This window comes from Numenius arquata, chromosome 6, assembly GCF_964106895.1.
Source record: "Numenius arquata chromosome 6, bNumArq3.hap1.1, whole genome shotgun sequence".
NCBI lineage: Eukaryota > Metazoa > Chordata > Aves > Charadriiformes > Scolopacidae > Numenius > Numenius arquata.
The window spans coordinates 48,569,469-49,088,630 of record NC_133581.1 but is presented as its reverse complement, the minus strand read 5'-3'; the positions used below and the strand labels follow the sequence as shown (position 1 = coordinate 49,088,630).

General features: G+C 36.7%; 6 protein-coding genes across 6 annotated transcripts; 2 read left to right on the top strand and 4 right to left on the bottom strand.

Moving 5' to 3' along the window:
• Window positions 1-68,956: 68,956 nt before the first annotated feature.
• Window positions 68,957-288,188, top strand: RYR3 (ryanodine receptor 3). The gene is made up of 104 exons (XM_074149970.1): window positions 68,957-69,094; window positions 112,885-113,004; window positions 117,642-117,749; window positions 120,377-120,451; window positions 121,487-121,565; window positions 124,151-124,263; window positions 124,723-124,822; window positions 128,125-128,218; window positions 129,260-129,334; window positions 130,300-130,456; window positions 136,245-136,418; window positions 140,338-140,459; window positions 145,246-145,414; window positions 146,457-146,592; window positions 148,227-148,322; window positions 149,007-149,125; window positions 151,512-151,645; window positions 152,283-152,524; window positions 155,129-155,321; window positions 157,572-157,788; window positions 157,999-158,103; window positions 159,627-159,730; window positions 160,187-160,270; window positions 162,004-162,163; window positions 162,579-162,726; window positions 163,669-163,874; window positions 164,581-164,755; window positions 165,966-166,174; window positions 167,430-167,614; window positions 168,337-168,373; window positions 168,734-168,894; window positions 169,669-169,834; window positions 172,752-172,838; window positions 173,211-173,437; window positions 174,474-175,275; window positions 175,791-175,991; window positions 176,557-176,659; window positions 180,543-180,680; window positions 189,724-189,997; window positions 191,882-191,996; window positions 195,717-195,846; window positions 196,875-196,978; window positions 198,198-198,333; window positions 202,028-202,208; window positions 202,667-202,772; window positions 203,982-204,102; window positions 207,110-207,279; window positions 207,946-208,166; window positions 209,444-209,534; window positions 210,931-211,071; window positions 213,374-213,537; window positions 214,499-214,577; window positions 215,996-216,085; window positions 217,471-217,620; window positions 218,622-218,684; window positions 219,126-219,201; window positions 219,371-219,494; window positions 223,696-223,811; window positions 224,093-224,160; window positions 224,993-225,114; window positions 227,327-227,376; window positions 228,065-228,125; window positions 229,163-229,401; window positions 230,337-230,418; window positions 233,490-233,620; window positions 234,966-235,286; window positions 236,630-236,870; window positions 238,383-238,470; window positions 238,581-238,673; window positions 243,334-243,348; window positions 246,336-246,506; window positions 246,927-246,986; window positions 248,086-248,217; window positions 249,054-249,166; window positions 253,107-253,203; window positions 254,780-254,889; window positions 255,721-255,772; window positions 256,467-256,520; window positions 256,794-256,893; window positions 257,146-257,225; window positions 257,492-257,568; window positions 259,179-259,252; window positions 259,495-259,512; window positions 259,997-260,077; window positions 260,478-260,566; window positions 260,965-261,093; window positions 261,492-261,596; window positions 264,019-264,100; window positions 264,418-265,742; window positions 269,087-269,145; window positions 273,277-273,445; window positions 274,035-274,121; window positions 276,137-276,334; window positions 276,951-277,081; window positions 278,179-278,221; window positions 278,802-278,929; window positions 279,817-279,877; window positions 280,945-281,091; window positions 281,318-281,452; window positions 283,368-283,524; window positions 284,652-284,716; window positions 284,828-284,928; window positions 286,120-286,171; window positions 286,971-288,188. Exons 1-104 carry the CDS (start codon window positions 69,044-69,046, stop codon window positions 287,064-287,066), a joined length of 14,613 nt encoding a protein of 4,870 aa, XP_074006071.1. The 5' UTR covers window positions 68,957-69,043; the 3' UTR covers window positions 287,067-288,188.
• On the bottom strand, window positions 287,071-383,597 carry AVEN (apoptosis and caspase activation inhibitor). Its single transcript, XM_074149576.1, has 6 exons — window positions 383,346-383,597; window positions 360,916-361,093; window positions 293,514-293,584; window positions 291,796-291,891; window positions 290,003-290,291; window positions 287,071-288,428 (listed from the first exon to the last, which is right to left on the bottom strand). The coding sequence occupies exons 1-6, from the start codon at window positions 383,595-383,597 to the stop codon at window positions 288,310-288,312; spliced, it is 1,005 nt and encodes a 334-aa protein (XP_074005677.1). The 3' UTR covers window positions 287,071-288,309.
• A 5,587-nt stretch (window positions 383,598-389,184) lies between these two features.
• CHRM5 (cholinergic receptor muscarinic 5) lies at window positions 389,185-390,768 on the top strand. Its single transcript, XM_074149464.1, has one exon. It carries the CDS (start codon window positions 389,185-389,187, stop codon window positions 390,766-390,768), a length of 1,584 nt encoding a protein of 527 aa, XP_074005565.1.
• Window positions 390,769-398,508: 7,740 nt separating this feature from the next.
• Window positions 398,509-402,813, bottom strand: LOC141466145 (fibrinogen-like protein 1-like protein). Its single transcript, XM_074149904.1, has 2 exons — window positions 402,669-402,813; window positions 398,509-399,209 (listed from the first exon to the last, which is right to left on the bottom strand). The coding sequence occupies exons 1-2, from the start codon at window positions 402,811-402,813 to the stop codon at window positions 398,509-398,511; spliced, it is 846 nt and encodes a 281-aa protein (XP_074006005.1).
• A 17,310-nt stretch (window positions 402,814-420,123) lies between these two features.
• On the bottom strand, window positions 420,124-431,215 carry EMC7 (ER membrane protein complex subunit 7). Its single transcript, XM_074148938.1, has 5 exons — window positions 430,932-431,215; window positions 427,802-427,921; window positions 425,449-425,587; window positions 424,827-424,907; window positions 420,124-422,722 (listed from the first exon to the last, which is right to left on the bottom strand). The coding sequence occupies exons 1-5, from the start codon at window positions 431,198-431,200 to the stop codon at window positions 422,570-422,572; spliced, it is 762 nt and encodes a 253-aa protein (XP_074005039.1). The 5' UTR covers window positions 431,201-431,215; the 3' UTR covers window positions 420,124-422,569.
• Window positions 431,216-446,582: 15,367 nt separating this feature from the next.
• Window positions 446,583-464,019, bottom strand: KATNBL1 (katanin regulatory subunit B1 like 1). Its single transcript, XM_074149344.1, has 10 exons — window positions 463,902-464,019; window positions 455,674-455,801; window positions 454,065-454,105; window positions 453,412-453,694; window positions 451,909-452,027; window positions 451,680-451,730; window positions 451,506-451,595; window positions 450,991-451,080; window positions 450,475-450,568; window positions 446,583-448,923 (listed from the first exon to the last, which is right to left on the bottom strand). Exons 2-10 carry the CDS (start codon window positions 455,785-455,787, stop codon window positions 448,891-448,893), a joined length of 915 nt encoding a protein of 304 aa, XP_074005445.1. The 5' UTR covers window positions 455,788-455,801; window positions 463,902-464,019; the 3' UTR covers window positions 446,583-448,890.
• Window positions 464,020-519,162: the final 55,143 nt, after the last annotated feature.

The window sequence follows — 519,162 nt, the reverse complement described above, 5'->3', positions numbered from 1 at the left end:
ATTGTGGATTTTAAAAAACAAATGTTAGGCTTGCTATTTGCTATACTGCTCTAACAAAGAAACCTGAATGGCACAGTACTGAGTACAATCTTTAAATCAAATCCCTGAAAGCCTGTAGGAAAAAAGCCCTGGAGCAGCAACACCCTGAAGTGGCAGTTGAGGACTGGGGTCCTTGTAGCGCTCAGAGAGCTAGAAGCTCCTTGAGTATCAATATCCAAAAACAATCAACAATTTATTGTCTTTTGGCTGTGTCCAATTTCTCCCAGCAAACAGTAAATACAATTTAGTACTGCTAATAATGGAGAAAAATGTTTAAGTGGCTTCAAATCCATCCAATTATTATCAGAGAAATCTACTACCAAGTAAAATTAAGACTTCCCTCTCTAGCTAGCAAATAGAGTGTTATTCTGAAGCAGAACTCAAAGGAAGATATCTTCCCACAGCAGGAGATAAATTGTACATAGCCTTGACATGAACCTCTAACATTGGGAAAAGAACAACAAAGAACAATGAAGATAAAGCTCTCCAGTCCAGAAAATTTGAGAGTAGAAACGTGGAGGAAATCCAAAATATTTGTTTTCTTGCAAAGAACTCAATGCAGAGTGTATCAACTCAAGAGCATGTGATTCAACTCAAAGCTTTTTAAAAAATGCTTCAAAATGGTCAGAAACCTGAGAAAGATTAGCAACATCTAACAAATCCCATAAGTTAATTGTATAAATGCCATGTTTTCACACTAAAATAACTTTCCATTTAGACTGTTGACATTTAATTTTATTTATTTTTTTTTATTAAGGGTTTATATTTACAGTAATTTATATACTTTACATGCTTTTTTCCTTTTCCTCAATCTATTTATTCTAGACCAAAAAAAACCCCAACCTCTAATAGAGCAAACACTAATAGCAAAAATGAGAATACTTATTACTAACAGTGTAAAAGAACTAGTACAATTTGGATCAGTTAAAAAAAAAAAGGCGCAAAATCATGAGCAGAAAGATGAGAGAACCATATTCAAGTTTCAATGTGGTGCAATCATCCAACAAGTGATCAAGAAACTTGAGGAACAGGAACTCTAGTAACAAGTACAGCATGTATTTGCTGAATCAGGAGACAGTCCTGTGAGCTGCTGAGCAGTCTGACCCCATTCAGCATCCTGCTTTAGCATGTACTCAAATTTAACAAGTTTAGTTACACTGAACAAACAACAAGCAGGACCTGCAATGTCACTTTCCAGCCAAATCTTGCTTTCCGATGCAAGCGGGATGCTCTCCAAGTATTCACAATCACCATGATAAGCAAAGAAACATAGGTACAAAGAACCCCCAAGAGGGCATAACACAGGGAGCCAGTTGGCACTTTGGTGCAAATTCTGAATCTCTTATTATTCCCGAAAGAGTTTCATGTGTCTACAGCCAAACCCCCAAATCAATGTTCAGGCCAAGGTTCTGAGCTGCAATGCCAGGAACTTTTAGCGAAAGGCTCATTTTTAATGCCAAAGAATTTCAGTGCTCACAGGAACTTCCAGATTGGGATAATATCCGAAGTAATCTAGTTAAATATCCAATCAGTATATATTAATTATACAACATTTTCCAATTTAGCAATTTGTGGACATAAAAAAAATACATACTACACAAGGATCTGAAATATCTGACAATTCACATATACTTTTGGTATTAAGCATATGCTAAATGTTTTGTGGAGATCTAAAATAAGTAATGATAATTTTCCAAAATCAGTTTACAACTGTTTCTTTCCTTATCTGAAGTCATTTCTATACAATCATAGTACATACCATATTTGTTATAGATTACACTTAAAGCAACTATTGAAAATGTAAGAATTCCTAATACTGTAATTTCTGTCTACAAATTGGGGAGTGTTTCACTGTGTCTTTTTACAACTGGTTTTCTGATCTGTGGCCTTAGCCAGTGAGCTAAAGAATGTGGAGGAGGAGACTGATGTTTAAATTCTTTATTCCTTATTTTGTTTAGCAAGCTTTGACCTTGCAAGCAATGGTCTTTGAAAAAATTAGAAACCTGTGCTGTGGCTCGTGCAATAAGGAGAATAAAGGTGTTTACATTAATACCAGCTACCCAGCTGAAAGGTAACATTATAGGCAGCAACCTAGGAATAGAGGCTACAAGGGTCCTTGACCACAATATCAGCAGGATAAGTAAATTTAATAAGCTATTTAATGACTTAAAGTGTTTACATTACTTTTCTCATGTACTTTTTAGACTATTTCCCCTTATCCACTGGCTCTCACTCTTCTGTTGACTATCAGAAAGACAAAGTCACAACAGACAAGATTTGGTTTGGACATTAGATAAGTGACAAAGCATGACATATATAAGAAGATTGATTTTAACTAATCTACATCTTTTACACTGCACTTTAAAATGTTGAAAACTGGTAAATTAAGCTCTAATAAGCTCTATTTGCAGAGGTCACTTAGGTCATTTCTACATTGCACAAATATTAGTATATAAAGATTTTTAGAACAAGTATTAAGATTGGAATTAATGAAGTATGGATAGAAATGTGCAAAAGCACTGGAGGCAACAATTAAAATAATAGCCTGTGTAGATAATAAGGGACACTACTGACAGCAACAAAACTAATTAACACCAAGTATGTTATTTATATCTAGACCATGGTGCGTATGATTCATCAATGGAAAACTGCAGTCTGATAATAGGAGGAGGATGGCAAGGGGGTTACACCACATGGCCTGTGCTGTTCCTCCTCCTCCTCATGGAATAACACTGCACTGCATGTGACATTATTTTGCCTGTTATCCAAGAAGAAGACACATGATAGCCTGAAAGATACTGAAAACCAGGAGACAAAGACAGTGGACCTTGCTTAACATCCATGACAGACAAAATACACAAGATTTTGTGGCAAAAGGATCATGCCATACTAACTGTTGATTCTTGGGGGTAAAAAAAAAATATCTCTTTAATCCTTAGGGAATAAAGAACCTGTTTTGTCACCAGGCTGGAAGAACCCAAGAGATGTAATGAGGATTTGACAGCTGGTGTCTCTTGTTCTCTATAACCTCATTAGCAATGCTGGCCACATTGCTTTAACATACACAGTATCTTGAATGAGAGTGACAACATACTGTGAATGGGCAAAATCAACTTAAAAGAATCCACTTAAACAGAGAACTGTGAGGTAATTTTCTTCTGTAAGGTCCCACAAAAAATCATGTTACACTAATATTCGAAATCCATCTGGAAGGATGTCTGAGATGGTGGCATCAAAACTACTAATCTAATAGCTAATAGTACTACTAGTACTATTAAGTAGTATTACTCGTACAGTTATTCAATGCAGCCCTAGTGCATAGCTACAGTACATAGCTATACTAGTTTCAGACATAAATTAGCATCTCCTCCTGATTCTGGCCTATGTCATGCAGGCACATAACCAGAACTACACATCAGTTGGGTATTTCTGCACTGTTACACAGTGTAAATCTATCCTCTGGGAGTTAATGGCCAAGCTGTTAATTCAAGAATGAGCTTGAGCACCGGCTTCTTTTCTTGGTTACTTTCCCTTACTTCTACACCAACTCTGGTCTTTCATTTAAAGAAAGTTCACAGCTTCTTGTAAAATGCTGTGGTGGTGGGAAGAAACAGGGCAGGCTGGATGGAGCATGGCCCCTGCAGATGTAGTATTTTCTGCTACAGAATGCTAATGACATGTGCAAAAGATTTTTCTTTTTGAAGTTGTGTTACTTTGCCACATTTGACAGAAAGATAAAAATATATTCCTGACAAAAATTATCTTCAGAAAAATGTAATAGCTTCCTTCAATTTTTTTTTAAAATATATCATTATTTTTTTAAAAACATTTTTCTCTTGTTTCTCACAAGTGGGTAAACAATTTCACCTGACATTTAAAAAACTTCAGTTTAAGATAAGTACACAAGATGTATATTTTTATCAGAAATTATTAAAGTTTCATAAGAACTGAAAGCGTGACAGGCAGCGCCAACTGGAATCTATAACAATACTTAATAGTTATTAAATAACAAAATACCATCTTACATGTCTTCATCCCAATGTGCAATCAGTCCTATCCCTACTGCAGACAATCCCAAATTCACATCTTCAGGAATGCTATCTATTAAAGTTACAGATACAGTCCTCAGTATATACTCCCATAAGCAATGATTAATACACAATAATCTAAGAGAGATGAAAAGGTACTAAATGTAGTGCATTTCAGCTAAATGTTTTTCTTAAAGGGATAACATTGCCTAATGAATAAAAATATAGAATTAATTATAGTAATGAAACGCTTCTGTTCAGTATTAAATATTTAAAAAGAAAATAAATATTGACATAGGAACTACCAAATCAAAGAGAAAGGTTGGTCAAAATTTTTTGCATGATTTACCATTGTTGTTTTTCTTTTTTCTTGTCCCTTTTTTTTTTTTAAGAGATCTATCTGTATATGTCCTAATCCTGTAATTTAGCACATACATCTGTGCCAGACTCTTACAGGTGGAAGAATTTAACCTATAGAATAAACTAAAATCTTGTGCTTAGCAGTGCGCTTAATGCTACGCAAACAAAATAATACAGTACACATGAACTGGCAGTTATAAAAAAGAAAGAGGCAATATAGTTCAAACAATATAACACAGGTCAGGCTCAGCTACTGACTGAGACAGAGAAGAATAATCTGGCTTTAATGGGTAGGACCTACATTATTTGTCTCCAAACACTGAAACTTCTCAAAATACCTGAGGTACAAGGATTGGAGATGTGAGGGAACAGAAGGCAGAAAGAAATGGGGCAGTGACAGTGTTTGAGCCAGTCAAGATTCCAAACGGAGAGACAAAGCAGAGGAAGTAATAAACGGAGGAGTTGGCTGAAATTCACACAGGGTCAAGGATTAAGATGAGAGGGAGAGGAAGAGCTATGAGACAAAGGATAGTGAGAGAGAAAGGTGATGGAGATTTAGGAGAAGAAACAGACTGTGAAAGGATTCCAATTAAGAAGATTTTAGTGTACTATAACTACCACCAGTGCCACTCAGAAAGATTTTTGTGGCAAAGTATATAATCAAACAGCTTAAACAGCTGTACCTATCTGGGAGGGCAGGTTCCTTAGGATACAAGCAATAAAAAATAATCCTGATATTAAGAATTTGCCCATCAACATATTTAACCATGTCAGTATTGAATGTGTGCAAATGAAAAGACAACAGGCCTGTCACTTATAACTCAGTATAACTTGAAATGGAATAAATTAATAAGTGAAAAATTGTGTCCAAGACTATAACTGCAGGATCACACAGTTCAGAGTCATTCAGGAATCTTTATCCTCTTCTGCAAAAGCAGCCACATTAATATTTACATGTAATTATAAAAGAAGCACAAAAGCCAGTCTGACACTAAAATTATTCGATAATTCACCTTCCATAGATCTACAGCTACACTATTTCACATGTCCTGTGACAACTGATACCTACTTTTTGTGCTTAACCAAGGCAGGAACAGAAAGCAAGCACTGAACATCTCTCTGCAACGGTCAGATACTCAGTAGTGACATCTCAGCACGAGGGCAGTAGCTAATAGGCAGGGATTACTTTGATTCACAATCTTGTAAATCTGGCATCAGTGCACTCCCTGTAACTACTGACTGAGCCACAAGGAACTGAAGTTGGTCTGCATCACACAAACCTTCAAAAGATTCAGCTGACTTGTTTCTAACGCAGGCATCTGTGAATTCCTTTTTAGTGCATCATGATCTTAGGGAAACTCCAAAGCCATGCTACGCTTTTATCAGCTAAATCTTATCACTGTGATGTTTGAAACACTATCAAACAAACTTGTAGGCACAGACAGACCTATACTGATTTTTGCAGGCTTGGGAAAATTGGATGACCGAAAAAAGGGAACTTGATCACCAATCCTGCAAATCCTCTGAACTGAGTTTTCACATATGTTCAAGTCCCATCACCAATGAAAAAGATTCTGGATAGGATACAAGTTTTGGATCTGCTCACAGTCAACTCTAAATTAAACACGTGGATCATCTTTACTGTGGCACACCATGATTCACAAATGGGCTTCAGTTCATCCAAAATGTCAGGAAAGTAGTAAAGCCATATTCAGGGAGCACCAAGACATGTTTTTCTCAGTTCCAGTCAGCACTTGTATGAGAATCTGAGCTGTGTCACTGACATTGCTTTGCATTCTTCTTTCCACTAAACTTAAACGGTAATACTGAATGGCCTATTCTACATTATTTTATTATTATCGGTGCTTTTATTTTATCTAAGGCCCCCACTTGCCTCAGCTAGTCACGAGATGGCTGTATTAAACATAGGACAATGAAGCAATTAAAACAAAAACCAATCCATAGACTGTATTATTGCTCAATTAATTTCCAGAAAAATAATTGATATCTTTATTCCTTTTCTTTCGTACAATTTCTGACTTAATCATTACATGCAACCACTGGAAAATTTTTCCCATTTTCATAGCTGTTGAATATTCCCTGCTTTCACAGATTTCACAAGATGCTAGAGATGACAGTACTTCTGAAAATAAATTATGCCACCTAGATACCTTCTCTTGTGAAAACACGGGGGTGTGGAAGTGATAATAGATTGCTTAAAATATTTTAGCTTTCTTTGAATAAATAAAGGTTTGAACTATTTCCTTTACATTTAAGCTTTTCCCGACATCCTCATTTTTTTGTAAACATGCAGTGAGGTGTACTCTGCATGAGTTAACATCTGTGAGCTCAAGATTAATTTATACTGGCATCCACGAGTGGCTCCTCTTCAACTGTTAAACATGGTTGCCAACTGAAAATTCTGCATTAAGATAAGATGCTGTACAGTTACCATATTAATTCTACTGTCAACATTTTGGTGCATATGAGTGACCTATCAGGTTAATATTGATTGAGTATCAAGATACAGCAATCACATATATTCACTCAAAGTAAACGTGTTCTATTACAACCTCTCAAGAGCTTAAATCCTGGCTCAACATATGCCTTGGAAGTCCCATTCTTCACAATTTCTTGTTATAATTGGAGCAGTGGAGAAGTTCTGCATAAACAAACTGCATTAATAGTATTCAGAAAATACTACTAATCATATTTGTCTCCTGCAAGCTAGATAATATTTGTACGGAACTCAGGAAGTAGGTGGGTGTAGTATGATATCCCATATCATGGCTTATTAACTGAAACAAAAATTAATAAAATGATGTAAAATAAGATTATTCCAGACCACAACACAACATCAGAAAGATTCCCTTTACTTCTACCTGACCTAGGACCTGACACAGGATTGAAATTCATATCTGCAGACATGCTTGTATTTTAATATCAGACTTTTTCTAGACTCAAGTCTCAAGTCCTCTGTAGCTGAAACACGATCAGCTAGCCAGGCATTAAAAAGAGAGATCATCTGTTCATTAGTATGAAGAAAAACTTCAGAAAACAGTTATAAACTACTTCTGATCTATATCATAAGAAAGGTGTACATAGTTCCTTAAAAATAAGCGTTGCTTCTCAGCAACGGAAAGTTGTCAATTCTATATATTGACTGATATTAGAACAGTCCACTATAAAACAACTTAAAGTGAGTAAAATGTTCAGTGGGGTTAACTACACTGCCTCAGCTTTTCCCTTTCCTTCCTCCCTGGGATCAGCTGTAAAACTATAAAATGAAATAACGAAACGGAATTAAATATTTCCCCAAAATAATTTTTTCCAGCAATATTTATTTTATCCCTAACAACATTTCCGGGAACTGATTGCCCTTCTGAGAAACAGAATTCTTTTCAGATTAAGGACACACTGCAAAACATTCATAAACTAGATCACTGCAACAAGCTAGTGGATAACATTAGTGTAAGCAGTGTTATTAACTGGGAATACTTTTTTTTTTTTAGAATATCAGAGAAACAAAAATAAAATAAAAAGAAAAAAAGAACGTAATAGTCAAACATCTGATTAGCTCAGTATCCTACATCTAATAGCCCTATGCCTAAGCAAGTGTGTAAGAACACACAAGCACCTATGATACTTCCTCCATATACTCTCTTGTCCTCCCATCGCGTACAGCTCAGACACCTGTTTTTGTGGAAGCTGTTCAGTAATCATCAGCAGACTTCTACTCCTGGTGTCCCCTGCGCTGATGTAAATGTTGGGCTCTGAAGTATCCTTTGGCCAAGCGTTCCACAGCTCGGCTACAAACTACATGAAGGACTACGTCTTTTTGTTTCTTCTGAACCTGGCTCCTACAAACATTGGTGCACTTCAATTGGTGTACTGAAGAGAGAATGAAAAATCCAGCCCCATCCCACCTCTCCAGCCAGTCACAGTTTTACAATCAGTCATACATCCTGTTATTTTTTTTCAAGGTTGAAGAGATAATTTCATTATTCCTCACATGACAATTTTTGTGCTTCAAAACATCCTGTTGTCCTTCCCTGAACATGACCACTTCACCATATACTTTTTAAGACAAAGAAATGAGAACTGCAGGATATTTTAAACTTGTGAGCAACAGATCTTGTAAAGTGGCATAATGTTTTGTGGTTTTATTTCTTTTCTAAAAATTCCTAGCATTCAATTTGCTTTTTTGAAAGCTATTGTTTTTCAACAAATATTTACTATATGGACTATCTGACATGACTGAAAGGTCTTATTCCTGAAAGGTAATGGTCAGCGTCATTTTATATATGAAGTGAAATCGTAATTTTTTTCTGCATAGCTTCTTATTTATTTCCTTGATTTTCACCTGCCTTTTTACTGCTCTGCAAGTGCTTTCTCCAGTTCTTCATGGCACTTCTCTCCAAACAGCATAACATGATATGCATTGGCTACAGCAGTATTCCTGCCCTCAGAGAGGTCAGGTCAGATATCAAGATATGCACCCTCAGGCACAGCAACATCAATTTTATAGTTAGTCATGAAACTGACAAGGAGTGGAGGAACTGCTGGGGTAGCGAAAGGACAACAGTACAATGGAAGAGGTTTCAGGAGTCATGAGGGAACATGCTACTCTAGAATAGTTACCTCTCAACACCACTTATTTCCTTTGTTTTACAGTAAGATTCATTAAAGGACTGGCTAATTATATCGATCTTAAAACTAGTGATCGGCAACAACGCCAAAAAGAGCTAGAACTTTGCATCAGTAGTTACCACCTAAATTTATTTTTAATACAGTCTGCATTTATTCATATTTTAACAAGTATCTGCCGAAATCACAAGCAACATTTCACAGTCTCAACTCTGACACATTTACACATTAAAACCAGTCAAGTTTGAGGGCAGCTTTTTAATTTTTTTTAAGTGCTTTTTTGGAAAGACTTTGTTTCAGGCTTAGCGTATGGCTGTTTGTATAACATCTGCAAGATACTACACGCATGTTCAATAACCCTTGCACATCAAAATAACTGTATAAACCACCAGAAGTCGTCAAAAGTATCTTAGCTTTATCAAGGCTTTCTCAAATCCAAAGGGTTCTATTACGAAACAGAAGAAAACTCTTCATTATGTAACCTGGCCCTTTTATCGGCCTCGGTCAGGTCTGGCAGAGCAAAACAAAGCCTCAGGCGTCTCAGCACCCAACAAGTAGTCTGCTTAACTCACTTCAAAATATTTCTGTCGTTCAATTTATTTTTGCAACTGTTCCATGCAGTTATAGTACATTACTGAGGAAAACAGTAAGCTGTATTCTTTCGAAAATTCAGTGTCTAATTGAAAGGTGGTTCATTAGCCAAATGGATTTTTGTCACATGAAATTTTTCACCAGATGCTAATGAACCAGATATAAATACCAGTCATTCCTGCAATCCAGCAACCTCAAGGCTGCCAGTATTACATTTACTTTCAAAATAAAATTACAACTTAGCAATTGTTGGCCATCTAGCATATAATTTTGTTTTGGAAAGCATTCCTATTTAAATCGATCGTAAGCACATACTTGCTCTAAGCCTTGCCTTAAGTGAAGCATGCATTCAGTACTGCGCTTGACAAGGGTGGGTTTCTCTTTCAAGGCACAGTGATAACATAAACCACGCTAAAGCACACCACTACATGAATGTGACAGCAAAATGGTACTGGTCATATTTCTGATTCATACAAAAGGTATACTTTATATTTTAAAATTCTTTCATCTTCAACATGTACATGCCAAAGGAACCAAATGAGAGGCAAAATTTCCTTTTATTTCTGTTGCTCACAGTTCTGTTGTAACAGGAAGCCTCTTATGCAAATTCTGCACATTGGCCAAAGACCTCTAAGGTTTGTCCTCCTGAGCTCTATACTTGTGTCACCAAGAAGTATCATTAGTTTCATTTCATCAAATTTCCTACTAGGATTAAAAAAAAGGGAATCTCTTTTAGTGGACTGAGGACCATAAAATCATATTCCAGAAAATCCCAACATAGTCTGTTAAGTTTTATGGTTAAAAGCCAAATGAAGTGCCTTACTATGCTGACACACAGACAATGACAAAATTATACTTAACTAGAAATGTAATACGGAAATACAGTTAGTTCCCAGAAGAAAGCATGCAGAATTAAACAGAGTTCAATTTTTAGAACAGTGAACAATGACAGACTACAAAGTACCAAAATGCATGGTGAGATTCCAGACCAGAATTTGGATTTTTTTTTTAAATATTTTTTTCTGAAGGAACAAATCCAATTTTGATGAATTTGGCTTGATGAGAGTTAACAACATTGTTGCATAAAAAGCTGTCACATTATTTACAATACAACTATTGGGATTCAGACGCTTAAATGAATGTTAGATGCTGAAATTAATTTACCCCAGTCCGCAAATGTGTGGATCATTCCAGGTCAGATTTGCCAGCTCTCTGCCTGTGCCTCAGACACCCTAGGGCATGTAAAACTGTGCTTTTTCCATTCAGCACACTTTTGCACCCATTGCAAAGATCGTGTGGAATAAGGCAGTAGCAGTAATTCAGAATTCCTTCCTTTCATTTGTCAAGTGATCTTACAGGTAATCGCCCAGGGTATTGAAATGAGTGGCAGAGATCATTTCTTGTGAAGAAGCAAAGTATGAGCTTTCTTCTTTCAAAAGGTACAGGTAGGAAAGCTTAAGTCACATGAAGGGAGAAAAATAATAGGAATAAAGCAGAAGTGGTGAAGGGGCTGTAAGATGGTACTAAGGATGATTACTGATCAAGAAAATGAAGCAGTATGCTATACAGCTGGTTCATGAACACATCACCAAGGGGATGGGTGGAAATATTTCCATGACTATTCAAAGCCATGACTGTTTAAGTATTAGTATCATTAGATGTTGTTTTTAGCCGCCAAAGCTGCTAAAGCAGACCTGAACTCCAAGAAACCTTTCATTTGTTCCACTGGAACACCCAGCTGTCAGCCCAATTTGCACTTTTAACATCAGTTTCAATGAGAGTTACGCATAAGAGAACTCAACCCTCTGATGACAGAGCTGCAACTTACTTTACAAAGTTAATTGAACCTGTGTTTATGTTCTGTCTCATTGACCATCCACATTATTAATGCCTCAAGCCCAGGCTATGTCACAGCCTTGTTTGCAGCCTGAAATACCCTTTGAGCCTATAGTCACACCTAACCCACATGAAAACAGCTTAAGGTCCTTGCTCTCTGCCACAAGGGTGGAATGACTGTATCTCATTGGGGTGAAAGAAGCTGTGTAACGCCAGCCCTGCCACGAAGATTTTGATAGGTGTAAGAGGTCTGTGCAGACATATCTTAGCAACTGTAACTATGTGAGAACTGTTCAAGCTCAAGCTACTCTTTGAACTGCATGAGTATCCATCCAGCGAGTCTCATATACCAAACTGGAAAAGCAGTGGGTTGCTAGCATGGACCAGCCATGCAATGCAAATACACACTACGTGACTGCTCTCATACAAAGCTTCTACATTACTTGAACTGAAAGATAATCACGCAGAGGGGAAAAAAATTAGGAATCGAAAGTAAATTAGTAGGGTCAGAAATACCAAGGAAGACGGGAAAAAAAGCCTTATTGAAATTTATTTAAAAAAAAACAGACTCCTGCCTCTTCTGGATAAAAAACATTTCATTTTGGAGCTGTTACAGAAGAAAGTAATCTCTCTGGACTCAACCATCACAAAGGTAGCTCTTTAACAAAAGAGATACTTCTCACTAAATTCATGTCATCCTGGAAATCTGAAATTATTTGAAACTGTAGCCCATTTTCTGCTAACCTTTAAACAAATCTTTAAAGTCGAAAGTTCTTACTAGCCACCAAGATCTCAATAGAAAAGAAACCAATTTTTTTTTCTAGGTTGCAAGGTGAAATAGTTTAAATGTTATTCAACTACCTTGATGAAAAGGACTGGACAAACATTCAATGCCTGATGAGATGAAAAATATGGCTCTTTGGGCTAACTAGGCTTGGCCTCTTTTTCTAATACATAGACTGGAAAAAAAACCTCTCAGGATGGATTAAGACTGTCAAACTAAGCAACAAAATTAGGAATATGGTTTTTTTCCACGACTTGGAAAAATATAAGAAAAATATTGAAATGGAACACTACCTCTGAGATTATAAATTAGATGACAAGATAGGAGACTGAAGGCTAAAATGTAAGAGTGAAAAACTGAAGAAGTATGTGCTAACATTTTTCTTCCCAGCTTTGGATGACAAACATCTTTCATTTTTGCATAATTAAGTATAACTTGCATAAATAAGTATAAAAGTGGAATATTAATCAATCACAAGAAAGAAAGGTGCAAATCATTCCTGGGAATTTATACGATGGTATTTATCTTGCTCATAATATTTAAGACTATTGTTTCACTGTGTATCAGATTTAAATAATAATCTGTTGTAGCAAACTAGTACAAAAATTATTAGGTCCATATCCCACAAAGGAAGCATATGAGAGGAAATTAGAGTACAAAAGCATTATGAAGAAATACCTACATCTTATACATGACTATTGTGCCAATGCAAAAAGATGTATTACCAGCTAAAGCTGGTCTTTTGTTCTTTGTATATTAGCTGGGTTTTATTATTTGCCTAGAAAATAATTTTCAGAAGGCTGCTATTTGGCTGATTTTTAAAAAAAAAATTTTGGTGGGTTTTGTTGGTTTTCTTTTTAGTTTAATTTCCATAAAAGCCAGCATTTTCCAAAAAGAAGAAAAAACCTGACTGGCATGAATTAGTATAGCTATAAAATATATGCTCAACTTTAAACTGTAATGGCTATTTAAAATTTATGCATAACTAATTTCATTTCAATATACATTTATTTAAAAATATATACTCTTCAAAACTGAATAGTTTTTATTTTAATAACATTTTCAATATATTTTTCTTACTCCAATTCTTAAGATGAAACAAATCTCATTTTGAAGAATCAGGAATTAATAAACATTTGCTCAAGTTTACAACACTGACAACTACGTTACTGACAGAAATATGTACTCTAGAAGAACCTTAGAGAGGTAACCTCTAGATTTTAATCATTGTCAGATGAAATGGCTCAATGCCAGCTGCTTTACAGTTATATATATGTCTTAAATAAAATTAACACAGGAAAAAAAATAAAAGAGAAAAAGCAAAAACTTTTACCCTCTCCTACGGGCTATACAAAGCTTTAGATTTCACTTTTATAACAACACTATCAACACTATCAACGACTCCAGTATTTGTTAACAAAATGCTATCAAGGGGCTGCAAAAGCACTTCAGTGCTTCATAAAAGAAGCCATTCTTTTAGTAATTGCCTCAAAGAACTTGGAATGACTTTTGCTGACTAATACTCCTAATTTACCATAATATGCTCAAGAAAGTTCTGCAGCTTTTAGACAAGTCTGCCTCAGTTTCTGTATCGTTCAGTTTCACTGAACGTGGAAATCAAGCTATTTGTTATAAATGCACTTATACTATGAACCAGATCCCATATACAAATTATGTATATGGGGTAAGTGTGATTAACATCTTAGGTCACACAGAAGCACCTGCTATTTTGCAGATAATAATAGCTAAAGCTGGGAACCAAGGGTGTGCCCCTCTAGCTGGCAGGGCCACCCGGGGCGATGAGGGCTGCTGGCCCAGCTCCTGAAAAATGCGAAGTGTTAGGAGCTAAAAGGAATGGGAACAACCAGTTTTAGCCTTTCTGCATCTTCTGTCTCAAAAATAATTAGTAGATAATAATTCATAGAAGTAAGAATTTGTTATTGGCCAGACTCCCCTGTACTACATTTTTGTTATTTTTACTGATGGTTCTGTAACAGAAAACACTGAAGCTTAAAGAACAAGAGCTAATCTACTTCAGTTTGTACAAATAATAAGAATTGGTTTCTCTTCTATTCATAAATATTTAGTGGTTTTGGCAAGGTAAGATGTTCCAATTTACAGGAGATGACAATCAGGAAATATTTTCTACTCATAAGGCAGACATACAAATACAGAAATCACTGAAGAAGCTATACAATAGAAATTCAGAATACCTTTCTCCATAAAGTCAGTCTTTTTTAGTACACACAAAGTTTTCCCAGCTTAATTTTCCAACATACTAAAGAGAAATGAGAGTAAACATGGTCATGTTAGCTAAACCATTCATCAGTTATACTCTTAATCTTTGTAGTTTTGAATTATCAGAAGCAAAATCATTAAATTGTGTACCACAAACCATATATTGTCTATCACTAACACATAAATTGCATCTTTTTTCATTTTCATTGCATACATTTTAAAGTACATTTTTAGCAGGGAATATGCAGAATTTTTTCACCACTTTTACAAGTTGGATTTGGTGCAATGTCACTTTTTCAGAGACAAAATACCAAAGAGTAGCTATGATACCTTTAAAAAATTTCTATATGGATTATTAATTTATACTTACAGAGGTAAATATTTGAATTTGATCTCAGCTTATATATCATCCTGATCCATCAAGAAAAATGTCAGCTGAACCATTTCTATCGATTCATTTTAAATGGCCAACAGAATCCATACAGATTTAATAAATGCCAACTGCCACATTATGCCAGTATTTTACTTCAAGAAATTCTTTTTATACTGATGAAAAAAGAAGTCCATTTCATTATGGTAACTCTCTTGAACTGAGTGCATAAACTGTAAACCAGTGTGAACATTTTGGTCTTTTCTCCCTCCCAAGAAATAGAAAATTGTTAATCTATGACTAGCGTAAAACATTAAGCTGTCTCTGGTTTTTCATTCCAATTTAATTCAGTTGGTTTCCCCTCACTGATTGCCTTTGACTGAAGAGTCACATGTTACAGACAGAGATGAAAATATAACTGCTGCTTAAGTGTGTCATGCTGGGAAGTCATTCAACTAAAACAGCAGCTATTTGTTCACAGCATCTATCAAGGTCAGTCTTCAGAGGGTCTTTTTAACTCAGAGACTTTGTTTAGGAACTTCCCGTCCCCTCCACATTCATTTCAAACTGCCATAAAACTACAGTTTCAATGAAGCATTGCCCTATGTTGTTTACACTACTATGAAAAAAAAAAAAAAAAAAAGATAGTGGCTTCACTGGGAAGAAGTATTAATGGTCTTTTACCATTACCATGTGTCATAAGACTCAACAGAGAATATACAATGATGTCCTTGAAGGAAATCGTAATAGACTGTATGATGAGTAACTGCATTGAATAGAACAGGAAAACAAAGATCCATTAAAGAGCTCTATACTGACTATGCTTTTAGTTGGGCATAGTACTAGTGAACTTTGCAAGATTACGTATCTAGAAAGGACACGCAGACTTAAATGGAAAATTTTAGACACAGCCTGCAACGGTCTACAGGAGGAGCAAGAGAAATCCATATCAAAGAGGGCATCTGTCTTACAGACCTCAGTAGTAGTCAGGATAGTTGTGTTACTCACTAGAATTCAGAAAGTCAGTATCTGGAAAGATACTGCAGACCTGAACCTACTGTAGACCTATCCCTCCATTTTAGCCATATTGAGTCTTTAGGTAACGCAATTCCCATAAGATATTAAAGACACATCAAGGTTTTAGATTGGACAAAAAGAAACAAGTTTGGAATAGAAGTTAATGGTATTAACAACACTGGAGCAGTAATTGAATTTTGCTGAGATGATAATCCACAGGAAAAACACTGAGGGAAAACAGAACTCATGACTGCTATCCCACAAGTGTGTATAGTACTGAATTATATGGGTTCTATTAAGACACTAATACATTTAACATGAAATTTCGTAATTGTTTATCCAGATTGTAATCCACAGAATCATTTCATAGTCAGAAAAGAAAGGCAATAACTTTAAATAATAAAAATAGACTGACAGAATTTATAGGATCCAAGTTTGGATTCCAAACTTTTGAAAATCACTATCATAATTAATCTTATAAACCTGATTGAAACTAGACAACAAACTAGTGGTGTAACCCCACACTCAATATAGGAGCCAATACTGTTCAATATCTTCATTACTGACTCCGACAATGGGAGAGAGTGCACCCTTAGCAAGTCTGCTGATGAGACAAAACTGGGAGGACTGGCTGATACGCTAGAGGGTCGTTGCTGCCATCCAGAGAGACCTCTACAGGCTGGAGAAATGGTCTGACAAGAACCTCATGAAGTTCAACAAGGGCAAGTGCAAATTCCTGCACCTGAGGAAGAATAACCCCATGCACCAGTACAAGCTGGGGGCCAATCGGTGGGAAAGTAGTTTTGCAGAAAAGGACCTTAGGATCCTGGTGGCCGGCAAGTTGAACATGAGCCAGCAAGGGACCCCTGCAGCAAAAATGGCTAACTATCATGGGCACAAATGAAAATGTATGTAATTCCACCTGAACGTAAGAAAACACTCTTTTACTGTGACAGTGACCAAGTACTGACACAGGTTACCTAGAGAGGTTGTTCAGTCACCATCCTCGGAGAAATTCAAAACCCAACTGGACACGGGCCTGGGCAACCTGCTCTAGATGACCCTGCTTGAGCAGAGGGTTGGACAAGATTTCATAGAGGTCCCTTCCAACCTAAATGATTCTGAGATTCTATGATTAATTCTCTCTTTTTTTTAATGTAATTCTGTTCTTACCCCAGTCTTTTAATTCTGAACTCCTTTATAGCATCTTCAAAGAACATGCACTCTGAATAAGCTGGTTTTAGTGAAGCAACACACTCACACTACTTTCATGTGAATTACCTGTGAGAAACTATGCATCATGTTTCCATGTGATGTATATGCAAACTTACCTCATGAAATGCATACTTGTTATGGACAAAATGCTATAGTGCTTTTAAAATGCTAATTAGCAATTCCCTGAACCACTTCAATTAGAGAAGATATTTATAAACCCTTCCCTTCCTTATAAAAGGAACATCAAAAACAATATAATATCATGTCTCCTGTTATAAGAGCCTTCAAACAGTTTTGTTTATATGAAACTTCATTTTCCAAAACCATGGTTCAGGAATACATCATAAGAACTTATTACTGAATTTCTCTTAACTGAATTTATTTGTCCCTTTTCAGCTTAAAGAGTTAGTTAAGTTAGGAATAGACAAAATAAAATTCAAATAGTAACTTCATATTCATTATTTTTCCTACCTTTATTAAATATCTAGGATAAAACGTTGCCTGTATCCCATGTTTCAATTACAAGTCTTCTAACACTGGCACTGTGATAAATTAATCTTTTGTGGCTAATGATAATACACCCAAACGAATTCAAAAGTAAGACTTACTCACATGGATACTTCAACTTGCACTTTACTGTTGGAAATTTACAGACGTGTAGAACTAAGGCTATATAACTGCTATTTTTGTAGAGTCAGAGTATTCTGGTTCACATGGACGTAAGCTATGTTTACATTGCAAACAAAAATGAACTGGGAAAACTGGGAAAACCCAGTTTTAACTGGCAGTTAAGAGCCCTAAGGAGTAGTGCAGCTCTCAGAGCACAGTTATGAAAACTGTTCCTCCAGCCACCAGTGAGCGAAGTACCAAAATAAGAACATCATTTTGTGCTTGCCATTCTGTTAAAAACCTTTGAGGACTAAAACATGAGGATTCACAATCTTAGATCAATTTAAGAATAATACTTATTCAAGTATTTATCCATATTATAGTAAACAGTCCTTTATGGGTTGAAATACTTTTATTATATTTTAAGACTGTAAAATGGATCTCCCAGAGGTAGCCATTAGCAGTTGGCATATTTTCAAACAGCACTGCCTAATTTTTGACAACCACACAAAACTGCCAGAATGCTTGTTTTCAATTCTTTCTAATGGAAAGTGAACTGCTGCCATGAAATTCTCATTGGCAGTAACAAGCAAACACAACATTCTCCTCCTAATAATCAGCAGGGATAGGCACAGCTACAATTAGGTGCAGCATATATTACAAGGAACTCTTGGGTATGTATCTTACTAATCAATTAAACAAAATGATTCGAGAAATAATCTGAAGAATTGTATTCACTAACCTCTTCCAGCAGTGAAGATGCTTTCCCTATATCACAATAAGCATTATAACTTCTCAGTCTTTAAAAGCAAAAGCCTTTACCCCACCTTTCTTTTTCTTCCTCCCTTCTCTTCCCTGCATCTCCAAAATTCCATATGGTATTACACACTGATTTCATGGATCGTCAGCAAGACCATTAGGTTTACAACCATGATATAGTTCTAATTGTTACAGATCCTTTTGTACATTTCCCCCCCCCAAAAAAAAAAAAATTCTCTCAATTCTGAACTGCCACGCTGCACTTGTTTTCTATTACTCCATTCCTATTCTCCATCCTAGCCAAGGCCCCATTCCCTACCCAGTCCATTGGAATTCCCCTTTCTTGATCGTCCACCCTCTGTTGTTCTTCCTGCTTCACTGTTAATACCACCCACTTAAAAGATCACAATCTCTCCACATCCTCATCCAACTTCCTTCACCTCTTAACTCGTACTCCCAACAACTTCTGTTTTACAGTCCCAGCCATCCTCTGGGCTTCCAGTTTTGGGATACAACTGAGGTTTTGGAGATTTAATGATTCCCTGCTGCCAGCAGGGGTGGTCTTGCTCACTTGTCCTTTCTGCCTCCTGGCAGCAAACTTTCATGTGCTCCCTCACCCTGGCTTTCATTTTCATCAGACCACTAGTGAGCCGTTCAGCTCACTAAACCAGCAAAAGCGACTCATCTCTCTCCTTGCTGGCTCAGTTTACAACTTGCTTAGTGATCTGACTCAAATTACCAAAAAGCAAGAAAAACACCAAAGTTGTTCCAAAGAAGGGGAGGGATAGTGAGAGACGAGATCTTTGCTGGGAGAAGGGAAGTTAATAAGGAGAGAATGGACCTGTCCCTTGAAGGGCCATAAGCTCAGCCATTTTACCTGGCAGAAGCCTTAACTATTCAGTTCTATCCCACATTAGTTTCAGTTTGTCTACAGTCCTACCAACTTTGGATTTGTGTTGGATATATTCTTTTTTCACAACTACTAGATATCAAAAAAAGGAGCAATCTTCATTGGCTGAGAGGGTAGGGTACCACTATTCTTCTCACTTGTTCTCTTTCTTGCTTTCACCATTCCCCCTTGCCAGGTCGTTGGGGCTTTTTTGTTGTTGTTTTGCGGTTTTTTTTTCCTTTTTCCACAGAAGCACTAATATATAAAACAGGAAGTGTGGTGAATGACCCATCCTACTCTCATCCTGACTCCAAGCACAGTCACCAGTCACTGTCCTGGAATAATGGGATGTCTTGGCTGACTTGCCCTGAATCATAGAGGCTTTATCATAACCAGAGATTTTTAAGTTTCCTGTTCTGAATCAAATTAACTTCAATAACTGCTAAAAATATCACTAATCTTCCTCCTCTTTCAGGTAGTACTTCATAAAACAGCATATCACTGTCAATCCATACTAATAAAACAGATCTGAAAATTTTCTCCCTAGTTTTTTCTACCACTGTGAACAACTAGAGAGAGAAGCACATTCAGGAACTAAAGGGTCTCAGAAAATCCTTCCCTGAGACAGATATTCAGATATATTGAGGATCGTTTCAAAAGCAAGCTTGGCTTCTCCAGGGCTATAAAAGCATAATGTATTTTATGTTAGAGCAGAAAGAGCTTCCTACAGAAATACAGGAAGTATGTTTCTGAGGATTTAATAAATGTCTTTTTATGAGAAATTTTAGTGTTTGGCTTTTGTTTTTGCTGCTTGAAGCTGAACAGTTTATTTCTTGAAAGTCTTATTTTATTCTAAATAATTCCATAGAATTTTGATAATTTAAATGGAACTATTACACGCAAATATAGGAATGTTAATTCCCAGTCCCACTTCCAGAGAAAATTGCTAAATAACTATTGTTGAACTATAAATTCTTCCCAGTTAACTATTCACTTGCTAAGATAAAAGCTGTGGCCTGTTCCCAAGCCCAGCAGTTGCACTTCAACAGAAACATCAGAAAACTGTTCTTTCAAGTGAATTACTGATAGAACTTTGTGTAATGAAACGACGAGATTTATGCCATAAATATTTGTTGTAAAGAAACTGAACTGAAGAAAAAGTGGAAGTACAGAGATAAAGGCACTCTGCCTTAGCTAAATGTTTCAGGTTTGACTACAGGAATATTCTCCAATTATCCAAAGACAGTGAGGAATCATGATTTAAAACAATCAGAAAAGAGAATTAAAATTATGTGTAGAGCTGTGTGATGAGTCCAATACATCATTTAAACTAATAAATTAAAATATTTTAACCCATTCATGAAATTTTCCAAATACAAATTTACACAGGTAATAAAAGGCTCCAAATGTTTTGCAGTGTAAGTAGTGCAAACTGTGACAGTAATATAACTTTGAAAAGCCATTCATAAGACCAGCCTTTTTGACACAAGCAATTTGACTGATATAGAGTCGACCAAAATCCTCCATAATTATTAGATTCATTGTAGATACTTACACAATTTAATAACAGGCTAAATTGGAAAGAAATCATTTCACAATAGCTCTCCATTAAGGGCAAATCTGAACAATAGTCTTGAATTTCGCTCTTCACACATGGAAGAAATCCGATAAGGATCAAACCAGGACTGCAAATTTACAGTTGTAAATCTTAGCATCACTTACATTGCCTAAATTTCAAAATACATCATTTGCCCCACTGCACTACAGTCATTTAGTTATCACTTATGTCACTCTACAGAAGAGTGGTACTCCCAGTGCTCTGTCAATTAGAATGATTCCACCCCTGGTTCAGAACAAAATGGAAAGTGATATTATCCCAGATCCAGAGATATACCTACAGTTTTATATATGCCAGCAAAGCAGGTAACTTTTCCTTAAAGTTACAGATTTTCTAACACACCAGTAATAATGCTGGCATGCAATCATACCTGAAAATGAAAAACACCCACACCCAAAACAGAATAGTATTACATCTGTCAGGAAGTTGCAGTGATGTTTTCTATCTGTATTAATGTTGCAAGATAACTGTAAACAAGATCTCAGGTCTTGTTTTGTCTGCACTTTGTTCTCTGCACAAAGATGTTTCTGCTTAATAGCCAGGATTTTAGCCAACAGGTGCTATTTGTGTGGATGTGTTTTGTTTTGTTTCTTATAGAGCTGTTGTAGGTTTATGCCAGTGGGCAGATAAGCACCACACAGTCGCTCACTCACTGCACCCCTCCTTCCCCCCAAAGTGGGATGGGAGAAGAGGAAAAGAAAAATAAAAATGAGAAAATGTGGGGGTCAAGATAAAAGGAACAAATGAACAAACAAACAAAATTTGTATAATAAGTGACGGATAAGTGGAAGAAGAGGGAAGAAAACAAAACAAAACAAGTGATGCAAAAGCAATCACTCACTGCCTCCCATGGGTAGACAATGTTCTGCCAGTTCCTGAGCAAAAGATGGCTAACCCCCCAAAGCCCTCTCTTTCTGCTTTTATTGCTGAGCATGACTTTATATAGCATGGAATATCTCTTTAGTTAGTTTGGGTCATCTGCCTGGATGTGTCCCCTCCCAGCCTACTGTGCACTCTGCAGTCTATTCACTGGGGGGAGCAGAGTGAGAAACAGAGAAGGGATTGATTCTGTGATTCTATGATTCTGTGATTCTGTGCAAACACTGCTCAGCACAAGCGAGAACATTAGTGTGTTATCAACACCGTTTTCACCACAAATCCAAAACATAGCACCATACAAGCTACTATGAAGAAAATTAACTCTGTCCCAGGCCAAACCAGTATGAGAGCACAGCACAATAAGTACAGTTCCACATCCAACGATCCTAAATGATAAACTAATTAAAAAAATACTAATGCAAAGTCGGGAGAAAAAGATTGGCTGTGCTACTTTAGTCTTATAAAGGGGTGAAATCTTCTGCTGGTTTCGTGAGCTAAACCAGCTCACCAAAAAGTATAATGAGTACAACAAGTAATGAGAGAGGTAGGATAATACTGCACAACAGGAACCAAGAAAGGAATGAAAGAATAAGAGCATAGCACCCATCTATTTTTGCTGCTAATGAGCGTTTGCATCAGCTCTGTCAACTCATCAAACAACACTACCAATTTGTTTTAGTCTTGACTGGAACTAAAGCAACTTCTAGAAGTAGCAGGCACAAATGCCCTCATAGGCAGTATTCAACACCCTTTGGCTAAGGGAATGGTTTCACATCCCTACACACCTCCCCTTGGGGAAACTCCTTTTCCTTATGCCCATGTCTTCCTCCCTGGTTTAGACTGCAGAATCCTGTAACTCATCTTGCACCAGCTCTGGCAGTTGCTCGTTGGGCCACCCTGTGAGGCAGTTTAGGTAACTAAAATGGCAGACTCCACTACCATCTGCCCACATCTCCTACAAAGAGAAAAAAAAAAGAAAAAAAAAAAAAGAAAAAAAAAAGAAAAAAAAGAAAAGAAAAAAAAGAAAAAAAAAAAAAAAGAGAGAGACAGAGTATTTTTGTGCTATTTTAGTGAGCTGAATCAGCCAAAGGTATGGCAAGAGACCCAAATGCACTTAAAGGGAAGCAGGGGTGGGAGTGGGAAGATGTGTTACACAAGAGGCTCAAGTCTATGTAAGTACTAAGAAATACAGATATCAATGCAGTTTTTTCCATGTTTTTTCTAGTTTCCCTTTTAATTTGAGACTATAGAAAATTATCTAATTTTCCATGAATAGTGGTAAGGCTGCAAATTAGCACCTCTTTCCCTTTTGAAGTGAAATCACATCACTTGGCACTGCCAGCCTTCCCTATAACACACAAGGACCAGTCTAAGCCACACCTAGATCACTGGAGGATTGAGTCCTCAAGCCTTCCCATTTCTTAGAGAAAAAATGAAGGTATAGATGTTGATGATCTACCTAACAAAGATGCCAGTATGCCACATATTTATGCATTTTTTATATTCACAGTGTATCTTTATAAACCCTTACACTGTACTCAAATACATTGTAACAACTCCTGCATGCAATCCTTTTACAAACAAGCCTTTTGTTGTTACAGAATTTACACCAACCTCTTGGTGCTGAACGGTGAAAGAACCAGTCCTATACTTAAGGCGATGTAAATTAGCTTGCCCAGACAATATTCTATCAGTTAAGCCTAACAAACTAAAAAGAATATTTGGATAATAAATGTCATTGTAATATTTTCACAGACTAGGACACAACACAGGGAAAGCAGGGAAATAAGCATGTAAACTTTTTTTCATTTCATACAGAAAAATATTTAATTAACTTCGGTTAAGAAGTCATTCAGTATCAACAGGACTGAATATAAGTTGACAAAAAAATGCATCTGAAAGAAAGTCTTATGTATCTTTAACTTTTGTTTAAAAAATTCTATAACTTTTCACTAAATCATTAAGTAGTGAAAAACACTTTCATTGCCAAGGGCCAAGGCTAGCATTAAAAAACCACTCCAATATTTTCACAGTTGGCCAATTTTGTTAGTGCAAAAATGCATGAAATTGGACTGACCTGGACAGAAATTCTGCTGTGTCTGAGTAGTTATTTTTTCTTGTACAGCGCGCTTTTCAAAACGCCCTGCAGTTGCATTCTGATGAAGGCCTGGTTGTCTGGCAGTAAATCCCAATTCTGCAGGTTCAGAAAACTTCAGATAAAACTGCGGCTCCAAATCACTGAAAGAGAGGTTTATAGCACCATGTCTCCCACTGCCATAGTCACCGAACATAGATTCGTCCTCAGTGTTCTGTGTTGGTAATGGGAGAATCCGGTGATGCAGCTGCGGACTAGGCAGTCTTGAAGATAACGGAGAAGGAATAGGTGACATTTGTTTGTGTGTATTAGATAGCGGATATGAATTGCTAAAAGCATTACTCACTGCTACTAACGAGGGCGAATGCAGCCTTTTCTCTTCCAGTTTAAAATTATTGCTTGTCTGAAAAATATCAGGACTTTCATGTACAGGCAGGTTCAAAAATAAATGCTTGCTGCTTCCCCAGGATACCGTGGTTCTTTTCTCATATATTGAGCCTGGCAGGTTTCTGTCTACTCTTGTAATTTGTTGTAGTCTCTTCCATTCTGCAGCTTCATCTAAACTGTCGCTCCGTATAACTTTCAGAAGAGCTTTATTGACTGCTCCCACAAGGTTGCATGACTCATCGGTAATGTGCACTCTCTCTGCTTTGTACTGCAAATCAGAGCCGTCTTGCTCCTTTTCTTGCAGCACAGTGTTTTTAGAGTCTCCAGCAGTTTCATCTACAGAGTATACATCAGTTCTTGATAGGAACTCTTCATGTACTGTTGTAGGAACAAGAGAAATAGTTTCTTTAGCTCTCTGAAAATCAGGGGAAGACTCTGCAGGGGGTTTGGCAATGGTTTTAATACAAGCTTCTGAATCTGGTACTTCAGCAACAACTGCGATTTCTGGTTTTTCCTTGCATACCAGCTCAGTATACTTGCTACTTTTCAAGCTTTTAGCAACTGCAGATTTACTTAACGTCTCAAGTTTGCCCTGAGATGACTTGACCAAAGTGGTACTCTGTTGTACCTTCATTACTTCAGGAATGCATTGTCCTTTATCCTCTAGTTCAACTGCAATCATGTCATTGTTGTCTTTTGAGCTAGGACTTGGTAAGTCAGCATCCCGTTTCATAACTTTGTTGCTCTCAAGAGAACACCCCTCTTCTGTCCACCTTTCTGGTTGTATACTATTGTCTACTGGTAAATCATCCTTACCTTTTACTGTTAGCCAACTGGAAGCAGAAAAGGAACTGGGAAAACTCCTGGTAGGAAATCTCATCTTCTTATTTTCCAGTTTTGTATCTTGCACGCTCAGTAAAGAAAGGTGTTCGTATATTTTTTTTCCCCCTTTCCGGTGTCTGAATTCCTCAAAGCTCTCTTTCCGTCTATATTTCCTCATTTTTTTGTGATTCAAATTGTTTCTTTTTGTGGAATCCAGAAAGAACTCTTGCTGATGGGTAAAACTGGAATAATCATTACCTTTAAGTTTTGGGACTCCATAAACATCCTGTCGCTTTCCCTCCTGATGTCCTCTGTTAAGGCCCAGAATATGATGTGATCTCAAAAGACTGGATAACAGTTTTTCCTTTTCAGCAGTTAGTTTGTACAGTTCAATGAGAATGTCTTTTGTGGTAGTTCGCTTGAAAATAATATCTCCAAAGTTTTCATGTGGCTGTTCTCTCAGCTCCATCTCTAACCTCTCCCTTACTTGATAGCAGCTACAGAAACGTTTACTGCTTCTATCCAGAGTTACACAGCCCTTGTAAGTAAATCCTCTGACTTTTCCCTCTGGAAGGTAGAAGCTGACGTAACAAAGCTCCATAATGGGTTTGTGCAATTGAAGGATAGTATGCGTGCCTTCCATTATGCTTGCCAAATTAGTCATTCATTTAAATTATGTCCTAAGTGTTTCAAAGCTTGCATGACATAGCATGTGAGGCAGGGAATGGACGGAAGGCATCTGACTAATCTTCAACAACAATATTGTCTGCTGGAAAAAAATAAGGAGAAGCTTGTCAGACTTGATTATGGCAAATTTACTGACAAATAACAAGCCTGCAGAAGCACAATCTTCTCTCAGTATTTTCCAATACAAATCTTTTACCTTGAAAAATATGACACAAAAAGGATGACATCGCTAACACTCATAGATGGAGTCATAATCCTTCTATCATACATCATCCCTCTAACTCCAGGGTTCTCAGTCAATGCTGTAACATAAGGTCACAATATATTCACTAAAACATCCATTTCAAAGAGAATTTATTTTTTAATACTGGAACCTATTGCCCTTCCTCTGTTAAAAGTTAACTTGCTGTTGAACATTTAGTCAAAAGAACCACTCAAGCATGTATGTTGCCTTTTTATTCAGTTCAGCACAATGAGCAACATAACACCATCACAATGTAATTAGCACAAAGTAATTAGCTCTCACTGCTTTATTTACCAAGAAAACATTTAAGAAATAAAAAAGGCTGAACATTTTCTTCTTGTATTTATCTGTGAAACTGCCATGACATCAAGAAAACTTGCAAGAAAAGGAAAAAAAAAAGCTTCTGTTTACTTAGCTAGCATATAGGCACTGTACAAATCTATTTTGATTCAACATGCAATACTGTAATTGTACTGCCACAGGCAGGCTTATTGAGCTTTGTTATTTCCTTTTCTTTGCATCACATTGGATTTTCTTGCTACAGATTGGTTATATTTACATGCTTTTGATACATCATGATAGAAGTTGGTTTACTCCTTTTGAGCACTAAATTGGCTTTTTATCCAGAAGGAACTCTGCTACCACAATTAAAGTGGAGAAGTCTGCAGTCACTAGGAAATGTATAAACATCAGGGAGAGACCTAAAGCTCAGCAGCAAATCCAGCAGCACGCAAAGCTGGAGAGCACCTGCTCCAAGGCGTCTCTTGAAAAATGCAGGAATTTTTGTTTTCAACTTTCAATGCATAAATATAGCAGAACTTTCTATCATTTCAAAATAATCAAATTTAGCCTCAGGCAACAATAACTAAAAGGAAGCAGTCACATTACCATGTCACACACTTCAGTTTTACATAATTTTTCAATATACAAGTATTGTATCAGTTTTTATTGTGCAGGGAGTGAGATATAAAACAATGCAAATAACTTATCATAAGTAATTAGCAAATCCTAACTCTAAGAAGCAAGCAGCATTTACCCAAAAAATGCTATCCTAGCAGCAACTAGTCATTTATTGTGGTGATACTGACCTAAATTTTGTTAAAGCATTGCATCTGTTTATAATGTTCTTTAAATAGCTTCAAACTTTCTATTTACTTTGAGTAGTATCACTCTTCATGCCAGCAGAGCTCTTAATATGCACACATAATCCTTGAAGACAGAAGATAGATCCTAAAGAGAGAGAATAATCTTTCATCAAAGTCAGATCGGCTTCTTAATTCTGTTCACCTGCAGTAAATAGTTACATGTCATGAATCAGAATCCTATGCAGGTATAGGAAGGGGTAGGAAAGGTGCAAAACCTGTAGTCAGTACTTCTGTTGAAGACTGGCTTGTTGTTTCATAGACCTGTAAGTGTTTCTGAGAAAATTATGCCATAATGTTTCTTCTTGTATTCTCGTTTTAACTCATTGTCCATATTTCAAACTCCAAATTCAGACAAGGCTGAGTACTGCCAAAAAGAGCAGCCTCACTTCTAGTCTTCCTTGTCTCCAGCTGGGCATGGCTGCTGCTTTCCCAGTGCAGAACTGAGTGATTGTGCAGCCATAGCATATCACTGGCACATGCAACCAAGACTGGTTCTGCATACAGAAACAGCAACCATCAAAGAACATCTTTTCATCACAGGAGCAGTCTTGAACCTACTCAGTCTTCACCCAACCTTTTATGATAGCAGTTTGCCTGTACATCAGCTGAGCCATAGCACCAAATTGCCCCTCAAGTAATCTACTGTGGTGAGCTCCATCAAATATGAGCTAGTTAACTTGTGGGCATTTCCACAGATGAATGCTCAGCAGTCCCAGCTAATGCATGCTGAGTGTGATTTTACTTACAGGAGAACTTTACTGAGAAGCAGAATTTCAAGGGAGTTAATAGGCAGGGAAATGGATGGCACAGTCCATATTTTGGTCCACTGGCAACATACAGCTGTTGAACTAGTAAGAAGAAATAATAGGTAACTGGGAAAAACCTAGCTAAAGTGAGGATACCCCAAGGAGACCAAATCTATGGTTAGTATTGACTTAAGGAAGACAATGCATCACATCAAAGTATTTGTCAATGCATTTGATGGAGAAAATAATAAAAGGAAAGGAGCAATAGAAAGAAAGGGAATTGTTTTTTATTATACAGAATAAGACAGTCTCTATTATGTGTATTTCATAGTCTTATCTAGGAAAGAAAACCTTAGTGTTAAATTAGTCTGAATTATTTTATGTGTTCCCTGTTTCACCTCAACTGGCATGGCATTTTCTCACTGAAATATGATTAAGTGACTACAAGGAAATAGCATCATGGAAACTATAGAACCAGTAACTATAGACCCAGACATTATGATCAAATTTAATATCCTCAAATGACATCTATGATATCATCAGGTGCAATTCAGCTCAATGCTGAAGAGTACTCTTGGTAGCATGCGTGCTTTTTTGGGGGGGGGCACAAAAGAATATATGTGTAAAGGAGAGAAGTAGCTAGCCCTTCCCTCTGCCACACACATTTGCTAGGCTATGCCCCTCCCAAAACACAAGCAGCTTCCCTAATCTAATCTGAGCTCTGAATCAAGTTCTGCTGCTGGATTGTTGTTGGTTTGTCTTTTTTTAGTTTAACAACAACAAAAAATGTCACAGATTTATTGCTCGTCAAAGTCTAGGGCCAACACATCCATCCATTTTGCTGTTCAAAATGTGCTCTTAGAAAGGCAGGTCTCCATTGCTGCAGTTCTTTCTCTCTAGCAGGACACATTACTCACTGCTCACCATGACAAATGGTCTTCCTCCTTTCCCTGACCTTTAACTAAGTAACAATTGGAACTCTACTTTTCCAGCTCTCCCAATACCTGACTGTTACTAGGTGGAAATCTGTTCCTGAGTATGCTATGGCTAACTTTCTGTGCTGTGTTATGTAGCTAATTAACAGACCAAAACAGAAAAAGCATGGTAGAGGAAAGGTAGTAAAGTGGACAGAAGAAGGATCCACGTCACAAACTAGAATAACCTGAAATGAAACTGCAGTAATATTTGTTTAGTAAGCACAACTTGTTTGAAACAAACTCCGTAATTTTCTTCTCTTGCTTAAACTCCCATGTTTCTCTCAGATTCTTTCAAACTATCATTTGACCCACAAATGTTATCATTAGAAAGATAAGAAGTGATTATCTCTTTGTGAAGACAAAACGTTACAGCTCCTTGCAGCAGCTCAGACATAAATAAAAGAATTCGTAACAACAAGAACTTTCCAACTGTAACTCTACATTATATTTACTGGACTATGACAAAAAAATAATCAAAATTAAAGTATTTAATTCTTAATTATTTGTGTAATAGTTTGAAAAATACCGCATATTGTTAGCAATCGTAGTTTAAAATACTGCTCTTCTCAATTTCACAATTACTGAACTACACTAGCAAAGCGTTATTAAGGAATAAGAAACAGAGACTATGCCAGACAGAGAACTACTTTATTAAATTTCATATCTCATGCAATGGCACAAGGGAAGTATTAAAGCATATTAAGAGTCTTGCCAACAAATTCAGATGAAACATTAAAGGATAACACAGAACATAAGTTTGAGAGTCATTAAGTTAATCCACAATATTCAGCTTTGTATACCAAAAGCAATTTTTTAAGCATAAATGCAAAATGTAGTAGCTATACAAACAAACAGATAAATAAAATGGAAATAACCAGAAAAGCACGTTAAAATGCCTTGGATCTTTCACAATCTTTGACTATGTCATTCTGTTCAAATTAAACCAACACAGGACAGAGTCCATGAAACAAAGTAATCTGAAACCCAGCTCCCTGAACGCACTTTGTGATCTGAAGATAAGGAAATCTAAATGTCTTGAAATCTAAAACCATAACTTAACAAAAAGACACATGGAATGTAAAGTTAATTAAAATTGTTTTAAAAAGTTTCTGGATGGACTGAAGAATATGATGTTGCCTCACTAGAAACAAATACATTCTCAGAAGCCAAACTGCTCTGTACTCTTTCTTGGTCTTTTAAAGACCACTGTCTCATTTGAAATAGTTGTAAATAGGCATATTACCTTTTTAGTGCACAGAAGACAGAAAAAAGCAATGATGATGCTTTGGAGCTTAGAACTAATGCTCACCATTTACACTTATATTTTATATTACATTTGACCAGTCAGGTTGGGAAACAAACATAAAATACCTGTATTAGTCATACCTCCTGGTCTCAAAAATTGTTTAAAAAAACCCTAGACCACAAAACTAGAAAAACTTAAAAAAACCCTAGACCACAAAAAAAAAAAAAAAGGAAATTAATGACTTCACTAATAGTTCAGTTTCTGAAGTGATAAAAATATTTTTAAAACAGTGACCTTCACTAGAAAACGTCAATAAATATTTTCAGTTGTACTCTTTACCAAGCAAATCCCTTTATTCAGATTTTTGGTCCTATGATTTGAGCCAAGTGAACCTCCAGTACAATTTATCTAAATTAAATGCCAGACATAAATGATGTTTTTCCCTGTTACAACCATGTAGTTCTAGTTCCAACTGGTTCTACCCATCTTCACTAACATGTTAGTAATCTGATTGCAAAAGCCAGATGGTGGGGAGAAGCTACATACGGCTTTCAACTAAGGAATAGGAAATTTTTAAAAAATTGCTATTGTAAAAGGAGAAAAATTTTAAAAGGTGCCTTAAAGGGTAATAAATATCATAAGGGTATCTTTGGAAACCTGTATTTTCAAAGACTCCAGAATGAGATGCATATAATGTCAATGATACCCTTGAAACTAATCGTTCCTGTTCAGTGCATTTCTTAATAATGGTTGCTTATACAACAGCTTAGCTCTCCACAGTGGTCCTTCAATAAAGATTCTGACATGCCCTTGTGTTAATAGCTTCCATTTTACAGTAGATACATGATCCTAAAAAAAGGAAAAAAAGGTTTCCAGCACTACGCTCCCTGTAAAAATGTTTCTCTTGATATTGTGTCACATTCCCTATTGAAAACCAACTATTGACTATAAACTAAAAAAAAAATTAATATTTAAAATATACTCTTTAAAATCCATGTTTTAATGCCGATTCCTTTCCTATATGCTTTTGGATTTGAAAGACAGAATGACAGAAAATAGAAACTCGAAGGAGAAGACAGAAAAATGAGGAGCGAAAGAGATGTTAAAATGGGCAGAGTGAGGAAAACACTCTTTCAATCTTCAAATGCCAGAAGTCAATCAAAGATTTCTGGAGATAGTGACACATGGTTGAAATTTCTCTTCTCAAATACAGAACTTTGAGCAGTTAAATCATTACCCTTGTTTTCTATGCCTAGTGACAAACCAATATTCCATGTAAACAATGTAAGATGTTCCTGTAAGTGCTCTTCTAGCATGCCCATCTTTCTGCAAATTGAAAAAATTCCAGACCCCCAAAACAGAAACTAATTCAAAAGAACATATCTGTTACCATATCAATCTTTGGCCCTACTTCCAGCAAAACATTTTGTGAAGTAATCCTCCATCTTTCTTCCAACAGTCACAGAAATGAGCCAATATAGCTTTAAGAGACTAATGCTTCTGTAGCAACATGTTAGCTTAGGCAGGACCAGCGCGATGAACTTCCTTCTGCTAGATCAACCTTGACTGTAGGCAGGAAGGACAGATTTTAATACTCTATAAGGAACTTTCCCATTGCTTATGATTAAAAGCTATGCAAATATAAGGCTTCAGATCTGTAGGAAATTATATTAGGCAGAATCTTTTGACTCACAAAGTATTAACAATCTACAGCTAATTAGATGAACTAATGGTGCTCTTGCAACACTAACAAAAACTCCAGGTTACCTGGCACTCCTGATGCATTAGAGCCAAACACATCTTCCAAGGTATACTTGAGTGGCCACAAGTATGGTACAGATGGACCAGGCAGTTTATATAGTGTTTGAAACAACAAAACTTAAACCATGAAGAAGTAAACTTTCCTCTTAATCATCCACTAATAAAACCCCTTTCATGGTTTCTTATTGATATCCAAACTTACGATATCAACATATGACCAGACAAGGATATTCAAGCTCTACTACTACAAAGTCTCATTTTCACTCCACTACTTCCTCATAAAAGTGGTATAATGTGAAGAACAACCACTAACAAATGCTTCTGTTTTCTCACACGGCTGTCTGAGGCCACAAGACAGCCTTGGTAAATCACTTGGTAGCAGTAGAAATGGTCTACACAACAGGAATCAAAGAAATGGATGTACGGTAAGGATCTGACAAAAGAACCCTTTCTGTATTACAACCACCCTAACATGGATGAGAAGAGATGGAACACATATGAAAAGGAAATCTCATCTCCAGATAACATGCACTTTTAGATTTTCTATTAAATTTTGTGACCTAATACATCTCAGAGTTCACAGAATGTTTTACCTGTCTTCCAATTAGACTAAGCATCTCACTGAAATCTCTCACAGTAACACACAAACAATATCCCAACTCTTTGCCCATGACTTTTTTGCCATGAAAATGTATCGGGAGTTTTCCCAATTTTGTTAATACAATTATTTTTATCACTCTCTTCACATTCTACGACCAACAACTCATCATGGTTTATTAACAAAAGAAGAAACTATACATAAGGTTATGCAGAAACATTATCTTGAAATGTGTGATGATTACAGGCTTTATTTTATCTATATTTTATCTAACATGTGATGTATATTTTAACAATGATGCTGAAATGAAGATCACAGAACAGAAATCTCTCTAAAAACATTATTTTCTGTTGATGGTTACAGTTGAAACAGAACATTACAATTCATTCAGACATTCAAAGACTTGAACTAAATTTTACTTGCTAATGCGTTATTACAGAAGAGAGCACAGGAGTAAGGAAAAAGAACAAAAAAAGAGAAGCATGGGGCATATTTTCAAACCTGATATGAAGTATGTAGGAAAAAATTATACAGATGAAAAATAAATAAATACATGAATAAACAAATAAATAAATAAAAATCCTGGATTACTCTTCTGTCTTTAACAGTAAAAAGAGAAGGGGAAAGAAAGGAAAGGGCATGTAATAATAAAATTTCTGTTTTTTTAAAATTCAGATAAGAGTTTTATCATTATACTGCAGGTTGAGCAAGAAATCTAACATGTCATTTCTTTCATAAATAACTTCCAAAGGAAAATAACTTCCTGTCAGGTCTAGTTTTGAACATGGAGTGCAAAGAAGGAAATAATTGCATGGAGCTACCAGTGATTAAAGGAAGACAAATAATTCTGCTTTTAAAGAGCTTAGTTAGGGTATGAGTTGATTCTTGGAGAAGAAAATGGTATTATGACTACGCAAACTGAAAAGAAAGTGCACTGGAAGCACAGGCACATGCTAATGGGAACTCTGATAACAATATGCTTGTTTCTTCATCTGCAGTACTTTGAATATAACCTACCCTAATTTGGAAATACACAAAATAACTTGTACAAGTAGATTTTTTTCTGTTATTTTATCAGTGCTTGCAATTTTAGTTACAGAAAGCAACGAGACTTCTTCCCCCCAAAAGAGACTGACATGAAAGTTCTCATCCTTCTGTAGCCTACTTCAATTTAGCAAAGCAATATGTTGTTTTTTCTGACACAACTGCGTCAGCAAGTTAAAAAAAGAAAAAAAGATGACACACAACATGTTCTCATTACTACTGAAACTGTGTTGGCAGAGTTTAACCACACCACAGGATGTATTTGTCCAAAATCTGCTTGAGAAAGCTGACTTACTTGCAACAAGTTACCAAATGAGATTTCCATCACAAACTCTCCCATTTGACTGTTTAGGAGGTTGCTAATAACAAATTCTGCAATGGATATTAGAACTATGAAAAGTCTTTAATGTAGTAAGTAGTAAGCTAGCAGACATCAAAGGAGAGAAAGAGCAAAGGCAACCTGTACACATATCCCAAAGAATTCACTCTTAACATAATAAGTCTGTTTGAAACAATATTTGAAAAGTACAGCATTTAAAAAAAAAAACAAAAAAAAAAAGAAAAAAAAAATCCCTCTGCACTTCATTCAGATTTTTACATTCTCCACCTTGCTCCTGGGCACTTACCAGGGAAAGAACCAAGAGAACAGATGAGTCAGTCATGTTGCTTCCAGATTTTTTTTCGGACTGGAACTGAGTTTTCTGACTGCTGAAGAGGCAAACTGCAAGGAATACCACTGAAACCATTGCACTCCAGATAAAGATACTTTCAGCATATAGGATTTGAAACAAAATGTCATTCCCAAAATTCATAGCCTTATAAATTGTCCCGGTTTGAAGTCAAACTGAACTGGTTTTCTGTTCTGTGGCTTTGCATCCTAGCTAGGCCTCCTCTAACTCTCTGAAATTAACGGCATATTGTGGAGAAAACTGCTCGTTCTCAGAATGAGAAGACCCATGTTTGTGCTCCATGCCAAGGAATGGTATGCAGGGAGGCCCTTGCTTATACTCATTGCTATAACAACCAAGGTCAGCCCATTTCGTTATTATCCCCCTTAGAGGGTCAGAAACGGAAAAAACGTAGAGGGGTCACATCGGTGGGGAGGAGTGGACAGGACAGGTGACCCAAACCTGACCAACCGGGGTATTCCATCCCATCTGCCCCATGCTCAGTATAAAGGCTGAGGGATCGAAGGGTCAGTCCCCTTCCTGCGATGGCCAACGTCCAGAGAGGACTCTGTCTGTTCATCTGCCTTTGATCCCGATCTGTGTGCTCCTGACTCCAGAGCTGGAATCCAGTTCCCATTCGTCGCTGAGTCCAGTCTGGGACTTCCCCAGTGCCTGCCGGTGACGTGACTGTCATCCTGGGAGCTTAATACGGTTTTGTATATATTGAAACTATTTCATTTCATTATTTTCTTCTTTATTTTTATTTTAATATTAATTCTTCATTAAAGAAGTTTAGTTCATTCTAAACTTATGAATCTCCTTATCTCTTTCTCTTCCTCTCTCTCTCTTCTGGGGGGGCGGGAGGGAAGGGCCATCTGTTGGTCCGGTTTTCGTAAATTCGGCCAAAACCACGACATAAATAAAGCCATTTTTTCTAAGCGATGGCAACAGCAACCCTTACAGAATTTAAAGACATGCACAAATACAGGCTGTGCAGAGAATGGATTGAGAGCAGACTGAGGAGAAGGACTCGGGGTTGTTGGTGGATGAGAAGCTCAACATGACCCGGCAATGTGCGCTTGCAGCCCAGAAAGCCAACCTTACCCTGGGCTGCTTCAAAAGAAGCGTGGCCAGCAGGGCGAGGGAGGTGATTCTGCCCCTCTACTCTGCTCTCGTGAGATCCCACCTGAAGTACTGCGTCCAGCTCTGGAGCCCCCAACAAAAGAAGTACATGGACCTGGAGTGAGTCCAGAGAGGGAACTTTTTACAAGGATTGGATAAGGGGTAATGGCTTCAAACTAGAAGAGGGTAGATTTAGCTTAGATATTAGGAAGAAATTTTTCACTATGAGGGTGGTGAGGCACTGGAACAGGTTGCCCAGGGAAGTCGTGGATGCCCCATCCCTGGAAGTGCTTAAGACCAGGCTGGATGGGGCTTTGAGCAACATGGTGTAGTGGAAGGTGTCCCTGCCCATGGCAGGGGCATTGGAACCTGATGATCTTTAAGGTCCCTTCCAACTCTAAACATTCTATGATTCTAAAGACATTGAATGGGTTTAATAGATTATAACATGATCAAAATTATATTTGTCATCTCTCGTCCCACTCCTCCAGTTTTATTTGCAAAAACAGCTGCCTTAGTTTTTCACTAAGGAGAAACAAGGTTTTCCTAAGGAACAACATTTAAGGAGGCAACATTTGGCATGGAGAATTGCAGCTCAAATAATTAAAGTGTCACAAAGTTATAACTGAAAAGAGAGTCTTATAATGAAAAATACCTGAACAACTTCAGTTTAGATGGTAGTAATCAGTCTTGCTGATTTTTTAAATTAAATATCAGAAAAACAACTTTGTGTCACATGACAGATGAAACAGGAAGAAACCCTATTTTGCATGATACATGAAACACCAGCCAGAATTTGTTTCAAGCACCAACACTGACCCTCAGATTTTCTCTTCTAAAGGAAACTCTTGGAGCTAATAGATATTACAGTACATCAGAGAACGAGGCTGCCCTCCTGGCCTAGGTCTTCCAGTTCAACCCAGCAACAACAGTTAATTTCCACCTTCTTCAACGAAGACCAAAGACACCTTGACCATACTTCAGATGATGTTTTCTCCACTTTTACCACATAAGGAAAATAAAAATCTATTGAGTACGTCTATCCAAAATTCAGAAGGGCTAAGGTAGCAGGTACAGTATTATCATAGCAACTTGACCTACACTCTCACCATATCTAGAGGATACGTGCACAAACTGTTATGATTCAAAGGGATTCAAAAGACACTTGTAAAGAAAAACAAACAATATTCCAAACTCTCCTTGCTGGTAAGACAAGACTGTTTTGCCAAATCTGGAAATTAAAATGAATGTTATAATTACTACATCTATCAACATAAAGACAGGATTTATTCTTCAACAGCATTAGATGGTATCCTGTGCATTATGAATTATACATTAATGTAATATATATACAACTTATTCAAACAAATAACCCTCCCCTACAACTTTCTGTACCTAAGATGAATACTTAAAATAAAATCTTATAACTTAAAATTGAAAACTATTCATGGATATGCGTACAGGGGCACGTGGCTAGTATTCAGCTGAACTCATATAATGATGTAAAAATTAATTACAGGCAAGAAGAAAAATCTTTTGCCTGAGGATACCGAGGTCTTAATGAAAAGCTGTACTAGTTAATAGTCAGCTGATTTTCAAGTAATAAACAACAAAAAAAGCCATGCTAGACCAAAACAGCTTGTACAGACCTCTATTCACATGTCTTAAAATGTAATCCTTATCTATTTCAACAGAAACATGCTATATTATCAGGAAAAGTAAAACAAATAAATTTGCACTGATATTGAACAAAATAATATAAACTTTCAAGATCATATTTGTACATTTTAGACTTGGGTCATAAACTGCACACATGACTTTTTCCCAGTTTTAACCTAGACAAATAATCCCCCCAAAAATAAAACATTTTTTATTTAATATTTTATCAATGGATAACTTTTACAGGATACACAGTAGCTTGTTCCCACTTCTGGCAGCAAGTACAGGATAGAAACAACATGAATTAAATAAGATCTTTTTATAAATAAAAGAATTGACTTCTTGTTAATCTTTGCCCAAAAGCTTTAATTTTGCTTGTCTGGACGCAAACTCTTGAGGCAAGAGCTGCATCTTGTATCTGTTGTGTATTGCTTAGCAGGTTTAGTTTCACTAAACCAAGACATGAGATTTTTTATTTATTTATTGCATGTCCATGCTTGTTAGTGTTATGATGATATTTAAATGAACCATTTAGTACACAGCCTTTCAGATCAAAGGTCTTTCGTCAAACATCACTTTCAGAGACATGTCTGGCATACCCATATATTCTGAACTTTGAACCCAATACAGTATTTAAGGAAAGCAAAGGAGAAGAAAACTAAAAGGCTATGTTACAGCAAATCTTGGAGTTATTTCATGAGCAAGGAAAGTAATTCCAGCTGCAAAAAGTTTGGTCCAACAGCAAAAGGAGGTGTAAATGCTAAGGAAGCTCCAGTAGTGAAGACAGAAGAAAAAAGAAATTTAAGAGAATAAGAACAATGATTAAAAAACCCTCTCTTAAAAACATTTTATACCTTTAGAAGAACCCTTCCATAAAATCCAGCAAGCTTTGAATACATCTTTCTGCAATGAAAGGTTAAAGATGCTGTCCCACATTAAGTTCTTAGGAATCAAGAACAATTTTCTGAAATAATGTATTTGACAAGTTAACAGACCTATTTTAAAATATGCATATTTCAAAAAATTATGCAAACTTTGAGAATATGCTTGGACAGCTTTTTAACTTTTCCCCTTCCCAAACTTCAGTGATCTAGGAATTACTTTAGCATTAAGGAATTTTGGGTGGCTTCAATATTTATATTTATCATTCAAGTTTTGAAAACCTTGGCTGTACTGGATGAAATAGGTTGTAATGACTTCTGATGATCATATTAACGGTTCCAAGAAGGAAGTGTTAAAGCAGAGAACTATGGTTGCTTTTGTTTTCTTCAGTGCAACTTCTTGCTAGCAGTATTTCATACATAGCTAAAGGTTTTGACAAATGACTACAGTGAACAAAAAATTATAAGCCAAATTGTTACCCATCTGAGAGGTTATAGCTTTTCTAAAGGCCTGTTAAAACAGACTAAACATTGTCTATATAAAACCCAATACTTAATATACTTATTTGTTTATCTGTCCTGAGTGCAAACCAATTAACATGAACAAAAGTATTGAAAATGGTTAATTGCTTATATATCATTGTGATTTTCTTGGTCTGTGCTCTATCATGGAAGGCCGGACATGGACTTTTTATTAAATTCAGCAAGTCTGTCAACAGGAAAATGCACTTCTACCAATAATAATGTTTAAAATATGTATAAAACTCAAATTGTTTTAAGATTAAATGGGTTTCATAGATCTCCCAAGGGGGTTCTAACTTCAGCAACAAGGCAACCACCATAGGAAAAAAGCAAGAAGATTAAAACATGAAGACACAGTATTTCAGTGTAATAAGCTTAAATACAGTAGGATAAAAAGAATGGCTTGGAGAAAAATGTTAACTTAAATCTTGACATAATAAATACTGATTTTCCTTCAAGACTGCAGTAATAACATTTCAAATAATTTACAAGATTTAATGACTCTCTAAATAGAGGACAGGAGCAATTAAATATTAAGAATTTACAGGTATTACGTAATTTTCTGAGGGCCCAATTCAACCAAATATATATGGCCTTGTGGAGATACTAAGCCCTCCACTATCACTATAGAACTGGATTTAAAATCCAGCTGAATGTCTAAACTAGTGATTAGAGGTTCAACCTTCCATGGAAAGGGAAGAAATGGCAGTATCTGCATGACTAGGAGACAGTTACTTGGATAAAAATTCATGCAGAACATTTTGTGCTCTTTCTCTCCCTGCTCTTGGGCAGAAGTGCAGAGACTTACTATACATACTGTATCTCTACTTTGGCAACACTTACAGGGAAGCAAAATCACAAACATTAATCTGGAAAGATATTATGAAATTGCATAAGTATTTAAATGATCACGGCAAAAAGGAAAAAAACCACCTCCCTCAGAATCCCTGTTGCAGGCAGCTCTAGGCACAACAGGCTCCACTGTCACAGAGAAAGGTTGAACTAAACAGATCATTAGGCATACAATCAGATCCAAAAAAATCAACAAAAATCACAAGGACTGACTTGTGCTTGGTCATTAAAATATTTATGCAGTCTTTTCTCCTACTGTCTCCTAGTATATGCAAATAAACACGGATGGTCACAACTAGCAATGACAGCAGTGAGATATGATTATTAATAATAAAAAGAAGGGTTGGACATAAAGGAATAATGTATTAATACATAAAACATGTTGAAATGGTAGAAACAACTTATACTCAGTTGAGGTTCAGATTCCATTGAGTTATATCTATTTGATCACTCCATGATGGGCAGTTTCCTGCCTTTTTGGTGCTCTTCATAATACCCAAAAGCTAATGGAATATACATTCAGATTATATATTTTAAAAGTCATAGGAGATCAAAGCTAGAAGAAGAATTTATTTCATGCCAAAACAGCTAAAGCAAAATTAAAAGCTGACAAATGTTCTCACCAGGAAGACCGGGTGGAGAAAGGGATGCAAACTAATCTTTGAAAACAGCAACACAGAGGCACATGGAAATTTTTTTCCCATTCAATCCTCAGTCTCAGTAGTAAAGAGCAGAAAGCCATCCCACCCTAGGACCTTAACAAAGACCTCTATGATTATTCTTGCTTTCCTTTTCCCTACTCTTGACTGCTGTCTAGAGATTATCATTTGGGGACATTTACAAAGACTGCTTTTGACTTTTGGTTCCACTTTCAAAAGTTTTATGTGTGCAAGTCAAACAGGATCAAAGCTTCGGAAAGGATAACGATAAATGTTAAACGATATTGTAAAGGCTCAAGATTATATGCTTCTTTACACAGACAAATCATCAAGATTTGTTCTGAAAGTGGAAAAAAATATTACTTTTTTCTTCCAGAGAAAAAGTGGGATATTAGTCTTTTCCTAGTTAAAAAACAAACAAACCAACCAACCACAAACCAGAAATAGCCCCCCTCTCCCCTCCAAAAAAAAAAAAACCACAGTAGTTCTTCATATCCCAGACAGAACTGGCTCTTCACCATATTTTTATATCCCGATGAATGTCAGTATAAAGTTGACATTCGTTACATTGGCATTTATTTTGAAAAGCATCCATTTCTCAATTTTCTATTTGACATTTGCCTGTAGCTTCCACAAAAGGAAAAGGCATCCGGTTTCTAGTTGCTAAGATTTCTTGGAGGGAGATTTTCTCCACTTTGTTTTCATCATCTAGCAACACATTATCTTCTTCTTTGAAAAGTATTAGCATTTTATTTTAAATTAAGTGCACAAGGATTGATAGATGGATCTGTACACTCTACAGATATGAAAAACTGAAAACAGAAAGGAAAATTTCAAATTTTCTGGAAATACCTGTGTATGTAAGAAAACCTCTACGGAAATAATATACTTTTACCCATTCCTCTACTTCACTCTTAGCCTAACAAGTTGCAAAATATTAGGGAAACATTCACCTGTTGTTCACTACTTACTACATGATTAAGTTACCTATGTTCATGTAGCTGTATCCGGTCCACATACATTATCACAGAATCACAGAATCTTCTTGGTTGGAAGGGACCTTTGAGATCATCGAGTCCAACCAACAAAAAAAAAACACCAAAACAAACCAACATCAAAACCAAAACAAAACAAACACCCACCCACAAACAGATGCAAACCAACAATCTCAGGCACTAGAGCATGCCCTGAAGTGCCATGTCTACATGTTCCTTAAATACCTCCAGGGATGGCGACTCCACCACCTCCCTGGGCAGGCTGTTCCAGTGCCTGACCACTCTCTCAGTAAAGTAATTCCTCCTAATATCTAATCTAAACCTCCCCTGCCGCAACTTCAGACCATTTCCTCTGGTCCTGTCATTATTCGCTTGGGAGAAGAGGCCAACACCCACCTCTCTACAACCTCATTTCAGGTAGTTGTAGAGGGCAATGAGGTCCCCATCTATAAAAAACCACAAGGGAACATGCACTTGACTTTTAATGAGATGGGTTGCACTTAAGTCAAAACTAATTTCCATTGTAAAAAACATACTTCACAAGATGGCTTGATTTCATACCAAACTGCAACTCTCTATCCCTAGACATTCTGTCTACAGTCCTTCAAATTAAGCTAATGTTGTTATGGGTTGACAGTTTCTTTTTAAGTAATACAAAAAGCTTGTCTTCTTTCTCTCTTCCACTCTCCGTTTAATCCAAAGTGGCTGAACTGCTTCTGCTGAAACTTACCAAAACAAGCCAATTCACCTGCAAGCACAGGCCAAGCTACCTGAAAGGTGAAAGTTTCAGAACATTACGTGTAATTGATTTACCTGAACTTCATAGTGATATTACTGATATACTTGTAGAAATATCTTTAAATGTGTACATAATGGTTTAAGGATAACACTTGCACAAGACATTTCTACAACTAAAATGATGAATAAACCATCATGAACAATTCAAAGGATGGATGGAAATAAGTAACTAAACTTAGGAACGTAATCAAAACTTCTCTGTAGTTTCTCAGCTATTTTTTAATATTGATTAATTTTCTGTGAAGCTCCAAGAAAGTAAAGATCCATTATGATTCCAGCTACACTTCTGGGAAAACAAGTATCACAAGACAAGACAGTGGGACAGCTGGAGCAACTAAGTATATACAGTTCCAGACCAACACTCTGTCAGTTGAATCATAATGTGATTTAATACTTGCAGCTGAAGAAAGGACACTGTGCAAGACAGCAAGAGAAGGGTTTCTCCAGAATATCAGTATGTGTCCTTTTCCTACGTGTAAAAGACATTTGCAAATGTCGTTATACAAATGCGTTCTAACTCAGGGTCTAACAGTTCAGTAGCCTCATCTGCAACGGTGACTCCCATAAGCTTTAAAATACAGACTAATAGATTGTCTGCATGCTGTAAATATTAATCACGTGTCTTCCACTCATTTGCCCTCCTGAGTGCATGAAGATATTTGCATCCATCAGTTGCAACTGAATTACAACAATCTGCATTCCCCACTTCACTGTACCTATCCCACACATTAGACTAGAAGAAAAAGAGCATACAGTTTTAAGAGTAATTTTGGGGCAGGGGGAAGTAATCCAGTAACAACTTACATTAATAGTGCTGACAGGAAAGGGGGAAGAAGGAAAGCTACGGACTTTCTTAGGACTGCAAGAGAAACTAAGAGATCCCAGCTTTTGCGATCCCGCAGAAGCTATTTATAAATAAACAGTGAGCGAGCAGACGAGATGCTAATGAGGACTAAACAGATCCCTTCTCTGAGTTAGTGGTTTTATTTTTTAATCCATTCGATTGCGACAGAAGGCACTGCAGGGAACGGAGCAGATGGGCAGCGCGGCAGACACGGAAACGAAAGGGTATTACCTTGCGAGAAGCGGAGCCCAGGGTTCAGATGCTCCTGCCGCTGTTTCAGGTGCAGGGGAGGACACAGGATGCTGAGCGGCTACACGGCAGCAGCTGCCCGGTGCTATTCCCGGCCGCCTCCGCCTCCTCCCCCGGCTGACGGCCGAGCCCGCCCCCCGCCGCCGCTCGGCTCATGCCCGGCGCGGGAGCCCCTCGCCGTGCGCCCGCCTCGCCAGCCCCTGCCGGCGGGGGAGGCGACACGAAAGGACTGACAGGGCAAGTGACCAATCCTCGGGCTGCGCAGCTCCCCCGCGGCGGCGGAGCGCGGCCGCCCGGCAGGGCGAGGGGCGGCGGAGGCCCCGGCAGCCGCGGCCCCGCCGAGGTTACGTACGTGCGGGGTGATGTCCTTCTGCTCCCGGCCCCTCCGGAAGGGTGTCGGTGGGCTGGAGGCATTTTCTGGCTGTCTGGAACGGCTGTCGCCGTGCCGTTTATTCTTGCCGCTTGATGTGTCAGAAAACAAGATTGTCCAGCAAAGTGTGGGTTTCCGGGGAGCTAAGGCATCGAGGCTTCAGACTGCTTATTTTTGTCATAAACTGTCTTTGCATAATCCATCAAATCTGTTCTCCTCCTGGAAGAGCATCACTGCCGATCGTGCAGCTACCGCTTACCACGGTAATTGCAATACAGCCTTTAAGCAAACCAGACGTAACTTCAAACTGCAACATCAGAGGACAAGGAATGCTACCCTTCAATCCTAACGCTGCTTGAAGAGGTAAATCATAATGCCCGAATGAGGTTTCTTAAACCACCTCATAAAATAGCTATTTCAAGAGACAGAATTTTAGATGGAGCAAGAAAAGGACCTAGTTTATTGGTCTGAACATTACTTTTCTGCAAGTGATCTTCCTGCTACTCTTCACTGAAAGTACTCCATTCTGGAAGGCACCATAAAGGAAGCCTTTGGAACAACTAAGGTGAAAATAATAGAGACAATTCAGAAGTAACACAATTAAGGTTAAGATATTTCTAGTAACAGACACAAGTGGGAGAACGAACGTAATTCCCATTGGTGTTTAAGACCCTTCTCAATATTGAAACATTGCAATGAAACACCTTTTCTCACTGAAACTTACAGCCTCCTGAAAGTGTCCCGTTTGGTTCTGCTGAGCTTCATTAACAAATTCTCTATTAGCTCACTGTGCAGATTTTTCATAAACAAATGTGATCTTAACCTAAACAGAAGCCTTCCACCTCTGTTTGAAACACTCCCTTTAGACCACTCACAGCATCCATCCTTTCCTTTTGAAATCTTAACACATTGAGTTTTCTGCTTTTTACCTGAAATTTTCTGACCATCAACAGATCACCTATACATAATTACTAGCTCATACTCTGCATATTGATACATGTCTGCAGACTAGGGAATGGAAAAAATCCTGGCTGAAAGTAGGTCTTTCTCTTCTGATGTTTAGTATTTTCAAACAAAGATTAACAATTACTTTGTTAGTAACTTCCCTTTTCGCAAGCACGTGGTTTATATGGAGACAGAGTTCACAAAAAGCAACCCACATGAAACGATTATGTCAGGCTGCAATGTAGGGCACACTGAGAGCAAAACCTAATCTCTGAGAGGTTTCCACTTCATCTGCACTCATCTGTGTAATCAGCTTTTCATCTTGTCATAGGATAAATGCAACCTGCCTTCTGCTTCATTTACCCTATATAGAACACTAGTATAGATTTGTATGAAGCAAGTGGTAAGAGCTTATGTAGAAATGTATTCAGAAAGGAGCTTCAAACCATTCAGTTTTTAAGGTTGGAAATCATCTGTTTGCTAAGCTGATATACTAATTAGAGTTGAAAGCTATTCTACATCTAGTATGCAAACTGACCCTGCTTTAGATGAAACAATCCTTACTTTCAGCTACCATTTAATTTCTTCATCTGTGACTTTGTGGCTGGTAAGCAACAATAGCTGTTGCTTAAACCTTTCGGGAACTTTTATAAACCGTTAAATTCCAGTGAATAACCTGAGATGTTGACTGGAACTAGTATCATTATCACTTGTTTTAGTCTCAGTTGAAATGAGTATGGAAGGCTCATACGAGTGAAGACCTTCATGGAACAAAGGAATGAGTAACAGCCTCCCATTCAGGTGGCTCCTTTATTTGGAAAAGTATCACCAGAAATCATAACTAATCATCAAATGAAACACTAACAAAAATGTCCTCAGAAGCAATATCTGAATTGGAAAGGTACTGACTGATGTCTGGAAACCTAAGTCTAAACTAAATTCTTAGAGCTAACAATAAGGACACAGGCTGGCCAACTGAATATTTATGGTTCTTCGTGCTCTTCTCTCAAAGGATGAATATTTTTTCTGTACTATTGTCAGAAAAACACTCATAAAGATGTATGGGTAATCTAAAGGTACATGAGGAAAACATGAACTGTATGATGCAAGAAAGGGAGTAGGAAAGGTATCGCAGCTTGCTGCCAAAGCAGTTGCTACCAGCCTATTTGACTTGAGGAACTGAAAAGCAAAAAGCTATCCTGTATAAACCAGCTCCATTTTCCTTTTTTTTTTATGCCTGCAGCAAATTCTCATCCCTGAACAGGTGTTTCCATCTTTTAATATGTTTATATTCTTGTCTTAACATTGCACATCAGAGCTGACACTTCAGTATAACAGGGATATAAGACTTCATATTTTCAACTTAAATGAATACTTTGAATTCTCAATAAATTCAGGCCCATAATTCAGCAATGTAATGTCTACGCATATTTGCATGGGCAGTTTTGAAGCCAGAAGAATTATATTTTTTCCTGACTTCTCTAGATGCATGAATTGAATGGTTCATGGCATAGTATATATGCCCAGAACTCTGTATTCTTCAGTTCCTCCTCCATCCCCCTAAATCCCCCTTGTGTCATCATCACATATTCTTTAATCCATACCATCCCATGCCCTGGAACAGCAGTGGATGAGCTGTGCTTATTTGCTTCATCATTCCACGGATTCGACGCACTAAGTACTACTTCAGAGTGTGACCCCTTTTCTGTCCGCTGTGCCAGTACAGATTCTGCTCAATAATACTGAGAATAAATTGTGAAGTTTTATGGAGTCCTTAACAGGATCAATTACAATTCTGGCATAATTGAGAGACAAAAAAAGAAATAATCTAGTTAAGTGTAAGACACCATCTGTTTTCTTAAAAACTATTAAAATAAATAAAATTTTACTTGTAGGGCCTAGATTACTTTGTATCTTCATACAGAAAACAGAAGGCAATAGCACTGTTTATATGAAGAACGTAAAGGGAAATATATTGGAATGCATTTATAACATGGATTGGATTGATTTTTTTTTTTTTTGTGGTGATTTTTTTGTCTCTACTGCATTGTGTTAATTTGGTTTATTCATAATCTCGACCCCAAACCAGCTAATACAGAACTATTACAGTTTACATTAGCAATCCATTTGTCACACACCAGTATCGAAGACTTTATCCTAATGAGAAATACAGATTTGCCCATTTCAAATTAAACCAAATCTAATTTTTCAATTCACCCAAACGATGAAGTAACTTTGTCCAAAAAGGAACTTCAAAACACAGCAGAGCAGAATCTTTGTAATTTTCAAAATTCTGAATGTATAAGACTTTGCAGTGCTGCCAACTCTTGCTATTAAATGACCTGATTTTGGACAGGAGGGAAGCCAATCTTAAAACAAAATCAGGTGTGTTTGCAAATTTCTGAGAGCAGGTAAAAAATTACTTATCTTTAGAGGAAAGGAACATGATTGGCACTTCTGCAGAAAATAGACAAGATGTTACAGAAAACTTAATGTAGAAGATCTCTCTGGAAATGAACTTGTGTGCAGGTGACTAAAACATTGCTAATGGTAAGGGAGTTAGTAGGACTGATTTCATCAGTACACTGATACTGAAGTATTCTCTGCCAGGCTTGAAAATAAAGGAATAATAACAAGAAAAAAATCACCTGGTTCACATACTGTAGTCTGAAAACACACACATGGAACCTTCAAACATTAGCTAATGGTTATAAATACAGATTATTTGTCTATTATGGTATTTTAAAAAAGAGATTACTGTTTGGCATATACTACATACTAAGATTTATGTGAAGATATTACACCACCAAATCCTTATGAAATCAATAAAATTGTCATGACTACTTCTCATGAAAAATTTAAGTAAGGCTAGTGGAGTGCTGTGCCAAAAAAAAAAAAAAAAGATAGAAAAAAGAAGGTAGTATAACAACAACATGATATACGTATCAGTTATACCGTCTGAAAGGTTGTGGGGACAAACTGCCCTCAGAAATGATCTTAAGGAAAAAAAAAGCCTTAGGACAGCAGAAACTTGTCACCACTCCTTCCTCTCTCTCCTCCTTCTCTCTTCCACATACATATGCTATTTTACAGCCACTAGTGAGTCAAGAATCAAACATGTAACATTACAGGTCCATTTCCTGAAGCAGAAATGGATTCAGTTTGCATAAAGATGTTAAAAAAAAAAAAGAAGTTATAAGTAAAAGCCCAATTATTGTATACTGAAAGGTTACATTCAAAATAAAGGCTAAATTAAAAATAGTGTAAAGCACTGATGGAGAGTCTCTTGGTTTCCTGTCACTCAGCACACTAAACTATATACTGATAAAAGCAGCTATAAAGCAGTTCAGACTTCTGTCTCCAGTATGCCACTATAGCATTTCTGTAAATGATGTACATGCTAAAGTTTAATATTTTAAAAGTCAGGAGAGAAAATAAAGAGACTAAAATAATAAGAAAATCTTACTCAAGAGATACGCTGTCTCCTACAAATGCTTGCTTAAAAAAAACCCTCCAAAGTCAAAGAACCAATGTTTTTAATACAAAACAGCAGCTGGTTCTGAATAATAAATAAAAATATGAGAAGACAAGCCATATTCTTTTTACCTATATCAAAGGCTTTAAATACATTTTAAACAGATGCAGTTTAGCAACAGTAAAAGCTAAGTAGAATTAATTTCATACAAAATTAGAATTTCTCAGGGTTAGTAGTTTGAAACAAAAGTTGGAGGAGGAGAAGAGAAGTCATGGACAAAGTCATGGACAAACAAAAAACAGCTGCACCTTTTCTAAAATGTGTATATTTAGCAGAGCAGTATGAAAATAATTGGGAAATAAATTCGGAACCACACAATGGCTCTTGCAACTTCTCTGAAAATAACTGAACTTAATCAAACTACTTTTGATAATCTGAAGATGCTTTACAAAATTTAAACTATTACCTTGTGAGAATCTCAGCTTCATACTTCAGAGAATCAAGAAACACGCTAAGGGAAAGCTGCTTGTCCAGGGTCACTGCAAGTAAGTGGCTGAGATGAAAAACATCCAATTCTCTGCATATTTTGCAAAGAGGGACTGTTACTTCTTCCTACATGATGCAGAAAAGAAAAATTAGTCCAAACAGTGACAGGAGTAGATCACAATATAATACTTGCAGACCACAATTAGTTACCAAGTCTAGAATTACATTTTTATGGAAAAAACATTTATTCCAAACAAATTTCTCCTTATATCTCTGCTTTGTTTTGCTTTCTGGATTAATTCAAATTTTAAAAAAAGAAATCACACATTCAGCTGCTCTGCAAACACTATTAATATTTGGAAAAAGAAAAACACAGATAACCTTGCATGATTTAATCACATGAGCTGCTTCATAAATTAATCATGTGAGTTTGACATACTTCTCATAAGAAGATTTAGCTTAGAACAAAAGTAGCTTTATTTACAGAAAGTTACTAAGAAATGTTTTATTTACAACAAACATGTATGTAATCTCACCAAAACAAAATCCTAGTTGAAATGCTTCAGACATTTAACAACTATATTTCTTAAAATTCTGTCTCTCTAATTTGAACTTCTTGTAACTGTCTGATGCTGGCCAGACCTGGCATGCACACTGTCTACAAAAAAGCAGAGCATGCCAAGTCTAAGGCATCAGAGAGGAAAGCAATTAATACTCCCAATTATTCCAGGAAGAAGACTCATATGTAGCAGTGGTACTAGAATCAGAAATACTACTTATTTTGCCTTCAAATTCTAAGCAGTTTGTAATCCTAACATTGATCCTAACAGATTTCAATGCAGTGGTCGCAATGTTAAACAGGATTATCCGCTGTCAGCTGTCAGACTGACTTTGTTAAAAATGTAAATTTAACTTTAGCTTGCTGATTATTTTTGTTTTGCCTATGAAAAATATGAATAAATATAGAAAATAAAACTCAGTCATAACTGACTGATTTGCTTGCTAGTGCTTTTATGAGATACTGTGAGTTTCAGACCTCTGTGAATAGTAAAATCACCAACTGCACATTTCTTTCTTAATATATAGAGATTAATTGATACTTTTCTTCGTAATTGAATAAATGCTGTAATTCTCACTTGGTGGTGAGAATTTTATTTTAAATTTCTGAAAGCATTATATAGGAGGAAGTTTGTTACGGTTTCAGCAGTGAAATAACATTTAAAGCTGCACCAATACTTACTGATAGATTTCTAGCAGAAACAAAAGCAAAAAAAAGTTTATTCCTTTGCTTCATGAAATTGTCGTCATCAAAGAAGAAAAAGTGGAAGAAAGAAGGTAGGGAAGGAGAACAGGAAAAGAAACATAAGAAAGCAAGGTCAAAATACTTATTGATAACAAAAAAATAGTTTTTTTCTGTGCTAGGAAAGTAAAATAAGTGGCCCTAGAATCTGATTTCTCAGTACTGAAAAGAAGTCCAAAAGCAGAAATACAAGTGAACTCAGCATACAAAAACTGCAGAGATAAAAAGTTGCACTTAAAAATTCCCATAAGGAATTCTTCCATTCAAACTGAAGTAAAGCAAGAGTATATGAAACTATCACTGCACATGATCAGTCACGTCACTTGTGCCTAACTTTGCATCTGTTTACACTTACCGGCAAGCCGTTTTTAAATGAAAAATCTTTGTACAGCTCCAAATCCACAGTTTGCTACCTATTCATCAGCACGGAAAACTTTACCTTTAGAACTGCAGGCTTGACATAGATAGAACTAAGTGACACCACTTTTTTAATGTCTAGGTGAAACATTATCCTTCTTTACTACTGGGTTTTTTTTGCTCATGAAGAAGACTGCTACCGACTATCCTTTTTCAGCTTCTGTCCTTCTTTACAGCATGTTTTTAAACACTCACCATACTTTAAATGGTATCACAAAACAATCCAACCTGATTGAACTATCATCTTTCTTCCCCATCTGTAATTAGCGGGGGAACAAAAAAGGCAATACCACCAAAAAATCTTTTCCTAGTATTTATGAAATAAGTAGGTTTTTATAATAGATGTAACTATGCATGCTATCAATTGCCTACCATCAGTTTCCTAATTGTTTGATTTTTGTTGTTTAACCAGAAAATGGGATTCTTGTTTGTTATGGCTTTGTGAAGCATTAGAGTGCTAATTGCTTTGGAACTGATTCACAGTTGGAATTTATTTTTTTCTTTTTAGAACTTGATGATGGCTGGAAACAATAGGTTTTTTGAAAAAGCACTGATAACATTAATCAAATGTTTCTTGAATTTCATTATAACTCCCTTCCTTTGTGAAGCCATACTTTGTTTACACTTGGGATACTTTTTTGTATTTTTATTAGAAGTATTTGTTGGAAACACTGTCTAGGGAAGAAAAGATATTTATTATAATATTCTACCCACAATATACAGCTTCATGTCTCATGCACAATTAATGAAAAAACACAAAATTAAGTCAGTATTGGTACTTCAGTACCTCCTAATTAAGGTACCGAGGAGCTATAAAGGTAAACACAGAGCTATAAAATTAATTCCTTAAGCCAAGTCAATCAATCACTCAAATACTTTTCTTATTTTACATATGAAGGAGACCAATCCACAACTTTAAAAAATGCAAACCAAGTTCTTAAACCAGTAAGAAGACACTCTGCATTAACAAGGTTTAATTCTTAGAGTGACAACTTAAAATCACAATTTTCTGCACATGAAGGTTTTATGCTAGCAGAAGGAAACAGTACCTTACTAGCGCACAGTACAAATATGTTCAGATTTCACAGTGACCAGACATCTGCATATAAACAAGAACATCACAACAGAAATTTCACTGAATTTCACTGAATTTTTAGAGTTGGAAGGGACCATAAAGATCATCTAGTCCAACTCCCCTGCTGAAGCAGGATTGCCCAGAGCATGTCAGAGCATGTTACTCAGGACTGCATCTAGGCGGGTCTTGAAAATCTCCAGAGAAGGGGACTCCACAACCTCCCTGGGCAGCCTGTTCCAGGGCTCTGTCACCCTCACTGTAAAGAAGTTTCTTCTCATATTTGAGTGGAACCTCCTATGTTCCAGCTTGTGCCCGTTGCCCCTCGTCCTCTCTCTGGCAACCACTGAAAAGAGTCTGGCTCCCTCCTCCTTCAACCCACCCTTCAGATACTTATAAGCATTGATAAGGTCTCCCCTCAGCCTTCTCTTCTCCAGGCTAAAGAGTCCCAGCTCTCTCAGCCTTTCTTCATAAGGGAGATGCTCCAATCCTTGAATCATCCTCGTTGCCCTTCGCTGGACTCTTTCCAGTAGTTCCCTATCCCTCTTGAATTGGGGAGCCCAGAACTGGATGCAGTATTCCAGTTGTGGCCTCACCAGTGCAGAGTAGAGGGGGAGAATGACTTCCCTCGACCTACTAGCCACACTCTTCCCTATGCAGCCCAGGATTCCATTGGCCTTCCTGGCCACAAGAGCACACTGCTTGCTCATTGTCATTTTGCTGTCTGCCAGGACGCCCTGATCTTTCTCTTCAGAACTTGACTCCAGCAGGTCCACACCTAGCCTGTATTGGTGCCTAACATTCTTCTTGCCCAGGTGCAGGACCCTACACTTTTACCTGTTGAACCTCATGAGGTTCTTCCTTGCCCAGCTCTCCAGCCTGTCCAGGTCTCACTGGATGGCAGCACGGCCCTCCGGGGTGTCAGCCACCCCTCCCAGTTTGGTATCATCAGCAAACTTGCTGAGGATACACTCAGTCCCCTCGTCCAGGTCGCTGATGAATATGTTGAACAGGACTGGACCAAGTATTGACCCCTGGGGGACACCACTAGTTACAGTCCTCCAGCTTGAACCCGCTCCATTAATCATTACCCTTTGGGTCCTGTCACACAGCCAGTTCTCAATCCACCTCACTGTCCTCTCATTCAGCCCACGCTTCCTTAGTTTCCCAACGAGGATGTTATGGGAGACTGTGTCAAAAGTCTTGCTGAAGTCAAGGTAGATGACATCTGCTGCCCTCCCCTCATCCAACCAACCAGTTATAGCATCGTAGAAAGCTATCAGATTGGTCAAACATGATTTACCCTTGGTAAACCCATGTTGCCCACTTCCAATAACGCCCCGCTCTTCAACTTGTTTGGAGATGACATCTAGAATGAGTCTCTCCATTACCTTCCCAGGGATGGAGGTGAGACTAACTGGTCTGTAGTTCCCAGGGTCCTCCTTCTTGCCCTTTTTGAAGACTGGAGTGATGTTGGCCTTCCTCCAGTCTTCAGGCACCTCTCCTGTTCTCCATGACCTTTCAAAGACGATAGAGAGTGGCCCAGCGATAACATCTGCCAGCTTTCTGAGCACTCGTGGGTGCATCCCATCAGGGCCCATGGACTTATGAATGTCCAGTTTGGCCAAGTGGTCCTGAACCTGGTCCTCCTCTACTGGAGGAAAAACTTCCTCTCTCCATGCCCTCCCCCTTGCCTCCAAGGCCAGAGATTCATGAAGGACAGCCTTAGCAGTGAAGACTGAAGAAAAGAAGGCATTCAGCAACTCTGCTTTCTCCATGTCTTCCACCACTAGGGTGCCCATCTCATTCATCAGTGGGCCCACATTATCCCTAATCTTCCTTTTACTGTTTACATACCGAAAAAAAACCTTTTTGTTATACTTAACTGTAGTGGCCAAGATGAGCTCAGCTTGAGCCTTGGCCCTTCTAATTTTCCCCCTGCATATCTTCACCACTTCCTGGTATTTCTCCTTGCTTGCCAGGCCCCTTTTCCAAAGATCATAAACCTTCTTTTTGTTCCTGAGCTCCAGCCAAAGCTCTCTATTTAGCCAGGCTGGTCTTCTTCCCTTCCTACTTGTTTTTTGGGATTTGGGTATGGCTCTTTCTGGGCTTTTAAGAGTGCCTCCTTGAAGTATGACCAGCCTTCCTGGGCACCTTTGCCCTTCAGGACTGTCTCCCAAGGGACACTTTCAACCATGCTCCTGAAGAGGCCAAAGTCTGCCCTTCGGAAGTCCAAGGTGGCAGTTTTGATGGCCCCCCTCCTTGCTTCAACAAGAATTGAAAATTGTATCATTTCATGATCACTCTGTCCAAGATGACCTCCAACGTTTACATCCCCCACAAGACCTTCTGAGTTAACTATCAGCAGGTCCAGTGGGACACTTTCCCTAGTCGGTTCCCTCACCAGCTGCGTTAGGAAGTTGTCTTCCATGCACTCCAAGAATCTCCAGGACTGTTGCCTCTCTGCTGTGTTATATTTCCAGCAGATATCTGGGAAGTTGAAGTCCCCCATGAGTACAAGGGAGAGTGATCGTGAGGCCTCTGCCAGCTGCTTATAGAATATTTCATAGATTCATAGATTCATAGATTGGTCCAGGCCGGAAGGGACCTCCAAAGGTCATCTAGTCCGACCTCCCCGCAGTCAGCAGGGACACCCCCAACTAGACCAGGTTGCCCAGGGCCTCATTGAGCTTCACCTTGAATATCTCCAGGGAAGGGGCCTCAACCACCTCCCTGGGCAACCTGTTCCAGTCTTCTACCACCCTCATGGTAAAGAATTTTTTCCTAATATCCAATCTAAATCTCCCCTTCTCCAACTTAAAACCATTGCCCCTCGTCCTGTCACTGCAGGCCTTTGTAAACAGACTCTCCCCAGCCTTTCTGTAGGCCCCCCTCAGGTACTGGAAGGCCGCTATGAGGTCTCCCCGGAGCCTCCTTTTCTCCAAGCTGAACAACCCCAGCTCCCTCAGTCTGTCCTCATAGGAGAGGTGCTCCAGCCCCCTGATCATTTTGGTGGCCCTCCTCTGGACCCGCTCCATCAGGTCCATGTCCTTTCTATATTGAGGGCTCCAGACCTGCACACAGTACTCCAGGTGAGGTCTCACCAGAGCAGAGTAAAGTGGCAGAATCACCTCTCTGGATCTGCTGGCAACACTTCTTTTGATGCAGCCCAGGATGTGATTGGCCTTCTGGGCTGCGAGAGCACATTGCCTGCTCATGTCCAGCTTCTCGTCCATCAGCACCCCCAAGTCCCTCTCCTCAGGGCTGCAATTTATCTGCCTTTATATCCTGGTTTGGGGGTCTATAACAAATTCCCACCACGATGTCTGCCTTATTGGTCTTCCCCTTAATTCTTATCCATAGACACTCAACGCTGTCATCGTGCGTATTGCTAAGTTTGAGGCATACAATACTGCTCTTAACATAAAGGGCCACACCACCACCTCTCTTTCCTTGCCTGTCCCTTCTGAAAAGTTGGTAACCATCAATCACAGCACTCCAGTTATGCGAGTCCTCCCACCACATTTCTGTGATGGCAACTAGATCATAGTTTTCTTGCTGTACGATGGCCTCCAGCTCCTCCTGTTTGTTACCCATGCTGCGTGCATTCATGTAGATACACTTCAGCTGGGCTAATCGTCCTACTATGTTTCCGGGAGGGCAAGCACTAATTCCCACCTGTTCACGTGCAGACATTTCTGCAGTTACCATCTTATCACTACTCATGTCTTCACGGCCACGTGTCTTTCTCTCCCACATCAACTGCCGCAACAGGCTGCAAGGCCTTGCTGGCACCTTTACCTACTAGCACTGGCACACTACTCCCGGGCACCACTTTAGTAACCCTGGTTCCAACCCCATCCCCCTTCAAATCTAGTTTAAAGCTCTCTCAGTGAGCCCTGCTAATTCTTGTCCCAATATCCTTTTTCCCCTTTGGGTTAGGCTTCTACCACCTGCTGCCAGCATGCCTGGTGACCTGTAGATCTGCCCATGATCAAAGAATCCAATGTCCTGCCATTTACACCAGTCTTTCAGCCATGAGTTGATCTTTTGATTCTTCCTATTTATCCCCCCATCCATCCCTGTGACTGGTGGGATAGAAGAGAACACCACTTGTGCTCCTGATCCCTTGACCAGTCGTCCCAGCACTCTGAAGTCCCTTTTCATTGCCTTTAGGCTTCTGGTGGCTACCTCATCATTGCTCATACAATACAAATATGTATTTATATTTTCCTTCTATTTCCTATGATACATTCAAATACAAAATTATTACGTATTTCTCAGTAATAGCACTTCTTATAACAAGGTTCTTGGCAGGGCAAGACTGAACAAGAACAATTAGGTAAAAATACCCTAAGAATAGTTCATACACAATTGCATATTAAATAGAAGGTTTCAAAACCAGCTGGCTGAGAATTTGTTTTGGCTGTATCCAAAGCAAAGGGCAATTTGACAAATGAAGTGGGCTATTTAAACCCATTCATTTGGGGTGGAAAAAACCCCAAATCAACGCACAAAACCTAAAAAGCTTCTGCATGATAAAAAACCCCAATCATAATCCTTGACAATGATCAATAACATGCTTTCAGAGACCTCAAACTTGTTATGTATGTCTCTGAGATAACCAGCAATAATGTATACTGCCTCTCTGTTTAAACTTGCTGGGCTGGGACCTTAATATTGATAATATTTATAATACTTCTCTTTTACAATGAAATTTTGTATTTGTCTTATTATATTAATTTCTGGAAATATTACACATAGGTACAATCATCCTAGGTGTTATTTTACATAAAGTTATGTTAAAAACTTTACATAAAGTAAAATGTTAAAAATAACATTTTAAAATGTTATTTTACATTAATATTTACAAAATATTTTACATATTTTACATTTTACTCTTGCAAATATAATGTATACTTCCTGCCTTGTAAACATTCATATACTTAATTTATTTATTTACTGTGGGTGATACCCATGAACCTTGGAGTGGCTGCCTCCTTTAAGCCATATCAGTATTATACTCAGAAGAATTAATTTTATTTTGAGATCTCCGTCGAATTATCTGGAGGACTGAGGCAGAAATAATTAGCCGAAAGTAATCCTCCAGGTACCAGTGAGCAATAAATTTGCATGAAATATTTAGAAATTCTTGTGAGTATCACACATTTTTTAACAATTGTTGAATCACACCTTTTTTTTTATATTAAAAACTCCAGTTTCAAGAACTCCATATTTACTGAGAATTGTTTAAATTACATTTTTGAATAGCACTTTAACCTGGGAGACGTTGAAACACTAATTGTCAACACTAAACTTTCTATGAGAAGATATATAAGGCCCCTGAGCCTTGGACTGGAGGATCACTCCAGGAAACTACAACCCCAGTAGGAATTATGAATTAGGATAGTTTAACTCCCCATTGGGCTCACAGAAAAAGATTACATACGATTAATTGCCAAGGGGAGGTAAAGGCAAATCCTGCATCCATAGCACATGGTCACCTTTACCTTTACAGCCTTTCACAGACTACAGCTGCTGTCTTTATTTCTTCTGCAGAAGCCATAACCTTTGTTTGGCTGCAGAGCTGCTTCATGGGAGCCTGCATTATGACATTTTGAAGACCCATTTCACACCAGTCTCTCTTATTGCAGTCTGCAGTGTTTTTGAACCCTTCTATGCAGGGTTCAGAAGGAGGCTGAACCAAATTTTAGAAGAGTGAGGTCTCCTGTCCACTGAGGCAGCACAGCAGCAGCTACCCCAGATTTGCTCCCGGTTTCCTTAGGCAACTCCCTGGGGAAGGTGGCGTTTGGCTACGCTCATAAGAGTCAAGTAACCAACAATTTACTTATTTTATTTATTAAACATTTGGAGATGGCAGGTCAAGCTACCTCCCAAGCCACAGTGCCTGGAGCAGCTGGGCCTGGCAGTCTCCCTCAGCAAGCAGGTACTGCCTGGTTCTGCAGCTGGGAGGTCACCTGCAGAATGGCACCCCCCAGAACTGCTGCTGGACCTCTGACAGCCTGGAACACGATTATTTTGAACACAACAGCAAGATCCCTCTGTGCAATTAGGACTAACTTGTCAAGACCAATGCTGTCTAATGGCACAGAGACTTCACAAATTTAACTAAATCTAATTAAGCATATGCTTCTTAAAACATTTCTTCAGGGACCTGTTCAGACCTGCCTGTGGCCAGCACAGCCACTACTGGCAGCCTTGCCTTGCACTGGGTAGACTGAGGCAGTCCAGTGCCTCCTTCCCTCCTGGCTGCAGAGCCAGGGAAGAGCGGGGCTCTGACCTCCCTCATGCTCCCGCTGCTCTGCCCCTGGGAAAGTGCCTGTACTCTCCCTCCCGAGTTCTTCCCTCCAAACCCTTCCTGCTTGTGGGAGGGGATGAGATCTCTACAGGCTTGATCTGAAGTGATTCTGCTTTCCTGGAAAGAAGGGGAGGAGAGGGAAAAAGACAGGGCAGTTTCTTTTCCAAGTGCCCCAAGTCTCATTACTCTGTTCAGATCTTGGGGTATCTGTGTTCCCCCTGCACCACCACTGCAAAACCAGTTAGTTACGCTTGCTGGGAACTCATCACAGGATCTGCTGAAGGTGAGGGGGCATCTTAGAAAAGCAGAACAAGGTTCAGCTGTTGAAGCTGAGAGAGTCAAGGTGCAGGTGCTGGGTGGAAAGGCTGAGGTCTGCGCTTTTTAATGTCTTCTTAAAACAAATAAATACTTACATTTAAAAGCTTCTTAAAATAGGCATCCTCAAGAGTCTTGTAAGAGCACTATGTGGTTTCATGAAGAGAAACAAAAATGCACTAGAAAACGTAGCAGAGGAAAGGTGCATGCGTTCCTGAAGCAGCAGCTGCAGTCTGGAGCAGAGCTCAGGGTCTCCAGAAATGCAATGAGTAAAAGGTGGGGAAAAGCAAACAAAGTTTGTCTGTGCTATTTAGAAAATAGTTCCATGGTTGTTTTGTTTGTTTGTTTTTTCTTCTCTGATTCACTAGATTTAGCTAATAGTATTATAAAGTTAGGTGAGATTATTTCCCATCTAAATAATTATAAAAATATTTTAAAACTGTTTTGAGGTATATCAACTTAAACTAAAAATTAAGAAATAGGAGTAAACTTTGGAGACACTTTAAACATTTTGAATGGTTGAGATAACCATGGACTGCTGGAATTTTGTGGAAGCCTATATGAGACTGGATTGTAATGGGAGTGAAACCCAAAAGAAGATGACAGTATTCGAATACCCTGTTTTACAATGAAAACAAAAGCAGATCAGACTGCAAACTTTGCCAGGAATGATGTAATGATAGGTGTCCCTCTGAGAAAATAGACTGACTTGGTTCTAGCTATTAAGCAATACAAGAATTTGGAAATCTCTCCCTTTCCTCTGCCTGTTTATTGTTTAATCTGTTGTAAAAAAAAAAAAAAAAATTAAAAAAAATCTTTGACTTTATTTTATGACCTCTTAATCTGACATTCCTTTTAACTGCTGTCCAGTACAATGGATCTCAAAACATTCTGTGGTCAAGTTGAGATACGCTGAACCTAAGGGATTAACTTGACTTGGTAGAATAGCAAACTGATTGAAACAGGTCACAACATTTCCTTGTCCTGTATTTTTTCCTTTGGTCTCTTTATTAGATGCCTTAACATAAATTTTGAACAGTTTTCTTTGTCAAAGCTAGTTAGACCATCTAATAATCTGAGTGATGTTGGTCTTCTATAACTGGGTTAATACCTGTTCTTACCTAAACTCTGGCTTTAGCTATACACTGCTTTATCTAGAAGGCAATGCCTCTTTGTAATTGATTAAAGTTAATATATTCCTTATCTCATATCCAATATATGAATGAAAATGATTAAATTACACATTTCTAGAAGAATCTAAGTTAATCCAAAGTAGTGGATGAAAGTAGAAATTTTTTTTTTTCATTTTTAGTATCTTTCTTTCAGATCTTGACTCTTGGGAATATCTGGAAGAGTTAATTGCATAATTGATTTCTACATTTTCCCAAGAGGTCATATCTAATACTTTCAGAATCTTGTTTAAAAAGTTAATTAAAGCATCTCCAGCACATTTTCACTTGCTGCAACACAAATAAGATTAATAAATTTAAAATGTTTATGCTACAGTTGAGAAAAAGTATTGATTAACAACTTGTGACAAAAGCCTTATATTTGGCTATTAAATCACCTATTTAAAGCCGTGGAAAATTAAAAACAAAACTTGAAAGTAAAAACAAGTAAACAAAAGAGGTGACATAAATTGGAATATGCACAAAGGAGAAGTGAGAAATACTAGTTTCTGAAGTATGCGGCAATTACTTACCAATAAGATTGTGCTGCACCAAAAGGCACTCAGTGCAGCACAAGTCACTTTCTCTATGGGAGAAACATTTTAGGTTTCTTGATTTTTAATCATTTAGAAGTGAGGGACTTCTGTGAACTCTTTGCATAGAATCATGGAATGGTTAGAGTTGGAAGTGACCTTAAAGATCATCTAGTTCCAACCCTCCCTGCCATGGGCAGGGACACCTCCCACTAGAGCAGGTTGCTCAAAGCCCCATCCAGCCTGGTCTTAAACACTTCCAGGGATGGGGCATCCACAACTTCTCTGGGCAACCTGTTCCAGTGCTTCACCACCCTCACAGTAAAACTCTTTGCAGGTAATATAAGATTTACAATTGAACCAAAGGAAAGTATGAAAGAAGCACAGCAGTTTTGGATGAAAATTGTTTGGAAATCTTGTTACAGTGATAGTTATTTTTTTAAGAGAAAGAATGGGAGAAAGTGGAGATAAGAATTAATTTGTTCTCAAAAGATCTGTAAAACAGAATCCGACCTTCTAATGGTTACTTAGAAGAGAGTTTGGTAGCTTAGAGGAATTGTTGAGAAACTACCAGTTGGTAGAAATCTAACTTGATGAAAAAAAGGCCGTTAGCAATTGATCAAGCTAAGGTTTCTTAGGCCTTTTCTCACAACATGTCACATGCAGCATTTTTCTTGCATATCACTTTCAGGTTTTCACATTCATTAGCAAATTGTTTCCCTACCACATATTTTCATTTTTTTTGTATTTACTGAGCAGAATCTATAAGACTTGCATAGATCAAATAGTGTAACTGTTTTTTTTAATACAACTGAAGCAAGCAGAAGAATCTGCACAGGGAGTTCAAGGCTTGCATGCACTTGCTGAACATATGTTGCCAGCAGACAGATCCTTTCATATGTAATTACGGAAACACAATTAAAGACAGGCAGAGGAGGAGACCTCTGGTGGAGGAAAAATATGGAAGAACGGGTTTATTGCACTGGAAAATCAGGAGATGAAAACCAACAACACAGGAGAAGGATATTTTACAAGCCCTAGATAAAGCTTATTTCAAAATACAGCTGCAAATCTTAGCTCCCATTAGCATTCCTTGGACTACAATTAAGCTTACCCCATTTGTGTTGCTCTCTGGAAATAAGGTTGTCAAGATTTCCAACCCTGGAAGTCAAGAAGAAGTTTAAACATGGAATAAAAATCATACCTAGGAGACAAATATGGCTTAGATAATGTTACTGTAAGGCTTTATAGCTCTGCAACCCAAATATTAATTCTCTTAAGTTTCTGTGCCACTATCATATTACTTGCAATTCTTTTTTTCTCAAATGCCAGGTCAGATAGTTTCTTACATGGACAGCTGGCAATTTGATCAGTATGTGGAGATTTGTAACAGAAACAAATGAAAATGGTTGAAGGCACCAGAAGAAATGGCAAAACAAGGGCCAAAAGAATGGCCTGAAATAATAACAACAATAATAGTAACAACAATAATAAGGAACACTGTTCTCACTGGCCTACTGATTTCAGAATAAAATTTTATATCGAGAGAAGAAAGCCTGCTCTCTCATAACTGGAGAGCGCTTGTCAGCAAACCCTCCAGTCTTAACAAGCAGGTGCATTGTAACAAGGTTGCAAAACATGGCATGTGCTCTTCCTTGTCCTTGTTGCCTTATCAAGAAAATCGATATTCAAACCTACTTTTCAGACAAACAGAAGAAAACACACAATGAACAGCAATCTTGCCTAAAGGGCTTGTTCACAACCTACTGCGTTGTTGCTTATTAATAATTTCAGGGATGTGATAGAGACTTGGTAGCTTGCATCCCTTGTACTCAGACAAGTACACAAGTGATTCTGGCCAGGCTGCTCGGGCACACATATCTTGGAGCTTATATGTGAGCAGGACTGAAAGAAATCTACAAAGAAATTAAGTGTGAGTTTATAAAACAAACTTTAGATTTCTGTAAATAAATAATGCTAAGTAAAAACTTGCACTGAATGTTGTTACATAATTTTTTCCATGAGGAAAACAACCTCAACCCAGTAGCAGAAACATGGAAAGCACAGGTAATGATTCAAAAATTATGCATGTTATAAATAAATTTATTATCCAAGTTTTACAGAACATTATTTTTAGAAGCATTAAAGTTGCTAGGAGTACTGAATGATGATTTGTGGTGAAATTATTGTTAAGATTAATTCACACGTAGTCATTTTCATCCTTATACCCAAATAGTCACCACACTCAGATTCTTTAATTAAAATCTTCCCAGTTAAGGTACAAATAAAAACAAATTTGCTGTTTAACAGAGAAGGAAGGAGTGCTGTGCAGAATGCCTAATATTTCTAGCTGCATTTCCAGTCTCCGCTACTGCCTCACAAATATGCAGTGTGCACTGCCAGTGTTAGAAAATAGCTTGCGGAAAGAAACATAATTCTTTTGAATGATCACAACAACTGGTGGTTGCAAACAGACTTCCACTCTGGGACTCTACTTTAGAATTTATTACGGACACTTTATCTGATTAGCAAAGCCAGTGGGGTGTAATTTCTTTGATGGAAATCAGCCTCTAACTTGTAAAAATAAAAAAGCTGGATGTTTATGCAAAGCTTTATAAATAAATGCAAAGGTATATATAAAAATGCCCATTATTCCTAAATGTAACAATTTTACAATCAAGTATTAGATCTTCTCGGAGCTATTCTGTAACCTTTGCACACATACTCTACATACTCTAAGTGTGAAGTTAGTGGGCCTGTAAGTACCCCGAGAACTCTGACCTAGCTCCTGTAGATACTACCGGATCTGTGCATCCCCACCCGCTGCAGCCGGAGACCGCCATTCCGCCAGCTCAAGCGGGTTTGCAACTGAGCTTTCAGCTACACCAGCATCACAGTTGTCTGCACACCCGGCTACAAACCTGAGAATGCTCTTACAAACAAACGCAGGGATGAGGGATACCGAAAGCTGACACTCCTGCAATACAGCACTGGGGTGTTTCCCCCCTCCCCTTTCTCCTATGGACGAGCGGCCAAACCAGGCGACGCCGAAAACGACCGCACAAAATGGCTGCCAGGCTCGCGGCAGGCACGCGGCGGCTCCGGGAGGCCGCTCCGCCATCCGGGGCGCGCGCGGCGCTGCTCAGCCGCAGGGCGGGCCGGGGCCGGGGTATTGGGCTGGGGAGGGAGAGTCGTGGGAAGCTCCAAACAGGGTATAAACTGAAGAAGAAAAGAGAAGGAAGGTGAGTGAGAGCTAGGGGTTATGGAAGGGGGAGAAATACAAAGCTCAAGGGGGGTAAGGGGAGGGGGCTGGGTGTGGCAAGGGGTACAGGGGAGCTGCTCAGAAGGGTGGGTTTGCCCCATGAAAATTGCCATAGGAAAGATGAAGCAGGGCAGGCTCACAGGTGCTGTGAGCTTTCAAATAATCGAAAAGGGGGGGAAAAAAAAAAAAAGCCAAAGGAGGCTGGAGGCCCTAAGAAGCAGGTGTTAATAATTTCTCAGAAAAGACACCTAGGCTTTCTGTTTCTTTCCTGCTAGTTAGCAATTCTGAGGAGAAGAGGACTTAGGACCTGGAAGACAAGGGCATGTAGAAATACAAAAGGAGCAAAAATGAGATTTGGGGTGAATTGCTGAGGTCTTAGGTAAGCTAGAGTAGGTAGCAAGTAGCAAACCATAGTTGTGTGAAGGTGGGGAGGGGAGAGTGGGTATTACACCTCAAACGGTCTTGTACCCCTGGAAGGGTGGAGAGGCGGTGGTACTGCCTTGAGGGAATGAAGAGGTGAAAAAAAGAAAGTTGTTTGGACAAGGTTGGATCAACAAAGGATGTGGGTGAGTTAATAGGAGCGAAAAGTCCCTGTTTTTCCTGGGCTGGAAATGGAAAGTAAGCAGGAGAATTGAGCATTTATGTTAGTTCAAATATGGGAAGGAATGATGCTTTAAAAATTACAGGAATTTCCCATGTGGATCACGTTGAAGTTCTGGTTATGTAAAGGTTGTATGTGTACTGTATTACTGTGTGTTGTACTTCACACCATTTCCTTAGAATGACTTCTGTGGTACTTGAATTTAATGGTGGACCTATAGTAAGATAAAAATGCTGCACCATGGCTTTAGAAGAGAGAATTTGCTATGTTAAACTTAAAATTGCAGTCCTTTAGTGCCCCATGTGCAAGGTGGTTTTTGATATCACAATGGCATTGTGTAACATTTCCTTCAGTTGTTTTATAGGTAGCACTACATATAAATTCTTACTTATTACAGGTTCTTTTATTAGTGTATGTGAGGAAAAAGATGTGGGTTTTTGTAATTTGGTGTCTTTAGAAGTTGGAATTCTTTATTGAATGAAATACAAGTCTTGCTTAATTGGGTTTTTTTTTTTACATCTTTATATTATTAGTAATGCCAAGTTTGTTTTTAAAAAAGACTATTTTCTACAGCTGAACTGTAGTTACCACACACAGCTGTTCAAATGCAATTTTCAGGTTTTGGAAACCTGTATTAGTGGGTTAGCAGAAGGTGGAGGGTTTTGTAAGGAGACTATTGCAGCAGATTTGCTCTGTTCTATAACTTTTTTTTGCTGAAGTATTCACAAATGGGCAGTGCCACAAACAGGCAACTGGGCTGAACTGTCCTTTACTTTGTCTTAGCAGTCCTTACGTAACTTTCTAATTTTATTTGTAAATCTAATATAAATGTTTATATACATTTTGAATTGGTGATGAGGAACTGACAAACACTGAGTGTTTTGAGTGATGAGGCCAAACAAACACTGAAATATGTCTGCTAGTGTTTGTGAACTCTGCTTGGGCCATCTGGAAATAGAGATTTTGGAGAGATGTGGAAAATCTTTGTTTTGGCAGGCTTATGTCAACTGGTATTGGAGTAGCTGTGATTTTGGAAACACGAGAAAGTCCTACTCATGTGTCGGCATTTTAGGTTTAGGAAGAAACTTGTGAGCATACTTTTTGTTTGTGTTTTTTGTTCTTCTTTGGACGAAAAATGAGGAAGATGCAATGTCAAAGTTCATAGCACCATTGACTGTAGTAAAAAAATGTGTTTTGTAATCTATAATAAAATTGGAAATGAGACTCCCAGTGTCTTAGGTTAAAATAATATGAATTGTTATGCTTACCAATTTAAGTCACAGACTTTTTTTTTTTAACTTATACCGCCAGATGGCAATCTAACATAAACTTTTGATCAATGATGAAAGGGTGATCATCTGTTCTGAGATACTGTTCTTTCCTCATTTTGAATTAAGTAATGTTGAAGTTGCTTGGAAAGTCACTGAATTAGGCCGTAAAAGCAGTACTGATACTATGCTGTGGATTCTGTATCACTATAATACACTTTATTCTTTCTGTATTAATGGAGAATTGCGTCAAAGATTGTGTCAACTTTTAAAAACAAAATAAAACTTTGTGCTATATAGCGAGGCATTGACATAGGATATGCATGAAGCCCAACAGAAGTAATTTTTGAAAGGACAGGAAGAAATGTAGATGAAGCTTGAAAATATGTGTAAATTAATAAAACCGTTCTCTCTTTAAAGTTCTCAAACTAGTAATCTTCTGATGAAGGTTTTCCTTAACATGACTAAGATCCTACATTTTCCACTGTAAATTGTAATTTAATTCCTCTAGAATAAATTGAAATAAACCAAGAAACCCAAACCAAACTAAAACTTGTTAAATGCAAGGTGACAGTTTTCTCTTCTGTGAATGGAGTGTTATCTTGTATTAAGGGCCTAGTGTTTGTGAACTGGGTAAGTAGTTGACTGCCTTAATGCATGGGCTAAAAATAGCCAAGATAATGAATTTGAATACTTTTGTGAAGTTTTTGTAAAGGAAACAATATGTTTCCTTTAATGGCTTTTTAAAAACTGTATTCATACATATTTTTATACTGAAGTGAAGCATAAAGAATGCAGAGACGTCGGTCTTCTAAGCAGCATCTAAGTTTTAGCACTTAGGCCTGTAATTATTAGCGGAGAATACCATTTTGATTCCTCACCCAACAGACACTCGCGTAGCTGATATTTCCTATGATTTTGAAAATGTCAGTGTGCACGTACTTACCATTACAGGTTTTATAAATATCTTCTACTAGGTATTTGATCAAATTGGATTTGATTGGTGGTCGAAGTCAATCTTCAGAAAGGAAAAATACACAAGAAGTGGTTTAGATTCAGATATTCCTTTGCTACAGTTCCTTTTGTAGAATTCATGTTAGTATTTTATTGCTAGGCTACTGCCACTATAAAAATTCTGAGTTAGTGTTTGGCGGCAGCAGCAGTGAAGTCTGCCAAAAGCTAACCTAGAATCAAGTACTCATGTGAAGAGTCAGTCAGTCAGCCTGAATCCCTTAGAAAGAAGGAAGAGCTTACGTTGGAGAATAAGCAGGCAGCATGTTTATGCTGAAAACAGGAAGGAAGTTTTCCTTAAATTTGTTTTGTAGACAAGTTCTTTTGATAGCTTTAAAATACCATAGATTTGATCCAGAATGTATTCAGCAGAAAAAGTGCTAAATTATAGATTTACAATTGATTGGCATGAATAGGATATCATAAGATACCCAGTGCTTCCAATTCAGATTATTTGGCCTGTGTAACTTTCACAGTGGAATGCTGCACCTTACAATCATCTCCAGTAAAGCAGAGCCACTGCATATATATACACATTGTGTGATATGTGATCATTTTGGATTGATTTACTGCAGTGACCTAATGTCGTTCTTTTTCAATCATAGTGTCAGTAAATTTTTTTCAAAAGAAAAGATGGAAAAGATTTTTCAAGACAAGTTAGTGTTAAGAAATTAGAAATGCAATTTTTACTTTGTGTAAATGAGACTTCTGATTAAGTGCAGTACCATAAATAGCCAAATCTCAATCTCAGAGCAATGAGTCCTGGAAAAAAATTATCTATGTCTTAAGGTGATGTATATTTCATTATGCTGCAGTAGCTGAATGTCTTTCTCGTCAAACATATAGGCATAATACCAAGTGGAACAAAACTCTCAGGAGTAGAAGTGCTATGAAATGGTTTTGCAGTTCACTTGACAATTTTAAAAAGATGAAATCTAACCAAAATATTTTGCTTATTGGGGCAGGAAATTGTTTTCCAAAACAGTGCACAGGCTACTTTGTAAAGCTGAATATCAAACAAAGAAAAACAGAGGGACTTGCAAAGAGAAAAACAAACGTGCTTGTGAAATTTGACATGAGTCAAAATTTTGAATGTCTTACATGATCTCTATTACAATCCTACAGGTATTACCAATATTCCTTTTTCTGTATACTTTGTCTTTTGTTTAAAAATACAAAGTGAGATCCTGGCATAGAATCATAGAATTGTCTATTTAAAAAAAAAACACAAATTGGCAACTTCTGTAGCTGCCTCTTTAGAAGTTGCAGACATAGGTATCTATAGCTATCTATTTTAACTGATGTAAATAAAATATTTTACTCAAGAAATGTCTCAAAGTTTCATAGGAAGCATTTTGATGGAATACTTCAGTATACGAGGAAAGCACTTGAAAAGCTAAATATTTTTTTCCCTTTCCATTTGATTCAGATGGATTAATTTCAGCCCTGCATGTTCAGAACTTACTACCTGGAAATCTTACTGCAGTAATTGAAATAGAACTTGATCAGCAGAGGTACTGCATGACATTGATTTCTATTTGTGAAGGAAATAGAGCACTTGTATTTTTTTTGGGTCTTATGACTTGTCCTTATTTTCTCAGATTGTTGGGTATTTCTTGTTTATAATCTTTCGAAGTAAAGTAGTATGCTTGAAAGGTTGTTTCATATAAGATGTCACGGAAAAGCTGTCCTTACATATGTAGATTTTGCCGTACAATGGGTGAGCATATGTCATCAGTAGGGCTGTCTACCTGATCTGTTTTGCAGTATAAACACTGAGTGGCATGCTTTGACTTTAGGCAGGTTTTGTCCACTCCGCTGACTTATTTTCCGGAATAACTATATTCCGTAAGGAAGATTTGTTAAGTTTTGTTCAATGTATTGGTAAGGAGAGAAAATGTTCATTCAAAGACCAAACACAAAACTGGATGTTCAGAGCACCAACCAAAGCAATTTTCTGGCACTTCAGAGAGGTATTTTTCTGCCACGTTGCCTTTGTCTTGCACAGAGCTATCTTTTTCTTGCTCCCAGCAACAATGCGAGCTACAGGATGGGGAAAGGGGAGTGGACAGACTGGCAGGGCCAGTCTGCGTGACTGTGTCAGCTACAGGCTTCTGAATTGCTTTTGACCTGAAATTGCCTGTTGCTGAGTAATGGGATTGTCATCATTTTTTGGACAGAGTTTCTCAGGGTGGTAAGAGGGAGTGAAATAAAACATTTTACAAAGCATTTTGCTCTGCAAGGAGAGACATTGTTGGGCATCCCACTGTTTGGCCTGTGTCTATGTTTACTTTAATTAGTGAAAAATCAAAATATTACTATTTGGGGGGTGAGGGAGGGCAGTGTGCATTGAGTTCCATGTCCAGAGACATAAATGTATTAGTTTGTGAATGTAGAGAATCTAGTTTCAGTTTTTACTGTGCTGCACTTGTCCTTGTGACCCTAAGAAAGTTACTCTTCCTTAACCCTCATGCCTGTTTTTCTCATTTGTAAAACAAAAACATGTTTTTACTTAGAAAAAGACTGTATACATAATGGTACTCTGTGAGGGTATGTATTGATGTAACAGCACAGTTTGGGTAATGCTTCTCAGGGGTGGAATGTATGGGTAGGCTGTGGTTGCAGCCTTACCACAAAATGCCAGATCATCTAGTGAACTGGCTGGCTAGAGCCTGCTTGGTGCTCTCTTCTCCTCTTTCCTTGTGTCCTTTCTGTTTTCCTCCCTTCACTTAAGTAAATTTTGTTCTAGAGTTGATATATTATTTTTTTTATTTGCTGATATTGAAATAATAACTAGGAATTTTCATTAATTACATTTTTTTCATTATTTAACTAGAATTTACATTTATTTTAGGTTTTATTTTTAACATAACTGTGGTTTATAGGTTTTGAAGTAAATTTGTACCGTCCTCTATACGTATTCAGGTGCAGTTCTGAGAAGGTACAAATAAAAACCTTGCAGTCCTTAGGATATATGTATAAATGACATTTAAAAGGATAGCACAAATAGCTATACATAGCAGGTATGGATCATTAAGTCATCTTGAAAATCAGATTTGCAGCTGCTTATGCAGAGAAGCAAGAAACGGAAGTTACTGTAAACAAGCTGAAAATACCTGCTGTCAAAATCAGCTGGTCCTATGATCATTTGATTTATATCCTTCTGCTGCACAAATCAGTAGGTTCATAGTTGTTGAAATTGATACATTTCAGTGCAAAATTGGGTACCTTGATCTGTGAAAATGGAAGCGCAGGCTCTGCTTTCATTAACACTTCACCATTACTGCTGTTTTGACCAGACAGTATCTGGGGGGGGGAAAATCAACACCTAGTGATGCATATAGTGTTTCCTGCAATACTTCAACAGTAGGGGGGTTTTGCCTCTAGGGTAGAGAGAAAAGGGAAAGAATTGCTTGCTATGAGCTGGAGAAGCAGCGCAGTTGGCTCTGGCAGTGAGGGGGTTGACTGACAGTCTGCAGTGCAGTGGAGTTAGCTGAGCTCCCTATATGGCTGTGGATTAGCTATATGCTAATACTGATAGGAGAAGAGGAGCTGTACCAGCGCAGTGAGCTGACGGTGGAGGCGATCGGAGTCTCAGCAGAGCTGACTCCTCAAGAGCCATGGCTGAAGGGGGTGAAGGAGGGGAAGATGAAATACAGTTCCTACGAACTGTAAGTATCTGCTTTTTATAGGTCATGTAGTACATGATTTCATGTCTATTCCTTTTCTGTTCTATTAAAAATAAAAGTGTCGTTTCTGTGCTGGGCTTTGCCAAATGGGAGAATTGATTTAGTCAGTGGAAAAAAATGAAGCAAGAATATGAGCTTTAATAGCATCAGACAGTCTCAGTGTGTTCTTCCTTGAACCGGCTCAATAGCCAGTTTGGTATAAGGAGACCTATTTCCGCTGTAATCCCCTGTGTTTGAAGCGTCCTCGTCAACTTTGTACTTGGGTTTCTAAATGTAGCATGCCAAATATCTGACCTCTGAAACTTCTGTCTAGGTTAGATTTCACTGACATTAACAGAAGCTTTGCAAATAGGAGAGCCTTAAAATGATGAATAAACCGAGCAAGCCCTTGATGACCTCTTCTGATAAACATGCATACAGAAGCACACTTGTGTGTAGGGAATACCAACAGATGTCGAAGTCAGGGCTCTGCAAATGTTTGGGGTCTTTCCTCTGCTTAAAAGAAGCTCATTTTAAAAGGACATAAGGATTTATTTGGGAAGGAGTGTTAATTAGTGAAATAGCTTTCACTTGGTGTAATTTTCTATAAAGAGCCCTCACACCATTCTTCCCTAAAGCTTTACACAAATCTAATATGACAACCAATTTGGGCTTTTGAGCAAGTAGTGTTAATGCATTAATTTTTGGGAAGAGGCTGAGATCCTTTTCATGTGTTGTCCTGTGTGTCTCATTATTTCTTACCCTCCATGACTAAGGGTGTATTGTTGTGTAACTAGCATGAAAAAACTGTTATTGATACATGTATTCCCTCCTCTTTCCACACTATCTTTACTTTGCTTTTATCACAAATAGTGTTCCAGAAACACTCTACTCTAGATCTGATACAACTTTAAAAGGGTAAATCTCTAAAATAAAACATGCTAAGTGCTTAAAGTAGGAAATTACAAGGCTGATTTCTGAAAGGCTGGGAATATTTATTTCTGGGAATTAAAGGTTGGAGAGTGGTGATGGCTGCTGCTGCTTATGTAAATTGTTTAGGTGTGGTGAAGTGTCATTAGCACTTTTAAACCTGGGAGAATTTCATGGCAGGAGGGAAATAGATAATCACAATGAATTATCCTTTTCAACATCCTTTCCCTCCACTCCACTTCTTAGAGGTATCTCTGTTACATAGTTTAGTAGATTACTCAGCCTTTAGGAGAAGGCACTTTTATCAATGTCCTTCATCCTTTCACTTTCTAAGATGTTGCCTCGAGTGAACAGTCTTCATGTGATGAAGCAAGAAGCTTTGCCTATTCATAGATAACCTGTGTGTGCTACATGAGGTGGCAATTTCTGCTGCTGTGACCCATTCTTGTGCTAGTAGAACTCTATTGCAGTTCTTTCCAATGGGTAAAATAAAGTCCTAAAATAGAGATGGAAAAAAGTGGAAACGGCAAAAGTGAGACTGTGCAGAATTATTCCTTTGGCTTGGTGTTAGGAAATCTTTTACGGGAAAAAAACCAGACTAGGTTTCTGTCTCAGAAGCCCAGCTTCTCCTTGCTGTAACAATCATATCAGTTACTGCCTCTTCTCCATTATAATTTCCTTTACCTTCATGGAGAAGGGATCAATTGTTCTGCAATATACTGAGAAAGGAACCATTTATTAGGTAGAGTGCTACAGTGATGTAAGCCTTCTGTATTTACAGCTTTTATTGCTGCCTAAACACTGTTTGTACATACAAACATGAAGTACAGTAGCCCTTTAGAGCTCTTCCAGTAAAACTGTTGGTCAGTCAGGATCTTCTCTAGATCAGAACGTTTTCTGGGAATTTGGACTGCTAGTGAGTGTTTCCCAGACTTGTGTAGCTGAATCTTCCTTTGATATTGTTGATCCCGGTATTCTTATTTTTGAACCTGTAGACCTAAGTGCTCTAGGAGGTTTTAGGCTCTCAAAGGTAACTCTTGGTGAGTTATAAAATAAGATTAGATCTCTTTTGATCTAAAAATATCCTACAGTATTCTTTTAAAGAGCAAGAGAATTAACTCTTAAAAGTCTGGTAAAATTATTTTTTTCTTCCTTAAAGAGAAACTTTCCTTTTGTCCCGTATTTTTTGTTGGATATGATGTTTTTTTCTCCCACATCTAAGTTATTGTATAGTTTTGTGCATCATTTTTAGGTTCTCTGTTCATGTAGAAAGGCTAGGAGGTCAGTAATGCATAAAAATGATACCTGTATTTGTTTCCAGGGAGCAGCAAACTTGTGGGCATATTTATAAACCTTGATGGAAGGCTTTTCATTATGACTTTCTTTTCCAAGACATTACTCATACTTGATTAATTTGACAGCAATGGGAATGACAAAGACCTTAAGAAAAAATTCCAGAGAGGAGAGGAAAAAAATATTTTCATTGTCATCAGTGTTTTAGTAGTAGTGTAGTCTTCAGTACTCGTTTCAAGTAAGTCCCAGTTCTTGTGTGTAGTCTTTATGTGTAATGATAGCATTTAAAAGTGTTACTAATACAGTCTAATTTCCTTTCTTTATGTTTCCCTGATTTGTAAGTTCAGTATGAATATAAATAAATATATAAATACGCACAGATTTTTCTTACACTGCTACCCTGCTGCTGCATCTTTGTTATGAAATCTTTGATGGTTTGTTTCTGTAATAATGCTTGCAATTGTTTCTCTAGTTTTCTAGTTGGTGGCTTTCATCTGGGTTTTAGTCTGGATATTCAGTGTACGTGTGCCTACTTGTGTGCCCTGTATGGAAGGGAGAAGCAAAGCACTTGTTACATGTGTGTAATATGCAATACTGCTATCTCTTCATTTCCTGCCTTGGTAATGTTTGTTCTTTAGATGGCTTCCCTCTATTGTTTGTTACCCCTTCCTGAAGTATGAATACATGAGAAATTAATGAAGCTAATGTTTATGCAGCATTAGGTGAGAACATATATGTTAACCAGTGCTGTTTTGAGATAACACGCAGACAGATACAGAGGGAACCCTGTTGCCCTTGGCAATGTGGATGAGTGAGTATAAAGCATTCTCATTCAAGCCTTTCCTAGCTACTGGGACTTTACTACTGTGGTAAATTGACAAACTCCTCTCCTCTCAGGAAATTATTCCCAAATTCTCTGTCATTCCCACTGCTACTGAATTAATCAAATATGACCTGATGCCTTGGAGCAGAGAGCTTTTGTCTTCCTCCATCAGAAATACCTATAGTAATTTGCTAACAGAGAGCATGTTTGGGGGGGGGGAAGTCACACCCCTACCCAATGCATAGGAGCAGTTTAAATGTACTTGTAATGAAGCATGTCAAAGTTGTTTGCTGAGAATCCAAATTATGATGGTAACATATATATTATACTATATATATATATATATATGTAAATAAAACGATGGTAACATATATATATTATACTATATATATACACACATTATATATAAAAATATAGTGTAATTAGTATATAGTTTAGTTATTTTTCCTGGAAGTCATTGTATTAATGGAAAGCATTTCCACTTATTTTAATACAGATTAATCTTTTTTTCGGAGGTGGCTCATAATGCATTAGTCAAGAAAGTTTTGCCTTGTTTTCCATGGATCTGAACAAGTGTGTGTGTTGGTGTGTATTGGCATCAGTGTGTGTCTGCCTTTGTGCATGTGTCTGTGTGTGCATGACTATCCCCAACTGATTACAAATTCATTTCTCTGAGTGACAATTGATTCTTCTTTGACTTCTGCTCCTTTAACAGCTTGTCTCAATGACCTAATTTTAAGTGTTCTGATAAACCTCTCCAATCACTATCTAAAAATTTACAGATAGGAGTGGGAAATTGTTTTCTGTCATAGACTAAGTATAGTTATCTGTTGAACAGCAAAGTACTGTTGTTGCAAAGACTTAGGATAGAATATCTGGATTTAATTTTTTTCAAGATCTAGTCCATATATGTAGATTTAAACAATAGATTTGCAGGTGGTTTTTTTCAGGTATGTTTTTGATCATTTGTGTGTTAAATTGCTGCTCAGAATCAAGACAGTTGGGTGTCTTATACACATGTATATGTGGATACACTTTCCTGTCTAGATTACTTGAAAATGAGCTCTTCTGCTCTTCAGATGTTAGAGGTGAGATGAGAATTTACATCACTTTTACAATATGAACTGTTAGGTATAGTATGAGTTAGATTTTCTTTTTCAATAATTTTCACTGTTTCCAAATACAAATATAAAAAGTGATTATATCATGCCTTTTATTATTATTTTAGGAGTTGTACTAAAGCACTTCAGTTTACCAAGGATTAGTGTGACGTAAAACCAGTTTGTCTTTAGATGCTTTTAATACATGATGTTTTATCAAATCTGTGTCCCTACTGGTGTATCCCTAGTAACATAACAAAGATTATGTGAAGTGGAAACATTAAAATAATTTGTCCTTAATAGTCCAACTTAATATCTAATAATTGTGTTATGCTGATATTCTGTAGCACAGATCTCTGTGGCTTGATTCAGTAAAGTACAAATATCTGCTATATAATGCTAACCAGATAAATACTTGCAAACAAATATATCGGCAGATGTCAGACAATAATGGAAGATATTCTAGGGAGAAGTTTTTAGCAGTGGCTAATTAAAAAGTGGGAAAATATGGAAATTGTTTTCAGTGAGTTATGTATGAGATTATGTAAAAGCGATATAGAATTTATGTATAGTAAAAGTCACAAAGGCTGAGGAATGCCTTAAGATCAAATCAGTGAAATTTTCCTGAAGCCCCTTTTAGGGGAGCTGGTGCAGGTTCTGCATGCTTCTTGAACAGCTGAGTGCATTCTGTGGTATTGTTTTCAAATTAATTAGGACATTTTGTCTGTTGTCACTGAAATGTACCGCAATTCATGATACAGTAGTTGTCCGTTAGCCAGTCAATTCCTTTTAGGAAAAGGATAAAACGAAAGGAAGAATAAAGTTATATAAAACTTGAGTTGCTTCTGAGAACTCGTGTGTGTTAGGAGCTTAAGTTATTTTTGAATATAAATGTTTATGTATCTGTGTATCTTCATCTCTGTGCATTCAGTCTCCCCCTTCCAGTCTTATGGCCACAATTTTTAAAAATTGTATAGCAGTCCATATTTCTAAGTCTTCTAAGAAGAACAAAAATTGTACAACAGATAAAACAGACAAAAATGCCACTATGTCACTTCCACTCCATTTAAAAAAAGTAAAAAAAAAATTCAAATAGATTTCTGTTTGCTTCTTAAACTTCAGGCTGTTGCCAGCGTAGCTAATTACAATCACTCTTCTTGCCTTATTATCCTTCAGTTTCTACCGTGGAAATCATGCTTAATTTTATGAATTTAAGTTTCTTACGTTTCTAAGTTTCTTAGAACTTGTAGCATCCGTCTTTGTAATTAATGTTGCTCTGTTTATTTTCACACGTTAAATTGCCACTTTTACTCCCTGCTTGTGTTTTCAACTTTGTGAATAGGTTTGCCCAGTTTGTCACTCTATGGAAAGCAGATAGCTTATGCTCATTCTTTACCTAGGACACCTAGGACTATTTCTTTGCTGAAGGTCTGTGTAATATTATAAGATAGATTTACAAGATGACAAATTTTCCAGTGAATCACATGCTGTAGTATGCTGTGAGTGTTTATTTTTGATGAAATAAAGATCTTCTGCAATTAATTACAACCCCTTTTCAAGGCAAAATTTTAAGCAAATGCTCTCATACTAAAAACACAACAGTCATGTCCTCAGACTCTATAGCGTGTCTGTTTTTTAGCTCTGGACAGACTGGAGTAGTGGATTGATATCTGTATCAGAGTTACTCAATTCATGTGTAACAATTTCTCTTTTAGAGTGAAATCATCTCATTTAAGTGGGTATTTCAGGCTCCTGGTAAGGAACAATTCTTTGGGAAAATTGCACGGTGTTTAGATGAAAAGGGAAGCACTTAAGTAGTTTGGTATGTTTAATGTAGTGAAAGTTGTTCTAAAGTTTAGTTAATGGTTGGGATTTTATATCTGCTGTTGAGGAAAAGAGTGATATAGCCCCAACTGCATTATAATTTCATAGAACTTCACATGATTTGTCTAATATACATGGGTCTTTCATTCTCTGACATGGATCTTGAGGTCTGTTCCCAGTTTCTGGTATAAATACTGAACAAGTGGAACATTTATGCCACCAAAAGCTTGCAATTAAAATAAGAGGAAAGATAACAGAGGAAGGGGAAAAGGGAGTATGAGAAGGCAGTGAAATGATATCCAGCATGTTGTTAGATAGTAATTTTTACGTTCTAGTTACGGAAGCATTTATAAAGTAATTTTACATGAAGAAAAAACAAAACCACTTTAATAAATATTCTGGGGGGAAATGCATTTTCTAGGTGATAGTGTGTTGAAAGACTATATTGGGTAAAGGGGGGTAGAAGGTAAAGGGAAAGAGTTTTTGCAAATATAACAGGTGGACAATGAAAACTTGCATCATGATTAGTCAGAGGTGAAGGCTGATTTCTATCAAATTGAAGGTGGTTGAGTCAGGGACTCACTTCTAAAGGTCTGGTTGTTACAGGCTGCTGTTGGAGCTGGTGCATTGTTTGATCTATTTCCCTGATACTTTTCTTACATTTTGTTTAGTGTGGATCTATAGAATAGACTGTAAACCTAGTTTTTCCTACAAGGATGCAGTAATGTTCAGAGACGTGTTGTAAAATGTTGCATGTTTTGTTATATGTAATGATAGTACATGTATGCAGTCATGTCATACGATGTATATAAGGGGTACATACATGTATATGGGATATATGTAATTATATGTAATTAGTTGCACTTTTGCAAGCTGCTTCATATTGGCCCAGTCTACACCAGTTATAAACAAAGCAACGTGACATGAACTCAACATTATGCTTTACTACTGTTTTTTTCTACAGTTTAAATTTAAAAAATTGCTGTTTCAAAAAGAAATCAGTGCACGTATTACAATATTATAAATACAGTGTAGTGTTACAAAATAATTGCAAGAGTGAATAAAGTCATGATTGAATTCCTAGGATAGATCTAATTCACTCATTGTCAGTTTCTTTTCCTTTTTTTCTACTTTTTTTTGGCGGGGGAGGGATATCCATGTTAATGCAGGTCTGCTGAAATAACAGCAAATTTGTTACGAGCAAGCAAAGCTCTTCAATCTCACTTTAGAATGTTAGTTTTTGATAGGATTTGTGACCATGCAATAATCCTAAATTAATACTCTAAGCATACGTTTCCGTGTTTCCCCCTGGTCCCACTGGTGGCTGTTGTGGGGAATCGTCTTCTGCTCAAGCTCTGCTTTTTGGTGTCTGAAGGGGGATTAATATCTTCAGTAATAAACAGTGAGTTTGCTAGTGATGTTCCCACGTTTTTATAGAATGCAGTAAGTGGGTTGCCTGATCTCTGTGCCTTTTTTCTAATCCCCTGCCATTCTAACTGGATATGATTCATATTGAAATCCAGCTGTGAATATTGCTTCTTTCTCAGTTCCCATGGCAGTGCTGTGACCACACAGCCAAATGCTGCCAGGTGCATTAGATACAGATTCCAAAAATAAAAGCAGAGTTGCGGACAGGGAGGAGAAGAAAAATAAGTTTGGTGTGCAGTTATTTAGAATATATTGAATTCAATTATAGGACACTAGTTTATAGTCACGTATTTCTTGACTTAATTCATGAAACACATATTTTCCCAAATGGCACATAATAACAGTGAGGATATATAATAAGCACAGACCTCTATAGACAGTAAAATTATCATCTCAATTTAAGAAAACAATTGCAAACATAAACATGCTTTAAAAGATTCAGAAAGAAAAGATGAGGCATTAATTTATGCCTCAATGAATATTTTGGTTTATTTGCTCAATGTAGAAATTTTAAATTTAACATTCTGTCTTTGGTCTGGTGACTTTTTAATGATACTATTCTTATGAGTTAGTAGGATGTAGTGGTTTTGGTGCTGGAAGATTTCATATTGTGTACCAGACATTACTTGATAAGAGTATCTGTTGTTATAATTGCAGAAGATGTTTTCCCTCTAAATGCTTAATTTTCTTGGGTAACTTTTGGAAACTTGTTTTCTGAAAATTGCAGTTATGTTCTGAAGCACAATTGGCAATTATGTGACACCCTCAGAGTATGTCTAAAGTAGTTCAAGATGGGAAATGCATAGGAATTATAAAAACCTAGAGGAAAATTGATTTATTATTTTTTTTTCCCCACCTAGATCTGCTTTTGGTAGTGTCTCACCTGCAGTATGATGCATACATACATGTGTTTGTCAGCCATTGCAGACCTGCTGTCAGTCAACTCTCAGTCTTAACAGATGTGGTTCAGCTGTAAATAGGAGAGCTGATAGCCAGTCTGTTGATCAGGTAACCTCTTTTCCAGTTCCCTCTTCTGGCACATCATGTCTACGGTGAGGAGTGGCAGCTTCAGTCAATAGAAGCAAGTGAAAGATTCAGTAGTAACATCAGGCTTGTTCCTTCTACTGGGCTTTTATCCAAATAAGCAAGTGCTAGTCCCTCAGTAAGATGAGTAGTCAGCACACTCCTGTGCTGATTTTGATCCACAGCAAACATCTCTGTCAATCCTGAGCCTTTCAGCTACTTCAGCACTCAAGCAGGTTCTCCAGTGCCTTGTACCAGAAAACCAACTCCCCCTGACCCAATTGAAACAACTTGATTTCTCTCCAGCAATAATATAATAGAAAAGAACTGCTACTTAAATAAAATCCTTCACAAATTACTTGTACACACAATAGCATTTCAACTTGGAGACTTGAAACAGCTGTTTAGCAGCAGATACAGAACTAATTTAAAACACTGAAGGTTTAACATGCTTTCAAATTTCATCAGCAGTACCATGTTCAAACAGGATTACAAGGATCATCAAGCATAGAATATATAATAAAATGCCTCAGATGATTCACTAAAATGCTTAAGGCCAAATGACTTCCATCTCCTAAGACTCCCTCTGAACTTCATTGACTGCACTGTCTTGTCCTTTCTGTATATGGAAGAGGCACAGAAGAACTATACACCTGGTACATACTAAAGATACTCAATGTCAGTCATTTGTAGAATTGAGAAGCTGTTTGATAATGTATACAAATGTTGATCCAGTCAGTGCACAGTCAGTTACCATTTTGATTAAAAGAAATAATAAATAAAACCCCCAAAGCTGTCCGTAATTACACTGCAAGGTACTAGCATAACCTTCTTCTAAAATGCATATCCATTTTAGTTGCACTTTCCAAAAGATCAATATCAACAGGCTCTACAGTTCCTGTGTAGCCAAAGCTGGGAAAGGTAGACTCTAGAATTTGGAAGACCTCAATCTGATCGTGTATGTCATAGCTGCATTAGTTGTTATCAAGTAACCTTTTTATGAAAAAACATTCACAGGACAAAAGATTCTTTGCTGCATACATCTTGACCATCACAGGAAAAAGTGCTAATAGGGATTGATAAGATTTGATTTCCTGATCAGTTGCTATCTGTGGGAACTAAATAGTGATTGTATTAATAATGTGTGCCAAATGTTCATTTAAAACTTTGTGTTTTTTCCTTTATGTGCTATTTACATACATTAGAATTAATAAGGAGTGAAGTTTTTAAAATACATAGAACAATATTATCTTTCTAATTTGCAGACCCTCAACCTTTTCTGTAAGAGCTGTGAGTTGCTGTAGACTGAATTTAGGACACATTAATTGCTTTCCTAGTAAGGTTTTGCAGATCTCTTGGAAATAGTCATCTGAATAATGTGGAATTCAGCTTTCATTATCTTCATTTATTTTAGTCACTTTTGATGGCTGAATCACCCAGATGTTTCAACTGGGATGTTAGTTGCATTTTTTTATTTTTTATTTTAACACAATGTAACAAAAAATATGACCTTAAAGCTTTCAAAAATGTGAAGAGTTTACTTACTATACTGGATCTTAAGTGACTGTCTTAGGTGATTAAATTGGCCCCATCTTTAATGTAGCTCCATCCCATGAGTGGGTAAAATAGTTTTGTGCTTGAATACTGAGTAGTACCTCAATAGTAACGCTTAAACAAAACCTTGAGTCTAATGGATAGGTATTCTCACTGGAATCAGTGATAATTGATCATTATTATAAATATTCTAATTAAGCCTCATTAAACTGAAATCTAGCAGTTTTAGTGACCCTTCTGCTGTTACAACCTTTTAAAAAATTCTATCAATCAATATAAATCTCTTCCATCAGTAACTGGAAATGCCGATTAGTCATGTTTGCTTTAGGTGTTCAGTTTTATTCATGATTTATTTATTCTATGTATAATGGTTTTGCTCAGGGTATCCATAGACTTTTAAAAATTGCTTCCATAAAATGGAAATCAGGTAAAATTTGGGAATTTTTGATCTTGTACAGATCCAAAATCTTTCCACCTTTACAATGAAATGACATTGCATCTCCTTCTACCAGGTAATATGAATGTAGAATATTTGGATTATAGAATTATCTTTGAATTTGTGTCTAGTCAAACCTGTAATTTTTTTCTCATGTTTTTCTTTATCTTAATAAAGATGTTGATGCATTTTTTTTGTATAATAATGATTCTGATGTATTTCTTGTAGTGTTTAACACATTCTTTTTAATATTTTGATTTTTATAACGATGGAAAAAATGGTTGCTTTGTACATACATAATGATATCAACTGTAATAGCACTTACAAAAAAAGCTTCAATAAGAGAAGCTGGTTAATATAAATTTGTGTTTTACAAGAGAAGGAAAATTCAGCAGTTACTATAGGACTTTTTTTCCACCCTTATGGTTTTGAAGCAACAATTTTATGCAGCACTGAAATGACAAACTTACTGGCCAAAGTTTGTTTCATAGGAGTGAATGGAATGGTGTTACTGGAGAAGGGTATAGGATGTGTGATTATATTCTTCATCAATGATGTGAACATTCTCCCATTGTTACTTCAGTTTAATGTTTGAAGTAGTAAGAGCTTAGTATATCGAACTCTGTATGATGAAGAACTGCTTTGCTTTACTCGGGCAAATCAGCCCAAGTTTCAGAATTGTTTCAATTATGCACCCAATCTCCTTTATGCACAAAATGAACTATGCCGTATGGTATGCTCATATGATTAAGACAGTTAGGGGCAGCATATAGCGGCTACTAAACCAGCTAGACATAAACAAGTGGTGAGGTCTAAAAGAGGAACTTGATACGGTATGTCATTCATTGTAAACATTTTTTAAAAAGCCAGATTGTTCTTCCAATGTAGAATACCTTCTGATCACTAAACTGTTACAAAATTAATTTCCTCAAGGAGTAGAAAAGTCAGTTATCACCTGCATTTAAACTTTTCACTTAATGAAAATATATTAAGAATGTTAAATATTTACTTTATTAAGGAAAAGAATTTTATCAGAAGAGTGTTTTTCTTACTTAGGCTTTTTCTCATTTTTGCTTTGAAATGCCACAATTTGATGACTGTGAATGCCCTCGCTAGCCTAACTGCAGATAAGTTACAGAAGCTGTCATTAATGACCTTTTAGTGCTAACCAGAGTATAGTTCCTATTTCTTTTCATACTGCTGCACAAGCAATAAACTGTAAAGTTGTATGCACTGGTGCCTTGTTATTGAAAAAACACCAACTTTGAGGGAAGCTGAATAAGGAAGTACAGACTCCCTGCGATTAATTTGAAAATCAGGAAGCTTGATGGTATGGAAGATTCTAGATTCATTCTGAGCATGTAACTTTCATTTCATGACACAAGTTTGATTTTGTTAGAAAGACTTATTCATTTTTATTTGCCAGGGATTTTCCCAAGTCAGCTTCTCTCAAGGCTGACCTTAGCCTTAAATAACATCATTGACTATATAAGGGCCTGTATATAAGGCTTAACTTGCCAATTAGAGTGGTAACATGACCTTTGCTATCCTTGCCAATACGAAGACAATTTAGAATCATAAATCACAGCACTCCAAAAGGTGAAATGCATTCACCACAACATAGAAAAAGGGGGACAAAATCTTCAAAGAAAGAAAATGATGGCCAAAGGATGATAGTGGTTATATTCTGTTATAGGTAATCTGTGACATCAGTAGAATATTTCTAGTGCTGTTTAGAAAATTAAACATGTACTTGCATAGCTCTATCATGTGTTCGTCCAATCTAACTTTATCCTAATACACTTACTGCATTTATCTTTCACATCCGTGTTTCTTTTCTTTATTTAATCTAAAAAAACTGACAGCGGCAGTTAAGAACAGAAGTCAATAATAACATGGAGCTGATGGAAGATTATCCTGACCTCAGGCTTCTTCTAGGCAACATCAGTTAATATTGTCCAACCTTTTTATTTTTGTGCATCCCTTAAATCTCCAGCACCCATTGCTGTATGGAAACACCCTATCAGCTAGCTGTGTAGTTTAGCTATCTTGGAACACTGGGTTCGGATCAACTTCTGTGTGCTATGTTTTCTCTTCCTATCATTTCTTGAACCAGGTGTTTTTATGATAAACCAGAGTTTGCAGTTGTTACAATAGAAGTCACTGAGCTATTCTTCTCAAGTGCAGCTGCAGAGAACAGAGACAAAGACACAGTTATTATTTACTGGAAAGTAGGTATATTGTATAAACATGGCAAAAGTGGCAAGCTTTTAGCAGTGCTGAGTTAGCCCCCATCAGACCATGTCAGTGTCCAGGTGCTGTTTTCTTTGGTGGTTGAGGTGGTGCCTGAAGGGTAACTTCTCTCTCCTCTGTTCAAGCAGAGATTTATGTAGCCAGGGTTCTTGGCACACATGACCATTGTTTGGTTTCTTTAAATGGTTGTGGGATTCTGTACTTTTTCATACTGAATCAGATGCAAGGTTAGTGGTTTGATTGTAGAATAACTGTACATTGATCATGTAAGCATTTTTGGGGGATACACAAGGTGAAGTGTTACAGTGCTTGCAGAAATGTTGCCTTAGACAATGTTGGGCAATGTGCTGTTGTCCTAAAATAGTGGTCTGAAGCAATGGCAACACCTGCTTCTTCCCAAGTATTTCTTCTCCTGTTACAATATTATATATGTATAGCAATTGCTCTTTGCTGTGCTTACTTTCTGTCCAGTGCACGCATAGTTTGCATGGCTCTTTCTGTCTAGTACATGCATAGTTTGCATGGCTCGTGGCTACTGGCTGTGGGTAGATCACTGGCTGTAGGCCTTGGCTTCAGGTATTTGCAAGTTAGTGTAATATTAATATGTGGAACTTGATAAAATGTTACAGCTATGCCTAAAGGTCAGGCCTTGATAGTTACCTGTGATGAAAGTGTGCTGTTGCTAAGTAGTAATTAGTTGGAAGGCAAATGTACTAAACATGAAAGCTTGCAGATTCAAAAAAGGTCTAATGCGTATGTTGAACAACCAAAACCAATCAGAAATTTAATTTCTGTCTTTATATAAAGAAGACTTGCTTGGGAAACAATGATTCAGCTTTAAACAAGTGGAACAACCAGTCTTTATGTTACACTGAGCAGTAGTAATTTCAGTCCAGTAATCTAATGGCTAACCTTGAGAGAACTATCTGAAACCATCTCAAGTGAACCATGATTAAAACCCGAGTTTTAGCCGAATTAGTGTTCTGAAGGACTTTTATTAATGTTTGCAGCTGTTCTTCTTCAAGCTGTGGTGTTAATGTAAGCAAAATAATTTGTAGAACCTCTGATTGGATACAAGTATATAGACTTGGCAAGCAACATTTTTTTTAAATATTTGAGTGATTTTGATTTAAAAATTGGTAATACTGTTGCATCCAGAGAAGTGGTAGGGTCTACTTGGTGCTGTACAAACACAAGAAAACAGTACATTCTCTGATACAAAGAGCTTACCTGAGCCTGTGAATGAACAGCCTGCAGACGAGCGCTCAAGGAAAATGAGACTTTGGTCAGTGTGAAAAGGATTAAATCATAACACAACTGAAATATTGCTACACTACTAAGTGAAAGTGTTAAATAAAATAATAAAAAAAACAACAACAGAAAACAGGGGAAAGAGGTAGTGGGTTATGTCTGCAGGGGAGTTCCATTTGTGAGAGATGGTAGATGACACCCCCCCAACCAAAATAAAGGCAGCGTCAAACTTGAATATTTTGGACATGGGCATTTGTAGTTAGTACCACAAATTTATCAGAAATGGGTATTTGCTTGATTGAAGGGGTGGCATCTAAAGGAGGGATGAGTTGTAAAAGACTTAATTAATGTGATAAAAAGGAAAAGGGAAAAGACTAAAGTGCAATTGACCCACAGAGGCAGATTTTTTTGGTGTGACAAGAAGGATAGTAATACCATAGTGATCAAAAAAAAAAAGGAAGTGTGGGGGTAGACTTGACTAAGGAGACAAAGAATCTTTATTTTCAGTCACGGAGAGTATGCATTAAGAGCAAATATTCACAAAGAGATACTGGAAGGAGAGAGAGAAGTGTGGAGGAACCAGTGTCTCAGCCTCTCTGCTTTAGCTCTACCCGAGGCTGTAAAATCCAGAGTGAGAACAACGACAGTTGTCCTATCTCTTGTTCCTTGAGGTCACAAGAATCTCAAGAAATTATAAGAAATGACAGGCTTTTTTATTAATTTTGACATGCATAGCTTGTCAAAATTGGGAGCCTTAAAAGGAGTTTGCTAGCTCTTGATGGAAAATTACAAATAAGTAGGCATTTTTTGTGGAAAAGAAAAACCTCTAAGTAAAATCTACATTCAAAAATAAGCAAGGCCCCCATCTTGAACATAGAAGGAATGCAAAAAAACCCCCAGATAAAGATGCTTTGCTGAGAACACTGAAATTCTTCTGTCATTAATTCTCAAAGTGCATCTTCATAGGTTCTTTTTCAGACTTCTAAACCCCCTGAGACTTTCCAGTATTTCTGTTTGTCTCCTGTTTCTGCCTTAGTTTTGTCACACAGCATCTATCTGAAGTGTCTTTGCTTAGATTAGTCTTGCATTTGCTTTCATTTCATGTGGAAACATTTATTTATATGGCACAGGAACACAGAACTGGAAAGAACTTTTTAGTCACTGAATTTGAACTGAAGTTCAATTTTAAAGCTAATTGTATCTTTTCCCCTGCTGCTTTTATCAAGGTACCAATCCATTGATCTAGTAATCCTCCTTCAGTTTTTCAGCTTAAAAGTACTTAAATATTTATAGATTTTTTTTTTCATGTGTGCCGACAGTGTTACCTCTCAATATATTTATAAAGAGGAATTCTGTTCCCTCTCCATTGGGAGAGAATGTTACTTCCCAAATGAAGTAACCCAACTTCATTTAGCTTACTTTTATATCACTGGATCTTTGGTTTCCTCACAGTTTTGTTATCTCTTGTTTATACTCCTGCTGGCTGAGTGTCCTCTGAACATAGGTGACAACGACTTCTTGGACAGTGACATAATACTTTCCTGTTTCCTTGGTCAGGACTTGCTCGCTTCTCATAGCAAGGCCATGTTGATGTATTTTAAAGAATATAAATTCAACCTAGAGACCAATCTAAAAAGAGACAGGCTACACTTTTTTAACCCTTTTCTAAAGGCTGCAAAGTCTCCGACTGTGCCAGTAAATGAGATGGCCACAGTCAATTCTCTAGCCTTGAGGCGAAATGGAAGCACACAGTTTACGTACATACAGCGAAATTAATTCCCCAGAGTGACCTTATCTGTAGTGCCTATTGGGAACAGACTCTGGCCTGTTTGGTACCCCAAGTCATGCTAAAGGTATTGCTTGGCAAAATTCTGGTAGGTACAGGGCAGTATATTTCCTAAGTTCATGTTGATTTAAATGTGTAGTCTTGTGTCAGTGTAGTCACTCTGTTTCAGAGAAAGCACTGAAATGTCAGGTATTCAAGTAGTCACTAGTCTGTATATTTGCACTGGTTAAAGAGGTGCTTCATGCTGCTTTTGATACTCTTAAGGGTATTCTTTTTCTGTTGGTTATATTTCTGTTCAGTATCATGTTTTAGTTTTGAAGGAAATTTAATTTTAATTCAGAAAGTAATAATTCCAGGAATATCCTTTCTCCTTCTAGCATCATAGGAAAGAATCATGGAATCATTTAGGTTGGAAAAGACCTTTAAGATCGAGTCCAACTGTTAACCTAACACTGCCAAGTCCACCACTAAACGATGTCCCTAAGTACCACATCTACACGTCTTTGAAATTCTTCCAGGGATGGTGACTCAACCACTTCCCTGGGCAGCCTGTTAGAGTGCTTTCGCAAAAGACAGTGTCTTCCCATGCTATAGAGAGGTAATTTTTATAGCTGTAATTCTTTCAGGCATGGGATGCCATTCATATTATCAAATTCAACAGTAGAAATACAGTTCCTAACAAAGAAGTGGAAAGACTGAAGTCAGCAGGTTTTTTCTTTTTTTTTTTTTAGTGTTTTGTTTGGTTTTTTTTCATTTTTTTTTCTTTTTTTTACATTCACAGTTAAACCATGCCACTCAGTTTACTTGGAACATTGTTGACAATAAGTAATTATATTAATATAGCGAAGTCTTGCATTGCACAAGAAACTTATCTGCAGTTCTTGGGCAAAGATTTCTAAATGAGAAAGGCTATGGCTGAAATATTCAGTAAAAGCCTGCAAAAATCCCTCCCCTGAGCTTCCACTTGCAGGTAGAATTTAAGTGACCTAATAAAGCCTGAAAGCGGTGCAGTGTCATTTATTTGGCTGCCTGTGTGCTTCCAACAAATGTTTCAAAATGCTGTAATTTTTTTTTCTGTGGGAGTCTTAGCTCCATGGTAACCATATCTCGTTTAACTCTTAAGGAATCTTGTCACTGCAGAGAAAACCTCTTATCTAATGATTAAATCTATTCAAGTCTCCTTTTAACAGTCTATCTTTTATTCCTACTTCTTCTCCTAAGCAGGGTTTTGTCAATGTGAATGCAGTTGATCATCTGGTTGAGGATGTCATCACTTTGGAATAATTTTTCATGTTTTCCTCCTGAACAAGTAGAGGAAAATCAGGGTAAGGACAAAGGAATGCTAAAATGATGAGTCAGACTGTAGTCTCACAGTTTGCAGGAACAGTACTGTTGTCACCTTTGAAGTTCAAGATGTGGGAAAAAAAGTATGATGAGTGTGGAAATATTCTTGCATGAAATCATGCTGAAATAATTGTGACCTTTAGAAAAGGAACAGTGCTGTGACAGAGGTAATCTGGAAGTTACATAGGAGTGCCTTTCATTCTGTTTCATAGCATAAAATACATTTTGAAGGTGAAAGGTGACGAATTCCTTTCTAAAGAATTGAAGTCTCAAGTTCAGAAAGAATTGGACACAGTAGAGGATATAGGTTTTATAATAAGAAATGTACAAAGATTTTGCAGGGAGTTCTTCACCCTAATACATGAGAAATAAAGTAACCTCTGTATATTCAATGGTTTAGGAGGATTTTTCCCAAAGACTGTTTTAAGATAACTGACTTTTTCAGATTTGCATGGTAATTTGTGGAGTGTACAAGGAAGGGAAAGGTTGGTTGTGAATATTTTCTGCTTTCCTCAGAACAACAGTGTTCACTATAAATCACAGTGACATGTCAGTAGCTAGACCACTGATGTGACTGCTTCTGAAATTATTTGATCCAAAACCTGATGGTATATATTTTTTGTGAATTTCAGTTATTTTAAGTCAGTGTCTGTGTACAATGAAGGAGAGAAAGTTCTGTGTCACCCTGAAGTCTGATGCCTGGTGCATGCTGAATTTAGATTTTCATTATTATTATTATTCTATATACCTGTTCTCTCTTAAGCAGGTATCATGTTGGCAATCTGCAAGGGCATTAAATTAAACTGATATTGATCCTTCTGCGTACACTTCCATTTTACTATCATTATACTGTTACTTAGTCATTATAGTGAAGCCATATTGAAATACTGATGACTTGCCTGAGACCTTTGCATCGTTCTGTGTTGACATGAACTATTCTGATAGGAGTCTCAATAGATGGAATTTTTTTACTCTTTTTTTTTTTTTTCTTCTTCTACTTGGTAGAAGACATAGCTATAAAAATTTAGCACAGCTTGAAAACTATATACATTCTATTATAGCTGAAATTGTTTTGTTATTTGCTTGTGTCACCAGAGTCTTTAAGGATACTACATGTCGTACTCTGGATACAGTATTTTTAAAGAATATCCCACTTCTGTGGACCTGAATCTTACTAAACCCAAAAATATTTGAATTTTTGGTTGTCTTTGTCCCATGTTGCTTACAAAATGCTGTCAGAGAGCATGGATCACCCTCCTAGCTGAAACACCAAGCTGGGAAAATATAAGATTAAATGCCCTCAGGAGTGATCACACCAACCATTTTGTTAATTAAGTCAAATTGATTTCAAGTCCTACAAGATGTTAACTGATGAGCAGAATAGGAGTCTCCTCTCGCTTCTGTTTGTCAGGAATAATGCATTTGAGGGAAGTTGTGGTTACAGCCTCAGGACCACATATATATATGTATATTTTTAACACTTAACAGGTAAATTCAGTTTATTTTATACTCTGTGTGGCCATCACTGATGCAAAATGTGCAGATTAACTTCACAGAATCAAGCCATACTATTTTTGGATCTTGTGTTTCAAAGCCATGCTGTGTTATATTAACTAGAATATTTTTGTGCTAAATATTCAGAGTATACTCTGCTCTCTAAAACAGGAAAAAGCACAATTTTAAAGGCTGGTAGTAATTGGAAGGGTCTGTTGTCAGGTGATCCGAGAGTCTTTTCCTTATTTTTAATATGCAATTATATGATAAATGCTCATTGCTTATTTAATTAGTGTATTTTCAAACCAATGTATAAGTGACATAGGTGTATAAGGTTTCATAGGTATGATTTTTATATTTATTGGTGTGCTAAATGGGGTTTTTTTTAGCCATCCTTTCAGAACTTTTCAAAACCTTTTTCTCTAGATTAAGATACCTTCTTTGTTGCAGTATTTTCTGAAGTTTGGTGAACGATGGATTTTATTTAAAATTAAGATTATTAGAATCTCGAAGAGGAGGGAAGAAAAGGAGAATATTACGTCTTCTAAGTAATAATTTTTGAATTCTCTTTAAAAAAACCCAAACATGCCTTCAAGAGATTCTCCTTAAATAAGACAGCTTTGCTCATTTTTTTCCTTTTACAGTAATTGAAGAACTAATAAATACTCTAGCTACATCTCTATTTATATAGAAAGGAGTAGAATTAGATGGCTGCTTCTTCTATCTCACGTGACCCATAATCCACAGTAGATTTGCAAGTCCTTTTACTTGCTACCTGAACCTCAATCCACCAACTTCCAAATTCAGAATGGAAAAATTAAGTTCACTTATTCATATGTACTTTGTCAGCTGCTTATTTCTTTTTTTTATTATTTTTGTTTTTCCATACAATCATACTAAAACTGTTATAGCCTTGGACCAACATTTGATTATGTTTGGTGTGCTATAACCTTATACCACAAAGGTGGTGAATAATCTTTCACATATGTCTGGTAAATAGGTCTTGTAACATTAATCAAACATTACATGATAAAATTTAATATAATGCAAATACCATTGTTATCTTGATTATGAAATTGATTGTCTTGAATATTATTAGCAGGTTTGTGCTTAATTTATTTTTAAAAGTTCTCTGTGAAAGCCGAGAGGAGACTGTGGTCTAGGAAGTATATTACTTGGAAGGTAGGAAGCACAAAAGAGAGTAGAACATTAGGATGCTTGATCAGTTCTAATGTAAAAAAGAGCTTTAGTAATAAAAGGCATTGAATAAAATAAAATAGTTACTCAAGTAAAAGCACTGGAATTAAAATATGAGATTAGCGCTTAAACTGTGAAGAGACACAGAATTATGTACTTTCTGTACAAAAAGCAGAAAAGTGCCAATCGAGTCACTGAATTCTTGCTCTTAGACAAATAAAAGAAATTTAAGTAAGATATATTGGGAAGTTTATCTCCAAGGAAGAAGACAAACAGAAGCTTGTAGGAAAAAGGAAGGCAGGAGTCACTTCAAATGCAAGCCAGTACAGGCCTCTGTCATTGCCAAGTTTGGTCATACTGAGAACATCCAGTTCAGCTCTGAGATGTTGAGGTCCAGATGTTTAATCAAAACTCTGAGGGGAAGCACTTTATTTGGGGAAAAAATAAAGTGAAGGGTGAAGTGCAGGGTGAAATCCATCTTGGGATAAAGTGTTTTATACTTTTTTAAAATGAAGAAAGATTAAGGTGAGGGCTATCCCATGGAGGCTGCTGAACTCAAGGATTGCTGATTGATCTGAACATGTTAAGGTTTGTGGAATATACATTTTTCCCAGATGTGGGATTTAGAATAGATCTTTGTGAACAAATTAGCTGTGAATGTTTGTCTTAATAATCATACAGTGTTCACCAGAGAACCAGTTCATGTAGAATACTTGAACTGTCCATTGTACTTCTACTAACGGTGTAAACTCCCTAAGGCTACACTAGTCCAGGTGTTTAAATAAAAATATAGTAAGATCTCTTAAGTAATTTCAGGCTTAGCAAAGCTAAATGTCATTTTTTCATTACAGTCCTAAACTATCTCAAATTAATGCAATATATTTAAAAATAAAACCTATCTTAGAAATTTGAGTCAGTTATTTATATAAATGACACAATCACCATGAAATTATGGTGCAAGCTGTAGCAAATGACTCTGTAGTTACTAAAATATTTTTGTCTTTTATCAATGATGAGAGTTATCCCTTTAAAATTATTTTTGTTTGGAATTATTAAATAAATTGGAAATAATTATATTCAGAAAATATTATCTCACAATTCTTCTAGCATGCAGCAGAAGCATTAAAGAGTTTTTTTACACTTGATGTTATACAAGTGACAAGCCAGTCATGTGAAAAGAAATCTGATGTCCCGACTACCATGACATGGAATTAGAAAGTTCAGCAAGTCTCTGTAAGGGTGTTTTCTCAGGCTTGTATTAGAAGATTAGTCCAGATCTTTCCAACATTCACAGCTGCGTTTTGTTTATGCTGATTTAACATGTTAATCCACGTCCAACTTTAATGGAACTTACAGAAGTATTTATGTATTCTTAATGTCTGGGTGACTGTGTAACCCTTTTCAAATTTCTGTGTGTATAAAAAATAGTTTATGTAGTTCACTTAGTAAAGTATACTGCATTTTGAATAGCAGTTGACTGAAGAGCCTTAGCAGCAATTTTGTGGTAACAATGCTTATTTTCTGCAGTAAAAAACTTTTATTTCTGCTTTACTGGAGCATTGTGCACAGAACTGCTGCTTTCTGAACTTTTTTCTGATTTTGCTTGATGGCTTATAAAAACTATTTCTAATAAAATTAGTATGATGTGAAAATAATGTAACAGTGTATTGGCTAATGGATATCCCAGCCATTCTTGCAGTAAAACCAGAAATGCTTGAAGGCTTTGTATATATTTGCTGTGTAGGATTTCCACTAAGGGTAGAGGAAAGGCTTAGTTTTGCACGAAATGATAATCATCAAGCCTGTAATTGGTTTCGCTGTAAGTTCACCATATGATGAAGGTATATGATATCAGGCCATCATATGCCGTAGTGTTTGATGATCGTATGGTGTATGATGCAAAGTTGTCATATATAGTGTTTCAATAATAATGTCTCAACTCAACTATGGAGAGAACATTAAGAACTAGGAGGTTCTAATATAATAACCTGTTAAAAGTATTCCTGGTTTCTATTAGCAGCTACGCATCAAATCTTTTTTTTAGAGAGATGGATTTGTTAACAATTCCAAACATTAGTATTTCAGTACAGGCTATTTGTACAATTGTGTATAATCATAAGTGTATTATAATGTTATGTATAGCAGACTTCCTGAATTATTATTTAAATTAAATTTTAAATGAGCCTACTAATAAACAGTAGAAAGTACTAACGCTATATATAAAGCTCAACTTTTTACTGGTTTGTGTGATTTGGGGGGGGAAAAAAGTAAATTACATTTTTGGGTTTTAATTCAGTTTTTTCAGTAAGTTGATCTAATGCTTTTGAAGTAGAATTTTGGTCTTGCCCTTACAATGGTTTTCTGTCATATTTCAGTAATCTTTTCAGTTAGCAAGGCATTGCATATGATATTTTGTAATATGAGAGAAGCGTTTTTTACTGTGTGGACCAGAAGACATTTGAAACATTTTCTTACCTCCGAAATTAATGCACATTGCCTTGCAAATATGCTAGAAGCTTTCTCAGGCTTAAGTTTTCACATATCAAAAAAGTAACAATGCTCTCTGGTTTATTGTGTGGGTGCTGCGAGTTCTTACGTTTTCTGATGTACTACTTAGACTGGAAACGAGATCTCAATTTTATCTCAGTTATTTGTGCACTGGAAATGCATAGAGTGAAAAAGTTCAGTGATACAAGCACTTCAAATTCAGTTGAACCCGTTGCTTGTCTTGTACATTTAGTGAAATAACTTAAGAATACTTTTGTTTGATCGCATTGTGCGTTGCTGCTTGTCAGATTGTGTTATCTGCTTTTCTGGTTTTTTTTTTTTTTATTTTTATTTCTGATAAAGTGAGATGGAATTTAATCTTTTTCTTCAATTTTCTTTAGATGGAAGAAATTAGAATCATAGCCTGTGTTGAGGCAGGAGCTATATCTTGGTAAAGAAGGAGAGATAATAGTAGAGTAGGAAGTGCCAGTGCAATAAGTGACTTGATGAGGAAGGCAATAGATAGCTTTTAGCGTAGCTTTTTCACTTTTGTAGCTTTTGAGACACAAAAAAGAAGGGTTCTGCTCTCTTAGGAATAGATCATATTCACCTATTTGTGCTTCCCATGCAGAACTGGGGTGATAAGAGGGGTAGAAATAAAGATCCTTCTAAGCCATAAAGGGACTACTTAATAAGGTAGAAGGAGGCGCAGTGAAGGAGAAGTAGAGGAAACTGGGACATTTTGTTCCTCTTGGCATTTGGGCTGGAGAAGGGGGCATGGAAGAGGTGGCAAAAGCCACTGTCCCTGTCCTCCTTCGTCACTTGTGACCATGAGAATACACAGGCTGCTTGTGTTTGGATATCTTTGTATGACATGGAAGTCTTTTGGTGTCTGCCTCTTAAACAGGTGCTCCCAGACTCTCGTAGACAAGTCTCTAACCTGTTACATTTTGCTGGTCCTGACAGCTGGTGATCAGTTGTCTTTAGCATATGTGAAGTGAGCTTTGAGTGGAATATGTGATGGCATACCTCAAAGAACAGGCTAGTGTAGGGATAAAGAGACCTTTGTCTTATGTTTGGGACTGTTTGCAAATAAGGACAGATTAAGTTAATTAGTGGAGCCCTATTAGCACTACTCAGTACAGAACATAGTTACATGTTTTCCAGTACAGACTCAGTAGCAGGCAGAGCTGCATTTTCTCATGCTTCAAAAAAGCGTTTATAGCTCTATTGTGTATTAAATTGTGTATATTTGTTTGTATGCTGTACTGGGTCTGGCTGGGAGATTCAGCAACTACCAAACTACAAAACTAAGTGATGTAGAGTTTACAGCAACTTCTTTGATTGCATACTTCAAAATAATTTGTTGGATTTTTTTTTCGTTGGTATAAAATTATCACACAAGTTTTGTCTCTTTTGTGAAAAACAATGAAGTTTTAAAAACTGTGGCTGGGTATTTGATATGCCTGTGCACATCAGAAGTAGCCAAAACTCTTCTTTAACTGAAATAGAAACACCAGGTGTGAGGTGAAGGCAGACAGAATACACAAACAGAGGGAAGCAGTTATAGGATTGACATGGTAAATGAAGAGTGAAGAAAATCAATAACATGACAAAGACTGAGGTGAGAGAAGATCCAAGGAATAGACGTAAGAGACGTGCAAAACTGAAAAAGAGCAACGGATAGCTAGCCTAGGTAGGTTCAACTTTTTGAAAACTTTCTTTTAGGATCTTTGCGTAGAAGAACAACAGTTGAAAACACATCTAAATTAATTAAAATTTTGCTGATTCTGTATAGAGTATAATTTATAATAATCTAGTGTCAAGTAGGGTGCTGTGAACCTTTGGAGGCACCTTTTGAGTTCCTGCTAAAACACAGACCATGAAAAAATTATTAGTATAGGCCTTAAGTGGATGTTCTGTGGACTTTGTAACTAGTGATGCAACCTTTTGAAAGAGAGAGAACAACTGAAGTTAGTACTGATGCAGAAAATTTCATCTAGAAATAGGAGGATACTTCAGCTTTTTTCCTCACATAAGCATATTTTCCTTTAGTGGACAGGGTTGAAAATACAAGAACAAAATAATTGTGTTGGAGCTTGAGATGTCTTTCAGCCCTGTACTAATGAATAGATACAGAACCAAGAATGCAGAATTGAAGGTTTTGCTAAGTTTGGGTGAAGTCAGTTGTAAGTTTTCTATTATTCTAGCCAATTTTAGCTTGAATTAAAAAAACTCTGTTGAAGACGGAGGAGAGCATGTAAGAAAACTTGAATAAGGCAGAGAACCCTTTTCCACCCAGATTGCAGTATAAAACACTTGATAGTTAATGCCATTATTTTCATACCTGCCTTTCTGTAAGTATATAACTCTTTTCATACTTGAGCATATCACCTTTGTAGGGGACTGAAACAGTTAAGCTTCAAAGAGGTCTGAAATATTTGTCTGTATGTGGGAGTCAGTCTTATTTGGAATAGCTTTTTTCAGTCTTACTATAATTAAAATCGTGTCAGCATTCTTATCTGAACAATTTAAAAAATGATAGTGAGTGGTGTCTTTGTAGTGCAGTTGCTTTTTTTTTTTTGCAGTATAAGTGTCTGTAATTTATTTACAGGATGTCTACAAATAATACGTTATCTGACTGCTTTAAGAAACTGTGGATGCCCATAAAATATGAGGAATGAAATACTGTAATTTCTGTCTTGCTTAGAAGAACTGTTACTGGGAGAGATGACTGATTCCAGTCATGTCTATTTAATTGTGCAGTAGATTTAGAAACCTAACTCACTGCCTCACTGTAAAAAATTATTTTATAGGTTACAATTACAATATTTGGAAAATACTTTAAAAAAAATTATTTTTTTATCAGATAATGTAAAGTCCCTTTTTAGTTCTATAAAACTGCAGAGAAGTAATTAAGGATGGTATGTTTGCAATCTTTTCATGAATGAAAGTGCAGAAAGGCTAATTTGTTTCATTCAATTGTCAAAAGTGTCTGTCTTCTAATTTGGATTTTTGCGATTTTAACATTCAGCCCTATACACTTATTATGCATTTGTCTGTTGTGTTTATGATTCAATTATTGGGCTTGTCTCTGTGAAGGAAATATTATTCTTAGCAATTAACTTGGGCTTATCCTTAGGGTTTTATCATAACAACCACACTCAAGGGATTTCATGCTGCTGAAAGTGACAAAAGATACTGTGTAGCCTACTATGGTGATCTGACATTTCAGTTTTATTGGTAGATTTTTCTCATCTGAAATCTACCAGCTGACAGCACAGTCAGCATTTAGTAAATAAGTGAAAAGTGAACAGACTCCTTGTTATTGTAACATACTTAAGCATCATAACATACTTAAGCACTGTATACTGACTTAACAAAAGGTGTGTTTGTGGGGGCTAAAGAGTCCTATGCATGCCTGTAATTTTCTTAGTGCATGTAATTATCTTGGTGCAGTCATTTAAAGAGAACATGTCTTTTACGTGTTCATTTAAATACGAAACAATCAAATAAGGTTGGAACTTTTTCTCTGTCCAGTTATCCTACTGTTTTCTATTTCTGCCTAAAAATCTTGACTCGGGAGAAAGAGATGTTCCAGAAGATCTTCAACATACAGCCAGTTTTCACCACCATGCATACATGTATACATATAAAATTTATCTAGAATTTACACGAGATAGATTCAATTCTGTCCTTTTGTTGTGGTTTTAAAACAGGTTCTGGTAGATGTTGAAGTAGTATTTTGTCAGGCAGAGTGCATTATTGACTACGGAGAAGGAAGAATAATGTAAGGTTTATGTGGATTGCTGGCATTACATCAAATAATTTCTACCTTATTAATGTCGCTGTAACATCTTCTGATACTAGGCAGATTATGTTCTAATATAATTTTGGGGTGTGTGTGGTTTTGGGGGTTTTTTGTTTGGTTTTTTTTTTACGTTTTAAATACCCAGCCATTGTTGAGTCATGGTTATAATTCTGGCTACCAAGAATGGCAGGGCTATTCCCACTTGCCAAGTATTTCCTGCCTGTTGCTGGTAATGCTGTAGATCTTTTGTAATGTCCTCTGTACTGTAAGTAATAGTAGAATAATCTGATGCAAATCTTGTCGAATATGAATGAACTGTGTTTTCTGAAGGTACTGTTGACATTTAGCAACTTCTCTCCGACTAGCTTTTCAGGTATCAGCCAAAACTTTCACCATTAGAAAGAATTATATAGAGCAGTTCTCTGAAGTCCTTGTGTTAGGGGCAGTTAGTTTTCCATGGCATATAATGTAAAACAAATTTTGTAACTTCTAGTGAATTTGGTAACTACAGGAACATTTACTTTGTGAGTGGCAACTCATATTTCTTACTGGAGGCCAATTGACTAAAAGTCAAGAAATGTCATTCTGAAAATATTTGGATTCTCTGTGGTAGTTTAAATTGGTTATTTCATCTTTTACTTTGTATTCATATTGGATTGAAATATCAATGTTAACCAACTGACATGAAATTCTGAATCTGCTTCAAGATCAACTCAGAGCCCTCTGGGTCTCCAAATTATATTGAAGTCAAATATTCAACCAAGCTTATCCTTAGGTTAAAAAGCATTTCACAGATTTCACCATGTGAACAGAACTTTATACAAAACTCCAAGTGTTTTTTGTCCAGAAGATTTCCCACCTGTGCCCAAATAATAGCAGTAGAAAGTTTCATGGCTCTTTTTTCCCCTTTGAGCGCATGGGTAGGACTAGGCAGTCTCTAAAGGTCGCTTCCAACTCAGCATCGTTTGTTGTGATTCTGTGTGGTCAAAATTTGTGAAGTGCAAAGGATGTAAGTGATTATTAAGTAGTAGTAAAAAGTTATGAGCTTCTCTGCTGAAAACTTACCAAGGTTTGGTTCTCTAATTTGATAGTGAACATGATGGCTGATTTTTGGTAGGACAGATACTTCAGACTTCATGAGTGAACCCTAAGAAGCAGTTTGCAAGTGAGCAAGCACTGCTGACGTCTTATATGGTCTAGAAGCAGCAGGAAATACAGTGATACTGACTTTTCTGTAGAAATTAACTTAATTACAAAATTAAGTGCACTTTTCTTTGGCAAGAGTCCACCATCTAGTCTATGAGAAAATCAAAGCAAATTAAAATTTCTTTATTATGCTTTGTAATGTCAATTAGGTAGACACTGAGAAATATTTGTCTTAATTTTATGGGAAATCTTTCTATTTCCATTAATTGTAGTTGTTTTCGACTATAGATCAAAATGTAATGAGAGCATAGTTGACATGAGACATCTGTGGCTGAACATGTTGTTAGCTCACATATTTCCACTCAATTTGCTAGAGGCTACTGATTGATTTGTCACTTTTTTAAGCACTGCTACTGCTCGCAGATTTGTAGGTATCTCCTACTGGAGTTGCTATAACTGTAAGATATCTGTAAAATAACTATGCAGGGGAAACTGCTGTGCAGCTGTTTGGTGGTTTGAATATTTTATTTTTGAAGATATGTATGATGGATATGATTCATTTACGCTCTTTCAATATCATGTTCCTGCCAGTTCTCATCTAAACCTTGAGCATCCCACTTTCTGTAGTCCAGCTTGAGTAATATGTGTAAATACTTGACATGGGATGGACAGCATTTGAATGTATTCCATTCTCACATCTTATTTCTGTGCCATCTTTTCTACTTTATTCTGTCCTTTTTCATAGATTTTGTACGAAGGCTGTTAAAATATCTGCTGTGTTTTTCAAATCTGATTTGAAAGATTTGGGTTGGAATATTGCCTTCATCTGATGCCTTTTCTCTTTTAAACTGTAACAGATGTGGATGTTTACTGAGTATAGTGAGGTTCCTTTGTTTTAATGAATTGCCAGAAGTATCAGAAGCTCACTTCTGAAAAAAATTTCCAGCAAGCCATAATTCAGGATTGTAACAGATAGTTAAGTTTAAATATACATGACTGTAATCTATGGTTTTCAGATTTTTTTTATTGAAATAGGAGTGTAATTCATCTTAGCAGACTCTTGTTTGAAAAGTTTTACTGATAGAAAACATGGTAAACTAACAGATATGTGCACATACATAGTGCAGTATCAGCGTAGTGGAGTATGGACTAAGACAAGGAAGATGTAGTTGGATTTCAAAGGCATTATATCCTCATTTTAAACATATTTTAAAACAATTTGTAGGTGCTATAGCTCACTCTAAAAGATGCTTTTAATTCTGCAGTTTAACACTGGGGAAGTAATTATGGCTGATGATGAATTGTGTGTATATAGCCTCTAGGTCCACAGGATGGAATGTGCCATTGCAATGTATTAATTTTCTAGAAAATTTTAAAAGCTTTGCCTAGAATTTAATTTTTGTTTGCTAGGTAACATAATGCCACCATATATATGGTAGTATGTGTGCCATTCTGACATTCACTGAAAAAGGATATTATCAGAAAAGTTCAATTAATTGTTTGAAGAGGAGTGCTGCATGTAAAAACTCTTTAATGTTCTTTAGCTCCATTAATATATCAGTATGTTGACTGGATATATTCATATTTGCCTGTACCTTAATATATCTGTATATTCACTAGTATAGAATAACCATAGGTATTGTAGTTCCTTTAGAAATGTTCCTCTGTATAATTTATGATCCTCCCTGTGTACATATAAACATTTGTACCTGATTCATACCTACTCCATTCTTACCAACCCATGCAAGCCTGGCAGCTCATTTGCTATATATCCACAGCCATATTTCAGTCTTGTCTGTAGAAAGTCTGGGGAAGAAGCCTGGGATTTAGTCTAAATCTCTGCTTTCGTGATTGAAAACTTCTTTCAAACATGTCACTGTTTTCCCGTAGATATAAAATAGTTATGCTTAAAAATACAGGCATCAAGCAATTCTAGAGCCTGTGGTCCCCTGCATTTCTGCTTCAGACCTATCTTGCCTCATCGTTGATGTCTTTGGCAAAACCTTTTTTATTTATATTGTGACTTTCCAGCTCACATGTCTTGTTTTTTTTCTTGCTCCTAAAAGCTGGATAAATAATATTTAATTATTTATTGGCTATTCACAAGCCACTCTGGTTCTGAGACCTGGTGCAAAGACCTGGGTCTTGCAAACACTCTGTCTGTGTTCCAGTGCTACTGCCCATTTTTCTGTGGTTCTGCTGCCTACACCTGACAAGGACAGAACTTAAATTCAGGTAACTGTGACACTGTAAAATCTCCTCTCAGAGTACTATTTAAAAAAAATATTTAAAAAAATTTTCCTTATATTCCTGTGGGAAGCAGCAGGCCTATGACTTCATATACTGACTGAGAAAATGTCTACTTTGATTTTTTTATAGAACCTTTTCCAATTTGTTTTGACATCCTAAAATTTAAGATAGGTACTTGTTTGTCCCATTGTAGGTCCCTGATTTTTCGAAGCTGTACCCTAAGTATCCCTCTTGCCAACAGTTGGTGTAGACAGTGTGTAGAACCCTGAATGTTACTGGGTTCATAAGATCACTGTTATCTCTAACTATATACAGAATACATGATTTCGAGAATATGCTAAATACTGTGTCATTTGAAATAGATATGATCTAAAGGTCTGCTGCTACTGGTACCTTTACTAATCTGGTAGTGGTCATGCACTAAGATTCCAAAAGGCTGACAGCTTCTATTTGGATTCCTTCTTGCTGTCAGGTGCCAGGCTTTTAAATTGGCTTATCTGTAATTGAGACAAGACACTGACTATTTCATTAATATTTCTGATCATCTGTTAAACAGTAAAATTTTATAAGTTAACTCTTTGAGTTTATTATGCCAAAATGTTTCTCTTATATTTGCAAACTCCAGTTACCAGTTAATTACTGAAATAAAAATAAATTTGTTGTTATGGATGTCCTATGTTATATCTTTCTGTTGGTAAGTGGTTGGTCTGCCAGTATATCACTTGTACCAGATGTAAAAGCAATGGGGAAAGCAAACAAAATATATGCAAGTATGCACATACGCAATTATGTTTCTTGCATTCATTTCTCTCTCCAAAAGGATGCTCCATTAAAATGAACTGTAATACCCTCCTTTCCTAATAAATCTTGTCCTTTCTTCCTTCGCTCATATAATATTATGCCAGAGTTCACAAATGTCAGAGATGCAAAGCATGCCAATACTGACATCACAATTCATAGAATCATAGAATGGTTTGGGTCAGAAGGGACCTTTAAAGATCATCTAGTCCAACCCCCTGCCACAGGCAGGGACATTTTTCACTGGATCAGGTTGCTCAGAGCTATGGCCAACCAGACTGAACAGTTCCAATGATGGGGCAACCACAACTTCCTGGACAATGTGTTCCAGTGTCTTAGCAGCCTCATCTAAAAAAAAAAAAAAAAAAAAAAAAAAAAATTACTCCTTGTGTCCAATCTAAATCTACTCTATTTCAGTTTAAAACTGATGCCACCTGTTCTGTCACAACAGGCCCTTGTAAAAAGTCTCTCTCCATCTTTCTTATAAGCCCCCTTTATATATTGAAAGGCTCCAGTAAGGTCTTCCTGGAGCTTTCTCTTCTCCAGGCTGAACAACCCCAACTCTCTCAGCCTTTCTTAATGGGAGAGGTGCTCCAGCTCCCTGACCATTTCCAGGGCCCTCCTTGGGACCTGCTCTAAGGGGTTCATTCAGTAGATAACGATGAGATACTTTCGCAGGATACACCTTTCTTGGCTGATTCCACTTCCTTGATCAGCAAGGAACATATCTCAATGCTTTTAGTCAGTTTGCCATTCTGACAATTAACATGTGTACTTAAAATTACTTGATTTCTTCAATCAAGACAGGACTTTGCCTGGTAGGAGAGGACATAGTTATTTTGCCACTGATTTGCATCAAGCCAGTCTGCATGGCTAGTTCACCCCAGCTCTGTTAATAAGGATTCTTTTTCCCCTGCCTTAGAGTTTGAAATCAAAGGAATGATTTTAAAGAATATTTAGTGCTCTGGTTTTATGACAGATAATGAATAAATATTTTGGATGTTACTTTTGGTCTTGGTATTTGGTGTGGTTTTTCCTTTGTTGTCACTATCTCATAGTATCTCATTTCTATGAAGAACCGGGCAAGGGGAGAGGCGGTGAAAGCTGTGATACAAAAGACAGTAAACTATGCAAAGGCTTCAATGGCAAGTCTACAACCTGGAAGTTGTATTAAAAAAAAAAAGAAGAAAAATGGTCAATACTGAAATACTTCCTGAAGCAATTTTTCATTCAGAAGTATTAATTTTTGTGAAGAGGACTGACTACATTTTATTGCTGTCTAATGATTTGCTTAGCCTGCTTTGCTGATGACCTGATATAAGATATGGAAGTATGTTCCAGAGTTGAGATTAGGCTTTGATCCAACCACTACTGAAGGAGTAGACTGACAACGGAAACCCCAATTCTATTTTTAAAATCTTCTGAGAACTGTCAGATGGTGGTGCGTGAATTTCCATCAAATAACTCTGCTGTCATCATAAGGATCCATTTGCAGTGAACTGACTGTGTTTACTGGGAGAGATTCATATGCTTACTGGGAGAAGAAAGGCCTTGGTATGTTACCACCAAGCAAATAAAGGCTTTTAGTGTACAAAAAGATGCTAGAAACAACTGATAATAAGTAATGGAAGTAAAGCTAAATCTGATGAGAATCTACCTCACCCCTACTACTGCTCATTCAAGATCTGCTCTGCATACTGTTTTCCTTCATTTGTTTGGGGGTTTTGTGATGACTTACAACATGACAGTTGTGCCTAAGCACACTTTTGTTTTAGAAATTAACACATACTGCTTGCCAGAAGATTTATTTATAGACATTTAAGGAAAGCCTAAGATGATACAGTCACGTGACCTCTTCCTAATTCAATTGAATGACTGTGATGTCTGTATTTTGGGACTAAAATATTTGTGTAGTATGCACTTCTGTGGGGAGGTCCTAAAATAAACTTCATCATATTGCAGCAGAGCTGTATAACTTTTTAAATCACAGGAATGAAAAACATTAATTGAATCTTTCATGAACCTTTTTTGGTTCATAAGCTTACTTTGATATTAAACTTTGCTTTGGTGCTTGGTTACAGGCTTTAGTAAACAATATCCCCAATATTAAGTTATGTAGTAAGTAAAGTAGAATTTATTGAAGAATTGGATCTTCAATATTGTAAGTCAATAATGTGGCAAAAAAAGTGCTCTCGAGATGTAATTGGCAGAATATAACTGCTGTGAAACAAAATTGGGAGTTTCCTGTTTACAGGAAATGTATGTATTGGTTTTTGTCTCACATACATTTTCATGACTGGCAATGTAGAATTATTTTTTAAAATTTGTAATAATTTAATTTATCCTGATAACTTGATTATCTTTCTTAGCAGTTTATGGTTGGCTTTTAATTTTCTCCATTTTTATTTTTTAATTATGGTTTTTTTGGTGAGCAGTTTGGGTTTTTTCCCCTGCTGCCTGACAGTATGACAAACTCTTGAACATGGAAATACTGAATAAACTGTAGCAGTATGAGTACCTGTTATGCAGCATTTTCTGTTGAATAGAAATATAGAAATAAAAAATAAATAAAAAAGAAATAAATTTGCCTATAAGAACATTTGAATTAGGACAATTCAGTATGTCCAAATATAAGGTTAAAAAATAGCTATTCAAATTTCAGAACCTTTAAAATGTTAACACAGCTTCAGTATGGATCATATGTATTGCATATTGCTTTCTTGTTCTGTTGGTTTCTATTTTTATGAATAAGCATGGGATTAAAGTTCCTATTACTTCAATTAACTTACTCTTTTAAAGTAGTGTTTTGTGTTAGCGATACCAATGAGGCAGGGAAGGGTCAGCATCAACTAGTTCTTTAGACAAACAAGAAGGACACTTTATGTGCATCTTCACCATTAATTGTCCTATTTTGTGTTCTGTTTTCCTAAGGATTTATTTAATGTTTTCATATGAATTTAACTGAGATTTCTTCATGTAGCTTGTCTCTTAATTTCCAAAGGAAAGAGTTTTATACAAAATCTCTTTCTGCCCATGTATTTTTTCAACACTGTCTTGAACTTGTAAATATTTCTGTTTAATTTAGACTGCAGCCTGTGTAAGCTGTATGGGCAGAAGGGGCAAAGAAGTGGCAACCCTGATTTAAAAGCAAGGTATAATGTCAGGTCATACTATTGGTTCAAAAAACAACCAACCAAAACCCCCTCCACCTTCCCACGCACACACAAACTAAGGAAGATAAACTTTGAGTAAACTCAGTCTTCTTTTACCTGAGAATTTATCTGTAAATGAAATTGGGTTTGAAAGTTTAATACTCCTCTGAGGAGGAGAGAGGGGAGAGGAAAAAAGAAGAGGGACTTGACTTGTCAATGAACCAGATGACCTGTCATCATTTTGATATGAAGAAGGAAAGAGAATAAAATATACAAAAGAATCTGTCCTGGAAGACACAATAAACTTTCTTTCCCTATGTACATTCTTAGATGATGTGCAAAGAGGAGTTTCAGATCACCTCCTCCATTTCCAAGTTGCCAGGCCAAGGGTGATGGTTCTTGCTCTTTAACGTACCAGTTTCAGTAATGTACCTTTCCCCGTGTGCTTGGTAAGGGAAAGCTGCTTCTAAGAACTAATCAGTTCTCAGCATTGGTGAATCTCGGGATCCCAAAGGCATCTGTAGTCATTTTTGCAGACTGCTGATCAATGTGGAGTCATCACTAAGGACATACTATGCCTCACTAATCTGTTGCATTTATTGTACAGCCAAGTCTGTAAGTTTAGTAGGGTGTGGTTATTTTTCTTGTTTGTTTTTGTCCATGTGTTTTAGGTTTGGGGGTTTTTTGAGGCTTAAAAACCTTCTTTTGAGGTTTTACTTGGTTTCCTCTTACTTCTTTTTCATGACTAGTCACAAAAAAATAATCTTTTTTAATTGACAAAGAGTAGGCAAAGCAAAAATGTGTCATACGCTAGTTTTAGATCTATAATAATATTTTTTTTTTCAAGTGAGTAATCGACTGTGTCTTTCAACAAAAATATCCGAAACTTCAATTAGTCAATTGTATGCTGCATACTATATATTGGTATCAGTCAATAAACAATGTTTTTGTTTACTAAGAGTGGAATTGCCCTTTGCACAATAAATAAATATATAGATAAATACATACAGCAGAGATTTTGGAAATTTCCCCCAAGGAATTTTTTGTTGAGAGTTGTACCTCAGGGGTATTTAGCAGAGGAAAAGTGATATGACCATTCAGCAAGACTTGTGATGCGTATACTTTGCTCTGAATCTTAACTTCTGCATGGACATGTGATACATGATTACCAAACTGTTGTAATTAGTTACAGGAAATTGACACTGTTTTCTCAGTACAGGAACCTAAAAGAAATGAAATTGTTTTAGTTAGATGGTAAGCAAATACGTTAAGTAATTTTTCTGGTTCATAGCCTCAAAACCAAAACAATCCAAGTAAAATTTAATCAAAGAAACTTTTCATTTTTATGAATTAATTGATTAGGAAGCCTAAATAGTTAGAACTGTGTTGCCTTGGTAAATAATAAATTCAACAGCCAGAATTTTCCACATCCTTTATCTGAAGTAGGAAAGCAGTAGCAGAAATAAAAAGCCATACCAGAACTGTTTTCTGTTAGTTATATGCAAATTAATTTTTAACAATGTACAAGAGAGAATACAAATCTTTACTTACCAAGTGTTGCAATAATAATTACTGAAGTAAGAAATCCTAATAGTAACGTATGACAGTATAGGTTTGAAAAGTTTTGTTCTTTTCAAATGTGGAAGTAGTGGAATCCTGTGAAGTAACATTATAGGAAACTTCTGCTTTAGAGTGAGTGGAATGATTGACTGTATCCATGAGGAAGTTGGAAACTAAGTAAATTATGGGCTTCTGTATTTAAAAAATGGATCATTTATTCAACAGAAACACATAAGTAACTAATTTTAATTTTGCACTAGTATTTAGGAAGTCTTGATATGCTTCAGCAATGTGCCAACTTGAGTCACCTTTCTTCATTTTTCTTCTTTAATGTAGCAAACGGAGGGATGTGTGTCACAGTTTCATATACTTTGTTAGCCTTATACCAGAAAGTGTGAAATTCAACTACAGCAAAGTGCTTTATCACTCTAGGAAAAAAAAAAGAAGTGTCAGATCAAGTGAAAAAGTACTTCGACTACTCACTCAATTCTGTGCTTTTCACTGTCATCTGGTGATTTAGATTTGCTGCCTGCAAGACACTGTTTAGAAGTTCAAAGGTCTAACCTACAGGTTTTATTAAAGCTGGTGTATTATCCATGATGAAGATGGATATTGACTATATCTGATAAGCTATATGATCTTCCTTTTTAAGAAAAGCTGGCTATGACACATTGTTTTTATTTTGAAAATAACAAATGCTTATATTATTTTAATGGGCATCATTCATACAATTTTTTAAAAATAATTTCCTATATTTAAGTGAATTTGCAATATGTTTTCTAGAAGAAAAAAATCTAATTCCTTACATGAATTTTAGCATTTGTTATTCTACACTCATTTAAGAGTTCTACATAGTTTACGGTACTATACATGAGAGTAGAATTAGACTCAATTTTTGTTTTCCCAGCTGTTTAAGTCATACTAAACCTGTTCAGATTCAAATATGACTTTAATCATGGTTATACCTTGTTATATAGCCTTTTAATATAGGTGAAAAGTGCTGGACAAAAAGTACGTATTTTGCCCTATAGATCTTGAAATCTATAATCAGAAACAAGTGTAAAAGGGCAAGTACAAAACATTGGCACCTGAGAGCATCAGAATTCAGTTATCAGCAAATGTTTTGACATAGAATATCTCTGTGAACATTGTGTTTATTTTGATTGTGGTGTTGCATTTCATTCTCTTGTTGAAATAAGCAATTGTCATGTGTTTGTCTTATTTTCTCTTTGAATAAAAGTCACTGTCAGATTAGGACTAGGTTTTGCCGCGAGAACTACTCTGAGTAACAAAGAAAGAAGAAAGAAAAAAAAGAGGACTTCTGTTATCGAGATATTCAAATATTAGCATGCACAGAGTTTTTAAGTCAAAATACGTATTTCGTAATAGAGTAAATAAAGCCAGGATGTTTGTTCTTTGGAACTCAACGGTATGAAATTGATGTGATTTCTGTTTTGTTAGCATCCTGTGACATTTGGTAGAGAAGCTAATTATGATATGTAGTGGTAATCTTTTTGTGAATATTTATTATAATTTGATTTATAATGTGTTTGTCAAATGGTGGATAGAGAACATGAGCACCGAAGTAGTAAAGCAGTTAGAAATTTAGAGTGCCTTGTTTCTTGTGTGCTCAAATATTCTGGAAATAAAATTGTATAAATAAAACATATTCACAATAAGACACAGAGAAGACAGAATAATGAGGTATATTTCCTATTCTAGTGGCCTCCTTCAGGTGGTGCGTTCCTTCTAATGAGACAAGAAGAAAACATATATATGTAGAAAACAGAGAGCAATGTTACCTTTTTGAATCAGGATCAACCCAACTTGAGTATCTGTTGCAGAATTAAATTGTGTGTACTCCAATGTATATTATAAATCATGTTGTAGTATACAGTAGGGAAGGGACGGGAAGAGAGAGAGGACCTGGGAAAAGAGATAACTAGGTAGAGCGCTCATGGTGGGAAGTTATTTAGGGTAGTAAGGATGTGAGCCAGCTATGAACCATTCTGGAAGGACCTTCTGAAATTAAGTAACTGCAGTAAAATGACATGAAATTCAGGCTAACTCTGAACTTCTAGATGCGGGGGGAAAAAATAGCAATCCAGCTTCATGTTTAAAATGATTGGCTCTGAACTGAAAAGTAAGATTCTGGTGTTATAATAGTTCAATGAAAACATCAGCTTAATACTCATTAATTGCAAACAAATGTTAGAATAAAGAACACAACAGCAAACATGTTGCTATTGCATAAATATGTACATTTTTCCATGCTTTGAATAGTATGTAGAATTCTGGTTACCTCATTTTAAAAAGAAGCCACTAGAACTGGAAAATATTCAGGGAAAGGTCAGATGAGGATCAGGATGACGATTGGATGAGGAACAATTTATTAGGAAGCTAGGACTTTTCAGCCTGGAAAAGCCAGGCTGGGTGTGACACGGTGGGGATCATAGAATCGTAGAATATCAGGTTGGAAGGGACTTCAAAGATCATCTGGTCCAACCTTTTTCGGCAAAAGCATGGTCTAGACAAGATGGCCCAGCACCCTGTCCAGCATATCTTAAAGGTGTCTAATCTTGGGGAATCCACCACTTCCCTGGGGAGATGACTCCAATGGCTGACTGTTCTTGTGAAAAACTTTCTTCTTGTGTCCAATCAGAATCTCCCCATGAGTAACTTGTACCCATTACCCCTCATCTTTTCCATGTGACTCCTTGTAAAAAGGGAGTCTCCCTCTTCTTTGTAGCCACCCTTTAAATACTGGAATATGGTGATAAGTCTCCCCACCTAAGCTTTCTTTTCTCAAGGCTGAACAAACCATGTTCTCTCAGCCTTTCCTCATGTGGCAGGCTTTCTAGTCCTTTGATCATCTTGGTGGCCCTTCTCTGGACCCTCTCCAGCCTGTCCACATTTTTTTTGCATAGCATTTTTGTAATGGGGTCAGAGTTAGGAGAGATTTTTTTTCCCTTGGGAAGAGGAAAATACAGTTCCATATCCTAGGGCAACACTGTTATTCAAGCTGCACCTTAAAAGTAGAAACACTCTTCTGTTTCTCAAAACATCATAAAATTGGTTTTTCAATTGGGCCAAAGACTGTATGTTTCCTGTACTTGTATTTAGAAGCGACTGAAAATATTTTGTGACATTAGCCATGCTGAAGCTGGACATTTTGGAGAAAGTTCTGCAAAAAATGCAAGTGCATGGAACCCGCTTTGCAGTGAGGCCATTCCCCTTGTGAAAGGAACTGGTGGACACCCACAAATGTATCAAATCCATCTGTGGTTAGAGCATTGTCAAATCTGCCTATAATTCCTTATTTTGATAAGAGGAGCGCAGCCACTGTAGATCGCAATTTCTGGTGAATTTTACGTGTTCTCCAAGATTATTCCAGGTAACTTCAAAGGAATTCAGTCCTGTGGAAGAATTGGTTTGTAGCTGGTGTTTAGATGCTGGTCAAGACTTTTGTTTGCTTATATCCTGTGCTTTGTGATACAGTAAGATACATGAGTAGGATGTTGTCTATCAAAGAGTGAAGGCGGCTGTGGATTTTTACTTTGCATATGTCTTTGCAGCACTGATCTATAATCAGCAAGTGTCACAGTGTCACAGTAATCAGGCCTTTAAGGAGCATCAACTTGATATGCCTACTTACTTTACCATAGAAAACAGGAGCTCTGAGTGTCTTTATTCAACAGAAATGTTGGTTTTTTAAGTCATATACATTTCTTCACAGAAAGGGTATATTATCAAAGAAAACTTTTCCATGGTGTTACAGAAGAATGTACTTTCAAAGCAATTTCAGATCAGTTTACATTAGTCATTCATGTGCAAGCACCTACTTGCATGTTTATGTGCAGCTGTAACATATAAGCAAAATATGTATGATTAATTTTCTAAAACTGATTAGTTTTCAATGTCATGTCGCTTTTATCAATTCATTTTCAGTACTGAATATAATGAAGAATATAGAGATTTGGTAGGTGTTGAATTGGTAGATAGCAAACTAAATCTAAGGGGGGTGTTTTCCAGCAAAATTTGCATATTTTGTCTATATATGTAAATGCATATGTATTATTTAGTGTATTGATGGATTTGTGCTTCTTAATATGATATATATGGAAATGTGTCTGTTGTTGAATACAACTTCTATCCAGACTTAAACGTGACAATAATTCTTAATTCTGGGATATACATGCAGCATAAATGAAGAAGTCTCGTTAGCTGTCAGAATTCCTTTATTCTCAAGTGTCGAAAAACTAGTGAACTGAGCAGAAGCAAGGTCATGCCTACAGTACATTGATTCACCTTGATCATTGACTTACTTTGCAGCAAGTCAAGTCATTGATTAATTAAAATCGATTTTGTTTATGTTTTGGCTTATTATTCCATCACAGGAATCTCAGTTTAAGTTCACCATCAGTTTATTATGAAACCTGAGGAGGAAGGTAGCCTGAAGACCCAAGACTAAGTACTGCCTGGTAATGAACCACTGAGCTGTGGTTCATTAAAGACTCTTTTTTTAAAATTGGATAGTATGCTTAATGCTATATTGCTGAAGGCTAGGGATCACAGTCTTCAGTTAAAGAAATCGTTCAATATTAGACATACTTTTTGCATAGAGCCAAGGTCTATTTTGGTAACTTGTTCTATATTAAAAGCAGAAGGTACTGAGTGAGTGACTCATTTAGAAATAGCGTTGTTTCTCAGTCTATGCAGACATTGCTATATAGTGCAACTTCAGATTGCAGCTTCAGCTCTGGCCAAAGCAAATAGAAATTTTATGTTTTCATTACACACAGTTATGCAGTTACCTGCTTTCAAAAAAAGAAAACAAATCTCCAAAGCTGTCTTTTTTTCTTTTTGCAAAAGTTACACATTTGTGTGAATATTTGAATAATACTGGAAAGAATTATAACACATTAGCTACATGACACTTGGTAGATTCTGCAGGATTTGAGACCACCTGAAATATATTTTAGTAATATCAATGTGTTTCTATGTATAAACATTCTTAGAATTGGGGTTGGAGTTACCTGATATGTGTCCTTTTACTAAAGGACTGATGAATGAATCCTAACCGGGTAAGAGATTTCTGGACAGAAGAGAGGAGAATTCTCATTTCTTCTTCATTCAGAAAAAAGAGTTTAAAATTGCTCTTCATCTGTATATGTGAATAGATATAAACTATGGTAGTACAAAATGGATCTCCTGGTTAACTTTATGTAGTTATTGATGATGCTACTGGTGGAAACCAGTAAACGACGCTTGGAATGTTGTACTTTTTGAGGAACAATGGGAGCAGTTTCTTGTGTGAGCCCTAGTGATATGCAAAGGTATTATTTTCTGTGTGCTCGTTAAATCATGGAAATATTTTGATCAACCTGAAATTATTCCCCCTATTTGCTCATTGAAGCAAAACCTTGAAAAATCTAGAAAGCTTTGCTGCAACTGTTGCATATTACAGTTTTGATCTGAAGAGGTATAATGCATGATGAAGACAGAGGTGAGGAGGTTAGGATCTGTAACAATTCTTCAAGCTGATCAGAACACTGAAGTGGACTTTTTATCTTAAATTGTGCACATTAGATCATATCAGAAACTTTATCTAAATTAGCCCTTCTCTAGTGAGGTGTTGGACCATTGCTTACATAGGTCCTTTTCAGCCTGTGATTCCACACACTCTAAACCTGTTTTATTAACAAAAAACCAAATCCAACCCTCCCCACCAAAGCTAAAAGGATTAGAACAAATTAAACTTCTGAACATGGAAATAGAGCTGTTAGGTGAGAAAGATTGCATTTAAAACACATGTTAAATTGAAAACCTTTAAATTTGTTAAATTCCTGGCTGACAAACTGGATCTCAAGGAAGTTGTGTGGGGTTTTTTTTCTTTTGCTTTGCTTTTGGTTATCTTTAAGAATTGGCTGTATATAACAGCTAACAACTCATCACTGCTCATCGCATAAGTATCCACATCTCCTTGGGCATTCAGGCTTGTACTAAAAAAGGTACACTGAAGTAAATGAAAGAAATTCTGTATAAGAGAAGTGAAGATCAAGGTTAAATTGCTCTGGCATGATGTGAATTTAAATCTAAGGGAAGAAGAAAGCAAGTTTACCAGGAAAAATGTTTTAGAATACCAGAATTTGTGTGAGAGAAGACTCAAGAAGATACTGCTGAGACATGGTCTGCAATTTCATTATAGGATAACAACTACATAAAACTCATTTGTATTAGTGTCTTCAGGCCAGAAAAGCAATTTCAGACCTCAGCTAGAATGATCTTATTTCAGTAAGTACAATTTAATACTGAGTCATCTCAACAGCAAGTCATTGTCTTATTTGCAGGTTATATAGATTCCACTAATTGCTTATGCTCAGCCTACCCGCACCTGAGTGATAATCTCTTTAAAACTCTGCTTCAAAACATTCTGGAATGCACTATTATTGCCACTTTTGAGAAACTCTATTAAGTTGTTCCTCCTTTGTAGCAAATACATAGTTGTAGCACAAATGAAAAGGGTACACTGGAAATCTAGAGGGATAATGTAAAACTTTGATGGTGAATACTGTACGCAGTCCCTGCTTAAGACATTATCGGTGTTTGTGTTTTGGGGTTATGGCATTTAATGACTGATAAAGACCTTGTGATGCCAGTGTAAATTCTAAAAAGAAATGCTTATTATTTGAATTCTAGAAGATAAAATATTAATTTCATTATGGTAGAAGCTCTTGCCCTTTTATGCCTATGGATTTAAAGAGAAAGTTGTTAATTTATTTGAGTAATTCTCATTTTAAGTAAGTTTTTGTGTATATTGTCTGAGGGAATAATTTTATTTTTTAGAAAACTATAAATTACAATAGTTACTATGTATATGCCTCTGTAGAATGATGAATACTTTAATGTAGTAGGGAGAATAAATACAATTTCATATATATATAAAAGTCAATAAATGGCAAATCTCAATTTTATTCTAAATCTTGGTATTTATGAGCTTGTGGTTTAGTATTTTATTCTTTTTAAATCTCTGAAATACGTATGTTCAATGTTTGATACAGGAATCAGATGATGGAAAATATTTTAAATATATTTATTTTTACTTTTTACATGTCCTGATGTTTTTCTCCTCAAATAGATATGCTTCTTATGCCAATTTTTAAAAATTCATGAACAGAGGGATGTAGTAGCGAGTGGTTAATTGTATTGTTTTTATTTTGCAACTTATTACACTGAAGTTTGAAAAGCAGAAATGTTTTTAGTAATGAGTTTGACGGCTGAGAATTTCAGAGCATTTTACAGAAATGGAAGCAGAAGCAGCAGGGGAAAAAGAAAATGAATTTGTTTAGCATTAATTAGCTAATTTTGTCTACCTCCTACTTGACTATACATCTTAGAATTGTTTATAAGAATTTCTTGAGTTCCCATTCTGTGCTGTTAAACATGCTATTGATTGTTATGTAAAGCTAGATAAGGAAAACACTGTCTGTAACTGCTGATTAGTTTGAAATATAATAGCTGTCCATTTTAGTAGTAGTAAGTAGGCAGTGAAGTGTCAAATAGAAGAAAGCCATATAGCTTGCACGCGCTTGCAAAATCACACAAGTTAAAAACCTGCTTTTGAATTTTGAATTTTAAAGGGTGCGTCACTTAATTCCTCTGGTGAAAATCACTTTGTCACTCCCAGCTTTTATTTCAAGTGTCAGTAGCTGGGCTACTGTCATAGTATTGCAGTTGCATAAGGGGACTGGAAAAAGCAGTGCTGCTTTTAGAACATAATTGTTCAAGTGATCTCTTGAGTTCAGTACAGGCGGCTGTTGTGTATCTGCTTTGACAATAATAATTGACACCAGTATAACTTCATAGCTGGATGGGACGCTGACATATCATATCGCTCTTGTTTTATCAGCTTCCGCCCCCTTAAAAACTTCTAAGGCAGTGTCTTTTGGTGAACAGCTACATACCTGTGTAAAAATAAGTTCTTCTGCTTGCTAGTCTGCAAGTGGTGATTTTCTTGGTTAGCAGACAAGTTTTGGAAAATAAAATTATTTTTAATTATGTATATACCTTTGACACAGTTGAGAACTAAAAATAATCTGTTTTGGCTTGCTTATATCAGCTTTAGTATCGCATGTTAAGAGGTGAAAAGGGCTTGGCACTTTATAAGTGTGTCTTTGGCATTGAATTATGTAACAATTTGTAAAAGAGCTTTTAGAATAACTAGGATAACTGACCAATAGGGCTGTTTCCTGTCACTTTTCCATTATTTTCCTAGTCTTGGAATATGTCTTTTGAAGAGCAAGTTCTTATGAATTACTTGAACCATCACTTGAAAAATGCCTCTTGGATCTTTGTTTGTACTCAGAGGTTTCTAAATTAAATGAGACCTTAAAAGCTAAGATCATGTATTCAGACTCGTGTCGAGGGCTTACTGTGCTAACAAAATAAATTTGTTTATTTTTAGGTTACTGTTGTTTGCAAAATCACAGTAACATGTTTTTACTGCAAACATTGAACATGTTTTACTGAGTTAAACCGAGTAACAGTGTACTCACAATTTTTTGTGGCACCATAGCAAACCCCTCCTAAAGCGACAGAAGGATACAACACTCATGAAAGCCCTAGAGACAGTATGTAGTCTTTGTCAGTTTGATATAGTCTTGAATATAAATCTATACATAAACATCTGTTTACATACACATCAAAAGAATCTCTCGATAAGCACAGGATACCAATTATAGGAGTATAATGTGTTTGTTTTCAACAGATTCCGTGTTCCAGGATTTCTTTGCATGTAGTGTGTATGTAACTTCCAAATCTTTACTTTTTTTCTCATATCTTGTTTTGTGACAGGATGACGAAGTAGTACTTCAGTGTGTTGCCAGCATTCACAAAGAACAAAGGAAGTTTTGCTTGGCAGCTGAGGGACTTGGGAATCGCCTGTGCTTTTTGGAACCAACATCAGAAGCTAAAGTAAGAAGTCGATACTCTCCACGGGTGTAACTGATCAGTGAATGTTAACCTACTTATTATCCATGAGCACATTTAATTAGGTTTTCTTTAATGTGATGCTAGATGCACCTCTGTATGCTTTTCTTTCTGTGACTGCAACATGAGATTTCTTAGAGATTCTAAATGTACTTTAGAATATCAGGCAAAAGCCACTATTCTTTAACTATCTAAAATAATTCCTATAACTGATATACTTCATATCCAGATTAAGTCTCCAGACTGTTACTAAGATTTAAGTTCACTAAAAATCTTATTCCTGTTACTGCTGTATGTTCGAGTATCTTGATATATGGGACTGATAATTTCAGAGGCATTGTCACCTGTTACTTACTGGCATTAAGTGTTGCTTCTGTGTTGATTAGTCAGAAAGTTTAGAGTACAGGGAGCAGAATTATTAGGTATTTGAAAAGTTTTAAAGGTAACGAGGCAAATGAAAAATAAAAGCTAGAGAGCAGTGAAGAAAAAAATAATAGAAAATAGAGCAGTAAGAGGAGCTTGAGAGGAGGAAGGAGAGATGAAACTTTAGACCTGTACTAGAGCAGAATGTTAAGAATAAAGGCAAACAGAGGAGAACCTCATCCCTCTCTGCATCATTTTCTTTTTGTTTTGTGTCTTTATTTCTTTTCTATTCTTCCTGATTTATTTCTCCTTCTGATTTTTTTATAGTGGGGTCTTTGTATCTTTTCTCTTGAAATGTTGCCATGTGGTCCTATTTTTAGTCTAGGTATTATGACCACATGTTACATCCACAGTGTTTATTTATGCAGTATGAGAGGTCCTTGTTTATCTCTAAGGTGAAAAAATATACTGCTTCTAAATTTGCTTTTCTTTGCATTCCAAGAGTTCAGTCAGATACTTTACAAAACACCAATAATCTTTTCACATCCTTAAGTAAAAGCGTTTAGTTTTCACATATGCATTTGTAACTATTGTCTTAAAATCTGACAGTGATTGGGAATTTTTTATTAATCAACAGATCAACTGTCAAGGTCTTACTTATTACTGAAAATGACCATGTAAGACAGTATGTTGCTTACCTTATTATAAGAAAAGGAGGCATGGTATGCATTACTGTAGAGTGCCATAGATCTGCTTTACATTTCATAAGTGTCTTAGCAGCAGATAATACTACAGAAGCTTCTGAAGTTTAAAATTAAGAGGTTCAGAAAACTTGTATGTAACTGCTCTAGAAGAGCTTACTCAGGTTCTTTCTGAACCGCTGGTCTTAACTGAGAACAGTGAAGAATTTTGGAAAGAGGCATGTAAATACATCTGTTTGAAAAAATAGAAGTGTAGAAGGTTGATCTAGATGATTAGAGAGTACAGTTCTTACTAACAACTCTTAGCGATGATGCTTACCAAAAAGGTGCCTGAGAAATCAAACTGGCACCCATCCAGTGGACTAAAAAATAGTTATTGGATAGATGTGCTTCTAATCAGATCCTACAGAGTTCTGTTCTCACTGCTGTGCTGTTGAGTATTTTTGTCAATTAAGACATGCAGTTTTTTCAGATGATAAAAACATTGGGTAACTGGCAATTGATAGTCATGCCACACACAGGAAGAGCTGCAGTGTCTTGTGTGTTAATAGAAAGTAGAGGTACATTTCCATTCTGCCAGTGTAAGGTCTACTAAATGAGTGTGCAAATATGCTTACAAAATGGGAAACTATTCTTGTCCTCTATAAAAATAAAACTATTACAGTGTTGGTTTGCTAATAATTTATACTATGGTGACTGGATTTTAAATGCAGTTTTTAAAAGCACTTTTGCATCAATTCAGTAGTATGAAATTATGTTCCTCCTGTCTATATGGCTCCTTTTTGAATTATCAGAAGATGTTTGCCCAAATAACGTGTGATATTTAAAATGTAAAGGGAAAAACCTAATTAACTAGAAGTGAAAAATTATATTTTTTAATACTAATCAATAAATAGCAGAATTGTTGAACTATGTGATCTAATTATATTACTTCATTGCTGTTTTCCTTGTTTTTAAAGTGATAACTTTAAAAGATGATGTATTTCAAAGCTGATAGTTTAGTGAAGCAAGGCTAACTTCTACTGATCCCAAAGAAAAATATAACTCAAAAGTAGTTGTAGTATACTAGCATCTCTTTTAGGAGCAGTATTGTCAAGTAAACTTAAATGCCTGAAGGGAATTATAAGTAATTAAGGTAAGATTTCTGTCCGAATGACAGTATGTAAAAGTAAACCAAGTAAATCGGGAATCTGTACCAATTTATGCCAGTGTTTTTTGTACTACAGACCAGGAGCTGTGGGCAAGGATTTGGTTAGTAAGCATATCGCCTGCAAGGAATCCAATGTTATCGTAGTGCCTGGAGGAATCCAGAAGACTGAATTGCATTCAGAGGGTAATTGTGGGAGCTGGGTTTTCCTGTTAGTTATTTTATGTGCCTCTATTTCCCCCTATGCAACCCAGCATAAATTTAGCACAATTATATATAAAATGGTTAAAACTGCCCTACGGCTATCTGCATAGCTGTTATTTTTGTAATAAATAATAATTTTGTCATATTGAAACAATAGATTGACAAAAGAGATATAAAAATGATGAGAAACAAGTTTAAACTTCAGAATAAAACTTACCTCAGTGCTCCCTCCACTGAGGGTTTGTACTTGCCTGGCTGTGTGTTTTTCACGGAATCACAGAATTGTCAGAGTTGTTTCTTCATGTCACCTCTCCTATCAGCTTTGACCTATTGATATACTTTGCCTGCTCTCTGCCCTTCCTCCAGAAATCAGTTTAGATGAAAATAATTTGACCTCGACTTTGATTCATTTCTGTGAGAAAATAGAGTTATATTTAGACTCAGTTTTTTTGCAGATCTATTGAACATTTCCTGTTCAGTAGCTAGTTTTATTTATCTTCACACTTCATTCAGAAAAATGAGGTATATTCAGTGGTATGAGTGTGTTAATGCAAAGCTGGTAACTTTACATGAAAGAACTGTTTGGAAGTATTCACAGGAATAAATATCTTCTTATAAAAAAAGCAGCTGTCAGAGTAGAGCTGTCAATTGTTTCTTCAGATTTACTTTGCAAATTTGTGTAGGTTTCCTATATCAAGTTTATTTTTTTATCTTCCTATATGTATGGACAAGAGTGCCCAGAGATGTGCTGGAAGAACTCCCAAAAACTCTCATTGACTTTGAAGAATTATTTATTCAAAATTCTTGGTTTCTTTTAGTATCCCATGTAGACATGAGTCATAACTCTGTTGCAGTCAATGAAATCATGAACTGTATACTATTTGCAATTATTTAGTCACATAATAAAGATGCAAGAGTTCACTTTATGTCAGTAATATATGTAAAAAATTATAAATATATCTAATGTGTGCAATTTCAATGTCAAGTCTTTGGTCTAAAAGTCTTTTCCAAAATGTGTTTGAAAACACACACAAAAAAATAATTAGATTCTATAGTAGAGATCAAAGGGTGGGAATTCCAAGACTGTGCTTGATTAGCTTGCTATAAAGACTTCAGCAGGTTTAGGAATCTCTTTAATGTATCATTTCCCTTTTCACCACCTTAAAATTCAGCAATATCAGGAATTTTATTCCCTCCCGGCACACTGATTTAAAAACGAAAAAGGAGTATATAACCACTTTAAAGCTAATTCGTAGCCATGATCTATATCATAAATCACAGAACACTGAATTGCTGAGGTTGGAAAGGACCTGTGGAGATCTTCAAGTCCAACCCCTTTGCTCAGAGTAGGTTCAGCCAGAGCAGATTGCTCAGGACAGTGTCCAGTCACTAATATCTCCAAGGATGGAGACTCCACAAACTCTCTGGGCAACCTGTCCTAGTGTTTACCATGCTCAGAGTAAAAAAGGTTTTTTTCCTCATGTTTAAGTAGAATTTCCTGTATTTCAATTTGTGTCAATTTCCTCTTGTCCTTTCCCTGCACGCCACTGCAGAGCGTCTGGCTCTGTCGTCTTTATACATATGTTGATGATTCACCTTGAGACTTTTTTTCTTGGACACATCTTTCCTTGGACGCATTCAATGCCAATAAATTGAGAAAAAAATCTGCTGTTCTTGAAGTGAATGTATTTTGTGTTTCAAGACCAGCAGACATACTGATCCAACAATTGAGAAGATTTCCTAAAATAGTTCATATTACTATATGATAAAATTCTGAACCTTTGCCATGTAGTGACAGCTAGATGTATGTTCAGAGCATCAACCTCATATGTCAAATAAGATCATAGACCTTCTCTTCTGTTTTGTCAGTGATGTTAGAGAAAAAACACAGTGTTCGTGGTGTAATTCTAAAAGACAGGAGAGCAATAATATGTAGAGAAAAACTTTTTGCTTTTGAACCTGAAGGTGTTTTGTTTTACTGTGAGGAATGCAACTCTAGGAAAAGTAAAGTTACTGCAGTACCAAGTTATGAAGAATGGATTTATTTTATTTTCATTCAGGGAAATAGCATGGTTTTTTTTTTTTAAAAAGAGTAAACATTAAGTATGGATTTTAAAATTAAAATTTATGTGTGTTCAGACACACTTTTTATCCTGTTTCATGTGCTCTGCTGATCTGTTCTTACACTGTTTAATTTATTTTTACAGTATGTTCCTCCGGACCTTTGCATCTGTAATTTTGTCCTTGAACAGTCCCTATCTGTCAGAGCCCTTCAGGAAATGCTGGCCAGCACAGGGGATAATGCTAGTGAAGGTGTAAGTAAATTGACATAAAAGAATTTTAAATTTCTGAATACGAATATAATTTCTCTTCTTGATCCAGGATTTTCTAGGAGAGGGGCCTCCTGTCACAGAAGATTCTACAGTTTTCCTGGGATATTATTGCTCCACTACTCTAATCATATTCATTTCTTTTTAGCATTGAGGAGCAGGTGCAGTTAGCCTTTTGAAATGTGTTGTTCTGATTTCTCTCTTTTTTTCTTTTTTTAATGAATCAGCCTTAAAATTGCAAGTGATTCACCTAAAAGCTTTAAGTAAAAAAATAGCATGAGGTGTTCTATTGCTTGTTCTCAGTATGTGTATATTTGTTACAGACTGACTACATGTAATTTTCTTCTGACCACCTGTCTGTATTTACATTTGATTTTGTGTTAAGGTTTTCCTTGTCAATTAAAAAGAAAAAAAAGTTGTAATTTATAAAAGAAGTATTACATACGTACACACTGTTACCTGATGTTTTTCTGGTTTTCTTCCTCAAGCAGTGATAAGTTCCTGCAGGATATATTATTGAAAACATTTTGTATGGGCGACATGTTTTGAAGGAGCCCTTGATGTTTTTTATGTATTGTTTCTGATCAGCCCTTTCTAATGATATCTAAAAGTATACTATGTTCTCTGACCAGCGATAACTATGTTATATTTGTCTCCAATTTTTTCCAATATCTAACACATTTTCTGTGTCAGTCCAAAAATCATTATGGTTTGTTGTTTTTTTTTATTTTGCTGCTGGCTGTACTGAGAAATTTTACATAATTATATGAATCATTTTGTGAAAGAGATTATACATAGTATTCATATAATTCTGAGAAATTTCTCAATAAATTTTACTACATAAAATTACAGAAGACTATCTGTTAACAGCATTAAGTTCCTGCATAACCATGTCACAAATCTCTATTTGTTAATGTCTTCTTTATTAGCTAGAAAAATAGAAGTAGGATTTTTATTTTATTGCAGTTGTAATAAAAGACCTCTGCTGAATTGATTTCAGATTTTTATTCCTTCTGTTGGGACAAATACCATTTCATTTTTAATCCTTTGAATTAGTATTAAGTATTCTATATGTCAAGCTACAGAATGTAATAGTTTCCTCAGCTTGATGTCTTCTAAATTGGGGTTCTGTAGAACGCAAGTTGTACATAGCTTGTAAACCTATTGACCTAATTGGTAATTTAACTAATGTATTGTTCATAGAGTGCAAAATCATTTGCCTACACATGTATAACTGTTATTTGAGTTCCTGGAACTATCTTGGTCCCTTCCACGTGAATCCAAGGAAAAGAACTGACCCTAAAAGCAGTCCTTTCTAGCAATATGTAATGTACTAGAGATGATCCCTGTTCTAAAGTTACATTTTGGGGAATCATCTTTCGTATTTAATGATTGCTTAAACATACCTGTAAAAAGAAGACAACAAAGTAAATGTTCTTTTAAATGGAAAAAAATCTGTGTACGTGTGAGAAGAGTTTCAAGCAATTACACGAGAAGTTAGGTATTCTTGAATCAGCACTTTCTAACTTGTTATCTGGATGTTAGACCTTTTATTATTCTTCAAGACTTACCAGTTGCAAATGTTATGATCTAGACTGAGAGAAAAAAATTAAGTATAATGTTGCCCACCATAGTATAATCAATTTTAACATTAATCATGATATCGATAATTCTGCAAAATTTGGAGATCACTTTCCTACAAAAGTGTTCCATACAATTTGGGATTGACGATCAGAAAAAATTTTTTTCTTAGTTTCAGTGGACAGCACCACAATAAATCAAGAGTTTAATTTCTTGATCATATCATTTATTTAAGTTTAAATAGGCTTGTTATTTATAAATAACTAGGAAATAAGATGGTAGATGCAGAAAAAGGCTGAGAGAGGCAGACTTGAAAACCTATAAAGCTTGTTGTCTGTTGTTCCAGAGATAACTTTCTTGTTAAGATTCTTCCCTTGGAATTTATTTTTTTCTGGTCACCAAAAGGAGCTCAAAAATTGTGTGTTAAATTCTCTAAAGGAAGCATGTGGAAAATCCAGTTGTGCCTCTCCCTGATCTTGTCAGAAATTTCCATATTAAAAATTAATAACTGTGCTTGGTTGAAATTATGGTTGCAGTTAATTTAATGAATCCAGTAAATGCTGGTAACATTAGTCCTAGGAAGTAGATATCCTTAGTATGTGATTAAACTATCCTGGGCAATACATGCATTTTTCCTCTTTCACCTTTCACCTTTCAGTTTGTGTATGTTTATATATACTTATTTTATTATTTTTTTTTTAATGCCTCTGCAAAGTTTATAAGAAAGGTAAGTAGTAACTTATTTAATTTAAAACATTTTTTTGAGAATGCCGTGTTTTTCTTAATTATAATAAAAATCAGGTCACAATAAGAGTCTTGTCCAAGAACAACATTTGTTCCCTTGGCAGATATTTGGCTATTGCTGTAGCTACTTCATTATTATGATTTTTTCCCAGCATATACATTTCATAATTTGCTTGAATATTTGCACTTTTTACTTGAACTGTAGTAGCTCTTCATGTTGTTACATAGTTCTGATCATAGTCCATGCAGTGCAGTGGAGATCTGACCTTCTCTTTCATGTTCTGTAGGCAGCTCAAGGCGGTGGTCACAGAACGCTGCTGTATGGCCATGCTATACTACTTCGACATTCATTTAGTGAAATGGTAAGTGGAAGAGTAGGCACAGAATGAGTAACATGAAACTCAAATAAATGGTCTTTATATCAAAATAAAAAAATATATAAACTTGGAACGCTGATCTTTCTAAGTTCTCTTCTGCACTAGATAAAAAATCTCAATAGCTTGTAGTGTCTCAGCGCAATGGAAGTGTTCTTAATATTATAAATTAAGATTTTTCAATCCATTTCACTCAGAAATGTAACTGAAAAACTCAGCCATGCATTATTTCTTTGTCTTTAAGGTTTATTTTAAATGATAATTCCATGAGCAAATTGTTGTTATTGCAAATTAATTTGTTACGTGTTATTTTTTCCATCATATTTTATAAGATAAGGTGTTCCTTTTAATATTCCATAGTTCCCAGAGACTATGCCCACAAACTTGCTATCTTCAGGCTACCTTGTATAAATTTTGTTTCACTACTTCTACAACTGGAAAATTTTATCTCCTCTGGATCTTTAACTTATCAGGGCCCATGCAAGTATGCCTAAGAGGATGTGGAAGAAATGAGAAGTCAAGAAAAATCTTCCCTCCTTTTTCCATACTTGAAGACTCTACATTAGTCTTTAAACTTTGTTACTTATGTTTATGCACCATACAAATTGTAGTTGCCTTGATATTGCAACAGAGTTGCAAGTATGATTACTGCCTTTTGATACATTTGCTGTTTTCATGAAGCAAACTTATTTCAGTAGCTCTGTAATAAGTTGTTTGCCTGTTCCTATCTGATGAACTGTGTGAAACTCTGGAAGGTAGGAGCTAAATTGCACAGAGAAATAGGTGCTGAAGTGGAAAAGGCTTTTGATGTTTTGAAGTCAGGAGGAGCTTGTATACAAAGAACATCACGCGTAACTGATTTAAAAAATTAGGCACAAGCTTAAAATTAAATTAATTAAAATTAATTTTAAAAATTAAGCACAAGCTGATAATAAGATGAAATAATGTGTATGTATTAAATTGGCATGTGTGTTTAATGGATACTGTTGGATTTTTGTTTTCAATAACTTCACTGTTTTGCAGTATTTGACATGTTTAACATCATCAAGATCCCAGACGGATAAACTTGCATTTGATGTGGGACTACGAGAAAATGCAGCAGGTATGACAAATTATTTTTGAAGGAAAGCGTGTCACGCATTTCTAAAAAGAAGAGGCATTGAGATTAATGGCACTCTAAGCTTATGAATGTCGTGTTTATGTGTTCATTAGAAATAAGATGACTGAAAGTAAATGATGACTGTCAATACTGATGATTTTCAGTAAATTAACTGACTTTACATAAGAATATTAGAGTGCCTTGTAATTAAACTGAGTTACCACAACTGCAATAATGCTGGTGATAGTGGTCAAAGAAAAAAATTTCCATTGAATAAAACAAATCTGATGCTTTTGTTTTATATTTGTATGGTTTAGCACTTGCAATAGAATTAGAGTACAGAAAAGCCATATATTACTGCATTCAGAGTATACATTGTAATTATGCAACAAAAGAAGTATCTAACTTGTAATGCAGGAAAACAGGAAAAAAAAAGTAATGAGCACATTGCTAAAAGAGCTGAAGAAAAACAATAGCATAAAATGGAGCAAAATAATAATGGAACAGAGTGGAAGAGATACAACACAAACAAGAAATGATGAGAAAGCTTTAAAATCTAATTAATAGATTTCCGGGAGTACTGCCAGTAACAGTGCTGCTGACAGAAATATAGTTTAAAAAAAAAAAAAAAAGGCACTTCCATGAAATCACATATAAATTATGAGATGTCACTGGGAGTTATGTTAAATTAATTTAAAAGTAACACAGCCACAAAGAGCCACAAATAGGTTTGCGTGCTGCTGTATATGTAGTGTTAATGGTTACTGGAAGTGATGAGTACTCAGCAGAAAGTAACAGGTGACCCCGGTCTTTCTGACCCGGGGGTCCAGTCATATACCTTGAAGGGAAAATCTAAGTATCTGTATACACACCTCATTAATATGAAGCTTCAAATAAGGAAATGTTAGTTATATTCATATAAATCTGTGCTTTTTATTGTTTTTTCATTATTTTGAAAATAAATTAAAATAAAAATGGAGTATTTGATGATGGAGAGGTACTGCCAGTGTAGGTGTTAAAACGTTTGTGGACCAGGATCTTTCAAACTGCCTTTTCAGGTGACTCTGATTATCTACATGACTTTCTGGTTTGAATGAGTGAAGTTTGTCTTTCAATTGTTTGTAACCGTACAGAAGACGGTCTCAGACAGATATTAGCAGCCTGTTACTTGATTATATCTGTGGTTGCTGTCTTAGATGGGGACCATTTCCTTTAGACATGATGATAAAAGGAATGTTTCATCTCTCTGAAAATAGTTTCAGTGAAATCTGTCTTTATAATTTTATAGTTTTTTTCAGAGTTATTGTGCATATGTCTGCTTGTGCCCATGAGGTTTTGTAATGATTATCTGTAGTTGTCTCATATTGGTATTTGCTTAACTGTACGTACATGAAAAGACGTTTGTACACATAGGCAAGATATAAAAAGGAATACTTTTAAGATACTTTTTAAAAAGGGATACACATAAAAGGAATACTTAGTTGTGTTTCTGCACAGAGGGTTTTGATAATTACTGTACGCTTGTAAACCTCATAAACTGAACACCATAATATCACTTCCCCTTGCCCTAGTGAATCAATTTCAGCTGCAGGAAGTATTCTTCACCTAGGAGGTATTGACTGAAAAGTCACTGGATATTTAAAATTACTCTCTTTTAAAGATTTATCACTTTTACTTTTAGGGATGTAACTTTTATTTATTCTCTTCTTTATAATTAGTTTCATAACCTTAAAATTTTATTTAAAGGTGGTGTTACAGGAAATTTCTTAGTTGATCAAACAGATTTTTGTGCTTTGTCTTACGCTACCAATTTTGCCTTTGGTTAATTTTCTCCCACTTAGCATTGCCCAGTGAGAAAGCTGTATTCAACTAGTTTTCTGCAGGGTCTTACTTAAACCCTGTGAAATTGTGGAATGAGTTAGATAATCTTCCCAGAATCATGGGGTGGGGGTGTGTGTATGTAAAGTAATCTGGAATCTTATATTTAATGTGTAGAAAATGTCCTGTGTCTGTCACTTGTAGGTTTGTCTGTCCTATAGTCATATGGTCTGTAGTGCTAATGAACTGCTCCCAGAACTGATATTTTTAGCGTAGCAATATTGTAAAGTTATGGAGTATTTGCTTCAAAATTCTGTATTCTATAACATAAGTGAAGCTTAGAGTGGAAATGATACAGAAGATTGTGATTTAAATATGAACATAAGCAAAAGAAGACATAAAACGTGATAATTAAGACTGAGGTAGGTGTCAGCAATTTACTGGCAGTGACAGCCTTGAAGGGAGGGCAGTTCTGAGCAGTGTTTTGTAAGTGGCTAGTTGCTTTAAAAAAAAACAAACAAAAAAACAACATGAAAAGGGAAGTATTAACATCAGTGATGACAAAGATTGTTTTACAAAAAGTTTCAGGGAAAAAGGAAAAAATTCAAATGGATTGAATGGACTGAAGAATAATGAAGTGGTTTTATAAGGTGAATGTCTTACAAGACATAATTCTTTATTACGTTATTTCAATGATGTATAAAGATATCCTTAAATTTCTTGGGAGTTGTCTGTTTTGTATAACCTTGATGAGTATCTCTGTTCTTTAGGTGAGGCATGCTGGTGGACAATACACCCTGCTTCTAAACAAAGGTCAGAAGGAGAAAAAGTTCGAATAGGTGATGATCTTATCCTGGTCAGTGTGTCTTCTGAAAGATATCTGGTAGGTTGGTTTGTTTAGCAAGTAGAGACATGATGGGAAAATACAAAGTGCTGTGAGGAGCTGGGGAGAATGATTGGGATTCTTATGAATGAATTCTTATGAATTTCTAATCTAGGAAATAATGCCTGGCTGCAATGCACTTCTTTTTCTCAGGGAAAGGTCCCCCTCCGCTTTTGCCTAGAACAAAACTGTTTCTATGCCTTTATCCCAAGGTGTACTTCAGCATTCTCCATCTTGGAAAGTTTTTATTTCTGTAACTGTGGAATATTTCTAAGCTGCAGCTGGTGTCTGCTGATTAGATTTAGAAGAGTTCATTTTAAAAGCGAGTGACTACTGATCTTCAAAGAATATTTGTATATTTACTTTATTATATGTTTCTACTTTGTTGAGAAATTAATATACTAAATATTTTTAAGGGCATAAATTTCACTGTTTCCTGTTACTGTTTTCTTATTTCAGCATCTCTCCATGTCAAATGGAAGTATTCAGGTGGATGCCTCCTTTATGCAGACGCTATGGAATGTACATCCTACATGCTCAGGAAGCAATATTTCAGAAGGTTTGTCATTTTGTTTATTTAGAAATGTATATGCTTTAGATGACACTGCATTGCTTTTCATAAAGAGTGAAAATGAAAAAAACCCACCCTCAGAACATCAAACCAAAGAGCTTAATGAAAATAAAGAAAATCGGCATAGGAGAGAAGAATAATGGAAAGGAAAACAGGGAAATACAAATACATCAGTTGGATTAACTGAAAAAAAACCTAAATAAGTGCTGTGAATTTAGAATAGCAAAGCATAAAAAGCTGCACGAGAAATGAAGACTGAGAGCACAACAGATGAGTTTCTCTTCAGTTTAGTTTTGGGGAGTAGGAGCTGCAGAATAACTAGAACTAGTAAACTTGGATTTTGTGTAGGATTTTCAATCACCCTGTAACAGACATAACAGAAGGGAGATAAAGGTACATGCAAATGGAAAGCAGGTTTCTCATAGTTCCTGTTTCAGTCTCTTACTTGTGTTTTTTAAGGATATTTGTTCTGTATGTTACAGCCGTGCTTCTGTATTGTCTCTCTGTAATTGTCAATGAAAATGAGCTCTCTAAACGGATCCTCTTAATCAGCCTTAAATCCTGCACCACAGGGTCAGGATTTCTTTCTAGGTACTTGACTGCACTTTGCAACCATGTTTGAGAAGCATCACCTTATTTTGTGTGAGAAACGTCTTATTCTGTAATAAAAGGCTCATGCATTCAATATTGCTCCTCATTTCAAGGCCATGCTCTGTCATTAACACTGTCATAGCAAACATTGTAATTTACCTCTGGTGTTCTCTGAAGTATCAGCCCTCCACATTCATCATTGGTAAATGTCTTTAAATCAGGATCATTTTGTGTCACTTGGCCCTAAAGGCCCTAAAACTAATCACTATTATGATCTAATAATACACAGGATCATAGGAAAAATGGAGCTATAAGGGACCTGAAAGAGACATTGCATTTCCCTGGGATCAGCTATACTATGTCTTGATAGAAGTAGACTACCCAAGTGCTAAAGACTAACAGTCACTAGGCTTATCTGAACTGTGGTCGGGTTCTTCTAACCCTAAGTGGTTTAAATCAGCATCCTACAGTGTTTCTGTGTACTGGCACATAAGAAACTTGCCTTGAAGTGTTTGTAGGCTTTCATTTTATGAGCATACGGGTTATGGATTTTCCTTGTAATACTTTCTGATTGCTTTCTGTTGCAAGAAGTGTATTATGCTGGAGCCGTATATTTATAAATGTCTGTCTGGTCGCCTGCTATCATGGGTCATAAGCAGAATAGAGCTTAACTATGGAAAAGTCCCTGTGTTCTCAGGTTTCACAGGTAAAACAAAACCAAACAAACAGAAAAGCCACCCTGTAGTAAAATTTGGACAAGAGGAAGTGGCCTCAAGTTGGGCCAGGGTTTAGGTTTAGGGTGGATATTAGGAAAAATTTCTTCACGGAAGGAGTTATCAAACATTGGAACAGGCTGCCCAAGGAAGTGGTTGAATCACTATCCTTGGAGGTATTTAAAAGATGGGTAGACGAGGTGCTTAGGGACATGGTTTAGTGGTGGATTTGGCAGTGTTAGGTTAATGGTTGGACTCACTGATCTTAAAGGTCCCTTCCAACCTAGACGATTCTATGATTCTAGAATGAGCTACCAGAGAGATCATGGAAGATCAGTGGTATATTTTAGATTTCTGTAACATCAGGGATTTGGTAGCTGAATTTCCTAAAAGCTTACAGAGTTGCAGAGTGGTTGAGGTTGGAAGGGACCTGGTCCAATCCCCTTGCTCAAGCAGGGACACTTAGAACAGGCTGCCCAGGACTATGTCTAGACAGCTTTTGAACAGCTCCAAGGATGGAGACTCCACAACCTCTCTGGGCAACCTGTGCCAGTGCTCAGGCACCCTCACAGTGAGAAAGTGTTTCCTGATGTTCAGATGGCACCTCCAGTGTTTCAGTGTGTGCCTACTGCCTCTGGTCCTATCACTGGGCACCACTGAAGAGACACTGACTCCATCCTCTGTACATTGATGAGATCCCCCAAGTGCGTTCTCTTCTCTAGGTCAAACAGTCTCAGTTCTCTCAGCCTTCCCTCATGTGTGAGATGCACCAGTCTCTTAATCGTCTTAGTGGCCTTTTGCTTTACTTGGAACCTTCGTCCTGTGTAGCTCAGGATTGGACATATAATCCAAAATTGCATAATCAAAAAAAAACCAAACCAAAACACCAAAAGGATAGGGTGGGGTAAGAAGAGAAGTAGGTTTTCTGTGGGTCAGTTATTTCCCAACTACTTAGGCTTAGGTTTAGCTGCATATACACTTCTCAGAACGGTTTACATGAGGGATGATTATACGTCAAAAGACGTAGCAGCCTAGCTCAAGTTGAATGGACAGATTGAGAAAGTGGGATTTCATTAGTCTACAATTGGACTGAAGAACATACTTTTTGTGATGTTTGAAGTACTTTTGATGGAATATAAATATCAGGAAAGTATGTTTTTTTCACTTTCTTTTTTGCTTTGACCTTTGTATTAATTGGCAACAGGATAATTGCCAGTTACTGTTTTCCTAATTTACAAATTTATATTGAATAGGTTGCACAATATGAAAGTTTCCTTCTACCCTTCCTCCTTTTTGTGAGTTTGTTCTTTTAAAAGCATTAATTTCACTTAGAAGGTCAGAACAGTTTGGATTGAGGGTCTGATGAATCATTCTCCTCCTACACCATTTTTTTTCTTTTCTTTTTTTTTCTCTGAGGCAAAGTGCTTGGTTTTGACCTATAGTCTTTGTGTTAAATGGGTTGGAAAGTTAGCTTCCATTAAACTCAATCTTCAGAACTGCTAAGTGTTTTTCTGTCCTCTGTCTCCTGCTGCTGTGCAGTTTTGATTTTGACACAAATTATAAATGTCAGAACAAAACGATGAACTCACCAAATTATGTCATATTGAGAACATTTAAATTATATTAAGGGGGAGGAAAATGTGGTATTATATATTTGATTTTTTGCTTCTACCTAAAGCATTCAATTTTCAAAACGGTAATTGTTGTAGTTCTTATTTTCCTTTTCTGTCCCAGAATCCTAATTTTATTTTTAAATGTTAGAGATTGCTTTTTTTATTTTCATTTTTAGAAGAAATATTTTTAACTGAAAAAGATCCTAAAAAAATGTTGTCATACTAAATTTGTTCTTCTTGTTTAATTTCAGTTATGAGTGAAAATTTGGAAAGCAGATTTCACATAGGTCTTTTGAATTTTTAGATTTTTTTGAGGGTGTTAGTCTCATATTGTCAATGTTTAAGCTAATGAGTAAATTTGCTGCTTCTATAGGATATCTTCTTGGTGGGCATGTAGTACGTTTTTTCCATGGCCATGATGAGTGTTTGACAATTCCATCTACAGATCAGAATGATTCACAGCACAAGTAAGTGGTGATGCATCTTTTATACATTTCCTTCTCTCAAAAAATAAATAGATTTTTGATTGTCAATTGAATTTGAGGTTAGGTAAGTTAAACACTCTTTACAGCAATCTCTAATTAGGCAGTGGCAGAATGTAACAAAGACAATTATTATTTTAAAAAGTATTATTAAAAATTATTATTTAAAAAAAAAAAAGTAACCCGAGTTTCAGGTCTAGACTTTCCTACTATCCATTGTATTTCCTTTATGCGTTATCTATGAGAAAGGTTATACAAATTCTGGTGCTGAGATGACAAGACATGAATGATTACTGAAAGATGAAAAACTGTCTTGCATATATTCCTGTGAACAGGACTAATCCACCATAGTTTTTATTTGATTATTGAGAATGTTAGTTCTAGCACTAAAATATGTCATTAGCCCCCAGCCAGTAATTCAAGAAAACTAGATTATATTAAAGGCGGAATCTCTTATTTCCTAGTTTTTATTTCTCTGAATTTCCTAAAACTAGTATATAATTTTATCTTTATTATCTGTTTTGTAAGGACTATAATACAAAATTTTTTGTTTTTTTCACCACCATTTTTGTCTTTTAGTAAGAAAGTTAGAAATAATTCTGGGAATGAAGTCTCTGATGTATTCATACAGATAATCATTAATGTATGCAAATGTGTATACTTTTTTTAACATTGTGTTTATATGTATTTAAGAGCATTAGTAAGTTAGATTAATCTCTTGGGAACTCTAAGAATTATGTATTTTTATGACTGATGAAATAACAGCAATATTTTCTCTGACAACTTGAAGGCAAAGTATTTCATCAACTTTTGAGAGAGAATAGCTTAATGGAAATAGCCTGACTTACCTGGGGCATTCAGATTGTGTATCACGCTCTCACTGATAAGTAAGAATTTCCTGTTCATTCAACTCCACCTGTTTAGCTGGGGAGAAGTGAGTCCTATGCAGTTTACAGTGGAGTAAGTTATAAATACTGTGTAGCACAAATAAGCACAAGAGGATGATCTTCTGAATGTTTTCTGTAGGAAAGTACTTTATGAAACTGGAGGAGCTGGCATTCGAGCAAGGTCTTTGTGGAGAGTAGAACCCCTTCGAATAAGGTACTGATATTTTTAGAACGTTTTTGTTAGTAACACTTGTTATGTTAACAGCAATTCGATTCTTACAGACCCGTAAGGCAGAACATGAGTAATATATTTGTCCTGCTATATGTATATGTTAGTATGTTCATTGTCAATAATGAAAAGTAACCTACCATGATATACTATGTATGATATAATCATATGGGGGCTGTGAGTATTTTAAGATTTATTTTATCTTTTTTTTTTCTGTGTCCCATATATCAAAAGCAGTGTTGCCTGTGAAATACATCTGCTTGAGACATTGCTTCTGTCCAAAAGTAAAGTGCTTTCCTAGTTCTCACTTGAAATTTTAGAAGCTTGAAGGGGTGGAAATCAGAACAGTAACATACTTCATGGGTGGGTTGGGGTTTTTTTAATTATTTTTTTTTTTTAGACTCTGTCTCCCTTGGTGATTAGTTATCTGTTAACTTGTTGCAGGTGAGATTTCAATAGATACCATAAGGATATACATGTTTTTACTTTGATGGCCTCCTGAACTGTATGTTTGTTTTATTCTTGATGTTTTTGTGATTGCAAATGACATATCCTCATAACTAACAGAGATGTAGGATAGTTCTTTGAAATGTTGAGTCCTCACTTAGGTTTAATTCATTCATTTAGGCAGTCAACTGAAATACAGTAGTTAGCTTACACTTCAGTATTTTTCAGAAACATGTAGGATTTTTTTATGGACACTGCATGTAACACCCTAATAAAACAGAGAGAGGGTATAGAAACAAGAAAATTAAAGCTGTACTCCTTTCCAAGGTTCCCTTTGCAAATGCATTAACAGTTCTACATCTGTTTTAATGGAAATATTGAAATTAAAAGCAAAAAGGAATATATATAGCATATTTACTTTTCTGAATGTCCTTTGAAACCCAAAATAGAAATATTACTTTTGCTTTCTTCATAAATTATTTTTTGATGTCTCATATGTTTAGCTGGAGTGGAAGTAACATCAGATGGGGACAGCCTTTTCGTCTTCGACATATCACAACAGGAAAGTACTTGGCTCTGAATGAAGATGAAGGACTTGCAATGTTAGATAGAGAAAAGTCCGACACAACATCCACTGCATTTTGTTTTAGAGCATCAAAGGTAAATAACATTGATGCAAATTTGTCTGAAATGTGGAGCAATCAAATACTAGATCTGAGTTGGTTCAAGGACTTTATAAATTATTTGTAATTTCTAAATTGAAGTAATTGACATGGATTATGCTTTTAAATATGAAGGTAAACAACCTGAGTTGAGAGTAACATAGGTTTCCTTGAGGAAAAATAGGGATGATGAATAAATTTTAGAGTAAACTGAACTGTCAACATATTAAAAAAAACAAGATTGAGAACTAATACAAAACAAGATACAGTGGTTTAATAGGAATGCTTTAATCATTATAGAATCATTTTCATTAGAAAGAGTCTCATTCGAATGTTACTCACTCGAGCTCTATATGTCATAATTGAATTCAGTTCAGTTGGACAAAATTCTTTGTGCAATGTATTGATAGGTGAATTGCAAGGAAAATGTAGTCAGTGATTTCTAAACCACATGTTTTCAAACTGTGCTCTTTAGTGAGCTGCTAATTGCATGTTACTAGCTTTTTCATCATTTCCAGCTGAGAAAAACAGTACAAGTGAGAGAGAATGAAGAATAATTATGGAGGTAGGCGAAATTAATAACTTTTTTTCCAGAAAGTGAAAGGTTTTTACACAAAAGATGATGAAAATTTTTTACATCCTTTCATGTTCTTACTTATAAATAGTGCCATAGCTGCTACAACAGAGTTTTTCTTAAGTATGAGAAGTTAACTGTTCCATGTAATTCCAAATGCTGTATGGTCTCTGAAGGGCAGTGAAAAAGAATCTTTAAAGTTAGATATATACTAGAGAAAATCTAGCATTAAGGGTCTTGACAGATGCTAGACTTCTGTTAGTATAATAAAGCAAATAATTCTTTTTAATATGTTTAAAATAACGATGTTCATTTTATTAGTGTGACTGCATACAATACGCTGAGAATTTTCATTTTAACCAATAAAAATAATTGAAAACCTGTCAGGAAATTTCTTTATATTGCTAGATGCTCACCAAATAGTTTTTGGTTCTTTCTTCAGTGTAAAGGCTTTGCAGTATAGATTGTACGTATGATGGTGTGCAGGGGAATTTATTACAGCTGTAATTTTTTCTTGTTTGGCAAATCATGGCACCCTGGTAAGGATGATGAGTATGCCAGGAACGCCACAGTTACTTGTTTAGCATTGTGTTCAAATTCCTATAACCTACTGTCTGTCTAATTGGACCCTGGCTGTCCTGCAATTTCTTAAGATTTTAATCTACCCATATAAATTTGTAAATGTTAAGTATATAAATTTTATGTTTATGTATGCATACTCATAAAATAAACAATTTCTGTTACATTGAATAAACATTCCCTTTTTTCTTACTTTTTTTGATGAGGTGTATCTCAAAGGCATATTAACAATCCCCAAAGTTACTAACATGAACTACAGTAGTAACTAATTATGCAGAAGTCAATAATGACTGTTTAATGCATTCATCCCTTCTACTGTGTTTGTACCTAGTATGGTTGATAATGTACATTTTTATATGAACTACAAGTTTAGTATCTCATCATCCTAGGATTTTTGCTGTCCTGTATAGAAGAGAATATTTTTATCTCACAATAGGTTATAAATTTGCTTTTGCCTGTGCTCAGAATAAAAATAGCTGTTTATTGTCTGGGCAGGTGAGAGCTGCACTGGCCCATGGGTAGAGATATTAGTGTTTCCAAAGGTGAGGGGAACAAGCAGTGATAACTCTTCCTGAAGAAAGAAAGGTGAGGTTTTGGAAACTAATAAACCCCAAAGATTAATCTGGACTGTAAGAAGGAAAGGACTCAAAGCCAGGTACTGATTGCATACAGATTGAGGGGAAAAAGAACTGTAGAACTAATAGTTACGACTAGCTATATGCAAGTGTGATTATCTTAATTTCTGCACATAAGTATTTGTAAACCTTTGTTTTCTCTTGTTCTTTTTTTTTTTTTTCGATGAAGAAGTATTTTCACTTGCCTGGACCTTAATATTGCATGAATTAAGGGAAATTCCAAGATAACTGTCTAATACCTTCCTATCCAGCTGTGTAAAGATCCTTAAAAATAGCATGCTGGAATACCTGGTGGTTTATAGAATTCCTGTCCTTTTAGAATCATAGAATAATTGTGGTTGGAAAGGACCTTGGGAAGTCATCTAGTCCAGCCTTCTGCTCTGGGTGGGGTCAACACTGAATTCAGACCAGATTGCTCAGGGTATACATTGCTGTGGCATATCCAAAAGGAAATAAACCATTTCTCCATTGAGGTATTCTTTCCAGTTTGGAAGCCAGCAAAAGAGGTTTTGTGGAAAAAAGATATTATCTTTGCCAGTAAGCAAAGCTATGTGGAGTACACCAAATCCCCAAGGCTTCCCAGGAGCCTGTAACACATGACTTACAGTCTTATTTTTCCAACAGTTGTTATAGAGAACCTCTCATTGAAAAATCGCCCCTTCATCCTCAGTAGTGTTACATACTGCTTCAGCAGTCTTGTGTGTTCCTTGCTTTCCAAAACCTGTGATTGCATTCATAATTTATTTACTTTCACTGTCTTGTTTCCTTTTGCTGGGTAACAGTGGAAATTGAAACAGATATTTTAAATTATAAAATTCAAATTATAATTTTCCTTAATATGTCCTTACATAAATAAGGATAGAAGGGAGCTTTTAAAAAAGTGAAAGCACATGCTAAGGAACATTACAGTGCTGATTTCAATGAAAACAGCATATGCAATATATGTCTATTTACTGCAAATTACTGCAAACTAAGCTTATGAGCATCAGAAATTGTCGAACTCCCTCTCCTCCTCTCCCCCCCCCGCCCCAATTATGCCTTTTGTTGGGTTTCATATGGACCTTACTTTTGACAAAGTTTTAAAATGTCAGTCTTTATATTTTAGGGCAACAGTTCTGTAATGCCTTGTGACCACAGAGACAGCAGTTTCCCTACAGCAGATGGAATCCTGTTTTGAAATGGGATGTTCTCATTCCAGGACAGTACTTGGCTCAGTATACTCTGCTGAGCAGAGCCTTGATTCTGCTTATAAATTTCTTTGAGAATAAACACAGTGAAGAACAAGAGCATATTTATAAATACTTCTTTATTTAAAAATTGTTGTAGCCCAGAATTAATATTTGAGATTTCATATTTTATTTTCATGATGGTATATACAATTGACAATGAAGAAGTTATTGGTGTAGTTTGAGTAAGTAACATTCTGACACATTCAAAAGTCACAGATGACTCATGCAGAAGGATTTGATATCATTTTAATATTACTGCCAGCATGTAGCTATCTTAGGGGCTCAACATGGCATTAGGATGTCGTAATAGTTTAGTAGTAATCATAAAGTTTAATTTGTTTTTGGAATAAGATGATAGGCATTACAGAGTCATTGTCTCTAAAAGTTTAAGTATTTATTTGTAAGTTCATATTTTACAATTGTAATTTCCCAGTAAGCACTGCATTTCAAATGCAGTATTAAGCTTTTTTCCTACTTATTTTATATGGGGGGAGAAAGTAGAAGGTGAAATTAAAATCACGGGGTTTTTTGTCTTGCCTACTGGGGTGTAGAAATGTATACAGCAAAGTGTACAGAGTACAGCAAGCCCACTAGTGAGATAGGTAAGCTCGATGTATCAGTCTTCTGCTCTTACATTTTTAGACCTTCTGTCTTTTTTCATTTGTGAAACTGGGGTAGCCTATTGGCAGTACTTTTAATGCAATAACAGTGTGCAACACCAAAAGATAAAATTTTAATTAGCTGCGTAGGTTAGATTTAATGAGTTCAGCAGAGAGGTTGTCTTACCATTCTTTGAGGTACATAAACAAGCCCTTAAGATATCAAGAGGTTTTTTCCCTACTGTGTTTTTACAAGACAACTGTTGAAAATCATTGTAAAGACAGTTCAGTTGGGTTTATTTGTCCTGTTCACACTGCCATTCCTTTCCTTCCTTCTATCACGTAGCAATCTATGATTCTATAAATTCTCTCATTGTCTAAATCTTGCCCATTTTCTGTGTATTAAATATCTTGCGAAAATTTTATCTTTGACAGCTTTGCCCTCAAGTTCCTTTGTTCATTCCTTCTTTCTTTCTTCATTTTTTGTTACTGTTGTTATTTTTCCTTTGCCATCTTCCGGACCCATGATGTGATTTGTTTTCTTTGACTTGATTCATTCATGGCCCAAGGGAATTAAACTGAGAATAGGTTGTGAAGAGAGGGTTTTGAAGGGGAAAGTGTTTGGATATTTTGCTCCTAAGATATGTACAAATATCTAGATAAGAGATATTTTTCCCCTTCTCCCCTGATAGTCTTTATCTGACTATACTTTTCAGCTGTTAGAAAATACACCCTCTCTTTGCACACTGCTGTCAAATGACTTGGCCGAAATCCTAGAAAAACTGGACAGAACACAAAGAGCAAAACATCACAAAGAGGAATTTGTACTGTATTGCTTAAAGTGAGAACAGCCTTCACGCCCCCAGAATGATTCAAAAGCTTTATTTCTGAAATTTGAAAATCTTTATTTTTCTTTGTTTAACGTTGTCAAAAAGGATCAGTATCACTCAATATTTTTAAAACAGTAATTTAATTAGCATTACCTGTTGCCACATTTTTCTTTCTTTCATTGGAATTTTCATTGATGCTTGATTCTTGATGCAGACATAATATTTGAGAAAAATGTTTTAATCTTCAAGGTGTAGATAAAGCCAAATAAATGCTGACAATTAATTTGTGCTATTTGATTGTATTTTTCATTTAGTGGCCTCACTGTCAATGTGTATTCAAAGAGTTCATCTTTATTTGCACGTGATAGTGCAGTCTGCATAAATATGATGTGACATCCCCGTAGTCTTGATATTGTAATGGTATCCCCAAGGAGTGTCTTGTAATTTCATTCAACTTCATTTTGGCATTGTAATGCTATCGGTTTCAACTAAAATTATTGTTGAAATGTGACAGCTAAATTCCATATAAATGAAAGTAGATTAGCATAGTCAAAATAGAACTTCTCTTTACTCCACAGATGTAGAACATTCAGTAAATTCAAATTAAATAAAAAAACCCATTACACATATAATAATTTAAACTGTGTATCAATGCCTAACATATTTTGTTTACTTAGCAACAAATGAGCAACTGTCTACATTTAAGGTTAAGTCCATCACCATTTGAAATCATATACAATTAATATAATCTAATTACTCTGTTTACTTAGAATTTTTTGCTTAATCATGCACATGCAGCCATAATTTACTATTACAGAATTTGCTGCCTAATTCTGTTCTTATTCCTGAATTAAATTTTAAAAGGAAAACTATTTTATTTTAAAGAAAAAGATAGTTGCTTTTGTGCCGGAGATTTAGAATCCTCTGGTTGTGAATGAAGAATGATGGGATTAAGAGATACGTTGGTCTTAAAAATTGAGCTAGGTGTTCCAGCCAAGCATTGAGCAATGTCTTTAAAAGAGATTTGAAAGAATCCAGTTCCTCTTACGAAGAGGATAAATGTAAAAATAAACATAAATATAAAAAAATTAAGAAATTCAAAAGGAAAAGAAATGTAAAAGCCAGATTGTGTTTGTTTTAAAAATTATTATTTTCTTCTTTGTTGGTCATTGCAATACAGAGGCATTATTCCAAGTGAAGTTTTTATCTGCATATACTATTTACAAGCAAAAAATTCTTTAGGATAATAATATTTTAACAAAATTTCAAAATGTGTTTCAGTATAGCATTCAATGTTCCAATACAGAGATTAAACGTCAGCTTTTATTTTATCTTCTTAGGAGCTAAAAGAAAAGCAGGATTCTAGTCTTAAACGTGACATTGATGGAATGGGAGTCCCAGAAATAAAGTACGGTGATTCAATTTGTTTTATCCAACATGTGGCCAGTGCCTTATGGTTGACATACAAAGCACAAGACGCTAAATCAGCACGTTTAGGTCCCTTGAAAAGAAAGGTAATGCTTGAGGTTTGTTTCAATTACTTGTAAAATGAATGCTAGTTGCATAACAGTTTTGGTCTCTCCTGGTTTTTGCCATTCTACCAATGTGGCAGTTGTGGGTTTAATTGTTTTGGGATGTTTTGTTGAAAATGGTGTGAATGCTTCATTCTAAAAATGAAAACAGTGGTGGATATTAACATAACTACGTAACTGAAGAAAAACTTTGCCTCTAGGAAATGTATTTAGCTATTTTTCTTGCCAGAAGAAATTATTAATTTGGGCTCAATTGTGTTTTTTTCACACTTCAGTAAAATATAGAAATTCCTGATTTGGATGGTCAAATTACTTTTTTGAAAATCTACATTTAACTGTTTAAGGGTGTAAACTTGTAAGTCATCTTACTTTCATGGTGTTTTAGATTTTTTAAATTGATTTTATTGTATAAAATGGCAATTAAATATATTACTTAAGAAATGGCCCTAGAAACTCCTGAAGTTTCTTAACGGTATTAATAGAAATTTTCCTGCGAAAATGTTAGATGTAATTGTGATGTGGCATTGAGAAGGTCTTTCAGCCTTTTGATTATAGGATACGAGTATATTCTTAATTAGGGTCATATGACCTTTTATGTCTTCAAATTATGTTTGTATTTCATTCAAAATTAAGGGGTTTAGTACTAGCTTTGCGTAACTGCATCATTACTGAATGACTCTTTGATTCTGTATTCATAGATTTTTACAGCTTGAACTTATTGTTAGAACATGAAAAAGAAAAAAAAAGTTTGTTAGCGAACAGAAGTTGGAATTCTTCTTTAATTACTTGTATGTATCTACATTCATAAGAGAATATTCATACACAACACTGTAATATAAAAAATGAGGTCCTCAGCACACCCTGGGCAGAATCTCATTTATTTATGCAGCACACGTGGTCATAAGCGGGCAGTGAGTGCCCAACCCCTTCACTTCTCAGCAGCCTGGCTGATCAGAGAAATTCTTCTTTGTATGCCTGTCATTTAGTGTTTTCTTGATAAGAGATTTAATCACACAACACTGGCCTTTTCCTTTCCCATGCCAGTATTGGCTATGGGATTTTCTTTCCTCAGAGGGTCCCATTTTACTTCCTGAAAAGGCAATGTGTATATTCTTCCTCTGTATTCAATGAGGAATTTTACAATAGCTTCCTGTGAAGTTTAGCATTTTTTTTTCCCAGTTTTCTGCTCAGCAAGAAGGTACTAAAAGAACCTCAGTAATTGCCTGTCACTTTTATTCTCCTTTCAGACTGTTTCGTTCATGTTCAAAGACTCCAAATCTTTTGTTGCCCTCTCATCTGGAGAATTCTCTCCTGTTAAGTACCTTCAAACAGAAGAATACCCAAACCTCCTCGCTTCCTGTAATTGATATTCCTGTGGAGGCAAGAAACAATTTTTCATCCTCTGCAGAATATGGTATTAGACTATAATTATGTAGTGATTTTAGATGTATGCATCCCTTTAAATTTCATATAAAATTTATTTTTCTACAATAAAAGTGAAGTCATAGCTTTGTAGGCGTCCTCCACCATCATTTCATCAGGAGATTTTCAATTTCCGTCACTGTGTAATCCTTCTCAAGCTGACCTGCACTTTTTGCAACATGCCTCAGTAGCCCGAGGAGGATTGAGAAATATCTTATTTTTGCAGAAGGCAAAGGGTGTTTTTTTCTACATAGCCTAGCTATTATCACTGATGGTTGCTGCAAATCTGTGGAGAGGAGAAAACAACTACGGAATTAGTTCTGTTATAAAATACTCAAAATGCCAAGTAAAAATTTCTGTTGTTTGGCTTTTCTGTAGTCTCATGTATCTAGTTATCATGCTGTCTCTGCAAGACACAAATATGTAAGTAGTTCTGGCATAATTTATGAGGCTTCTGTTGCACGATTTCTGCCAGAATTTTGATCTCTTGTATATCTCTCTCTCTCTCTGAGATCTTGGTAACCAAGGGTTCAAGACTTTGCCAGGTAGTAATGATGTTTACATCAATGTTCTTCAACATCCTTCCACTATTCAGTGTGAGTGGTGGACGCCTGTCTTTTCAGTTTGAGAGCTTTCTTCTGTGCAAGCTATGAACTCCTGCAGAGCTCCAGAATGCTTGAGCTCAGAGAACAGAGAAGCATATGCTACATGTTTTGGATTCATGTCCTGGAGACCACTGCTTAGCGTGTTGATCAATACCAGTGCCCTGCTGTACCTCAACAAGCAAGGCAGTGCCAAATGTCCGTTTATATGAAGGGAAGTGGTATATCTGAAGAACTGGAGTAGGCAGTGCTGGATGCATCTGGCCATGATCTACTAACTGGAGTTCTAAGCAGCACTTTCCTGTCATCATGGTGTTTCTGGATGATTTAGTTGAGCTTTTGGATTGGGTTTTTTTTGGTCAGAGAAATAGGGAAGATTCTAAATGACTTCTCTTTTCCCTGGTCTACTACATACTTAGAGAGAAGAGTGCATATCTGCTGCAGGGTGGTGAAGGTGCAATGACTTTGCAATATGCAGTAGCTTTAATATTCTGTCAAATGTTTTCCTTCCTGTACCATTCTTGTAGCTCAGAAATCTAGATCTACAGGCAGTTGTCTAAGGTAACATTATCTGATTGTCAAATGTTGTCTTATTAGTTTTGTGATAGGAAGAATTGTTCTTTAGTTATTGTTCAGTTAAGAGACCCCAGGACCCTTCTTTATGGAAACAGTGATGTTTCAGCTAACAAAGTCACCCGCAGTGAGACTCTACATAGAAGTACTTTAACAAAGAGGAAAGATGACCAATATGTAAACTTGTCTCCTTTAAGATAATATTATTGATATACTCATTCAAAAATGTCTTCTTAGTCTTCTCCATCACATTTCCATGGGTTCTGGGGTCCGTATAAACTCATAAGGTATGTTTGACTCATAAAAGCACTTCCTCAGCATGTTGAAAGGAACAGAGCACATATGTACTTTGGATCCGACCAAGTATAGAAAACCATCACTTTCCAATGCTGTGGTATACCCATATGCCAGTATGTACAAAAAGCTGTTGGTAAATAACCTTCCCATTTCTGGCAGTAACCACTTGTACAACATTATTAGTTTCTTTGTTGGCTATTCAATCAGTAATCCTGATTGTCTTCAGGATTACTCAGCTAACTGGGAAGCTGGGCAGCAAATTTTTACTATCTCAGAGTTAAAAAGATAAATTTTTCAGTGGAGAATTCAATAGGTTACATGTTGGGCAGAGAAGCAGGATAACTGACATTTATTCTTACAAAAATTCTGTAAATGATCAAGACTTGATTTTGTGATACTTAAAAATTATGCTGGCTTTTTGTGAAATTGGCTATTTATTTAAAGGGAAAAATTAACCTCCCCAAAGGATCTCTCTTACTGCTTGAAGTTCATATGATGTTCACATCTGGTTCTGATAAGAATCCAACACAATGCGTAGAGAATAGCTAGATGAGTCAGAAGTTACTCATAAATAATGTTGCTCCTTTAGCTGCATTGTAATTTTTGTGGTGTTTGTCACTCCAGCTTGATTTTCTTGTCAGTAGTCTTTTCATGCATGAATCCTTTAGTAAATGATGCTTAAAATAGGGAAGATGCATTTTCCCTAACATCCAGAATATAGAAAGAATGACATTTTTGTTTCAATGGGAAAACATTTCATAAGCATATATGTTTAATGAATTGGGGGAGAATAAAGGTACATTAAAATGTCTTCTCTGCATAACTTTTATGTAAGACCGACAAATTTGTAATTAATAAACAGGTGCTCGGATAAAGTGATTAAGAAGTACTAGGTCGGTATATATGTAATTACTGTTTTCAGTGCAATATTGAAATAAATTACAAAATATTCAAAAGCATAAAGGTTTTCTTAAGTAATTACTGTGATAATTGTAAACTTTCAATAGGTTATATTACACCAAGAAGGCCACATGGATGATGGTCTAACCTTACAAAGATGTCAGCATGAGGAATCCCAGGCTGCTCGAATCATTCGCAATACTACAAGCTTATTCAGCCAGTTTATAAGGTAATTATTACCATCTTATATACAAGCATTTCTTGTATGTTTGCTTTTTAAAGTATTCTGACATGATAAGAATTTCTCTAACAGAATCTTTATTTCCTGCTTTCAAATATTTGTGTTTAGAAGCTATTAGCAGTATATTTTTACTGACTTAAGTTTGTAATTTTGATTAGTAGTGCCATTAAATATGTAAAACAGCTTATTTAAGATTATTTACATGAAATTTACACCGGAGGGACGGGATGTCATTCAGAGGGACCTGGACAGGCTGGAGAGGTGGGCCCAGATGAACCTCATGAGGTTCAACAAAAGCAAGTGCAGGATTCTGCACCTGGGAAGAAACAATCCTCAGTATAAATACAGACTGGGGGATGAGGTATTAGAAAGCAGCCCTGAGGAAAGGGACTTGGGGGTGCTGATGGACGAGAAGCTGGACATGAGCAGGCAATGTGCTCTCGCAGCCCAAAAGGCCAATCACATCCTGGGCTGCATCAAAAGAAGTGTTGCCAGCAGATCCAGAGAGGTGATTCTGCCACTTTACTCTGCTCTGGTGAGACCTCACCTGGAGTACTGTGTGCAGGTCTGGAGCCCTCAATATAGAAAGGACATGGACCTGATGGAGCGGGTCCAGAGGAGGGCCACCAAAATGATCAGGGGGCTGGAGCACCTCTCCTATGAGGACAGACTGAGGGAGCTGGGGTTGTTTAGCTTGGAGAAAAGGAGGCTCCAGGGAGATCTCATAGCGGCCTTCCAGTACCTGAGGGGGGCCTACAGGAAGGCTGGGGAGGGTCTGTTTACAAAGGCCTGCAGTGACAGGACGAGGGGCAATGGTTTTAAGCTGGAGAAGGGGAGATTTAGTTTAGATTGGATATTAGGAAAAAATTCTTTACCATGAGGGTGGTGGAACACTGGAACAGGTTCCCAGGGAGGTGGTTGAGGCCCCTTCCCTTGAGATATTCAAGGTGAAGCTTGACGAGGCCCTGGGCAACCTGGTCTAGTTGGGGGTGTCCCTGCTGACTGCGGGGAGGTCGGACTAGATGACCTTTGGAGGTCCCTTCCGGCCTGGACCAATCTATGAATCTATGAAATCTGATACCTTGAAGCCAGAAGCAAACTGGATCATAATAATCCAGGTTGAAGAAAACATGCTAAATTATTTTAGTGTAACTCCATTAGTAAGTATTCTACAGTAGCTAGAACCTCCCAATATTCATAAAAGGGTTTGTATTTTTCTTTTTTTCTTGGTAGACCAAATATTGTAGCTATCTCTATTCAAATTTGTCAAACTAATGGAAAGGAATATTGATGCGTAATACTCTTTAGATGAAAAACACGATGTGAAACCACAGCAGTCCCATGTACATGCAAATAAACAATAGAAGGAAGTACAAAATAGGTCTCTACATGTCTGGTAGGAGAATGCCAATTTATTGCCTTCAAAATCTGGACTGAAATATTTTATCTGTACCTTTTTAATCACCCATCCTGTTGATCTCTCCTAGTTCTCTGTCGCCCCTCTGATCATATCTGGAAGATTTAAAGATCAGAGGAGAGGCAGTTCTCTCTGGTGAACTGTATGTAGTATAACAGATTATGTGCAGTAACAACAACTAGGGCAGAAAGCTGTCAGCTGAGAAGGTAAAAGGAACAACTTCTTAACTTCTCTATCTCAGCTAAATTATTATGTGACCATTCCTAAATTTCCTGTTTAAACCAATGCATTTATTTGCAATTGAATGGATTTATGGGTATTCAAAGTCAGTAATAGCATCTCACCAGAGAGACAGTGACTATATTTGATTTTAAGGAATAATTCAAGTTGTGATTTTAAGACTTCAGAATAGAATCAATAGAATTGCCTTCTGAATAGTATTTATCTTCCAAATCTTTGCTTTACTAGAGGGCAATGCAGTTAGAAATTATACTTCAGTAAGAATTATCTGAGATTGGGCTGTTCCACTAACTGTATAATAGAACTCAAAAACTAATGTGGAAACTGCCATCGCTGTTCCTACAGATCAAAACACCAAAGCCCTTGGATACCTTGGCATTGTGAAACATGGAATATATGAGTACCCTAAGCAGGGAGTAAATACTACAAAGGATATGAGAAAGTCAGGGAATTTAAACAATTTAATGTGACACCAGACTCGCTCCATCATAATCTTGATTTATTCAGAAGGTTATATAAAGAGCTGTTCTTGTTTGGTTTTGAGCTGTTCGTGTTCTTTGCCTAATATCCTTGCCACACATGTGGCAACCTAATACCTTTCTTTTAATAGAAAAATACAATCTTGGCAAATAGCAAAACAAATGTGTTGGACATGAGTATCATTTACAGCAGTTTATCAAATTTGTATGTTGCTGACTGAAGAGCCTTAGAGTCCTCAGGAGATGTTGAATCTTAATGAACCATTGACAAAATGAGCATGAAAAGATACTGTATTTATCACATTTCATCCCTAGTTTGGTTTTCTGGATTCAAGACTGTATTTAAATAATAATTTAAAAAATAGATTTTCTGAATCAAAATTTGACTTAATTTCACTATATTAATGCACTCACTTCAGCTTAAATTTTTTCTAGTCCTCTCAAAGTATACATTGTGCTTAAAAATGTTTGTTCTTCTGCTTTATATTATCAGTCTTGTCAATTTGTACAAAACTCTTCAAAATGTTTTCTGTCATATATCAGTTTAGCTTAATTTGGATGTACCTTAGTTACCAGTAAATTTCATATAGAAACTGGAAATAGTTGTAAAATGATTGTTCTTATGAGGGCTTTAGTATTTGGATAGTGAAGGGAAGTATAATGAAAACTGTCTTACATATGTGGTTGTATCTGGTGTTTTGAATAATAAACAAGATTTTTAGGTTGAAAATATGGGTCATTTTGAAGCATAATATTATTATGCTATTTCTTTTGTTTCTTTTGTTCCCCTTCCCTCATTCTTTAGAGTAAATTGTTTATGACATTTATCTTACATTACTAAACTTACATGATTCTAAAAACTTACTAAATATAAGTTGCTAAACTTAAATGAGCCAGCAATGTGCCCTTGTAGCCAAGGCCAGTGGTCTCCTGGGGTGCATTAAAAAGAGTGTGGCCAGCAGGTTGAAAGAGGTCATCCTCCCACTCTACTCTGCCCTGGTGAAACCACATCTGCAGTACTGTGTCAGTTCTGGGCCCCCCACTTCAAGGAGGACAGGGAACTACTGGAGAGAGTCCAGTGGAGGGCTATAAAGATGATCAAGGGAATGGAGCACCTCTCGTGAGGTGCTGAGCGTCCGTTTCTGTTTAGCCTGGAGAAGAGAAGACTGAGAGGGGATCTTATCAATGCTCATAAATATCTAAAGGGTGGTGTCGAGAGGATGAGGCCAGACTCTTTTCAGTGGTGCCCAGTGGCAGGACAAGGGGCAATGGGCACAAACTGGAACACAGGAAATTCCAGTTGAATATGAAGAAAAACTTCTTTACTTGGAGGGTGCCAGAGCACTGGAACAGGCTTCCCAGAGAGGTTGTGGAGTCGTCTTCTCCAGTGATATTCAAAACCCTCCTGGATGCATTCCTGTCCAGCCTGCTCTAAGTGAACCTCCTTTGGCAGAGAGGTTGTTCTAGATGATCTCTGAAGGTCCCTTCCAACCCTTAGCATTCTTTAGCTCTTTGACAAGCAGCAAGACAAAGATCTTCAATTCAGTCAAAGTTTCATGTTTTCTTTGCTATAGCTCTTCTATACTTCTATACGTTTTTGTCTAAAGATTTTTAGGGTAAAATACAATTCTGTGTCAATGCATATTCATTTATAATTGCTGAGATCAGCATATAAGAATACACAATGAAATCAGTAAGAATGTATGTAGTACTGAAGAAACTATTTTTTCATAGCGCTTGGCAGAAGTTTTAATTATGATGATCAAGTGATCATCCCTGTATTGCTGCCTACTAGGTGAAAAAATAAAGGAAAATTAGTTTATAATTAATAATTTGCTTCCACACATATGAGCCTGCATTTAAAACATTACTTCTTCAGTATCACAAGGGACTACACTACTCCTTTGTATTTCTTGTGCTGAGGATATAAAACCAGAGCCACCTCTGCCAGGAGTCAGCTCCTCCTTGATTATACTATTTATAGTAGTGAGTCAGACCTTGAAAAATTGAGTTGTCACCCAAGATTGAGCAAATGCTTGAACAGGAAATAGACATTATTTTGCTGACAGCTGAGATTCCTTGAAATGCTTTATATTTTTAAATCCCACCTGTCTTTATTTCCTATATAGAGTTGATAGAGAAGACCTAATTAATGGTTAGGATTACCTGTTATTTTTGTGTTCTTTGTCTAGAAGACTAGGGGTGTACAGACCCCCTCAGCTACTACTTTAGTCCATCTGCACATTATGCCTGTATCATCAGTAGGATTTAAAGTATCTAAACAAAATCAATTCCTGTAAGAAAGGACTTTGGTATACCTTTCATCTCTGTTTAATCTTTTTGCTGACTTAGATTGTTTCTTCTGCTCATTTTTTTGTGGTTTTTTAATCATTCTCTCTCTTTACATCAGTGCAGAAAGGGAAACGTGATTCCACTTCAGGAAGCTCTGAGCAGTGGACACTGAAACAATAGATATTTGAATGATTTGCAATTCAGATCAGCTGTTGCTCACATACATATGTCATATGTATAACAAGAATTGATGTAGATACCAGCAGACAGGCTGCTACACAATACTTTAAGTTACAGTGCAGAAATGAATAATGCTGCCAGGCTTTCTCATTATTGTTTTCTGTAGCGGAAACAACAGAACGCTCTCACCCACTGCCCTGCCTGTTGAGGAGATGGCTCAGACTCTGCAAGACCTGATTACTTACTTCCAGCTTCCCGAAGAAGACCTGGAACATGAAGATAAGCAAAGCAAGCTTCGTTCACTCAAAAACAGGCAAAATCTATTTAAAGAAGAGGTACAGAGAGAGGGATTTTTATATTATTTTTATTTTAAGTGTATCATGTCACAATCGTTGAGAAGAACCTAAACATCATGCATGCATGTGATTTATAGTGTAAAGTTCTATAGCTGATATATATATAAAAAAAATAGACTGTAATGCCACATGATAATTTGCTCTGAGATATTTTTCGCTTCCACACTTGTCACAGGCCACAAGCTTTCATAAAATTCGGTCTTAATACTTCTGAGAATTCTTAAACAGATGTCATTTTAAAAAAAGAAATGATTGTGACAAGAAATTTCTTTTTGTCTCTATGAAGTTACACATTCTGGATACCCCAAATGAATAATAAACGTGTCAATAATAATAATTAATATATGTTAATTCTGGTGTGTTTTCTGTCTACCAGGGTGTGAAACCGGAACTTTTTATCTCTAGAAACTGGAAAAATGCTAGTTTTAGAGAAGGATAGGTATTACGTAATGGTATCATTGCTCCTCCTTGAAAATGGATTAATTACCCTTCTGTATAAATAAGAAATATATTTTAAAATGTTTCTAGACACGTTTGGATTGCTTGCAGGTTTTCAATACCTTTTTAGTCTCCAATCAAACTGAAGTTAAAAATCGATGCTAGTATTTGAACTTGTTTGTTTTACAGATATTTTATTGGATAGTAAAATTTCCACCTTCTTTAATCAACAAAAATTCCTTTGGATATAAATTTAAAGTGGTGGGGTTTTTTCCTATGTAAGGAAGATTTTTTGTAAAAAAGAGTCTGCTCACAAAAATTATAAAAGTCTTCATTGTCAGCTTTGTTTATTCCTTACTTTTTATAGTACTTAGCTGAGCCGGGAATAGTATAGAATCATTCTCTAAAACAGATGATTCTGATATAGAAAAATACAAATTCAAATCGTGAAAGCACAATAGTTTGTGTTTTTTTTAATGTAAGGTGATGCAACTTTTTAATGTGTACAGGAAAAAATCTTTTAAAAGGACAACAAATGCTTTTTCATGTACCGTTCGCTTTCCTCTCTTTCATATGTGTTTAGGGAATGCTGGCACTAGTTTTGAATTGCATTGATCGCCTAAATGACTACAACAGTGCAGCTCATTTTGCAGGAATTGCAAGAGAAGAACATGGTACAGCATGGAAAGAAATTTTGAATCTCCTTTACAAATTATTAGGCAAGTTCTTCAATAATCTACTAATGTAAAAAGCGAGGTTATGTATTCTTTATATTGGTTATGTATTCTTTATATTATACTTGCTACTTCACCACCAAAGAATACTTTGTGTTATTCATTCTGTCATGTAAATTGCAGAATTTGTTCCACATACATACTGACGTTTATTACAGAGAACAGAGTTGAGCAGAAAAATGAATCTCAACTAGGAAAAAGATTGGTGCAGCATGCCAATTGAGTATTTTTATTTATTTTTTTTACTTTAAATGTGCCTGTGGTGTGCAAATAGGTGTGAATTATTATTTCAAAAATTAGAAAAACTGGAAAACAGTCCCTATACATGAAGCTGAAGAGAAGCCTTAAAGTGATAGTCAGAACTTGTAGGTCTATTGAATGCATGTTTGTCACTTGAGGCTTAGATTTAAATGGTAATAAAAATAATTGCATAAAACAAATTAAAAGATTTTCAATTTCAATGTCATACTTTCTAAAGCAAACTGCTTCTGTGTTGTAATAGGGCCAAAATTATAGAGTAGAAGTGTATGTTTCTTGAAATCACTAATTTGATACCTGAGTCGCGTAATTCCTCATACTTGAGAATCTTGTCTTCTAATGGAGTTTAAATACATTCTAATTTCATTACAAAGAAAGTTAGTCCAGAACCATAGTAAAATACGCAATTCTAGAATTAGGAAATGAGTAAAACAAACCTGGGGGAATGCTTTGAGGCATGAGGTTATTCACATAGCACAGGCATGCAGATGCTTCTGGTGAAATCTCATTGCTCTAGAAAGTGATAAGATACCATTGCCTGCATTTTACTACAGTCTTACAAGTGTAAAAAGTGGGATGAAAAAACCTCTCTGGTGCTTTGTTAGGCCTTTTGAGGTTTTGTCTTGATTTTCTTCTTCAGGTACATTTTGAACACACTTGTTCTGATGTGATAAATATTTAAGTTAATGCTTCATAATAGAAATCCTTGACAAGTGTATACAAAAGACTTTTTTTGGATTTTTTTCTGTGATCAGTAATAACTTCTGGAAGAAAAGAAATCAGTATTGCTTGAAATACTGGAACGCTGATGAAATTTCAAAGTGCAGTAAAATAACATTTTGTTCTGCACTGCTGAAGACTAAAAGCTATTCATTCTATTAACATGTTTTAATCAGAAAGTAGAGCTAAAGTGCAGTACACTCAGCCTTCGCCTGGGTTTAAACTTCTGCATATGATCTTCCCACTTGGTAAGAAGATAAAGAAAAAGAAATGTTTCAGCCTCTTCACGATGACAGTGCTTGGCATTTGCTTCAAACAAGCGTGGTGGATAATTTCTGTTAAAACTTAATTATAAAATAAAACATAAATAAAACATATTTTTTGCTGAAATTCTTGTTTATCCAGTAGACCCCTGTCAACTTCAAAAACTACATGCTCTTTACAAGTTATGTCAGTTGCTGATAATCTAATTAATGAAATTCTTAATTCTTTATTACCATAATTTATGTGTATTTAGGATTTGTCAATTTATTATTTTGTGAAGTTGTTATAAAAATTGTGTTAAAATATATATGATTAATGTTGGTAATCTAATAAGGAAATCTCCTGTTATAAAATTATACCTTGTGGTTTTTTTCCAGCTGCTCTCATTCGTGGCAACAGAAACAATTGTACGCAGTTTTCCAGTAACCTCGATTGGCTAATAAGTAAATTGGACAGACTAGAGTCTTCCTCAGGTGAGACTCACTTTCATCAATGTAAATTAATTATCAGTACATACACAGCTCTCTTACATTATAAAGGTCAGAGCAGTTTTTCTTGAAAATGACATGTTAGAAAACAAATACACCGCATTTTTTTTAATTGAGCAAAGTATTACATTTAAGCAGATGTTTTTGTGGCATTTTTTGGTTCCATACATTTGTGCAATACCACATCCGATCAGGGTTGAATGTGACTTTGGGGAATTAATGAACTGGGTCAGACAGTATCAAGACTACTTACCCGTTGATATTGACTAACGCCAGAGTTGTTTGTGGGCACAAGTACAAATAACATATATATAGAGAGAAGTTTTTTTACACTATGAGGTGTTCAACAAAATATCAAAATACTACACAGTGCTCCCTACTGTAAAACCTTTCTCTCTCTCATTGAAAAGCAGCAGCTAAACTTGGATTTTTCTCAAGTGGTTTTAAAGTTGCGGTGGAAAAAACAGAAATTAACAGCTTCATAATGCACTTTTATCTAATGTGGTTCACATCATAGTCATATCAATACTCTTTAAAAAGTTTTCAGTCTTTTTAGGCTGGAGAAAAGATAACATCTCTTAAGATGCTTTGTTATTTACTGAGCTTTTAGATTGTGTTCTGTTGCACAGATGATTTAATAACAACATTGTTTCTGTGACCTTCATACAGGTATTTTGGAAGTGTTGCACTGCATCTTGATTGAAAGCCCAGAAGCTTTAAATGTAATAGCTGAGGAGCACATCAAATCCATTATTTCATTGTTGGATAAACATGGGCGCAATTACAAGGTATATTTGGAAAATCTAAGGATGTATTGATAATCTTACAGAGATTTGTGGAAAAAACCCAGAGAAATATCTACATGGAAATATTGTGATTCTTGTACCTTTAAAGGAATAACCTTGAAGTACATCTGCAAAATCGCTTTGTTGAGATTAAAAAAAATGTGTAATATATAATTGCTTTTCAGTTTCAAATACAGCAAATATTTATGACAAGCAAATAGTTAAGAAATATTGAAAACCAATCCGAATTTTGGATTTGCTGAGAAAATGAAGCATTCTGGTGGCTGTAAGCATGTGTACAGAGTAGCTTGTTTTGTGATACAGGGCTCTGCAGAAGCAGTGAACTACTGTTGTTGTATTTGTAGAAAGACAGAACTAAATGCTGCAAAGTCATTCCTAACTTGAGTAATAGTAACAGAAAAGAATAAAATAAAATGAGAAATTGGAAAAATAATCCAAATATCTGAAAACACAGGTGTTCAGAAGAAAGAAAAAAACCCTGAGTTATACCAGAAGAAATAATGGTGGAAATTAATTTAGACATCAATGTGCAATTTATTATGACAGAAGAAAGTGAACACAGTTTCTGGCTGCGATCAGGATGACATCACAACACAGAGGAGGATATAGTTTTATGTGTGATTTTCTGATGTGAGTTTCCTTCCTCAATTAAAATTTTATTTGAAAGACTGATAATCTGGAGGAAGAACAAAGAAATTTTTAGTGAGCTGAAATTACTGGTTTACAGCAGAAGGTAATACAGAGAACCTAACAAACTACAGATACGGAAAAGAAGTATTTTTAAGCATGGTTAAGGAGTACGAACTGATATAAGTTGGCATGAGAAAAAAGTAGAAATTACAGCAGTAAATTTAGCTTACTATTTTTAGCTGTTAGCAAGATTATTGTGCTTTGCTAGTCACCTGCAAAGAGAAACTTTCAGCTGGAGAAGCTTAGTGTAGACCTTATAAAGGGAACGGGAACTTAAGGCAGAAAAGGAAAGTGTTGTATACAGGAGAAGAATTCGACTGGGTAACAAATTTGCACATTTCCATTTGTAATGTCTTTGACTAAACATCAGTAATGAAGTAATGTGAAATAATGAATTTATTTGTTACTCAGGAAAAAGTATATCTTGTTCTCCTGCTAGATTAGAAATTCTGTTGTGATCTAGGAAGTAAGAAAGAGGAACATTATTAACCAAAATAGTCTTGGAAATTATTGATTTGAGGGATTTTTTTAAATGAAAAGCCTTATATCAGAAATATGATCAGGGAGTGCATAGAGATTATTTAAACAGTTTAAATGTAAATTCGATTTATTGATAATCATTCTTATTAAACACTTTACAGCTGACTACTGGTCAGAGTTTCTGCTCTTCTTTAAGTTACTAGCTCTATCCTTCTGCTAATGGTTTCTGCCCAATAACAAGGGGTTGGTAGAAAGGAAAATGCATGGGCTGAGACATGGCAAAGTTCACAATATATTAGTTTAAACTGCTGTTGAGGATGGTTTTGTGCTAATCCACTGTGCAGAGAATAGGAGTAGTTAAAGTAAATGTTCTGTTCTGTTGCTCCTTGTGTTGTACAGCAGTTTCCAAAATGGTAATCAAGAGTGTGAAGATGGTTCTTTGTCTAGGAGATGGTCTGTAGTTTTTGCCTGTCAGAGCTCCAGAGCATCTTTAAGCTTTTCTTTTTGCAAAAGGGTTCAGCTTTGTCCCTCAGCATTAATCACTGTATTACTGTGGTCTCTGTTCCAAACCTGCTAATTCTAGTAATCTGTGGGAGAATTATGTCAATTTCTTTCACTTTTCAGACTGTGACCAAAAAAAAAAATAGCCAAAATGTTAGAATAAGATCTTTCTGAAACTCTGTTTTGCTTTTTAGTGAATTCTTGTAAATGTTTTTCATTTTAATAATAAATGGATTTCTTCTCATATTGAAAACATGCTTTCAGAACAGATTCATAAGCAGTCTAAGAATTGCAGTTGACAATTTTTCCACCGATTTTCCTTGGAAAGTTTTTTGTGCTGCAGTAAATTTCTCAAATATTTTCATTTTACATTTCAAATTTTTAAAAAAATTGTAAACAGTTGATATACGGCTGTTATAGCTTTGCTTTTTTCTAATCAAAATAACAATAAGGAATCTCAAAGGAAGGTTTTTTGAGGCGTTTTGCAGACCCTGTGTTCTGAACTTGTGTTCCACAAATGTGGAACTATCAGTAATACAGACTATACTCGATCTGTATATGTGAAAAGTATTTAGAAAACAATAATGTGTGTTATATTCCTTCCTTTAGGTCTACTCTGAATGTAAATTAAGCTAACAACTGAATAATAGTATATGCAGTTACCTTTACCCAACTTTCTTATGATTTTTTTTTTAAGGTTCTTGATGTGCTTTGCTCTTTGTGTGTCTGTAATGGAGTTGCAGTTCGTGCCAATCAAAATTTGATTTGTGACAATCTACTGCCTAGAAGAGACTTACTCCTGCAAACACGTTTGATTAATGATGTGACAAGGTATAGTGACATGTTTTATTGTTACATTAGAAGAAATGGAATTTACAGGTCTTCAGTAATTAATTGAAGAAAATACTGTAGCCTAAATAGATGTTCCACAGCTTTCAATATTGAGACAAACGCTTTAGGAAATGTTTATGTATTAACTTCTGAAAAAAATATTTTTGCTAACAATATGGCAATTGTAATGGAAATTGCTCAAATAGAAATTGCTAATGAATACTAAGATCTGCTTTGAAATGGAAAGATGAAAGTTGCTTGTTTCTCATTCAAAACAGAGTATGGCTTTACCTAATAATTATTATGGAGTATGTAAACCTACTGTGAAGTACTTGTGTTCTTTAAGAGGGATTTGATTTCCTGGCAACCTCACTCCTGTTTTTTCGATTTTAGGAAATGATCTTGTTATTCCTCTCTTGAGTATAAGTTTTTTCAAAGCATGGAACCTATACCTTAGAAGATGATTATACAGCAGCTCTATAAAGTCATTAAATGAATCACTATTTAAATATTATAAGGAAAATGTGGACATCTACACTCTTACCATATTTGCAAAGTGAATTTGACTGTTATGCAGCAATATAATTCCTGTGTTGCATTTATCTTTACACTAACTGGCTTACATTTTCTTTCTTAGCATAAGGCCAAACATATTTTTAGGTGTTGCTGAGGGCTCTGCACAGTACAAGAAGTGGTACTTTGAGTTAATAATCGATCAGGTTGATCCATTCTTGACCGCAGAACCCACCCATTTACGAGTTGGATGGGCCTCTACTTCAGGTTATGCCCCCTATCCTGGAGGTGGAGAAGGATGGGGTGGCAATGGTGTTGGTGATGACTTGTACTCTTTTGGTTTTGATGGCCTTCATCTGTGGTCTGGTAAGTACTTCTTCCACTTATTCTTACATTTAGGAGTTAGTTACCTTTACTTTCAGTACCTGTGTGTACTGAATAGCATGTTATTTTATAGTGAGCTAACATTGAGAACTCCAGCTTGCCATGAAGTTATTTAGAATTTCAGATCAGACTTCTTATGTGAGATTTTAGTCAATATTGAATTATAGCAATTAGATTTTTTAGCAGGTAGCTTCTATTTTTATGATTTTGATCAAAAGGTGGCATTTTCCAGATTTAGATCAATACTGACTTAAGTCTATCTGTTCAAAATCAATGGATGTATTGATCTCAGACAAATTAATTGTATATGCATCTACATTTGCATTATTCTTCCACTTTGTATCTACAGTTGAAGGAAAATGACATTATTATCCTCACACCTATTGATACATTTAATAAATTCAATTTAAATTTTGATAAATAGCTTCATTAAAGATAATTTCGGCAATTAGAAATAAGAATTGCTACACTATTACTAACTTCAGTTGGTTTTAGACCATAAATTTCTGTAGTTTAATATCAAACTGAAATCCTGTAGTTGCTATGCTGTTTGAAAAAATGTTTTTCGTATTATTATATAAAATAGCAGAAAAAAATAGGAGTTCTTCTAGAAATGCTTCTTAATCTGTGTAGTAATTTAGGAGACTCAATTAGTACTGCAGTAAAGTGGTTACACTTGCAGTTTCTAAAGAAGTTTATAAAGTTTCTAAAGAAGTTTATAAAGAAGGCAGTTAATGGATGCCAACAAAAGCATATTTTGTGGTCACTTAAGGATCAGTGAGAGTAAACTTGCGGTCATGTTAGCCATTTTCTGTTCAAGCAAATTGAATATGTTAGTGGGCTGAGTTAACAAAGAAGTGGAAGTAACAGCCCATGCAATTGGGTAGATGTGAGTAAAAGCTCGAGGGCTCATCTGAAGCGTTGCAGTTCAAATAATTTTTGTAATAATAATAAGCATGTTATAAAGAATAACCAGTGAGGAAAATGGAGAAAACAGAAGAATCTGATTTGGAGAAGGATTTGTGAGAGCCACCTGGAGCACATAATTAGCTGGAAAGTGGCTTTGGAACTATGATCAAGGCTGTTGGCTTTTTGTGTGGCTTTCCCTTCCCCAATACTATATCCAGGGAAAGGGAACTAGAATATCCTTTTTGTAAACAGCCAGGTTTGTCCCAGCAGAATACCTTTTGACCATGTCAATGTATGTTCCTATAAAACAACCAGCAAAGTGCTATTGGCTAATTTTAAGAATGAAATGGCAACATAGGAAATGCTGATGGCTGGGTTTACTTTCTTAAAGTTCCTAAACACTCTCTAATTAAGGAACATTTCAGAGAAGAGATATAATACATGAGGCTCTAAAATAAGAAAATATTTAGGTAATTAGCTGTATACCCTTCATTACATCATCTGCTATCTGCTACCTTTGTAACATCATTCTTTATCAAACTATCAATAAGTAATGAAAGGAGAAAGAAAAGCAGTAGGAAGCAAAATAGTTGCTAAAATTTCTAGATTTTACATATGTATTCTACTCACATAAATATTTAAAACAGAGCTCTGGCAATTAGGTTGTGTACCTAAAATGCTTCAGCTACTGCTGAGCGGTGCTGGTACAGCGTCAAGGCTGTCCCTCCAACATTCCCACCTCACCAGTAGGCTGGGGGTTGGTCAAGATCTTGGGAGGGGACACAGCCAGGACCCCTGACCAAAAGCGACCATATATTCCATGCCAGATTACTGCAGATATATTATCTCTAGTTAATTGTTATTATAATTACTGAGTCCTGTGCATGACTGTAATGTTCCACCTTCCCAGGTAGGAAAAAGGAAGCTCCCTCTGTTGAATGTATGACTGTAGTTCATAAAGAAAATGTGGTCCGTTAAATTCTTGATCTGTATTTTGATAACTCAGTTATACCATTCTGCCTCTTGATACTGTAAACTGGGATATTAATCATAATCATAGTTCCAGTAGAATTATAGAATCATAGAATGGTTTGGGTTGGAAGAGATCATGTAGTCCAAAGCCCTTGCCATGGGCAGGGACATATTTCACTAGACCAGGATGCTCAAAGCCCTGTCCAACCTGACATTGAACACTTCCAATGATGGCACATCCACAGTTTCTCTAGGGAGCCTGTCCCAGTGTCTCACCACTGAATATTCACAGATATGTGAATCTGGTATTTCAGAGAAAGCTGGGGGAAAAAAAAAAAAAGGATATGTTAATGTTTGCTTTGTAGAGGGGGCATCACTTACTGTCATTTACTGTGCCTTCGTACTCTTACATTGGGCTAGTGTGAACTTGCGTGATTTCAACTGAGCGTGTTCTGTCTTATGAACAGTGTTAGAGGTCTCAAGTGATTTGCTCAGTTTATGCACTTTTCTGCCACAAATCAGTTGGGAGAATGTTGACTCACTGTCTGTCTCTAAAAGCAGAACTGTTCATAAAACAGATGAAGGCAGGATCATGTCTTCATGACTATGAACAAAAAACTCAATGGTGGTTTTGAGGAAATACTGCCATTGTTAAACCTGTGAGAGTCTCTTAAAGCTTCTGATTACTTAATATGTTTATCCTAGGTCGAGTACCTAGAGCTGTAGCATCTGTCAATCAGCATTTATTAGCATCTGATGATGTGGTGAGCTGCTGCTTGGATTTAGGTGTACCCAGCATTTCATTCCGCATTAATGGACAGCCTGTACAAGGAATGTTTGAGAACTTCAGTACAGAAGGGTTTTTCTTTCCTGTAGTAAGCTTATCAGCAGGTGTAAAGTAAGTACAACTTAATTTTAACTGTTGTTTTCTTTGCTGTCTTGTCACAGAAAATATTGTCCAAATTTATGCATGATTTGTTCTCTTTTGTTGTTACAGTTCTGCCCAACCAGTAGCTGGGAGGGAGGGAGGCAGGAAAGTACTGATTTGTTCAGAGGTGATTTCACTTAAGGTTGAAATGTGAGCCTGTTAGCAATTTGACCAAGTCACAGTGTCTGAAAATTATTACTTTATGGATATTTGGTGACCTAGGGGAAATTAATTTTGTCTCATTCCAATTATCAGCGGAAAAAAAAAAGCACATTAGAAACACAGGCCTGCGTTTGGCACTAATTAATATTCTCACTGGCTTTCTCAGCAGGTAGTAAAAAACCTAAATCATCATGAAAACTGATATTGTATTCACCGTAGGAAACTCAAGAACTGATGAGAAGCAGTTTTGGAAGCTGATTACTAATATTGCCCATTTCTTACCTGTTTTGTAGCTAAAATACTGAGATTCAAACTTACTGTTTTCAGGTTTCTATTGTTATCTTACCTTTCATTAAGTCGGAAAATCTGAAACTGCCAATCTTGGAAGAAATAAGCAGGAACAGAGTAAGAGACTGTGGTGAAGGAGAGAGAAGATGCAAAGGGCTAGCTTTTATTTAAAGGAGAGTTTCTCTTATACATGGTAATTTTTGAGAAATGAAGGTTCGATATGGCCAGAATAGACATTATATAGCTTTCATAAGTGAAAGAAAGCTCAAGCTATAAATGGTTCATACATTTAACAATTAAGAAAAAAGAAATATTTGCTTCTCTGAGGTAAATCAGATAACTAGTTCTCTGTGGGCTTTTCCTTCTATGATCAGTACATAAATACTTTGAGCATATCATGCTCAAAAGAACCTCCCAGGTGAGAATACTAACAGAGACCAAACAGAATAAAGGAGGCCTGGGAAGGGCTTAAAAAATCAATTTTAATTTATTCTCTAGGAGTGACCCTACTATGTATCTGGGTTAGTACAAGAGCTTTTGAAAATGTTCATTATGGTTTTCTGTGAGAAATCTGTCTAAACTGGTGTAATTATTTTTCTTCATTCTTATTTGATGTTGTTTGTGCATTTTGTGAGAGCATGTCCCCTTGTAGTTAATAGTAGCTGATGGCAATAGCAGGTTATATGTCATCTTCTGTGTCTGTTAATATCAGAAAAAAAATCATTCAAGTATATTAAACAGTGTGTTTTTAAAATAAAATTAGAAAGTTCAAGCTTAATAGAATTAATCAGTAATAATATATTGCTCATGGGCATTGAACTGTTTCAGATATTTGTGACCTGTGCTTATGTACATCTTCTTTGAGAAAACTTGTCTCTTAATTTTTCTCCTCTTTTTGTATTATTAATGTCTTTTACTGTCAATGAAATATGTTGATCTAATAGCTCTAGTATTTTTAGATGTGTAAGTAGAAAATGGTGTAGGCTTCTGGCCACCCCATCAACAAATGTATGGGCTGTTTCCTAGAGATAATAGTTGTTTTTAATTTTCTGTGGTTATTTACCTCTAGAGTTTGCCTACATGAGGGCCAAAGTATGAAGATGGATAGTTTTTGTCTTTGTTGTTTTTCCTTGTATAGTCTTAAATTTATATGAAAAAATGTGTATCTGAGGAGAAACAGAAAATTTCAGGGGTTTAATGGAAATCACAGTTCTGCTTCTGAAACTCATTCCCAGTTGTAATATTTGGTACAACTTTGTTTGCTTGATTTATGTATTATGATTAAGGTGGGGGGTTTTTTTCACCATATACTCTGGTTCTTTTTTTCTGCTCTGTCAACTGCGTGCATGAGTGCACTGAGAATTTACTTTAAAACTTTTAAGTAGTATATCAATAGTTATTTTGGAATTTTTTGAGTAACAGTCCAATTTAAATTAGACTTGTGTTTCTAAATAATTTAAATGCATTAAAAATTTCACAATTTACAACCATTTGATTTTAAGTAAGAAACACTTTTTTGAAAATATGCTGCTGCATTGAATAATTAGTTTTGTGTTGGCTAAAACAAATTTTAAAAAAATAGTGGGTAGGTGGTGGTGTTATTGATAGTATGAACACTTGATAACTCTTCGGTGTTTATCAAAGCATGAAATACAACTGCATTTTTGTAAATGTTATTCAAATAAATGTTTAAGTCTCTAAATTATTTATTTATAATGTTAGTGTATGCTGACTATTAAGAGTATAATTTCTTCACTGAAAATTGCACAGAGTTCGTTTCTTATTGGGTGGACGTCATGGAGAGTTTAAATTTCTGCCTCCTGCTGGCTATGCTCCCTGTTATGAAGCATTGCTTCCAAAAGAGAAGATGAAACTGGAACCAGTGAAAGAATATAAGAGAGATTCTGATGGAGTGAGGGATTTACTGGGTACAACACAATTCCTTTCCCAAGCTTCCTTTATCCCTTGTCCAATAGATACCAGTCAGGTATGTTAAGTATACAATAATGGGATTCTAAAATATATCTTAACAAAATATAAATTCACAATATAAAAACTAAGCTAGCTTGCCCGCTTTCTTAGGAATTCATCATTTGTGTGTTGGGGTGTATTTAACTGAACTATATGATCTTGGATCTACAAGGTGTGATAATTGGAACCTTTTCTTATTTGTGTAATTGTTATTTTCTTTTCTTAGATTGTCCTTCCTTTTCATCTTGAAAAGATCAGGGACAAACTAGCTGAAAATATCCATGAACTGTGGGGAATGAATAAAATAGAATTGGGCTGGACATATGGCAAGGTATGTTTTGAATGACCTGTCTGGGTACAGTCACCTGTATTTGGTTAAGTCTCCTACCAGAAAACCTGGACTTGGAAGCTGAACGGAGTATTTAATGGTGCTCTATACTTCACTAACAATAGATAAAAGTGTAAGCTGGCGGGAGACAATGATATTAAGTAGTGTTAGAAGGCAAATTTGGAATATAAATACGGTACATATTTTAGCACTATAAATAATTAAGAATTTGAAAAAAAATCTTAATTGAGAAACATACTAGCTAATCCAAGATGGAATTCTACTGAAAATCATACCAATAGTGAGTAACCCCACAACTAAGTCTTTGTTTACTCTGGTGCTGGGGATCAAAGAGATAACAAGCAAAAAGTCTGTTGTAGAAATTGCTTCTATTGATAATGGAGACAGGGATTTGGTGACTTTTGCAAACGTTCAAATTCCTCAAAGCTCAGATTCTTTATTTAATTAATTACAATTAAACGTATCATTATAATGACACTTCATAATGTTATATAGCCTGACAGCTTGAAGAGAGTAAGGCCATCTGGTCAACATTATTTAAATGCACACAACGAGGCATTCTCTACCCAATGGATGTCACCAAATGAAAAATAGTTAAAAGGGTAGGCCAAGAATATTATATTCTGAATATAGCATTAAATTCAACAATTATATTAAAATTGGTACTTTCCCCTAGTAATAAAAAATTTTGAAGACTGTATTCTGCCTTGAATTTAGATTATTTCATCTTGCTGCTTCAGATTTACTGGGGTAGTCCTCCATGTGTCTATCACAACTGTATCCTACCTGAGAAGAATCTTTTTTCTTCTCTTCTGCTGTTTTTACATGTGGACTTGATTTACCTTTGTGTTCAATAACTTTATTATACTATCTGTTAAAATGTTATTGCTGTTGAAATTCTGAGCTTTACTAACCTTTTTACAGTTTCTGAGCTTTGGCAATTGAAAAATGTTTTTGTAAGTGAAATGTCATGACTCTTAGTTACTATCAGGATAGAAGCACTTGGCATTGAGTGAAAGAGCTTGTTAAATTAAGAGCAGATAAGTATTTAAAGACTTATGTCGATACCAGAAAGAGAATGCTCTGCTTTACTATTCCAGTAGAATTTGGAAAACATTACCAGGTGATTCTTGAAGGTTTTTGAATCAGAGTGTGTACAATAGATCAGAATGTCTTCTATTAAGCATATATTGCTCAGGCATTCAGCAGATATGTTCATTGAGTTTACAGGCTTGCTTTCTTGTGTTTCGTGTATTTATGCAGAACACATGAAATAGCTGCTTTTTTTCTGATTTTGTTGGTTATGGAGGAGGGCTCATAGTGTGCATTGCAAATGAATCATGGGAAAGTTCATTTATATAATGATGAGCAACTGTCACTGAGCAAAGATAAATGGTATCGTTTACAATGTCTTCATTATTGCAAAGAATTAATTGATTTTTTTAGTCTGATTCTGGCTTGAATCTAGTATCTGGAAAGTACTCTTTTCTGTTGCTTTGTTACAGATACGGGATGATAATAAAAGGCATCATCCTTGTCTTGTGGAATTCTCAAAATTACCTGAAACAGAGAAGAATTATAATCTACAAATGTCAACTGAAACCCTCAAGTGAGCTTTAAATTTAAAAGAAAATAAAGTTGGTTTTTTTAAATTTTTATTCAAACACTTCATACTGTTGTAAGGTATAAAAACATTAGAATATCTCATTCAAAGTGTGTTCTGCTAACTTTGCTAGAAGTTCCAGGAGCACATTCAGAGCAATTTAGAAAAATCTCCTCTCTATGGAGATACAAAGAAAACACCCCCACCAAATCCTGTTGGTTTTAATATAAGTGGCATAACTTTCGACCCACAGATTTGTACTTTTTTAGATTCTGAAGGTTTTATTTATTATTTTTGATAAGTTAAAATATTTGGATTTTGAAATTCCATTATTTTTAATTACTTCTCTGTTTTTTAAATATCATTAGTTCTGCGTATTTATACCAAAACAAAAAGAAATGTATAAAATAGGTGAGCACTGTAATGTTGTGTTTCACTACTGCCATTTTTTTATGTTGCCAGAACCCTTTTGGCCCTTGGATGTCACATTGTTCATGCTCATCCAGCAGCTGAGGAAGATCTTAAAAAAGTGAAACTTCCTAAAAAGTATGTACCTTATGATAACTATAATATATTATTTGTAACTACAGGTTATTAATGAAAAATATTGTAAGGTCTTTTAAAAAATACTTGATATGAACCACATAACTGATATGGACTTACAGAGCACGTGGTTGGTCCGTTAGCTTGGCTGTGATGGTGGTTGACTGTAAATACTGCTGCCTTACATCACCTTGTAGAGTGATTCAGAGAGACACAAATAGTGACAAACCACATGCAATTATATCTGTGTTACATGATCTTAGAATAGATACTTCAAAGTTGAAAGCAACATTTCAGTGCTTTTCTATCACATAGCAAAGAACAGTATATGTGTATGATGGTAAATTGATCTACTTGAAAGAGGGTATACTTTTTTCCCATAACTCCTGTTTTGATGTGCACCTAGTCTTCCTTCCCCTCCAAGAAAAGGTTTGTTCAACATGCATAATTTCCAGAAACATTATTAATGCATTTCTTTAAAGGAGAGAAAAAAAAAAAAAGAATTCCTGTCCTTACAATGTTGTACATTTCTAGGAAATGTACCTTTTAAAATTATTTCATAAAATACAATCGTGTTTTTGCTTTAATTTTTATTTGGTAGCTAAAGTATGGCAGTCAGATATTTTTTATTAAGATATATTTAGATATAGTAGTAATCACCCCAAAAGTGGTGAAGATGAATCAAGGATTACATCTGTAATTTAGCCTTGCCTGTGGGGATTCTGTAGTCTTCCTGGGACAGATTAAAGCTCTGTCCTGCAACAAAACTTGAAGACAGAAACAGTGATTTGGATACTTGCGATTTCACATAAGTTTGTCAACCCATAAGGTGTCTTTTTTCCTGAAACAGCTCTACCCATGAGAAACAAAGTTAGATTTTTAAAGAGAGCGGTAAAATATATAGTTTTGGTAATCTTGATCCAGTTGATGGGATTAATTAAAAAAAGGGAAAAACCACCTTTCCCAAGGTTCATACTGCAGGCAGTCTATCATCATACTGTTTTGATACTATTGTCTTTAATAACAGAACAAATAAATCTTAGTTTCTGACTCTTGTTAAAATATTTGCTGCCTACGTGAATCATCCTACCAAATGGAAATTATGTAATTTGAGCAAGAGAGAGTCTGCGTATGTTTAAAACAGCAGAATAGTCTTTATACTATGCAGAAGGGTTGGAGAGGTTAACACCTACTACTAAAAAACTACTAAACTTGTTTTTCTTAGTATTTCATTGAATAATAATAGTTAAAACAAGTTTTCTTCTGTTGAAAAAAACAATAATGCAATCATTACAAACCAGTATATAAAATCATTACAAAACAGTATACCACACTTAATAATGCATAAAAAATAATTTCATGAATAGTTATCATGCAGATCTTTAAATTAGAAATTACTTGGAAGGTTGAAATGACAAATATAAAAAAAATATAAAGAGTACTTATTTAATATCAATTTAGATTTTTCATAGTAACTATTTAGGGATGTGCATGTGGACCTGGGACACATTTAGTGAGATAGGGTGCAAGTAGGTGGAAAATCAGACTGCTAGAATACAATTTATATCCTAGTCAATGACCAAATGCAACGCAGGATTTGTGCAAAGAAATGGGAGAGTAGGAGATTGAAAAGTAGAGAGAGAAAGTGAACCCTACCCTATGAATGTCACATAGAAAACTTTAAATACCATCATTTAGGGTATCTTGACTCTCTGTTTTCCTTTGTTGACTTACAGTTACATGATGTCAAATGGATATAAACCTGCCCCTCTTGATCTTTCTGAAGTGAAATTGTTACCTTCCCAAGAAGTTCTAGTTGACAAACTAGCAGAAAATGCACATAATGTCTGGGCAAAAGACAGAATAAAGCAAGGATGGACCTATGGCATTCAGCAGGTAAGGACTTCTTTACATGTATTTGGAATAAGTAAAAAAATGTCAGATTTGGTTTTCTAGGACATCAAATGGGAGTGTTAAATAAAAGGATAAATACTTAATGCTGTGTAATGTCTGGAAAAGTTAGAGGGTGTGGGAAGCAGCAAAAGAAGCTTTGCCCGTGCAAGTCTGAGTAGATTGTCAGACCTGCATGGCTGCAGCTGCAGGATGTATGATAATATATTTCTATACTTCTCTTTCATTCTTGTCTTTAGGTTTTTAATGTTATTGGGCTTGCATTCATAGACCTGTTCTTTATCAATATTATTTCTCTCTAATATTAACATTATTTCAGAATACACTCTGTCTCGTTATATGAAATATTTGTGATGTTTAAACACAGTTTTCTTGTTATTTTTTTTATAACCCTTTTTAGGATCTTAAGAACAAACGAAATCCACGGCTAGTGCCATATGCATTATTAGATGAACGTACTAAGAAGTCAAACAGAGATAGCCTCCGCGAAGCTGTTAGAACATTCGCAGGCTACGGTTATAGTATTGAGCCACCTGACCAAGAGATTGGTATGTACTTTCAATAAGAATCATGGCCTTTTTTTCCCTCAGTGGTTGGAAAAATAACATAAAACATTGAAATAGATAGGGAAAACATAAGATATGAATTAATAGTAGCGTATTTTTGCAGTGGACTTTAATGAAAGGTGCAAATATACTTTGTAAATGACTGGATATTATTTATATTTTTTTAAAGATTGGTTGTAGTTAATGATACGATAATTCTAATTTCCATGATTTTTAGAGTGGAGAAAATCTGCAGTGTGAGTGGACATACAGGTTTTTGTTTGGAAATAATGAAAGAAAGAAAATAATATGGGATTAATTTAAAAGATTTTTTTTACACGGTATGCAGATTAGGTTTGACTCCTTCATGTCAAACTCTGTTCTTAAGAAGTAGTCAAAGAAGTGCACCAAGTTCAATAATTTTTTTATTGAAATCGGGACCAGAAATTTGTTTAGAAGTTTTTCTTCATATTTGATATATAACTGCAGTTTTTTGACAAAAATCCAAACCCAAACAGAGCATATTTGATAATTTCTTTAAAATGTTGTAAATATATTGACTTGTGTAAAAAGTATTTTGTTGTATTGTAATATGGCATTGTTGCATCAGATTGCATTGCATGTTTATAATCTTACACTTCTGAGGTTTACTATAGTCAGTTTTGTGTTTGGGGCTCTGCATTGAGTGATGCTTCAAAATATTCTGACTAAATAGTGGAAAATCACTCATCCTGTATAGAGTTAGAATGTGCTAGCCTCTGTATGCTGATTATTGTTCCTCCTTTTTTAACATTTACTGTGGAGGTTCTTAAAACATGTAATGGTAGATAATGGCCATTTTCAGAGACAGAAAATACTGGGTACAGATGAAAGGCTAAACAGTGGCATTTATAGTTTCATCTAATTATAAAAGGTGGGGTTTGTTTTCTCTGTTTATTTTTGCAGCTGACCAAGCAGCGGAAAAAGTCAGCATCGACAAGATAAGATTTTTCAGAGTAGAACAGTCTTATGCAGTGAAGTCTGGAAAGTGGTACTTTGAGTTTGAAGCTGTGACAGGTGGAGATATGCGTGTTGGCTGGGCCAGGCCAGGCTGTCGACCTGACATAGAGTTGGGAGCTGATGACCAAGCATTTGTATTTGAAGGAAGCAAAGTCAGTACATCTTTATCTTTTTTGACCTATAAACAGGCTAAGCAGAGTACTGCAGTATAGGTTTCCTCTGTGTACTCTAGATCAACTACTGGAATATTTTTGATTCATAGAAAGATGTCTCTGAGCTCTGTTTCTTGCTTATCTGAAATTTGGTTCCAGTCATTGAAATTACGCTAACAAAGGTGTGTTGGTTTGTATCTATCTTCCTAGGATATACCCGAGTAGAGGTCTGTTGTAAGCATAAACAAAATACAGCTTTTTTTTTTTTTCTAAGTGCTGTTTTACAAAATAAAACAAAGTTTCTTCAATGGCTGGAAGAGACAACCACCAGTCTGTTTTCCTGGAAGAGAGAACCATGATTCTGTTTACTCTGCTTTCTGCACATTCTTTCTTCCTAAACTTGACTCCTAAAGGAGCATTAGGATGATAATAACACTGCATGTGAGAAATGGAATCCGGCGAACAGTGGTTATCATCCAGGTTCTAAACTGCTGATTGCATATTACTGAAGTTAGGGTGCCTTAGTTTCTCTATATGAAATAACTGAGATAATAATTAAATTAATTGCCTGAAAGCCACGATCAGCACTGTTTGCAAATTACTTTGAGATCTTGGAATGTGAAATATTTGTTTGTTTGACTTTATTTATTTTGTAGTTTATTTTTTAATTTTAGCATGGTGTTTATGTACTTGTTTTTTTGTTTAGGGCCAGCGTTGGCATCAAGGCAGCGGATTCTTTGGACGAAGCTGGCAACCGGGAGATGTGGTTGGTTGTATGATAAACTTGGATGACAAATCAATTATCTTTACTCTGAATGGAGAGTTGCTTATAACCAGTAAAGGTTCAGAACTTGCATTTGCTGACTTTGGAATAGAAACAGGTAATTTTCTTTTTATAGTTACATGGTTATGAGAAGACAAAACAAAACAAAACCCAGAAAAGCTAGTCTGTCATAATAGCTTGGTGAGCTGAGAAATCGTATTTCACTGTGTGAGCCTTCAGACTGTGCTACATGTTAACTTCATAAAAATTTATTTTAAGAGTGCTTATATGGCACAAATTGATTTTCTTTTTAGTTGATGTTTTCTTTGGAAGCATATCTCCTCCAACCAGTAGTAGCTTCATGCTTGTTAGTAATTGCCAGAAGACTTTGCAGTTGCTCACTATCCCTCTTTGGTCTGACCATTGATACAGTTTTTCTAATGGTAGAGAATGAGGGATGGCCTTAAGAGAGCTTTTTTGAAGGCTTAAAGTTAAAGTATAGGAGAGAAGATGTCTCCTTTGGAGGTTTAACTTTTGGCTTTTCCCTAAAGTTCCTCCAAGTTCTCTTTCTTGAGAGATGGAGAAAGAATTGAACAGCCTTTCATCCCTGTCTATTGACTGCTACAGGTATATGGAGACCAAAAAAGTTTAGTCATAAAAAATGCCTACATTAAAGTGGTGTGTATTTGTCCATCATGAATGATGGAGGGATGAAAGTTTATAGCTACTGATGACAAAGTAAATTTTAAACAGATGAACTGAGATACCTGAACCTCATCTCAAAGTCCTTTTGAAACTTCAGTGCCCTCAGAGACCATACTTAGCATTTGTTAATAACTTTGATCTAGACAAGGTTGTCTTCTGGTGTCCAACTTAGAGTATAAAGGCATGTTTATTAGTCTAAAAATGCTGAAGATAACTGATGCTTCTAATAAATGAATAACTGACTTGAGCGAATGTTGGTATTTCAAATCTGATTGTCCACAAAACTACCTCTTTACTTGAAATTTTTTGTTTGTTTTTTTGCATAAATCTATTATTACTTACTAATAACCGTTGTTAAGCTGGTTTAATGTTTAAATAAATGGGATAGTGTAATGTCCCGTCATTGCCTAAGTCCTCAGCAGTTTTGGTAGCAATTATATCGAACATAGACACTACTATTTAAGTTGGCTTTAAATCCTTGCTACTGTCATCACTTCATGTGCATTACATGTAGGAGCTGAAGTTTAGTTCACATTAGATGGAACCAAAATAGAATGCTTGTGTTCTCCAAATAAATTACTGTTGGTTTTTTTGTTGTTGTTGTTGTTGTATTGTTTTCTTAGGTTTTGTTCCAATTTGTGCACTGGGTCTATCTCAGATTGGTCGTATGAACCTTGGAATGGATGCCAGTACATTCAAGTATTATACAATGTGTGGCCTTCAAGAAGGTTTTGAACCTTTTGCTGTCAACATGAACCGAGATGTTGCTATGTGGTTTAGTAAACGCTTACCAACATTTGTCAATGTGCCAAAAAATCATCCTCACATTGAGGTAACATTACATGTTAAGGAGGCACCTGTTTATCAACTGTTTGCTTAGCAAGCTGAGACATTAAACCCTTACTAATACTTACTGTCATCAGATAGTTTGTCATATAAATCTATTAAGTCACTCTTAGATAATTCCAGATGATCTTGTTTATCTCCAACTTCATTTATGGTAGTATTACTATTCATATGGATATACCTATCTGTTCTATTAAATGTCTTCCTAATTTTTTGATGTTCTTAGCTACTTGAGACATTTCAGTTGTGATTTCTTAGAACCATTTTTTACATTCTATCTTACATTCACTTTCATTTTTTTAAGCCTTCTCTACTATACAGTTTTCTTAAATATCTAAAAATTGTTCAGCTAAATTCATCATCAGCTAATGGAAATGTGAGCTAAGCAGAGGCTGATTTAGTCCACTTTGCTAATCTGAGGGACAGTTAAGTGTACCTGTGCTATCACTGGGTCATATCTGTTTCATTCATTCTTATGGAATGTGATAGGAATTCCACAACTCCCTATCTAAGCTGCTCTAGAGCAGAATAATATATCCTTTGTTTTGTATAAAATATTCCATATTAATATATTCCAAAAAGATAGGCTTGAATTCCTCATCACTTTTTTTACTGTAAACCCTAGGCCATTTACTTTAATTTAGATGTTTAGCCAATTATTCCCTAATACTTGTCTTTGAACATTATCTTTTTAAAAAAAATAAACTTCACTGAATTCCAACTAAATTATCTCAGCATTTTTTTCAGTTTATCAGGATCATTTGAACTGTATTCTGTCTTCAAAAGTTTTTGAAACGTTCCTATCACTGAGTTTGAAAGCATACTCACTATTTCAGCACAAGGGAAAATAATAATATCAGACACAGACTTCATAATGATCATCTGAAGGATTCTAATTGATATTTCTTCTCATTGTAGGAAACTACTGATTCTTGTGAAGCAATTTTTCAATGACTTGTGCACTCAAAGTGAATTAGTTTATTCAAATCTATATTTTTTTGGAAAATGCTGTATGGAACAACTTGAAAGTATTTGCAGTGTTCAGGATATACTGAATCTGTTGCTTCCCTTGCTCTTTAGGCTAGATTCCCTGTCAGAAAAGAAAGTTGCATAGTTTCAAAATTAATTCGTTTCGAAAAATTTAAGTTGACTCAATTATCTCATCCTCTAGTTGCTTAATGCTATTCCAAGAAAAATACTGAAAACTTTCATTATTTTAAAATTATTTCTATTATTTTTAGATATGGAGAATTGATGGAACCATTGAGAGTCCACCTCGGCTAAAAGTTACTCACAAAACATTTGGCACACAGAACAGCAATTCAGACATGATATATTGTCGTTTGAGTATGCCCATTGAGTTCCGCTCGTCGTTCAACTTCAGCATGGGTGTGGAAAATGCCTCATCTGATGTTTTCCAAAAACGGTTAGGCTTGGGTTTGGTTATCCTATTTCATGCTCTCGATGTAAATGTAATGTGTTTCATTATTCTTTATTATTGTACACTCAAGATTTCATACCTGGTTTTTGCACTAAGCTCATGCTAGCATGGGATGCATGTTACTGAGATTTTTTTTTCTTGATGATTTTAATAAATTTAGAACAGAACTTTGCTGGAGAGTGCTGTATCCAGACAAGGGAGAAACATTTCTGAAGAGGTGCATGATAGTTATTCATCGCTAGGCAGCTGCCATCCTTTCAAAATCATTGGGATTTGCAAAGCTCTTCAGCCAGGCTGGAAAATCAGCTTATAGTCTTTTCCCCACTGGATCAATGCTTGTCTGCATTATTGTTCAATAGTTCTTTGTTATTGGAAAAGTGACTAATCCATGCAAAGAAAAAAGATTGTGGGACAGATTTTTAAAGATACCAGGTACTACTGAGTTCAGCACCTTCCAGCATTGCCTTCATCTTTAGTTAATTGCTGTAAATTTATCTCTTCCCCTCCTCTCTGCCTTAACTGCAGTCAATTATTTTGGGTGTATATTTGTATCTTGGACAGTTGTTGCATGCTTAATTTACTCATGCATACTCAGTACCCAATAAACATGAGTTAGCTTGTAAGTACACTTAGTTTAATAATGACTACCTTTTTTACTACTTCTTTTTTTTTTTTAAATTAATTTGCTGATGTTCCTTTATCTTTAGAAAGCACAGCCAAGAAATTGCTGCTGCTTCTACTACAGTAAGTAAATACATTGAGATGTTTAGTTATTCTTACTTTTTGAAGTAGATTTAGTTGTGGCAGCATATTCATTAGAAACTGATGTGTTGAAAGAAGCCTTTTAAATTATTTGCTATCATTTGATATAACACTGTGTATAAATAATAATGCCCAGAGTTGTACGACTTGAGGCACAAACCTCACTCTTAGGCCACTAGTCTGGCTTTTTAATTCGTGAACATTTTAAATGACTTATTAAGAGAATGTTGAATTACTGTCATTAACATTTGCTGTATAGGAGATGTTTTAATCACTATTTGAGTATTCCTTGGTAAAATAATTTCAATTTCTATTACTAATATGTTCTTTTCCTCTTTTCAGTATTTTTATTCACTACGGATATTTGCTGGCCAAGACCCATCCTTTGTCTGGGTTGGCTGGGTAACGCCGGACTATCATTTTTACAGTGAGAATTTTGACCTAAATAAAAATTGTACAGTGACAGTTACTTTAGGTGATGAGAGAGGCAGGGTTCATGAAAGGTATGGATTTATTTATCATTTATTAAAGATTATATTTTAATGCTGTTGCTCAAAAGTTGATTATGCACAAGCTTGATGATATTTTAAATGTTAATTTAAGCTAGTAATAAAATTGATTATTGAGTGGGAGTGTTCTGTGCTCGTTTATATATGAATGTGTTTTACATAGACTTGTTAAAGTGAGTATATTTATCATTAATGTTCTGTTTGAATGTTTTGTGATGCTTCTTTCTTTTAACATCCATATTTGGTCACTGTGGATGAACCTGTTACTTGTTTTAATGTATCTTACATAAGCACACAGAAGCTTGTAAAATTGTTTCATAATTATAAAAAAGGAAAAAAAATAAAGATGCACTTAGTCTAGATTAGATATTATGAAGAAATTCTTTAGTGTGAGGGTGGTGAGACACTGGAACAGGTTGCCCAAAGAAGCTCTAGATGCTCCTTCCCTGGAAATGTTCAAGGCCAGGCTGGATGGGACTTTGAGCAACCTGGTCTAGTGGGAGGTGTCCCTGCCCATGGCAGGGGGTTGAAACTAGCTGATCTTTAACATCCCTTCCAACCCGAACCATTCTATGATTCTATGATCCCTTAGCTGTGATGCTTACATTCTTAAAAAAAGGGGGGGTTGTTAATAAGAAAACAAAACTAATAGCAGCACAAACGTCTTTGAGGATCTCTGTTACTCTGTTGAAAAGTACGTCTTCACTAAATACATTCAACTTCCATGTGACCTATGATTTGCTTTCTTTGTTTTTGCTGTTCTTTCAGTGTGAAGCGCAGCAATTGCTATATGGTCTGGGGAGGAGATGTGATTGCTAATTCCCAAAGATCAGGTCGCAGTAATGTTGATTTAGAAATCGGATGCTTTGTTGACCTGGCTACTGGAATGTTGTCATTCACAGCCAATGGAAAAGAGCTTGGCACTTGTTATCAGGTATTATCAGATTTTCAGGAAGCTATCTAGTAAGCTGGTCATTTTGATGCTACTATAAAATTGTTTTTTCTCATTTGGAAATCTAAGTGAACACTGTTTGTGTGACAATAACATGCTTTGCTATATTACTCTGGTTTTATCCCTTATTATTCTTATTCATCTAAATTTACTGGAGCTTTGTCTACTGACTCCATTGAAAATGAATGTGGCAGGGTTGCACACAGCCTGTAAATGGGGGTGGGGGATGATCTAGCAGCTGTAATCTTGGTATATTTGCAAGAGTGCTCAGAGACTTTAGTGCCATGCTGGGAGGATATTAAATGTCAATATCCTGGGGAAAGAAAACGGGAGATAAAAGTGCTTAAGCCCCATGCTATGCTGTTTTTTTAGCTACATACAAATCAATATGGCAGCTTCTGAACAAAACCATGGGAGTTTGGTTGTTGATTTTTTTTCTCACAGAACAGCCTTTACCTGTTTTTCTAATTTGGGAAAGAAATCTAGGAAAATACATATTTAGAATATGCAAAAGATGCCTGTTGCTGCTTATAGTGTAAAAACCACTTTCAGGTTTTTCCTCTTATGACTTGCAATTAATATAAACATTTCTTTGTACTAAATTTAAAATAATCTCAGAAATTACAATTATTTCTCTTCCGTTTCTTCTCTTTTCCATGGAAAAATATCTGGAGTTGCTTTTGAAAATGTTTTTCAATCAACTTGTTAGCACCTGGTCTGTTGAAAAATTAGAACACCCAGTACTTCCTGTAGAGATACAATTGTATATTCCAACAGGAGTGTTATGTCTGAAATATTTCTCAACCTTTGCTTATTTGGAGTAATTTAAGTCTTTTCTCTATTTTTGAAAGTATTGAAAATAGTCATATTTAGTTTTCATGTCTTGAATAGTTTTACCATAAAATAAAATCTTCAAGATACTTTAGTAGATCTAATCTCTCACCGAAATTGCAGCAACTGACTGAAATTTGTCTGGTCTAGAGGCTGCAGGGTAATTTTTCTAACCTTGTAACAGTTTGTACTTTTCAGCTTTCTTAACTGAGGTAGGGGGACGATATTTGTATGCAGTTTTCTTTCTGAAAGGCCTCCTGATCAACATATTGAGGAGAATAAATGAATTTTGGTGTAGTTCTTGATCTAAATATTGAATGCCATGGTGATATTCAGGAAAAAAACCAGTGTCTATGATAGAAAAGTAAATGAAAGATAGTGTATGCATATATATTTGAAATTTTGTCATTAATTGTCAGGCCAATGTTAATGTATTCGTAGCAGAAAGGAGATCTTAAACATTGTTTTACAAGATACATTATTTTATTCTGAGTTAGTAAAGCTTTTCTGACCTTCAAACAGGAATAGAAATGACAAATTCAATTATTGTTACTAGGAAATATCTATCTTTGGCCCTGGGTTGAGAGTTACATTGTCTCAGTCAGTTACTTTAAGGTTTTAATGAAATAAAAGACACATTTTATTAGTAGTGTCTTTCAGTTCGGTATGTGCGTTGCTTCTGGATTTGGGTTTGTGTGTTTTTTCCTTATCAAAGAGATTAGAATGTACATACCTGGCCCCACATTATTTTATGTATCCCATTAATCGTAGTTCTGAAAAAACTTTATTCTGCATACAGGTTTTTCAGTATATGGTATTATTTTACTTTTTGTTTAAGTTAAATTGTGTTTTGGAGCTGTTTTCTCATCTAAAAGAATATGGATTTTTTTATTCCTTTTATGTAATTCTCAGTTTATTGTTTTGCAATTTTTGATAGTTTTCTATCCCCAAAGTTAGGAGTTTCACTCCTTCACAGCACAAGTATTGTAATTGTACTTAGTATGAATAATGTATATGCATAGTACACAAAATACACAATGATGTGATTAAAATATTTAATTGAACTCCTGAAACCTTGATTGATTGTATAGAGTGTACCTTTTTTCAGCCGCCCTGGAACACTGAAATCTTTTTAGTAATATACTATTCTATAAGTATCTCTTTAATTATTTTTTTCACCCACACAGTAGGTGTGGGTGATCTTGTAGAGAATTCTTCAGAATAAACTGGTGTTACTACTCTGATATAAACTTTTGAGTCCAGCTATAATGGGGAAATGAAAATAATGTAGATGTCAAGAAGTCCCAAGCCCAAACAGACACTTTAAAATTGCAGCATCGTGATTCATTGCGATTCTCTGTGAATTTATAAGATGAGACAAATGCTAAGCCTGGAAAGAAAGAGATCTTTGAGGTCTTAAAGTAAATTACATTCTTCTACTTCTGGAATACGGATCAGAAATTTGCTAATCTTAGTAGGAAACAAAGATTTGCACTATCCTGATCAAATGATGCGATCTCATTGTCTTCTTATCTCCCTCTGCTTCCCTCTCTTCTAGAAATTGGTTTTTGAGCTTTTTTAGTAGTAAATTATTTTATCCAACATAAAACGTGGAAGAACTCTAAAAGTGGTGGTCCAAAAAGCTGTAGTCTACCCTCAGTCTGTGTTTGCGGTGATTTTCCTAGAGCAAGAGCCGAAGTATGTAGCTGTAAAGTGGCTGGATTTTTAAGGAGCTGCTCTAGAATGAGGTGTTGGATTTGGATATGTTTGAGAAGAGTCAACGCGTAGTGTTACCAGAAATTCTTGTTACAGGTGTTGAGAGAACATAAGGCAGCAGACACACGTGTCTCAAAGTTAGGTGAGCCTGTAAAGATAACTCATACTATATTAGATAACTGTATTAGAGGTAACTATATAGGCAGAGACTAATCAACTGGATATGTCTGCAATTATTTGATATTGAAGTGTAAGCTATATGGTATTTATTTTATTTCATATCACATTCTGGGAGGAGATTTTTGTTGCTTTTTAAAATTTTTTAAAGTTTTTAATCTCATTTCTCTTCTAGGTTGAACCAAACACAAAGCTTTTTCCAGCAACTTTTGTACAGCCTACAAGCACTAACTTGGTTCAGTTCGAACTTGGTAAATTAAAGGTACAAAATATTTTCTATAAAAGTGCTCTTTTAAATCTGTTTATTTCCACAGAAATTCTGCAATTGAATTTGTTTAGGAAGACTGAATCAATGGTGTGACTTTTTATTTACTTCTACGTTTACTTCTGTAAATGTAATTATTCTATGAAGCTAATCTTTCAACAAATCTAAACTGCATTTGTCAAAATAAACTAAAGTTATTTAGGGAGAACACCCTTAATGTTGGGGTTTTTTAATGGATTTTGTTTATTGCAATAACTTATATATTTCTATGAGTTCTTTGCTGTCAATAACTTTTAGTTCCCTTTGATATTACAGGTTTATTCATATTAGATGTTACAAAAATAGTTTTAATACACTTATTTGTTGCAGAATACCATGCCTTTATCAGCAGCAATTTTTAAAAGTGAAGAAAGAAATCCTGTTCCTCAGTGTCCCCCTCGCCTTGATGTGCAAACAATTACACCTGTTTTATGGAGCAGGATGCCAAACAGCTTTCTAAAAGTAGAAACTGAGCGTGTCAGTGAACGTCATGGCTGGGTTGTGCAGTGTTTGGAACCTCTCCAGATGATGGCACTTCATATCCCAGAAGAAAACAGGTACATTTGGAAGGAACTGCCATGACTTGATGTGGAAAAAATGTATTGAAAGCTGCTATCTGGGTGTTGGTTAAACCTGCCTTGGAGAATACTTACACTGGAGTTGCTTAGAATTTCTGGTCTGCTATAATATCATATTCATGAAATTTAAGTAGATACAAGAGGCTGAATAGTTTTTAATGCCATGTGATGACATTTGCCTACAAAAGAGAAAACACGACTATTTGATTTTATTTAAGTTATAAAATATCTCTTAAATCTCTAGGTCTTTAAACATAGAGATTTTCTCAGCTTGAAAAAAATAAAATGAACATGCAAATACTATTTTGCTGATTTTCTTTCTGTAATAAAAACATGTAATCTGTTTCATCTGCACTGAATTTACATGTATGAAGTTCTCATGTTCTTATTGACAAGATCCTGACTTTCTAAGATTTTCATTAGGTTTTATATTCAGAGTGAGGATAGGAAAGATGTGTCCAAACATCAAATGTCATAACCAGTGACAAATCAAACTATAAACAAAAGCGTAGAGGAAACTTGATTTAACTGCTGTACTTGTATCTGTTATTTTGCAGCTTCTTTTAATAATTCAATAACCAAGTTTATTTATCGTTAATAAAACTGAATTCAAGAAAAGAGTAAAAAATACTGTTTTGTGGACAAAATGAAACAGTAATCCTCATTAAGCTATACAGACACTGTTTATTGACAGTATTACAGTAGTTTCAGCATTCCAAATACATTTCTTTAAAAACAAGCTCTAATTTACCATACCTTCCAAAGAAGCGTCTCTATCTTACATTTTTCCTTTTTTTTTTTTTCTATGGAGTACCAATTGTCAATAATCTCAGCAAATTATTACCATAATTTTCTTTGTTTTAATGGTGCATATGTTAAGATTAGTCAGTATCAACATTTGAATTAATGGTTTAAAGTGGAACTGACCAAAATGTGCAGAGATTATAAAACTTTTCTTTTACAAAATTATGATACATGGAATTGACTGGTGTTCTGTTTCTTTATTTCGTAACAGATGCGTTGATATTTTGGAACTATGTGAACAAGAAGATTTGATGAAGTTTCACTACCACACTTTAAAGCTCTATAGCTCAGTCAGTGCTCTAGGTAACACTAGAGTTGCCTATGCGCTTTGTAGCCATGTGGATGTATCTCAGCTATTTTATACAATAGATAATCAATACTTACCTGGACTCCTACGTTCCGGATTCTATGACTTGCTTATTAGTATTCATTTGGAGCACGCCAAGCAAACCAAGCTCATGATGAACAATGAATTTATCATTCCAGTTACAGATGAAACTCGAACTATTAAATTATATCCTGATGAAACAAAGAAGCATGGCTTACCTGGAGTAGGGCTTAGCACTTGTCTGAAACCAGGCTTTAATTTTTCTACTCCATGCTTTATTATGACCAGTGAAGAACATCAGACATCCAGCCCAGAGATACCCCTTGATATACTTAAATCCAAGGCCATAAGTATGCTAACAGAGGCGGTACAGTGTAGTGGCACTCATATACGAGACCCGGTTGGAGGACAGGTTGCATTCCAGTTTGTTCCTGTTCTTAAACTGATAGCAACATTGCTCATAATGGGGGTTTTTGATGATGATGATGTGAAGCAGGTGTTACTCCTCATTGATCCCAGTGTGTTTGGAGATCACAAGGAAGAAACAGAAGAGAGGACAGAGAAAGAAGAAGTTACACAAGTTGAAGAAAAAGCTGTGGAAGCTGGGGAGAAAGCAATAAGAGAAACGAAAGCCCCCGCAAAGGGCTTGTTGCAGACAAGATTACCAGAATCTGTTAAGCTTCAGGTAACAATTTAATACAAAAGTATTACATATGTTCTACTGTTGATGAAAGAAAGGTAGTGCTTTTTGTCTAGTTTGTAAGATTTGAAATCCTAAAGATCTTTATTCCACTTTGCCTTATAACCTCACATTAATAATCAAATTTGATGATGATGCAGTTATTTCTGCACATATCTGCACTCAAAATAGATACGCAAATACTAATTTCATAGGTGTATTTTAAAAGAGGGAGGGTTGGACCAGGCAATCTTTAAAAGACCCTTCCAACTCAAACTATTCTATGATTCTGTGATTTCTACATGTTTTGAGTACATGAAGTGAAAGACTGTGAATGTGCTATAGAATTATCAATCAAATAATAAAACCGTATAAATATGTCACCTTTACAATGTTAAAAGAAAAATATGGGAAAAAAGTCTCTCATTTTTACAGTCTGTTGCAATGTATAGTATCCACTGTAGTTCTTCCCCAATTAGTTTCTTAAACTGTTGAACTTAAGTCTCTTTTTTCTATCCTAGATGTGTCATTTACTCAGTTATTTCTGTGACTGTGAGCTACAACATAGAGTGGAAGCAATTGTATCATTTGCAGACCGTTATGTATCAAAATTGCAATATAATCAGAAATACAGGTACAATGAACTTATGCAAGCCTTGAACATGTCTGCTGCTTTGACTGCCAAGAAGACTAAAGAATTTCGGTCTCCTCCTCAAGAACAGGTAATATTAAACAAATGGTTAAATCTAAAGATAAAATATATTCTTTGTGATCATAAAATAAGAGTTCTGATTTCTAAACTACTGATGGAACTGCTAGAGAACCAAAATTTAATTTGAAATAAAATTTATTAAGATGCCTACAAAATGCTGAATGTCAGAATGCTTATACCTGTACTTAAGAATTCACGCTCTAAACCAAGGTCAACTTAGGATTTCTCAACAATAAAAAAAAATCTAACATTGCTGCCCAGTGCTGAGGAGCTGAGATTCATTCAGTTTTGCAAGATGATGATAATTTGATAATTTTGACATCTATACATTGGAAATAGTCTTTTCTACCTACAGGAAATAGCTTTATTATTAAGTGTAACTGTATTTTGATGTTAATCGTAATTAAAACTTACAAGGTACCATTGCTTTAGAATTTCTTTTAAGTTGTATTAGAAATCTGTGTTATATGTTAATTTGATTATAAATTTGAATATAAACAGTTAAAGTGTGGCTATATATTAGAATATGTCTTAGACTATCCCAGTGTTTTAACTATGTTTTAATTCCCTTAAAGATTAATATGTTGCTGAATTTTCAACTGGGAGAGGATTGTCCCTGTCCAGAGGAGATTCGGGATGAGTTATATGAATTTCATGATGATCTTCTTATTCACTGTGGTAAGTGGCAAGGTTTTGTTACCTTTTTTTGTTTGCCTTTTTGAGACTTAACATGAAAAAAGAACAGATCAGTTAAAAAAAAAAAAATTAATTATTAGATATGTTACTGTGTACTGTGACTTTCCTGACAGACTTTGGTGCATATTACAGAAAAATACGAGAAATCTGTGCATGGTTTTAAGTTTCATTGTTATATAGCTATTAAACATTATCCAGTATTATTCTGTTTATATGTCAATTTTAGACTTACTTAGAAAAAACAAAAATTATCCAAACAATAAACTTGGATTACCTTAAAAGATTTAGATGGGCATGTGTATGAGCACAAGCAGGTAAAAGGTATTGAAAGAATATTATTGCTGTTAAGCTGAGCAGTAGAAAATTTAATAAAAAACACTAGATGAGGGGTGTGGCTGCTGCTTTTGCTTAGTTTCCTGGTGTATACATGACTGTGACTGCCAGTCATTATAAAACACCACTGCGCTGCAGAGCTTGAGTTGCCCCAGTCATTGAATTTTAATTTCCCTAGGGTATCCTCAAGGGTGAGCTGTATCAGATACCCTGTGCAACTTATGTGGGTTAAACAATCACATTTTGTATGTGATGCCAAAAATCTTCTGTTAGTATATTGAAATCTTAGTCTAATCAAGACAATCATGGATTTATTAGTCCATTTACAATGATACTAACATTTGTAGCCTGAATCATCCAGTTATTACTGCTGCTTCCCAATAATTATACAGTTAAAACTCATATAAACAAGCTTTTTCATATCCACCTACTCAGTAGATATATTAGTAGTCACTCTTCTAATGTATTTCTTGGTCCTGTGGTTGATAGCACCCATCTTCTTCAAGAAGAAGGGGGCGGGGTCACTGCAATGAATTGACAGCATCTCAAGTTCCTCCTGAGGAAGGGCGCAGTAATCTTTATAGTTTCTTCCTCCTCCTCCTCCTCCTTCTGTTTACTTGAGGTCACTTTTAAATGTTTACTAATACAGCCTGATAGTTCTTTCTTCACTGGTTATCCCTAAAAACATTTTTACCCAGTTCACGGAATTGCATTCTTTTAGTGACCTGTAATTAACAGTTTGTGATTTCTGTTTGTAGCCATGGTGCCTCAGATACCATTCTGTGCTTGTGTTGTTAAGGCTTCAGCTATCATCTTGTGCTGCTATTTCTGAGTACTCTATTAGAATCTCCAGCAACCATCAAGCTGTGATTTTGTGATAAGCCAATTACCATTTTTCAACTATCTCAGCCAAGGATTGAGTAGGTCAGTGGGTATCTAGGTTATGTTTCATTAGCTTATTTCTTAGGATATTGTACAAGACCGTATTAAAGTCCTTAAAATCAAGATTTGTATCTGTAAGATTAGCTACATTATAGGTGGAAATCTAATTGGTTTAACATAATTTGATTTTGACAATCCTGTGTTGATTGTTATTCATCCTGGCTTCTCAGCGCTTACCAAAAATTTTTTCTTTCATTCCAGCATTTTCCTTCCAAGCATTAAAGTGAATAGTTAATAACCTTGTATCTACTCCTCTTTCTCCTATTTTTGTTAAGATAGATACCATCATCTCCATTGTTCAGTCACTTAGCACTTGATCTGACCTCTGATTTTCAAAGGTAATGCCTATTTTGTCATCAGAGAGTTCTCTGAGACTCCAGGATGAAGGTCATGGAAGATCCCCAGCTTTCTTGGAAAAGTCTGAACTCTGCAATATATTTATTTTACCTTGTTGCTGGTATTATTATTGAGTTAGCTTAGCTCCTGATCACTCTTCATCTTTCAATGAGGTGAAATCCTACTGATTGTGGTTTGTTTTTTTCTTTTTAGGGGTGTACTATTATTATTGTTTACTACATTAAAAATGTGTATGTTGAATGAGAGAGAGACCTGAAGATAGAGAAGGCACAGGCTCATGATTAAAATAGTTTAATGATCCTCTGAATTCTAAACAAAACAATATTCATTACTTTGTACACATTCATCATAGGTGGTCACTGCGGATAAATGTTCCTCATTATCTGTGTCCTGACTTAGACCTGAAAATCAGTACTGAGCAATCACAGCTCCAGATAAAATGCATAGGAGTTGTGCTTGGAATATTTAATCAGCTTTTTAATACTAAGTATACTTTGTGATCTAAGTGGAAAAATATGTATGCAATCAAGTAATTAAAAGCTGTTTCATAATGAATATATGCGAATAGTCTGAATTAAAGTTACTCAGGCAGTCTTAATCCTAGCGTGTCCTAACTTTGAGTGGTTAATTTTGCCAGAGAAATAATAGTCCTCTGTCATAATTTTTATGTGTAATTTCTTGGTTATAAACAAAACAAATTTACAACAAATTTTATTGCGTAATATCGAATAGACGCTTATCTTGGTTGCAACCATCTGTTCTAGTACACAGACCTCTGCCACTTGAATTAACTGATTAGCCAGTAGCGACATGAGATGGTCAGCTTCTGAATGGATTGCAATTCTAAGAGGATGCAGAATCAATAATGAATGATATGGAGCAGTAAATGAGACCCTGTCTGGGGCAGTCACAGACCCCATCTCCTCCGGTCCAACACTGCCTTAACTTGTCATCCCAGTGCATTTCTTCTTGTCTGTCCATTTTAGTTTCTCGAGAGTTCTCCTCCCAGTGTCTCTCTCTCTTGCTTCCAGGGCCTAGCTATTTTTTTCAGTGCCAGATAGTTTCTTGCTTTCTTTAACATCCTTGTCTGCTTTCTCTTTCCTCTCCTTATTGGCTGCGTCTCCTGTTCATACTTTTTCCAGATGCTGACTGTAGCCTTCCTTTGTTCTTAGCTTTTCATTTTGCTCAGCTGGTCTCACTTTTCCCGTTCCTTAAATTCCATATATAGTCTCCAGTTCCAATTTCTAGTTCTATCATTCGCTCCCACTGCCTCTGAATTTTTTTCTTCCTACTCACTTAGTCACTCCTACTCATAACTTCAACTCCTTCCCCTTGGTGGCTGCCAGCAGCAAAGTTTCTCTAACCTGATACCACTTTCAGTCTTTTTTCCTTTCTTAGTTTCTTTTTTTAATACAAGTTTTAGTCTCTGCAATTTATTTTTTTCCCTCTGCTCCAGCTTGTGTCTCTTTAGTATACAGTCTGGAAATCTTTTCCTTTTCTCAATTTCACTTTGACCAGCAGCCAAACAGCAAAAGCTTACATTTCAGCTTGGCACAAACAGTTCTGGTCTGAAGGGAACCTGCTTAGATGTTCTGTGCTTCTGCAGTAGATAACACGTGTTATCTACTAAGATGATGTGAAAGATTTGAAAATGCTTTGAACAGTTGTGAAGCACTGTAGTGAACTGAACTGTATTAAAGTACCTCGTAAAATGACATCCCATCTCATCGTATACATTTTCAAGAAAAACGTGTATCATCAGTATGATCTCTGAACATCTGCTGCTTTAGTTTTAAATTCAGTTTATATGTTTGTTTATGACTGCTAAATATCTCAACTGAAAAATTGTACTATATCATGGGATACAGCCATAAATTTCTTTCTTTAGCTTACATTCTGCAATATGAAACAAGGGATTACGTATTTAATCAAATATGACTCTGAGTCAAAATTAATTGCCATATTAGTCTTTAAAAAATACTACCTCTTTGGTCATAATACTGAAAAAATAATACTATAAATCTGGATATAAGAAGTATGTGTGCTGAACGTGATTTGAGGGCTGCTACTGTAGCTAACACATTAAAGCTGCTGGGCATACAACATTTTTTTCTGGTATGAAATTTGCTGATTAAAAAAAATTCCTGTAGATATTTTGGTATTGTTTAAATATTGCAAGAGTTGATCTTCAAAGGTTAGGTTTTGTTTCTAACCAGTTTTATTATCTCCTAAGGTATTCCACTAGAAGAGGAGGAAGAGGAAGAGGAAGACTCCTCCTTGACTGGCAAACTCCGTTCATTAATGTATAAAATCAAAGGTCCACCAAAAGCAGAAAAAGTAGAACCTAAGGAGGAAGAAGAGAAATCTCCTAGTAAGTTTTCTTTCCACATAAATACTTCTGTGATGGAAGTGTTAAAGGTGTACACAGTCAGCAAGAGTGTATTTTCTAATAAAACTTTATAGCGGGCTGAAGAAGGAGACTAGCCATTGAAGTTCCTTCTGCTTCTTAGAACAATTATCCTACATACTGAGCATCTTAGACGCATTGTTAAAAAAGATGTTAAAATGCATGGAAGATTTTGGATCCAGATTATTAACCCTGGGGTTGAAAATTTGCATATTCTTTACAGAGAAATGTAAGAAGTTGATTATGAGACAATAATCTAGACTCAAGCATTCCAAACTTGAGAAGTTTACATTTATATGCTGTGGGGTTTTTTAATGCAAAAACTTTCTTCTTTACAGCTTAACTCCATTTCATTTTTCTTTGCTGCATGAAAAGCTGTATGCATCTCGGTAGCAAGATATATGTGAAAAAATGGTTTTAGAGTTCTTGTTTTTTTGTATAAAAAGGAATGGCTTTCACTTACTTCACTTGATGATGGTAAATGTATACATTCCTTAAAGACTAATAACTTGTTCTGATTTATCTCAAGCATCACATACATGCACATATATATCTCTATATTGTATCCTTTCTGATTTAAAAAAAAAAAAGCAAATCTATTTGATTAAACAGAAGGAACATCTTTATTTTCACAAATAAAAATCTGTATTCATAAATTCTTCAGTTATTCATAAAGTCTCGAGAATTTTCCAGAATTTAGTATTGCTATTTTTTATTCTGCTCTTTGCTTCTATAGATCTTTAACATACGTCTCTAAAATCAGAGGGCAGAGAAAAATACTATCTGGATATCATCAATTTGCCTGAAAACCTTTCGCTATAGTTTATAAATCTCATTGCCCTTTACTGTGAGCTTTCATGTTGCTTAAATATATGTGAGAACAGACACCATTTCGCAGAATGTTTTTTTTAATGTTCTTTTCTGCAGTGGAATATTATAGAGGAGGAGTACTGGGATATCCCTGTGGTTTTACTGAGTAATATTAAGCTATTAACATTTCTAAAAAATATAAATATTTAACTCAAAACACTTGAACAGTCTGTGTATATGTTTGGAAACTAATGAGATGAGAGACAATTTAATCCAGAGATCTGGGAAAAATATATATGGGAGAATGTATATTACATCACTGAAAACAGTCCTTCCACCTAGCACAGATGAGTAAGTGCAACAGAGCTGAGAGTAACTGTTGAAGAATACAATATTTATTCAAAGTTAATTAGTTTAATGGTGTTTAAAAGTAAGCCAATAGATAGTCTTTATTCCTTTGTTTTCAGATCTCTAATGCCATGTGGCAGCGATTCATAGAGCCACAGAATGACTGAGGCTGGAAGGGACCTCTGGGGAGGCCATGTGGTCCAACCCCCTGCTCAAGCAGGGCCACCTATAGCTGGTTGCCCAGGATTATGTCCAGGAGGTTTTTGAATATCTCCAAGGATGGAGACTCCACAGCCTCCTTGGTCAATGTGTGCCAGTGCCCAGTCACCCTCACAGTAAAGTGTTTCCTTCTGTTCGGGTGGACTCTCCTATGTTTCACTGTGTGCCCATTGCCTCTTGTCCTGTCACTGGGTTCTGAAAAGAGCCTGCCTCTGTTTTCTTCACCTCCTCCCTTCAGGTATTTATTTACATAAATTGATTAGTTTGCCCCTGAACCTTCTCTTCTCTAGACAAAACAGTCCAGGCTCTCTTGTGGTTGATGCTGAGCAGTTAGACTGATGAGCTTTCTTCTTAAAAAGGCCTGACAATACATGTGGCATGGCGCTGTGGAGGTTGATTGGGCTTGATTCATATATATATATATATCAACTGATAACATATATATCCATTTTGTATATTGTATTGAGTAAGCTGTGCAAAGCTTGACAGCTGTTAATCAATGAAAGCTTTTACTCTTGAATTAAAGTTAGTTCTTGTAAAAAACAAATGTAGTTGAATCAAGGTTATTCTACACACAGAGGTGTGATGGATAAACTTAGCAATGTAGTTCATGGGTTTTGTAATACAAAAAGATGGAAAGTTTGTCTTGTCTGTAGAAGAGTAAATTAAAATGACATTAGTTGTTATTTATACGCAAATGCCATATGCTTGCTGTATTTCATATCTGTCATCTTACTATTTTACCATGCCTAATGGCATAAAAGGAGGCTGAGAATTTGTTTCAGCAAGTTTTCTTCATATATCTACAACCAGATTCAGAAGCATTATCCAGCAAGTATTTGAACACTTACAGGGTATAATATGGTTTTTTATATACCTTTATACAGAGGGAATAAAAGAATTTATTTTTTCTACTGCATTAAATCAGTTTTGACTTGTAAATGCTGCCAGGGCTTATAATAAGTGCTATAGTGTGTATGAACCATTTTTGGTTCTCTGAAGTTCTGGATTTTCAGAGAAACCAAGCATGTTCATAAACACAGAGGGATGTTGTATATAGCAGCTGGTCATTTTTGTAATAATTTTTTTTATAATGCTTTGAGTAATATTATTTAGTAGTTTAATGAATTTAAGAAATAATGCGCATGCATTAAGTAATTGATAAGTGCATGCAGTCATTTTAGCAATGGAAAGCTAAAAATAAACTATTGCTATGTATTACTGGTGTCTCAAAGATACACTATTTTTAAGGAAGCACTGAAATAAAAAATGTTACAGATACCTTCCTGTAATGTTTGTTACAGTGGTTAGTTCAAATTCTTTGCTACTTGAGAGCAAAACAGAGCTTGCTTGTAAATGGAAGACAGGAAACTCCTACATCCTGAAGTTACCTCAAGTTCTCTCTGCCTCATATTTTTTTTTTTTTTGAGCTTCTTTGAGCAACTCACCTGGCTTTCACTGCCACGTATTACCCCCAGTGAGGTTGATGTGTAGTGTGAATCTCAGAAATTTTGTCTTTGCTGTCATATGTTTATGAGTTTTCAGTTCTTACTAGTGACTATGGATGGTGAAGAATAAGTAAGGCAAAAAGCCAAATTCCTCCACATCTTCCTTTAGAACATAAATTTTTGCTGAGGTTTCTCATTGCCTGCGTGAATCAAGATTGGCTTTTGCCAGCTCTGAGTTTCTATAAAACTGTCCAAATTGTGCAGAATTGTGTGAGTGACTTGAGGTTGGTCTTCCAACCAAAAATGGTAGTAAGTGCACCTCTTCTATTTCTAATTTGCTCAATATGGCCTTATACAGACCCAGAACAATTAGTTTCATTTCTGACTTAATCATTTAATCAAGAGTTGTGTGAGATTAGAGAGCAATGCTATCTTATAACTCAGGGCACCTCTTCCATGATCTGCTTGTTCTGTAAAGCACCAGAGAGGGTTTATCCTGCCCTGAAAGCATATTTTGTTCTGTTAAGCTTGATACTAGGTTTTAAATACATTACATCTTATAATAATTTCATGTGCTGCATGAAAAAGGGTTTTATTCTCCAGCGGCTCATTTGTTAACATCTGCTGTCTCTTTAATGGTAGTAGGACCTACACAGTATCTGGGAAGTATCATTTCTTCTTCAGGCTTCGTGTGGATTCTGTATCAAAAAGCATTCACTCCTAAAGCCTCAGGGCACATGGTGTTTGGTCCTTGGAAAAGAGCCATTTACGTATTTCATATACTGGAGCTTTGGGTCACAAGAAATGCAGGTTTGATAAGTGATCCTAGAGTGTCTGTTTTTCTAGAAATTTCAGATAATCTCTTCAGGCTTGGGCTTCTCCTTGGAGTGATGCATAGTAAAAATATGTATATGGATGAAGTCATTCAAAGGACAATGAAAAATTATATAATGTTTACAGTATAGTATAGTATATACTTGACTGCAGTTGGAGATTGTGAGATATGTAGTCCATGTGTGCACTTCCTCTTTATCCTCCAGGAAATCTGGAATTCAGAGAGTGAAAGGAAATGGGTGCCTGAGGTACCCCAGTCCTCTTATATGCATGAAGAGGGGTGGTGGGTGCATGGCATTTACCTATTGGTCTGGTCCTACATATTCACAGTGTGAATATTTGTAAGAAGGAACTCTTTTCTACAAAGACATCTTCTTTTCCTCTAAGCATGCATTCATATCTGCTCACAAATGGATTTTTATCTTAGGAGAGGAGTACCAGCAATTTAGTGTCAATGATGAGTTAGTAAAATTTGTTTTTAAAAACAAGCTAGAACTCAGAGAATAAACACATTGAGGCAATAAATTAGTGTTAATTGTGATGACAGGACTTTTGTAACTGTCAAATCATAATTTAGATATGGCATATATATGGGGGACTCATACAGTCTTGAAAAATTGTTAAGGCGCTGCAGTTTCTGCAGTTTCTTGTTAGAACTTAAAAATTGGAAAAACATAAGCAACTATATTAGCTCATTATCAATGTCACCATGCCTAGTATTCAGATTTCTCCTGGCTTACGTTACAGCTTATTCTGTTGGCCTGCCCTTCACCGCCTTCCCCAGGCCAGAGGCTTGTGGTGTGATAAAAGGCATAGTACACCTTATACACAAGAAATGTCAAAGAAAGACTTTATTTTAGATAGTGAGTGATATGTCTGCTCTTTAGTTTTGCTGCAGGTAGAAAGGAATGATCAGTGATCTTGTTCATGCATTTTGGGAATAGAAACTGTGGCTGTCAGGCTCATTTAACTAGGGCTCTTCAGGTGCCTCAAACTTAGGGAGGGTGTCTGCTCTGCAAATACTAATATTTCATGTAGGACCATATATTCTGAATGTATACACTTGATTACTGGTCCTAGAGCAGAAATCGGGAAGTAGAATTTACTGGCTTGAACAAATGCCCTCATTCAGTTCCTGCATTAAAACAATGAACCATGGATATTTCTAAGTGATCTTAGTGTGGATATATGAGAATGTTTGTGTGAAAAGGTTAAGTCTCTGTTGAATAACAGCCACTGCATGTTCAAGAAAATAAAAAGATGCAATTGTAGCATTAAGTTGAAGAATCATAGATTATGTCCTTTGAGACTTTGTTCCTTAGAGTGCTACTTACACTGAAACCACAGAATGTTAACTTATTAGCTGTTACTTACAATAGACTTCCCCACTGGCTGTTAGCTCATTTTTTTTGTTACTTGTTTTTTAACTTTTGATTGTAGAACATTTGGTTGCAATGCAGTACATCTGTGATTTATCAGCAGTCAAAAAGAATATCAGACTATTGCTGAATATTATTGAAATCATGCTGGAGTCATCACATTTAGGTGTTTTGGCTGAATTGCAAGATCTTTTTCCTCAAGTCCAACGAACACAGCAGCTTCTCCATTTCAGTATAGGGTAAAAGAAGGTAGAAAGGATTAGAGGGGAGGAAGCAACAGATCACTGTCACAATACATCTAATTAGAAAAGTAGACTCTTAAGCAGACTCTGCTAAACCTAAACTAAGATGCACTGAGGGCCTAAGAGCAGCCTAGAAAGAACTATGTTCTCATTTCCTGAGGTTTTTAACTCTAATCCCTCTTAAAGGATTATTAATAAAGTGTTTGTCAAATTTTGCAAGTGTTTCTGGTTTTCCTCTTTGCAGGAGTTCAGCTAGAAATCCTGAGATTGTACTGCTGTGCTTAGATGTGGGCGAGTATGCGTAAGTGGCTGGGAGTGGCAACTTGAGAGGTCTCTAGTTTTAGGCAGTAGAAATGGGACTGCAAAGTTCTGTATCTTTAAGAAATATTCAGATAAAAAGTCAGTCCTGGGAATGAGCCTTATACATTTGGAGCTAGAAGGACTAAGCAGACTCTACAGTTTTGGAAAAATATGATGGGTAGGACAGGCTGTAGCAATTGAGACCCATCCAACGCAATACCTTATTTCAAACACTGACCACAAATGGCTATCTAAGGAAAAGTAAGAATAAAGCAATCAGATATGGTACTTGCAACTTTAATGCTGTCCCAGTCTCCAGTTATCTTCAGCTCAGGAGAGTTCCTGACTCTGAAGAGGTTTATCTTTTTATATCCCCATTGTATCATTCTCACAGATATCTCTGTAGTATCCGCTTGAGCAAATGTAAACCTTTAGCATCTGCCCCATTTTTGGCAGGGAGTTTCAGGGTTCTGTCATCCATTATACAAAGAAACACCTTTCTTTTTAGCTTGGCTCCTGCCTTGTGAATGGGCTTCATTTGATGGCCTCTTCTTGTGTTGGATGAAAAGGTGTGACTGAACTATGGATTAACCCAATGGCATCATATACATTGCTTAAACCATTCCTTTCTTAATAAATTCTGGCTTTTGATTTTATCTTTTGACTGCCAGTTAATTTGAGTTGATATTTTAATAAAGTTGATCAGAGAGGTCTCCCTCTTAGAGATACTCAAAAACCATCTAGGCACGGTCTTGGACAACCACCAAAAGTCCCTTCCAACCTCAACTATTCTGTGATTCTGTGATTTTCATGTATCTATCTGCGAGATCTTATCGTTCTATTTATAAATGAGGACTATATTTTCCTACCTTATTTTATTTACAGTGACTTTATTTAAAGTGAATTTCATCACCATTTTATTGCCCAGTTTTGTCCTTTTAAATTCTGCATTTTTTTTCAGTTACAATCATATTTACTCTCCTTCATAACTTTGTATAATCACACTTGTTTGTGTCTGCTTATCCCCTTCTCAAGTCTTTTAGGGAAGAAAGGTGCTTAACATCACAGAACACAGCACGGATATATGCAGAACTTCACTACTGTTTCTCCCTCTTTGTGACCGCTACCATATAGTTGTAACCTCTGATTCTTATCATTTGACCAAAAATTCATCGATGCAGGGACATGGCTAATTGATTTCTCCAAGGCTATTTGCCGTACTGCCTAAAAGTAATTACAAATAGCAGTATGCTACTTAAAAGCTTATCAGAAGAGAAAGATAAAAACTTTCAAAGATACTAAAACCTAAGAAACACTAACACTGGTTATGGAGAAACATTTTCAAAACTACAGAGAGAAGCTCTAAGAAACACAGAACCATTTTGTTGCACTTACACATGGGAACTTCTGCATAGACTATTCAATATCAGGGAAACAATTTGTTTCTCATTTGCTCATTTCATGAGAATGTGTTTCTTGAGGAATATTATGTTTGTACTAAAAATCATAATAACCTTTTAGTTATATGTGTAAATATCTGACAGTTAACTCAAGTGTATAAAATTGCCCTCAGAATTGATCAGTGCAAATAATATTTTTGTTGCCAAAGTGGAAAATATCTATTTGGAGTGAATCATATGGTATTTTCCAGCATCAAATGAAAAAAATCCAAAATATCACATTATTTTGAAAGTAATATTCCTTTCAATCCAACAAAAAATACATATTCCTGGCAGTACTAAGGAACTAAAAGAACTAGATTTGTAAAACAAAAAGACAAAAAAAAATGTACATTTTGTGAGAGGGACCATCAGCTAAGCTTTCAAAGACCTAACAATTTCACAGGAGGAAACCTTAACTCCTCTTTGATTGTAGCACTTCAGGTTTCTCTTTATCCCATGTTTATCCCCTTCCCCCTCCAATCAGAAAGCCAGAATAAGTAAATATATTCTTTAATAAGATCATTGATTTTCTGACAGAAGTGTGTTTTATTTATGTAACCAGAAATCCGTGACACTCAGTAAGTTTGAAAGCTATGGGAAATTATTAGTTATTCAAGGAAAGAAAAGTTTAGTGCAAGAATCAAAGAAGAGGAGGTTGCCTTGTGGTGGTGAAAGAAGAAATTGTTTTGATTGCAGAAAGTTATACAGTGTTTTGGAACAAAGCTTTTTTGATGTTTTCATTCATAACATGACCCTAAGAATAGGGCTGTCTAAATGAAATACACTGGAAGAACTTTGGGAAAGTCAAGAGGTAACATTGCTGGAAATAGATGAAAAAAACTTGCGTTGTTTTAAGAGGGAAGGTGATTATTCATGTTCTACTTTATATCATCAATGAACATTGGTTGGAACAAGGACTGGAACATGTGTTTAATTTGCAGGTAAATTTCTTAAACTCTGGGCTCAGAATAATTGTTTTCAGGGTCATTGAACGTGTAATGTGTACGACAGAACCGCTTCAAGCAATATGCATGTGTAGCTCCAAACAGTACAATTTTTTTAGAAACTGTATCCCCAAGTGACAGTGACTTTCCCCAAACAGATGGGAAATACAGATTAAATTCTCCAATTCTAAGCTAGTTTGCATCTTCTACTCCTGAGTGTGTTTGTGCCATCATGCAATTCTGAGGTGTTTCCAGGTAGATAATCTTTTTGAAGACAATGTAGATCCTTTGTTTAAACAACAAAATAGCTAAATATTCATCAAATGAATGAGCAGCAAAAGCTGCTCAAACCAGCCTGGCTATGCACTGAATTGGATATTTGATTTAAAAGGTGGCTGTCTCATCCTCCTTTCTTGCAGTTTTGTAAGTTTAGAATAGATTTTGTTCCCTCCTCCCCGATGACAAGATTTATTGCCAAGCTGAGCTCACATTGAGGATTATTTCTGCTGTAATTCAACTCATACTAGTCAGCCAATAAACTGTATACTCAAAACTTAATTACCAATTTCTGTGTTCCAAACCTAGGCTGATGATCATCAAAAATGTGATGTTTCTTTGGCATTATAAAATTAGATTTCAGTCATTCTTAATGAAAGGGTGTTTGTGCTGCACTTAGTGCTATTTTGTAAGTCTTGATGTAGAAATGAAGGATAAATTAAAAGTTTAAATATGACATTTAGCTTCCAAGGATGATTCTTAAAGTCATGATCAACTAAGTTTTCATTGCCAGCAATGCTGGTATTGACTTGAATGCTAAGTAGATGTCTTTTGTTTTCCGTCTCTTAAGAGCATCACACTTGTATTGAAAGATCTAAAAATTATTTTTCCAGTTGAAAAATCCTATTCAGTCTGCTTGTGTTCCTCTGCTCTCTTACAACTGCCTGTCTACTGTTATCTAATATTTTACTACAATACATGTTTTTAACTTTTTTTTTTTTTTTGTAATAGCTAATGGCATTTTATATATTTTTATTCTTTTAGCTACTTTGAAAGAACTTATATCCCAGACTATGGTGCGCTGGTCCCAGGAAGATCAGATTCAAGATCCAGAATTAGTTCGTGTTATGTACACCCTCCTTCGTAGGCAATATGACAGCATTGGGGAGCTTCTGCAAGCTCTGAGGAAAGCATACACTATTAGTGCTGCCTCTGTGAAGGACACCATTAATCTACTTGCAGCACTGGGCCAGATTCGCTCACTTCTCAGTGTCAGGATGGGAAAAGAGGAGGAATTGCTAATGATAAACGGATTAGGGTATGTAATCAACATAATTTTATTTTTAAGGTTGTGTAAAGCTTTTTGTTATATTAGTAAATCCATTTTAGATCCTGGATGAAAGTTACTGCTGTACTAAAATGCAGATATGTACCAGAAATTTTCATTTTCACAGATATTTGCAAGATGGCTCCAACTGATCTCTCTTGCAGTATCAAATGTGTCAAAGTTTCTGCTAACTGAGGTATTTTCTCATGTAAAGAAAACAGACTCCTTTTACTATAGCTAAGCCTAATGCTTAAAGCTTCATCAAAGTACATGTTTTGCCATCTCTGGAGAAAACAGATAACTTAAATCTTTATTGGTGTCAATACTACATCTTTCCCAAACTTAAAGCTCACATTATATTTCATGCATTAGTGAATAAACTTGCTGGTATCTTTTTAATTGGAAGGTTTGTGCAGGCAGTTAGGTAGAACCAGCAAAGCGTTGAATTTTTCAAACTGTTTAGTATTTATTCTGTCAGTATCAGTGGCAATGTAAAGTATTTGAACATGGAAGACTACTTATTTTATACTTTTTAACAGCAGAATGATAAGTAATTGCCTTTATGTAATGCCTGCTGACGTGAGAATATTTTTTCTGTGTCTTTGCTATGAAATTACCCCTGTGAAGCAGCAGTATTATGCTGTATGTCTCCATGTCTGTTACTTCTCTTATGTGAATAATTGCCAGATTAGGTCATTTAATGTAGGAAGGAAAAAAACATTCACAGAAAATAATTACTTAAATTGAAATGGTGTATTCAAAAAAAGAGACAATGGTAGTATGATTACCTGATAACTGTATTTATTTGTCTTACATTAAGAACATTGAAAAATTTCTCTCCTTTACAGCAGATGTAAGGATCTTCCAATATTCTTACTATTTCACTGCAAAAATTGTATTGTTTCTGTAAAAATTGCAAAGATTAATTTCTTCAGTTGAATTGAGCACATCAGGGTAACAACTCATTAATTATTATGTGACAATATTACTGATGCTGAGTTTGTAAAGTTGCTGAGAATTTTAGGAGGGATAAAGGGTAAGTTTTGGCTAAACTCAGCATGTGTGTTAGCCCCCTTCCCAGAGGTGCTGTATTACAAGTCATCTTCCGTTCCTGGTTTTTTGTATTTCTTTAAAGCAGTTATGATGTCTGTCATTTGCCATTTGTTTTTAACAGGTTGACCTAAAATGTTAGAATCCTTGGATTCCCTATCAAAACACATAAAATGTGTTCTGGATTATGAAACCAATAGAGTGAATTCTAGAACATCTTGAGAGGATGGTGGGCAGACTGAAAATGTTAAAATATTCCTATTTAAGGGGACTGTATGCCATTTTACATCTTCTGACAGATGGTCTTAATTTTGGAAATATTGATGAAACACATTTAACAGATAACCTTGAATATTAAGTCTATTTATTGTCTTCTACTTTGTGAACTGAGAAAATTAATTAAGGAGTGTTGCTGCAGAAGAAAGATTAGATTCAGATTTCTTGATCTCTGAGATCCCCTATTCTCTACTTAAAACATGACAGTATATTCTTTTCCACTTAAATCGTTGCAGAATATATTTTCTCTTTAAACAGAACAGATGGTAAGAGCAATTTAAAGATGAAGAAGTACCATTTTGAACTAATTTAAAAGTTTAGATTCTTATTATATAGAATTCATGAAAATTAGAGGAATGACAGTATACTGAAATGTGAAGTGTTTAGTTGTCAGGTGGTTTTGTATTATGCTGAAATCTAAGAATTTTAAATTATGTTACTGCAGTGAATGCACATTTCTGAAATCTCTGATGATACATCATTGATTTAAATTAAAACCGTGTTTTAATTTAATTTCTTGAAAACACGTTGCCTTTTCTTCCATTTTAGGGATATAATGAACAACAAGGTGTTTTATCAGCATCCTAACTTAATGAGAGTCTTGGGCATGCATGAGACTGTTATGGATGTGATGGTGAATGTGCTTGGAGGAGATAAATCTCAGGTAATTTCACTGTAATTTTATTCTGTGTTTTGCATTTTGAACCTTTTCAAAAGTATAGCAGGATTTTTAAGAAGAAATACGTGAAGAAAACCAGATGTCCCTCATGTAAGATAGATTTTGCTTGTCCAAATTTAAAGACTGATTAGTGTTAAAAATTGAACAGTTTTCATGCTACTAGAGAGAGAAGCCCAGCATTCTAGGACATGATTTTTAAAAAGTGAGAGAGGTTTTAGGTGTTTCATTTATCTATTAATAGGACTTCAAAAGGTTTTATCCTTATTTTAAATTAAATATATACATTACCTACATTTATGGGAGGGTGTAGCTCTGCTAGGAAAATTCTTATTAGCAATAAACTATAAAAGACTAACACCGCCTTAATTTTGAATGTTCAAATTCAAATACTTGAATCGAGCAATAATTTTCTTGCAGAGTTTTATTGTCCCATTTCTTAGTGTTATGCTTGAATATATATGTGTTAGTTTAAAGGCAGAGTGGCATAAATTTTGAGAAGCCTAACTGGACATTTAGGCTACTGAAGAAAGTCAGAAGTGCAGTGGGCTTATCTTCTTTAGTCTCTTTGCTTATGCCTCATGCTTTTATCCTGTTGCCTCGCTCCCAAAAAGACGGGACTCCTCTAATCCCAGTACTGCTTATCATGTTTTCTTTTGCCTGACCACTCATTCCTCTTATGCATTTGCAATGATTTTCAGCCCATTTTACTATCTTGTGCTTACCTTGTCTCTGACAACTTTTCGTTACTTGAAAGCTTTCTGTGTGCAGCTACACCTCTCTTTCTTTGCCTCTTTGGTCACATAGCTCATATACTTCTGTAAAATACTTACACCTTGTGTCTTGCTATACCATAGATTCATAGAATGATAGAATCATAGATTGGTTTGAATTGGAAGGGACCTTAAATATCATCTTGTTCCAACCCCCCTGCCATGGGCAGGGACACCTCCCACTAGACCAGGTTGCTCAAAGCCCCATCCAGCCTGTCCTTGAACATTTCCAGGGATGGGGCATCCACAGCTTCTCTGGACAACATGTTCCAGTGTCTCACCACCCTCACAGTCAAAAATGTCTTCCTAATATCTAATCTAAATCTCCTTTCAATTTAAAACCATTATCCCTTGTCATATCACTGTGCTTCCTGATAAAGAATCCATCCCCGTCTCTCCTGTAGGCCCCCTTCAGAAGGCCATTATAAGGTTTCCCTGGAGCCTTCTCTTCTCCAGGCTGAACAACTCCAACTGTCTCAGTCTGTCCTTTTAGGAGAGGTGTTTCAGCCCTCTGATCATCTTCGTGCCCCTCGTCTGGACCTGCTGCAACAGGTCCATGTCCTTCATGTGCTGAGGACTCCAGAGCTGAATGCAGTACTCCAGGTGGGATCTCACCAGAGCGGAGTAGAGGGGCAGAATCACCTCCCTCGACTTGCTGGCCACGCTTCTTTTGATGCAGCCCAGGATGCGGTTGGCTTTCTGGGCTGCCAGCGCACATTGCTGGCTCATGTTGAGCTTCTCATCCACCAACACCCCCAAGTCCCTGTATTTGTGCTTGGAATTTCACCAGCCCAGGTGCAGGACCTTGCACTTGGCCCTGTTGAACTTCATGAGGTTTGCACAGACCCACCTCTCAAGCCTGTCCAGGTCCTTCTGGATAGCATCCCTTCCCTCCAGTATGTCAACCACACCACACGTCTGTGTGTCATTGGCAAACTTGCTGAGGGTGCACTCAGTCCCACTGTCCACATCACCAACAAAGATGTTAAACAGCACCAGTCCCAGTACCAACCCCTGAGGAACTCCATTCATCGTTTGTCTCCACTTGGACATTGAGCCGTTGACTGCAACTCTTTGAGTGTGACCATCCATCCAATTCCTTATCCATCGAGTGGTCCATCCGCCAAATCCATGTCTCTCCAATTTAGAGACAAGGGTGTCATGCAGAACAGTGTCAAATACTTAGCAAAAGTCCAGGTGGATGACATCAGTTGTTCTTCCATTATCCACCAATGCTGTAACCTCGTCATAGAAGGCCACCAATTTTGTCAGACACTGTTTGCCTCTAGTGAAGCCATGTTGGCTGTCACCAGTCACCTCCTTATTTTCCATGTGTGTTAGCATGGTTTCCAGGAGGATCCGCTCCGTGATCTTGCTGGGCACAGAGGTGAGACTGACTGGCCTGTAGTTCCCCGGGTCTTCCTTTTTTCCCTTCTTAAAAATGGGGGTTCCCCCCTTTTCCAGTCAGTGGGAAGTTCACTGGACTGTCAGGACTTCTCAAATATGATGGATAGTGGCTTGCCAACTTCACCTGCCAGTTCCCTCAGGACCTGGAGATGCATCTCATCAGGTCCCATGGATTTGTGCACCTTCAGGTTCCTCAGATAGTCTCAACCATCATCTTCTACTGTGGGCGGTTCTTCATTCTCCCGGTCCCTGTCTTTGCCTTCTGTGACTTGCCATTTGCTGTCTGTTGATCTTCTGCTGGCATACTTAACTTCTAATCTGGCAGAGAAGTCTCATTTGAAAGGTTCTCGACCCTAGGTAGAACTACTAGGCTGTAATCTCAAAAAGGTACATGTTTGTGCGTGCTGTGAATCTTTCACTCTGCCAGGTGAGGTATTCTCCTGAATAAAAAGGAGTAGGGCCAGAAACAGTGAGCATGCCTTGGTCAGCTATGGTTTTATATACTCATTTGAAATTCAAAAGGTTTGTCCAGTGAGTCCCTTATATACAGTTCAAGTATAGTGGTGGCATCAGGCACTAGAACACTGCTTTTCTTGCTCTCGAGCAACTTGCTGACAGCTAGATTGTTAGTATGTTCCCTTTTATTTTCTCTTTCCAGCTTCATGGACATTTCTTTCTGTTCAGTGTTATAGCTTCAAGAGATGGAATGAGCCACCGTGCAATGTAGTCTCTGGTTTAGGAATTGGTTTTCCTAGGTTGTGGCAGCAGATGGTTTAAGATAGATCTCCAGCTTCTTGGATTAAGTGATTTTATCATGAAGCTGTATTGAGACACGTAGTGCCTCAAGTGTTATAACAAGTGTTACAGCTCACACTTCCCTGAAGGAATGGTGAGAAGGTAAAAACTTGACAGTTCAAGCTGAAGAAAATTTATGCCAGGCTTTTTTTCCAGCTATGATGTTAATAAATGAGTCAGAAATAGATGAGGAGATCTGCGGAATATGGTGTGGCTGAAGGTATCTCACTACCTTGGAAGTATTTTGCTAGTACTGGCTAACAGAACCCTGGAAAAGTACTTCATTGGTGAAATGTGTATTCCAGAAAATACTTGGGCAAGCTGTAAGCATTTCTATCACAGTAAGGTTTTAGTGAGTATCATTCTGCTATGACGTAATACATTTGGGGTTGAGCTTGTTATTGTAATGCTGCTAAGATAGAGTTTTTGTATAATTGCATTTTCTAGTCAGGAAATTGCTTTGATGAGAATGATTTCTCCGTTTTTTTCCCCTTATATATTCCCTATAGTCCTCTGCAAAATCTTTTTCAACATTTTAAACCTTATGGCCTAGTGAATGCAAAAGTTAAAAGGAAATGTGGGTCCTTTCTTAAGTTAGAAGCAAAGCAGCTGCCAGCTGCTTATCACCTTGGTAACTTCACTATACTTTCCTTGTTAGGAGTGAAGGAAGAAGAATTGGGACAGATTGGTAATTAACATATTTCACTGCTTTGTCAACTTTCTTCTTCAGCAGATCGTTTTTCCTAAGATGGTGGCAAGCTGTTGTCGATTCCTGTGCTACTTCTGTCGAATTAGTCGTCAAAACCAAAAGGCCATGTTTGAGCATCTTAGTTACTTACTGGAAAACAGCAGCGTCGGACTGGGTATGGGATGTGGCTGTAATAGCTAAAAGCAAGACCAGGAGGATCTGTGATACCACAAGACTAGTATCTAATTTCTATAGCAAGTTGAAGCACGTGATAAAGCCTCCCTGAAGCTTAAACCACTTTGTGGTTTCACCTCTAACTCATATGTTTTTTTTTTTCCATTCTCCTTTCATCCTTATGTGTCTGTGAATAGTATTAGAAATAGAATAGCCTAGATCTGTGTTTTTGAATACCTTGAAAAATTCAGGGTTAAATCCATACAGATTGACTTTTTTTCCACTCAAAATAGTTGTGATTGGAAATCTAAGATTAAATTAACCCTTTATGGTGCTTGCCTGTTTAATTTGGTTTCATTTCCATTCCCTCTAAAGTTTAGTCCACTGATACGTATTTCATATTTTTCTTTGGAATACTGAATGTATGTTTTTTAAAGTGTTTTTGTGTTAGATTTTGTAACACAAGGAAATTTTTCTTGGCTACATAGGTGACTATATTAATAAGGTATAGCAAGGCAAGATAGCGCATGATTTCACAGTGCTTTAGCTGTTCATGGTGACCATTTTGATGTCTGCATTTGACCATATTAAGCACAGAAAATGGGATAAGACGAAAAGAAAGAAAATAGTTAACACTGAAGCTTGAAAATGTATCTTTTAGCTGAATATAGGCATATTTTAAAATCTTAAATTGATAGGGTTGTGCAGAATTAGTTAACATGTTGCTCTGCTAAAGAAATAGCATAATATTCCTCGTATTTGCTATGTTGTTAATACTGATTTCTTCATCTTCATTTAAAACCAGTGTGGTTGACTATGTTTATAGATATGGATGTCAAGTCAGAAAAAAAATTCAGCATTTATTTTAGTGTTACTCAAAACAGGTAACCGTGTTCTTGATTGAAGAACAGCCATACAACATATTATTAATATATTTATGTTCTAGATTTCAGTGTGATTGCTGCCCTCTGCTGCATGGCTGTGATTACTGCAAACTGAATTTAATTATTGTATATTAACTTTCTGTAGCATTTCCTTCAATGAGAGGTTCGACCCCACTAGATGTTGCAGCAGCTTCTGTAATGGATAACAATGAGCTTGCACTAGCATTGGAGGAACCAGATCTCGATAAGGTAACTGATCACTCTGACCTGTTTACCTATTTATTAAATAGGGTACTTGTGCTAGAAGGTAAAAGGACAAGTTTGGTCATAATAATTTTTGGATATGATCTCCTCAGAAATACTTCCTCTAGGGATGTGTTGTCTCAAGGTAAGATGGACTGAGCAATATTTTCCCTGATTATGCTTTACCCTTAGTGGGAGTCACAGCAACAGAGGTTTATTTCTATCTTCTGCATCCTTTCACTATTGTTATAAGGTAGAAAGGATGACAAGCAAAAAGGTGTGAAACAGGAGAAAGGCATATCAAGAAACCTTGTTTGGGGAGGAGTAAATTTGAGAATTAAGAGGAGAATGTGAAGAAAGGAAGCTGGTCTTTTGGCTTATGTAAGTCATAGAGATTGATGGGAATGAAGGTAAGAGCTAAGAGAATGGAAGAGCAGGTATTTGAAGAATTGAAGTCAGAACAGGATTTTAAGGGTAGTTGCAGTAGGAAACTGCATCCAGGACTCAGGTCATTGGCAATGGTTAGGAATAAAGGGAAATGTGAGGAGAAGCAGGATGAACTAGAAATGGTGGGTAAAAGGATCCCAAAAAATGGCATGAAAGTTCTCTATATGCCCAGGAAGGAAAACAGATGGAAGATGGTGCACAGAAAAGGAGGCAAGCAAGGAAAAGAAGTGATACGTGCTAGCACAGCATTGGGAAACAGAGAACAGAATGTGGCTTTTAATATAAATGGAGAAATGTTAAGTACCTAAATGATATCTTAGCACAGGGAAAGCCTCTGTGCAGTATGGGAGAATCCTGTGATGAGAGCAGAACCGGTTGTGGCGGTGTTTGTGATCAGCATATGCTGTGGGAGAGGAAAAGCTGGGAAATGGAAACAAATGGATGTATGATGGGTATAGCTAGGAGAAGACAGAGACAAGAATATGAATGGGAATGGTGTGAGAGAGCACAGGAATATACTTAGATAAAGGTAACATTGAGAACAACTGTCTATTTTGTATCACCTGCAAAACTGCTGAGAATGCACTCTTTCTTGTCATTAATGAAGATATTAAGCAGTATTGGCCCTAGCGTCAACCCTTGGGATACACCGCTATTGACTGGAATGCCTGGTATATAAAAACCTCGTTATTAAAAGAAATTACTATGTTCATTTTCACACTTATTTTTAGAAATGTGTTTCTGAACACGTGAATAAATGATTGGTTCTGTATTGTAGGTTGTTACCTATCTGGCGGGTTGTGGCCTGCAGAGTTGTCCAGTATTGCTGGCTAAAGGATATCCAGACATTGGATGGAATCCAATAGAGGGTGAACGTTACCTGTCTTTCTTAAGATTTGCAGTTTTTGTTAACAGTAAGTGTAATTCCTTGGCATGCAAATTCCATCAAAAGGGTTCCTTAAAATTACTTTTCTAACCATAAAAACGTGTTAATGGATGAAGAGAGGTTAACGCATACTGTTCTCATTACAAATACAAGATTATTGGTATATGCTACTTATTGTAATTTTTTGGATCTTCATAGTTGCATTTTTTTCCTTACTCATTTTGTAACTTGCATAATTTGGTAGAGTATCCTGTTAAGGTAGCAAATGATACTAGGATTTCATTCAGTAAAAAAACTGGTATTTACATGTAACATATACGCTGGTTTAAAGATAACCAGTGAGCACTGATTTTAGACCTTTTGTGGCCACTGAGAGATTAGAGGTTTGTAATTAAGCATTACAAAACACAAATTTCCAATAGGTCACATGTTGAAATAGTTCTGAGGGATCAGTGTTTGTAAAGTACCCTGGCAGTGTAACTTAAATCTGATGTCTTAAAAAAGTAAAAAAATCTGTTTGGATAACTATCTTATACTTGCTTCTGTGGGCAATTTCCTTTTGTTTATGAAAAAAAGATTCTAAAGTCATTTAGATTATCTGGATGCCACTAAACAAAAAACATACTCCTTGTGTATTTTTTTCATCAAACCAGTAATTTAGATTAGAGATTAGATGAGATCAAAAGATTTGTCTGTTCAACACCTATCTGGTCTGCCAATATGGAAGGTGTTTTAAAGGATGGGTAGTGACAGCCAGGGGGGAAATAATTATAAGCAGTCTAATTTTTAGATTTTGGCTATTCTATTCTCATACTATTCGTCTGAAATTAGCAAATAATACCTGAAACAGAAACAGTAAACGTACTTTTCAGTTCAGTAAACATACCTGAAGTATGTTCGTTAGTTGATAAGCCTGTAGCTATTGAGAGCTGTTAAACTAAAATGACAAATTGCTATGATGTAAGAAATATAGAACAAGTTGTCATTGTTTCCATTGTTGATTTTTACAAATAAAAGTTAACAGGTCTCTGTGTAATTAGATGAAGATAACTTTGATCTTACTTGTGATAGTTTATATAGTATGAAGAGTAAACTTTGCTGGGTGGACTGCTAGTCAGTAGAATTAAGTTTTAGTTTCAAGTGTTTCAGCTGCTTTTTTTCTGAAAAACAGTTATGGTTGGAGTTTTGAAGTTTCTCATTATGACAGTTTTGGAGACAGCACTTTTGAAAATCTGATTACTAATTTCTCTGTGTCCTCTGCTTGAGAGGACAATTACAAATATAAATCAGTAAAGTATTTGGGTTGTTAAGATAAAAGCAACAAACATACACTTGTAAACACATGAATGAACACGTGAATCCTGAAGTTATGAAGCATAACTTCTTTCTTCAAGCAGAATTCTTCATTAACTTGGCCTGTGTGGTAAATTAGAGCAGGCTGCAAAATATTAAAGCTATTTCCAGAAATTTGGCTTCCCATCAGAAGGGTTATGGAAAATAAATGTATATACAGAGAAGGTCAGAATAAGATCCTAGTGGAAAATGTAGTGTACAAGAAATTTAAAATTGAAAATGTAAACTAATTAATTCTTGATAAAACTGTATTGACTTCAGTAGGGCAACATTAAAGATTAATTTGGTCCTCTGTGCTTTAGGTAAGTTTCTTTCCTTCACATTCTAAATCAAAACTACTTGCGAAGGGCTTTTGCTGATATGTGCTTCCTTTTAAAAATCTTCACTTAGAAGTTTTTAACCAAATGAAACTAAAATTGACTTTAACATTTAAAATCCTGCTTTTTTCCTGCAGTATGAAAATAAGGTGAATGAAAAGGAGAAAGAAAGAAAGAATGAATGAAAGAATGAATCTGTGTAAAGTCAGTAGTTAGGGTATAGAATCATAGAATCATTTGGGTTAGAAAAGACTTTTAAGATCATTGAGTCCAACTGTAAACCTAATGCTGCCAAGTCCAGCGCTAAACCACATCCCTAAGTGCCACGTCTCCATGTCTTAAATACCTCCAGGGATGGTGACTCAACCACTTCCCTGGGCAACCTCTTCAGTGCTTGATAACCGTTTCCCTGAAGAAATTTTTCCTAATACCAAATCTGAACCTCCCCTGGTGCAACTTGAGGCCGTTTCCTCTCATCCTGTGTTCCGTATTAAGATCATACCAGTGTTTTAAGTGGGAAAAATACAAGACTGACATGTTTGAAGTGTTTAGCTGCTTCTTCTAGAGCCAGTCAGTCCCAATTATCTCACCTACCCATTGCCTTCCATTGACTTGGACTTCCTGGTAGTATCACTGCTGTTCTCAGCTAAACCACAGTTTCTAATCCTACGTTTTTGGTCGCTGCTAAAGCTGCAACATTCAGTTTAATATAAACTTGCTACTTACATTTCTGTGCTGGTTTAGTATTGTAGCTTGCATGTAAAATATAGATACTGATGATCCAAGCTACTGACATCACAAGTTCAGTTACTGTGAACCATTTGTTTTTCTGTAACTTGTTTTCTTCCTATACGCCCCATTAATTTCATATCTTCCTACAGATTATCAGTGTTTTTACAAGGTAGCCATTGTGAATTTCTAAACAGGTGCATCTAACCATAAGCTGAGCTTTTGACTCAATTATTATTCCTATCATGCTTGCACGTGCCACTAACAGCAATTCACGAAGCAGTTAGTTACGTACAGAGAGTTCATTTATATGAAGGTTCTTTCTCCGAATGAGTTTTATTCAGCAAGCATCTAGATCCCAGCATGTCTGCCTGTACTGCCTGTACTGAATTTATACAATAGTTAAACCCACTTTTTTTCCTTTTCAAATGTACATATATTTTTCCACACAGAGCTGTTATAAAGCGGGTTGTTTCAAACATATAGTTGAATCATGAGATTTTACTATAGGTATATTTAACCTAAAATACAACTTGTTATTCTTTAGGCATATTGAGAAGATTAAAGTCTGAGATGAGTTTTCCACTGACCAAGTGCTGAGAACATAATCTTAAGCAACATTCCTTGCTTCAGTTGGCCCATTAAAAATCAAATAACTCTCATGCCCTCTCATAGGTCTGACTTGGATGGAGTTAACTTTATTCATAGCAACCCATATAGTTCTGTGCTTTTCATTTATGGCTAAAAAAGTGTTGATAACATACCAGTGTTTTGACTGTTGCTGAGCAGTGCTTGTGCAGTGTGAAGACTTTCTCTGTTTTTTTTTCCCACTCTTCCTCTCCTTCCCTGACCCCAGTGAATAGTTTCAGGGTGGACAGGAGGTTGGGAGCGGACACAGCTGGGACAGTTGACCCAGATTGACCAAAGGGATATTCCATACCATGACGTTGTGCTCAGCAATAAAAGTGAGAGGCTGCAAGGGTTGGCTGGAGTCAAAACTTCCTTCCCACCCTGTCCAATTACACACTTCTCTCTTGGGGCTATTAGCTTTTATACCAGAGAGAGCAGACTTTGCCATTAAAAGCAAATTAACTTTCTAAAGTGAACCTTTCTAGGCTGAATATAGTAAAACTCTTGCAAGGCAAGTCTACCACTGTCACTTTTATTTTTGATAAAGCACATCCAATTTTGCCAACTTGATACATTTTTGTTTTCAAAAATAAGGATGAGGATTTGTTTTATATTTTGTAAAATTTAGGGGAAAAATGCAGTTGTCTTCCGACTTGTCAGGAGAAAGTATGTATAGTGCTTTTTGGTCCTCAGGTGAAAGTGTTGAGGAAAACGCAAGTGTTGTTGTCAAGCTCCTTATTCGACGGCCAGAGTGCTTTGGACCAGACCTTAGGGGAGAAGGAGGAAATGGTTTGTTGGCAGCTATGCAGGAAGCTATCAGGATCTCAGAGAACCCTACTCGTGACCTTCCCTCCCAGGCATATAAAAGAGAAAGGTAAGTAAATGTGAATGCTTGTTTGGCAAATGGTGATTTAATAACTGGTTTAATCATGCTTGCAATACCTAGATAATAGGCCCTGTTGTGTAAGGCATTATATATAGAGCACTAGAGATTTGCACCCACAAGTAGTCGTCATATGGAATTCATAAAGCATGAGCTAGATAAAAGTGGAATAAGAGTTATGAAAGAGAAGAAGCCTGAAGGACAACGCAAATGAGACGGCTGTTGTGGAATGAAGCTAAGACAAAGTGAAAGACGAATATAGAAGTCTCATGTGAAGTCAGTTATTACTGTTTAATTGCCTGCTTACTCTAGGGATAAAAACCTGGTAATCCAGAGCCACAGGAAATTAGTATGTCTGATTAATAGTTTCTGGATCATGGATCTAGCTCTAGAGAGGAGCTGTAAACTTATATTAGCAAAAATGCTCACTGGTATTGTTTACCTTCTAGTGATGATGAGGAGGAGGAAGAGGAGATTGTGCACATGGGCAATGCAATCATGTCATTTTACTCAGCTCTCATAGATTTGCTTGGACGCTGTGCACCAGAAATGCACGTAAGTTCATTTTGTCACTTGCTCAGAAAATGTAGGAGATTCCTAAACAGAACTGTACATGTCTAAGTAAGCTATTCTCTCTTCAAAGGCTTCTTCCCTTCAGAAGGTGGACTTTATTACATCCACTGTATCTAGACAGATGTGTTCCCTGCAGACTGTTTATAAAGAATCATTCTCTTTTGATTCCTTATGCTTTTTTATTTATCTAAAATTTTGAGAATTTTTATATGACTATGGAATCGAAGCAAAGATGAACTACTAGTGTTTCACATTTATACTACCAATGAAATTTCTGAAACTGGCCCTTTGCTGTTCTCTGGAAAGCCATAAAAATCATTTTCATAAGAATGTGATACAGAGCTGCTTTTGTGTGCCCTGATGAAATATGGTATCTACACCACATGAATACATGGAAAAATATGTAAAATAACTGTTTTGACTGTAATGCCTATAACAGCCACATGCACAACTTGGTTTAGTTAGATTGGCTTTTGCTTGTCAATATTTAAAATTCTTAAGGAGCATAAATCCAGCTGAAAATGCAATATGTATCTCAATACAACAAGAAGCATGAAATTTCTTTTGTAGTCTCCCTACTTAGGATTACCAAAGCTATTAACTTTATTAGCTGTAAAGCTGCATGGAGCTGTCTGTTGCCAGAGATAGTACTTTCATGTTAAGAAAGTTACTGGAGGAGATTTTCAGAGACAGAGGTTGTGAGTACCTGATTTCTGTTAGAAGTTGAAAGGAATTGGTCACCTCGTTGTTAATGCCTTTTGAAATTTTTACTGCATAGAAATAATAGAAAAATGCATAGATAATCAGACAGGTTTGCATCTGTTCATAGTATAAAGAGGCAAGCTCAAAACCTGGCACTGTAGGTTCTGTAAGTAACATGAATCTTTAAGAAATTTTCAGTTTCACTGCTTTATCAGGTTGGTTTAGGAATCTTATCCGGGGGGGCGGGGAGAGGGTGTGTGTGTGTTATTGGGAATTTATAATACTGTGAAATTATTGATATGATATCAAAATCAGGACAGATTCAAAAGTAGGATCAGCTGAAAATTGGCAACTGCATTAGAGTGCTAGGATAAATTGAATTTCTCTACATTTTTTCCAGTGTTTGAAGAAAATCGTATTAATTTTCAGGAAATTTTTCTTGCATCCCTCAGTACTAACATTTCTTAATTGATAAACTTTTTCTAACAGCTTATTCAAAGTGGAAAAGGAGAAGCTATTCGAATCAGGTCAATCCTTCGATCTCTGGTGCCTACTGAAGATTTGGTTGGGATTATAAGTATACCACTAAAGCTGTCAACAGTTAACAAAGGTAACTTCAATACTTTTATTAGACCAGTTCATCTTTTTATGAAAATCTTTTGGCACAAAAGCCTTCAGGTGTAAAATAGAGCAGTTTTGTTAGAGTTGAGTACAAGAAGAGCACGTTCTTCAGATTTTAATTAGATATGTATAAATTAGAGCTGCTGTCTCTCCTATGGAGCAGAGAATGTAAGAACATAAGAAACACTTTACAGTTTTACGCTAATGCACCATCCACCCCAGTACTTTGTCTCTAGCAGCGGCTGAAGAGGTGCTATCTCTTCAGGTAGAATGTGTCCCTTTGCACTTGCATCATCTAATCATTTGTTTAGAAAGATTAGAGTGTACCTCACTGCCCATTAATATCTGTTTCTGGACCTGGTGTCCGAGAATGTAACTAATCCTTTCGGAATAGTGTCTGTACCCACAAATTTCTGTGGCAGTAGATTCCAGAACTTCACTGTTTGCTGCATAAAGAAGCAATTTAAGCATCTCTTTTTTTAAAACTTATACTCTACTAATTTTAATTAACGCCCTTGAATTGTAGTATTTTGGGATTTGGTGTATAGCAGTTCTTCATTCACCTTGTCAGCTGCATTAATCATTTTCTAAATCTCAGTTACATCCTTTCTCAGTCCTCATTTTGCCGAATTGAAGAATCTCAACTTTTCTTAGCCTCTCATTATAAGATAACTGCTCCATTGCCTGAATCATGTTAGTTACCCTTCTGTGCACCGTAGCTATCTCTATTCTGCAGCCTTGAGATATGGAAAGCAGATATGGGGCATACACTAGATGTGAGCAGGTCGTACTGATAATGTGGGCACACCGTAGTTAGGTTTATGTATTAATTTTCTGTTTTATTTAGCAGTAAAATGATAACCTCTCTCATATTCTGAATACCTCTTTCTCATGGTGCCCATTATCTTGTTGACTTATTTGGTCGCTGCTACACGTTGAGCTGATGGTTTCACAGAATTTCAGCGATGACCTCAGAATCTCTTTGTAATGTCAGTTCCAAGCTCAGCATCATGTAGGCATGTCTTATTTTTCTGCAGATGCATTGGTTTAGAGTTTTGTGTGTCGAAGTGCAGCTGTCTCTACTTTGCCCACTCAGTTTTGTTAACGATTTGACCATACAGAAAAATTCAGTGTTGTATACAGACTTTCGGGCTCCTTTGTTTGCTTCCTTCTCCAGGTCACTGATGACTCAGTATAGAGTCCTGTTTGTCTTTGCTTGACTAAAATGTTGCACATGTACATTGCGTTTTAATTGCCTTTCCTATTTCTTGGAACTGTGCTCTTTATTTCTTCCCTGACCTTTTCAGAGGAAGCGAAAACCAGACTTACTCACTTTGCGATTGTCCTGATCTGAAGAAGGTGCTGCTCCACACATACTGTCTTTTCCCCAATTTCTAGGTATAAAGTTCCACTTGGACCTCTAACATTAAATCCTAGAGGCCTCATTTCTTTATTATTAAGGTGCAGGCTATTTCTGTACTTGTTCATCTCATCCCAAGAGAATTCCCCCTTTTATAATCACTCTAACTAAATCTCTCTTCTCCACACCACTATCTCACCCATCCTTTGAGACTCAGGACCTCTACCTGCCTGCCTCCCACAAGGTCCTCCTGTAAAGTATAGAGACGTTATCATGGCATCCTCCTACACATCATGAAGCCACCCAGCTTAGTGCTTAATACAGCAATCTCCCACTTCCACTGCTTGCTTCTTCATACCCCTGGAGACCCTGTCTACCACAGGAGAATCCTATGTGCAGTACATAACGACGTAGGGTGGAGGAGTGGTTCTTCTCTTAAGAGATTAGATACTTTCTTCCCAGGTAGATACACTCCTTCCCCAAGACTCCTCCTTAGTACATCAAGGGTTACCACTGTGGAGTTGAAGCTGTGCTGCTGTGTTGCTGTAGGACCTATCTGTTTCTCTTACTACTCTGATTCATCCATTCTCACCTCTGGGGAATGAGACTACTCTCTGAAGATCCAAACATTGTGTACTGTGTGTACACATAGAAAACCTGAACACAGGGCATGGCATGGATCTGCTGCTCTCTCTGCATCAAACTGTGTAGCTCCCTACCTGTACGTGGATTGACAGTGGAACTAGCAGCCTTCTTAACATTACCTGGGGAAGGGAAGTTAGTGAAGACTCTTGACTATTCAACCTCTTCACTCTGAAACTCAAAAATAATGCAAAATCAGAGTTCAGAGTGCAGAGGTGTGTTGATGATAGTCTTCTTACTTGTTATGCAACTGTTGATTCTTTCCTAGAAGCCGTCAGTGTGGTTATCCAGGGTGGATTTATTTCCACAAAATAATTTCCAAGATAATCGTACAAACTGACATTTTCTATAAACATAAACTCAACAGAGGATGAGGTTTTTATGGCATATGATCTCCATGTTTCCTACTAATTTCTAAAAAAAACCCTACTGGTCTGTCATTTTCTTCTAGGGCAAAGTATCTTTATCCTACTTCCCCTTCTTCTGTTGTCCGTTCTGTTTCACAAGAGTTGTCTACTCCCCTTTACAGTCAGAAATGGTTTATCTGATACACAGTTAACTTCTGTTATTGTTGTCTTCCCCTTGGATTCTGTGTTCTTTCTAGTCTAGTTTACATGAGACAAAAATTAAAATTCTTAACCTTCTTTTTCTTCACAGTTACTATATATTTTTATTACTTATCTTTAACATTTACCTTTAATTTTACCATATAAACATTCTTCGTAATAGTAATAAAACAAGTAGAATACTTTACCATTCATTCTTAAGTTTTCATTTAAGAGTGAAAGGTTAATAAATTGCAAAATAATAGGGTTTTTGAAATAATAAAAAAATAGTATTCTTTTTCAGCATACAAGAAAACTGAACAGGAATATAATTTTCATTGAACATGTGATTTTACACATTAAATGTAATTATAATGTCTTTCATTGTCTTGCTGTTTCTTGTTTTATCAGTTATTGACTATAAAAAATTGCATTATATATTTGTGTAGATGGCACAGTAAATGAGCCAGACATGTCTGCAAATTTCTGTCCTGATCATAAAGCACCCATGGTACTCTTCTTGGACCGTGTCTATGGTATTAAGGACCAAAGCTTCCTCCTTCACCTACTGGAAGTTGGATTTTTACCAGATTTAAGAGCCTCTGCCTCTTTGGATACAGTAAGTATTTTGCTGTGGAGTTTAGATGCAGTGGCTGGATATAGTCTCTGTAAGTGTTAGCAACAGAATTCCAAGTTAAAAAAGCTTTTTTTCTTTTTTTTTTTTTTAAAAAAAGAGTAGTATAGGCTCACTATCAACACAAACCGTAATAATTCAATTACTATTAATTTTTAGTGCTTAAATCTGATCACAAGCATTCAGTACCCACCTTGTAAACCAACAGTGTAATGTAGTTTTAAAACTTAATACAGGCTTACATTAATAATAAAGTACATTGGATATACTGTAATAGGCCTGATGATTACTTTAGTTTCATGTCTGCTTCCAAGAATTACACTGAAAATTCATATATGTGTAGGTATGAAGAAATAAAGTGAAATGAAAAGGGCTACTTAATACTTCTTGATTTTTGCTAGCCTATTTAAAGAAAGTTGCATATTCTACTGGTTCAGGGTGCAGTGGGGCAAGAGATAGGAGATAGGTGGATGACTTGAATTTTCTCAAGTTCAAAAAAAAGTGGTTTTGTCCTCAGGTGTATACTAGGAATATTACATTAGCGCCCAGCTGCTAAGGGGACTTAAGTATTTCATTACTATGTTTTATAGACTTCATATTTAGTATCCTTAATTCCATATGATACTAACAATCATTTACTACTTCATACAGGTTTCTCTAAGTACCACAGAGGCAGCTCTTGCACTGAATAGATATATTTGCACAGCTGTGTTTCCATTACTCAGAAGATGTGCTCCCCTCTTTTCTGGAACAGAGCATCATGCCTCTCTGGTTGACTCCATGCTTCACACAATATATAGGTTATCCAAGGGACGTTCCCTTACAAAAGCACAAAGAGACACTATTGAAGAATGCCTGCTTGCTATTTGCCAGTATGTATGATACCTGTGTACAAATTGATTTCTTCTGTGCAGTATATGTATTGTAATAATTTCTTTCTTTGTATATAATGTAGAACTAATTTATTCTTGCATTAAATAAATGACCAGAGTGCATGATAGGATTGGGTTTTTTCCTAAGAGAAAATAGATTTCATTTTTCCATTATCGGTACTGCATTATACAAGCTGTCATGTTGATATGAGCTTTATGGTGATACAGGATAAATGCTGATTATTTGTAAAAACAAACCCCCAGTAATTTCCAAAAATGTTCTGGCAAGTCTGACAGTGTGTGTTGGGGATTTAAGGGATCAACATGTTTATATTTCTGATTGTGTTTGAAGAACCTCGGCCATATTTAAAAAAAAAGAACTACCCCCCATTCTCCAAATCCTAAAACTGATCCTAAACCTGAACTGAGCGCTGAAGTTATATCAGGAATTGAAATGTAGATTTGCCAACTGAATCATAGTTCTTGATCTTTGTCATAAACTGTAGTACTACTTGTCCGTGCAGTGCACTGTGAAATTAGTAATGCAGTGTGCATTTTCAGTTTGTCCGTAGTGCTGGACACCTGCCAAAAAGAGGATATAGTAGAAATGGAAAAGATTTGGAAAACCTAATGAGGGATCAAGATAAGAAATAACTTTGCTCCTTTGGAACAGCTTAGTAGACCAGCAATCTTCAGCTTGAAGAAGTGATGACTGAGGGGAAGATATGAAATGAGCATTTTTACATTGATTTTGAGTCTATAGATCACTGACATTAAATAGCTAGAAAAGAAATGCTGGGTAAATTCAGTCTTCCAGCGGAGATTTATTTCTTGTAAGAATAATCATAATGTATTTCCCAGATCAGTTTTAGTTAGGAGTGTTTTGTTGCTTTTTAATGCCGTATCAGAAACTGTTCTGTTAGGAACAGTTTGTTTCTGTTTGTTTTTGTTATTTGTAATTCTGTTTGTTTTGCTTAGATTGTCCCCTCTACGTATTCTGAAAAAAATCCAACACCTTTCCCTCTGCTGTCATGTGGGATAATCAAACGTGTTGTCTGTTCACTTAAGACAGTCCAGATGTAGCACATCTTTCTGTGTTATATCCTTCTATATATAGATGAGGCATAGTGAGGTGCCTTAAGTACATACCATTGGTTTTTAAAAATGCTTTTAATGAGTAATTTGAATTCCAGTACATAAATTGATTTCAGTTTTTATTTCATTTCCACTGGTTTGTATGAATTTTAGTAAGAACTTTTTTTTTTTTTTAATTACAGCCACTTACGACCCTCTATGCTACAGCAGCTGTTGAGAAGGCTAGTTTTTGATGTGCCCCTACTCAATGAATACTGTAAAATGCCTCTCAAGGTAAATGCTTTACTTTCTGTACATGCATTCAGTGTAAAACGTACTTCACAGTAATCTGTCATCATCATGTTTTTAAAAACACAGTAGGGCAGGGTGAAGCAATGTGAAATCACTTCTGAATTGAAAATAATTTTATTGTTTCATAAAGTCTTTAGAATTGAATATAATGATTAAAGGTTTGTAAAGTCTTGCCAAATGCAAACAGTACATAGTAAGCTGATTATGCAATTTAGTTCAGTGAACTGTTGACTTCTTTGCTGCTTCAACAAAAAGTATTTGAAAGTATCAAATTAAATGTTAGCATGATCTTGGTATTTCTTCTTCCACTCTATGAACTATGATAACTCTTGGTAGGATGCATAGTCCAGGAATAAATTTTGAGTGAAATCTGCAGAGAATAGAATACAGGGAACAGAACTCACCTTTTCTTTTTGAGCAATCTTTAACCAAAGTCTTACCCTTCTTCTTGTTCTGTAAATAGAGAATTACAATTGTGAGATGATAAACAACTTCTATTTAGAATTTTTCTGTCGGGTTTGCCTCCTGTTTCTGTTGGATAGAAGAGCCTGATCTTAGTCTGCAGGTCTTTTTATGACATATTTCACAGACATATTCTGGAGCATCAGTAATTTTGGAGCAAAAATCTGGCAAAGAGGGAGTGTTTGGTTTGGATTTTTTGTTATTATTTTCCCTTCCTAAACAAAACTGCAGGAAAAATTAAAATGTCAAGATTCTAGTCTGATGCCAAAGGAATTTTAGTTTCCCATGGGTAGGAATTTTTGGTTCTAAAGAAGAAATCAGTAGAAATTTGAAATTATGTTGAAAGTGCACCAATTATTATATATGCTAGCTCTTTAACTGGTATGTTAACAGATTGTCTGTACAATAGTTCTTTCCATAGGTTTTTCCAGAGATGAGCAGGCATGGCTGAAAGGGAGTATTGAGGGTGTCTTCTGCAATGTTTTGTATAATGCTGAGGCCATCAACTACAAATGACAGAAGTAAAATCAATTGGAATTTGTAAAACTTTTTACCAGAATCTATTGTGTCCTGTTTTATACACATTCTGTTATCTCTATTTTTATCCTGTGAGCTAATCTGTACTCAAATGGTGACAATCCTGAAATTTTTTATTTTTGCTACTCACTGTCATCACTGAGAATCCCACACCAGCAGTTGGGGATAATATAGGCTTTATACTTTCACAGCATGGGTCCTACTGCTCTCCCAAAAAGGAAAAGAAGAAAAAATGAGCCACTGGAAAGAGAGAAATAAATACTAATACTACTCATGTAACTGCTTAAACAGATACTGGCAATGCAGACTTCACTAACCAGTATGTTATTTTGTTAAATACCAATGTTTTATGTGCAATTTTATTTTCTTGAAAATCTAGCTTCTGACAAATCACTATGAGCAGTGCTGGAAATATTATTGTCTGCCTTCAGGAATGGGAAGCTATGGAATTGCAGCAGAAGAAGAATTACATTTAACTGAGAAACTTTTCTGGGGAATATTTGATTCCTTGTCTCATAAGGTAATGACTGTAATTCACATTACAGTATGGGATGACAATAAAATCATTCCAATGATAATTTGCTGTACCAAGTGCAGAAAGTGCCTATTTTAACAATTATCTCACCTAATAGGGGAGATACGGCAATGAATGCTTTTAAAGAAGTAACCTTCTAATGAAAAACTGAATCTTGAAAGATTCTCTCCAAACTAATGAAATGTCAAATCTTTATCTTGATATGCCGGTATAGCCTTACACTAGTTACTAGTGCAGTGTTGCTGCATTAACAAGTCAGTGTTGTCTCCTTTCCTATCTTAGCTCTACTAAACTTTTTAAAATACTTTTTACTGACATAATACTGATTTTAAGAAATATATGTATATGTTTATCAAATTATTGGTGTATGCATAGTAAATGTACATTGTTTTCAAACATACACTTACATTTTGTTAGTTTTCTGGTTATTGCCCAGCTTAAGAAATACGATGCACCACCATTTTTCCATTTTCCTGTTGCCAAGTGTGATCTTGGGATTTTTTCACTTAATCATTTTTTTCTACGAGTAAGAAAAAGTTGCATTTCTGATAGGAGAAATGCCTTGCTGAGTAAATACTTTTTGTACTTGATTGGACTCAAAAATCGTGTTCTCACAATGGAGCAATAACAAAATTTTGCATTACATCTCACTGAATTTATGTTCCAGTTCTAATCAACAGGTTTAGATGATTCTTTCCCTAAGCATTTGGATTTATAGTATGGGAATGAACATGGTCTCTGCATTATTCTAAAGTGGCTTTTTAAGCCTTATTTGTATTTGATGTTAGTGACGTTTACCTCTCTCTTATTGCTGTCACAAGTTAAATGGGTGTCAGAAGGGCCTGACACAATGAAATGGTTCCAATTAGCGTCTTAGCTTTTTACAGATAAATGAAGGTGATGTCTTTCTGCTAATATTGGTGGCCTTCTATGATAGCATTTTTATTTTTCTGTAAATGGTTGTGTAAATCTGCTAAGCTACAGTATTCTCCATTGTGCTGCTTTGTACTGAGATATTTACAGGTTTGGTATTTTCATGGCTTCCGGCTGTTTAGTGGAAGCAATTTACCCTGTGATCTCACTTTTTTTGTTTGTGCCTTACAAGCTAAAGAATGTTGCAACAAACCCAGGGGAAGTTAAAGCCTCAACATTTTAGGAATTCTGCTTGCTGTGATATAAACATAAAATTTTATGAGCAAGTATTTTCAATGGACCTTAAAATTGTTCTTCAGCATTTTCTTGACACAAAGTGGTCATTCAGATTTATAGAAACATATAGTCCTGTTTCTAGTACTCTAATGTTTTTGCAGTGTAAAATTTTTTTCCTGTAAATGCTTGATTGGTGCTTGTGTCATAACATCAAAAAGATGTCTGTGCTGAGTAAAACTTTATTAACTAATTATAATAGCATCAAACTCTGGCACTGTAATGTTCATCAGTAGATCTTAAAACTTTTTAAAGTTATCTCGTTATGCCCATTTTGCAGATGAGGAATCTGCAAAATAGATAAGTGATTTTATTTTTTTTTTTCCCCCCAAAGCATACTAAGAATGTTGTTTGAGAAGCTGGAAAGAGAACCCTGCCCTACAGTGGCCTGCTACTACTTTCTCTAGCACATGTGTGTTATAATTTAGTGTGTAACAAGTGACCTTGAATACGTTTCATGTCAAGTTGCTAGGGGTAGATTCTTTAAATGTAATTTCACCTTATATTTTTATATGTCAAGCTTTTCTATGTTCTCTCCAGAGCCAAAATGACTATTAAGAAGAGCAAATGTGCTTAGTTCACCTCTTAGTTAATTTTGAAAAATAATTAACTAAGTTTGCTACAGTAAAACACAATTTCCTTTAACCAGAATGATTTCAACTGAAATAGATTAGGCAGAAAGAGGGAAAAATGGCAGTGTCTTCTGCAGTTAAGATAGGAATTAGTCATTGTAGAACCAAGGCAGTATTTTAAGGATGATCATACTTCTGTAACTAGGCAAACAACCCTTGACACTGTGTAGGCATAAGGCCTTAAGAAAGCTTAAGAGCTTGTATTGCATATACTTATACAAATGTCAACATACTTTTATGTTAATTTGAGTTATCTTAAAAATTTATCAAGCTGATAGCAAGGAAAATATATGTCATGCAGCAATAATTTTGCTTTATGCTTAGTTTTTAAATGTGCTTTACTGTTTGTTTGCATCTTCTAATATTTGTACATATGGCTGCTTCGTTTTCACTAACATTTTGCATGTTTCTCTATTGGATTTTCCAACCAGTTCCTATCTCTCCTGCAGAAGTATGATCCAGAGCTCTTTCGAATGGCTTTGCCTTGTCTAAGTGCTATAGCTGGTGCCTTGCCTCCCGATTATTTAGATACACGAATTAGGTCAACTTTGGAAAAGCAGACTTCAGTGGATCCAGAAGGAAACTTTGATCCCAAACCTGTCAGCACAGCAAAGTGAGTCATATAAATCATAGTGATTTCCTTTCCTTAAATATTTTTATACTATTCCTTACTAATTTTTTTTTTTTCCTCTGTAGGAAGAGTTGGCTGGTGACTGACTTTTTAATGACATTAGTACCTTTCAGAAGTAGTGTAGGGATTTTTGCTGCCTGCTAAATACTTCACTGCTACATATCCTGTTTACTGGATTTAAACCGTATTCTTCTCAGCACTGTAAAGGTGTTAAATATTTCCACGCTATATCTACAGAGTACATAGTAACTTCTGTACTTACTATGTACCCGATTACCCAATAGTTCAAATGTTTGGGACACATACACCTGTGATACATTTGATACTGTTTTTATTTAGAGTATGCTTATGAAAAATGGTGCAAGATCATCAAAATCTGGTGATTCAATTGGCCTATTCCCTGATTTTTATAAAATCTTCACTCTAGTTTTGAGAATTGATCTGTAGCAACCTGATACAGCAAAATAAGCAGATCATGTGGTGTGATTTAATAGATACTTGGCCTTCCTAGTAATCTTGTGCTTTTAAAATACAGGTTTCTAATACTTTTATATTCAAGAACTGAGTATCACTAGTTGATTCTTGCTATTGAAGTCTTACCCCTCCATCATTATGCAATGTGAAACATCCATACTAATACTATCCTGTATTAAGAATTATCAAGACAAATACCTATAGGTTATGGTGAAACAGGTTTGGTTTTTTTCTTGTGATTTCAGTTGCTAATAAGCGCAACTGTAATGTATTTGAAGACTGCCTGTAAATGCCAAAAATATCTGCTTTGTTTTGTGGCATTTCTTCTAAAGAAAATGGAATTGTAAAGCCAAATGTGGTGCCTTCATCTGGAGGTGTTTTGGTTAATGCTGTATTACACTGACATTTTTTTCATAAATCAGACAGTAGTAACTTATGATTGAATGACCATACTCCCCTTTGTTTACAGCCTTGTACTTCCTGAAAAGCTGGAGTATATTGTCAGCAAGTATGCTGAACATTCCCATGATAAATGGGCCTTTGAAAAGGTAGGAATTATTTTAAGACTGGCAGCAGTCAGAAAAGGACTCGTAAATAATACATGGGGTGAATATTGGAAGAAAGACTGGACAGTTTAACTGATAGGCCCTTGTTTGGAGTACATTAATGTCTGCATATTTCTTTAGGGACATGTGGAAGAAACTTTTTGCTCTAGAAAATGCATTGAAATTCGTTGCTTTTTCAAAGCAGCCAGAATTGATTAGGGTAAAGATTTGAGGGGAATGAAAATGAAAAAGTGGCACTTGTTTTGGTTTGGGTGGTGTTTTCTTTTTTTTTTTTTTTTAAGTAAGTATATATAAATCTTAGCTTAATTTTTCCTGGTAGTGATGGTTTTTGACTGGGAATCAGAAATTCAATTTTATTGCAGCAGCTCTGTGATCTAAGAGAGTGCCTGGAAAGTATTATGTCCTTTTTTTTTCATCTCAGAAAATGTAGTTATAGCTTTTCTTTCTTTTTAGCTTTAAGAAGGCTGTTATATATTGATTTCCTCTATAATTTTCCAAGTGCTCTGTCCCTGTGTCATGTTTCTGTTTATCTACTTCAAAATACCTATAAGACAATATATACTAAGTGATTTTTCATATCTTTTTAAAGGTACAGTGAAACATTTAATAAAGGCCTTTTCAGTGTTACATCTTGCAAATAGATTTTAATGTTAATAAATATAACTTTTAGAGTTAAATTTGAGCAAAATGAAGTTTGATGGAGTTGTTGCAGTTTTTGATAATTATGTTGGAAGTGTTTTGATATGAATAACTCATTCAACCTAAGTATGAATTTTAAACCTCTTTTATTCAAGGAAGAATATAAAGGTGGAGTTAAGTGATTTTATACAACAATTAATAATAAATAAATAGTAGTTTTATAGAACAGCTATATAGAAATAACAATTCTGTTGTGTGGGGCTATGTATGCAAATTTGTAGAGAAAGGTATACATATATATGGATATGTAAATATACACATATTAATCTCAAACCATATATTTCAGTTAGCATTGTTTAAGGTAAAGGATTCATTAAAGTTACATTCTTTAGTGCTTGATCTGTTAACATTACATTTTCTTCTCTGTGTTGCTGACTTTAGCCTCCCAGAGAATAGAAACACTTTTTTTACCTTAGCCAGTACTGTTCTACTGCATGAGTCTGTTAGAAAGGGTCCGATATGTGTTAGACTCAGAACTGGTTGCATGAGACCTACTGCTTGTAGATGGCATCTAAACTGTCTGGGCCTTGTTTTATTCCGATGTATCCACAGATGGAAGTGTACTTTTTTAACAGAAATTTCTGTGGCACTGAGTAGCTATTGGAATAGATGAGCAGTTCAATATGAGAAACTAAACTGGCCAATTTGCTGTTACTCATCTATGTTGTTCTTGTCTTATTTCAGTATATTTATTTTTTCAGACTAATAGTGGATGGAAATATGGTGTTTCACTGGATGAAAATATGAAGACACACCCATTAATAAGACCATTCAAAACTTTAACTGAAAAGGTAATAAAGGAAATTTTAGCTGCATTAATACAAAGTAGATTTATTTGTATACTTTTAAAAACCCATTTCAAATATATGCTATAAAAGGAAGAGAGACAGTCTAGAATTCTTACAGTTAAGAACAGCAACATCTATATGCTAAAATCATTGTTTAGTTAATCTTACACAGAGTCTTGTATCATTTCCTTCCGTTAGGCAGTCTTCCTAGGCCTGGGCCAATTTGTATTCCAAGTATCAATAGCACAGGGTTTTCAGGCCTTCATGGATGAGGAATTACTGGCAGCAATTCCTGGGATTTGGATGAAAGTGTACTTTAATATATCTGAAGGTAATTTTGTCTTCAAGAAAGATGGTAAAAAAATGAAAGTGTAGGAGATGCTTCAGTTGGAAATGGGGAAAAACATTTAAACTATTTTGAATGCATTTTTAATTTAAATTTCTTGACTAGGCATGAATGTCTTCTAGTTGTCATTACAGTGAACTGAATTTGAATTCTGTTACATATTTTTGCAATGATTCATTTGGTGACCAAAATAAGTCAATTAAGTTTGTCCCTCTTTACCACACTTTTCCTATTCAGAAAATGGAGATGACAAAAATCAAGAGGGATTCAAAAGGTTTAATTTCCCAAGGTTTGTAAATTGCTTTGAACTCCTGAGAGAGGAGCTGAAGAATAGTTGGTTGAGTTGTTATTAAAGCAGTTCAAAGAGAATGTTCCGAATTGTCTCAGATTAAGTAACTGTCATAGAAGTTCTTATTTATGGTAAGAATTGAAATACTTTTATTAGGTTGATTTGAGAATTCTTGATAGGACATACTCAGGATTTTCTTTGCCACAACTTTTCAGATTTTCTCTAACACCTTTGCTTTTCCAAGGAGTGTTGGAACATGGGCTGTTCCCTAATATTTTACTGATGGCTGTATTCATATGAAGAGGTGTATAGATCAGTAATTTTCTGTATTCGTGAATGGGTATAAATACAGAAGACTGAAAAAAGGCTTTTTGTGCTGATGCGTTCAAATGTACATGCTTGCCTAACTAATTTCATAGCACTTGTAGTGCCACCAATTTTTTATTATTTCAGGCTGGAGGAGGCAGTGAATACATTTCCAGATACAAACTACATTATTGCTCCAGAGCTCACTTTAGTTTGTAGCTGTAGTTAGTAACACATATCCTGTCAATAAATGCCACTGAGAAGAAAACAAAATTTGTGTTTTAAAGCTTCTTTCTCATGTAAAAAGAACTATATCATGTCTTCAGATATAATATACAAATTCTGTTTACTTCTGTGGCATGTGATCTTTTATAAAGGACAGAGTATTTTTACTGAGTTTTTGCTACTTGCTAAATACAGAGAAATTTTACATTATTTTCTTCAAAGGAAAAGGAAATATATCGTTGGCCTGCCAGAGAATCACTGAAAACAATGTTGGCCATGGGATGGAGCCTAGAAAGGACCAAGGAAGGAGGAGAAGCAATAATACATCAGCGTGAAAATGAAAAGCTCCGCAGCATATCTCAGTCTAGCCAGGTAAGGTGGAATTGCTTAAATTTAGAAAGCAGAAGGCTTGTTTGTTGATTTACTCAAATATAGTGAGATTTAATGAGCGATGCATTGGGCAGAGTCCTACCGCCATAAGCAGTTCTGCAAGGAGTGTGCGGAGATGTGTGTCACAAGATGATTCCTTATACACACTTGCACCAGCGCTGATCCTGTGAGCAATCAGCATCAGGCATCTTAAGCCTGTGTTGGGTTCATTTCGCAGCACCAGTTTGCGTTGCAGAAGTGACCTCTGAGCACTCTATTACAAGACAATACTTCAGCATTTCTTATCCTTTCAGCAAACTTCATTCTCATACCAGGACTTCTCTGTCTCTGGTATCTGCTTCCAGCCAGTTGAACCTCTTCTGCAGCTGGGCCCAAGAAGTTGCATGATAAAGACATGACTGAGTAGAGGATTTCAGCGCACATTTAACTTCAGTGCATGATTGAAATCACTGACTCGTATGTGACCATTCACATTTAACATGTTCCTAATAGGTTTGTTGCATTAGAGCTTTCAGACTTTAAACATTTAAAGACTGCATAAATATATCACACTCCTCCCTTTTCTTAGTCTAAATGCCATGAGACAGTAACCTATTTTAACTTTTTGTTGTGATATTTTGTCTTTATATATGATTCATTCAGGGGCTGTTGCTACACTGTTCTGTCATGTTCTGAAGGCACATCTTGTATCCCTCAGCGTCAGTCTCCTCCCTTAGGCTGAAAAACATAGTTTTCAGCAGCTTGCCATCTGTTGCAAATAGAGAGATCGAAGTATCTGCAGCAACCTCCTTATGTCCACATCAGCAGATGTATTCTGTTAATCATCCTGTGTGTCTTCAGCACATTGCAAAACAAAAGATGAACACAGTTTCTACAAGAAAGTTTAAAAATGTGAATGGTGTTACTCTAATCAGATCAACAGGGATGATGTAGTTTAATATTTAATTCTTTTATCTGAAAGTAATTATTTTTTTTCCCTGCAGGGAAATGGGTATAGCCCGGCGCCACTTGATCTCTCTAATGTGGTGCTTTCTAGGGAGCTTCAGGTTTGTATGTGTGTTTTGCATATGTTGTGCTGAAAATAATTGTTAGATTTGTTTTTTTATTATTAATGAGTTGAATTTTGTCAGGTTTTATGAATGTACTTGTGACTGTGGTTGTGATATGGTGTTGTAGAAAGGTACGTGCCTACTATTTACATATTTAAAGAAGAGATTTCTACTTTTTATCCCATTGGTGCTTCATGAGTTCCTAGAAAAAATTATCATGAAGCTACGGAAAGGACTGTAAACAGTATGTGATATATATGTATCCTGTGCCTGTGCTGACTTCAAAGAACAGCTGAATGTAGAAATTATACTTAACTGTGGTGTTTCTTTACCACAAGAGTGTAGACTTTACTCAAGACTGTAAAATTATGTAGAATTACAGAATTTTTAATTGTCACATTTTAATTTTGCATCTTGTTTTTTCTGATGGTAATTTAGGGAATGGTTGAGGTAATGGCAGAAAACTACCATAATATATGGGCCAAAAAGAAGAAAATGGAGTTGGAAAGCAAAGGTAAGCCAGAATCCTGTGAACCACACAAAAAAGACAAGGAAAATACGGGAGAAGAAACATTCTGAAAGAAGACAGTGTAAGATAATTAAAATTGAATAGTTCTTATTTGTACTTGAAGCAAAATAAATCTTACAGTAGAAAAACTTACAGTTCTTTCAACTTACTAAAGGTGGAGGTAGTCATCCTTTATTGGTACCTTATGACACATTGACAGCCAAGGAGAAATCACGGGACCGTGAAAAGGCACAAGAACTGTTCAAATTCCTTCAAGTCAATGGTATAATCATATCTCGGTAAGTTGCACATGTTTTTTCAGATACTTGCTTACATTCAGTGCACAAACCAAGATGATTGTCCTTATTTCACTGCAGTCTGTTAGTTACTAACATAATTACCATTTGACATGTCTTCTGTAAATCAGTCCTAGCTATTTTTATGTTCAGAAAGACCCTTCTGAAATAGCGTTGACAAGTAACATTTTTAACGAGTATGTGATTGTAGTAAATGCAAAATGCAACAGCAGTGTAATTAAACAAGCAGATGATTCAAAACTTCTAAATTAGCAGCCAGCAGTGTCAGTAAGGATCATGGGAAAATAAATCTGAGGTCTGATACTGAAACACATCTATGTAAAAGTGCTTTTTAATCCAGTTTTTAAGAAAAATGTTGGTTTGAGTTCTGTGAAGCAGTAAGACAAAGTTGCTATTTTGTGGGCATTTTAAAGCCCACAGACTTAATTAGTTGTACTCTTAATATGAATTTCTGTGTCTGGAAGTAAGAAAGGGGTACTTAACACTGTCAATGAAATTAAAATAATTCATAGTGTATTTTTGGCTTTATATGATAGAATTGGGAGTTACTATACAATAATTATTATCTTTTATTGTATGTGAAATACCTGAGCACATAGGAAACTGCAGGTTTGCTGGCGTTAAACATTTTTGTAAACTAAACTGTATTCATGAACAAATTTTTCTGTACATGCGTAGAGTCAGATCTTACTTATTTCTGCTTTTCAAATCTGTGTCTCTAGTGAAAATATATACTCAGAAATTTATACAAACTGATTATTAGGATCTGCAAAAGGTAACTTTGTTGGCTTCAACAGTTGATAACATCTCTTAAGATATTGGAAGACAGCTCTAAATATATGTTTCTGCATTACTACAGAGAAAAAAATCCCTCCTGCCACATATGTAGGCTCTTAGCCTCAAACTAAAATGTAGGTATGCCACCAAACATCTTTATATCCTCCATCATTGCTTTAAAGCCATTGAATAAGAAAAGCAGGTTTAGTTCCTGCAAATGAACGGTCCTTTCAAACACCAATGGAATTGCTCAAATATTAATTTTAATATCTCTTTACAGCTGCATCCATTTGGGTTGGGAAGACATTGTTTTCAGTGCTAACTAATGGGACAAGTCAACTTGAAAAAGCCTGTTCAAACTCTTTATGGGGTATGGGCAAAGAGTTTGCAGTAATTGTGAGGGTGAATCAAGATTATACCCTTCTCAGTGTTTTCTTCAGATGAATATGTGCATGTTTTGTTATATATAAAATCTTTTGAAGTACTGATTGCAATTATCACATTTCCAGAATGTCATTCTTAAAAACATTGTACTAATCATTAAAACATGATAATTCTTTATAATTGGAAATGTATAGGCGGCACAGTGTGTGTACTTTGCATATACCATCTGCCTCTGTTTTGATTTTTGTTCCTCTTTCTTTGTTGAGAATGCTTTCAAAGCACTTTTGGGTGTTTACAACATACAGATAAATCTCTCGGGCCTTACTCAAGTATATGTTAGAAACAACGAAGTATTTTAAACCTCTACAAGTTCTTTTGATGTCGCCTGTGTTATTTAACAGAACTACCAACGTCTTTCAATATTTAGGAAGGTACATATAATCTCTTAGCAACCATGACTTACTATAAACACAGAAAGAGAATATTTACAGTGATCTTACTGAAAATCCAGATAAATACTTCATTCCATTATCTTCTGTGAGTGAGGCAGCAGATGCCTGTCAGCCATACATAGCTGTTAATACTGTTAATACATACCAAATAATTTGATGACACGTGATATATCAATTAATAGGAAGTCATAAAAGTATGTAAACCAGGACTCTTCTAATAGAAATACATTTTTTTTTTCAAGTGAAACTCTAAGATGGGAGGTTAGAGTCCATTTATGTTCATGTGTAAAATGGGACTGGAACGTATTCCTTAGTTCACTGGTTCTGTTCCTACAGACTGTAACCATTCCTCTCCTCTTACCCATGTTCTGACATGGTCAAGAACACACACTAATCTTTCATTTATTCTCCCTAATTTACTCCTACACCAGTGCTAAGGAGTCTCAGCATAAATGATCATTTCCATTACCTCAATAGTGAGTCCAGCAACTTTCCTGCTTTCTTGTTCCTTTCTTGCCTTTGTCTCAGGGCCACAAACTGCCCTTCCCCATTTTTGACACACTGTTCAACCCCTCTGTAGTCTCTGTATTTCCTTTAGCCAAGTCATTTTCTCTTAATTGATAAAGGGGGAGTCTTCCTAACTACTAGTATTTGAAGAGTGTGTTCAGAAGCAAATGAAGTAGCCGTTATGGGTAACCAGAGGTTTCCCTTAATGTTAGTCAGTTACTTCCTCACTTGGCAAGCCAGTTAGATGTCCTGGGTGTAGACCATCATCTGTCAACTGAAAATCTCAAGAATAGTTTATTCCTCTTAATGTTGGAGTGAAGAGACTATGAAGAAGTTGCAAACTAAACAAATGTACAAGAAAACCTCAAGAAAATGAAGAGGAGAGAATTAATGACTTGTAAAAACCAGTATGTTTGAAAACAGAATCAATTAAAAATGTATAGAGTTATGTGACTTCAGAAAGAAAAAGAAAAAAGTCCCTGTTCACGTTCTGGATGATGAGACATCCTTAGCAATTTTGTGGAATGAACCCTTAGCAATAAAATAGAGAGTTTCACTGCCTTTCAGAGGAGCTTTGATGGGCTGGAGAAGTGGGCTAACAGAACTCTTGTGAGGTTGAGCAAAGGTAAATGCAAAGTCCTGTACCTGGGATGGGATAATGCCAGGAATGAGGAAATTGACCCTGACAGCATCTATGCAGAAAAGCACTTTGAATTCTGCAGGTTGAACATGAATCAGGTGTCCTTGTGATGATGAAGGCTAACTGCATACTACTAGGCTGTATTAGTACCTGTAGTCTGCACCTTGATGGAGGTGACTTTTTTCCCCTTCCATTTTGTGATCATGAGACTGTTGTCCAGTTTTTGGTTCACCAGTGCTAAGGAAGACATTGACAAAAGAGATAATCAAGTGGAGGGCCCCCAAGATGCTTCAGGGATTGGCATGCATGTCACGCCAGGAAAGGCTCTGAGGAGAGTATTAAAACAGAAGGCTACTATGGGGTTTTACTGCTGTCTTCAACTACTTCATGCGGGGTTATAGAGAGGATGAGGTCAAACACTATCTCCTCAAAAGTAACAAGTTGTTACAAGGGAAATTCAGGTAGGAAAATATTTCACCCTTGTTTTTTCACAGTGAGGGTGGTCAAACATTATAGTAGGCTCTCCAGAGTTATTATGAGATTCCAGTCCTTGAAGATACTGAGTACATTATTGGACAAGGTTCTGAGCAACCTGATCTAACTTTGGATTTGGCTTTGCTTTGAGATGGGACTTGGATCAAATGACTTTCAGAGGTTCCTTCCAACCTAAATTTTTCTGTGATCCTAAAGAATTTTAGAGTTTCATTGAGGTAGGTTTCATTTGTAGCTAAAATAAAATCTAATATTTTAAATCAAGTCACAGCCAACTTCATATGGTTTTATTCCTCTTTAAGATCTTGCATGCACTGGTCATGATTTAGGTAATGAATTTATCTCAAGGAATAAATAGTACATGCCTCTTTAGAAAATACCTCATGCTGTTGACATTTTTCAAATACGTTGAAAAGTATAGTACTTTGTTACTTGCATTTAGATTTTCATTTAGTTGCTTAAATCATTTTGACTTTAGTCTTTCATAAAATTCAAGGACAAAAGTGAAGTTTAATAGTGAATAGTGAAATGAAGTATAGAACTTAGACTGATTTTGTAATTGCTGACTTCCTAAACATTTGGCACTTCAGTCTGCCAACAGTAGAAATTAAGTGGCCAATGTGTTGCTTCATTAAATTCAAATGTACTATGGCTTCATTTGTGCAATAAGATAGCTCTGTGAAGATCTTATCCTAAAATACATATATTTTTGATTTAATCCAAAGCTATTATACCTCTTGGAGAAACATGAACTAATTTCTAACAGATTTTCCAGTTGATAAATAAGAGTTGCTATGAAAGGTCATTTTCTCCTTCCTATGGAAATTTACCATAATTAAAAGATAATAAGGAATGGAATGCTTCATAGTACTGTCATCATTTGTACTACTGTCACCATCAAAACTATTTATTTTAATGTTTTCTGAAACAGGGGTCTGAATGACATGGAGTTGGATGCTTCATCCATGGAGAAGAGGTTTGCCTTTAAGTTTCTGAAGAAAATTTTAAAATACGTTGATTCTGCTCAAGAGTTTATTGCACATTTGGGTAAGTTGCAGATTTTATTTTGAAAATAATTAAAAATGTTGATATTTAAGTATTTGGATTGATATGTTTAAATTTGTAGCAACCACTATTTTTATTGCATTTAAATTCTGTGTTTTAATTTGTAGATTGAATTCTTGGACATCTGTAACTAGCTAAACTGTTGCTGCTGTTCTACTTGTATTTCAGCAAAACTAAGTTTGCAAGGCTACACCAAAGAGCTATTGTGTTATTTATTATTAGCCAACTTCTTATTCGTGTGTACCTTGATTGTATTCTTGCAGAAGCCATTGTAACCAGTGGAAAAACAGAAAAATCTCCACATGACCAGGAAATAAAATTCTTTGCCAAAGTGAGTGATCTGGTATTTCAAGTAATGTACGTATACATTCCATTATACGGAACAAGGAAATTTGTAATGTTAGACTATTTTTTAGGTAATAGAAATATATCTTTCCCTTTTTTTTCATGGTAAGTAATCAATTAAATGTTGTTAACAAATATTTCAAAATATTTTCCAGAATATTTTAATATTTATGATGGGTTCAAGTATTTCAAAATATTTCAATAGATCTGCTTCTACATGAGAAGGAATATAGAAATTAAAAGGCAGCTTATTTATTACATTAAATACTTTTGCTGAACATAAAAATTATTTCTGAAAATTTTTGCCTCGATATATCACTGAAGTGCATAGTATCATTTAATTAACAGGAGGAAGTATGTCTGTACATAGTAATGTCATACTCATCTGTGTGCCTAATAAGAAAAACATTGTCAATAATCAGATTTGAAGTAAGGAACTTTTAGGATTTAATTTAGGAACTTAAAAAAAAAAAAAGGCCCTCTCCCTTTATATCTGTACTGGACAGTTACATAACTAGTGGAGAGGAAGGGTCCTCTGAGTTCAGTGATATTTATCACTGTTGAATGTGAGAAGAGTAAGCCTGCAATATTAGATCAAAAATAGATAGATCTGTGTAACTCTGATTATTTACATAGCTTTTAAGTAAAATTGTAAGGCTTAAAGGTTTAATTTGTATGACTTTGTGTCTGAAATGAGAAAATACAACTGTTAACAGAACTTCTAAAATTCTTTGAATGAACTTTGACCAATCAGAGCGTTGTTGCTACATTTGCCATTGTGCTCTGTGAAAAATACATTTTGTATCTGTATTTCTTAGGTTCTTTTACCATTAGTTGATCAGTACTTTACAAATCACTGCCTCTACTTCCTGTCTTCTCCAACAAAAACACTCAGTAGCTGTGGATATGCATCAAATAAGGAAAAAGAAATGGTAGCAAGGTAAGTAGAAAATTAAGATATACACAGGAGGGTTCTATATAGATAATTAAAGATCTCAGATTAAAGAGAAAGAGAGTTCATAAGCTCAGTTTCCTGATACAGAAAAGGAATAGTTTATTCTGTATCAGAATGGCAGTGAGTGAATAGAATTCCTCATTTTAGTATTCTTTAATATATAATTAAAGAATTAAGTATGTACACTAATTATATAATTACAATATATAATTGTGGATGATAACATTGAAAACAATAAATTAATCTGTGAGCAACGGAACAAATAAAACTTAGTTTCTGATGGGTTTGTGTTTCATTGTTGATGGCAGTTACTGGTTGAACCTTATCCCACTGTTGGGTCATTTAAATGGTCTCACATTTAAATTTTCAAATATCAAAAAATGTGAAAAATACCATGACGCATCTTTTTAGGGATAATTAATGGATTCTTCCTTCTCTACAAAATTTTTTCTGCCCCCTGCACAAAAATTGCTGGAATTCAGTAATTTTTAGACATCTGTACTGTTTCAGATTTGGTTGGAATCTGCCATTTGACTCAAAATTATTCTAGAAAACTCCAATAAAAAGAGACAGTTGCCTTTTAATTTATAATGTGTTGCCTTTACAAAAATATTAATTTCATTTTTCTGCAGTTAACATTTAAAAATTAATATTTAATTTGTTTTTAACTATGACTGTCACCTAATATTTTTGTTGCCAGCTTTTTTCTCTCCCTTATAGAGGTGATGCCAGTTACTTCCTTTGGGAAATTTTGTATCATAGTCTTTCAATTTGTGTTCTCATGCTCTCTTACTTAAGTGTCAGTTTCTCAAATTTCTTTTGCTTTCTTTCACTGTGCTGACCAGAGTTGACTACTTTTTCCAACAGAGAGTAGATAAAAAATTTGAAAGTAAAGGTTACTTACTCATTGTTACGTAAGATCAGGCCTAGCACTGAGCTTCCTCGTTTCCATTCTTCAGTTTATCTTCCAGCGTATTTTTGCATTTCTCTAAATTAGTATTACCCCTTGCGGGTGGTAGTCCTTATATAGCAATTGCCTGTAAGAGTGTTAAGTCCCTATGATTCTGCTTTACTGAGCTTTCAAATATATTATATACAAATGTAACTGAGGACGTCAGCTCAGGTTCAGGAGGATGGAAGTTTCATTTCATTTCAATTTCATGCTTCCTCTCTGAATACTCCTGTTACTTTGCTAAAGTCAGTCAGGTCAGTGTAACAAAGACAGGTGCTTGCTAGGGTTGTACAAAATGCCTTTACAGAGGCACGTGAAGGAAGTTAGATGTCTAGCCTGCATATCTACTATTATAAATTCAGAAATATCTTATAATTCTTGTCCTTTCTTCATTGAGAATAGTAACTATCAGTAATTTTCATCTTGTAGGAAGAACAGTATTTCCATACTATTGTGAAGGTAACAATGACTGTATGTTATTAGTAACAGACCATACCAATTTCTAAGGTATATTTGCCTCTTTTTGTTACATCCTCATTCCATTTGTAAAGTATAGCACAGATGATAAAGTCTGCCTAGCTCTCTTTGGGTTTAGACATTACAGTAGCCCCTTTAATCTTCAGAGAGTTGGTGATTTTTCCTTTCTCTTAAATATCCTATTATTTTGGCAGGCAGGTTAGATATGCAAGTTTCTGACATACTTGCCAGAAGCTCCTCTAGTCTATATGTATTTCAGGGTTCATCTTATCATCATCAATGGCTAAACAGAGATTTATGTATTTACAAAGGATATCTTCTCAAATTGTTCTAAATAGTATGAAGATTTGTAACGTTCACTCCCTGTGGAGTGCCAAGTAAAACAATAAAATGTTACTCAGTTTTTCTTGTTCTTACAAAAAAAAAAAAAAGCATTCAAAAATAACAGCCACATAGAGTGACTCAACCATATAATAAGCAATTGTTGGAAACTGCTGTAATCAAAAGAAAGTTTCACATTTCAAGTCATCTCTGAAGTACTGAAGCTTAGAAAATGAGACAATTCAGAAGCAGAAGCTTCAAAAAGTTATTCTGCTTGTTGCAGTTATTTGGCTGACTGTTATCATCATGTATGATTGAAAATACACTTTCCAGGAACTATGTTGTGTTTTCTCTTTCATATTCCTACTACTCTTTACCTCATATTCTAAATAAATCTTTAATCCTTGTGTTATCTTGTCTTGCTCTTTCTGTTCTTTTCTACTTTAGCCTGTTCTGCAAACTAGCTGCTCTTGTTAGACATAGGATCTCACTTTTTGGTAAGTTAAGAAAGACCTTGATAAAATACAGAGGTTGTATAACCATTGCTTGAATCTTACCTGAAGCTTTTCACAAGCTATTAGGCAAAATTTTATATAAAATTATGCAAAAAATACCAGTACAATTAGTGAGCGCATTGAACAGGGCTCTGAAGCTAAGAGTTAGTAGGATATGTAAAGTGCTGGAGCAGTAAGAAATAGGAGCTTCTAGGATTTTCAGACTCCTCTAAAATTTCATGCCATTGCAGTTATTTTTAGCTTTTCAAAAGTTGTCTTACACTTATTGTTTTGATTTCTATCATTCAACCATTGAATCCAATAGATTAATATCTCAATAGGCTAGGGGGATGTGGGGAAAAATAACATACCTTTTTCAAAGGTATTGGTAAGAAGATTATAAAAAAATGTAGGTACTACAAGGTACAAAGTTCAGAATGTTGCAGGGTCGAGTGATGAAAATGAGCCATAAGTAGACACTAGTTATTCCTTTTAGTTTTTATATGGAAATGAACTTAAGAAATTGAATGTTAGCTCTAGAACCAAACCTAACTCTCCCTCCAGTGACCTAAGGTGGGAAACTTGTCATGTCTTGTTTAACCTCTGCATCTCCAGTAGTGACATTTTGGATCGTTAGATTATCCTACATTTTTTATACTATTGTGCTATCATAGTATCTCTTTCTAACCAGGTAGTGATTCTGCTACAATGGTGAACTGCCTGCACATCTTAGCTCAGTCTCTTGACACACGGTAAGTTTGCAACATCTGTACCAACTGCAAACTACACAGGTGTTGCAGAGCTTTTTTTCAGGAGCAGTTGGATTGTTCCTGTATTTTTTTATTATTTATAATTAATGATACTAGCAGTATCAATAATTCAGATATTGACCTCCGCATTGACCACTCTAGCATATTTTATGTAGAGTTTCATCTACTTTTTTCTGTTCAATGCCTGTCATTAAAACATTGAAAACTTTTTTCACCCTTTCCAAAGGCATTTAAACACTTTATTGGGAGATATAAATGACAGAAATAGTGGAACTGCAAGTATTAATATCTGTAGATACTGAGACAGTTTAGTGCATATTGGAAAATTTGGCTTTAGAAATATGCAGAATGTGTTAATATGTGGGCATAGTTACATTCATTAACTTCTGCTATTTGCCATTGAAATGCTTACGTACGTTAAAACACAGGGCAGGATAGTTTTCTAACTTCAGCTGTTTTCTGGCCTCGTTATGTTATACAGCAGCCTGACAATGAGCTTATTGTGAATAACAATACTGGAAAACTTTATTCAGGGGTTGGAGAAAAGTGCAAAAAAATTAAGGAATGCAACTGTGATGCTGGTATTACAGTTGCATTTGCTAGATTTAGGGTGCTTTGAAGATAGGTGAGCATGTGTCCTGACTTGCATACCTAGTTACTGTGGTTTCCATAAACATTTAGGGATTTAGAGTTATTTTTCTTGAGCATATTGTACGGAGGACCTTTCTCACCACCTGTGACATTTGCTGAGAAGGCATTATCTTACTTGAAAGCAGATCACAAAAACTGGAAAGACAAGATTTTGGAAGCAAGTTCTTTGTTGTTATTTTGTATGAAACACTCCAAGCTAATTGTTGCTTATACTGTTGTGTAGATGTTTTTCAGTTCATAATGTAAAGTTCACTGATACATGTGTGTATCTTCAAAGACTGATAGAATGTAAGTAACATGTACATATATATCTATACAACTACTAAGGATCAACGCAACGTAAATATTTTTCCCTTATTATTTTTCAGAACTGTTATGAAGTCAGGATCAGAGCTTGTTAAAGCTGGCTTGCGTGCCTTTTTTGAAAATGCAGCTGAAGACCTGGAAAAAACTTCAGAAAATCTTAAACTTGGAAAATTTACCCATTCACGAACTCAAATCAAGGGTGTTTCACAGAATATCAATTATACTACAGTAGCATTGTTACCAATCTTGACATCAATTTTTGAACATATTTCACAGTATCAGTTTGGAATCGATTTACTTTGTAAGTATTTTATTTTATTTTTGAAGTTTATTTTGTTCTAATAATACAAATGGGTTTTAGTAACAATTGCATGAATACAAAGGATGAAATTCTGTTTTCACTAACACACACGTTTCCAGCATTAAATCTGAAATTAGCTGCACAGTACCTTATTTCTATTGCATGTTTAAAAATAATACTCAGTCAGTTTCAAATTAATTATGTACAATATTTCTCCAAACATCAAGAGAGAGAAATTAAAATTTCCCCTTAAGTGCTCTCTTGCCAACTGTGTGGATGAGACTAGTTTCCTGTCAAAAATTAAATGATGCTTATTTTTGTTACATACTTTTACTTCATTAGATTAAAGGAGACAACTCATTATTAATTCCTTGTGGGTTTTTTCATACATTTGAAACCACTTTAGTTCTTTTAATTTAAATTTTCCTTATTTTTAGCATCCTTTAGTTTAAAATTGCTGAAATGCCTCCTCGAGATTCAGCAATATACTGTGTCAAAATTTTGTATATATTTGGTGATCAGAGTTCCAAAGCAGAAGATAATTAAAAGATTTATAGGCGTTAAAAGACTTCCCTTAAAAAGTTGGGGAGCCTTTAGATCATGTTCCTGGAGGTTAGATGCACAGATGGATGTGGTTTAGCTTAAAATTGTACTCTGAAAGTGTAATAACCTGCAATATCTTATTAGCAAGTATCTGCTGGCCTCTTGGAATGTCTGATGATCTGTTAGGTTTTGGAATGAATGTAGATGACAGACCCGGTATCAGAGAAACTGAAGATACGTGTGTGGAGTATTGACACCCTAGAATGTTCAGTGGTACATGTGCTAAAAGTTGTAGACACCGTTTATAAGAATCCATAAAACAGATGTTTAATATTTGGAAAATAGTCTTTAGCTGAATAAATACTGATAATCTACTTCCTATTTTCCTCTAGTGGGTGATGTACAAGTTTCATGTTACAGAATTCTTTGTAGCCTCTATTCCCTTGGGACCGGGAAGAACATCTATGTTGAAAGGTACTGAGTGAAAAACTCAGCATGTAAAATTTTCTCTTCTTTAGGAGTATGTTGTTTGGGTAATAAAGCAGTGTGAATGAAAGGTGAATCTGAAACAGTGTGAGCATGTTTAAAATACACTTTAGCTGGAATGTAGTTGCCTATATCTTAGAGTTCAATTCCACACAAAAAAGTCCCAACCCAAAACTAAATAAAAGCAAACAACTCATCCTGTATATGGCAGTGTATCTGCAGGGAGTTTATTTTTCCCAAAGGGAAAGCTAAATTTTTCCATGGATTCTCATTAGGGATTCCAAAGTTTGGCTCCTGCATGTGCTGTGGTAAGCAGGCTGAGTTGTATATCCCTTTATGGTGTCTTGGTCTTTTCCTGACTAGTTTATAGAAACGTATTTCTAAATGATTCTTTGCACAAATGATGAAATATCTGTATCAATAATAAGAAATACAAACTTCTGCATAAGTTAAGAAATTATAGCACTTTTTTTGTGTATGTAGTTAAATATGACAAAATTAACTGCTATTCAGTCATACATACATATCCAGATTGTTCAGTTTAAGATTTCATTTTGACTTATTTGAGGCTTCTCAAAATGAAGACTGCCAAAGATGCAAGAAAGTCTGTTATAACAACAGTATAATAGGAAATACTTCTTCATGACTGCCATCAGCTGGTGGTTTTTGATCTTGATTTGATTACATTTCAAGTGTCTTCCACTTCCTCCAAGACTTGGACATCAGCCTCTGGCCATTCTTCCTCATTCTTTGGAGCAAATACTTCCAGTTAGTTGTCTTCCTAACATATTTTAACAACATAACATAAAGAGTTAATTTGACTTTTCTTTAAGTACCTTTTACTCCATTCATTCTGTTGAACCATTCAGTTCCATGTGTGGTTTCTTTTATATTATTTTCTTTTTATGTCAGTGACTATCTGCTCTGAAATTCTTCTTATCTTTTCTAATTTCTGTCCTGCAAAATTATAGGCCTTCTCTTGGTTTCTTATATTTAGGACTTCCATATGACAGAAAATATCTGTGTACTTAGAGTAATTTTCTTAGCCTTGTTGTATAATTGTTCACCTTCTTGTCTTTTGGCTTCTTGATATCCTCCTTTCATATAGAAAGTTGGGTACGTGTAAGCTAGAAGACAGGGATGAGGAGCAGAATGAAGCACCCATAATCCAAGGGGAAATGATGAGTGACCTGCTACAGCACTTAGACACACACACAAATCTATGGGGCTGGATGGGATCCACCCAAGGGTACTGAGGGAGCTGGCGGAAGTGCTCACCAAGCCTCTTTCCATCATTTATCAGCAGTCCTGGCTAGCTGGGGAGGTTCCAGTTGACTGGAGGCTAGCAAATGTGATGCCCGTCCACAAAAAGGGCTGTAAGGAGGATCCTGGAAATTTTAGGCCTGTCAGTCTGACCTCAGTGCCAGCATAGTTGTGAAATAAAAATTGAAATAAGCAGTTGAAGATGAGGTAGTAGATGGGGCACAATCTTTGACTTTAGGTCATACAATGTGGAAGGCTTTGTTGACACTAAGGAGTCTTAAAAAGGTTGTTGTTATTCTTGGAAGTTAAACAATCATAGAATCATCGAATAGCTTGGGTTGGAAGGGACCATTAGGGGTCATCTGGTCCAACCCACATGCAATGATCAGGAACATCTTCGACTAGATCAGGTTGCTCAGAGCCCTGCCCAACCTGACCTTGAATGTTTCCAGGGATGGGGCATCTACCAGCTCTCTGGGCAACATGTGCCAGTGTTTTACTACCCTCATCGTAAAAAATTTCTTTCTTATATCTAGTCAAAATCTTCCCTCTTTTAGTTTAAAGCCATTACCCCTTGTCCTAGGCCCTGCTAAAAAGTTTGTCCATGTCTTTCTTATAAGCAGTCTTTAAGTACTGAAAGGCTGCAATAAGGTCTCCCCGGAGCCTTCTCTTCTCCAGGCTCAACAACCCCCAGCTCTTTCAGCCAGTCTTCACAGGAGAGTTGTTCCAGTCCTCTGATCATTTTTGTGGCCCTCCTCTGGACCCACTCCAATAGTTCCATCTCTATTCCAAAAAAAACTTAAGAGCTTCAAAGGATGAAAGATGTGTGCTATCTTTATCCAATCTGTATGTCAAGCGTAACAAAATCTGTAAGGCGTCTTCTATACACAGTGCTTCAGAACTTCAAAAGAGCACCTTAGCTTTATTTTTAAGTCAATGTGAGTCTGGTCTTACACTGAAAAAGATTGTCTCAGCATCTCTTGCACTTTCATCTGTACATTTCCACGCCTTTCTTTTTTTTCTGGTTAATCGTGTTTATTCAGCCAGATGATGAACATGTTTGCTTGCTGTTGGTTTGGCTTGGTCAGTTTTGGTTTTACAGTGAGGTTTATTTTTCGGTGAACCAGTTCCTTCATCCAGCTTATCTGAATTTTAGTGCTACGACAGAACAGTCAAATAGGAACATAGGAAGGTTGGGGATGGGGGGAATATAGAATTTCCTGTTTCAGAACACACTACACAGAGTGTCATAAAGTCATGACATCAGCCTTCAATAAGCAGCAGTAGTGTTTTTCATCATTTGATTATGCAAATGGTATCATGTGTGAAGCAAAAGAAATATATATAAATACAGAAAAGAAGTGAAATCTTGAAAAAGGGTATGACTGCCAAAAAAAATTCCTATTGATTATATGTATTTGCTTCTTGTTTTAGCAAACTGAAGGTGTAATATGAATATGCAGTTACTAATCTATTCTTTGTGCGTATTCTGGACGTGTTTTCTATAGTTTGTGGTCACACAGTTGCACTGTGGAGCAGTTTACCTTTAATATCCAGTATTTGGTGGAGGTTGTTGGTTTTTTTCAAAAATGTGTTTCTTACACCGCTGTAAATTCCAGTAATTTTGTTCATGTGAAAAATGCAGTTTTTCAAAATTGTCAAATAGTTTCTAATGTATTAAAAAGATAACTAAATCAGCAATAAATGTTAATAGTGCTTTATAATGCATGCAAGTCATTGAAAGCCTAGTGAAAGACTTTTCCTCCCAGGTAACTTTTAGTGCCTCTCGTATACAGGCAGCGTCCCGCACTTGGTGAGTGCTTAGCATCTCTTGCAGCAGCCATTCCAGTAGCATTCCTTGAACCTTCTCTCAACCATTACAACCCATTGTCTGTCTTCAACACAAAAAGTGCAAGAGAAAGAGCAAGTAAGTCCTGTTCCTTTTAAAAAAAAAAAAAAAAAAAAAAAGTTGTTTGCTCCTCTCTAACTAATAGTAATAGAAAGAAATTGTAATAAGGAAAAAACCCCATATGGATGCCTCAGTAAGTGGAGAACTGCTACTATTGGTCATTTTAGCCTTGCTCTGCTTTGTTGTGATTGTGTTAACATTGTTCCCTTTCTCCTATTTTTATATTTTTCTGAACATGATGCTTGAATTCTTTTCTGAACCTGAATGATGTAATATTTGAGGCTTTGTCAAAGAGCATATCTACATTACAACAATTTTTAGCAAATTGTACAGCTGTGTTCTTACTAGCAAAATGCAAGAGATGTAATATTTATGTGAACAGGAAAATTATTGATATTTTTTGTTGTCTTACCAGTACTCCAGTGCAGTTTGGTATAGGGAGCTCCTGAGAGAACATGACTTCAGTTCCATGAAATCTTAATCAAAGGAGCATGAGTCCTGCACAGATTTTATTCACTTGCTTCTCTCCTAACTTACTCTTGATGGACTCTCATATCTTAAAGCATTTCAGTATTTTCCTCCATTGATTTCCTCATTACCTGCCTAAATCATTGTTACTATAAACAAACAAACAAAAAATGTAGGTAGATCTATTCCATATGCTTCATAAGTTTTTCCATATAAAAGCACTTACAGAAAAGCTTGTGCTAGTCCTTCCTTCCTGTCAGCTCTATTTTATAGGAGCAGCATTAGTGGAAGAAGAATTTTGCTAGAGTGACTGGCATTAGATTTTGATGGGTTGTTAATTGCTGAATAAGGACCCTTCAGTTTCTGGTACAAGCATCTGACAACTGGAATTCTTTCATGGCTTTTTTGTTGGTAGATAGGTGCGCAGAGTTCATGAACTACATACAGTTTAATTTTAATCCCAGCCATAATCTTGAGCTGTTTGTTTCCCTTTCCCTGAGGTGGATTTTATCTTTTGCAAATTGACAAGAATGTTCTGAATGATTATGGAAACAGTGGCCAAAGTTTATCCAAAATTAATATAAACTCTGAGTTCTACACTTTTACGTAGCTGGGCTGTTCACCAGGTAACTGCAGGACACCTTATGGTAAAGCCATAGTTTTACGGCAGCTATTGTCTACATCAGCGCTATGTGCACATCATCAGGAAGACAAAATTTATGAGATGGGAGACCCACGTATACCCCAAAGTCTTACTATAGTTATGTCTGCCCAAGGTGGTGACAGAAAAAAACCCGAGTGACAATGTTATTTGTATTTAGGGTTTAAACACCGATGAACTTAGATGTGTTTTATTTTGTTAACTAATCTTTTGCTTTTCTACCCTTACTTGCAGTTTTAGGTATGCCTGATACAGTAGAAGAGATGTGTCCAGAGATCCCTCAGTTGGATGGACTAATAAAGGAAATTAATAATTTAGCAGAGTCTGGAGCAAGATACACTGAAATGCCTCATGTAATTGAGGTTATCTTACCCATGCTATGCAACTATTTATCCTACTGGTGGGAAAGAGGGTCTGAGAGTGTTCCTCAAAGTGCTGGGCCTTGTTGTACAATGATAACATCTGAGCATCTCAGCATTGTTCTTGGCAACATTCTGAAAATCATTAACAACAATCTGGGAATAGATGAAGCATCTTGGATGAAAAGAATTGCAGGTACTGTAAATATTTTTAAAGAGTAATTCTACCTAATAACATTTAATTACTTTGCTACACTTTACTGTATTACCCAGTGATATAGTAATAATCAGTTATAATTACAAACAGCAGGAAAGAAAGATAAAGAGTAGTTTAGTAATAATAAGAGAGAGAGATTTTCATTTTAATTTTTTTTTAATTATTATTTTAATGCATTCATTAAAGCATCACCATAAACAGAGACCTTTCTGTACAACATAATGGATTTTGAAAATCTTACCTCCTCTATGCACTGTGTAAGAGCCTTAGTGTTTAATTTGGAGTTGTGAATGCCATTAATTTTCAAGACATGTAAGTGTTGCACTAGAGGATGTAAGTCCTGTGAATTCTGTTCATGAAATATCAGGGTAAAGGGGAAAGAAAGTGTATATGATGAAATAATCCGAGTAACCCAAATTCAGAATTAGTTGCTTTGCCTGAGTAACTGTGCCAGCTATTAAATGAGCAGAAAGATTTCTCAAAATGTCCTGTAACATTTAGTGGCTAGCTAGCTAAAGAAATTTACTGTATGCAAATTTTATCATTCATCTTAAACAGTGTAAGAGTATAACATGCAATAAGGTGGTTCAAAAAAATCTATGTAAAGGTAATTTCCTGGTAAATTTTAGTGCCCCATTGATACTGGGTTTTCAGTATTATTTTAAATCTGGAACATCTTTAATATAAACAAGAATTCCATGAAAATTCAGTAGGAAGTTTGCTGCTTAATTGTAGAGACCACTGCTTGCAGTTTTGTAGTGGCTGCTTATGTGCATAAGGAGGTAAGGTACTACTGTGGTTCTTGTGGTTTTGACTCAGGCGATCTATATTTTATTACTAATGCTTGTACAAAATATAGATCTATGATCTTGAATTAGTCATTTATTCTCTGCATTTCAGCCTAAAAGAGTTAAAGGAATTTTTCCAGAATGCTATCTTCTGATTATTTTCTGACACTGTATGCAGAAAAACATGTGCCAAGAAAACCCCAACAGTATTTTTGCAAGGACTTTGTGTCTCAATTCCTATTTTGTTTAGGTTCTGAGTTAGAGACATGTGGCTTGCCAAAACCATGGTAGTTTAATTTGTTGTAAGACTGAAATACTTACAGTCTGAATTCCCAGTAACTAGTTTTCAGTCTCTCAATACACACAGTTGTTACAAAGCTATATTCATAGTTTTATTAATAATTTTATGATGCTTCAGAAATATATGAAGCACTGTGACCTTCATGTTTTCTAGAACTGCAGAGTTCATATTAATACAATGAAAGGCATCAATTGTGCGTTAATCATTAGATAATCTATATTTTTTATGTATAGTTTATGCTCAACCCATCATCAGCAAAGCCAGGCCTGATCTGCTCAAAAGTCACTTCATTCCAACACTGGAGAAATTGAAGAAGAAAGCAATAAAGATCGTGATGGAAGAGGAGCAACTGAGAGCAGATAGTAAAACTGACACACAAGAAGCTGAGCTACTCATTCTTGATGAGTTTGCTGTTCTTTGCAGAGACCTTTACGCCTTCTATCCAATGTTGATACGTTATGTAGACAACAACAGGTAAATAAAAACTAATAATTAAACTCATATTTATTAATTAATGTACTGAAGTCCATGATCAGATTAGCAGAAAGAACACAGTGCATTTAATGTTATGCTGAGAATCAGATCCTGAATATTTTAAGACTCTTAACTTCCAGAATGATGTACCTTGAATACATAGCTTTTTCTCACATGCATTTGGCTTATTTGGTTGTATTGTAACTGGACTATTATCACTGAGAATGCATTTCCTGACCAGGCTTTTATATATGCTACTACAGCCCAATCACATTACAAATGAGTATGCCTTTCAAAAGTTAAAAAATGGCTAAAATCCTTAACTGTTAATGAATGGCTCAATTGAATCATCCTATTTGTGGATAATACCACAAAGATACTAATCTTTTGTGTTGTTTTTTTAAGACGGAAATAAAAAGTGTTTGGACAACATTGTATTGCCTTTGGAATTACCAGAAGTTTTCCTCCTCAACCGTTTATTGAAGGATTATTCTGTGCCTACACTTTCCCTTTCCTTTGTCCTGGAAGAGTGGCTGAAGTATTTATAGTATCTCATTATCTACAGTGTCTTAATCCTGTCCTGAAAAACATTGTTCTTCCGTGCACAATCATTGTCCTCTTACATTTTTTAGTTGATAGTACATATTGGGCTAATTAGGAGCATTTTCATTCCATGTATGATTATTTATGCTGTGAACCAATTTACACTGAGAATTATTTGCTTTTTCTAGATGAACTCAAGGTTTTACTCGGTCAAACCTTGCTGGCAAGGAAACACTTCAAATTTTTAAAAAACACACATTTAACTGGGCTATGGAGAAATCCAACTAGAAAGATAGAGTTAATGAGCATAATTTATAATGTAATAATTACTTCCATGTCTGCTGTCAGATGCCCACTTTACGTATGGTCATTTTGATTTACAGACATTTAAGAGGGTTGCATCTGTTAGTTCATTTGCGCAAATTTTCTGAGCATCCTTTTGCAGACAAGACCCAGACTGAAGTTGTATTAGTTCCTGGATTACAAAAATAAACCAATTGAAGCAGTCAGTCCTCACACTTCTACCCACTCGTTCATTTCCCTGTACTATTCCTCTTCTCCCCATTATAGTGTTCTCTTTGAATCAACACAAAATTCTGATAAGAAAGTTTTATTATGAACAAAAAAAAAAGAGAAATAGAGAAATAATCAGAGAAAAAGTTTTGCTTTTTGGTCAGGTCTGTTTTTTCTAGTCTGGTTCACAGAATAGGCACAAAAACATATGTTGGCGCCATGGGGAGGAGGAGCAGGCAGAAATAAGTAGCCAAGAATTAGGAGTTTTATTGGAGATGAGTTAAACTGCTTTGAAAAACGGTCTCGCTAACCATTGGCATGGAAAGTTGAAGTGATTCTCATTAAATTCCAAGATTAACTATACAAATGTAACCAGATCTATTAAACAGAGGTTACTATACTCAATTGTCTTATTTTAAATGTCTTATTTTCAATTTCTCTTGTTTTTGTCATCAGAGCCAATTGGCTAAAGAAACCAGATGCAGATTCTGATGAACTCTTCCGAATGGTAGCTGAAGTTTTTATCCTGTGGTGTAAATCACATGTAAGATAAGATGTATATTTTTTTCTTCCATTTCATTCTCTTTTCATGTAAATGTGGTACACGCAGATGAATTAAACTTCTGGTGGGTTGTGGTTTTTTTTCATCTTTAGAATTTCAAAAGAGAAGAACAAAATTTTGTGATTCAGAATGAAATCAACAATTTGGCATTTTTAACAGGAGACACCAAGAGCAAGATGTCTAAAGTAAGTTAATAAAAATTTGTGGATCAGTTAAGTCTTCAGCATGTTGTAAGAAGGCTCTGAAAATCTACTCAGATTGCAGCTGTTACGGTGGTAGAAGAAACAAATAATAGTTTTGCTCCTTAATGATAGACATGACAACTGCTATGCAAAATACAGACTATGTACCTTAAAGTTACTTATTAAATGTCTGCTAAGTAATCAAAAGACACAAGATTAAAATAAAGGTCTTGATTTGAAAAAGTAAAATGTATGAGAGAATATGGGTTGTAATCTTAAATATAAAATGGGTGGTTGATCTTTCAGGAAAAAAAGAAAGGTTATAAAAATAACTTTTTTATAAAAGCAAGTGAAGAAACATTGGTTGTTTTGTTGCCTGATCTTTTTCTTGTGGACATCAACCTGTATTTTTCTGTCAGCTTTGATGGAGGAATGATGTCTTTGCATATACCTCTTTATTCATACGTATAGCATGCCACGTGTGCACTGTTTTTCTTGTTTCTTAATAATGACTACATTCATTTCTTTTTTTGCTTATTTTCAATATAACAAGATGCCGACACGATGCCTGGAAAGTTGCTTTTGTTACCTGTAAAATAGAGAAAGTGCATGTTGTCAAAGTAAAAAATGACACTTTGACATTAGCTGAGGAAGATTGCCTTATTCAACTCAAGCCAGTTGAAGAATAATTCCAAATTATTGTTGGTAAATGTAGCAAAGAACCCTTGTTTTATTCACATCTGTAACGTGTTTGGAGTAATCCTATTTTGAAATTGTTGCAGAGAAGTGCTGGGGTTTTTTGTTTTGTATTTCACTGTATTTGATTGTAACCTAGCTACTGGAAGTCCAACTTTAGACAACAGAGAATCAGATAAGATGGGCCATTATATTCCTTAATTCTCTTAAAATTTTTTTTTCTTCTTTTAATTATATTATGTTAAATTCTGAAATTTGTTTAAGTCACACCCTGATATTGGGAAGTTTACAAGCAAAAATAACAGATTTTCTGCTTGTGGTTAGTTCATGATTGGCACTGAACAGCAATTCAAGCTATATAGAGAATTCCATATTTGAAGAAAATGAAATTTTTAATGTGTGTTCTTGTTTTCAAGATGCAGCTCCTTGAAAATGTGTGATAGAATTGAAATGTTTGTATTATCCTCATTAGCAAGATGTGTACTGGGGACAGTCCAGGCTATTTGATGATGAGTTGCACAGTAACAGAGTCTAGCATGTAGCCCTGTACTTTTATCGTACGGCAATCACTACACATACATTTCATACGTATACTTCAACATTTATATGTTAGAATTGGCCTGAGGTGCCAAGAATTAGGTGTACTTTTTTAAAAACATGATAGATTAGAATCAGGGGATTCATATTTGATCTAAATTGTGTCTCACTGCAGTATTGATAATAGGATAATATGATGTAAACTGTTAGTGTCACATTTTAGTCAGTCTGGCATGGCAGGAATGACAAAACAAATCTTCAGAAAATAAAGAATAGGTATCCCTCATACTGCTCCATTTTGGATAAAATCACAGGAATTTAACATCAAGAAGCTATATGACCCCAATTTGAGAGAGTTTGGGTTTGAGATTACATTTTCAAATATTTGTTGTGTATGTTTAAATATATGGAACAGGGATGTGGATGCATATGTAAATGCACTTTTCTTCATATGGTATACAATACCATGAGATTATAAATTTTTTTTATTTGCATGTAATTTTTTTGTAAGCATATTAATACCAAATCATAGTATTCAAGGACACTGTGCGTGATTATTGCTAATACAGGAAGAAATAAAAGATTGTATTGTTGATGACTGAATATTTTATTAATATGGTACCATAGCTGCAGGAGTGATTGCAGAACAGCTGATCATTTAGATACACATTTGTTTCATGATGACTTATGTACCATGATACATACATAAGACATCTTTTAGAAGTGCTAGATTGCTTTTCTATATCAATTTTCTAAGCAGAAAATTCATAACATTTCATAATATATAATGAGAGTGATCTAAACCCAGCACGTTCATGCAAGCGTACATTCAGATCTGAATAATTTTTTTAAGACTGCATAGTTTAGAATAAACAATAAATTCTCATAAGTAACTGAATTTTGGGGTTTCTTACAAGGTTTGATACTTATTTATATCCTCAGAGAACAATCAGTAGAAGCTGTTACATTAGGGAACATTATTTTTATAATTTCTTGCTTTAATATTAACATTCAGCTCAGGAAGGAGTACGCTAACAGAATAATTAGCACTTTCCTCTTTATTCACGTTATTTTTAGTGGAAGCAGTCATACCCAGTATTTATCAAGTATGAGACTGTATAGGTAACTGTGAATATAAACATTGGCTATTAACAGTTGGCCCAAGACTGAACAGTTTTGGGCCTTTTAAAAGGAGTAAGGCCCCGTGATGATCTCAGATTCCTTTAGACAACTGTCTTAACAACAGAAACTTAGTAGTATTCCTAAGATACAAGATACTGTGATAGTACTACTGTGTTAAGGGGTGATACATCATGTATGTAAGTTCTATATCTTTACATGCCATACGCAGGAAAAAATATGTAGAGGACGAAGGATTAGGATTACATTATTTATTCATAGCTGATAGCAGTGGTAACAAATGATTCATCATTACAACCAATACACTGATTGAGTACCCGTTGTATTTTGAGTATACAATATTAACTTTGTTAATATTTTCTCAAATGTATTAACAGCTGAGCAAGTTTTTTAATTTTTCTTTTCTAAAAAAATGGCAGCAGATTGCTCGGAGGGGAATGGTAAGTTAGAGAACTTGCAGTCCGAGAAAGACTGGTAATTTAGATTGCATTGAAATAACAGATAGAAATGTTGAAATGGAGAATTTAAACACATTCAACTCCAATAATCTGTTATGTTTGAACCTTTCATAGGTTTGTTGATAAAATAGCATTTTGATTAAATTGCAATGATGTCCTATTGTGTTTTACAGTTAATTGATATAAAAGACTGAACTTGTACATTCACATGTACATAATAAATGTGTAATACATATGTGGGCAATTTTTCTGTGTAAGTTTTGGAATCTAAATGAATGTGTGGCTGGATATGTAACCTCAGTTGCTAAATAGTTGCATATCCTGAAGTTTTATTTGACTGGCCTTCATTATTAATTTTTGTGTGTATTTTTAAAAAGCGTTTGGGTAGACCTATTATAGAAGTTCAAGGCACTCATAAAATCCAAGTTTGTATTACAAAATAACATTGTGGTTTGTGCCCATTTGTAACATGTAATACGTATTATTTGCACATTTATGGTAATTAGAGGATTTCATGTTAGTATTTTCTGCAAGCGTTTTAGATCTCTTCTTTGAGACTATTTCAATTGCATAGAAAACATTTCCTTTAGATATTCTATGGTAAATCATGATTGGATTATGTTTATGGTCATCTCTAATAAATTAGAGACAACACATTAATTATATTTCCTTACCTTCGGTATGTATCTGCTGAGCCATGTCTGTGCAGCATCTACATATTTCTCACAATTGAAATTTTCAATTAAAATTTGCTATTTTTCTGAGTAAGGTCTTGAAGATTCTGAGATGCTTAACGCTTAATTTGATGATAAGCCTTTCAGTATTTCTTGACTTGTAGCTGGTTTTCTTCACTATGTAATATAAATATAGTAAGATATAAAAAGAGATTGTAATAATAGCTTGGCTTAAACATTTTGAGGCTAATTCAAGTATCACAAAAAAACAAAGTTACTATTAGAGATATCACAGAAGGGGGGGCTTGTTTGTGTTTATGTTTTTTTCTGTTTGTTTTTAACCAACAGTTTCCTATAGTATTTTCCCATGCCTGGAGAAGGATTCTTTTGAGTAACAGTTGAATTTTTTTGCTGTTTTACCATAATATAGTGTTGACTATGGAATACATGTTTATTTAAGTGTATTTATGGTATTAACATAATAAACGGGAAAAAACCTGTGTATGTATGAGAGTTACGGTTGAGTTTATAATAGCATTCTCAAAATGTACTGCTGAGAAGTGATGAAATCAAGTTCTGTCTCTGTCTTCAAAACAGTAATGAGCCTATGCAATGGGAAAATACATCTATAAATTAAATGCTGCATCTTCTGAGTGATAGTTTGATTTCTATTTCTAAACATATTTTTTTTCAATCATATTTTGATGGGGAAAAGAGGTAGAAAGAGCTGTTTTGGTGAAAATGTGAATATTTTTCACTATCGGACTATCCCGAGTTCCAGGCACCTTCCTCCTTTTCATACTATTGGGAAATGATGCAGTAATTAGTATACTGATGTGCTTACTTACTAGATGTACTTCCTTATGTGCTGAAGCAACAAATGGTAGTGCTAAGTAGTGACAGATAAATACAGAAGTTCAATCATTTAATAAGAATTAAGCTGCATAAAAATTATTTCACTAGGAGCACATTTGATTAACTTATAGTCTATAGTTTTATCTACAAGCTTATAATATTTTTATTATCCTGATTTTATTTATCCTGATATTATTTTTATTGTCCTGATAAAGCTGAGTAAGTTTATTACTAACTTGTAAAATTACCATCTTTTCATCTCTTTTACTTATGTTTTTTTCCCTTTATTTTTCTTTCATACAGGCCATGCAAGTAAAGGTACAGGTCAAAGTGCATGATGTGTCTTTGTTTTAGATTTTAGAGATGATGAGGCTCCAAGCATTCTTTCCATTGATCATATCAGTGGCGTCACAAAGTGAAGGTCCAGGTTCCACCTACTATAAATTTTCTTCAAGTGTCAGTATTTGACCAGAGCAGCTGAAATTCCCTTTGGCACTCCCACATACTGCTTATCATGAAAATATAGTTACGTTACCTTTTGTAATTATTTTAGATGCACATTCTGCCTTTGCTGTCTTTCTGTATTCTGATTTTTTTGCTAATATATTAAAGCAGACATTGTAAAAGCAATGCCCAAGTAGAGTCATCAGAAACGTGTATTTTGCTTATGATACTCAATAAAAATATATGGGAGAAATGTGCTATAACCTATACCGTGTCTGTAGATGAATAGAAGTCTGTATTAGAACCAATAAATTTATATAATATATAGAGTTCAAATCCTACCTTTTTCCAAAATTAAAATGATCTTTATGAAAGATGTGAGGTGTAACAAAGCTTTTGAATAATACTTGCTTCTTTTATGTATTTGATGTATTCAAAGCGTTCTTTCTTTCCAGTGAACCATAGTTCACCTTCCTTTGCATCATTCTTTTTTTTTTCAGTATGAATTTCTAATACAGATGAGTACTTTTCAACCTATGGTATGTTCTTCATTGGTGAAGCAGAATGAGCAGAAAATGGAGCATAAAACCTTTTCGTCTTTCCCTTCACCCTGTGTGCTGAGAAGCACACATGATGCTGTGAAGAGTTTTTAATGAATTAAATTGAAGGCATAAGTTAAAAAGTGAGCAGTTGTGTTAAACTAATAGAACTGATTTCACTCTTTGCTATTGTCAAACTTCCCCAGGTATACAGAGTAGGATTTAATGAATGCTCTCATGATAATCTCAGACAATTGAAGACTTAAGGAGGGTTGCAAATACTAAAAATATTAATTCCATCGTAACCAGTTTTAGCTAATTTTTTTTTTAGTCTAAATAAATTTATTCTTTTTGGTTGTATATTTAATTATTATGAATCTACTGGAGATTCTGTAATTCGTTTTCTGTGTATGTTTATTGAAGATTGTTGTGTTTATTGTGTTTTTAAATCCTCAGTCAAGTAAGATCATTAAGTGCTGTTAGGGAACTAGATTGTATCATTCTTCTTGTTGAGGTCTTTTTAACACTGTTAATTTTTCAGACAAAATATATCCAATTTAATTCTCTTTACATATTAAATGAAGGTATTGTGTTTGCTCATATAGATACATACTAGAACTGGAAGAGGCATCATTTTTTGTCATTTAGGTTTCTGTCTGTGACTCTACTTTCACATTTACCAGCAGGAGCTGTGAATTCACAGACAGCAGAGTTTGATGGCAAAGGCAGAATGGATTTTTTTTCATGTTTTAAAAATGTTCCTGTTTTAAGGTTCACCTATCTTGTTCATACCTAGTTATTAATCTGAAATGAAAATAAAGAAAATTGGATGTGTAAAATGTCCTCGAGCATATAGATGGAGAAAAGTGAGCCAGTATCTCTCATTCGTTTCCCCCCTTTTTTTTTTAATATATCTATTATATATTTTGGTATTTCTTACTTAAGATGCATAGTGACGCCACTGGAATACAGTGATACATTGTGGGATTTGTCTGTCTGCTGTCAACGTAGAGTACAAATAATGTCATTACTATAGCCATTACATCACTGCTATTTCTAAGGCACTTCCAAAAGCAAAGCTTTGAGGCTAAGTACTCTCTTGCAATTGTTAGTTCCTTAAGAAAGGAAGCCACATCCATTGTGTGTTCCCTCTGAACAGCAAAAAGCTCAACACCAGCTACGTACACAGAGATTCACCATCTAGAAGACAGAATTTGCCAAAAGTTACCACTGAGTAGAATATGTACACCTGACATTTTTTCTTCCAGTGATTACTGTGATATAGTGTGTTAATAATTGGTAAATAATGGATTGCAATGGATTCTGCTGAATCCTAATGTGGAACTACACAATGCGTTATAAAAACAGTAGTCAGTAAAACTTAATTGACAGAGGGAAAAGGATGTGGAGGGTTAAATGCAAGCATTTGCTATTTTGTAGTGTTGTATTAGCCTGGAGGCCTAGTCCTGAAATCTTATCTGAGGCAAAACTCCCCTTGAGTGTAGTAGGAGTTTAATCTAGGTACGGAATTCAGAACTGGCCTATTTTTATGTTGTTGTTGTTGTTTACCATATGTTCATTAAATATCTGGGTCTGTTCTAAAGATTTTGGTTCGCCGTCTCATAAATGAAAAAATACGTGTGAAATAATGTCGTACAACGTCTGTTGTAAGATCGGCCAGATGTTATTCCGTTTTGCTGTTTACTTCTCTGTCTCTCTTGTTTTCCTATTACTCGTGATCTCCAAAGTTGCAAAAGACTTAAATTTTCGTCCCAGAGTTACATATTTTAGCCAAAGGGCAGTGCTTTTCCCAGAGGCACTAATTCATTGGCATTTTTTTGCATTGAATCAAAGCCTTTTAGGTACTGGTATTTTTCAGTTGAGACAAGTCAGACAATGTTAATTCGTTCAGGTCCTGGATAACTATGTAAGTTTCTAACAAAAATGTGAACATCCTGAATTTGTCTCAGTAACATTAAAATCTATTAGTGTTCCCTGAGACTGACTTAATTTTAGGGTTATTTATGATTTGAGAGATACGATTGAGAAAATACAGTTAGGTTTTCATGTATGAATGCACAAAAAAGTATGTTATTGCTATTAAAATATTGCTGTTACTGCAATTTCTGCATTGGCACACGCCAAAAGTATTCCTTTACATTTCCCACTCAAGACTGTACACCCTTCCTCTAATGTAGCATTTTTAATTAATTGTATTACATCAGGAACATAATTTCCTTGGACCATTAGGGGAAGAGCATGTTGGAAAAGTGTGTGACCAGAGAATTACAGTCATTTACATTTCTATCTTTTTAATTATAGTCTGGAGGACAAGATCAAGAAAGAAAGAAGTCAAAACGTAGAGGGGATTTGTACTCCATACAAACATCCTTGATTGTAGCTGCACTTAAAAAGATGCTTCCTATTGGTTTGAATATGTGCACTCCTGGAGATCAAGAGCTCATCTCTTTGGCTAAGACTAGATACAGCCATGTAAGTGTATACATTGTAGCAGTTTTTAATGCAAAATAAGCAGAACTTTATAAACTAAACTTGGAGGCGTAGGTACCTGAGCAGTCAGTGTAATTAAATATATCAATGTACTGTAAGCAATTATAGTTGCTAATTGTGCTTTCACAAGAAAAAGCAGTATGTACATTTTTACATATACATATTCATTGGGACCAAATACTGAAATACCATTAGTTAGCTTCAGTTCTCTTCAAAGTTTAATCCTTCTTTTGTGGTCAAAATTAAAGAAAGCCTTGGTTCCCAGGCCCTTCTTGTAACTTAACCTCTTTTGTTTTCAAAGTACATAAGTTTCAATATTAAAATAATAGCTATTCTATGCTGTATACGTTCTTATGAGATGAATCATAACCTGAACTGAAAAATAATTCTACCTTTCTACAGAGGGACACTGATGATGAAGTCAAAGAACATTTACGTAACAACTTACATTTGCAGGAAAAGGTAATATAAAAAAATCTGTCTTAAAAATGCTGATGCGCACTTTTAAAACATAGAAGTCACGAAGTTTTGTTTACTGTGATACATTAAAAAAAAAGAATGTGAAAAGCTATTAGAAAAATTTCTATTTTAACATTTTTTTCTTCATAATTTTTTCATTATAATAATTAGTTTATTTGTAGCTTTGTCTGGTATCTTCAGGTTTCGGGAAGTCCTATAGAATGGGACAAGTGTAAAGAATTGAGATATTGGTACTTTTAAAGCTATAATTACATAGAATCGATCCTAGAAGAAAATAAAACTATAGTATTTTGGCTTCTCTTCCTGAGCTTAACATGCACTAATGACTAAATAGTATTTCTAAGAATACATGCATTTTAGAGTCACTGTGACAAAATAGGAAAAGCTTGTGTCATCTTAAGAGTTTTACAAGCACTTTCATGTTCCTACTCTTTATATGCTGGATACAATGTCAAAGGTGATACCAAAATGGAGTCCTCATCATTCTGTAAATAATAAATAATTTAGATCATTGCCTGCAGTCTTTGAAGATAGTAGGAATAACTAATTTATCGGTCATGGGAGATGACTGACTGGTTGCTATAAACTTGTGCTTACGTAAGCGTGTATTGGACACACTAAGTAATTCTGATGAGTTTTTTCTCTTTCTGTCTTGCACAAAACCTAAAACCTTTGGCTGTAACTCTTCACCTACTGAAATTCCAGCTGTCTTTTATAGACTCCATAAAACAGCTTTCCAATGTCAGTACAGATATCCTGCAAGGAGTTGAACTCAATTCCAGTACTAAATGGGCTTCCTTATTTTTAATGCAGTTAAGTGAGATACAGAAGTCTCAGGGGGCTTTATTTGGTTTCATGAAATGAAAATGCAGAATGTTGCCTAAGAATTGAGTTCAGTTACCCAACAGCATACAGAATCTAATGCTGTTTTTCTAAGCAGCTAGTAAATGTTGATTAAAAGGGGACAGATGAAGTGGGAGTATCTATAACATTCTTTATTATACTATGAGAATAATAGTGGTGGTAGTCAAATTCAGTATCTTCATTCAGCAGCTTACATATGACATATGTTGGTTTTCAGTCTGATGATCCAGCTGTGAAATGGCAGTTAAATCTGTACAAAGACATTTTGAAGAGTGATGAACCTGCTGACCCTGAGAGAAATGTGGAACGTGTGCAGAGGATATCAGCTGCTCTGTATCATCTGGAACAGGTAAATAGTTAAAATGTCTATACTGTGTTTTTTTTAAAGTAATATGAGGTTTTTTGCTTGTAGAGATTATTTCAACTTCAGTGAGTGTCATTTTTAAAGTTTCCAGATAAAAATTATTTTTGCGCAAGCATGCACACACGCACATACAGGTGTGTATATATGAAAAGTTTTTCATGTAATCTTTTGAAGTGCTTCAATTTAGCCTGAGGGGAAACTGGGGACATATTTGCTTCTGCAAAACTTTGTGAACAGTTGCAAGAAGCATAGGATACAAATCATCACAATTCAGTAGCTGAAAACTCTGTAATTTTTGAAAGAGATGCTTACATGTGCACTTATTTTTAACGTACTGGTTTTAGTCCATCTGCTATTTCTGCACCTGGGGACGCTGTAGCAACTTTTGAATTGGTGGCCTGTTCATTCAAATGATACAATTTAGTACAAAAAGGCTTTTGTACTGTTCCCATGTAAAGTTAATCCCTTTCATTCACAAGTGATATAGCACAGAAATTTGTTCACATGACCAACTTAATATGCATATTTAGAAACAGACAAAATAATCATTTTGAAATTTTGTTAGAGTATCTCATGTGTAAGAGTCCTTGATATCCTCAACTTTTCTGTATAAACTGAGAGGTACTATGTATACGGCCTCCAGTATTTTTTCTTATAAATTTAAAAACAAAAAACCCCAAAAGAACATTTTTTTTCAGATGGTGGGGAGCGTTTGTAGCATTTTCTAATTTGCTTGCTGTATTAACCACTAGCTAAAAAGAAATCATTGAATAAAAGCTGAAGAGTTTCCGTTGTGTGTACTAGAGGATATTTTCCTATAGGTTGAACAGCCACTGAGATCAAAGAAAGCTGTTTGGCACAAACTCCTGTCAAAACAACGCAAAAGGGCTGTTGTTGCATGTTTCAGAATGGCACCGTTATACAACCTGCCAAGGTAAATAGCTTAAAGGTTTATTTTTTCATAACTTTCGTTTACATTTCTGAGTGCAAATATTGCTTGTGTGTATACTACAAGTTTGTTGATTGTTAGATCCATCTAATTTTGTTTGAGAGACAGAGGAGTTGGTTAGTTCTCAGCTGATTCCTCACAGAAGCAAAATACTTGTCTCATGACGAATAACCTGAGAGGGAAAAGACCATAGGAATTACACTGCTTCAAACCCAAAATGCTTGGTTTTTGTCAACTGTTACTTTGTATAGTTCCTCAAGTCAACTGTGAAAATTGTTAAGATGTTGCTGTTTCTGTCCCTTTTTTTGGCTCTGATTGGTTGCTCTTTTTACTATTTATTCTCCTGTGTTTGTATTCTTTTCTCTTTTTTTTTAACTTTGTATGGCTATTCCTCTCCTGCTGCATGAAAACTTCAGGCTCTGTGGCTTGTCTGAGGCAATCTTTGGCTACCACATCAGAATGTTGAATGCATTAGAGTGGCTATTGGGGCAGAGCAACACCAAATGGTATTTTGGGATTGGGTGTTGCTCTGCTTCTCACTGCAGTTGAATGTAGATACCATAAAGTCCAGGATAAAGTGCATCCTATGCCTGGATCAATTTACTGCTTTAAACAGAATATTAAGACCATGCAACATTGGGGTTATTTCCTTTAACCTGTTCCTTCTCAACAAATCTGGGGCTTATTCAGATACAGCCTAATCACATCTTTAATTAAGTTTGCTTTTCACCTTCTTCTGCACTTTTTCACCTTTTGTGTTTAATATTTTTGTTCAAAGATTGTTTGCAAAGTATTTAACAGAGGAGTTGCATTGCATTTTTAAATGCCTTTATTAAAGCAAGTCTACATGCTTGATGTCGGCTACAGGTCTGTAGCTGTGCCACTAACATATTGGAAGAATATTAGGTTTGCACAAGACAAATAAAAAGCCAGTTATACTGTAAAAAGCACACATCCTTTCTTTACAAAAAGTAGTAGTTCTAGACTACAGTAACTTCTCGAAGTTGTCACATGACCACCAGGCTATCCTTAAAGAACCAGAGAAATGAAAAGGTTTAAGTACAACCTAAGAACAAACTGGCTGATATCAACCATTTCCTCTTCAAGAATTATGCTTGAAAAACAAGAGGAAGTGGTATGAAGAGCACCTATTTCAGTACAACATTTTTTTGAGCGTTTTTTTTTTTCAACCATATTCTCGATTTATAAATTATTAATATGTTTGGAATATATATGAGAACCCAAATGTTAAAAATGGTTCATCTTGGTTTTGCCTTTTAAAAAACCACTTTTATTATTTTTGAGGTTGATGGAACATTTGCCAGGGGGTGAAATGGGTTATGAATCTGTATTTTCATTCTGAAGAAAATACAGAGTAATACTCATTGAAGTAGAACATCTACATTATCTATAATTTTCATTAAAAACTTTTCTATGTTAAAATGGTTGAGGTTGGTTCTTCTTGAACTTTTCTGGTAGATTTTGTGGTGGAGTTTACTCCTAATTTAAATATGAATGTGAGGCAAACCTGCCCAGTTACTTCATCTTGTAAATTCTAAAAATGAACTGTTATAAAATTATTTTAGCCAATTAATTGTGGTGTCTGCACTTCAAAACAGGCAAGAGTGAAAAAGAAAGCATTTTGGACTTAGAATCATAAAATCATAGAATGACTTTTTGTTGGAAGTGACCTTTAAAGGTCATCTAGTCAAAGCCCCCTGCAATGAGCAGGGATTTTAGGTATATTGCTAAATCGATAAGTGCAGAATAAAGTTTTAAAATTCATTAGTTTATAGACACATACTTTGCCTAGATAAATCATAGGATTCTGACAGGAAAATAAGGCTATCACACTATTACGCACCTATAACTATCTCCATCATTAAAATTGATTGTGTTGTTAAGACATCTCTGAACCCTCGGGAGATTATTTCAAGTGGGGTATGATTAATTCTAGGAGTTATGTAAATCCCTTTGAACTAGAGTTTCAAAGGCAGCTCTTCTTACTTGTATATTTCCTCATTTGAGTTGCAGCTTTACATAGGGAGCATTAGTTCTAAATTTGATCTAGAATCAATTAATTTAAAGGGCAGTAAGCAAACATAATGGTGGTACCGTTTCATTTATCCTACAAAAGGTTAATATCTTCAGTGAATAATGAGCTCTTTCTTTTGAAAATTTTCTGGAGATTTTGATGGCTTTCAATATAATTTAATGTTAATCTCATATTTTAATCTAATTTTCTTCAAAATGCATCCTTATGTTTATCAGCTTTTAGGAATTCCAGTATGATATTTCAGACATTGAAATGTCTATTGATGTGGAGGTGTTTGTTAAATCATAGAAAAATTACTATAACTTCTAATGTAAATATTTCAAATACTCCCTTTTCTGAGAAGTGCCTGGAAATACAAAAGAAATAGTTGTATTTTAAAATATTTGTATTTTTCAAGGAAAAAAACATCAGTTAGAAACACTAATGTTTCATGTTCTCTGTTTGATGAACGTACATGGCTCTGAAAAACTGTCTTACGTGATAAATGTTTTCTCTGAGATGTGTGTATTCATGTTTGATGTTTTAAGGAAATTGCTTTGTAAAGGATTTGTCTTACTGTCTGTCATCTGTATATGCACATAGATGCAGCGAAGTTGTACATGGCAATTTTTCATACACAGTTTACAAATACATTCTTTCTGACTACTTTATTGAATTTAACTTGTACCTTTCTTCAATGAAAACCTATATGCTTTTCTTCAGACACAAAATTAGCAATTTCTTCCTGAGCACCTTTCAACGTGTTTGGCTGGAAAAAGTACATGAAAAAACTCAGTATGACAGGCTTATACTCAAGTTAACGGTAATGTAACTTGTGGAGAGCCTCTTCCTTATGCGCACACTTATTCCTTCCCAGCCATGATTTGACGTTATCATAAAACATGAATTTGTACAATTTTCAGAGGGGATTCTGATTGGTCAGTTTTTGAAATTTGATCATAAAATGGCACCAGTGCCAGCAGGAGAGCCTAGAAGGTTGGCTCCATAGCTATTCCATTGTATAATAATAATTCATGTGCACAGACTAACAGTCATATACAGCCAATTTGTATACCTTGTGTTAGTGGTGCAAGATAAAAGTAAATGAAAAAGTTGTGTGAAACAACCTTTGTAACCTCATGTAGTGCACCTCAAAACAAAATTTTTCCCCAATTTAAAGTAAAGATGGAATGGTTTTGCCATTGTTATGTGTAGTCTTATTGCCATGAACTGTATTTTCTGTGGAAAGTTAAATTAATGAATACTGTATAGTAGCAATTACTATGCCTAAGAGTTTTCTAAAATTGGTCATTTTCTAGAGCAGGTTTTTTGTATTTCTAATCCAGTTTCTTTGAGGACACATTAACACTGCCCTGATTTAGAACTGATAGAAAAGAAACTGAGGTTAGACTTCTCTATGTGGAAGGCAGCAATGGTTGTCTGTAGATGACATGCTGGAAAGCACTTGATAATTATTTTGGTGTTGATGACCAACTTCTGCTGTCTCAGTGTCCTAAATCTAGTAAACTAGGTTTGCATCTCATAGGTGTAAATCCCACCCGCTCATTCTCAAGTCTGTTCAAGTGTGTATTTTTTCCCATGCTTGCATTAAGGTTCCAGTCCTGCGGTTTCACATACAATGTATATTAGCACTCCCAAGGCCTTCAAAACAAAAAGTGATATGTATATATATGTATAAAAATACAGTAAGAATGTTTAAAGGTACATGCAGATTTGTCACTGAATGTTAGTTATGGTTTGCATTTTGTGTCACTGACCAATCAGAGGATCAGAATTGTACAAATATGTATCCTTACTAATCATTAACCACATGAGCTGTTATACTATGTTCCGTTACCCCTCTTGATCTCACTTTCACAACCCCCCCAGGCACCGTTCTATTAACCTCTTCCTCCATGGCTATCAGAACTATTGGATAGAAACAGAGGAATATTCATTTGAGGAGAAACTAGTTCAGGATTTGGCTGTAAGTACTGACATAATTGGGCATATTTTTCAGGGCCCACTGTAGTGTATATTTTCTGTATCTATTATAACCTATATTTAACTTTTGTGTACTGTATGCTTATGCATAAACTTGTAAAATATTAATCCTTATGCTTCAGGGCATAACATCATTTTCTGCTGTGGTCAAAAAGGCATTTTTGACATGATGCACACTGAAGTGCGTTCAGGTGGTTTATGCCTTCGAACGAAGTATGTGATGCTCATTCTTAGTATGAGAAATGGATTAGATGAACTGTCAGACTCTTTTTGTCATTATGGTAATTCCTATGTTCCTATATTTTATTTACTAGTTTTTTAAAGCTTGACACAATTGATCCTTTTCCCCTTTTTAAATTTTTTGTTGATGCATAATATTTAATTTTAACATTTTCAGCTTTGATACAAATTAATTTTGCTGTTGTCTTGTTGATACATCATAAGGAAAAGTAAATATATGCAGCCATATTCAGCAAAAATTTATTTTACATCTCTACTTGATAAAAGTGATTGGCAAACTTCAGCATTTTGTTACTGAATATTGATTCAGAAATCCTACTGCTTTTTCTCTTCCCTCTCTCTAATTATTTTGTCTAAAATACTTCCAAAGGGCCTGTCTGCATTGTATCTAAAGGCCATGAAAATGAATATATAGTTTCATGGATCACATGAAGATGTATCACGAGATTCTTCAGTGTTAGCAAAAGCAGTCATGGTGTGCTTTTTAAAGACCCAGAAGGTTGTATGATTTTTCAAAACTACAGCTAATATATTTTTCTCATACTCTGGAAAATTATATGGTCACAGTATTTGCTTGACTTTGCTTCTTTCTAAAGGAAGGAATGAGGCTATTAATCAAAACAGTGATTACAATTCTTTCAAATTTACTAGGGAATTAAATTGAACTTCTGTAATTACAATTATTACTATAATTACAATAATTCTACAATAATTACAAGCCCTACAAAGGATTGATAACACGAGTAAGGTAAAGGTGATATGCTGCTCTTTTGCCAGTGCTGGCTACATTATGTTTCAAACTGCCAAAAAATGTTTGAAGTTGACAATAAGAGCAGTCCTTACGTTTGTTGAATGAAGGTTACCTAGAAATGATATATGAAAGTATTGTAGCAAACAGTAGTCTGAATAGGATGTATCTGATGATATTAATAAAAATAGTTCAATTTACCAATAATTCTCCTGCTAAAGAATTGAGCTGGGACTTTCTTTCAATTCTGGTCCACTGCAAACACAGAATTTCTGCTGAATAAGGCTTCCCTAAGATTTTCACTGTCTCATTCTCCAGTACCTTGTAAATGAGAAACTTCTAATGTTACCATCAAATATGAATAACAGTCATATACTCTAACTCCTTCTGAGTTATACAGGCACATAATGTTGCAGGATATGCTGAAAGCTGCTGAATAAGATGAATACTGGAAGTTAATACAAATGGGACAGAATAAAATTACTGAAATCCTTTCCTAAGCTTAGTTACTCATTTTTTTTTCTTACTCGTGAAGCTTAATGTATATATTTTGATATAAATCTCGAGACAGACACCTCCAAAAAAAGATGAAGAGGAAGAGGAAGAGACCGAGAAAAAACAGCCTGATCCACTTCATCAGATTATCCTCTATTTTAGTCGCAGTGCTCTCACAGAAAGAAGGTAAAAAGAGCTGTATTGAAAAGCACGTTGAGTAAATGCACACAGTAATTGAATTTCTAATAACATTACAGAAGTGATTTAACACAATTGCAGTCAGTTCATTATTGTGCATAGTGAATACTTTTTTGCCTCTCAGTTTCATTAGAGTTTTCATGTATTTAAACTCAGTATAACCTTTATATTGAGACAAATATTGACTATTTTTGACATTTTAAAAGCTTGGTAAATACCCAACACAGAAATAACCAAGCATGAGTTCTCACAGAAACCTAAAGTCTACAGGAACTGCTGGTTTGTTCAGAGTACCCTCCCCTGGTCTCTGCTGGTAATAGATTTGTGTTCTTTTTGTTGGTATTCATTCCATTTTATTCAGTGTATCAGAAAAGGTTTCACTGATGATTAGCATGAACCTCTTTCCATGCCAGTTTCTGTTTTGAATTTAGACTGTTGATTAGAATATGTATTTTGTATAAGTAGGGTATTCCGGTGCTTCATATACTTTTCCTATATGACTAATACAGTCTTACCATCTGACAGTTACGATTATTCTAACTTATATCTCCATAATACTTTTCTGCACCTGCAACAGCCAGCGATCCTTACTTAGCCAATATGACCAAGTTGGATGCCCAAATATACATCTACTTTTTTTAATTAAAAAGTTAGAGACTTGGTTTGAGATAAGAAAATACATAATATGGTTTTCAAGGGACATGTTTATCTACTATAAAATACCCTGTAATAAAAATGGTATTTAAATATTAGTAGGAGTATGACATCTTTTTATTACTATGTCGTAAAATAATTTTAAATATTTTTTACTCTTTATAGCAAACTAGAAGATGATCCTTTATATATTGCCTATTCTGCCATGATGGCAAAGGTAAATATGTCTTTTCAAGCTCCATCTCACTCCACTCAGGTGCTTCCCATTAATTTTCAATGCTTTTTAAACCTTTTCCTTCTGTTTCATATGTAGGCTCCTTGATACTAGTAATTTCTGTATTTTTAGTGAAGCAAATGCTGTTCAGACATATATATAATGATAAATTTCCTACATTACAATAATATTATAAAATTCCAGTAGGTGCAATCCTTTTGATATCACTTAGCACTTTGTTTTGTACAGGTTTAACTTGGGAGCAGTTTTAACATGTTAGTTATCTTTATTCTTTGGGTAATTATTTTGGAGTTAATATTTGAAGTCTGCCAAAAGTAAGTTGACAGTGTTTTTTGCAGCATAGTGATTAAAGCTAACACATGAGGAGAGTTTGATTGTGAAGATAAGTATTATAGATATAGATAGAGATATGACATGAGAACACATAGCCTGCAGTTACAGGGTGTATATGTAGTTGGATGAATACCCTGAAGTACTTATACATTAGGGAATATCAGCTTCGTTGTGTGGATAAGCTCAGATATTTACAATTACAGGTTTTTTATATCTTCTTAATGCCTTTAATTATTGCTTGAAAAAAATTTTTTGGTCATTTTTGTCAAAATACTATAGTAAAAGTAGGCACTGTGTTTCATGATAAACAAAATCTTGTGATTTCTGTTTCTAACATAAAAAGAGCTGCCAGGAAGAAGAAGAGGAGGAGGAAGAGGAAAAAGAAAAGACATTTGAGGTGAGAGTTTAAATAACATTTATTTATCATCACCTAGTGTACAAGTATTTTAAACATGTCCACTAGAATAAATGCAAGAATAACACAGTGTGTATTGAGCTGGTTTACGAGGTTATTCATATAAAAGAAAGATGGTGTGTTCTGAAGTTCTGGAGTCAAACAAGCCATGGATTATGGAGGCAGATGGCCTTCAACAACTTCAGATTTCTCATCTTATTTTTCCTGAATCAGTTCCAGTCTGTATTCTGTTCTCATTTTTGTTCCCAAACCCAGGAGAAAGAAATGGAAAAACAGAGAACCCTCTATCAGCAAGCTCGCTTACATGATCGTGGAGCTGCTGAGATGGTCCTTCAGATGATTAGTGCAAGCAAAGGTAATGTTTTGTGAGGTATTAAAAGTATATATGCATATACATGATATAAATACCATAGGTATAATGCTATATATACATATAGTGTATTCTGTCATTATATCTATGATATGCATGTCAAATACAGCTTATATGGTATATAATGACGCAAATAAAATGTTGCTTACAACTGTACTAGGTAAAATTTCCAGACTGCTTTTCTGATTGAGTAGGTCAGAATTGCAAGTTTTAATGACTGTACCCTTGTTTTGACAGGTCATACAGGACCCATGGTTGTTGAAACACTAAAACTTGGTATTGCTATTCTAAATGGTGGAAATACCATCGTTCAGCAGGTAACGCTTTTCTTACTGTGAGTCTTGCTTGTATAAAGGAGGCGAGTAATTTTGAGAATTTTAGTGGGTTTAGTAGGTTGGATTTTTTTTTATTTTAGTGCATTTAATTTTAAGCTAAACAGTGAAGAAATACCAAGGTATATTTGGTACAATAATGATATTATTGCTTGCCAATGATTTGCATTTCAAATGGTAATTCAGGAAGTTGTTAATTCATATAATTTTAATACAGTATATTTTTTTCCCCCAAAATGTATATCCTCTAGAAAATGCTAGATTACCTGAAGGAGAAAAAGGATGCTGGATTTTTTCAAAGTCTCTCTGGCTTGATGCAGTCTTGCAGGTAAAAGCATAAATCATATTATTACAGTTTCAGTTTTATTCAGGTTGGTGGCTTATTGCTCAGTGCGGGTGGACTTGCTAGATTTAAATTACAGGAGTCACAGATTGTAGACCTCTTGTTGGAAGATTTTGTGAATCAGAGGAATAGTATTCTTCCACAGGAGAAAATAAAGCAAAGACAGTATATGCCTTTGAAGCGTTAGTTTGGAGAGACAGAAAAGTAAAATGTAGCAACTCCTTTACTGGTCCCAGATCCCTCAAGTTTTCTGTCTGGGGTGTTCCAAGGCTGAGGAAGAGCCATTGCTGAAGGAGAGACAGGCCAGTGGAGCTTTACTAAGCTTTCAGTTTCTGCACATCTCTGATGAGTTACGCAATCTCTGTCCCTTCTTCTGAGTCCTCTGCATTTGTATCAGGTTTGTGAGAGATGGCATGTAGCCAGCGAGACTATTGTAGTCCATTCCCTTGATAAACCAGAAGTTCAAATTTGTTAAGATAAAGGACTCCCATAAAGAAGGTGGAAAACTGTTGGTGTTTCTGATCACTCTTACAGTAGACAACCTCATTTTCTCAGCCTTTTAAAGCTACACAAGGGTTCTGAAGGAGTAGACTGGGAATTAGAAGTGGAGAAGCCATATGAAGACAGGAAAAAATGTGGAAGGAATGGAGACCTGCACTGCAGAAATTATCACTGAGTAGTTGCAGCCTAATTAAATAACGTCTATCTTGTAATTTTTCCATTTATGTAGAACAATTTAGCAATGATTTGCTCAAACAGGACCTGCAGTGATGATATTATCAATTGTGTATGTGTTTCATTCTGGACTTCATTAAAAGAGGTCTTGATAAAATGACTTGAACACTGACAAGAGAATGAAAATGATGCTTTAAAAATGCTTTTGGTTTTAATGATGTTGCTGGATAGTAGAATATGTGACTGCATTGCTGTTTAACTGAAAAAAAATTAGATAATAATAGAATTACATTTGGACTGAATTAAAATATTCTGACTGAGTGGTGAGAAGTCTGCTATTCCACGTGCTAGGCTATGCCAAGTTAGCAAAAGAAAATGCAGATATCGGTGTATTTAGATCTTGGAAGACACGGAATATCTCATTCCATATATGTCTTCTGAATACGGAATCAGAGATTCCATACATCTTCTGAATAACATAATAATGCATAATATATACAGTAACAATATAATAGAAGTAATAGTGAGAACTTAGTGGAAAACAGTATGGGTGAGATATAACTGCAGTAATGTCCTTTTGTCCTTAATGTCAGGTTTAAGTAAATATAAAGAGTAATACTTCAGGTTCCTTTTCCACTTTTCACTTATACATAAAACCATGAATGACATTACTGGAAGTGAAGTTGGGTAAGTAGCGAGACCTGACCCGAGACTCATTTCTTTTCAGAAATGGACACTGGACCCTTATTTTCATCCCAAGCTCTTTTATTTAATATTCACATTAAATAAAATGTGAGGCAATGCATGTCACAGTGGGTCAAGACTAGTTGTTGAAGGCCGCCAGAGATTTCCTAGAAGAAAATAATTTTCCATTGTGTACTACAGTACTTTTTCCTGTTTGCTTTTTTTTTCAATATAAGTGTTCTTGACTTGAATGCGTTTGAGAGACAAAATAAAGCAGAAGGCCTGGGAATGGTTACTGAAGAAGGAACTCGTAAGTAGAATGAAATTGATTCCAGTAGTGCTTAACACATTATTCATGCTTCCTTCTGTAACTAGAACTGTTATGAACTGTGGCTTGAGGTTTCTGTTGATAGACTTACTATGAATAATTTTAGGCTTTGAGTTCTGAATATGCTTTATATTTACAAAATCTTTAGCAATAATTTTTAAGAAAAACATTGTAACTTCTAATATTCTTATCCTGTATTCTTGTTATTTTTCTTTGATCCACAGTCATCGTTCGTGAGCGTGGTATGTTTGGGTTTACAGTTTTTGATACTATCGTTGCAAAAATGTGTTGCAAATACAGAGAGAAATCTCTCATTGCATCTTCCCAGATATCTTTAGGTTTAGCTTTATGGTCTGCAGCAGGTTGTGTGTTCAGCTTGGATAAACAGTTTGATGCTTATTAAAGAAGTGTCATTCATATTTAAGGCATGATTTTAGTTATGACTAACCATTTACTTATTAGATATATATCCTGTTGCTTTCTCTTTTTTTTTTTTTTTTTCTTTTAACCATGGATGCATTGGAGTGCTAAATATTTTGGCTTTGCTTTTTCTGTCTCAGTTTTTCTTTTCATTATTATCAGTCTGTTTCTTTTAAATTGCTTTAATGCTTTTATAATACTGGTTTTTATTAGAATTCCGGTTTTAAAGGTTGCTGTGAGATTATGTGTTTTGCATATTTAATCACAACAGTTGGCATATAATCATTGTATTTGTGTATTTCAAAGGTGAAAAAGTGTTGCAGCATGATGAATTTACTCGAGATCTATTTAGATTTTTACAACTGCTCTGTGAAGGGCATAACAACGGTAAGTGAACTGAATTTGGGGAAAACAACTCTGTTCTTAAACATAGTTGAATAGAACTGATTCTAATGGGTTTTTTCCTCTAATTCATTTAGTTTTGAGGGGAAACCGGCATGCCAACAATATGAATTGTGTAGTTCAATTTGAATTTTTGCATCTTAATGTAATTTCAGGTTTTATGCCAATTGTTAATAGTAAAACCTATTGCAAGTCATGTGGATTACAATTCTTCAGTTCTATTTACATTGTAATCTACTTTAGTTCATTGTCCACCACATAAGCATCTGTCCTTAAAAAGTACAAGGTACTTAAAAATACTGTATTCTCCATGAAAATATGAAAATAAACTTGTATTTTTTGTTCCTATATATACTAACCAAACACAAATCACTACTTCTTTCAGATTTTCAAAATTACCTACGTACTCAGATGGGCAACACCACAACAGTGAATATTATTATTAGTACAGTTGACTATCTCTTGCGTCTTCAGGTGAGGAAAAAACAGAAGAAAATGGAGTATAATGTATTAGCATTTCCTTGACTTTTATTAATTTACATTTTTCTGGAAACAAGTGTGAAAATCCTCTCTTCGGGGATATCTAAAATAAAGAATTGTGATTTAATTTATTTCATCTATTTTTCCTTTTTAAAATAGATGACCTTTCAGAATTCTGTATGAAACCAGATTTTTGTTAATTTATTTTGTTCACTTCTGCAGGGAGCATAGTTAGATAAAAATGCAAAAAGTTATTGTCATGAGAAATAGATTGACACAGAAATACTAAATTTCACCTGCTGCTGATTCAACTTCTGGTTGTTACAAATGCACGCTGTAAACACTGCATACAGGATCCAAAATTAGAAAATATAATGTTGTTTTTTTCTTAGGAATCAATCAGTGACTTCTATTGGTACTATTCAGGAAAGGATGTCATTGATGAATCAGGACAACGTAATTTCTCTAAAGCTTTGGCTGTCACCAAACAAATATTCAATTCCCTTACAGAATATATCCAGGTAAACAAAATATTTTGCTCAAGCTACTGACAGTGAAGTTCTATGATTCCATGGCCTGATCATGTCCTATCATAAATTTTTAAATCCTTTGGCTTTATTTTTCTTAATTTTGATAAAGCTACATGGAATCGCTGGCCGAGTGTAAAGTTAGTACTAAAATATGTGAATGGCTGCATATTTGTCTACTGTTAGTTAGATCGAACTTTCTAGATCTATCTAGATACCAGGGAGACCTTGGGAAGCTTTCTCATATAGATTCATGGAAGCCTGAAGAGCTTATTTCCCTACTTTTTTCAGGGAGAAATCTTAGGAAAGCAAATTGTTTTATTTGTTTTGGTTTTTTCTGTTTTATATAAATAAAAAAATATGCCTTTCTTCATTTATTTATTTTTTTTTAGGGCCCTTGCATAGGTAATCAACAGAGTCTGGCTCATAGTAGGCTGTGGGATGCAGTTGTTGGCTTTCTTCATGTCTTTGCCAATATGCAGATGAAACTTTCACAGGTATTTTCAGTAGTCAAATAATCCTTCTTTGTATATATTTATAAATTACAGTCAAATGAATGTTGAAAGCTGTAAAGCAGTTATGTGCTGATACTGATTAGTTGTGCATAGGCCTGTTGTAATGTAGCGGTCCAAGACTGAAGCTCAGGACTAGCATCTTCGTATCACTCCTTTTAGCATTAATCATCACTGTGCCCTCACCTTTTCTAATATCAAACTCACTGCTTCCAACCCAATTATACCTTTCTGATAATGAAGGTGGCAATTTGGTCCCTTCCTCCCTGTTGCCAAAACCTGATGATCTGTCAGAGCAGAAGTACCATTAAAAGCGTGGTTCCCATGCTACAGCTAAGTAGGGCAAGAGAAAAGCTGGGAAAGATTCAAAGAGGAAGGGAATGTGACAGTCAGTCAGCTTTTCCAGTTAATTCATCACAGGCACTGAGTGGGAGGGCGTTGATTTCACTGTGCCGGGCATTGCAGAGTCCCACTCCTCTTCACAGTTTCAGGCTCTGTGTTCTTTTGCGACTTCTGCTTAATGAACCCGTACACTCAAGGCACCAGGCGCTGCACACAACAGTGCAGGGAGTAATTCCCTCACTCTTGTTCAGTGTCTCTGCTACCCTCTGACGTACTCATAAGATTTCTTCTCACCTTACAGAAGTATATCAGAATTTTGAGGATACTTAACGGTTTTTAGGTCCTTAATGTTAGACTTACCGTGTTCTATAGTTAAACTAAACAGCTCTAGTTCTGTTTGAGTGGTAATGCATTATGCCATTAAATATTCCCTGTGAAGTGAGAAAGGGTGGATTCTTTCTGAGATGAACACTGCCAGATCTGTGGTGCAGCCAATTGTCTGAGTTTCTTCTGTCCTTTATCTGCACTTTGGTACTCCTTAATGCTTTGTTAAAGCTTATCTTTATGGTATTAATACCTCTGCTGTAGTAAGTTTCACTCGCTGAGGGGACCGCTCTGGTGCAAGTAAGTCTGCAGTGCAGTGGGGGTTCATGGCAGAAAATGGGCTTTTTCCTGAGCTTTCTGGTGCCGGGGAAAGGCTGGGAGAGCACAGGCAGCCTGCAAGAGCCGGCACTCCCACGAGGGTTGCTGACGAGATGGGGCAGTACCAGCAGTAGTGGCAGTAACGCCAGTAATAGATTAAGAACCATCAGGGAGCGCGAGAGGGAGACAGGCTGCTGGAGTCAAAGCCTGCCTCCCCTGAACCAGGCCCAACAGGCAGAAAGGCAACATGACACAGAGAATCCCGTCCTCTCTCTGCCTGGCCGAACAAGGTACCTTAGAGGATAGAGGGCTATGGGAACATGTTCCTGCCTGGCAAAGCAGGTGTCTCTCCCCAGTAACTCCCCCACCTTCCCAGGTACCGTTAAAAAAATAGGTATGAGACTCTGCAATAGTCTGCAATAGGTATGAGTTGTGACAAGGAAGATAACTCGGTGTCCATGGAAGTGTCGCCAAGGTTAAGTCAAACTACACCCTGCATCAAAACATCTTCAGTTAAGAAAAATCAAGTGGTCATTGTTTTAGATGACTGCATCCTGAAGGGAGCGGAAGGCCCAATATGCAGACCTGACCCACTTCTCAGGGAACTCTGCTGCCTAGGTGGCCAAGAAAGCTGACAGCATCCTGGCCTGTATCAGGAATAGTGTGGCCAGCAGGCACTAGAGACAGTGCCACTGTACTCGGGCACTGGTGAGGCCAGACTTTGAATACTGTGTCTGGTTTTGGGCCCCTCACTACAAGAAAGACATTGAGGTGCTGGAGCGTGTCTAGAGAAAGGCAACAAAGCTGGTGAGGGGTCTGGAGAACAAGTCTTATGAGGAGCGGCTGAGGGAGCTGGGATTGTTCAGCCTGGAGAGAAGGAGGCTGAGGGGAGACCTTATCACTCTCTACAACTACTGGAAAGGAGGTTGTAGTGAGGCAGGGGTCAGTCATTCTTCCCAAGTAACAAGATATAGGACAAGAGGAAATAGCCTCAAGCTCCACCAGGGGAGGTTTAGATTGGATATTAGGAAAAAATTTTACACAGAAGGGGTTGTCAGGCACTGGAGCAGGGTGCCCAGGGAAGTGGTTGAGTCACCATCCCTGGAGGTGTTTAAAAGACGGGTAGATGTAGTGCTTAGTGATATGGTTTAGTGATGTTTTTTGTCAGTGTTGGGTTGATGGTTGGACTAGATGGTCTGAAAGGTCCCTTCCAACACAGGCAATTTGATGATTCTATGATTTTAAGTTACCCTCATATTGTATAAGACTTGTGATTGTAATCATAATAAAATGACAATGAAATGTTGCTGAAGAATTTGGACTACATTTAGATGACCATCCTGCATAGTGTTTTTTTCCAAATGTATTTATTTTTTCAGATAAATACAAAGAAAAAACAACCTTATACTCCATTTTTTTACAGGACTCCGCTCAGATTGAATTGCTTAAAGAACTGCTAGATCTGCTAAAGGATATGGTAGTGATGCTCTTGTCACTGCTTGAAGGTTGGACCTGTTTTTCTTTGTGGTCAAATATGATTATCTCAGCTTCATAATGTAAAGTATTATAATTATGTTAATCTTTCTAAACTATTTTTAATTGCCTTTATTTAATGCCAGGAAAAGAACTATTTCATATTTATTTAACAATTTGTCTGGAATATACATAGTTATGGAACAGAGGGCTGCTGCAGAAAAGCATGTTGAATGAAAAATTACAAAGATTTAATAACATCTTTGTTCTGTTCTCAGCATGAATATGAAATGTGTTTATTTAAAATGTAGTGATGCCAAATAACTTCTTGTTTTAACACACTACTTAGGTAACGTTGTAAATGGAACTATTGGAAAACAAATGGTAGACACACTTGTAGAATCATCTAGCAACGTAGAAATGATTTTGAAGTTCTTTGACATGTTCCTCAAGTTAAAAGATCTGACTAACTCAGATGCTTTCAAAGAGCATGACCCAGATGGTAAAGGCATCATTTCAAAGAAGGAATTCCAGAAATCAATGGAGGCTCAAAAGCAATACATACAGTCAGAGATTGAATTCCTGCTGTCCTGTGCAGAAGCTGATGAAAATGATATGTTTAACTATGTTGATTTTGTGGAAAGATTCCATGAACCAGCCAAAGACATTGGATTTAATGTAGCGGTACTGCTTACAAACCTTTCAGAGCACATGCCTAATGATTCACGCCTTCAGAGCTTACTTGAACCTGCAGAAAGTGTTCTTAATTACTTTGAACCATACCTTGGCCGTATTGAAATAATAGGTGGAGCCAAGAAAATAGAAAGAGTTTACTTTGAAATCAGTGAATCCAGTAGAATGCAGTGGGAGAAGCCACAGGTGAAGGAATCCAAAAGGCAATTCATATTTGATGTTGTAAATGAAGGTGGAGAGCAAGAAAAAATGGAACTCTTTGTGAATTTTTGTGAAGACACGATCTTTGAAATGCAATTAGCCTCCCAGATCTCTGAAACGGATTCATCTGAGAGGCCTGAGGAAGAGGAGGAGGAAGAGCCTTGTTACATAGTGGATATTGGAGATGATGAGGAAGAAGAAAAGTCCCTGGAATCTGCTTCAGCTTTTGCAATGGCCTGTGTTGCAGTGAAGAAGAATGTTGCCAACTTTTTTAAAATGGTCACAGTGAAGAACCTAAGGAAGCAATTCAGGAAAGTTAGAAAGATGACAGTAAAAGAGATGGTGAAAGTGTTTTTCTCCTTTTTCTGGATCCTATTTGTAGGGATGTTCCAACTGTTCTTTACTATAGTGTGGGGAATTTTCCAGATTCTTTGGAGCACTGTATTTGGAGGTGGCCTGGTTGAAGGAGCCAAAAACATTAAAGTTACTAAAATATTAGGGGACATGCCTGACCCAACACAGTTTGGAATCCATGATGATGTTATGGAAGCAGAAAAAGTTGAAGGTGCTGAGCATGGTATCAGAGCTGAACTTGTGCAGTTTGTGAAAGGTGAAAAGGGAGAAACTGACATCATCTCAGATATTTTTGGCATTCATACAAAGAAAGAAGGTGGCTCAAAACATGGTCATGATGCTGGCCTTGGAGATATTGCAGAAATCCTTGGTACTGATATCCAGTCATCTTTGGAAAACACAGTTCATAAGAAAAAAGGATTACAGGTATGTTAAAGAGATTTTGTATTTCTTTACAGAAAATAACAGTAATACAAATATGTTACTGAATTTTCTATTAGTAACTGGATAATTTGGCATTTAACTAATTAATAAATGCTCTCGATGAGAACATACTTTATAATCTGTACTCTTCTAAAAACAAACAGGAGAGTTTACGTGGCAGAAAAATTCAGCCCAGTGTATTTAGATTTCACTGCAGTAAACTGGTGTTATTGTTCATTGAATTTTATTCAAAACAGAAATTGCTAGCAGCTTTCTAGGCAGAGTTTTTTGCTTTAAATGATTTACAGTCTTGTTTATTCTCCATACCCCATTTTTTCACATTATATATTTCAATTACTTTTACAATCTACTTTCTCCATAATAATGCCTTATCGTTATTGTGTTTCTTCTACATGCTTTACTGATCACATAAATAAAATATCCTATTTTTCTATTGTTTGAAATAATTTTGCCTGAATTTATTGCCTGAATTTGCTTTACTTTTATTCTGGTTTATGAACAATATATTTTGTTCCAATCAGCTGAGCTAAATACAATTTGTCATTCTGTTTAAAAATGGATTGAACTAAATGTCAAAACCCAAATGCATTTGTCATATTTGGGATGCAATATATATCAGTCTACACTTCAGATCTGTTTCTACTTGTTATTCAAATATCTTTCCTCTCATCGTTAATCCACCTCTTTATGGTATGCTTTCCAGAGGCTTTCAAGATAAACCTCTGTTGTACAACTTCATATTTCATTATTTCCTCTTCATTCATATGTTTTTCTCCAAGATTTGTTTATCACCTAGATCAAGCTGTATTTTTCCATTTATTTTTTTTTTTTGTTTACTCATTTTTATGTGTGTACTTAAAAATGAGTGTCTTTCAAATTCCTGTCTCATTTAGCATAAATGCAATGTGGTGGTTATTTAAAAATACAATTTTATCTTAAGGATCTTAGCAGGTCTTCAACAATAAGTGAAGTAAATATTTTACTTCAGATCTGAGGAAATATTTTAGAATTGTCTTTACTTTGATTTCTGCATTTCTCTCAGATTTGTTTGTAACTATTAATAAAAATACTCAGTAATTTATATAGATACTTTGAGTTATTAGTGTGAAGTCAGCGATGAACTTTATCCAGCTTTTTACCTTTAATGTTATCTAGTAAAACTTACCAAAATAATTTTTATGCTAATACTGTATTGCAGAAATTACTGTTCCCATTGTGTATATGAACAGCTCAAGGAATCCAGTTAGAGCACTGTATATAACTACTAGGTGGAGCTCAAAGGAGAAACGGTGATGTAAGAATCAGAAGTTCCCTTCAGGGAGTCACTGTCTGTCTTAAGCATTTACAGTAATAGAACTAGCACAAATGGATAAAAACAGAAATTCAGTTCTATATGCTGGATAAGCAATTGTGTACAGATAAGGTCAGTGACATTACCATATAGCCAGAGAAACTGCAATAACCCATGGAACTGTATATCATGAAGATTGTTAGGACGTAGTTTTTACTGTGAAGTTCCACAGGAATCTGTGCTGAGAACCATGTGGGTTAACAGATAAAAAAGAAGCGAGTAGTGAGCTAATAGAGTTTGCTGATAAAAATGTTATTTGTAGCAGTGAAATCAAGAGCTAACTGAAAAGTCACCTTAAAATAGCACATGAAAATCAGCAAAAGGATGAATATGGGAGGAAAAAATTATAATTTTACATGTAATATGTTGGATTTTGAGCTCATTGTTACTGCTTGGGTGTGAAATCTTGGGAATATAATAAGGGTTCTACAGAAATATCAGTTCAATGAAAATGTCAATCAACACAGATCAGAAAAGCAGACTGAAATTTTGAATTGTTGAGAAAAGAATAGAGAGGGGAAAACCTCAGAATATTACTATGCTCCATGCACCCAAAATATAAATGTGTCTTGAAGACCAGGTTCCCCCATTTCAAAAAGACTGTGATAAAACTTAAAAATGTTCAGTGAAGGTGAAAAAGTTATCAAAACAATATGGAACAAATCTTGTGTATGGAATTAAGTAGGTTAAGGCTCTTCAGCCTGGAAAGGAGACAACTGAGAGAGCACATGATAGAGGGATGGAGAGGATGGATAGGGATTTATTCATTCTTCACCCACCCTACCCCTTAGAAGAACTACTTGTCATCAAACAACCTCTGAATTACCCTCCACCGGCCTGAGATCTTAGGGGATGCTCTTTGTGAAAGAGTTACACATGCTTCCATCACGTGTACTAGATGAGGTTCCACAGATAAGAGGTGAGATAAGCAAGGCAAAATTGATTTAGTAAATTCCTTCATAAATTCTTTCACTACTTACATGCAAGAGTTAGGCATCCAGGCAAGTTGTGGGGAAAAGTTTAGATAACTCTATTTATGTGTTAACCAGAAATCTAGAGAGTACCCCAAGAGACAATTGGTGTCTAAGCACTTGGAGAGAATACAGAAGAGGGTAACGAGTTAAGAGAGGTTTCTGCAAAAGTGAATGGTAGCAAATTTAGGCACTTTAGATTCCTTTTTGAATCTAGGACTTTGGAGCCTGCATCTCTGATTTCCAGTGAACCTTAGATACTCAAAATGCATTTGAAATTAGTTCACTTTGGTCTTGCACCACTGAGCCTCAAGGTGTTTGAAATCCAGGCCCCAGCTTCTTTGCTGCAGTTAGCCATCTGTAAAATTGTATATTGGTTTTTCCATATCTCAAGTGAATGTTGTAAACGCATACTTAGATGGTTGTGAGATATGCCGATAAAGGTTTAATGAAACATCAACCCACATAAGGTAAATAGGTTGAAGATAACATTGGGTAAGTAAAAGTTGTTTAAATATTCATCTGTTTTCAGTTGCATCAGTTGATCTTGACAAAGTAATTGGGTTTTGTAAAATCTGATAATTACTCAGATCTTTGATGATACATTATTCCTTGTTTCGTACTTGGAATGAGGCAAACATGCTTATTTTCCACATAATCAGTAACTACACTGAGGTTTTGTGAATTACTTTTGTATTAGGGTATGATCTGGATGTAGTTACCTACAGCTGGTCACAAAATCTGTCTGATAACTATAATTAAGTTATTCAATCAACTGGGCTAGTTACAGTATTAATAACACTATATTGAAAAAGGCTATCTGAAGAATTTCTGCAGTATTCACTGTTAAAATCTAGTCCGAGCTGTCTATTTTTAAAAATAGAACACTTTTAGAAGTGCAAAGTGGTATAAAAATATAGTTATTGGTTTCTTAAAAAATAGTAACTAGTTACCAAAATTTTATTGGAATCGACCCATTTTGACAGTTAAAATACTTTTTGCAGATATCTGAAATTGCGAAAGAAGCTGAAAGAGAAAGAAAAACAGAAGCTGAGAAGGCTGAGTAAGTTACTTTTACACAATTCCTGTTTAATTCCTTGCTACTTCCTGATGCTAGATAATTTGGCCAGAAAGAATCCAAGCAATGCTTGGTATTCAAAGCACTTTATGTGCACTTTGTCTTATCAGTATTCTGAAGAGCAGCACACTCCCTAAGAGATGGCAGACCATCTCAGTGGGCAACAAAATAGTAATCTGATTTTTTTGTGGCCCTTGACAATTCTGCATACATAAATCTGTGGCCATTTTATTTTTTAAAAATTCCCATAATTACCCTTAAAAATGAGGACCAGTCTTGAAAAAAAACTCCACAACTTTCATTACTGCTATTTACAGTTTCCCTACTACCCACCGTAATTTTCAGGCAACAATAGTTGGTGATAGAAACACAAGATTTGACTAACCCAACAATTTTTCTTATTGCTGTTTTATCTGTTCTCAAGTTGTGAACTTGACAGCAGATACATTCCTTTGTCCAGTCATCCTACGTATGACTGCCTTATAAACAACTTTTAAAGTGCTTGCCTTGCTTTAGCAGCATCCTACTTTTAAGGGGACTGCTGTCTTCCTGGGTTGTAGACACATGCAAAAGATCTCCCAGAGATCTTTTGTATGTATTGCTAGAGAGCTATACATAATTTTTTTCTTTGTTTTCTATTTTGCTTAATGTTTAAAATGTTTTCTTCAGCCTCATTTATCTTTCTCCTCTTATCTGCCAAAGTTAATTTTTTTTAAGCGTGCCATTAGGGTCAATATTTTAGGACCAGATATACTTTGTACAGCTTGTCTGAAAACTATCCTTTTTTTTCCTCTGTGTGTATATATATGTTTATATGTGTGTATGTATGCATACATGTATATGTTTGTGTATATGCATATGTATATTGTCCCGGTTTGAAGTAAAACAGAACCAGTTTTCTGTTCTGTAACTTTACATCCTAGCTAGGCCTCCTCTAACTCTCTGAAATTAACGGCATATTGTGGAGAAAACTGCTCGTTCTCAGAATGATAAGCCCAATGTTTGTGCTCCATGCCAAGGAATGGTATGCAGGGAGGCCCTTGCTTATACTCATTGCTATAACAACCAAGGTCAGCCCATTTCGTTATTTGCCCCCTTAGAGGGTCGGAAATGGAAAAAACGTAGAGGGGTCACATCGGTGGGGAGGAGTGGACAGGACAGGTGACCCAAACCTGACCAACCGGGGTATTCCATCCCATCTGCCCCATGCTCAGTATAAAGGCTGAGGGATCAAAGGGTCAGCCCCTTCCTGCCATGGCCAACGTCCAGAGAGGACTCTGTCTGTTCATCTGCCTTTGATCCCAATCCGTGTGTTCCTGACTTCAGAGCTGGAATCCAGTTCCCATTCGTCACTGAGTCCAGTCTGGGACTTCCCCAGTGCCTGCCGGTGACATGACTGTCATCCTGGGAACTTGATACGGTTTTGTATATATATTGTATCTATTTCATTATTTTCTTCTTTATTTTTATTTTAATATTAATTCTTCATTAAAGTAGTTTAGTTCATTCTAAACTTCTGAATCTCCTTTATCTCTTTCTCCTCCTCTCTCCTCTTTTTGGGGGGGGAGAAGGGGGAGGGGAAGGGCCATCTGTCGGTCTGATTTTGGTAAATTCGGCCGAAACCACGACAGATTTATTGGCACCCAACGTGGGGCTCGACGACTGTGGTCTGGTAAGATTGCCTGAATAGTTTGAATTCCAGTTTGCTCAGGGAGAACCGACAGCTTTCACCATGTTGTACCTACAGAATATGGTATATGATATTTTTAGAGACCTTTGTATGAAGTTGATTGATGTAGTGGTGCTTAACTGGTCGGACATACTGACTTGTTGTATTGAGATGGGTTTATATTGGTTCTGTGTTTGGATGCAGTGGCCTAGGCGTGCTTTGTTGGTGTGGGCTGGTGCTCAGGTGTATAATCTGAGATTTGCAATTGGTAAGGTATCTTCATGTTTCGGGCATCATATAATAGATCCTGTCGCTAATTACACTTTTGATTTTACCTGGGGAAAGTTTACTTTGCCTGTTCGTGATTATTTCAAAATGTTACCAATTGAACTAAGGGGTGGAAAACCTTCGGGCTGGTCAGAGAATGATTGTTACGATTGTCTCTGTCACGTGGGCCTGATTTTGATGCTTATGACACTGAATGTGCTGCAGGCGTTAGATGTTATTAGATTTGAGGAGTATCAGAATGAGCATTGTGTGATAGGCAACCTCGCTACTCAGACAACGGAGACACAAACAGTTACTCCCCCAGCCCCAGCGACAATCATAGCAGGGACACAAACAGTTGTTCCCCCAGCCCCAGTGACAGCCACAACAGGGACACAAACAGTTGCTCCCCCAGCCCCAGCGACAGTCACAGCAGGGACACAAACAGTTGCTCCCCCAGCCCCAGTGACAGCTACAACCGGGACATACATATGTATGTCTTGCATGGACAAGAATATGTTCACATATACGTATGCTCACACATGTGTGTTTAAATGGAGTTTTTGGGTTTTTTTTTCCCCTGTTATCTCATTAAAGTAGGCTATCAACACTATCTGTGACGGTTTTCATATTTTTGGATATTGGATTTGGATATGGGTATTTTCATTCCCTATCTGTTACCTTTCAGGTTGTGTCTAATATACTTCTTCAATTAAAAAGTCCCCTGCTTGCGTTTTATTGTCACAGAATTGTTTTGATATGATTTGTCTCTCTCTTCAATTCCTGCAGGGATGTTAAGCATACTATTTTCATTGTTTAGAACACTTTTGGTAATTAAAAAGTACAGTTAAACTCTTCTATGGTTTTTTTGGTACCATGTATTCAAAGAACCCGTTGATGAGTGTTACTCAGTATGAAGACAGTAACTTCAAAATAAGCAGTTTCAGAAACTGTTGCTTTCTCTAGACCACGTTACAATGTACTATTAATTAGATTAATATTGACATTGGTCAAATGACCCCCTTTAAAAGTCTTGTCAAATCATATCACTGCTGGGCTTTTTTCTGTGTTGACTGATTTTGGTCTCCTGATTTAGACATATTCACCAGTGCTTCAGTGAAGCAATTTTTAAATATCTAAGAATTCACCCAAAATCTCCTGTGCCACTCATTTTCTTACTTTAGGCTTTTTCACCTCTTATCTTCCATAAGCTTGATCTCTTTCTACCTCTCTTACTTTATTGGACTTATTGTCCCTGTTCCCTGTTGTCTTCTCTTGTCTGCCAACCTTAGATTCTCCTCTCAAGTACTTTTGCAGCATATTCAATTTGACTTCAGCTTAAAAATTTGAGTTTGAATGGCTTACATTTCTGAGGCTGCAACAGGGACTTTTTTTGGTAGAAGATAAACACATTCTCAGAGACCCATCATATGATTCCTACTGCAGCAGTAGTGTGATAAGGGAACCACATACTGCATTTCTTTAACCTCATGCCTAAACTTTCAGCCACCTCAATGCCTCAACATTCTTTTACATATATGCAAATTCAGCTTTTTTCTAGTTTAGTAACTAAATTTCCTTATTACTACGTACCGTCCTGATACTTAATTTTCATAAAGGCAATTCAGTGGTGCAGGAGGAGTGATTATCTCCTCTGTGTAATATGCAACCCTCTGAAGTGAACTTCCTTGTATTATTTGTCTCTGTAACAACAGTGATTGCCTTGACTGACATGAATTCATTTTATGATACTGTGATTCAGTTATGATACTGTGTACCAAATCCGAAAAGCTTTATTTCTCTTCTTCTGCCCCAGGCTCAAGAAAGTACATGTGAACTCTTGAAATTTTTATGTTGCTTGTGTTGAGTATAAATGTGCATCAGTGGTTTTAGCAAACGTTACCCACTTCTCACTTGGCGCAGTAATTTCTGCCTGGTCTTTGGCTTTTTACCCTTTTGATCTTCCCTCAACAACTCTCTTCTTGCATATAATTTGAAACTAAGATCACTTTTTTTACTCCGAGTTTACTGTCTACCTCAAGTCTGTTACTTAAAATAATTTTTCTCCCAGTGTCTAACTTTCAAAACCAAAATTTCTGAATTAGGATTCCTTCTAAATGAATGCATTTACAATACAGAAGTTTGGCTAGGTATTTTTGTTTAGATAACCTTTCTTCTAGCATGGAAGATGGTGAGAAACAAGATAAAGCAAAGGAAGTACAATCTGAGCAGCCAGAAGAGGGAAAAATCAAGAAAAAGAAGCGAAGGCATGGACAAAAAATTGAGAAACCGGAGGCCGTTATGGCTAACTTCTTCAAAGCTTTGGAAATTTACCAAACAAAAATGCTTGTAAGTTTTTTCTTAACTTCTTTTAGTTATTGAATTTTTATTTATGTGATATAGAACACTTGTTTGATATTGAAGGGAGAAGTGTCATCATAAAGAGAATATTGGCATGAGTTTTCAAATGACTGGCGGTATTCAATCTTTTGTGATTTTTGCAATACCTCATACAGTTATATAAATAAAGTGTTTGTGTGGGTAATTTCTCCTGCTTTAGTCTAACAAGACAGATTAACCTCTTGAGCTCCTTGTTAGGAGCTCCCTATTTTCCATAATCTAACTTCTAGAATCTGTAATTCTATTTTCTATATTTCTTTGTTCTATAATTCTAATAATTCTTTGTTCTTAAATTATGTTGTCAAGTAGTTTATTTCAGTCTTCCCTGTTGCAATTTTAAGCCCATTATTTTTAATCCTTTTTACCATGAAATGGTAAACAACATTTTTGTTGGCTGCCAACAAATGCCCTTGCTCATTCGAACTGGTGCATGAAGGCAACACAATTATGTATTTACATTCTTAGAAACCTTGCTGCCTGCTTTTCTTATCTTGATATTAGCTACAAGCCACCTCTAATATTTTTTTTTTTCTTTCAGCACTACTTGGCAAGAAATTTTTATAACTTAAGGTTTCTTGCTCTATTTGTTGCCTTTGCCATCAACTTTATTCTTCTGTTCTACAAGGTAAGATTGTTCTTTAAATGTTATTTTGGTTTATATTTAATGATGGTTTCAAGGCTTGTTTAATAAAGCCATTATTAAAAGCCCTTCAAACATGAGCTAAAGCCTTTAGATATGAAGTAGTTAAAATCACGTTTTGAATTTTGTAACTAAAATTTGTGATATTACACCTATTCTGGTTTTATTTTACTCAGGCTGAATGAAAACAGATTTATTTCATTAATCCTTTATAGTTGAGCTTGTGTTTCTAGGTATTTTTTCATTTACTCACGTAAATCTGTTATTTGGATTGTTAATCTTGTCATGGGAAATTTGAAATATGACTAAAATAACTCAAATGTCAAAACTGTTACATTTTTTTTCTCCAATTTGTTTTAAAGATACTGAGAGACTTCAGTTCACCTGCTTATTCCCAGCGATTATATTTCTGCTTTTTCTAAAAAAACCTACTGACTACATTCATTTTAGACTGGGAAATAGTTTATACATAATTTTAGAATCAGATTAATGTCTCAATTTAACTAGACGAGCTCATATGCTTAAGTTATACTTCATTTGTTCATAATTTTTTTTCATGCCTTTCAAGCCCAGGGTTTGGCATTTTGGAGGGGGGGGGAGTACTTGCTTTATTTAATCTCTTTTTTTCATATTTTTTCATTAATTTAGTAATCTCTAATGAACACCATATGCATATTTTTTCCGATTCTGTTTTTCCATGTGAGAGATAATTCAGTTTTCATACTTATTTACTCCATTTTCTTTGTTGTCATTGCCAGTACAATTGTTAGTGACTGTTGTGATGAAGGTATCTCTGTACTGGGACCTTAATTGATTGGTATGAGCAGGCAGAAGAAATACAAAGCAAGAGAATCCTTTTCATAGTACGCTACAGTTTTTATGTCACTGATGAGGGTTATACATCCATACTTTAAACTTAATCTTGGTGTTTTACCTTGTCCTTGTTTCAGCTGGGATAGAGTTAATTTCTTTCTAGGGGTTTCAGACTGGGTATGAAAAGAATGCCAATAATGCATGTTGTTTCAGTTGTTGCCAGGTGATGTTTATACTAGTCAAGGTCTTTTTTCAGCTTCCCATGGAGGCTAAGAAGGAACGTAGAACAAAGGATTGGCCAATGCAATATTCCATACCAGATTTGAAGTCCATAAGAAAAGCCCTCATTTATCTTTATCCTGGAATCCAGTCTTTTTGATTTTCCCCTTCTAGATATAGGGTGCAAGTTGCAATAAACTGACGAATCTGGTGTTTTCCCATATTACATCTTCTAGTTCTGTTGTTTACAACAAAAAAATTCAGAGAAGAGAAAAGCAGCTGGCTGAACACCCAGTCTAGAAGTAACTGAATCCCGATCTCAAATATCTTGAAAAGCAACTCCTGCAACACAGTTACAGTCTCAGAGACAGGGCAGGTAAAGACACAAAAGGCTCTTGAAAACTTCAAAAGAAGGGCACTTACGGCTTTTATTTTAAAGGCCATGTTTTTAAAGTTGCTGCAATGATTTAAGGCAGTATGTCAGCTTTACGGCATGGGGGTATTTACGGAATACATGTTAAATACTGTATTCATTTTTAAGCTCGAAACTAAGTCATGAAATAAAAATTTATGGACAGTGTACAAGTTGATAACATGACAACTTTGTTTCTTTCTGACTCAGCAACAACGTAGATTATAAAACAAACCCTAAATTCAGTCATATTAGATAACCCTGACATTGCTTGGTTCTTCCAAGAAAATGTTTTTGCATAACTTTGACATTGTCCGCTTGGCTTTAGCAATGGAGGCATTTGTAAACTGCCATATGCCTGTACTTGCTTTTTCTAGGTTCTCTTTTCAGTGACATGAGATGATGTGGAGGCTTCTGCTGTGAAAATGAAGGACTTACTGGTCAAAGCTAATGCTCTATCATCTTCCCCTGAGCAGGCTTTGCAAACATCATTTGTCATTAAAGGAAAAGCTTTTAAGTTTATTGTATACTTTCAATGTGCTTGAATTTCTCTCAGGTGACAGAAGAGCCACTTGATGAAGTAGAGGAAGACTCTAATCTCTGGAACTCTTTTGATGAGGAGGAAGAGGAGGAGGGCATGGTGTTTTTTGTTTTAGAAGAAAGTACAGGTTACATGGCACCTGCTCTCAGAGCACTGGCAGTTATTCATACTGTCATCTCTTTTGTCTGTGTGATTGGTTACTATTGCTTAAAGGCAAGTTCTGAAGCTTATTACTGATCTATTACTTGTTAAAGAACATCGGCTATGTCCCAGGGTGATTTTTGGAGCTAATACTGGAATACCTATTTGTACCTAATTGTTAACAAATTCTCACTAGTCAATATTTAGATGCTTTCCTCATGTACTTGGTTTGGCAGAGATGGAGTTAACTTTCTTCATAGCAGTGTGTGTGTTTTGGATTTCTGGTTAAAACTGTTAAAATCCCCACCTTTTGGTTATTGCTGAACAGTGCTCGCACAGTACGAAAGCTTTCTCTTTCCTTTACCCGCTCTGTGCATCCCCCAGAGAGTACGCTGGGAGGGGACAAGAAGCTGGGAGGGGGCACAGCTGGGACAGGTGACCCGATTGGACCAAAGGGATATTCCATACCATGTAATGTCGTGCTCAGCAATAAAAGGTGCCAGGTGGGGGTTTGTCTTCCAAGGTGGCTGTTGCTCAGAGACTGGCTAGACATTGATCTGCTTGTGGAGGTGCTAGTGTGATGTTTGGTCTCATATAGTATTATAAAGAGTATGTAATACTCTAGGTAGATATCATAGTTTCTGAAAATATATAAACATGACAAAGATGTCCACTGTCATTTTTATAGGTCCCTCTGGTTGTATTCAAGAGAGAAAAGGAGATAGCTAGAAAGCTGGAATTTGATGGACTATACATAACTGAACAGCCATCTGAAGATGATATTAAAGGACAATGGGACCGCCTGGTTATAAATACTCCGTACGTAAAATTAAATGGTTCTATGTAAACTGTTTATAAGTATTATAGATCATTAAGCCACTGATGTAGAACCTTCCCTGTCCACCTGCAACCTAGTTCATCTAGAAGAAAGGCATTTTTCACCTTATGTTGGATGCTACGGTAGTAGATTCGAATGTGAAATTTAATAAATACTATCATAACATGCATATTCCACCTCCTTTTCATTTTCCTAGGGTTTGCAAGGACTGTGCATCTTGCCTCACAAGCTCTCTCCAAGATGTTACACGTATTAGTCACTATTGAGAAAGTTTTAAAAAAGATAACTTCCATCCTTTTCAGTGACTCAATTTCACATTCCTATTGTATAGCAGCGTTCTCCTGCCTTTCTGTCCCACTTCTTGCTAACAAAATTTGTATATGACAAGAGAAGTAAATCTAGTGTAAAATAGCAATCCCAGAATTTGAGTAGGTCTGACAGGAATTACTGTCAACTTGTACGCATTAGAAAATACGATAGTAGTCATACACCGATTGTAGGAGACTCGCCTGCTATTCTGTGAGTGAATGATACAAGTGTAGGCAAGAAAAAGAAGAATATCAGTAAGCTGCAGCAGCCTGTAGGAGCGACACAGAGAAATACAGCAAGTCCTCTTCTCTTGAAACATTGCCTTGTCTACAGGCTATTTTTTCCGAATTTACTCTTTCAAAACAACTAGAAACACATTTTGGTACTAGTATACCTAGGCTTAGATTCCTGTCTTCCCCTAATATTATCTTAATTTAAGGACAGTAACAGCAAGCTGGAAAAGAACAAAGCTATTTACAAGTAGTCACAAAGTAGTTATGGCTGGCTGTAGTATGTGCAGGCATAAGTAAGTACTTGATAAAAACAAGTCAGCAAAACTAATCAACTAAATGCAGTATGCTGCCAAATAGCCAAAATATCTATCTCACCGTTCATAGTCAATTTTTGTATATTATAAATAGCACCCTTAGTACTTTCATTAAAATTAGAACGTCTAAAATATCAGAAATTCTTGAATATGGCATTTTCCTTTTTTTGGTTCTTTTTTCTTTCCCCTAACAAGTTAAATATCTTGACTTTATCTTTGTAGGTCCTTTCCTAACAATTACTGGGACAAATTTGTAAAACGGAAGGTAGGCTTTATGTGTTTCCATTATGTTATCATAGCAATAATCTACTATTCAGTTAATTCGGATATGTATGTGTAATATACTTCTGTACATATAAATATACAAATAATTGAGAACTGAAATTTGTTTTATGGAAGTCATTGTGGTAAATGTCTGGGTGAACAGGCAGCTGCAGCGTAGGTGGGAAGAGGGAGGAAGACAGAAGGCTGTGGTTTCCTTCCTAGACTCAGGCATTCAACATAACTTTGTGCTGTCAATCAGCCACGCAGGTCTAATTTACAGTCATTGTCATCTTTAGGATACAAAGCCCCCTCATCCTCCTAAAAAAAGAAAAACATGCCATCTTAAATGATGGTAAATTATACATAAGCTTTCATATAATAGCCTTTAATGCTTCTATTTTTCTTTTTTACGTTCCCCCCCCCAGCCTGGCTTCCTGGGAGTTCTGACTGTTCTAGTAGTGTTAATTGTGAAAGACTTTTTTTTTTTTTTTTTTTTAATTTCTGACAACTACAGGCTTAAAGTAGGGTGAATGTCACCAAGGTCCTTCTCTCAGCAAAAGCTTCTCTTCTTCCATTTTTAGGTTATTAACAAGTACGGAGACTTATATGGAGCAGAGCGCATCGCAGAACTTCTGGGTTTGGACAAAAGTGCCCTTGATTTTAGTCCAGTGGAAGAGAGTGAACCAGAAGAGGCATCTCTTGTATCATGGTATGACTTCTGAACTACACAGACAAATGATATGTCGGCATAATGTCACCATCAAAGATAAAAAGGGATTTTATATTGAAACTGTAGTGGTGTTTTCTTGGCATGGAAAATTCAAATGCAGAAGTCTTCCTAGTGTGGAAGTAAAATAACAAAGCTTTTTGTTCTAAAACGTACTTATGTTATAAAAGTAAGGAAAAAAAATCACGAGTTCATGCTGACTGTGATATAGTTGGGAACTCTTACTTTAAACAATAATCGATGCAGCTTTTAAAAATTCTGTAGGTGTTATAACAGTTAGTTTATAAACCCCAGGACAGAGAACTAGCTGACAGGTATCTAGAAGAACCTCAGAGATGTTTTTCTGACTTCTAATCCGTCAGTGAAGATGAGAGTTTGAAAGTATCCAAGTTCCAAATGATTTAGGCTCCGACACGAGTTTGGTTTCCTCAGTACTTAAGGCACACAAGAATAAGGATTTCTATTTGCATGACATCTAATGGCAATAAAATATTTAGAATCTTACAGAAGGCATTACCTTTCTCTTGGTAATTTTGGCAACATTTTAAACTAGACAGAACACTTATCTCTTGAATTCAAGCAATTCCAGTTCCACATTCCACTACTTTTAACACACATTTTAAAGTCTGGAATATGGCGGCATCGCTCCTACTGAAATTGTTCCACCCGTTTCAATGGTTTAGAAACCACGTATGGGTGCTCAGAGTTAAAGAATACTCTCTGAAAAATGAAGCACCTATATCACTCAAAAAATAAAGAGCTAATCCCTCTCACCACCTTCAGCAAACAAGTGTGTTTGTAGTTTATACTTACAGAATTCAATACTTAATTTTGACATTGATGCAATTCAAAAATTTTGTATTTTCTAGGTTAAGCTCCATTGATACCAAATACCACATTTGGAAGCTCGGAGTTGTTTTCACTGATAATGTGAGTATGTTAGCCTAGAAGAATATGCTTTGATTTACTCTAAACATGATTGTATGTCTTCCACCATCTGCTTTTATTTTAAACAAACATACACAAATACTACTGCATTACAGAGCCATTTTAAAATAGTTTTTTCTGTCTTGTTTTGTAGCAAATTGCTTTAATTTATGTTAGAATTTTCTTTTTGATTCTAAAGGGCAGTATGTACCCCCTCACCATTAATACAATGTCAGCATTTTGGAAGTTAATGGTACATTAATTTGATTTTGTAGAAATCAATCTAGCAACCAAAGATGTCTTTTCAAAAATCAAGCACAGTCTACATAAAGTTTTCCTTTTTTATTCTTGAATCATCTGTTTGATATAGTTGGTTAATCCTTTTCTTTCACACCTTCTCCTTTGAAAGGACCACGCTTACATGACAATTCCTTTTTTCGGGAATCCTCTTTTTCATTTTCCTGAACATTTCCAAACAAACAAGAAGGCCAAGGTGAATTAAGTGAAGATGTTTAAATTCACTGTGCACTAAAAGCACGCTGAGCCATTGTTGTTCTTCAATAAGAGCCCTCACGTCAAAGTGGCTTCAGGTTCACTGCTTGTTAAGGAATAAGCTGTATTACGTGCCTTAGGTTTTCTGGGTGTCCTGATTGACGTGGTCTGAGACTTAAACAGAGAAAGTATCTCAAGAGTAATACAATGATTTTTCTCTCCTCCAGAATCAGTATTAAAGTATTGTGTAACAAACTCCCCAACCGAAAGTTTTAAGGTAGGGGATTTTGATGTTAATAACATACATGCTGAAGACTGCATTTAAGTATGTAAATATAGAGGTCTCATTAGCATAACCAAGCAATAAACAGTCCTTAAATGAACAGTGGAGATGATAAGAGACAGAGTAAGACAGACTTTTTTGAACATGTATAATAGAGGTATTACATTCAGACTGTGATTCAGATCAGATCATGAAAGTATTACTTTATTTCATAACTTACGACTAAAAGAAAGCTGCATTCTGGATCCAATAATGCACATTAGCACTTGGTAACATTCTGTCACTTTCTCCGCAGTCGTTTTTATACTTAGCTTGGTACACCACTATGTCTATCCTCGGGCACTACAACAACTTCTTCTTTGCTGCTCATCTGCTGGATATTGCTATGGGTTTCAAGACACTGCGAACCATTTTGTCTTCAGTCACTCACAATGGCAAACAGGTTAGTGCTACCTGCAAAGGTTTGAAAATGAATGTGCTTTGTAACAATACTGGAAAAAAATCTTGTGGCACCTGAAACTAAAGCTCCCTGGGGGAGCTTTAGTTCCCTTATTGGGAAAGGTACAATATAATTCATTCTCAGTACTGAAGGCAATACACTGCGCTAGCGTATCTCTTCTGACAGAATGAAACTGAAACCTGCTTTCATGTCCTGTCTCCATACACAGCTTGTGCTTACTGTAGGACTCCTCGCTGTAGTAGTGTATCTTTACACTGTTGTGGCGTTCAACTTCTTCCGCAAATTCTACAACAAAAGCGAAGATGAAGATGAACCGGACATGAAATGTGATGACATGATGACGGTAATTAAAACATCACTAGCGTGATTCAAATTTCATTCTGAATTTTCAAATGCATACTTAAGATAAAATGATAAGCAAGAAGGAATGATTTTGTTGTTAAATCCATGGGTCTCTCCTTCTTGCTATATGTAATTTTGAAAATGTGAATGGTCTTGAAATTCCCTCTGCATTCTTCAGTGGTCTAAGCTCAACAGTAGACAGATGGCACTCACAGTATAGGAAGATACACCACAGTGATTAGGAGAAAAATCCAGAATATGATTTGCTGCAATGTGTGAAGATGGCAAACCCTTAAATATATGGAAGAAATTTCATGACAAACTGGTCAGCCCTGCAAAAAGAAGCTGTGTTGTCGTAGCACAAACAAATTCAGTTTCTTCCCAATGTTTGCAAGTGTGCATGCTCTTCCTATCCTTATTTTGGTTATATCAAGTATATGGTATTATTAGCACTAGTTATAAAAACCTGCTCCAAACTGCTTACAGTTAGTAATTTAGTCATGAAGTAAGAAGTGAAGGGTGAGTAGAGAAGAGGGAAATTAAAATTTATTACAGGTGATAATCTGTATACATAATACAATATACTGTATTAATATAATAATACTGTATACAGAAAACAATACCTGAATTTGTGCTAAAATGTAATATTCTGAGTTTGTGGCCAGCTCATTTCTTCCGTGGAAGAGTCACTCTCTGCCCTGTGTTATATGCAAGGATAGAATAAAATCCCTCAGAACAGAGGTATGACATACTTCACAAAATTATCTTCCCTATTCTTGACCTTTCTTTCAAACACTCAGCGCAAGGTAGATGTGCAAATGGTAGAAATTATAAAAACTGCCCAAGCCGTATTATTGAACTGGTCCCTCCGCGAGCTGGATACAATGGTCTGGTCATAATTAATGGAATAATTAAACTATATCACATTTTAAACACTCTACCAAGTGAGGTAAATCAATTCCAAGTTATGTTTTTAAGTATGATTAAACTAGTACCAACATCTTATGTCAGCAGTAAAGTTGCATTATAAAAGTCCATGTATAGTTTTGTCTAGTGTTAGTTTACGGAAGATCAGATTTGTCAGGTTTTACACTGATTATTTAACACCAGCTTTGCTGCCTAATGTGACTTCAGAACGCTGGCTGGGCTTAGAGATTACCGTTGGTTTTAACCCACATTGTGTGACCAAAGGTGGCTTACAGGATTCTGTAGCTGATTCATACAAGAACATCCGTAGTATATCGCTCCAGCAGAAGATTCCATTCTAATATACTTACATAGCTTAAATATCCAGATTTTTCCATTAAGACTTATATGTTCCAAAAATGACACAGTCATGTTTTCATGAAGTGATTTCTTCTGCATCTTCTGCAATAATTTAATAATAATTTACGATACTAAACCAGACATCCAGCATTGCAAAATGAAACTATCCACCTAAAACACAGCTACATCTACCTGTTGTGGATGTGTCACTATTTATTTTAAGGCAATTATTTGCCAACATTTCTAAACTTCATCACAAGACTTTAAAAGATGTCCTCTGCTTACTCAGAGCAAGTTAGAACCTTAGGAATTAATAGAAGGCATAGAATATAGTTGAATGCAGTAACAAATACAAGAAAAATGCCTCCCAATTGGTCTCAGTCTGTAAGAAGGACCTAGGGAGTGAGGACAGGGTGACAGCTGACTCCCCCTCTTAGTAAGCGTACTTGAAGATGTAATGACATTAGTTAATACAGTAACAGACTTTTGGTCTGGTGCATGTGAGATGTGAGGAATGATACTGTGTTCTTTGTTACTGTAACCTGTGAAGAGAATTAACAGAGCAGAATAATTTTCATGAAAGAAAAAAAACAACCCAAACAGAATAATTCATGGTAAATATATCTGTAATTTTCCTCTCTCTTTTTTAGTGTTACCTGTTCCACATGTATGTGGGTGTAAGAGCCGGTGGTGGCATTGGAGATGAAATTGAGGATCCTGCTGGAGACCCTTACGAAATGTATCGAATTGTCTTTGACATCACATTTTTCTTCTTTGTCATTGTTATCCTGCTGGCCATTATTCAAGGTACCATCACTTACCTTAGCAGAGACTGTTAGAATTTAATTCACTTAAGTTCTGCAACGTATTTAAACCGTATTTGTGTTTGAGGTATATTTAGCTTAGCTTTGAAGAGTGATATTTCTGAGCTGATAAAATCATTAATTCTGAAAGTAATAATTTTATACTTAATTCATATATAATGCATGATCCCAAGTACTACACAAAGACAAAGCACAAGAAATATAACTTACCTGGGTTACAGTGTTCATGAACACTTGGACAACTATCCAGCAATGACACAGCTTGTGCAGGATCCCTGTTCTTCCTATAATAACCATTTAAACTTGGAGAGCTTTGCTGTAGACATTCTTCAGACTTTTAGTTTGGAACCACCACAGCTGGCTGGGGAATGGAGACTTTCCCCTCAGAAAGGGGAATTGACATGGAGAAAGTCACCATGGCCAAGTACCCATTTCCTCCTTTCTTTAGACGACGATATGCAGTTTAAATTGGTTTGCAGTTGTGGTGTACAGAGCTGTCTTGAATGACTGTCAGTATTCAACACTCATTGTATAAATTGACTAAGGCTGTCAGAAAAAAACATCCATTTTATGGCAAAGAAAAAATGTAATACATCTATATTGAGAAAAAGTTACAAATGTCACAGTCCCCAGAATGATCCAACTCTATTCTTAGTACGTTGGTAGTGGAGCAATAATGCTTCAAATGTGAGAGCAATAATGCTTCAAATGTGAAGCGGCATCACAAACTGGCCAGGGGGCTGTGGGAGCAGTCGTCTTTGTTGAACAAAAGTTGGGATACAAGAATTCCATGAGGAGAAAAATGAAAGTTAAATTCTTTCGTGGGAACAAAAGAGATGAGATTATGGAAGCTTAAATTGACCAAAAATATAAGTACAGAAAAGCCTTTCCATTCTCAATTCTGTACTTCTATGTAAGAGAAATCTTTACTGCGCAGAGTACAGTGTGAGCACGTTAGAAGTCTGGAAACTGATGGATTGCAACTTGAATCGTTCAACCTGGACGTAAATTCACTAAACTCCAAAGGCGGTGCAGGATGTCGGACAGACATTACTTGAAATATGAATATTGCTAAGGACTGAAGCGCTGTTACTTTTCCATTTGAAATAGGTCTGATCATTGATGCTTTTGGTGAATTAAGAGACCAGCAAGAACAAGTGAGAGAAGATATGGAGGTATGAGTAAGCACACTACATTTTTCATTACTCTTATTCATCTAGATTATTACCAGTTAAAATAGCATCTTTGTGGTTACAAATGAATTTTAACTCAACTTGTGTTTCCAGACCAAATGCTTTATTTGTGGAATCGGCAATGACTACTTTGACACAACCCCCCATGGCTTTGAAACACATACTTTGCAAGAACACAACTTGGCAAACTATCTGTAAGTAGTTCCTAGAGTTCTCTATAGTGCAGCTTTCCAAAACCTCGAAGCAAGCGGGAGTTGTGTGTGTTTAGACTATTGCCCAGACTGCGAAGACAGTGATCTTCTACTTCCATTAGTAAATACGGAGCAGATCAAAGAGGATACTAAAAAAGTTACTTTGGTGGCATTAGTTACTCATACAACAATGATAATTATATGAGCATCGTGCCAGCAGAACCAAAGGAGCTGAACTGCTGGTATCTTATAGAAGTCTGGCTTTGGAATGCTGCATCTGAACTTCTCAAATTTAAAAAAAAAACAACAAAACAAAAACAAAAAACCAAACTGTGCCTCCTGGAGTGGAGGCTGCGTTATTCCTTGCACAGCAACTGACACTGCAAAATGAATGCACATTGCTTTTGTGAGGCAAATTTCCATTAATACCTATAGTTGTATCAGTCTATAACCTCCAACCTTTTCTTACTATGGTGACTTGCTTAATTGGTAGATGGGAACCTGTAATTCACAGTAAATTAAAAATGGCCATTTTTTTAATATTGGAATAAATAGTAAACAGTCTTCCTAAACAGGTTGCCTTTTAATTAGACAAATGCTATATTCAACATACACTCCTTTCTTTATGAAAGCACGTACCAAGCTTAATTCCAAATGCACTGCATCAAAAGTGTCTAACCAGGAGCTGTGTTACTATAAACAGACCCTTGTTAGTACTCTACAGCCTTTCTAATTAGTTCAGGCTCTCTGCATTGGAGTGAGCACAGGTATCTAAGATAGGTAGGCTCAGCTTCTGAGCACGAGTGTTTGGAAATCTTGGTGCAGCCAAGTATTTGCCACACTTCTATGTATAGCCCTTGTACATAGCCCTTGTAGCCTTCTTCAAGGGTAGGGCGTTGCAGCATATGTGTATAGGCGTTGGCATACGCCTAACTCTGGTATTGCTCCTAGCACTGAAATGAAGAAAATGCTAAACCACATTTTCCGCTTCTACAGATTTTCCATCTGTTGGCACTTCCACAGGAGAAGTGCTGGGGGACAGAATTCTCTCCTTTAACATAAGCACTTTAGACCCCTAGCAATATCGTTACTTTGCTGGTTGGCAGAATCTCCCTCACATACCCCAGTCTAGGACAGGTTGGGCAGAGATACTACATTTTCTATATTAATACCCTCATCATGTGCTTGTTTCAGGTTCTTTTTAATGTATCTCATTAACAAGGATGAAACTGAGCATACTGGCCAGGTGAGTAGAAAATAAAATTTAATTGTTTTTCTTAAGATTATCTTTCAACATTTTAATCTTCTCCAGCCTTGTAGCTGTGTACCACCAGGTGGAACTGATGTACCACCAAGGAGTGGAGATGATGCCACCCTCCCTGAGAGTCTTCTGCCACTGAAAGCAAAGGAAGGGTTAAAAAAAAGGAAGGGTGTGGGCTGCAGCAGTGTGCTGTTCTGCCCAGCACTGAACTCCGCAGAAGTCAGATGGAAGTAATCTTACTGTCACCTTAGCTCTGAAATGAAACCCTGAAATATACCAGTTATAGTTTATTCCCAAAAGATTCAGTAGTTAAGCTACTATATTTATAGTCTAAATCCATATATAGGTAGGGATGTGGATGTGGGTATGTATGGTTAGTGCTGTTAGGCCCTAAATGTAAATAAATAAGAAAATAAATAGGATTTAATTATATCTTATCTCAAATAACCTGTTATGCGAACACTACAAAAGTACTTAACACTTCAATGTTTTCTGAGCAAAGTAAAGCACATTTTATATATACAGATTGTGAACAAGTTTGCTCTGATATAACTAGACTGATTCATTGATGCAGTTTTTCTAATAGGGCTTAAATTCCAATAGTACTGAATCAAGAAAAGTGCCAAAAAATAGTTCTACAAATGTTTTTGAGTTACCATCTTTGAGCTTCAGAGTCTTCACAGTTCTACTCCATGGTAACGGGCACAGTACCTGGCTAGCGTTCAAAGTTTACCTAGAGCACCTACTACAAGACGTCTATTAAAATACTCTTTACCTTTTTCAGGAGTCATTTGTGTGGAAGATGTACCAAGAACGATGTTGGGATTTCTTCCCAGCAGGGGACTGCTTCCGGAAACAGTATGAGGATCAACTTGGCTAATATCACAAAAGAAATTATTTATTCATGAACTGTTAAGATCCAGTATACAAGAAAACTTCTTTTCTTTTCATGGTGTAATCTCACAGCTTGTATTTGCTTTAAATGTCTTTAAACTTCAAAACATAGATAAAATTTGACACTATTTCATAGGCTTTTTGTACTTACCACATATGGAACAGGTTTTTGTTGGAATTTTCATTACAAAAGAGAAACCTAAGCCAGATTAACTTAAGCCTTCCTGTTCAAACATGGTCTGAAACTATAACAACTTTTTAACCACATCATTAACTTGGTGTTTGGCAGTACAGTTGAAAGGGCTAAAAGGTGTCTTAATTGCACATTTGACATTTAAGAACTTGAACATCAGAGGCCATGCCTCACAAAAAAATACTTTAACTGCTGTCCAGTTTTTGCCCCCAGTATTTGCTAGTGAATGTATTAAGATACAGCCTGAAAAGCTTTAAGCAGTTAAAAAGAAAACATTTTCAAACACTTTGTTGACCTTGAAACATTAAGTGCCTTAAAACCTCTGTAGACATAGCTATGCAAAATTTTTATTTATGTTAGTGTTCGAGATGAACAGATCCATTACCTGTATTGCTTTCCTGTCTTTCTGTATGAAATTGCACTTGAAGTTTGTTTATATACTACCTTCAGTAACAGCTTATTAGATGCTGCTGTTAAAAGACATACACTGTATCAAAATGAATACAATTTAAATCTTAGGCCAAAATTAAACAATGCGCAATGGTCACCTGCAAGTAGAAGCTGCTAGGATTATGCATTTTTTTTCTTCTAATAAAAAGTGCCCACTGCAATAAAGTATTATAAACCAAATATTTCTTTCTCATTCTTCTGCAATATGGAGATGTGGCGTGAGGATGGTGACTAAAACCACACATATTCATTATTCATTCATAGCTTTATTTTAAGGACTACGGAGAGCGAGTACAAGCTGAAATAACTGTTCTCTTAGTGTGCTGTAGCCTGCATCTTTAGCAAAGAAAATCCAAATTTCATCACAAATTTTAGACCTTTCTAAGAACACTAGTCTTAGACAATTTTCAGTCACAGCTGAACGAATTTTGTTTGCACAGAGTTATAGGTGCCAGCAAAGAAAACTGGGCATTTGGCATACTGAACAAAGTGAAACAGATAAAGGAAATAAGGGGACAGAAAGGAAGAGTCAGCTTTCTACTTAATGTTTGCTATATTCAGTTATTCAAAGAAGAAAATTTGAGCTTCAGGAAATCATGCTGTCCAGCCAGTCTTCAAGCTCTTCCTCAGTAACATTTTTAGATGTACTTTGCTGTTGCTGTGATGCTGTACTCGTCACTTCAGGCACATCTAGTTTTAAAGGGTCTAGAAAAGTGAAAAGAACAGACTTGAAAATCTGGAAACAATTCCATACCAGCTCTTTTGTCCCAGATCATTTTGCTTTTTAATGCACAACTGACCATTTAAACACAATCTCTCTTTTTTGAAGAACAGCAAGTCATAGTCCAAAAATAGTAGCAACAATTAAAAAAAAAAAAAAAAAGAGGCAGCTTAATAAGCTCCACAAGAGCAATGTGGCTTCTGTCTGATTCAAGGGGGAGCAGGGCCTGGTCTGCAGCAGACATCAGCTCATAAGTGCTCTGCTCGCAATCCTGTGTGATGCAGAAATTACTTTAATGCAGGAGAGGAGCAGGAGGCGACAATAGCCCCCGGCCCTGCATGGTTATTACAGCATGGCATTGCTTCCCTTTATACTGCGCTTTCGAGTGGAACGCATGACATCATACCACTGAAATGAAAGAGCATTTCATGATCATCTTCAGTAACAAGGCTTGCTGTATTGCTCGTGTGACATCTTACATGTTCAACCGTCTTGGACTTGACTTAATTGTAAAGCTAGCAAGAAGATCATACACAAAAAAAATCACAGATGCTAAAAATTCTTTTACAGCATTGTGGACTGGGGAGGAGTAGCAGACCATCACCATCAAATCTAACAAACAGTGGAACTTCTAAGGATGAGGATGAGGATAAGGATGAGGATAAGGAACTGTCTGGATGGCCACACTCTAAAAGAGTTGCAGTCAGCGGCTTGATGGCCAAGTGGAAACCGGTGATGAGTGGTGGTCCTCAGGGTTTGGTACTGGGACCGGTGCTGTTCAACACCTTTGTTAGTGACATGGACAGTGGGATTGAGTGCACCCTCAGCAAGTTTGCTGATGACACCAAGCTGTGTGGTGTGGTCAGCACGCTGGAGAGAAGGGATGTCATCCAGAGGGACCTGGGCAGGCTTGAGAGGTGGGCCCACGTGAACCTCATGAAGTTCAACAAGGCCAAGTGCAAGGTCCTGCAAATGGGTCATGGCAGTCCCAAGTACAAATACATGTTGAGCGAAGAATGGATTAAGAGCAGCCCTGAGGGGAAGGTCTTTTATAAAATCAATGCTAATAAAGTTTGAAAATAGAATTTATAGCAAGCCATCAGAAATAGCTGTCAATTCTTCTGTATACTCTTAGCACACTGAACTAAGGGTTGATAATGTTACAAAAAAACTTTATTTTATCTGCCTCTCACTAAAATTTTCTAGCACTACATTAGTTTTATTTAATTTAAAATTTTGCTGAATCAAACGAATGCTGTTCTGCAGAAGAATTTCTCTTAATGCTTAAAATGACCTGAAAATTGTGAAACTTTAGTTCAGTGGGGAGTTAAAATTGAAAAGGAACAAATGGGTCAGAACATTTGATAAATGAAATATAGAATGACAGAGATGATGACAGCAGCGCTGTTGACTGGCTAATCAAGAGTTCAAAAACATCACCAAAATAGAGAGCAATGGAAATTAAATAAGGGCATGCTGGTGATAAGAGAAATCTTACCGTTTTGTTTACAATCCGTTTTCAAATCTTTCTCAGTTGATACGTTGTAGGATAACGCACCTGACACAGGTCTGTTTCCTGTATCAACGGGAGCATCTAGATTTAGGAGAAGATCTAGTTCTTCATCCAAATGGTCAGTCTCTTGCTTGGATAGTGGCTGGGCTCTCTGAAACGGTGCTGCTGGACCATTTTTACTTCCAGGCTCTGACAGAGCTACAGAATCACCAACGGGACGGGAGACCAACAGCGTTTCACTTTGAGCCGGAGACTGTCTGAAGAGAAGCTCTCTCCTCTTGCTGTTGTCAACAATTTTAGATTTCATCTGTGGGAGCTCTACAGGTGTTGATGCCTAAAAGTACAAGAAAGGGCTTGAGTCTTTCTAATGATTAACCCCATTTTTATTATTCTGTCTAATTTGGATTTTAATTCATGCTTCCTACATTTGATCACTTAAGAAGGTAGGATGAATTTCAGCAGAACTGCCTTCAGAAGTAAAAGCAAACTAAAGTTATCTTGATGATACTTTTACAGAAGCAACTACAAAACAAAAACTCCATTGATCCCTTTCAATGAAATACGAGATTGTATGCTAATCACCAAGTGCCATTGTTTTACAAATACTTCCTGGAGAGGTATTTTTCTTTAATTCCTCTGCAATGAAATCCCATCAATACTATGAATGTTGGAATGACTGAAGTCAGAATTTGGCTAGAAACATCATCCCATGTTAGGCCTTCCCTCCAAAATTCCAGTCTTGAAAGCAAACCATACTACAGATTGCTGATTATCATTTAGCAAAAATTATAGTATATAGCTGTATATTTTGAAAAATGAAACCAAATTACAAAACATTATCAAATATTGAAACAAGAAATGGCCGTGGAACACAGATTCTGCTTTTATCTAGATGCCCTGGCATTAATAACACTGCAGCGCATCTGATGACCACATCACCCATCAGAATAAGAAAACAAAGATTAAATGTCATAACACACTTTATAACCCTGATGATAAAAGCTAAAGACCATGACTAGAACTCGAAAGAAGAGAACTGTATTTGAAAGAAACATTTACTTGCAGATTCCCTTAGACATAACACTTACAGACATATTTGAGCGCCCGTAAGAAAGAGCGTAGTTGTTTCAGTCACAGAAGCATTTCATGCAACTCCAAACAGAAGTAAAATTTCTTCTGTAAGAGTCATGTTTCTTTTTTCTTGCTTGAGCAGATGAATTTTTTACTTTTTTTTTTCTAAGAATCTTGGTTTTATATTTAAAGTCTCATCGGTTCCTTTGCCTTTCCATGAATATTTTATTTTCCACAGCCTGAGGAAACATTTTTTTCCTAATATTCTCTTGCTACTTTTTTTTTTTCCACCAGAGCATAAATGACATATTCTTTACCTGTTTGATTGACAGTTCTACCTGTTCTAACACAGATGTAAGTTTGATTCATGGAATAAACATGTTGATATTAGCTGTGTAGAAGAGTAAATCAGTATTAAAATAATTAACAGGAAAGAATGAGAAAGCACTTTCAAAATTTTGGCACAAGATTTTAACAGCTGCTAACAAGAAGTAAATACAGAAATGGTACAATCATTCCACATCAAACACTCCGATACCTGGCTTCAAATCTAATGTGCTGCACATCAAAGCATTTGGTTTAACGCCAACAAAGCATAAGAAGTGCTGAGGGAGGGCCATCCTGCATTACATGCCAGTCTCAATAAATGTATTTACTTAGGAAATGCATTCTATTTATGTCTGAAGACCAAGTTTAAAGTAATCGTTCTTGCATAGATTGTTTCACTCAAAATATTTGCATTTTTTGGTGAAAATTCACAGCATTACCTGCACAAGTTCAGCAGCTACATTCAACCTCAGATGTAGAGGCAATTCCTGAAGGGCCTGGACCAAAGACTGGCAGTCAACTGAAAGTGCAGATAACTGAAACATAGTTCAACACACAGTACACTTGCATTAATAAATAAATAATATAAATAAATAAACTAATAATGACTTTAATCTATTACATTCCCGTGTTCAACAAATTCAAGGAATATGAAGAACAATCTAATGAAATACAGGAATTAATAGTTTTAAATTACACATGTACAAAGCAGTTCGGCTAAATTACTTTAAAACACGTACAATGCAATCACTTAAAGGTTTAAAAACAAGGTATAAATGGAATGCTGCTCAAGCAATGCCTTTAAAATCCAAAGTAGGAAACAGTTCTGCAAGTTGACAATGTCATAATTTTTTTTTTTTTTTCTTTTCCAACTCAAACATCTTTTAATCTGTGAAGCTTTCTATGCAGTGGGAATCACTGTTCTTTAATGAGTTGCTACAATTTTCTAAGCAATCAAACCATGCAGCTCGTGTAGCTCTACAGTTTTTAGTGCCTAAACAACATGGCCCTTTTTATACTTCCCCATCTTTTAAAACATTGTTTCGATGCTTACAAAAGCATGCAAGTTACATAAACTTTTAAAATTATACCCAAGATACTAAAGAAAGATACTCTAGTGCTGCCTACTTGCTTAAAAAATGGACCTGTCACTTATTATCGTAACAGTTACTGAAGTTTCCTTTTCTCTTACACCCCCCCCCCCCCTTTTTTTTTTTTGCTCCAAACTATTAAAAACAAATTTACAGAACATGAACCAGCAATATTTGATGTTTTTACACCCTGGACTTTGGTACACTTAAACAGATTTCGAGCTCACAGTACAGCAGAACATTCTGAGCACGTTCACCATCGATTAAAAAGATAATTTAATATCCTTCACGTACTTTAAAATCTAATAACAAAATCGTTAAGTTCAGTCTATACTCTCATTTTCACGTAAGCAGAAAACCTGCTTCTAAATCTAGCTTAAAGAGACAAAAAATTTGTCCCTCTCAATATGGCATAGACCGACAGAGACATGTGGAAGTCCAAATACTCATAAATTAAGAGAGAGTGTTTTCTGCTGTATCATAAGAGATTTGTCAAAGGAATTCACTCTGCTCCCAAAAGGTCCAGAAAACAGCAGACTCCTATTGCTTTGACCCTTTTAATTCCAGCATACAGAATCCACGTACAAATAATCTAAAACCTCATTGGTCCCATAATAGTCATTCTGGAGGTGAAGTGTCAACCAGAGAATATGAACTGTTAATTTGAAAGAACTAGAACAAGCTTCATAATCCAATATATGAATATACTCATATAGATTTTGTTATAGTCATTTTACTAAACTATTTTCTCTTAAACACAGCTGAAAAAGGAAGGCTGACTTGATATGCCAGTAGAGCAAAGTGACAGTTCCTTATTTTCCCTTCACTGGATGGGTTTGCTTGTTTTTTTCTTCCGACGTTACTTAAAAACCCAGCCTGCTGATTTGATTAGTCTTTGATAGAAAAAAACAGGACAAGACCCAAAAGCTCCCAGCATCAGAGACAATAAAAATATACAGAATAAAGACTGCTATTATTGTATTAAACAATTTGTTGCTGAAAGCACAACTGCCTAGATATTCTGTATAATTATCCATACAAACTCATTTGAATGACAATTCCTTTACCTGTTTCTGGCATATGCTTTCTCTATCCCACTCTTTCTCATCAGCAAATCGGAACTGTGTAAAGGAATCTCCTACAGAAAAGAAATAAAAAATACATTTATTTTTTTGAAAAAATAACAAGCTGTCTCCAAAGTTCCCAACCCTACAGAAGTAAATTCAATGTCATATCTTCAACAAATTTGCATTTAATTTTAATGCTGCTTGCATTCACAATATTAAACTTCTTTAACCCAAAGTTCTATAGAAAGATATTTTAATCTCTTATTTGCAAAAACAGTACTGAAAAAGGCACAAAAACTCAAAACTGAGTGAGGGGATGCCATGCCAAGAAGCAAGACTTTCATTGAAAAGTCCTATTTGGACAACATAGTAGGAATATGTACTGTATTCACAGAGTGCAGTTTTTATGAACAGCTTTGAATGTGCTATAGATAGACCTTCTCTTATCAACATGCAAACCTCTCTTAAAATGGATTATACAGGCCCCAAAAATCAGTTTGTACAGGCCAGGTTAAGACTTCTTCTTGTCTGGTAGCTAAATTCTCCAGACTCTCTTTCTTGAACTAGTCCCTACTCCAGCATGTCATCAAGAAAAGGCACTGAACCCTGAACTCCAATTCATATGCATAAGGGACTGAATTAAAAGAAACCTTAAATGGGGCTGATCAAGCTACATATTTAACCTTAGTTATAGGATCTTTTAACCTCCTACCACATTCCTCCAAGGCAGTAGGAACTTCCTCTTACTACAGCAGGATTTGGGTTATTATTTTGTTTTCAATGCAATATTTCTATTGCAATACCATGCTGGGCTGCGAAAGACAGTCCCATAAATTTACTCACTGAAGAAACACACAAGAATTTCAGGAACACACAAAAAATTAATAAGGTCTGGGACAGAGGAACCAGGAAAGGTTAGGGTTGCAAGATGATGGCCAAAGGTCTAGAGTAACAGAAAGCAAAGGTGTTGCTGATGCAGAATGTGGGACATGGCCTTCTCAGACCATGCGCTTTGAGAACAAATAGCTGTTTCAGGAGCTCTACTAGAAAAAAAACCCAACAAAACAACCTGGTGAATTATTGCATGAAGGAGATGAAATTTGATCCTGAGAATTGCAGATCACCTATAGATCACTGGGATTTAGTCCCACAGTTAGTTGAGAAGCAACAGCTCACTCTTTCCCAACCTCTAATAGAGAATGAATGCGCCACAGGAAATTTTTGATGGCGTTACCAACAACTGAGCATCTAACTTCCACTTGGCTCTCAATATCCTAACTGCCATTCATATTTTTGACAATTCCTGAATCATGCCCTTAATCCTGCATACAAAATCTGAACATATAACATGCTGTCCCCCAAATTGGCTTCTTTTCCATTGTCTGCCTGTCCCAAAATGTAGGGTAGTTCAGCCTTTCAGCAATTTTACTCAATAGTGCAACCATCAGCCAGCTTCTGTTTTGCAAACAGAATGAATAAGCAGCAAAATGGCACAGCAATTGGCATATTTCTTTGCCAAACAATTAAAAAAAGGGAGACCTAACCATCTCCCAGCAAGAATGTAAAATTTATTGCCATGGCTTTTTTTTTTTTTTTTAATATCTAAAGTGCATTACTAACTCATTGCATTTCGTGTATGGTCATTGGATATGCAATGTAATCATATGCTAATCACACTGTGTAGCTGGCATGTCCATCATCATCACCTTCAGAACCATCCTAGCAATAAAGTGACCTTCTCAGCTGAGTATTTATATAGATATTTATGACCATTACCATATCCAGCTTGAATTTGCATCTCCCTGTTTTCATTAGGTTTATCCAACACTGTTCAGCGTTACTGGGCTGACACACAGCCTTGCCTGATCGGCTGGGCTTTGGTTTACATTCAATGCCTCCAGCTATTGCTGGCTTGAAAACAACCAGTGTCAAACAGTACAAGTGCAAATATTTAAAATTAAGCACTGAAATTAACTTTTAGATATCCTAAGAAGCTGCCTAACTTTGTACATGTTTAGTTCCTACAATTCACAGACACCAGGTTCCATGACAGCTAGGTACGAGCGCTCAGCAGTATGGAAAAACAAGATCCTGTCTTTATGTATCTACCTGCAGATGCAAACAGTTCACTCGAGCACTCACAGTTGACTCACTGCCAACACAGGTGCCTTCTTTTTCATTGTACACAGCATAAAAATAAACAAATCCCTCTGTTTCAAAATATCTAGAATACTAGTAAGTAATAACTAATGCTGAAAATTAAAGAACTCCAAATTCATTCTTCAGTCTTATGATTTTAAAATGTGTACGAAAATGTGCAAATTAATTTCTGTTTTAACAGCTCATATTTTAAAGGTCCAATTTAGTTACATGCGTAAAGAAAATAATTAGCCCAAGTTATCCTCAAAGTCTTCATGCTATTAGAACAAAGACCTAAGTATTTTCTTCCAATATCCCCAAGACTCCTTCAGTTATTTCTAATGTTGTGTCGCAGAGGAAATAAAGAATTTCCTCTGCTCTTATAAAGGAGTAACATTAAATCGAAGGATTAGTCGAATGCTTTCAGTATCTGAGAGTGACCGTATATAAAGCAGCTAAACAAACGTATTTCATGAGGAAAATCCACTGAGATCAAGAACTGGTTGATGATTCTCCACACTCACAAAGCTGGTAATAACAGATCCTCAGATTGATATTGTATTGCTGAATTAAAGGGTATGACTTAAACTGTAGTTTAACTAGGCTCTTTAAATAAGCTAACAAAGCATGCCTTTCAAATGGAAAAGCAATAACTACAATTCACAGAAGCACATTTAATGCAAATTAGGTTAATGAGAATGTTGGTCTAACCAATTATCTTTTCAGAAATTCCTTTACCCTGAAAATAACTTCCTTTTATGCCATGAATACTAATCAAAAAGCTTGCAATGACTCCGAATTCCTTCCAACATAAAAAAAATACTCTTCTTCATGTGAATAGTTTTTATGTTACTTACAAATATCACTTGGCCTTCAAATCCAGAGTAGCTAAAAATAACACATTCAAATAAGCCTCACACACCTTCTTTGGTAACATTCATAATAAGTCTTGATATTCTTTATTGTATAAAATGTAACTTTCTTATGAAAGAACAGTGGATCTAAACCACCATGCTTTCCTACCACTTGAATATATTTTAAAGCTAAATCAATTGATTTAAATTGAACTCATGTTTCATATTCTCAATAGCCCAATTATCTCTTCATACAAATATTCATTGAATAGCAGAATCAAACAAATCCTACCTGTAATCTGTAATAAATATTTTCCAATCTGTGAAATTATGAGTTTAAAAGTTGAAAAAAAAAAAGAAGAAAAACAGTTTTCAGTAGAAAAACTGATATAGCAGTGGAATGATTTTGTTCATTTTAACTCTCTAGTTCATTACAAGTAAAAGACATAAAACATTACTGACGACAGAGGCAAAATATTCTATCGTCTTAAAGATTTTCAAACTGGAGGACGCGAACAAACAAACAGTGTAACAGGATACTTCTAAGACTGCCGTGACTGTAAAGCAGCACTGCAAAGGCAAACATAAAAATCTAAACCCAATTTTTTAATCAGAATTTACCTTCTCCTAAATAAGCACCAATGATATTGATAAGCTTATTTGGGGTTTTCCAACCCTTGTTCAACTCCCATTTATTTTATTTTGGGAATTCAAGCCTCTGTCTATAAGTCTGTTTAGTCAGCTAAATAATATGCAATAAATTTATGATGGCAGTATGCAGCTGAATAAAATAAATCAGAACTGAAAACTACAATCACATTTGGGAAATTAACAGACCTAAAATACCTCAGAAAGCATGCTCTATCTGCTACACTCATCAAAGTTCTTCCCAAGTTACTAAATGAAGAAGATTTTCTCTGAAGAAAGTCCATCTTTAGAAGATATTTTAAGCAATTTTGCAAATTTAACTTGTAAGAGATCCCTTTCTCTAATATATCGATCCCCAGTTCATCACTATTTATGAAAGATACAATATCAAAACAAGCTAACCGCCTGTTCCACCAGTCTTCTTCATGGGTTCCAATAATGCAGGAGGAAAGAGATGTTATTCTTAAGGTGAAAAAAAGAACAAGATCCTCTAATCTAACACTTTTCTGCAGGGAAAAACAATCTGAATTGCAGAGTTTAGGCAGGAAAGATGCTTGAAATCTTATAAAACATCAATGGTTCATACGGATGGGGCTTTGAGCAACCTGGTCTAGTAGGAGGTATCCTTGCCCATGGCAGGGGGGTTGGAATTCGATGATCTTTAAGGTCCCTTCCAACTCTAACCATTCTATGACTCTGTATAAGACTGACTGACTCTCCTGAGGAGTCAAGATATGCAACATATTCTTTCCCTTGTAATAGTGCACAATGTCATGTAGAAGGTTCAAAAGAAGACAGAAATCTATAGATCATAGAAAAGGTGGGCAAGGTCATGAATTTTGAGCTAACTTACAAGCACAAAGAGAAAACTAAAGCTTACCAGTCTTTTGGGATTAATTAGGTGTGCGTGAATGTTTCTCAAACTGGAGGGAAAAGTATGAGGAAGAACTCCCATCCGTCCATGCCATGGCTTGCTCTAACTAGAAGATTTTGAAAACAGCATGGAAACAGCAAGAACCACAGACTGGGTGCTTTGGAACATTATTGGAATGAAAAGATGTCTTTTCTCCTTACACAGTGTTTCCACATAGTATGTTTTTACATATATTATTTATATATTTTATATATATAGTAATTGCCTTTCTAAAATTTATGATCATTTTATAAAAAAATCACTTTGGATAAATACTCCTGAAGATAGGACACCTAATGGTTTTCCTTTTCTTCTCCTACAAAAGGAGACTTATATATACAAATTCATAATAAATATTCTTCCAACACTAGGAAATGTATGTTCTCCAAAAGTTCTATGATTCATTTTATACACATCATAAACAGACAATCATCCAGATATGATGAGGTAACATATAATACTGAGAAACAAACTTGTGGAAGACACAATGCTTCCAAAGACTCTTCATGGCAGTTTTAATAACATCACTATTTTCTATTTCTGCTTTTTTAATTTCTTTACTTCGGTAGAGCACACACTGTATCTATTATCTTTTGCTATGACTAAGGTTGCAATGTGCTACTTAAGCAATTTGCCATGACCATAGATTGAGTAATAGCAATTTTCAGAATACGAGAATACAAAAACAACAGATAAAGACCCTTTAAGAATACAACATCTAATAATTTTCTTCAGATACTATTAAGATCAGTAATATTTTAAGTCACTGCAAAGTTTATCTTTTATCAAGAACATGGCAGGTATTTCCAAACAACATGCCTTCACCACAAATACTTTAGCACAACCTACACTTTTCCCTGGTTCTGCTGCTCACCAGTAGGTTGCACAGCCATGTATTACACACTCCAGAAGGCTTATGCAACAGCTGAGCATAAAAATTCTAACTACCAGCAGAATACATATCTCAAAGAAAATATTTAAAATAACATTCTTCTATTGTTACCCGTAGAAGTTCTTGAGCTCTGTGCAAATATACTGATGTCAAGGATATTTGTAGCCTGCACTGCAATATATAAAGCGTACTTGTAACCAGATTCAAAAATCACAATATTCTAAATTAATTCCCTGGCACCGCTACACAGTGCTACTAGTCACAATTTAAAAAATAAATACGTGAATTTTATCAAACAACAGGATCATCTGATCAAGGCTAAATGACACCCTCAAAATTTAAATTATGTCACAAATAAAGGAGCAAGAAGGAAAGATCTTCGGAAACTAGCGCTGCTTCTGGAACAAAGAGTGCCTATTCAGGAAGATCAAACCTAATTCAACATATAGAGGAACTACAGCCTAATGAAAGCACGGTCAGATGCCAGTTTTGCAAATGAGGAGCAGGGGAAGCCAAGAAGTGCCAAAGAACACAACAGCTTTAAAACAAACAAACAACTCTGCTTTTAATGAAAAGAAAAAAAAGCAGAGGTTAGCAAGAGTCAAACCAGGAAAACAGAACAAATACATTGATATTTGAAGACGTTCAGAAAAACAAACCGCAGTACACATGCTTCTGCATGAACACCGGGTGACTAAGAAATAATACAGAAGAAACTGGAATGCCTTTAAACCTTTAAAGCTTCAAAAAGCTAAATGACAACACAGGAGTACTGGGAGTGAAAGGAAAACTGAGGAGGACAATGCAACACCAGCTTGATATGCTGGATGGACAAAGTAGAAGAAACTTTAAGAAACTTAATGGATATGTGGATAAACATAATACTTGGGGGAAGAGTCAACACAGCATTTGAAAAGGAAAGTTCTGCTGCATGATCTAAGACAATTTCTTGGAAGAAGCAAAAAATAATGCACATAACTAAGATCTAGTTCATGTAATTCACACGTTTCCAAAAGCTCTCACTGACGTCCCACTCCCTTTCCCAGCAGGAAAAAGAGGAGGCTTTGTATGAATAAATAAATGCCTAAAAGTAGGAAGAAAAAGAGTAAATTGACAATTTTCACGTTGTGAAATGACCAGTACAGTTCTGTGGGGTTGTATCTGTTTAACCTCTTCACTCAATTAAAACAGAAGAGAAAAAAAAGATGCGAAAAATGAAGTAACAAAGCTTGCTGATCATATGAAGCTTCTCATGGTAGTGCAGGTGAAGGTAGGCTGTGGAGAATGAGCTAAGATTGAGAAAGTAAATTTTAAAATGGCAGATGAAACTCAATACCAAAAATGCAAAAAGCGGCACTTCACATACAAAAGAAGCTCAGAGGTGACCAACACCATTCAGAATCAGAATCTCAGCGCTCTGCAGTGCGCAAAGAAGCAAAGTCTTTGGAATTATTAAAAAAGCAACAGTGAACAACACCGAGACCATCACTACATCCTTATCACTTATTATTATCTTGAATACTGTGCGCAGTCTTGGTTTCCCAAGCCGAATCTCAAAAAATGCAACAGCATTAGAAAAGGCATGGAACAGTTCCTGTATGAGAAACAATTGAGTAACTTAAGCCAAGGGAGGGGAACCACGGGAACATGACAGAGATCTGAAAACCACAAATGGCATAAAAAGGACAGACAGGGGCTCACTGCCCATTGCCTCTCCTCACAGAAGACCTAGAGGCATCAAATGAAGCCAGCAGGGAATTTACTCAAAACAAATAAAAAGTGGCAAATCTTTTAAAGTTGAAGCTAGGTTGTGCAACTCCACGCCATCAGATGGTGCAGATGCCACAAGTTTCCACACATGCAAGGAGGGACAAAAGATAACTATTTTTATACACAGAGATTCCACATCTGGCTCAGGAAGTCCCTGGGACACAAATTGTCACAGGTCAAGAAAGTATTTGGGAAAGTAGCATATCATATAGCATGTTCAGGTGCCTTACCTTAAGTGTCTCCAGATGGACCCTGAGTCCAATTCAATAGAACCAACCTTAAATTAAAGCAAATAGCTATTTTTTTTTACTTGTAGAGCTCTGCCTTTCTCTTAAATAGCTATCTTTCTGTGGGATAGATAGGAAGGAAATGCAAGTAATCCGCAAATTTATCTTTTAATCTAGCTAAGAGTTCTTTCAAGTCAATGCAGGGTGCATTTTATATCTGCAGGGTGTATAAGGAGACAGTGTATAACAGACAACACTACCATACAGGAAATTGTATAAACAGCACCAGGCAGACCCTCTCTGCTTTCTAATTAACTTTTCCACATTTTCTTAAATGTATCACTATTCTTCATATGTAATTTTTAAAAAAATATTTAATTATTATAGCTCTTAGAATGCAGCAAAAATGCAAAATGTTAAAACAAAATGCATTGAACAAAAAAGGTATATTTAAAATTTAACCCAAATACAGTAGCCTGACGTGCTTATTCATAAGAACCAATCCCATCTTCTCCATTACTCACTTTTTTACTGAATAAACAATAAAATGATATTTAAGTGTGAAGTTACTGATTTCCCCATAGGTTAAGCTTAAACCTTTCATTAAGTTTAAGCTAGTCACCTTAAATATTTACATTTTTCCCGATGCTTTATGACATTTTCTAGCGTCATTCTTTTTCAGGTCACTAATTTATAACATACTTAGCAATTTTTAAATGTCACTGCAACCAGCTTGCTAGATTAGACAAAGTATAAAAGTCCATAGAGCATACTAGTTTTTGAGCAATATCATTCAAAAGAAAAGCTGAAAAAAAAAAGGGCAAAGATCACTGCATAACTTAAGGCACAAATGCTCAAGAACAAAGGCTTTTGTTTTGTTGGTTTTGTACCATCAGTATGACATAGTAGGAAGTGAAATTTGTGATTGTCCCTAGGGACAAGGGCAGACAACTCTCCTTTGGGTGAAAGGGAGAGGATTCATGTATTTTCATAAGCCTGGACCCAACAGATGAAAAAGTAGCTTAACGGTAGAGTTTTTGATCCCTGTAGACCAACAGGTTAAGGAACCTAATGATCTGGCCCTTCGTGAAGACTCTGTTTTGTCCAAGACTATATAGGCAGCAAATATCGGTACAGCATGTGTCCATAGCAGGAAGCAAAGCTGAAATTCAACACTGGAAGAAATGGCAACCCACCCACAAAGGAAGATTTGCATAACATCAAACTGCAGGACTCGAGAGGAATCTGTTTGCATGTGCTGGCACAAGGAACTCTTACCAGATTCTGGCTTGTAAGTGAGGAAAGAGAGAGAATGAAAAGAAGAGAATCTGAAACAAGATGAACAAGGTTAAATTAGAACGGAAGCCAGTCAATCCAAAAAAAAACCCTGATTTGCCTTCATACTGATGGGAACCATTTTGCAGCAGCCAGAAGTGACTGGGCATCAGACGATGAGGGACAGGATGTGCTCCTATGGGTTCTATTAAGCAAAAAGACTGGCTTGAAACCTTGGGCTAGAGAGTACCTCTAAACTCACACAAACACTTTGAAGAGGAAATGAGAGCTTTGATGAACAGTTTCGTTTTATATATTGGATAAAAAAGTCTGCTATCTGTAGTTCTTACATGCCATACAAACACTGGAAAACTTCCCTTTCTCTCTCCCCTTTCCCTCCAATTTTTATAGCAGACAAGTCATGAAAGTTTACAATAGTTTTGGCAGTTGACTATTCAAGCTTCCATTTTAAGCATTTAAAGCCACTCTTAATTTTTTATGGGTACATACATTAGTTGACAGCCCTTGTAATATTAGAATTCCATAACCCAAAAAAACTATTCTATACAGGTTCATTCCTTACTCTGTATTTGATACGACACTTACAGCAAAGAATGCAATTATATAATCAATAAATATTCTTTATGCTGCTGTGCTGAATATTTTTAATATCATCACATACAAATTAGTACCATTCTTCCCTAAAGCAGAATTCACTATTCATGCAAGTGGTACAGTATGCTGTGTCTATGGGACTATCTTTCAAAAGTATTCATAAATTATACATAAAGGTGCAGGCCTAAAAATATTCAAGCGGTTTGATAATAGTGAGTACGAGGCTTGGCTTTCTTGCGCTTATGAAGATACGACAAGTCATAGTACTAACACAAGCTTGCAAGAGTTATTTGTTTAACATAATGAAACAAGAAAGGAGAAGTAGCTTCACAAAACGAGACAGGATTTTCTTCTGATATTTTAGTAAAATAACACAGATTACAATTAGCAAAGAGTAAATCTAGTAAAGCTCCAGTTCTATAAGCACACAAAAGCTTGGAAAGTATATCTTTGCATATGCAAGTTACTCTTAACTCTCCAAAGACAGCAGTGTAATGGCTTGTGACAGAGTTCTGAACATCAGCTTGATATTAACAGCAGACTGGTAAACATTCACTTCAGATCAAAAATAGAAGCAAGCAGCATACTGGATTTGTCTTACCAAAGGCTTAGAAAGCTACTATATTCTTGGTCCAACTTGCATTTGTAAGAAAAATAATCCATGAGGTAGACGCTCAAGTTTATTTTTCAAGAAATGGGCTTTTTTTAAAAAGTAACGATTATCTACAGCGGAGTTTTCCCATTGCTACGGATGAACTGATCAATGCAAAGTTTCAAAACCTGTATTAATAAAAACTAAGAGTTGTTCTGTAAAGTGAAAAGGAGAAAAATAATTACTTACTATCCACAATTCTTTGAGTCATGTTAAAAAGCAAGTTGTAGCCACAGACAAGCTTCTGCTCACCTTTTGTATCAGGTACCTTCAGGGCTTTTCTAGGAAAATTACCGTAAGTAAATAAAGCTTGGATTAGGCTCAAGTGAAAACACCAGTATCCCCCATGCTGACCCCTGCGCTTGCTCCTTTGTGCTGAATGCATACAGCGTTCCACGTTCTATAGCTTACAATACCTCTTAGCAATACGTTCTGTAGCTGCCTTATGCAAATTCTCCTTGTATGGCAGTGACAAGAACTACAGCTCTCCCACGAATCAAAAAACATGGAGAGATAATACAGAATGGAGAATTACAGTTTTCTAGATGACAAACACCATCTGGGCTATGTATTTACCATTGATACACAGTGCTTCACAGGACTGAATAATGAGAAAGTATCGATTTTTATTTAATTATCTTCTGTATTTAAACAGCACAGAATTGAAATATGTGTTCTAGTGTTCATTTTTAAATATTCATTTGGAGAACTTATTTTCCATCAGAGTATTGGCATACTATTAAATAGCATAATAGCAACATCAAAATTCAGGTTTTAAGATACTGAAGACAGCGACATGTCTGGTAACAGTAATAAGGCTAAAATGAAAAATCATCTGTATCATAGCTATTCACTAGTCATGTTTGCTTTCTGTTGTTGTTTACTTTTAGATTTTTCTATGATCCAGTTCTATACAGTCCAAAAAAAAAGTCTCGCACAACTTTGCCCGCCAAAGACATTACTTCATGATGTGTTTTAATGTTGTGCTAAAGCCTTCCCTGCCTATTCATTCATCCATCACTCTGCTTGTTCTAGCCCTGTTTATTAGGTTTATTTTAGCTTTTTACCTTGTTTAAATCAATTCTTGCGATTGCTGACTACGATTGAGGTACTTTAAGTCCCTCTAGCCTACTTGGAACATAATAAGCAGGTGCTGATCAATGAATTCTTTACTTTAGAAGGAAATGACCTGTAAATCATGTAGAAAGTACTAAGTACTTTCCCTGCTCTGCCTTTTCAAATTGCATTGCTTTGTGGTAAACATTTCACTGTGCACAGAAATATGAAAGGCATCTATCAAACATTATTTTCAACACTTGTTTTCATTTTGAATGTGGTGAGAAAAATAGTATTTCAAAACAAAAAGTTATGACATTTTTCTTTTGTATACAGGAATTTAATTTTTTTTTTTTTTTTAGAAGAAGATCAGTACTGAGTATATGTTTCTACTATCAAGTAGTAATATTTTTATTTTATTTAACCATCTTAAGGAAATGCTTTCAGTCAGCTTTGCCTTTTTGAGCATATTAATTTTGATTCGCATTTAGCATGTCAACAGTGAAGTCACTAGGCAGTATATACCAAGTCAGTATAAAACTTGAATAAGGTTTAGCATTTAAGCAATGAAGGCACAGCACTCAATGAAAGATTTCAGTTTTTCAGAAACTGCATTCTCAATTGCAGAAATAATTCAGGCAGAATTTTCCTGAGCAGCTCAAATTGTCTCATTCTTAATCTAATCAAAATTTATTTTTAAAAGCAGTATCGGGGACACTGACATTTGTAGAAATTTTTTGGATTATCATTACTTTCTTCCACAAACCAATCAACTGACTCTCACTTTGCTTCAGCAATCACATAGGGAAGGTTTCACAGCACATCTTTGCCACTGAATCAACACAAACCTGCAATAACCTAGAGCCAAAGCTCATTCAGTAATCTGAGAACAAGGATTAGCAGACACTGAAAATGTGCTTAGAACCAGTAAAAGATGCTTTAGCTAACATTTATAAATCTTAGCTATATATGTGTAAAAAGGAAAATAATAGTTTCATAGTGTTAGAGAAAAAAGCTTTCACCAAGATGCTGCTCTCATGCATGTATTTCCCTACAGATGAAAAATTAATGACCTTTTCTCTAAACACACATTCAGGGTTTTTTTTTTTTAATATCTCTTCTGCTTTTGGTCAGGAGTTGTTTTTTTTTTAAGTTAACATTTGTAAAAGTACCTTTCTTTGTTTTGTTTTTAAGCTTCAGAGACTGGAAAAGAATCAGAATCTACCAAAAGTTTTAGGATGACAAGAAGGTCGCTCATGACTCTACCGATCACCTAATATACAACCTCAGAGACATCAACTCTTTTTCTGGGCCAGAGGATTTTTTTCACAGACTTCACTTAGCAAACAGTTTTGTTGCACATCTGAAGGTCAACCCAAAAATGGGAACAATCTTCTCAATTGGGAAGGAACATACTGGGAAAGGATGGAAGGGAAAACACCCCTCTCTCCATTGTTACCAAGAAAATGATACATGGTACTAAAGTGACAGTTCTCACGTTTTTAAACTACAGCCCATTTACAGACTTAAACCATTCTTTGTAAAGCACCTTAAGATCTACACACAAGTGCTAAGATCTAACACTGCCACCAAAATAGCACCTTCCTGCTGAAGCCTAATACTGGGGTAATCATTTCAAAATCACTTAAAAATAAAGGTTATGGCTACTACAGAAGCAGAAGGAGATGAAATACTTGGATGAGTAACAGGCTGGTTAATGAATTACCCAAATTCTAACTGAGCTCAAATTTTAAAACATCTCTGCTTTACTACAATCCGCAGCTCTCAAAGGGAGGAAGTCGGTTTTGCTTGTGTTTTTCACATCACAGGGCTTGCTTTTGCTAAGTGCAAATACACAATGAAGATGTTCCACTAATGGTTCCCAATTTTTCCTAAATTGAGTTTGGACAGCAAAGCTAGGCTTTTAATTCTTTCAGAATTGAATTAAGAGATTGATCATATCTTCAGATAAATGACAAACCGCAGAGTTTTGTGTACCCCTTGAGTACCTTTCAGTTTTCAAGGGATGGGCTTCAAAGTATTCAGAGGTCCGACATAACTGTCCAGTAATACCCTGCAGAGGTTTACAGCAGAACCAGTCCCCTGATGTGTATTTTCTTTCCACAATACTTTTTTTGTATGTGTTTTCAAAGTCAAAAAGCAATGGTGAAACGAGTGCTTCCCATACAAACTTCTACAGATACTTCGGTTTGAGAATGCAAAACAGCACACACAGGAAAAACTGCAGAGCCGGGTATCTGAGCCTTCTCAGGAGGGGTACTTAGTACCACTGATGAATACAGCAGGAGTTCAGTCCATTAACAAAAAGTGACAAAACAAATGATAGAGCAATCAAACTATATATATAAAAATTAAGACATAAGCTTAAGAAAACAAAAATACAGTTTCAAGGTCATATTTCAATTCAACTAAACACATTTTTCTCCATTCCTAATTTCTCTATTCTGAGAACTGTGTATTAGTGGTTTTCAACCATGGGTCCTATGGACTATTCCTCAGGGAAACTGTAAAAGGTGACCAAAGCAACACAAGACTGTGATACTTTCAATACAAGATTCCACACCCCGCTGAAAAAAAATCCCCAAACACTAAAAGTTCTGCAAGTAAAAAAAAGATTAAAGTCTTTTCAGGTCAGTTTAACTACTGCAATAATTCCATTTCATACTACATATGGGGGCATCTAGGGTTCTCTGAAAGTCAAATTAAAAATATACTTGAACTGTATAAATGACTTGCACTTTATTCATGTACAGTTTTGAGACATGAACTGCTCTAACCTTCCAGCTGCAGTTTCCTTACCTACATCAAATCCATGATGAGTCATTGCAGAAGCTAAACGTGCTGCAAGGCCAGTTTGATGGATGACTTGGAACTAGGAATTAGCAACCATTGGAGGAAAAACAAAAACCAAGGAGAATTTGGGAATATCACATGCTTCTAGTCAAACACACATTTCAAACTAAAACTTAACTATTCCTATACCATCAATGGTGGTGATGGGGAACCTATCACAGGACTCCTGGATTAATGTCAGGAGGAAATAAGGTACAATGGATTGTCATCCTACTGTACTTAGTGATCAAAAAATAGGTTGCTGATTTTTTTTTTTACATTGTACAGTAGCACAACATCCAAGATTAGTAATTTATCAGTACTGCACCTAAAGGAAAAAAGGTAAATAAACGCAAACATAAGCACCCTTAAACACCGAAAAGCCATACATCTCCCTGGTTCTACAAAAAAGAAGGCACAAGAGCTGAAAATGACACATTTAAAACATATGTATGAAAAAAAAATGTCAGCCTCAATTGAATTTATTAAGTTCAGAAGAATAAAAACAGTTTGGCAATTGATAATCTTAGAAACAAGCTCTCTTTCTATGACTGTCAAAATGCACACCAGGAAATTTTGGAAAATGCCACCTACTGAATTCATGAGCAATCTTTCTGTTTATCATGTCTGCATTTCACTGTGAGACTTTCCAAGCAGGGTAATAAAAAGGATATAGAAGTCATCAGCCTGGTGTAAAGCCAGACTTACCCTCACTGTTGGTTGAACCTGCAAATGGGAAAACAGCAGCCACATCCATCAGCCTGAGCTGGAGAGACCCCAGGGTCTCTGGACTGAGCAGAAGGAATCCCCAGGAGCTGCTGGAGGTGGTGGCTGCTTATAATGCTCCTTAACAAAAAAAAAAAAAAAAATCACGGAACTTGCTCTAAATTTTTTTGCTGAATAAAAACGGCAAACCTCTTTATAGTCATCACAGATTGTATGGAAGAAAACTACAGTTATAGCTCAATAATTCAGTTAACACCAATTTATTTCAGTAGATGAGTTTACTGTGGTTGAGAAAGACTTTTTTTCCCTCATGGTCATACGGCAAGTATTCTTCATGAAAAGGTGTAGAGTGAACATGGCTACCAGATGAATGTGATGTCATTAGAGAAGAGCCAGATTCACTACTTGTATCACTGCGGTACAACTAGAAACATTGTATCCTCTGTATAAGGCTGCTGTAAGTGAACATGAAAATGTCAAGAGACTGTCAACTGGAGAGTTCTATACGTGTGTGCCAGATGCAGACCAACTGTCGAAAAGGTTCACTGACCACATGGAGAAAGCATAATCCAATGTATTTGATAATATTAAGTACAAAGAGAAATGTGACACTGATTATGCTATCATATAAATCTTTTCATTTGCAAATGTGTCTTCTTGTATGATTTCTCTCTACAGTTAGAGAAGATGAGTTTGAAAGGTGTTGTAAAATCTTTCTAATTCAGACAGCGACTAACATTTTGTTGGGTATAGTAAATCAAATTACTCCCTCCAGCTTTTGTCATCAGGTGCGTCCCAAGAGTCAAGCGTATAGACTGTACAAGTTTCAAATAATTAGTAAAGACAAAATTGCGGGACCTACTTTGAGGTACAAGTTCCTAGGTTACTTGACAGTAATAGGTCAAAGTAGAAAAGCATGTATCAGCTGGTTCAATCATAAAAAAACATGACTCCATACTAAGCCTATCTTCCAAAATCCCAGAAAGTTTTGCTTCTCAAAAAAACCCTCTATGCAGTTTCTCTCCAAGGCACTTATCTGGACTGTAGTTTCATTTAGCTTCTTCCATGTCTATAAATAAATAATGAAAAAAGCTATCGCATGAGGTGGTACATGTTTGTAAGAGGTCACATGACCTAAAAGGTGACCAAGTTCATGCTGGAAACTGCAAACTTGATTTCACAGTGCAGTCTGGCATCCATTAACAGTGCATTTACTCATGCTTCTCTGAGCACAGAACAGTGGCCATAAATTTCACAGGGCAGACATAGTAAAAGGGTCTACTGTGTACTTTTTCAGGGGTACCCTTCATAAAAAAACAAACGAAAGAAGGAAGCCCTCTTCTTTAGCTACAGACTATTTGTAGGCTTCTTTTGATACCTTTTATATTCTTGTACCAGACCGATGACTGCATTTGGTAGTCTTTGAATTTGTTCACAGGAAATGTCTTCTGTAAGCCAGACATCTTCATATATGAACAACTGCACAGCCTGGCAGCACGCATATGCCATTACCACTGCAGTGTTTTCCTAAATGCTCTCACTGCTACTGAAAGGTCAAAGCAGCATCCTGTACAGGTGCTTAATACAGGAATAGAATATATTCCAAGTGAGGATCTCAGAAGTTTTATATTAGCTGGATGGATGCTTATGAAAGTAGGTACCTTCGCTATTGCTTTTAATTGGTAATGGAAATGAAACGTGACCAATGTGAACACAAACACAGCAGCTGAAATCATTCAATTCCCTCAACTGAATTCACCTCCTTTCTTCTTTGGAAGCAGGAAGGAATAAAGTCTCCTCCTCTGACATAAGATACAAATCCCACGTCCCCAGGAATGATAAGGGCTTACTGCCTCTTTGAATAGTTTTTCAATGAGACGCATTGCTGAGAGTAGAGAAAGGACAGCTGGAAACAGACAGCACGTGCATTTTGTGGATTGTTTACCTCTTTGATATTCATCAGTGTTCTCTATGATATGAAAAAATTAATAGAGGCACTTTTCTTATGTGTAGAGGCTCATGGAGAACAGATATGGTCACGATCAAGCACCCAGTCAGAAAGCATGCTTTCTTGGCAAACACTGTGTCAGCTGATCTGCTGTGACCTTCCTGGGCTTCTTTGTAGGTTTTAAGCACTGATGGAATGTAGTCCCAAAAATCTGATAATGAATATCCCTGTAGTAAAGGTTCATCAGATAATTTTTTACTGATACATCTTAAATTTGTTTCTCTGGACAAGTGCTGTTAAATTTTGGAGTTATGCGAGAGCAAAAAATATTGCTGTTTTATAAAAGTTCATACAAATTTCATGTTTAAGACTTTAATAAAAATAGCTAATGTTTTGTTCCATCAGCAACCCAAATAAGACTGCTACATGTACAGATGTTATAAAAACCCAGAAATAGAAAGAACAGTGGGTTACATAAAAATTCTCAATGTATTTTTCAATCCATCAGTCTGTGAACACAATATTAGTGGCATCTGTTTTACTGAAGAAACAATAGTAATGCCTCTGTTTTAATTAAAAAATATTTCTGTTGTTAAATAGGTCCTGGTGGAATCAAAAGTTTTAATAGCATCTATTTCTATTTCTGAAACATATGACATGTAAGAATAAGCTGTAATTTTCATCTAAAATCTACCCATAACATAGAGAACTAGTATATTTGGTAAAATGGGAGTTTTGATCTCTGGGTACTATGTCCTCGGAGAGCAACACGAAAAATGAATGAGAGATCAGAAAATTTAGTTCACATGCTGTTGTCACTGAAGTGACAGCCAAAGAGAAGTTAATTTTCGTAACAGAAATCTGAATTTCACAGTCGGAGAATATGATAACTAACCTTATGGTGACACTTGTTTTCTTCTCTCTATGGGCCAGTAGTTCTTAGCTCCTAAGGTCAGACACTCTAAGCAGCACTAAAGGGCTTTTTATGTATGGAAAACATCATATGATATTCTAGTTCTTTCTTGTAAGATTTTTGAAAATAATCTAAGTCAAAATGTGAATACAATTTTTTAAAGCCTGAAAAAAATTTGTTGCCTTACTGCATTCTCATTTTTAAATGCCTTGTACATAAATCTATCATCAATAAGTACCCATTACCCTACTCAGCAATATGTTTCTTCTTTGCATTTTTCTGCTGTAACCTAAACCACTCCTCAAATAATAAAAAGGTATCCTTTAATTTATAAATAGACTAATGATGAAAGACTATGTTAACTAGTCTTAATGAAAAACTTGAAAATCCTGAAATAGAAGCTGTTATGCTCTGATGTTTACTCTCAGAAAAGCACATACTTTTCCTTGCAAGTTTTCAGAGAAAAGGAAAGTAATGGTCATTATATGGTACACACATGACAAAAAATCACAAGTTTCAAGCTTTAGCTCCAATAAAAAGTTTCTTTAAAACAACCCCTTAAAACAAGATTTGGTTATTACTGAAGACCTATGAAGTACTGACAAAGCCAAAGTATTTCCTGTAGTCAGAACTTAAGGACAAGAGTAAAACTGTCTATGTGCCAGAATCTTTTGTCATTTCTCCCCTCTATTTTTTCAACTGCATATTTTGCAATGCTTGGCTCAAGTTATTATAATAAGTGAAAACTTTTATTAATAATTTTTTATACCTTTTGGAAACATCTACTTAGCTGCAGAAATACAACAAAAATTTCAATAAAGGTTAAAAAACAAACAAACAAAAACAGACAGCCAAACATATGTAAAACATAAATACAAAAGAAAATCTGGAATTGAGAGTCACATTCCAAACAAACACACTAGTTAAAAGCGAAAACAGACTTTCAGAAACTGCAATTAAGGCACAATATGAAAAAATAAAAAAAATCTTATTTTAAAATGAGTGAGATTTTTCTACAAGACAGCTGCATTTAGAAGTGCACAAAAATATACAAGGAACTACTTCCACCAAAACAATGTTCAATCATTCCAGAAGTTGCATTTGCACATCTAAACACATCCCCAGCAATTTGTACACTGACCGACCTCTACCCCTCACAGCTCCATTATCTTCAGATAACATTCTTAGGCAGATAAAATGGAAATAGCATTTGAATATGAAGGAAGCAATCGGACAATACAAAATATTTCGACAACTTTTACTTCAAGCTACCAGCAAAAATCAGACTGCTTCATTCTAGGAAATACACAGTCATACGTACGATCCTACATTTCCATTCTAAAAAATACCAGGTAACTTCCCATATCACACATACTGTGTGAAGTTTATGGTAGAGTGCTTTTCACGCTGCCATCCTTCACACCTAGCATAAGTATATAAAGCGCAGTGTTCAGCATAGCAGTGGCTAACATACAGGTAGTATTTGAAGGCACTGGGCTTTGGGCACAGAATCTACGGCTCAGTCATGTCAGAAAGAAGACTGTCCCACTCACCCCTCCTTCCACCCACACCCCAGCTATATAACCATTTACCTTCTCCCTTCCACTGGCTCTGGGGGCTCCTCCACTCACACCTTCTCTTGCTCAGGTCCTAGCTGCGTAGCTGCACAGCCTCCCTCCTGATGAATCCTTACTGAGCGGACTCACTTGGCTGAACCGCCAGAAAAGGACTGCTGTTTTGTTTGTCAATTAAACTTTCTGCCATTTTAGCAAGTAGATTCCAAGAAGCACCAGAGAAGCAGGGAAGAGAAATGATAAACTAGGGTAGAGCAGGACCCACTAGCTCCACTGAAGATCAGAGCATTACAGGAGTCCCTAGAATTGTGTATCTAAAATTGAAGAAATAAAATTCCAACAAGCTCAATTGCTTAGAAGTGAATGTTTGAAAATAATAGCAATTGCTAATATTAAAGAATCCATTGGCTTTGAAACTGACATTATTATTCAGTATGAAAATATTTTCCCAAGAAAGTACATACAATTTTTACAAAGCTGAAGGTGTAATATAAAAGCAGAAGTAAGAAATGGGTTTGCATGTACCCTGCACGTGATGAAGTCAGCATAACACAACAGCAGAACTACTGGCAGTCACTTCTCTCTTACTAACACCTTTTCCTCTGCCTTAGAGAAAAGCATTCATTTGTGAATCCTCAGTGAAAAAAAGAGATAAATATTTCAGAACATATTTTTCTGTCAAAATTGAGGCAGAGTAGTCATCAACTGGAATTTGAACCATTCAATGAAATTTGTTGATGTGTGTTCAGGGGTGAAGGGGAGGAAGAAGGAAACAAAAAACATTGCAAGGAGAGCACAGTAACTGTTAGAAAGAGCTTTAACAAGAATAGCTACTAAACTTAAAGAAAATGAACCATTTTCATCACCAAAGCATTACACAAAACACTATTTTACTACGTTCAAACTATAAATAATGATTTTTTTTTTTCTTCTGTAAACAGAATAAAAATATCAGTTGGGTGACCAAATTAATTTTGAAGATATTAAAGACAATTAAATGAAAAATCCAGCCCAGTAATTTTAACAAAAACAACTTATCTAGCTTTAATTAAAGGAAAGTTAAACAATGTGAAGTTTTCAGATGACACACATTCTCTTTAAAGGACACATGCATTTTAGCATGAAAATGTAGCATGTCTTTACTAACAGAACTCCATTCTGCAGAAACTGTTTTTTCTTTTTCAATTAACTTGTTTCTCAACAGCTTTCTGTCCCAAAATTAACTTAAGAAGCTCTGTGGCTCAACCAAAATAATCAACTACTAAAAAACAACTATCTCACACTTTTTCTAAATTAACCTAGAACAGTGTGGCTACACCATTTTTGCTCACAAATAATTTCTACCTGTTAAACACATTAGAAATAAAAGCTTGATAACTTTCAAAACTACTTTACTAAGTTTTCTTCAGAAGTCTACAGTGAAGGGCTCTCTATGAATAGGGGAATATTTCTAAAGAGAAAAAAAAAAAACTGTATTAACGAAAGCATCATGTGTGGTATGAACCAAACCACAGTAGGGTGCAATGACTGTGACATCCACTTCAAAACTGCATTTCTTTACCCAAACTAAAACACCAGCATAGATGCATCCAGAGCACGTAAATAAGACAGCTCAGAGATCTTTTTCTATACATATCTGCAGTAAGGGTATGGTCATATGAACCCTATCCACAGACTGAAAAAGCAGGTTTATTCTGTAAACTTAGACCATGTAAACCAAGTAAAACTCATCACCAAGCATTGATTTAATTTGGCTTTGTTTACTGTTAAGCATTTTTTATTTCTCTGGTATTCCTCTGATTTAAGCCTCAGATTAAAATAAACAATCAATTAGATTCAGTGTTACTTGAAGTCAAAATTCAGATGAAGCAGCCAGCTGACAAAAAAGTTGACAAGAAAACAATAACAACACTCACACTGACATGGGGTCAAGATATTTCATTTGCTCACAGGGCTTCTGGCATGCAGCAGGCTCACACCTGGACCACTCAGAGCCTGTCCATGGGCAACCACATGCACAGATGTAGCCATCTCAAAAACCTGCCTTTTGGTCTTGTTGCTTTATTTAGACACCTACAGTCTACATGTCTACATGTTTCCTACTTAGTAGAAATAAGGAAGTAGACTGCACTTCTACTTCACAAGAAGCATTGCTCATGAAGCTATAAGACTTAGACTCATGAAAGTACTCACTATTATTTTTTACAAGTTCTTTACAGAGAAAGTATTTTAATTTTCAAAGTTTATGGGTCAAATTTAAGATTTAAATTGACATGCAACAATAAGATGAAAGCTTAGATATTTTGAGAAATCTTAGGTGAGTAATCTGTGTATCAAGAAAAAACATGGCATTTCATACAATTTAATGAAGTGCAGAGTCTTTCTTGTCCATTAAATTACAGCAGTCTTTAAATAATTGAACATTTTTCTAAATAGCATGAAGCTGAATGATTAAAAAGAGGTCTTTCATTTTAGTAAGAAATTAATCTATTTGTTTTAATGAGGGTTAAGCACGCTGGTTCTTACTTCAGAGCCAAGGAGCCTCATGGGAGAAAGCAATTATTAAACAGCTCTAAGTGTCAGTGTGTAGGCTGGCACAGATACTTGTTCTAAAAGAAAGACACATTCTAAAAGCACTTTACCCTGAAGTCTTCCATAGTACAAATACTCCACACCTGGAAAATCAAAGGTCTTATTAAAATATTATGTTCTTCAGTAGGTAAATTAAATTGCATAATATCAGCTATGGTGCTGCAGAAGTTACATGGCTATGCATGGATAAAACTATTTATAACTTAAAAGTACTGTAAAGTGCTTGTGCTGTCACATGGTAGTCTTGCCCTAATACTTATAAAGCCTACCTAACAAATCCTATATTACAAGGCCTACTAACTCTTAAAATACCAGAAGCTCTATAAAATACTTGCTAAGGACAGCGGTCTTTCTGTAACTGTGGCAGGACTCCCTTAAAATTAACTTTTACCCTGAACTTTTAGTATTTTCTGGTTTTCATTTTCCACACTGTCTGTAATGCCTCTCCTGAAAATACATGAGACATGCATATACACGTACAGTTTTAAGACAGTCTGTACAGCTTTAAGACAGTTATATGGAATTGTATCCTTTTTCTAGCTTATCCCACCTCTAAAGATCCAGTTGCCTCATTGACCATAGTCAGGACTTCAAAAACATTATTTCATTAACTAAACAGGTGTTCACTGACTGACATCCAAAACAAAACCTCTGGAAAGATTATCTTTCTTCAACTTCAGTAGCAAGGGAATCAGTCATAACTGACTACACAGCACTGAATTAATTTTATTTTCTAATCCATAAAAAACAAAGGTTGGAGGTATGTAATCATCTCTGAAGTCAAATTTCTCAAAAAATGCAAAACACGGATGTAATGCTTATTTTCTCCAATAAGGGACAGATACCACAATCAATCCTGCTTCAATACTAAAAAAAAAGAGAGTGGAAGATGTGCTGTCCACTTCTGAATAAACCTTTTATTTCAGCTTTTTAGACTTCTCTCACTTTAAAAATCCTAGATAGCACATCTCACTTCCACTATAGTAACATGAATTTCTTGTGCAATTCCCTTGCTGCTCCCTGCTCTTCTGGTTGCTTTCTCAAACACAATTTGTCAAGACTGTGCTCCTCCTGGAGTAACTCTCTTCATTTTCAACCACAGGAATAATTTTGTATTTGCCTCTCCACTGACATAGGTGTTAGCCTGGTCTCCCAAAGAAATGACGCTTAGAGTAGGAATATGTAGATGTGTGTCTATTTGTCAATGTATAAGAACTGGATATACAGTCCAATATCAACTGAATTTGAACGGCAGATAGCAGTCTATGCTCCTCTTTCATATAAACCTACTCAAAAAAACCCCAAAACCAAGAAACACCTACTAAGTAAGAGACAATGCATCAATACATGTATAAACACATCAAGAATTTTTAAAAAACACCAAAAAGCCCCAGAAAACCTGGGTAGAAGAAAAAGATTTAAATTCTATGCACAACAAACAAACAAACAAAAAAACCAAACCAAAACAAAACAAGCCCTTGGGATTTTTAGTATATAGTGGTAAACGTGATAGTTTTCTATATCTGAATTGAAGACCCTCAGCCTGGCTATTTCTTACACTGCTAATCAGAAATCGAGCTCAATATCAATTCTATCAAAAAAGAGCACAGCAATTAGTGAAAGTAACTAAGTGCTTCTGTTTTCATAAATGATAAAAAGATATAATGGCTGAGTTGGAAGGACAGTTAACCAGCAAATTATAACTGAACATAACAAGATTGTTCTGTATTGAAAAAAAAACCCAGGATCATGATGTTTACAGTTTTCATTTGAACTGTTGTGCTATCCTTATTGGTTACCAGCCTTCTGTATCTTATACTAAGTTTATTAACTTTTTAATCTAGTTTATTAACTGCTGGCAAAGGAAAGTGTAAAGGAAAATGTAAACTTTCTTACACCTTAATTTCTGTCGTACTTCACAACAGTCTTAAAACAGAGTATTAAAAATCTAGAATTAAGTATTCCAGTATTTACTAAAATATAACAATATTTTTTCAATTATTTTACAGTAATACAGGATTAGAGCTGGAAATAATGTTTGCAGTTTTAAATAGAAGTTCATTGAACTGAGTGTTCTATTTTTCATTTTACTTCACCAGCATATTGTGTCGTGTCGATGCCCTCCCAAAATTCAAGTCCTATTAAGTGGTTTATTAGAAGTTGGCATGAATATAGCATTTTCAGTTGCTGGTGCTAGCAATAATTAAGGCATCCCTCCCTGCTGTATCCTCATCCTTCCTCAGTAACATAATAACAAAAGCTTTAAGCAACTTATAAATGCTATTCTATTAAGTCATAAAAAGGTGACCCTTCAACCAACATTTAATTCCAACAGAAAAATTCCAACACGGCCATTCTTTTGGGGCTTTTTTCAAAGTTTTATTTTCTTTCCTCCCTGCACCTTATCTCCATATGTCTTCACTGGATGAATCAAGAGTAGTCAAAAATAAAAACATCTAACTAAGCACTTGGAGGACAAAATAAGTACAAAATATATTTAAAAATGCGTTGTTTGTGTTAGTTTTGCATTTGGACAGGAAAAGGCTATAGCATGCAGCCGCTTCATGTAACATGGCCATCTCAGTATCTAGATCTTTGCAGAGAACTCTGAATAGATGGGTTCTTTTCTCTCAGCCTGTGTATTATTTCTAGGATAACATTAGCTAATGAGTGTGAAAAATACATGTCCATAAATAAGACTGACATTCTCCTAAGTTTATCGTCATACAGAAGAATGAAAACAACTTGGAATTTATAAACAGAGTTGAAATTATTACAGGACTGAAGTGAGATGTGAAAGAAAGGGGAGTATTGTCTGTCAATTCCAGATAAAATTAAAGTCTCTTTTGTTGTAATTAACTGCATCCACACCTGGAATAGTTTACTGTACTATTGATATGATTAGGACCGCACTCCCTGTTGTTCCTAAAATATTTGTGTTTTCTTCCTTACAACCTTTGGGATAGTTTAAGTAACTAAAAGAATTTACACTGCTTTCAATAAGCAATAACCAATTTATTCAAAGGCTTGTTTTCAGAGTATATTGATCTTTCAGCAAGGAATTATTTTAAAGGAATATGACAAATATCACATTAAAAATGTACATGCAACGTGTTTAATGACCAGACAAAAATGTAACAATAAAAAACCTACCAAATGCACAAAAGAACATACGCTGAGTTCATTTTGGGACATATTTAGTTACTTAAAAGAATAGTTCTTAAGGAAACATGGTTTATGAGATATACCATTTGCCTACCTACCCATAACTTCTAATCTGTTTTGCAAATTTCAATTAAATATTACAGCAGGTGAAGCTTTTGAACACATGAAGGTCCAACTTTTGTGACCAACACTGCTCAGGTAAAGAAGAGCCTTTGAATATGTTTATCAAAGGAATGACAATTAAAACTCATCCTCTGATTCATTAAAAAAAAATGCAGCAACCAGCAGGGCAATCAGCAAATCTGTAAATCTAAACCAGTAACAGCACGGACTGACTTTTTTGTCTAGACAAAAAAAGCTGGAAACAGAGAAAAGCATGTAGAAACAAACTATAAAGAAAAAAAACTTACTAGCCCTCTTGTCCATGGGAAACCCTGTTTTTAAAAGAGCTTTCAGAAAGGACCTTTTTTTTTTTTTTTTTTTATCAGGGTATTATCTTATGGCATTATTTAAAAATCTCCTTGTCACTGTCAAATCTTGGGCTGATTACATCGTCTTCCACTTACTCTGATTCATGTTAATGACTTTCCAAAATGAAATCATTAAGATATGACAGACAAAAGGCTACAACCTTCACAAAATTTTTCATTTAAATCACAGAAAAACAACTGGATTTTTCTGACACCTTAATGCCCATTTACTTCCTAATTTAATTGTTAGACATGATGTTTCCTGGTTAGGGAAGGAGTTTGGTAGGAACTTTAACATATTACATTCCTGAACACCTAGTTTATAAGGTCATCAGGGAAGGGAATTTATCTTCCAGTGAATCTTACTGTGATGCATATAGATGTTATTATAAAACAAATGAATAAAATATGGGGAGGAGGGATAGAAAATGTGCTATTATTGCCTTACTTGACTGATTTACGGTTCATACCTGACTGCTTAATAACCCTCTTTTACCTCTTTCAGATTCTTTTACTGTCACAGCTTTTTGACACGCATATTCTATTCCTCTACATGTAAATGAAGAAATAGAGTATCTACTGGGGAGAAAGACAGAGGACGGAAGCAAGCTGAAAGGCAATTTCAGAAAATGAGATTATTGTATTTTCTGAGAAACTCACACTCCCATTAATTATACACAGCTGCTTACATGAGGGAGCATAAAACGGTGCAATGAATTTAAAACTATACAACTAAATTCCATCAGAAACAAACAGGTTCTACTTCAGTGGAATTCTACCCTTACGGTGGTCCTATTAAAACCAAAAGAATTGCTTGCAAAATAGGGCATAACTTAATATGAATGACGGTGACAGAATCTGTCCTTTAATCTATAATGCTATTTAAAGGATTATTTGTACTACTGCATCTAGTAAATTAGTTTGCAAAATGCATTATATAAACAAATTAGTGACATAGATTTTTCTTAAGCTTGCAAAGGGGATAGTGATAATTTCCGCTATTACCATCATTAACATTGAAAATTAAGGGCTGCAGAAGGGAGCATTTAATTTTAAATCTCGCTTTAAAAGGAGCCTCCGATATATAAGCCATCTTAGAAACAAAAACCTAAATTTATACCAGGGGAATTTCACTGATCCCCCATTAGACATATAGAAAATATCAAATGCAGGTAACACAAACTTAGACTCACCAGGAAACATTTTAAAAATAACAGAGTAACATGGAGAAGGCTTGTTCTATGTGTACTTTTAGCATACAGTCACTCAGAAGCATGATCAGCCATGCAAACGTTCAAAAACCTCAAGATAATGCCAGCATTAAAAATTAATACCAAAACTACAATGTGAATTTCCTATTCCTCCAATTTCATTAAGATCAGAACTTCAGTCAACTGTTTACCTGAACACAGATGACAACACTGAAACTAACCTGAGGAACTGGAGGAAAGAAAGAAGCCCTTATGTGCATTTCAGCCTCTGCCCTGCTTTCAGGCTAACTGCTCTTCACTCAGTGCTGAGCTGGCATTTTTTAGAACAACACTTTCACTGTTGAAAACCACTGGAAACAGCATTTTGAGATCTCTAAGAACTGCAAAGTAAGGAACTCTAAATAAAAGTTTAATTCACCTCAAGCTACTGTTTCTGAGGGTTTTTTATCTTATTGCTCTAATTAAATAAGTTTAACTTAGTTTATTTAGAAAATCTGCACCATTTTCTTGAGCAAATTTCCCTCCAAATTTACTATGATACCAATTGCATATGGGGATAGGATTATTATGCAATCATTTTCTTTGTAATTAATAAACATCAGCAATTAAAGAACAGCAGATGTCAATAAACGTATATATAGCCATAAAGCTCCAAATCAATACCTGCCTTCAGCTCCAGTAGCAAAGACACATTTCCATTCCCTAATGGCTGCTGAACGTGACATAAGAGGAAATATTTGCAATTTTTTGGAACCTTTTGACCATTTGACTTTTTAGTACCAAACTATTTTATGAAGGAAAAGGTTTCAAGAAGAATAATGAAAGATTATTCATGTGTTAAGATTAAAAGTTACATAGCCTTTTGGGGACAATTTTTGAGTAGCCCACACTACTTAAAGAAGATGGAAAGAAGAATCTTCCCCATTGCTGCTTCTCCCGTTGGGGTGACAAGCACTGGCGGCCCCCGGCTTCTCTTCAGGCCTGCACAGAACCAGGGATGGGGCACATACTACTTGAACTGCCTCCAATCTTCTCCGGAAAACCATGCAAGTTAGGTAAATTTTTATTTTTTTAAGCATCATTTTGACGCAGTTTTTCTGTCATCTGACACACATACAAACATACATCAGGGTTGGAGAAACCACCAGAAGCTACTAATAATGCTGGAGCCCTCTGGCGTGGGGAGACCAGGTGGATGAAAGATTAAAACCTGAAAGTGGAGGTCTCACCTCCAGATTTCCTATGACTCTATATGCAAGACCAGTCATCCCACAACTATCAATACCTAATTTGTACAAGAACACATACTTAAGTAACAGAGAGGGTCTCGGTCCAATTCACAAAATGACAAGTAACTCCAACATACAACCCCCCAAGCATTAACTGCCATAGTCTTGATTGACACAGACCCTGAGCAAAGCAGCTTACCCAAACTGCAGAGTGTTAGGAAGGGGCCAAATAACCTAACAAATAATACAAAATACCAAATAATATACCTCCTAATTTTCAATACACTTCATTTAATACAGTTTCACTTTATTGCAAGTTACTTTCTTTCACTGGACTTTGTGACAAACCTGTCTCTGTTCTTAATATGCCACAAAAGGAAAGCAACAGATTTTTTTCCTGTGCCCTTCATTTTCACGTATCACAAAACCACTCACACTATTTGATGCTATGGACAGCTTCTTGAGAAACAGTAAGTAGACACACTGCACATGTGTTTACATATAGTTCAGTTAGCACGATATATAGGAAGTCTACTATGTTTTACTACTGGTGTTATCTTTAGAATGTAAAGAGTTTAAACTGGATTTACTGAAACAGAGAGATAACAGAATTTCATTAAAAAAGCATGGATTGATATTTGTGTAGTTCAATTTAAGAAGTTTTTTCTCCCTTTATTAAGGCAGTTACTTGCGATAATCCAAAAATCAGAATGATGCTGGTAACTCCTAAAGAAGTTATCAGATTACAGGCACAGTTGATCTATTATACACATAATCTTCCAGAACAGAAGTCAATTATTTTATTAAGTTACTACCTCAAAAGAAGCATTTTAAACTATAATCTATACATTTATCTACATTAGATTTTTCAATGCTAACATTTTCAGGGCTAACATTAAAGCAGGTGCCTAAAATATGGGGGGAAAAAAGTAGCAGAAACCACTGGTACTGGTGACCTGCACTGAGTACCTAAAGTCACCAATTATATTTATTCACTTTTTCTGAAAATTTTATCTAAATCTAAAAATGTCAAAGAGATAGTAATACAATGAATTTTATTGTTGCCTCATAGGTAATGGGAAGACTATTTTTTATTCAATTTAAAGTTTTAATATGATGCAGTAGGAATTCACAATATGATTAGTATTTCTCACACTTTTGCAGAAACCATCTTTCCTTTCCTTCAAAAACCACCCTACCTTACATCATCCTAGAAAGAATCTAGAAGGGCGTTTAAGCATTATTTCATTTTACATTAGAGAACTTCCTAATTTTCCTAATCCACTTTAAGGAGAAAAGGTAACCTTTTATGTTGCATGGTAATGAAAGTTCATAATCCTAATCCATTTGTGCATTCTGCAATGCTCTGGGTTCTTGAATGCACACTATTTTTCACTAAAGATAAGCAGAAAGCCCAAGAAAATAAGCTTGTCTACTGTGCCAGTATTGCTTCACACTCATGAGAAATTGTCTTCCACTCTGGAAGCCCTAAGTAGGGATGCTTTTTTATGGTCCTAGGCTATTACATGTAACAATAAGAAAAGTGGAACAGTAACAGTATAAGGTTTAGGCTAGGAGAAGTTAATTCTTTTTTTTTAGCTGTTGAAAAACTTTTTAAAAAGAAAAAAAAAAAGACAGAAAGAAGAAGAAAAATTAAGGAAAATAGAAGAAAATGGAGTTAATAGAAATTTATTATATTCTGTTTCTCCTGAGATGAATAGCGACCTTTTGCATACATTTTTTCAAGCACTTCACAAATTCAACTTTTTTACTGTGTAGTATATATTAAAGCATCTGGCAGATTTAGCAAGTGTACCTTTTAAGAAGATATTTTGAGAGCCTGAGAAGTTGTTTTTCCTGCGTTCACTTTTCTACTGCCATTAATTCAGTATATCTAAGTATTTAGGGGATGAACGATGAGGTGGAGCACACTTTTGAAAATGGAATTTGGAAAAGAACAGCAAGTTATAGGTTTTTTTGATAGTCTCTAGATGGAACTAATTTTTGAAAGCAGTGTCATAAACACATCCGCATTAAAACCTTCAAAAAAGATAACTATAAGAAAACTCTTAAAGTTTATAATTTGCAGGTCTAATAACTGCTTATTAATAACTGCTTTTACTTATTAGCAAGTAAAATGTAGTTCAGCTTTTAAATATTTTTTACATACACCCATGTGCATTTACATAATTTAACCATATAAGGCAGATAAACATTTATAGATTTCTATACAATTTTATAAGAGATGTACTAAAACTCAGGGACTTGTCAAAAATAGGTTAGAATATTAAGATCTACTACTTTTTCCTTTATACTAAAACGACTTTGACATTGCCGTTTTAAAGTGACTTTAAGAAGTTTGTACTCTAAAGAGTTAAATATGAAACTCTTTCTGAATATATTTTTTATTAGTGAACTTCTATTTCAGAAAACATTACTGTGGCATTGCTCTTCAAACATCTGATATCCCAAGCCATATCTCTAAAAAAAATAATGTAAAATGGTGCATTGGTAATGTGCATCAGTTAACATTCATGAAATTATAAAATAGCTATCAATATTAAGATGTAAACAAAAAAATATTTTAAGAAAGCACAATTCAATGCATCAAAGACTGATTAAAAAGTCTGGACTTCTCAAGTTATAATCATTCTATTAACATGCATGCACTGACATTAAAATATTTTCTCAAATTGCTTATGCTTTTGCCTTTTTAACTCGGGTACACTATTCATAAAATTTTTTTTTTTTGGGGGGTGTGGGGGATGGATGGAGACAGGGAGGAGGAACAGATGAAATGGAAGAACATGATGATGCTCGTGTTCATCTATTCAACGATGCTTTAAATCAGTTTCCTACTTCCATGGCTATCCATGGAAAATATGGGGAAAAAATTAAAAACAGGCAGTTAAATAGAATCATAGATTCACAGAATCATTAGGAGTTGGAAGGGACTTTAAAGATCGTCTAGTTCCAACCCCCCTGCCATAGGCAGGGACACCTCCCACTAGAGCAGGTTGCTCAAAGCCCCATCCAGCCTGGCACTGAACACTTCCAGGGATGGGGCATTCATAACTTCCCTGGGCAACCCCTTCCAGTCTCACCACCCTCACAGGAAAGAATTTCCTTAGTCTGTCTTTTGTCACCAGTATACCTATAGAAGTTTTTCTTGCTGCCCTTGATATCCCCAGCAAGATTTTATTCTATCTGGGCTTTGGCCTTCCTAACCTGATCCTTGTCTGCTCAGACAATTTCTCTGTATTCCTACCAGGCTACCGGTCCTTGCTTCCACCCTCTATAGGCTCCCTTTTTCTGTTTGAGACATACATTAGCCTGCGTTCTTTAACATCTTACTCCAAGCAGTTGCAATCTAGAAAGCTAGTAGGTACCATGGTGACAGATATGCTAGAAGTATCTAAAATGCTACATGTCATTTTGCAGTGATCCTGACACTAAAAATATACAGTGGGTAAGTTAGAGAAGAAATGGCAAAGACCACCATCATTGTGAAAGGTAATGATGACAGTTTACAGTAAGTTGTTCAGTTCTTTCATTGCAACTAGAAAAGAATGGCTATAGGTGAAATTAAAGAGAGGTGCACAGGCTGCATAACCGTTTCTTGTAACTGTCCGTAAGTCTTTACAAAGGACAGAATTCCCAAAAGCAGAAAATCTCAACGTAGTTCTCAACACAGCTTTTGAAGGCTCTAGCAAATGGGAAATTAGTCCAATATGGATGCATGGGTGTGACCTGTCATACCAACAAAAATTCCTAACTTGGAAAGTAATGCAGTGCCTAGCCATCTTGTATGGATTCAATTCAACATGAAAATATCTTTTCAATCAAGCACAGAAGTAAGAAATATGAATAAACCATTCATATTTTGGAGGATAGCATCAATTTCCTTCATCTATTTAACCACATCCAGAACAAAGACACACACCAAAAAAACTGGGGGGGGGGGGAGGGATGTAACAACATGGAGGGAGGAAATAATTTGCTCTGGTTGGTGTGTAGGTCTGAGCACAAACTAACAGACATAGATTTTTAAAGGGAAAGAAAACATTTTAAATTATGGACAAATTGTCAAATTGATAAATCTTGACAACTACACCTTTGCCAATAAAAACTCTGCAAAAATTGTAGCAACTTCATTAAATGATATGCAAGAGTATTTTTTGTATCTAAATCAGTAGGAATCTACAAACAGAAAAGCAAGTGTCCTGAAGATATAATATTATGTGAGATTAAAATCAGAAAGAACAGAATTCTCTTCTGACTGTCCAAGCGTGGAAAAAAAAAATTGGTAATTTTAAGACTTTCTTCTAGTTTAATTTTTCTCCATCCCTAATGTATTTTATTATTTTTGTCAACCATTTAAAAAATGAAACGCTAGAAGTGATAATATGCAAAAGCCCTCATCTCAAAGGTTTTTCTCTAAAAAAAAATAAGTATTTTTTTTAATTAAAAAAACACACACAAAAAACCCACAAAAAACCCTGAAAGAAATACATAGATAGTTGAATGTCTTATTCTTCCACATGAAGTCAATAAATTATGCATAATTACTTTTAAGTCTTCTGGGATAATAAGCCATTTAACCCTTAATAGCTAGATGCAAAGAAATAAAAACATGGATTTTGATCACATATTTCTCATTAAAGCTCAAAGTGCGAAGACAGAGGAATAAGCTAATATCTTGCGTGTATGTGCAGCAAAGTACTGGTAACCAAGCAACCAGCAGGAAACAAGTCAGAGAGAAAAGCATATTTACAGTCCTAACATTTATACACAGTTATAGATACCAGTTGCAAGAGGAGAGGATCAGAAAGCAGTCACTGCACCTTTTTTTCTTTTTTTTTCTTATTTTGCTTTACTACAGGTATTCTCTGGTTTTAATCAGATTAATCTCACATCACAATAGCTGCCTTAATTCCACATTTTATTCTAATAAAATATGTAATATGTCTAAGTTCTGCATGAACAGATACACAAATACAGAATGCATCCTGAACTTCTTTCCTACTTGTTTGGTTTTGTATTTTAATAAGATTCTGTATTAGAATTGGATGTGAAATACTCACTTTTCGTACAACATAAACAGAACATTCAGGTAAAAATATATATATAACATTAAATAAACATAAATATATAGCATGTATGTATTCAGCAAGATTATTCATGTAAAGACAATTATTCACATACACAGCATACTTATACCTTTAGCCTGTAAGTTTTTAAGACTCAGTGCAAAGTACAGAAGTATATCCCCAAAAGCAGAAACCATATTTTCTGATTAATTTATTTGTCCCTTTAAAACATACCAATGGCAAATAGGAAGGTTTCTAGATATATTCAAACTAAAGCGTTTCTGAGAACACAAGTATAGCAGAAGCACTGTTTATCAATGTTTCTTCAAACTAAAGGATTCTCGAGACTTTTAAAAAAAATAACCTTGTATCGATTAACCTGAATTATTTATTTGGGGAGCAGAGGAAGGAATGAGATGGTAAATACATTTTTATTATTATTATGCACTTCTATTATTTTGATATTGCTATATCTAATGGTTACCTAAACACAACCATAAATGCATTTACGTAGATCAAGCAGTGAAAGCAGTAGCGAGCTTGGTGCTCACTACACCTAACACATATCTGCCGAACACACCAGAACACATACACACATGGGAGAGAGCTCTTTTGATTTGGGTTATTGGTTGGGGCAACCAGGGAAGAGAAGTCTTTCCAGGGCAGATTTCTGTTTCCTCAGAAACAAACACCATGTTGAAGTATCACTCCTACATAGCATACAAAATTTCTATTTTTGAGACAAATACTGGCGATAAATATTCTGAAGTCTCTCACTTAAATGGACACAAATGACAAGAAGGATTGCTCCTAATTTCTAAAAATATTTCTAATAAAGTTTATTTATTGCTTTAATCAAAATTTAAAAATACAGTAATTACACAGTCATCTAGAAGCCCAGTATATAATTTAATTTTATTTGATCACCATGATACTTGTACTCTTTATTATGATCATGCGTACAATTTAAATCATGCTTACTGCATTACAGGTTATTAACTCAAAGAAGATTTAATAAGATGACAATATAACCAAACTGATTCTGAAATAAATCTTTAAAAGGCATAGCATGAAGAGAAACAGCGAAGAAGTAGAAGTAGTAATCTCTTGGACTGCCAGTGGTGTCAGCTGTTTCTTTTTTGGTAGTATGGAAACACTTTATATACCATGATCAAAGAACAATGTATAAGAAAAATGTAACAATAATAAAAGAAAAGACAGAAACAGTATCATTAACTGTGAAAAATATAAAAGGGTAATGCTAAACAAGCCTTGCATGAGAACTGTACTTTAACTATTCATCTGTTTAAGATACACAGATTGAAATGGAAAGAAGAAAAGAAATGGTGACACATGCTCACATATTTTCCTCTGTTTTCGTTTCTACAGCTTATGGTATGTAGGGCCATGTTCATTCATATGGAACCAGAGAATGGCCTGGGTTGGAAACAACCTTAAACATCATCTAGTTCCAACCCCCCTGCCATGGGCAGGGACACCTCCCACTAGAGCAGGTTACTCAAAGCCCCATCCAGCCTGGCCTTGAACAATTCCAGGGACAGGGCATCCAAAACTTCTCTGGACAACCTGTTCCAGTGCCTCACCACCCTCACAGGAAAGAATTTCTTCCAAATAACTAATGTAAATCTCCCCTCTTTCAGTTTAAAACCATTACCCCCTGTCCTATCACTACACTCCCTGATAAAGAGTCACTGCCCATCTTTCCTGTAAGCCCTCTTCAGGTACTGGAAGGCTGCTATAAGAACTCCCCGGAGCCTTCTCTTCTCCAGGCTGAACAACCCCAACTGTCTCAGCCTGTCTTCACAGAAAAGGTGCTCCAGCCCCCTGATCATCTTCGTGGCCCTCGTCTGGACCTGCTCCAACAGGTCCATGTCCTTTTTATCTTAGGGGCCCCAGAGCTGAATGCAGTACTTCAGGTGGCGTCTCGCCAGAGCGGAGTAGAGGGGTAGAATCTCCTCCCTTGACCTACTGGCCATGCTTCTTTTGCTGCAGCCCAGGATGCTGTTGGCTTTCTGGGCTGTGAGCTCACATTGCCGGGTCATGTTGAGCTTCTCATCAACCAAGACCACCAAGTTCTTCTCCTCAGGGCTGCTCTCAATCCATTCTCCACCCAACCTGTATTTGTGCCTGGGATTGCCGTGACCCAGTGCAGGACCTCGCACTTGGCCTTGTTGAACTTCATGAGGTTCACACAGGCCCACTTCTCAAGCCTGTCCAGGTCCCTCTGGATGGCATCTCTCCCCTCCAGCATGTTGACCACATCACAGAGCTCGGTGTCGTTGGCAAACTTGCCGAGAGTGCACTCAATCCCACTGTCCATGTCACCAATAAAGATGTTAAACAGCACCGGTCCCAGTACTAACCCCCAAGGAACGCCACTCGTCACCGTTCGCCACTTGGACATCAAGCCATTGACCACAATTCTTTGAGTGCAGCCATCTAGCCAAGTCCTTATCCATCGAGTAGCCCATCTGCCAAAAAACATGCGTCTCCTATTTAGAGATGAGGATGTCATGGGGCAAAGTGTCAGGTGCTTTGCACAAATTCAGGTAGATGACATCAGTTGCTTGTCCCTTATCCACCAGCACTGTAACGCTATCGTAGAAGGCCACCAAATTTGTCAGACATGACTTGCCCTTGGTGAAGCCATGTTGGCTGCCACCAACCACATCCTTATTTTCCATGTACTTTAGCATGGTTTCCAGGAGAATCTGCTCCATGATCTTGCCAGGCAGAGATGAGACTGACCGGCCTGTAGTTCCCCGGGTAATTTCGTTTTTTTGTTTTTAAAAAGTGTCCATTTTCTTTTCCTATTTTTCTCCAGTCTTCATTCTCTCAAATTATTGTCCAGGGTTTTCCACCAAAATGACAGTTATGGATCAGTAGTGCAAAAATTGGAAGATCAACATAATTATGGCAAAACCCCTCCTACTATCTAATTTTTCATCATGATAAACAGAATTACAGTAAGTGTCTACCTGGACAGTAAATTAAGATACCCCATTTTTAAAGATACAACCCCAATGAAACAATATTTACAATTTAATACAAGCATTCTACAATAGCCCACTTTTCTGTGTTGACTGCCAAAGTTTCTAAGAGATTTATTATTTAATCATAAATGTTGAGAAAACTCGGCGCCAAACACACACACACAAAAAATACAAATATATATTATGTCTAGTTACAGTTGGTTAGAACAGTGTGCTCCAATATGGGCTTCAGTAAACCAAAATTATACAATTTGCAGTATCAGTTGAAGCATTTATAACTTCTAGTGCCCGAAGTTGCCAAGAAACCCTGAGAAGCAGATGGGCATTACTGCTGTTAAAATGCAACCAGATACAGAGTTAGTTCTGTCATAATTACAGAAGAAATGTTTAATATTACAGCTTCCTATTAATTTCTTATTTTTATTAATAAAAAGCATAAATGAACCTTTTTTTAAAAAAAAAATTGATTTTCTTAGAAGACTCCACTAGTAACATCACTATTTGTATTCTATTTAAGAACTTGATTGTAAAAATAAATAAATAAATTAAAAAAAAAAAATCACTATCTGGGCAACAGTCACATTCACAGAATTGCCAACAGCAAGCCACCTGAACCTCTGCCTCTATCTAAAGCTTTTCTTACTGAGTACCATAAAACAAAGCTTGATTAAAATCTTAATTTTTTTAAAAAATAAAAGGCCCAACAACTTCAAGACAAGAACTAAATGCTAGCATTTACTTTCAGCTTTCAAGACGTTTCTTCCTTATATTCCATTAAAAATATATCACCACTCATCATTATTCACTAAAGAAGCAGCACTCAACAGCATTCAGCACCACAACAAGGTTATAGTTCTTATGCAAGTATAAATTACAAAACTTACGAGAAACTCCTATTTCACATCAAAAATTATTATTTCAAAGTTACTGTCAGTAATCTAAAACTAAGGCTTACCTGAGACAAGCCTTCTATGTCCAATTACTCCAATGTCATTTTTCTGAACATTGTTCTCACCGAAGAAGGTGCTTCCTTACTCCAAGAACATACAATAAAGGACTTCCAAATGGCCATGATACTTTGTTTCCACTCTTTAATTGATGTTTAATTTAACATTTTTTTATTAGATAACCTACGGATTATCTCAAAATGCTACAATAAATGTTGAAGTTGTCCTACCAGCATGGTCTGCATAGAAGCTTACAGTGACTTGGAACACACACAGAAAGTCAAATGTCTAAATCAACACACTCAACATATTTTCTTAATTACTCTCATGCCAATTATACAACTATATTCTATTACACCAACAGAACATTCATCATCTCTTCTCCCTTCAGAAGTAGATCGTCTGATCAAAAGAAACTGTGCTTTATAATAGAATGTACATTTTGTACTCAGTCATCCTCATTTGGACTAGCTTCAAAACTGAGATTGTTCACCAAGGTGTTTCTACAGATAGCAGCATCTCTTAGGCTGTTGAAGGTAAATGTCATCTTTAATTAGTTAAACAAACAGCACTTCTCCTAGGCAGAAAATACTGTCAGTCATAATATATTCAAGATATTTTTAAATGTATTTAAGGTATTTTTTGCAGGTTTTGTTACTAACAGGAAGGTGGGTGATGGACTGTCTCAATACACAAAATAGTCTCAAAATATTCTTAGCATCTCACTGATTGATAGTGTATGAAATTTCTCTTGTTCCTCTGATCTGTTCCTAAAGGTACTGAAAGAGCATGAAGGTGTTTCATAGGTCTCATTTGCTTCTAGAAGGTGGTTCATTTACATTTCCAGCCAAATAAGGGCTCAAGCACACAGATAACAGTCAACTTCTATATTTAAAATTTAATTTCTTATTTTTATGTCTCTCTGTTAAACTATGTTTCATGATACTGTAACACCCTTCCCATCAACCCACCCCCAGAGGGAAAAAAACCCCAAGCCTCTTGGCTACTTACCCTCAAAAAATTAATTAATTTGTAAAAAACATGTGACTGGCAAGACACACTATCTGAAAAGGCAGGTCAGAGAAACCTGGAGAGACAAAGATCAGAACAACAAAACTGCCACCTGAGTACACAGCCAATTCCATCTGAGGGTAGAGCTTCGTGGAACCCTTCTCCATTCAAATACCCAGCAGAAAGCAAAGCCTGACAATTCAAAAGGTACTCAAAGGCTCAGGATGAACAGAATCACAGTTTAACTTCCTGTTTCTTCACATCACACAATGGATCATGTCTCTACCAGAGACATTTCAACTGAATAGATGTATTACTTTGCAAGTGTTGAATTTTCATGTTTGGCTCTATTTTAAAGTGGCAATCAACAAGGCAGGCTTTCCCAAAAAGCAGTTCTCTGCAGCGTACAAGAATCAAATGCAAAGGCGCATGCATTAGGCAAAACAATGCGAATGGGCAATCCAGGTCAGTGATACCACAGGTCACACGTCTGTATCAGCTCATGTAAGACGCATGTCCCTGCCCTACAGGTACCGCAACTGCAAGATGCGGCCTTGGGCTTTCTCTGTGCTTCTGCACAGCACTATTTGCCTCTCATCCAGGCTCTTGATGGCTCTCTAGCCAGCAACTCTTTCCGTTTCTACCCAAGTAGGTTTTACACGTGGGCTGACAGAAGGGTACTGAGATAGCTGTCTTTTGCTGCCAGGATGCTTGCAGTGTGGCAGGAGATCATGTGATGAATAACGAAGTCTTGTGCTCCCCTCTGAGACTTGACACTTGTGTAATTGAAAGAAAATACAAAGATTCCTTAAAAATAAGGCTGAGATAAGGCATAAAGCATGATATTCATAATCCAACTGACAAATGCATTCATTGAGTCATTCAAAAAGCACATAAAGAAAAAACAAAGTCTAATATTTTCATAATTCCCCAGTTGAATGGAAATGGAAGAGAATTACGCTCAAGTACCACTTAAATAACTAGATAATTATTAAAAGTTATTGGGTTTTCCAACTGCACATTCCCAGGTATATATATACCTTCAAGTACATATACTTGAAGGTATAAGGAACACTTTTGACCTGTAGTTTCAGTGACAAAACCAGAGTTGCATGCCCAAACAGATATCTGAAGATGCTATTTGCACTACTCACCAAGAAATTAATTCTCTCCTAGTACACTTAATTGACAAACTTTTAAAAATGCAATTCAAAAAATTGTAACTGAGCATAATTAAAACACCCAGCATGTAAACAGGTAAGTAATGCATTACATACAAGTTAGTTTGTCCTCCTTTTGCTTACTCAAATGTTAAAAGTGGAGACAGTTACTTGACGGACCATGTTGCAAAAAACATTCAATATAATCTATTTTTCCCCTCCTTCCCTTATGTATTGGGTCAGTGTGGCAAGGTTTTGGTAGCAGGGGAACTACAGGGGTGGCTTCTGTGAGAAGCTGCTAGAAGCTTCCCCTATGTCTGGTAGAGCCCATGCCAGCCAGCTCCAAGATGGACCCGCCACTGGCCCAGGCCGAACCCATCAGCGATGATAGTAGCGCCTCTAGGATAACATATTTAAGATGGGGGAAAAAAACCAATCTGCACCAGAGCAGAGATTCCCCTGCAGCCCGTGGTGAAGACCATGGTGAGGCAGGCTGTCCCCCTGCAGCTCATATGGAGGTTAACAGTGGAGCAGATGTCCACCTGCAGCCCATGGAGGACCACATTCCTCATCCCCCTGAGCCACTCAGGAGGAGGAGGTAGAGAAAATTGGAGTCAAGTTGCGCCCAGGGAAGAAGGGAGGAGTGGACGGAAAGGCGTTTTAAGATTTAGTTCTTATTTCTCGTTACCATACTCTGACTGGATTGGTAATAAATTAAATTCATTTCCCCGAAGTCAGGCCTGTTTTGCCCATGTCGATAATTGCTGAGTGATCTCCCTGCCCTTATCTTGACCCATGAGCCTTTCGTTATATTTTCTCTCCCCTGTCCAGATGAGGCGGGGAGTGATAAAGCAGCTTTGGTGGGCACCTGGCATTCAGCCAGGGTTAACCCACCACACCTTAGTTCCTGCAAATATAGCATCCTTAAAATCATAAAGTTTCATCTTGTACCAAAATACAATCTTTCTTAAAGTTCTAAAATAATTTTAAAACTGTTCATGAACTGAGAGTTACAATATGTAATCTGTCATAAATGGTTATAAAGGTGGTAGTCTGTTTTTTTCCAGTTCCCAACTCTGCAGCAATACATCCCCAGGAGAAAACAAACAAACCAACCAACCCCTGTCTGTTTCAGTGGCCAGTCTGGCCCAAATCATTACACATAGATTACCTTAGAAGAAGCCTCTCTTCTGTATGTTTTTTTTTTTTCTCCTCCACCTGAGAAAGAATCCTGGTCACTCCCCCACAAGTGGGCAAAGACGATAAAGCTCAACTCCCAGGATTCATTAATAAAGTACTAAAGTATTGACTAAAACACAAAAGAACCAAGCTATCAACAAAAATCACCCCTTCATCCATACAAAACTGCAAGACAACGTATGTCATGATGCAGGGACATGTGAGAGTTTCTCATTTTTTCTGATTTTTTGGCCTTTCAGTATGCACTCTCGATAATGCCTTATTAAATGATATTCCCCTTCCAAATGAGAGCAGTACTGGATTTCTTTCTTGATATTCTTTATCTATTGTTAGAACTGGTTTTTAACTAGACTGTGAAAGCAAATTCACTACTTCACTCATTCTTTATATTTCTTGCAATGGGTCCAGTAGATGGTTTTAAACCAGCAAAATTATAGGATTAAAGTGTATAACCAGAAAAGGTTACTTAATAACTGGACAGTAACATACATAATTAGCAACAGTAAACTAAAATTCCAATATTTTTTAATTTTAATGAATTCATTGCACAATGAGATTTTAAATTGTACCACTGCAGTAGCCCTTAATTGTTTCTGTCCTAATTATCAGGCAGCCCAAGTTATATTTTTTGCATACTGATTTCACTACAAAATTGCCAAGCTTATAAAATGAGTCTTTAGAAAATCCTGCATACAGTCTGAAAGCAGGAAGAAAGGATTTATTTTCCCACACAGTACATATACGAAAGCAGACATACAGCAGGGAGATTCTAGAGGTACTTGAACAAGACATGTTTTTCTACCTCTCCTGGAAGACTTTAAGAAATCATTCCTCATTCACTGGAAAGCTGGCAAATCTTGACTGTGCCCTTTGCAGGATAGCCCTGCTCATTTGCCAAATATAAACACCTAGCTCATTTGTCGCATCCCGGGACAGAGAATGAGAACTACACAACACCACTATAAAACTATCTGGATTATGGGCATGTGTTTTTCAGATGTGTGACTATCTACTGGGTGAGACCGCCACACATGGCTCACAGAGAATATTCTTTGTACTAGAAAAAAAATAGAAGAAACTAATAAACTTTCAGATAAGGCTGAAAATTAACAAAATTTGAAACTAAGCTCAACTGAAGACTGAACAATATAATTTCGGTGAAATTAATGTCTTTCTATCAGAAAGAAAGACATAAAATTTTACATTAGTGAATATCCAAAAAGTCCTCTTAATCTCAATAATTTTGCAACCACATAGTATTTTTGAAGGGAATTGTTTTCAAAATTACATAAGACATGAAGTAAGAAGAGAAGGGATTTATAGCTGATTGCCTTCTGGAAACAAGCTGTACCTAAGCATTTATGGATAAACGTTTTTCCGATTTGCAAAACACAGGCTATAAAAAAACCCCTAATTTCTGTAATTCCATTTAATTCTTCCCTTTGTAATCACATGATACTTCACTACCTAATCTCTAATACATTAAAGATCAACACCGCACACATCTTTGAAAAAAAACTTTTAAGAGCTATCGGAGCAACTCAGCCCAACACCCCAGACTTTATTAGTTCTGTTAGTTCCATACCACTGTTCCAAAATGCAACTGACATCAGACCTCATCTTTTACCCCAATTTTCATCGACAGAAGAGAGAGTTCTTTGGTACAGACAATTTCTAGGAAACCCTTTTAACTAATCTAAATTTAATAGCTCCACAGAGTTGAATTACAAATTTCAAAAAAAATGCAGACAGACTACAGTTTACCCACAGCCTGCAACATTCTCATCTGAAGTGTACTATGAAGAAAAGTAACAAGCTAATATTAAGCTAGGATTGTCTTCAGATATTTAACTCAAAAGAAGGAAGTTGCAGAGATAAGACACTATCACTTCTGATAGCTATGAAATCCGCAAAGGATGCAAATGTTTCCACAAATTCTTACTTATCAGAGATAGGCCAAAATCTTTTAAAATGAAAATCAAAACAGAACACAGAACCTAGAAAACAACTAAGGTGAATAAACCGCTCATGCTAAGGTTTAAAATTAATCCTCCAGGTAAAAGAACACTCTGAAATTCAAGGGTCCATAAATTCAGGGGGAGAAGTGAAGAGGGAGTAAAAGTAGAAACTAACAGAAGACAACAGGAGAACAAATGCAGACTAGACCTAAAAACTAGAAAAGAGATGCTATTCGCAACTACCACCATGATGTAGCTTTTTAAAAAGTAATTTCTTCATTCAGGAGTTTTAAGTGGTTTTTCTTGCAACATTCATATGTTTTTGGCTGTAAAATCTAATAGTCAGTTGGAAGCAAAAGCCTCCAAAATCAATTTTGTGAATATGACTTCAAAAACATAGTACAAAATGGCTAAAAATTAATCAGATTCTGGAAGGGAAGAGGGAAATACATTAAAAAGCAAAGCAATAAAAGGCCAATAAAGTGTTTGGATAGAGGAAATCCAGGTTGAATATTTCACCTGTCTAGAATAAAACAGTCTGTGCCTAAGACATCAATGAACTTTTAAAAAACTATTTGTATTTTTCAGTTGAGAAGTACCCATAATCTTTCTTCAGTGTAGGATATACTTAAACAAATACTTTCTAAATAGGATGATTAAATCAGATTTAATATATTCAAAGTTTAAACTAGATTTTCCTTCAAAAATAAAATCAAAGAAATCAGCCTTTGAAACAAATAGGTACACTTACTACAGACAATTAAAATCAAATCATATGAGTCTTACTTTTGAAGTTACACGTTGTTGCTGAAGTTTTTCAAACATCAATCAACTGAAGTGATACAAAAGTCTAAATAACTGCAATTAGATATTATTACAGTGAAGAAGTTACACATGAACTAAAAAAGAACATACTTCACATTTGAGTAATTTTATGTAAATGAAGACTTTAATTCAAAGTGAAATAAAAACAATAAGAGATTAAAAAGCAGAAGAAAATTTGTTCCCTTCTAATTTATGAGTAACAATACTACAGAACAGTTTCTAAAATTGTATAATGTACTATCATAGTGTTGTCTCCTACATCAAAAGGGCATCATTTTGTTTTAGGGGCAATTGTCTTGCAGAACATTTGGCAAGAAGATAGGTTAAAAAAAATAAGCTAGCAAAATGTCCATGAATCCTGACAATTCATAGTTATTCAGGGCAGCATGTTTGTGTTGTGCCTTGTAAATTTGCTTGAAACTGATGTGTTTTAAAAAAATAAATTCCATTTGGGTGGAGGAAAGTCCTTGAACAATCCCTTTATCAAGCTGCTAGTGGAATCGCTTGTTACGGAGCATGGAGTAGATCTTTGGCAAATTATGCAACTGCTTCAATGGGTTTTCCAGGTTAAACAATCTCCAGATTTCAGAAAGTTGCATTAAAAATTAAGCACAATTCCTTGCTAAAATTCTACAACGGGAACCACACCTACAATGAATAACTGACTTTTTTCAATACTTGCTTTGTTCATAGATTCTCCCTTTTTGCATTTCAAAAATCATCCATCTAATATAGCTAGTCTTTATTTAAAATAAAATTAATTATAAAATTATTGAAGATGTCAAATGCTTATTTCTTGATGAAACATGAAATTCTCTTATTAAAAAGGTTATACTTTTCTTGTCTTTTCATAGACAATTCTATGATTCTATGAAAAGCACCGTGTTCACACTAACCTTTTAACTAACAGGAACAGATGGGTCTAACTGGATACAGGCGTGACAGAGCATTGTGGTAGAGCAAAAGAACATGTTGATCCTCATACCTCTGGCAGATGGGAACCAGTCAAAATTAGTTTTAGACTAAAAATATTTTTCTACTTCTTGGCAAAAAAGAAAAAAACACTTGAAACAATATGCTATTTTATACATGCCACCAGAGATCAGACAACAGCAGCTTTCAAAAAGTTGGTAGCATACATTAAAACCAATTACATAGGCTTACAGTATGTCATTTTTAAGCCTGTGGATAAATTACAAATTCCTGAAAACAGTAGCTTATAATGGAAGTGCTGACACAACCTTAACTACAGCAGCAAATGCGCTGCTATTATGATGTTGTTATGGCAACTAGAATGATCAAGTTGGGAGAGAAAGAGGAAGAGTGCGCATAAGCAAAACTTAAAAATCTTTGACACCACCCTCCACAAACTCTTCCAAAATTTGTGGTCGCAATGTTATCACTCCTTACATTTACAACAAAAGTTTAACTGCAAATCTTCCCTTTAACACAGGTGAGGGGCAAGAGGCTCCACGTTAGCGTAAAATCTAAGACAAATTAAATCCAAGGTCATAATCCATCTAGTGCATGCACAAATCAATAGTCTGCAAAAATAGAGCCAGTTGAAAGATATCTGTAGCATCCACTGAGCACATAGTCATCAGGTATCACAAGTTAACAAACCACAATTATGCAAAACCATTCAATCTTTGATACAGTTTCATAATTTGTTACCAATATGAATCCTTTGGTAAGAGTACCTTGCTGTAATTTGAATAAATCAGACAGCATATTCATATATACTGATCCATTAATTAAAATGTGATGAAAAATATAATTGAAACTCAAATATTTGTGAAACAGTCATTATTTATCCTTCGTAATACTGTTAGACAAAATTAGAAATCTTCGTGCGTTTCCAGTATTAAATAATGGGGAAAAAAGCATCACAAGGCAGTTACATTTTAATACACAAAAATGAACAAAGTGTAATTTAAAAAACATAATTAAAACCTGTGCCAGCATGCTAGCTACCTTTCTCAAAAAAAATTTATAGTTTAATTGCAAGGATTATTCTAGTAAAATTTCACTGAATAAAATTTCCAACAAAATGTTAGTAGCAACCAGCAGCCCTAGAAATAATGTTAAATCACCACTATTATACAATTTTATTAAAGCATTCTGTCCAAATACATCTACTACCAACACTTCCATTACAAAAGTGAAAAACTAATTATTTTTCTTCACAAAGGATTTCATATTAAAGCCACTGTCTCAAGTCTCAAGTTGACTGCCATAACTAAAATCTAGAAAACACAAAAGCCCTCAGATGTCTGACATGATAAGAGTTGTGCTAAGTACTTACATTCACTCATTTCCTAGGTAACAAAAACTCCTTTTCTTCTAAGTTACCTCAAGCCATTTTTCTTTTGAGTTTGTTGTTCTAAACCAGTTTTCAGACTACAGGGAAGACCCATTTTATGAGGAATAGTCTCATTTTAAGAAATGCAAAAGTATCTATTTTCACTGAGAGCTAGCAGATATTCCTTTTAAATTCAAAATAATTTTAAGATTCGGGTTACCGTGTTTTTAAGTCAAAAATTACTCAGTGTTAATTATCTGCAAAATTGATTGCAAAATTTTAAAACTTTGAAGACTGTTTTCATTTATATAGACATTTATAGGTTATTTTTTTTAAGAAACATACAATGTATTCTATATTGGTCACTGAAAATTACAGTTTTGCAGATTAATTTAATTTAGCCTGAAGATAATCACATATTCCACTGAAAAAACAGAATTATTTAATCTGTAATAGCAAATAATTATTGATATGAGGTCACAACAAACCCTCCTCTCTCCCCCACCCCCCCAAAAAAAGTGAAAAAAAAAAAAAAGGCTGAAGAGTAAGTAGGAAAATAATTTTGTTCACAAAAGCAAGAACTACTTGCAGGCAACAAAAGAAGCAGGAATAATGATGACATTTTCTTCAGAACATTAGCTCTTCAGCAATTTAAAAATTCTGATAAATACACCACTTTTCTCTGAAAAGCAACCAATACAGTTATCAACTCACTTGAAACAGGTAATCATACAGATCTATAAAAGCTGAATGACAACATTCAGAAGAAGGGTAAAAATGGGATTTCCATGTGTATAGCTATAGTTAAATAAATGATAAATACTTGATAAAATTCTCAAAAAGGAAAATGCTTAGAAGTGTTCTCCGACACTGCCTTCTTTTAATTTTTTTTTTTAATTTATTTGCAGTACTAACATTAGTGGTTACTACACACATTTATAATTTGTAGAAACATTTCATTGAGATATGGCTTTACTGATCACTCAGTTTTGTCAGAAAAATGTTCTTCCTGATACATTTGACAAATTACTTTCATACAGTAGGGGTAACACTTGGCCTTTTCGACTTGAAGAATACATAATTATTAATCATGAATGGATTAACATAGACAGTGTTTAATACTATTTGCAAAGCTCTCAGCTTTGATTCTGTAAATATCAAATCTCACTAAGATTGCAGTGGAATTTCAGTGAGCTTTCACCTGGAATACTCATGCACTTAAAAAAAGGTGACTTCTGTGCTCAATTCCTATGCAACTTTTAAAAAGCAGTCTTCCTAAAACAGGTAAGGGCTTTATTCAACCTAGATCTGATTTTCAGGTGCAGGGTTTCAATACACTGTTAATCAAAGCTACGCAGTTATTTTGAGGTTTTTGCCTATAATGTGTACATGCATAACACCACTCAAAAAACAGAGGGAACTGAAACAGAATTCTGCCCAAGAAGTACAGGACTTTTTCCTCACTACAAATTAATTTTCCTCTTATCGGAAAACAACATGCCTGTGAACCAAATGAAATGAAGCAGGGGGTTGCAGCCAGTCCCCTGTGACTCTTTACTCCTGGTTTAGAGGTATGAGAACTTCATGTCCACTGATGTTCTTTACGGACGTGGAATCCCTCACCACACCATTCTGTGAGTGCAAGATAACCAAACTCTGCAAGAATTAATCACATACTACAGTGCGGACTGTCACATAGTAGACATCCAGTCACAAGACAGACTATCAGCCCTAGGGATTTTATAGTTGTGCACGCTTGAAGCTTTTGCTACTTCAGACATACCAGCAACATTCTCCACTGGAGATGTTGTTTATGCCCTTTAGTTACGCAGCTTATATATATAGCCTATTCCTTTTGTAGCTTGACCAAACAGAAAAGATTTTTAGAACACCTTGCTAAAAATACAATTCCTCTTCTTTGTGCTATATTCAAGGTTGAAAATTTTAACCAGCCTTGTCTTCAGAATCTGAATTCTTAATCATATCCTTATCTTAGACTCAGGTTGCACCCCAAGATGTCAGGATCCCTGTCGTCCCCTAAATTTCAACATGCTGCTTTATCCAAGTTTACTCTAATCTCCAGGCTTGAGACAGCAGAATACTTTTGATACTAACATACAAATAGCTCAACTTACCAATTTCCGAAGAGGGAAAAAAAGTGGGTTTTATACATATATACATATGTGTGTGCTCGTGCATATGTGCATATAAAAAGGGCTTAATTATTTTGTCCTTCAGGACTTTGGGGATAATCACAGAGTAGTTATTTGCATGCCTTGTTTTGGGATTTGCAAGGGGGAAGCAAACTGGGGAAAGATTATCTGAGCATACAAACTCCATGAAGTTATCTTATTGCTACACACACACAGATTGCGCCTTGTCAGACTTCCGAACTCTTGGAAGGATTTCATAAGAATCAGCACTCTTATGAAATAGCCTAATAAATTTAGAACACTTTCAGTTCAGGTTAGGCCACCAACTCCAGTTATGCATTGTATGCTTGAGGACAGAAATCATGAGAGAGAAAGAGTTAATATTATTTCAGAAAGTATATCTCATTCCAGTACTTTCAGCACGGACTTTACATCATGTACCCATTGTATCCTTGGCAACACAACTCCTTATCTAAAGAGACAAGACTGACAACTTAGATTTAAAGTTACAGCCATCGTATGCTACTAGGCCTGGATTGGGTCTGGAGCTAGACAGGATGCAAGACAGAGGCCACAGGTATTCAAAAAGTTATTTGATGTGATAAGGGCATAACTGTGCTCATCATTATTGACTGGATAAACCAAAAAATGCTCTCCATCGTTTCATGAAGATAACTTTGCTGTTCCAATGAAACAAGACTAGGGAAAATTATGAGAGAAGCTTTTTATACTTAGAATAAACAAGTACAAACCTGTAGAAGTAGTCCCTTCTCCCACCATCTTTTTGGTGTGGTTCATGTTTCAGCCCAGTTCTAAAGTGAATAATCTATTTTCTTTCCCTTATCATTTTATTTCTTCTTCACCTTCAATGTACAGAAGGCAAAAAAAAAAAATTGATTGTATGCATTTTCTTGTCAATGAATTAAAAAGAAAAGTTACAGTAAATAAGGTTCCAAAGGAAAAAAAAAAAACCACAAACAAACTATATTCTAAGGAAAAGTTCCAAATGATGCATTATTTTCCCCACAATCAGCATGCGTTGCCCGTAACAACATCAGTACAGTGAATGAAGATTTTACCCATCATATTTTAGGACAGATTTATGAAGAAGCTCTTCATAATGCAACATCAAGTGAGTTTTTCAATATATATGTATTTCCTACATATTAACCTCAAGAGCATAGTTCACTAACATTAAATCAGACAATTTCAATTTCTAAATTAATTAGAAATGGATTTGTGAGTCAGAAAGCCTTTGTTTGACACAAAGTGTGTAATGAGTCTGAACATCTTCATACACAGAGTCTTTTGAAAAACATTTTTTTTAAACATTAAGGTTTCTTGGGAGAGAAGGGAGAGACAAACCCCCCATTAATGTGTAGGCTTAATCTGCACATTAAGTTATAAATGAAAAACCGCAAGACGACAGCCAGGTTCCCCAAATGAAAAGCTACACGAAGCAAAACAAAAAACACGATTTTTAAAGCAAATCTTTTGGAACATCTTTTTGATAAAAAGCTAGCTATGAATAGACTTTAACCTGAATGGCGTTTTTAACCCTATACACAACATCTACCATGTCAAAACAACTCTGGTCCATTTTACCTGATTATATCCAAAACCAGCATTTTTTTCCTGGATTCATTTCTTGATGACAAGCTGTTCAAACACAGAGCACCTATCAAACCTAGTATTATCATCTGCTGCTTTTTTCTTCTAGTAGACACTGCTGTCCATCAGAAGAAATAATTAATGGGTCTATTATGTACGAGAGCGTCATCCTGTCAGTTCAGTGACTGGTTTGAATAGCTCATATCTGCTACTCATTGATGCCATGCGTGCTCACTGTCCTGAGAGATGACAAAACACTACACCCTTTGGGATTTTTTTCCCCTGTTCTAAAGCAGCATTTCACATCTGTGTCTGACAGAAGCATAAGGAGCTGAGAGAGGCAGACTTCATCATCTTTCACAGATTAATGTTGCACGGGTTAAAAGTTAAGATCTGATGTCTACTGATGCTGCTATTTCCTACAAAAATCCAAAACGTGGAGGCTACCAAGATGTGTAGGGAAATAACTTTTCAGTGTTGGAATAGCTACAGAGAACAGATGGAATTTACCGGATGCTAAATCTTTACGTGATTTTTAAATGGGTGCTGAGCTAACTGGGGTCAGTGCATTTGCCTTCCCCCCCACCTTTTTAGCGGGGCAGAGAAGATGCAAAGTTTACAGGTTCTTTTCTGTTACCTGACTAGGGCAGAATAAACAAAAATGCTAAATGTGGAAGAAAGCAGATATTGGAGATACCTGGAAATAAACTGGAAACAACCAATACCACAAGACGAAGCAGCAGTGAACAACAAGACGCTGTGGAAAAAGAAATCACAAGACGAGAGTGCACAATGCATTTCAAATAGAAAAAAGCTTCCTCTCTGCTGAGTGAGTCTCAGTATATTCTGACAGAGCACAGATAAAGCTTCAATCAAGTATCTCCTACGTAAGTTTTTATTTCATATAATTAATATAATTGTTTATTACATCAATATATACTTTAATGTATGGACAGTAACTCAATGAATTGAAATTTCTTTATACTGATCCTTAAGTTCAAATCCTTCTATGACAAATATTGGTGTTAGATTTCCTATACTACTCAAATAACAGGTCTCTTTTGATATTAAGGTTATTCAAAGGAAAACTATTAAGTGCTTTCTCTCTTGACTTATACTAGAGTGAAATATTTCCTAAGATTTAAATCCTTCATATACATATTTTAATATATATTTCCATGCATGGCTGTTTAAGAAAAAAGAAATCAATAAAAAGCAATGCTGCTGTTAATATTAGCAAATCACATTTACTGTACTTTATTATCTATTTAATCTGGCAAAGCAAACAACATTTTGCACCACAGCAGTAAATGTAAAAGGATGTCTTTTATTATAGGATAATGAATCTTTGTTTACGTAAAAGGATATTAAATAAAGCTAGAAGTGTTAGTTATTTATGAAAGGTAAATTGCAGCACTGTAAGGAAACAGCCCCATGTTAACACACCCCAAGATACTGTGTACAGAGTTTCAACAAGAAGACTGGACATCAGTGCCCCAGTAAAACTATAAAAAAAAAAAAAGAAGGTGCAGGTCACCTCAGTTATTTCACTCATTTGGAGCATCCGCTACATAAGCCACATAGACACAAATTCTACATGGAAATAACATGCAAAACACCTTAGAATGAGATTCTAACATGTAATAGGGCTTGAAAAATAAACACAGTATCTGTTAGTCAAAAAACTATACTTATAAGTCATGGAGAAAGGTATCTGTGCTCACACACAAAAAAAACCTCACACCCCTTGAAACTGATTAGCACAAATAGCCCTATACTGTTTAATGAACCATTTTATAGCATCACATTGGTCAATTTTGTATGTAATATTAGCTTTGAAAACCCACATCTTTGTTCCTACTGCCTTTTACTGATTTCACACCATTTTTTCTGTTTACTAAGACATAACTTTTTTTTCCAGCATTGTTTTAGATATCTTTCTTCTATTTCTCTCTATATTACTTCCCCCATTTCTATTTAGCATGTTTTTCTTATTTAATGTATCCATCAACCCTTTTCCTTTTTTTTCTTGCTTTCTTGCCTAACTTACTAAAATAATCTCTCTCATGCCTGATGCTTGCAAAAGACAGACTAATTTGCCTTTTACAAACACCTCTTTTGAACCCTTCACTTATGCACAAAAGCTTTATGAATTGTACCAAGTACTAGAAGACTAAACTTGCTTGCCCAAGACTGATAGAATACCATGAAAGTAAAAACCAGAAGTTGATACCATGCTGAGCCTTGTCTCATATCAAGAGTCAACAACATGCTCCCAAAATAATGGAATTGCTACCAGGAAAGATATGTGAAACAGCTTCTGCAGGAGAGGAGTCATCTCATGCATATTACCGCAGAATACTTTATATATTTGAAATTACTCCTACAAGATCCCACTCTTGACTGCCATGATAGGGGGGGAAAAACCGTTTCATATTCTCTAAACATTCACGCTTAAGTGAATTCTGCTTAATACAAGCAAAGACGTTTCCGTTATTCTAACCCTTTTCCACTTCCCCACTTGCTGTATTTGATGAGAACTTGACAGGAATTTTTCCTACTGCACCTATCACTCAGCCATTTTGCTGCTGACAGGTTCCAGCACTCTCTAAACTTCCCCAATTTCTGTCCTTTTCTTTTAGAAGTAGCTCCAACTACTCTCTTCCCAACCGCTTGATCAAACATCTCTTAATTTTTTTTTCCTATGCCTCACTTCACATATTACATCAATCCAGTAAGAATTCTTCCTGCTTCCTCAACGCTCCTATACAACACGCACTGATACTTTGTCTCTCATCTAACATCCCAGGAAAAAAACTGTAATTTAAGAAGTAGGTTCTGTGCAATACAAAAGAAAACAATATGGCTATAAGTTTCGATGGCATCGGTTCAAGATCTCCATAACTTGAACTGTCAAAGCCTACTACAACTCGGTAACACTTGTAACAAGCAGCAGATGTAATACAGCTTTTGTTAGCTGATTTTAGAAGACAGCTTTCTATCTGATGAATCTGGTACAGAGTTCTAAGTAAAAGAGAGAAAAATCAGAATTGTAATTCAAGTCTGGATTCTCTAGTTATTGCTCTCACACTGGAAAAGTTTTCTTACCTTGGATATTGTGAGATTTTTGCCTCCTAAGCAATAAAAGGTACTGTTTATCATGGCTTAAAAAACAAACAAAACCCCAAAGATAACAGCTAGCCTATTTAAGAAAATCAGCTTATTATTCAGTGAAGCTCTCAAAAAGCTTACTCAAAAATTAGTGTTTCAGAAACTTCTAAACTGAGAGTTGTAGTTAAGACTTTTTAAGCCCTCTGTTGAAAATGAGACGGCTAAGACCAGGTGGAAAGCTTAGTTGTAGGAGGAAGAACTGGATACAACTAATATTTTTAAAAGACTGGATACAACTATGTAATATTTTTAAAAGAAAAGGTAGGTATTTTTTTCAGAGGTATTCATTAATAATTTTTAAGTCATCAAGATGTTATTTTTATTTTCAGTGTATTATTCCTCTCACTTACTTTTAAAGAATTCAGATTCTTTAACATAAGTGAACAGTCCATTATCAAGTTCCTAAACCTCTATGCAGTCAGAAATAAATACATCACAGAATGTTTTCCAAAATGTGTAATTATGTAAAATCACCTCATCTGAAAGCAGCGAGTCGATATTTATTTTCCACTGTTATCATAATAGTTGTTCAAGGATCACTAAGCATCTGACAAGGATATCTTTTCACTTCCTCTCTGTATTAAGTTGCTTGTATACGTGAAATGAGTAAACCACATCACAAAATAACTACAGTCAATTGCCTAAAGATAGTACATCTCAGCAAAACGGCATGCATGGTACATGCAAATGGGACCCCTTCTAGACTAATTCAGCAGGTACCAAACATTAAAGTGGCATAGCATGGTTTAATGAGCCTTTTAGAAACGATGCAAATGAGACACAGACCAAAAGTCCGAAGTGCCCCTTCCAGGCAGTTATCAGCTAAAAGAAATCAACAAGTAGACGGACAGACTTTATATATATACATATTCCTAAACTGCTGGCATTATCTTCTGCATTCAATTCCATGTCTACTCAAGACTATTAAGTTACAGGTAAAACTGTAAAAAATGAGATACTTGTACACTTCCACCTTTTTGTTAGGAGATATAACTTACATAACCTAATAGAAAGCAAGGAGTGAAATCCAGAACTTCTGCTCCTATAGTTAAATCACTGGCCCAATGTGTTCATTTCACCCTGAATTACAGACAAACGCAAAATTCACCATGGTCATTTGCGTCTCTCTCAAGCCCCTTCATTAAATCCCCTGCCTCCAAAAGTTATTGTAATGAGAAAAATGGCACTAAAACACTTCAGGACCATTTGCAGTGTAAATACATGCAGGTGATATCATGCAGTATTTCCAACCACAGGTAAAGAGACATTTTCCAGAAAACCAAATAGACCAATATTAGTTATATTCATATCCTTTTGTCATAGAATATGCAGGCAGAGCCCGGTCAGGCAAAACCAGTTTATAGCTACAGGAGAGAATGCAGTGACAGACGTTCAGCCCTCTACCAATACAGACTCTGACTTAAAACAAAAGCACGAGGGTTTATATACTTTTATGGCAGATATAAAATGCTTTGTGAAGGGCCCTGATACGGCAAAGCAGCATCTGCATAGAAAGAAGCTTTGTTACAGCAGCTGTAACCGTGTGCCCCTGGTAACTCAAAACTGCATCCCTACAGCCTCACATCTGTTTGGCTCATCCCGCTCTTTTGCCTGTGCTGCTGTTGGTTCTTGACCAACTTTTAGGTCCAGCAAGGCCTGCCTCCACACTTTAAATCTTAATTAACCAAATCCTGCACCAGCTTTTCCGTTATTTTTTTCCAGGATTGATGTCAAGCACATGGGCCCACATTTACCTAACTTCTTCTGCTTGATAGTATTTTTTCAGTATTCAAAAAAACATTCCTTGGTCGTCTTCAAAATTCCAGGAATTATGAGACATTAAAAATACCCATTTGTATAGTCTGCCCCATTGAGCAGTATTGATGCTTTGAAAGGCATTCAGCTCGCTACCCCTCTACTATATATATCGAACAGTGGTGAAGTCAGCAAGCTTGCCGAAAATATTAAAATTACAGAAAAGTGAATCCTTTACAGAACCTCAATACCTTCCAACAGTTTTGAACTGACACCATCTCAAACTTTAAATATTAATTTATCAATTCTGCAGATTACAAACAGGGAAGAAGGAAGAACATCACTGGGGAAAGGTGGCAACAGATCAAATCAGAGGCTCCATATAGCCCCAAATTCTGCACAACAGTCCCCAACAGTGTAAATCTAGGGAAGCCTGAGAACAAGGCACACACAGAGGGACACTTCTTCAGAAATAATCTGCCAGCCTCTAGCTATTTGCAGTTCAGGGATTTCTTAAGCCAGAGATGATGACTTATTTATAAGATAACCTTCAAAGTATTTTTCCCATTCTGTTTTGAACCTGCGCAAAATTTAAGCTTCCACAAGATCCTTTGACAAACTCCCATATTTAATTATGAGTTACATCAAAAAATAACTCCTTTCTTTGTTTTGAATTTGCTGCCAGCCGGCTTCATTCAATACTCCCTACTTCTTGCATGAGAAGAGAAAATAACAATTTCTTATTCTATCCACCCTTCTATGATTTTACAGACAGCTACACCATACACTTCTCAGTCATCTGTCTTTGATACTGAAGACCTCTATTCTACTCTACTCATATCTTCCTCAGTCATGCTTCATATGTAATTTTCTTCCATACTGTTGGTTATCCTGCTGCCCTTTGCTGTCCCTTTTCAGTACTACTGTTTCCTTGTGGAGCCTCTGGGATCCGAATCTAAAAAAGTTACACTATATGCCTGTGTCACTGATTTACAGTGACACTGTGATGTGTTTTCTGATTTGATCTTTGTTTTTTTCCTAATTTCTAGGGTTCATTTGCTTTCAACTAGTGAGCAGCAACAATCACCTCAGATGTCTTTAAATGTGATAGGGGACTGTTTCTACACACACACACTATATCCATCACTTACTCTTCATCTGCACCGACTTTAATTTGTCATTTGTATGGTTTTTCTGCAACTCTGCAGTCCTCAGGCTATACAGTTAGAGGGGAATTAAGATACACACTTTTAACAGTGAAGGTAACAGCACATCGAATCAATCCAAGAGCCCAGCAAGACAACCTTCCGAGAGCTCTGGGGGATTCTCTGTCACTGAAATTGTTTAAATCAAGACTGACAATAGCTTTTGACAGTAGCTATACTAACAGACGTGCCCTAATTCAACCAATAACTAGTTCATAACTTTCTTTGTTATGACCAGTCATGTTATGCAGAAAAATTCACCCGATCACAAATGGTTTCTTTGCCTTTGTAATCTATGAATTTTACTGGCAATGCTGGAGTTAGCCTTCCATATACAATTACTTACTAGAGAGAACCTGGTCCACTGTTCTTCAAGGCAGTAGGGGAGCTGAGTTAGAGAAAGAAACAGCAAGTTTCACTTCCTTAAATTTGCCCCAAACCCTACCAAAACTGATTTTTTTATTACATTTGCTATTTCACACATTTTGCAAGTTAAAAAACGAAGGAACCGTAATTGAAATATGTTTGTTGGTAGTATTTTACCTCTAACGTCGGAAAGCAAATAATGGCAAATATTGTGTCACCTAACTATTAAAATTATACCGGTTTTAAAAAGCGTTGCAAGGAGAGGAGGAAATGGAACCACTTCTAAGTTTAGCAATGCCAAGCTGTCAGAACTCAGATACAGAAAAAAAGACTCTAGAAAAAGTCATTTTCTTAAACACCTATACATAGTCTCCTTAATAGGCTGTTCAAGAATTCTTTTACCTATTGTAATGTAAATTAGGTAAATCATCCCTAATGCCATTACGTGGTCGTCATTTCTTCCTGACTGATATCGTAGGTGTACACTATCACTGTCACCAAAATATACATTGTCCGTGTTATAATCTCCCTGGATCAATCTACTGTGCTCTCCTTTCATGAATAAATGACTTCTAGTCATATGAAATTACATTTTCAGTATAGTTGTTCAATGCCTTGGTTTTCAAAAATACATTACAGCAGCTTTTTATCATATAGTATAGCTTGCTCAGTGAGCTATTTTTGTAACAGAAAAAACTTATTTCACTAGTCTTTTTTGAATGAAACAATTTCAGTTTACGATCAGTCTGGGAGATTGACAAGCTTCTGGAATATAACTCAAGATTATTTTATTCTAGATACTCAGAAAAAAAACAACCCCATTGTTTATAGCATCTGTCACCACCATAAAGCATTTGCAATTGTGAGGTAAAAAATATTACATCTCTCTGCAGCCTTTTAAAACGAAAAAATATTCTTCAAGTTTTTTTATTCATGCTAAAATTCAGTCAATAAATACTCTTTCCCTCAACCAAGCATGTTTGTAAACACAGGTCTTTAATTCACACTCCGATTTTGCTTCCCAAGGGGGTTCCATTGTTTACTTCCTCAGTTTCCTATAATCACTGCAGCAGAAGAAAATGGTAGTATAGTAAAATACTTTGAAGTAGAAAGGTTTGCAAAAAGACAACCCCCCAAAACTATTATAGGACTCTACTATTAATAAATGAACAGCCAAAAGAAAATTGTTAAAGTTCAGATGAACAGATACCGATAAACTATTTTGAAGTACAGGCACTAAACACAAATAATCACTAGCAGGGCTTCTGTTGTTGTTTTGCTCTTGAGGTTTTTTTTAAACACAAAGATAACATGACCAAATCAAACACTTTGGAGACAAAGTGCTTTGTCTCCAGTTAAATGTTACTTTACACAGAGATATTTATAAAGATCAATTGTCTTTGACAAGCTAAAGTGTGCTTGTAAGTTACAGGTATGAGATCTGATGCTTTCAGATTACATTTCTACAAGTTAATTTAGTCATCTCATACTTGTAGGCAATTTTCTTCTAAGTGACTAGATTGTTCTTCTCAGAGATTTCTACTCCTCCTTCTTTCTCTCCCTCCTCCTCTTTTTTCATATTCAAATACAACTTGGAGAAACAAAGTTGTCTGTGGGATAGAAAGAGGATATATAAAAATAAGAGTAAGCGAACATTTAATAAGGCATTACGAAATGAACAACAGAAAAAAGGTAAAAGAAGGGGCAGACAGAACCATGCGGAGTTACAGAATAGGAAATTTAAAGCAAGAGAGGCTGTAGTCTCTTATTTGCATGGAAAATATACTTGCTGTTAATATTCTAACTGCAAATGTATATTAAATCAGAAGTAGGCATCTGTATTTAATCCAATTTAATCCAATACACATGCACGCTACCACTGAAAAAGGAGCTCTTGCTTCTTTCCTTACTACTACCGATACACCAATCCTAGTAGTTCCCCAATTCCCCAAGATCTTTCCCTTCTCACCAGCTGTTCCATTTCATGTTCCTGCCAACTCTTTTGCACCATTCATGCAGTCAAATCAGGCAACTAGATCCATATCTGGTGATGGGCCAAATCCATAATATCACTGAGGTGTCTTTCAAACTCATCTCTTCAGCAGAGGGGAGGCGATCTTAATTTATCATCAAGAGCAGAAGCAAAATATAAAGCAAGTTCAAATTCATTACATTTTTATTGATAAGAACTCCACAGCTGCCTAACAAACAGAACAACAAAACCAAACATTCCATATAGGCAAGGGAAGCAGACACATGCAGGAAACAAAACACAGACATCCACTAGGTTCCTTCTAAGAATGTACAAAAGGAAGAGAAAGTCCAAAATAAATTATAGCCACTTTCATCATTTGGTAGCGACTGACATGCTAACTAAAGGAATTAATAGCTACATATACAATTATTTAGAAATTGAAAACTTCATCAAATGAAGCCATTTCACAAATGTGATTGGTAACAGCAACAGATGTTTTTCTCTGGTATTTAATGTGTGGGAGCAGGGAAAGGCAATCCAAGTCCACTTTTTGCAGGTGGAAAAAGCAGTGTTAGCCAGCCCATTATGGAGCAAATGAAAGTATTTTGTTAGTTGGGGTAAAAGTCAGTTTCTCAATTTACACAGAAGTTATTTTTACACCCACTCCCATCTGAAGTGACAGGTGACACCATATGAAAGGGAACATGCACTCTCACTGTTGTGCAGTGGCACCATGTCCCTTTCAAACACAGATTAAAGAAAACCACTACTAAGTGTTGGATACAATTCCTTGTCAGCTTTTGTCCTAGGGGAAATGTAGTCCTGAAAAGGGCACCTGAAAGGTGCAGCAAATATATGGTTGTGTTTCTTAAAAGGAAAAGCATGCTTTTCAAGATAAGAAGGTAAAAGGTAAATGTACAAAAATTAACCCTATCCAAGACAGAAGATAGAGTGAGGTGGAGAGAGAATGAATGCTCCAGGCCTTAATAAAGACTTCCAGATTAATTAACCTGCACCTATGAGTTGTTCCCTGCGTACAACAGAGGGTGACAAGGAGCAGGGTTTGTTGATTTTCAGGAGACAGACCAAGTTAGTAGTCTCTGAAGTAACATGCAGAAACCTGTGACAGCTGGCGATGCTGAATGTCCCAGACTACACAAACTTTCTCAAAGGATGCTATTTGCATCTTAGATTATTTTTTTTCCTTCAGGTTGATGGGTGCTTATGCCCCAAAATGAAGTGTAGTATTATGTGGAAAAACTGGATAATGAACAAAGGAAATTAATGATGTCTTTAGACTGACCTAATATTATTGCATTGGGTAAACTGTCTCAATTCCCAGTCTCTTTCAAGCAGATTGCTCCTCCCCCAGGCCCACAGACACATCGTGACAAAGCCCAAGACAGCATTAAGAGGTATATCTACATGAGAAATTCAAAACATCTTTTTTGAATGTTCTTTGCCTTTGAAGCCTGTTTGCCTCTTCAGTTCAGCAAAACTTCTGCCTTGCTAATGCCACTCTTATTTCTTTGTCTAAGGATTTCAGTCAAGAAGTGGGTTAGCCCAAAGCAAATCTTATGTTACAAAAGCCAATCAACATTTGTCATCTGTCATGCTGAACTCTATCTTCTAACAACTTCAGAAACATAAAGTACACCTAGAGGAAAAAAATAATAGGATTCCATCAGTAAAGAAGGCAGGGTAAAAGTGCTGTTTTCCATTATAACCACTTTGGTACACTTCCTTGGGCATCAGAAAGGTGATGATGAAGACTGCAAACAGGGTATCTTTTCTTGAAAGAGTACAAATTGTATAGACTTTCTATCTGAGACTATTAGTCTTGCAGCCCTTGCATTTTATTTACTCAGAAAAATCTTACCCAGTTTACCTCCTATTATCACTGAATTTAAATACTTAGCTTTCCAGTACCTCCACTCTTCCAGCATTTTCCCAAACATAAAGTTATCCAAGTGTCTCAAATAAAAATTTCTTCGCTATAAATATCTTCAATATATCTGCTTCTAGCCTTTATGACAGAGAAATTTTATGACACAAAAATCAGTAGAATGATATCATCCTATTAAAGCATTCCCATCTTGAATTAATTCTTCCACCTTGCCCCCGTATGTTTTGTAGCTAGCTGATACACACTTTGCAGTGACACATCTTCTGCATGTTGAAACATACGCATATATTCAAGAAGAAAATACCACATTATCACAGGCTGTTTTCAATCAAGAGCTTAAAAAGAAATAGAGAAAGTATGATCAGTTTCACAATCCAAATTATCTGCAGCAGATTCAGAAACACCACGCTTTATAAACTGAGATGATGAGTATGTACTGTCAAAGGAAGGTCATCTGATTCACATTCCAGTAAAGGTTGAAAATGAGTCAGAACCAAAGAAAACGTAATTCCTCCCCGCTCGCACCCTATTCTGTCCCTCAAACATGCTTTTTGTTAAGAGTTTCTAGTTCACAGTTGGGTTTGCAACAAAGGACAACAGGACGGAGGAGTTCCCTTGAGGGCGGAACAGACAGTTAATACTACTCTTGTTTTGAAACAAAGACTTTGGCAAGGCTCAATATGCCTTTGACATTCTTCGACAAAATTACCCAGATCTAGACAAAAAATAAGCCCTTCGGGAAAAAAGCAAAATCTTTTAAATGCTCAGGAGAGCCATCTTTCTATACAACAGCCAGAAATTCCAAAGATGCCACTGCCAGGGGAGCTGTGAGTGAACAACAGTCAAGAGAACACAAAACAGATGGGGAGCCAACACGTGATTTGGACAGGTACAAAAATATGGGGTGGGAGAAGGATCAAGAGAAAGCATAGACTAGAAGTTGGATGTAGGAATTGGCAATTCTTGAGCAAGAGTATGAGATCAGGGAAAGAACAGCAAAATGACGAGGTGTGACTCAGAAAGCATTAAGGAGAAGGACTAGGAAAGCCCAAACCATCAGTAGCAAACGTGAGGAGGAATTTCGGGACCACAAGAGGGATATGAAGAAAAGAGGAGGTGCAACTGAGATTAAGGAAGAAATAGACACTCTGTGTCTTCTGAACACCTACTTCACAGCCCTTCTTTCACTCCAAAACCAATGCTTAGAAACAGCACTGGTCCCTGCAAACAGATTTCTGAGAACCTTGCTAGGAGAATAGATCTGTCAGTCTCTTCTGTGGTTCACATGTAGTCAGATCACAACACTGCTTTGGAGCATCCTTCAACAAACACGGAAATGTTCCTATCACAGTTATTTTGTTTGTAAACTGGTATTAGGAATAAATTTATCCTTATGAAAAACAGAACAGTAAATTAAGTCTGGCTTCAGCAACTAAACCAATCTGCTACATCACATACTCATATGATCCTTACCATAAACAAAAAATTTGGGTTTTATAGAATTTTATACAATTTCTGTTTCTATTTTTTATTTCTTTCTCTAATATAGGCTGCTGAAAGATGGAACAAAAGTATTACAATTAAAACAAACACAGCTCCTCCAAATAAATCAACATCTTTTACTATTACCATGTAAGTAATATATACTAACGTCATTATTGTAAATGAACCAATACTTTATGGGCAAGCAAAAGGAAGTCCCTGCTCTAAAAATCTTACAGTCTAACTCAGGTGATTCAACAGTGGTTCAGAATCAGAAGTGTAAAAAGGAATCTGAAAGAAAAGATTAAAAATCAAAAGTAATACACAGCAACAAGGAAAAATCAAAAGGTCCCTTTATTCAAAGGAAGGGGGAAAGGCAGAAAATAAGTAAAAAGAAGTAAAAATAGGAGAAGGAATAGGAATGCAGTGTCAGTAACACTGAATTGTGAAAATGAAGACTGGAATGCTAGATATATTGAGTACAAGAGTCAGAGTAATTAATTTTTGGTTAGGGGATTTCACTGGCAGGAAAGTCAGAGATGATGATGTGGCAGAAACCATGATGACCAACATGAGGCCTAGTCATACAGAACTAGTTTTAGGGGTATTAGAAAAACAAAGGACATGATTAAACAAGAGAAACAGCAAACCGGATGAGTAGACATTTTTATCTAGCTTTCGCGCCTACAAATTCAAGTAGTGGACATGACACCAGCAAGACAGGAATGAGGACAAATTGTTCCACACTCAAAAACTTACCAATTTGTGATTTCATAACCAAAACATACTTAAACACAATTCAGCAGAAATACTGTCAATATATAGTAGCAGCAAAAGATTAAGGCCCAAAATTAGAGAAGGATGTTAGTCAGAAAACTTTTTAAATCCAGAAATTTGGAATTTAACAAATAAATGAGTGCAATGAAGGTGTGAAAAATTAAAAGAATTAAAAAAATTTTAAAAAAAGCTTAACATGCTGATTTTAATGGGAACAAAATTTAACCCCTTTAGTCTGTAGATCTTACTCCATTCAATTCTAAACCATAAACCATACAAATCACTCCGAAATATCGAAACCTTTCAGATTTTTCTTTTATTACTATCACTGACACATATATGGTCACATAGTTTTAAGATATCAGAATGTTAAAAAGAAAATAAGAAACGTTATCCTTCATTTATATGCATTCAAGTCATGGAATCATATTCTACTACTTTATTTCAATCATACAGTTCTGGTTATATTTTAGATACAACTTAGGAGGAAAAAAGGCACAGATATGAAAGCTTATATAATAAGCACAGATTACCTATTACAGGAAAATACATTTATCAACAAAATGCAATTAATACTTAAAATCTGGAACTTCCTATTTTTAGTTCAGACCAAAAAAAAAAAAAAAAAGGACAGCTTGTCTGATTAGAACAAAAAAGATGAATTTCTGTAATGTTAGAAACAGTTCAGGAAGAAGCACTGAGCAGATGGAGAACCAGCTTCCACTGACGCCAAGTCCTGTGATTTTACTCCAAATCTTTATTGTGAAAGGGGTTTTTTGTTATTTGTTTGGGAAAATCACTTTGGGAGGAGAGGGGGAGAGGGGCAGAGGCTGCATTTTTGTTGGTTTCAGATACCTACAGGTATATAAATCAGCAGCATCTCTCAGGTCTATCAACAAGTCCAAAGTTGCAGACTGCCCAGGGCATAACTATCACAACTAAAACCTTTGCAAGTGTAAATAAGACCACTTGGATAAAAAGCCTCCACAGATGGGAAATGGTATCTACAACACAACCATCACAAAGGAAAGTTCCTTAATATGCTGGAATGGGGCTAAAAGGAGAAGCAGGAGAGGATTCTTTTTTAGCATCTTTTTTAGCCCTGCCATTGCCATTCTTTTTGTTTGAACTGAATTAGGATCAAAAATAAAAACTAATTTACTCTTCACTATACTTTTTTTTTCCAAATCTGTCAGTTTATACACTTAAGATAGAAAAGTTGAAGGAAAACCTATTTTTAACACAAGCCTTGCCCCAAAAGTTTATCTGTTCAGCTTTTCCAAGACAGCCAATGGTCTTCTGTATACTGCTAATTCTCGTGTATGTATCAACATGAAAATGACAAAAATGCATAAATATATTGCTATACACACATCAAAATTAAGCAGAGAGGCCCAAAAGCAAGAGGTTAAAAACCCAAAACAACAGGGTTTTAGGGAACAGAAAGTAACTGCTATCACACAATTTCTATACTTACTGTTGATTACTATTACGCTCCAGTGACTGCTCTTTTGATTTTTATTCCACATTTCCTACTGTATTGAAGTCCTAGGTACCTACAGAAATTATACGTATTCTTACAATATCAAAACCATTCCGCTGGTTTTGTTTAAATTACACAGCATTTGTCTTTCTTACCCTTTAAGGCCATCAGAATTATTCAGCCATGACCAAAAAACAAAGAGGAAACAATTCATGTCCAAAATTATATTTTTTCATCTTGATAATCATCACATCCTGCAACTCAGCACACTGTTACTGAGGCACGTATGTTGGCAGTTTCTTATGCTGCTGTACTGACAATTCCTACCACATTTAAAGGAAAGTGATCAGGTCCCTGGATACATTTTGGTCAGCTCTGTAATGATATTTTTAAAGCATATTTTTAAACCTAAAGCGTCTACTTACAGCCAAAAACCTAATGGAGGACTTAAATCTATTTTGGGACACTTAACCCTCATCAGTCAAAAAATGAGGACAGCTCTTCAAACATGGCAAGATTCTTCTAGCAAAGTAAGGTTATCCTATCACTTCCACTTCTCTTGTTCTTTACGCTCCAACAGTATTTTTCCTAAATTGATTCAAGACATGTTCCCTGAAGGCTTCACAATGGACTTGTAGTTTACATCAGCTAGACATCAAAAGCAATACAGAGAAGTTTGCTTTGCTATATTCAAGCTTAATTAAAAAAAAAATAAAAAAAAAAATTATAAAAAAGGACAGAAACAGATTTAAAAGTTAAAAGTTACCACCCTACTTTACACACAAATATAATAAGACCTAACAAAGAAGCTCTGTCAGGCTAGTGACATCAGCTGTTATCAAAGCCACCTGGCAGTTCTTTCCAAAGACTATTTTCAGCTGCTTTTTTAACTATTCAGTCTGAAATTTTCCACCTCAATTGCCTGCTTCATGTAGTTTTTCCTCACCCTCCCCTCACCGCCACCTTTTAAAAAAAGTCAGAGAATGGCTGCAATGTTTTTCTACCACAAAAGTTGCTAGGAGAAAAGCCCTTGTCAACTCTTCCTTTGGAAAACTAACCACTTTCCTGCCCTGAATTAGTAACTTCAAATCAGGCTGGACAACCATTTTTTATGCTCACTTTGTGAAAAATCTGACCTGATTTAGCCAAGCTACAAGCTTCTAGAAATCAGAGTTTATATGTACTTTTTGGCAAGAGCTGCTGGAGCTTAACAACCAATCACCAAACAGTCCATCCTCAGTGACTTTTTGTGTGTCACCTCCACGCACAAGGCAACTGAATTAAGCTTCTTCTAACCTCTGGTTATGAGTGAAGAGCCAGATTTTCACCGTAAGAGAATTCTGCATTTAACAGGCATTAAGTACAACATTAAACAAAGTGCCACCTATCCCTGCCATAGTTTAAAACTATGTTGTTGTGGGGTAACTGAGCAGGAGGGAGGGAACATGGAGAAATCAGCTTGTAGTGGAGACTAGAACTGGAAGCTTGAAAGAATCAGCTGGGATTCGCTAACCAAGGAAAGAAACTAAGAGGCATGGTAAGAAGATGTGGTAGCGGATGAGTGAAAAACTGAACCAAATGAGCAATCCCAGGCAGAAAGGAACTCAGAATTGGGGATCACCAGGACCAGATAGAGCAAGGGACAGAATACAGCTGACAGAGCTGGATTTTAGTGATTGTAGGTGGAAGGGAGCTGGCTCACAACAGAAGACTGAGAAAAGACCCACCACCAGGCATCAGAAATACAGACAAGAAGAAGAATGAAGAGAAGCGAGGGAGAGTGAGAAGCATTAGTAGGCAGGTGAAGGCTGACAGCAGAGCCACAAGGTGCAGTCAGAGACGTTCTGGGACTAGTCAGGCTTAGATATGTGATTGAAAAGACAGAATCCGTGCTGCAACGGAGATTGGCTTGAGGCGGGGACAAGATGGAAATATAGGCAAAAAACTTTAAAAAGTATGTGTCTTCAGAAGCTATTGAAAAACATAACATAAAATACCTTAAAGACTTACCATCCTCTGCAAATATCTGCAAACCCCTTCCTTCTCCTCTCAGAAAAAATATCCCACTTTACTACTGATAAAAACACAATATAGCAACCCATAACTGTTACCTTCTCAATTCAAGAAACAGTAATGTTTGTATACTAAATTTAAAAGCTCCAATCCTGCTAATTACCAACATGGTGCCCATATCACAGAATATTAATCTTCTCATGTTGGTATTTTTTGGTTGATTTTAACTAGAAAATTACATATAGAAGCACGTTTACAAATATTAAACAAATACCAAGCTTGGAATTTTAATTCCTTGGACATCAGGAATTCTTCCATTTAAGTTTGTCTGCTAGCATTAATTCTGTCTTCACTACTACATTATCCCAGACTATTTTTTCTACTCTATCTCATTCAATTAACAGAATATTTTCTTGGAATAAATCCAAGTTGTATCTTGAAGGATGGCACCCTCTTTTAAGACCCTGTTTTCAATATTATGGAACGTAAACGTTACATAGGAGAACAGGTTTTTAAACCTGAGCTTTTGCCAAAAGATTCTTAACTAGCTGCATTAATTACATTGTTGTGTATTAATAGTAAATTGCAAGACCTTTCTAAGCTTTTGTATTCATGAAAATTGGCACTTTAACTCCATTCCCTCCCCAGTACTCCCCTAACTGCTTGTTGCAGTTGAATTGGATTGGATCCACTGTGCAACTGCAGACTGCTAAACAGCAATATACTAAGAAGTCAAAATTATCAAAGAAACCAGAAATGCAAGCTTCTTCTCAGACCACTAGAAATAAAGATGACGGCATTTCACACATAAGCCAAAGGCAAAGAAATTTCCACACACACACTGCTTTTATATGACTCCAAGAAATCTGCATTATTGTTTAGGAGATACTTTTCCTTCCTCTGAAAGAAAGTACTTTATTTCATTGCTGTTTCTTATCAATTTATTTTAATATCAAGAACAGTCACAATATATCCTCAAATAAAGCACTCTTTAAATGAAAGATTTAGAATTAATAACTATTAATACTAACTAACAAGATTTTAATTTTAGGCATTAAAATAATCTACAGAGGAAAACAAATGGGTTGGCAGTAACTATATTGGAGTATAACTTACCAAAAGTACAAATTAGTAGAAATATATAGTATTCCCTTCTACTGTTAGTTCAAAAGAACTATTCATCAGAACATTTTAAAGACATTCTGAAGGCTAAGTATAAAGTTAGAGATACTAAAGTTTGTTTTAAAAAGCTGAACCATGGTAACATGTAGCTCAGGGTAGGTCTCTTGATTTAAAAAGTTTTGAGTTGTGATATCTACTTTGCTCCCCAGCCTATGAACCTCCAGCTCTGAGGTTCATGGCAGGCATCTTGACTTCAACACAGTTTACCATGCAACATACCATTCGGAGAAGTCAATACACATCTCATGATCCTATGATTAAAACTGGCAATTTAGGCCCAATTCTGCAACGTTCATGCAAAACTGAACCTCAGAAATTGATTCTGGCACAGGGAAAGCAAGCTCTGGTCCTTGTTTCTTTACCGCAGATAATTTCTAACTTAGCTTTCCAAGCTGTGGCTGAAAAATCCAATTATTTAAATCTGAGAGAGCTTCTAAGTTGCTCAAAACAATCCCATAGAGTTTCTAAAATAATTTTAGGTAACTGTTTTTTGTGCAACTGCCCGTACAGCTCATGTATAGCAAAACAAAAATAGGATCTAGTACAGACTGGTCCCCCACCTCCTCCTTCTATTATCTCCTTTAAAGAGGGGAAAACAACTCATCTTTATTTTTCAAGGAGGGTAACATTCGATATTCATGCATGTCTCTGTACAGTGCTGACTACAAATCTTTGTCAAAACAAACAACAGCAAGCAGCTGCTTGACTGCGTTGCTGTGTTTAGCAACCTTTTCTTGTTTTCTGGAAAGCAACTCAATGATGAAGATTGGTAAGAAACCCATTGTCAGAAAGAATAAGCTCAAAGTAACTGGATGCTGCATACTCTCAGGCCCATACATAGTTTCACAAGAAAGCTATAAATGCAGCAGCACTCTTTTACTCCCCATCTGCCACAGCTTGGTGCAGCCTGTATGCTATAAGGCTGCTCCTACGGAGACTTTGAACACTCCTAAATACATCAATGGCAGACTTACTGAGGCAGACAGGAATGGTATTCTAGGGTCCTGTATCATCATCAAGGACAACAGCCAGAAGAGTAGTAATGTTTCAAAATGCAAAACTAAAAAACTACCTATAGAGTAGAAAATGCTTACCTGCTGAGCTAAGCAAAACACTGAAGTCTGTTCCTCTCTGTGATTCCCCATGTTCACTCTGTCCCTCTTTTTCTGTATCCTCATAGCGGCTCCAGTTGGAAAAAATCTTTCTTCTTGAATAGCTTTTCAGTTCTTCCTTTACTTCCTCTCGTGATTCAATATCATCATCATCCTCTACCTGTGACATTTAAATAGACAGTTAAGCCATTGTAACTCAATAGCATTTCGTTCTGTATTTAAACAGTCATTCATACAAATAAGTCTAACCACAGAATTAAAACCCAGAAAGACAAATCATCCTGGATCCCCATCAAAATTTTAGATCAGGTGCTACCATCTTCCTGAACTGTATGAAATTAATCAATAGCATAATTAAAAGCACTTAGTGAAGCTTCAGTTCTTACAGTGGTCAAGCAGTGACACTGATGTAAGTTCCTATTCTGGCAGCCTATTACGAACAGCTTCCTTCTTGAAACTAAGAGCAATGTGTAGGGAGCAGAGCTAAGTATTTAATCACAGTACCTCTGTCTAAGTGTTGCAGCGATACAGATGATAACTGAAAGAACTAATGTTTGTAGAGCAGAACAGGAAAAAGATAACATCTTTCCGCAGAAAAACATCTGGAAAGGGTGATCTGTGTAGGAATTTGCATTATTACAAACTACAGGGTCTTAACTCAAGTAGTATGGAACAATTAATCAAATTAATTTCCTTCATGAAAGCTATTTTGCAGAAATATACATGGAAAACTTAAATAGACTGCTGGCACTCAATCTACTAGCCCAAACTCTTAAAAAGCTTTAGGGTCAAAAGGAGAACTCACTACAGAGTCAGCTTAAGATGCAAGCAAAATAGGCATTTGCCACAAGTACTCAACAGCCGTGGAAAACAATCCCCTCCTTTGAATCCTCTATATATTAACAGAACCCGCCTCCCCCAGAGCTTGGGGTTCAGTTGGAATGACTATCAGTTCACAACAAAGATTTGCTTCTTGGAGGAAAGAGCACTCAACAGGCAAGAGGAGAACTGAAAGCAACCAGAAAAGTTCTGTACAAGATACTTCATGCAGAGGTTTAAATCTCTGAAGAAGTGAAGTAAGGGAGTCAAGAAAGAATAGATTCCACTGGTGTCTACTCCCAAACGTTCCTGCTGACAGCTCCACTCTCTTTTCTCTCCTTCGCTCCACCTCTCTTTTCACAAATCACAGCGTGCTGCTGCCGTAAGATTAAATTTAGCTGTCCCGACAATAAGTACATTCTTCATGACCAGGGCAGTGAGATTCAAGCTTATCTGCACTGCTGTAAAGCTTAAAGCCAGCTCTATTCAGTATAAAATAAATTAAAAAGCAAGCTACCTTTCGGTAAGTCATTATATACCCATAAAGCAAAACACCTTTACAGCTTACCATCAGATACTGGCTATAGGGAGGACCTTGGCTTTGATACTTTAAACCAAATTTAATCCTGAAGTGAATGTGAAGATCTATTACTTATGTTTTTAAAAAAACAACCTGTATGTGGAGAAAGATTACTCAAATCTCTAGTAGTTACTGTGTTTCTAAAACCGCATTAGTGGGTTTTTTAAGCACATACTGTGGACTTACATACTGGTACAACATTGGAAAACCCGGTAAAAACGACTGCACAAAGCCACTACCAGGAACAAACCACCATCACTTCATTTATTTGTTTTAACACCAATGAGTTACTTTCATAGCTCAAGAAATGACACAAAGCAATGCAATATGTTTTAGATTGATTTTAGAAATCCATTGTGAAGAAAGCTTAGTTATTCCATAGAAAATCTTGTAGTTACGTTTTGGCTCAGCTAGACAAGGTCAAACTGTTTGAGATTTTCATGTTCCTTTAGTGTCCAATTACACAACAGAAAGACCTCTGTTGACGCCAAATAAATCCCTGTTGCACACCTGTATTTATATGCAAGTACATCACCATAAAAAGAAGACAGAAACAGTCAAAATTAGGAAGTAGCAGTTTGTGAACAGCAGAGCATTACTACTCCTTATTTCTGAAAATATATTAAAAACAACCAAAAGTAGCAGTGAAGAATTTTTCATGGCTTTTATACAAATGTTCACTGAAAGGCAAAGCATCTTCAAACATGATTGTAAGAGTTTAGATTCTCCCATGTTTGATGTCTTAAAAATGACTGTCCAGTGTATCATACAAGCAGCAAAATCAGAACCAGAACAATGACTTCCCAAGAAAAATAATCCATCAATGTTCATAAACAAGTTTCTTTCAGCACTGTTGTAGAGATCTGGTTAGGAACAGCATGAAGGAATGGTAAAATCATCAAAGAGCTTAAAAAGAGATTAAAAGCTGTCATAATTATACAAATATACTCCCAGTTGTCAAACAGCTGATAAAAAGGAAAATATTCTGTGCATTCTCACCAGTTCTGTGCGATTTTTAGGTAAATTTTCTTTTCTTTCTATTCATCAGATAAATACACTAAAACGGTTGTTGTGGACAAATGGTTGTCTGCATAAGCAGGGGAATGAAGTCACAACTCTCTATTAGTGGAGACTGATCCAGAGCTACACAGAACAAAGGGCAAATCCATTTATATCAAGATAAGAATCAACTTATTTCTCTTCTGTTCTTCTCCTAGAAATTGAATGATTTGCTATAAGCCAGCAAACCTAGTGAGATTCAGTGCCCAAAATAACTTGGACTTGATACAATTCACAAGCAAAAGCAAGAATACTGCTGCACAGATAGATCTGTGTTGTATTTTAGTTTCATTTTTAAGAAAAGTTCAGAATGACTGCAGGCAACTATGACATTAAATGTAATTACTTTTTATAGACCTGTTTAAAGAATTCACTCCTGTTAGCTGACAACATAAACAAAACAGGAATATCACCTTATTTTAACAAGCTTCCAGTTAACTAATATGGATTCAAATGCTCTCTCTTAACTGGACTAAATTCTTTTTCACATTCTGTTATTAGCTATATTGTACAGCACACCTCAAGAAAATTTCATTTCTTAGAAGTAAAGTTGTTAAGTTGAATTTTAAGAAATAAACCACAGATTCTCAGGACCGTTGATAGCAGTTGTGCAGCCTTGTTCCCCAAATACTGTCCTGAGGTTTGCTTTTGAAATGAGTAAACTTCAAATACAAAACTGCTTACATGTCCAATAAATATTTAACGGAAAATTTTACATGATGCACTGCCGTGCTACAGGATAAAACTGCAAGTAATCATATTTGAATATTCAACATTCAAACAGCTTATAAATGCGTCTTCACCATTAAAATTATTAAATACATAAAAAAAACTGATCAGTGGAGCTTCAGAAAGTAATTTGCATCAAACATTTCACGAGACAGCTACCATCTAAAGTAACAACCTCAGAAACACAGACATAAATCTTCATTACTTTCCTGTTAGCTGCCTATTCAGCTAGACTATATGCTGCTATCATTATCATCATAACCCAGTGAAAATGAGTCTTAATCAGTACAGAGCAAACATCTGTCCTATGTGTAATGAAATAAAATAACTTCCCTCCTGCCTCATCCTCAAATAACAAATGATACAAGCTGAAACAAATTCTAGAAGCCAACTCAAATATAACCTTTAAAAAAGTATTACTCAGGTAAGGAGAAAAACTTATGCCTTTAAGCAGTATTGAACTACATCTACACGCTATTGCTCTGTCCTATAATGCACTGTGATACCACAGGAGATATAACATTTATCTGCTGTGCCTCTGTTTTGAGTAGCATTACACGCATAACCATTTGCACATTTCATCGAAGCTTTGGAAGTGGGGAAGTATGCAAAAGCCCAGTTGAACAAAACCAGGAAACCTTCAGACTGTTTTGCATATCAGAAGAACAAAAAAAACCTACAGTGTTCTGCTAAACACTAAGTTCATCAATGCCATTCAAACCACAGTATAAGAACCAAGCTCCCCTCACAGACAAGCTTGCATGATCTGGGGTTTTCCACCAAGGAACATTTTTTCGTCCTTTACCAGAGCCTGTGACTCCACTTTCTTTCTGAAGGAAAGCAAAATGCATAGCACACGTGACCCCAATCTACAGCCTCTACCACAGCAAAACAATATTTTAGTACGCTTTTCTGCTAATTTTGCATACACGGTTGGGGACAGTACAGTACTGAGAAAAAATAGGAAAGCAGGCTTTCTGTTTGACTTGTCCTACAGACAAGAACATGTTGATGCACATGAATCAGGAACAAAGGTGTCAAAATTAAGCAAACATTGTTCTGAACAGGCAGTTTCCCCCAGGGTCACCCTTCTGCACTTCCCTGGAAGCCAGAGTGCTTCGGATCAAACCACGGCTGAAGTACACAATGGAGAAAGTGGAACAGTGACCTCTTTACATCCTGCTTCAATTACTCCACCGCTCTTCACTATAAGTGCAGTCAGCCCTAGCACGTTAAGCACACGTGTGCAAACACTCAACAAGAATTGTTGAGCTCACAGCCCTTTAAAAAAAACCAAAAAGTGCATTAAAAGTCAGGTTTCCATTAAGACTTTCTAAAACTGCATTTATTGCCCTTAGGAAGCCACAGGAGTTAAGGCTTATAGCCCTCTTCTTGTTCAGTTCTATTAACTGTAAGAAAAGTTTAAAACATTTAATCTTTGTCAGTACCTACAATATTCTACAGAGACTGGGAGGAACACAGAAACAACACATGTTCAGCTTGCGGCCTTTGGGCCAACAGCCCTTCTCCATTATGTAGTAATCATGCATTATTCGATTTCCATTCATATTTGTTTTGTAGTATTTCTCCCAATTCTCTTCCTGAGAATGTCACTTTACAGAACGTATGAAAACATAGCTTGAGCTTTTTTGTTAATCTGTTAGAAAGAACGTATCTATTTCTCTCCTTCACCTTCTTCCCAAATGTCTACAGTAACATTTTCATTTTATCTTAAGAAAACCTATACAATTATATTGATCAAGTGCTACTTTTCCCCTTTGTTACCGTTAACTTCTGCACTACTGTTTTGACTGTTACACCTCTCAAAAACATACACATTTCCTTGATCTTTTCCATTCTTTACTAGGGACACATCTACAATACCCCAGACATCTTACATATCCACAAAAAATAGTTATCCACTGCCATGCACAGATGTGTTCATGGAAAGTGATAACCACTGTCTGCTCCCCACATTTGCTGCTCTCCCAACAGCAACAGCACACACCAGTTCCTTGAGTACACCTCTGTCTTGATTCCTTCTTCCCTTCTAGGGAACTGCTGTAAGGCTCTGACCAAGTGTGATGACATTCAGGCTTATCTGTCCCAGCACCAATTTCTCTTCTCATCAGAGGAAAAGGCTAGCTAGACAAAATGAAAACAGCCTGTGGGTTGAATCTGACCTCGACTATCAGCTGCATCATGAATGGGGATATATTTTTACCTCATTTGTATTTAAGATAGTAAGGTGTCTGTTCAGAGACAATTTCTCCTCTCCTCCTCATCCCAATTGGAGCAGCGTTTGTTACAGTCGAATTTTCACAGATGGAACTTGTAAGTCATAGGGTCAAAAAACCATATATAATAAGCAATAAAGCAGCTCATGATCTCTACATTTTAAATTGTTTCACAGCATGTAAGTCTGTTCACAGAGGCTTGTATGAGTGACAATAAGTAAGGTAGCTTGGCTGATACTAGAACTACTGAGTGGCTCCTCTACGCAGACATAAGAGGAAAAGTTAAAGACTTAAAGTCACACTTTAATGACTTAAACTGCACTTGGAAAGACATACCTGCTTTTAATTTCATGGTTCAAAGTTATTGCTGGTGTAACCAAACAGGAACAATGAGATTACACCAGAAATGATCTTAGCACAATATGAATACAACACAATCTCAAAAATATTTCATTTTTTTGTAACAGTGCTCATTAAACACCCTTTTTTACCGTAAATCCAGAAAGGTATGGAAGAATTGCCTGACAGCTTAATTTTCTCTATCACAATGATTGATAGGCTTATGATAGTTATATATAGTATAATAATCTTCAAAAAAGTTGTTCTGATCTTCCACATTTACCTAATTACAACCCCTAGATATATGTCCCTCTTCTCTGTCTTGTAAGTAATTAGAGACTTATTAACATTAAATCTAAAGTTGTTAAAGGAATACATTATTTGATGTATTGCGGTGGAAATTAAATGAGCTCCCTAAAATACAAACTGTATAGTATACTAAAGAAAAACAGAACATATATATAGAATTCAGAATTATTGCAAATGAAAGCAGAACTGCATTTTTAAATGCATTTATGAATGCTATTATTTTACAAAACATAAAGTACTAGTGTAATTTTATCAATACTGATGCAAGTTTGTAGGTGTTTAGAATCAGGATGTCCTTACCTACTAGAAATAATACAAAACATTATCTTTATGAAGTTACCTAGACAGATGGCTAAAATTCAATGACAGAATTTGAAATGCAATTCACAGTGATATATATAAACAAGAATTTAGTTTTAAAAATAAAAAATAATTGAAAAAAACCAATAGTGAATTAACAAGGTAAACATATCTGTCAGTATATTATATATGTACTCCACTATCTGGGAAATCTCATAAAGCATGTCAACATATTGTTCTGTCTATCAAGGAACACTAATGATAAATTTCTGTATAGAGAAAAAAAGAGCAAGTTAGAACAATATAAAAAGGTCAGTATGAAGTAAGAGTGGAATACAATCCTCCAAACCATTCTTATTTAGTACTCTCAAGCTAGATTTTAGAAAAGTGAATGAAAGATAAAGATTTGTAAATTTCCCTGAAAAGTAAGATTTTCCTCATGTAGTGATACCATAAGCTACCATTGCTTCTTTCAGAGACAGAAAAGACTATTTTGTAATAATACTCAGCAATGCCTGACAAAAACTGAGCTGCTAGCTTATCTATACTCAATTGTTTTCAATAGGCAACAGTATGCACAAGTCTGACCAAAATAACAATGAAAAGGTACATAGTCTTGTCCACCAAATTATTTTGTTCCAAAGTTCCTGCTTATTCTGTCTGTGAGATGCAAGTAATTGGAACTGACTAAAAATTTCAAATGAAACAGACTGTTTTCTCATTACTGTTTAACTGAAGAAAAAAAAACTCTAAAAATATTCTTTGCACTCAGTAAGTTATAATATTATCAAGCGCCAGGAGGCTACAAGTCATATTCCATCTTTCTCACAGATCATTATTAATATTTCCACAAGCTATAGACATATTTTGTATGATTCTTACACCTCACTGAATAGGAAAAACAGCTTCTATTAGGAGCTAAATCTCTCCCTTAGACTCACTGAGCCTGGGGGGGGGGAGGGAGGGGAGGCGCCACAGGCAAACAGCTTGGTTATTTTGTTTGTAACTACTCATTCAAATGGCAAACTATCTTCCCTTTCAAAAAGTTAGAGAAGAATCCATAAATTCTGATGTTCACTTTCCACTGCTATCTCAGAAATACCTCTGTAACCTGCTAGCACACGATTAGCTGCACGATCCTTCAAATGGGTGGCTTAAAGGGGCAAAATGAACCAGCCTCTTCGACACACCACTGCAGTTCTGTACTGCAGCTTCTGGAAACCCAGTTTGAAAACTGTTGACTCATAGACAAATAAATTCAATAACCATGCAATGTACGTTCACAGGAAGAAAGCCTCAAAAACTCTTCTGTCTAACATTAAAAGCAGACCTGGGAATTTGGTAAGGCCTGTCAAGTATTTATTTGGGAAATTGCATATTTCAAGGCTTCATTAGATGTATGATTCTCCAAACTACAAAGCCACCGGCTAAAATTTAGCTCTACTTATTTAGACTAAAACTCCAAACTGAAGGATATTTTATGGGGTATTGTTGTGGAACGGTATCATTATAAATTCAACACTGATTCTGCACTAATTGGGAAACTCAGTAGAGAATCAACAAGCTACATTAACTGTAGAAGTAGTCCTTTGCCTCCCTTCCCCAATGCTGAGCCACGCTGTGAGCAAAGAGCCTGAAGGAAGCTTGTCCAGCTGCTGCCTATAGATAAAGAGACTTTTGATTTTCTAAACTTACCAAGCCAATGCATTTCCACCAACAGAAAATTAACTGATTTTTTTCTTTAATTCAGGGGAAATGATGATAGGAAAGTTACTGGCAACTATGCAAACTCATCAAGCAATTCATACAAAATTGTCACACGGACCTGCACAAAACCTGGCAGCTCTATTACTTTCAAATTGACAGTAACTTAAGAAAGCTGAATGTTTTTTCTTACAAACATTCAGTCAAAAATATGAGTGCAAACATAAAATAGGAGACTCTGTCTTGACAGAAATAACAGGTTTCAAGAAAACCTTACAAAGTAAGTATGTTGCCGCAAAGGTTAAAGCATTTTCAGTTAGATTACTGATTGTTCTTATGTATAAGCTGTACTTGTCAAAGTCAGGAGGTTTATACGTTGCATACATATGGATCCACATATGTGAATGTTCTATGTCACATTCTAAAACCAAATTATACTTAGTGTTCTTGATAGGTTAAGGATAATTTCTACAGAAAGCTATTTGTTCTTACGAAATCTGCCATCCCTAAATAGAAGTATCCTGAGCTGCATTAGAGATTGACGTATTCAGAAATTGATTCAATTCTTATGTGTTAATGTCACAGTATTATAGACTAATCCAAGCTGAAAGGGATTGCAAGAGGTCATCTTGTCCAGCCACCTGCTCAAAAGAAGGTCAAAACTGAAATCACACCAAGCAGGTTGGGTCCTTTGTCCATTCAGGGCTTGAAAACCTCCAATAGTATACCTAAAATTGCAAAAGCAGTTGTACTCATAGAATCATAGAATGGTCAGAGTTGGAAGGGACCTTAAAGATCATCAAGTTCCAACCCCCCTGCCATGGGCAGGGACACCTCCCACTAGAGCAGGTTGCTCAAAGCCCCATCCAGCCTGGCCTTAAACACTTCCAGGGATGGGGCATCCACAACTTCCCTGGGCAAGTATTGACAGCTTCAACAATAACTTGTAAAGAACAAACATAAGGAGTTCTGTAACATCAAGGAATCAAAGTGTATTGAGGGTATATATTCACCTCAAAAGTTCAATAACAGACTTTTTAAAGGATATAGCTATTTTGCTAGTCTTCATGGGTAAATAAGTAAGACAGCCTCTCTCAACTAACATATCTCTTATAAACTGGTATGTATTGAAAAGCTTTGTACTTCTGCAGCCACAACAATGACAAAGTAGAAGCATGACAAATTATGTAAAAAGCTCACTCAAAGCAGCATTCATCTGCAGAACAGAGAAATATCTGAGTCTTGATCCTAACCCACAAAGGTTATTTCATAAACTTAACAAAGTCTGCTCAAAAGAGTAAAGTTCAGAGAACACCTCAGTTATACACAGACGAGTCTAATGTGTATTTAACATCCCCTACATGCACACAGCTTTAGAACAAAACCAACACAAATCCAGCAACCACCAACTCTCTACCAAGATCAAAAAAACATGTTGAAGAAGCTTCAGGGCTTCTCATGAAAGGAAAAATATGTGACAAAGTTTCTCAATAGATCCATTTTTTTGCCACAACAAAAAACCAACCAAACAAATAAACAAACTTTTGAAAGATTTCAGTTGTGTTATATTAAGAATGAAAAGAGGTCTCTATATCTTGTTATTCAAATGCAACAAGTTAACTACTTCCTACCTTTAAATTCAAAAATATTTGATAACATTTAGTACCAAGTTAAAAGTTTAGTTTTTTTAAAATGCATCTATTTTGTAAAAAAGGAAAGCACATAAGGAGTAAGACATTTTTCTATAGCTTTCAAAACATAAAAATAACTAGTGATATTCACCCACACTGTTGTATTTTCAATTGGCAGAGCATTAAAGAACAAAAAATTCTGAAAGACACCAAACAGAACAGTATTCTTTGAAACTACACCTATACTGGCAGAAAAATAATCAATAGTTTTCTTCTCTTTCCTACTGTTAGCCTTCTGCCAGCTTAAGTTCCTTGTATCAGTTCACAGCAGAATCAGACAAGCACAAATAATGGGTAGATAGCAGGCGGGAAGTGTGCCATGAAACACGGGATCTGAGGAGCACGTCCTTCCTTCATATCTGGCAGCAGTTATCCGCTAGATTGGCTAAGTGTACTGGTAAGCCATATCCTTGGCTTTAATTTCCTGCAATGCTAAATTTGTTCTTCTAAAGCCAATTTTGCTTTCTCTTTCCATTAAATACTTGCAGATTCATCATTACTATTCCTGTGTAACACACGGGTGTTGAAAATTCACATATTTTTTAAACAAAATTTTTTTAAAAATATATACTTTGCTACAAATATTTATGTTGATTGGTAAAACTTTCAACAGGAATTTTAGAACATTTGTGACTGCTTTTAGTACCATTTTCCAGCTACTGCTTTAAGATAGTCACCCAGATATGTGTAATGCACCATTTTAGAGGTTCAGTATACAAGTATTGATGTTTGTGTCACAGTGGGAAATTCTATCTTGAATTTAAGTTAAAATACCCAACATCTGTCACTTTTTCAGATCAACTATCACATAATAACAGCATATTGCAAACACAAAAATATTCACATAATGAAAATTAAAACTGTAAAAGGACAAACTCTACTAATTTGAAACCCTAAAAAGGTACTATATAAGAAATTCAAAAGGACAGCATTCTGCTTTCCTTCTCCCTTTTACTATTTCTGCAACTGTCAGTAGCATAGTCCCTAAGTTTTTCGTCTTTCACTACTAATATACTGCCATTTCCTAATTATAATTTCACATGCTACTGAAAAACCCGGCATCTCTACTACCCTTCTATCAACAAACTGGCAGATCCAGCCATCATGCATTTTTGAAATTAAGTTGCATTATTACATTTATGGTGTGGCACAACAAAAGAGTAACACTGCAGTTACAAATAGCCTCATTTAATGATATTTTCAGAAAGGGGGGTCAAAAAGGGATAATTTTTAGGACCAATAAACAGCCATAGTAAGTCAATGAACAATGAATTATATAAAAGACACTAAGGATAAAAAGCAGATTGCCCAACATGCAAACAAAATGCATAACTACAAAGCTGAATGCAAAATCACATATCAAGGAGCAAGAAAGCAGGATATATATATTGAATGACAATGATTAAAAAAAGAATCATGTCACAGTAGACAAAATAACCACATATTACAGTAATGTTACATTAAAAAGATACTATTCTCAATTCCCAGTGTTTTAAACAGCATTTCTGAGACCAATATTAAAATTAATTTCTTTCTTTAGACAGTGGAAAAACAGAAAAGAGGCAGAGAGTACAAACTACCCACTTGATAAACGGACACCGAAACCCCTCCTCTTCCTTGTCTTTTCAATGACTTGAGAAATGCATGGGCTGGTCAGTGAGGAAGCCCAGTTTTCCTCCTTTCCATTTTCATAGGTGTCTGCAAACCACACAATCAAGATAGTGATGCGAGGAAAGGGAAAACAAGCAAAAAAGTAATTCATCACAGATACGTCTCCAAACTTGGAGACTGCAATCCCTGCCTCATAATTAAGGCAGGATTTCCCTGACAGCATACTCAGGCAGTGAAAAAGAGCAGCCACTCATACCTTCCATTATCAACCTTCCTTGCACAAGTCAGTAGACCCCTCCCTAGCACAAACTCAGCAAAAAAGAGGAACTAATCAGCTGGAGTTCCCTCCAGCACCACGCAATGTGCCGTCCCATAACACAGCAAATTGCTGCCAAACATCTGACTTGTGGTGAGTTTGGTTCCAAGAGAGACAGGCTTGTGTTGAATCTACATGCACTGTAATTCAAAATATAGCTGTATGACAGGTAATGTGTCTCTACGATGCTCCTCCAAAACAAAAGGCAGCAACACACCACACCCCCAATTTTCAATGTCTTTCAGTAGCATAGCTCAAAGATGGTATAGGTAGTAATATAGCTCCCAGAGCAGTACATCCTCCAACTGCCATACTGCAATTCTGCTTGAGAATTAATGATGAACATGTTTGGAGATTCTGTCTATATATCAAAATACCAACATAACACTGATTAAAAAAAAGTGTAGAGACATCACACTGTCAAGTCAGAAGCAGAATTTTAAACCACCAATGTGTGGCATGCACTTGGTCTCAAAGCAGTAGCCCACTGCAGGCAACAGAAATATGAGAATTTATCAAAACCCTCTAACAACTAACATCACCACTGTACACTTTTGACAGAAACATGAAACTTTCTCCAGCCAAAATAGTTCTGTTTGTCCTGAAATGACCTGAGAATAGATGGAGACTGGGGCGTAAGAGAGGCAAATGCCAAAACAAAGCAGCTCAAAGAGACAGTGTAAATAAATACAATCCATGTTTATTAAGCTACTGCAGAGCTACAGCATTTCATCCAGAAAGTGGAAATTAATTAAATTTCCTTCTTTGCACAAATGCATTTCAAGTTGCATTCCCACATCCCATGAGAATAGTGACTCGACATACTCTGAAATGGGTGATCTAGCCTGTTTTCTCAGCCAAACCCATTCTACTTTGTACAGTAACTGGACCAACTGGACCCTCCTGGCATGAGAACTTGAAAAGCTGGTGGCCAATGCACCACACAGGTGCCCAACCACCGCACACACACCAAAAAAAAAAACCAAAACAAAAAAATCGCAAAAAACCCATAACACTTCACGTGATTCCTCCTTTCCTGCTCTGTGGCAATATCATGTTTTCACATAAATTACAAAGGGACTGAAAGAAGGGAATTGAGGGAAATTCAAAACACATTTTAAGTCCAATGGCAGGTAACTTACCTGAGAAGTGGAAAAAACTTGACTTCATTTGTATTTAAACTGGGAAGAAAACAGACTGCAGTTTGAACTTGTTCCTTTTCTCCACATTCTCCAAATCCTTCGCTTCATTACTCATTGCAGATAGAAACCTTTTCATTGTGCACTCTTTATATCTAAAACAGGGTCTGTGTGTCCGTTGACTGCCTTTTTACAAAAAAGCAGCAGTGCTAATGGCTCTGTAACCTTACGCACAAACTGTTTCTAATGTAAACTGGCAGACACAAAGATGATTTTGCTACATATTTTGAGAAAGAGATGAAAATAATACGAGACATTTTACGAGCATCATAAACAGCATTTTCAGTGGCTAACAAAGGATACACTAAGGTGAGAAAATAATTATTATTGATGAGCACATCAATCTGCTTTGCTGTCTCACTGAAAATAACTAAACCACTTTTCATTATACTTCCTCCTTCGGGGTTTCACATAATTTAGATAAGATTTTTCCCCTTCCAATCATTCAACACAAAACAAGCATTTACAAAAGTCACTTAATTGCAATTCTTGACAATCAGTTTAGCCAAGTCAGTATAGGTATTTGCAAATCCTTTTGCTTTTATGCTTTATTTTTTTCCAAACTACACCTAATGAAATGCAAAGACAAAAAAAAAATTGGTATTTAATATTTTGTGCATTGCACTTTATGATTTTTCAACAGTAAGATTAAATAGTATGCCAAATGTTAAATCTATTCCATCATTACAATGACACACATGACAGAGTAAGTTAAAAATTATTTCTTCAAAGGTATTAACAGGCATGATGTCATACAGATATGGTCACATGTTCACACTTCTCATATGGGCATATTTACCTATTGATGAGTTTGTAGTGAGTTTCTAGTGATTTTTAAGCATTGCCTCTCATTAACAGAAACAACTTATTGCTTGCCTAGACATCATAGCTCTTCCAGTACAAGTCCAAGTTTCTATTATAAACCAGTTTGAGTTTCTATTATGAACCATTTTTTCAACTTGAAGGAAAAAGGTAATGCTTTTTTTTTTTTTCCTTTAGACTAAGGAAGGAAGAATCTCGAGAGAGGTTCTTTCATGAAAAGAGAAAAAAAAAAAATCCCTGCAAAGAGTAATCCTCTTCACTAGTTTGCTCTATTGGTGACCTTTAGAGAGATCTACCAAAGCTGAAGAGAAGCTTAATTAGGAAGAAGGGCAGCTGAGAGAACAGGTAGCATGAAGAAAAAAGCTTTTAGTCTTTATTGTACAGGATGAGAATTTTTGAAAGAGGGATGAAATCCTAAGACTGCTTCACAAATGTTGGATACTGGAACTCATCACTTTGGGTTAGCTAAAGATAGAATTAGCCAAGAGAGACATCCTATTCTGAAACCTATGTTTTGCACAACAGGAATTATGCTCCAGCTACAGAGAAAAACATCTCATGAAGCACACGAGATTTGTTCTTGAAGTTTTTACATAAAACTGTTACAGCTCCAATGCTCGCAAAGTATGGTTCTAGAAGCTGTCTTACTGACTTCAATAGCAAAAAATCTCTCTCCTTGATTTTTAAAATGTTTATGGGTAATTCAAACAGATTAGTCATGTGACTGTGACCTCTATAATATGTAACTTGTAGATAAGAGTGGAATCAAAGCTTCCTCTCCGAAAAGCATCACTGCAGTTGCAGAAAACCAACCTGAAATAACAGGAGAAAAACACCTCCACATCCTGATAAGTTTTTATGTTCAAAACCGTTTAAAGTTGAAGAAAAAAAACACGACTTCTATATAGACAGAACACGTGTAAAAAGCCTGTCATTAAACAAGGGTCAAATAATTCTATATAAACAGATGTAAGTCTATCAAGTGTTCAAGAAAAACTCCACTATATATTGCATCTCCATGTTTATTCTGTGGCTATCAACCTCTTGAGAGGCTCAAGAAGCAGGAATGTTGTTTCATTTTTTAATCATCTTTATGAAATTGTTTTATAACTACACCAGGGTGGTACAGTAGCATGGATGTTTTCAAATATCTGTCTTTTCATTCACTCAAAAAACCTGCTTTGTTATTTGCATATCAAATCTGAATGCAATTTACTGTAGACATTTTAGAGATCACCACTCATAATCTGAGTAATACAGCCTGAACCAAAATAAAGGAAAAAAAAAAAAAAAAAAAACACCAAACCAAAAGCAAACCAACACCAAAAACCAAACCCTTAGTTTGTTAGGCAATCAGAAAAAGCTCAAGGCCTCACAACATGCCAGTGACAGAGCAGTAGCCTAGGAAGAGCTGCGGCCCAGAATCATCACTCTGTTCTCTACAAGACAGGGTTAAAGCTATTCCAGGGTTAAAGAGAGAGTCTGTACAGTCTGTAACTGTATGGTTATCCTCTGGGAAAAGTGAAGCAGGAATAGAAACAGGACCTTGAGGCAAGGTTCTCACACACTCCAGCAGATTTATGGGTTTTACCAGCAGGATCTATTACTAAGTCTACCTGCAGAAGAGTTAAAGCCTTATTTAAAAAAAAAAAAAAAAAAAAAAAAGAAAGAGAGAAAAACCTCATGCACATAAAATTACCTCTCTATGCCTTACCACAGAACACCAAATCACACAGGCTTGAAATCCTTTGATTATGAAAACTTGTAAGAAATAATCCTCTGTACTTGTTATAAGGCTCTAAATTACCACTGAATCAATAATCACCAATTTTTGGTTTCTATAAAATAAAGTTAAACCTTCTGATAGCTACAAAATGCTGTGCAGCACCATTAGACTGGTTGGAAACCCATAACAGGGCTCCTGAAACTACCCAGTTACTTTTGTGAGGAAAACAGCAGCAGTACTGTATGGAGTATTTGTATAATCAGATTTCATCTGATTCTTCTACAAATTTGTTTATTCTTCAGCATAAATACCTACTATCTCTCACTTGATGTACCCATACAAAACCCTGTACGATCTTTTCCAGGACCAACTACTTATCCCAGTAGCACAAGATTTCTAACTCGGTGTTACCAAGTGTTCCCTTCCTACAAATAACTTTCCTTCAGAGTTGTGTTTGGAACAAATACCCAGGAGCAAGTCCTAATAATTCAAACCTATGCGTGTCTTTCATACGTTCCACTGCACGTTCAGAAAACATCACCCTGCGATGAGAAGGCCATCCCCACCCCACGATGCGCACACATCCTTACGCTCCATCCTTCAGTGAAGCCGCTTTCTGTGCCCGCGGCGGCGCGGGGAGCCACCAGCGCTGCGGGACAGGTTGCCCGCCCCACCTACTGGCCACTACCGGCATGGCTTCATCGCCAAAACGGGTTTTAAAATGGACAGATTCTTAAATCCGCAGTTTTAGTTCCTACCTAAGTTCTAAAATGTTTGGTTAAATCCGATGGGAAGCTCTCGGGAGAGCTTCTCCAATATTCAAGGTAGTACCATTTTACATTTCCTCTGAATAAAATCCACTCCGTTTGATGGGATAATTAAATCTAAGTGAGGTAATGATTCAAAGCTGTGTTTCATACAATTAACAAAAAATTGAGCTGATAAAGTCATTTGCTTAAGCTAGCAAATTTTCGGGACAACTTGTTTGAAAGTTACCAAATTACTACCCCAAAGACTTGAGGGGAAAAAGAGGAAGAAAAGCATTAAAGTAGGTGAGGACAGAAACGCACAGCCATCCAAACTATTAAAAACCCAAGCTCTTTCCAATTTCCAAAAAAACCCACAAGTCAGACATGAAGCTGCTATGCAGCAATGATACCGCATGTTCACCTGTGTAATGGGATGCCTTCAGTACAAGTGTCTCAAGCTAAATCAGCAGGGAAGTTGGTAAAATACAATGAAGGAATAACAGTAAGTATTCACTAAACCATTCCACACTAAACAATCAGGGATTATTACAAACATTGCAGTCCCCAGCGCTATGAAAAGCAGGTTTCTCTATTGTCTAAAAACTGAAAAAGAATAAATTAACTTTGGCTGGATAAGAAGCATTTCTCTTTTTCCATTGCAAAGACAGCCTTGAAAAATAAAAAAACAGGGCTGTGACAAGTGGATACACAGCAGCTCTACTGAGTAGGCTCAGTAACCTTCACCATACCCTTAAAACCTCTGACAATATTTTTCTGTACCGATATCCATATACTTCCCACACAATGCATCACACAATCTATCTTCTCTTTCAGTCACAATTTTTATTCTTATTGCCCAAATTAAACCTCTTCCTTCCTGATAGTGTTTTTCTTCTTGTCCTGCCTAAAATGAACCTGTTTGCAGCAACCTTGCTACTTAATGGAGCACTGCTATCCAGGCTTCCCCAAGGTGTCCTCTTCACCAGATGAAAAAAAGAAAAAAAAAGAAAAAAAAAAAAAAGAGAGAGACAGAGAGATAACCAGGGCCTTCAATGTTTCCTCCTAGGTCGTATCTTCTAGACTTCACATCTTTCTTCATTCCTTCCCTCTGAACTTTCCACAGCTGGTGCAAATCTTGCAGAAGTAGAACCAGTTCTTCAGTGCGATTGCATTGCTAATTGTTACTGTCTCATCCATTAAACTGCCAGTTCCCTTCTATAAAATTGCAGCGTAACCAGTCACACGCCTCTGCAGATTTTTCCTATGTAAATGTAGTTGTCTTATATTTGACCTTGAATCACACCTTACCGCAGGCTCCTTCTCCCATTTGTTGCGACTCTGTTCTGTGCTCCACCCTCCTGCCAACCCTTCCAGTGTAGCACCGTCTGCAAATTTTAACACTGTATATTTTACTCCTTCATCAGAATTATTAATAAAAACACTGAACATGAACAGACACAGAATGAAGCCTTGCAGAATCCCATTTAACAAACACCAGTTTGACACTGAACCAACCCTAAGAAGTTTCCAACCCCTTTTTCACACATTTTTCAAGAAGCTTAATCTAAATCAATCCACTCAAAATAAAATAATCCACACTTCATTCATAATCGGTGCCTCTTCACACCTCATCACAGTAGAGAATCTCCCCAGACGGGAAGCTCTTCACACCTCATTAGTAATTAAGTAGAGCTCACAGACTGATGTACATTAATCTAAGTAAGTTTTTTCCTAGTTGCTTTTGAGAACATTAACATAAAACATCAAAAGATTTATTGTGTTCAAGATCCAGAAAGCTGCACAAGCTCTGTGTTCTAAAGGAAATCAAATGTATCCGTATTTGAAAAGCCCAAGTTTTTGTTACCATGCCTGTGAACAGATTGCTTTTTGCTGAAAGATTTAGCTCATACTAATTAGAAAAAATTTATCTGATACATGTTTCCTTAAATAAAATGTTTACTGCAACCAATGCCCAAAGCCAAAAAAGGAACATTGAAACAGACCTGACAATTCCAACCGCACTGAATAGCATGCATCACATGTACGCTCAGTGTAGCACTGCAAAGAAAGTTTAAAGAATACTTTGTAAATTGCAAATATAATAAACATAAAAGAAAAAGAAAGACTCCTTAAACCACCCACAAAAGGACGTGGTCAAGCACCATCAAAATAAAACCCAGTATCATGTCCACAATTTCAGAAAGTTGGTTTTAATAGTTGGTTTTGGTTTAGTTTTGTTTTCATAGCAATTTAAAAATTCCAACAGTACATAAAATATGAATTCCAAGCAAGTCAGGGGAGTTAGAATAAGAGTGGGAGATAATATTGGGGCAGTGTTAATCGGACCTTTTACTTTAAGCATTATAATTCCGCATTATTTTTCTAAAAATGAATAATTGCAAATGCGTCCTATTTACTTAACATAGGATAGATGAGTTAAAGCAGACAGAAACAACAGAAAATTATTCAAGATGACAGATCTATAAAGAAATCTGCCATTTGGTAAACCAGCTGGTCATAATTAGACTTGGATTCATTTTTTGAAGGGATGACACAAAAAATTCAGTAATCAAGCCAGTTAAATCAACATGCACACTAGTTACAAAAACACCTAACAAGTGCAAGATCCTTCTTCCTCTTCACAAGGAATAAGAACACTTTTCCTCACAGTTTCTAAACCAATTTGATGTTTGACAGGCAGCATCTTGTTTCAAGAGCAGAGTTGGGGAGTTCCTCAGAGAGCTATCTCCTCAGTAGCTAACAGAAATCATGAAAGCTTTCATCTTTAAGACTCTGATCCACAGCTGGATCTAGCAGGTTGGCTAAGAGTAAGTCGATTCTTTATAAACAAAGAGCACCCTGATCTCATTCTACATTAGCACCCAGCAGAGGACGGGAGAACTGACTCAGCAAGTACTGGGTCTTGACAGGCTTTGCAAGTAGCACAGCTGATCACCCATTTCTAAAACCAAATAATTACTGTATGCTTACAGTAGGGTAAAACATGTAAAGTGGTCTCCAGCCTTCGCTAGTCCACAAAAAAAAAAAAGAGAACCGAACGTGCCACCACTACACTTTCTTCTCCCTGTTTTACAGGTCAGGAATAACCTCCTCCCTGTAGCTTCAAACACAAGCTTAGGAACCATTAAATTAAAACATCCAAACCACAAAATTTGAAGATGAATCATGGTTTTAAATTAATGCAACTGAACAAGAAATATTGGTGCCAAAATACTATGCAATTTAATGCCAATTTCTATTTCACTGTAAAAATTGTTAAGTATTTCCAAGAGTTTTTAATGAAGTTTGGTTTTATTAGCACTCTTACTAAAATTTACTGAATCTATTCACCTACAATTTTACTCGCATTTTACTGCTCTGTCTATAGCAGGCTCAACACATCCAAATTCAGCTACTTTAACGCAGTTTTATGTAGATTTTGTCATAAAGCTTTTCATAATTGAAGACACAATAAAGAAGAAACTTTCCAGGCAACAACTAAAGCTCCAGCAATAAAGAATTACTTAAATATCGAGATTAGCAGCAATAGTTTTATAAACAAATGGGGTATAAATAAATAAAATTATAAATTTAATATACCTTTTAAACTATATAAGAACCTAGACTTAAAATTATTTTCAGGAAATAATACCAGGTCATCTAAATCCTGATTATACAATGCTATAATGATTCCAATCTAGTAGGAAAATTCCTCCAAAATGCCAAGTTGACACTAGCAGAGTGGAAATGCAGAGTGTAATCCTCCACAATTTTTACCCTAGAAGGCAAAAGGGCCAGAACTGTCCTTGGAAATTCTGTATATTACAAAGTTACAGTGTTCTTAGCCTCCCTTCTCCAGGGAATTTCAAGGCCCATTTGAAAAAAGAAAGGAGATTTTCAGTGAAGACTCCAGCTTCTCAGCACACCGTAAGAAAAGCAACATGATGAGACCACTCACGTTCCCCCTGTTATTACTTGGCTCTCCAGGTTTGCAATTTACACATCACCACTTGAGAATCTCTGACTCCTGGTGCTGAGAAAGAGCGGGGTCTCCTCTCACACAAACCACTTACTCCGGGCCAAGCACCTTCTCACTGAGCTGGTGCCCTTGTGTAAAACAAGTCACTTTGCAGAACAGCAAGAACACTAAGGAACTGGGAATAAAAGAGGGTAATTTCCTGCCACATGAGAGCTGAATCTGTTCTCACAACATGGTCTAGCACACATCAAAGACAGTACAAGGGATCCACAACAAGGGACCACACAGATGGAAGAAAGAAGAGGACGAAGGAGGTCCTCCCTGTTTCAGAAGTGGTGAATGAAGAGATTGGCCCAGAGGTAACACTAGGCATCAGCAGCTGCAGGCTGGCACAGCTGTTGATGCTATGGCTGGATTGCTGGGAGCCAGTCCCCTCCAAGCTGCTAAACACAAGGTTTGTGGCAGGTGTGCTGAGACCAGACAGTGCTTAACATCAAAAGCCTCCAGTGCAGGAAGAGCATTACGCTTAAACACCCTTTAGTAGAGTTCTGGGAAAATCCTAGCTATTGCTTCACTTTTAAAGACCAAATCCACATCAGCCTTGGCCAAAAATAAAGTCACTGTGCTAGACTAAGATGTAGAGCATATCCAAGTCAGTAACACAGTGATCAGGCAAAACATACTGTAAGCTATCCCAAAAATAAAAAATTTTAACTGCTTCCTGAAATACTTCAAACAACAATCCACACAATAATGCATACATATAACAGGATTCCCTTCCTGAGTGCACCTTTTAAATTATTAAATGGGTCCTGCTGGGTCAACAGTACCAGATGGAACACAGAGATAAATGTATTTCAATTTAGTAAGAAACGGTTGAATGACTTGAAAAAAAATCTGTCCAGGCGAAATGTTTGCTCAGCTAATACAGGTGCTGATTCTCCCCCTTTGCCTCTGTGGCTTATGAGAGAACACTATTGTTTCATATCCAGAATCCAAACCCATCTGCACACACCAGTATGAAATCAGCAATTTATATAGCTTACAAGCAAAATTACCAACCAGTGCTCTAGGTAACAGTACCAATCCAGCTGCATCTTCTGTCTCCCAAAATACAAGTGCTAAAATGTATCTAAATACAATGACAAGAGGGAAGAATATTTCACATTTTTTAAATCCACCAGCAACCATGGGAGTTCTAATATAGATAAAACACTGTCTGGGTCCAATTGAAGCCATGGCATCATGAAAGTCAAAGTGAATCTAATCAACGTGATGCTGAAAATGGGGTAGCAGCTGGTCTATCTGCATTAGGACTCCCACTGCTGCCAACACCAATCAATATTAGGTCATCATCATAATCTTTTTGCCAATCCAGGGACAACCATGATTTCTGTGTTGCAACAACACTAACGGAAGCAGGACAATCTGTATGTGGTACTGTTAAAGCATTTATAAATGGAAATGGTTTTTTAAGGCTCGGTATTGATCTCGTACCATGGTGGTTCGTAGAAAGCATTTTAACATCTCCAAAGGATACTGAAGGTGTAGTTGTGGTACACTTTGGCATTCTATGCTACTTTTAATCTGCTCAAACACTTTGTAATTGGTCAAAGCACAACCATCAACGTGCATTAATGACAAACACGTGTTCCAGTGAATCACAGATACTAATGGTGTAAGATGAGCTGTGTTACCACGTCTCCATTGCTCCTACCACAGGCTGGACAAGACACACGGCTCATTTTCACTTATCATCAACTGTGCCAGAAACGCTCAGCAATTCCTCATCTCCGTTTGCAAACAGAGATGTGTTTTTCAGATGCACTTTTCAAACGAGACTTGTATTTTTCAGCACAAAATTATAAACGTATTCCTGCCGGGAAATCTCTACCCACGTTTCCAGCGGAGCAGGCAGACGCCGGTGCCGGCTCCGCCGCCGTGCCGGGGCAGGGAGCGGGCGCAGGGGACGGCCGCAGGTACCGCGCTGACCTGGGAGATGACGCTGCCAGCCCCGCCGCCCTCCGTTCCCGTGGCCCCACACCCCGTCCCCGCCGCCTCCCGGACACCCGGCAGAGGCGGCGGGCGGCCCGTGTCCCCCGGCCTGGCTCCACCTCGTGAAGGGGAGGAGCAGGGCAGGAGAAGGAAGGGTTATGCCCCCGCCCCGGCGGCCGCCCCGGAGCCCCGCCACGCTCGGCCCCGCCTCCTCCCCGCACCCGCGGAGGGCGGGCTCTACCGCTTACCCGCCGGTGCTGGTGGGTGGCAGGCGGCGGCGCCGCCCCGCGACCTCGAGGCTCTCGCTTGCCTCGGCCCCCGCCTCCTCGGTGCCCATGAGCGCCGCCTCTTCCCCGGCCCCCGCCTCCTCCGCGGCCGTGGCTGTCCCCGCCGCTGCCTTCGGTCGCCGCCTCGGCCGCCCTCTCCGCGCCGCCGGGTCGGCGCCGGCCGTGTCGGCCACCTTCCCTGCGGGGCCGGCTGCCGCCTCGCTCGGGCTGCATAGCCGGGCCGCGCTCTTCCCCCGCGCCGCCTGTGGCCGGACCGGCCTGTGCAGCGCCGGTCCCCGCCTACTCCCGGAAAGAGGCCGCCCGCGGAGGGCGAGAGAGCAAAATGGCGGCGCCCGCGCCCTCAGCAGCTCCCCCTGTCTGCGGCGCCGGCGGCTGGAACACGGCCGCGCGGCGTGGACCCTGCGGCCCGGCCAGGAACAGGGGGCCCCGGCGGCGGGGCCGGCCTGCCCGGCGGAGGAGGCCCGCGGTCTGCCCAGCTCCTCCGGGGGCGAAGCGCTGGTGGGGGCCTCGAACGGTTTGTCCGTGTACCCTCTGCAAGTCTCAACGAGCAAGAAGCGAAAAACAAATAGCTTGCCATTGTATTTCAAACAAAAATGCATTTGATGCCTAGAAAACAGCACTCTTAGCTAAAGCCATATGACTCCTAGGATCATTTAGGTTTGAAAAGACCTTTAAGATCATCAAGTCCGCCACTAAACTATGTCCCTCAGCACCATGTCTACATGTCTTTTAAGTACCTCCAGGGACAGTGACTCAACCACTTCCCTGAGCAGCCTGTTCCAATGCCTGACAACCCTTTCTGTGAAGAATTTTTTCCTAAGATCCATCCTAAACCCCTGGCACAACTTGAGGCCATTTCTTTTTGTCCTGTCACCTGTTGCATGGGAGAAGAGACCAACCCCCACCTGATCACACCCTCCTTTCAGGTAGTTGCAGAGAGAGAGGTCTCCCCTCAGCCTCCTTCTCCCCAGGCTAAACAACCCCAGCTCCCTCAGCAGCTTCTCACAAGACTGTTCTCCAGACCCCTCACCAGCTTCGTTGCCCTTCTCTGGACACGCTCCAGCACCTCAATGTCCTTCTTGCAGTGAGGGGCCCAAAACAGGACACAGCACTCGAGGTGGGGCCTCACCAGTGCCCAGTGCAGGGGGACGATCCCTTCCCTAGTCCTGCTGGCCACACTATTCCTGATACAGGCCAGGATACTATAGGCCACCTTGGCCACCTGGGCACACTGCTGGCTCATGTTTAGCCGGCTGATGACCAACATCCCCAGGTCATTTTTCCACCAGGCGGCTTTCCAGCCACTCTTCCCCACGCCTGTAGCGCTGCATGGGGTTGTTGTGACACAAGTGCTGGACCCGCCGTCAGTTTTCTGTAGCAAATGAGGGAAAAAAGCAACCGAGCCAGGCTGACAGGGTGTTGCACACAAGCCTGCACTACATGAAGCGTGTGAGGTGACTCTGCGGCCTCTGGAGGAGCACCTTGCTCTGAGAACACGGAGCAGGGACGTGGGAACAGCTTTGTGCTCTACGGCTAGGAGGGTCTGTCCTGCTCTACTTGAAGTAGGTGAGCACCCATGCTGTCCTCAGGAAAAGTTCACCAGTTCCCTAACAGCAGACTTGCCGGATTGATGTTGAGCACACAGGCTGTCTTTTGACAACACCCATTAAAACATCATTCTGGTTTTGAAAGGTTTTTAAACCCAGGAGTCCTTACAGCAAAATGTGACCAAAACTCCCATACCGAGAAATCACGGGCCGTAGTGTCTCTGCGCTACCACCTGTGGTAAGTGCTGCTTAGTTCTGGGGCATAGCATTCGGCAAATCAGTAAATTAGCTTAGCGTGACTCCAGTGCAACACAAGCAAATAAATCAAGTAACAGGGAGCAGCACTGGCAAGCACGTTGCAAATGATTCCTTCTGCAGCCAGCACAGGGCTGGCAGACCCAGTGCTGAGCTAGAGCTTATAAAACCTGGCAAACCCAAGCTGTGACTGCATCTGTGGTGCAATTAACCAGTGACATGAACAATCTGCCTGCAGATAAGTATAAGCTGACTATATGTACAAATTTAACAACTCACATTAATTAATACTTACAGCTAGATTGAAAAAAATATCACTAATATTTGGCAACAAATAGCAAATACCATTACAGCTCACAAGTGTGAAGTTCATGCATCAATAATTATGAGACAGATAGCAAAGTCATGATACTGTACATGTGCGTTTTGATTTTGTAATTTAATTTTGATCTCCCTGTTATTATCATCTTATGATAGACAATTAACATAAATTATGTTACCATAGCACACAGAAGCCCCACTCACAGGCACTATTGCTTTGAGTGATATACAAATAGAGAACACCGCTAAGTGTTAACACAGACCTATGAGACAAAAGATGATGAAGAGATGATGAGAATGGTCAACATGCCAAGAAGGGATCTTTGCATACTAGCAGCTTAGCTACTGTCAATTTTTATAGGCATCACACTAAAACAGCCCATTAGGGAGGGAAGGCTTTGCATGCCGATAATGAGAGGGCTTTTTATTTAGAAATTAATTATAGTTTCTATACTACATTACCAGTGTTCCTCACGGCCACATCAGTTCAAATTGAGAACAATTGTGTCAGAACAACAACAATTTCTACTACTCCTGTTGCTCTGACGTCTGCAATCCACATGGGGTAGCTTCAGGAGTCTTTCCTCTTAAATCCTCATGTTAGGGAGGATAAGTGACCCAAGAGGGCAACACAGTTGCTACCTATGGCAAAAGGCAAAGCATGACGGGCCACAGCATCTAGGCAATCTCTAGTCTCCTCTCTTCTGAGAAAAGTGTCATCTTCTGGCAAAAAAAAAGGCAGAAGTTCAAACAACCTCCTAAAATCATCCTAAGCAGCTGCTCAATCCCGGGTGTTAGGCGAATGTAGAAGCTAAGTACCTGAAATTTATAGCTGGTGCCTTTTTAAGACCATCTCTAGCCTTTCCTGAAATCTTGCAACTTGCAAAAAAGTTCTGAGCCCTGGCAATGTTTCAGGTCCATTAGCTGTCAAGGCCCAGAGCACAGCCCCCTTCTAGAAGCGCTGTTGGCTATGTTAGAGTTTAGCTGGCTGAGTCCAAGGTCAGCTGCTCTGCTGATAAGACCTGTTGTGAAGAAACCTAGAAGCAAGGACCTCCCTCTACTTTCCCTTGGGAACTGCTTTTAAGCTGAGGCTGTACTGCTGGCCTCACCTGTGCTACATCGCAGCTGGGCAGCAGCAACATCTACACCTGGTTTCCTACCTCCTTGACCCTAACTCTCATCCTGACTCAGACCTGCTGGCTGGGCTTCCTGCCTTGGTCTTGGACCTACCTGATCACTATGGACTTGCTGTGTGATCACTGGACTATGTCTGACCCTAATCACTATCTCTGGCCCTGATCATGAACCAAATGTGCTGCTCTATGTCCTGCTTCTTCTTGGTGAGATCTCTGCTCTCACCTGCCTTGTTATCATGCTCCACCTGTGGCTCCCCTTCCCTTGCAGAGCAGCCAGCCCTCACTGCCCCCTGACATTGCCACACTAAACCCATTACCACACTGCCATGCTTGAAAATTTAATCACACAGAGCTGTTGACATGCAGAATAACTGCACTGATCGTCCACAGAAAAAAGCATAAGCCACATGAGGTAGCAGAGACACACAGATTCATCTCTCACAGCTCAGCTACCTTATCACAGCAATGGAGCTGCTCCGCACATCTTTGTTTCACATTAAATTAATTCCTACACTTCAAGGTTGTGTAAAGATTTGTAAAGCCAGCCATCAGGACAGCTCTGACTTGAGGGAAGTCTGCAGAATCAGAAGCAGGGTGAAATTTCTCTCCTTGCACGGGGCTCGATAGGACTGCTGTGGCTCGTTAATTATTCTTGGCTGCTGGACTGGCTCTGGAGGCTGTAGAGCGAAGTGTACAGATAGTCAACATGCATATATTATGATTATTACTAAGCTGCAAGGCCTATACATGAACTAGAATCCTCTCGAGTTAGGTTCAATATACATTGTGTATAAACGGAATACAGATGCACAAACATCTAAATATAAGATAGGAGATGACAGACACACACAGATGTAGGAGAACCATTTTGGGTAGTATGATAGACAGGGGTCTCAATACAGCAGGAAACTTATCATTGAATTTCATCACAACAGGAGATAATCTTTAGGGAAGGTTTGAAGAAGAAAGATGATCCACTTCTGTGGGTATTTAGGACACCTGGGACAAAAGTAAAGGAAACAATGAAAGAAAATAAGACATCAATGAAAGAGAATAAGATGCTTATCTGAAAATTCAACAAGTGGCTATAAAAAATCAATGTAATCAGCTGATGAGAGGCAGGACCCAACTGCTTGGTACAAAAGATAGATAATGTCATGTGGGAAAGGGATAGGCTGTGAAAGCTTGCAGTTAATAAAAGACACTTTCCAAGACCAAAGAAAAAAATGTTCTGAGAGTTCGGATGAAAGATGAAAACACAGAGAAGTGTTGTGGATGGATGGGTAGCACCATGTAGTAGAGATCTGATGCAGAGAGAATCCTAAAGACTTAGACTTTAATAGGTGATTTATGTGATAGTTTTAGCTGAACCTGCGTCTGCTTTGAAAAAAGGGATCGTCTTACTGGTTTTGTACTGGCTAGATGCCCAATAAGCAGACTGTTAATTTATCTTTCATTTCTGACTTAAAAAAAACATACTATTTGACTGTTCCAAAATTAAACAGTCTAGCAAGCTTAAGCATTGAACAAATGATTGGCATCATCTGATGTGATAGAATGACTCAAAAAACAGCAGATACCTGTGAAAGAACCAAATTGCCTAATTTAGGCATGCATTCACTGGGACAAGGAAACAGCAGTGAAGAATGTAGGAAGGGATGGACACCAGAGTCATGTATGTATTAACAGAGTAACAGTGGTCCCGTTTCCACCTTTCGCTGCTTATGCAAGTATTAACTGGTTTTGCTACATTGTTTCTCACTGTGGTCATCCATTGCTGATTTACTCCCCTAAGCTACCCAAACTGGACTTCCACACCTCATCCAGTCAGTCTTCTGTGTCCCAAGATCTCCCAATAGAGAAAAGTCTTTCCTGCCTAACTTATTTTTCCAAAAATGTCTTCTTGGCCTTGCCTGCCTCCTTAACTCAAAGACTCCCCCTCAATTGCCCCAAGCGCTTCTAGCACCTAATTGTTTCCCACTGTCAGCGTGGTTCCTAGCTCCTCATGCATTCTGTTTCCTCTTACTTTCTGTTGTTGGTGACCTCTCCAAATTTTCCAAAGATAATTTCTGAAATCTCAACATGTCTTCTACATCATACTGTAGGAAATGGTGACTCACTGTCTTAGTGCACTGCAAAACTTTAAATGTCTATCTTTAAAAATTGTCTCCTAAGGTATTCAAAATATAAAAGCTGGCATGATTGAATGTCTTAAGAAACAATAGTTGTTTTGATTGCATTTTGAAATGTCATAGAATGCCAGAGTACATTGTCCTAGAACATACATTTGTGTGTTTTAGTTAAATTCACAATGGTAGAAACAATAATCAAAATGCAAAAAGAGGGTACAAATAATTTGATAGATTGTTTTACAAGTGTTTTACAATAACTCTAATGGAAGTCTGTGCTATTTAATTAGTTGCTCTCTTTTTCTGTTGTTTTCCTTTGATTTTTACAGCTGTGTCCAGAAGAATATTTTCCAGTACAGAAATCAATACGCAACAGTGCTAAGATCCTGATGACAATACACCAAGAACAAGAATGGAAGTAAATTTATTCAGCAATTCCACTGTTGTAAACAGTTCATCCATCAACCATAAGCAGTTAGAAGGGCATAGCCTCTGGGAAGTGATTACTATTGCTACTGTAACAGCAATCGTAAGCTTAATAACCATAGTGGGAAATATTCTTGTAATGATATCCTTCAAGGTTAACAGTCAGCTCAAAACTGTCAACAATTATTACTTGCTCAGCCTTGCCTGTGCAGATCTCATCATTGGAATATTTTCCATGAACCTTTATACATCTTATATACTCATAGGCCACTGGTCTCTTGGAAGCCTTGCCTGCGACCTGTGGCTAGCACTGGACTATGTAGCTAGTAATGCCTCAGTAATGAACCTCCTAGTCATCAGTTTTGACAGATATTTTTCCATCACAAGGCCTTTAACGTACAGGGCCAAGCGCACACCCAAAAGAGCTGGCATCATGATTGGCCTGGCCTGGCTAATTTCCTTCGTGCTGTGGGCACCTGTAATCTTGTGCTGGCAGTATTTTGTGGGTGAACGAACAGTACCACCTGAAGAGTGCCAGATACAGTTTTTATATGAGCCCATTATCACCTTTGGTACTGCAATTGCTGCTTTTTACATTCCAGTGTCCGTGATGACCATTCTGTATTGCCGCATCTATAAAGAGACAGAGAAACGTACCAAGGACCTTGCTGAACTGCAGGGTTCAGAGTCTGTGGCAGAGTTTGAGATGATAAAGCCTCAGAAAGCTTTCCTGAAGTCTTGCTTCAGTTGCAAGCAGCAAAACATAGCCAAAAGAGAGAGGTGTCAAGCTTCCTGGTCTTCATCTAGTCGAAGTACATCAGCTACAGTGAAAGCTTCTCAGGCAGCGAGTACTTGTAACGACTGGGCTAAGGCTGACCAGTTAACCACCTGCAGCAGCTATGCTTCTTCAGAAGAGGAGGATAAACTCACCGCTGATTCCATTTTCCAAGTAACTTACAAAAGTCCATCTAAAGGTAAGGCAGAAGAGTTTAATGACAGTACGGATGTTGTTAAAGACCAACCTGAAGAAAATGATTTTGAGAACCAGAAATACTTTTTGTCGCCTGCTAAAGGCCACGTACAAAAAAGTAAAAAATGTGTGGCCTATAAATTCCGGTTGGTGGTTAAGGCTGATGGCAGCCAAGAAGCCAACAATGGTTGCCGTAAAGTAAAAATAACTCCCTGTTCTGCTGCTCTGTCGAAGGATCCTTCCATCAAAAGCATGGATCCAAATATAAATAGCCAAATAACCAAAAGGAAACGGATGGTTCTTATAAAGGAACGCAAAGCAGCACAGACTTTAAGTGCCATTCTTTTGGCCTTTATCATCACATGGACTCCCTACAATATCATGGTTTTGATCTCCACATTCTGCTCTGACTGCATTCCCCTGACACTGTGGCACCTTGGATATTGGCTATGCTATGTGAACAGCACTGTTAACCCCATGTGTTATGCCCTCTGTAACAAAACTTTCAGGAAAACTTTTAAGATGCTGCTTTTCTGCCAGTGGAAAAAGAAAAAAGTGGAAGAAAAACTATACTGGCAGGGCAATACCAGACTGCCATAATTACTCTTATATAAGGGATAAGAGGGAAAATAGATCTTGATATATCCTAGTAAACTGACTGCAATTGTGTCTTTTCAAAGCTGTTGCTTTATATGTCTAGGGGTTAAATAATCTGCAGAAAAGTAAAATTTTGCATGAAAGTTGTGTGCTTGGGATAAAGAAGTCAGTGGCTGCTGTGAGCAGCACAGGGTATTTGTGATTATGCAGTAGATCTGCATTAAAGTTATTATGTTTGGGATCTTCTGTCCTTTCAGCATGAGAAAGTGTAGAGGAAATTATAAACTACTAGAAATTAGAGTTGGATGGTCATCCAGTCATCAGTCAGGTCATCCAGTCTATCTCCCTGTAGTGCAGAACTGTTTCTTCCTGTAGTTCCTTTCTTCCTTTCTAGTGTATTGTCTATTTAGTTTTTAAGGTACCAATCAATGGAGCTTGTACTACTTCTGGTTTGAGACTTTTCCACCTGCTGTCAGAATGAAACAAGGACTATTTAAAGGGGGAAATGCTGCACTCAATACTAAATGTTTAGGGAGGTTCATAATACTCCAAATGAACACACGTATTATAGGAGAATGTAATACTGAGAAAATTTCCACTTTAAGAATGACTTTTCTGGAGACATAGGAAGGGCTCATAGTGGAGGAAATAGATAATGTATTTTCTATATGAAGAAGCCAGTCCCAATCTCCGTTCCATCATGCAAGTCACTGTTATCTGTAAAAAATGTCGATGTTTAGCAGGTACCTCTGAAGTTCTCCATTTCCCAATGCCTCTGAAGGAAATCTTAAAATTTTATGCTATAGTGACAATGGTACAAATCAGAACTGACTGTAAAGCTTAATGGATATAGTCTATCTATTTTACAACATAAGGGAAGTCTTTATTTGCAATCATCTCCTCTGTTGCACTTCCCCTTGCCCCAGAAGTTTCCATTAATGATGGAGTGATCCGGAACAAGAGAAAAATATATATTGATACCCTTTGCATTTACCTATATGTTATGAGATTATTAAAAACAGTGACAGAATTGGCATTTCTGAAAGAAGAAAGATTTTTAAAGTAATTTTTAAATATTTCTATAAAACTACTAAGGAAACTTTGCACTTCCATAGCATTTTTTATCTTTAAATAGTTTTATAAATGCTAATCAACAGTAAGTGTTTGGAAATATAGTTTATCTCCAGTCACTATCTTCTAGTCCAGCAGCACCATATCTGCTATAGTACCGGGGGCTGGAGTCAACTTCTCTGATGGCTGTGGCTTCTGGGACTGGGATGTACTAGCCTAGTTACAATAAGCTGAGACTCTGGCCCACTACCTGAAGTTTGCCAGGGCTTTGGGTATGTGCTGAGGACACTTCTGTGGCAGGGGTACACTGTATGGGCCTGCCTGATGTCTGTTAGATTGGCAGAAGCCCTGCAGCATTGACCGAATGCCTAAGTGAGGGGCTGCCTTCAGCAAAAGGCCATTGGAACAGAGCTGGTGACCTGGCTCCTTGTGGTGGGAACAAACCTGAAGCCTCGGAAAAGTTCACAAGAAAACAAAGTTACTGGTGACAGCAGTCATAAGGAGTCAAGTCCTAAAGTAAACAAATGTTTATGAGTAAATGAGAAAGATCTCCATGTACGCAAAATTCAGATTCAGCTCTAGCCTTTCTATCAAAATTTAGCATGAGATGCTCTGGCATATTAGTTTGGGCCAATCTTCATATTATATCTGCTCAGATGCGCTAGTGGGACATTGCAGTGGTGACATGACCCAGTTGCACATTTCAGGGATTGTATTAGTCATCCTGAATGTACCATTGCTCTCAGTGAAATTGTCGTATAATTATTAAATTATCATACCATCAAAATATTTCCCTACAGATACATAATTCCTCCATGTCAACAGCCACAGTACAAATAAATAATATTTTTTATCCCCAATCTCCAGACGGTAAAGTTGTGTCAGTGAAAGATTAGCATTGTAGTAATGTAAAAATATGTTCTCTAAATTCACATGATTGATTTTGTAACACACTATACTGTGCCTATTATTTTTTGCACATTAGCATATCATTATTGCTTATTAAAGGAAACTATGGGTCTTTATAAAGACCCTTTCATCAACTTTCCTCTGTCACTATCCGGAGCTTTTCTTGTGTACAGTAACTATCTACAAGTTGGTTATTATAGTGGGTTTATTTTATATTACATTGGATCAGGCATTCAGTAAACTGTGTTTGATTTTTAGCAAATGAATGTGTCCCTCTGTGGCACAAGCTGTAGTTAAAGGCAAAATTTATGAGGTAGTAACAGTTCCTGCTAGCTGCGGTGTTGTTGCTAGAGTAAAGCATTGGCTTCTACTGAAATTAAATGAGATATTTTTTGTTGGTTTTGGCTTCTGTTGACCTAGAGTGTCCTGTAAATGTTTATGGACTCTGTGCTGAGTAAATGTATTAGAATACACGGTGATGGATGCAACAATGTTGGCTCAATGTAGTTGTGAAATATGTGCTCAAACTGTGCTGCCAGCACTTCACCGCCTGAGATGTTACATGGCCAAACATGGGTATATTGTAAATTAAATACCTGGAATTATATAAAGAGGTGTGTGTTGCTTAATTGTTACGTAGGATATTTATTCTTAAAAAAAAAAAATCAAAACTGCAAAAGGAAAAACGCGATCCTCATCAGAGAAACAATTAGTACTTAATTGTATTTTGTTTTCAAATTATATTTCATTCATTTAAAAAGTGCTGTGGGACTTTTACAGTGTAAAACAATCTTGTTATCTGTATTTCTGTCCTTTTAATGAACCTTTTACTGATCTTGTAATTGATAATGGTCTCACTCATGAATTTGTGAAAAGATCTTTTTTTGTAAAATTACATGTTATTTATACATAATTACATACACATACATATATAGATATGTCTGTATTATCAATATAGATGCATAAATATACATCCCTAACTAAGCTTTTCAGAGACGCAGCATACTTTAGTATTTTTGAATATTGAATTTTCCCACAAACTGGTGGTATCATTTTTTGTCTCTCCCTTTTCATACATACGAGTGTCCCTATATATTCCAGATCCCCATAAATTATCAAATAACACAAATCTTCTGTAAATATAATTTATGTTTGTAGATAAATACTAGGAAGAGTTCCCAGAATTTTTAAACGGGTATAGAACACCTAGTTACAGTGGTGCATTTTCTTTGACTACTTAGCATGGAGTGAAGAGCTTTGCAAAGGACAGAAAGTCAAGATAGAATATAAATGCAGGGGTTTCCTTCATAGAAAAATCCTGTTGAACTGAGGAAGGATGAAATCAAAGGGATTATAGAGAAAATACTGTAAAAACCTGTAAAATATGATAAGGCATATTTTGCTATTAATAGTATAATTCAATTGCTAATCATGCTTACCCTACTCAACTATGCATGTCAATTAGTAACTGCTATTAACTGTTGAAAGTTATTTTTATACGTGGATTTCTGTTCCTCATTTTTGTTGTACCCATAATGAGACCTGCTCTGGGATACATGGACTTGAGGAGTCTAGGTCCAGAGACAGTGATACACTTCAAGGCAAAATCCTTAATTGTACTTACTTATCACCCTTTAGATATTGTTCCAGTTTTAGAGCTGAGTCTCATGAAAAGTCCCCATCTCTAATTTAATTATTCTGATCATCCTATAATTTTATGATTTTATCTCCCACATAGGGCTTTTCTCTGAAGTCTGTGAAATTCCCTCCTTGTCATATTTGAGAGGTGACCTGAACATGTCAAACTAACTTAACTGATAAATCTTTATGCAAATTTAGCAAAGGATAGTCACATACCTGAAGGAATAAAAATGTCACTGGGATGTGGTAAGTACGTAAAATTTAAACGAGAAGTCATTACAAAAATTAAAGAATCCGGTATCAATCTGGAAGATGCTGCTGTCTCGTAGAACACAGTTGTTATGAAACTGGATACCCACTTTGAAACAGAATTGAATACTTGTGGACTTTTTTCAGATTCTAGATATTGGACAGAATTTTGTAAGATGATTCTTTACTTGTGGTAGGAAACACAGTTTCCAAATCACTCCTTCATAGTGGGTTTCCCAAAATCTTCATACTGAAGGGGAATTTTTTGGATGCTTCTTTTTTAAAGTTACTCTATAATTTTCAGGGGACATACGTACTTCTGCCTTCTCTAGATTCTTTGCTCTAGGAAAACAAACAAACAAACAGAATGATGTAATTTTCCTCTGAAATTAGATTTCTTTGTGTTCTATAGAGATAGAAATAATATGAAGGAATCACTTTGGCGTAGTGAGAAGTAAATACATGTTTAGTCATTTGTACATAACAATCCAGCTGGAGTTAGCATTTGCTATGACCTGTACTTCTAGGTGCTCCTCTGTTGGAAAGGACTCTGCCCAAAAAACTCCATACTGCTTACACCTTTTTTGATATTACAGAAGATTTTCTTTTTTAAAAAAAAACAAAAAACCACACACACACAAAAACAAAAAACAAAAAAAAAACAACAACAAACCACCAAACAAAAACACAGCACTCCACATTCATTACTTCTATGAGCTACAGACCATTATGGGTCAGAACATCCCCCTGAAAGGCTCCCCCACAGTGTTTGCCTTGGGGACTAAGTGTTCCATCAGCTCCTGAAATACTCCCGCAGCCACTGGGTAGTCAGTGGCTTCTCCGTTTTGATATTCCCTTTCAAACCTAAACTTCAAAAATGGATACTGTCTCTTTTCACTTAAATACTCATCTTTCCTTCTACCAAATCAGAAAGAGGCCATTTGTTTCTTATATGGTCATCCCAAATCTCCAGTTGCTCTCAAGATTGTTCTGGGTGTCTGGTCATTAAAGTTCAGTGATGGAGAAAAAAAATCTGTTCAGTTAAGACAGCCTTTTGCTAAGGAATTACCAAGTAGAATTTAGTCCTGTTTTTTAAGGCTTCATGTCCTTCCCTTTGAGAGCTCTAGAAAGAAATGCTGATGGGTGTGTTGGAATATTTTTTCAGGATTTCCTGAAAATCTCACCAGATCTACGTCCCGCCCCACGTTAACTGACTACAGTGACATCATCCAAGCCCCTCAAGAAGCTTGAAACAGTGGATACAACATTGACCTGCTTGCTTTAAAGCAAACCAACCATGTGACTTTTAAGTGAGTCAAGCCATTTTATTATTTTTTCCCCCTCCCATGACCCATCCACAGGTAGCTGTGATCGTTCGAAGCCCATCCTTCTCCTTCCCTACTTCTGTCTCAAAAAAAAAAAAAAAAAAAAAAAAGAGATAGAATGAGCGGTAATGGTTTTAAATTGAAAGAGGGAAGATTTAGATTAGATACTAGAAAGAAATTCTTTACTGTGAGGGTGTTGAGACACTGGAACAGGTTGTCCAGAGAAGTTGTGGATGTCCCATTCCTGGAAGTGTTCAAGACCAGACTGGATGGGGCTTTGAGTAAACTGGTCTAGTGGGAGGTGTCCCTGCCATGGTTGGAACTCAATGATCTTTAAGGTCCCTTCCAACTCTAACCATTCTATGATTCTTATTTATTTCCATCCACTACTTAGTCCTAAATCCAGCTCCAGTAGTCATTTCCATCCATATTTTGTTTAGAAGTGTGGGACAAACCTCAGCCCCTGAGTCTTTGCTTGAACTGAATTAGTCTTTCTGTCTTGTTTTTGTTTGGAGACTTGTTGTTATGAGTTATTAAAACAATTTAATCTAATTCCCATATTGGAATTCAGTGTCAGCATAAGTTTTTAGGGTGCCAGTTAATACCAGAGAGTGCCTGTGGAGCTGGATTTGGGCTGCTGGTGCTTAAGTCATTCATACAGCTAATTTGCACAGTCCTTTCCTCCAAAACCCTCCAAAAGAGGCCAAGGGTCAGCTGCAGAGCAGGTTGCTTGCCTTTGAGGATCAGATGCAGCCTGCTGGCTTTCAGTTGTGTCTTTCTACCTCGAGTATTCAAAACACGTTTCCAGAAGGTGTGTGAGAATCTGGCTATATGGCCAAGAATTCAAATAAAAGCCACAGGAGACTAGCAGCACTCGGGTGATTTTCTTGTATCCTCATTACAACTTTAGAGGTAACCTGATAGAGTTACAGCGGAACCCACATTAAATTGACTCAATGACGTAAACTCAGTTCAGCTACTATCCATTTTTTCCCCTATCACACTTCTGTCTCTGAACACAATTTTAGGGGGAAAAAAAATCAGTTGCTGAAAAACAAACATGTATGCTATATTGGCCTCACCCACATAACATATCTGTATATCATTCTGAAAATGTTACAGTGCATTCTAAAAAATAAAAATTGTTTTCTTGGCTTTCCCACTTCCTAATTAATGTGTCTTCTTAGGTAATCCTGGAAATCTTGGTCTTCTCAAAACACAATACAGTGTATTTTATATGAAGTAATTTTCATGGAAATTATGAGATTTCCATTTCTAAATTAAAAAGCAGGAGTTTGCCAGTATCTCTTGGCTGAGTTTCTGTAATTGAAATATTCAAGAAAACATACAAGATACTCTAATTATTATCCTGAAATTTTGTAGAATGCAGCAATGAAAACTCTTCAGCTGTCATACAGCTATTCCAGTAACATAGAAATGTGTGAAGTAACCCAAACAGCTGTAAAAGAAATCAAGGTCTACAGGATTATCAAAACTGAAATCCTTTTATTTACGATTTTAAAACAGATGAATCTATAATGAAATTTAACTATTTTCTATTTTATAACCAGAAAAAAAGACCCTGTTTAAATAATGTCAAGGTTGAGTGCCAAAACAATTGAAGCTAGAAAATGTGAAATAAAGCCAACACTCTTTTTCTCATAGCAGTTTTAAAAAAACAGAGAAAGCTGAAGCACATCATGGAACAGGGAGAAGCAACAGTCAAAACATGGTAAACAAAGTAGACTCATGCAGGAAAAAAATGGAGCAATAAGTAAATAATTGTGAAATCAATTTGATTTCTTAAAAATATACATTCACTGAGTTTCTTGGGGAAAAATTCAGAGGAGTTGTAAGCTTTGGATTAGTAGCTTTAAATGGGAAAGCTGATGATCCCATTAGCTCTGAGTGATCTAAAAAGAAGGAAGAAAAGCCTATGCTGAATACTTCATTGTGTATGGGATCATTAAAAAGTAGAGATAAATAGAAGAGTCAATGAAGGGGAAAAGAAGCCATGGGAGATGAGGCTCATTCCAATTTTATATATTAAAATATCTTTGATGAAAAATAAAATGGAAAGGCCTGATGCTGCCCTATGATACACAATACTCTCCAATATGCATTTTGTAAATGTAGGTACTTCGCTAAAAATTTCCTTCCTGCGTGATATGCGAAGATGTGCAATTATAGGAGATCAACCATGAATGTTCATACTGGAGCAAAAGCTTCTGAAATGCATGTATATTCATGTATATCTTGTACAAGATATCACATCCTGGATTTCATACCTGACTCCTCTTATGGCTATAAAATTAATTATTTAAATTTTCTGGTAGAGGTCTTAGTTTCTGACAGTGACTTCCACTTATGTGGTTGGTAGATGTCTGTGTCCTGGTCCAGTCATGGATGATATGCTAGCAAAAAGCCCTTGCAGAGGCCCAAATTAAATTTTCCGTCATGATTACTTAGTGCGATTATTCAGTCAATGTGAGTTTACCCCAGTCACTGGACAAAGAATCCATGTTCCTTTCAAAGTAACACGGCTTATCTACAGTTCAACTTTCTGACATGGACAGGACTTGGTTGGATATGACACGCTGTGGTCAATGGGTTTGATCATCATCCATGCAAACTTGCACATCCGTTGCTTGTTGCAGTCCTTTTGCCAGTATATCACGTTCCTACGGTTTAGATTTGCTCCAGCACACGCATCGTACCACCAGCCTCCTCCAGGAACGCCATTGAGTTCCAGTTTAGCACAATTCTGAAAGTAATTGTCATTGTCTCTGTCCTTGGTGGTGAACTTCTGGTTGTCATGGAGATAAGCTTCCGTGTCCAAGGTCAGAGCATCAGTGGCATTGCCTTTGTATAGACCAACCCTGATTCGGTATTGAGATGCTTCATCTTCAATAAGGAATGGTTCATACTGTCCCCATTTGATTTCAGCATTTAGGTTTACAAGTTTAACTCCAAGTATATATTTCATGGAGCTGCTAGTTAACTGATGCATATATTCATTTCCTAACCAGTGGTTATCTTGAACGGAGCCAAATCCGTATTTGTAATCCTGCCAGGTCCTATCAAAGTCGACAGTACTATTAGCAGTAATGTGCTGGATTACTGTCCAGCCACCATCCTGCATGTTACAAAAGACAACAATTGGGTCCTCCTTTGGTTGGACGATGTAAAGACCATCCCTGGAATTTCCTTTGGAGCGCTGAAAAATCTCAAAACAATCCCTTGCATAGTCTGAGTAGGAAAAAGAGAAAAAGTTTTAAAGTAAATTGCTGTTCAAATAGTACATTTTAGATATTGAACTCTGTCCTTTAGAATGAGTGAACGATTGCCTTCTGACTGGAAGGTGACTCTGACTTCATCCCAGCTGGTGGGCACCTGCTCAGCTAAAGGGGGAAGACTTCAGGGCAGAACATGCAGGAAATGTTCAGAAATTAAGAAAAAAAAAGGATTTGTTACCCTGTCATACAACAAAAGTGTGATTTTCCATTTATGACAGAAACGTGGTTGAAAAGCCAAAAGTTATGTAAAGATCATTCCTTTTCCTCCTGTCTTCTTCCAGTTAGACTAGTCAGCAAGTTTCCAATTCCCTGTGCCAAGTGTTGGACAATTGTGTTCAATTACTAGACCAAGCCTTATCCTCAACAAATAAATCTAATTTCTCTTTAACTAATTTATTCTTCAGGCATTTGTAACATCCTTGTATTAAATTCCGATACATATGCCATGTGTTCATTGATAAAAGGGAAACATTAAAGCACATTTCTTGCTAATACAAAACTTACAAACATCTGAGGATTTTCTTAGGAACAGCTCTTGTCACTCAAACTCCAGGCTAAATCTTACCACTAATTTGCAGGTATAACTACAGTGCTGTGCAGTGCTGAACACCAATATCAGGAAAACACACTAAAGTGCTTTTCCATTTTATTGTTTATCCAGTAGACTCAAAGGGTGATGAAAATGGCATATAAGGCTTGGGATGACCCTCTCTACTGGGCTGAAATATATGTTTTTTAAATGTAACTTGCTTATAAGGTAACTTCTTGCTGTAGTATAGTATCAAGCATCTTTGAGACTAAGGCACAATGCTCTGCTTTTTACAATTGACTTTGAGACTCCTAAGAACCAGAATATAATTTATTTAAATATAAATTTATGTATGTATGAGTTAATATATAAAGAATTCCTTTTCTAGAGAAGGGTGTTATTCAATGTCTGTTCCGTTACTCAGAAACATGTTTCTGAATTGAAATAACTCACTTCTCCATAGAGTTGAAAGGCATATCATTATACTATGGAATAATTGCCATCTATATTTAATAAAAACTTGACAATTTAAATATCTCTGTAAGAAAAATTCCTACAGACCACCCGTGATGTAAAATGACAGTTCTTCAGACCTATGAAATCTTATTTTCTGCCTTGATAATGACGGATGGGAATTTAGATACTGCATTTAGAACTTAACTTGTTCTTCTGGGAAACTAGGGTAGTTTGGCAAGATATTATTATTTTTTTTCTTTTTTTCTTTTCTTCCAAAAATTTGCAAAAAAAAACAGCTAAGGAAGAATATTTCCAAAGATAAAAATTTTAAAAAAAAAGCTCAGAAAAAAACCTCTTCTCTTCCCAAACCACTGACCAGAGAGCCCCTGCTGATCCTTTTACTGAGCAAATTGTTTTTCTTTTCCTGAACAGAAAACAGAATCTGAAAAGAATCCATCTCATTGTATGGTCTCATGACCAACAGATCAAAAGTACATGGAAGCCCCCAGCTTCCCAGCTTTCTGGAAAGACAAAGGGACCGTGAGTGACTATTTTATCTGCTACCTGTCCTGTAGGGAATTATATCATGCAGTCTTCACAGAATTATTAAATTTCTTCTCTTCCAACTGGAAAGCACTGTAGAGTTCAATAACTGTCACTACTCTGATAGAAATACTTATCTGGTTTCCAATCTAATTTTATTAATGCCCACTGTCCATCCATTTCTCTCTTGTGTCATGTTGTCCTTTAGTTAAATAGTGCTTCTTCCTGGGTAACAAGCCCCGATGTACCATGAAGACAACTATATTTTTAATCAGCCTTTATTTTGTTGGGGTAAATTCTGTTAAGATAAATAAGTTCTTTTATTATTTAGTGTAAGATAAAACTTCTGTTCCTTAATTGTCTTAGTAGCTTTCCTGCACTTCTTCACTGCAAATTAATCTCCTAGAATGTGGGTAAAATTTGCACACAATATTGCAGATGGCCTTATATAGTGCCACTGATTTTTCTCAAGTCTTATTAAAATATATTCTTGGATTGCCTTTTTATTGTTTAGTTGCCTTTAATCTAGAGTTTGTTCTTTGGATCTTTGTAACTGGTAAGGTCCACACCTTGCAGTAAAACCTAGAATTTTGTACTTTATTTTTCATCCCAAAGGTATTACTTAAGAACATCTGATTATTTTTTCTGTGTAATATTCTAATTCTTTGTATTGATATTTCTCTACTTCATGTTATCATTCAATTTTATCAGCATATTCCTATTTTTGCATCAGTATTCTTAATAAGAATACTGAAAAGATCACCTATAAGCAAATACTTCCAGTCTCCCCTTGAGTTTATGGTTTACTTTTCTACCCAAGTCATTGCCGTTTTCTTTTCAATCTCTACTGAAATTATAACGTAACCCTACCTTCTGTGATTTAATATTGCATGACGTATTTTATCATAGGCTTTGTAGAAGTCCAGATGGACTAAACCTGTTAAATAGTATTATTCATAGTACCAGTATTGTGTTAAATACAGTCTTTTATATTTGATATTCAGAAGTTTATTGGTACTTCTAAGCCACTCAGGGCAGATTTACAGGAGTATATAGGCTTTCCAAGGTCTTACTTTTATGCCTTTCATTGCCTAATAGAATCTACAGCCATGAATAGAATACTTCAAATCTCAATACTATCTGCATGACATTATTAAATGTCCTGAAAGAGCAGAACTGTGTACATGACTCTGTACCCCAGTTGTTAGAACATTCACCTGGTAGACATAGCCTGACTCCAAACCTGATCCCATGATTTTGTAGAATGATTATTTAGTTGATTTATATGGGAACGTCCAAGTCAGTGATATATACAGTGACACTTGTATTTGCCTTTCTCAGTGAATATTATTAATGTAAAATGGAACAACTTCTATAGACAGAAAATGAGAAAATCATTTAGGCTGACTGTTGCATGATTCACTTGGAAAGTGAATTTTATAAACCCTCAAGTGCCATCAGTCAGAGGAGGAAAATGAATCAATCCCACTGCTCTTGTTGTGTACCTGTTATGTGGGATCTACTCTGGTAAATACATTAGAAAACCTACCAAGCTGGACCTTGCATGCTAGGGATGCCTCAGTTATAGGTACCGATGGGTTTTAGGTACCGAGGTGTCAGATATAATGTAGGTATGATTGTCCTAAGAGTAAGTCTCCAAATGCTATAAAATATTTTTTTACAAAAAACCCCTGTTAATTTCTCTTGAATTAGATGACAGCTGAGCAATGGTTTTAAAGATTCTGGACTTCAGGGGAGGACATGTTCACATTGCAAAGTATTTTTGCAGGGCTAACGTTCAAATGCGTTGGCTGAAAACGTTATAACAAAGCAATAAAGTAAAACACAGCATGCATCCAGATCACTTGCTGTCTTCATGAGTACCTTTTTCATTGGTGTTACTCAGTCTCTCGTAGCCTCTTTGGGGGAGAAGGTGGGCATTAGCCAAGTCCACTACCTCTTTGGTGCTCACTGACACAGTGCAATGAAAGAGTAAGAACAGAATAAGTCCCGCTGAGCTCGTCAACATCTTCCTTCCAAGTCAGTCCTCCTGCACCAATACAGAACTGTAACACAGACTGGAACTGAAAATGGAAAGATTTATGACTTTTAGTATGAAAGTCCTGAAGAAGAAAGAATTGAAATACCTAGCTTCAATATAGTGGCCAAATTGGCTTCTCCCATCTGTCAAGGACCTCTCCTTTTCCTGATGTCTCACACTCTATTTCTGACTGGTCATCCCTCTGACACGGAGCGCTGTGCTGTGACACTTAGAATGTCTCTCACTGTACCATGCTGGTCAATGAAACATAATGCAATTTTGTGTCTGACAAAAAGCCATAGAAAGTAATGTAATGACAAAAAAGAAAAGCACATCTTATTTTTATCAGAATTGAATTTTGCTTATTCCCCGAGTCCAAACTATAGTGGTCGAACTGGCAGAAACAGTAATACTAGCTCTGCTGACTGTAGTTCAAACAGAACTCAAAGACATGGCTTTCTGAGTACTGGGAATATTTTCATGCACTGGAGGACTCACTTCAGCACATCTGACTCTGTTTTGTGTGAATTTCCATCTACAGCTTTAAATAATAGGTTACAGGTTTAAATCAGATTTTAAAAGAAGCTCAAAAACAAAGCAAAAAGAACTTTTCTTCAGCCTCTTCAAAACCCATAAGGATTCAATATATTAAATCCAAACAGTTTTGAGCCTCATTTTGTCCTCCTTTTAGGGTTACACATCTGGTAACCCTCCATCCAATATAGCAAGAGGGCTTAGGCTATTACTGGACTACATCCCGGGGTCCTCACTTAGGCAAATCTCAGCTTGAGTGAAGAGGAACTTCTATATCAACGACACCTTACACTGAATCAAGGTAACAAGTGTTTCCCATACTCTCAAAGGACACATTTACTTAGGCTCTATCCAAACTATTTTATTTTTATTTTTAAGGACTGAGCTCTCCACGGTGGCATTGACAAAGGCAGAAAACAGATATAGCAAGATATCGGTCAGAGCTTATTTCTTGCCAGTGTCAGCACAGAGTCTAGAGAGGCCCGTACCCTTCTCTGCAGCAGCTTATGTTGCAACAGAGCCACATTCCTTATAAATTTAATGACTTAGCAGCAGATTCAGCAAACTGTTTTCCAGAGTGAAAAAATATTCAGTACATTTTTTTAAAAATGTCCAAGATAAATCGCTGTCATAAAGTTCAGGTTTGAGAGTTGACTTTTTACAACTACCATACAGACAATCAGCAAAACAGAATTACCTACTCGACCTAAAACTATTCAGTAATAATTCTGATTTACTATTACCATATGATCTGCTATTTTATGCAAAGCTGGTCATTTGACACTGGGGTCATAATAAACTGGAAAATTACCTTCCATGATATTTGGCACAGGATTTCCCTTAAAGCATTTAGGTTCTACTGTGCCTGCATTTCCCACTGTCATGTATTATTTTCCCTGAAAGCTTCTATTATTGTTGCTATTATAAATTATTATCTTATAAATAACTTAAAAAAAACCCCCAAACCTAACCCACAATCATCATTGAACTTCAGGAAATCTGTACTTGCATCTGGAGTTATTTCTCTAGTTGTTTTGTTTTTCTCTTAGTATTTTTGAGTGAGTCAGTCTTTTTTTTCCCCTCATATTTACACATTGAAATGATTTACAGATCCATTTAATTCCAGACTAGAACTTGGTATTATAAATTATTAAGAAAGCAACTGAAGAAACCAGCACTAGGCAGGCATCTTACCTCTTTCAAGTGAAGCTTGGTGAAGAAAAACACACACAAATGAGCGAGCTCATTCTTTACAGTTGTACTTTGCCTGCTACTTAAGTCCAGGTGAATAAATCAGCTCCAACACACTATCTCAAATGCAGCAAAATTGCATCTTCATTATTTCACACTGCTCTTACTCTGGTGGACTTTGCTCTGACATATTACACTTGCAAGTAAGTATGTATGAATTATAAAGTACAAAGATTAAAACAACTCAGTAACTAAACTAAATTTCCTTGATTAATAAACAGACACAGTGACGGAGAACCACAAAGAGGTTTTAGTTCAGAAAATTACTTATGTTGCTTAAATGCACATAGACAGATGCTCAAATGTACTATGCCATTTTGCATATGTGAATTAACTAGATGCTATACTGCTAGTCACATTTAAACTTGCACAGAGATAACTTGATTTATAAGTATTAGGAACAAACCAACCACAAACGTTGTTGTTACTTCATGTTTTAATGTGAATGAATCAGAAGCAGTGTCTCAGAGCTATAAAAAGCAGAACAGGCTGGTCAACAGGTTTCTATTTTAGTTTATCTGTATTAACAAGAGTTAATTAACGTTAATTCAAGTCAAAACTGCAATGAATCAGATGAGTTAATTGCTGCTATACATCTGAAAGTTGTACTGTCTACCTGCATGGCCTTTAGATGATGTCTAATCTAGCATTTACCCTTTTCAAGATGAGCCAAGACTTAAATTTTTGTGCTCCTTGATCCAGCCTGCAACCCACTTTGATCAGGTTCCGTCCCTGAAACTAAGTCAAAATTAAAATTGGTGGAGCATTTAAGTGCTGTGCAAGGTCTACTTAAGGATTTGTTCTATGCATAATTTCTGTTCTTCAATAATTCATCTTCAGTGAAAGCACATGTGAGGATTTGCATTTCATGGACAATTAAATAAATACACATAACGAATGTTTTAGGGAAGATTTACTTGTAACATTTAAAACTCAGTGATATTTCTTTTCATTTTTAAAGTACAAGCAATGCTTTATTATACATGACGATGGCTTCGGGTAGTCAGAACGGTATCTTTTCCTTGACTCTGGTCAGTAGCAGAGCTATAGGGAAAAGTTTACGAATGTGTTCTCTCCACTTTTAGCATTATGCAGCTCAGGGAATTTCTGGTATCTGTATGTTTAACATATCTAATTTTTGGTTAGTACCTAGCTTTATAAACCTTGGCTAAGACATGAAAATGCTATATTGTAGCTTATGAAATAATGAAAGTGCTTTGAACAGATACAGATCTTAATGAAATAGTATGCTAAGAAAGGGCAGGAGAAGGTACCTTTCCACTCTGCCTGTATTTACACACTTCAGAAAACACCATTGACTTTAGTGGTATTTACGTATAGGTCTCATGTTACCCTGATATAAATTGGGCTATATCTTTGTTTTGTGCCTTTGATTCTTACATTTACCCTCACTGTTTATGTCCTCCCCCATCTTTCCATTTTTCCTTACTTTCTTGCTGCTTGATTCCCTTTGATGATTTCCAAACTTTCATCTGAGCTGGCAGAGCAGAATTGAAGTGGGAAGTGTTTAATTAGAAGAGAGAAGAAAGGCCAACAGCATTCATTTACTTGTGCTCAGAAAAGCATCTATTTCTGTAGATGAGAACTTTGAAGAACAATGAAAATCATTACATATTACTCTGCTCTTGATAAACTATTTTGAGAATAATTTTTCAGCCCCGAAAATTATATAATGATCTTAAGGTAGGACTACTTTACATTGTTATGGTTTGGTTACACACAGATTTCAAAATAATGCATTACTATAATGACTTATTGTCAGCCCAGTGACCGCATATTCCTTCTCCACAGTATGCCGAAGTTTTAATTATCCCTCTGATTCTGCTCAGCTTTAACTGGCAAGCATTCATTTGAATTTTTCCAGTGCAGCCTCTCCTATGTGGAACATCTCTTTACAACTTTTAACAACTCATGGCACACCCTTGCAAAGGAAGAATTTGACTGAGATTGATCAATTTACTACTTCATCAAGCTCTGAAGTTAGTTGCAAAGACACCTGGCTACTGTATTGCAACTAAACAGATTGTCTGTGTAAGGAATATGAGAAATACCCATATCTAACCCATATAATGAAGCCATCACTTCTAGCAAGGGCAAAGTAGAAACCTGAATAATGATGTCAGTAAGTGCCAGTAAATATTATAGAATCATTTATGTTGGAAAAGACCTTTAAGATCATTGAGTCCAACCTTTAACCTAACACTGCCAAGTCCACCACTAAACCATGTGACTCATCCACTTCCCTGGGCAGCTTGATCCAATGCTTGATAACCCTTTCGATGAAGAAATTTTTCCTAGTATATATCTAAACCTCCCCTGGTGCAACTTAAGGCCATTTCCTCTTGTCCTATCACCTGTTACTTGGGAAAAGAGACCAACCGCCACCTCGCTACAACCTCCTTTCAGGTAGTTGTAGAGAGTGATAAGGCCTCCTCTTCCTCTGAGCCTCTGCTTCTCTAGGCTAAATGACCCCAGATCCCTCAGCTGTTCCTCATCAGACTTGTTCTCCAGTCCCCTCACCAGCTTTGTTGCCCTTCTCTGGACATGCTCCAGCACCTCAATGTCTTTCTTGAAGTGAGGGGCCCAAAACTGAACACAGTATTCGAGGTGGGGCCTCACCAGTGCCCAGTACAGGGGGACGATCAGTTCCTAGTCCTGCCGGCCACAATATTCTTGATACAGGCCAGGATGCTATTGGCCTTCTCAGCCACCTGAGCACACTGCTGGCTCATATTCAGCCAGCTGTTGACCAACACCCCCAGGTCCTTTTCCACCAGGTGGCTCTCCAGCCACTCTTCCCCAAGCCTGTAGGGTTGCATGAAGTTGTTGCGACCCAAGTGCAGGACCTGGCACTTGGCCTTGTTGAACCTCATACAATTAGCCTTGGCTCATCAATCCAGCCTGTCCAGATCCCTCTGCAGATCCTTCCTATCCTCAAGCAGATCAACACTCCCTCCCAATTTGCTGTCATTTGCAAACTTACTGAGGGTGCACACAATCCCCTCATCCAGATCATTGATAAAGATATTAAACAGAGCTGACCCCAGTACTGAGCCCTCGGGAACAACAATTGTGACTGGCCACCAACTGGATTTAACTCCATTCACCACAACTCTGAGTACCATCCAGAGAGTTTTTTACCCAGCGACATGTATGCCTGTCCAAGCCATGACCAAACAGTTTCTCCAGGAGAATGGTGTGGCAAATGGTGTCAAAGGCCTTACTGAAGTCTAGGTAATCAACATTCACAGCCTTTCCCTCATCCACTAATTGGGTCACCTTGCCACAGAGGATCAGGTTTGTCAAACAGGACCTGCCTTTCATAAACCCATACTGACTGGGCCTGATCACCTGGTTGTCCTGTACATACCGCGTGATGGCGCTCAAGATGATCTGTTCCATGACCTTCCCAGGCACCGAGGTCAGACTGACAGGCCTGTAATTTCCTGGATCCTCCTTCCAGCTATTCTTGTGGATGGGTATCACATTTGCTAACCTCCAGTCAACTGGGACCTCCCTGGTTAGCCAGGACTGCTGATATATGATTGAAAGTGACTCAGTGAGCACTTCTGCCAGCTCCCTCAGTAACCTTGGGTGGATCCTATCTGGCCCCATAGACTTGTGCATGTTTAAGTGCAGCAGGTCACTAACAGTTTCCCCTTGGATTACGGGGGCTTCATTCCGCTTCCTGTCTCCCAGCTCAGGGAGCTGGTTACCCAGAGAACACCTGGTCTTGCTATTAAAAACTGAGGCAAAGAAGGCATTAAGCACCTCAGCCTTTTCCTCATCCTTCATCACTGTTTCCCCTCCACATCCAGTAAAGGATGGAGATTCTCCTTAGGCTTCCTTTTGTTGCTAATGTATTTATAGATACATTTTTTATTGTCTTTTGCGGCAGTAGCCAGATTAAGTTCTATTTGGGTTTTGGCCCTTCTGATTTTCTCCCTGCATAACCTCATAACATCCTTGCAGTCCTCCTGAGTTGCCTGCCCCTCCTGCCAAAGGTCATAAACTCTCATTTTTTCCTGAGTTCCAGCCAAAGATCTCCATTCAGCCAGGCCAGTCTTCTTCCCCTCTGGCTTGTCTTTCGGCACATGGGGACAGCCTGCACCTTTAAGATTTCCTTCTTGAAGAATGTCCAGCCTTCCTGGACTCCTTTGCCCTTCAGGGTTGCTGCTCCCAAGCAACTCTGTCAACCAGGCTCCTAAACAGGTCAAAGTCTGTCCTCTAGAAGTCCAAGGTGGCAGCTCTGCTAACCCTTCTCCTTACTTCTCCAAGAATTGAAAACTATCATTTCATGATTGCTATGCCCAGGGGTGGCCTCTGTCATTATGGGAAAGGCTTTGACACAGGCTAGCAATTTGCATACCCAGGGTCTTTGAAACACTTGAGATGGATGATTTACGGCTTTGTATTGCTGCCAGAAACATGTAAAAATGCTAACTTTCAGGCAATAAACCTGTTCAGCATACCAAGGAACTCAAGAGACAAAGTTCTAATGAGGCAAAACACATAAAACATAAAAAAAAAGTCTCACTGAGTATCCTTCCTGAAAGAAGTTTTATGGGTGCACAGCACAAGCAATTGCTTCGGGAAAAAAAACAAACACCAAAACTAGGCCATAGAAATATTTCTGCAACTTTGAGTGGCTTTGAATTGCTTTGCAACCTTGGCTAAACACACTTTGTTATCTTTGTATAGGATCAGTAACAAAAAAAAGTGTTCATAACAGTTTTCACTTGTTCTTGAACTTCTGAGCTGGCAATAGCATCTTAAGTGTGTATTTTATCTGACAATGCAGAAAGCAGTTGTTAACTGCTGAAACAAACTGCAAATAAGACTGTTTTCAATATAGTTTCTAAATCTCTTTTACACATACATTATTTGTGAGGTAAACCATTATTTGGGAAATGAACCAAGTTATATATTTTTGACTGAATGTAAAACAAAATAAATGCCTCCCTCTTAGAAACATTTGACTTCTCAAATGTTCAGTAAATTTTTTTTCAGATTTCTTTATGAAAATATTCCAAGTTCTTAAATAAACACAAAAACCATATTCTTCATGTCTCCTTGTTGAACCATAAACTAATTCTAAAGGCACAGAAACTTAACTGAATTAAAAAGGTTCACTTTCAACAAAAACACTGAGGTAGGACCTAACTTGAAAAATATATCCAAATCCATCATACTTAATTAAATTAATTTTAATGAAGGAGTAGGACTGGAGGCCAGATTAGGTGAAAGCCATCTCAAAGACACTGAAGACGTTAGGTATTTTCAAAGTGGCAAGGACAGATTAAATTCTACAGGCACCTAATGAACTAGCAAAAGTCTTCTCTGAACCATTTACAATTACCTTTTAGAAGTCATGGAAGTCCCAGAGGACTTCAGTGGGGATAGTAGAGGCCTATCTTTTGAAAAGGGGAAAAACTATGAGAAATAAAGAACAGTGAGCTACAAAACTTAGAAAACAAGAGAACTGAAAAAAACGGGGTAAAGTGATGAAAGGTAAGATGATAAGGTGATGAAAATCAGCCAGTGTAGACTGGTCAAGAAAGAAATCAAACCAGGCTTGTTCTTCCCTGCTACACAGATCCCTCCGTTTCCCAACCTTTAGTCCTTCCTCTAAACATTCCATAGAAAGCTTCACACATTCCAACAGTCCCATTAAAAGCATCTCATAATAACCTTTTAACAATTCCAAAGTGCCGTTCCTCCTGCATCCCATAGCGAGTCCTCTGTAGGCAACACTTCACTATGCAAGAAGTTCTGGGAGAGTTTCTTTGGTTTTCACACCAGGGGCAATGGTCTATTCATTCTCCTTTGGTAGTCTTAGGAGCAGTCAAGTCTGTGTCTTCCAGTTTTCACTGATTAGGTTAACTGGGGTTCCTCTGCCTGTCACTATTCATCTGAACCTCACCAAGCTTTTGTGTTTACCATGATTAACCACGTAGTCACAGAGTCACAGAATCACCTAGGTTGGAAGGGACCTTTTAAGATCATCTAGTCCAACCGATTAAACAAACAAACAAAAAAACCAAACAAACAAAAAAAACCCACAAAAAACAAACAAACAAAAAAAACCACCAACCACCAAACCCAACAAAAAAAACAAACAAAAAAACACACACAAAACACCACCCAACACTAATCCATATCCCTGAGCACCATGTCAACTCCTCTCTTGAATACCTCTAGGGATGGTGCCTCAACCACTTTCCTGGGCAGCCCATTCCAATGTCTGACAACCCTTTCAGTAAAGAAATATTTCCTAATATCTAACCTGAACCTCCCCTGGCGTAACTTGAAGCCATTGCCCCTTGTCCTATCATCTGTAACTTGGGAGAAGAGACTGACCCCCGCCTCTCTACAGCCTCCTTTCAGGTACTTGTAGAGAGCGGTAAGGTCTCCCCTCAGTCTCCTCTTCCCCAGACTGAACAACCCCAGCTCCCTCAGCCTCTCCTCGTAAGACTTATTCTCCAGACCCCTCACCAGCTTCGTTGCCCTTCTCTGGACCTGCTCCAGCACCTCAATGTCCTTCTTGTGGTAGGGGGCCCAAAACTGGACACAGTACTCGAGGTGGGGTCTCACCAGTGCCGAGTACAGGGGGACAATCACTTCTCGGGTCCTACTCACCACGCTATTCCTGATACAGGCCAGGATGCTGTTGGCCTTTTTGGCCACCTGGGCACACTGCTGGCTCATGTTCAGCTGACAGTCGACCAACACCCCCAGGTCCTTTTCTGCCAGGCAGCTCTCCAGCCACTCTGCCCCAAGCCTGTAGCGCTGCCTGGGGTTGTTGTGACCCAAGTGCAGGACCCGGCACTTGGCCTTGTTGAACCTCATCCCGTTGGTCTCAGCCCATCCATCCAGCCTGCCCAGATCCCTCTGCAAAGCCTCTCTACCCTCCAGCAGATCAACACTGCCACCCAACTTAGTGTCATCTGCAAATTTGCTGAGGGTGCATTCAATCCCCTCGTCCAGATCATTGATAAAGATGTTGAAGAGAACCGGCCCCAGTACCGAGCCCTGTGGGACACCACTCGTGACTGGTCGCCAACTGGACTTCACCCCATTCACCACAACTCTCTGGGCCCGGCCCTCCAGCCAGTTTTTAACCCAGCGGAGAGTATACCCATCTAAGCCATGGGCAGCCAGTTTCTCCAGGAGGATACTGTGGGAGACTGTATCAAAGGCCTTGCTAAAGTCCAGGTAAACAACATCCACAGCCTTTTCTTCATCCAGCAAGTGAGTCACTTTGCCATAGAAGGAGATCAAGTTTGTCAAGCAGGACCTGTCCCTCATGAACCCGTGCTGGCTGGGCCTGATCACCTGGGCATCCTTCATGCGTTGCATAATGGCACTCAGGATGATCTGTTCCATCACCTTCCCAGGCACCGAGGTCAGACTGACAGGCTGACAGTCTAACAATAACATGGTGCAATGACCACAATCTGTGACTTGGGAGGTTCAAATTGGACATTTGGGAAAGCTTGTTCACCAGGAGTAGTGCAGCATGGAAACAGCTTTCCCAGATGGGTTGTGAAACCTCCATGCTTGGAGGTTTTTAATACTGGCCAGACACACCATACTGTTGGTGATAATCCTGCTCAAAGTGAGGTTGACTAGAGACCACTAAGAGAGCCAACACTTCCATCATCAACTGGCTGGACTTCAGAGATAATAAACCTTAAAAGTATCTAGCATTTCAGATTTGATAGAGATTTGGCATACTGCAAAATATGATTCAAACTCAGAGTCACAGTTTAAACACTACTCACCTAGGTATCAGTCAGCTTTCAGGATAATTTCTACTACAAAAAAAGACATTTAGTAAAATCACTAAGATGAAAATATTTTCCATTTCAATGCACCAGTTTTACCTCAAGTATCTGATCAAAAACAAATAGCAAAAAAAAATTGATAAGTACCTGCACAAATATTTGATTCAACAATTTTAGCTGATTATCAGACCAAAGATTTTTAACAAGCAATGTGTTGATCTTTGATTCGAATGAATTAGCTATACTGTTCAGCTTAAAACACTGTAGCCTAACCTTGTAATACGAGTCTAAAAATTATTTTCTCATCTGGGACAAGAAGCAGCTGGGAGTATTGTCATGGCAACCATCTCATTCCCGAAGAGAGATTCTGTGACTTCTGTTGCTCTCTAGCAACCTCACAGCTGAAGTAGCTTTGCTAAAAAAAAAGACAAAAATTAGGGGCTTTTCATATAGAGCAATATACCATCACAAGAAATGCTTGCAAGGATCATAAAAAGAATGCTTCAGAACATAAGACAGGCTTTAAATAAACAAATTAAATTTTCAGTTTGATGATGAGCCCAGGGAAAAAACAAATCAAAAAACCAAACCCAAACCACATCTATCCCGCCACGCCAACATGCGTTTCTGCAGCTGACTGTGGAATCGGTCTCTCCTGGAAATAATAGTTATCACAGATCTCACTGTCTCACACTAACTGCATGACTTAGTTTCTTGATCCTGCTGTTGTTTAAGGAAACTGAGTAGCAACGTGAATAATACACAGGGGGTGGATAGGGTGGGAGCAGAAAAATTTCTACCAAAACAAGACATTTCACTGCCCACAGTTCTCCCCAGGGGAGAGGTTGAGATCACATCGTAAGAATTAGTCAGATTGCTCAATGACTACTGAAAAGTTTTAAGGAACTGTGGTATTAAGAACCTATAGTCTAAGAACCTATACAGACTAGAAAACCTGCAATACCTCTTTAACATGCTGATTCTAGAACTTAACCTATAGAATTTAGAAATGAAGGTAAGTTAATACACAGATCTCAAGGTCATGGTTTAAGCTCTTGTTTATTTACCCTTGCCTCAGTTTGGCTACCTTAATGACCTCTCCTGACTTCAAGCATTGCTGGTAAAGGCATACTTGAGCAAGAGGATGGTCACTCAGAGGAGATCATCTGGAAGTGCTACAGCAGTACAAGGCCATACTCTAGGAAAAGTACATTCTTAATATGTAAGTTCAGAGTTTTTCATCATCTACTATCTGCAGCCATCATGCGGAACAGCCATAATGCTGCATCCAACAGCTGAGACCAGTATCTCTTGCACTGGCTGGAGAAAGAATACTAAACTTCCCTTCAAAAGTCATACTGGACAGCAGAGCAACATCTTCAGATGTGCTTACATACTTTTCCACAGGTATTTATATAACCTGGCTGCACTGGTAATTTTGGTCCGTATTTTGCTCAGAATGGAGCTAACTGAAGCAAGTAAGCACTGCTAAAAATAGCAAACACAGCAGAGCCCATTTCATGGTTTGGACTTCTGTTGATAAACTGTATTAATATTCTCAGTAACACATTGTTATTGCAGAAATACCTGCTTATTCAAATTCCTAAATTGGAACATAAAAGAATTATTAGGCAGTAAAAGTATGTAAACCCTAACTATATGTAGAGTATTAAAAATACATGCAGAAAAAGAGTAGGCAATGTGAGCACCATTTAAAGGAAAGAACCCAACAAACAGTGCTTAAATCAAGTTAGAAATTTAAGTACTTGTAGCCATAATCACTTCTTACAAAGAAGCACATTTGAGAAAGTGGAAGTTTATCTAGTTAAAAAAAGACTGTCAAATTTGAACAATGTACAAAAGATTTACAAAAGGGTAACAAGGTACTGCAAATCTATAAAGACACTTAATGAGCTTCAGAGGGCAAGTTTAGTCCATCATACATAAAAGTGCATAAACAGCTACGATGAATGAAGGAAAGCACGCAATTTTTTGTAATACAGATTTAGGATTGAAAGAGGCAGAATTCCTCCTCTCCTATGTGAGGAGTCTTCCTTTCCTATGTGCCACTAATGAAGTGAGCTGAAAGCAGCAGGTGACTCTCAGTGTTAGGTACTGGGATTTAAGTTGACATCTTTCATAAGGAGCTACCCAAGCTCGCTGGACATTTTCTTCATTTTGCCCCCCTCCCCCCCCAAAGGAAAAACTGTAAACAGTGCGTTTTATTAAACTCTTGTATTTTCAATGAACTATGGCTGACTGTACAATCTTTCTGATACTCTCCTCAGGGTACGCTTAAAGAGCTTGAAAAAAAAAGCTGTAATAAAATAAGCTTCAAACATATTACAAAGAAAGCACAGCAATTTGATCAGATCTTTCCAGGACAAATGACCTCTCCACCATTAGCTAGCTACCTGGCGCTAGAAATAATTGGTTGCTACCACTGAAACACTTGAAAGCACAAGTGATGTATACAATTATTTCTGCCAGCACCAGCTGAATAGATTTTGCTACAGCAATTTCAACAAGACCCTTGTAGCCTTTATAAAAAAGAAGGGCAAACAGAAGTGAAAAAACTCTGCGTAAATACCATGTGAATAGAATTATCAGGACAATAAACCAAAACAAAGGAGGGAGTATCAACACTACAGTTCAAACCCAAAAATGAGGGGATTACACAATAAGGTTTCTTAAGGAGTGTCTAGCAACTGTTTATAGATTCACATACCTAACGTGGGGGACCCTTACAAAGCTAGAGGTAGAAGTATTATTTTTAGGAAAGAATCACCTGGATCCTTTAATCACATTCCTGGTAACAGCATGGTTCACTTCTCATCGCTTTTGGTAAATATCATGACAGATGCTGCACTTATTCCACTATAGGCCTGTCTTTTAGTGACTGCTCCACCTCTCATCTGAGCTCCTCTGCTTTGTATGAAATAATGTTTAGCACTGCAAAAATACAACCTCATTAGGAGGCTTGATCTTGATCTCCACTTTCTTTAGATACTTTCCCCTCAGGGTGCCGACTTGGAGAACAGCTCTGTGGAAAAAGACCTGGGAGTCCTGATGGACAACAGGATGACCATCAGTAAGCAATGTGCCCTCATGGCCAAGAAGGCCAATGGCATCCTGGGGTGCATCAGGAAGAGTGTGGCCAGCAGGTGGAGGGAGGTTATCCTGCCCCTCTACTCTGCCCTGCTGAGGCTGCATCTGGTGTACTGCGTCCGGTTCTGGGCTCCCCAGTTCAAGAAGGACAGGCAACTGCGGGAGAGGGTACAGCAAAGGGTTACAAAGATGATGAGGGGACTAGAACATCTTTCTTAGGAGGAAAGGCTGAGGGACTTGGGTCATTTTAGTCTGGAGAAGACTGAGGGGGGGGGATCTGATCAATGCCTATAAACACTCACAGGGTAGGTGTCAAGACAATGGGGTGAGTCTTTTTTCAGTGGTGCCCAGTGACAGGGCAAGAGGTAACAGGCACAAACTTGAACACAGGAAGTTCCATCTAAACATGAGGAGGAATTTCTTTACTTTGAGGGTGGCAGAGCACTGGAACAGGCTGCCCAGGGAGGTGGTGGAGTCTCCGCCTCTGGAGACATTCAAAACCCACCTGGATGCGCTCCTGTCCAACCTGCTCTAAATGAGCCTGCTCTGGCAGGGGGGTTGGACTAGATGATCTCCAGAGGTCCCTTCCAACTCCGTATCATTCTGTGATTCTACTACGACAGTCAAGAAATTAAATCTTTATTAATACAGCTTATACATTCCCCACCTGCCAAGCTGAATAAATCTGTACCATATCTGTGGATGGTTGAGAAAACAAACTGGTAGGAAAAGAAACAGTCCTCCCCACTCCCAAAAATCAGTTCAAAGTCTTACTCTGTTCCGATCCCAGGAATGGGAAGTGTGAGTCTGATTGTTTAACCGGATTCTCCTTGCATCTGCATCTTAAACAGCAGTCCTGTGCCCTGGACACCAGACTATGAGCTTGTGTGTCCTATTCTCCATTCTGAAACACAAAGGGAAATGGTACACCTGTGTGTATCACAGCAAGAAGGTCCTTAATCCAGAGAGCTTCTGAGGAGAACATTCTAGTATTTCAGACAGAAAATATTCCTTTAAAACTTTTTTAATTTTTACTTGCTCTGTTTTCAAATGTTTCACCACCTTTTCTATTACTTTTTGATCTTTGTATACAGCTTTAAAGAATCAGTTCAAAATTCAGTTTTGGCCAAAAAATGCCATGAAAGGTTTTCTTTCTGTTGTATGTTCACTACCATTTGCCCTTGACTGAATGACAGTCTTTAATTAATTTTTATTCCTATCAGCCATGCAGAACCAAATACATAATAAAAATGAACTCAACCGTAATCTGTTTTTGTGCATCATCAATAGAAGAGCTAACTAGCTAAGTTCCACTTGCACAGAAAATTATATTGTCATTAAATCTTCATAACCCTATTGGAAACAAAGTATTACACAAGGGTCGCTGCCAGCATAATTTGAAGGAATAACCTTGTAATTTCAAAAGTAGACAGGTTTTCCTGAAGAATCAATATTTATTATGACAGAGGATTCATAATCCTTTATGGAATTTGAAACAACAGAAATAAATAAAAAACCAACCTATTTGTGACCTCAAGAAGCTTTCATTAGCTTAACCTGAAAATAGTCTAAAAGCCAATACTATTCCTACAGACAATTTTGTGACTAAAAGTCCCCTGAATGTTGTATTACTATATGGTCTGAATCACCAGATTTTACACAGAGTATCAAGTTCAAAATAGTCATTATAATCTAATTATTATTAGTCTTTACAGACACTTTGTTATGTCTTTACAAACACTGAAATGATGAAAGCAGGAAGATTCTTAAATGTTTTTTTTTTCCCCACAACTGATACTGCTTGCTTTTTGGCACTTAAAATGTAATAGTGTGGTTTGTATTTAGCCAGTCTGTTGGCAGACCACACAGAACGAAGCCTCCACCAACAGCAGGAGGAAGGTGGATTGCTGGCTAGACGGCACCATTTAAGGAAGAGCCTTAAATGGGTGTCCAGTTTTCATGTAGTGGCCGAGGAAAAGGCTGATAAGCTCGATCTCTGGAATGGCACAGCAATCTTACCAAGCTGGGAATAAACATGGGAATCACTGCTTTTTCTTCACTCACACGGATAATAGGCCAATAGAGAAGTCTGTGCTCTCCTAAAAGCTGTGACTACAGGTTTGACGTACAGACATACACGAGCCATGAAGTGTGGCCAGACATCTTCATTTGCTCTCTTTTAATTATTTATCCATATATACTAGCATTACTGCCAACGATATAATCACCTAGAAGACAATGTCCATAGAACATCATGAAAACATTTTTGCCTACGATTTTTTTTAAAGTTATTTTTTGTAAATCTTAGTATTTGGGTCAAACCTGCCACGACAGCAATCATGCTTAAAATTTCTTCAGTCTTTTTCACGTCTTTACATTACCTTGGTGGTCTTTCTCCAAATTCTTCTCCTTTCAACCATCTATAGCTTCAAGTATCTTACTGAATGAAACACTGAAGAGAACTTCCCTGGACGTAGGAATCTTCTGATTCATACATAGTATTAAGCTTGTGCAATAGTTGTCAATGCACTTTTGGATACGCCAAATAACAGCACTGTCCCTGCACTCCCAGTAATTCCTGGATATGGGAGGGAAGTTCGCATGGGCAAGAAACAAATCCTGGAACACAGTGCCCCTGTGCCCTGGAGAGTACAGCAGGCACACAAGTCGTTCCAGGCAAGCTGGCCTCTGTGCCCATTAGCTGGTCAGGAACAAGCCTTTGGAGATACAGATTGCAATTAAGCCTATTGAATGGAATCTTCCCAGTGCCCTGTGCACCACAGCTGCATCTTGTGCTTTTCCTGCCCAAGAATGTGCAAAATGTACATATGGATTTTTTTAACCTTTCAACATATGTTCTTCAATAAATCTGCTTTTCCAGCAATTTGAAGTTCAAAATTTCAAGTTCCTTCTGTATTCTTTAGTCCATCAACAGTCGATGTAAACTTTTCTTTCTCCTTTAGTTCATTAAATAAGCGTAATATATAGCCATATATAGCCATTTTCATTCTGACACATCAGAATGAAAAACATGCATTGCCACTAAGAATTTACTATTATTTATATTTCATAGTGGTTATTTTCCTAAAAGAAGTAAGTTTCAAATTAAACAAAAAAATCATAGGAATACAAATGCACTATCAATATCAGTAGGATTAAGGTCAGACATGATGTCTTAAAAATGAAAGTGAAATCCTTTTAGTACCTTAAGGTACTGCTCACTGATAGCCTGTAAAAATAGGGTCCTTTTATCAAACTGTGAAATGAGCTTTGCCCTCTTTAAACTACTGATCATACACAACCTCTATGTGATTAAAGGTCCATTACCACCCAAGTGGTGATGTTTAAATGGATCTTAGTGATTTAATACACTTTTCACTAAATTGGAAAAGTGTATTAAATTGCCTAGATTGTTTTGGAAATCTTGACGTGGTTACTTAAAAGTGTTGCTTTAATAAACATGTATCAAGAACTACATATAAATGCTTTATAAAGGTGCTCTTTAAGATTACTTATTGGATTTTTTTCAGTAAACTCATAGCCACAGTATTTGAGTACCCAATATTCATTACTAAATTTATCCTTACAATTACCTTTGTGGGACAAGCTTCTCATACTTCATGAACAAGAAATTGAAAAAAAAAATCAAAAATGATTTGCACAAAGCCCAACAGTTGTATCTGAACCCAAGGCACTTGATTCTAGAATTTTAAGTCCTCTTCACAAATACAAATGTTAACAAGCCAGCCTGTCTCTTTGAAGCAAAACATATCCTGTTTAGAGCCGTTATGATCCCCACTTCATCAAAAAGATAAAGAGCATCAACAAATATATTCTTTGTTTAGAACAGTGAGGTGAGATATTGATACATTAAATTAATTCCTTACATGTGAAGAATGGAAGCATCTTTGATGAAGTAATTAATAAAATTATTTCAAACTGTTCTAAACACCTTCCAGGCCATCTTAATTGACTAGTAGTTGAAACAGAGTTCAGTAAAGTATGTCTCCTCTCCGTTCTGCACAGGCTGTCACAAACTCAGAGCTGCCCACTCATCCAGAACCTGGCTAAATGAGCTCTTAGGCTACAAATCCTTAAGACGCAGTGAGCCGACTGTACTACTCACACTCACTGCCAGAAACAGAGAAGAGTTCCTGCTGCTGACGGCACGCCTCTGGTGCTTACTTTCGTGTCTCTGGTTATTTCTTTGATCCTCCTGCGAGCTGATTTAACTCTCTAAAACATAACAGAAATACAGCAGAAAGATGGACAAATTTCTCTTGTTAAGTCAACAAATGGCAAAGCCTGAGAAGTACCAGAACTTGTAGGCAGAAGGCAGCAGGATCACCTGGTCCAAGCTGAGGGAGCAAGTCTTCCTCCTTTTGGCAATGAGGAAATCAGCTTGTCTATATTCCAAGCAGATTCTGTACATCTTTAATTTCTGTTCTGAGGCATCAACTGCTTCAACTTACCGTCTGCCTTATGTTATCCCAAGTAGCCTCACTAAAAGGCAGCTCTGTTTTTTCAGGAAAACAGAGATGTCAGATCTAACACAGAAGAAAGACTACTAAAAATCTGTAAATAAAGACAAGGAATTAAAACTGAACTATAGCAAACATTTATTTTCTGCAGAAAGACAACGTTGCATTATACTAGTAACTAACAGGAAAGCTATTGAATAGGCTTTGCCTAGTGGCGTTTATGATAGCCCAAGACCACATTACAACTTTAAGTGACCAAGGCACTCTGGCTAGAATGTCTTTTCTCACTTGACACACACAGATTCCAGCTCTAAATTTAAAAAACAAACAAGCTGGTACCACTGTAACTCGCATTAGCTCAGCAGCAGACCAATACCCTTCTACAAATCACTTTATCACAGGGGATTAACATTAGGCAACAAGATTTTGGGGCTTGGATTGTTCAGATAACAAGTTTCTGGGGGTGGGGCAGTTTTGTGTTGAGGAAGGCAGGAGAGAGGTACACTGCATCTGATCCCAATGACAAAGAAATTGCCTGGACCTTGATACATCAGTTATAAGAAAAAGAGAATTTTTGACTATTCCATATGCTCCCTCCAAAGATTTATTAGGATCCTTACAATTCCTGTCAATTTTTTTACTCTGAATTCTTAACAAAAACTTTCATCTTTTCATGACCTGAATTCCTCATTCTCTCTTACAGACAGATCAAGACCGTGAACAGACACAAGGAAAGAAGGCAGAAATATTGCTGTTCTTACCTTTCCAACAAGGAAGAACGCATCATTATGATTAATCACCTAACAAACTGGGATTAAAACAAGTTAATGCAATTTAATTCTCATTCCAATTACTGTTAAACAAAAGTAACTCGTGGCTTGTACTTTCCAGGACAGCATAGTAACAAAGCTAATTGCTCCATCTTCAAAGAACTGCTCCCTGTTTTTCCTATGAATTCTTCAGTAAGATGCTGCTGAAAGAGAAGGTTTTTGTTTTTTCTACAAAGGCAACATGACACTCATTTCAGAAATTCCTTCCAGCAAGAACACCCAAATATCCTTGTGTCTATTGGATATATTTTACTCAGTATACAAAACAAAAACAAGACCAAAAATGTGTGCAGCTTACTTTGCAAAGACTGAAATCTTTCGTTGTCCAAAAAAAAAAAAAAATTATTGATTTCTTCTCCAACATCTTAAAAGTTGACTTAATCCTATGAACAAGCCCTTTTTCTTTTGCAGCTTTTATGTTTCACAGCATACTTCTAAGTATGTATTCAAAGATAATTTATACCCTCCTAAGTGTTTGGCAGAACAAATAAATGCATTAGAATTAATTTTGCTTCAGGTGTACTTTAGGTGAATGTTAAATACCATTTTTGGAATCAGGTATACATTGCCCATACGTAACAGGTACTGTTACCTAAGAAGTTAGCAACTGTAAAAATGGAAAAGAACAGCATTTATGCTAAAAAAAAAAAAAAAAGATAATATTTACAGACAGTTGCTAATGGAATTTGGCAGATATTGCTGCCAATTTAATTTGCAAATATTTATCTAGTGGGAAACAACCAATTGTTTCAATTTTTCTCTGAAGTTACTGGGTAGCTTGAAAAGCTATTGCTGTACAAACACACATGCTCAAAGAATAACGTTTTGCCAGTGACTTAACATACCTAAAGATAGCCATATACTTTGGAACATAATTTAAAAGATGGGTGGGATTTACCTTCCTACTATACTTTTAGGTTTTTTCTTTCATTTTTAAAATTTTGCTCTGTATTTGGCCTCAAATCATACCACTGATAAAATGAACACACAGCACACAGAAAACAGTAAGAACCAGAAGTATTGCAGAAGTGATACATGTGATTTAGAAAGGAAAGATCCAAGATAAACATTCATCATGTTATATAGATACCTTGGATTCGTAATTAACTTGACAGAGCTTAAAAGACTTTCTGATGCAGGATGCTTTGCTTCCCCTCTCCCCCAAAGATTAGAAAGTAGATCAGAATAAAACGGGGCAATAAAAGTGGAAAGTCCTTGAACTAATGTGTACAGGCAGCAAATAATGGAGAATTATTTTATATGTAACACATATGACAAGCTGATACAGCAAATTACTTAGTAAACCCACGACTCAATTTTGAAAGGAGGATTTGATCATTTCAGAACTCAACAGCAAGTATAAAACATTAAAGCCGTCTTAAGACTGAACTCCACTTCTATTATCTTCGAAATTTTTTTATACATTGTCTTATGATTAAGACATTCATTACTGTTTAGTACATCATATAATTTACAATAATTCTCTACAGAACAATATAGTTAATTCAGTATCATCAATAAATTTATACAGATACAGTATTGAAGCCATGTCCTCTTTTGCTTACTGTCAAGTACAAAACAGCTTATATAGACTATAAAAAGCTACACACCACAGTTGTAGCATACCGTATTTTAAAGTTTACAGTAGTGGCTTTTTGATCTTTCAAGACAAATAAACATCATACCACATAACAAACAGTTGTGCAAACTCAGGCTTAGGAGGAAGACTTAACTACCTCCTTTTCCCAGAACTACTTTTCCCTGCTTTACTGCTGCTACTACCAGACTTGCTGGAAGATTTTGAAGAGAAAAGTCTTGTCATGAATTCAGAGACATCAGGCAGCTCATGGTTGGAATTCAGCATGTTCATTGACTGCTCCATTTCCTGCATGCAAAGATCAGATAATCTTAATATCTCATAACAATTTGGGCGGTTTCTAAGGCATCAGTTGAAAGATTGTATCAGGAAGATGTCAAATTTTCCCAAATACTGTTTTACTATTTGTAATCCTCCAGGGTACACACTGCTACAGATCTTTATGCAACCACAGCCAAATGCCCAGCTACACACAGAAACATAAAACCCCAAAAACTAAAAGCACTGGCACATGGAAAAAGGTAACCATGTCTTAAGCAGTCTTATAGGGCAAACACCTGATTAAAAAAAATTCTAAAAGAAAAAAATACCATTACTTATTTTCAGCATTACTATCCTCCACTTCAAAATTTAAGCTTTTGTTTAGATTTTCAGATCTGTGTTCACATAGGTTTTGCATATTTTTGTCGTTATCAAATTAGTATTATTTATGCTAAACCTAACAAATTTTTGAAGCTCTTTGAAGGGATTAGGTATTTTTATTGCCCTACTTTGTAACAGCAAGCTACTAGTGTACAACAGCTAAGTTTTCTTTGTTTCATGAAAGGAAGGATTTTAATATGAGATCATATATTCAGCTAAGCTTAAGGTAACTTTAAAGTTTAGCATAGTGGCTCTATGAGACAAATTAATACAGTGTAAAACAAAGAAACCCTGAAGTACTTTTAATGCATAAAACAGCTGAACTGCACATCCACAGCATGATAATGCTTACAGTAATTGCCACTTTAATGTGGGATTGTCACCTTGCTCTTCTAGTCACCATTCCGAATGATACAGTTTTAACTGCTTCCAAGTTACAAATGAAGCAAAAGCTGTTTGGTGGCCTTTGTTACTGTTACACCTATACTACATCTGTACTTAATGCCTCTACCACATGCATAATTACTAAATCATTAATTTTCTATATAAACTAGTACTGTGCTGATTCCATAAAGAAAAAAACAAGCTAACTTGAAAAATGTAATACGAGCTTCATACCCTCCACAAGCAAACTGAAGTTGAATATATGCTTAGAATTTAATACGTGGTCACATAGAGAGTGCCATTACAATTGAGTTCTTAAAAACTACCTTCTCCTATTCTTTAAAGATAATTAAAGTTACAAGTAAGATTCCTTCAACTTAACATTTCTCCTTCTTAACAAGTCGTACCGGTCAGCTAATAAGAACTAAATCATCAGAAGTTCTGATGGTTTACCATCAGAAAAGCCTGTCTGTAAACAGTGTCAGATCAGTGAAAAAAGTAAGGAATAAGTGATTTTTTTTAAAAGTCAACTTCCAAAGTTCAGCTTGGTTTGAAGAACATGCCATGGATATCTAGCATATCTTCGTATCCTGTTTTTGATCAAAATTAAAGCCAAAAGAGCATTCCATAGCTCTGGTATGCTTTTTATAGGCACTACTACTTACTTTAAAAAAAAAAAAAAAAAAAAAAAGACACCTATAAAGCACTACTGAAGACAGTGGTCATTTAGAGGGAAAGGAGTTTAAATTAACCAAACCCTCAAAAAGCAGCCACCCAAGACAGACAAGGAATACTTCTAAAAATAGGAAAGAATTTGGCAAACACCTTGAATCTCCATTTTCTCCTAGACTTCTGCTATTTGGCATTTTGCATGATGAAAGGACAATAAATCAGATAATTTAATGACTATGTTAAGACTCCATATCATACACACCATTGTGACATCAGGATTTAACAGTCTTGTAAACTATGTGATTTAGGTTGATGGGTAAGAGAACCCCACATCACACTCAACACATGACAATTAAATGATGTCTAAAAATGAAGTGCAGAAATTAATTGGAAATTTATAGGAAAAATAACTTTCAAGAAATTATATTTTACAGAAACTCTGCAAAACAATAATTCATACTCTAGTACTTTCAAAGCTGCACCAAACAATTGAATTCTGCATTGTCCTGTTTAACAGCAAGTTTATGAGTCAGAAATGTTAGAATTCATTGTTAGAACAGCAACACTGTATTAACTGAATAAATAATGCCCATTAAGACTTCTTTAAAAGTCCAGTTTTGATTTTATTCATTTTCCGTACCTTAAAATCTCATGATCTTTGTTCTCTCTGTCTGCATCAATTGAACGTACTTACCCGTCTCATATCAGGATCACTGGTGTTGACAACTTTAGGCAAAAGCACAAATATCAGTAATGGAAGAACCATCATCATCACCTACACGGAAAACAGCAAATATTTCATCAGCCTATTTGTTGCTCCAGACATTTTTCAACATACTGACATAAAGCTTTTGGCTAAACAGCCAAATTCTAGAACTACTGTATTTTGAGTCAGTAACCCAGTAAGAGTAATCCACTTGTCAGGAAAGAAACCTGATAAGGAAGTATTATGTTTTAAATAACAGATTTCAAAGTTGGACCATTAAAGAAAATGCTTGTTATCTCTTTCAACTGTTAGAATTACAATCTTGCAACATATTGATCTCCACACTACTAGAAGGACGTCATTTTGTCAAAGGAACCAGACTAAGGGCTATTTTTGGAGGACATACATTAACCGAGTGGGTATATAGGGAAGGAGAGGTCGTAGAAAAACTTTCTACTTGTAAACAAGTAGAAAATGAAGAAATAAAACAATCCCCTCAGAAACAAAGCGTAAACATCTTTTCTCAATTATTTTATTCTTGGTATTCTCAGTAATAGCTATATTTGGATCCTTAGCATACTTTTAACCTTTGTGTGTTGCTTGTACGTACCATAGGGTTCATGAGGAAATCTGTCCATCCCCAAGATTCTCTCTTTATAAAGTATGAAGGAGGTCCAGAAGATTTCATCTGGAGTGGGTACGGCAGCCTGACAACTTCAGAGGTTTTGATGTAATTCACATATCTTGCTCTAATGAGCAAAATGTAAATAATTAAAAATATAATCTTTAACCAAAAATAAAGATTATTTAATAATATTCCAAACAAAGTTTTAATAGTAGAGTACACACAAAACTATCTGCTAGGCAGTGTCAACTAGGCTTTACCTTTCAGAAGTTAATTTCTCTCATCAGCATACTTTATGGAACCAAATGATCATTTACCTTTTTTCAAGGCTAGCTATTAACCAGGCTGAAACATGTGATATGGAAAACAGACCTCCAGATCAGAGACATCAGAACTATTTGTTCAAATGTGACTTCTGCAAAACATTTTTTCTCACCTTGGTAACAATCAAGAAAAGCTGCAACGTTTAAAGAGAAGGTACAGCTTTGAACAGTATAGCATGGCTTAAACAGAGTTTGCTCAAGGCAACAATTATCTATATACGAAGTTAATACTACTTTTTCCTTAAATGCATTACTTTGACTTCATCAATACTGAATCTCAGTCTTTATTACTTTATAAGGTCTTTCCATAGCTCCTCACTAGTATTCTTCACTTGGGTGTAGTATTTAGGTAGTTACTTGGTACTATCATCTAACTTTGTCACTCTTGAACCAGTTTTGGTGTTTGGTGTTCTGGGATTTTTTGGGGTTTTTCTGGTTTTGGTGGTGGGGTTTTTTTTTGTTGGTTGGACTCGATGATCTCAAAGGTCCCATCCAACTAAAAATATTCTGTGATTCTGTGATTTTTCACCATTTATGAATCATGAATCCACTTTGTGCAACTCCATGGATGACTTCTGCCCATTACAAGAGAAATAATCTATTCCTTCTGAATTTTTCACCAAATACTCACCCATAGAATGTTTTTCCCTTCTACCTTATGACTACATATTTTCTTCAAAAGCTTTTGAGATTTTTCAAGTAGATCTTATCAAACATATCCATTATCCACATGCTGTTTCATCTTTCTAAGAATCCCAGTAATTTTTTTTAAGGCAGAACTTCCCTTAGAAAAGCCCAGTTGACATTTTCCATGTGTATTACATTTTCTCATGCATCTCCCAACTGTATTCTTCATTATAGTTTCTACCTGTTTGACTGGTAGAGATGTCAAACCTACTGGTACTTTGCTCTGCAGACATATCCTAGCAATTTACTTAACGTCAAATTTGCTACCTCTAGTCCTCAGATACCAAAGCAGTGCTAAGTGAGAGGTTACACACAGTACGGTGTCTATTTTACCGAGTTCCTTCCATAGTTATCACATATGAATTGTTGCCAATGAGGTATTGCCAAATGAAGTCTAAAAATTTTGTAAAATTTGGAAAAAAATCTACGCATAAACGAATTCTGCTATTATTATTATAACCAGACAATTTTCACTATTTTCAGTTTGAGATTTTGATTTTTAACTTTCCCTAAAAATACTGCTGCAGTGTTTGTACTGATGTTTGTACTCCTAAAATACTGCTGCAGTGTTTGTACTGATGTTTGTACTCCTAAAATGTTACTGCATCTTTTATAAGATACTGTAAAGGAGAAACTTGAATTTTAGATACTACATGGGTACCTGTACAAAGAATAATGAACTACGAACATGTTCATTTAAGTGCAAATTACCTTAATAGACAGCATAGGAATTTTTGTATATTAGTTACTGAATTGTGTGCACTTACAGATGTACAGTTGTCGTTGTTATGGATAACGTATCTGGCCATAACACCAAAAAAAAAAGTAATAATACTACAGAAATACTGCAGGCTAGCAACTACTAGCATTTGCCAGGAGCTATAAGGAGTACCTTATGGAGGTGTAACACAAATATTTTAGAATTAAGAATTAGAATTTCATTGTGCCAAGTCTTGACAGAACGTTTACCAAAAAGAAAGGAAAAAAGGAAGAAGAGGAGAAAAAAGGTGTTGGCAAAAGATAAAACAGTTAACTCATTTATGTATAGTTTTTATTTCTGGAGAGCTGCAAAAAAAAAACAAACCCAAAAGTAAACAAATAGGACTCTCTTTATCCATTTCCTCTGATTTAAGGCCATAAATATGAAAGGAAGAAAGAAATCAGACTTTGGATTTTAAGAAATGTTCTCCTAGAAGTGATGTTAAAAGAAGCTGAAACATATGGTCTGAAATGGAACATCAGATGTACATTACTGTTTACATTACTTTTCATACTGTGCTGTGAGGCTATTTGTAGGTCGATACAGAAGCAAATCAGGAAAGGCTCACCTCATTTTGCCTTTTGAAGTTATGTCAACTCGCACGGGCTCAAATTTATGAGCAGGGGATATAACTTCCACTACGTAAGATCCTGAAGGTACATCATGAACCACAAAACTTCCATCGGTCCTGAAAAAAACAGTAAGTTCCACTACATTTCAGTATGCTCCAGTACACAAGAGAAGGTGCTTTGTTTTTTTTCAAGAAGAAACTGTAATAGTATCATTTTATATTATAAATCTTAATATAACAATGACCAAAAGGAAAATTCAAATCGCTTGGTGCTCATAACACCAAGCCTCTTAAGGTCATAAACGTGCCACAACAGTAGCAGAGATTACCAATTAGATTAAAGATCTTCTCATGCCCTCAAGCTATTGTCTTGTTGGAGGAATAATTTAACAGCCTAAATTAAGATTTTAAATGCTTAGATTTCGTGTATTCAAATGATGGCAGAATTGACTTAAATCTCCCTTCCTCCTTCTGAAATACATGCAACTAAGTTTATATTGCTTCAGTACTTCTGCTGGAAGTAAAAACCCCCAAATTGACATCCTGCATACTGTAGGCAGATATCAGAGATAACTTGCAACATACAAAAACTGCAGTTTGTGCGTTCATTGCAAAATAGCGGTTTTTACTTTTAAATGGTCCCTTTAGGACTAGTCCACGCTGGAAAGCTCTATCGCAACAATATGAAAACTAAGAGCTCTGAACATATACACAGAACGGATTTTTAGGCAGACTGCTTTTATTTTAAAATATGAAACTTCAATATTGAGTTAAAATATTTGTAAAAGGATATTTGAAAGCTTCATCACCAGCTGCCACTAAATTAGAGTGCAGAAGCTTGTAGTTTCCCTCCTACATGCTTCCAGAAGTTTCCAGAAAGAAAAACTTAGTGTTCTCCACCCTTTTAAAATCAGTATAAAAGACAACCCTACTAAAAATAAGACTTAAAGTTAAGACAAAAAAGTTGTTCAAAGGGGAAAAAAGTTACAAAACCTGATACATTAGAAACTTGCATCAGGAAAATAAATAAATGAAGCCTCTTAAAAGTGAACTCTCAAAAATAATTTTGTCCTTATGTCCTTGACACAAGTTCTCTCTCTCAAAGATGTACATCACTTAAAGACCTTCCCATCACAAAGGCAGAAGCACATAAACAGTATTGTGTAGGTGGATATCACTAATACTGTGTGATGATTTGAACTCCTAAGAATGCTTACTCTATCTCAAATTGCAACTGCTATAAGGATGTTTCCCTAGAAATTTCCTTTTAATTTTTCGTTCTTCACAGTATTATTTTGATAAATTTCAATTTTTTTTCGAAAGATTTATTTATATGACAAAGGAAATTCTCACGTTGTATACTGATATCCAATACTGCTTTTTTAGAAGAAAAAACGTTTCATTTTTATTACAGTGGGGAAACTAGTCATATTTATAAAAATGCTTGTACTAGAGAATGACTCTTGAAATACTCAAAAAGAAACTCTGCTGCATCAAATATTTTTTTTCCTCTTTTTGATAACTGGAATGACATCCATGTAATACATAATCAGAACCTGCCTGAGAGTTGGTGACAAAAGATGGTGACAAATATATCTTCTGACGTACCAAATACATTTAAATCTGTCACTGAAGGTGAAGGATCTTTCTACTAAGCCTGAAATACAACTGTTATTTAAGAACACTGTTCTTTCTTCTAACACAGTTGTTACTAAAAGTATACTGCTATCCAGTACTGTGCTTGTTACATGTGAAAAAAAAAAAAAAAATCCCAACTACCATTAAAGCATTTTTTCTAAAATGTACCATGCTTCAAACTGAATTGCTTGGCTTTAAGTTACATCAATATAATTTGATACATCTATAAATAGATACATCAAATGCATGTAATCAATAGAGCTTGATATTTAGGTTACACTGACATAAATATGGTATGCTTTTAGCTAAGACTATTTCCTCATACTTCAGACAACTCAAGTTCAAGCAAGCACTTGGAAAATTACCAACTCCATGGTATTCATTAAATCAGCTCATAAATGTGATGTCAGGCTTCCACAACTTGGTTATAATGGCTTATCAAGTGCTACACTGACAAGTTGCTGCAAGTTTTGCAGAGTCAAAGTTCAGTTCAATTTTTATTGCATCAGGAATAATTAAAAATTATTGGTATTTATGAGATGGTGTATATTAATTCCATATAAACTTTCTCATTTCAATACATAATTTTAAAAGTAATGTATTATACTGTATTAAAAATAATAAAATGTATTTTAGAATGAGGTTCTATTTTTGAAACTATGAGATTAGTTTTATTCTGAGGATGTTTTCTATATCTCCATATCTCTAGCTCCTTAGTTGATCTGAATATAGCCACTACCACCTGAGACTGAATAAGCTAATGTGATTCTTTACAACTTCCAAAAGCATGTACATGATGTGGTGTGAAGGAATAAAGCCATATCCTTTGAAATGGCTTTCACTGGTACAAGAAAAAAGGTTTTTCACCAGTACCGTAACAGATAACTATAACTTCATAACAGAAGCTTTGGCCACAAACAAACGTTCCTCCAGAATAAGTAAATTCTTAGCTAAGGAGAAGGTGCTAAAAAAGAAGTGACAGAATTCACACCCACGAAAGTACCCACTCCAGAATCTAATGCAAACGTGGGTTTGTTTTGGTTTTGGTTTTTTTTTTTTTTTTTTTTTTTTTTTTTTTTTTTAATTAAAACTCAGTTCCAATTTTTTGATCACTAAAAGGCTAGCAGCTTTGGTCACACCTGCAGGAGGCTGAGACCACCACCAACACCACCTACAGCACTCCAAGTTCACACTACGGGCCTGGCCGTTTCTAAAGCCTTACAAGGCAAGGCGCAAGTGCACCAGCAACGCCAAAGTGGGACGCGGGATGTTAATCTCCGCGGCTGTGGTGCGCTGCTAACTGGGACAGGCCGCTACCCCGCAGGGAGCTGCGGGAGCTGCGCCCGCTCCGCCACAGCAGGCCGCCATGTTACGGCCTGTCAGAGGCGCAGAGATCTCCCAGCAGCACCGGGCGACACCGGTCCAAGCCCAGCGAGCGGACGCGTCCTTTCCCGCTGGGCCCCGGCCCCCCGCCCCGCCCGCCGCTCACTTCAGGAAGCCGACGTGCTCCTCCCCGTCCACCAGCACCCGGGCCCCGGCGATCCAGTCCTGCGGCTTCACCCCGGGCACCACGGCCCGGCCCTCGATCTTAAACCGCTCCCCGGGGCCCGCGACGCCCGGCGACTCCGCTGCCCCGACCGCCTCCGAGCCACAGGCACCGTCGGGCAGCGGCGAGATACAAAGCCAGAGCAGCAGCAGCGGGAGCACCGGGCGGGCCGCACCGCTCCGCGCCGCCATCGCGCCACCGCCTCCGCGCATGCGCTGAGCGCCACCGGCCGCGCGGGGCGCCGGGCCGCCGGCCTCCTGCGCGTGCGCGCCAAGCGGGAGGAAAGGGAGGGGGGAGTGCGGCCGCTGTGCGCATGCGCACGAGACAGGGTGTCGCTCCACCCGGTGACGTACCGAGCGCTGGCGAATAGGAGCGAGGGAGTGTGACGTCGCGAGGCGGAAGCACTGCGGCGGTTAGGTCCCGGGGCGGCGGATTGAGCGGGCTGCCATGGGCACTTCGGCTCGGCCTACGCACGGCGGCAGTGCGGGGCCCTAGCCCGCCCTGCTGCCCGCCTGAAGGAGCGCAGGCCGCGGGGAAGCCCCTCGCTAGGGTCAACGCAGAGGCTGCAGGGCGGGCTGGCTGGCTGTAGACATCTTTCAGGCGTGGCGGCTGATGCTCTGTCGCGGACGGAGTGATGCACTTGACTCGCAAGAGAGAAGCAGCAATATATTTGTTGATATAAAACAGGGATTTAACAAAGTTTGATAGTAAATGCGACAGTGCTTTAACAAGATTCGGTGGCAAGGCACACTTGGTTACTTACTACCTAGAGGACTGGGTCAGACAGAACTGCCAGGGAGTTAAGGTTTTGGAAGGACCCCCTTGGTTTCTGAACTCCTTCTCGGAGAGGCATCTGGGTGCAGCTCCATCCAGTCCTAGTCCCAGACTTGGTCAGTGGTTTATGTCTAAAGGATTATATGTGCACAATCAATCCTTTATATCACTTCGCTAAGAATGTCAAACTTGAGCGTGCTATAAACCACTTACTGAGGATCTGTAGTAGCAATGAATCTCTTAAGCTGGAGTAATCGTGACCAGAGTTCCTACTCAAGGGGAGATCCTGGTGTGCAGCTCACTGCCATTCAGGATTGCTCCCAAGGCTCTTGGGCTGTTCATTATTTATGGGGGTAAGGTGATTGACTTGTATTTGCATATTGACCATAGTACTAGCAGTGTGGTGAGGTGGGCACATTGCTCAATTAGCCCTTGCCTATTGCGGTGGTCTGTGTCTCCCTGAGACCACCTTTGAACCCCAGATGCCACCATCATGACTAGATACACTCATTATGGCCACCACAAGTGGCTATCACATGGGCAGTGTTTCGGGAGATAAAGATCAGCACGCCATCGCATGCTCCTGGCCCCTAAAAGCAGCACAGTTCCTATAAATATCTTGCAGTGCTTGCTCTGACTCTGCAGCACGGGTAACTTGCAGCCTGGATAATCTATCCCCTTACGGAGGGGGCAGGAAGGGCTCCTTTATTTTTCAGTTTGTGAGTAAATACAAGGGATAAGATAATTTGCCACTTAAAATGTGGAAGGACACAAACATGAGCCTGAAGAACATAAATGTGTAAGAAGTAGATGTATCTTCCTTGGTAACAGATGGATCCATTTAAAATTAAGAGGATTTAACTTAAAATGAAACCATAATAGCTATCATGTAAAGAATAATAATCAAGCTTTGTCTAGGAAAAAGTTAAAAAAAATGCTTAAGAAAGAAAAAAAAAAATTGGTCATTAAATCAAGGCCTAAAGTTTTTTGTTTGTTTTTTTTTAACCGAAGATTTGTAGTACTGCAGTTTATTTCTGATTAATAACTAGAACTTGTTGACAGTACAATAGTATGAAAAGCTGTTACTTGGTGGGCAGAGTTATACGAGAAGCCAAGACAGATGTAATGCCTCTCTTACCCCTATTTTCCCTTTATACAGCATGCCCTGTTACATCATACTTATTCATTGTCATGTTGTGGCTATGCTTGCTTCCTTTTTACCTCTCTTATATCAGAGTTAATTACTAAACACATTGAAAACATTTAATTATTAAGCAAGATTATGTTAGAGATGATGAACCTGGTCATCAGTTGATACTCAGTGAAAACACATTATAGTAAGCAAGATTTTCTAAGCATATGTCACCCCATGGTAGTGTAATAATGTGAATTACGATCCTATTTTCTAGCTGTCCTCAAGGAACTGTACTAGAATGCTGTCACACCACACAGAATGGTCATGCCCTCCAGTTCTAAGGATTTCCTCAGTCAAAGAATTTATTAACCTAGGTAATACAGTTACTTGGTTTAAAGCCTTGCGAACCCAAAGAATGGAAAACCTCATTTGTTCTTTCATACTGTAATCCAAGAAGCTTCTCTCTCTGTATCATCCTTCAAACAAACTTACAAGTTACTTAGCCTCTTGGCCAGAATCCCATCCTCATGTAGAAACCCTGACCGTGGGCACAGCTTTCATTGCAGAAGCATATCTTTGCTTTTATATATGTGAAGTTTCTAATACCTGTATTGGCATGCAACCATTTTCATGTTAGATAAACAGTCCCTTCTTCTCTCACCGTGTAACTTCTTTACATATTAATAGCTCTATTTCATACAAACAGATAAATGGGTTACCATATTTTTAAGTGTACACAACTGAGAAAATAATTTGGTTGATGACTGTCTTTTCAGTTTGGCTACGATAACAGCATCTCATCTGAGTGGACTGCACAATGCTATCTGTGAGTTTTGATATCACACTGAGGGTGTTTGCCTTCTGGGTAAAAAGAACAACCTCCCCAAAAAGTAGTATAAATGGAAACAAAGAAATGTCCAGGTATAAATTTATCAAAATATAACCAAATGTAACCAACTACTCATTTTCTTAGTACCTCATCTGGAAGATGCTGCCTGTTTTTTTCTGGAAACAAAGTTGTGTCTACAGCTTGATGTCAAGCAAATGCTTGATCAGAAAAGACAGATAAAACTGCCAATCAGCAGTTTCAGTTCAACTGAAACAACAAAACAATTCCGTCAGTCTCCTGAAAGTGCAGCGAAGGATGACCTCAGTATTTTATAGCTGTCTCTTCACTGAGGGATTCACCCCCTGAGTAACAGCTTCGTAGAAACTGCTAAGTTTCTGAAAAGTTCTACCCTGCTCACAAGCAAATTCTTGGTTTTGTCTGAGTTACTTCAACCAGCCGTAGCTAATGCTACAGAATGTCAGCCAGATGGATGAGAGCTGACAGTCCCTAATGGGTTGAACAAAGAGGAGGTCTGGACTAATGTAATGCCACCACACTGATAACACTGAAATCCCTATCTCCAGATTCTTGTCACTTTTGGTTTCGTCTACAAACTGTAAAAGCAGAGGAGACCCATTAAATCCCTCCGAGCTCTCACAATGCAACATCAAAATCCATGGGCATCATAGCTGTTTACAGAGAATCATGTAGTCTGAGATACTGGTGGATACTCTGAAGTAGAAAGAGAGGTTTTTTTCTCCTGAGGTAAGAGTTTACAAAAATGTAGCAGAACTTATTTTCATGCTGAATCCTTTCCACGGTCTGAACGCTAGCAAAACTTGCTATATACATTTTTTGCCTATAGTTGACCATTAATAAAACATTTTTATAAACTTTAATTCACCTTTGAACATCTCTGCAATTGCTGATAACACTTTGGCTAGTATTTAAATATTTTGCTTTTGAAAGTGTGTGTGATCCTGCCATTGATACTGGTTTACTTCAATACACTGAACTACAAGCAGCAGCAGCCCACCGTCTGTTTTGCATGTGATTCAGGCAGCGACACGCAGAGCTGTTGACTTTTAGCAGACAAGCAGGGAGCAGCTTCAGCCACCTCCCTCTAATCTTACTGTAGTCTTTGAGTCAGTCCCCTTGATACAGGTACACAGGTAACACCCAGGGCACCAGGTGAGCACCACTGGTTTGCAGATATTCAGTGGAGGCAGACACAGACCTGGCTGATAAGCATAATATATAAGAATTAGATGTGCATCAGAATACTCATACCTACATCCTATTTTTTTTTTTTTTGAGAGACTATATTAGAGGTGAGAAGAAATCAAAATGCCCACCCAAGTAAGCAGATCTATGAGAATACACAAACTGATGGCAGACGGAAGAATTCAGCACAAAGGTATTGTGAAAGGCCACAGCCAGTTAATTCATCTACTGAGCTCTCTCCTTCACAAAGATATTTACTGTCATGAAACATAGAATTAACAAAAATTGTGCTGCATATTTCCTTCAGCATTTTTTTCAAAAAATAGATTTATTGTGGAGTAGAATCATTATGCCATCTACTGGCAATTTATAGTGCTGCACTAGAAACGTTTACTTTTAGTTTCCCATAAGAACATGGACAGAACAAGTCAGGATCACAGCCTGGATTCAGTGACAGTCTTTGCGCTGTCCTGAATATAAGATGCTCTGAGAGGGTCCTGCTTCTGACTTGGGCAGAAAAGTATGCAGGCCACCATCTTGACTAGATCCGGAATACCAGTCTGCTTCAAAAAGATTGCCCATCAGCAGTCTGGGTGTTATCCTGACATCTCCGCATGTTGGGGCAGAAAACTCACCAAATTCCCTGTAAACTCAGTAGCTGCCAGAATAATCTCTGCATCTCCCAACGCATCCATCCCCACAGCATGGAGTCAGCATGTACAATTGAAGACTTTTCTGTCTCAGAGAGCTAACCATCTACCCCTTTGTTTGCTTTCACCTCAAGCTGATCAGACAAACTTCATCGGAAATTTTTAAGATTCAGATGCCGTTCCCAAAGTTTTGCTGTACGCTGAAAAGCATCCAGTAAAAGCCAAGTCATGAAACTTGTTTCTTGTACCTGACACACTGCATTATCAATTCCCACACTGTACATCTTCATGAAGAAACCTCTCTGTCTTTTCCTTAAGGATGTTACTGGGTGGGCACACAGTGGGATAGTGTGCCAGTAATTGAGATTGTCCTACCTTCCTTTTCAAACAGTGATCATGCTTGACACTACTCTGTCAGGCTTACCTTACCTCCATTTTCCACCTCCAACTTCAGGGCTTTTTTTTTTTTTTCCAGAATGAATTGTTTCCACCTTTCTGATAACAGGTGTCCAAAACCATAAACAGGACACTACTTTAGTACACTCCACATTAGCAGTTGGCAAATGCTGACAGAGATTGCCAGATGATAGCCAGTTTTGTCTGGTTGCAACTGACTGAACTGGTCTTTACCAAGCCCAAATGTCATTCTTCGGTGGAGGAAATTTAATTATTAGTTTAAGTGCAGGGAAAAGGAGTGTAATATTCCTGCTGGAAAAATTTCCAGCCCTTCTCTTGCAAACAGAACAAACATGGGGGTAGCATGATGGTAACTTGGAAGTTGAGTTTACAGTACTTTGCAGTCCGCACCTGCTTCTGGTCACTGTAAAACTCGTCCCTACATCTCTGTTAAGCAACAATTGTGCATAAACCATGCAAGCAGAATCTTTAAGAACTACAGCATCCATTAAGCTGACCGTGTAAGAAGCAATGCCATGCAGAATGGTACTACACATGCCCTTAGATTCCTGTGTTGTTGCCTGTACGGACACTACCTGTAATCATTCACAAAGGCCTAGAATGACACATCGCTGTAACATTTGGTTTCCAAAAATATAAGCAGTTTAAAATTCTTATTTCTTAGTATGCATTTTAAATGCTGTGTTGTCTTTTACATCTGGATTCTACTTCCATAGTGCCCCAAGGCGGCCTCCACATAATACAGCATTATCTCATCCTTTACAGAATGACATGAAAATATTTTTTTGCTTTATGGCAGTATTGGTAATAGACCGCCACAAAGCAAGAGGAGTTAGATGTATGCACGCACGCCTCCAGGGCTATGATCTCATTGGCATCATGGAGACATGGTGGGATGGCTCCTATGACTGCAGTGTTGGAACAGAGGGATACAGGCTCTTACAAAACTATTCCAGTGTGTACTGTGAGCAAATCTGGATGCAAACTAAATACGAAAGTAGTAAAACGTGCACTTGCATATTTTGACAAAAGAAAAGCAACAAAGTTGAGCCTTCAAGTCATTATCTTATTTATAGAAAATCACAGTGGCTCCAAATTCTGTTGGCTATTTCTCGATCTCAGAAATGACAAAAAGTTTCTGCAGTGCTTCGTTTTTTTCCTGAAACTTTAGCTGCTCCTACTGCTTGTCATCTTCAGCAGTAGCTGTAGAAGCTTCATTTTTTTTTTATAAACAAACACATTCTGGGTGTTCTTGAGAAGCCGAGAACTGTAACTTTCCTTGGCTTTAAGTTCCTCTCTACCTACTTTTCTTGTACAAGACTGGCATTAGATACATATAACAGTCCATGTGCACAGCTGATACCTGAGGGAGTTTACCAGCTGCTGCTTCTTTGAAATTCAGCACTTAGTAGGAAAAAGCTATCAGCAGTTATTCTTCTATCTTGTTTCATTGTATTGGCCTATGATTCTTCTGTAACTATTTTGAAGCTATAATTGAAATAAGCAACTTTTGTTCTTCTGTTGTCCGAAAAGTCAGGTCCGTTTCCCAGTGTGCAATAGCCAATTCCGCACACCAGGAGGAGAAGTTGATTATTTATTTCATAGTTGTGTGCAAGGCCCGATGCTTGGTGGTTTCCACAAATCAAGCACACCCATAAGAACTCTCTGTATGATTTTTATACACATTTTACAACATCATTGTAATATTAGTACCTCCTACCTATATCTGATTGATAAGTAATTCACATACAATTACACCATCAAGTTATAGCTACCACCCATGCTCAAGAGAAGGGTCTTCACCTGGGAAAGGGTCTTCTTGACCTATCAGCTTGATTTTTTAGTATTATAATGCAGGTAGTTCAGCTTAAGACACTTAAGAGTTCTCACTTTCCTGCCAAATTGGCTGAACTTCTCAAAACGTGTAGATTAGTACTATCCTCCCATCGTTGGGCTTCCCATTCAAAGGCAAGTATTTTCTGGCTGTCTTGTTCCACTGGGATGCAGAAGAAAGCATCTCTGAGATCCAGAACTGAAAAATAGACATTAGATTCTTTGATCGTTGCTCACAGTATGTATGGGTTTGCCACCCCTGGGTGGAGCTCTAACACCAGTTAGAGAACTGCTCAAATGAACCACCGCGGTGGTTCACTGCGGTGAATGAACCAACCAGTTAGAGAACTGCTCAAATGAACCACACATTATCTATCATTAATCAATGGCAAACAAGCTAATTTTCTATGCGTTGTTACATTGCTATTCAATGTGTTAAACAGCTTCATTAAAACAACACGATTAGCAGCTTTACAGTAAGTAGTATTTCCTGTTTAACTGAAATGTATCTCTGTCAACCTTAGACCAGAGGTAAGAGTCCCATGGGAATACAGTAACTATTTTTATATTACATTCATACTTTTTTTTTTTTACTTTAATAGTTCAGCCTGAAGCAAGATTTGCCACTTCTCACATCAGCACTGTGGGGCTAAATTTAGTAATTTTTAGATTCATAATACATATAAATCATCTTATCATATAAAATCTTCCCAATTGCAGCATGAAGTCTTGTATTTGTCACATAATTCATGGGCGTGGACACCTCCATTTTTTCTCCTCCTTGATTTTCTGAGCTATGTACAAAAGGGTCATTTTTATATTTCTCATATAACAGTTTAAGTTTTTTTGAAAAAAAATAGTAGCATAAGTCACCTTCAAATGCCTCTTCTCCCCCTCTAGCTACTTGATTTCATCATTTGTAAATGTATTTGACAGCAGGCTCCTCTGGGAAGCTCTGTAGAATGTCTGGTGAAATCCAGGGCTCACTGGAAGCAGGAGCTTTGCCATGGATAGCAGGAGTCACGAACTCAATTTTGTATTTTGCTTTTAGAACTTTCATTTTAGGCAAATAAAACAACAATGATCCATAGAAAAATTATTGCAGAATTTTATTTGTAAGCTTTTACTGTCTCCTGCAAGCCTAAAGAATTCAGCAAAGCATCTTAAAAGTAGTGTTCGCTCCAGGTGACAGCAACTCTAGTGTCTAGTTTCGACTTACTTTTTGCAAGGGTAAAGATGTGCTTTTAGATATTGACATGTCAAAATAAGAAGTACTGGAAAGGGGAAGCAAAATCAAATAACTGCCAGGGCTACTTTGTATTCATGCAAGAGTTAGCAGGCAGGGAGATGGTGGAGGGGAGAAGAAATAAAGTGCATAAACTCTTAACAAAAATATACATTAACAAACCGAGGGCCCAAGTAATACCTGTTTAGAAAAGAAAAGAAAGAACAACAAAACCACGCAAAAAACTAAATAAAAGCCACCAACCTGCTAATCTCTGAAACTGAAAATCTTATTATACATGATATCCCTTTCTCCATAACATAACGCGATGCTCGATTAAAAAGGAACTGGACCTTTTAACAGCTGCAGCATAGGTATCTGTCATAGAAGCATTCTTCAGCAAGGCCACAGAGAGCTGGAGCTCAGATGGACCATCAGCAAGTTCCACTGCAGGCTTTTACACAGCTGATTATCTGGCTGAACAGTCTCTGTGGCAGACAAAACATGGGGAGATGAAGAAGTCTGAGCTTGTGCATTTAAAATGCAAAGATTCTCCTGGCATACAAAGGGCACAGTGGCATCCTGGCCTAGAAAAGGCACATACAGGAAACAAAACCAGTTACTTTTATAACTGAATCACAGACACAGCTTTAGATATGTGTTTGGAACATCATCTAAGGGAAGTTCTGGTAGGAAAGAGTCATACTGAGGTTAAGCAAAAAGGTCTCCTACTTTCTTCACAGAGGTGATACCATGTCTGAAGCTCCCAGGGAGCAGCAGACCAGTGCTGCTCTGCACAACTGATGTGGTGGTGCCATGAGGAGAAAAAGCGATATATGTGAGACAGAAGCTGTGGTTGAGGCCAGGTTCAGATACTCCCTAAAGCAGTAATTACTTCTTATATTCCTTTTATTTAACTGCTGGATACGAGAGGAAAAAGTAAGGCTTGCTGGAGCCATCTGACTCAAATTAGTTCTTCCTCTTACTCAAGTCTCTCCTTGTTGTGAAGGTAAAATTCAACTGTACTGCTGCAAAACCACTGCAAATGATACGGTCATCAAGAAGTGCAATGCTCCTAAACAGCTGTGAAGATACTATTTCAGACCATTGAAATCAGTTCAAGTTCTGAATAAGTTTGCTGGCCAAAAGGCAACTTCAAATAAATGCCTGAAAAATCTGACAGCTATGCTGAACACTGGGAAATGTGGGCAGCAGTATCTTGGCCCTCAAAGCTAACAGACAGAACCTGCTCTATAAAGTATGAAAAATAGCATAAGGATAATGATAATCAAATACTACAAAGGAACCACAGACCAATCCATTTTGTCAGAAAAAAGCATTAATGAGGATACCCAGAACTGTGGATAAACAGATTTCTCAATACAGAAGCGTCTTATGATCAGGGTTTGATTTGGTGAGTTTATGGAGAGAGAAGGTCTTGCAGTTTCTCTCATATAACCAGAACTCTTGGTAGGAGAGAACCATTTCATCCAAACCAGACTCGAGTCAGTCACCAGAGGCTAAATTCTCATTTTCCAGAGCTCACAAAGAGCTCTTACATGAGGAAGCACGTATCAGAAGTACGTACACTCAGGCCTGCAAACAGAAATGCTAAAATATGCCTCACTAGTCCCCAAGGTAAAGGCTGATGTCAGCAAGCTGCCAGTTGTGAAGACAGCTCCAAGGGCGTTCTCCTATTTACAGCCCTTCAGAGTAAGGTAGCTGAGGTCATGTACCAAATATTCAGACAATGTAGAACATAAACTGCTAAAATACAATGCACTAATCCTAAAAATCCGTAATATCAGAGACTCCTCTGTTCTGAGAGGCATTCTTATATACCTTTTTTAGCAAAAAACGGGTGGCAGCATTTGTTGTCATCTTGCCACAGCACTACTTCATGCTGGAGACAAGCGAATTCTAGTTTTTCGGTTTGGGTGGGGTGTTTTCTTTTGGGTTTTTTGTTTTGTTTTGGTTTTAGCTTCAGTAGCAAACTTATCTTCAGCTGGGAAGCAACTAAAACTGCTTTTTAAATTAAGAATTACAAGATGGAAAGAATCCCTTTACAGATGTAAAGAGGCATGCCACTAGTAGAAGCATAAATACACTGGAGTTCAGAAGTAAGTGTAAAAATGGAATTTCTGCCCAGCAGAGTGCATACATGTGCTTGCACAGTATTGTGGTGTGAACAAGGCTAGTAAACATGTCCTCTCTCTGCCCAACTCCCTGATCATTTTCTGTCGGGTCAGAAAACCACCCCAGAAGGCTTGCAAAAATGAGAATTCAAGGAGATACCAACAAATTTAGAGACCTGCACTCAGAGTGGGGGGCCAGATGGGTAAAGAATTAAAAAAACCCCAAACCCTAACCCAACAAGCCACCCACCTCTAAGCAGCATGATGTCTCACTGATGTCTCCCTAACTAGTCACCAGCCCACCATTTCTAAATGTTCAGAACCGTGGGCACTTTTAATTAATACTTGGTAGAATATTTGTTTAAAAACCATTTATATACACATACACACACAAGTGCACCTAATACAACATCTTCACCTTAAACTTGGTAACTGAAATAGCCACTACATTAGTGTGCATCATTCTGCTCCTCAAGTGTTCATGTAAGGGGTAAATAAAGTGGTAGTATCCACAGTTGCATGTGTTATTCATCAGAAGCATATGCCTCTAAGTTTTCACAGTTCAATGACACTAAGCTAATAATTTTGTTTGCAGTGAGAAGCTGGAAGACTTGAGATACAAGATATCACTTGGGAAACCAGGTGTGCCAAATATGAAGGCATTTTATTCTCGCTTGGATAAGTGACAAGGTTGATGCAGAGCTGGGAACTCAGCCAAACAGATGTGCTCCAACACGTCAGAGGGGTGGAAAAGCAGCAACTGGGAGGAAACGTGACTGTTCTGCAATCACAGAGTCTCCAACCTTCCTTTGCGAAGTGCCTCACTGCTGTGGAATTAGGCACACAGGACCGGAATGACTTCCTGCATCATCAAACCTGAATCTCCCAATTATCACAGGCACCCTTCTTGGGTGGTGGGAATTTTTATACCTTATCTAAAACAAACATTCCCCCTTCCCTAGTTTTAGTTTTGTGAGTCAGCTCCCTACACCAACAGACAAGTGGGGAGGCACGCACCAGCCACAGTCCTGATGAGAGTGTGTCTGTATTCAAGCCCTCAGCCCCTTTTAATGATCACTGATGCCACCACTCAAGGGGCAGTAAATATTTTTAGAGGGACCCCTTCCAGAACTACCCCATCATCCAAATAACAGATCTCAAAATCCTTATCTTCAGAATTCCCCCTCTCCTCTCTCCAGCAGAAAGCACCCTAACTGCAGCATCTTTCAAAAAGAAGTGAATCCAGAATTTTACTTAAAGTACCAAAAAATTCTTCCTAAGAAAATTTATTTCAGAAGACAGTTGCTCTGGTGGGCAGGGTTCACTTCCCAGCCAGCTACCCAGCTTATTCATATGCTAATGCTGGCTGTTGGCATAGAATTACTCCAGAATTAACACATCTGTTGATCATCACTCATTCTGGTTGATTAAAAGACAAGCTTTTAGACTTATCAGAACACAAGGCAGAGAACAGAACCTGCCAGTTATTCTTTAGTCCTGCTTTGCTTTACTACCTCACTAATAATAGCCAGAACCTTACAATGTTGACAATAAAGTTTTACTGTTACTTGTAAAGTGATGGTTAATTAGGTTTTTTAATTTTATTTACTTCTTTCTGTAGCTGGAACATGGGGTGCCACAGTCATCCAGCTGCAACTAATGCAGCATGGGCTTATTCTCCTTTTCAGTCAGAAACTTAATGTTATTTTAAAACACACACACACAAATGTCTACACCTTTTAGCTTCAAGACAAAGTATTATTAGCAGGCATAGAAAGAAATAAGAAATTTCTACTTTCCAAACCAAGCACACAACAAGTAGTTCCTTTCTGCATTGATTGTAGCATTTTCATCAGCATGGAAATAGTGTTTTGGTTTCTTATAGTCAAGAGTTGTTAAGCCTTCAACTCCCCGATAATCCATTATTTCACTTTTATCTAGGCTAATTAGATAATAGTACAGCTGACTGAAATGCAGTAAGACAACTCACGAGTAATGAAATATGCAGTCTCCAAACAGCTGGCTGTATTTGTGCAACTTCTCCATTTAGAAGCAAACATGCCACAGGCTTCTTGGATGCGGCAATCTTCCTCTGAAATAATGTCTCTAAAAATGATTTAACTCTTGCAGAAAACAACTTTGTCTCACACAGAGATGTGTAATGAAAGCCTGTTGTCACAAAAGACAAAAAGACCAGGTATTTTTCTGAAGCTGAATTGTACTAAGCCTTTCAATCCATGTAATATTTGAAACAAGACCCGTGGCACCTGGAAGATCCAAACACAATTCACACTTTTTTAAAGTGAAGCTCAACAGATTAAATACAACTTGAAAAAGAGCCGTCAACCTAAATTACAAGAGCTATTTGAAACTGTCTGCAGGTCGCTTTAAAGTATGATGCTAAGGTGTGTATATTCCAACACTTACATCCAACAAGAGCAGGCAGTCTTGGAATGTAACATTCTCTTAATATTTAGATTTGGTTTTGTTGTTTCACAAGATATATAGTGCTCATTTAAAAAAAAAAAGTAAAATAAATCAAGAAAGTGGTTGCAATCTCAGTAAAATCCACTATTCTGTTTCTTTCAAGCCTATGCATATAGAAAACTGCCTCGTTCCCAGATTCATGGAAGTGCATTAGAACAAGTCACAAGCACATTTGTAAAATCATTTTTGTCATGTTTTGGCAGCCATCACTTCCCAGAGGGAATTCAAAGGGCTTTAAGCACTGAAATTAAGCAATAAGAAAAAAAAAAGGTGGAAAATGTGAATATGGCATCCTTGCATTTTGTTAGAGCAAAGTACAGATGTTTGAGACCCCAACAGTTAGTTGTTCATCTATACTCCAGTGCTCTCCAATGACTGACTGAAGAGTGATGCACTGAAGTGTATGAATCGGAAACAACTACATACCCCATTCAACCTGGAAGCAGCACATCTCATTTTATAGCAGTATGGCTAGCCACTACAGTCTACATAAAGACATATACTACAAAACTCCAGCCAGTATGGAAACAAGAATATTCTAGGTCCGCAACTGTAGAAGTCTGGGTGATTATTTCTAGTCTATCCCATTAAGAGACAGTGCTACACCTCCTGCCTCCCATACGGCAGGTTAGTATCACAGTCCAGCTTAGTACTTAAAAAAAAAAAAATACTGCAGCTATGGTTTAAGAGTGAAAACACTTTATTTTACCAAGTTCAAACTCAAAATTGTACCCAGGAGTGCCCACTTCAATTAATAGGTGTTAACAAAATTTATGTGAAAAGTTTTAAAGAGGGAAAATTTTCACAATTGCTTCACAATGAATAATGTTAAGTAGCTAGCCCTGGTTTTTATCTAGAATTTTCATCCACCCCTCCCTGCTTCTAACGATAGATACTCACAGTATATTTAAACTCAGAGGAAGACATAGCATCAGTAAGTGTTGAAGAATGAATGCAGGAAATGGGGGGGGGGGGGGGATAAATACTTGCATTTAGTCTCATTCAAAGGCAGCAAAGCCATTTAACTAACATGGAATAAAAATAAGTTGTTTAATGAAGTATAATATAAGCACCAACACAAGCATGCTCAGTCTATTCTCTCAGAGAATTTTTATCTGTAGCCTACAATGATTACTGTGTGTAGGAAGGCAGACTGAAGACAAAAATTAAACTACGCTGTCTGGCTTTTACCAAGGCTATTAAAAACAGCTTCATTTTTTTTCCTCTTCTAAATGCAGCATCAGTTCAATATAAAGTTCCTCACACAAGAACCAACTGCTTTCATAAACTGAAGAATTTGCATTGTACAAAAGCTGGAATAACTTCACACCAGTAGCACCATTTGCATGGTTTTGTATTCTGAAGTAGTTGACTATGAATCACCTGTTCCCCTTTGTACCAGAAAACTGGGCACAAAATACAGCTGCAAATCTCCACACAGAGAAGCATTCAGTCTTCTGTAAAACTGGGAGACTTCACACGATGAACTGGCAAATACAACTAACTTGCAAGTTTCAAAATGTAAGCTTTGTACAAGATACCTTCAAGTTTCTACACACAAAAGTGTCCACCCTTTCAAGAAAAAAAAACCACCACCTCCAAACCACTCCACAACTCAGCACTGTAGCACCTGTCTTCAAAACTTTTATCTCTTCAATGTAAAATGCATTAAGGACCTGTAACTCCAAAACTCGCCTAGTTCAGATACCAGAAAATGAAAATACAGCCTGCTTTAAGATACATATGGTATAAGGCAGCGGGGCTGATGTCATTCAACACAGGGCACGAGAACTTTTTGTCCTTTCCTATTGTCCCATCCCCCCTGCACCTCAAGTGTTAAAACTGCAGCCTCTGACAACAGTAAGCCAGCCTACAGAAAGGGAAAGATCATTTTAATCATATCTCCCTGCAAAAGACAAGACCGCGAAGGGCTAATGCCTTTTTTTTTTTTTAATACCAGTAACAATTTGTAAGCACTATTAAGCAGCCTGGAACTGCAGTACCTGCAATACAAGGGTGTTCCACTGCTGAGTACTCTTTACTAAAAAACAGGTGTAACTCATTCAAAATGGAGCTATACATAATCATTAAGACATGCTAGCTTCTTTATACCCAGCTAATTAGTGGGGTAGCTTTTTTCATCTCCACTCTTCAGCAAGCTATCAGCAATACCTGAACTTCGATTCTTACATTAACAGAATATTGGTTGGTTTGGGTTTTTTTAGCTCTGCAGAAAGATGCAGTTTGAAGTTAAAGAAGCTTTTTGGCAGTTTAGGGGATAGGTAATTCCTAGTGCATGCTTCAAATAAAAACCCTTTCAGCAAAACAGCCTAAAGTACTCTCAGGGAACACTGAGGCAAAAGACACACTGTTTTTCAAAGACATTAATTTCATATTAAGTGGTATAACATGAAGAACAGCTTTGTGGAGGCATCCTTTGTCCTCAAGTACATACATGCTTCTGCATCACAGAAACAAACGATTAATTCTGCCTGGATCTTTTGACACATCCTAGAAACAGCACTTTCCAAAAGTATCACAGAAGAGTAGCATTTATGCACATGATTGTTCATAAAGCTAATTCTTAGATTCACTGAGACAACTACACGGATTTAATGGAGTTACATAGCTATTAAGACATTTTACTCGTGTCACCTCTGAGCGGGTATCACACACATTCTACTACAGCAGAACCAATTCCTAGCCATTTGAGAACTAAAGAGCATACAACAAGCTGAGCCTGAATGTCAGCGTGAATAGTTTAAATGAATTCTTTAAGATCATGACAGAAAAATAATTCCATAATCGAGACCAGAATCCTGTTCTAACAGTCTAGTAGCTGCCTAATAACAGTAAAAAACCTCATTTAAAATAAGGCACAGATACTAATGACTTAATGTTTAATACTGTATTATTGATGCTGTCAAAATACAACTTTTGGCAGTTAAAAGTAATGCATTATTTTATTAGATATTCCTCAATAACGACCCTCAAGTCATTCTTACCTTTCCACTAGGACAAAAGCACCATCCACAGTTAACAATTTGGTAGATCCATGGCCACATACAAAGTTCATTATCAGCCCATGTATTTACAACTAGAGTCAAGTTGGATTTTTGAATACCAGAGTATTTAACTTTAATCAATTACAATGATTACTTCTTATATTATCAGAAATAAATGTCCATGAGTTACTTCATTTTGTCTATTAAAAAAAACAGGAGAAAACAAGACCTGGTTTCCATTACCTTTACAGTATTCTCCTTGAGGAATAATCTAAAGTTTTCAGCAATTACTACCAAAATTATAAAGCTAGTCATTGTGTTACTTTTACATTTAAGTGCTCAACAGAACAGTAAAGTAATAAAATAACGTCATCATACTGTAGTTCCTTTAAATTTTTAATTGACAGCAAGAACATTTGAGAAGTTCTATGTCAAATCCTTTTGAGTGTGAAATATCTCTAATGGTACATAACAATTCCAGCAAAAAGAATTTGTCTATGTGCGTATCTCAAGATTGTCCCACAGTTCTCAGTTTTGGGATGTCCCAGAAGCTCTTCCCTGTAGCTGACCGCCCTGGGAAGCACAAAACCTTTGGCGGTTTAAAGAATAGTCAAATAACCAAAAGCACCAAGTTCTGATGACGTATTTCTAGACAGCTTTCAGAAGTCAGCAATAATGATACTTAAATTAAATACAAAATGAAGCAACAGGAGGCCTAAAGCTGTTGACCACTACAAGAATTTAAAATTCATTTATTTCATCTGTAAAGCAAAACCCACTTGGGGCTATCAAAAGACTGTTCTCCTGCATGTCAATAAAAGTGCGTATGCTTAATGCTAGGTATGAAAATAACGCTTTTAAGTACTTAGCTCTTTTTAAGTAAGTAGACTATTTGGTGATAGTATGTACTGTGCATATATATTTACGTTTGAAGTGAACAGCTGGCACTTTGTAAGTTTCAATTGGAAAAGCACACTTCCTAATCACAAAATAAAAAAAGGCAATAGCAAGCCTAAAATCAAAACTACCTCAGAGCTATTAAGCCAGAGCTTTTAAATTAAAATAGTACAGGATAGCAATAGGACAGTAAAAGAGTTTATAGCTGTATTTTCAATGCAATTGTTGGTATGAATTTGCCGTCATTGATCAGGCTAGAACTTGATTATTTTTGCAAAAGCTCTTTCTCAGATTCTAAAAGGAGGTAGTATAAAAAGGGTGCGATCTGAATAACATGGCCTCATCTGGCTGTAAACATTTCAAACAACAGACATAAATATCTATGATAAAAAGTACTGTGGAAGAGATTATTATAGAAACTGTTTTTAAGAACTTGAAAAGAAAAAAAACAGTAGATACATTTAATATATTTACTTATTTGCATGTAGTTTAAATGATACAGAACAAGATTACCGTGTTAGAAATCCACATACAATATAAAAACATTTGTTAGACATAAATTCACCATTCTGCTGACATTTGCAATTACTGTTTATCCACGCTTAACTTCAGGTATTTATAGTATTTTTCATACATGTATTTTTGTATATGTGCAATGTTTCATTAACTACATAATGTGAAACCCTGACTTTTGTAGTTTTTCATCACAATCTGAACATAATAGCTATTTGCATCTTAAACACATTGGCTTCTTGAAACACTAGTAATTAAGGCATCTTTGCTGTATAGTGCAAACAAAAACTGTCTTTCATAATTTGATTAAAACACAGAAGTAATCGAATATTCCAAAGTTTTTTTTAATGCAATTGGAAGATAATTGTGCATTCTGGAGTTCTCTTGTGAAAGCAACATTTAAAACCTCTTAATACCGATTGCTTTTTGTTGGTTCCTCACAACTGGTTCTGCTGTCTTGTCTTCTTTTATGTGATGTTGTAGTAAAATACAGTAGCATTTAAATGAATACCTAGTAACTGAGTGAATCCCAAATGTAGCAAAGGCATACAGTTTTCATAGTGCACTTTCACCTCACTGAAGTAAAAGTTGCTCCTATTAGACATTTTTCCACTTCAATGTGAAGTAGATTGTTAGGATTTTATTAGTGGTTTCATTAAACAGCTTGACAGTTCAGTTCTCTTCCGCCAGTATTTCTCAAAAGGCTTTCAATTATGTATTTCAGGGATACTTTAGAGGATTGTTTCACCACATAAGCACACATAGCTTCCCAATCATGTCAGTGTAGCTGTAATAAATAAGCCTTTACATCCTAGAAGGAAAAAAAAAAAAAAAAAAAAAAGAGAGGACAAAGCACGTCACATTACTTACACAGTCGATGTTACAGATATATCTGAGGCAGGGTAATCAATCAGGACCACAACACAAAAATAACTTGTTCTGAAATTTAGCCTAAACATAATTATCTTCAACTTCAAGATTACTTTCAATTAATAATTTCAATAGCACTTCCTTACGTACTAAAAAGCCTGCAAGAACAGTGGGATTAGCATCAATTTAGTCCATTTTTCCTCTGCTCCCTCCATGTACAGCAAAGAATATCATCATCATGAGATCATGTATTTGAACACATTTATTAAGAGTGATATTCCTTCACCCCATCCCTCCAACATTCTTGTATTGCTCTTTTGGCTCCTGACTTGCTCAGGTGGCCTTGGTCGCAATCTACCCTGATATACATCAAGTAGAATGCAAATGAACAGAAAGGGAACCAGAATCTTAGAGAAACAAACTGACACCGGCTATAACTGCCATGTTGAGCTACCAGAAGAACCAGGCAGTCTATATTACAAGCTCCCATTGCTAGACTATTTGGGAGTTAGAACTCAGTTCTTCTGCATCCCTGCTGACTGAAACTCTGCAAGAAGGTTGTAATTATCCTTGTAGAGACATAAAAATTTAAGTCAAAGGTGCACAGCAGGCCCAGAAGAACAAGAAATAACTTACTTGTTTGATACAAAGCGACAAATTCTGTAGCCATAGAATTATAGATTCCACAAAACTCCTTCAGATCTATGTAAAACATGCAATCTCCAAGTGTTTTTTTCAAGTTCACTCAAATCCTGCACATAACTGTCTGCTTTAAGTCTTTTCTCACTGGCTACCTTCATCAAGTCCCACCATATGGGGAGGTTTCTTACATATTGCAACTCTTGGTGCCCAACCTCAAAAAGCCATGTTTATAGAGATGAGTATCATGAGCAGCAATTCATGCAGTTACCAGACACCCTCATTATATTACTGATACCACAATGTACCGCGAAAGGCAAACAGGGATTCAGTTCAGATGGAGACACTCTTCTGCTCTTCAGAAACTCATCATTTTCTAAGCATTAGGTCAGCAATAAGCTTTAGAATTTAGTATGTTGTCACCTGGCCCAGTCACCCAACGTGCAAATACAAGCAACATTGGTGGGCTAAGATTCTCCATGCTGTGTTACAGCTATGGGTATTGCACATTTCAGAGAAAACATCTGTCCTTTCACAGTCTACCTGCTCATCTGGGACCTTTTTTACATCACTTTTAAGGCTTATTACTATTACCTATTATTAAGGAGGTGCTTTCTCTGTAAAGAAAGAAAAAGGGATAAAGAAATTTCATTGTTAGCATTCTAAACCATAGTTTAGAATTAGCATAGGGAATACACTCCGACTTCTGTAAAAATTGTGCAACATACTTGAGCATTAGTGGAAATAAAGGTGTTTCTATCCATCAACAACATAGCGCAAATAACATCAATGAGAAGAATACTGTGAGTGATACAACTTTGTTCATTACTAAACACATCTGGAACTGGATTACCTTAGCTATATTACCAGTATATCCTGGAACCAGAGTAAGATGATTCATCTGTTCCCATAATCCACTTAATTGTTTTTTTAAAATATGAGTATTTCTGAAAAAGAATGAACACTTTACAAACATATATACTACATTTCAGTAGACTTTTTGACTAATATAGACTAATTCTGTATGCAGTATTAATCATGTATGATAGATATTGCCACAGTATCAGAAAAATTTTGATCCAACTTCTAAAGCATTTGTATAACCCCTGATATGACTATATTCTACATTTATTAAAATTCCAGGAAAAAAAACCCAACACAACATGACAATCTTTAAAGTAAGTTTCCAAAGACCACCTGTGGCTTAAGAACAGAAGAGCTTCTTTTAAGTACTTTCAAGCTTTTGCTTTCAATTCATGTATTTTTCTCTTGTAGGTAAGGTATGATCCTACTGATCAAAGTTAAAACAGATTTTGAAATGGAATAAGCTACAGAAACACATTTAAGTATTTCCCAATTCTATACTCACCCATCCTCTGTCTTTTCTGTATGTGCAGATAATTCTGACCACCATGTTTTAATGACAGCTTGAAGCCAGTTTAAACCAACTATCACATATCTGTAACAACATATTTTACACATTACTCTTTTCTTTCCCCCCTCCAGTGGCAAACTGAAGCTGTTGTTGAAAAACTAGAAATTCTTCAGGTATTTTACCTGAAAACTTTGCCTTGTTTTCATGTTATAAAGCATACTAAAACCTCAGTGCTATTCTGTTTTACTGTTTAGGATAAATAAATCTGCGTAAGGGTAAAGCCACCTCCCCACCCTCCCCCCCAGCTCACCCAGTCCTTAAAGTTTTGCACCACTGGTTTGTTAGAGGAGCAAGGTTTATAGGAAAGCTCCCTTTGGGTAGGTGTTCCCTGAGAAAGGCAGGATTGGGAAAAGGGGCAGAGGGAACAAGAGTCAGAGTCAACATTAGTTTCCAAGGCACTGCACAGGCAGGGATTAATAGTGTCTTAAACATCCAAAACTGATACTTACTCTTCATATTTGCTGTTAAGCAGTGATTTTACTAAAGGGAAAAGATCTACACAGCAGCCAACTGAAACATATGGGTTTTCTTCCTGTAAACTTAAAAAACAAGACATTTCAGAAGTGCTTGAACTTCACTATGGCTATAACAGATTCTTATCCCCCACTTGTTTTTGTCTGTACCTGTTTGTTAGCACAGGAAGGCAGTCTACTACCACTCCAAGATCCTGTATCCTAGAAATATTAAGAATGAAATCAGAAGTGTTACTAGTAGAGGATAGGTTGAAGTATGTTTCCACTATGATTTAAAGAATAAGTGTAACAAAATTACAACTTTTAAGGAACCCCTAAAAATACTGCAGCATATTTGGGATTGCTACCACTTAAGAATATAAAGAGACACTTAGTTTACCTCAATAAGTAGGCTACCAGTTCATTTATACTTCTCCTTCTCCAAAAGGTTAAAGCTACGTTCAGCCTTAGATTCCTGCTGAAAAGAACTTGATTCATAGTTTCATGGTCCTGAGAAATCTGTGTATTTTCAAAAACATAGAAGTTTGCCAGAAGTTAAGCAGACAGCAACAACACGGTAAGTTGCTCTAATAACAATTTAGTATATGAAGATATGCTTTCCTACCCGTATGCAGATGAGTTTTAGAAATTTAGCTAACAATGGCCTTAAAAACATGAATTTCGCTTAGAAGGGGGCACAAACAGATCAAGAGTACTTTACCCAAAAGCTACAAGAATAAAGTCTGTAGACAATTAAAGAGAGGTACGTAATAATTAAACAGAGCAGACATAAGCATCAACCTATAATTCTCCCTAACTTTGAGAACTTTTTACTTAAATACTTATTAATTTTTGAGAACTTTAACAACTTTAGACCCAAGTAAATACATGTATTACTTTGAACTTTGACAGAAATGGTTGATTTCTGAAAAAGCTTGTTCTTGGAATAAAGTTTAGGCATTTTATTAAAATCTTGGATTGGAACGAACACTGCAGAGCCACCCACATCTCTCAAACAAGTTAGAGATCTGTGGCCGGTGATCCAGCCTTTAGCTTCTTAGAGGATGAATCTTCCCTAGTCTTCATTTTTTTACCCTCCTTTCTGCAACCTCTTTATTCTGCTGCTCCTTCCTCAAAACCATCAAATTCAAGGGAGCGTAAGAGTGCCACAGACTTGTACCTCCAGCCCACTGGACTCTCAGGGCTCTCTCTTCATGGCAGCCCACACTTAAAAGTGCCGTGAAAATATAGCATGGTGATAGTCTTTGATCTTATCTTCCCTGCCATGCCTCACTTCAAGCATCCGCAAGCCTCAATGGCTAACAAACGTGATGACAGAAATGGAAACTTCAACATTAAGAGACTTAAGTGGCCTTCAAGGTCTGACCTTTTAGCCAGTTTCAGAAGCCCTGCAAACATTCACTGGGTTTCATCAAGCAGTCTTAACAAGAAACAGCCTTACACAAGCACTTAAGTTAGTTTCATACACACTAAGCTGATACTGCTATTGAAAATGGTCCTATCCTATCTCACCAGGTTATTCCCATCTGTACACTAACACTCACACTTCCATAAACATGCATGTGGCCATGCATTCTGCCAGATCATGAAACATAATCAAGTCAAAAAAATGTTTTCCTTTGGTGATGATAGAATTTTAACCTAGAATAGCCTCGTAGATCTGAGCTTCTGTGCTGACAGAAACATCGGGGAAACTGGCAGGACTACTACTCTTGGCAACTGTGTCACTGTAAACTGACAGATAAAGACTGTAAATTACAAGACTTGACCCATTCTGTATGTTAATTTTCTTAACATATTTGAAAACTTTCACAGCTAACCACAAAAAGAAGCTACACGAATACTTTTATTTTAAATTAAAATTTTTTTAAACTCTACTTACCTCTGAAAAAAATCCACTAAATTTGGATGAGGGGTCTTCTGTTTGAGATGAGCGAGAATCACTAGAATTCAGCAAGTATGTACTACTGTCGATGTGCAGTTTTGCTGGCAGATTTCCTGCACAAGCCAGTTCATTTTCTTTATTTGCCATGTCACAGCCCCTAGATTTAGGGAGCTGTTTCTTTCTGTAACAAGGCTTTGGACTGTAACAATGAACTTTTCTTTTACAATATACTACTTTGAAGAGAGAGAGGGGACTGGTCACCGTTTTTCCAACTGTTATTCTGCAATAATAAAGCAGTATTTTAGTGAAGGTTGCTGTAAACTTAAGCAATACTTTGTGTTAAGTTAAAATATATCATTATGAATTCAGCAGTCAACTTGTAGGTTAATTAAAACAATTTATCCCCAAGATATACCTTCATGACATTTGGGTTATCAGAAGAAAGAGCTACCACCAATATTTTTCTCCTGCTTTTATTAATGCAGAGACTCATTATTATGGAAGTAGACACAAGTATCAAGTATTGTCAGTAAAACTAAGACACATTTCCAGTTGCATCTGCTTGAGTGTTGTAATAAATTTAAACTGCTGCTTCTTCCCTGTCTCCCTCTCACTTGAAACTCAGACTCTATACAGCACAGCCCTCCTACCTGTTTGTGTATGAAGCCAGCTGTTTTGGAGATTTCTTACCCTGGGAGAAAAGGAATAGAGAATAAAAGAAAGCTTTATTACTAAAAAGGCTCAAACACTCCTACTGTTTGTCAAAAAAGTCCTGCTTCGCCATGGCCTAAATTTACCACAGATTCCCTACCTTCCACGTTTCCTTTCTGCAACTAAAGCACAGCTATGTTAACCTTCCTATAATCTTCAAGTATTTCAGTGACCTATAGATGGACTAGGTCTGCCCCAGCTGTCCTTGGAGCACCAGAGTCAGCTGTAGCCTTGGGGTCTCTATGGCAAGAGACGGGATTGTGACATCAAACAGATTCTTTAGTTAACAGCAAACTAAAAATTGTGCCTAATATAAAAAGCCTACTGGAATCTGATGCCAAAATTGCATTACTTGTCTCACACATAATTTAGAGGCCCATAATATAGCAGATGCTAGTATCGGGAAAGATGACAGCAGAACATCTCCCCACCAAAGCACAACAACAAAAAATTAAATAAATTAAGACTGCTGTAGACAACAACATCCACATGAAACAAATTAGCACTCTGACACCAATCAGCCTGCATGAAACAGTGATAAGCCAGAGGAATCACAAAATTCATTCAAGGTTGTGCCACACAGATTAGAAAAACCTTTGAAAATTAAGCAACACAATTTGAGGACTAATTTCTAAAGGCTTTTTTTTCTAATACAGTAATCTCTAATGTTTTAAAGCTTCATCTAATGAAGATAAGTTGAATTGTGACGTTCTGGTCTACTTTTTTTGCATTAGTAAACAAATTATTAAAAATAAAAGCATTAAGACACTGAAGTTAGAAGTATGTATTTTCATATAAACAGGTACTACGCTCATATACTGCAGACATTCCAACTTGAAAACTTATGCTACTGTTAACATTTATGTTGTGTACATCAGCAAGACAATGCTATGATTTTTTTGGGTTATGCCGAGTCATAAAATCATGGGGGTTTTAATATATAATTTCAATAAACAAACAGACAGAGGGTATTGGCATGTTTACCACTTTCCGAAGTGATCTTATGGTAAGTTTACCTCCTTAGTACTTCCTCTGTACTCCACTGCCTGCCTTACTTTTCAGCCAGGAACACAGGTAAGAGGTTATGAGAAAATATTTCTGACTAGCAAGTATCCAGTGAAAATACATGTTACTAGACAATGTGGTAAATCAAGCTGTCCAGTAACAACATGACAGGTCTATTTCAATGCAGCTATTTCACCTACCCTGCCTCTCACTTGTGCCATGCAGCTCTCTTGGCAAGAGAGAGCTTTTTGATGATACAATTCCTCTACTGAAACAGTTTTTGGCTAGACTGCAGAAAAGCAGGCATGAGTAAAACCATAACGGTACCTACTGCTCACATGGATGATAAGATACATGTTATTTGTACAGTCACTGCCTGTGCCTATTATAATACATGGCTTTCATAATCTAAGCTTCACTTAAATTTCATCTAAACATGAAATGCCCAGTAGTGCTGTGCTTCTAGTTTTAGATTGCTCAGAGCTATGAACTTGTTTGAATGTTTACTTCAGTTTAACCAGAAAAAAAAACAAACCAACTTACCTCCTTCATGATCTTTTTAGTGGAAGAAGAGATTCTTTTTCTGGGGAGATCAATAGGACAACCTTCAATATGCAATACTTTGTGTTTTCTAACATTGTGGGCTTCAGATGCCATAATCTCTCAAATCCCTGTTTTCAAGGGAAAGATATTTAGTTATATTTTCTAAACTATTCAGTCAACTTTCTTCAAATGAACTGTTTTAACTGGTTTTGCCAGCTGCAACTGTTTGCAAGGTGTTCCATCCTATAAATAATCCAAGAGCTCATCCTTTAGCAAATATTAGCTGGAGGCCTTATCATTAGTAACATGCTGATGAGCATTTCAAAATTCCCATTTAGCTTTCTAAAAAAAAAGGGACCTCCCCCCCCCCCCCCAAGTTGCCCTCCAAAGAAACAGAGGCAGAGTTCTTGTTTTCAGACCAGATCAGTACACCTGCACTGAGGGGTGCCATACAAACAAGAATGAGACAATTTATGAGACTCTTTCCTCCACATCTCATACTATGAATTTCATCTGCCGCCTAGAGAAAAATAATTGGTCTCAACTGTTTCCAAGTGAGGAAAGGCTAGTAAATAAGAATAATCCCTGTTTTTCAGGAAGGCGGCAAACTTCATCAAAATAGCAAAGGCAAAGAAATGGAAATGAAAGATCACCCCCTAGTTTATTGGCAAATCCTGTCCATTTTTCTCAGCATATAGTTTTGGCTGGTTTTCACATTAAGAAAAATCTTTATTCCACAGTTAACCAGTAAGAAAACATCTAAAGTACTTCGTCTTGAAGTATGCAAATATTTCTACAAGAATCAAAACCAATATTGGGAGAGTTGTACATGTGGTTTTGTGTAAGTGATTCAGAAGATCCATTGCTTGAGACTGGAATTTTCAAACTAAATCATCATGGAGCACTATTCCAAAAGTGTTTAGCAGGACGTCCTACCTTACTTTCAAAAACCAACCATTTACTCTATTTTATTGTTTTTCCCCTAAATGGTAAAACTCTGGTCCCAACATGAGTGCCCCGATCTCTTCACTCCACCTTTAGTACCAACAGTCCATCCCTTTTCCTCTATGTAGCAGATTTTTCCCACTTTAAGAAATTCAGTATTTAAAACAATAAGGCACTGAGCACTGAAAAAGCCGGATGGGAAACAGTTTATTAGCCACAGAGGATTTTTCAGTGCAATTATCTAAAGACCATCAAATAAAAACAAACATGTAGCAGGCTCAAAACTAAATAGAAGGTGTATTCTCCACATAATGCATATTGTATTCCATATTGTAGGATACAGTGGAAGCAAAAAAAAAATTATTCAAATGCGTCAGTTTTCTTTAGAACAGGATTAATACTGATGAATCTCATTTGAAATCTCTCTCTCAAAAAGAGGAATATTTACTGACAGAAACCCTTCCCCTGTAAGATGGGAGCATGAAGCCCTCAGATAACAATTTCAGCAAGCATTGCAAATGGCAGCACCATTTAGGGCAAGACCTTTAACAGCTGGTGGGCCATACTTATCCCAATACAAGGCTGGCTTAAGACTGGTTCATTAACTTGACTCTTTCCCTGCATACTATGGGATGGTGACAGAATAGTTGTCACCATATGAGCTCTTCACACTTCCAGCCGCTAGGCTTATAAGTAAATAGTAAAGCACTTTTTCCCTGAAGTTTAGACGAAACCACAAAAACAACAAACTACTACTTTTCTGCTTATCAGAGTGGTTAAAAATCACTCTTTGGACTCAAAATAGCTGTACATTAAGATTTGAACTTGGAGCACAACACAAAGGCAAACAACTGAACTTTTGAAAAGACCAACCCAACAACCCTAAAATCCAAACAAATCCAGCCCTATATTCAGGTTAATGATGAAGGCAGAAAGCCAGGATGATTTGGAAAAACCTTGTGGTTTTTTTTTTTTGCATCCCCTGTTTGAGAATGTTGCTGAAGGGCGCAATAAACTCCAGAAGAACAGGGAGACCAACCTGCAACCACCAGAGCTAAACCCCACAGAATCATCCCATCAGATGCTAAAAAAATCCATAATCTGTTCCTGAAGAATCATTTTTGCAACTACTCCTGTGACACACTGACATTTACAGCTCTTTCTGCAGAAGAGTGACCTCTCCTTACTTGTTTGTTTAATAAGTGATCTCAACCTACCCTCCTCTTTCATGCTAAGCAGTAAGCAAGAATCTGATGTCTAACATATACACAGCACTATTAAACTAGAATGCTTTTTACTTCATAGAAGTGTAAAATAACAGAAGACTAGAAAAATGGAAAAACCAAGGCAACTCAATTAGCATATCAGTGCTCAATATTGGGATCTAAAGAGCCCAAGATAATATCTAAAAATAGCTGAACTGAAGAGAGATTATCCTGGTGGGAAAGAATTTCCCTACAAAAAATTAAACACGTACAAGAGAAAAATGAAGAGAATCACACACTTTGTCAAAGTTGATATAAGAACATAATGCCCCCTAGCCTCCCAGTTCAAAAAGGAAAAGACGACAAAACTGTCAATTCTTTTTTTAAAGACTGGGAACAGAAACCCAAAAGGCCAATGGATGATCAGATATAAAGGAACATCTGATGAAGTGAAGTAAAAGTCTTACATCTGTGTTCACAGTTCTACAGTTTAGAGAGGTTTCCACAGTTTAACAGAAGCAGCAGTGAACGTATAAGCAGCAATGAAATAGCTGTGCTATTAACCAAGGTGCAGAACCTCTCCCTTAGAGCTGACAAAGCACCTGAAGAAATCACATGTGGAAAACACAGTCAGTATTTAAAGATGGCCTCAAGGAAGATCCAGACTGACATCTCTGTTGTGCAAATTAGTAAACAATGTAATCAAGAATGAAATTAGTGGACACAAATGAATAATACATTGGGAAAGATTCAACCTGGCTGTTGTGAAAGCAAGTCCTGCCCTGCAAAATTAATGGAATTCTTTGACAGTATGAAGTATTATAACATGGATAAAGGACAGCTAAACAACAGAGTCTACTGGAGATTCTAAAAAGCTTCCAGAAGTCCCTCACTTAAATCTCAAGGTAACTAAACAACCCATTGACAAGCGGGAAGGTTTTTGCATGGAGAAATAGCTAAGAAACAGCAATAAACTGTCTAAGCAGTTCCCACACTGAAGAAGGCCACCACAGGGATTCTGCAGGAAAATCTGCATTGGTTTATGCTGTTTGATATACTCATAAATTACCTCACAAAGGAGACGAGTAGTTGACAATACAAAGTTATACCAGACACTGAAGCTGAGGGCTAACAGAAGAATTAGATAAGGACTTTGATGTACAATAGGCAGAAGCAATAATTATAGATTAACGCAAAACAAAGCCTGTGTGTCTGCAGGCGTGAGGAAATTTGGGGTTTCCATATAGAATCACAGGCTGCCACCCCACAACATCTGGATATATTACAGTCTACTTAAGATCATTTCAATTGCTCAGTGCTACATATGGGTCAATAAACAGTGAAAAATAAGCAAAACAATGTTGTGACAGTGTATAGAACTAATTTGTGCCTGTATTTCAAATACTGTGTGCAGGTTTAGTGCTCTTTCCTTCAAAAAAAAAAAAAAAACCAAACCCCACAACTAAAAAACTCAAAAGAATGAGTAAAGTAAAAAAGAGCTCAGACAAAGGCAAGTTAAAAAAATATGGAATACCTTCCATACAATCAACAACTGACAAGATCAGGCCTTTTCAGTCTGGAAAAGAGGCTATTTATAGCAGAGAGGGGAAAATAAGACAAAGGCCTACCAAATTAATGGGTTGGAGAAGTTGCATAGAGATTGTTCTCCGTCTTGCCCAATATAAGAATGAAGCGGCAAAAGACACTAGCTGAAGGTAGGCTCAAAACTAACAAAAGAGGATGGCAGGTAAAAGTTACAATCAAGCTGAACTTGCCACAGTATGTTGTTGGCCCAAACCTTGACATGGGTTCCATGCTAGACTGTGCAATTCATAAAAAGGAAATACACTGGAAGTGATTAAATACAGAGTCATAATCCAGGTAGCACAGACAAGTAACAGAAAACAAGCAGAAGGATCTGGTACGCCCAAACCTAATATTGCAACAATACATTTAGTCCATATTAAGAATCCTGCTTCCAAAGGCTTAGTAACACATGATAAAACGCTAGCTGGCCAGCAATTAAGAAGATGGATGCTAGAGGATGAAAGACACTTTACAGAGCCCTTTACAACTTTCATTTCCTATCTGCTATCAGATATCATCTAGGGATAGCTAATTAGACACTACCATCCAATTATTTTGGGATACATATGGAAGATGTTTAAATTGGCATTAGATACTAACTTATACAAGATCAAACAACTTATACCTTAACTTCTTGAATTTTTGACTTTTCCTCCTTGTACAGCTTGTTCTGGATGAATACAACTAGCTGTTATACCATTTTATTAAGGCCAATGCAACTCTTGCTTTACAAAATTCTAACAATAAACTAAGGATAGACTGCAGTTACCCTCAGCTCTGCCTTAGCCCTTCAATCATACACACCTAAGCTGTTTTACAACTGTAACAAAGGAGACTGCAAATCTGAACAGAGATGCACAATTTCATTAAGATCATAGACTCACATTCCACCAATTTCCCCTGTCCCATGCATGACTTCTCGTAGCAGATGCCAACCCTTCTTCCTCTCCCTTTTACTCTCCTCAGTTTTCAGGAAACAGAAGGACTAGAGTAACAGCAGCCATATATCCTGATAAGCCAACTCATTTGTCCCCACAGTCAATAGACAATACCTGGGCAAAGTTTTCTTGATGGCTCTATTGCTATTTTCTAACTCTGTTCTCTCCCGGATGCAATACAGCTCTTCAAGTCATGCCAGAATCAAGCAAAGAAAGTCAGCACTAAGAAGCTTTCAAGTGCATATCTATCAAAGGCAAGTATTAACAACTCTGCCACTCCCTCCCATCCTCCTGTGTTCTGGGCACAGCCCCCAGAGAGGGACAAACTTTTCTTCACATGTTAGGTAATCTACACATGTATTAACATAACATTAATTTCTTACAGAACACAGACTTGAGTACTTTGCATGACAGCAAAGCAAATGTAAAATAGCTAGATTTTTTAAGTTATCAGTACATATCCTTTAAAATATTCTTCCTGTCCCACTCTTTGCCCAAATTCTTAACAGCTATTTTTTCCTGTAGCATTCCATGTCCACTGGCCATCACTGATGTTCTTGTGATTCTTCCCCCACTCCATGTTAAATCAAGTGCAAGTTCAAAGATGACAATATTAGACTCAGATGAAAGAGTTAATTTTTGCTCCCCAAAGAGGCGAGTTCATGCTTTGAAAGCATTCAAAATAGGTATACATCAGTGAGCTGGTAATGGTCAATCAATTTCACTAATTATTAACAGATTTAAAATGCTCATGAGAAACTTCCAAGAATGGTTATTCCAAAAGAGTAATCTCTCTACAAAAATAAATTGGCACTATCTTATGATGTAGAAGCAATCCTGTAAGCTTGGCATACGTTCCTTTCATTTTAACTCTGACAAATGTCAGAGAACCCATCTGTCTCTCAGTTTTAGATAGCTTCCACATCCTCTGAATATCAAACAGTTGGGTTTTTTTAAACTTTTTTAGTAATTTATGCCCTGACAGTTCACCAGGTTTTAAATACTGAATTCTCTTAAAAAAAGTGGAGTTAAAGATTTTTAAGCAGTATGTTAATGCAAAATTTTTCTGCAACACTATAAAAAGTGTGTCTTATATGCCAGCAAGACACAATTTTTTAACATGCTACACCTGTGGGGCCATTTTTTCCAGTTTAAAGTTTCATGTGTGGACAAAAATTGTAGAAATGACATTAAATTTGCAGTAAAGGCAAATACTATTTGAGTAACTAGTTAAAGTTAGCTTATTCCTACAATTTAAGCTCATTTTCCTATTACTCTTACATATGGAATTTGTATGTGGTGCACTGGCACAAGCAGTCATAACAAATCCCTGAAAATGACCACAAGTCAGAGTTGGGTTAAGTTTCCTGAGGATGAATCCAGGTGTGAATTAGCTCTCTTTGTGGAGCCAGCCCAAGAGTCTAATAACTGAATCTTAGTCACATCCTGGAAAAAAATATTTTCTAGGAAAAAAGTCAAACACATACCCAGTTTTCTGCATCTGGAGGTACCATTTACAGATATGTTAAGCTGACAAAGTAATATTACTTGTCAGTGTTTTAGTCCTTTATAGAGCCATCCTTCACTTATGAAAAGATGCTTTTACCTGTTGATTTTCACTTATGAACACTCCAGGAATAATAAGGTTGGAAAAGTTCTACTATTAAAATTATATGGGAGTTGTTATATAGGAAATAAAGTTCTAATACACTGAAGTTCCCACATTAATACTTTAAACAAGCCTTAAGAAACTACTCATAAAATTAAATACAGTAAGCTTTTACCTATTCATTGCTCAACCCAAAAAAAAGGAGCTTCAAAAACTTGCAACAAGAATTTTAAATTCAAAGCCAAAGAAAGACACATTGGAAAACCCCTCAAGCTCCAAACTTGGTGGAGGCATGGGTACCCACCTCATCCTCACTGGGCTGGACGTAGTCTGTGGCTACATTTCACATAGCTTAGGACCACATGAATTCTTTTCCATTACCCTTAAATACACTTCTATTATTCAACGTGGTGTGTTTATAATGTTTTAAAAGGCTTCTTAGTTCATACTGAAGCTTCTTATCCTGGGCCCAACATACAAAGCTGTTAAGTTGTTTTAAAAAGGCGTATTTAAATTATTCCAATGGAAACATATTGAAAAGAGGTTTCAAAATTGGGTGAGAGAGAGAATGTGAGCATATACACGCTACTATAATAATATATACGTATCAGTATACTCACATATGATTTTTTAAATATATAAATATAAAATACTTTAATAATATTAGTTCTAATATATTATAATGAAGTTCTTGATTATAAAGTTTAGGAATTCAAACCAATGGTCATTTCAGTTCAATGAAATAATATTAGAGACATTTTCATCACAACTATATGCACTGATAATAAGAAATTAAAGTGACAGCTTTTGACTAGAACAATTTGTTCTTTCCAATCAGCAAGGCCAAATAGGCATTAGTCTGTGCTCTGTTATGCATTAATTCTACTAAACACGGGTAACTATCCTTTTTTCCTTCCCTGATTACAGCCAAAGAGAAAGAACAAAAAAACAGGGGAATGGGAAAAGCAAAATTCACATTTTGAGAAGAGATGGAAGAATGCTGTTCTTTTATTGACTTAACCTTGCTCCAAAGCATGTTACAATAACAGCAACAAAAGTTTCTAAAACTACCTCCCAACCTCTCTCCTTAACTATCCAGATCTCACTCTCCAGAATATCTTTGTTTTACATTTATATTCAACAACATACCAAACTACTCCAGCACAACAGTGGAAAACAAAAAAATCTTTAACAAAGATTTATTTTAACACTTATTTTTTTACTTATTTTAACAAAGTAATTAATACAAGATCAGATCTTCAAGCATCTAAAGATTCTCCCTCCCCCTCCTCCTTTTTTCCCCACTGGAATCTGTCACACCCAGGGAACAAAAATCCTCAGCAGGCCTCGCACCCAGCTTGTCACCCTCCCTTTCGGTAACACTAAATGGCAGGAGAGAAGGAAAGGTTTTATCTGCCATTGCACCCGCCTGCTTTGAGCTGTGGCTGAAGCCACCGTTTTAGAAAAATACAAAACTGCCAGAACTCGCTGGCTGGCGGCTGCAAGCACCGAAGACAGCCGTGCCGCAGGCCGCCCGGTGGGCCCGGGAGCGTCCCCGCACCGGCGCGGCCGAGGGCTCTGTGGTGCCAGGCGGGGGAGGCTCGGCGAGGGCCGCCGCGCGTCCCACCGGGCGGGGAGCGGGAAGGCGGCAGCCCCCGCCCCCGGCCCACACACCGGGCGGGGCGCCCCGGAGCCGCACCTGGCCCCGGCGAGGCAGAGCGCGGCCCGGACGGCGCCGCCCGCCCCGCTCTGCTCCCCCACAGCCGGTAGCGAGGCGGAAGGCCTCGCCGAAGATCCCTCCCGCCCCCGGTTTCTCAACGGCCGGAGACGCGCTCCGGCCCGAGAAGGGCCCGCCGGCTACTAGGGACCGCGGTCGGCCCGGAGCGCTAGCTTCTCGGCCGCGGCCCAGGAAGCGCTCACCCTCCCCCTCATTCACTCACTCACCCGCTGCTCATGGTACCAGGCCGGGCCACACCGGGGGGAACGGAGGAGCCGCCACAGAAACCTACCGCCGGGGCCCAGCGCCCGGAGCCTGCGCCATTCAAACGGCGCCGCGCTGCATGCTGGGCCGCGCCGCGCCACGCCCCACAGGCCGCGCCGCGGCGGGCAGGTGGCGCCCTCTGGCGGCCGCGCCGCCCGCATCTCCCTGCGGCCCAGGTCTCTCGTCAAGTCAGGTCTGCCTCCGCCCCGCCCGCCGCAGCCGCCCTACCTCAGGCTTCCTTTGGCCGCCCGCCGGGCCGAGCGCTCCCCGGGGCCCTGGTGCCGCCAGCCGCCTGGCCTGGCCGTCCCTCACCTGCGCTGGTCGGGGTCCAGCTCCTCGTTAGGAAAAGCTCCTCGTCCCCCACCGCCTCCCCTCCCGGAGCGGAGCCTCCTCACGCCCCAGGCTGGGTTCAGCCGGTCTCCCCGCTGCCCGGGTTGTGGCCAGTCTGCCGGGTCTCGGGCCCTCAGGCTGCAGGATCAGCGGCTGAGAAGGGGAAGAGGCAAAGGCAAAGGCAAAGGCAGGCCACCTCTTAAGCTAGCTCAACAGGCGTCACTCAGGCCTGCAGTTGTCACCGCCGCCGGGCTGTTGAGTGCAGGGTTACATTCCAGCTTGGTGCTGCTCAGCGTGAAGAAAGCTTGCTGATGTCTAGTTTTCCTTGAATATTTATATTGTATCGGGAACCTCGCAGTCCTCGCTCCCCACCATGTCTGCAGGCTCCTAATGACGAAGCGTGGTTATGAGCGTGTGGTGCTCAAACTGGCTGAGAAATCCGTGCTAGCTCCGCATTACAGCTGAGTATGAATAGCTTTAGTATTCCTGAGGCGTGGGTGTTAGTAAGATTCTCTCTTTGATCTGGTGTAGCATCTCAGAACATACCTAAAGCTGGTGAGAAAAATGGCTTGGTTTAGTGATAAACGGAGGAATAGGTGAGATTTATCCCACATCTCCCCTCACTTTGCTCCTCCTTCCCATCATCAATTCTGACCTGAAATGTGTTATTTTCTCATGCAACCTCACAACATCCCTGTAAAATAAAAACTTCGTCTGTCACTGTTATATAAGTTTTGGCTTGGCTGAAATTTTTTTACCTAGCCTACTGTAGTCTCAGTTTTGGGGGATGAGAGGGCAGGCTTTGACAAATTACATCCTTTCTTCAATAAGTTAACTGGGCATGACAATTTATATTGTAATTTGGTTATTAAAGCATTTCCTCAGTGTCTGAACAACTCTAAGTCTATCTGGATTTAACCAGAGGCTGTTACCACTTTTTGTGACTTTTCATCTTATCAGATTTTAAAATAAGGTTATACATAAGATACCAGCTTATGACACAAAACTGCTATACAAAAAGGCATTTGATAGCATTAAAAATGAGCTGCAAATATATAATCAAGTCCTTAGGTCAGGCAGTATTTAATTTCAAAAGTTTCATAACGATATTGATCTTAAAAGTCGTTAGAGTGACCATCATTCTGCTTTTGACCCAAAATGCCCAGGCGCTTAGGAATCCATTCTAATTTCCAGTCTAAATTTATTCATGTTCTGTTTATTCTTCTAGCGCCAATATTCCCTATAGTTTAAACAGCGCTCACCTTCTATCATGTCTGTTTGTCCTAAGAGGATAATTTAATCCTCTCAAAAATTTCGTTTTGCTAGCCTAACAGCCTTATCTCCTATTGCAGGATAGCTTTTCTGTTTGCTTAATCATCCTAATGTCACTTTTGCCTTCATTTTTGCAGATGTTGCTGTTTCAGCTCAAGCTATCCTGTGTGCATAGAGTTTAATATATATATGGTTCTCTTACTCAGCTGAGCACTTCAGCTGCAGATACCCAGGTATGTATGGTCAATAAGGTTTTTAAAAATTATTTTCTTAGAGCTGTGTGTACTGACAAAAAATTTTATGAAAGGAAACAGATGATATGTTGTTTTAGAGAAAGTGACAATTACTGGATGATGCACACTTGAAAGTGCTTGGGCTTTCCAAAACAGACCTTTCTTGTGAAGTTTGTCAGGAGCACATAGCTGGATACCAAATGGATTTTAGAAGATTGCCAGCTAAATGCGGCTAAGTTGGATGCTGACACTAGACGGTGGCAGAAGTTCTTGTGTGATGTGATCTTGTGTTTAGCTTTTAAAGGGCAGAGCAACTGGTTTGTTCAGTCAAGGTTGCCAAACAGAATAGTATTTGTGTTACTGGGCCTGGTTATTAAATGCCTCTTCTGAAAAGAAGCTGTTCTGCAAGTCCACATAGGGGTCAAATTTTGTAATAGTAATGTAATTTCTGTCAAGGGCCCGGTTCTGTTTTCAGAAGCACACAAGCTTTACCCTGGCTACTTAGCAATGACCATGGACCATCTATCTGCTAATATTAACATGTTAACCATCCTAGGGCTCAGCTGCAGTAATTTCCATTAAGAATTCCCACTTCTGTATCCTCCTTTAATTCTGTTTTTGATATGCATACTCTCACCTGTTTTACATTGTTATCTGGACCTGGAAAAACACTCCTCTTAGCTAAGCATCCTCATACCTTTTCTAAATACTCTCCTTAGCCTATTTTCTTTTAACTTACTTTTTGCTGCTGTCTTCTCTAAATTAAAGAAAAAATCAGAGATTCTGCTATTAACTGCAAGGTACTGAAAGTTCATATTCTTTTTTTTGAAACTTTCTTTTCCAGTTCCATGTTCCTTTTCATGTTTTTTTAGTTTGTGTAAATTTGACCAATAGAGGAAAGATCTAATGTTGCTGCTTCTGCACAGAGCTAATAGAGGAGTGCTAGTATACCCCACTTTTAGGGGGGCAGGATACCTTTAACATGTTTGAAGTTTGCATCAAGAAAATGGGACTTTTCTGACATTGCTTATTTTAATTCTCTTGAGCCAAATTTGCTACACTGGTATAAACAGGGGAGGAGAGCTACATGAACCTTATTATTGAAACTGAAGAAACAGAATCTCATGCTTTTTAAATAATTATTTGCAATAAATTCAAACTTCAAACAATTTTAGCTGCAATACTAATATAGAAAAATGTATACTTGAGGAATTTTTAGTATTTTAAATTCTTTGGCAAGGCCTAATTACGTGTTTTCAAGGAAAAGGATTACCCGTGAGAGAGTCCAGTTTATGTAATCTAGTTTGGAACACTGCTTTTTACTACTACTGCTATGACACATAGTGTGATGTGATGTGATAGGAAGGCTTTATGGACAAAAGATGGGGTATTTTCAGTTCTGAGAAACATCACAGTTGTAAATGAATTAAGCAGGTTATCATAAATAGAACCAACCAAGCACTTAGATACACTGCACGACTTTCTGTACCTGCCATAATTGAGGCTGTATGAAACGCAAAGCGAGGAATGAGACATCTAAGGTAGCACCAAGGACCTATGCTTACCCTTTCCCCTCTCTCAAGGTCAGATTTTGTACAGTTACTTTCATGGTTCCTTTGTAAATGAGTTCTTTGTGCACTGCTTGACAGATTTGAATAGTTAAATCTTCCAGAAGGGTAAAAGAATCTAACTAGATAAGGTAATTATGGTGTAATAGGATTTTATAAGATCATGATATGTAATCTGAATCATGTTTTCCTGCAGGAGTGAAAGAATATAGATCCAAATATGTGCAGATCTAACATAGAGAAATGTAAACATATCTATATATATAAAATAGCCTACTAGCTCCTTCCTCTGGTGTTCTCATATTTTCAAACCTTATATTGGTATTAAAACACATTTGCATTTTTAAAGAATTTCAATGATTGAATCTGGATATAGATAAGCTCAGGAATTCTTTGAATTGTTTCCTTTGAACTTTCCTTCGTTATCTTGAACTCCAAATTATATATTTGGTGTCATCTTCACAAATGCAACAGTAATTCCTCTTGTGGTGGAAAATAGAAATTCTGGTAGTGATTTTGGGTGCAACAAGAAGTTTAATGTACAAAAATTAAAAGCTTGAATATGCAGAAAAGCAAAGTACTTGTTCAAAGGCAAAGAAAATTGTAAGGACAGGATGGATAAGTTCACTGAAAAAATCTAGTTCTACTTTTCAGAACCAATTAAGGTGTTAAGACTGTGCTGTGTTATACTGGTAGTGTGATTTTTTTATGCAACCTGCAAAAGGGAGATGCATCTTCATATTTTCTGTCTTTTATTTGTGTTTGCATTTCCCTGTTATGAGGCCCTCCTTCTTTTTTCCAAATTGCATTTCTCACAAACAGCCTACTTGTATTTTCTATTTTTCCTGATATTTTATCTGCAATAAACTTTTCCTTCCAGCTGTTGTGTAAGAAATACTATCCCAAGTGATGCTGTTATTTTACCAGCCTTGCTTCTTTTTTATTCCTCCTCAGGTAGAATTTAAATTCAGTAAAGTGTACGGACATTTATGGATCTTTTCGGTCTACCCTGTAGATGTCTGGGATGTGTAGTAGATAGGATATTTGAGGGGGTGGTAGATACTTCAAGGCTATTAACTGTTTAATCTTTAGCCTGCAGGTTGGAGACTGGGTGGCTCAGGCAGTTGGTAATGGGATAAAGCTTTTCACCTCTGAATTGCAAACTCTGGGCCAGATTAGTAGGAACAGAATATTTCCACCATCTGGTGTCTGGTCAGTGACCCATATGAGAAATCAGTAGTCATCCCTGCTACTGGTGAACAGGTTTACAATTAAAAAATTCCAGCAAACCCACTTTGAGAATGATTGCACCTCAAAGAGCTCCAAATGAACATGAGGACTAAAAATCCCAATAGAAACCTAGTGGTCAGGTCTCAGCACAATGAAGGGAAAATTTGTCAGTGTGGGCTGTCAAGAGATGCTGTTTTGTTGGCAATATTCAGTTTATAGAAAGCTAGTTTTTTAAAAAGCAAACAACTGATAATTCTTGGCTGAAAATGACAGCAGCTGGTGAGAAAAGTGACTTGATTTTTCCACGATGTGAAAAAGCAGATATCAACCTCAGGATCCTTTCTGGTTGGCACATGATGGCAATACTTGAACAGGACATAGTTCAACTGGAAGAGATGCTTTATTCCAATGTAAAAAAGTTTTTGCCTTCTTGCGATCTGAGACAGGTTAGCTCAGGCTGACTTAATGGGTAGTAAGTTAGGAAGCATCACACAATGTTGTAATTCTTTGTAACATAGAACTTCTGCACACTGCATCCATTTTCTATTTTAGAAATAAAGTCAGATGTAATTATAGAATCTGTGAATTGGGCTAGTGTCTGAATTTCCATAAGCTTCTGAAGCAATTTGCTATCTGAACAAAAAAGCCAAGTTAAATAGCCGCTTAAGAGAGAAAGAAAAAAAACCGACCGTAATTTAAAAAAACTGTTATATTGAAAATTATTATTTGCAACTATAATATTTTAATATGGAAATCATAAACCAATACTCACCACTTTGGGACTTTATTTAATTTTTCTGAAGGAAAACTATGCTTTTAGGGTGATAATTTTGAGAGAAAAACCTAGGCCTTAATAAAGAGATTTAAGAAAATGTGTGATGAATGTAGGATCTGATTTTCTGGGCTGCTAACATTGTTTTTGTTTGAAGTCAGACTTCTGAATGACAATTATCATAGTTTCACACCCATGACTAATAATACGATGAGATAATAATACACTATAAATTCATCTTCGCATAAAAAATATGCTGTTACATGCCGTGCCCGGTAAAAATGAATGAAAAGTTAGTTTTAAAAGTTATTTCTTGCTGCTTTCCCGCCGCTGACCAGGAGGTGGTGCCCACAGACCGTCCCTGCCCGCTCCTGCCCGGCCCGGGGCTGCCCCGCAGCCCGGTCCCAGCGCCCTGCGGCACCGCGCGGCAGGAACCGGGCTGGGGGATGAGTTTCAGTGGGCTTTCGTTAGGCTGAGCAGTACTGTTCAGTCAAACGCAGTAATACTGTCTTAGTTGAGGCTGGGTATGTCTTTAGAAAAGATGGAATAGCAAGAAACATACATCTAGAGCATACGTATTTTGTTAATTTTTTCTCTTCTGTCTCAGCTTTGTGTTTTGAATCCTTTCCAGTCTCTTGATGCATCTACATGCTTAAAACACTTTTCTCTTCATTTTGTTCTCTTTCTCAGTAACTGATTCTTTCTTCTGCCTGATCATTTCACACTTAGTCTCTTGAACTTCTCTCAGATATCCTTACTGAGATGCCCAGAAGCCTTTTATTTTTAAAGATGATCAAAAAAAGAAGGAAAGAGAGGTATCATTAAGATATGTTGAAGTAACTCCAAAAAAAAGCTGGTAGCTATCTTTCAAGTCTTATTCTTTTTCATAGCTTTGCTGAAATTGATATTCTCTTGCAATTGTGAGTGTCTGTTTCATAAAAAAGACCCACCCTTTATTCATTTATGTTTAGTGTCAAATAACTATGGTTATCTTGTAGTTGTTTTATCTTCTGGCAACTTCCTACCTCATGAGCTATGGATAACGCAGGCATCCTAACCCTTGAATAATTTTTCTCATCCACAATATTGAGAAACAGAGCCTTTAGATTTTCTTTGGAGCAAATGCAGTGAGTTAATTCTCACTACTGATAGCTTACAAGGGCAGTAGGCTTTTAAAATAAACAAGCTTTGTGAACTTTGTAAAGTGGTGTAACTCAGAGTGCCATAAGGTAAAGATTGGAATTAATTTTCTGTGTGTATGGCAGGAATCTTCAGATTTCAGTAACAGGCTGTGGTGGGTGTGATTTCACCGATGGTTTGTGTACCGGGATTTCACTTTCATAGCAGCTACAGAGTACATAATGACTTTACATTTTGGGATACAAAGAAGTTGGCTAAGCCATTTCACCTCAAATGTGCTTGTTTTGTTAGGTCTTTATCTCAGAAACATACAGATCTTTTTTAAAAAATATTTGTCTCTGCCAATTCAGTTACTGAATAGCAAACAAATACAGCAAAATCATGTTGCCTTCAATTGCAACTATTTTATTTAACAATTCTTGTTACAAAAACTTTACTGAATCTACCATATTTTTTGTGCTGCCTTCTACACCTTCATTCTCTTTAATTTAATTTATTTATTTCTCCCTTTAAGCCTTCCATGTCCTTAAATCTTTTGGTTCAGCCTAATCCTTCAAATCCTATAATTACTCAAACAAAGCATTTTAACCTTGTGGCCTTCCTGGACTCTTGCCTATTGCTTATGACGTGTAGGTCTTGCTTGACTAATGATGTTTACTGCTGCGTTTGCTTTCCTAGGATACTCATAGAAAATTTCATGCCACATAGCTCCCATTTGTAGCAGGGCTCAGAGTCACAGTATTACTATGAACTTTGTAAAAATTGTGGTGGCTGCTTTCTACTGTTAGAACAATAGCCTCTCTTAGTCAGAATTTATAGTTGACTGTGATGTAGTCCTAAATAATAGAGGTTCAAAGCCTAGATTTTGATTTCAAGTAACTATTCCCAACTATTCTTTGTGCCTCTGTAAGGTATATAACCAGCTTAATTCAGGCATCTAAGAATGACAGCTCTTTATAATACTATGTTGTGTTGCCTGAATATTTTTCTAAGCACTTTAAAAATACATTGTATTAATTTCCTCTAGGAAATTCTGAATGTTACGGTGAGGACACTGGTTTATGGTACTTATAAGTTTTTATTTAAGTTATATTTGTAAAGAAGTAGTCAAACTTTTACTTATTTTATTTTATTATTTTATTTTATTTTTTTGAAAGAATAATGAGTAGACCAGGCTCTGACTAAAATTAATCAGTGGTTTTGTTAATAGGAGTGATATTTAAAAAGATGATGAGGAACAATTTTATGTAATGATATTAAGGGGAAAAAGGAAATAAAGGTATGGCAGGAATTTTAGAAAAAGGTGCCAAATTTTAATGTCGATATAAGACAGTACTGAAAGAAAATGATGTTGACAATGGTCAAAGCAAATGTTAATGTCTTAAGGGACTGGGTGATGGTAAGGTCTAAAAGATGCAGAGGAGAAAAGAATATAGAGACAGAAAGGGAGTCAAAAGATATCAGAGAGATATCAAGAAGAGGGGTATCAAATTAAACATGTGAAAGTACAGGAAAACAAATACCTGGAATTAGACTAATAGAAACAAATTGGCCTGAAGCAATAAAGGAAATATATATGTCTATCTATAAATTTTGTATGTAGTTGAAATTGATATATGTTAGGGAAAAAATCTAAGCTGTTCTGAATATCTTGTGCAGTAAGAAAGGTATATTACTTGATAAACAGAAAAGTCATGAAATCTGCATATGTATTTTGTGTTCAGCTGTTCAGAAGGTGTCATGGAGGGTATGTACACATGGTTATACAGAGATGTAAATAGATTTCTTAAATCCTATAAGCTCAAATAGGAGGAGACTGTGCTTGATATTGTTTTTATGACCTGTGAGCAAAATTCTCTAACAAGTGTTTGAACTGCAGTTTCTGGTCCTCAACTCTGTGCCTTTTATGTACAGTTTACACATCACATTTACCAGATGTACGTTGAGTGATTTTCTTCTTATGTATTATTTTAAACTGCCTAAAAAAACCATGGAAGCCTTTATAAAAATAAGCTGGGATGACTTTTAGGCACCAGAGTCTTGCATGTCTGGACCTGACACAGGTTTATGGCCTTACCTTCTCCGACATGTCTTTGAGAGAGGTTCTGCCTAAGTAAATATGAGTTCTCCTTATAAGGCACACTAAGCCCAGCTGGAAACAACAGAATGCCTGGAACTATTTTCTCAATATGATTTCTTGGGAGAATATTTTTTCTGTTCTTGAGCCTAAGCTATTGAAAATGTTAGGTTTGTAAACCAGCTGTTCCTTTTTTCTCTTTCCTTTTTTTTGGTATCTAGAATAACCAAACAGACTTCTAAATTCACTTTCCCATCCCCTCCTCAAAAAGACATAATTGTAGGTAACAGAATGGGGAACAAACATGGTAAGAGGATAAAGATGATAAAGGATGTGGGAGAAAAGGCATTTCTAGGGAAGAGACATTAAAAAGACATGCACCATACAATCTGCAGAGGAGACATATGAGCTCAGATTTCCTCCCAGGGAAGTCAACAAGAGCAGTCTCATGAAAAAGCTTACTAATTAATGAAGAGCATTGAGAAAGATACAGTACCCAGCATACATTTCTTGTATTCCTAAATAGAATGAGAAGATTAAAGAAACTATGAAGTGGCAATTAAAATGTAGATGCTGTGGCAAAATATGTAGGGAGAGATAATACAGTTTTTTAGATCAAGTTAATACTGTTGGAAAAATGGACATCTTCAGGGACACACACAGCTTTTGTGCGTGTGAACCAAGCAAACAAATGTCTATATCAGCACAGATTAACTAAGCAGTTGAGTTCACCTCTGCAGGATGTTACTTAGACAAACAGCACAATATGTTGTGATATAATACAAATGAGAACAGGATTTCAGTTAGACTAAGGTTAAAATGTTCCAAATACTGATAATTTAAGGGATAAGATTGTAATTGCTAGGAACATGAAAACATTGCACCATTTTAGTACTGCTGTCAGACCCATTATTTTCCTCTTTCTTTTAGCATTTGTCACTGCTGATAAAAATACCCTAGATTTACTGAAAATATCCTCGGCTACTACACTGCTTAACTGTTTAAGAGAACTCACGGTGACTGCAATATTTTTGAGCTTGCCATTGCTTGCATGAAATTATTACAGCTGTGAAAAGAAGCTATAAGTGAATTAAATCAATTTAAGGACCAGCCATACTTGTTCACAATGAATCCCTGCAGCCTTTTTAGTAATAATCATAATAGGCATTGTACACAATGAACACCATGAGTGTACCATTAGTAGAGCTACAAGGCATCATCCTAGTTTCTTCATTCCATTTAGACTTGCTTCTTACTGTTAATCACAAGTAACTCATTAAGTAAGCAACAAGTTCTGGGATATTTTCCTCTTATCACTAAATATTATTCACATGCAAAATCCTCTGTGCCTATTCTACAGCTTAATCTTGTACACATCCTAGCCCTGTCTTCATAGCTCTTTCTTGTTGGGTAGTTACCATCTTCTAAGTACTTTTGTTAAAGCCTATCAAGACAAAAAATGGTAACTCTTCAGGGATTTTTATTTGACTAGTTTTTAAACTTTTACTCGGTTTCTGTAAGTGTTGGCTATGACATGATGAACATTTTGCCACTTTTCTAAATGGTAAGGAAATATTAGGTTTTATTAATAGGTCCTTTTAGATCTGGGTCCATTTTAATCCTTTCTGTGGCTGTTTACTCTTCTGGATGTCTATTTTGCAATAGTTCCTTTTTTGGGTACAGTTTTTCCAGTTTGGGTTTAAAAAATGGTATGGATGACTTGCAGGCTGAGCTTTTTTCTTTAGGTGAGGGAAATAAGTCTTTAAGCAATCTGATTTAGTATTTTCACATTGTAGGCTACATTTTCTGTTCTCTACACGATTCACTTCCAGGAGACACAGACTTGGAAGATCCATAAATAAAACTATTCTTCTTTCTATCTCTTCTACTATCTTTTTTCTTTGCTGTGTACCTGCTCTTATGTATCTGCCATCTGGATTGTCCCCACAAAAAGGGGAGGGAGAGCTGCAAATGGTCTGTGTGGAAACCTCCAGACATTGTCTGCATCTCATAGAATCCATCTATTTTGGTCTGTTGCTACGGGATTCTTTGCACCTCTCTGCAATTAGTACGTAGAGTTGCCTCCTCCTCCTTCACATTTTAATAGTGTGTCTTATGGTGCATTTAATGGCAATGGCATTCTTACACTGTCGTATTACTGGATCTCAGACAATACCACAATACCTCTATTTTCATTTTTAGTTATATTTTGCAATGCCGTCCTTTTTAGAGAGTTTTTTAAACATAAATTCTGTGTCTATTGATTGAAGAGAAACTTCGTGGAGACTTCTAGAACTATTTCTGTTATTTGCTGGTTTATTTAAAAACGTAATGAGCAGATAGTTTCTGCCAATCTTTGTTAAAGATACAGGGCTTGTTTCTATTCAGGGTTGTCTACTTCATGCGCTGGGCTCCGTAGGAGACAGTTTGTCATAACTTAAGTAAAACAGTTATTCCCAAAATCAGATTCAAAAAAGACTACATAAGCTGTTTTTAAGCTGCAGTGGAATTAAAATGTGAAATACAACCTAAAATGCTGTGGTTGAGACAGTCCCCATCCAACAGTGAGCAAAAATAGTATGCAGCTGTTGGCGTACAAATGTGTATCCAGGCCTGCAAAGAAAGAACAAGGTGAGGAAATGTCATTTTAACTGAAGTACCATTTCCTAACAATCTCATTTTATAACTTTCTATTCTCTTGTGCCTGTACAGTTTGTTTGTTTCTCTCTTCCTTTGACGTATAGAAAATTTAATTCCAGGCCCAAATGATCTTAGGCATCTCAAGGAGAAGACAAGTTATAATTAGTTTTTATCGTACCTTACTTCTAAGCCTGTTATTCTGCGTCACCCCACATGGTGTCTTCATGGACTGTAAATCCTTAAAAATAATTCAGAAGCTGATTCCCTTTGAATCCAGCCTTTCATTTTTCTTTCCTTCTCTTCCATGCAAATACATATTAACACACAGCTCGTGTCTGAGCTACCCGTGCACTTTACAAGAATTAAAGCTGTTGACTTCAAGGGCTAGATTATTTTCTGAATGAAGGAGCCCTAGTAAATGAATAACTTCAAATTGCTTTGGGGAGTTCTCTTCTGTTCTGTTTGGGGAGACTGTTCGGAAAGGCTGATTTTATTTTTGAAGGCTTTGAAGGGATTCTTCTTTGCTTTCAAATACATTCAGAAGTGATGTTGTCCAATATGCTGCTCTAGATGGGCTTCCTGAGTAAGTTAGTGGAAGGCAGTGGGTGAAGAATTCCACTGGAGGAAAGGTCAGAGGAATGGAGTTTGTTCAGCCTGGAAAGCAGAATGCTTGGGGGGATCCAGTAGCAGTCTTTCAGTACCTGAAAGAGTAGCTATGGTGGAGAAGGAAGTGCTCTCTTCTCAGGCAGGCACAGTGACAAGACAAGAGGCAACAGACATAAGTTGTTTCAGGGGAAATTCCCTCTGGATGTAGGAAAGATTTTCTTCACCATGAGAACAGGTAAACCATGGAATAAGCTGCTCAGAGAAGTAGTGGGACGTCCCTCACAGGAATTACTCAAGACTTGGCTAACCTAGTCTAAATCCCTGCTTTCAGGAGAGGTTTAGACGAGATCATCTCAAGACCCACCTTTCAACCTGGACTATTCTATGATTGCATGGTTCTTCATGTTACCTAACTTGTAAATTCAAAGGTCTGAAATAATCTGTCTTTAGGGAGAAAAATCAAATATTACTTTTAGTGTGTTAGTGAATTATTGGGATGAGGACCCAAAGCACAGTGGTATATGATATATAGGAAGACAGAGACATACAGAAAGACATGCAGAGAGACATAAGACATACAAAAAGAATATGGTATATAAAAAATTATCCAGTCAGGCAAAGTTTTCCACTGGCTTCTTCTCCAATTCTGTGACAGCATCAGTTGTAGTGAATGTCTTAGTTACTGAGACCGTGGTAGGATAACACTTTCCAGACTTTAGAAAGCCGCTGTTTTCATTGGTATTGGAGAAAGTGTCAGAGTGCATGGATCATCTCTTCTATGGAGAAAGATGTGTCTTCCCACCTAATCTTATAATTCAAATATTTGCTGTTTATAAAGCAGTGAGATCTTTTAGTTTTGCTTTATCAAGAATAAAATGATGATTTTCATAGGTAAGAGCTGCCTGGAGACCTGAGTCAGCTGCTATACAAGCTAAAAATTATTTTGGCAGTTTTGTGGCTTGGGGCTTTTTTAGAAGAATTTTAGGATGGAAACAAAAAAAGAGAAGAGAAGGCTTTTTAAAAAGGTATCTGAAAGCATGACAGCTAATATATTTAATTCTTTGGGTACACTGAAATTAGAAAATCAGTATAAGAAAGACTGGAAGTCTTCCAAAAATCAGGGTAAAAAGGCAGTATTTCAAAAGATCAAGGTTGAATGTAAATGAGAGGTTTCACTGAGTTAGTATTCATTAATAGTAAAAAAAGAGAAATGCCTACACTGCCTTTATTTGGTGTAGAGAAGGCTTTTCGAAGCATGAAGCATAAAGCATAAAACTGTAAGTTAAAAGGAAATGGATACATTTAAGAAATTACGTAACAGCAAATTGCCAAGGACAATAAAAGACTTGGATGCCACAAAAAGCAGGTGTCACTGTGCCTTTTATGTAGTCAGTTGCTGGTGTTCCAGATCCAGAAGTGTGTTATATACTTCATCTCCCTCTCCAATGTATGTGAACATCAGAACCTTTAAGCGATTATGCGAACATTTTTCACTCTCAATAGAGAGGCAACTCAGAAACAGTAAGTAAATGAATTTACCTAAAATTCCATGCCTTAGTGGAGCAAGACTACTTCATATACGTGTCAGGCAAATTCTTCATATATTTATCTCCAGTTTGTGTCTGCTGCGGTGAGTGAGTACTGTGACTGTAATGGTGATAGTGGTAGTGGGTTGATATTACACATAGAGTCTTCCCGGCTGTGATAGGGCTTGATGTCCCAATATAGGCTGGGTAGGCACTATATCTCCCTTAGCTGTCTCCACGTTCCCCCAGTGTTTGCCCAGCCTGCTTCTAGATATTAAAATGATAGAGCATCCTGCACTATTTTATTTCAAAACTCAACTGCAATAAGTGCCTGTAATACCTACTGGTTCAGAGCATTTTTCCACCCAGAAAGTGGTAAATGTAGATTTGGTAAACTTCTAACCGAATGGAGTTGAAACCCATTTTGCTGCTTTCCTGGAAAATGGCTTAGTCACCAAATTATTGGTTACACTGGTTGGAGGGCACTTTCTTGCTCCTCTGAAACTGACTGTAAAGAAAAAAGAGAAATTTCAGGCTCTGGTATAGAATGAGAAAGCCCAGAAGGAAATATGCTTATATAGGGAGTATTTTGGCACTTGCAAGGTGTCAGTGCCTGTTTACATCAATGTTTCTGCTTTTTCTGTTAAGCATGCATTGGCATTTAAAATGCAAATAAAAAGTTTAGGGAGCAAAGCATAGAATCCCCACCCTCCCAGCCCCCCAGATGAATTCCCACTTTCTTGATAGTTTTCTCACCCTGAGAGTCTTGCATTCCTTCCTGCATGGAATGATGCCACAGCTCCAGCAGGAAGGGAGGACATGGTAGCGTCTAGCAGAGGAGGCAGAGCTCTGAGTCAAAGCTTGTAAAAATTCTTATTAAACTTGTAAATAGTTTTATTATAATAAAGCATAAATTAACTTACATGCAAGACAGCAACTTTTAAGGAGGGAGAGGGTTCTCTCTCCAGGTCTTTGCTTGGATGCAAAACTAGCTCCTGCTGCTTATAATGAAAATGTTCCAGTTTCTTTAGGGAAAGAAACCTACAACCATGCCAGATTCTTCCCCATTCTTCCTCCTTTCCAGTTACTTGTGGGATAAACTCACAGCAAATGAAATAGTAATTTTGTCCATCAAGATCTTAAATCCCACTTTAATAAATCACTGTCCACAGTGAAATAAATGACAAATTGTTCACTGTTATTGTTCAATAGTAGGTTAGGATTTCATACTTAGTGTCTTTCATATTATGTTTTTGAAGTTTGGTCATCAGCTGGTGCAAAAGTCTATGTGCAGTCATCTCTCACTCCTTTTGTTTTGTAAATGTAGATACTCTATGTCAATGTAAAACCCTCTTAAAATCTTACTTGGTAATTTACCATTTTTTATTCTCTTATCACTTCTTCATCACATGAACAGACTTTTGTTCCAACTGCTTCAAGTAAAGCTCTTGAGGATCTGTAATATGATTTAAATTAAAGAAGATTTGGGGCTGAGACTCCCTTTTAATCTGTGGTTCTCGGAATTCCCAGGTCAACCTTGGTAATATAGCAATTAGGTGTAAAGTGTGTGAGCCATTAATAGGTGCCACTGGTTCATAGCCATTATGCTTAAGTTTAAACAAGTTTGCAGGAGCTCACAGAGCAACTCAATCTCTGAAACAAGTTTATTCTTAAAACTTGCTAGCTTTCAGTAAGCAGAACATCCTAGGGAAGATGTCTCTTCTGAGTGATAGGGGGAATAAGCATTCCAAATTATTATTAGAGATGAAAGACCATTCAAACAATATAAAATGCTGTAAGGAACAGTCTCTCAGGTCTCCTACATTTTCCTTTTCTTTTTGATTTGTTGGTTGCAAAATTCTCAGGACTCTCGAAGTGCTTGTGGTCAGTTTGGCATTTCCTTATAATTTGTGTTTTATAGATTACCTGTCCAACCCATATGACAGGTACCTCTTCAGACCTTATCGCTCTCTACAACAACCTGAAAGGAGGTTGTTGCGAGGTGGAGTTTGGTCCTTCTCCCAAGTAGCAGGTGATAGGACAAGAGGAAATGGCCTCAAATTGCACCAGGGGAGGTTTAGATTGGATATTAGGAAAAATTTCATCACTGAAATGTTTATCAAGCATTGGAATGGGCTGCCCAGGGAAGTGGTTGAGTCACCGTCCCTGGAGGTATTTAAAGACAGGTAGCTGTGGTGCATAGGTACACAGTTTAGTGGTAACTTGGAAGTGCTAGGTTAATGGTTGGACTTGATGATCTTAAAGGTCTCTTCCAACCAAAATAATTCTATGATTCTTTGAATAACAGTAGACATCTGGGTAACACTGTAGTGTGGAAAGTCAATTTCAGGGACTTAAAAAATACGAAGTATATTATATCGATTTGTAATGTTATGCAAGTAAACTCATCTTTTCTTCCCAATAGTTTTTTATGCAACTTAACACAAAACTGTTTGAAGTGGACCTAACCTCATATCCTCTGCAAGAAATTAAGAATCAGTGTAGAGCCTTTCATATAGTAGTCGGGGAAGTAATATTTATAGAGTCTTCCTGTGTAGTTAAGTCCGTGCCTTTTCTTCCCCATTTCCCAATACATATACACATGTTCTCAAGAAACAGTATGGTTTGCAGAGTAGAGAGATTAAATTTTGTTATGTAATGCTTTTTATTTTTCATTTTGTAACATGATTTGAGTTTACAGAGAAGATACTGTGGTTTCAGTCTGTACAGCCTCTCGGTGTACTCTGATGTCTTACATGGTTGGCTCTTTGGAATAAAGCTTTAATTATTGTTTTCCTTTTATAAATACATATTGAGATTAAAATACCATCAATCAATTGACTTATTTGAATGCTTAGTTAGGAATAAATAAATTTGTGGAGGATTTTATATATTATATTGCATCCAATCAATTTTATGAGAGATTAATTTAATATTTAAATATTTCTAGTTCTTCCCTTTCTCTCTTCCCTCTGACTTGCTTCTCTGTTATTTTTTTTGTGCTGACTTGTTCCAACTTGTCTTTTAAATTAACAGCTATTCCAAGGTGGGTTATTGGGATATTTGGCCAAGTGATTGCACTTTGACCCCTCCACTTATAACTTGATATGACGTTTTTGCAAAGTAGAATGCATATTTAGGATATAATGAAGAGCACACAACATTTTAAAATTTGTTTAATTTCTGTAGCTTTTCTCATCTTTAAGGCTGCAAAATCCTTAAGGAATTTTCCTGTGCAAAACAAAAATCAAAGCAATGATAAAGTCCTTTTTGATGACATTTACTTTGGAAATGAAGTCATAAACACTGTTTTAAAACTTGGCTGTTTTTAACACATTAATTCACATGGGATTTCATTTGGATTCCATGTGGCCAAACTAGTTTTGTTTTAATAACAATGCAAGTTGATTATAGGTTTGTTTTGTCTATCAAGTAGCTGGCTATTTTCAGTGATATTTTGCTGTTCAAATAAACTCTAGCAACTTGCCTCAGAAATTTTGAACGCCTCTTTTAAGGCTAAAATTGTAGCAAACTGCCTGAAATAGCCTTTGATGTAAGTGATTTTTCAAGCAGTGACAGGTCAAAGTGACAAAAGGGGACTTTCTTCTGAGAAGTTAACAAGTCTTTTCCCATTCTGCTCTCATTTACACTCTGCCTGAAATTCTAGGAATCTTACCTGTCCAGCTACAGCTTTTTCTGTAAGAAAGCCCCCATGGCTATAATCAGCATGGGTTTTATAAATCCCTTTCATAATGAGATCTGTTGTGAAGTAGCAAAAATTTCTATTATGGACTTAATGAATTACTCTGCCAAACCCATGAAGAAAAGACAGCAAACACAGGGAAAGAGCCAACACTTCTGACCCCATTCAATTTCTTAAAATTGATATTCCACACAAGTTTTATGGTGATATTTGTATTTCTACTCATTAAATAAATCTTAGTGAAAATAGGAGGCTGTGATAACTGTCCATTTAGACTTTCTACTGTATTTTTAATTTCCCTAATTTGTACCTGTATGTAGGTCTATATACAGTCAGGAATAAAGGTACTATTTCACAGCCCCTGGGTACACTGAATTTTGATTTTTACAAAGCTAAGACTGTTTTCCTTCCCTGTATGTTTCCTCTTGTTGGGTGAAACAGCAAAACAAGAGCACCTTAACATCCTCAGAGGGCTTGCACACAGATCTAGGTTAGATTTTTCATTCATACTAAATGGCTTTCATGATGGGCCTGATATGGTTGTTTAGTTAGGTCTTCACTTATGTGGAAAATTTGGGTCAATACAGAAACCACTGGTAAAGTTGCTGTGTACGCTTTTGGCTTTTTGGTTTTTGTGGTGTGTTTTGATACTTGATTTTGATGTGAAAGGATATTGTTCTTCAAAAATCCTTGTTGCTCTGCCCCTTTCGTGACCTTCAAAGAAAGTCAAAAGCCCTCTTCTTCTATGCTGATATTCTCTACCACAGAACACAAATATTCTTTCCTGGAATGTTTCATTCTAAGTAGCTGAGAGGGCTAGACTTCTTTCCTTTCTAAAAGCTTGTTTTATGGAGAATACTTACAGGAAGGAACATGTCTTCTTTCCATTTGGATTTCATTCCTGAAGCAAAGGTTTTAGCGTCTTTATCTACTTCACTGCTTTTTCAGACAAGCAGAATGGTTCATTCTTTGTCTAAGACCCCTTAACCTTGTTTTTTTCCAATGAAGTCAGTTTGTATTTCAGCACTGAGGCTGAAGAATAGATTACATCATTTATGGTGTATGTCCATCTTTTGTATTACATATTACAATTTGTGTTTATGTATTGTATGCATTATTCTACAACTGATTTGATAACTTACTGAAATACACGGTAGTTTTTAAAGGGAAGAGAAAAGCAAAACTTTTTATTAAACTGAGAAAAGTTGGGGTTTTTTTTTTATATAGGTATTGTAATAGCTGCCAAAAGATAATTTGAGCAGAATTACACTTTGAAATTAATTTTTAAAGTAATTTTCAAACACAAAGTGCTTGTCTTATTCTACTGCCTTTGAAATTATCATTAAAACTGTAACACACTTGTTTAGTACAGAAAACATGACAATTTTATCTTTACAGTTTATGTTTTAATATAGGAGCCTTTCAAAAAACTCTATATATTTACAATGTGTATAAGGAGAAACTCGTGATGAAAAGAGTTCTTAACATTTTCTGAAATGCTACATACACTTTTTATAACTCTGGAAAACGTTCTATTTTAGAAATTCCTGAGGGACAACTATTGCAATGGTCTTAATTTAGTTTTATAACACCTGCCCTTTGAACAGTTATGAAGTAAAACAGATGTTGTTCCCTAGCTTATCAGCATGAAACAGAATTCTAAGAAACTGTATATCTTTTCACGTTCTTATAAGCACCATGATTTTCAAATTTGTATTCAAAGAAATCACGTGTCATTTTGACATTCTAATTTACTAAAACTTTTCAGATAGTACCAAAACATCTTTTGTGAGCACAGAGTTCTCATTTTGTACAGAAGGATGAGTCATTTTAGCCTACTGCAATTGTAAACAAGAAGAAATTGTTCTAAGAGCACACATGCCTTCCTGCTACTGTTCATTTTAACATTTATGTAGGACAGGGTGGAACAGCCACAGAATTTTCACTGTCAAATCTTTTCAGACTTCTATCTGATTTTACATGTTTTTAATCCAAAATTTACACCTGTAAAATAAACTAATTTTTACAAAAATATTATCAAAATATTTTTTATTCAAAATATTTTTTTCATTTTGTGTCTTTCTTTTATTTAAAGAAATCAAGACTGACCTTAGGAAGGAAAGTATATCTGAGTCTGCACTAGCTGATGTAACTAATAATTAATTTCTATTTCTACAGCTTTATTTCTATGCTAGCAATATCTTGATAATTTACCTTTGATGTTTTTATTTGGTAATGAGAAAAAAAAGGAAATTAAAGGCCAGTTTCAGTAAAGTTTGACACCATAACACTTCATTTTTTAGGCACTTTACCCCTGGATTAGACTGCAGAACTCAGTTTTTATTATTACACTCCCTCAACAGTGCATTTGAAGTGAAAGATTTGTAAAGGTCAACTGCTAAGAAGGAATCTAGGCCGACGGCTAAACTGAGGTGAGGGGCAATCTGAAATCCCGTTCCTCAGACTGTTTCCACTGACATAGGATCCATCCACCTACACAGGATCTGCAGCACCAAATTACCTCCTGGAAGTAGTCGCTTTCCCTTAAAGTGCAAGTTAGGCTTACTCTTTCTTTTGTGAATAGACAGAGGTAGCTGGTGCATATTCTGAATTTAATTCTCAACTTTTCTGGAAAGTATTTACACCCACATCCAACAGAACTTCCTGATCAGTAGGCTGGAGATTTCTGCCTGGGCACTTGCTTCCTTTCCTGAAGAAGCTGTGCAAAAAATTATCTGAGGTTAGTCAGGGCATCCAGCTGAGAGATGGGTGATTGCTGAATTCCTGATTGAAAACATGCTTTCTGTTGTAGCTTGAAAGAGAATACAGAAAAGGACAAGACAGAGAGTATCACAAATGTACTTATTGCAATTTATTCCTGTTTGGATGCCCAACATTGGTCACACAAGACATTGACACTTTGAAGGAACACAAACATCACCATTTTTTCTATGAAAACTCAGAATAAAGTTATGAGGCAGAGTTCCTCCAGAAATTTAAGACAACAGCAATCCTTCCTTATGCTTGACTGGATTCAGTGCATTATATGTAACATTTTCTGTGATGCAGACATCATTCTGACAGAAGAAGCAGAACCATAATAGGCCAAAGGTGTATTTTGTGTGTGTGAAGGCATATTTTTCTTACTTCCCTCTAAAGAATGTCCCCAAAATATATAATGATTCTGATTGACATTGTCTTTCTCAGAAAAACTCATTATGAGAATTATTAGAGAGACGTCATCCAAGAAAAAGTCGTGCTGCAAAGTCAGTGCTTGCTGTCAGGAGCCAGAGCTATTGTGATGATTCAGTCTCTGCTCAGATGCAGTGTGATGGAGGGGACAGTCTCTTCCAGGTGATCTATGGATGTTTCTTGCTAGAGCCTCCTCCTGGAAATTTTGCATATGTGGATCTACTCCTATTCCCTGGCTTCAGGCCAGGCTGGATTTTCACTGCTGGTATTAAGAACAAATTTTGGGCTTGTGACTGTAGCTATACATACTGAGTAAGGTCGAGAGTTGTAGTGAGAATAACAATACAATGTTAGCCAGGGCTTTGATTTGTGATAAACCTGAGGTTGTTTTCATACTTTAGGTAAATCAAGTTCAGAACTTAGTCATTCTCTGCTTGACATCAAGAGCAAGATACTCATTGCCTTCATACATGCAGAATCAAGCCTTGGAGGAAGTAATAGATGGCCCAAGGAATGCTAGCATAATATATAAGGTACTGAGGACAGTGCCTGGAAAATGGTAAATAATTCAATATACATATTTCTTACTGTAAGCCTAGTTTTCACTGCAGCCGATTTAGTCAAGACATATTACACTAACATGTATTCGAGTATCTGCCCACCCAAAAGTCCAGACACGCGATCAGTTATTTCAGGAGCAGCTGTTCTTCAGTATGCTTGTTTTTCATGAGGTGTTCTTAATCTCGGGATATTTGTTTCCTTCTCATTCATTAAGAGCAGAAGACAGTTTATGTAACTGCCTGATTTTCCATAGCTTCCTACCTGCTTCTGGAATAAATGTTAGATTATTTAATTTACAGCCAAAAGCACCTGACTTCATATTCAAATGACCCTGTTAAGATGTGAGGAAGCTGTTTTAGTTCTTTCTTCAAAATGCTTTTGTTTTGACATTTCCCACTGTAATAATGAAATGCACAAACTTAGATCTTTTCAAGTATTTTGCTTTACAATGTTTGTGAGTTGTGTACAACTCAGAGAAAACATTTGTGACATTCAGAAGCACTACATATATATTGGATATTTGATAGTATTTTTTTTCCTCAAGGAATATAGAATAAATCCCACCACTTGGAAAACCCATACATTTAGAAAACATTAATCATTTTAGTAAGGAAGAAAACTGTTAATAAGCCAAATCTTACTAAATGTGAAGATCTAAGTAGTTGTATTGGATTTTTAAATTATTGTTATGATTATTTCTGGACTATAAGCAGCAATACTAAACAAGTACCAGCCTGTTGGAACATAACATTTTTTATAGTATCATGCAAGTTGGAAAAGAATTCTGGAGGTCATCTAGACCAGTCTCCTGTTCAAAGCTTCTCTAGGGTCCTTGGCTTTACCTCTCTTCTTGCTTGTGGTATGAGAAGTGGTGGAGGTTCTTGTGTGCAAAGTGGTGCTTGTGAGCCACGGTTAAGACACCACTGGCTTGGTAATAAGAAAAACACATTTGTTCTTTAATTAGTCTTTGCTTCACTAGTTTCCATGGTCTTTTGAAGCTCTGGTGAGTAATTTGATGCATACCTGTGATCTTGACCAAAGACATGCAGAAAATAAGCAGTTGAGCTGCATATAAAATTCAAAAAGCTGACTCTAAATCTTTTGCTCAAACCCAACTCTCTCCATACTGCTTTGAAACTCTTATCTGAGAAGATCCTTATGGAATTGTGTTTGAGACTTATGCTGAGGCATCAACCAGGAAAAACTGTATGTATCAGGGAAATAATTGCTGCATGATGGTGCTGCACCATATGCTGCAGCAACATGTTCAATTCTGTACTTACCCATAGTATTCATAAAACATGACAAAGTTTGCTGTTGTCCTACGATTGTTGGTGATCTGGAAAAAATGAAGTCAAAGAAAAAATAGAGGAACACATTTAGATACTGTTTTTTTAAATTTTGTTCCCAGCACAGGCCCCACGGTATTAATAAATGCTAATCTGAGCAAAATTTTACATTTGGCAGATGGTCAAAATGGAGGATTAACACTGCTTGCTCAACAGGTCGTAGTTAGAATTAGTTTTATCATGTAGTAATTGCATAAAACATAATTTTCTGATAGACTGAGGAAAGTTCACTTTTAGCACTTTCATTATATAAAAAAAATAATTTCCTAACTGCTGCATTTAATAGCCTGTTTAGCTAGTGGTTAGTTCAGCAATTTTATTACTGGTTGCGATGTTTGGTCACAAAGCATCTCTTAAAGAAAGCATACTCAGATGTTTTTTTTTTCTGTTGACTCTGCAGAATGTGAGAGATGACACGTGGGGATGGATTAAGGGAGCAGTAGCTTTCTGCAGACTTTTGACGGGGTTGTGGGACCTGCAGCTTACAGGGTTCTGTTCCAGCTCCTGCATGGTACTGCAAGAGTGGGAATCCATTGTGGGTTACTTACTCCCCAGGAAAAATGCATACCATCACACTGCAGTGTACTGTATTTCCAATGCTGTCCTTATTGACTGTTTTGGGAGAGGATATTTGGTAGCAAAAGCAAAGCTAAGATTCTAATGTACAAATTACTATTTTTATATAATCTTTATGCAACACAAAATTTTGCAGTGTTTGTAAACAAGGGTGACAATACAAGTTCCATGCAAGCAAAGGCTGGATTAAATGTGTTCCTCACCTGACTGTTGTTTATATGGTAGCAGGATTCAGGATAAAAGAAGATGTTATTGCAGGTTTTGGTTGCTACCTCCTTTTGATGTAATCGGTATCCCAGCAGTGGCTGAGAAGCAGTATGATGTTATTCCAGTTAGAAAGAGAAACTAATGGTGCAGTCAATACCATTAAAAGAAGGTTGAAATACAGTAAGAACTTTTGTTTCCCTCACTCAGACAGTAATAGATAAAGGGAAGACATAATGAGTAAGAGTTACTCAAAGCTCCGTAACCTTTTCAATCATCCTGAGCCACAACATATTCTTCCCATCTTTTTTCTTGGAACCTTACTAAAGGTGCTTGTTCCTGGTCCCTCTTGCTGTTTCTGCTTTCAAGGCCATCTGCTTTCCTTTGCTGGATGCTTAAGCCTTCACAGTATAGTTACCATCTGTTTAAATGTAGCTGTGTTTGAACTGGAGGCTTTACTTCTTTTGGTTATCTGGTTCCTTCCATAGTGGGATTTTGCTTTCTCTATGCTAATTTCAAAGTATGTGTGCTGAATGTAATCCCATCCCCAATTTTAGCTGTTTCCCTGTTCACAACAGTATGAAAGAGAGGAGCTGGCGAAGAGCTGAGTTTTGAATAGCTTCAAAAAAGTGAATGGAATTAATTTTTGTTTATTTGCATTATAGTGATAATGGAGGTAGTCTTTGATGAGGTAGGAAGAGGAAGTTAGTCTGCTTGTATAAGTAAGTGCGTACTGAGTTTGATGGAACACATAGGTAATTCAGCTGAAGACCGTTAAAAGCCAGCCCAAAACAGACTTCCTTCACCATGTGAACCAGTGGAGATTGAGAAAAATGCAAGCAGTCCCTTTCCTTTATGAATATATGCATCCTACTAATCTTTACCAGGAAGGGTCTGTTTTTCTATTAGAATGTTTTCCCAAAATATCTTTTCAAGGTATTTTTCCCTTAGAATAACATGTTCATGCCATTTTTTTTTTAAACCCAGTTGAGGAAGTGGGCAAAAACATTCAGTATCAGGATTCTTTGCAAAATAGATCTAGACACCTGATACGGAATGTGTATTTTTTAACTATTCTGTTTCCTTTGAGGAGATTCTCATGTGAGGTATTGCATTGAAGAAAACTGTGAGGGCTCTACTTGATACAGAGAGCGTGGTGAGCCCTTCACGTTTCCACACTTCATATTTTTAGAGTCTTTCATCTTTAGCCAAAGTCTGAAAGTTTTACTCACATCTCTCTTAAAAATCCTGGGAGGAGAGGTGGGCGCAATTCCAGCATCCCTTCTAATCATACCTCAATGTAATCTTCAGTAACATCAAAGTGGTTGGAGGATGATGACAGAAAAGAAAAAAAAAAGTGTCAGCTAAAGTTCAGTCTTTGAATAAGCTGTGTTTGCCTTTAGATTTGTGTGTGAGGAGTAAGGGGGTGGTGGTGTCAAACCACTCACATTAAAAAGGTAGCTTTTCCTGAAATTAAGTCTGTATATGTCTGGATAATGAACTTTTCAATAACTATTTGCCTTCATTAATGTGAGCAGAAACAGTTCATGTAGGAATTCAAACTAGTGATTTTTATCCTTTAAATACCAGACACCTGAGTTTCATTTTTAGAAGCAATGTCTTACTTGCTATGTGGCAATTTTAGACAAACTTGCAGTTGATAAATCACTTGAATTGCATCTCTAGTTATAGAACTTCCCTGCTTCTGTATGGAGTCAGGTATAGGCTGTATATATTTAACTGATTTCCAGAACTAGAAAGAAACTGATGCTGCATGTCGCTTGCACTAATATTTTGAAAAACAGTTAGAAACCATTTACTACGCCCAGTTAGAGCAAGTAAGAGAGTACATTATCCCTTGTGTAAGAGCAGTAAGCTTTGATAGAAGTCCTTTTCAAGAAACAGCCAATGAATGCTGCGACCATAAGAATATAGACTTCTCCCCACATCCGTTTTATTCACTTGAACTCCTCATGACTTACACAAATCCTGCTTGGTTTTGCAGAACACTTGTTAACAAAGTTATCACTTCTAACTCTTCAACTCCTGCAAAATATTTTCTGCTGATCGTTTTTGGGGTTTTTTTTTTCTGCTTTCTTGGAAGGAACATACCTATTAAAACATCATCAATGTTTGCCTTGTAGATCACAGTCCAACAAAGGGCTTTCTAGGTTGAACTTTTCTCTTGTCAACTCTCTCTTTCTTATTGTGTCAGATGGTCTTTCTCCACTGAGGTATCCTGACCAATACCACAGTTAGTGTTCCCAGACATCTGGTTACTTAAAGAAATGTTATTTATCACAGGAAAGGGCTTAGGTTCAAAAGAAAGATATGTGAGGTGTCTTAGTGTTGTGTTTTCTTCCCACTGTGATACCTGCCAAGTTCTGATCCTCCTGATGGTAGTTAAACTTACGAAAACTTTTCGCCCTTTTCTGTGTACAAATCTCAGACAGTGGAAAATATCAGAAACAATTGAGTAAGAATTAGTTTGGATGCACTAAGAATGACATATTTTGCTCTGTATAAGGCTATTATTCTAGCAAGTTACAGAGAGATAGAGTTTTCCCCTACAGCAATTTAATTAAAAATTTATTGAAAAAATTTTGTCTGAACATCTTCACCAACTTTTTGTTTCTCTCTTGAATGTAGTATCTGTGGCTGAGAAAAAGCTAATAATTTCCTGTTTATCATCTGCAGATTCATTTACATGTACCTGAGTACTAGCTATGTAGGAATAAACTGGTCTTAATCCCAAAGAAGAGCTGAACACAGTGTGTTTTCTTTCCTCCCTCATTGCTTCTTATGGCAATTCTTTTCTTCTAATTGTTGACTTTGTAACTTGATTTCCCTAAAGTGCAGTAATGATCTGTTTATGTCAATTAACATAGCTGTGATGGATTAAGACTAAATAGAATTTAACTTTAGGCCAAATGAAGGGTCTTGGAACTTTGAGCAAATCAAATAGACTTGTACCTTGTCTAATACATTCATGACTTAATAGATCTCATTGTAGCTCAGTGTATGGCTTCCTTTGGCCTTCCTCATCACACCCCTATATAAATCGGATCTCTCATTCGACTTGCTAATGTGCATGGTAAGGTGGCTCCAAGTGCAGTGTAAGCTTTTCACAGGATACAAGTAGAGTTCTGTGAGAAAGCAGGTAGTGAAAAGTTACCAAATATTTTCAGAGAATAGATTTTTACTTATGCAGAAAAGGAAAGTCCAAAAGGCAGTAAATAACCCATGACATGCAAAATCTTTTACATAGAGAGAAGTTTAAAAGCTTAACATCTAAAAACAGATGAATAAGGAGTGTTATAAAAACCTGAAATGAGAAATATGGAATAAACCCATTGAGATCTCCCAAATAAATTTTTTAATAGCAGAACAGAGCCACATTCAATTAAACTAAAAGTTAGCTGATTAGAAAATGAAAAAGTAAATGCATACGTAGCATCTGAAACTTATTGTCACAGACACAGAGATTAATAGGATGGCTACAAAATTAACAAGAATATGGAATTTAACAGAAATGAGGGTAAAATACAAGCAGAAAGGACTGATGGCTCTAAAGTTATTTAATGCTGAGATCTAGAAGGAAGTTCCTTTTTGACCATACTAAATATTTGCTATATATTTTATTATAATATTTAATGTATTTTACTAGAAATTGTAAGGGTTTGTCCCTTCCCAGCCATTGTTAGAGAGAAGCCACTGCTCTACATTGCGTAGATTATTTGTCATGAAATGCCATGTGGCATTTCATATATTGATACATATGTGCATTGCAATAAATTGTATACATTTCTTAAGAAATTGTGCTACAGGATGGCTTCAAATTTTCTTTAAAATTTATTTATGCTTTCAATTTTAAACTTGCAAAGGCAGTGTAACGCTAAGTACAGAAGGTTTGCGAGAGAAAGCAAAGTTTCTTTTCTGTTTATTGCAATATTAAAACACTTCAGCAAGCTTGGATTACTTTTAAGTGGGATGGATCGAATGCAGAGCAAACCTGTGATAACTTGTAGTTTACAGTGAGTACCATAATGGCTGCAAGAATATGAATCAAAACCAATCAAAAATCAGATTTAACTCCTGCTTGAATTATTGGTTAAATTGTTTGATTTAGGTCCATTACAATTAATTGACATGGCATACTTTTAAGCAAACATTAGTCCAATCAATAGTCATGGCTATAATTTTGATTGACAGCTGGCAGTGTGCCCAGCTGGCTAAGAGGGCCAACAGCATCCTGGCTTGTATCAGGAATAGTGTGGCCAGCAGGACTACGGAACTGATTGTCCCCCTGTACTCGGCACTGGTGAAGCCCCACCTCCAGTGCTGTATCCAGTTTTGGGCCCCTCACTGCAAGAAAGACATTGAGATGCTGGAGCATGTCCAGAGAAGAGCAACAAAGCTGGTGAGGGGTCTGGAGAACAAGTCTTATGAGGAACAGCTGAGGGACCTGGGGTTGTTTAGCCTGGAGAAGAGGAGGCTGAGGGGGGACCTTATTGCTTTCTATAACTACCTGAATGCAGGTTGTAGCGAGGTGGTGTCAGTCTCTTCTCCCAAGTAACAAGTGATAGGACAAGAGGACAAGGCCTAGAGTTGTGCCAGGGGAGGTTTAGATTGGATATTAGGAAAAAATCCTTCACTGAAAGGGTTGTAAAGCATTGGAACAGGCTGCCCAGGGAAGTGGTTGAGTCACCATCCCTGGCAGTATTTAAAAGACATGTAGACGTGGTTCTTTGGGACATTGTTTAGTGGCGGACTTAGCAGTGCTAGGCTGACAGTTGGACTTGATGATCTTAAGGGTCCTTTTCCAACATAAATGATTCTATGAGTCTATGATTCTAATGTACATTTAATGTTCTAAGTGTTCATGAATCAGCAGCTTCACTTGAAATATATATTTGACACTGTCCCACATGACATCCTGGTCTCAAAATTGGAAAGTCATGGATTTGATGGATGGACCACTCGGTGGATAAGGAACTGGCTGGATGGCCGCACTCAAAGGGTTGTGGTGAATGGCTCAATGTCCAAGTGGAGGCCAGTGACGAGTGGTGTTCCTCAGGGGTCAGTACTGGAACCTGTGCTGTTCAGTGTCTTTGTCAGAGACATGGACAGTGGGATGGCGTGCACCCTCAGCAAGTTTGCTGACGACACCAAGCTGTGTGGAGTGGTTGACATGCTGGAGGGCAGGGATGCCATCCAGAGGGACCTGGACAGGCTTGAGAAGTGGGCCTGTGCAAACTTCACGAAGTTCAACCAAGCCAAGTGCAGGGTCCTGCACCTGGGACATGACAATCCCAGGCACAAATACAGGCTGGGTGGAGAACAGCTGGAGAGCAGCCCTGAGGAGAAGGACTTGGGAGTGTTGGTGGATGAGAGGCTTGACATGAGCCGGCAATGTGCACTGGCAGCCCAGAAAGCCAACCATTCTGAGCTGCATCAAAAGAAGTGTCACCAGCAGGTCTAGGGAGGTGATTCTGCCCCTCTACTCTGCTCTCCTGAGACCCCACCTGGAATACTGTGTCCAGCTCTGGATGTCCTCAGGAAGGACATGGATCTGTTGGAACGGGTCCAGCAGAGGGCCACAAAAATGATCAGAGGGATGGAGCACCTCTCCTATAAAGACAGGCTGAGAGAGTTGGTGTTGGTTCAGCCTGGAGAAGACAAGGCTCCGGGGAGACCTTATAGCAGCCTTCCAGTACCTGAAGGGGGCCTACAGGAGAGACGGGGAGGGACTCTTTATCAGGGAGTGTAGTGATAGGACGAGGGGTAACGGTTGTAAACTGAAAGAGGGGAGATTTAGATTAGATAATAGGAATAAATTCTTTACTGTGAGGGTGGTGAGAGACTGGAACAGGTTGCCCAGAGAAGCTGTGGATGCCCCATCCCTGGAAGTGTTCAAGGCCAGGCTGGATGGGGCTTTGAATAACCTGCTCTAGTGGGAGGTGTCCCTGCCCATGGTAGGGGGGTTGGAACTCGATGATCTTTGAGGTCCCTTCCAACTCTAACCATTCTATGATTCTACAATTTGTGAAATAACAAGGCAATTCAGTACTTTCCTTTTGCCAATAGCTTTTCTGTGTAATTGACTACAAGTAAACCAAGGTCTTCTGGAGCACTCCCTTATGGAAACTTTCCTTTGCATTTCAAGGGTACAAAGTAGACAAAGGATAGACTCTGAACCTGCAACTTCCATTGCTTGAAGTCAATGCACTGTTTAGAAAAGCATATTGGAAGACTGTATCCCAGTTTTGCATGTCGTTGGTTAATACGGCTTAGTGTGCATTCATAAATGTTTACAGTTGGTCACATACAATGTTACAAAGTTGCACATGACTACTTTTATCTTATTTTGTATACACTGTGTAGCTTGAACTAAAATTCTTAGGTCTTGTCAGTGAACATTAACCAGCACTGGAATTGCTTGCACTCATCCTGGCACGTGCAAGGAAATTCTATTTCGGACTGACAAATATTTTTCTGAACTGAAAAATTAAAAATAATATATTTTTTTTTGGCAAATTCTGCAGTTTATGTTAGGAAAGTGCAAACTTCCAGGGCCAGCTGTTACAACATTTCTTAAGTGTTAGGAAAGTTGTGAACTTCTTATATATACATCTGTATTTCTGTTTTGGTCAAATCTCTATGCTTGATTTGTCCTGAAAATTGCAGATTTATTCTTCAGATGGTGGAATATTGCATTATATGTATCCCATTCCTCAACTATATAAAACATTTATAAATTATGAGAAAGCATAATGTTGGCATTTTTTGTAGTTTATTGATGTTTCCTATTTGAAAGGTAATAAGATCACTTGATCACTCAACTTTGTGCAATTTATCAAATTTGATCAAAATAGATGAAAAACAGAGGTGCCTGGTTTTAAAGGCATTTCAAAAACAGTGATGTTGCTAGAAGTTTGTAAAAATATTATAATGGTAGGGTGTACCTCCTGCCTGTCTGGGAAGACCAGGAAGGCGTGCGGTAACTCCAGTACCTTGGTGTCACAAATGGTGATAGGAAATCACCATGTTGTTGCAGGAAAGCGTTTGAAAGTGCAATTGTTAAGAATTATTCTCTGATCTCTTGTGTTGCAACAAACTGCCAGAGGATCTCGTCATACAGTAGCATTAAGGGTTTATAACATATCCAAACAAAGTAAAGTTAGAGAAGAAGCTCCATTTTTTACCCATTTTCCTCTTCCATACTGGAGTTTTTATATCTTTTAATGTTTCCATTTTCCAAATATTTGCAGTGAAATAAGATGAAATCAGCATTCATAGGTCACATAAACAAATGTTTTGCTATAAAGTAACATAACATCATAACGTAGCATAAAGTAACATAACATAATGTAACATCTGTGCCACTGTACATACCAGATTTCAGTACCTTTTCTTGCTGCTATTTTAAGAGAATGTTAAAAATAATTGAGTCACACAAAATAAAGTGAATTGCAGAACAAGGACATTTGGTTCCAAATAAAGAATTTGTAGAATTCTGTTTCTATATTATTTAAGAAAGCTTGGCATTTGCATAGAATCTTTAAATAGTAGGAATTCCATCACAGCATGTGATATATTTTTAACACAGCAACAATTAGAATGGCATTACATCCCTCACTATCATTTGCTTGCCTTTTGGATTTTTTGGTATGCCCTTTATATTACATATGTTATTACATGAACCTAATGGTCATCAAATCATTCAATGTATGATTGAGAAAACATAGTTGTTTCCAAGATCAGTACTCTTCAATGATTCATACTTTATTATCCTTTTTTTTTGTAAGGCAAGTGCAGAAATATATTATTTCCTATGAAAGTTCTTTATATGGAGCAAGAATAAAGTACGAAATGTCATTTCTGAATGAAGTGTCAAAGGGAAAATTCTTTTTTGTCTTCAATTTGTATGGCTATAAAAGCCTTCATAGATAATATGAAACAGAGTAATGGCAATTCACACTTCAGCAAAACGAATGGGTAAATTTGTGAATTCTAACTTAGCCAGAAATCTGCAGAATCAAGGGTCTGGTTTAATTAAAAAATTTTATTTTGATCCTATCAAAACTGGTTGGCCTTGGGGCTTATTCCCTAAGAAATTGAATGAATATTAACCTTCTGAGCCCAAAGAAAAAAATAATCTTTTCTAAAAAATTCAGTGAAATTCAGTGAAATTCTTAATAATGGGATATAGGGAGCCATATCATTCTTAAGGAAATCAGCAGTACTTCATTCCACGGTTTCTTAACATATGCTAACAACACAGAGTAATAAAAAATTTGGAATTAAATGACAAGAGAGATTCATATGAGATTATGAGGATTTTTCACACTGTAGAGAGAGAATTCAACATCTGATGTCTTCATTGGAGCCTCACAAAAGCAATTTCCAGTATTCTCACAATTGTAAAAAGGAGTTAGTCCCTTAGAAAATATACCAAGTAGACAACCTCATAAAGAGGCATAATGTCTTTGCCATTCATTCAAAATTTAAATGATGGATGAAAAATAATGGAGACTAATATGATTTTATAAAATTTTCTTTATATAACACGTATATAACATATAACATTTCTTTTAGCAATGTAAATATATTATTACAGAATCACAGAATCACCTAGGTTGGAAGGGACCTTTTAAGATCATCTAGTCCAACCGATTAAAAAAAAAAAAAAAAAACAAAAAAAACCCCAAAAAAACCAAAAACACAAAAAAACAACAAAAAAAACCCACCAACCACCAAACCCAACAAAAAAACCAAACAAAAAAACACACACAAAACACCACCCAACACTAATCCATATCCCTGAGCACCATGTCAACTCCTCTCTTGAATACCTCCAGGGATGGTGCCTCAACCACTTTCCTGGGCAGCCCATTCCAATGTCTGACAACCCTTTCAGTAAAGAAATATTTCCTAATATCTAACCTGAACCTCCCCTGGCGTAACTTGAAGCCATTGCCCCTTGTCCTATCATCTGTAACTTGGGAGAAGAGACTGACCCCCGCCTCTCTACAGCCTCCTTTCAGGTACTTGTAGAGAGCGGTAAGGTCTCCCCTCAGTCTCCTCTTCCCCAGACTGAACAACCCCAGCTCCCTCAGCCTCTCCTCGTAAGACTTATTCTCCAGACCCCTCACCAGCTTCGTTGCCCTTCTCTGGACCTGCTCCAGCACCTCAATGTCCTTCTTGTGGTAGGGGGCCCAAAACTGGACACAGTACTCGAGGTGGGGTCTCACCAGTGCCGAGTACAGGGGGACAATCACTTCTCGGGTCCTACTCACCACGCTATTCCTGATACAGGCCAGGATGCTGTTGGCCTTTTTGGCCACCTGGGCACACTGCTGGCTCATGTTCAGCCGACAGTCGACCAACACCCCCAGGTCCTTTTCTGCCAGGCAGCTCTCCAGCCACTCTGCCCCAAGCCTGTAGCGCTGCCTGGGGTTGTTGTGACCCAAGTGCAGGACCCGGCACTTGGCCTTGTTGAACCTCATCCCGTTGGTCTCAGCCCATCCATCCAGCCTGCCCAGATCCCTCTGCAAAGCCTCTCTACCCTCCAGCAGATCAACACTGCCACCCAACTTAGTGTCATCTGCAAATTTGCTGAGGGTGCATTCAATCCCCTCGTCCAGATCATTGATAAAGATGTTGAAGAGAACCGGCCCCAGTACCGAGCCCTGTGGGACACCACTCGTGACTGGTCGCCAACTGGACTTCACCCCATTCACCACAACTCTCTGGGCCCGGCCCTCCAGCCAGTTTTTAACCCAGCGGAGAGTATACCCATCTAAGCCATGGGCAGCCAGTTTCTCCAGGAGGATACTGTGGGAGACTGTATCAAAGGCCTTGCTAAAGTCCAGGTAAACAACATCCACAGCCTTTCCTTCATCCAGCAAGTGAGTCACTTTGTCATAGAAGGAGATCAAGTTTGTCAAGCAGGACCTGCCCCTCATGAACCCGTGCTGGCTGGGCCTGATCACCTGGGCATCCTTCATGCGTTGCATAATGGCACTCAGGATGATCTGTTCCATCACCTTCCCAGGCACCGAGGTCAGACTGACAGGCCTGTAGTTCCCCGGATCATCCTTCCGACCCTTCTTGTGGATGGGCGTCACATTTGCTAGACGCCAGTCAGCTGGGACCTCCCCAGTTTGCCACGACTGTTGGTAGATGATGGAGAGTGGCTCTGCAAGCACTTCTGACAGCTCCCTCAGAACCCTCGGGTGAATCCTATCTGGGCCCATAGACTTGTTTATGTCGAGGTTTTGGAGCAAGTCCCTCACCATCTCCCTTAGAATTATGGGGGCTTCATCCCGTTCCCTGCCCCTGTCTGCTGGTTCAGGGGTCTGGGCACTTGGGGGACACCCTACTCCACTGCTAAAGACTGAGGCAAAGAAGGCATTCAGTACCTCAGCCTTCTCCTCATCCTTTGTCACTATGTTACCTTCCATATCGAGGAGAGAGTGGAGGTTCTCCCGAGTCCTCCTCTTGCTATTAATATATTTATAGAAATTCTTTTTATTGTTTTTAACATCCAGGGCCAGGTTAAGTTCTAGTTGAGCTTTGGCCTTTCTAATCTTTTCCCTGCATAACTTTACTACACCTTTGTAATCTTCCTGAGTCGCCTGTCCTTTTTTCCAAAGGACATAAACTTTCCTTTTTTCCCTGAGCTGTGACCTTATCTCTTTGTTCAGCCAGGCCGGTCTCTTCCCTCGACAGCTCGCTTTCCTGCGCACAGGGATGGCCTGCCCCTGCGCTTTTAAGACTTCCTCCTTGAAAAATGTCCAGCCTTCCTGGACTCCTTTGCCCTTCAGGGATGCCTCCCAAGGGACTCTGTCAAGCAGACTCTTGAAAAGTCCAAAGTCTGCCCTCCGGAAGTCCATGATGGCAGTCCTGCTGGCTCCCCTTCTCGCTTCCCTGAGAATCAGAAACTCTATCATTTCATGATCACTGTACCCCAGACGGCCTCCAACCGTTACATCCCCCACAAGTTCCTCTCTGTTTACAAACAGCAGATCTAGTAGTGCTCCTTCCCTAGTTGGCTCACTCACCAGCTGTGTCAGAAAGTTATCCCCGACACACTCCAGAAACCTCCTAGACTGTTCCCTCTCAGCTGTGTGGAGTGCCCAGCTGATATCTGGTAGGTTGAAGTCACCCACCAGGACAAGTGCAAGTGATTTCGAGACCCCTGCTAGCTGCTTATAGAACATTTCATCAACCTCTGTATCCTGGTTGGGTGGTCTGTAATAGACTCCTAACACAATATCAGCCTTGCTGGTCCTCCCCTTGATTCGTACCCATAGGCACTCAACTCTACTATTACCATCATTCATCTCCACACATTCATATTCCTCCCTAACATACAGGGCCACTCCTCCTCCTCTCCTTCCTTGCCTGTCCCTTCTGAAGAGCTTGTAGCCATCCATTGCAGCACTCCAGTCATTTGATTCATCCCACCACGTTTCCGTGATGGCAACTACATCATAGCTTTCATGCTGCACAATGGCTTCCAGCTCCTCCTGTTTGTTGCCCATACTGCGTGCATTCATGTACATTCATTATTTTAATATCAACTCATATGAACTGTAGTTTGAGGTAAACCTTGAAATTAAAGAAACTGAGCAAGAGGACTGAAACTAAGAATTTACATAATAAAGTGTTTAGGAGTATGTAGTAGATTTTCATAGCCCTCACTCAGTTGAGAAAGAGGAAGAAATAGGAAAAGTTTTCTGAGGAATAAGTCAATAAATCTGTTCATTCTGACTAGCTGTAAAAATTTGAGATCCTTTTGAATGTTTGACACTGTTTTTGAATATGAACTCACTTGGATGTCCCAAAATTAACTTTTGTAGGTTGAAACCGTTATTAAGTAATCCTGTAGTTTTCACAGCTTGTATATACTTCTGAGGTTCACTTGAGCGCAAAAGACCTCAGAGTTTGGCAAACTGTATGTCATTGGTGGCCATTCCTCTTCAGCAAAGGAAAGTGAAATATTAGGTTAAGATGATGCATTGGGCAATAATGGTTCTAAGTATAAAAGCACTCTTTGATATCAGATTTTAAGAAGTATCAGAGTTGCAAGCTTTCAATCCAAGTTTCTGGATTTCAAGGTTTTAAAATGGATAGAAGATTGGGGAATAGAAAAACATTATTTTTTTACTTCTCTATATTTGTTATTGTGGGAATATGATTAATTTCTAATAATTTGAGTTTATTTCCTGTAATATTTGAATGCTGTAAAATAAGACTGATATTTCAGAGCTGTTAGACTTCAAAACTAAATTTCGAAAACTAAACTTCCTTATTGTGAAAACTTTAAATGGACCTTTGTCAAATAAAGCAACATTTGCTAACTTCTATTTCAATACTCTTTAGCAAAGATACACTGAATCCAAAAATCCTATCCTGACACAAGGATAGTTTGAAACTTTCACACAAGTGAAAGTTTAAAAATTCCTTAATAGAATCCACAGGCTTACTTTTAAAGTATAAACTCTTTTTGTCATACTAGTCGTATTTAAATCAATGAGGAAAAAAGTTTAACTCCTGGAAAGCTGAACTTATGCCTCACCAGATGTAATTTGTACACTACAATTTCTTAGTTTCTTTCCTCCTTCATATACAACTAGATGATCGTACTGGCTTGTTCCAATGTTCATACGAACTTGTTGATCTGGACTTTCTAGGACAGAGCACAGTCTTATTCATCCTCATGGGTAAACACGTGATGCTTGATAAGGCAGCATACTTGAAGATAAGGATTTATGAGGGAAGAATTTTTTTCATGTTAGACCGTTGAAGCAAAACAAACTTTGAGCCACTCTGGACAGTTTTCAAGCCCAACCAACATAGCTGCACATTATCCTCAAAATTAGTATCAAGAAAAGTGGCTCTGTGGCTTGGACAACAACATATTTTAATGCTGTAAGAGTGCTTTGAGTGTGAAAGTGTCTTTGGCTTTCACTCTATATGCATAGCTGCTGGGCATCTGTCCAGCCATTTAATTCATGAAGTGGCCTTTCCTCTGCTTCAGGTGAGGACCTCTAATGCCTTGGTTGGCACAGGATGTGTGCAGTCCCAATGAAAAGATTCCAGTTGTCTGACACTTGATTTTTTGCCTTTGAATAGCAATTGAAACACATCTCCTATTAAACAACCTTCTGTTCATTCCTCTTACCACAGCGATGTGTTATTGAATAAACTAAGCTGACGACATCACTTGATGAGTTAAAGGTACTCAGCACCAAACCATTCAGGAAATACCCAGACTATTGCAGAATCAGGCCCCTAATTACAAACTTATGTGCAGTGTTCTGGGTCTTTTCTGTGACCCATTTCAGTGGCAAATATTTTTTTTCTCAGTGACTCTAAATGTGCTCCAAGGATGAATAAGGCTCCTTCAGAATGTGCGCCAAGGTTCCATAGTTGAATTTGAAGCACAACTTATATTATGAGGGTGTGGCAGAAACAATGTCTGTCTCATAAAATGCTGTTGTTATCTCCATCTACTAGGATAAACAGATTAAAAACTCATTTTTATGCTAGCCTGCAGAGTAATGGGCCTGGCAGTCTAGAGATCTGCAAGCAGCCTCTTGGGAATTATTAGAGAGAAAACAAATTTTTTGATAGTAAAAGACAATATGCTTTTCTTGATTAAAATGCTGAATAAAATAATTCCACAATTGTTGTTACTTTTGCAAGATAGTTTCTAAGAAGCATATAAGACTGACACAAATTGATTGCGACTGTATCTCTAGAAAATCTACCCCAAGAAGTTAGAAATGCTGTGTAACTAAATAATATAAATTTTAAAATAGGTAACTAATGCCTTATAATTTTGATGTAGGAAGACAGAGGGTTGGTCAGCTGTTACTATATTATTTTCGACTTCAGAAACACTTTTTCCCTAGGAGCAGCAGCAACGGGACTGTGACTTTTCTTCTGGTGTCCTTCAGAACTGTATTGGCCCTATTTCTTAGAGACTATGACTTTCTGGCATAGCTCTGGTAGTCTGTGCACTGAGGAGAGGAACGAGCAAAGGCTCTGTTCATTCTCCATACAGTCCTTCTCCCATTTACTGCCCACATGGAGTTCTGTCTAAAAGTGATATGACTAGAGATAAAGAAGAGAACTGTGGCCTGGTGTAACGTTTGTAGAAACAAAAAAGAAAGGCTTGTCATGGAATGCCATATGACACCTTGCATTTACATACACCTTGAATTTACATACCTTTTAAGGTTAATCAACCGGATGAAATCTCTAGGCATCACTGTAGAAAACTCTACACATGGATAGTTCATGCATCTATGGTTGTACTCTGATACCTCTTAAACACCACCAAATTATTTGTTATATTGTTTCATAAAAAGTTGACCATTTTTATGTATTTATGTATTTATTTATTTATTTTTCAAGGCCTTGCATAGTGTGGGTTTGATTTGTATTGAGGTTGCTTTGGATTCTGTTAATATGAATAATAGACACTGAATGTTCTGCCAGTTAAAAGTAGTATTTGAAAACTACCCATGCTCCATGCTTTTTCACTGTTTTAGCTCTTCTGTAAACACATATGCTCTGTAAAACTCCTAATAATATAAATACATATTTCAGATACCCATTTTCTACTTACAGTTAGAAACCAGGAAGTACTTCAGCTAGACTTCAACTAAGATAGTGCAATATGATTACTTCAGTTCCCATTACATGCTATTGAAGTACTGATGGCTCTACATACATTCTGAAGTACAGGTAGCTCTGCCACACGTCTTACAGCAGCTGAGGAACAGCATGGCTCAGGAGTGCATTTAGCTGTATTGCCCCTAGTATGTTCTCTGCCATGATTCTTGAAGGATGCACACAGAGAGTTTTTCAAGGAGTATGAGGTACAAAATACTGCATGAAAATTTTGGCCCTAATCGTTTCCTTGACACTGATTCTTCAAGCTCCTGTTAGAAGCTATTAGAAGGTCCAAAGTTTTATATTCTGTTTTCTGTGATGACTTGTTATATTGACAAAGAAATTTCTGTACACAAAGAGTAGAACATAGCTCTTCCTGTGGTTCAGTCTATCCCATGCTGCCTGTTTTGGAGAATGGAATTCTTGCAGTTGACAGTGTTGTATATTTCTATCATGTTATTGCTTTATTAAGTATTTTTTAGGGATATCTTAAGCCTAATCGTGTTCCTAAATCCAAGCAATTATTGTGCAAATGGGGAAGTGGCAGAAACAAAAACCTGTTTTATGAAGCAATCATCCTATTTTCATTCCAAAGTTCAAAGCACTGACACTGTCAAGGAATAAAAAAATGGAAAATAATGTGATATGTAAAAATCACTTCTGACCAGAATGTTCTTTAGGAGAGATCATCTGTTTTTTAAACTGAGCATGGGACAGCTGTAGACACTTAAAGGAACCACAAAAAATATCCCTGAAAGTAATTAAAAACATTATGTTTTGACAACCTTTTCTTTAGAAAAATACAAAATGTTTCACAGGAACCATCTAATTCATGAAGCAGATCCATCCTTTTTTGCTTTGTAGCCCTGAGTCTTGTCAGTTCCTACTACTGAAAGAAAACAGAGTAAGTCATAACAGCTTTGTCATCTTCTGTTAGTTTGCTCAGAAAAAAAGGTCTGTCTGGCTTCTCCTTCTTTATTCTCCGAATTGTTTATCTGTTAGAGTGAAATGACTTCATTTAGCTATATGACATTTCAAATCAAATATTGTGTCCGGTCACCTGGCATGTATTAGGTCAAATATTTTCCAGTGTGCAGTGCCTACTTGATATGCATCTGTCCAGTATCCTAGAAAATTTAATTTGGAAACACTGTATCCAAAAACGTTACCCTGACCACTGAGTTTCATTAAGATTGCTTACCACTGCAGGCGTAGAATGGCCTGCTTTCTTCCACCGTAGTTACATTTCACTGGTGAATTATCACTGGGTATCACTTTGTATTTCTCACCTAAGCTTTAGAATTTTTCATGCTGAATGATTTTAAAAGCATAATGGGAATATGGGACAAGATCGCACACATATATATATGAAGCTAAGGTTCCAGAGTTACCTTTCTGCCCTAAAAAACATCTCACCTATCTTTTATGTAGGGCTCTTGCTGTTACTCAGCTGCTTACAAGCTATGGTCCAAAATTATCTCTTTTATATTGCCATAGATGCCTTGCATTTCAGAACCAGTAAAATGCCAATCTGTGACAGAGGCTTCAGGTTTATTCACCTCGATTATAAGCCATAGGCTATTCTAAATAAACTTTCAGTTAAAAACATTGAACACATATTTTTGTCTGATAGGCCATTATTAGGTAATTATAACTATATTACTATATAGTATGACTGTAATTTAATACCATTAAATCTTGTTCTGGTTGCATGTCTCTACTTTCTCCTATGAGCACATGGAAAGTCTTAATTCAAAATTTTACATTTTCTCGTATCTCTCTGTTTTAAAGAACTAAAGAAAAACCGAAGCAGAAAATTTTATTTAACCTATTTGGGTATTTTTACACATAGATTAGCAAGTTAAAGATAATTTCCTAAGTTCTGCAGTCACATGGTAGTTCAAAACAAACCAGAACAAAACGATATAACTGTCAAATTTAAACCTTGTATAAGTCCTGCTAGCATTTCTGGCTTGGTATTTAATAAATAGTGATAGGGTTTTGCATTTCTGCAGTGCCTCTCATCCCAGAGACCTTAGTAAAACTGGATTAATACACACAGCAAGCTCTTAAGTTTAGCAGGTGCTACTAAGAGCTTTGATAGCAGAGTGTGAGTTCTGTTACACTATGACTGGGATTAACCAAATACAGCATCCCTTTACAGACTGAATGCACGAAGATCCTAACACATAAAGTATAATTAAAAATGCTGAAAGTCATAAGGTTAAATGACTGAATTTACTGAGTATCCTTTGATGTGACTGCCCAGGTTTTATATATTTCATCCTGGATTGTATGCAGTGTCAAAGTATGCTTACTTGGAACAGTATGTCTTATAACTGAGCTAAAACTCTTGATGTCCAAAATACAAATCAACAGTATACAATTTTGGAAAAGCATAGTCAGACTAAGAAGGGATGTTTGAAAAAGGAACAAACTGGAGCTCTAGAATAAACAGATTCAGCAGAACCAGTGAGGAAGTTCAGCATTTTCCTGAATTGATCATGCTGAAGGTCCAATGAGCTTCCAACGAGCTCCCAAGCAGTTAATTAAACTCTGTGAGTGCATATGCATGGTCCAGGTCCACCTAAATGGAGATCTGGGCTGAAATTCTCCACTATGAATCTCGCCTGGTTTCCCCACTTGCGAAAATGGGCAGATCCTAACTATGTACAACTCTGCCTAGGAGGCTCCTAGGACACTTTAGAGCATAAATAATATTTTTATCTGAAAATGATTCAAGTTCAGACAGCTGTGTGTAGAGGTTCCCAGCCTATTCCTGAGAGAGGAATAAAAGTGAGAGGAGTTCCTTGTAAATTATTATTGCATACTGTTAATAAATTCCAAGCCACAGAAATAAGAGATAGTATATCTATATTTTAGCAGTTATGGGCTGGGACCCATGAATAAGAAAACTGTGTCCAGAGTGAAACAGTAAACAGCTTTATTACAGCTTTTAATCTCACTCAATGATAGTTGATGTATGGCCACAGAAGTTGTTTTTAAGAGAGAGAGTGCTGGACAGGAGCTAGGAATGATCCTCAGCTATTTTCAAGAAATTCCATGGCTGTTTGATTTCCATGTAAACAGCTATTAAAGATGAATTGCAAGACCGTAGCTTCTATGATACCCTCAAGACTGACAAAACTCAGAGCCTTTGATGTCTACGGTGCAGTTCTACTGGCACTAGCAATGGCAGAAACTGAATTAAAAATGTGGTATAGAATTAGCTGAGGTAATATGCCTTAGCTTTACAGCAGTATATCCTTTGCTGCAACCCCTGTAGAAAATGGTATCTATTTATTTTCTGCCATTACCCTTGCCTGACAGAGCAAAAAGATCTAGCTTAGCACTGCTGGGCAATCCTAAATGGTCCAAGTTTTCACTTTGAGCTTTGGGAATGAGTACATACATTGTGATTGTCAGAGAAAAATTGTGCCAATACATCTACAACAATAAACGGTTAAGAAGAAACTCTGCTAGTCCCTCTACTTTATCTTCTAAATCTGATAGGGCTGTCACAGACAAGTGGAAGGCCCATTTCCCACACTGCCTGGCCAGCATGTCTGTAAAGTGACTTGGAAATGGCACCTTTGAATATATTTTAGTATTCCTTGTTCTCTCTTCAGAGGCTGCCAGCCAGTCTACAAGCAACGCCAGCTGAGGACACTAGGATTTTGATATTTTTTCTTGTGTCTACAAACAAAAGCAATTGTGAATTGTTTTATTTATATTTTGCTATGTCAGATTTGTAAGAAGCCATGCCGTTGTAATGGAGTAGAGATGTCATCTTCATTTTTCAGCTGCAAACAACTGCTGCCTCAGGTAAACAAGGGTTTCTGTTCCTTCTGTTTTGTCCTAGATGGTCCTAGGCTGGAAGGTTGCAATACAGGATGAAACCACAGAACCCTTGTTTTCTGTTAAGAAAACATTTCCATGAATAGATGAGACTCATTCCCTCAAGGTCACTATTTTGGCAAAGAACATTTTAAAGGAAATATGTGAGAAAAGCTTGTTCTAGAAGAAATGTCAGGAAGTGTATAACTCTATTATATTTCTTAAACATTGACGTTTAAAAAACATAATATTTTAAAACTGAGCTTTAGGAATATCCTGGACTGGAAGAGAACTTAACCATAGGTTTGGAAAAAACAAAAAGCAAAGAGACTTGAATCACTAAGGTAGCAAGACACAAAAGGCGGCACAACTAAGAATAGCCCTGGCAGCACTCTGCGTGTGGATTTTGTGGGGCGTAAGGGCCTTCTGAACACACCTTTTGGAAGGCAGCTGAAGCTCTTGTCACTTTCCAGCATTTGTCCTTTTGCTCAGAGATACTACAGAGCAGTCAAGAATTTCCTTCAAGACAGCCGCTGAGCCAATTTGTCCTCTTTGTCTGGTGCCGAAAATGTTGTTATATCTTGTCTGTACTGCCGTGGTTTGGTATTACATTTTTGACTTCTGAACTAGATTTTTCAGTCTGCAGTCTGATCACTTTAGCAGAGTTTATTTTGTGAAACTGGCATTTTTATGCCTCTTTTGGGCAGCAGAAATTTTCACTTCCTAGAGTCTGAAACTGCTCTCACAGCTCCTTCGAGTGTCCCTGGCAGTGAAAGCATAAGGATTAATGTATGAATTTTTGACTAATATTAAATACTCAACTTTATAGGAAGCATTTCAAATATGTGAAAATATTTCTCCCTGACAGACTGTATCAAAAAATATTTATATCCTTTTCCTAACCTTTGTGTACTTGTCAGTTTGCCACATGGTCACCTAAGGACAGGGACTGGCCATTTGTGAATTTCTGGAAAGAGACTAACATATCACAGTTGTTGCTGAAAACAAATGATCTAGCACTGTATAGCATTTATAGTGCTGCTTTATTTTTTAAATAGTATGTTAGTCTCATATTCAATTTTTTCAATCATTATAAAAGTAATCTAGATAATTTAGCATTGTCTTTTTGTTAGCTTGATATATGTGTATTTTTTCATATACGTGTGTGCATGTGTATTTGTGTGCAAATGTGTATTTTTATCTTTATATCTGTATAAGTAATACAAATGTATTTACCATCTCTCCCTATGGTAAATCTCAAAGTGCATTACAAACTATAGATCCTCTCATTTTCTGCTGAAATCGCTGCCTCACTAAAATGTTTAGCATCTAAAATATTTAACAATGTTTATAGAAGTAGAATAAGGCAGAACAGACAGTTTTGAGAGCACCACAAGATTATACTTACAGCACTGTCACAGAACACATCTTTTATACAGCATGTGAATGCATATGCACTTCACATCTTACTGCAATGCAAATCATTTGGCAATACTAAGTCTGGGGAGCAGAAATGTCTGTGGAAGTTCTCGGAGATTCTTCTTTCCTTTGGGACAACATTATTTACAATCTGTGGTTCACGTAGATTTACTTCCAAGATTCTGCTTTTTAATTCCTTCAGAGATCGTTCTTAGTGCTTCTGTCAGATCGTGCTTAGTGCATTCTGTACATGCTGGGAAGGCAAGATACTGGAACTGCAATCTGCTGTTGTCCCTGAAAGGAGAATTTTACCTCAGCTGATGAACTTGTCAGTGGCAGTGAAGGAGAACAGGTATTGTGAAATAATATAACTTGTACCGATAGCTATACTTTCATAGTTAGAATGTAATTTAAGCTGAAAGCAATGGTCAGAATTGCCAGAAGCTTTTCTCTGCATCCATCAGCCAGGGACAGACTCATTCCCTGTAGGCAGCTTTCTCTGTTTTGTTGGCTTTATTGAGATGTGTATGAAAGAGATATTCTTTGACCTTTTCCAGTTTGCATCTTTCAGCCTGATTTATAAACAGGGTAACTTTTGTCCAAGTACACTTGTACAAAGGCAGCGCATCCACAAAATCTGTGGGATTACTATTGTTAGAAGTGGCCCTCTACTATGGCCACCTGCAAGAAGGGAAAGTTCCAAGTCATCCTTAAGATAAAGCTTAATGCTACCCCAGTCCTTTGTGTTATGTCTTCACCAAGTGCAAATAAGCTTTGCCAGATGATGTTGGCCAAAATGCAAGAGAAATTCTTTTACAGAATAGACTAACTGTAGTAGCTTTGCTGAAATGACTGGCTGAAAATGGTGAAGGTTTGCTTTTCTTTTTTTTTTTTTCCTAATTAGAAGTATTGAAAAAGATATTTTTTATATTTAAAATTTAAAAAATTAAGATTCTTGGCCACACTAGACAGTTTACTTACGTCTACTAATGTACAGTCACACAAGGTAGAAAGATTTATCTGTGTGCAACTGTGCAAATTCAAGTACACAAATCCGCAGCTAGTTCTCATAACACTCCTTTCTGATAAGCCATGCACCACCCACTCTAGACGATTTCTTGCCAACAAAAGAAAGTCATTTAGCTTTCATTCTGCTTGCAAGTTTATTGCATGCTTATTATTGGCCAGATTTGGGTCCCTAGGTGATTCTAGTCTCCCTAGGTGAGTCTCTTCGTAAAAAATCAATCTTTGCCATGATACATGAGCCGTGTAGTAAAAAATACCCACTGGGAAACAATCTTTCCCTACTCTCTCCTTGAGAAGTCAGAATTGTGGATCCCTCTGAGGTAATGGAAATGTTAACAGAAACCAGACAGCACTGTTTAGAGAGCTATTATGAAATTTAGCTTCTGTTCACACAGTTCTCAGAAAAAACAAAACTTCCAGTTGCTGAAGCTGCAGTCTGAAGGGGGTGAATGTTTACCAGATTCTTTGTTGCCAGCCAAAGAATCCATAGAAACCATATTCCATCATATGTTTACGTAGCAAATCACATCCGCATACAAATGCTGTTTTCATCAGTTAAACTCTACTGGAGACGCTCAGCTGAAAAGGTTTGAACTGAAGTGTATTGAAGTCTGTGGAAACTTTCACATGGACTGCAGCAGGCTTTCTTTCAATCAAGGTTCTAGCTCCGCCTTTACCAGTTAAGTTAAGAAGTAACTCCATAAGCTATAAGCTTGTAGCAGACTGCTGTCTGTGCCAGACCAGCCTCATGACGTGATTATCCGTTATCACGCTGTGGTAAAAAAACGGTGAATATTGCGCATTGTCTGTTGATAAAATCTTATGACTGCACCCACTGTAGAATAAGCTTATCCACAGAGATGATGGGTCCTTTCAGTATGCTTCAATTGGCCTGCTTAGAAAGTATGGTTTGATTGACTTCAAAGGACATATAGATTATGAACGAAGCCTGTGTCAATTTCTTTCATAAAGATATGGTTTTGGAGATCTACTATATAAGGGCAAGCAATGTAAATTGTTAGGGTATGGCCTGCAGTTCAGCTTCTACGTCTCCTCTGTATTTTTTTGGAGTCTGGTTTGGGATGAAAATTTGAACAAGGAAATTACTTCAACTGATAGTGAAGAGCAGCCACTATACAGTCTTTTGCCAAGTTCCTGTGATGTGTATTTCTTGCCTTTCTCTGTAGTGATCCTGGAAGTTGTTTTTTTCAGTTTGAGCCATGAGCATGAAGATGACAAAAGCCAAGTTTCCAGTAGTGAGTAGTGTATCAGATGGATTTGCTGAGGACTAACATTGTAATTCAACAAATCATAGAATGGTTTGGGTTGGAAGGGACCTTTAAATTTCATCTAGCTCCAAACCCCCTGCCATGGGCAGGGACATCTTTCACTAGATCAGGTTGCTCAAAGTCCTGTCCAACCTGACCTTGAACACTGCCAGGGATGGGGCATCCACAACTTCTCTGGGCAACTTGTTCCAGTGTATGTAACACATCTACTTCCCTCTGATGACTGAATGGGCAAACTGATATTGTTTGGATACTACGATAATGAATCTGTGGCGGTGCAGACTTCAGGGAAAGTCAACAGAAAGCATGAGGGCTGTTGGCTGACCCAAGCAGTTAGTGGTGTTACTGGGCTACCATGTATTAATTGATCCTGTTACTCACACTTTCTCACTGTGTCCATAGGAAATTCTCACCTTCATGCATGTATGAAATGACATGTCAGAGCAATGCATAAAGAAATGTAGGTTCATATCCAAAGGACTGGATGAGGGAAGACTGAGGAGGGCAATGGAAAATGGTTCTCTTTTACTAAGAATTTTTGACATTTTAAAATGTTTTTTTTTTTCATTTAAAGGTTAAGAAGTCAGTTGTGAGAACTTTTGAAAATAAAAAATCCTCTTTTTGCAGCTAGCTCAAGTCAAAGGATGTGTTTCATTTAAACAGCTTATTTTTTGAATATATGAGTAATTCAAATTCAGACAAAGTATAACATAGTCATAGAGTGTTTCTATCTATAAAATTGTTTTAAATCCTTGTAGGCATAAAAGACATACATAGAACATGACTTCAGAAAAACAGTCTGCTAACGGGCTACTTGGGGCTGAACTTTGTTCGCAGCATGCTCTAGGGAACATGATGACACATAGTGACCTTAGTCACAGAAAAACATAGAATACATTTTTTCAAAACAAGAAATAGTGGTAGCTCTGCTGTCAGTTTCTATAAATCTGGGAACAGAAGCTGTGAACCAGCCTTCTGTCAAAACAATCTCCTAATAACACACAAAGTGCATGTTTTTTTGTTATTCCATTTTAAATATTCACTTAACTTTTTAGCCTACCAAACTTGACGCAGTACTTGGGCTTTTGGTAGACCTGCATTTTCTGTGCCATATCAGTTGACTTCAAAGCCTGGACATAAAATTATAAATATAAGCTTCTACCTTACAGCTTAGATAAAATTAAGGATAGAACTGAATCCAAAACCTGTGATCATACTCCCCTGAAACTGAAATCTTAAAGTAAAAACAGATCCAATTTTATAAGATGACTTTCTTTTTCCTTAAATTAGGCTTGTTTAGAATATCTGCTTGTTATTTCAGTATTTTTATTTTAAGTCAGAACTGAGGTTGGGCGCTGGATTTAAAAATCTTAGCCCACATCTGAGTTTTGTCACTGACCTAGCACAGGGTGGCTTGTCAGTTCAGATATTTCAATCAGGTTCCCCTAGTTAGGTTCAGAAAGTTGTCTTGTAAATCCGTGATTCATGTCTTTTGCACCCAGAGACCAGTTTAGATAGGAGATTGCTCTCTAAAAACATTGTTGGGGAAACAAAACACATTGTATAACAGGATTAGGATCACTTTGAAAGTTTGAGCTGTTAGTTAGTGGTTACTTAAAAATAACCTTGTGGACTTGTAATTGAAAATTCCAGCTTTATTTTTAACAGTAGGGGTTGCTATAGGAAAAGAGAACAAAGCACACAAAGCAAACTGAATTCACAGGAACAGCACATTAGTGCAGCGAAAGGCCAGCCAGGATGCTTTACTTAGAACTACTTGAAAAAGAACTGATTGCACTTTTCGTGATTTAAAATCTGAGATTATGGCCTTTTCCCAGTTAGTTCTGATTAATTGCTTGTTAAAAATCATTAGAGAATTTTGCATTTTTATTTTTTTGTCTGTCTGTAAAATTGCCAATAAGAATGAAACCTTCCTCCTCTCACTAAAATTTAGGTTGATACTCTGTCTGTGTGAAAACTGAATCACAGGCTTATATGCATTTCTGCTGAACTGGCTGGTATTTCAACCTGATGAAATAGGCATATCAGAACAAAGGATAGGATTTATGTTAAATATTTATGGTGTGCTGCTTACCCTTGTGTCTAGATAGCAGATACTGCTGTCAAAGCTCAGAAAGTCCCTTTAGGTACCCGTTTGGCATGTTGAGTTATTAGCTAGATATGGCTGGATGATGCCAGCACTTTCCAATATGCTGATATAATTTATTCTTTTGTGTTGCAGTAGTTCCAGACCCTGATCAGGGAGAACTCAGTGTGCATACACTGTATGCACAGCAAAAAGGGATGTCTGTCCCATAACCCTCTGCCCTTGATATTGAGGTCATTGGTACTGAGATAAACACTGCAGCACCCAAGGAGCAGCACAGAACAGGAGAAGAATAAGAACACTTATTAAGTTTGGGGTCTAAGAGCAGGTGGCTGGAGGGATTGCTAGGGTTCTGTGGTGGAAGCGGCTTTGGTTGGACAAGGAGGTGAAAGAACACATGGCTGTGCTAGTGCCAAGTGTCACCTAACGCGAGAGCATGCTCCACTCCAGCCAGTGCTAACAGGGGGTGGACAGCCCCTCTTTTAATTTGGGCTTTTTCTTTCGAGTGTTTTCCCTCCCTCACTTAAATTACAGTTCAGAACTTCAGAAGAGAAAAACTGTTGCCTCCCGATGTTTGGCGGGTTTGGGTGAAGGATATGTGGTATAGAGGAGTGCGGCATGAGCGAGCACAACCTGACAACCTGCTGAAGGCCCAGGGGCCAGGGTTTCCCTGTGCATTGTGTTCAGCTTATAGTGTCATTAGTATTCCAGCTATTGTCTAATGGGGAAGGACAGAGAGCTTCTTCATTTCTCACGCTGTCTGTGGAGGTATAGAGAAGTCAGGATCTCAGCTGTTACCTAACAACATTGTAATACTAGTAGCAATGAGAGCTCTCAGTTTGCTAAACATAAATAATTCACTGTAATATGAAAGCTTTATAGAAAAAGCAATGATTTGAAGTGAACTAAGATGCCTTATAAGGACATAATTGTAGGCACCAGAGCCTCAGCCTGCTCCCAGCTAGGAGTACTAGATCCATCTGACTCTGCCAAACTGCAGCAATGACTCAGTAAAACTACAGATTCCAAGGATCTTATCAACCTAATAGAAAGTTTGGAATATAGCAGAAAGATGCCTTCTCTGATATATCTAATTGGAGATTTAAGCAGTGATATCTGCTGAGGAGCAGTCAGAGGTGATGAAGTGAAAATTGCCACATAGTTGGAAGTCATTTGAAAGTCTCTTTTTATGGTATGAGAGATTTCACTATGCTGAGAAGTTACTGACGTAAGGTCATTTTGTACCATTCCTAAGATATCCTTAAAACTGTATGAAGTTTCTATATGTGGTGTTCAGGGTCCAAAATAAGTAAGTGAATGAATCAATTCGTTGTTGTATGGGAGTACTTTCCAGCTGTCCGTAACCCATGCTATGCAAATTTAGAGGAGTGAGAGGGGAAGCATGGTTTAATTACTAATGCCTTTCTTCATGTTTTTGGTGCTATTAAGGTATGAGGTATTGCCCTCAGAAGAAATGACAGTAAATATTTTCTAGGAACAGATGAAAAATATATAATTTCTTGGAAATCAAAAGAGGGCCAAGTCCCAACCCAGAGAGCAAACAGTAATAGCACTGGCAGATTAGAAATGAAAGATTTCATCAGTTAAATTTGTAACAATATCGATAGCAGAAAGGATTAACAAGTATTGCAATACTAATAAATGCTTTGGCCAAAGGGTTAAAGATGTGATGATGGTTTGTCGATGGGATTGAATTCTTACTCTAACCTTTCATGGGTCTGTTCTTTCAGGGGTATCTCAGCACACACATGGTAGAGGAAATGAGATTTTTCTCTTTTATATCTTCAGGGTACGCAACCCTCATCTATCTCGTGCTCTTCACAGCACGTACAGATTGCCACTAGCATAATGTGGACATGTATGCTGTGGGCTGCAAGATATATTTGAATATATTGCTCAAGGTTTTACTCCACTATCTGCTATGATCTTTTGAGTAAATCCTGTAATTAGTTTTCATATAAAATCATACACAAGTATATATAATTATTCCTTCTAACACATTTTACTCACTATCTTGAAAGATGTAACTCCCTGTGAGGAGCAGGGAGTTGGACTTGATGGACCTTATTGGTCCCTTCTAACTTGAGATATTCTATGATTGTAATTTTCTGGATTCCAAAGGAGCTGTGTTTGAAAACAATTCTGAGGTCCAGATTGTGAAGAGCATTCGGTTGCCTTGTCTTGTTTAGGCCTAATAAAATGGGAGAAGCAATATATTCATATATTCATATAGACATGAAAGTTGAAGGTGCCCTGCTATTTGGCAAAGTGTAGTATATCTTGCTAGCTTCCCTGGCAGCTACTGTCAATTTTCCAGCATGGTGATATGCTATGGAAGAGTCTTCAGTGGATGGGAGGACTGAGGAGTGTGCTTGGGGAGCATAAGTGGTAAATTTAAGTGGCTGGATTGTATTAAGAAAAAAGGGAGCAAATCAGTGGGGAGACCAGGGGCTGCAACAAGATGTGTTATTTTTGTAAAGAGAAGATGAAGGGAGCAGAGAGATAATATCAGACCTCAGCAGATTCAGACTCAGCTCTGTACCAGAGGAGGTCTGCATAAGACTGTAAGGAAAAAAGTCTATCGGGACTGTTGTTTCTTCAGCTTTCCTCCTTGCCCCCTCAAGAAGTCTTTATTGCAGCTGTGTTTGATGATGTGGACCTGGTAGGCAGTACTGAGCTGCTTTTTCTGCCACTGCAGGTCCCTAAGACCAATATTTAAGCAAGAAGAATGGAAAGGAACGGATAACCTCCTCCTTGCTATGCATCACTTCTCATGAGCTCTCCCTCCATCAAGATACTGTTCTCACTGTTTGGGAGTCCTTATTGCTGGTGTTGTCCATACATATCATTAAAGAAACCCTTCCTTCTTTCCAAAACTTGCAGTGGAAGGCAAAAAGGAAGCGAGAGAAGAGAGAGAGTAAAGAGATGTGCCCAGATTCCCACAGCAGACCAAAGACAGAGCAGAGAATATCTTGCTTTTTCCAAAGCTCTGTATACTGTTTACTAACAAACTGTCTCAAACGCCTCCTTTCAAGCAGTAGTAGAACCTAAAAAGAAGTAAAACTGCTGAGAGATTGAAAGATTACTTTTGCGACAGTGCTCAGGTCCCGTTATGAAATGTACTATAAAAGAATATAGAGGACCTAAACCTTTTTCCCACACTGATAATTGCAATTAATGAATTTGAAAGAATTGGTTTTTGTTAATTTATTTACTTGATTCTGTACCCGGTAAGAAAAAATTCACAAGTATATAAAGTTCTTCCATACAAGGACTGAATTCCTTTGAAATTAAATGATATAAAAAATATGAAAACAGTCTAACAGTCTGCAGCTGAATAATTTTTTTTTTTTTTTGGATATAGGTTTATTCAGCAAATTGGCTACCAGTTGAGGGCAATGGTTTCCATACTACGATTTGTGGTGTATTTAAAACAGATGGAAGCATCTCAAAGCCTGCTTTGTCCAAAGCCAAGAACATTTTTTCGGCAAGAAGTATGAACTTGTTGCCACATAAACAAAATGAGTGATTTAACTTAGTGTCTACATATTTTGGATTGGCAAAAACTGCTGAAAAAAAGCAGAGCCAGAGAGCAGACTCTATGAAAATAGGAAAAGAGAGAAATGGAGAGAGATACACATACGCATGTGTGCACCACACACACGAACACACACATCCTGGCAGCTGTTCAACCTGAAGTGTCTGTGTTGTGAGTTTCTAAGCAAGTAGTAGGGTGTTTTGGTCCGTCTGGAAAGTTTCTTACACTTTTTATTCCATGAGTTTAGGCACCAGTCTAAATACTGAAGAAAGCATGTTTGGATGCTTAATATTGGCTAGCTCTAATTCTAAAATTAAGCCTTACATTTTCTTCAAGTTTGTTTCTGATGTACAGATTTAGTGAGATTCTTGCCAAAAATTCAAATGTGTTCTAGAACAGTAAAATTAGAAAGGTAAAGAGAGTAGATAATAACCTGAGCAGCTGTATAGGTACATATTTGTGTGGAAGGGGCCAACGATGCTTAAAAAAAGAGTTTCTTTATGGTAAGTTTATTATCATACTCTTATTGTATATGTCATAGAGCACAATTTCATTTTGGACTGACTAAGCCTCATATGCTGAGTGGTTTGGTCCTAAACTTTACCCACATGATTTTGTTGTAGAGAGTATCATTGAGTATTTTCAAATCTGTGGCTTCTGGAGACTCTGAAGTTCTGTTCTGGAAGTGCTCATGGATATGGACTAGGCATGGGAGTAGACACACAAAGTTGCGCATAAGTCTGACCCTATCATTGGTGTCCTTTGGCATTCTTAGTGTTGCAGAGCTGTATATGTATAATTCGCCACTGTTATTTCCTTACCAGGGCTAGAGTAGCTAGTTAAAGTGTACATTGGACTGTTTGCTTAAATACCTTCTAACTTTGTTTATTTGTTCCTCCAGCAAAATTGGTGATGCTGACATTAAATGAGAAATTACTATGAAAAGGTCAGGCATGGCATCAGAAACAAACTGATGCCTTTTCTGAGATTTCGAAGCCTATACATGAGCAATACAAGATTCAACAACAGACTGGACAGGAAAGTGAGTTCCAAATGTCATTAACAAAGGCATAATAAATTTCTGATTAAAAAAAAGCTAGGGCAGTCCAGAAATGCTGCTGTTTGGTTGTACTGTGTTCTTAACTGCAGAATTATTTTTTACTATAGATCTCACAATTTGAGAACTATGGGGCACACAATGAAATTGTCAGTACATTTATGAACACAAAAAAATGTTTCTTCAGAGAAGGAATAATTAAATTATGGAACTTCGGAAGCAGAACTATTCTAGATCCAGAAAATGGATAGACAAATTCACTTCTGATAGCAGATATTAAACACTGCAAAAATTCTAGTCACAGAATCACAGAGTCACAGAATCACATGGGGTTGGAAAGGACCTCCGGAGATCATCTAGTCCAACCCCCCTGCCAAAGCAGGTCCACCTAGAGTAGGTTGCACAGGAAACCTGTCAGGTCAGCAAAGGCAAAGTCCAATTTAGGCATCTTAATCAGACATGGAATAACATTTGTCTGCAGTGAGGACATGGTGGAAGATGATTCAGAACTGATTTACTCATGGTGAACTTGATTCAATGGCCAACACCACCTATTAGAAAACGCAATGCTTGGTTTTGATAAGAAAGAGAACCGTAAATGGCACCATGAGTGGTAATTGAATTTGTATTGCTGACAAGATTTTAGAGGAACATGACAAATGGTTTCCAGCACAGGATCTGACAGGATCTGGCTGAACTCTGTAAAAGCATCCGTAAGAGACATCAGCTAGAGGCACCACGAAAGAGATCCAGGACTTCCTGCCACGCATTAAGCTGGTGATGGACACGTGCCCAAGCAGCATTTTGATTCTGTGTTGGGGTCAGATGCAAGTGCACATCCTGTCATTCACAGCCCTGGATTTCCTTCAGAATTAAAACTACATGTGCAATAGAGAAAACTTCATTTCAGTCTGGACAGGTACCCGATTTGGACAGATGGGGAAGTGATATTCTGGGATACATGGCAGAGTGCTATTGCTCTGCATTTTAGATAGATAGCCTATAAGAGGCAGAAATGGGAAAAAATGAAGCTGTTATCTGGGCAATGAAATCTTGCAACTCAGAAAACCTCTGTCTGAGAAAAAATCTAAGTGGAGCCTGTATCTGGCACAACACAAATGATATATTCAAATTTTTTGTCACAATTATTAAGACTTCCTGTCAGGACCATTTGTGATTGTTAAACATAGCAAATTCTGCACCTAGATATCTTCATGGATCTCTTATATGACTGAGATGCATTTTCTGAGTGAATGGGGGAGTTGAGATGTAGTCATGATTGTCCCACGGGTCTTTCACTATTTCATAGTGTTGTCCCAGTAGTCCAGGAAATCACCACAAATGCAAAAGACAAACTCATACTGTGGGGTACAGTTTGAATTGGGATTTTTTTTTCTTTATATGACCTGTCCTTTTCTCTGCTAGCATTTTATTAGCAAAAACAGGCCAAATTTTTCTTTTGTGTAGCTCTGTTAAAGTCAGTCAACTCAGAAATACGGAGTTGTGTGACGATGCACTTTTTTGAAATGTGCCAGATTACTAGAAAACAATCTTTGAATGTTGTGGAATGAAAAAGAGGTATCAATACTCCTGGGATTTTCATGGGGTTTGCAAAAAAACATTCAACAAACATACATTTGTAGAAAATGTTGTGTCTTTCTCAGTAATGTATTTTCTTCTAAAGTATAATATAATGAAACATATGCCAAGAGATAATCAAGCACAAGGGCAATTTAAATATGACTTCATGATTTAGAAAAACGGCGCACTTCATGTCCAAAACAAACAGTTAAGGAAGCACCACATGAGCTCTAAACTCCTATTTAAAAACTACTGTGCAGAGTTTTTTATATTTTAATTCTGACTTAATTTCAATAAAACATATAATATATATGTAGAAGGATAGTAATTTCTTTTATTGAAATCCATTATTTCATTAAAGGCATTAGCTCAAAACTGTAGTAAAATTTACAGCTCATTTAATGGATATGGAGGTAATAAATTCTTCAGAATACACCAAAGCTTCAAAGATTTATGCCAGTACTTTCTGCAGAGAGGAGATGAGGTGGAATAGGGGGACACATCACAATTTTTTTCCCTCATCCCTGTATTTCTTATGTTCAAAAAGATACTTTTAAAGTAGCTGTATATGAAGCCAGCATATGCAGACTTGTGATTTCAGGCTTCATTCAGTTTATATTAGGTGTTCTGCTTGTAGATTTCTGCCATATCTAATTTTAAAAATATCAAAACCAAAACCAGGAGCCTTTTAAGGATTTTGTTGCTTTGTGCTCCTTGTTGGAATTTTGTGGTTGGAAAACCACATTTTTGTTTCAAATCCAACAGTTCTGTTATGAGAAAAAAGTAATGACGGGGAAAAGCTTGCTCGGTGATGATTCCTAGTGTATATCAAATGGAAGAAATATTGGTTATAGTGAAAAATGGCTTCCCTGATTCCAGGCTTTACATGCTAAGTGAAATTGAGAATTTGTAATCTGGAAGAAGCTAAACTGTACTAACAGTAAGGATTTTAACACTGTATCATAGGAGAAGTACAGAATTTCAAATGGTTTAACTCTATGTATGTGGTCCATGCTCATAATTTGTCCATTTTAATTTTGACATAGGTCTCCAAGATGTGTCAGAAATCCCTGAATAGCAGTAAAGCCAAAATCTAAGATTGCAGCCAACTTAGTGAAAGGTGGAGGCAGGCAGTGAAGCAGATCAGCTTGTTAGGTACTGAGCCTTGGCACCTGGTGGTTTTCCTTGCATTGGTGCCAGTCTATCTTTAGGATTAAAAACATAGGCCTTTTGTAAGAGTAATGATTTTTTAACTAACCACTTACTGAACCAGAGCTGGCCCAATGCTTCTCAGCAATGTAGAAAAACATGAATTTTGCTGTCCCGTGGGAGGGTCCTACCACAGGGAAATGTGGGGACGGACAACCATGAAGCCAGGTATAGGGAAGGACCTTGGAGAGTAGGGATTGCTGCTCCCACTGCCATGGGAAGGATGATCTGACAGCTGCTTTTTGGAGGACCTCTCCACACAACAGAATGAGCTTATGCCAAACCCACACTGGTTCAGAAGCAGCCAGACTGATTTTCCAGACCTCAGGTGAGGGCAAAGGGAGCAACCAGGCCAAGATATCACCCCAGAGTTTGCTGCCTTAGAAAGCCTTCTGCTTTGCCTGAGCCAACAGCAAGCTTGTATTGACCTGATACAGTCAGTTATCAAGCGGATGAAATCTGCATTATTT

Bases quoted from the DNA above. Each gene is read 5' to 3' on its own strand.
- RYR3 (XM_074149970.1), top strand. From the start codon at position 69,044: ATGGCTGAAGGGGGTGAAGGAGGGGAAGATGAAATACAGTTCCTACGA. The intron at 162,164-162,578 runs GTAAGGACTTCT...AACCCTTTTTAG, and splicing joins GGACCTATGGCATTCAGCAG to GATCTTAAGAACAAACGAAA. The intron at 260,567-260,964 runs GTGAGGAAAAAA...TTTTTTTCTTAG, and splicing joins ACTATCTCTTGCGTCTTCAG to GAATCAATCAGTGACTTCTA.
- AVEN (XM_074149576.1), bottom strand. From the start codon at position 383,597: ATGCAGCCCGAGCGAGGCGGCAGCCGGCCCCGCAGGGAAGGTGGCCGA. The intron at 290,292-291,795 runs GTAATGCTGTGA...TTGTACTTTTAG, and splicing joins TAGCTGCTGAACTTGTGCAG to GCATCAACACCTGTAGAGCT. The intron at 288,429-290,002 runs GTGCGTTATCCT...TCACTTTTCTAG, and splicing joins AGGAAACAGACCTGTGTCAG to ACCCTTTAAAACTAGATGTG.
- CHRM5 (XM_074149464.1), top strand. From the start codon at position 389,185: ATGGAAGTAAATTTATTCAGCAATTCCACTGTTGTAAACAGTTCATCC.
- LOC141466145 (XM_074149904.1), bottom strand. From the start codon at position 402,813: ATGTTGACGAGCTCAGCGGGACTTATTCTGTTCTTACTCTTTCATTGC. The intron at 399,210-402,668 runs GTACTCATGAAG...TTTCCTACTCAG, and splicing joins GAGTAACACCAATGAAAAAG to ACTATGCAAGGGATTGTTTT.
- EMC7 (XM_074148938.1), bottom strand. From the start codon at position 431,200: ATGCGCGGAGGCGGTGGCGCGATGGCGGCGCGGAGCGGTGCGGCCCGC. The intron at 427,922-430,931 runs GTGAGCGGCGGG...TGTTTTTTTCAG, and splicing joins GAGCACGTCGGCTTCCTGAA to GACCGATGGAAGTTTTGTGG. The intron at 424,908-425,448 runs GTACGTACAAGC...TTTTCCGTGTAG, and splicing joins ATTTCCTCATGAACCCTATG to GTGATGATGATGGTTCTTCC.
- KATNBL1 (XM_074149344.1), bottom strand. From the start codon at position 455,787: ATGGCATCTGAAGCCCACAATGTTAGAAAACACAAAGTATTGCATATT. The intron at 452,028-453,411 runs GTAAGTAGAGTT...GAAAATACACAG, and splicing joins TTAGTGGATTTTTTTCAGAG to ATTTCTCAGGACCATGAAAC. The intron at 451,596-451,679 runs GTACAGACAAAA...TTGTTTTTTAAG, and splicing joins CTTCCTGTGCTAACAAACAG to TTTACAGGAAGAAAACCCAT.